Source organism: Pinus tabuliformis, chromosome X (assembly GCF_031772625.1).
Source record: "Pinus tabuliformis cultivar Carrire ecotype Pingquan chromosome X, CPIR1, whole genome shotgun sequence".
In the NCBI taxonomy this organism is placed as follows: Eukaryota; Viridiplantae; Streptophyta; class Pinopsida; order Pinales; family Pinaceae; genus Pinus; species Pinus tabuliformis.
The window spans coordinates 622,587,581-623,129,414 of NC_142308.1; the positions used below are offsets into that span (position 1 = coordinate 622,587,581).

General features: G+C 39.8%; 1 protein-coding gene across 3 annotated transcripts; it reads left to right on the forward strand.

Annotated features, from left to right (window-relative positions):
• The first annotated feature begins 32,764 nt into the window (after positions 1 to 32,764).
• Positions 32,765 to 429,519, forward strand: LOC149141551 (putative GTP-binding protein OBGC2). Of its 3 annotated transcripts, none has more exons than XM_089449015.1 (10): positions 32,765 to 32,979; positions 87,868 to 88,332; positions 88,491 to 88,585; positions 197,440 to 197,523; positions 260,694 to 260,771; positions 345,590 to 345,790; positions 345,911 to 346,018; positions 400,823 to 400,897; positions 401,074 to 401,291; positions 429,235 to 429,519. In XM_089449015.1, exons 1-10 carry the CDS (start codon positions 32,847 to 32,849, stop codon positions 429,305 to 429,307), a joined length of 1,530 nt encoding a protein of 509 aa, XP_089305141.1. In that variant the 5' UTR covers positions 32,765 to 32,846; the 3' UTR covers positions 429,308 to 429,519. The 3 variants fall into 3 exon arrangements, with proteins under 3 accessions (XP_089305141.1, XP_089305143.1, XP_089305142.1); XM_089449017.1 differs by having other exon boundaries at positions 32,845 to 32,979; positions 87,864 to 88,332; XM_089449016.1 differs by having other exon boundaries at positions 32,846 to 32,979; positions 87,788 to 88,332.
• The last annotated feature ends 112,315 nt before the right edge of the window (positions 429,520 to 541,834 follow it).

Sequence of the window (541,834 nt, forward strand, 5' to 3'; positions counted from 1 at the left end):
GTGAACATGGAGAACAAAAAGTCTAGCAAGCTCATCGTGGTATTTCACTCTTTCCACCATCTCACAAAACTGGTAGCAAGATTGATGTTTGAAGCATGCTACTACAAGAGGACAAGCCAATAGCTCTGTGAGTGTAGTGAGCTCCTCCCAGATGTGTTTTCCTCCCTTGTGTGGTTTTCTTGGTGCATGAATTTCTTGGGAGGAATCACTCACAATTTCCTCATCCCTTTCATAAGCTGAATCTGTTTCCATATTTGCCACTGTTTGTTGTGAAATGATGAGTATGAAAAGATTTTATATCAAGAATAGATGTTTGTTGTTTAATGAATGGGATTGATGAGGGGGACAGTGAATGAGGGATTTTTGATGTTGGTTGTAGGGTTTTTGGGAAGTGATAGGGTTTGGGGATGCCAATTAGGGTTTGGGAATAGTGGGAATTAGGTATTAGGGTTTTAGTGTTTTGGGGATAGGGGGTAGGATGAGTGCGAATGAGAGAGGGAAGGGAAATGAAATGAGTGAAATGTAGTGAAAAGGAAAATGAAAATGGTGCAGGGGAGCAAACATCAAGAATGACAACTTTTGAAACCCTAGACAGTTTTTTGCAATATGACTATGCAGCAAACTAGGGTTTGTCTTTGCACCTATCTAAATACCATCAAGGAGGATGAAAATTGTTGCAATGGCACTTAGAGATGATTTACTTACTTATAAAATGGTATGGGCAAAGTTTTGGAGCTTTCGCACGATTGATTGGATGTGTTACCTCTGCTACAGTTCGAGGAGCTGAGGTGGACTCAGTTCTTGGTTTTGCTGAAAGGAGATCCTTACTGGCTGCTTTAACCTTCCCCTCTGCCTCATCTGTCTCCCTTTCACCTCCATTTACCGGGTCACTCATTAAAATCCATATAATGCTCTTAACCCCGAGAGCGGAGCTTAAACCATCATATAACCGTATTCGTGTGACCGCGCGCGTTCACCAGCTTTTCCCCACCACCACAGCTCTTTTCCCGTGCGCTAAACCCTATTTATTTCCTCCACCGTGCGATCAAATATGCCGCAATCCAACGGCAGTCGCTCCTCCTTACCCCGTGAACCTAACCATGCGTTAACCAGCGGGGAAAGCAATTTCGACCCTGTCCCATCTGCCATGCGTCGCCCTCCTATTGCGATCATGCTCCTGTGTACGAATACCGCCTTACTCCCATAAGCGGTGCTGGGAATACCGCTTACCACCCACTCGCTATCGCCCGTGCACGTTATCCGCCCGATGTCTTCCTCCGAGTCAATCTCAGTCGTTCATCTGCGCAATCCAATGACCGATAATTGTTCCCGTCATACTCACGCCTCCGCCATATTGCCCGTACCACCCTTGATTATCCTGTGCTATCGAAGGACGAAGGCGATCACCTATCAGCACTCTGCGCAGTTAATCTCAACCACCGCATTCAACAAACGAAGTGGCCAAAAACGAAAAGGACATGCCTTAAGCAGTTGAATTCATTCAGCAGTGATGGAGCATTCTTTCATACGACATTCCACCTGCTCAAGAAGGACAACAAAATATCTCAAAAGGCCAATTTTGTTCATAAAAGCATGCAGTTTGCAGCAGAGACCCATATTAGATAGTTAAAGTGGTTGGTGGTCCATTATGACCCATCCACGCGTAGAATAACAGAGCACTTTTGTAAAGAAATTCTATATATACCCAAAACTCAGATGTAATGGGGGTTGATGGCAGTTATTTTGATGTAAGGTTCAACTTTTGGAGACTGTACTACTTTGATACTTGCAGCGTCTCGTCTTCATTTTCAGCTAATACAAGCTTCTTTTGCTGTTAATTGCTCACTTTCCATTTCTACTATGTTCTAGGCTATGCCTATTATGCATTTGTTCATGTGCTCTTGATATTTAGCATTACAGGGGCTGTCATCCCTCCTCTGTGTTGAAATCTAGTATGTATCATTGAATGTATTATGAAGGTTTCTGTTTACTTAGTGCCAGAGAGCTGTCATCCTGTCTATGCATTAGGAAATAGATTTATAGACCTCTTTACTGGTTGCAGTCCGCCATCACATGGTCTTGTGCATCTGCTGGCATGGTCAGTATTCTCCATGTTCACCTAACCCTCAAACTGTGAGTAATTGGTGGTCTAAAGCCTTGTAGTCTGGGGGTGTTCACCCATGTCTAGAGTTAAACATAATAGAAGTGGTTATCTGGCTTGAGTATGCATCATTCCTTCTATTCATCCATTTCCAACATTTTGTTGAGTTTGTAATGTTCCCGAGCATCTCTGAGATACAACCTAGGAGAGTTTCTTGGGGTGATAACATTAATTGGCGTCGTTGCCGGGGAGAGGAGGTTGAAGCTCAACTTCCCTGGGAGACGACACAGTTCTAGATTTTGATGATAGATAAAGTCTGGGCACATTTCTGGTTGTAATCATATATCTGGCGACTCCACTGGAGGAAGACCAACCTTTGGCGACTCCACATTGTAGTTCCGGCTTAGTTTGTGAGGCATACTCGAAGAAATCCTTAGAAATCACCAGCTGTTCCAGTGCCTGACCCTGAGAAGATTGTTAAACCGAAGAAAACATCATAGAAAAGAGCATCGGGATTAGGTAAGCCTAAGAAATCTTATGCATCTCTAAAAGAGAAGGTTATAACTGAAAATATACAGTTTGAAGATCTAGAGCCTAACATTGTTAATGAAGAGCCACCTTCAGAGATTCATAAAGCTCCTTGTTCAATTAGTTCCCCTTTGGATCTCGGTCCAAAGAAAGTTTCCCATACAGTCCATCATATCCCTGTGACTTTGTCATCTGTTCCATTGTTTCCCACCGCTCAATCTACCAGTATTCTCCCACCTATCCCAGTCATGGCAGGCCAACAAGCTCCCAACAAGATGGAAAGAATTATTACTACTAAGTATGGACCCTTGGTCTTGCCTACTCCTTTGAATGCTATGCCTGCAGGAGAATATCATAAATATATGCCTAAGTTCACTTGTACAGAGGGAGTAACTATTGAAGAACACCTTGAGTCTTTTTATAGCTACGCAGATAACCTAGATATTAGTGAAGATAATGTATGGATGAGAGTTTTTGTCCAGAGCCTTGATGGTGAGGCTAGGAAGTGGTTCATAAAATTACCCCATGGGTCCATAACAGGCATTGAAGCATTGGATGATGCATTTTTGAAGCATTGGGGAGATAAAAAAGACTTGCTATATTATCATACTGAGTTTGGTAACCTAAAGAGGGAAAATGGGGAATCATTGTCTGATTTTAATAAAAGATTTAACCGCATGTATAGCAAGATACCAGCTGAAGTAAAGCCTACCCCCACCTCTGCCAAAGTCACTTATGCCAACGCTTTTGACTCTGATTTCTGCCTATTGTTGAGAGAAAGAAGATGTGCCACTCTGGCTGACATGTAGGATGCAACATTAGAGGTGGAATCTAATATTATGGCTGCAGAAAAGCTAAAAAGTGATGCTGATAGAAGGAGGCAGAGAGGTGAGGCCTCTTCTTCCTCTGCTTCATCTTCAGAACCCAAATTAGACAAAATGACTAAGATGATATAGTCATTGGCTGCTAAAATATCTAAGCTGAAGGTTGAACAGAATTCAGGAAAGATAAGGAAACATAACACATTTGCTCCAAGAAATCCAAATCCATTTAGAAGAGCAAATGAACAGTTGCAAATCATTCAGAAGGGTAAAGAAACAAATGAAGAACAAAAGGTTAAAGCTCCTTTCCAAAATGTAGTCATGGAGGAGGAACAGTTTGAAGATGAGGATGAAATTCACCACATGGAAGATAAAGGCAGTGCTGCATTTTTGACATTGGCCGCACATGAAGAATCATTGCTGCAGGAACAAGACAGTCAGGAGTGGGATAGAGAGGCAGTTCTACAAACTGAGGAGCAGCGAAGATATAAACTGAGGTCAAATGCAAAAAATGTCAAGGAGAATCCTGTCCAAAGAGCTGTTGTCCAAACAGAGACATAGAATATCAGACAGAGAAGATCAGCAGCTGATCCAGTCATCCTTAAAGCACCAGTTCAAGAGGTAAGAGGTTCTGACAAGTTACCTTCCTCTTTCAGCTTTGAGCCAGAAGTCCAGAAATTAAAAATACATGTACCTCTGATAGAGTTGGTAAAGAGTGAAGTATTTAGAAAGCCTATCCTTGAAGCTTTTGAGCTGGAAACCACACAGACCTCCATTGACTCTGTCAATTTGCAAGATGACAAGCCCGCAATTGTGCTTAGCCCTATGATCGAACTTGTTGATAATAATTCCCCATCATTTTATGTCTCCTTGACCATTCATGACAAAATCTTCCACAATTGCCTGCTAGACACAGGGGCCAGCCACAATTTGATGCCTAAAGCTGTCATGGAAGAGTTAGGCCTTGACATCACCAGACCATATCATGATTTATTTTCATTTGATTCAAGAAAGGTGAAATGTATGGGGTTGATTAAAGATCTAGCCATTACCCTAACTCAGCTACCCGTGAAGAGTATGATGATGGATATTGTGGTGGAAGATGTCCCTCCTAAGTTTGGCATGCTGCTGTCTAGAGGGTGGATTAAGAGACAAGGTGGGACATTACAGAATGATCTATCTTATGCCACTGTCCTAGTTTTTGGAGGAGAAAGCCGGAGATTGTAAAGAGAAGCACAACTGGCATCATCAGTGATGAGAAGAATCCTTTTAATCATCCTATTTATGCTGTGGTCACTGATTTTGGAGCATGTATCCTCCAAATTGAAGAATCTCAGAAGGCCTCAATGCAGCTCAAGAAACCAACAAATCAGGCCGATGAAGAGCAAGGAAGTCAGGTTTGGGAGATGTTCTTTGATGGAGCATGTTCGAGGAAGATTGAAGGAGCAGGGGTGGTGCTGATATCTCCAGAACAAAAAAGCACCCATCTGTCTTTTAAGCTGGCTTTTCAGGTCACAAACAATATAGCAGAGTATGAGGCTTTGCTATTGGGCCTTAACGCAGCAAAATATAGAGGAGTCAGGAGCATAAAGGTGTTTGGAGATGTTGACCTGTTTATTCAGCAAGTAAACAAAACATTTCAAGCAAAGCACCCAAGGCTAAAAGCATACAGAGACGAGGTTTGGATACTCAAAGATTCGTTTGATAATTTCTGTATTTCATATATCCCTAGAGCCAAAAATAAACTTGCTGATTCCCTTGCTATGTCTGCTAGCATGCTTATCCCTCCCATGCCTTCCAGACTAGTTTATGAAGTCCAAATGAATACGGACCATCCTTGCCCGATAATGTCCAGCATTGGAAAGTTTTTGAGGATGATGATGAAGTGAATGGGTTCTTGCAAGTCATTGATGAATTTTCTGAAATGCAAATTGACCAAGAAAATGAAGCCTTGGAAGAAAGTCCCCAATCCCAGCGTAGAAACAAAATTGGCAAAGATAGCATTGTCCAGCTTCGCAGCAATCATATTCCTAAGGGTTTAATTCCTTTAGAAATACAGTTTGACCAGAATGATGTGCCATACAAGGCTGCCCAAAAAGAAGACCAATCTGCAGTCTGTAAGCATGACATAGGGAGTCTAGGTCAGCCTAGATACATAAATCTGTCCACTCATCTGTCTGCTGAACAAAGTGCTGAATACTGCAAATTAATGAAGCAATTTGCTGATGTGTTTGCCTGGGAATATAGTGACCTGCAAACATATGATAAGAAGATCATTCAGCATAAAATCCCTCTAGAGAAAGACACCATACCTTTCAAACAGAAGTTGAGACCAATAAATCCTCTGCTCCTCCCTCTGATTGAAAAGGAAATCAAAAAACTGTTGGCTGCCAAAATCATAGTCCCTCTCAGATATTCAAAATGGGTAGCCAATTTGGTTGTGGTGAGGAAGAAAAGTGGAGAAATCAGACTCTGTGTCGATTTCAGAAACTTAAAAAGTGCTCAAAGAAAGACAATTATCCCTTACCCAAGATGGAGCACCTACTGCAAAAAGTCTCAGGAGCCAAAGTGATGTCTTTCTTGGATGGATTTTCAAGGTTTAATCAGGTTGCTGTGCATCCAAATGATCAAGAAAAGACTGCATTCACCACCCCTTGGGGCACCTTTATGTATTCCAAGATGCCTTTTGGATTGATGAATGCTGGAGCCACCTTTCAGAGAGCTATGGATATAGCATTTGTGGGAAAGAAGGATAAATTTGTCCTTATCTACCTTGATGACATAACAGTATACTCCAGCAGCCATCAAGACCATTTGCAGCATTTAACAAAAGTGTTCGTGAAGTGCAGAAGGTTTGGGATTTTAGTCAATCCTAAAAAATCACAATTTGCTTTAGAAGAAGGCAAGCTATTAGGACATGTTGTTTCTGCTGCAGGTGTCCGGATTGACCCAGAAAGAGTAAAAGCAATACAGTCCCTATCTGTCCCAAGATCAAAGAAGGACATCCAGTCCTTTCTAGGCAAGATTAATTTTGTGAGGAGGTTTATACCAAATTTTGCAAAATTGGTGAAGCACGTTACCTCCATGCTGGAAAAAGGGTCAGAGATTAAGTGGACTGATTCAGCAAGAAAATCCTTTGAGTCCATTAAGAAGGCTATTATGGAGGCTCCCACTTTAATACGTCCGGATTACAACAAGGAGTTCCATATATTTTCTTTTGCCTCTAATGACACCCTTGCAGCAGTATTATTGCAAGCAGATGAAGAAGGCTCAGAGCATCCGATGGAATTTTTCAGCAGAAACTTAAGGGATGTTGAACTGAGGTATGACATTATTGAGAAACAAGCATATGCTCTTATCAAATCTTTGAAACCTTTCATAGTTTACATTCTTCATTCCAAGATAATTGCATATGTACCCTCTGCTGCAATAAAAGATGTCTTAACACAACCTGATGCTGATGGAAGAAGAGCTAAATGGATTGCAAAGTTGATTGAATTTAATATAGAATGGAAGCCCACCAAACTTGTCAGAGGTCAAGGTCTTGCCAGATTGTTAGCTGAAGAAAATTGCAGAACATTGGATATAAACCTCATGGGCTCAATTTCAGAAAATGGTCAAACAGGAGAAGAGGAAGCGGCTGGACCAGAGAGAAAGCAGTCAATGGCAGAAAATCTAGCTTCTTGTGATTGGTATTCTGCAATAGTTAAATTCTTGCTGAAGCTAGAAATCCCTCCAAGCTTAAGCACAAGTCAAGCCAGAACTATTAAGCTTAGGGCAGCTAAATATTGCATTAATGAAAATCTGCTCTATTGGAGGGATCCATCTGGAATGCTTTTGAGGTGTCTGGATAAAGAACAATCAATGAAAGTTATGCAGCAGTTTCATTCCAGCATGTGTGGAGGGCATCATTATTGGAAAACCACTACCCATAAGATTCTCACAGCCGGGTACTATTGGCCCACTGTATTTTCTGATGTATTTTCATTTGTTAAATCTTGTGATAGGTGCCAAAGATTTGAAGGAAGGCAACAATTGAAGTCCTTGCCCTTGAAACCAATACATGAAAATGGACCTTTTCAGCAGTGGGGCTTAGACTTCATTGGAGAAATCAATCCACATTCCAGTGGCCAGCACAAATGGATATTAGTAGCCACTGATTATTTTACTAAGTGGATTGAAGCAATCCCTACCAGGAAGGCTAATCATAATGTGGTCATCAAGTTTTTGACAGAAAATATCTTCACCAGATTTGGTTGTCCACATAAATTAGTCACAGACAATGCAACAACCTTCAGAGCAAAAGAATTGGTGGATATGTGCAATTCAATGGGTATTAAACTAGTTCATTCCACCTCATATTATCCTCAAGGCAATGGTCTAGCAGAATCCTCTAATAAAAGCCTGATAAGGATAATTACGAAGCTGTTGGAGGACAACAAAAAGAATTGGGATTCTAAGCTCAAGTACGCACTGTGGGCTGACAGAGTGACCATTAAGAAATCCACAGGGAATTCTCCATTCAGGCTAGTATATGGCACTGAGGTTGTGTTTCTAATTTAGTTAATTCTCCCTGTGGCAAAATTCCTGCAAGAAGAACATGGTGAGGGAGAAGACATGGCGAAGAGGATCACTGATTTAGCAGAGGTAAACCAAATCAGGGAACAACTGGTTGAAAATTCTTCAGCACATCGGAGAAAGATCAAGGAAGCTTTTGACAAAAGGACAAAATCAGATAATTTGCAGGTTGGAGACTTGGTTTTGAAATGGGATGCACTAAAAGAAAAGAAAGGAAACCATGGGAAGTTTGATGCTTTCTGGACAGGGCCTTTTATCATTTCTCAAGTCCAAGGGAACAACACCTTCATGCTGAAAAGTATGGGAGGAGAGACAGTTTTTGATGGCCCAGTTGATGGGCGTTTTCTGAAAATTTATGTGATTTAAGGTTTTTTGGCCTTAAAATTGTAAATATTTGATTTTATCAGTCTTAGTGTAGGTTCAGTCAGACTCCATGCCCAATGGAACACTAGGAATTTTGCTAATTTGTTTTTCACAGGAAAGGCATTGATCTGCAAGTTCTTGAGACCTCACAGGGAGGATCTCATCCCCAGAAGGAGCCAGTGTTAGCTCTGTTATAGTTCGAGGAGCTGAGGTGGACTCGGTTCTTGGTTTTGCTAAAAGGAGATCCTCACTGGTCGCTTTAACCTTCCCCTCCGCCTCATCTGTCTCCCTTTCACCTCCATTTCCCGGGTCACTCGTTAAAATCCATATAATGCTCTTAACCCTGAGAGCGGAGCTTAAACCGTCATATAACCATATTCGTGTGACCGCGCACATTCACCAACTTTTCCCCGCCACCACAACTATTTTCCCGCGTGCTAAACCCTGTTTATTTCCTCCACCGTGCAATCACATATGCCGCAATCCAAGGGCAGTCGCTCCTCCTTACCCCGCGAACCTAACCATGCGTTAACCAGCGGGGAAAGTGATTTCAGCCCTGTCCCATCTGCCACGCATCGCCCTCCTATTGTGATCGCGCTCCTGTGTACGAATACCGCCTAACTCCCATAAGCGGTGCGGGGAATACCGCTTACCGCCCACTCGCCCGTTCCCCGCTCGCTATCGCCCGTGCACGTTATCCACCTGATAGCCGTTGGATCTGCCCGCCCGGGATCCAACGGCTCACGCTTGTTCGCTCCCATTTCCTCCTGATGTCTCCCTCCGAGTCAATCTCAGTCATTCATCTACGCGATCCAACAACCGATAATTGTTCCCGTCATACTCACGCCTCCGCCATACTGCCCATACCACCCTTGACTGTTCTGTGCTGCCGAAGGACGAAGGCGATCACCTACCAGCACTCTACGCAGTTAATCTTCAACCACCGCATTCAACAAACAGAGTGGCCGAGAATGAAAAGGACATGCCTCGAGCAGTTGAATTCATTCAGCAGTTATGGAGCATTCTTTCATACGACATTCCACCTGCTCAAGAAGGACAACAGAGTATCTCAAAAGGCAAATTTTGTTCATTAAGGCACGCAGTTTGCAGCAAAGACCTATATTAGATAGTTAAAGTGGTTGGTGGTCCATTATGACCCCTCCACGCGTAGAAAAACAGAGCACTTTTGTAAAGAAACTCTATATATACCCAGAACTCAAATGTAATGGGGGTTAATGGTAGTTGTTTTGATGTAAGGTTCAACTTCTAGAGACTGTAACTACTTTGATACTTGCAGCGTCTGGTCTTCATTTTCAGCTAATACAAGCTTCTTTTGTTGTTAATTGCTCACTTTCCATTTCTACTCTGTTCTAGGTTGTGCCTGTTATGCATTTGTTCATGTGCTCTTTATATTTAGCATTAGAGGGGCTGTCATCCCACCTTTGTGTTGAAGTCTAGTATGTATCATTGAATGTGTTATGCAGGTTTCTGTTTACTTAGTGCCAGAGAGCTGTCATCCTGTATGTGCATTAGGAAATAGATTTACAGACCTCTTTACTGGTTGTAGTCGGCCATCACATGGTCTTGTGCATCTGCTGGTGTGGTCAGTATTCTCCATGTTCACCTAATCCTTAAATTGTGAGTAATTGGTGGTCTAAAGCCTTGTAGTATGGGGGTGTTCATCCATGTCTGGAGTTAAGCATAGTAGAAGTGGTTATCTGGCTTGAATATGCATCATTCCTTCCATTCATCCATTTCCAACATTTTGTTGAGTTTGTAATGTTCCCGAGCATCTCTGAGATACAACCTAGGAGAGTTTCTTGGGGTGATAACAGGATGAATTTTATGTTTGGAGGACTCATGCACCGCGCCGAGATTCAGGTGCGCCACGCCCAACTGCTGCGTCGTGCCAGTTCAAAATTCAATATATTTTCTAAGCTTCTGTGCGCCGCGTCGACTAGGTGCGCTGCGCCACAACCCAGGTACGTTGCGCCAGGAAACTTCCACAGTTTTTTGTTGCGATTTCTCTCCTTCACCTTAAAAATGCGACTTGGCTCTTGTTCACTCTCTCTTTGGGCACAAATGATGTATTCACTACAAATACACTTTATATACCCATTGACTTTGATTTTTCATTTACAAAAAACCCACTTTCTAATGTTTGGCCTTTCACTTTATCATTTAAAACTCTGTTTTGCAGTTGGACTTGCTTTTTGACTTTGATGGACTAATGCTTTGAATTTTTTGTCTCTTTTGTAGGAGTTGGAGTACAGCGTTTTGAAAAGGTGACCAGGGCTGCATTTCTGGACTTATTCCATATAGAAAAATTAAAATTACGTGAATTTTTTATGCATAGAAAAAAAAACTCTATTTTACCTCAAAACAAGCTTTTGAGGAAAAATCAGCTACTGAGCATGTGATTATTGGAATTTTTTGATTCTGACACCTTATTTGACCTCCTCATGTGCGAGCTGACCATTATTGAGCTTTTACAAGACTTTAATGACAAACCCTAGACCTAATGAGACCTAAAACCCTAAAAATGGCTTTTGCGATTGTAATGGCAAAAAATGACTGTAAATGATCTGAATTTGTAAAAATAGGCCAGCAAGTAAAGACCATGAGGGAAAATTGATAATATACCACTGCCATCAGATGATCCATGACCTAATGGAATGCAGTTGATCGGATGAGACACCTAAAATGCAATGCAACAAGAGAATTTTGATCACTGATGGAGCGATGAAGATACCAACACTAACACCTCTGACATCAAGGTTACCATGCTTATCATGATCAATATGATCAAGTTAGGTCATTCAAAAAAACTTTACCAAAACAACAAGAGTGGAGATTTTTCTTTTTATTAGCTTTCAATATGCTTATCACAAGCACTATCAATAGTATCATGTATAAGAATTAATGATCTAACCTTCTATGTGAAATTCATCATGTCTTATGCATGACAAATATCAAGAGTGTCACTACTAGAATCAAGGTGCTAGCCTTCTTTATAGGTTCAAGATATCCAACGGATATATGTTATCCAAACATCAAGTATATCAATTTATCAACATTAGATAGCCTCATAGACGTCAAGAAGATCAAAATGTTCAACACCGAGTGCATCATTTCATCATAGGAGACATAAATCCAAGTCACTTTCATATGCATGTATGAGACATTAAAGATACATTCTCATCATACCCTAAGGCTTACCTAGCCATCAATGTTACTGTTGAAATACAAAATACCATGCATACCTTGTGGTATTTAAATACCTGTGCATATTTTCATCAGACATAGGCATCTCGAAGTACTTTGTCATCTTTTGATATAGTGCCTCTTTACCTTTTCCAGCTCTAGCCATCCTTCCTACATTTCAAATGATCCTCAAGAAGGATTCACCCATCACATCTCATCAAGGAGGTTAGAAGCATCCATATACTCAAATATTGATCAGGTGCTAAAAAAAATAGATCAAAATTCAAAATTGTCAGATTGGTGTGGAACCTGGACAATCGCGTAGTGCTCATCAAAGCAAACTCTGTATGACTCCAGAAACAAGTTATGTTCACTTTCCCAAACAGGTGAATTTAAAAAAAAGGGACAACCCAATCAGTGGTCTGTACTATTGATGTGGCGCTGACTAGGCAGGGTATGTGGAAGTTTGACTTGATCAAAGTTCCTTCAACGAGTGGGGTTTTGACAAGTGGCTTTGTTTCTTTGGTTGAATTTATACGGTTTTGATTGGTTGGTGGGGTGGCCAACCATGGGCTGACACGTGGCCCAACGAGAGGCCGCCACGTGATAGCCCGGGAGACCACCAAAAAAATTGTTAGATTTTGGGTGGAGGCATCGGGGGTCAAACCCATGACTTCCCAACACACAACAAAAGTCATTACCAATACGCCACCATGGTGTTTCTTAATCCCTATGTTCACGCAAATTATTTAAAGTGTTATGGCGAGGAGTTCCAAGGTTGGGCCAACCTGCGTGGGGCCAACCTGTGGTTAGGTAACCGCTCATGTGACCACTGGGATGGAGGAGTGGGGGCCCGGCTGGCTGGGGGTGTGTCGTTTGCCTTAGCCCCGGGCACGTGGCCTCAATTTTCGGTTCATATGCGTTAGCGGGCATTTTAAATTTCTGACAATTTCGCCCAATTTTCACCAAAATTGTTGCTCCATTAGGGTGCTTTGCGGGCGAAATTGTAGGATGATGCCCGATTTTGGCGAATTTGCAGTGGGATTAGCAGAAGATTGGGAAAGGCCATAAATTCTTCAATTTTTTACCAAATCATGAGCAGAAAGAGGCTACACAGGCATTTTTGAGCCATTGGAACAAGTTTCAGAGCATTTCGATCTTTGTAAACTGATGTATTCAATAGAGAGGGCCAAGCCATTGGAAGCTGGAACAAGGAGACATAGCCCAAGAGGGGTGAACTCCTTCATCATGTGTTGTTGTGATATTGTGTATGGTGATGTTTATGTCTGTCATTTGCTATTGTTCAGTCATTTGTTTATATTAATTTGCACATAAAAATTACATAAAAGCACTCAAAAACCTATGTTTAAACTTGCAAACAATCTCATAAATCCTCGAGAATATTAATATAATTTGAGAAAGAATTTTAGCACAGCAAAACTACTTTTCTTAATCAGATCAAGTTTGGTATCAGAGCTCTTGGTTTTATTTGTGCAAGAAGGATTCAACAGTTTTGCAAGTTTATGTCATGCTTACAAGGTTAAAACTCAAAAGAGGAGAAGGGAAACTAGTTGAAATCCTTGAAGTTGGGTCAAGGGGAAGTATGGCAACGTTGCCACAATCTCCAACACCAGTTCTTTCTCAAGTTGCAGTTGAGACTCCAATGAGTATGTCTCATGAAGGAGAGCCTACAAACATGACAAAAGATGAGAAGGTCTTCAGGAAAGCTTTCTTTGATATGATAAAGATGGTGAAGGTCCTCTATGAAGAAAGGAATACCAAGATGCAGGGTGAAAGCTCCAAACCTCCCAAAGGATAAGGTTCTTCAAGAGAAGGAGGTAATGGAAATGGAGGTAAACCTCCACCCTCTCCACCATATTCTTCATCTTCTTCTTCACAAGCATCTTCACCCTCTTCCACTAACACAACCCTTACTCATACTCATTAACATACCTCAAAAGGAACTAGTAAATCACCCTTATTAAAACTTGATGTTAAATTTGAACTACTCATGTATAATGGTGAAATGAATGCAGATAATCTTGATAATTGGACTCGTCAGTTGGAGGTCTATTGTAGAATTCAAAACCTTCAAGAGGATGGCATGAAGATTCAATTAGCTTCCTTGAGAAAGGAGGGTGCAACATTAGTATGGCGGGAATCAAAGACACAAGAGGAGACAAAAAAAACATGGTAGGATCTCAATTTATTGGTTTGATTTCATTGCTGCAATTAAAAGACAATTCTACCCTCTAGCTTATATGCAGAAAGCCATCATGAATTGGCAGAACTTTAGACAACTTAAAGGTCAAAATATGCAAGATTACACCCAAGAATCCAGAAAAAGGTCTCTAATGTTAGGTGTAGACTTGCAATCACAAGACACGTGTTGAATTACATAGGGGTTTACACAGTTATTTTGGGCATACTATCCTAATGTTTAATCCCAATAATCTAGATGAGGTGTGTGTGTAATCCACTCATCTTGAGGCAAGAGGGAAAAACACTCCAGAAGAAGGGTATTAGAAAGTCATTTAAGAGTAAAGGAAAAGAAAAGGGTTTCAAAGGGAAGGGAAAGAAAAATGCATCTATCAAGAAGGAAGGAGAGAAAGTAACATGTAAGCATTGTTCCAAAGAGGGTCACAATGAAGATCATTGTTGGAAGCTTCATCCCGAAATGAAACCCAAGAAATTCGACAAGGGAAAACAAAAAACAAATTCAACCACTCAACATGATTTGGGATCCAATTCGGGTGATGAAACTAAAATTATAGCCATGGGAATGAAACAAAAAGAATCCATTGCTAGCACTAGTACTTCAAAATCACACAATGAAACTCCAAATGAAAAGAAGAGGATAAAACTTTTTCACATAAGGGTGATCTCAAAACATAGCAAAATTGATACACTTTTTGATAGTGGCTCTCAAGCCAATCTTATCTCTCAAAACATTGTCAAAAGTTTAAACTTGGAAACCATTCCACATCATAAACCATATCCACTTGAATGGGTGTGTGACAATGCACAATTGCACGTAACTAGAAAGTGTACATTGAAATTCACCATTATTGCAAATTTCATAGATGAAGTGGAGCTTGATGTTGTGCCATTAGACATATGTGGTATAGTTTTTGGCAGCCTGTATCTCTATGACAGGAAAAATATCTTCCATAGACATGAAAACAAATACCATTTGTTCAAAGATGGAGTAGAATATATTCTGAGAGCTCATAGCAAGAAACTAAATCTTCCACTTGTTAATGTGGGGCAAATGAAAAGACTAGTGAATTCAAGCAAGAATTTTGTGCCTCTAATGATAAAACCCAAGAATGATGTTGATAATGAAGATTTTAAAGGTTGTGATTCAAGATTGAAATCTGAATTGGTTGATGTTGTTAACCAATATGATGAAATGTTTCAGGAACCAAAAGGATTGCCTCCCAAGAGAGGAATCCAACATGAGATCAGTTGTAGCAAGATTGTCCTCTTCCTAACATTGTCATGTACATGATGTCGGTGATGGAAAGTGCATAAATTAAAAAGCAAATTCAAGAGTTGTTGGATAAAGGGATCATCGAGCAATCTTCTTCACCATGTGGTTCACCTATTGTTTTGGTGCCAAAGAAGGACGGAACATGGCACATGTGTGTGGACTTCTGTGCATTGAACAAGATTACAGTAAAGAACCATTACCCACTACCTAGAATAGATGATTTACTTGAACAATTGAAAGATGCAAAGTATTTTACTAAGTTGGACTTAAGGAGTGGCTACCATCAAATTAGAATAGCTGAAGGAGACATTTGGAAGATAGCATTCAAAACAAAACAAGGTTTGTTTGAATGGCTAGTTATGCCTTTTGGTTTATGTAATGCTCCTGCTACATTCATGTGTGTGATAAATGATGTGTTGAGGCCATTTCTTGATGAACTTGTTAGAGTCTACTTAGATGACACCTTAATTTTCATTAAATCTCGTGATGAACATGTCATGCATGTGAGAAAAGTACTTGATGTCTTAAAGAAAGAACAATTGTATCTAAAGATGTCAAAGTGTGAGTTTGGAAAAACTTCTTTAGTTTACGTGGGTCATATTGTTGGAGGAGGTGAGTTGAAAATAGATCCCTCCAAGGTTGATGTCATTTTGAATTGGCCAAGGCCCAAGACAGTTACTGATGTAAGAAATCTTTTGGGAGCAGCCCAATGTTGGAGGAAATTCATTGCTAACTTTTCTTCTATAGCAGCTCCTTTGCATGCGTTGACAAGTGTGAAAAAGGTTTTTTAGTGGGGAGGCAAACAACAAAAGGCCTTTAATGCATTGAAGGAAAAGATCATTTCATCTCCAGTACTTGCACTTCTAGACTTGAGACAGTCATTTGAGATTCAGATTGATGCTAGTGACTACGCCATGGGTGCATTCCTCATGCAACATGGTAAGCCTATCTGTTTTCATTCAGAAACTTTCAATGGTGCAATGATTAATTATCCTACATATGACAAGGAATTGTATGCATTGATGCAAAGTGTGAAAAAATGGAAACACTACTTGATGGGTAAGGAAACAATCATTCACACAGATCATCGACCATTGCAATACTTGCTACCTCAATCAAAGTTGCAGCAATCAAGGCACTTCCGATGGATGGATTTTCTTCAACAATTCCACTTGGTAATAAGGTATAAGAAAGGTATATACAATAAAGTTGTTGATATGCTTTCTAGGCCTATTGTTACTGTGACTACTATACTCAAGCACAATTATGTTTTGCATGAAAGTTGTACTAAGAAATATGCATTAGACAATGAATTTCAGTATGTTTATGCAAGCTTGAGTCAAGGTAACCAAGTAGAGGAATTGGATTATCATTTGCATGATAACTTATTGTACTATCTTGGAAAGCATTGTATTCCACAAAGAGAAAGAGTCAACATCATAAGAGAGGCACATACTTCTCTTATTGCTAGTCATTTTGGTCTAAGTAAGACAGTGGCACCTCTACAGAGGTATTATTATTGGTCTCGTATGCTTGAAAGTGTGCCACATTTTATTCAAGGATGTTCAGTATGTGCAGTCAGTAAGCCTAGCAATAGGAAGTTAGGATTGTACACACCCCTTCTGGTTCCTTCACGACCGTGAAAGAGTGTTTCTATGGATTTTGTAGGATTGTCAAAAAGAGGTCATGATTATTTGTATGTAGTTTTGGATAGGTTTAGCAAAATGTGTATTTTGATGCCATGTAAAAAGCAAGTAACAACTGAACAAATTGTTCAGTTATTCTTTCATAATGTATGGGTGCATTTTGGATTGCCCACATCCATTGTTAGTGATCAAGATTCTCGCTTTGTTGGGAATTTTTGGTCAATCTTGTGGGGATTCATGGACACCAAATTGAAAAAGAGTACAACATTTCATCCCCAACAGATGGTTAAACAGAAGTGGTGAACAGGATAGTGATACATCTTCTTCATGGATATTGCAGCAAGCATCCTAAGTTGTGGGATGAACATTTGCACTATATTCAACATGCTTACAACAGGGCCAAGCACTCTTCAACTCAAACATCACAATTTGAGGCATGTTTGGGATACTTGCCTAAGTCTCCTTTGGATTTCATTTTTGGAAAAGGTGTTGCCATTGATGGTCATAGTGACATAGACAAAGCAAGAAGGTTCATTGAAAAAATCCAATTGGTACACCAAAGAGTTCAAGAACAAATTGAAAAGAGGCAAGACAAGTATAAAGCAAGGCACGACAAGAATCATGTAGATCACAAATTCCAAGTCGGTGATGAAGTTTGGCTTCACATTAGCAAAGAGAGGCTCCAAGGAGAAGGTAAAAAGCTAAAACCAATTAGACATGGTCCATTTGGAATTTTGGAAAAGATTGGTAATAATGCCTTCAGGTTGGATTTGCCTTCATATATGAAAATTTATGTTGTTATTAATGTTGATAACTTAAGGTTGTATGAGTCTCCGTTTATTGAAGATCAAGGAGAAAATGTCCAAATTCCTTCCATAGAGGATTTTTCTCCTGAATACCTTGATGAACTACTACAAGACACCATTCTTGACAGAAGAACAAGAACTTAAAAACGAGGGAATATGGATTACCTTCGAGTGGGACTCAAGGGAACAAATCCTTCAAAGGCCAAATGGATCGAGATTAGAAAGGTGAGGGAATTGTACCCTCACCTGTTGGACAACTGAAAGTGATCTTTTGGGGTCCAAAAGGCTTGCAGTGGGGAGGAATGATCAGGGGCCAAAAAAAAATCCTCAAAATTAAAAGTTGTCGGATTGGTGTGGAACCTAGACAACCGCATAACGCTCGTCATCTTGAATCTAGCGCAACTCATTTCGCGCGAAATGGACTCTGTATGACTCTAGAAACTAGTTCTATTCACTTTCCCAAACAGGTGAATTTAAAAAGAAAAAGGACAACCCAGTCAACAGTATGCACTGCTGACATGGTGCTGACTGGGAAGGGTATGTGGCAGTTTGACTTGGTCAAAGTTCCTTCGGCGAATGGGGTGCTAACAAGTGGCTTTGTTTCATTGGTTGAATTTATATGGTTTTGATTGGTTGGTGGGGTGGCCAACCATGGGCTGACATGTGGCCCAGCCGGAGGCCACCACGTGGTAGCCCGGGAGACCACCAAACTTTTTGTTATAGTCCAGGCAAAGGCAGCGGAGGTCAAACCCGTGACCTCCCAACACACAACAATAGTCGTTACCAATATGCCACTGGGGTGTTTCTTAACCCTTATGTTCACGCACATTATTTAAAGTGTTATGGTGCGGAGTTTGGAGGTTGGGCCAGCCCACGGTTACATAACTGCTCATGTGACCACCGCGGCGGAGGAGTGGGGGCTTGGTCGGTGGGGGCGCGCCGTTGGCCTTACTCAATTTTTGGTTCATATGCATTAGCGAGAATTTTAACTGTCTGACAATTTTGCTCGATTTTTGCGGGCGAAATTGTAGGATGATGCCGAATTTTGGGGAATTTGCAGTGCGATTAGCAGAAGATTAAGAAAGGCCATAAATTCTTCAGTTTTTTACCAAATCAGGAGCAGAAAGAGGCTACATAGGCATTTTGGGCATTCTGGAGTCATTGGAACAGGTTTCAAAGCATTCTCACCATTGTAAACTGATGTATTCACATTTTTAAGCATAATAGAGAGGGTCAAGCCATTGGAAGCTGGACCAAGGAGACGCAGCCTAGGAGGGGTGAACTCCTTCATCATGTGCTACTGTGATATTGTTTATGGTGATGCTTATGTCTGTCATTTGCTACTGTTTAGTCATTTTTTTATGTTAATTTGCACATAAAAACACTCAAAAACCCATGTTTAAATTTGAAAACAATCTCATAAATCCTCAAGCATATTTAATATAATTTGAGAAAGAATTTTAGCATAGAAAAACTAATTTTCTTAATCAGATCAAGTTTCGTTCTCAGGGTAAGGCCAACGGCCCGCCCCCGCCGGTTGGGCCCCCCACGTGGCCTCAATTTTCGGTTCATAGGTCTTAGCAGACATTTTAACTATCCGACAATTTCGCACGATTTTCGGCGAAATTGTAGGATGATGCTGAATTTTTGGGGAATTTGCGGTGCGATTAGCAAAATATTGGGAAAGACCATAACTTCTTCAGATTTTTACCAAATCAGGAGCAAAAAGAGGCTACACAAGCATTTTTGAGCATTTTAGAGTCATTGGAATAGGTTTCAGAGCATTCTGAGCATTGTAAATTGATGTATTCACATTTTTTAGCATAATAGAGAGGGCTAAGCCATTCGAAGCTAGACTAAGGAGACGTAGCCTAGGAGGGGTGAACTCCTTCATCATGTGCTGTTGTGATACTGTTTATGGTGATGTTTACTTCTGTCATTTGTTGTTGTTCAGTCATTTGTTTATGTTAATTTGCACATAAAAATTACATTAAAAAACACTCAAAAACCCATGTTTAAACTTGCAAACAATCTCATAAATACTCAAGCACATTTAATATAATCTAAGAAATAATTTTAGCACATCAAACCTATTTTTCTTAATCATATCAAATACATATGCAGGAAGTATAAACAATAAACATAATAATCAGATCCATAAGTCTAAACAAAAGTAAGAGGCATCTTAAGTCAAGAAATACTTATATTCATTGAGAAGTGATCCTCTCCCTCTAGAACCATCTGTCAACATCCATTGCCTGCATAACATTCTTACCTTTAATGAACCAACCATGCCTACTAGGGATTATCCCATCTAGGGCTTCATCAAATCTCTCTCTTTTGCTTGAGCCTCCTTTGACCATGCTATATCTCATGTCTTTTCCATAAACCAGGGTTTCTTTCAAACCTTAATTCTAATAATTAAGTTGCATATGCTTTTCTCCAAACCCTAGAATTCTTTTAGGTATCCACCATCCTCTTCTTACTTCCATCAGTGGTGTCATCGTCGGGGTGATCTCCATGGATTTTCTTCAGCCTAGCTCTGATACCATGTTAATTTTTCATAGGGCTACATTGTTCTTTGCTTAGATAATTGCATTTCTTCATTAACATATTAAGTTCACCCCCATAATATTATAACATTATTCTTATCTACACCATTATTCATCAGAATATGCAACTATGAAGAAGGAACAACATCATCATCATCAGTGCAGCAGAACATAAAGGCATAATAGAAGAAAAACATGCACATATAGAGACACCAGGATTGGTCAGAGACCAGGGCAAAACCCACTATGGGGAAAACCGTTGTAAATTCTTCTTATTCTTAGAACGTCATCAAATGATTCAGTAAAAGAGAATACAATTATCCATATATTCATCAAAGCAACAAAAAGAACTAGAACATGCATAACATGACCTTAAACATCCATATACTCAAAGATCATGATTCTGAGGACTGTAATGCACTGTCATTGATTGTAGTTAGTTGCTCAATATTGTTGTCACTATGTTGAACACTTTTTCATATTGATAACTCATCTTTAGGTCCCGGACGCATGCAAAGATACTGTGTGTGAGCGTATAAGACAGATTTAGATGCTCTCTGCATAACTGGATGAGTGCGTCTGGGACAGATCTGGACACTCTCTAGATAACTAGATGAGGGCGTCTTGGGGTCAAAACATACTCAAATCTACCTCAAACCCTAGACACTCCCATTAGGTTTATGTGCGAGCATTTATGGCAGCTTGGACGCTCCCTAGACCATTTTATGCGTGCATCCGGGGACCAAACTAGACGACGGAAACCCTAGCCTCCTAGACACTCCCATAAAGACTCTGTGCATGTGTCCGAGACTTCCCAAACACTCCCATGACCAAATTGTGCCAATGTCTACGGACAAAAAACCTCAGTTATGTGTGAGTGTCCAAGACGTAGAAACCCTAGACACATGCGAGCTTCAACCCTGTAGTTTCAGACCCTTTACGCGAGATTTCCTCCATCAAAACTGTGCGAACCAAGCAATATAAGAGAGAAGAGAGTTCTTGATGATTGTATCCAAATGAGTTTGAGGTATCTTCTATTTATAGGCTTTCATGAGGGTCCACTTGATGTTGAGGCCGACCTATCCAATTCTACATGTGCTTAGGGCCGACCTAATCCAATATACATGAGTAAATAAATAAATCCAAAAACCAACTTATTCTTGTCAAAATATCTCCAAAAAGAACATTTACATTAGTATGATAAACCAAATTGGCATAATGAACAAAAAGGGCTTCTACTCATTTCATTAATGAACTACTTAACTATCATTGTCAAAGGACGAGATATATTGTTGTAAACTCCCATACTAAATTTTAAAATAACCTACGTTTTTTTTAAGGGTGGCTCACGAACAATGGGTGGCCGCTACATCCACGGGAAAAATCCAGGTAGATCAACCCGAAGGGATCTACCCGTCGGCGAAACAAGCAAGGCCTAACCCCAAGGGGGTCGAGGAGATTTGACCCCATGACCTCCCAATTGACGAGGTACTTAGCAACGGGAACTCGACCAACTTAGCTAACCCTTGGGGCTAATAACCTATGTTCTATTATGTGCAAATACATATACTACCTTTTTCCCAGGAAAAAAAATTGTAACCTTATCTATGCAGAATAAATAAAATTACTTGCAGATACGCTTTAGCAAAAACACATTGCCAAGGATTCGACCAGATACCTCAAGAGCTCCAATAAACCCACAACATAGAAAACATACTATACTGAGAATCACTAGAAAAAAAATGAGCCTAAAGGCCCACATACAAAACCACATGGTTACATATAAAAACTTGGGTTAAAAAAACCCAACCACAAACATCAAAGAAATTTCCACAAAACCAACCCAAAAACAAATAAGTTTGCATAAACAAATGGCAACAAGCCAGGAAAGTAGTAACATGATACCATCACCCATGATCCAAGGGAAAAACATTGCAATAGATTGAACCAGAAGAGCAACGATGTCAAAACCCGCAAATGAGAAGCAAGAACCCTAACATGTGGAGCGGGGATCCACAAAAGGAGCAACCTACAGGGAATACATACACGAGCATACGGTCATCTGTAAGTTCATGGGCTTATGGCTTACAGAGAAGGTACTAAATTACTGGATACAAGTGAAATTGTGCCCTAAGGGAGGTATCAATATTCAACTAAGGGCTTCTTTACCATGATATTTGATCTTTTGGAAGACAAAGATCCCATCTTTGAAGGAGGGCCTTACTTCTTCAACTCAACTGGATTATATATGACATATTGGAAAGAAAAATTCACCCCAGAGAAGGAGGACTTTACAAGAGTGTCGGTCTGGATCTAGATTTACTCTCTGGCAACCGACTACTCGGCTCAAAGGGATAGGAGACAAGTTGGGTGAATACATCAACATGTTGAAGGAACTCAAGAAGCGCCCTATGTTTCTTACGCTCGAATATGCATCTACATGGATGTTTCAGGGGCTCTCCCCAAGGCCATAAAAATTGTCTCTAGGGATAAAATTTGGATCCATAGCATAGACTACGAACACATTCCTTTTATATTCTATAAATGTCATGACAATGGGCAAATTTTTTGTGACTGTCCTCAGAACTCCTCACAGGCAGCCAATTCTTAGGCTCAACATAGGGTGGATGACTGAGGCCTCACAAAGGTAGCCTCCAGGAATAAAAATAACTGAAAAACCCCTAGGTAAGAAAGCTTCATCAAGTCGAGCCAAAAAAAATGAGTTTGAAATACTAGGTGAAGATCAAGAAGATCATGATAAAGAAGAAAATGAAACAAACAATGGAACTAGTGGTAAAATACCCCCCCCCCCCACAAAAAGCAGACTTAGAAAAATAAATAGCCCACTTAACCAACCCAAGAACAATTGGGCAAGAAACTAAGGATATAGAAATGGAGGAAGAAAACAACAATGATTTAGCAGAGGAAGAGGTGATTGAAGAAGTCCTAGGGGACATGGACCTTAATAAAATTGCTAAATTCTATGAAAAGAGAGGACTGGAAGGCATCCGAGAGGAGTACCTTCAGAAGATAGAGGAGGCATACCTCTATAAAGAGGAGCTCAAGCAATCCATGACCAAAAGATAGTATGGGGACCACAAAAAGATTGATATGAAATCTAACATCCCAACGTTATCAATACAATCCCAAAGGAGCAAGAAGAAAGTGAGGTAGGAAACCCACCAGTCAAATCCTACAGAATCTTGGAGCAAGATTGATCAACGAAGGAAAGGTAAGAGCCCTAGTCTTAACTCAAAAACATTCCCAATTAAGTTGATTTCATGGACCATACGAGGTTTGAACGGACTTGCAAAGAGAAGACTCCTTAAGTAGAAGATCATGGCAAGCAAACCATAAATTATGTTCATACAAGAAACAAATGTAAGGTTAGAGATAATCCATTCCCTTCAAAAGAAATGTTGGAATGACTATGATATTATTGCAAATGTTGCCAAAGGCATAGCCGAAGGGCAACTGATTATATGGAATGAAAAGTTTGTGGACCTCAAAACATCCAATGTTGCTCCCAACATCTTAACAACAATCTTTTAAATAATAGAACTCCAGAAACATTATATGTTACCAATGTTTACGACCCACATCAAGTTGAAGAAAGGATCAACATGTTTGACACCCTGAAGAAGTTTCATGAATCCCTACCAAGCACCCACAAAATGATTGGAGGAGACTTCAACATGATCCTCAATATTTCCGAGAAAAAAGGGGGCCTAAGAAGATTGGACATAGATGTGGAAGTTTTCAGAGAATGAATAGACCATATGGATATGGTGGATGTGGAAACTAAAAACGAAATATTCACTTGGAAATAAAGGAGAGGATGGGGCATGCAAATAGCCTCCTGCCTGTACTGATTTCTCATATCGAAACTCATACTCCTAAACACTCAAGAAATCGAAGGAACAATCCTCCCATATGTTAGATCAGATCACTGGCCAATTGTTGTGGAGATTCAAATTCTAGGTACTCCCAAGAACAAACCCTTTAGGTTTGAGGAATTTTGGCTAGATGACCTAATATTTCAATAAAAAATAAAGGAAAGGTGGAATGAGGACCTACCCCTAAGAAGCTCTCAAATGTTCTGCTTCTAGCAAAAACTTAAGCACATCAAAATCCAAATTAGGAAATGGAAAGAGGAGGTTTTTGGAGACATCCTCAGGGATCAAAAATACCTTGAAAAGCAGATGAAAGAGCTCCAACAAAACATCACCCTCAATGGGACCACAAACCAGCTGGAGAAAATGGAATAGGGTTTGCAACAGGAATGTGAAACAAGAGCTAAACAAGAAGATATATTATGGCAGTAAAAATATAGGGTTCAATGGTTAAAATGTGGGGAACACAACGCACAATTCTTCCACAAATCCATGATTCAACACCAAAAGTTGAATGAGATCCTCTCCCTGAAGAAAGTTGATGGCAACATGATCAACACCCACAAAGAAGTTTTAGCAGAGCTAAACACCTTCTTTGTGAACCTCCTAATGGAGCCCAACATGGACATGAGCTCAGCAATTCAAAACATCCACAAAATCTTGAATGATGATGATAACACCATGCTACTCAAAGAAATCACTGAACAAGAAGCAGAAGAAGCCATTATTTCAATGCCCTCTAGTAAAGCCCCGAGGCCTGGTGGCTTCACCAAGGAATTCTTCAAAGTTTGTTGGCCTATAATAAAAGGAGAGGTCTTGCCATTGTGGAGGATTCAAGGCAAGACAAGACAGTGTTGGGAGCTCTCACTGCCACCTTTCTAACTCTAATTCCAAAAGGAAGAATGAGCAAACTCCCTTGAAAGGTATCACCCTATAACACTCTACAATGTCATTTATAAGATCATTTCAAAGGTCATAGCTAACAAAATCAAACCTTTACTTCCTCTCCTTGTCTCTCCAAGTCAATATGGTTATGTCGAAGGGAGGAAAATTATGGATAACATAATTTCATCCCATGAAACCATTCACTCTCTCAAAATCTTGAAACAACCTGGAATGATGATGAAGCTTGACATGCCAAAAGCATTTAACAAGATCAACTGGCAATAAATGAGAGAGGTGCTCAAGGCCTTTAGATTCCACCGGGACTAGATTGATTGGGTAATCTGGAGCCTTCTTCTCCATCCTTATCAATGGAGCCCCTGCTCAACCCTTTTCTCCCTCTCGAGGGTTCAGATAGGGAAATGCATTATCCCCCTTCTTATTCATTCTTATGGCAGAGGTTTTGGGAAGGACATTTTCAGCTGCCAAGGATGACAATTAGCTGACTGAGCTCAAACTCCATGACACCTCGATGACCTCCACCCATCATAAATTTGTGGATGATACCCTTCTTATGGGCATCCCCGTAGTTTCTGAAGCCAAGACTCTCAAGTAAATTCTTAGTCTTTTTTCCTACGCCTCTTGCACCTCAGTCAATTTGCTGAAATCAAAGATCTTCTTCTTCAATACTCCTTCCCTCGATCCAAATAAATATAACCATAATCTCGTGGTTCAAAAACTATTCCCTCTCTTCTAAGTATACGGGCATTCCTCTCACAGACAAAGTCCTCGGAAAATCAACCGCGAAGAACCTCCTCTCTCGACTCCAAAGAAAGTTGAGTAACTAGATCTTCCTCTCCCTCAATTTGGTTGGAAGGTTGGTCCTAGTAAAATTCGTCCTTCATTACCTGTTCTCAACCCTGACTGCTCCTAAATAGGTTCTAAATAGCATACACAACATTCAAAGGAACTTCCTCTCAAGAGGCTCATAGCAAAAAAGGAAATGAGCTCTGGTCAGCTAGGATAAACTCTACAAGCCTAAATTTGTAGGAGGCATGGGGCTACGAGACGCCAAAATCATGGGAAATTCCCATGGAACCAAGACTTGGTTGAGATGGCTAGATTCTCCCACAACTCCCTCGGCAAAACACTAGAAAGTGAAGTACTCCCCCAATCAGCAGTAGAAGGACCTCATCTATCTGGAAGGCCTTATTAAGGGCTCGACTATCTAGAATCAGACTTGGAAAAACAAATGGGTCATCCAACAACACAATTTATAGGAGGTTAGGAATGGTCAAGGCTCTCTATTCTGGGAGAATTCCTGGAAACAACTCCCAAAACTGAAAGAAGGAGCCTATGCTCCGCTGCAGGAGCAAATGTAGGGAAAGGGAAAAATTCTAGTATCCCATTACTAGAAAAATACCCCTCAAGGAAGTAAATGGAGATAATGGATCAACATGGAGAATTGGAAACCTCTCCCAAGAATCTTTGATTGGGAGACTTTCTAGAAGCTCCTCTAAGATCCTCAAATACCCTTGGATCAAGATGAAGATAAATTAAGACAGGGAAGAAACTCATGGGGTGTCTTCATCCTCAAGGAAGTTGATGGTTATCTGGACAATAATAGTCAACTTGAACAACACCCTTGATGGACTTCTCTCTAGTTAAAAAACAATGGTCAAAGATCACCCTATTCCAATGGCTTGTCCTCCATGGAAAAATCCTCACTTGGGATAATGTCACAAAGTGAGGTTTCTCGGGTCCATCCATATGCAGTTTATGAGAGGTTCAGGAGGAAACAACAAACCACCTTTTAAATAATTGAAAAATTGCTTTCAAAATTTGGGACTGGGGGGCAGAGGTCTTCAGAACCTCCGATAGGAACAAAGCATCAATTCAAAGCACCCTTGAAACTTGGAGACCCCAAATCTCCACTCATCCCATCACCAACAGAGCTTGGGATTTGTTTCCGGGACCAGTTTGTTGGGTCCTATGGAAAGAATGAAATGCGTGAATCTTTAAAAACTCACAGGTAACAAGGGATATTCTTCTTACCAGGGTGAAAAAGATTATCCAGGATTCATTAATGGTTTCCAAGATCCCATTGTAGCAAGGGCCCCCCGATCTTCAAACATTTGCATCTTCCAACTCCTTGGTCTTGAACACTTTCCATTCACTGACACAAAGAATCTCTTTGTTAATCCTGACATCCTAGAGCTATGGTCTCCTCCTAGCATCAATGTTTATAAATTAAATTATGATGGGGCTTCCCATGGCAATCCAGGACAAGTTGGCTTCAAAGGGGTTTTTAGGAACCATAATGGAGAAATACTCTCTATATATTATGGAAAATTAGGGAATAACACAAACAACGAAATTGAGTTGCAGGCTCTGGAGTAGAGGCTCGACCTCGCTAAGTCATGCCATTTTGTTCCACTGATCGTTGAAGGGGATTTTGCGGTGCAAACCCTTGTTGCCCTGAAATTACAAAATGGTAGCCTGGTCAGCAAAGTGACAAGCAACTGGCGGCTATCCAAGGCTCTTCAGCACATACAAGGCCACATCATAGGTTTAGGTGGTGTCCACTTCCAAGTTGTCAAGCAAAAGGCGAATTCCCTGGCTGATAGACTCGCAAATGAAGGGACAGATGGAAATGGAATGTTAAGCTCCCATGCATGGAAAAGATTACTTGTTAGCAAATTGCATCAAGACTTTGAGGATCTCAGTCGAAAGGATAGGAAGAGTAGTGGTTTTCAAGAGTGGTCGATCCCTCTCTTTGAACAACGTCCCACCTCATTATGAGAAAGTACATGAATTATGGAGAAGGTTCTTTGATATCCCTCGCACGCACCTTCCCTCTTGAAGCTCTTAATGAGCTCTCGAACTCTGATAAAATGGATGATTGTCGCCGCCACCCACCTCAGCCATCCATCTACAAATTGAATCAACAAAATTATGAGGTAGAGCTTGTTGTACGAGCAGTGAATAGCTACATTGAAAATTCCATAATTATTCTCGGCCTTTTAAGTGCCATGAAGCTTGGAATTTTTCCCCATTCGGGCCCGACTTGTATCTCCTTGTTTCTCATCTTTGCCTTCTCTCCCTCATTCTGTTTTTTTACTAGATGCCCTGCACCCATCACCCATAAATACCTTCCCCTCTTTCCCTCCAATCCCTTATATTTTCCCTCCTTTGTAGCCCCCCTAATAGCCAGAACTCCTCATTTTTCCAGGGCTTCCTCCTTGATCTGTAGACTAATAGGTCACAACATCGACCATTGGAGGCAAGCAAGCATGCACCCTAGAACTATAACTGAGAATGCAAGCCATTAGGCAAACCTCAACTTCCACAACTCAATCATGCTTGGGATAAAAGTAGATATTGATCAGCTTGAGGAGAGAGTGGCGGAAATAAGGCAAAGTACCAACACTAAGGCTATGGACGAGGAATTCAAATGGATTCCAGACCTAGGCCTAACCAAAGCCCACGAAAATATCTATAGACACACCATTGAGCTTGCTTGTAGCATGAAAACTCTTCTCGGTCTGGCCATGCAAGACAACAATCAAGCCAGGAAAGCGTTGGAGGAAAAAAATAGAGTTGTTGGACACAAAATTCATCATCTTTGTGGAGTCAGTGCACCACAAGAAATTCATCACCAAAGGTTCACCTCAGTATGAACGACTCAAAGGTAGAATTGGCAAGAAGAATAGGGCTGACGACATCTCTTTCCCCAGCCCTACCCACATGATGCGGGAAATTATTCAAGTGAGCGGGTCCTAGGTTGAACCCGTCACAGTTGGAGAAGACTAGTCTCTCTTAGTTAAGTCTTGTGATCTAGAATTTTTGTTTCCTTTTTGTAATTCATGTCATAAGGGCACTCAATTACATGCTTCAAGAGCTTCGAAAGGGTCTAGTTTATGCCAACACTAGTTGTCATCTTTATAGACGCACCTTGGGCATCTCCCACATGGAGTGTTTTTCCCCTAATTAGGTATCTTTGTCTAGTATTAGGTCTGGTAGGTTCTCAAACTTTAAACAATACAGATCTTCAAAAGATGAACAAGTTTGAAGAAGGTTCGAATTTTAGTCGAGTCGACCAACAAAAAATTGTGATGTATGTCTTTTTGGTTTTCTGAAGTAATATAATTCATGTCTTACTTATAAAAAAAATCATTATAGTCGTATTAATAGATTAGGCTAACTATGCCTAGTGGAGTTGGTCATAATCGTAATCAATATGGAACACTAAAGGCCTACATTTAATAACTAATAAAGGCCAAAAAAATGTAATCTAACTTAAAAACTCTAGATAACAAATGCAATGTAACTCCTAAAATCACTAATTTGATAATTATTATTATTTCATTTTATGAATACTTACCATATCAGAAATAGTTGTGTGGAACAACAGGTGTATGAAATCAGGGATGTGTGCAGAATAAAGGTTCTTCCATACATACCCCTCTTCCACATAACCTTTTATTTCATACACATCCCTGACTCTAATGCTAACCACTTCATCCCTTTGCCTGGATTTGTTGTTGAATCTCTTTATTTCCTTCCATTGGTAGGTAGCAATTGTGATGGTTGCATAAAAGTACCAAGCGAACCGGAAAATGAATGTGTGCTTCCTACTCATGAATGTTGGTGGTTCTTTGTATCATTATTCCTTTCCATTCCATCTAACTGCAACAATGTCCTCAAAGAGCAAGCCATTTTCTATGTATTTTTCCTATATGCGTATCAATGCACATGACGAGCATGCGGCCAATAGAAACACGTGTTTTAGCTCTAAATATTTGAGGAAGATGTTCAACCAATAACCTACATTTGAAGGTAAACGAACTGAAGCCATTTATTTAATTATTTGTTTATTTTCTCAGCTGAAAAGCTTGTATATTGCAGCCTGTTGGTCGTGACCTAGAACCAATACATGTTTCCGATTGTTTTGTTTCAAGAACTCTAATATAAATTATTACAAATCAATTTAATGTAAACTTACATGAAAGTTGAGAAACTTGAAAACTTTTTATGAGCACATGCTTGCTTTAAAAAGCCTCAAAATTTTGTGTAGACAAGTTTCTTTAGAATCTTCAAATCTCATGTGCAACAATTAACTTGTATCTTGAGTCCATTCCTTTTCCAGTTTATTGGAATTCCATACTAAACATAATGGATTCAACTAAATAACTGTCTACAATGGATTCAAGTTAAGGGAATATTTTTTCTTTCAACGTCGATGTCTATGAATCTAGTAAATATGAGCCAAAGCGGAAGAAAAAATTGCCCAAACTTTCTATTAAAGGAGTGAGTTATGTTATAGTCATCCAATAAAACAGGGCTTATTTATTAATTATTGGCCAAGAGGATTGCTATTTTTAACCTATGGAATAAAGTATGTGCGGAAGAGAGGCATGTGCGGGAGAACCTTTATTCTGCACACATCTTTGACTTCATACGCCTGTTGTTTCACAAAACTACTTCCACAATTGGATCTTTACCAAGTAAAATTGTCACTTTACTTAAAGTCTTAAAATGCATAAGCTTTTATTTATTTTCAAATTGTTTTTCTTTATATAAATTTATACAACACAGTGTTCTTCTACTTAAAATTAAATTGCCTTCACATATATCAAATTTAGTTTATAATTAAAATTAAAATTAAACCATATTAAATTAAAATTAAATTTATAAACTACATTTAACTTCAAAACATAAAACATTATCATTTCATGTATCACATTAAATAGTTTGAGAAATAGAGGATTTATATTTTCACTATGCGGAAGAGGGGTATGTGCGAGAGAACCATTATTCCACACAACTGCTTCCACAATCAAATCTTTTCTAATGCGACGTTGCAATGCATGAAAAACACAATCAATAAAAACAACAAAGTGGAAAAGTATAGGTATACGTTCTTTTCTTACATTTTGTATTTCAATTTATTGTTTTCTATTTTTATTGTCGAATTATTAAATTTTCATAATTCCTTACATAGTAATCAATTAATTGGCAGTTTTGGCTTACTAAATTTTGGGGCATGAAAATTTTGGTTTACGTGTACAGTAAATCGACTAGGTCATATGGTAATAACATGATTTAACGTAAATTTCAAATCTTGGATTGACATGAACATTTGATCCAATAACTATTAAAAGAGGCAGAGACTATGTTACTTTGTAGCTATCTAGGTTGGTTGAAGAGAAGTACTACACATCTAATTTTTAATTTAGAGAAGTTATGTCCCATAAAGATCACGATATGTCGGAGGGAAAAAACTCAATGAGGGAGCAAATTCAAATGAACAAAACAATATGTCTCAGTAGAGGGAGAATCAGTCGATCTACCAGGAAGTATGATTTGGTTGATTATCTTCTACAAGCATCAATACTCAATCTCCTCACTTTTCCCTCTAGCAAATTCTACTTTCATATTATGTCTTTTAGTTATTAGCTATGAATAACAAATTTTTGTTTCTCCTTAAGCAATTTGTTAGGGACTATAAGATCAATGTGGTAGGCAAATAAAGTAATCTTCGGTTGTATGTAAAAGGAGGAAAACAATACTCTTAGAGATCAGTTCAAATCTCTGGTAAAATTGCTATGTATCAAGGCTTATGGATTTTCTTTTCGGAATTAATATAACACAACCGACCTTGTTAAAAAAAAGATGACAAAGGAAGAAAATTGAATGGAGCAAAATAAAAAGTGGTTGAGCAAGTGGAGTATTAAATTGCATGGATGTCTTAACACAAAAGAAGAAATAAAAAAAATATTGTTTGAAGAATTTAGGATTGCCATGTGGACCAATCACCATGGGCGTTAAAAGCATATTACATCAAAGAGTTTAACCCAACTTGTGACCATGGTGGGAAAACATATTTAGGGGCAACTATTAAAGGAAAAGCAAGGTTGTTAGTTGCACAACTGAGGACAAGATCACATCATCTTAGATGTGAGATCGGTAGGTGGAGGGTACCCAAAGAAGTTTGGGAGGAGAGAACTTGCATATTCTGTAATAAGGGTGTGGTGGAGATAAAATGACACTTTGTGATGGAATGTGCAACCTATGAGGATATCCGCATTCAATATGAAAACAATTTAAAGGTCAATGATATGCACCATCTATTTGGCAAGGATAAGATCAACCATATTGCTAGCCTTCTAGTCAAGATCCATAACAAAAGATCCAACATCGAAAGGAATATGAAGATAAGCTAGGGCCATTACTGTCTTAGTTCCTTAGACTGTTCAATGTTGTAAACACCATTAAAATTAATCAATCATCAAAGCTCAATTCAATTCAATATTTCTAGATTAAATATAACATAAATTATTGATACAATTATTTAGACTTATGATTAGAGAGGAAAAATGTTAAAATATGAATTTCTACATAATCACAAACCCAAAATCACATAAACATAAATTATAAACTTTATCCTCAGTAAAATGTTATCATCATCCTCAATATAATTTAGATTTAAAATAATTTATTAATTTATTATAAATTAATATCTCAACACCAATAAAAATGACTTAAAACTTTTTATACCACTTTGCTTATCTTATCTCCCTTGCTTAATTATAACTACACCAAAGTGTAAATGTACTCTCTCTCTCTTTTCAATACCCTCAAAATGAGAACAATTACCACTTGAAAACATTGATTTAAACCCCAGCCTCTTTTGAAATAAAGTACTTATTCAAATCCAAACCTAGGAATAGAGCAAGGTTTCATTAAAAGATATTTTCCATTAACAGATATATATGTTTGATCTATACATTTATTTTTCCATTAACAGATATATATATTTTTGATCTATACATTTATCTCCACGGGGAAGAGAAACACGTGTATATATATACAAGCACCATATGCGTAAATGCCTAGTTGGGGATGCGTGGATAAATATATCTACGGGGATGCGTGGATAAATATATCTACCTCTGTTTGAAGGTTGCTGCTGTACCATGGACTGCTTCGTTGCCGCGCCTCTGTGTCTTACTCGTTCCAAATTCAGAATTCTACCTTCCTGGACAGGACTCACTGCACATTCCCTCCAATTCTCCAAATCAAATGCGACCGCTGCATTTCATGTAAAAGGTAAGCCAACTTCTTTTTCTTTCTGTGGGTTGCCAATTTTTTTACTACATTCCCTTTGTGTACTTTAAGTGTATCTGTAAATAGATAAGCTATAGCAGACAATATACATGGAAACAATTAGCTGTACAAATCCATTGCAGACTTTTCTTCTATATGCTTAACTGCATCCATAACCAATACTGACATGACGAACTTGCAGAAACGATTTATAGTAAAACGTCTTTTCTAAAGTAACTGAATCCCATTAGTATCAGCAGAGTGCAGTCAGTTCCAACTCATCTATACCAGCGAGCAGTCCTACTCAATCAATCGAATACCCAACAAGATTCTGAAAATACACAAGCCTTGTTTATTACCGCTCGTGTTCTAACTTCTGACAGCGGCTCTTAACAAATTTTTGATCATCATGGTCTATCTGTTTAGATTTTGCTCATAATGGTCCACGAATCTACGGTTCTCCAATCATTTTCACTTCTATGTATTTTAGAAGTGCTCCAGCAATTTGCAAATACCAACTTTGGTCATTCCAAGGCAAAGCACTTTTTACCTTTTGGAGGTTAATACCATGTTACATTCATTTCACCGTTGTCTGGGAACTTGACCTAAGTGGGGTTTTACTGGATAGGCCTGGGTATGTACAATCTTCTTTGTCTAGGCCTTAAAAACCTTGGCCCTCTCAGAGTGAATCATGGCCATAAATCTACAGAGATTTTCTTTAACTCTTTGGTAAATCATGGCCAGAAGTCTGCAGAGAATCTTCCTATTCAGCTAAAAGAGAAAGGGACATCTGAACCCGCAATAACAACCATGAACTGATGATAACATCTGTATGTCAAAAGCGCCTCACAGAGTTCTTGCATATCCATCATAACGGCTCTAATTTTTTCTTAAGCCCCCCAATTTATCCACTTCATGTCATAAAATCATATTAGCACAATATCTGTAGTCGAAGAAAGAAACCCTCACACAAGAAACCACACCAGAGCAAGTATGCAAGTAGGAGAGAAGATTGTCAGAAGTTAGAACTGCACATACTACACATATGGTACACTCTTTTTGTATTATGTATAATTAGAAGTGCAAAACTGTTGGAGAGTGATCAAGTTTGACAAGTCTCCTGGGTTACAATAAAATATTCATATTTAGGTAGGTGATCAAGCATGACCAAACCCCTATGTATCCGAATTATGTACATATGAGAGGGGGGAAATAAAGTAAAATGTATAATTTTAATTTACAATAATAATACATAGTCTAACTAAGTCCAAACTTAGGGACTATGCGTCATCAATTCCTCTTTGCGAAGAGGAAATTGTCCTCGATTTCTATTAATGATGTCTGCAGTTCAAAAGAGGACAACATAGACCGTAGGGTCTCTGTGTTGGCTAAAATGTGCCGAGGGAATACTGGGAGGCGAACCTCTCATGGACATTTCTTTCAATTGTCGTTGCTGATTTGTCAGTGATTATACAGTCTTCCTCTCCAATTTTTGTACCTGATTTACAGTCTGAATTTTTCTAAAACAGTCCTGCATTTTTATCAACTGTAACCTGAAGATTTTATTACTCTGTCCACCAGTTAGCCTCTATGCCTTAAGTTGATCAGAACTCCTCGTCAACATCAATTTACTGCTCTCAGGGTCTAATTTGCTGCATTTCTCTTCATGGACCCAGGCATAAATCGTTGAACCAAAAACTTTAAGACAACTTATCCAAGGCTTCCTTCCAGACCATTTTTCTTATGGAGTCACATTTCCGGCGGCTTTTGTGGGGGACCAATTGCAGACACACAACTGTATGCACAACTTTTGCCTGATACTTTTTAAGAACTAAGTCACTAAGTCACCTGGTGTAATATTCCTAAAGGAAATTTACAATGATAAACAAAGCAAACATAGCAAAAACACACACACAAATTCACACCACATTAAACACCCAGAAAATGCCATAAACTGCGCTGAGCTGAGCCATTTTATTAATATAAATGCTGGGTACAAGATAAGATCAGAATGCATGCACCTGGGCTTGCCCAAGGCAAGCTAACAATGCCCAGGTGATGAAATCAACTGCTCGAACACAAGTGTAGTTGTCCCCAACAAAGCTCTGCGCTGACCCTTTCAAATCTGCACTGCTGGGTTTCAAACAATGGCTGCTAGAACCTTCTCCGGTGCTCAAAAAATTCCGGGAAATTAACCCTGGGCTCTCCTCCAATAACCCACAAAAACCCACGAAGGAATTGGCCAAATGTTGACCTTGGAATTTCGGCCCAATTTCCCCTAGCTCCTCCAGCTGTTGGGTATTTTGACCCACCTGTAAATGATGCTGCTAAATGCCCCCAAAATGGCTGAGATATTCAACAATTTTCCTCCCGGAACTCCTCCACAAAGCTCAGCCCCAAATTCCTCTTCCTCCTTGTGTCCCACGTGTGGCACAAAATAGAGCTGCGCAGGCACTATGCAGTCTCTGCTGAACTCACTCCACAAACATGCTGCAATGTTCTTGGATTGATCTGAAAATGATGGAAACTTCCTCCTAGTGCTGGCACTTGAGGTCCACCAAAGCAACGGTGAGATTCTCGCTTGAAAATCTCTTGTGCTCAACAACACCTGCAGACTTGGCCTCCAGCTCAAGTGTGCTAGTCAAGGTGAATGCAAAAATGATCAAAGATGCCCAAAATGAGTGCCTCCAATTTGCCCATGTGGGGGTGCAGCCATCGAACCCTCCATCCTTTCCCTCCAAGAAATGCGCATTTCCAAGAGGAGAGCGTATTTCCACCTTGGAGTGGTCCCCACATCCATTAACCATTGATTTTTCCCTTTTCTCCCAAGTTGGGCCCTTGCCTTAGCTCCAAAACTCAAGTGGGGTCCCGCAACCCACTTTTCCTAAGTGAAAGTGCAAAATATGACAAAATTTGCAAAATTGATATTTCCCCTTAGCAATATTGCTAAGTGGGAATATCATAGTCCTCCCCTCCAAAATGTTGCTTGTCCTCGAGCAATTGCAATGATGGATGCTAGAGTATCTGCTCTCCCTCCCAAGTGGCATCCTCATCAGGTAGATTCCTCCACTTGATCAAAAACTCCCTGATGACTCTGTTCTGCAAGTGTCTCTCACGGGTGTCCAAAATGGCCTGTGGCTCCAAAACAAGATGTCCCTCATCATCCATGGGTGTTAACTCTGTAGCTGCTGTCACCTGGAGCAGAAAATGTTGTGAATTCGGCTCCCTGGGGGTAGCTCCAGCTCATACACTACCTCCCCAACCCTCTTGGTGACTTTGTATGGCCCATAAAAGCGGGGCTTGAGCTTCTCGGCCCCCTTTTGCTTGAGCGTGGACTGTCTGTATGGCTGAAGTCTCAGGAAAACGAGATCCCCAACCTCAAACTGCCTCTCTACTCGTCCTCTGTTAGTGTAGAGCTTTTGCTAGTTCTGTGCAGTCTATGGGTTATCTTTGAGAGCCCGTAAAATATCTTGGCTCTCCTGAATCCAATCCTTGGCCCTAGGGGCCTTGCTGTCTCCAAACATCACATCAACAAAAGATAATGCATCATAACCGTACAAAGCTCTGAATGGGGACATACCTATGGACATGTGGTATGTTGTGTTGTAGCAGTACTTGCCCAAATGCAACCACCATATCCATGCACGTTGCTGGCCTGTCACATAGTTGCGTAGATAGCCCTCCAGCCACTTGTTTACAATCTCCGTCTGCCCATCCGTCTAAGGGTGGTAACTAGTGCTCGGGGTGAGCTCCGTACCCACTAGCCAGAACAACTCCTGCCAAAATCCCCCCATGAACCTGTTGTCCCGGTCACTGACAATGGTCTTCGGAAGACCATGAAGCCGAAACACCTCCCTGAAAAATAGTTCAGCCACCTGTGAGGTTGAGGACCGGGCTGAAATAGTGAAATGTGGGCAAATTTTTTCAAATTTTTTCCCCTAAGGAATAGGAAGAGGTTGTAACAATCCAACAGGGTGTGTCTGCTCACCCTTGTTCCTCTGGCATGTATCACACTCCCGGACGTGCTTCAGAACGTCATCCTTAAGGCCCCTCCATGCAAAACGCTCCTTGATAGTCCTGTAAGTTTTGGTGAACCCTTGATGCCCGACTAACGGTGAGTCATGGGTGACCTGCATGATCTTCTCCCTCAAGTGGGAGCTGGGCACTAAATAGATCCGGTCCCTGTAGTAGATCACCTCGTCCATCACCTTGTACCAGTCATCCATAATGGTACCATCCAGGACCTCACAAACAAATCGGTCCTTGGAATACTCCACTAGCAACTGCACCTTCCAGTTCGGCGCCATGCTCATCAACAAAATAGTGGCTGGCCTCCTAGACAGAGCATCCGCTACCACGTTGTGCCGACCTTTGACATACTCAATGTCAAAGTCATATGCCTGAATCTTGCTCACCCACTTTTGTTGCCTCTCCTGCAATTGCTTCTGCTCCAAAAAGAATCTGAGGCTATTATGATCTGTTTTCACTCGGAACTTGTTGCCCACCAAGTACTGTCTGAACTTGGCCAGCGCATGCATGATGGCTAACATATCTTTGTCGTATATGGAGTATAACCACTCATGGGGAAGTAGTTTCCGGCTCTCAAAAGCTATCGGGTGTCCCCCTTGCATCAAGACTCCCTCCCTTGATGCATCACACTCAAGCACAAAGGGCTGCGTGCCAACACTGGGCAGCTACTCATCACCTATTTGAGGCGCTCAAAAGCCTCCTGTGCTCCATTGTTCCACTCGAATGCCACCTTCTTGGTCAAATCCGTGAGGGGAGATACCAAGTGTGAGAAGCCCTTCACGAACTTCCTGTAGTAAGCACATATACCCACAAAACCTCTCAACTCTGTCACATTCTGGGTTACTGGCCAGTCTCGGATGGCCCTAATCTTCTCCTCGTGCACTCTCACACCATCCTCCCCAATAATATGCCCTAGATAGAGCATCTCTGTCAATCTGAACTCGCACTTGGACAACTTGGCGTAGAACTGCTACTCCTCTAAGATGCGCAACACGACCTCCAAGTGCTCCTCCCAGGTCCGACTATAAATCAGAATGTCGTTGAAAAACACCAACACGAATCTCCACAACTGCCCATGGAACACATGGTTCATGCAGGATTGAAAGGTGGCAGGTGCGTTGGTTAGCCCGAAGGGCATAACCAAGAACTCGAAGTGCCCATAGTGGCACCTGAAAACCGTCTTAGGGATGTCCTGCTCCCTCACTTTGATTTGGTGATACCTCGAACGCAAGTCTATCTTGGAGAAGAACTTAATTCCTCTTAGCTCATCCATTAGCTCATTTATCCGTGGAATGGGGTAGCGGTTCTTCAGGGTCTTCTTGTTGAGTGCTCGATAGTCTATGCACATGCATAGTGTCCCATCCTTCTTCTTCACCAGGACAATTGATGAAGCGAAGGGGCTAGAGCTAGGCCTAATATGCCCAAGTGCCAACAACTCATGAATGGCCCGCTCAATCTCATCCCTGTAAGCCTTGGGATGTCTGTAGGGTGTGGTAATAACGGCCTGTACCCCCGACTCCAGCTCAATCGTGTGCTCAAACCCCTAGTCAGGTGGCTGCCCTGGTGGTATGTCCCCAAACACTACTGAGTACCTATCCAAAATGGTATGTATGTCAAGGTGTGGTGGCTTGGGCTGACCCCCAACCTTAGAAATCCTCAACTCCACCGCCCACTCAATGTCACCATGCCTCAGGTCATCCGGTGTGCTAAGATTGTTTGTGGAGGGTAAGAGTGCATGCCCCTAAGAACAACCAAGTTGCCATTTGGCCCAGTAAACTCCTTCTCCAACTTCCTCCAATTAGTAGTGACTCGACCAAGAGAATAGAACCACTAGACACCCATCACCACATTGGTGTTCGACACATCCACCACGAAGAAATGATCTGTCACTGAATAGTTCCCCATGGTCACTGTCAGAGCGGGAACATATCGTGTACATTGCATGGTCCTGTCCCCCGACACAAGGATTGAGAACCCCTCAAACTCCTTGGTCGTGATCCCTCTCCTCTGCACCATTTGTGCATCGATGAAGTTATGGGTGGCCCCACTGTCCACCAAAACTGAGACACGCTGTCCCTGCACTGTGCCTCTGATCCTCAATGTCAAAAACTTGGGTACCCCACATAAGGACCCCTCTAGTTGGTGCGAAAGGGGCTCCCCCTGGTGTTGGTGGTGGTCCCCTCTCCACGTGTGCCACCCTATCATCTCCACTTGCCTCCAACTCTACATCGTCCTCCTGGTCATTGTCAGAGTATACCTCAATGTAGTGGGCCTTGCCCGCTGTGCATCTATGGCCCGATGCCCATAGTTCCTGTCAAGTGAAGCATAGCTTCCTCCTTCGGAGGTCTCTTTGGCTCTCCTCATCCAACTGCCCACGCCCCTAGTTGGCTCTCGGTGGTGGAGCCATAGTGTCTCTCCCCCTGCTGGAACCCCTGTCTGGGTGGTATCGACGCTAGGGCCCTGGGTAGAGCATCCTACAAGTCTCGAGCTCTCCCAACTGTGTCCTGCAAGGTGGTGGGCCTGTTGGACTTCACCAATCCCCTCAGTGGCTCTGCTAGCCCCTCTACAAACATGAAAACCCTCTTGGCCTCTGATAGATCGGGCACCATCACTGACAATCTCAGAAACTCAGAGATGTAGGCCTCAGCACTCCCCGTCTGCTTGAGCCTTGTCAACTCCCCAAAGTGCTCCTCCGGGTCTCTCCTCTCAAAACGCTCCAACACCCTCCTAGTGAAATCCTCATAGGCTATAACTCCTGCATGCCCCATCGTGGTTAGCCCATGGAACCACCAGTCATGGGCTTCCCCTTCTAAATGCAATGTGGCAATTTTAATTGCCTCCCCCTTTGTCATCTGATTGAGTTGGAAGTAGACATCTAGCTTCTCAACCCATGCTCTCGTTGAGCTCTTGGATGAGCCATCAAAAGTTGGGAGGAACAATCTCCCCATGGTATGCTACAAGTCCGTGCCATGTGTTTAGCCTCCTCCCCTTTCTCCCTTGCTCCTGTTGTTACCCTTCAACTGGAAAAAGTCCCTGAAGGTAATAGCCTCTCTAAAGTCGGGCCCATAGGACTGATACTCCACAAAATAGTCCCCCATGGGCATCTACTCTTGCCCTTTTGGTCCTCCACTGCCGGATGCTAAAAACGTGGGGATAGTGGATCTAGGTGGTGTACTAGGAACGAGTGGTGCATTGGGGCCATGAGTTGTGTGGTGTTGCGAAGTGCCAAAGCCTTCACCAATTTGGAATTCCCCTTCAATTCCTTTGCCCTTGTTGTTGCTGCAAGTTTGCTGCCTTAGTTCCTCAATACCCTTAGGCAAATCCTGAACGACCTTTAGAAGTTGTTGGGCAAACTCCTCTACTTTACTCCTTTTGTCTCCCTCATTATCCCCCATGTTTGGTCTTTCAACCTCCGTTTCAACAATCACTAGATCTGGGGTAATTTGCAACTGTCTTTCTCTGCTCCTGTACCTCTGCCTCCGGTAAGTCACGTTCTGCTGATCTTCTGGTGTCATAGACTGATACTGCTCCCACAGGCTAAGCCAAGACTATGAGCTCTGATACCATTGTAATATTCTTAAAGGAAATTTACAATGATAAACAAAGCAAACATAGCAAAAACACACACACAAATTCACACCACATTAAACACCCAAAAAATGCCATAAACTGCGCTGAGCTGAGCCATTTTATTAATATAAATGTTGGGTACAAGATAAGATCAGAATGCATGCACCTGGGCTTGCCTAAGGCAACCTAAAATGCCCAAGTGATGAAATCAGCTGCTCGGACACAAGTTTAGCTGTCCCCAACAAAGCTCTGCGCTTGCCCTTTGAAATCTGCACTGCTGGCAGCAAACAGTGGCTGCTAGGACCTCCTCCGGTGCTCAGAAAATTCCGCGAAATTAACACTAGGCTCTCCTCCAATAACCCACAAACACCCTCGAAGGAATTGTCCAAATGTTGGCCTCGGAATTTCGGCTCAATTTCCCCTAGCTCCTCCAACTGCTGGGTATTTCGACCCACCTGTAAATGATGCTGCTAAATGCCCACAAAATGGCTGATATATTCAACAATTCTCCTCCCGGAACTCCTACACAAAGCTCAGCCCCAAATTCCTTGTCCTCCTTGTGTCCCACGTGTGGCACGAAATAGAGTTGCGCAGGGCCTACGTAGTCTCTGTTGAACTCACTCCACAAACACACTGCAATGCTCCCAGGGCGATCTGAAAATGATGGAAACTCCCTCCTAGGGTTGGCACTCGAGGTCCACCGAAGCAAGGGTGAGATTCTCGCCTGAAAATCTCTTGTGCTCAATAGCACCTGCAGACTTGGCCTCCAGCTCAAGCCTGCTAGTCAACGTGAATGCTCAAATGATCAAATATGCCCAAAATGAGTGCCTCCTCTTTTGTCGTTGTGCCTCCAATTTGCCCATGTGGGGCCCAACCATCGAACCCTTCATCCTTTCCCTCCAAGAAATGTGCATTTCCAAGAGGGGAGCGTATTTCCACCTTGGAGTGGTCCCCACCATCCACTAACCATTTGATTTTTCCCTTTTCTCCTAAGTTGGGCCCTTGCCTTAGCTCCAAAACTCAAGTGGGGTCCTGCAACCCACTTTTCCTAAGTGAAAGTGCAAAATATGACAAAATTGGCAAAATTGATATTCCCCTTAGCAATATTGCTAAGTGGGAATATCACATCTGGTTCAAGTTCAACAACCTTGATGTTCGACAAAAAATCGACAGTGAAAATTTTGGGAATAAAATTTGGCATTAAATTCGACATACTTCTAAATCTGGAAGCTAAAAAATATATGTAATAGAATTCAATATGTAAAAAATGTGTAATAAAAAAAATATGTTAGAAAATTCAATATGTAAAACATGTGTAATAAAATTTGTAATAAAAAAAATATGTAATAAAATTCAATATGTAAAAAATGTGTAATAAAATTCAATTCTAGTCCAAAGCCCGCCAAAACAATGCCAATACTAGTTTAAACTTCAAATACATAGCTGAAATTTTTCCAATTTCTCTACTAACAAATGGCAACCACAAAACATAATTGCTTTTGGGGTTCGACTCAACTTCAAATTTAGTCTTCGATTATGGCTTTGACTATCACAGTTTACAACCACTTTTGACATTGGCTTCGAATTTGAATTTGGCCAAGTCTATGTGCTTGCTGCTTGATATATCATACGATATACTTGTAACTTGTAGACTGTTGATGTTGAAGAATCTAGGGCATTTAGTATTAGTAGGATTCTTCTAGACTTGATAACAATTTGTGAAGTGCTTTTACAATTTATCTTAGCTTGATCTTCTTCTTATTATTAGTGTGTGTGTTTCCTTCATCAAACTGCTACCAAAACAAAGAGACAAGAACACAAGATGTTTGGCTTTCTGCTAGGGCCAAAACCTCTCCCTCTTGGAGAGGAAAACCCGCACAAAATTCTTCTTATAGAGATTCCAATTGACGAATACCAAGACCTTGACCCTTGACATACTATGCCACTCCAAGACCAAGACACCAATCCTCTTTGAAGTCACTGCTGAGATTATCATCATAGTTGTACCAAAACTGCTTCTTCATCTAGATCACTGTTGCACCATGAGTGCTCCTTCATCTAGATCACTGCTGCACTTACTGAGAACATCACTGCTGCATTTCCATAGAGATCTTCACTGTATCTACAAGGTCATCATATCGTTCTTCATTATGACCTATTCTTTGGAGGGTTTATGATCATGACTATGTAAAACATATTCAAAGAGTATTACACCGAGACAATTTGTACGCTGAGATAGTGTACATCTTTGTGAGAGCTGTTCATAAGGGATGCCGAGATTATGATTGTATTCTGAAACAGAGATTCGAGACCTTCTTCCTTTACCCATGCCAAGACTTAAAATTTTGTGGTATACATATGTAATTGCTATACTCTTTGTCATCCTAATTGTGAGGATCCCATCCTTCCTGTAATTCAGATTACTGTCCTTGAATCATCTCAGAAAAATGCGAGTTCTGTTCTTCCAGCACCACTGTACCCATCCGAAATTCAGTCTTAAGCCCATCTGAAATTACAGTCCTGCACCCCATGCGAAATTTCAGAGATGTACGAATTTTCTTTTGTGTTTTGCGGATACCCCAGCTGGGTATTTATAGTGGTCACGTCTCCATAAATGAGCCGACACACAGTGTGAAACATTGTGTTTGTTTATTGAGGTGACATGATAGTTATATACACATTTTTGAGGCCGACATGATGTTCTCGTCATTGTTCTTGTAGGCTTCTTCTTTGAAGGATGATGCTTGTATTGGAGGGTTACTTGACACTAGGTTGACTCATGTTCATTACATAAATGCTCAAGAAGAGCTCTTAAATATAATTTTGACTCTTTGACTTTCCTAGACCTATAGAATGAGCAAGAAACTCATTCATATAACTTATAAAATAATAATTCTTTTTCTTGACAAGTACAAAGATCAAAATTACATTGACAAATACCGAACCTAGTTACCCTTTTCTTCAACACTTCCTCTTAACTAGGGAGGTATTTACAATGGTACTTGGTTATTCTCAATATGAAGAATTTCTCATAAGAAGAATTGGATTGGTAATCCCATCTGTATAGCATCATATCAATCAGCATTGTCATAGTGCAAGGCCTTGACTAACAACTCCATCTCTCCACGAGACCATGAGCTACAATGCTGGCGAGACCAATGATTTATAGACACCTTCATCATTGTCTCTCAAGGTACATACCCACCTGGGTGTTCACTGAGTATGACCTTCTAGGACTATTCTTATCTTGGGTTCCCAATCCTCAAAGAATATCAGTCCTCTTGCCTACTCTTGTCTTGGATGCCCTACACATCCTCAAAGAGTATCGGATGCCAAATGATTACCCAATCCTCCCATTCTTTCTTCCCAAGTGAAGACAAGAATGTTGTGTCTACCATGTGTCTACATTTCCATTCATGGCCTTCATCTAGACTTACGGCTGTTAGTCCTGGTCTAGTGCATGACACATGACATGGAAAAACACAATTGTCACTCCTTTGTAATCAGGGGTGATCTTAATTCAAACTCCCTCTTGATCAGGGACTTGTCAGAGCTCCCTCTTAGCTAGGGACTCTTCTATATATCAACAACTTTTTCTTTGTGGGTCCTTTAGTTGCTTGATCAACTTCTCTCCTTGATGTCATAAAATTCAGTTGAGCTTCTTTCTTGTAGGGCATCAGCCATCGATCACTTTCCTTCTTGGTTTGTCATGTCATTCCTTTCTTTATGGAAAGTGGCCTTCTTGATACATATCTGGAACCTTCGTCATATAACTACTTCTTTCCCATCATGCTTCTTTCAGGAATTTCCATCCACCACATGAATGCCAGTTGTACTTGTACTTACAACTCTTGTTCTAGTAGCCCTGCATGCACTCATCCAGATATTATTCAAGAAATCAAAACATAACATTAAATCAAATCGTACCTTACTAGATGGCTATTCATCATGACATCTTCCTGTAGGCATCAACATCTTTCATTCATGTTGACACATCTCCCAAAGATATCCATTGTCAAGGGTCTCCATCTTTTTCAGACTTTCATCAGAGTCTTCATATCCTTCTGGGAGATTTCCTAGTCAAATCTTCTTGTTCTATTGGATGTTGATTGCCTTCATCATCGTTGCATATCTCATGATCTCTTCCTTCCTTACTGTAGTCAACCACGAGCTTTTAATTAGAGTTTCTTAACTGTAGTCAACTACCTCATACTTCATATGAGGACATATTATGTTGATTTCATCGTAGTGTGACTTTATGCCTTCCTGCATCCTTTCAGAGGAGGAGATCCTTTTTATCTTGATCATGCGTGTTAAGATAGAAGCAATGATCCATGTTACCTGCAACCATATGACATGACATTATAATATTAAACACAATCATACATACCTTATTTTACCTTCAGGTCATTGAGGTTTCTTCCAGCAACTTTCTTGATTGAAAAGATCTTCAATCCCTTGATCTCTTCATGTCATATCATCATCTCATGGATTCCATACGTTGGAGTTCTTGTTGAAACACTTGCTTCCTCTCTAGATTAGTGAAACCTATGATGAAGATTCCATCAGAGAATTTTGAGGATCTTGTATATCCCCAACTGGCAGATGTTTCCTTTTTGACTTGATGTATGATGAGCCTTAGATGACTCCTTTCTTTCCTTCAATGTCCATTGAGGTTCCCAAGAGCTATATATCCTACATGCTGTTTGTCATGGATTTTTGTCCTTCATGATCCTTATGAAGATGTTATGAGCTCTTGTTTCTAATGCTTTCATGATGCCATGATGCATCTTATTATCATTGTCATATCTTTTAACACAAGATTTAGGAGCCAATGATAGGACTCTTTTGTGAGGGATACTCTCTTACTCATAGGAGAGATTTGTTACTCCTCTTTCCTTGGCCCTTTTCTTTAGCTTCCTCCATCTTTCAGTGGTATGAGCTTCCAAAGTTTTTTGTTTTTGTTTTCTTTTTTCTCTATAGCATTGAATCTTAACTCTACTTAATTTTTGTCTTTGCTTGAGGACCAACCTTGCCTATCTTTTCTGCACATGGTTGAATTCTTTAATACTATAGGCTGCAACTTGTCTTTCTCTATCTAGCATAGAGATGACAAATTGCCGGGTGAGGTAACCTTCTTTGTTCATTGATATTTGTTACCTTGCTTATCAATGATGACTTCCTTCTTGTCATCTTTCCTAGATCTTCATGAAGTCATTCCTTCATTCTTTGATACCTTTACTATTTAGTTGGTCTAAGTGATGTGACCACCTTTACTTTAATTTCCGAGAGAATATCTAGCATTTCATATATCTCTCTTTATGTCTCCTCTCTTGCTATTTAGGTATGAGAGGACTTTTGAGTGATGTCATATGAATCCTATGAATCTCTTGATGCATTCAAACAATGCTTTGACCTTCATAGACCTTTAGATATCAATGATTTCTCTTTTCTATGAGGATTATGACAATCCTCCTTATTCTATGCAAGGAATTTCGATTATCTAACCGGTTTATAAATCCCCTTGCAATCATGAAATCATTTAACCAAATCTGATTATAAAATTGAAAGATAATTACTTGGTGTGTGAAGAGGAGATATTCACTTTGATGCTTCTTTTGCTTGAGCTGCCCATCATTAATATCCTTTCATCATGACTTCCTTGCATTACTCAGCACCAAGCACTACTGCCTTTTATGATATGCTGAGATTATTTGATTCCTTGACTGTGAGTTTATGGAATCGAAATCAAGAATTTTGAGAGCACTATCATGATGTCTACCCGAGATGTGGCACTGTGTTCTCCTTTTGAAGTGATATTGCCGTAATGTATGTTGTCACTGTATACCTTTGTAACCTTGCTGCAATGCTCCTTGCTGGAGTAGAACCTTGCTTGAGTTGACTAGCATGAGCAAAGATCTTTGTGGCCTTCGAGCATTGTTCGATACCAATCATCGAAACTGCTGTGGTGTGACATGGGTTGTAATGACACCCAAATTTTGAGGCTAGCACCGAGACTGTGAAAGGTACTATGTTTTCTTTTTGTTGTAGTGTAGATTGGGACCGCTCCTCGGATTTTCGACCTTCTCCAAGATGATAATCTGTGCTGATGTAGACCTTTATTCTTGACACAACCCATAACCTTACTTTGATGCCTTTGAAGACTGATCCTTGTATGTCTCTTTGCTACCCTTCCTTTGACTTCTGAACCTTCGCTCTGATACCATGTTGAAGAATCTAGGGCATTTAGTATTAGTAGGATTCTTCTAGACTTGATAACAATTTGTGAAGTGTTTTTAATGAAGACCGAACATAGTACATTAATGAAGACCAAACATAGTTACATTTTCTAACACTCCCTCTTAAGTACGGAGGTATTCATAATGTACAAATACAATGGAAGATCTCAAACTATATGAACCATGAAGAACTTTTAGGCACCGTAATGCCATGGACTAGATTCTTGACCAGGGCAATCTATCCAACCAATGACTTAACAATTTAGGCACCGCAATGCCACGGACTAGATTCTTGACCAGGGGAATCTATCCAAGTGGGAATAAGGTGGATTCAAGCTTTCAATCGCTCTAGGTACCATCAGGCTTACTTGCTAACCACCAACCCAAACATACAGGTGTGTATCCAAAACAAAGCTCAATAACCAACACCACCTTTTCAACTTCGGGATCCAGACGTCAACACAAAGTGCCAGCGAGATGTCTCCTCAGGCAATGCTTCAGTCTTCCACTTTCTTATCATCAATACAATCAACAATATATACCAAACCAAGCAGGTTCCTTAGATATTCAAACTTCTTATTAGGAAGAGCCTTTGTTAGTATGTTTGCTACCTGTTCATCTGTCGAGACATACTCCAACTTCATGATCCCATCCTGCACCAAGTTCCTAATAAAGTGGAACTTATTATTGATATGTTTCGTCCTCGAATGAAACATGGGATCTCCAGACATCTTGATACAACTTTGATTGTCACAATTAATCACAGTAGGACCCAGAGACTTCCCCAACAAATCTATTAGAAGCTTTCTCAACCAAACAACCTCTTTCACTACTTTACATGCACCCACATATTCTGCCTCGACACTACTCAATGCAATGAGATCTTGCTTCTTACTCATCCATGAGATCATAGCATCTCCCAGACTAAAGCATCCTCCAGTAGTGCTCCTCCCATCAGTTTCACTGCCACCCCAATCAGAGTCTGTGAAGCCAATTAGCTTGACTTCCTTACTATCATACTTTAAGCAGTGATGTATAGTGCCACAAAGATACCTCAATATATATTTGGCAGTGATCCAGTGATCATGACGAGGTTCCAACTGAAACTGACTAAGAATGTTCACTGCAAAACATATATCTAGCCTAGTATTTACCAGATACTTTAGGGAACCCACCAACTTTCGATGAGGTAGGATCCATGAAACTAGAGTCAGAGCAAGTTGAGGTTGGTGATCATAGGAGTAGTCATCGACTTGGAATCCATCATCCCAAATTTCTGCAATAACTTGATGATGTACTTTCCTTGCCCCAAATATATCTCCCCAGGTCTTTACCATACTTCTAGACCTAGGTAATAGTGCATCAGTCCTAGATCCTTCATTTCAAATTCTGCTGCCAACATCTTCTTGCATTCTTGAATTCTCTGCTCTACACCTGTGATGAATAAATCATCCACATATGGTAGAATAATGACGGGCTCATTATTCACGTCCTTGATGTAGAGATTCAGATCAACATAACTCTTCACGAACCCAATTTTGAGTAGATATGCATCCATCCTTGCATACCTTGCCCTAGGTGCTTGCTTCAAGCCATATAGGGCCTTCTTAAGTCTGCAAACATGATAGTCCTTGCTATTCACTTCAAAGCCCTTGGGTTGTTCGATGTACACTTCCTTATCAATGGTCCCAATCAAAAATGTGGTGTTAACATCCATTTGATGGATATTCCACCCCATTGTAGCAGCGAATGAAACCAATGATCTAATGGTAGTGTACCTTGCTGTAGGTGCAAAGGTTTCTTCATAGTCAATGCCTTCCTTTTGAGAGAAACCCCTTGCAACGAATCTTGCTTTGTACTTGTCTATACTTCCATCAACAACATGTTTGATCTTATAGATCCACTTTGATATGACAACCGATTTGTCACTAGGTCTAGGAACGATCTCCGAAACCCCATTCTTCATGATGGATTGATATTCTTCCTGCATAGCTTTCTTCCAAACCTCTTCATGCTTAGCTTCTTTGAATGTAGATGGTTCGACTTCAATTAACTTTGTCATATATGCAGCATAGCCAAAATATCTCTTTGGTTTCTTACTTTCCCTGAAGGAATTTTTCACAACTTCATGTCCTTCAGCATCTTGGTTTGTAGCTTTCAACCAATTTGGCCTCTTCCTTGTGGTTGGGACAACCACCAATTGAATAGGCTCACTTGGTCCTTCTTCGATATTTGTAGTAGAGTTTTCATGATGAACTTCTTCTTCTTCAAATATGGGAACTTCTTCGTCATCAGAATCAATAGGAATATCCTTTGATTTCTTGTATGCTTGATTTTCATCGAATATGACATCCTTGCTTACTTCAACGTGTCTTCCTTCATTTATGTAGATTCTATATGTTTTTGAGGAAAGACTATAACCAACGAATATTCCCTTGATACTTGTCGAGTCCAACTTCTTTCGCTTGTCTTTCGGAACATGGATATATGCTGGACTTCCAAAGATTCAGAGGTGATCCACACTCAGCTTCTTCCCTGTGAATACTTCTTTGGGTGTAGTATTATCAAGACTCTTATGAGGACTTTTGTTTTGAATGTATATGATAGTCATAGTTGCTTCTCCCCATAAGAACTTCGGTAGATCTTGATCAAGGAGCATATTTTGAATGCCGCCTTCAATTGATCTATTCTTCCTTTCGGCCAATCCATTTTGTTCGGGATAGTATGGAACAATGAGCTCCCTCTTAATCCCTGCTTCCTTAAAATCTGCAATCAACTCTTTAGAAGTGTATTCCTCACCATTGTCAGACCTAAGAGTTTTTATCTTTCTTTTGGTTAGGGTTTTCACTTCAGCCCTAAACTCCTTGAACTTATCAAATACTTCATCTTTAGTTTTGAGTAAGTAGAGCCATGTCTTCCTAGAATGGTCATCAATGAATGTCAGATAGTAAAGATGACCTCCAAGTGATTTGTTAGACATGGGCCCACACACATCGGAATGGATGAGGTCTAATATCTCTTTAGACCTAGTTTCACTATTATGAAATGGCTTTCTAGTATGTTTCCCCAAAGAACATCCCTTGCACACTCCTTCATGATCCAATTTCATATTAGGAATACCATGAACTAGTTGACTAAGAGTAGGGACGACCTTGTAATGTAGATGACCATACCTCCTATGCCATAGCTCAATGGGACTTATTCTCATACGAACCAAAGCTTGAGGAGGTGGTGTAATGAACCGGTAAAGGCATCCTTCACGAACTCCAATAACCCTAGCTTTATCAATGCTAGAGTCTTTCCCCAAACCAATACTTTTCCATCAACAAAAACAACTCTGTCCCCTTTATCTTCTAAACAAGAAATAGAAAGTAAATTCTTTTTCAAACCTGGAACATAGAGAATGTTGTTGAGACGCAGCTTCGATCCATTATCCAGCTTCAACGATGTTGATCTAACAACATAGCTTTTGTTGTCACCCAATTCCACTGCATGAGAGGATGGCTCCTTTGATAGTGTATGAAGTTGCTTACTTTCACCTGTCATGTGTCTCGATGCTCCACTATCAATGATCCATGCATTGTCATCAGTAAGAGAACCTGTAAGGGCAGCCAAGAATCCTTGACTCTTGACCTTGTTGAACAAGTAGTAGATGACCTTCTTGATCCAACTTCCAACAGTGTTGCAACCCATTCTTATGTAGTTCACCATAGAGGGAGAATCCATGCCAACAAAGTGATCTTCGACTCTTCCTGACCTTAGCTCTGATACCATGTTGGAAAATCAAAGTAATTATATTAGGGTTTGATTCTCCTTTCTTGATAATTACTTGTGAGTGTGTTGGCTTCTTTTACTTCTTTATTATCTTATCTTTCATCAAGCAATTACCATATTATGTGTGTATGAAGATCACAAAACAAGAGACACAAGATATAGGGTTAAGAAACCATATTCATTCTCCTGCCCTCTTGTGTCCCTAATCGGGCGAATCAGACACGATTCGGTCGTATTCGTGTCCTTTCGATCGTGTCTCGATCGGAAACAATCATGTCCTGATTCTGGGACATGAATCCTGAAATAGGGACTCCCGTGCAGCGTTAAAAGGTCGATTTGGCCATTCTATTTACACATTTACCTTTTCTCTTGGCTGTGGGTTTGCTGTGGGTGTGTGAGAGAAAACAACAAAGGGTGTGGGAGCATTTTCAAGGATATTCAAGCAATAGGTAAATGCATTTTCTCTCTATTTTTTTGCATTTTTATTGTCGCAGTTTGCATGTGCATTTCTTTTACAATTTTTTGCATTTTTTGTTTATTTTTTATAGCATTCATGGCTTAATCAAGGGCAGTAGGAAAGGGGCAAAGGAAAGGGAAAAAGGTCCCCATTCGAGATGTCCCTCCTGTTCCAATTTCATCAGGGTCTGCAAGTGTTTCCTCTTTTGGAAGTGGAGCTGCAACAACAACTTCAAATGTTGAGGGAAGACAACAACCTCAAGATAACAAATATCCATAGTGGAAATATGTCACAAGAAAGCAAGGGCCAGGCAACACGATGAAGGGAGGAGGTAATGTTGCTTGGAAATGCAACTATTGCAACAATCATTTTATGAGCACATATTACTGTGTGAAAGCTCATTTGTCGGCTTTACCAAGTTGTGGAATTGTAGCTTGTACACAGGTGTCTTTAGCAAAGAGGAAATAAATGGAAAGAGAGGCCAATGTTGGTATGGAAAATGTGGCTGCAAAATCTAAAAAAAAATGATGATCGCCTTCCATTCTCGAGGAAAAGTAGCAACAAATTCCCATTTGAGATTTACGGTGGGGGACAAGCAACAAAAACAAAGACAATTGCTCTTGGTCCAGTGGACAAGATTTTTCAGAAAGAGAAACGGGAAGAGCTTGATCTCACCATTGCCTTTTTTTTCTATCAGAACTTCATATCCTTTAATGTTGCATGCTCATCTCTATTTATTGAGATGTGCTGAGCTCTAACTCAAGGGGCTCCATCAGGGTATGTGCCTCCTGGATCAGAGAAGCTTAGAACCACATTGTTGACAAAGACAAAAAATGAGGTCGACAAAATGCTTGAGCCTATTAAATCAACATGGCCAACATTTGAGGTTAGCATTGTTTTTGATGGATGGATAGATCCAGCACGACACCCACTCATCAACTTCATGGTGTCTTCCTTGAATGGTCTAGTTTTCTTGAAATCAGTGGATGCACTTGGACAATACAAGGATGCACAATATATGGGTGAGTTGTTTATTAAAGTTATTGAAGATGTAGGTGTTGATTCTTGTGTGCAAATCATTACAGATAATGCACTTGTTTGAAAGGTTGTTGGCATGATTGTGGAAGCTAAATATCCACAAGTGTTTTGGACACCTTGCTTTGTCCATTCATTGAACTTAGCACTTAAACCTATTGCTTCTCATGTGCTTTGGATTGGAAGCATTATTGAGGATGCACTGCATATCCGCAACTTTGTACAAAATCATACAAATGCCCTCACAATCTACAAAGAGTACACCAATTTATCATTGTTGAAGATTGCGGATACACGATTTACCTCTTCATTCATTATGTTGAAGAGGTTGAGGAAGGTCAAGACCGCTCTTGGGGCCATGGTTATTTCAGAGTTTTGGTCTTTTTGGAGAAAGACAGATCAAGCAACCTCAAAAAGAGTGAAGGACACAATGTTAGATGATGCTTGGTGGGAGATGGTAGATCTACTTATTAAGACCATGGACCCTATCTTTTCTTTGCTTCGATTTGTAGATACAGACCAACCCATCCTAGGAGAGGTTTATGCGGGATGGGATTCCATGATTGAGTCTGTGAAGAGCATTATTTTACAGAGTGAGTGCCCCGAGTATGAGACATTATCAGAGGCCTTCTTCACCACCATACAAGATATTCTTGTTAGTAGATGGTACAAGAATTGCACACCTTTACATTGTTTGGCTCACTCATTGAACCCAAAATACTACAACCATGAGTGGCTAAATGGTGGACCTTCTCGCAAATCCCCTCCTCACATGGATGGTGAAATCTCACAGGGGAGGAAAGATGCATTCATGTGGATTTTTCAGGATAAAGCATCCCTTGATGAGGTGGAGGATGCCTTTGCAGAGTTTTCCTCTGGCACTGGTCGATTTGCAGGATATGATGTGATTAGAGACAAGGGGGCTAAGAAGCCCTATTCTTGGTGGGCAACTCATGGTGCAACAAGCCCTCCTGTACAACAATTAGGCATGAGGCTCCTCTCTCAGGTGACTTTATCCTCTTGTTGCGAGAGGAATTGGAACACATATGGGAATTTGTAGTGTGTCAAGAAGAGCATGCTTGAACAGTCCAAGGCAGAGACAATGGTGTATTTGCACACCAACCTTCGTCTTATTTACAGGCAGAGGGATGAGTGGTTGAAGGGAAAGACAAAGATGTGGGATGTCTTTCCTGATGATATGGGTTTGGACAAACAAGGAATCTGCTTAACGAAAATACTGGACTGCTACTCCCTCTGCCTGCTCGAATCACTCAATCTAGGAAGTTGAATTTTTCTGCTTTCTTGCACTAAAAAATCAAATTTCTCAAGCAACTCACGCTACCTGGCTTAGGATTTGCACAATCACTAGAAAGTCATCCCGCTTCTCCCTCTGAACAACAAATTTCTTCTTTTGGTTTTGAGCTTTCCTGTCTTATCAAAATCTCTCTGATACCATGTGAAAATTTCACCACCGAAATCCTATTGTAGCAACTGGAATTATTTCTTCTAACTGTAAATTAATTAAGCAGTTTATTGCTACGACAACAACGAAATAATCACACTGCAATCTTCAAAAAATACCGCGGAAAATAAAAGCGCTGGAAACTGACAAAATTACTGGCACACACAATAAATTTGACACGGTTGTTTTTGGACAAAAGTCCTAGGAAAACCCAACTTGGGAAAACCGGTGCAACAACTGATGGTTTTTATTATTAAGTAGTAGTGAAATTCTAACTTCTACGTACAATAAATATTGCCAAACTGGCAAATCTATCCAAGAGGAATAATGGCAAAACTTATCAGAGGGAAATTACCCTCTCTCTGAGCAATCCCAACACTTGATTTCCTCTGAAAAGCTAGCTGTCCAACCAGCTCTACGCAAGCCCTGTGTCACCCTAGCGCAGTCCCTCAAACACTCTGCTTGAATCAACTGCCAATCTAGCCGTCCTGCCTATTGCTGACTGAGAAACTCTCTCCGGATCTCTGGAAAACTTTCCCGGCCTCTAGAATTGAAAACAAGCTCCTCTTCAGCTAGATCGAATTGCACTTCTGAGGCTTTGCACTGCCATTGCGCAGCGTCTTGGAGAAAATCTCGGCCTCCTCTTTCTGACTCTCTTGAACTGGAAGAATTCCTTTGGAATTACTGTCTTTGCCTCTCTCTGTCTCTGCTTCCCTTCTTTGGATCGAATTCTTCCGACAACTACTGCTGTTCTCTGGAGAAATCGAACTGCCTAAGGAAATCGATCTCAAGTGTGTCAAGTGTGTGTTCTCCATCTACCCATCGACCTCCTCTTATAATCTCCAGTTGGGACTCCAACGACCAAGATTAAAACATAATCGATGGCTGAGATTATTTCTGGATTGATCCGTGTGAGTTTCTAGATGATTCACACCTTTCTCAATTAATATTGATTAATTAACCCCTTTTCCTAAGTTTAGACTTAGGAAATATTTAAAAATAGGCTAATAATTTAATTGAGACACTTCTAGGTGGAATTTACAGAAACGATCTCTGGGTTATGGAGAACACTTGTTTTAGCCTCTCCACAAAGTTTTGAGACTAGAACACCTCCAATGCTACAAAAAATAGCATTGAATTCTACCAGAATTTGGTCAACTCTGCCTAGAAGAATTTCAGTCAACTCTGCCCAGATTCGCTCAAATTGCCCAGTTAAGGCTGCTGCCAAACGACCCAGAAAGTCTCGGTCAACTGACCTTAGTAAACTCGGTCAATAGTCTCAGAAATTTGGTCAAACTGACCTCAGGAAACTCAGTCAACAGCGTCAGAAATTCGGTCAAAATGACCTCAGGAAACTTGGCAACAACCTCATAAAATTGGTCAAACTGTTGTCATTGTTGGTCAAACTTCTGTCTTCTTCTCCTTTCTCTCCTTCGCACGTGTGAACATAAAACAAATGATTTTATGTGTTCCAAATTGATATCCAAATGAGGGAGGCCGAGTTTGTATTTATAGTGGTCTAGTGGTGCCTAAGGGGCACGTCTCCTTGTGTTGGGCCAGCCTGTACTTTGGGGCCAACCTGACCTTTTTGGAGGCAAATTAAATTGAAATTGAAATTTTAAATTTCCTCTTTTTGATTTCCTTTTAGGGCCGACTTGAACACTGATTGTAGCTACCAAAAATCAACACTCCCTCTTAGCTAGGGATGTATTCAATTTTGACTTTCTCAGATGTCGTCTCTGCTGAACAATTTCTCCATCCAAAGAAAAGATTGAATGAGCTAGCTATGTTAATTTATCCATTCACTTCATGTTCTAATCTAGAACCATGCGGCAAGCATCTTGCATCAACATCATGCAAAGGATCTAGTCACCTGCTACTCAAGTCCCCTTTGCAAATGGATCTAGTCACTCACTAGCCAAAAATCTTTTGGTGATTTGGTCAAAACCTTTTGATCGGGGTCAACAAGACAAGCCCTGGGTCACCAGCTCAACAAGTCATCCAGCTCAACAAGTCATCACTTGGAGCAAGGTCAATACATTTGACCAAAAATGGTGAAACTCTGGGCCAATTACCATTCCTGTATGCCAATTGAATGGTAAAACACTTCCCGATGCTAAAGGCACTCCCTCTACCCACTAGCCAAGTACCTCTTCGCAATATGGTCAAAACCTTTTGACCAGGGGAGCACTCCGGGCCTTGATGGTCTCTGGGCCATTAACCCTAGCCACATTACATGGCTCCTCGTCAATACCCTTGACCTGAGAATATTCTGACCTAAGGAAAATGTCTGCCCTCGATGCTACAACATCAACACTCCCTCTAACTGAGGGAACCATTCTCAAACACTCCAAGCTTGTCCCTGAAGTAAACAAACTTCATCTTGGGACAAAGGCTTTGTGAGAATGTCAACAACCTGCTCGTCTGTGTTGAGAAATCTAGGGCATTCAAAGTTAACAATTTCTTTTCTTGATAATCGCTTGTGATGCACTTTTACTTATTATCTTATAGTATTTTCTTCATTAGCTTATTAGTGTGTTCTTTCATCAAGACAATTACCAAAATGCATAATAATGGACAAGTGACAAAGCATGTAGGCTTCTCCAGCAAGGGAAAAAACCTCTCACCTCTTGAGAGGAAAACCCGATCAAAATTCTTCTTCTAGATCTTCAATTGATAAGTACAAAGACCATGACACAGATCCTTGACTCTAGTATCCTCTTAAGAACCTTGTCATTAACCTTGATGCTCTGCCTCTTCCTTTCCTCGCCTTTCTTCTTAATCTTGAATTGCTCTCCTCGACTCCTTCTAGAGAAACTCAGTCTTTATCCTTTTCCATTGTCCCTCCTCGACTTCCCTTAGAGAATCTTGGTCTCTAGGTCTTCACTGGTTTCATCTAGTGAAACTCGGTTTCTATATCTCTTCTTCGACCCCAGAAGAATCCTTCATTTGCTGCCCCAGAAGAAAACTCTTCTTTGCTTGCCCAGAAGAAACTTCCCTGCCCTAACTTTGCACTACCCAGAAGATAACCTTTGCTATACCTATAAGATAGTCTCCTTCGCTATTCCCAAAAGAATCCTTCTTGACCTTCCTTTGCACTTTTCTTCACAACTCCTTCCTTGCACTCCTTTTCACCTTATCTTCGCACTTCTTTCTTGACCGAATTCAGATCGAATTGATAGGTTAGAATGGAGGCTGAGTTAGGCTACTTATACACCATTTCACATGATCTTTAGTCTGACTTGACAACTAGAGCTAGGCCGACTTTAACTAGCAGTTTCTTCATTGTTTGTAGGCCGACTTGAAGAGGTTAGGTGACAAGTTCTTGGAGGATACTTTACATAGACAAGATTGACCTTTTGTGGTAGCATCAGATGTGCTCTAGCCATGAAAATTGGTGGAGAGGCTAAGACACATAAGATCCAAAACCCATAAATGGTTTGGAGAAATTCCACCCGGTTGGAAAGATATTAAAATAATTAATATTTTCAATGGGGTTCCTAAGTATAAACTTAGGAAAATTAAAATATTAATGGGTATTAATATAAAACTGGGTGAGAATGTTCTAGATGACATGGATTAAGCCAAACCCAATCTTAGCCATTGATTAGGGACTTAATCTCGACCGTTGAAGACTCAACAGGAAAAGTATAAGAGGAGGCTAGAGGGTCAGTTGGAGATACACCAAATTGATCCGTCAGTTCGATTTTCTGGAGCGGGGTTTCGATCAGAGAATGGGACCAGTGATCTGTTGTAGTGAGGGGCAGTTGGGCACAAGGCCGAGAATACATAGCAGAGAGTCAGAAATAGTGCCAGAGAGACAGTGCACAGTCTGGAGAGGCTGACGCAAAGGCAGCTGGGTGCTACACAAAGGCAGCTGGGAGCTATGCAGAGGCTGAAGAGGCCAGCGTGGGTGACGCAGAGGGTTTGAGAGCTGACGCAAAGGCTTCAGTAGCTGCGCAGAGGCTAGAAGAGCTGACACAGTGTTAGAAGAATTTTTGTGGGGCAAACTGAGTGTTGGTGAGCTGAGAAGGGTGACGCAGTGCCTGCAGAGTGACGCGAAGCAGTGGAAGCTGCCATAGTTGTTGTGGGATCATTCATCCGGTGATTGATCAACCAAAATATCTGTCTCCGAGGAGAGGTACTACTGCCGAGGGCATTCTCTGTTGGGTGAGCCATTTTTGGCACCCTAATTGTATTCAGAAACTGCATAATAATAAAACCCTCATATCTGCTGCACAGGTTTTCCTGCATTGGGTTTTTTAGGGGACAATTGTCCAAAGATAACGATGTCCCTTGTGTGTTTGTCTCAATTATTTCAATGGCTGATCTGTATATGAGTTAAGGCTGCATTTGTGTTTATTTCAGTATTTATATTTATAAATAACTTGTTAATGGAATAAACAAGTAGGCGTTTGTGTTTATTTCAGTATTTATAGTTATAAATAACTTGTTAATGGAATAAACAAGTAGGAGAAATTAAACCAGATAATGCAGTAGGGATTTCTAACGTGTCAGACTTAGAAATTTCAACATGGTATCAGAGCAGATCATAGGAGAACTGAAGGCACCAATAGTAATATGAAAATTTGCAGCAGTAGCAGCTGTCCCGAGAGACAGCTCTGTTCCAGAGCAGAAGCAACAGAGAAGAAGTGACGCAGAGGGCCTGCTTCATCATTTCGAGCCAGGAGGAGGGTCAGCGTAGAGGCAGAGAGAGTCTCTCGAGGAGCCATGTCATCCTACTCAGCCAGGTAGGATTGACGTAGTTGGCCAGAGGAGCGATTCAGCCTTTCCCGGGATTGCACAAAGATGGAAGGCTCAGTTTCTTTAGTTGCCGAGGGCCTAGGGCACTGTGGGTAGATTGTGGTTGGGACGCTGGTGGGGTGCTGTTTTTGTCGAAGCAGAACAGTACCTAACGGGACACAACTAAGGTAGAGGGAGTCGCTACCTTGACGAATTTCTAGCCAAGAAATCTAGATCCGAGTTGCAGTTGCAAGGAGGATTAGAGATGAGCGGTTCGACATTTGGCGGGAGGATTTCCAGCAGGGAAATTAGGACTTAGAGGGAGTTTTCCAGGAGGGAAGTCGAAACTCAGAGGGAGTTCAGAAGAGGAGTGGAAATGGCCGTGAACGGACTGGGGGATCAGGACAGGTTGGACAAAGCTTCCAACTTTGTCATTTGGAAGGCCAGGATCCCGACAGTTCTGGATCGACATTGCATCAAGGACTTTGCCTTGAGAACCATGGCTATCCTGGTCGACCCAGCTGAGAATGAAAAGTATGAGGATGCAATGGCGAGGGCAAAGTGCATGATCCTTGATGGGGTCAAAGATCATGTTGTTCCACATATTGCTGAAAAGAACACGACAAAGGAGATGTGGGATAAGTTGAAGACCTTGTATCAGGGCTCTTCCGTGCAACGAAAGATGCTATTGGAGAATCAGCTGTGGTCGTATCAGATGTAGAAAGGGGAGCAGATAGATCTATTCCTCCTCAGATTGCAGGAGATTTGTGACCAACTTACTTCCACAGGGTCTACATTGGATCTAGAGTTCATGGTGAGGATCGCCCTGAATGCAGTCTCTGAGGAGTGGGAGACATTTGTCCAAGGCATTTTGGGTAGAGCTATTCTTCCAAGATGGGAAGAGATGTGGGCAGCTCTTCGCCAAGAAGAGATCAGACGGTTGACCAAGGCGGGGAGTAGTGGCAAAGGAGGTCGAATCAAGAAAGAGGAGGAGGATGCGACTCTAGCATCTGTAGGATAGAAAGGGAAGAGGAAGAAGAAGGATATCTCCAAGGTGAAGTGCTTCCATTGTGGGGAGTTGGGGCGTCATGCATCCCAGTGTCCCGGGGAGAAGAACAAGGGAGAGGCTTCCGACTCTAAGGTAGCTCCGACTAAGGCGGAGAAAGAAGTCGAGATTGATGACAACTGTGCCATGTGTGCTCATGCACTTCTAGAGAAGAGTTGGGGAGATATCGAGTTGTAGTCAAGAGAACTACATACTAGGGGAAGGATCCTTGAGGTGCCCAAACTCTTGGATCATATCCGACTACGGGAGCCCTTAATGACAATAACAGAATGACAGAGGTCGGGTGGAGCAAAGTGTAGTGGGGCAGCAAGGCAGTGCTTGGGTGCAGGAATCTGAGGCAGCGCAATGGAGGTTGCAGCAGTGCGAGAGGCACAAAGGTGTATGCAGCAGTGTAGTGGCAACAGAGGGAGCACAGGACAACAACAGAGGGAGCTTCAATTCAATGAGGCTTCCACACTGACCGGGATGTCAGTGTTTGGGTAGATCAATTACTTACTTCTCGGTAACTGAGTTGCAGTGAAACAGTTAGTAGTGGTAGTGCTAGGGGCAACATGGGTAACATATTGAGAGGGAGTTGCAATACAGATGTAGTAGTGGCAGTGTCATGGGCAACAGTACAGGAAGCAGCAGTGCAGATGATGTGAGGCAGCCGGCCAAGCATCAACACAGGTACTGGTGCAGAGGATTAGTGTGATGTTTCCATGGTGAAGCATTACTAGAGCACATTCCTCGCTAAGAGGGAGTGTTGATTTGTGGTAGCATCGGATGTCCTCTAGCCATGAAAATTGGTGGAGAGACTAAGGCACATAAGATCTCCAAGACCTAGAAATGGTTTGGGGAAATTCCACCCGGTTGGAGATATATTAAAATAATTAATATTTTTAATGGGGTTCCTAAGTATAAACTTAGGAAAATTAAAATATTAATGGTTATTAATATAAAACTGGGTGAGAATGTTCTAAATGGCATGGATAAAGCCAAATCTAATCTTAGCCATTGATTAGGGACTTAATCTCGGCCGTTAAAGACTCAACAAGAAAAGTACAAGAGGAGGCTTGAGGGTCGGTTGGAGATACACCAAATTGATCAGTTAGTTTGATTTTCTGGAGCGGGGTTTCGCTGAGAGAATCGAACCAGTGATCTGTTGCAGCAAAGGGCAGTTCGGCACAAGGCCGAGAATACATAGCAACGAGGCAAAGATAGTGCCAGAGAGACAACGCAGAGCCTGGAGAGGCTGACGCAAAGGCAGCTGGGAGCTATGCAAAGGCTGAAGAGGCTAGTGTGGGTGACGCAGAGGGTCTGAGAGCTAATGCAGAGGCTAGCAGAGCTGACGCAGGGCCAAGAGGCATTGCTGAAAGAATTTTCGTGGGGCAGACGGAGCGCTGGTGAGCTGGGAAGGGTGACGCAGTCCCTGCAGAGTGATGCAAAGCAGTGGAAGCTGCCATAGTTGCTGTGGGATTGTTCATCTGGTGATTGATTAGCCATAATATCTGTGTATGAGGAGAGGTACTACTGTAGAGGGCATTCTCTGTTGGGTGAACCATTTCTGGCACACTAGTTGTATTCAAAAACTGCATAATAATAAAACCCTCATATTTGCTGCACCGGTTTTCTTGCATTGGGTTTTTCCGGGGACGATTGTCCAAAAATAATGGTCTCCCTTGTGTGTTTGTCTCAGTTATTTCAGTTGCTGATCTGTATATGAGTTAAGGCTGCATTTGTGTTTATTTCAGTGTTTATATTTATAAATAACTTGTTAATGGAATAAACAAGTAGGAGAAATTAAACCAGATAATGCAGTAGGGATTTCTAACATGTCAGGCTTAGAAATTTCAACATAACATGACTTCATTTACATGACAATGACTACATTTTATGACTAGATGACAAATAAATTCTAAAGACTCTCAATGGGAGTCTTGATTGAGAAACAAAATTCTTGCTCACGAAACCCATGAAGCACGTCAATATAATATTTTAATTTTTCTTATTTACTTCTCATTACATAAAATCATAATTGCATGTCATTATGAAGACTGAACCTAGTTACACTTTTCAACACTCCCTCTTAACTAGGGAGGTATTCATAATGGTACTTGGACTTTCTCAATCTGAAGAATATTTCATAAGAAGAATTCAGATTTGTAGCTCATTTGTATAGCATCATATCAACCAACATTGTTATATAGCAAGGCCTTGACTAACAACTCTATCTCTCCACAAGTTCAGAGCACAATGCCGGTGAGACCAATTATTTATGGACATAGTCATCATTGTCTCTCTCAGAACATACTCCACTCGGGTTCTCTCAAGATATGCTCCATGAGGACTATTCTTTTCTTGGACTCCCCAGTCCCACAAAGAATATTGGTCCTCCACGACTACTCTTTCATGGGATGCCCTAACTCATCCCGTAAGAGTATTGAATGCCAAATGATTACACAATCCTAAATTCAGTCTTCTAGGTGAAGACTAGAACGACATGTCTATATCTCCTTTTTCAAACCAAGAGGAGATATTCCATTAAAGGAATGTACTCATTCCTATCACAAAGCAATGTACCTAAGCTCCCTGCTTAGGAATTTTCCAAGTTTCTTCCAAGTAAGCAACTTCTTTTCAGGCTCCCTCTTAACCAGGGACCTATCTCAACTCCTTATGTGGAGATCTTGAAACAACGAGCTGCTTGAAGAACTCTTTCCTTCGATGTCACGAATTTCTTCTTCGTCAAGGAGTCTTCATCTTTGGGAACTTCTACATAGGGCACAGATCATCCATCACTTTTGTCCATGAGTTAGTCATGTCTTGAACTCATCAGAAAGTGATCCATCAGATTTTCCATCTGGCTTTGCTTCATGTCATTCTGCTTTGATGCCATATTTTCGGAGGGACATTACATCCTTCTATATGGTCCATTTGGAAGTCATCCACAAATTTCCCTTTGGGAGTCCTACATAAGTCCATCCAGATATTAGTTCAAAAATAATCAATGAACACTTTTAAATCAAAGTTACCTTTGTGATGATCTTTCACCATGACATCTTTTTGTAAGTATCAACATCTTGCATGCGGATTGACATATCTCCACAAATATCCATTGTCAAGGGTCTCTATCTTTTTCCGACTTTCATTAGAGTCTTCACCTCTTTTCGGGAGATATTCTAGTTAAATCTTCTTGGACTTCGGATGTTGAATTCCTTCTACGTTGGTTGCATATTATCATGATCTCTTCCTATCTTTTCATACACACTTTATTTCAAGGAGCTTCAAATCATAGTTACTTGATTGTAGTCAGCTTCCTCATGATTCATATGAGAACATATTATGTTGATTTCATCTAGTGCGACTTTTGCTTTGCTGCAGTGTTTCGGAGGAGTAGATCCTTTCTTCTCTTGATCATGCTTCTCAAGATAGAAGTAGTGATCCACGTTACCTGCAACCATACGACATGACATTATAATATTTAAATACAAGCATACATACCTCATTTACCTTTAGGTCATCTAGGCTTCTTTCAGCAACTTCCTTGAAAAGATCTTCAACCCCTTGATCTACTTCATCTCTCATGTCATCATACCATCATCACATGAACTCCACAAGTTGGAGTTCTTGATGAAACACTTGCTTCCTCTCTAGATCGGTGAACCCTCCGATGAGGATTGCATTAGAGAATTTTAAGGATCTTGCATATCCCTATCTGTCAGATGTTTCCTTTTTGACTTGATGTATAATGAGCCTTGTCCTGGATGACTTCTTCCTTAAGTTTGTAATGAGGTTCCCAAGAGCTATATCCTTCATATTTGACTGCCATGGATTTTGTTCTAGACATCCTTCATGTTTCCTATGGTGATGTCACGAGCTCTTGTTTCTAATGCTTCCATGATGCCATGATGCATCTTATCATTTATTATAGCCATATCCTATAAGATTTAGAAGCCATGTCGAGACCTTTTGTGAGGGAGATTATTTTAGTCATAGTAGAGATGTCTTACTTCCTCTTTTCTTGGACTTCTTCTCTTCAGCTTCCTCCACTTCTTCGGTGATATGGGCTTCTTCTCTTCTTTTGATATTGTCCCTTTAAGACAATCTTTCCTGTAATGTCCATAATTTTACATCCATAGCATTGAATCTCAGCTATGCTCTTCTTTCTTTTCTGAGGACTAAAATTTTCCAAACTTCCTTTCCTTCTTGCAAATGTTTGAGTCCTTTAACCTTCAACACTTTTGCCCTCAGCTTGTCTTCTTCTATATTGCATAGAAACCATAAGTTGTCGTATGAGGTAACTTTCTCATCCCTATGGACATTTGTTACCTTGTTCATCAATTAGTGCGTTTAGAACAATGATGATTATCTTCTTATCATCTCTCCCAGATCTTGTAGTTGAGATCTTATGAATATATCCCTTCATTCTTTGATACCTTCAATTTTGTGTAGATCAGATCTAAGTCATGTGACCTTCTTTATCGCATCTTCAAAGAATATTCTTATGAGCTTATCATATACATCTCTTTGATGTCTCCAATATTGCTATATGAGGGGACCTTTCATAAGAATCCCTTTCCATGAATTCAGAGGAGACCTTTTTCATTGATGTGTTCAATGACTTCACTTTCTTCGAGGACTATGTCTATCCTCCCTTTTCATGCAAGGAATTTTGATGATCCAACCAGCTTCTAGATCTTCTTGCAAACACGAAGTCATTTTACCAAATTTAACTAAAGAATGAAAGATATTTACTTGACAAGTGAATATGAAATCTTCATCTTGATCACTTTGATGATGGTTGAAGATGTACTAGTGCTCCTTCTTGGATGATCTTCTTCCAAATGAAAAGGCCTTTCTTCAATAAAGAAGATTGCTCCTTTTTGATGAGGATGATTTGCTTCTTCCTCAGATGATCTTCTTCAAGGACATGAGGATCCTTGCTTTATAACCTTGAAGATGATGACAATGCCTTCTAGCCTTCAAGATACTTCGACTTCTTCGGTAGTGAGTGAGTGCACGTCAAAATTGCATCTAGGGTTTCGACTTTCTCCAAGATGATGTGATCTTCATATTTAAAGTTCGTCGAGTTACCTTGCCTTGTAGATAACTTGATGATGACTAGAGGATCCAAGAACTTTTGCTGTTGTAGATTGCTTCTTCGATTTAGGGTTTTATTCTTCAATGTAGATATTGATCTTTTGCTTTGATAACCTTTGACTTGCTTTTCTTGAAACTCGATCCTTGAGTGTCTCTTTGATTAGATGTGTTGATTTCTGGTAGCATCAGATGTGCTCTAAGTCTCAAATTTTGCAGGGAGGCTTGGGCACATGTATTCCAAAGAACCCAGAAAGTGTTTTGGGAAATTCCACCCGGAGGCAGTTTTATTAAAATAATTAATTATTTTTAATGGGTTCCTAAGTCTAAATTTAGGAATTTAAAATAATTAATGGGTATTAATCTAACCATGGGTATAACTTCTAGAAGAAGATGAGGATCAAGCAGAAGTGATCTTAGCCATTGATTAGCTTCTAATCTCGGCCGTTGAATGTCAACGAGAAGATTATTTAAGGAAGCTTGAGGGTCATTTGGAAGACACAGAGAGTTGATCAGTCAGATTGAATTGTTGAAGCTAGAGGCAACACAGTGATTTGTAGTGATCGCGCAAAGAGGGGCAGGAGGACTTTTGGCTGGAGGATTCTTCTTCGAAGCCAAGGATACTCAACAGAGAGGCAGAGAGACACACAAAGGAGGCAGCGCATAGGGCAGAGAGGGTGATGCAGGGCCAGGAAAGGCTCACACAAGCCCTACACAGAGCAGCACAAAAGTCCAAGTTTGCTGAGGAAGATGACGTTTTTGAGTCGGAAGGGCTGGAAAAGGCTTTTGAAGGCTTCTGCAAGAGGCAACAGTTCGAATCCCCAAAGGGGTTTACATAGTCCTAGTCGGAGGGCTTAAGTTCGAGGCAGTCTCTCTCTAAGTGAGTCGACAGAGACAAAGCGCATCCAGAGGGAGCAACAATGAGCCTCAGCGTGAGGAAGAGCTAGTGGGACGCAATTTTTCTGTAGGCCGTTTTTGTTGGGCAGAAAGATGTCAGAAGAGAGGAGAAGCACAATGAGGGAATTTGTCCTCAGTAGACTTCCCGCCACGAAGTCCGTTGTCTTATTGGCTGAGCAACAACAGTAAGAAGCAAGGAGGAGCAGTTCGACAATTTTCGTGGCAGAGATGGCAACCAGTGGTTTGAGGGATTAGGTAGATTGGACGGAGCATTCAACTATGTCACCTGGAAGGCAAGAATGTATTCCTTCTAGATGAGCATACCCTTAAGACATATGTCGATAGTGTGGTGGCTGAGCCTGCAGATCTAGATCCATTGAAGAAATACAAGGCAGAAATGGCAAAGGCAAAGAGAATGATCCTCGACAAAGTGAAGGAACATGTAGTCTGTCACATCGCTAGCAGAGGGTCTGCTAAGGAGATGTGGGATGCGTTGTCTACGCTATATGAGGGATCTTTTGAGTAGCGGAAGATGTATTTAGAGCAGAAACTGAGATCTGCACAAATGTAGATGGAGGAGCGCATAGATCCATTCCTCATGAAGCTTCAGGAGACCTGGGACGAGTTAGCAACTGTAGGGTCTACACCTCAAGGTTTTAAGATGGTGAGACTGGCCCTAAACTCAGTCTCAGAAGAGTGGCAAGTCTTTGTCCAAAGTATCCTAGGTAGGCAGCTTTGCTAGACTAGGATAGTATGTGGGCAACTCTCAAGAAGGAACAACTGAGAAGAGATCTAGTCAAGTGCAAGCTTGACGGAAGCAACAGCAGTGGGTTGAAGCCCGAGGATGAGAATGCAACCCTTGCATCGAAGGGGCGGTAAGAGTAGCAGAGGCGGAAGAAGGACGTCTCAAAGATAAAATGCTTCAGGTGTGGTAAGATGGGTCACTATGCAACACAGTGTCCTCTCAGAAAGAGGGACAAAGATGAGAAGCACGATCCGAAGGTTGCACCCGCGAAGATCGAGGAGGAGTTCGCCATGACAGCTGAGATACCATCGAGTAGCAGGATGGACCAGTGTCAGTTGGTGCAGAGGAGTGTTGGAGCGACAAATGCAGTGGCTAGAACGCCAAGTCTGAGAATCATAATGCATAGTTGCAGCAGTGCAGGGAGGCACAATGCAGTAGCAGTAGCAACGCAGTGGCTTTAGAGGGATAGCGTAGGACTAGCAGCAATCAGATCTTCAGCATCGAGATGCATCTATGCTGAACACTTGTTCAATAATTTGGGATGTTTTTCCGTCGCTAATGTAGTAGCAGCAGCAGTTTGCAGTGCAGGGGCAGTTGGCAGTGGCAGTGCCAGCAACAACATGGATGCAGAAATTCAGAGGGAGTTGTAGTACAGATGCAGTGTTGACAGTGGCAGTGTCAGCAACAGTACAGTTGCAGCAGCAACACAGTAGTTGGTGGACAACATGTCAGACATCAGCAGCGCAGAGGACGATGTTATGAAGTCAGGGTGATGCTTTAGTGGGAGGCATTGCTAGAGCACATTCCTCGCTAAGAGGGAGTGTTGATTTTTGGTAGCATCGGATGTGCTCTAAGTCTCAAATTTTGCAGGGAGGTTTGGGCACATGTATTCCAAAGAACCCAGAAAACGTTTTGGGAAATTCCACCCGGAGACAATTTTATTAAAATAATTAATTATTTTTAATGGATCCCTAAGTCTAAAGTTAGAAAATTAAAATAATTAATGGGTATTAATCTAACTGTGGGTGTAACTTCTAGAACAAGATGAGGATCAAGCAAAAATGATCTTGGCCATTGATTAGCTTCTAATATGGGCTGTTGAATGTCAACAAGAAGATTATTTAAGGAAGCTTGAGGGTCATTTGAAAGACACACACAAAGTTGATTTGTTAGATCGAATTGCTGAAGCTAGAGGCATCACAATGATTTGTAGTGATCACGCAGAGAGGGGAGAAGGAGTTTTGGCTGGAGGATCTTCTCCTGAGCCAAGGATACTCAGCAGAGAGGCAGAGAGACACACAGAGGAGGCAACACAGAGGGCAAAGACGGTGACGCAGAGCTAGGAAGGGCTCATGCTGAGTAGCGCAGTAGCTTCCAGCGTAGAAGTCCGAGTTTGCTGAGGAAGATGACGTTTTTGAGTCGAGAGGGCTGGAAAAGGCTTCTAAAGGTAGATTGATTCCAAGTTGAGCTGACACAGGACTTTAGAGGCTGACACAGGGGCAGTGCAAAAGTAGCTGGGGAACTCATAGTTCAGCTGCCGGATCAATTGAGACTTGCAATGTAGAGTGAGGTAATCTCACCAGTTTCTTTTTCTAAGTGATTTTATCTATAGCTGGATTGCCAAGAGGGCATCCAGTAGTTGTATTCAGAAATACTTCAGCTTAATAATAAAAACCCTTAGATATGCTGCATCGATTTTCTCGCATTGGGTTTTTCTGGGAACGTTTGTCCAAAAACAACTGTTTCATTTGTGTGTATCTTTCTCTATTGTTCAGTTTCTTGTTTCGGCATATTATTTAAATGGTGTAGGCTGCAATGTATGCATTTCAATGTTTGCCGTAGGAAACTGCAAATAACTTGTTCATTTAAACCTAACAAGTAGGAGAAATATCATCAGTGTTGCAGTAGGAATTCCCTAGTTTAAAGAATTTTCATAAGATGCCCTTCCTTTGGCTTTAGTACCTTAGCTCCGATTCCATGTTGAGAAATCTAGGGCATTCAAAGTTAACAATTTCTTTGCTTGATAATTGCTTGTGATGCACTTTTATTATCTTATAGTCTTTTCTTCGCTAGCTTATTAATGTGTTCTTTCATTAAGACAATTACCAAAATGCATAATAATGGACAAGTGACACAGTATGTAGGCTTCTCCAGCCAGGGCCAAAACCTTTCACCTCTTGAGAGGAAAACCCGATCAAAATTCTTCTTCTAGATCTTCAATTGATAAGTAACAAGACCATGACACAAACCCTTGACTCTAGTATCCTCCCAAGAACCTTGTCACTAACCTTGATGCTCTGCCTCTTCATTTCCTCACCTTTCTTCTTAATCTTGATCTGCTCTCCTCGGCTCCTTTTAGGGAAACTCGATCTCTATCCTTTTCTACTGTCCCTACTCGGCTTCCCTTAGAGAATCTTGGTCTCTAGGTCTTCACTGGTTTCATCTAGAAAAACTTGGTTTCTATATCTCTTCTTTGAACCCAGAAGAATCCTTCATTTGCTTCCACAGAAGAAAACTCTTCTTTACTTTTCCAAAAGAAAATTTGCTGCCCCAGTAGAAACTTCGCTGCCCTAACTTCGCACTGCCCAGAAGATAACCTTTGCTATACCTAGAAGATAGTCTCCTTCGCTATTCCCAAAAGAATCCTTCTTGACCTTCCTTCACACTTTTCTTCACTGCGCCTTCCTCGCACTCCTTTTCACCTTATCTTCGCACTTCTTTATTGACCAAATTCAGAACAAATCGATAGCTTAGAATGGATGTCGAGTTAGGCTATTTATACACCATTTCACATGATCTTTAGGTCGACTTGACAACTGGAGTTAGGCCGAATTTATCTAGCAATTTCTTCATCGTTTGTAGGTCGACTTGAAGAGGTTAGGTGACAAGTTCTTGGAGGATACTTTACATAGACAAGATTGACCTTTTACAAAGTGTAACATGACTTCATTTACATGACAATGACTAACATTTTATGACTAGATGACAAATAAATCCTAAAGACTCTCAATGGGAGTCTTGACTCAAAAACGGAATCCCTTGCTCATGAAACCCATGAAGCAAGTCAATGTAATAATTTTATTTTTCTTATTTACATCTCATTACATAAAATCATAATTGCGTGTCATTATGAAGACCCCGAACCTAGTTCCAATTTTCAACAGTCTGGAGCCATACTGCTCCATTTCGTACCATGTTTCAGTATTTGATTTCATTGTGCTTCGAGCTGTCATCACGATTGTCTCTAACACTTGATCATAGCAACTTCCGAAGCCACACTGCTTCTCAACTTGCCAAACTAGCTGCAATATCCTCAACCTCTATAGTGTTGAGTGCAACAGATGTCCGCTTCATGCTCATCTAGGATATCATAGCAGGACCCAAATTGAAGCAACATCTTGACGTTGTCTTCTACACTCTCAGCTTAATCTGAATTTGTATATCCCTGCAGCTGTACTACATCTTTCTAGACATCTCTAGATCCAAATCTAATTGTACCATGTTGGTACCTCAATACATGTTTTGTTGCATGCCTTGGCTCAACCATAAACTGATCGACTTCCTTCACTGGATCCATCACCATAATTGCTTTATAGTCACCCTCACTGGGCGCTGCCTCTAAAACATATCCTGTTGAGGTAGCCCTGGCTGCTTCCTCTGCCACTACTGCTTCCTAGTCACTGAAGCATATCTGTTGTCTGGCATGGTCCACTCATAGAGGCATACAACTCTTAGAGATCTCTTGTCTCTAAGCATCTAGTCTGACAATCTTGCAGTTCATCATCTAAAGGATATCAATAGTATACTTCCTTTGACCAAGAAAGCAATCCATCAAATCTAGATCCTTCATCTCGAACTCAGAGGTCAACTCCCTCTGACACTAAAGCAGGGCTTGACTGCTCCCTCTATTCTGAAAGAAAATCCTTCTGCCACTACTGCTTCCTTTGTCTTGTGAGTCCTTCTACATTCGTCAGAAACAAGTCATATAATAACAAGATCGACCAAGACTCAACAAATATCCATCAATTCGAGAATACCATGCCCGAGGTCCGTATAAAGTTTTCTTCAATTTGTAAGCATGAGATTCTCTCTCATGTACCTTAAAGCCCTAAGGTAGCTCTATGTACACTTCTTCCTTAATCACTCCATTAAGGAGAACAATCTTTACATCCATGTAATGTAATCTCCGATCTGTTAGCGCTTGAAATTTCACCTCAGGCTGAGAAAGGTAAACCTCAAGGCAACATCAAACCATTTAGCCTCGTAGCTAGCCCTACGGGGCAGGAGAAGGCTCTCTCCGGTCAATCTCGGCAGATCTTCAATGGGATGAGATGACCAACAAGGTAACACTGATATTAGGCTAGTAAACTGATTAAAAAGGTTGATTTGGGGTTTTTTGGGTTTTTGGTGGCAAATTGAGGAATTGCAATTTTGGGTGCGGGGATTTGACACAGTTTCTGCAGGGGGTTCTTTGGGGCGAGGTAGGAGACCGTATTGATGCCTTTGATTGAGGTGAGTGGATGGAAAAGACCGGTGAGGAGCTAAGGAGAGCAAATAATACTTTGAATTCTCCTTAAACAGTAGAAAACATAGAAATTAAACAAATTTAAAAGCAGAGCATGGCAAGCATGAATTCTTACTTTAACACTTCATTTGTTTAATGTGCAACAGTAAAGGAAAGGAAATGATTCACATAAACACACTTACAAGAACATTGAGAAACACACCATCAATACATGAGTCCACAAGAATCCCAAAGAGGACTGCAAAACCCTGGTCTTCCTTAGCCAAAAATTGCAGAGATACAGTGAAATAATACAATGATAGCTTCTCCCTCAAGAGTCCAACCATGAAAATGAGCAAGAAAGTACATAATATAGATGATCTAACCTCTTTCCCTGCCTCCATGGGTCGAGCTCACTATCCTAGGAGCTGTTTCAACCACTTCTAAACTAAGCACTACAATCTAGGCAGTCAAAACAACTTGCCTCTATAAGCTAGGAAACCAATCCATTCATTAAATATTTACCCTTTACATGAATGAATCTTCTAGAAGTGTTAAACAAGAGTAAAAGTGTCTTAGAGTTACAATAATTACATCAAAGATAATCATCTTCCACCCCAAAAAGTCAAACTGGGTCAAAACTGCGTTTTCTGGGCTGTACAATGCAATCTGGCAAAAACTGCCTGACGGGTCGCGCGCCTTTGGAGCGATGTTTGAGGCACTTGCAGGTGTCCAAATTGAGCAAAAGTGGGCTTGTTGGAAAGGTCTGTGAGTCTACTTTCCAACCCAACTGGAATTTTTGAATTTGGAGGTCATTTGCCCTGTCAAAACTTAATTCTCCCAAGACTGGTTTCTGCAACTCAAAAAAGGGCCAGAAAGTCATTTTTTGGTAGTTTTTTGACCTTTTGGGGGACCAAAACTGCACAAAATCTCAAGTCCATCCATGGGCATATGTAACTTTGCATGACAAATCTAGAAATGCTGAGTTTTCGCCAAAAGGAGTTGCCATGATGAAGGGTCGCGCGCGGGGTGAGACCCGTTAATGGGAAAAACCTGCATATTGCCTTAAAATGTCAAAATTCACCCAAAATTCTCAAAATTTTTTGGGTTTTGTGCTGTCGCTGGGCTAATTAGTGCCTTGATCTTTGAGGGAAGCCTCAGCCAAGATACGGAGTGGATTGGTCCTCTTTTTTCGTTTAAGGGCCTCGGACAACCGCCTTTGAAACATTTTCATCTTGGCCTTGCACACATGCATTCTTGCCCAGTAATGGTTTTTCATGTTCCTCAGCAATTTCTTCTCTTGGTTGGCCTTAGCCAACAGCCTCTCCAAGTGTGCGTTCTCTTGGATGAGCATGGACTCTCGGTCAGCGGGCAATGGATCACCGGGTCTTCTTCGGTTCAAGACTCGGTCACTACGAATCGTCCATAACTCATCAAGTGCCTGCTCATCTTCCAACTGTTTGTTGCGCTGCTCAAGGTAGGTGATGGTCCATTGTGCCCCCTCTAATCTCCTCTGCAAGGTATCATTTTCAGCTCTGAAATGCTGAATGATCTCCTTTGCCTCTTGGCTAGGAGAACTGGCCTCAAGGTCAACAAACTCAATATCGGGAACTCCTGATGGACCCTCATCAATCATGGGCTGTTTGCCCCTCTCTGGTACCTGTGCTGGTGAAGAAAGCGAGGCCCCTTCCACCTGATGTGGAGATAACACTCGCTGAGTTGATGATGAAGGCGAGACCCCTTCCACCTGCTGTGGAGATAGTACTCGCCGAGTTGCTGCAAACAAGGCCCTCTGGCCTCTCTGATAAGTGAGCTGAGGTGATGAACTAACATGTCGAGTGACCGGAATATCAGGCTGCTGAGATGGTCCTCCCTCCTCCTGAATGACCTCAGGATGTGGCTGGGGTGGTGCTGTGAAAACCTCACGGGAAATGAACTCCTCCCATGAGATGCCCTGCTGAGCCAACTGATGCAAGACTACGAGCTGAATCAAACCATAATGACATAGGCTCCTGTACTGCTGGGCCGGGCTCTTCCTCTGCATGACGGAGACCATCCTCTCAATGTTCTGATAAAAGAAGACCGGGATGTTCATCATCCGCACTCGAGTGAAGTGCATCAAGAGGCGAATGTGGTATGAGTATACCTGGGAAAATCTGCCCTCACAGGTGAAATAAAGCATAATGAGTCTCAACATGGGGGCATACTGACTCCGGAGGAACCTGAAAGGAAACACACCGGCCAAATGTCTCATGAATGGTGGCCGGACAAAAGGCTTCAAAGTGAACTGTATCTAATACCTTACGCTTATTCCAAATTTCCCCGACATTTGGAATCCCTGTAGCCTGTGCAATGATCTCGGGTGTCAAAATGAAATCCACCCCAGCAAGGTTAACATGTCCCTCATGCAAGTGCAAGACAAAGAGGCGGGCCAACTCTCGGTGATGTTGAATCCGAGAGATCCTCTCACAAAACTCATAACAGGACATGTACTGAAAGCAAGAAACTGCCAAAGGACAAGCTTGTAGACCTACCAAAGAAGTAGGCTCCTCTCTCCTGTGATGGCCACCTTTTCCACACCTCTATGTGGCCTCCTCTGTACCTCAACCTCTGACACTGATGCTTGGTCATCACTCTGCTCATATGTTTCGGTTTCTGACATGTTTGAGGAGCAGAGTGGACAAAATGTACTGCTGTTTCTGCTTGTAAAAGTGCTGAATTCTATGCTGTTTCAAGGGGACAATGACATGAGGGAAATGTTAGGGGAGGGACCTCTTGCACAAGGAATTGGGAATATATGAATAACAGGGAATTTAGGGAATACATTGCAAACAAATATTTGCATATATACAGGCATACATGTACATAACAAGGATATAGGGAATCATTTACAAAATCACTGCATATAGGAATACATGTATAAACAGTGAACATATGGGAATATGAATACATGCATTAACAGGGAAAGATAGGGAAACATATTTACAAAACTCTTTACATATTCACCAACAAATTCTTGTGTTTACACATGCATATGGTGCAGCAAGATTAGGGTTTGAGTTTTTTGATGCTTTGGGAGAGGGGTAGGGTTTGTATTTTATTTATAAAATAGTATGGGAAAATAGATATGAATGCAAATATGAGTAAAAAGAGAAGGAGGGAAACAATTTACCAAGGGAAATACCTTGAAACAACACAAACCCTAACACATTTAAACATTAACAATGCAGCCATATAGTGTCTTTTCACTTGCATGATTTGAGGTTAAAACACAAGCATGAGGGCTTACATTCATAACCAACCACCAAAATGATGTGTAGAGAGCCTACCTTGAACAAATTCGATGACTTGGAGGAAGATTGAGCAAATTCGAAAGGAGATTGCAGAGAACAGGTTGACGGGTCGCGCGCCCCTCCCAACGGGTCGCGCGCGCTTGACGGGTCGCGCCCGTTCAAAAACTGAACTGCTGGATGGCCTCTGACGGGTCGCGCGCCTGTCTTGAGCTCGAACCTTGACCAATTTTCGCCCAATGCTCTTGATGTTTGCTCACTCTCTCTCAACGATGCTTTGGATGCACAATGAGACTAATAGGAGGGAAATTGAACTTTTATAAACTCCATTTGAAAAAATTTAATGCTCAAATCCACTTTCTAAAGTTTATCTTTGACACTTTATAAAACTGACTTTTTGGCTTCCTTTTGCCCTGAAATCGACTCTTTTAGTGCTTTTTCTTGATTCTTTTTGCAGGTAGATCATCTGAGGGATCTCGGCAAGGGGACCAGGGTTTTCATGATGTCCGCTGCAGTCTTTTGAAATTTCATCACTTTTTACAAAAATTTAAAAAAAATGACCTTGGCTTTAAAAACATAGTTTTTAAATCCAAGGTGAAAATTCACTGTACAAGATAAAAATATCGAAGAAACATGTTTACAATTCCTCCCTCTGGCTTGCTGAGCACTCATGGACTTTCAGAGACATGACCTTGTAGAGATAAATGACCAAAACCCTAGACCTTGGACTTTGACCTCATGACAAAACAAGACAAGCTTGAAAGAGCTTAATGACTGATATGACCTGATCTAGCAAAGCCAAGAGGGGTATAAATAGACCAGCTCCTCCATCAGGGTTATGGCATGCCTAACAGGATGCAAAACTTGACACTGATGAGACACCTACCTATGCAAATGCAAAGAGCTTTGATCGCTGATGGAGGGCTTCAAGACCGACACTAACACGATCCATAACAGAAGTAATAGAAATAGTAATTCAAATAGAAGTGTACCTGGCAACTAGAGCAAATGTCACTTAATGGTTCTCTCCCTCCTTCTGGGAGAACCCTCTTGCCATGAATCTCACTTTGTACTTCTCTATGCTGCCATCTACCATATGCTTGGTCTTGCAGATCCACTTGGAAGTCACCACTAACTTCCCTTTAGGTCTTAGCACAATTTCCTCCATTATGGCATCCTTCAAACTTGTTGGCTTGCCTGCTCCCTCTGAACTAGGAGCTCTTCTGGTCATCTGGAATGGTTTAAGATGTTAGTACAGTTTCTCCCTCTTGAGCACAAATAGCTCTAGATGAGTTTATACTCGATCTTGGGAGAATCCTCTGGCCACAAACTTTGCTTTGTTCTTCCTGATGCTTCCATTTGTTGCGAGATCCTTGGCAACCTTCACGATGTATTTGCAAACCTCATTAGGAGTTCATAGAAGAAACGATTAAAGGGAAGCAAAAGATACAAAAACAAGACTCTAACTCAAAAATAAACAATAATCAATGAAGAAAGATATAAAGTACTTATCTTTTCATCTAAGGATTGTAGGGAATCGTCAACTCCCTCTTGGTCCTTGCCTTCATGCAAAAATCATTGAAATCCATTTGCAAACTCATCATCCTCGTCCTCATCATCAACATGTTGCTTTCCTTTTCTTCCTTGCATGAGCTAGGGTTTCTTTGTCTAGCTCGAGGGTTTTACCCGCAAACTATAGGGCTTTAATAAGTCATAACCTTAAACATTTTACTAAGGTTTACATACCCTAAGTCTACTAACTCTTCTAAGAAGGGGTCATCTTTAGCATAAGAGTTATGAATTTTCTTGCTTTATATGAGAGAGCCTTTCTCCTCAGCTCCCTCTGGCTTTGGAGTAACTTTCAATTTGATCTGGAAAAACCCTAGCAACATATCTCATTCAATACAATTTTTAACTTCAACGACATATACAAGGCATCTTCTTACACATGCATGAGCAACACTCTTGATTCTGTCTCTTTCTAAATAGATTTCAACTTTGTCCTTGAAGCTGCCCAACCAGGCCTAAACAAGAGCCCTTGTCTAAGATTAAACTTGGCCCTGCTACTCTGATTTCTAGAGTTATTTTCAACCCTTCCAACAAAGACAAAATATTGTAGGTTGAGCCATATTTACAAATCTCCAATATAGCATGCTTTATGAAAGTAAGATGTCTCTGTCAAAGAGGGAACATGGCATTCCAATGTCCAAATTTTTTTATCAACAACCTCCAAGTTTCTTTGCTTGAACTCAAACTTTGCTGAAGCTTTACCTTTTCAAACACTGTTTTGTTGGCCTTCCTCAGCCCTGAGGTACTTCGGACCTATGCTTTGTAAAGTCTGAGGCCTCTCATTTAATGCCCTCAATCAATTACATAAACAATTCCTAAATATAAAATTTTACCAGACACTTAAATTTACTCGGAAATTCATTCTATCCAGAAATTAACAATTTTAAATGCATAAGATACCTGGAAATCCGTTTGAAGGCGTTTATGGCTTGTTGTTGCTTCTGCTACTACTGCCCAAACCGATCGTTTCCTTCTAGCCTATCTGGGATCAACCTATCTGGTTCCCAGATCCAGAGGAATTTGAATTAGAGGTCTTCTGGTCCTCGTGCCCAAAGCTCCAAGAACAATTAAGGCTCAATCTTCTTCTATGTATGTGATTTTCTCGATATTTCCTTCTCTGTCTATCAAAGACCAAAAACTCTTGCCCCCTTCAAGTCCTTCATCCATCCCCTTATATTCTCGAGGTTCCTTCCTTGTCCGGCAACCTCTCCACTGCCCTCCATCACTTCACCGCCCTGTCATTAAAGTTTTCTGAAATTCTCAAGAGGTGACTACCTTCTGACATGGTAGATTCGTGGTTGGAGGTCACCGCCTTAATTTTATGACAGATCTTCTATGATTTATATTCCTCTTTCAAGTTATTTATATTGTATTCCCTTGATTGTATTACATATATATTATAGTCCCTTTTAATATATTATAATTTCTTTTTAGCTGTATAATATATTTCATATATAGCATTCCCTTTTTATTTGAATATATATTATATATTATATTTGATTTAAGTTAATAATAAGAACAACTAAGTAGTAAAATTATAAGCATTTATTCTATTCTAAGATGATGATGATAATAATAATAATAATATTTACTATTTGTTTTGGGTGTGTTATGTTTATGTAATATTCCTAATTAGCCATGGCTAATTGGAATATTCGATTTTGCTCAATTTTGCCTTCTATAGTTATTTATAAATAAAAAAGTGAGGAAAAGGGGGACATAACTCACCTTTAGAATAAAGTCACTTCCTAGTAGCACAACGTTGTGACTTAAAGGGGAGCCAAGGGGGCCAAAGGACCACGCAGAGATGGGGCCCACGCAGACACTTGGAAGGACTACGCAGATGGAAAGGAACACGTGGCAATAAAGGGACTGCGTTGGAGGAGGTGGGCCTTGGGATTGAAAGAGGCCAACGCTATAAAGGAGAGGGGAGCCTCCTAATTTTGTCATTCGATTATGTGCATTTGAGCTAGTCACTTTGACTTAGCACGCTGGCTATTTAGCTGGTCTGCAGCACTGTTTAGTGCATTGAGTGTCTCTGTTCGAAGATCTCACCCTTAGCCCCAGGGACTTCGAGTGCCTACTCGGGCAAGGTAGTTTCCAGCAGTCTTTTGTAGTAGGATTGATATTTGGCGTTGTGGAGGAGCTGAGCATTTGAGGACTGCGTAGTCTTGGGAGAGAGGGACGCAGTTCTTTTGGTGGGAGTTCCGGATTGGGGGTTTGTGGAGGATTAGAGCTGGGAGATTGAGCAAGGGATCAACTCTTGCATATTGGAGGATTTTGGCAGAGTTTCGGGCTGAGTTTTGGTGGATTCTATTCAGTGGCAGCGCAGAGCCTTGAGGGACAGTGTGGATCCCCAAGGGGGTGATTTTCGAGGGTCGGTTATTTCAGAAAAGCTTTCTGGGTTTTTCTGGATTTCTTGAGTAGAGTATGATTCCAGAGTTTCAACATTTTCTGAGGAGGGGAACAACCCCAAATCCTCATTTGATTTCCAGCAGTAGCAGTAGCACGACAATTCTCCAGCAGCTTGGACGCAGTTCAGAGAGAGGCCATTCCTTTGCTATTATGAGTGTATTTCTTCACTTGCCTTGTGCAAGTCGAGGTGCCATCTTTTTGATCACCTCCTGTACTCATTCCATTACTCAATATAATAAAATGGCTTAGCATTTCTCTCTGCATTTCTTGAGTATCTGCTTATATTTCATGTTCACATTATTATATGTTGTACTACTGTTATTTTTATCACTTTGAGTTTCTCGGTCTCTATATCATTTGGAGGTGTTTGGTTGGAGATTGCTTGGGTTTGAGGGATATCCCGGAAACTGGATATTACAGTGGTATCAGAGCATAGATCTGGCTCAACCTGTGGAGCTACCAATCTATGACCCCGGGGGAAAAGCCCAACATCTGTTATAGAGGTAAGAGATACAGGGACACTGGGCGTAGGTTGGAGAACACCTACGGAGAGGGAGACTCTGTTCAGAGAGAGGCCATTCCTTTGCTATTCTGAGTGTATTTCTTCACTTGCCTTGTGCAAGTCGAGGTGCCATCTTTCTGATCACCTCCTGTACTCATTCCATTACTCAGTATAATAAAATGGCTTAGCATTTCTCTTTGCATTTCTTGAGTATCTGCTTATATTTCATGTTCACATTATTATATGTTGTACTACTGTTATTTTTATCACTGAGTTTCCCAGTCACTATATCATTTGGACGTGTTTGGTTGGAGTTTGCTTGGGTTTGAGGGATATCCCGGAAACGGGATATTACAGTGGTATCAGAGCATAGATCTGGCTCAGCCTGTGGAGCTAGCAATCTATGACACCGGGGGAAAAGCCCAACATCTGTTACAGAGGTAGGAGATACAGGGACATTGGGCGTAGGTTGGAGAACACCTAAGGAGAGAGAGACTCTGTTCAGGTGGTGGACACAGAACAGGAGGAGCCTGTGGTGGACGCAGAGCAGGAGGAATCGATGGCAGATGATGACGGGAAGAAATTTGCGGACATGCTTCTCAAATCAGTGCAGGATTTGTTGAGGCAGATCGAGGTGATGGGGCAGAGATTCATGGCAGTGGAGGCTAAACAGTGTGAGAGCCCACGAGTTTTCCAGGTTGGAGAGGGATCGGGTGCATCTCACCATTTGCCAGAGAAGGGTGCCAGTCAGCGTGATACTACTCAGCAGGTGGCCTCACTTGCCCCTATACGCTCTACCATGCCCACTTTCCTAGGAGCAGATACCAGGGTCGGAGCACAGCAGGAGGCAAAGCCCGGTCATATGGGCGATTATTTTGCGGAGTACCAGGCCTATGGGCAGGAGTTCAGGGATGCTCTCTCATTCAGAGACTTTGTTCAGCTCCAGCGGGATAGTAGACCCTGCGACCATCACAGAGGATACCGACATTATCATGATGGAGACACCTACCACACAGCTAGTAGATTTCACTTGCCTACGTTTGATGGCTCATCAAACAGTTAGGCAAAGTCTTGGGTGGAGAAGCTGGACATCTATTTCCAGTTTAACCAGATGTCGGAGACGGAGGCCATCAAGGTGGCGACATTACATTTGGATGGTGAGGCCCAGGATTGGTGGTTCCATGGGTTGGTTACACTCAGACTCCATGGGTTGGTTACACTCAGACTCTCCATAGTGACGACATATAACGAGTTCACCAGGTGACTGATAGAGAGGTTCGACCGGAGGGATCCGGAACAACGTTTTGTTGAGCTGACAAGGCTTAAACACACTGGAAACCCAGAGACCTACATTGCAGACTTCTTGAGGGTTTCAGTGATGGTGCCCGATCTATCCACGACACAGAGGATCTTCATGTATGTTGAGGGGTTAGTAGAGCCACTTCGGGGTCTAGTCAGGTCCACTAGACTAGCCACACTCCAGGATGCTATTAGCAGGACCCGGGACTTACAGGATGCCTTACCCAGGACCCGGACACCTTACCCCTAGAGACAGGCTTTCCAGCTTAAGGGGAAGGATGTGAGGATTCCGCCTCCAAAGGGGAATCCGGGACGAGCACAGATTGATGATGATGCTAGGAGGGAGTTGAAGAAGAAGCGGTTGTGCTTTACCTGTCAGGAGCCGTGGGCACCGGGACATAGATGTGTTGCTGGCAAAGCACATTTTATTGAGGTCTTCTTCGAGAGCAGCGGGGAAGAGGATGAGGAGGATGATGTGGAGGCAGAAGGTAGTCATGCCGTGTAGGATCGTTTGCCACCTCCATCACCAATAACAGGTGGTGCAGCTTTTGCACCTACTGGAGGGGCCCTTGTAGCATCGCGAGGAGTCCCCAAGTATTTGACGCTGCGCGTACGGGGGACAGTACATGGCCAGCGGGTATCAGTTTTGGTTGACAGTGGGGCAACCCACAACTTCATCGATGCACAGATGGTTGAGCAGAAACGTATACAGACAGAGAGCTTCGATGGCTTTTCAGTTTTGGTCCCAGGAGATCAGACCATGGTGTGCTCGTTATGTTCCAGAGTTATTAGTGACGATGGGCACCTACACACTGACTGACCACTTTTTCATGGTCGATATTCTGGACACCAACATGATATTGGGTGTTCAGTGGCTTATCACTCTAGGGAAGGTCACGACAGATTGGAAGACCCTAGAGATGGAGTGGGATGATGAGAAGACAGGGAAGCATGAGAAGATACGGGGACAACACACATACCCGCCTCAGACTGTTTCGGCTCATCGGATGGAGGCAGTCTTCTGGAAGGGAGACGTAGAGTGGGCAGTGGAGCTGCGTGCATCAGAGGCAGGGACTACAGGGCAGACAGTGCACCCAGAGATACAGTCCATCCTTGACCGGTATGCCACAGTATTTGGGGAGATTCCGCTAGGACAGCCACCGGACCGGGGGTTTGAGCACACCATTGAGCTTGAGCAGGGCATACAGGAAGTGATTACTACCCCCTATAGGCATCCCAAGGCCTATCGGGATGAGATTGAGCGGGCCATTTAGGAGTTGCTAGCTCTTGGGCACATTCGGCCGAGCACGAGTCCTTTTGCTTCTTCCGTGGTGTTGGTGAAGAAGAAGGACGACACATTGAGGATGTGCATTGACTACAGGGCCCTAAACAAGAAGACCCTGAAGAACAGGTACCCCATACCCAGGATTGATGAGTTGATGGATGAGTTGAGAGGAGCCCGGTTCTTCTCAAAGATTGATTTGAGATCTGAGTACCATCGGATTCGTGTGAGGGAACAATACATTCCCAAGACCGCCTTCAGGTGTCACTATGGGCACTTTGAGTTTTTGATGATGCCTTTCGGGCTAACCAATGCCCCAGCTACATTCCAGTCTTGCATGAATCACATCTTTCGCAGTCACTTGAGGAAGTTTGTGTTGGTATTCTTTGATGATATACTCATTTACAACAGGACTTGGGAGGAGCATCTCCAGCACATTGAGACAGTGTTGCGCATATTGGAGGAGTAGCAGTTCTATGCCAAGCTCTCCAAGTGTGAGTTTGCATTGATGGAGATGTTGTACTTAGGACACATCATAGGGGTGGACGGAGTGAGAGTCCACGAGGAGAAGATTAGGGCCATCAGAGATTGGCCGAAGCTGAGAATCGTGACAGAACTTCGAGGATTCATTGGCATTTGTACTTACTACCGGAAGTTCGTCAAGAGTTTCTCACAGCTTGCTGCACCCCTGACAGATCTGACAAGGAAGGGGGCATTCAGTTGGTCGGATACAGCGTAGCGAGCCTTTGACAGGCTCAAGGAGGTTATGAGTAGTTGCCCAGTGCTTGCATTGTCGGATTTTACGCATCCATTTGTTTTGGAGTGTGATGCGTCGGGAGAGGGGATTGGCGCAGTATTGATGTAGGGAGGTCACCCTATAGCCTTTGAGAGCCGGAAGCTCCTTCCGCACGAGAGGTTGTATTCTATATATGACAAGGAGATGCTGGCCATCATGCATGCATTGGCCAAGTTCCGGCAGTATTTAGTGGGTAACAGGTTTAGGGTGAGGACTGATCACAATAGCCTCACGTTCTCTTTGGAGCAGAAGCAGCTACAGGAGAGGCAGCAGAAGTGGATCAATAAGATCCAAGCATATGACTTTGACATTGAGTATGTCAAGGGTAAGAACAACGTGGTAGCAGATGCCCTTTCACGTAGACCAGCCACGTTATCTCTTATGAGCTTGGACACAGACTGGAGGGCTCGACTCTTAGTAGAGTACTCCAAGGACAGATTTGCATGTGAGGTTCTGGATGGGCAGGTGGCGGATGACAGGTACAGGGTGATCGATGAGATCATTTACTATAGGGACCGGATCTTCTTGACTGAGGGATCTCAGCTCAAGAAGAAGATACTCCAGGCATCACATGATTCACCTTTGGCCGGCCATCAGGGTTTTACCAAAACCTATAGGCCATTAGAGAGAGGTTCTCATGGAAGGGCCTCAAGGAGGACGTACTCTAGCATATCCGGGAGTGCGAAGTTTGCCAGAGGAACAAGGGGGAGATGAGCCATCCCGCAGAATTATTGCAGCCTCTTCCCATTCCGGAGGGGAAATGGGAGTGTATTTCGATGGACTTCATCACAGGGTTGCCCATGGTACAGGGCAACGATTGCATCTTTGTTGTCGTTGATCAACTGACGAAGTACTCACACTTTTTCGCCATATCTGCACACTACACAGCAGCACAGGTGGCCGAGTTGTTCTTCAGAGATATCTTTAGGTTACATGGTCTTCCCAAGGCCATCAACAGTGACAGGGACAGCCGTTTCATGGGCGGATTTTGGCAGGAGCTTTTCCGGTTGGTGGGGACGGAGTTGACACCGAGTACTAGTTATCACCCACAGATGGATGGGTAGACAGAAATAGTTAATAAGTGGCTGGAGGGCTACTTGCGTAATTATGTTTGTGGGCAGCAGCGAGCATGGCTAAAGTGGCTGCATCTGGGGGAGTATTGCTACAACACTACACATCACATGTCCATTGGTATGTCACCATTCTATGCTTTGTATGGATATCATCCCTTATCTTTTGCTGACGTGATGTTTGGTGCTAGCAATGCTCCGAGAGCCAAGATTTGGATCCAAGGGAGTCAGGATATTCTCCGAGCTCTCAAGGATAATATGGCTACAACACAGAACCAGCAAAAGCTGTATACTGACAGGGGTCGAGTGGAGAGACAGTTTGAGGTAAAGGACTTGGTCTACCTACGGTTACAGCCATACCGACAGTCGTCACTGAAGCAGAAGGGGGCTGAAAAACTCAAGCCCCGCTTTTATGGGCCATACAGGGTGATAAGCAGGATTGGACAGGTTGCGTATGAGTTGGAGCTGCCCCAAGGCAACAAGATTCATAACGTCTTTCATGTATCATGCTTGAAGAAGGCATTGGGACAACATGTGACAGTGACAGATGAGTTGCCGCCCACGGATGATGAGGGGCATTTGGTGTTGCAACCAGAGGCTATTATTGATACCAGGGAGAGGCAGCTACGGAGCAGGACGGTCCGGGAATTCTTGGTGAGGTGGAAGAATTTACCGGATGAGGATGCCACTTGGGAGAGTGAGAAAATTTTGCGGCATCCATCACTTCAGTTGCTTGAGGACAAGCAACATTTTGCGGGGGACACTGTAATATTCCTAATTAGCCATGGCTAATTGGAATATTCGATTTTGCTCAATTTTGCCTTCTATAGTTATTTATAAATAAAAAGGTGAGGAAAAGGGGGACATAACTCACCTTTAGAATAAAGTCACTTCCTAGTAGCACAATGTTGTAACTTAAAGGGGAGCCAAGGGGGCCAAAGGACCACGCAGAGATGGGGCCCACGTAGACACTTGGAGGGACTGCGCAGCTGGAAAGGAACACGTGGCAAGAAAAGGACTGCGTTGGAGGAGGTGGGCCTTGGGATTGAGAGAGGCCAACGCTATAAAGGAGAGGGGAGCTTCTTCATTTTGTCATTCAATTATGTGCATTTGAGCTAGTCACTTCGACTTAGAGCACGCTGGTTTTTTAGTTGGTCTGCAACATTGTTTAGTGCATTGAGTGTCTCTGTTCGGAGATCTCACCCTTAGCCCTGGGGGACTTCGAGTGCCTACTCGGGCAAGGTAGTTTCCAACAGTCTTTTGCAGTAGGATTGATCTTTGGCGTTGTGGAGGAGCTGAGCATTTGAGGACTGCGCAGTCTTGGGAGAGAGGGACGCAGTTCTTTTGGTGGGAGTTTTGGATTGGAGGTTTGTGGAGGATTAGAGCTGGGAGATTGAGCAAGGGATTAGCTCTTGCATATTGGAGGATTTTGGCAGAGTTTCGGGCTGAGTTTTGGTGGATTCCATTCAGTGGCAGCGCAGAGCCTTGAGGGACAGCGTGGATTCCCAAGGGGGTGGTTTTCGAGGGTCGGCTATTTCAGAAAAGCTTTCTGGGTTTCTTGAGTAGAGTCTGATTCCAGAGTTTCAACATTTTCTGAGGAGGGGAACAGCCCCAAATCCTCATTTGATTTCCAGCAGTAGCAGCAGCACGCTGCACGGCAGTGCTCCAGCAGCTTGGACGTAGTTTAGAGAGAGGCCATTCCTTTGCTATTCTGAGTGTATTTCTTCACTTGCCTTGTGCAAGTCGAGGTGCCATCTTTCTGATCACCTCTTGTACTCATTCCATTACTCAGTGTAATAAAATGGCTTAGCATTTCTCTCTGCATTTCTTGAGTATCTGCTTATATTTCATGTTCACATTATTATATGTTGTACTACTGTTATTTTTATCACTTTGAGTTTCCCGGTCACTATATCATTTGGACATGTTTGGTTGGAGTTTGCTTGGGTTTGAGGGATATCCCGGAAACAGGATATTACAGTTTAGGGCAAGATCTACCTTCTTAATGGTTTAGGTATTTAATCTAGTATTTTAATAATTAGTTCGTTTATCCTTTCTTTAGACATCCTTTATAACCAATTAGTAAGTTTACTAATGCAATGCATGCATATGTAGCTATCATATGCATGCCTTGTATGCATGCTAATACTCCTCTTCTGCCCATAATTTGTTGTGGGTCGTTACATCTTGACCCTTTTTAGGTCTGCAGCCTAGCCTCAGGCTGGCTGCGGTACTCCCCTGTGCTTTTGTCCATGGGATTTATTCTCAGAATAGAGGTTTCAGCGCTCTTCTAGGGCATAAAACAGAGTCGGTTTTCTTAACAAAATTCGGCTGTCCTTCTTCAGTGGATACAAAACAGTCTTCCCTTGAACTTCAGCCCGATCTTAGGCAATTAACTCGGCTTCTTTTCTTCCTAAGACAGAGTCAAAACCATCTTTAACTTATCTGGTCTGATTTCAATCTTGCTGGTCTGAGGTTTCCTGCCCTGAACTAGGGCTACAGAACTTGGACTAGGACTTTGGTCCTCTTTTTTAATTACAACAGGACTCAGATGAGGGCTTTAAACAGAGTTCGGACTAGGGCTTTCAATCTCAACCAGAACTTTATTAGGTTTGGATTCTGAATAGCTGTGAGAGAACAAACCCTGGGGGAGTAACTTGAAACAAGCTGGCTTCAAACTTGGCTGCTCTTTCACTTAGGCTTTGAAACAATGTTGATTTTCTAGGAGAAATCTGATCTTTTATTATGATACTTACTTCCAATGATTTCTTTAACCAAGTTCACTTATGTCATATACATCATTAAGCAATTATACATAGAAAATCTCAACAGTAATGCAATAATGACAGTAGAATAAAAAAGAGACAGCCAAGCACACAAAGGGACAAATTTTCACATGGGAAACCCAAACTCAGGAGAAAACCCAGCAATCTTTTCTTGGAGAAATTCTTCAGTTCAGCAGAGTTACAATCTGATATTCATAAGTCAAACTAGGTCAAGCAGACCACAGAAATAGGTCCGAATTCAGCCCAGAATTCAGTGAACTCTGCCCAGAAAAATTTCAGTGAACACTGCCCAGATTCGGTCAAACTGCCCAGTTAAGGCTGCGGTCAAATGGCCCAGAAAGTCTCGGTCAACTGACCTCAGGAAACTTGGTCAATAGTCATAGAAATTCAATCAAACTGACCTCAGGAAACTCCGTCAACAGCCTCAGAAATTCGGTCAAACTGACCTTAGGAAACTCGGTCAACAGCCTCAGAATATTGGTCAAACTGTGGACAACGACGGTCAAACTTCTTTCTTCTTCTCCTTTCTCTCCTTTGCGTGTGTGAACAGAAAACAGATGATTTTATGTGTTCCGAATTGATGTCCAAATGAGGGAGGCCGAGTTTGTATTTATAGTGGTCTAGTGGTGCAACTTCTCCTTGTGCTGGGCTGACCTGTACTTTGGGGCCGACCTGACCTTTTGGGAGGCAAATTAAATTTTATAATTTCTTTCTTTTGGTTTCCTTTTAGGGCCGACTTGAATACCGACCATAGCTACCAAAATTCAACAAGTTTAAACTCTAAGGGGATTCTTGACATAAAAAAAGTCCCTTCATCACTAGAAACAGATCTGCTGTCAGGAAATGTTTCCAATGAAAAAATGCCAAAAACCATATGAATCTGATCTGAACTGGTAATTCCCTGATTCCCCCACAATTGGGTGCCAGTGTGATGCAATGGTGGGGCAATTTTGGTAACTTTGCCATTATATTTAACACATATCTCCACTAGTATGCTGTGAGGCTCTATAATATTTGGAAAAATAATAATTTCTGGATAGAAAACCCTTTTTCCCTAAAAAGAAATAAATTGATCAAATTGTATAGGTAATGTAGTAGCCAGTAGAAAGTTGTGGTAAGTAGCAGTTGTACAGTATTATACAAAATTATAGCAAGGGCCATGCATACTTCTTGAAACATAACCAATGGTATGGACTATGTGAAGCAACAACATGAAAAAATAATATGTACGTCAGACTGTACAAAAGAGGAAATTAATGCAAAAAACTTATAAAGGAGATACCTCCAGAAAAAAATGTTTTTGGAAATTATTCTTGATGCAGACCTGGACGGAGCTGGAATTTGAAGAAGATCAGGATGGGACCAAAACGGGGCTCTGGTACCTCTTGATATGAGCAATAACACGTAGCCACACAATTTAGAGAACCTATGATTTTAAACTTCTCCACTATACACATAAATCTTTACAGTACACACTGATTAGAATTGAGTCAATTGACAGAATAGTTTAGCTTAAAATCCATTATCCTTAAACAACAAAGTATGGCTAAAAATTGCCAATGTCGAACTATTCCAAAAATAGACATATTCTTCAAAAAATGACTATCTCATCAAAATTGTAATGACATATGCTTCTGTAAGGATTATACATATGAACACACTGCAAGTGGTAGGATTGCCTGATTCTAAAGAAGTTAAGCTACAAGGACATGTTCACGTGTTAAATATATAAAAAGGGGCACATCTAAAACTGGACATTGATTTCCATCTGATATGTCTCCTATGGGCTATGATATTTCATGAAGTTGTTGATGAGTCTGGCATGTCATTCTGGTTGTTGGGGCCTGCTTTTTATTAGTATTGTTTCTTTATTTGATCGGATATTAAGGCAGAAACTCATTTCTCTCATCTAAATTTTTCCAAACATTATGCTTCATTGGTAAAGGTTAATCTTTCCTTCAACAGATTTTCCTCCTGCATTTTCATTACCATAAGATCCTCCATAAGTTTGGATGAAAATTAAAGTAGGTATTTGGTTATCCTGAAGGTATTGCCTTTATGTCTTCAATTGGCTCGTCAATTTTTGAGATTAGACTTGATTTACGTGTTTTCATTTTATTGAGGTCTCTTTGACTTGACTATGGTACTGATTATTACATATACACAACTTTTCTTGTGATAACTCAAAAATGTAATATTTCTTAGGTTTCTGTCTACACTTTTCTCTCCAAGTAATAAAGTTACAGGTTTTGAGCTTTAGTGATCTATTTGTGGAATGAAGGCAGGCAAAGATGTGGGGACATGCATTCAAGGTCATGTGATACAGTGCATATTGACCAAGGTTAAAGACTCATCTACTCCTATTTTGCATAACTTGGAACGAGAGCCTCATAAATATTTTGATCATGTTGTCATTACCGTGCGCTCTGGAGATGGGGGGCATGGTGCTGTTCTCAGTATGCCCAGGCCTAGAATGCAAGTTAAAAGTCCACAGAGAAAGAAAAAAGAGAAAGAAAAAAGAAAAGGCTCATATAGAAGGGATCCTGATGGAAGTTTGATTTTACCCATGGGTGGGCATGGAGGAGATGTTGTACTTTATGCAGATGAGAACAAAGATTCCTTGCTGGAGCTTCACCAGATCAGAAGATATAATGCCAAGCGTGGAGGGAATGTTGATGCTATGGGCGTTTTGAGCCCCATGTTGCATGATGGATTTATACCACCAACATTGCGAATTCCAGTGCCTGTAGGTAAGAATCATATAACATATGGCACTCACACAGCTAAATTGCTTTAACTTTTTTGGCAAAGTCACGGGCGCATAAACATGTAAAAATTTAATTTATATTTGTTTTTTCTACTGAATTTTTTTATTGTTGTTGATCTTAGACAATTATATTGGTTCTAGGTACTGTAGTGAAGCGTAAGCGAGGGGGAAAACTTTTTGCAGACCTTGCTCATCCTGGTGATCAGATACTTGTTGCAAAGGGTGGGCGAGGAGGGGTAAGCTTACATTTTATTGATCTATAATTATACATTTTCCTTTTTCCTTGCACCTTTTGTTACTTTAAAGAAGAAGTGAAATATTATACTGGCCATCACAGAAAAGTTGATGCACACACAAATGATAATATGAATTTTAATTTCTCAAATGACAACTTGAACAAAGATTCAAGGACATTTATCGAAAGAAAAAGAAACAAAAGTAAAACTAACTTTTAAGGTTTGACCTGCTTCTTAGTGGCAACCAAATTCCTTGTACCACACAACTCTTTTTCGGTGTTTGGCCTACCACATTAAAAGTAGATGACTTGCAATAAATGAAATAACCACCCTTAATTAACGACATGGGTGGCCCTTAAATAGGTGTACGAACCAATATGAACATTAGTAGTGACAACCATTATTCCGGCCATCAATTTGGTCCTTCTTCATAGACATCCTACATTCCATAACATTAATCACAACAATTTGCTCATAATTAATAAGCTTAATTTCTAAAATCTAACTGCATAATTTGATATAAACTACAATATTATTCCACAAGTACAACAAACTGTTAGCTTAACAGGTTGATTCCAATGTTGTTGGGCATTTGGCTAGTCTCGTGCCTATAGGTGCTCAGTTCGAATACCCCTGGCTTAGGTGAACAAGTCTACTTTGACAGGTTTACTAGGAATGCCATCCACAAATATGGGGAAGCATCCCTTGGGTTTCTCCACCAGGTTTTCCTTGAGATAAAAAGTAAAGCAAACTGATTTTTGGGATGGATTTCAAAAACATCATTGTCATTTCTCATGGAAAATTAATACATACCATTGGCAGTGAGGTAGTCCTACAAGTTTTCACAGGTTATGTATACAAAACTTCTCTTTTAGTATAAATTCTTTTCTATATTCACTAAATGAAAGAATAGATGGATGTATGGAATTGCATCATCATATTTCTTGTTTCTATCCGTAGATTTGGTGATCGTATGCCTATATTGGGTTTACCTCCATGCTCATATGAATTTATGATCATTGAAGCGCCATCTTGAATGAAATTCCCAATGAGATTGACGATTAGAATGCAACTCTTAAAAGGTCTACCTAGGAAGTAATTCCCAGTGGAATCATTGCTTGATATCTATTTTGCATCCTCCTTTTGGAAAATTAAATTTTTTAATTTGATTGATGCTTCCCAATGAGAGCATTGCATACTTAAGATACATTCCCATCTACTTTTCACTTTATTATTTAAAAATGAGTGATGTTAAACGTGCCAAGTGCATAAAATTATACATTAACAAGCAAGACCATGCATGTACTTTTGCGGCAAGGATAATCGTGATAAATGTCAATTAGTGTTGACCATGCATGATTTTTGTATCATGGAGGTTTGTTGTTGGGCATACCCCCTCTCGCCGACCCTTTTCAGGATATATATTGATGAGCTGGAGTCTTTCCTACATGACCATAACAATGACGTAGATGTCTGTCTTCTATATCGAGTGTTGATTTTGCTCCTTTTCGCCAATGACTTGGTCTTGTTGGCTTCTACCCTTGAGTGCTTGCAGAGATAGATTCACACATTGTCCAACTTTTGTGACCTTCGACAATTGACATTTAACGTAGGAAAACCAAGGCTCTGGTCTTGAATGCATAAAAAAGATCTCTTACAGACTTACAAATCTCCTACTGGGGCGTCAAGATTGAGATCACTACAACTTACACCTACATGGGAGTACAGTGCACGGGGCCTCATTTTGGTATGCGACATGCCCTTTTGCCTCAACTTAGTAAAGGATATGGTTTCGTGGCCCTCATTGAGAGAATGTTTCTAGAGTTAGTTTTAGGACATCTCGTCCAAACTTCACTTCATGGAGGGTGACTATTAGACCCACAGTTCTTTATGGCTCTGAATTCTAGGGATTGAGCTTATTGCAGATAGATTGGACCAACTTGGAGAGAGTTGAGACCCTACTTTTCAGACGCATCATTTGTGATAAGTGGACAATTCCACAACCCATTATTCAGGTAGAGTTCAATATCCACCCATTTTGCCTCAAGGTCATTGTTTCGTTTGGTCTCTTTCCTTCATAAAATCAAGTCTTTCAAAGACTCTGCCACTGGGAGAGAGAAGTACCCCTATCTTACTCTTTGCCAGTGTTGCGGGGGAGCGCTCCCCCCTCCCCTCGCTCTCGCTCCCAATCCGCGCTCCGGGCGGGAGCATGCTCCCGATAAAATTTTTTTCCCTCGCTGCCAATTTCGGGAGCGACATCGGGGGCGTCGCTCCTGGAGCGAATCGACTGACGCCGGGAGCGATCCGGGTGGGAAAAAAGCTGCAGACGCGAAAAAAAATCCAATTTAAAAAAAAATAAAATTGTTCTAAAAGCCCAATGGGGCAAACAAACATTTCATTATCACTTGAATGAGAGCAAGAGCAAGGAGAGCAAGAGCAAAGGAGCGAGGAGAAGCGAGGAGCAAGTGCCGAGGAGCGAGGAGCAAGCCTGCAAAGAGGTAAGTAACTTAGTAATTTAGTTAGTTTAGTTTAGTTAGGTAGTAATTTAGGTAGTTTAATTTAGTTTATTAACTATATTTAGTAAAAAAATCATGAATCTAAATTAAATTAATAGATTAAAATTATTAAATTAATTAATCTAAATAAATTAAATTAATTTGCAGATTCAAAACCTACAAATATCAAACATCATGGACCTGGCTATATTTCTTGGGATTTTCCTCTTCTCGGTCCTTTTTATGGTTATTATGGTGCTGGAGAGTAGGAAACGGAGGGGCCAAAATGAAGAGGGGGATGAAGAAGCTGGAGAAAGTGGATTTGATGAAAACCCCAGTGAGGAGGAGCTGGAGGAGGGTGAACATGACTCTCAAAAAACTAAACAAGACCAAACCCCATTGTGGAAATATGTTAACAGGCCTGAAGCAGGGAAAGGGGGTGGAACCACTAAATTTCATTGCCCCCATTGCAACAATGATTACACAGGTTCATACACCCGTGCCAGAAAACACCTCTGTGGGAAAAGGCCATGGGATGGAGACAAACAAATAGGAATCAAAACTTGTCCAGTGGTGTCAGCAACGGATAGAGCCAAATACATAAGGGAAGAGGAGGAAGCCCAATACAAATCAAAAAAATCAAGGGGTTTCTTTGAACCAAGCTCACAATCACAAGCACAAAGAACTCCTTCAGCATCCTCCCAAGGCAGTGGATATGGAGGCACAGGGTCATCAGGTTTAAGGCGTAGAACCATATCAGATTTCCTTGATGAGGGGTGTAGGAATGATGTGGATTCAAATGTTTACAGGTTTCTCTATGCATGTGGGATACCATTCAATGTTCTTCGCTCACCTTATTGGCACGAAATGGTTTCTGCCATAAATGATGCCCCTAAAGGATACAAGAGCCCTGGGTATGACAAGGCAAGAACCGTTGGACTTGATCATGAAAAAGCAAAAATATCACATTCTTTGAATAGAATGACAAGTTCTTGGACTGCCCATGGGGTGTCCATTGTATCTGATGGATGGACGAATGTAAAAGGCAAGCCATTGGCAAGTGTTCTTGCTGTGTCTGTTAGTGGTGCCATCTTTCTAACTGCACATGATTACTCAAACAAGTTCAGGACTGGCATCAACATTGCAGAAGCATTACTTGAAACAATTGACTGTATTGGGCCATACAATGTCATCCAAGTCATCACTGATAATGCTCCTAATTGTAAGGCAGCGGGAGCAATTATTGAGGATAAATACCCCAACATATTTTGGTCTGGATGTTTGGTTCACACATTGAACCTTCTGATGCATGATGTTGTCAAGAACAAAAATGCACAATACCAATGGATTGGTGATTTGTACAAGAAAGGCAAACAAATGATAAAATTTATTACAAATCATAGCAATACCCATGGCCTTTTCCACAATCACTCGAGATTGGAGTTGTTGAAGATTGCGAAGACCAGATTTGGTAGCTATTACCTCACCTTCAGGCGCCTTTTGAAGGTAAGAGAGTCATTGTCTAGCATGGTATCAAGTCCACATTGGCAGGGATTAAAGGAAAGGGCTACACATGCAGTTGATAGGCAAGGTTTTGAACTGGTAGAGGAGGCCGTTCTTGATGGTCAGTTTTGGACAAGTGTGAGGCAAGTATTGGATTTCACCAAGCCCATTTATCACATGATTCGGTTTGCAGATACAGACAAACCAGTGATTGGCGAGGTGTATGAGCAAATGGATACCATGTTGGGGCAAATAAAAGATATTGTTCATAACAGAGATCCCAACTTGTACAAACTGATTCATGATTGTGTGTGTGAATGGTGGAATAGACTTAATCTTCCACTACATTGCGTGGCGTATATCCTTACGCCAAAATAATACTCTAGATCTTGGTTGGGCCAACCTGCACCAGGGGGTGGGATTAGGACCAAACCCCATTTAGATGCAGAGGTAACTGGTGGATATTTGCAAGCATTAGAAAAGTTGATACCTGACAGGGAGGAATGTGCAGCTGTGTGCCTTGAAATAGGCAAATATTTCAGTGGCACTAGTTTGTTTGGTACCTTCCATGCAATGGAAGACAGAGACAGATTTGATGCTCTCACATGGTGGGAAACATATGGCGGCCATGGACTTTTGCCAAAATTGGCAAAAAAAGTTCTATCACAGGTTGTGAATACTTCTTCTGGAGAGAGGTATTGGAGTACCTACAGCTTCATTCACAATGTGAAAAGAAACAGACTCAATGAAAACCGAGCAGAAAGCTTGGTTTATGTGCACTACAACTTGAGGTTGTTGAGTCATTACTGTGATCGGGCTTATGAGGATCCCACATATAGAATTTGGGACAATCACCCAGAGGATGACAATTTGGAGGATGGTATAGTGCATCTTGAAGAACTGGAAGAGGAACTTATAAGGGATGAAGATGAAGCAGCTGCAGCTGCAGCAGCCATGCCACCTCCACCTCCACCATCCAGTAGCAGTGCTCGAGGTCCGAGTCTTGTTCCTTTGCTGTCGCCACCTCCATCTACACCCTCACGTGGAGGGCATGTGCCTTCTAGTTCTGGTCGTCGGTCTGTGCGGGAGACTCCTAGAAGACCACCACGACCTGCTTATACTCTTGGAGACTCTCGTGGCAAGGGCCACATGTAGATTTACAGTTTACTTGTCTTTTCTAGTTTCTATTAGTTTTCATAACTGTTGAGTCTTGAGTCCTTGACTCTTGACTCTTGACTCTTTCATATCATAATGATATTTTTTGTAAACAATATATGACTGTGACAATGAAAATTTGAAGTTTGAAGTTGGAAATTATAACTCATTGGTAATGATTGTGAATTATGAATATGATGCTTCGTGAAAGACTAAAGTTGTTTCATTTCATTTCATTATTCATGTTTCATTTTATAACATTTCATTTCATGTTAACAGTTAGAAGTTAGGACTTAGAAATATCTAAGATATTACTTCTTGTAATGGTTAAACTTAGCTTACAAGTACAACTTTGGTGATCAATGATGATAAATGTTATATATTGAATTTTCAATTTTGAAAGCTTGAAGTTGAAACTTTAAGATTGAATTTGATGAATCATGATTCACGAGACTCAATATGTTGCAGTTGTAATATGTATTTTACTAACTTGTGGACATGGTTGATGAAGATTATAATTTCTAGAATCTAGATGATTGATGTGATATGGTTCAATGGTCAATCTATGTTTTTTATGTTTTTTATATCTAATTCATCATTCTACATGTTTTCGCTGACATATATGTATCAAAAATTAAAAAATATGAAAAATATATATATATTTTTAACAAATCGCTCTCGGATTCGCTCCCAAACCGGGAGCTTCTGAAAATGGTCGCTCTCGCTCTTGTTTTCGCTCCCGCTCCCCGCTTTCGCTCCCAAGTAACATTGCTCTTTGCTTACAGAAGCTCTTGTCTTGAACTGCCCTTGAGGACGTGCTTGAGTTTGGTTCTCAATGGTATCTCGACTTCTCTAGTCGCTAATTATCTCCCTACAACACCTTTCCCCATTTAGATTCTCCCTTGATTTGTTGAGCCATCTCTTGGTGACTTGACAGGTATTGATTCAAGCCATCAAAGAGGGTATCTACAGAAAGTACATTTAGGTCACACGTTCCTCCATTTAGATTCTCCCTTGATTTGTTGAGCCATCTCTTGGTGCCTTGACAGGTATTGAATCAAGCCATCAAAGAGGGTATCTACAGAAAGTACATTTAGGTCACTTGGACCTTACGTCCGACAAACCTAGGCTCGAAGACATCCTTCTACTTAGAGCACTTTTTGGAGTTGTAGGATGGCATCACTGTCCACCTCCCTTACACACGTAGATATTTGATGCACTCACATAGTATCCCGCTGGGATAGTTTTGAGTTGGTTCTCATAGACTCTAAATAGAGATAAACCACCATATACCATGATAATATAGGATCTACCAAATGTGCTTCCTACAATTAGAGATAGAAACACAACTCATTTTTAGGTGCCCCCTATACTATGAGATTAGAGGATGCTATCATTGCCTATATTGGGATTCAAGAGGCTCCCTCTCTACCTTCTTCAGGTACTAGGACCAATGATGCTTAGCCCTCTTCATCAGGGAGATTCTCAGCCACAAACCTCAGTTCCTGCACACCATGTCTTCCCTTGGGATGACCAGGATGATCACTTCATACTTTCATGTGGATCCATCATATTAGAACCATAAGTGACAGGTAGAAGTTCAAGGTGCACGAAACAATAGAAGGGTCTCAATCTGCCCCTTCGAGGGATCGACAAATATTATGGAGACTAGTTTGCCAATGTTGAACCATACATCAGTTCACATGTCCTTAAACCATTAGAGGGACCAACTCTAGATATTTCTAGAGCAGAGCACCCCTGGCCTGCCCAATTACCTCCCAGTTACATAAGAGTGGCTAGAGATCTATTAAGTGTTTCGTTCTTTCGATCTTGGATGCTAGAAGTAACCCCCGCTCCTACATTCCTCCAGGATCATATGATTGGACCCGTCAATGGCTCTAGGGGACTTCAACAACATGTCAATGCCTAATTCGCATTCCTTGCCATCAATCAGTAGACTCAGGAGCCCTTGACATCGTTAGCTCCATTGCTAGATCTTCCTATCTCACCCATTCTTTCTTGTCATGCTATTGATTCTTTTGTATCATGCCACGATCTTTTACATGCAAGTCGCGGTAGCACTACCACTTGTTTCTTTCTTTATTTATGTTATTTTAAGCATTTTCTAGGAGCTACACTTGTACTTCCACATCTTATTCATATTGATTGTACTCTTCTTCAATCCCATTGACCTACTTTTGTGGCCATTTGTTGGACATTAATAAAATTATCTTTTCTTTATTCTGTCACCTTGGGTTTCCTATATAGGAATGCATTAGTATTTTCCCTCAATATTTGAGATGCATTTCATCCTATCTTGCTCGTTTTTTCGACACATATTAAGTTGTGGTTGTGTGGTGAAGGAAAAATGATATGTAAATGTTATAGATTGATATCCTTAACATCCTCAAGAAACTGCAACCTAAGTTTGTATCTTTTGGTGTGTATCTGTTTGTGGGATCCCAAAATCATGGGTCATATGACATACTTTCAACTTAAATTTCAAAATTTATGGATGGTCACTTAAAGTGTAAAATTTGTTGCGTTTTTCAATTTTTTTTCAACTTGATAAAGAAATGGAATAATTGAGAAGAATAATGTAGGCAGTGATGGGAAAATATGATGTTTGTGTTGCGTTATATCAAATAGTAACTTGCTTGAAGTTACTATTTGATATAGGGTTACATGCATCTATTGCAAAGTGTTACCTACTTTTAGTGTAGGCTATCATTCTTTAAATGGTAATTCTTAAACCATATTAAATTGAAAGTATTTTTTCCTTACAAAAATAAGGGCCATGAACTACAATGTACCTTGGATTTGGATTTTTCTTGGTTGTCGTGAAATTGAGCATGCTATTCACATGGGTGACATAAAAGGTCCTTTTGTAATTTGTGATGTTGTGGGAGGTAGTGCTTTTAACAATTTTAGGGTTAGAGATCTTAGAAAAGGGTTTGATGAGTATGGTAGATGGCTTTTAGGTAGTTGCACCAGGACTTTGACAAGTTGAGGAGTAATCAAGAATTGGTAGCGGGGTCTATATGTACTTTTTTATTAGAGACAGGGTAGATTGGTCATCTACCTTGTTATGTAGGAAATAGGTTAGCTAATACGACTTTTCAAACCATAGCGACCTATGGAATAAAGAAGTAGGGGATTGGTTAGATTGGAGAATAGTCCACTATTACTAGATGTTACTAGTCATTGGGAAATTGGCCTTTATATATATTTGCAAATATTTTCTAGAATTTATTCATTGCAAGATGAATTTGGATGCTTATGGCCCTTTTGCCAGATAATCTAGCAAGGGTCCTAGGAGAAGTACTTAAGGGACATCTACTAGACCAAATGACAACAATGGGACAAAGACCCACTGTCACCTTAGTAAGTGTCCCTTGCTATTTACGGACTTTCACCGATGCGAGGAGTCCCGGTATGAGGGAAATCCCTATCAATGATAGAATCAATGACTAGGTATGATATGATTTCCAAGGCCCATTCAAAGGAGAGGCTCAAATAAAGGCTCAATGCTTCAAAAGAAGTAAAAAGGCTCTCCAAGAAAGACCTATGAGGAGACCTAGACCTAGGGTTAATGATATTCAATGAAGACATGGAAGCCTAAGGTCAAGGCTCCAAAGATGATTAGGATTGCTCAAGAAGCTTTGTATGATGCTTGTATGCTTCTAAATAAGCTCTAGCTATCCTTGAGAAACCTAGAATGGGACCACGCGAGACGTAGGGTTTATGTGTAATCGTGGCATAAGACTCTCCAAAGTGCTCTCTAGGTCGAGGTGGGATGAAAGAAAGGGCTTGAATGATTTATTCCATCGAATACTATGTGCAAAAGCGCTCATGAAAGCCAACACACCTAAACGCTCAAGATGAGTTTCAAAGTTGGATCTAGGGCTTGAGATTTCTCAAGAATGAACCGTGGGAATTGCTCAAAACTTGGAGGATCACTAGAGGAGACATTAACGCAGTAGCCTATCCACGCGGATTTGAAAAATAGTTCTTCTAATGACTTTCGTAGGAAGCCCTATCTGGGTTGTCTAGGTTTGGAGGCCAAAAAGTTTGGAGGAGAAAAAGAAAAGGGAAGAAGGGATGATCACCAAATTTACTTGGATTAGTGCCTTGTCCTTGGGCTATGGGGTCTATGTGATTCAAAATTTGTCTGAAATTGTCTTCAAGGAGGCTAGAAAATGATGCCCTAGCAAGCACTCTATAGCATTTACCCACCCAACATTTATGGATTTACTCCTAATAGTCAGCTTCCTCTAACTGTGAGAACCCCCGCGCCACAAAATGAGCTTTGAACTTCTCCATGCTACCATCTGCAACATGTTTGATCTTGTAGAGCCACCTGGAAGTCATCACTGACTTCCCCTCAGGTCTTGACACTACCTCCTAGGCATCATTCTTCATGATGGAGGCACACTCCTCCACCATGGCATTCCTGTAGATCTGTTGACTGTCAGCCTCCTCATAACTAGTTGGCTTTGTCTCCACAACATCTGCCACAAAGCCACCCAACCTCTTTGGTGGTATGCTCTCCCTCACTGACCACTTGGGCTTCCCAACTGTTATCACCCAGTAATTTCCCAAGGTTAAAGAAGGAGATCACCGGAGTAACCACTAACCACTTTTGGAGATCAGGACCTAGCCTTCCTGATGCTCAGAGAGGGCTCTCTCTATATGATTTAGCTTTGTTTGTTTGGATATTAGGCTAGTTATGAAAGTTCAAGGGGGTTTTGATTTGTGTTGAAGATTGGGTGGTGGGGATCTTCAAACAGATGGATAGAATGATGTCTCTAGACCATTGGGCATATGGAGTCAAAAGAAGGGCAACAGAACTAGATCAACTCATTAAAGGGAATGTTCAAAGGGCAAGATAGCAGAGTAAAGTGTAGGTCTTTAGGCCAGGGGGATGGAAAAGGTTTTAACCAGGGTGAGAGAGCAATTAAGAATTCTCAGACCAGGATTGAAACGAAGAACAAGGGGGCAATCAGAAACAAAGGGCAATTAAGAATTCTTTACTATAAATTAAAAGAAACAACCTAAACTAAGGAGAAATTAAGAATTCCTTAACTTAGATTATTTGTAGAAAACATATATTTGCCTAACTGTTATAGCAGAGTGTAATTAAACAAATTCTGATATAATACTTCCAGTTATGGCATCCAGATTTAGATCAACAGTATGAAAACTTTAAGAAATAACAACAACGAGAGAAAATACTTGTCTACACTTCGCTCTGCACATGAATCCTTTGAAATATCTTGTCTTTATTCACCAATCTAGCTTGCTGGCTCAGTCAATGCTCCAATAGCTTTTACAGTCTTTCAATCAAGCAGTCTAAAGAAATGTCTAAGAATCCACACTACATACTTCAATTTTTGAAGTATTTATACTAAGGTGTTATTACAAATATCTCAAACTGATTTGAGATTTAATCTAGGAAATAGAAAATATCTTCTCGCAGGAAGATAGAGGCAGCTAATGAACTGCTTCATGCTGTCCCTTTTATTGTGGTACTGCTGGCTTTTATGGTTTATTTCTAGCTCTTTATGCTCTTTCTATTTAAATTATTTACGTTGGAGGTTGCATTCACTTATGTCTTTCATCTGATACTCTTTGTCGCTGATACTCTTTCACTTTGGTGACCTGTCTTTATCCTTTCTGTGTTTCTTCCTTTCATTGCTACAATTTACCTTTTACTGTGTGTTTCAGCAGTAAATTCTTATGTTTTATATGTGTATCAGCAATCGGAAGTGGATTTTGATCAAGTTTCAATGTGTTTTATTCATCTGCATCTCTGGTCTGGTTGCTCTATTCTGAACTGTCACTGCTCTGTTCCTTGTCTTCTTCTCGGCTTTGTGTGTAAGGGTCTTCATCTTCTGTGCATGTATAACTGGTCTTCTTCTTCTGAATTTGGTCTTTTAACAGGTTTCTAGTCCGAGTCTTGGAGTAAACAGGTTCTTTGACTAGTACCAGAACTGTTTATCCAAGCTGTGATCGTAGTCTGATAACTTGAAAAATTCCATAATATTTTGAGAAAACAACTCTCTGCATGAAGGGCGCTTGATGGCTCTATTTGCAATGGGATGCCTAGAAAAGGTCTCGGGGCAGCGTTTTGGACATAATTGGAGGGGAAATCGCATCGCAGAGGCGCAGGGTGGCGCTGGAGGGTTTCATAGGTCTACACTATAAAACTGGTGAAAGGCAAGAAAACACGGGTTTCCGGGGTTTAAATCTTTAACGGGCGGATTTTCGAAAAATGGCGCGAAATTCATTTTTAACGGAGGATGGGCGGTTTATCGGAACGGCGGGGAAGCGGTTTTAGGAGGTTGTCGCATCGCTTTTAGGCGTGGGCGGTTTTGAGGAGGGGTCATCCGATCAATGTTAGAGCGCGACATGTAGCTGTCGGGGGTTGGTGGAAAACCGCCTTATTGGGCGGGTAAAGGTAGTCTATCGGCCCGGCCGATATGGCTTTGGGCCGTTCGATCTACGGGGAGGCAATCGGACGGTAGTTGGGTGGGAGCGCTGCGCGAGGGGAAATGAACAGGGATTGAGGGGGGCCGAGGGTTTTAATTGGGGCGGTATGGATTAGTTTAGGCTTTAATCGTAGGTTTAAAGAGATCGGGCTGGGCTTAAAGGGGGGTTAGGGAGTCGGGGGAGGCCGATGCGGTTTTAACTTAGTTTCACCGGGTTTAGGTAAACTAAGTGAAGTTATAGCGAAATATGGGTAGTTTCTATAGTTTTAATTTAAAACTAAGGGGTTGGGGTATTTTATAGGTATTTAATTATTTACGAGATAAAATTAGTTGATTAATATGAAAATGCAATGGCGAGGGATGGGTTTTTCATAAGTCAAAAGGGTAAAAGGCATGCGATTGCGCATTTAGATTTAAACTTAGGAAAAAAGGCTTTTTTGTGGGTTTTTTGTGCGAAAGGATTTTACATGGGGGGGTATTGCTTTCCTTAGGTAAAAAAGTGTTTTTTAGGGTAATGAGCGGAAATGGTTTTTTTTGAAGGGGGAATGTGTTTATGAAGGGGATTCTGGTACTTGCATCCATAAGTCATTTAGCTGAGGGTCCGGTCTCTCCAAAAGTCAGAGAAATGCTCTGAGCCCCTTTGACTTGTAGGGTTAAAAGTACTTAGAACATATTTTTGGATAGGAAATTAGTAAATAGAGGGGAAAAGTGAATGAGGGGAAGTTAATCACATGAACTTGTAAAACTTTGTCTTTGTCTCCATAGTTGACCATACATGTTGAAAGATGTATCTAAGCATGATGCATGTGCTTTGATCTAAATAACTTTGCAGTTCAACAACCTTTCTTCTACTTACCCATTTCTTATCTAGAGGAATATTTTCTTCATTTCTTAGGGTGCATTTAGGCTAACAAAACCTTATTCATCTTTTTTTTTTTGGAAAGTAATCTATCTAATTCTAACCTTATATCATCCAAGGGCTTAGATTAAGCTTATGAGCTCCTTTTATTTTCTCTACCTAACTATGATCTGCCAAGATTAAACTATTTGGTCAGATTTTATTCTCTGATTTATAATCATAAAATTCAAATCATGGAATAACCAAGATTAAACAGTTTGATTACCATGGATTATGGCATGAATAACAAGTTGCACGCAATCATTATTATGCATAAAAGTAAATAGTAGTGGCATTTGGACTTGCACACTTTCATGGTCTCTTTGTTTTTGGGGTTCATATATTTTCATCCTTTTGACCTTCTCTTATTCTTTTTGTCTTTTGATTTATCTTTTAGGACATACCCTCTTTACACTTTTTAATTTTTTATAATATGGAAAACATTTGCAGAAAGCAAAGGTATGTACAATATTACAAGGCTTAACCTTAGTTATTCAAAATTATGACTCCTATTGGTATAGGAACCTAACACCAACAACGTCCTGAGCCTCCTTTAGGGTCTCATGAAGCCATCTTGGCTTCCTCTTCCCACTAGTAGCCTCCTCTGGTTGAATGGGAAAATCCTCAATTGGGGCGTCTCCTCCAGATGAGGAAGGCTCTGTTATGATCAATGGAGATCCTAGAATCTGAGATCTTGCACTTGACGACCCTGCATCAGATGATCCTGCACTCTATCAACTTGTCACGCCCGAAGAAGGTAAACCTCCTATCCTAGTGTACCACTTGATGCTCTTGAAACCTATGGTGTGGTCCCTTACTGAGGAGCCTGCTGTTCTACTTGATCAACCTCCCGAGACCTCTTCAAGGTCCTCCCCTTTTCAAATTTTGCATCTCGGCTTTTCCTTTGTGCAAGAATATATATATGATAGGCCCTACTAGTCTCATTGTAACCCACTAGGATACCCTTCTCTGCAGTGGGTTCCAACTTCGTTCTCTTCTCCTCAGGGACGTGTGAATATGTAAGGCACCCAAAGATCCTGATGTGTCCAACTTCTGGCTTCTTACCGGTAAGCACCTCCTCAAGAGTCTTGCTCCCCAAGACTTTGTGTGGGCTCCTGTTCTACATATATACTGTAATGTTACACGCCTCGACCCACAAGAAAACATGTAATCTCTGGTCATGCAGCGTGGCTCTAGCTGCACTCACTATGTTCCTATTCTTCCTCTTTGCCAGCCGATTCTACTAGGGGTTACAAGGCACTATGTACTTCATCTTGATGCTCTCACTCCTACAAAACTCCATCTCTGTGGAGGTATACTCGCCCCCATTATCTGATCTCAACACCTTGATCTTCCTCCCTATCTAGTTTTCCACAAGAGCCTTAAACTCTTGGAGCCTCTTAAAGACCTCATCCTTGTTAGTTTTTGTAGCATTGGATGTTTTCTAGCTTTGAAATTTTGTGGAGAGGTTTGAATACATGAGATCTCCGAAACCCAAAAAACATTTATGGAAATTCCGCCTAGAAATGACTTAATTAGATTATTAACCAATTTTTAAATATTTCCCAAGTCTAAATTTAGGGAATATGGTTAATTAATCAAAATTAATTAAGTCAAGGCATGAATCATCTAGAAACTCACAAGGATCGACTCCAAGATGATCCTAGCCATCGATTATGTTTTAATCTTGTCTGTTTGTGCTCCAACAGAGGATTATAAGAGGAGGTCGATGTGGTGATGGAAAAGACACTTGAGAGGTTCGATAATTGAGCAGATCAATTTCTAGAGTAGCAATAGGCAATTGCCAAAGAGAGAGCTAGTGAGATGGAAGCAGTGAGAGAGGGGCAAAGACAGTGAAGCCAGAGGAAGGTTTCTAGATCCGGTGAGTGCATTTCTAGAGAGGTAAGAGAGCCACAGAGAGGCTGACGCTGGGGCAGCGTAGTAGCCTCTAGAGGCAAAGTTGATTTGTTGGGAGAGATATACGTTTTCAGTTCTAGAGGTCGGAAGGAGTTCGAGAGTTCCGAAGAAGCGTCTTTTTGGTCAGCAGAAGGCAAAACGAATTCATTAGAGTCCAATCCGAGGCTAGACGTCCAACCAGCTACGCAGAGCAGTGCAGAGGCTAACGCAGAGGCTCAGAGGGCCAAAATTCTGAAGGCAAGTTGTGCCGAGAGATTGCCTGTGGGGAGAGTAAAATTCCTCTCCATATTTTTGCTAGTATTTATCTGTAGGATTGCTAGTTTCAACATCCAGTTGTACTCAGAGTATTTAACTGTTGCATAATAATAAAACCCTTAGCTTCTGCACCGGTTTTCCCAAGTTGGGTTTCTCTGGGGACTTTTGTCCAAAAATAATTGTGTCATTTTATGTGTGTGTACAAGCATTTCTTCCAGCATTTATTCTTCCACAGTTCTATTTGTGTAGTTTGAACCGTGATTTGTTCAGTATTTGCTGTAGAAAACAATAAATAAATTGTTAAATTAAATTAACAATTAAGATAATAATTTCCAGTTGCTGCAATAGGATTCCAATTTGGAATTTTCACAATCCTTGGTCTTCAAAAAGAAAATCCAGGTCTTCTTGGAGTGGTCATCAATGAAGGTCACATAGTACTCACATCTAGTCAATGATACATGAGACATAGGACCACAAACATCCAAGTGTACCAAGTCAAGGATACCTGCAGCTCTGCTGTCACTGCTCAGGAAAGGTGTCTTGGCGTACTTTCCCAACACACACCCCTTGCACACATCATGATGATCAGTGCTGAAATTTGGTAATCTTGTAACGATCTCACTTAGCATCCTGAAAGCTCCATGGTGCAAGTGGGCCATCCTCCTGTGCCATAGCTCACACAACTCATTGCCGCTGGCTTGCACCACCAAGGCTTTAATAGGCTGAAACGTAAACCTATATAGCCTCCCACTCCATACTCCAATAGGTCTAACATGCTCAACACTATATCCACTGGGATATATCAACACCTGTCCTCTACGGAACACCACCTCATACCCCTTGTCCTCCAAGCTGGAAACTAATATCAAGTTCTTCTTCAGCCCTGGAACATAAAGAACATATGTCACTTTCATAGGAGGTAATGAATCCCTCTGAAATGATAATGTCCCCACTCCTGCTGCTCTCACTCTCGAGTTATCTCCAAGCAAAAACCTCTAAGTCAATATCATCCTCTGAGAGACTTGTGAAGTGCTCTCTCACTCCAGTCATATGGGAAGATGCTTCACTATCAACAAACCATGCACGAGAAGATTTAACATGAGTGGCTAAACTCACCACTAAGGAAAACTCATCCACCTCTGCTAATAAGGCAAACTCATTGTCAGTTCTGGAAGTGAACCCATGCACCTCTGCTGAAGCTACAACTCCTTGCTTCTTCTTGTTCTTCTTGTTGGGACATTGAACAACATAGTGACCCATCTTCCCATAAGCAAAGCATTTTACTTTGCTCTTGTCCTTCTCCTTCGTCTTCTACTTCACCTTCTCCTTCTTTGCTCCACTAGAAGACCCTTTCTTGGCTATCTTCTTGCCATTCGCTGCGAGGGCGATATTCTCCTCCTCACCTCCCCCACCACTCTGACTGCCCACCTTAGCACTCCTCCTGATCTCCTCTTGGATGAAATCATCCCACATCCTCCTCCAATCTGGAAAGTGCTCTCTGGCCACAATGCCATGTATGAATCCATCCCATTTCTGGGTGAATCCATCTAATGCAATCCTAACCAACTGGTTCTCTGGGATAGCCTCTCCCATGACAACCAACTCATCCTTCACCTGTGAGATCCTTGTGAGGTATGAGGTCACACTGTCAGTCTTGGTCATCTTGGTGTTTCTTAGCTTTTGCGTCAACGCCATCTTCCTGTTCTCACTGGAACTCTGATGTAATGTGACCAAGGACTCCCACATTTGATAGGCAAATCTCATTTTGTTCACATGAGGGAATAAATGGTCTTTAATGGCATCTAAAAGGATCCTCTTAGCCTTCACATTTTTCTCACTGAAGTCCACTAACTGAGCTATATCAGTAGGTGGTTGCACATGAGCCTGAACAATGTCCCACACTTCAACTTTCTTTAGTAAAAGCATTATCCTCTCCTTCCAGAGGCCAAAATTATCAGCCCCACTCAATCTGCACTCTACCCTCAACCAAGTAGCCATGATCTTCACAACCAACAAAATGGAGCAAATCTGATACTAGGCAGTCTCCTCCCTCTTAACCAACAACTCTTTGGGTTTCTGACTGAGGTTAGTAACTGCTGTTCACTGAATATGCAGAAGTTTTGCTTGTTGGTCTTTATATCAGCTGATGCAAAAGTGTCAAGTCTGAACTCTCTTTGGCTCTTGATACCATGTAGAAAAATTTGCTCAAGCTGTTGCCAAATCCAGTTTTAAGTTTTGCATGGTTTAATGCCCAAACCCATCATAAAACATGAGACTGATATTTATACCAGATTTGCATTTACTTGAAACACAAGGACTACTCTACCATTTAGCTTTTCAATAACTGATACAACAGAAAATTGCAAGAACACACAAGAAGTTAACACACTTATTTTGGTCAACTAGACCCTGGAAAAACCCACAAGGGGAAAACCAGTCTTCAAGGAGGATTTTATTTTTGCTTTTTTAGAAAATTCTTACAACAAAAATATAACAAGAGATTCAACTTATCTCTTCCCTTGAAGAAACATTTTTGAGGTCCTCTTAACTGAGTTTTTGGATTGATATTTTGTTCCCACAGTCTGCGCTCCTTCAGTTAGATTTTCAGCCTCTTTCATTGCTGGAAATGACCCACAGAACAGCCAATATTCTGCTCAGGAAAACAAGTTTGTACAGTAGGTAATACTCATTGTATCTCCTTCCTTGACCACAAATTGAAACCACTCAAAACCCTGGCTCGAAAAACTTGCTGAATGCACTCAGAACAGGCCCGAAAATTTCAGGACTCACCCTAGAAACTCGGGATTCAAGTGCTGACTGAAGGAGAGATTCTTTGCTGCCTGAATACTGTGATTTGAGCTCCTTCCTTAGCTTAAACTCAGCCTTTAAGGAATTTGAACTGCGGGAGATGATCTTTTGTTCTCCGCTGTAAGTTTTTTTCGCAAAGTTCCCTTCCTCCTTTTGCCCTCCTCTCCTCAATAGCTTCTCATGAGAATGAATGAGCCTCCTTTCTCCTTTTCCTCCTTTTTGTCTTCTCAATAAGATGAGAACCCTAACCCTTAGAGCTAATGGCTGAGATAAAATCTCAACTCATTAGATCAAGGGTGGAGATCATTTCCTTTTGACCCCCTTTTTAATGTGCCCCCCCTTCTATTAATGAGCCTCCCTAGTAATTTTTAATGCTTTAGTACTATGGTCACTTTTTCCTCATAAAGTGACTTTAATAATATAAAGTGTTCTTTAGTACTTTTCACATAAAGTGACTTTTAAAACACACGTGACTTTAATAACTTAAAGTACCCAGTACAACTCGTACCAAGTACCTTAGCCCCCTTGATATTAATAAACTCATAATATTACTTAGACACAAGGCAATTAATGTGTCTCCCTAGGCCAAAAGGAGAAATGCCTAGGAAACATCTCCTTGGTACTGTTTTCAACAGATATGTCTTCCTCTATGGCATTGCTGAATTCTCCTTGGTGGGCGGTGTTGAGAAATCTAGGCATAGTAATTATGTGATTTCTCTTTTATTAGTAACTGCTTGTGAGTGCTTTTTACTTATTTAGATTAGGGTCTTCTTTTACTTAGGTTATTAGTATTCTTCTTCATCAAACAACTACCAATGCATACACCATAAAGAGACAAGAGACACAAAATATAGGCTATCAGCCAGGGCCAAAACCTCTCACTATTTGAGAGGAAAAAACGAACAAATTCTTCTTATAGAGATTCCAGTTGACAAATACCAAAACCAAGACCCTTGACCTATTAGATCTCTCCAAGACCAAGACACCAAGCTTCCTATCTTGCCCTCTTGAATCGATGATGGTCAATTGCCTGCTCCTTCCTTCTGCTTCGATTTCCTTTCAGATTCCGACTTCTTTTCCTCTGTTTCAAGCCCGCAACATTTCGGCCCTAAATCAAAATCCTTGCAACTGTAGATGACAGTCCCTGATTTACTACACTTAAGGTGGACACTTCTTTGGTAACTCTGCCTTCCTTATGATTTCAATCTGATTGATTTTTGAAATCGGCCTTATTGCAGCAGATGGTTAGCCTTCTCTTTGCATATGTGACAGCTATAATACCCTAAAACAGACCCAGGATTTGGAGTTTAGACCTTCGCTGATCCCTTTGACTTCCTTCACACTTTTCTGCTTCAGACTTGATCATCGAAAATTCTGTCCTGAAATGAAGACGCACTGCACTATATATAGTTGTTTCCCAAGGTAATTAGCCAACCTGTCATGTACGTGAGTCGACGTGACTGTTGGAGGAGACAATTAATTCCATTTAGAAGCCGACTTGAGGTTAATGCTTGTGCTCGGTCTTGGAGTCTTAATGCTTGTGCTCGGTCCTTACGTTATCTAGGAGTCTTCATGTTTGGGACTTCTACATAGGGCACCGACCATCCGTCACTTTCATCCATGAGTCAGCCATGTCATTATCAGAAAGTTATCCATCAATCCATATCTGGCCTTCCTTCATGCCATGCTGCTTTCTTCATGCCATGTTTACTTAAGGGTCTTTCATTCTACTACATGTGCATCGGTGGTGGAAGATATCCATAGATCTTCCCTCGACAACCCTACATAAACCCATCAAGATATTTGTTCAAAAATAAAGTAATGAACACTAAAATCAACATTACCTTTGTGATGATCTTTCATCATGACATATTCTAGTTTGCATCAACATCCTGCATTCATATCGACACATCTCCCAAATATATATATTGTCAAGGGTCTCTTTCTTTTTCAGACTCCATCAGAGTCTTCATATCTTTCATGGAGATATCCTAGTAAAATCTTCTTGGTCTTTAGGATGTTGATTGCCTTTACCATGGTTACATATTCCACGATCTCTTCCTTCCTTTTTTCACACGTAACATTCCCAGGAGCTTTCAATCAGAGTTCCTCAATTGTTGTCAACCACCTCATACTTTATATGAGGACATATTATGTTGATTTCATCTAGTGAATGTGTGACCCATGCATTCTTGCATTCCTTCGAGGGAGGAGATCCTTTCTTTTGATTATGCTTCTCAAGATAGAGCATTGATCCATGTTACCTGTAACCATATGACATGACTTCCACAATATCAAATGTAAGCATACATACCTCATTTTTACTTTGGGTCATCCAAATTTCCCGCAACAACTTCCTTGATTGAAAGAGCTTAAATCCCTTGATCTGCTTCACTTTTATGCCATCATACCTTCATCCCATGAATTCCACAAGTTTGGAATTCTTGATGAAACAATTGCTTTTCCTCATGATCAGTGAATCTTTCGATGAAGATTCCATCAGAGAATCTTGAGGATCTAGAGTATCCCCATCAACAAATGTTTCCTTTTGACAGATGTATGATGAACCTTGTACAAGATGACCTTGCCATTTATTTTTCCAATGAGATTCCCAAGAGCTATATCCTTGAATTCCATAGATTCTAACCATCTTTCATGCTTCTCTATGATGATTGTATGAAAATGTAACTATGTTCGATCTTCATTAATGTACTTGAGTCATCATGTAATGTACTTGTCAAAAGAATAAAGAAAAGAATTATTATTATTATTATTGTGACTTATTAAAGCATGGGTTTCATGCTTGGGTCACCATGTTTTAGGTCAAAGTCCCCTTTGAGGACTTCTAGGATTTATTCTGAGTCAATAGAGTCATTGCATTTTTAAAGAGACCCTGCTTGGGCTTTTGAATAATGTAAAAAGATTAAGTATTGAGTCAAATATGATTTATGTAACCTCCACACCATGTCGGCCTAGAAGAAGGTCAAGTCGGCCTAAGGACTCTATTCAGCCTCACATGGAGCCTATAAATACAAGCTCATCGAATTCATTTGGAGCATCATTCTCACACACAAGTTCGAAATCTCTTTTAGCTGGGAAAAAAGTGCAAAAGTCTCTTGTAGCAGGGAAGAAGGTGTGAAGCCTGTTGCTGGGAAGCTGAAGTGAATGCGAGTTTGGTGAAGTCCAAGGAGAAAGGGAAAATCGAAATTTTGGTGCCTCTCTCTCTCTGTGTTTTGTGGTCTGGATTAGGAGATCGAAGTCTCCTAAGTTTCACTGTTGCTGGAAGCTGCTGCCTAGTCGAAGTTGCTGGAAGGGGTCAAAGATCTGGAAGGCTGACTTGGTGTGGAGGGAAGGTTTGGTCTTGGTCTAGGGTGAAGAGTCTCAAAGAATACTAATGAAAGGAAGAATTATTTTGACTGGGTTTTCCCCTTGAGGGGGGTTTTGCCCTGGCATAGTGCCTACATCTGGTGTCTATTGTTTTATGTGCTGCTGCTTTGGTAATTGCTTGATGAACTAAAAGAAAGAAGATATAAATAATTGTAATAATAAGAAACATCACAAGTAATTATCAAGTATAAGAAAATCTTTCTGACTTTCTGATTTTCTAACATGGTTTTAGAGTTTTGGTGAAGAAGGAAGTAAAAGGCAGTCTCAAGCGCCTGATCAAAGAACCATTCAAAAGGACTATTTCAGGGTAGGAGTCTACTATATTAAGGAAGATGTCTACCACAATCAAGGGAGAGAACAAACTTGAAGGGGCCTCTAACTACAGGTCCTGGAAGAAGAGGATTGACCTAATCCTTGAAAAGAACAAGGTACTGGACTTGGTGAAAGGAAAAGTAAAGAAGCCTACAGAGGATTCCAGTGATGCTAACAAAGTGAAATGTAGGGATTTAGAATTGATAGCCATGACCCTGATGGTAGAAGGAATAAAGGACAACCTTGTCCCATTCATAGCTAACATCGATCATGCTTAAGAAATGTATGAAGCCTTGTCAAAGTTATTTACTATTAAGAACATTGGTCAAGTAGAAAGTTTGAAGAATGAGCTAAAGACCACAAAGATGACTAAAGAAAACACTATGGCAAACTTCTTTGTGAAGGTAGCTAGAATCAGGGATGATCTCTTGGCCATTGATGAAATTTTTCCAGACAAAGAACTCGTGATCACTGCCCTATTAGGATTACCACCTACTTGGGGTGCATTTGCTGCAGGTCTTAATAGTTGGAAGGAAGCTCCCACTTTTAAAGAACTATGGACTGCCCGCAGTCAGGAAGAATTGAGGATCTCTTTAGTTGCCAATTTTGAAGGTGTTTCAAATGCCTACATTGCTCAACACAAAAGAAAGAGATTGAAGGGACCAAGGAAGAAACTTGACATGTCCAAGATAGAATGCTATCAATGCCATAAGAAGGGTCATTACAAGTGTGACTGTCCCGACAATCCAAATAATAAGAAGAGAGATAGAGATCATGCTAACTTTATTGAGGAAGGAGACTCAAGGAAAGCCAAGCCCGAAGGATCCGACATTAGGGACTTACACTATTAAGTCCTCTGCTTGTAGGTTTATATATCTTGTTTTATATGTTTTAGAATTTATAGGTTTTTAACATATTTTGGAAAAGACATTTTTATTGTTTTTATAAGTTTGTAGGTATCCCTCAAGCTTTGGAGGGAGCCCCCAACAACTCCCAAAGATAAGTATCTCATTTCCTTTTAGTTTTGGGTTCATGTATTCATTTAGTTTTTATTATATTAAATACTAATCACCATTCTCCCTCTATTGTCTTGATTAGGAAAAACATCTGCAAGGAGAATGAAGGAGGATCTCTTAAGACAATGTTGGTTAAGGAACAAAGGTATGCTTTAAATACATTGATTTTTTTATAATGAAAGGATTATTCATTTGATAATCTATTACTAACATTGTTATGTCTAGCTATATTGAATCATAGTGATTCTTGTTTTGGGGGATTCATCACTTGATAAATCTACCCTTCCCAATCATATTCTTAACTGATTGTGTAGAACCCTAGACAGGTTCTGGAAAACCCTAACCTAAGGGTATGCTAATATGAATGTCTGAAACCCTAAACTGCTTAGGGATATTGTGAAATGCTATTTGAAGTTCTTATTGATGATGTCATGTTTGGGATTTTGGTATGATCAGGAAAACCTAACTTGTTAAGGTTGAATGATAAGGTCTAAATCCTGAACCTTTGAAGTTTTGGTAATGTTGGATTTGCTATGTTTCTACATTGAAACCCTAGCTCATTAGGGTTTGGTGGAATGTGTGAGCAAGACCCTTATATTGTCTTAGAAATGTTTTCCTTGGTATGGGTGTGTTTGTCTAATCAAACCCTAGTGTAATCAAGATTGTTGTGTGTCTAACTCTTATTGATCATTGTGAAGTTGGGTTTGACTAACACATGATATGAAATGTCTTTGCATGATTATGAAATCTAGGCATATATAGATATGTCCTCTTGGTCGAGACTCGAAACCCTAGCTTGGTCCAGGTCATATGTATTAATGTTGTCAGACATATGATATGCTTATGAATTCCTAGATATGTGTGTTGACCTAGTTATTGATGGTCATAAGTCTTAGGATTTAATGGAAGTCCTTATCTGAGATTCTAGGATGATGATATTTGGAAATCTAGGGTTTTGTAGCTAAACCCTAGTAGTAGTTAAATTGTCTAGTATGTAACAATCTGAGATCTATTTATATTGTGAAAATAGGATTCTAAGGTTTTGGAGTTTAACCTTAGTAGAAGTAGAAATCTCTGATGTATGATGACTATATGATAATTTGAGATTTGTGTAAGATTGTTGAAATTTGAGTTTTTGGTTGGGATTGATGGTTGATCGAAAATCCAGGGTTTGCAAATAACCCTAGTGGAAGCTAGTCATGTTAGTGACTAAGCGGTGATTGGTCTTGATTGATTCCATTGTATGAATTCTAGGAATTGTATGAAACCCTAGTGAGAATCTAACATATGAATTTTGAAGAAGTTGTTAGATGCTTTGTAAATCTATATTTGTTTGAATTGTTTCTTGGGTTTTCTATATGTTGAACTAAGGTACGTCATACCTTTGGAAGGAACATTGAAACCCTAGATGGAATGAAAGTTGTCGTGAAGTAGTCTAGGGTGCATGACAAAGTTCCTAGCAAGATGTTAAAGAGTATATGTCTCTTGTTTGTAATTAAGTCTGGGTATCTGATATGTATAAATATGAAATGCTTCCGTGGTTCTAATATGGCTAAATTCATGCTTCTATAGATTTGGTTATACTTGCTATCTAAGTTGTGCTGGCACACAATCTTCAACTTGCTGAAGATGCTCGATGTGACAAGCATAATGTGGATGGTAATAACTCTGATGAAATGGTTGTGTTGACCATTGGAGTGGCCCCTGATGATTACATGAAGACCCCATGCCCAAGGATGATCCAGAGGACACTTGTACCATGAGATATCGTTAGTCAACTGAGTTTTCTAACTCTACTTCTATCTTCTCATCATTTTTCTTGTACCTAGATTCCACACCCTACGGGGAATTGTAATAAGTGATACTAGTAATGATGAGTTTTGAGTCTGTAACAGGCCTAGGATGTTGGGACTCGATCAGCAAACGAGTACACCTTGGAATGTTTTTTTTTTATCTGGTTAATTATCCCTTATTTTTCAGAGACGGATAATTTTTTAGGTTTTTTCACTCACGTTTTACCCCAAAGCCAGGGTGATGGTTTGAAGGTTGATCCCTTGACACATCTTAGTGTCTAGAGTCGATGTATATTACCATACTAGATCACATAAAAAATTTCGTGGAATTTGGTTAGGTTTAGGTAGTCATTTTTTAATTTTTTAGATTTCCCGCAGGTCAAAAATTGCAAATAAAATTGTATTTAAATTGTAATAAGTGTAGTCTAGAGAAGTTGTATGGGATATGAGTAATCAAAATTACACCTCTCACCCTCAACTTTCTACTATAATACACTTTGAGGGGTTAATAATGTGTTTTGGATCCTCAAAACCCACTTTTCCTAAGTTTAGTGGGAAATTTGACAATTAATTAAGCTAGAAATTAAATAAATGGAAAAAAATAAATATCCACACATGCTAAATGTTGTGGAAATGAGGTGGAAAATTATGGGGAAGTTAAAATGAAGTCCCAAGGTGACGTGGATTCCCAAAATCAAGGAAAGGACATGTGCTTAAATAAAATCGAATTTCTGGCATTAAACGAAAACGCTGTTCGGAAATTCGAATTTGTGAAGTTAATGCACATTTGGGAGGATATTTGGTGGAGATTTTTGTGGGAAATTGTCCCCACATGGGTTACCACCCATATACACTCGTCATTCCACCATAAAATTCGAATTTGGCACATAAGGGAAGAAGAAAATGATGTCCACTTGCCAGAATTCGATTTTTACACTTGGCATTAGAGCTCCATTCAACAAATTTGAATTTATCTTTGGGATTGTCATCTCATGCCACTTGTTTAATCACTTCTACATTGGGATTGGCTCCAATGCCATTTGTCATTATCATTCTTCATTGGGATTTGCTCTCAACTCTCTATATAATAGAGCCATGGGCTCTCACATTGTATAATATTGTTACTAGCTATTGTGCTTACGGAAGCGCTGTTGCCTTGTACACTTTCAGAAATATCAATAAAGACTTTGGGGTTTCATTCATGAGGTGTTCCTCCTTTTCAAGTGTGATGAATTGTTGAGCATTGGTATAATTTCTTTTACTCATGCTTTGATCTAATTTGCTTCCATATGCTCTTGTAGATTTGTTAATGTAGAGCTATCTTGCATTGACATTTGATTTAGAAGTATGCTCTAGGTATAGAATGCTCTAGTTGGTTTTAAATAAATCTCTAGAGTTTCTTATCATTGTTTATTGCTAAATCTATATGGAACTAATTATTGATTGAAGTTTTGTAGAGGAAACATCTTGTTGGGATTACAGAATGAAACGTGAGGGGAAGTATTTGGAGAGACCAACCCACTCTTGATACATTCTTAAAGGAGCTCTCATTTGTTCTTTGAACCTTCATAGTCTTATCTTACAAAGTGGTTTTGCAGGGATTTCGGCGCATAGCTTGTACACAAGCCGAGAACTTCTAAATTTAAATCTCTTTAAAAAAGCCATTGTACTTCATTTATTTCATTTGTTATCTAAGAGCTTGAAGATGGCTAAGAAAAGACGAGAGTTTACTCTCACTCTTTAGCTTAACCTTTTGTAAATTATAGTTGTACATATACATTTTATCTTGCTCATTTTTCCATTAATACTTAACTTATTTTGCAGCCATTTTTTGGATTGTTTGCTAACTTTTGTGTGGCAGATTTTGAAGAGCAACTCCCCGCAACATCTAACAAGTGTTTGTAGGACATTTGGCAAGTGTTGGGGGTTCGATTTCCAAGGATGTCGTGAGCCCTTTTGAGGCTTATTTTGGCCAAGTCGAGTTCACTAGAGGGCTGCCCATTTTCCTCTCTAAGCCATGGGCATTTGGAGGAAACTCACACCTTGTTTCCCTTGCATAATTTTTGTGAGATCTTGTCACTACTTTCTCAAGAAAAGAGGTCTAGTGTCCAAGTTTCAAGCAATTATTGTGAGGACTCTCCTTGAAGTATAGTTGAGAACTTTGAAGGGCCCTCTTCTCATTGTAATATTAATAAAAGACCTAACTTGCTTGTAGGAGCTTGCGATTTCTCCCATGGTAGTATCCTATCTCCCCATTTAGAGGGAGGCTTCTCTTGGGTGGATTGACATTTGCATGGTTTAAGCTTTCATACTTCATTCACTTACATGCATGCTTTAATTGGGAATTAACACAACCTCACTATCACATTTCATTAAGTTAAAGTTTGTTACAATTTCATTTGAGCTTTGCATTTTCTTTCTCATTGTTGCTTGGAGCTACAAGCTTACACTTTACTTTGGGCAATTCATCCTTTACATGCAAGCATTTTATATTTTTAACAAACTTTGATTCGTTTCCATTTACCTTGGTAAATTGTTTCATGGCACTTCAATTTTATGCTACATTGTTATCTTGAATATTGGAGCAATTTATTGTCATTATCTATTTGAAACAAATTTTACTTTCAAACAAATTACTTGTATCATTTTAATTCATTAATGAAACACATGCAACACTTGTAAGCTAATTTTATTCCTCCAATTGAAGTTATAATTGCAACTTATGTTGACCACTATTTCATTTTCAAGCATTGCAAATCAATCTCTTTGAAGCATTTGCATGTATCATTATTTTAATTTGGGGAATTAACACAATTTGCATTTCATCTAGGCATTTTAGTATAGGAAGGCCCAAAGCCTCATTAAAATTTTACTTCCAACATAAGTTGGTTGAAGTAGACATCTTAGGGATCCTTTACTCCTCTATTGACTCCTCACTTTGAGATCCATATCATTGGGCGAGGGGTGAGGTCTGATGATTGAAGAGTTAAATTGTAATCTTGTTGTAGAGCTAATTAATAAAATTAACCAAGAGCACTTTCCATTACATTCACTTTACTTGTCTCTTGATGGTTTGAGTTTTCATATGCAAAGTCTATTTCGAAAGCAAGTATTTTAATCATTTCAAACAAGTGTTTTCTTTTCATGTTTCAAGTCTAATTGCATATTGATGTCTTGGTTTAACACTTCCTTTCTTTTACATTTCCAAGTTAATTACTAATTTTGTTTTGGCAAGATATGTTTCACATGTTTTGATTTATAGAGTTGATTATCTCAAAAGCATTTTGTATCTTACATATCTTGTGCTAACAATTCTTATTTACATTTCAGGGTGACTTTGTTTTCTCTTTGAGAGCATTGCATTTTACTTTGAGCAAATATATCTTTAAAATTGTTGAGCAAATTCCTTATAAGGCACTAATTTTATGGTTTTTTAATCATATTAATCATTGGCATTATTATTTCAAGTTGCTTACTTCATATTTGCTCATAAATCCTTAAAAGTAATCCATTTTCACTATAACACTCTCCTAGAAACTCACATCTTTTAACTTAACTTTTTATTAAGGACCACCCCCCTTAGCTAATCTAGGAGATAGCTCAAACAGAGAGAGTCGGGATTAGTGTGACAACCCCTTCTCTGAGTTCCCTACCACCAACCACATCTTGTGGGGTTGAAGGCTTTTCTCACTGACTTGTAGGTAGGTGTAGGCAGCAGGGTCAACAGGTTGGAAGGCACGAAAGATTCTCCGATGAAAAAAAGAAGCTGATCTACCTAAGGAAGCATGAATAAGAGAGATCTCTCTAAGATTAAGAGGGAGTCTGGATGAAGAGATGCTTTTTAGTTGAGAGGGAGGGCATAACTTGGTTTTGATTAATGAATTTTGGAGGGTATGTTGTTGCACGAGGAGTAGGAAAGGAAAGTGTATAATTGAGGGATCTTCTGTCAAAGATTCGGTTGATAGTCCTACTAAGTTGAGAAGCAACATCAAGTTGTCTGTAAGACCCCAGAGGTTTGTATTTGATTATGTACATGTGAAAGTATATTATTGATTGGGGTTGTGTCTGTACAGGTGAATCTCTCGAAGGTGTTGATAGCATGCTAGTTACCAATCAGTTTGACTGGGAGAGATTGGTCATCCTTGATCTGTTGGATCAAGGGGTGTTGAGGCTTTATGAGTGAAGGATTTCGTGGGAAGACATCTGGCTGACACTTTGTGTTGATGTTTGAGTCCCGAAGTTGGAAAGGTGGTGTTGGTTATTGAGCTCTGTTTTGGATACACACTTAGATTTTTGGGTTGGTGGTTAGCAAGTAAGCTCGATGGTACGTAGAGGGGTTGAAATCTTGAGTCCATCTTATTCCCACTTGGATAGATTACCCTGGTCATGAATCTAGTTCGTGGCATTGCAGTGCCTAAATTATTGAGAGACCACATGGATAGATTGCCCTGGTTAGGAATCTAGTTTGTGGCATTACGGTGCCTAAATTGTTGAAAGACCACTAGGACAGATCACCATGGTCAGGAATCTAGTCCATGGCATTGCGATGCTTAAAGTTCTTCATGGTTCATATAGTTTGAGATCTTCCATTATATTTGTACATTATGAATACCTCCCTAGTTAAGAGGGAGTGTTGGAAAATGTAACGATGTTCGGTCTTCATTAATGTACTTGAGTCATCATGTAATGTACTTGTCAAAAGAATAAAGAAAATAATTATTATTATTATTATTATTGTGGCTTATTAAAGCATGGGTTTCATGCTTGGGTCACCATGTGTTAGTTCAAAGTCCCTATTGAGGACTTCTAGGATTTATTCTGAGTCAATAGAGTCATTGTATTTTTAAAGAGACCTTTCTTGAGCTTTAAAATCATGTAAAAAGGTTAAGTATTGAGTCAAATATGATTTATGTAACCTTCACACCATGTTGGCCTAGAAGAAGATCAAGTCGGCCTAAGGACGCTATTCGACCTCACATGGAGCCTATAAATACAAGCTCATCGAATTCATTTGTAGCATCATTCTCACACACAAGTTCGAAATCTCTTGTCGCTGGGAAAAAGTGCAAAAGTCTCTTGTAGCAGGGAAGAAGGTGCGAAGCCTGTTGCCGGGAAGCCGAAGTGAATGCGAGTTTGGTGAGTCCAAGGAGAAAGGAAAAATCAAAATTTTGGTGCGTCTCTCTCTTTGTTTCGTGGTGTAGATTGGGAGATCGAAGTCTCCTAAGTTTCGCTGTTGCCGGAAGTTGCTGCCTAGTCGAAGTTGCTGGAAGGGGTCAGAGATCTAGAAGGCTGACTTGGTGTGGAGGGAAGGTCTGGTCTTGGTCTAGGGTGAAAAGTCTCAAATAATGCTATTGAAAGGAAGAATTATCTTGATTGGGCTTTCCCCTCGAGGGGGTTTTTCCCTGGCATAGTGCTTACATCTGGTGTCTATTGTTTTATGTGCTGCAGCTTGGGTGATTGCTTGATGAATTGAAAGAAAGAAGATATAAATAATCGTAATAATAAGAAACATCACAAGTAATTATCAAGTATAAGCAAATCTTTCTGCCTTTCTGATTTTCTAACAATGATGTCTTGAGTTCTTGCTTCTAATGCTTCTATGATGCCTTGATGCATCCCATTCATTGAATCATGATAGCCATATCTTACAATAGAAGACTTAGAACTTGAAAAGAACTTACGTGAGGAGTACTATCTCACTCATAGTAGAGGTCTCTTACTTCTTCTATCTTGGACTTCTTCTTTTTAGCTTCCTCTACTTCTTTAGCGATATGGGCTTCTTCACTTCCTCTCTTGTTGTCCTTCTTGACCTTAGGGCAATCTCTTTTGTAGTGTCCATATTCCTGACACCCATAGCATTGAATTTTAGCCATGTTCTTCTTCTTTTTCTGAGGACCAATCTTTCCAAGTTGTCCCTTTCTTCTTGTCATTGCAGCATAAGCTTGATTTTTCTCACCTGCTCCCACGCCATATTTGGCCTTTAGTCTAGATTCTTCAATCTTGCAAGTGACCATAGATCTTGGAATGGAGTAGCTTCTTTCTTCCCATAAATACTTGAAGTAAAGTTACCCCACTCCTCCAGTAGTGTATTTAATACCACTGTAGTCATTTCATTATCAGACATGACTACTCCCAGATCTTGTAGTTGATCCCGATCTCAAATATCCTCATAAAGTATGAGGGTATTCCATCTTCGCTAGACATCTTCAGCTTGTAGAGTTCTTGCCTCAATGAGATGACTTCTCCAGCAGTGCTTACGAAATACAACTCTATCAGTTTGTCATAGATTTCTTTTGAAGTTTTGAGTTTAAATACATATGGGATGAGGGGATCCTTGATGGATTTTATGAGAATCCTTTGAGCCCTAACTTCCCCTTTGATAGACTTGGCAAGAGCTTGAACATCTTCTTCCCTTGGTTTTGTGATAGATCCTTTGACATATTCCATCACCTCATTTTCAATGAGATTCAAATTTGTCCTTTTCTTCCTTGCAAGATAGTTTGAAGCCCCAACGAATTTGTTGCTTTCCTTGCAAAGAGACATTTTGACAGATATACTTGATAGAATGCTCCTTCTTCTTGCTTCTTCTTTGATGTTGATGATGATATAGAGGATATAAAATATCCTTTTGATGAAGATAGTTTTCTTCAATAATCATCCTTGATCCCACAGAGAGGGAGATCCCTTGGATCTTTGGATGATGATGATGTCTTCAATGGTAGGGATCTTTCTTGAGAGAGATCGCCTTAGAGTGTTGATGACAACACCTCTAGCTTCCTTTGGATTAATAGACTTCAAAACACTTCAACTTGATTTGTAGATCCTTTCAACTTGAGTAGACGTAGGGTTTTGGCCTTCTTTTCTTTGATGATGATCCTAATACTTCTTTGTAGACTTTTTGACTTCAATATGATCTTCGCTTTGATGCCTTTCTTGAGATTTGATCCTTGAGTGTCCCTTGATAAGATGCCCTTCCTTGACTTAGTCACCTTAGCTCCGATACCATGTTGAGAAATCTAGGGCATAATAATTATGTGATTTCTCTTCTATTAGTAACTGCTTTTGAGTGCTTTTTACTTCTTTAGATTAGGATCTTCTTTTTCTTAGATTATTAGTGTTCTTCTTCATCAAACAACTACCAATGTGTACACCATAAAGAGACAAGAGACACAAAATATAGACTATCATCCAGGGCCAAAACCTCTCACTCTTTGAGAGGAAAACCCGAACAAATTCTTCTTCTTATAGAGATTCCAATTGACGAATACCAAGACCAAGAACCTTGACCTATTAGACCTCTCCAAGACGAAGACACCAAGCTTCCTATCTTGCCCTCTTGAATCAACAATGGTCAATTGCCTGCTCCTTCCTTTTGCTTTGATTTCCTTTCAAATTTTGGCTTCTTTTCCTCTGTTTCAGGCCTGCAACATTTCAGCCCTAAATCAGAACCCTTGCAACTGTAGATGACAGTCCCTGATTTACAATGCTTGAGGTGGAGGATACTTCTTTGGTAACTCGACCTTCCTTATGACTTCAATTTGATTGCTTTTTGAAACTTGACCTTCCTTATGAATTCAATTTGATTGCTTTTTGAAACTCGGTCTTATTGCAGCAGATGGTTACCCTTCTCTTCGCATATGTGACAACTACAATACCCTAAAAGAGACCCAAGACTTGGAGTTTAGACCTTCACTGATCCTCCTTCTTCCTTCGCTGATCCTTTTGACTTCCTTACTGTACTTCACACTTTTCTGCTTTAGACTTGATCATCGAAAATTTTGTCCTGAAATGAAGACACACTGCACTATATATTGTTGTTGCCCAAAGTAATTAGCCGACTTGTCATGTAGGTGAGCTGATGTGACTATTGGAGGAGAGAATTAATTCCATTTAGAAGCCGACTTGAGGTTAATGCTTGTGCTCGGTCTTGGAGGGCTACTTGACATTTCTATTGACTCATACACAAGTGTAATATGCCCAAGAAGGGTCCTTCATACATGACATAGACTCAAATTGACTTTTATGACTAGATGACAAATCCTAAAGGCTCACAATGGGAGCCATCACTAAAATAAAATTCCCTGCTCATGAAACCCATGAGACAAGCACTACAATAATAATTTTTATTTTTCTTCTTTTCATCAATTATATAAAATCACAATTACACATGTCATTTGAAGACCGAACCTAGTTACTTTTCAACAAGTAGTAACTCCCTGCCTTGATGGGTATTCTTATACCTTAGGGTGGTGTGCTAGTATCATGGAGTAGGCTTTAATAGGACTCATGGTTTAAGGGAGCACTTATGTCGAAGCTTTGTATGGGTGATCACCATATGTACTTTTTGTGAAAATTCCTTAAATTGCATCAACTGAGTAATATTCTCCTAACTTAACAGTTCATTTGTCTTCCATTAAATTATTAACGACAAATAGTGAATAAACCACACCACGATTCTTCACCAAATAAAAATGTTGTGGAAATAAAATTACGGAATTGAGAAATAGATGCACACACAATAAAATAATGACACCGTTTTTTTGGACTAAACATGCTCGTAAAAAACCCTGAAGGGAAAACCAATGCAACAGATGAGGGATATTTTATTATGTAGCAATTTGAGAAAATTATTACAACTGGTTGCCCAATCGAAAAACCTCCAACAATACATTGCCAAAATATATTGGATATCCCCTATTTCCTCTGCAAATCAATTCAGCCTCCTCTGGCCTGCTCACACCTCACAGTGGCAACTCACGTTGCTGCTTGGAATACTCACTGCTAACTCTAGGCAACATGCACAACCCTTGATCTACCTCCAACTGGGTTGTCTAGCCTCCCTTTGCCTCTGGAATGAATTCGCTCTGCCTTCCAGACACTGATCCAACCTCTGACAACTGATCAAACCCTCTTACGGCAACTCGCACAACTGGATTGGCCAACTTGCACTGCACAAATCAACCTCTTCTGCAAATAATTCGGCCCCCTCTGTCCTGCCTCTTGGACACTAGAAAACTAATGAAGATCTCCTCCATATCTCTTCTCCCAAATCTCCGCTACTCCCTCTCTCCAATGCTCTTTCCCTGGCTCAAGCTGTGCCCTAACTGAAAACTGTGAACTGGGTCACTCGATCTTCCTTGCTCACAATGATCACACTGATGCTTTCCCCAAGCCCTTCGACCCGCTCTTATAATCTCTTATTGGAGTCCCAACAACCACGATTTAATCTCTGTCGACGACTAAGATCAATTAGACTTCATCAATAGAAGTCTCTAGAGCAATCTCGAACATCCTTAATTAATTAACTTTAATTTACCACTTTTCCTAGGTTAAACTTCAGAAATATTTTAGTTATAGCAAATTAACTTAATTAAGGTGTTTCCAAAGCTTATCTTGCGAAGCCTGTTGATTTCTGGTAGCATCAGATGTGCTTTAAGTCTCAAATTTTGCGGAGAGGCTTGGGCACATGTATTCCAAAGAACCCAGAAAGACTTTTGGGAAATTACACCTGGAGACAATTTTATTAAGATAATTAATTATTTTTAATGGGTCCCTAAGTATAAACTTAGGAAACTAAAATAATTAATGGGTTTTAATCTAACGGTGGGTGTAACTTCTAGAAGAAGACGAGGATCAAGCAGAAATGATCATAGCCATTGATTAGGGTTGTTGAATGTCAACGAGAAGATTATTTAAGGAGGCTTGAGGGTCATTTGGAAAACACACAAAGAGTTGATCAGTTAGATCGAATTGCTAAGCCAGAGAGCAATGCAGTGATTTCCTGGTGATCACGCAGAGAGAGGCGAAGATAGTTTTGGATGGAGAACCTTCTCTGGAGCCAAGAATACACAACAGAGAGGCAGAGAAAGACTCAGAGGAGGCAGCGTAGTGCCCAGTGGGAGTGACGCAGAGCCAGGAAGGGCTCACGTAGAGCAACGTAGTGCCTTCCAAGCAGAAATCCAAGATTTCACTGGGGGTTTGACGTTCTGAGCCAGGAGGGCTGAAGTCGAAGCTCCTGAGAGAAAATCGATCCAGCAAAGAGGTGACGCAGTACCAGGCAGACCCACGCAATCACTGCGTAGGGGCAGCGCAAAGGTAGCCGGGGACTCGTTGGTTCAGCTGCTGGATCAGCTGGGACTTGCAGTGTAGAGTGAGGTAATCTCACTAATTTCTTTTATCGAGTGATATTCTTTGTACTGGATTGCCAGCAAGGCATCTAGAGTTTGTATTCAGAAATAACATCTGCTTAATAATAAAAACCCTAAGATCTGCTGCATCGGTTTTCAACATTGGGTTTTTCTGGGGACATTTGTCCAAAAACAATTGTGTCACTTGTGTTGTATCTCTTTCTTGTTCAACTTCTTGTTTCGGCATATTATTTGAAATAGTGAATGCTGCAGTGTTATTTACTCCGATAGTTACCGTAGAACACAGTAAATAACTTGTATGGATTAACAAGTAGGAGAAGTAACATTAGTTTGCTGCAGTAGGGATTCTGGGTTTAGGAATTTTCACAAAGCCTTTTTTGATTTTTGGAGATCTCGTGTTCCTTAGTCTCTTAGCATCATCTGAGACTAGAACACATATTCGATGATACCATATCCTTAAAAAAATAACACTCCCTCTTAGTGAGGAAGGTGTTCTCCACTATATCCATTTGTTCTTTGAAATAGACAAACTTAGCTCTCCCTAAAGCTTTCTTGAGTATATCCGCCATCTGTTGGTTTGTTGCTACATGTTGTAGTTGGATTGATCCACGCTGCACACAATCTTTGATGAAGTGGTATCATATATCTATATGTTTCGACCTATCATGAAATGTTAGATTCTCATTGAGCTTGATGCAACTCTAATTATCATAGTAGATATTGGTCGCCTCTATCTTCTGACTGAACAAACTCTCTAGCAGCTTCTGAAGCCAAATAGCTTCGTATGTGGCCATGCTAGCTACCATGTACTTTGCTTCTGCAAAGCTCAGTGCCACAGACTTCTGCTTCCTGCTGCACCAAGACACGACCCCTGATCCAATGTTGAAGCAACACCTTGATGTGCTATTTCGACCATCTGAATTGCTTGCCCAATTTTCATTTGTAAAACCACATAACCTAACACCATCACCTCGAGTATACCTCAACTCATACTCGATTGTGCCGCGCAAGTACCTTAGAATATGCCGCGCTGCTGTCCAGTGCACTCTCTTAGGTCCCACCATAAACTGACTGAGAGTGTTGACTACGAAGAAGATGTATGGCCTAGTGTTGACCATATACACGAGTGAACCGATGAGCTGTCTATACAAGGTTGGGTCCACATTCTCATCCTCTGATGCATCTATCTTCTGTTAATTTTTGTAGCATCGTATGTGTTCTAGCCACGAAATTTGGCGGAGAAGCTAGAATACATGAGATCTCCAAAACCCAGAAGTCGTTTCTGGAAATTCCACTTGGAGATGACTTAATTAGATTATTAACCTATTTTTTAATTGTTCTAAGTCTAAACTTAGGAAAACTAGTTAATTAATCAGAATTAATTAAGTCAAGGTGAGAATTCTCTAGAACCTCACACGGATCGACCCGTAAATGATTTGCGCCATCGATTAAGATGTAATCTTGCCGTTGGAGTTGTAACAGGAAGATATAAGAAGGAATCGATGTCTTGATGGAGAATACACTCGAGCAATTCGATTTCCTTAGCAGATTGATTTCCAGAGAGCAGCAACAATTACCGAAGAGCTAAAGATCGAAGCAGAGACAGTGAGGGGGAGAGACAGTGAGGTTGGAGGACGTTTTCAGATCCAACGAGTGTATTTGCAGAGAGGCTGAGATTTCTCCAGGAGGCTGTGTAGAGCCTCAAGAAGGCAGTTTGATTTGTTGGAAAGGAAGACGTTTTCAGTTCCAAAGGCCAAGCAGAGGTTCCAGAGTGCCAAAGAAACATTTTCCCAGCCAAGAGCAAGAAATAAGACTTGATTAACAGTCAGTTCAGGCAGCACGCAGAGCAGGCAACTTCAACTTGACGTAGGGCCTGCACAGACCTAGTTGGACGACTTGCTTTTCAGAGGCAGTCTAGTGTAGGAATTGCCCGGAGTGAGGGTAAATTTCCCTCTAGTATTTTTGCCAGTATTTTCTCTACAAGATAGGCAGATTTCGACATCCAAATTATAGTAGTCAGAATTTCTCACTGCTGCATAATAATAAAACCCTTAATTGTTGCACTGATTTTCCCACATTGGGTTTTTCCGGAGGCATTTGTCCAAAAATAATTGTGTAAAATTTATTTGTGCTAGATTTTCTCAATTTCCATTGCTATTTTTCTTTCGCAGTTTTATTTGTGAAAATCACAGTGTGAATTATTTGATATTTGCTATAACAGAAAACAAATAAATTGTTAAATAGATTAACAATAAGGAAAATAATTTCCACTTCTTGTGATAGAACTTGTTGTGATAGATGAAATTTTCACATCTTCCTCCAGTTAGTAATCACAGGCGTAGACATAGGCCTACAGTCCTGCATCTTGAACCTCTTCAGAATCTTTGTAGTGTATGTCCCTTGACCAAGGAAGATCTGCTCGTCCCTCTGCCAAATCTCTAGGCCTAGGAAATAATGCATCAGTCCCATATCCATCATGTCAAACATTGCTACCGGGGTCCTTTTGTAGTCCTCTATGAGTTGTGATGACCCTGTCAAAAAGAGATCATCAACATACAATACTAGTATGAGTGGCTCACCCTCTACCATAAGATAGGAAAGGTTGGGATCTGTGTCACTCTTGACAAATCCCATATACTGCAAGTAGCTATCAATTCGACCATACCATGCCCTAGGAGCCTATTTGAGCCCGCATAGTGCTTTCTTTAGTTTGCACACGTGTGTGCCCCTGTCATGTGTCTCGAAGCACTATGGTTGTTCGATGTATACCTCCTCCTCTATCACCCCATTCAAGAATGCTGTCTTGACGTCCATTTGGTGAATTTGCCATCCCATCTGTGCTATTAGAGATATAACTGACTGGATGGAACTATATCTGGAAAATGAGGCGAAGGTATCCTCATAATCTATGCCTTCCTTTTGTACATACCCCATTGCCACAAACCTAGCCTTGTACCTCTCCATGCTGCCATTTGTTGTGTTCTTGATCTTATAGATCCACCAAGAGGCCACAACTGACCTATCAATAGGTCTCGACACTACCTCCCAAACATTGTTCGTCGTGATGGAGCTATACTCCTCCACCATGGCATCTTGCCACACTTGATGCTATGCAACCTCCTGATAGTTGGAAGGCTCAACAACCTTTGCCACGAAAGCTTGGTACCTGTCTTGTTGTCTGCGTTCTCTCTTGCCCGTAGTCATCAACAAAAGGCCACCAAGACCCTCATCAAGTTGTCTACAAAGCAGGGTAGCTCGAAGCACTTTAAAAACGAAGATCACATCATCTTGGAGAAAGTAGAAACCCTAGTAGCAGTTCCGATCTACAAAAGAAGGCAAAGAATGTTGAAGGCATCATCATCGTCTTCAAGGTTATAAACAAGCAAGGATCATTTCCTTGCCCTAGAAGATCTTCCAAGGAAGCAACAAATCATCTTCATCAAAAGGAGTAACCTTTTCTATTGGAGAAAGGCTTGTCCATTTGAAAGTTCATCCAAGAGAAAGCTCTAATACACCTTCAACCATCATCAAAGTGATCAAGTAGAAGAGTTCATCTTCACTTGTCAAGGAAGTATCTTTCATTTTTTAAAATGAATTGGTAAAATGACTTGTGTTTGCAAGGAGATATATAAGTTGGATGGGTCATCTTCCTTCCTTGCATAAGAAAGGAGGATGGATATAGTCCTCGAAAGAGAAGTCATTGATTCTATGGAAAGGTCTCTGAAGGTCAAGCATTGTTTGAATGCATGGAAAAGGATCAAGGGACTCATAGGATTCTTATGAAATCAGTCACATCCCTATGTAGCAAGAGACGAAACATAAAAGAGAAAAGAGATATATGAAATGCTAGAAGATATATTCTCTGACAATGCAGAAAAGAAGGTCATCTACACAAAATTGAAGATATCAAAGAATGAAGGGATATCTTCATAACATCTCAATAGGAGATCTGGGAGGGATGATAAGAAGATAATCATCATCGTTCTTAAATACACTAACTGATAAGCACGGTAACAAATGTCCATAGACAAGAAAGTTACCTCATTTGACAACTTGTGGTCTCTATGTTAGATAGAAAAAGACAAGTTGAGGGAAAAAGTGTTGAAGGTTAAAGGACTTAAACATTTGTAGAAAGGAAAGGGAAGTTTGGTCCTCAAACAAGACAAAATAGTGCTATGGAAAAATTATGAAAAGAAAGCTCATATTGACGCAAAGATGGAGGAAGCTGAAGAAAAGGGCCAAGGAAAGAGGGAGTAACAAATCTCTACTATGATTGAGACGATATCCCTCACAAAAGGGTCCTATCATAAGCTCCTAAATCTTTTGTTTTAGATATGACCATGATAATAAGATGCATTGTGGCATCATGGAAGCATTAGAAACAAGAGCTTGTGACATCACCATGGGAATTATGAGGGACAAAATCCATGGCAGTGGAACATGAAGGATATAGCTCTTGGGAACCTCATTAGACATTGAAGGAAAGGAAGAAGTTAAAAAGGAAACATCTGCCAGATGGGGATATGCAAGATTGTAAGAAACTGAACTTGAAGCTAATTTCTAAATAGTAGCTCTAAATAGCCGAACCTGAAATAATGATTACATAATTTTAAAGAAATTTAATCTAATGAATACTAACCTTTCTGCGTTGTTGAAAATCTATCTACTGCAATTCTTGTCTAGCTGTTTGCTCTGTTGAAAGTCTGCTAAAAATCTATCTGCTCTACTGCAATTCTTGACCGGCTGTGTCACCAAAATGGCCAAAACCACCCTGCTGAACTGAGTACAACCTTGGTACTCAGTCTCAGAAAGCTTTCAGTTGAAGCAATCTAATTCCCCCGTGCCCAAAAACATCAGTATAATCAAGACTCAAGTTTCCTTCATAACCGTACTACAGTATCCAAATTGTTCTTTCCCCCTCCCCAAAATGGTTTTTCCCTTCTCCTATTATTTCCTCATCCATCGCCTTCTTTTCCTTCTTCGTGTCATTGTTATGGTTATGTGTAACTTTTATGAAATCGAATTTGATTTGATTTCATTGATTTTTATTTGAATACGTAGTTTGATTTAGAAGGTTTATTTATTTTATTATTTTATAAATTAATTATAAATTTATTAAATTTATAATTTTAATTAATTTATATTATTATTTTATTTACAGGCAGGTCATTACATACATCCCTCCTTCCAAAAACTTCGTCCCGAAGTTAGGGTTGCTAAAATATATTAGTGATTAACGTGAGTGTATGCTTTTTTAAATATTTTAAGATTTTACAACTATAATATTCATGTCCTGCCCCGGTTGACTCTTCAAGCTACTCTAGAATCATCCTATCCTTCCTAATCTCTTCCGCTTCCATCCTATCCGTCCTCTACTAGAGTATGTCATGGTGTCAGCGATACTGGTTAACCATTCATAGACTCTCAAGGGTGTCAGCGTTGATTATATCAACCTGATTGCCCAGTAGGCATCCGACTGTCATCATCACACGTCTGGGGAGCGTGATTCGCACAATCCTCCCATGACTCCAGGTTTTTGGAGGATAAACAGTGGGTAATACCTCCACCCCTCCTCGTGGTACCCGAGTTAATGTTCTTTCATGGAATCTTATTGAGTCTTAATTGTACTGAAGTTTTTGTCATCACGTGGCCATTTTGGTAAGCTGCCATATAAACACTTATCCATATATTATAACATATGCATCAATAAAATAATCAGTTTATGTATAGCTCATACATATTGTTCTCTACAGTATAACATACTTGGTCATGTCCTGCTCATGTTATTGACTTTCATATTGCAATTGTAATCATTCTTTCATTTCTATCTCATTAATCATATCAATATGCATAAATAAAATAAAATTTGTAATATCTTAATTCATAGCAAAATTGAATTTAGATTTTATAACAAGGTTAATCAAATATTGAACTTCATCTTAGTATTCATAACTTAGTAAGGTGAATCTAAATAACATATTTCATTTTGGTATCCACTTACCAATAGAATTAAGCAGGTAATATATATCATATTTTGGTAACAAAAAAATTCTTCCGAAAATGGTTTTGAGTATCTAATTTAAAGTAAAGAAAATATATACAAAATATGGCTTAATGTTCTTCAAAATTGACACAAGTTGGGGTATTTTTGACATATGGTTTCCGTATCTTCCCAAGTAGCCGATCCAGGACTATACTTGTCCCTCTGGACCTTAACTTGGTCTACCAAATGATTCCTGAGCTTTCGAACCCTACGTTCCAGTATACGTAATGGTTCGACTGATATGATTCCTTCGTCCGATATCTGCAGTTCCTTCCATTGAAGGTTATGAGATTTGTCAGCTATGTAATGCCTTCATACAGATACATGAAATACATTATGAACTTTATGCAAATGAGGTGGCAGTGCAAGACGATAGGCGACAGGTCCAACTCTTTCCATGACTTTAAATGGTCCGATAAATCGGGGTGCCAACTTTGTCCCTTTTCCGAATTAGATAGTGCTTTTATTTAGTTTGATGAGGAAAACCTGATTCCATACTTCATACTTTCTGTCAGTTCTGTGGGCATCAGCATAACTCTTTTGTCTATCTTGTGCTTTTTTTAACTGTTGTCTAATTTGTTTTACCTGTTCCTCAATCTCTTGGATTAATTCTGGCCCTAATATCACCTTATCTTCTAACCTGTCCCAACTTAATAGTGTTCTGCAAGGTCTGCCGTATAATGCTTCAAATGGAGGCATTCTGATTGAACTGTGGTAACTATTATTGTATGCAAATTCGACCAAAGATAAGTACTTTTCCCAGTGTGATTGTTGATCCATAATGTACATCCTCAACATATCTTTTAGTACTTGATTTACCTTTTCTGTTTGCCCATCAGTATCAGGATGATACGCTGTATTCAAATTTAGTTGAGTTCCTAAGGCTGATTACATGCAAGTCTAGAATCTTGAAGTGAATTGGTACTCCATGAAATCTGATAATTTCATTTATGAATACTCGAGCTACATCAGCAACTTCGTAAGTATCTCTTACGGGAATGAAATGGACGCTTTTCGTTAATTTATCCACTACCACCAGAATAACATTGTGTCTTTGAGAAGTCAGAGGTAGCCTAGTGATAAAATCCATAGAAAAGATCTCCCATTTGGTCATAGGAATGTCATGAGGTTGTAGGAGACTTGTTGGATGATAATGATCAACTTTTACTTGTTGACATTCCAAACATCTTGCAACGAATTGAACGATATCGCGCTTCATACCCGACTAAAAGAAGAGTTTCTTAGTATCAGTATACATTTTCTTTACTCCGAGATGTGCACAATATATTGCTCTGTGGGCTTCCTTAAGGATGGTGTTTCAGAGATCCCTATTATCAGGAATATACATCCTTCCATGAAACCGTAAGATTCCATCATCTTCAAACTTAGGTTCTTTTGGCTTTTTATTATCAAGACTAAATCTTACCTTTAAATACCAGTGATTTCTTATGAGATGTTCTAGTACTCGTTGCCTTAAGTCTACTTTGATGGGTATGAGGGAAAATATTCGGGGTCTTCTGCTTAAAGCATCTGCCACTACATTATCTTTTCCTTTAATATATGATATTCCAAAGTCATATTCACTTTATCGTCTTTGTCTAGCATTTAAGTCTCTTTGGGTGAACAAATACTGTAGACTTTGATGGTCGCTTTTAAGCGTAAAGCTTCGCCCTACTAGATAGTGTCTCCATATCTTTAAAGCTAGTACTACAACGACTAACTCTAAATCGTGAGTGGCGTAGAGTTCTTCATGAGGCTTTAATTTCCTTGAGGCATATGCTATTACTCCTCTATCCTGCATTAATACTGCACCTAATCCTTGCTTAGATGCATCAATACATACAGTAAAATTTTTGTCCATATCTGGGACTCGTAAGATTGGTGCACTGGTCAGTGGTCTTTTGAGTTTAGAGAATGCTTTATTACATTCCTCAGTCCATTCATACTTAACACCTTTACGTTGAAGAGTTGTAATTGGCTTTGCGATTTTGGAGAACCCTTCCACAAATCTTCAGTAGTAATCGGCTAAACCCATAAAGCTTCGCACTTCATGTGCATTTTTCGATATTGGCCATTCCATGATTGTCTTTACCTTCTCAGGGTCTACTGAGATCCCTTCACCTAATATGATATGACCTAAGTAATGAATTTTTTTTTTGAAAGAAAGAACAGTTGGATAACTTTCCATATAACTGGTGTTTTTTGAGGCAAGATAATATTATCCGTAAATGATCTTCATGCTCTTTCTCGTTCTTGGAGTAGATAAGAATATCATCTAAGAAAACTTGTACAAATTGATCAAGATATTTGCGAAAAACGTTGTTCATAAGGTTCATGAATACTGCTGGTGCATTAGTTAATCCAAATGGTACCACAGTAAATTCATAATTCCCAAAGCGTGTTCAGAATGCAGTGTTAAAAATATCACCTTCTGAAATCCTTAATTGATGATAGCCTGATTGTGGATCAATTTTTGAAAAGACAACAGCTCCTTCCATTTGGTCAAAGAGGTTATCAATTCGAGGCATTGGATACTGATTCTTTACTGTAGCTCAATTCAAGTCTCGGTAATCTATGCATAATCTTAAGGAACCATCTTTCTTCTTGACAAAAATTATGGGAGCACCCCAAGGTGATATACTGGGTCGAATGTGTCCTATATCCAATAGTTCCTTAAATTGAATTTGTAATTCTTGAAGTTCTGGAGTTGTCATTCTATAAGGTGTTTTAGAGATTGGTTGAGTACCAAGTTTCAATTCTATTGTGAGATCTAGCTCTCTTTCAGGGGGTGATCCTGGTAGTTCCTTTGGAAATACATCCAGAAATTCAGCTAACACCGGATATTGTTCTAAGAATGGTTCTTTTTCTTTACTTATTTGTTGAATTACATATGCCTGACAACCTTTTCTTAAGCAACATTTCATTCTCATTGCTAATATGTAGCGTAAAGATACTTTTCTCTTGATACCTTGAATTTGGATTGCCTCTCCTTCATCATTTATACTTTAGAATTTTTTTCCCATAACAGTCTACCCAAGCTTGATGAGCTTTTAACCAATCCATACTTATGACAAGATCATAAGTTCCTAGGGTTGTGACATACACTTTCAATTTAGTCGAACAGACCCCTAAATCAATTTTGCATTGATTCACACTTAAGTTTATGGATTGGAGTTCTCCTGAGGCCATTTCTATCTGTCTGAAATCATTTTGTTTGCAAGCTGCCAACCCGCATTTATTTAATGCATATGACGAAATAAAACTATCTGTGGCACCAGTATCAAATAAGATTTTGAATTTTATACCATTAATAATACTTGAAGATTCCACTACAGTGGATTGATGTGCTGCTTGATTGTTGTTGACTAATGCATGAATTCTATGATTGCCTTGGGTATTTGGTATTGGTTCCTTTCCAGTCCTATGCAATATACTTGATGAAGTTTCTGGACAATCACATTGAAAATGCGGTCCTCCACATCCCCAACAATTAACTTGGGTCTGTCCTCTTGAATCATATTGTGAATTTCTAGATAAAGAGCTTCATCCTCTCATGCTGCTTCCTCTCGAATTTCTTCCTCTATTAGCAGTTCCACGGGATTTCCATGGACTTGTGTTTGATGATTCAGCAGCTATAGTATTAAATTGCCATGGGAGCTCTTGCTTCTACACTTCTTGGGGTAAATCTGTTACCATAATGTGGTCTTAAGCTACTTCCTCTGAAGAAATTTCGGGGAGTCTTTTCTGAAAACACTGATTGTAGAGGTTCTGTTGGCCCGACATCCTTTTTGATTCCTATATGTTCTTCTGCATAGCGGCCATATTCTACCGCCTCAGCTACTGATGATGGTTTCCACATCCTAACGAAGGCCCTGATATGAGGGTTTAACCCAAATATGAAGTGTTCAGCTTGACATTCATCAGAATCTAAGTAATGAATGTATTTCACAAGCTCCATAAACCTTATTTCATATTCTTCCACCATTTTATTACCTTGAATTAATGTATGAAAGGCCTCGGCTGCTTGTTCTTGAAAGTATGGAGGTAAATACTTAGCGCAGAATCTTTCCTCAAACAATTCCCAAGGAACATTTTCCGTTGTGAGATGTAGTTGTTTTTCCATATTTCCCCACCAAATCAAGGCGCTTTCTTTTAATTGAAATACGACAATTTTTGTTTTTGAAGAAGAAGAGTACTCTCTCAGTTTAAAACATTTGTTCATTCCTTCTAACCATGCCTCAACTCGTTCTCCAGCTCGTCCTCTAGAAAATTCTGGGAGTTTAATTTTTTGTAGCTCCCTAGAAATATCTTCCTTTGATCTTTTATACTTAGAATTTTTTGGTTCCACTGAATTGGTTTCTATAGGTTGAGGTTGTTGTTGGTCTTAGCCATTGTCGAACCTTTTAATGTTTCCAATAAGGCTTCCAATGAGTGCATTATCACGGTCAACTCTGGTACTGGAGCAATTGGTGTTGATGATGGTCTTGATGGAGACGGTGATGGTGGTGGTGATGAAGATGGTAATGACGACAGTGGTGGTGTTAATGACGGGGTTGCTGCCCGATCACATCGCCGTCGTTGATATGTCCTTATCATCGTAATGTTTCCTGTATACATAATAAAATTGTAAAAATTTTGAGGTATACTTTCATATTTAACATATAATTTTGCAATTTTAAGTTTACAAACGGGTATAGTTATTTTTGCTATTTTTACTTGCTAGGCAAATCTTACTGGTACCGAGGTCAAGGAGGGTGGTCTCGCGACATCCTTGTCCTAATGCAAGGTATTCTATCCTAATGCGTAATAATACTTATTCTAATGCATGGGTCTTGATTTTTTTTTTATTCTATGACATATGAATTTTTTTATTAAATTCAAAATTTGCAATTGCTCCCTCACGGTCAGATTAATTGAATGCCTAAATTAAAAAGCCTCTACATAAATTATAGCTGGGTTTACTTCATTAGACAAGTATTTTTATAATACGAAAATGTTAATATAACACCACTCTACTTTAGTGGCGATTTATTTTCATAAATGAAAATGTCAACATAGTACGAATATTCTTTTTTTTTATAAATACAAATATGGCTGTCGTACCAAAATTAATATATTTTTATTTCATAAAATCAAATTTTAATAATAATAGTATTTTATCTCTTTTAAAAATTTAAATATAAATTTTATTTATAAAATATAAAAAAATATTTACAAAATTATTATTAAGATCTAATATTTTAAATATGAAAATAAATATGGTATAATAAATCAAGGATTATCTATAGTAGCAACTATATTGATATATTGGAAATACAATCATTATTATGTCATCTTATAATATTTATTGCTTATAATAAATAATGGTCAGCAATTTTTAAAATAATATTTTTAAAATTTTTTATACAGAATTTGAAACTTTTAAAGAAAAACTACCAAAAATTCAATTTTATTGCTCATTGGAAAATATATCAATCAAGCTTCCAAGACCGAATTTCATCACAGGCAGCTTTGTCTTTACCATCTATCAATTATTAATAGTTTCCACTTCTAATGAATATGAAGAAACTAAATTTTTACATAAATTATTTGTTATTTTGAATTTATACTACAACCTTCAATTAGCTACTATATAAAAATATAACACAGATATTATAAGTGTGAATGACCCCAAGAACACCTCATTTCTCTGGAAAGATGAGAAAAACAAAATATGCAGAGACAAATGCAAGCTTTATCAACACTGCATGTACACCATCCACAAAGCCATGAAACATAGCTTCACCCTTGTCGACGATCCAACTACAATTATTAAAACTGACATGGATCAATTTCCCTTCATATATTGGTTTTCACTAATTATGATTATATTTTATTTCGGCTTTACGTTATGTTAAAATTGGCAACTAGGGCAAAACTTCATGTGGGACATCTTATTCATGGCTGATAATATTTTTATTAGATTCCTCTCGTCGAGATATGTAGGATTGATATAAAGATCATCCGATTTCGATAAGTATTCATGGAGATATGAATTTATTTTGATTATGGAATTATTATCAAGCCGACCTACAACTCATGTAGGCTCAGAAGCCCAACAATCGCATCTATTCAAACATCAACGTTGTGTATAAATACAGGAGGACTTTTCCTCATTTGCTCTCACTCATCTCATCACATCTCCCCCTCTCTACTGCGTAGAAAAGAGTCTCTTCTCTACTGCGCAGAAAAGGGTCTCTCCCTCACACATGTGAAGCCGGAAGCTGCTGAAACTGAAACTGCAACTGCAAAAGTAAAGATTGACCTGCGTGGACTTGAAGATCTCCTCATTTTAACTGAGTTGTAGGTTCATCTGAACCTCCTCTGAAAGCCGCAACTTTTGGTGGTGGAATCAAGTCAATCCGACGGATGGTTTGCAAGATATCAACTGCCCTAGTTTGAAGCCGGAAGCTACTGAAACTGATGCTGCAACTGCAGAAGTAAAGATTGACCTGCGTGGACTAGAAGATCTCCTCATTTGAACTGCACTGTAGGTTCATCTGAACCTCCTCTGAAAGCTGCAACTTTTGGTGGTGGAATCAAGTCAATTCGATGGACGGTTTGCAAGATATCCATTGCCCTAGGTTGAAGCTGGAAGCTGCCGAAACTGAAGTTGCAATTGTAGCAGTAAAGTTTGACCTACGTGGACTAGAAGATCTCCTCATCTGAACTGCGCTGTAGGTTCATCTGAACCTCCTCTGGAAGAAGCAAATTTTGGTGGTGGAATCAAGCCGATCTGATGGTCGGTTTGTGAGATATCGTCTGCCCTAGTTTGATGATGAAGCCGCTAATGCTGATGCTGCTGATCTAGGGTTTGCTACTGCTGATATGAATCAGATTTATTGTACTATTTCTCTCTGCTGAATTATTGAAGGTAAAAGAAGATTTGATCAAAGGGTTTCCCCACACATTGTGGGGTTTGTCCCTGGCTAGCCGCCACATCTTATGTCTCTTGTCTTGGCTTGTTTTCTGTCGATCGTTTAATGTTCTATCTGCACTTTACTTTGTGTACATGTGATTGCTAATCTGTGGAATATAATAAGGAAAATAAGTAAACTGTTATAAGCATAGAACATACCATAACTTAACATGGTATCGGAGCTGAGGTGAAGACAAAGCCCGAGCAAGAGCAAGAGCAATCACTGAAGATAAGATTGGCAAGGCTATCCTAAAAGAACGATGGGGTCCTCAACACTCTTTCCTGCCGAAGACAAGCTCCGTGAGAAAGCTGACTATCACGGATGGAAGATATCTATCGATCTAACCCTTGAGGATCAAGGAGTGTTGGATCATGTGAGAGGCAATATTGTCAAGCCTCCATCAAATGCACCTCTTGCTGCCAGGAACAAATGGAAGAACGGAGAAATTAAAGCGAAGAAGATCATCCGAGACTCTATCGACAAGTGCTTGGTGGCCTACATCTCTGAACTAGACACCTCCAAGGAAATCTACGATAGATTGGTGAGTTTATTTAAAGTTAATGATGCAAATCAAGCTTTGTTTCTTAGAAATGAGCTGAGGGAAATCAAGAAGGGTAAAGATGAGAGTATGCAAGCATACTTCTTAAGAATCACCGAGATCAAGAACGATCTCCTATCTATTGGGGAGACTATTACTGACAGAGAAATGGCACTCACGACTCTTAGAGGATTACCATTCGAATGGTACGTGTTTAGGACTACTCTTCTGAACAATAATATAATTCCTGGTTTCGAGGAATTAATGGCTAGATGCATTCAAGAAGAAACAAGGGTAGAAGAGCAAGAAATGTCCATGCCTAAAGGTCCTCCTGCCGCCTTTTCTTCTCATGCTAAGAAAAGAAATAATTCTGGGACTAAATCAAAAGGAAAGGCTGGACCTAAGGGTGGAAGAAAAGGACGATGTTACATCTGCGATAAAGCAGGTCACTATGCAAAGGAGTGCCCTGATAGAAAGGACTCACACCGGGACGATGATCAAAATCCCTCTCATGGTAACCGAAGGAATGGAAAATTCAACAACAAAGGTAAAAGGAATGTTGGAATTCAAGGAAGAGGGCAACCATTCAAGAAGGCTAGAAATTCCAGGTATGAATCTAACACTGTTGACAATAAGCAGGCTGAATATTATCTACCAGCTGCTCTATCTACCTCTGCTCCTTCGGATTCAATGGGAATTTGGCTCATTAATAGTGGTGCCTCAAGACACTTCACTGGTTACAAAGAAGTACTCCATAATCTGGTAGAAAAAGAAACTAATCTGGAAATTGTCCTTGGAGATGACATGAAATACCCCGTGAAAGGTGCAGGCAATGTTTCTCTCAATTTGAATCAAGGTAATACGATTCACTTACAAGATGTATTATATGTACCTGATCTCAAAAAGAAACTGGTATCCAGCTCGGCAATGGAAGACAAAGGCTACAAGGTAACCTTCAGCAATGGCAAGGTACGTATATGGAAAAATAATGTTAAAGAAGCTTTCACTCTTGGGTTTCGAGTTGATTCTTTATATCAGGTTGGAGGAAGTTCGCTAGGTGTTATGTCTTGTGACACAACTCTTCAGTCCGAACTTTGGCATCAGAGGTTTGACCACCTTCATTACAAAGCTCTACCCGATGTAAGATGGTAACAGGGATGCCCGAATTCCAAGTAGAGAAAGGTGTATGTCCGGGATGTGCCGAAGGAAAGCTCAATAGGGGACTATTCCCTTCAAGCCAAAGCAAGACCTCCAATATATTACAGTTGGTTCACTTAGGCATATCTGAGGCTAGCATTAAGAGGGAGACTACTACACCACATACTCCTGAGTAGAATGGTGTGGTGGAAAAGAAGAACTGTACGATTGTGGAAGCTGTCTCTATGGGTAGATGACGTAACAATGCCTGATGTGGAGGAACCCATGGATCCTATTTATCCACCTGAGCCTTCCTCTTTAGGAAGAGGCCTTCATGGCTTAAGGGGATACTTGATGATGCTGAAAGACATGCTGCACCCCGAGGAACCTTCCGTGAAAGTAAGAAACCTAACAGGTATCGGGGATACCTGACCATCATGAGCACGATCATACAAAATGAGCCTTCATCATTCTCAGATGCCGTCAAGCATCAAGTATGGAAGGATGCTATGACCAAAGAATATGAGTCTATTATGGAGAATGATGTCTGGGAAGTAGTTCCCAGACCCCAGGACAAGACAGTTGTTACTTCAAAATGGCTTTACAAGATAAAGTTGCAGCAGATGGAAGTACGGAATAGTATAAGGCTCGTGGTTTCTCCCAGAAGGAAGTTATAGACTATGATGTGATATTTGCACCTGTTGCCAGATATACGACCATCACCCCAGGACAAGACAATTGTTACTTCAAAATGGCTTTACAAGATAAAGTTGCAGCAGATGGAAGTACGGAATAGTATAAGGCTCGTGGTTTCTCCCAGAAGGAAGTTATAGACTATGATGTGATATTTGCACCTGTTGCCAGATATACGACCATCCGCTTGATCATAGCCCTTGTGGCTTCACAAGGATGGAACCTACATCAGATGGATGTCAAGATTGCGTTCTTGCATGGTTCGATCAAAGAAGAGGTCTACGTGGAGCAACCCGAAGGATTTGAGATTTATGATCGAAAATCTCACATATGCAGGTTGAAGAAGGCTCTCTATGAGCTGAAGCAAGCACCTCGAGCATGGTATGAGAGGATCGATAGCTACTTGATGAAGCTGGGATTCACTAGGAGTGAAGCCGATCCTAACCCTTACTTTAAGGTTGAAAATGACAAACCTCTCATACTGGTGCTGTATGTGGACGACCTCTTTCTAACAGGGGCATACCCTTTCATTCACAAATGTAAGAGGGAGTTGGCTTCTGAATTTGAAATAAAGAACCAAGGACTTGAAGTGTGGCAGAAGCCAAGGGAAATTTTCCTATCTCAAGGAAAATATGTGGTGAAGATTTTGAAAAGGTTTGGTATGATGGATTGCAAGTTTGTGACTACCTCGATGATCTTAACTTTCAGAAGTTATATGGTAGTGATGTCAAACCAGATTTGGGAAATGCCTCTGAGTTTCAAAAATTCATTCGCGTTGATGTTCTTGGTGAACCTCCGTCCGAACATATGTTTTGCAGTTAGCATTGTGAGCTCATATTTGGTTGAGCCTTACTAGATTGGTGCTAAGAATCATCTGAGATGTCTTCAGGACACAATCTCTCATGGATTGAGATACACTGCCGAAAATATGAAACTGCATGATTATTCAAATGCTGATTAGGCAGGTAGTGTGGAGGATCATTGGAGCATTTTTAGTGTTGTTTCTCTTTGGATTCTGCTTCGATATAATGGATGAGCAGGAAGCAGAAGTCGGTTGCCATAAGCACCACCGAGACTAGATACATATCTACGAGTATGATCTCGTATGAAGCTGCCTGGTTGGGGAAGCTCTTCAGTGAGCTGTTTGAACACATACCACTGTGATTCTCTGTAACAACCAAAGGTGGGATTCGATTATTGAGGAATCCCGTATTCGTCGATTGCTCCAGCAGATAGACATCATCTGGGATATGGTAAGTCGATGAGCAAGGAGGCTTCATCGCATTAAGATGATGTACAGGTCGATATACCTTGTCAAAGCCCCGAGGAAAGATCTAATCTGTGATTTTCCCAAACGACTTGGAGTTGTCAAGAAACCCTTGTACAAGGGTGCTGCATGTTGCATACATTGAGCTTTGGGAGCTTTGAGGGCATGCGGTTCTTACTGGAACAACATACGACCACAGGGTGACTCACCCTCCCCCGGTGGTGCGCACTGGAACAAGATGATTCGCTCTCTTGTGGGACAAGATAATTCGCTCTCTTGTGGAACAGGATGATTTTCTCTCCTGTGTAGCAGGATTGATGTGTTCTCCTGTGAGGCCTGGATTGATGTGTTCCCTATGGCAATTGTAGCAGGATTGATGTGTTCTCCTGTGAGGCTTGGATTGATGTGTTCTCCATGGCGATTGTAGCAGGATTGATGTGTTCTCCTGTGAGGCCTGGATTGATGTGTTCTCCATGGCGATTGTAGCAGGATTGATGTGTTCTCCTGTGAGGCCTGGATTGATGTGTTCTCCATGGCGATTGTAGCACGATTGATGTGTTCTCCTGTGAGGCCTGGATTGATGTGTTCTCCATGGCGATTGTAGCAGGATTGATGTGTTCTCCTGTGAGGCCTGGATTGATGTGTTCATGGCGATTGTAGCAGGATTGATGTGTTCTCCTGTGAGGACATGATTGATTAGTTCTCTTGTCAAGGGATCCTACCCATGCAGAATGGGACTCATGGGAAGTACCTCTCATCTGATCAATGAGTAGGGAAATGAAGTTAGGGACCATAGTAGTACCGATGGATGCATCGTTGTATCTATCGTACTCCCTACGCTAGGATGACCTCCATTGATCTGGGATCAATGACACTGGTCTGGACCAGTGGTACATACTCTGAGACTGACTTCGTGTCAGTGCAGTACTGGTCTGGGACTAGTGAGAGTGGTCCATACTATGATGCTGACTTCGAGTCGGTTGAGACTGGTATGGGACTAGTGAGAGTGGTCCATACTATGACGCTGACTTCGGGTCGGTTGAGACTGGTCTGGGACCAGTGGTACACTCTCTGAGACTGCGATACTGGTCTGGGACCAGTGGTAGGAGTGGTACTTACTATGAAGCTGACTTCGAGTTGGTTGAGACTGGTCTGGGACTAGTAGTACGCACTCTGAGACTGACTTTGAGTCAGTGGAGGATGATACTGGTCTGGGACCAGTGGAGTTGTACTCACTATGACGCTGACTTCGGGTTGGTTGAGACTGGTCTGGGACCAGTGGTACATACTCTGAGACTGACTTTGAGTCAGTATGATACATCCTCGATCATTTCTTCTTCTTCATAATTCGGACCAAAGAAAAGCAGAACAGAACAATGCAAGAGCAGAGCAAAACATATAAGAACAGTACAGATCAGTACAAGGCAGAACAAGACAAAGCAGAACAGGCAGAATAGAGCAGAGCAGGGCAAGGGACAGGCTGTACAGGGCAGTGCATTTGAAGGATGAATAGTAACGACTGATAGACAGATTGCAGATGAAGTTCTCCCTAGTTGAGAGGGAGTGTTAAAATTGGCAACTAGGGCAAAACTTCGCGTGGGACATCTTATTCATGGCTGATAATATTTTTATTAGATTCCTCTTGTTGAGAGGTGTAAGATTGATAAAAGATCATCCGATTCCGATAAGTATTCATGGAGATATGAATTTATTTTGATTATGGAATTATTATCATGCCGACTTACAACTCATGTAGGCTCAGAAGCCCAACAGTCGCATCTATTCAAACATCAATGTTGTGTATAAATACAGGAGGACTTTTCCTCATTTGCTCTCACTCATCTCATCACATCTCTCTCTCTCTATATTGCGCAGAAAAGGGTCTCTCCCTCACACATGTGAAGCTGGAAGCTGCTGAAACTGATGCTGCAACTGCAGAAGTAAAGATTGACTTGCGTGGACTAGAAGATCTCCTCATCTGAACTGCACTGTAGGTTCATCTGAACCTCCTCTGAAAGCCGCAACTTTTGGTGGTGGAATCAAGTCAATTCGACGGACAGTTTGCAAGATATCGACTGCCCTAGTTTGAAGTCGGAAGCTGCTGAAACTGATGCTGCAATTGCAGAAGTAAAGATTGACATGCGTGGACTAGAAAACCTCCTCATCTGAACTGCACTGTAGGTTCATCTGAACCTCCTCTGAAAGCCGCAACTTTTGGTGGTGGAATCAAGTCAATCCAATGGACGGTTTGCAAGATATCAACTGCCCTAGTTTGAAGTCGGAAGCTGCCGAAACTGAAGCTACAACTGCAGAAGTAAAGTTTGACCTGTGTGGACTAGAAGATCTCCTCATTTGAATTGCGCTGTAGGTTCATCTGAACCTCCTCTGGAAGCCACAACTTTTGGTGGTGGAATCAAGCCAATTCGATGGTCGATTTGTGAGATATCGTCTGCCCTAGTTTGATGATGAAGCCACTAATGCTGATGCTGCTGATCTAGGGTTTGCTATTGCTGATATGAATAAGATTTATTGTACTATTTCTCTCTGCTGAATTATTGAAGATAAAAGAAGATTTGATCAAAGGGTTTTCCCACACATGTGGGGTTTGTCCCTAGCTAGCCGCCACATCTTATGTCTCTTGTCTTGGCTTGTTTTCTGTTAATCGTTTAATGTTCTATCTGCACTTTACTTTATGTACATGTGATTGCTAATCTGTGGAATATAATAAGGAAAAGAAGTAAACTGTTATAAGCATAGAACATACCATAACTTAACACGTTACCTTTTTGACTTCCAAGTGGCCAAGCATCCACGTTCTTTATGATAAGCTTGACGATAAATCATCCTAAGTTTCTGAAAAATGAAGGCCTTACTACCCACCGGACCCTATGACGTGAACATGAACGACATTGTGCTCCATTACACGTCACTGGCAAATTGGCTGAGCCCTATGAAGCGGTAGTTGAATCAAGGTTTAAGTTTTAATTTTTATGGAACCCTATGATATGGAATTATATTGCTGGGCATCACTCCCTTTTATTAATGGAGCATCAGATTTTTAATCGATGATAGGTACCAGGCCCCAAACGTAACGAATGGGTCAATGTTTCATTTACACAATGGCTTGTATCATGTCCTATGGTCTTTAACGTAAAATCCCACGGAGCATATATACCATTACGCGTTGATAAGCTACAGACCTCACGCCATATCTTAGCACGCAGTCGATTAACTAGGCGGGTGTCGGATATAAGCCTGGCCTCATATTTACCTGTAAGCTTTAAAGTTCGAACAAGGTTATATAGTATGCTACGACTCATTTTCTGACCTTTGTGTGCATCCGCTCTGAGGTTGCGCGGATAAGGTTATCTGATCAGTGGTCGAAGTAAGACAGTGGTTTTAGCCTCCTGCGGTAGTGTCAATCTCCCCCAAAGTCACCCTGAGGCCTGTAACTCACAAAGGGACAATCAAAGTGCTCTGAAGTTGAAATAGAAGGTAGCGAATCCCCGCACTGTAACAGGCTATTGGATATTTAATCATCACTGCATTCAACTGTTCAGTTCTCAGGATTTTCCACGTAGATATCTTGGATCTGCGGCTCCCACAAGAAGGAGGTTCGGCCCTGGAGACAGTAAGCTTTGAGCGAAGTTCTGGAGGAAGTCGAAGACCGAAATCGGGACAGGACTCGAAAAAGGTTTCCTTTTCCAAGTCGGGAATCAGTCTAGAACGTCTCGGATTCTGAGCGACAAATTCCTGGATGCAATAAGGCGAACACAAACATTTTTAAATAAAGGAGATTGGTATGGGCAGAATAAGTGGGGCAGATGGGGATAACCTTCTTCCAAATAAAGTTTACAGTTATTTGGAGGAAAGTTATAGTTTTGGTGAACGCATCAAAGAGACTGATGATTGTCTGAAGACTTGTGAGCAAAAAGATGAAATTGATGGTAGCTGTGCTCAAGTAAATAGATCACCGTTGCCAATACATGTAGAATGTGAAGTCTCTCCATCGGGAGAGGAATATGTTAGTACTGAGGATGTCGATGGTGAAAGTGACAACAATGATGAGGAGATAGCTGAGCAACTAGCAAAAGCTATGAAAGTTCATCTAGCTGAAGTCCTAAGCAAAAGCTATGAAAGTTCATCTAGCTGAAGTCCTAAGCAAAAGCTATGAAAGTTCATCTAGCTGAAGTCCTAAACAGACAATGAGTGCTTTGGAATTTATTATATGTGTCTTCCCTGGGTGAATGTTTTGAATGGCTTTAGCACAACCTTATTTTAATAGATTTAAATCTGTAAATCTTAACAGGCTTAACAAACTTAATAGGTCCGAGAATTTGAACTAAGCTTTGATACCAAAATGTAAGAATCTGAACTTGAAGCTAATTTCTAAATAGCAGTTCTAAATAGCAGAACCTGAAATAATGATTACAGAATTTTGAAGAAATTTAATCTAATGAATACTAACCTTTCTGCTTTGCTGAAAATCTGTCTACTGCAATTCTTGTCCAGCTGTCTGCTCTGCTGAAAGTCTGCTGAAAATCTATCTTCTCTACTGCAATTCTTGACTGGCTGTGTCACCAAAACGGCCAAAACCACCCGGCCGAACTAAGTACAACCTTGGTACTCAGTCTCAGAAAGCTTTCAGTTGAAGCAATCTGATTCCCCCGTGCCCAAAAACATCAGTGCAATCAAGACTCATGTTTCCTTCATAACTGTACTATAATATCCAAATTGTTCTTTCCCCCTCCTCAAAATGGTTTTTCCCTTCTCCTTTTATTTCCTCATCCACTACCTTCTTTTCCTTCTTCGTGTCAATATTATGGTTACGTGTAACTTTTATGAATTCGAATCTGATTTTATTTCATTGTTTTTTATTTGAATACATAGTTTGATTTAATAAGGTTTATTTATTTTATTATTTTATAAATTAATTATAATTTTAATTAATTTATATTATTATTTTATTTATAGGTGGCATTACAAAGATCCTCAAGATTCTCTGATGCAATTCTCATCGGAGTGTTCACTAATCTAGAAAGGAAGCAAGTGTTTTATCAAAAACTTCAACTTGTGGAATTCATGGATGATGCTATGGTGACAGAAGAGAAGAAGCAGATCAAGGAGTTGAAGACACTTCAATCAAGGAAGCTGCTAAAAGAAGCCTAGATGACCTAAAGGTAAAATGAGGTATGTATGCTCGTATTTAATATTATAAAGTCATGTCGTATGGTTGCAAGAAACATGGATCACTACTTCTATCTTGAGAAGCATGATCAAGAGAAAAAGGATCTACTCCTCTGAATGGATGCAAGAAGGCATAAGTCACACTAGATGAAACCAACATAATATGTCCTTATATGAAGTATGAGGTGGTTGACTACAATTAAGAAACTCTGATTGAAAGATCCTGGGAATGGAATGAATAAGGAAGAGATTGTGAGATATGCAACTCTGATGAAGGTGATCAACATCTAAAAGACCAAGAAGATTTGACTAGGAAATCTCCTGGAAAGATATGAAGACTCTGATGAAAGTCCAAAAAAGATGGAGATCCTTGACAATGGATATCTTTGGGAGATGTGTCAACATGTATGCAGGTGTAATGTTCCTAACTAGGAAATTCAGTGATAAACAAAGCAAGCAGACAAACCAACAATCAGAAATGAGATGCAATCACCAAACACCCATGAAAATGCTGGAAATAGAGAACTTCTGAGCCATTTTATTAAATCATCATGGGGCAAATACAACAGTGAATGGAATGGTGCACTTGGGCTTGTCTCCAAGGACAAGCGTGACAAACCCAGGTGAGCAAATGATGATCTGAGGGTTGCCCAATTGCTGCTCCAGAACTGATCCATGCTGCCTAGAAAACTGCGTTGGAAAGGAAGTGTTGGAACCACTGCTTCCCTTGCTCAGAAAATTGTGAAACTTCAGCTCCCGAATCCTCAGCCAAAACCCACCAAAACCCAAGAAGGGTTTGGCCTAGTTTAGACCCCTGAAATTCGACCCCCAAGGACCCCGTTCTGCTGCTTAAGCTGGCAAACTCGGCCTGCCTGAATGGTGCTGGGAAAGCTCTCCAAAACTGCCCCAAATCATCGAGATGCTATCCCTTATGAATTTCCACCCTTCTTTGATCTGATCCCAGTGCTGTGGCTCTCTCCCTCAATGCCCACGTGATGCACAGTTTGGCTCTCTGCACAGTCCTCCAAGGCTGAGTTTCAAACTGCCCAAATGTTGCACCCACCTGCTCCAAAACTCCTCCCCAAGGCTGGACTCCTGATATCCTCCAACTCTCCAAGTTTCTCTGGCAAGTGCTGCCCGGATGAACCCCTGATCACAACTGCGTGTTCCCCTCTCCGCTGTCCTAGAAATACTTACTGCTGGTTTGTGGGCTGAGTGCGCTGACTATGAATCTTCCCCGATGCTCCTCAAGGTGTTCTAAAAATGCCTTCCTAGGGTGGCACTTGTAGTCCCCCGAAGGTAAGGTTGAATCTCCTGCTTGAGAGACTTGTGGCTAAATAGCCAGTTGACTCGGCTAAGAAGCTCAAGCAAACAGTCAAGTGAATTCGATGTGCAAGTATGAATGAATGACCAAGTGAGGAGCTCTTCCTCCTTATAACTTCATGGGCCTCCCTTTTCCTCATGTGGGCCCCTCCACAAGCCATACGATTTCCCCTCCAAGGCAATTCGAATTGCCCAATGCGTTTTCCCACGTGGGTGGCCCCCACCTTCCACTAGCAAATTAATCCAGCCTTCATTTCTCCTAAGTCCCTAAGTCAAAATTGCTTGGGTCCTTTACTTAACAAAATTTTGTACAAAATTGGGGAGAGACCAAAACCTGTTACAAATTCATTTGGGAAGGGACATGACAGTCCTCCCCTCCCAAATGTTGCTTGCCCTCAAGCAACTTCAGCGCTGGGTGCTCCAGAATGTGCTCACCCTCCCAGGTGGCATCCTCATCCGGCAGGTTCTTCCAACGCACTAGAAACTCGCTAATGGTCTTGCTCTTCAGATTCCTCTCCCGTCTCTCCAAAATGGCCTCAGGCTCCAATTGTTGGCATTATGATTCAAGTGTTGTCCTTGATGGCAACTCACTCAGAGGATGGTACAGGTGCTCAGAGGTTGGTACAGGTGATGGCAACTTAATCAGAAGACAGATCTTAGTACAGCATGCCAAGGAAGTTCATATACGCAAGTTCGTTAAGCCCAAGTCGCGTGTACACGCTAGTTGGATTCATAAAAAGCGCGTGTATGTGGAAAAGTATCTTTGGTCCATGGTGGTTAGTCCTTGGAAGTTGTGCCTATGATTTCGGACCATTGTGTCTCGACGGGCGTGTCGATCCCTAGTTTTGAAGTTGATGGTATTGTGTTACTATGGTTTTGGCTCTTGGTATTGAGCTAGGCCTAAGACTATATAAGGAGAAGAAGATCATTAGGCAAAATCATCTTTCGACAAGGCTTGAATATCTAAGAGAGAAAGAGATCTGATATGCAGGTTCTGGGTTGCTTGATCTAAGCCAAGGAGAGATCACATCGGTTGATGGAAGACTAGATCTAAGGATAGATCGGGATCTAATGGTTTGAAATGCACTATCATGATATGGTTGATTATGCGTATTTCTAGATTTGCATATTGTCGCAATATTATGTTCTGGGTCTAACTAATGTCTGGCACAGCTGCAAATTGAGAAAGTTTATTTTTAGATCTGTACGCAGGTTGGCTTCGGTAAAAGCGCGTGTATACGCGGGTTTTGCTCATTAAAGTAGCGTATATCTTTTGAAGCTTGATTTTGGGTTTACAGTAGGGTCTGACTGTTATTGCAGAGTTCTGTAGTCTGCTCTGTGTTCTGGTAACTGGTGATTGACAGGGTTCAGTGGTTCAGTGATTCAAAGTTTGGTTGTTTTATGCTTCAATGATCTGTTGTGGAAATTGAATGAATTGTGGTCTTCAGATTGTAATGTTGTGCTTCAGGAATATCCAAGTCTGAAAATGTATGAAAAGTGATACCTGAAAGAAAGAAGATTGTAGGTCAGCACCTACGTACTAGTATCTTGGCTAGTACAAGAGCAAAGGGGGTTGGAGCTCCCTTCCAAGGAAGTTTGGAGAACGAGAGAAGGTTGTAGCCTTCTGCAGGTTGTAGCCTGCATACTGGTATAAGGCTGCACCAGTACAAAAGATTGTAAACTGAAGTTTCATATTAAAGAAAGATAGAGACAACTTGCAGCAGGTGGTTTTCACCCACATTGGGTTTCCACCTTATATCTTGGTGTTCATGTGTGTGGCTTTTGATCTGTTCTGTTATACTGCACATGTTTACTGTTAATATGGTGAATAATGTCCTGATGCACTTAACTGAAGAATAAGCTAACTAAATTGTGAGTTTTCTTCTTATACGCTGTTTTACTTAGTCACAGTAGCGTGTACACGCTGTTTCACTTAACTGAAGTAGCGTATATGTTTCTGAGCATTGAAAAGTTTGATTGATCTGATAATACTGATTCACCCCCCCTCTCAGTATTATTTCCAACAATTGGTATCAGAGCAGGTCCTTCAGAGAAGCTTGATCGCTTGAAGGTAGATCATTCATCATGAGCAACTACGAGAAAGAAGCATCAATCAGGCCACCGGTTTTTGATGGAACAAATTTCAATTATTGGAAGGTAAGAGTTACTGCATATCTTCAATCTCTTGGTACAGAAGTTTGGAACATTGTAGAAACAGGCTATGCTTTTCCTTCAGCTACTCCTACAGATCCAGCTGAGAAAAAGACATATGAAACAAATGCAAAAGCAGTCAGTACTCTATTAGGAAGTATATCCCAAACAGAATTCATGAAGGTCATGCACTTCAAATCAGCAAAAGAGATATGGGACAAAATGATCACTAGCTATGAAGGAGATGAACAGGTAAAGCAAGCTAAACTTCAAACTCTCAGGATTCAATATGAGACTCTCAAGATGTATAATGATGAAAGTGTGGCTAATTATTTTCTTCGGGTAGATGAGATTGTTAATTGTATGAAAAATTTGGGTGAAGAAATAAAAGAGACTATAGTAGTTCAAAAGATTCTAAGATCATTATCCCCCAAGTTTGAATCTAAAGTATCTGCAATAGAAGAAAAGGAAAATCTCAAAGTTCTCACTATGTCTCAGCTACATGGAATTCTAACTGCTTATGAAATGAGAAAGGGAGGTCCATCAGACAGAAGGGAAGCTGCTTTTAAGGCATCAGGAAAAGAAGATTACTATGAAGCAAGCCATGTTCCAGAAGAAGAGGAAGAAGAATCAAATTTTGTCAGAAATCTTCAAAGGGGTGCTGGAAGGTTCAGAGGTAAGCTACCTTTCAAATGCTTTGCTTGTGGAAGAGTAGGTCATTATGCTGCAAAATGTCCTAATAAGGATAAAGGAAAAGAACCTGCTAGATGGAATAAGAAACAAAGTGCAAATAAGAAAAGCTACTACACCCATGAAGATAGTGATGGCTTATCAAACAGTGATGAAGATGAACAAGGTAATAAATATAAGCTATTAATGGCATTTGAAGATGATGATTATGAGGATGCTGTAGATGTGGAAAATCTCTATAATGAAATTACTAGACTCAAGAGATGCATAGAAGAAAAGAGTGTGATCATTGATACTTTGCAATTTCAAATTGATGAAAAGGAAAAACATCTTGAAAAACTAGAAGGTGAAATTGTTGGTCTCAGAAAAGAAATTGAGAAAACAAAAGCTATTAATCTTAAGTTTGTCAAAGGATCTGAAACTTTGGATGAGATTATCAATGTGCAGCGGTCTCCTCTAAACAAGACAGGTTTGGGCTATAATGGAGAAACCTCTCAAGCATCCACCTCAAAAAGTTATCTTGATGCAGCAAGAAGAAATGAGCAGAAGAACAATGAAGATAATCAGGTAAAGCAGGGACGAATTACAAACAGAAACTATCAGGGACAATCCTTCTTAAAGGTGAACAAAAGCTACAACCAACCACAGGTAAAATCTTCTCAGTTTGGCACAAGAATAGATGAAAATAGAAATTACAATCAGTTGGCTGGTAGATTCAATAACCGCAGAAGCTTCTTCAATGGACAATGCTTTTCTTGCCATAACTTTGGTCACAAAGCAGCTCAATGTGTTGCATATAAAACAATCATGACTAGGGAAGCTCAAAAACAAAGAAGTATGACAGGGATTACAAAGAGGACCTATAACAACTTTTCGGTTCTTGAAAATGAAGTTGAATGTTCTATTTGCAATAATTTTGGTCATAAAGAATCTGAATGCAGGAGCAGGTTTCAGGAGAAAAAGGAACAAGCCACGAGCACCAAAAAATGGAGAATAAAGGAACCTCAGACAGAAAGATGTGGGATAGCTTTTTATGCAGAAGGACAGGAAAATCTATGGTACATTGACAGTGGATGTTCGAAACATATGACAGGTGATAAAGAAAAACTTGAATCTTATTCTACTTTAGAAAAGGGAAAGAAAGTTTCTTTTGGAAATGATACTCCTGCAACTATAAAAGGAAAAGGTATTGCTCCTTTGAAAGAAAAGGTCAAGGCTGGAAATGTTTTGTATGTTGATGGATTGAAGCATAATCTACTAAGTGTCAGCCAGATGTGTGATCAAAAAACCGAGGTTATTTTCAGATCGAATGGATGTCTTGTTCGTGATCTTGATACAGGTAAAACAGTTCTCAAAGGCAAAAGAACTCCAAATAATCTGTACATATTTGAAGAAGGACAACAACAATGCTATCTTAGCAAGGATGAAGAGCACTGGTTATGGCATCGAAGGTTGGGACATCTAAGCTTCTCACAAATAAGGAAAGCATGCAAATATCAGGCAGTTCGCGATCTTCCAGATATCAAAATTCCAGACAACACCATATGCAAATCTTGTCAGTTTGGAAAGCAAACCAGAACTAACTTTCCAGAGAAGGAAGGATCAGCTAGCTTGCCTCTTGAGCTAGTCCATACAGATGTATGTGGTCCATTTAGGAAAAGGACACCTCGAGGAGAAGAATATCTGATATTATTCATTGATGATTTCTCAAGGTTTGTTTGGTTAGGGCTTATGAAGCACAAAGATGAAGCATTCGAAAAATTCAAATCCTTCAAAGCATTGGCTGAAAATGAATCAGGACACAAAATTAAGTGCCTCAGATCTGACAGAGGTGGGGAGTTCACATCAAATGAATTTTTCGATTTCTGCGATGAACATGGGATAAGAAGAGAATTCTCTACAGCTAGAACTCCTCAGCAAAATGGGGTTGTGGAAAGAATGAACAGAACTATCCAACAAATGGCTCGTGCTATGCTCGATGAATCAGGTACTCCTGCAACCTTCTGGGGTGAAGCTGCACATGCTGCTGTTATCATTCTTAACAAAACAAATGTCCGAGTAAACAGCACTCAAACACCTCATGAGCTTTGGAGTGGTAAAACTCCTTCCGTGAAGCATTTCAAAATCTTTGGGAGCAAATGTTATATTAAGAATACTGATGAGCAACTTGGCAAACTTGAACCTAGAGCAGATGAGGGCATTCTTCTTGGTTATTCTCCACATAGCAAAGCATACAAGTGCTACAATAAAAGACTTGGCAGAATTGTTGACAGTATTGATATAGTGGTTGATGAGAAGGGATATATTCCTAGGCAAGTTCATCATGAAGACATTGAAGAAGATGAAGGTTACTCTCAAAGGCGAAATGATGAAGAAGAAGAACCTCAAGAAGAAGAAGAATCTCAAGAAGAACCAGAGGAGCAGACAAGAATAGAAGAGAAGACTCCATCCAGATATGTCCAAAAGAATCATCCAGAAACTCAGATTGTGGGGCAGAAAGAAGCAGGAGTACAAACAAGAAGGACACTTGCAGAAGCTTCAAGCTACTTGGCTCTACTCTCCTCCATTGAACCACAAAATGTGAAAGAAGCATGCAAAGATGAATGTTGGGTCAAAGCAATGGATGAAGAACTTGAGCAAATCGAAAAGAACAACACTTGGGAATTAGTTCCTAGACCAAAAGATAAGAATGTAATAGGAACAAAATGGGTCTTCAAGAATAAATTAAATGAAAATGGAGAAGTAATTAGAAACAAGGCCAGACTTGTTTGTAAAGGGTATGCACAGCAAGAAGGAATAGATTTTGAAGAGACCTTTGCTCCTGTGGCAAGACTAGAGGCCATCCGAATGTTCCTTGCTCTCTCAAGCTTTCAAAACTTCAAGGTATTTCAAATGGACGTGAAATCAGCCTTCCTGAATGGAGACTTAGAAGAAGAAGTATATATTGAGCAGCCAGATGGTTTCATTCTTGGGAATGATCCAAACCTTGTATGCAGATTGAAAAAGGCACTCTATGGGCTCAAACAAGCTCCAAGGGCTTGGTACTATCGGTTGGACAAATATCTTCACCAACAAGGCTTTTCAAAAGGATCAGCAGATAGCAATCTCTATATAAAAGTTGAAAATAACAAATTGCTAATTCTTGTTGTTTATGTAGATGATATTATTTTTGGCAGCAATGAAGAGACTATGAGTCAAAACTTTGCCTTGGTTATGCAGAAAGAATTCGAAATGTCACTTCTTGGAGAATTGACATATTTTCTTGGATTGCAAATCCAACAAAATGAAGGAGGTATCTTCTTGTCTCAAACCAAATACCTCAAGCAGATCTTGAAGAAGTATGGCATGGAAGAGTCAAAGCCAGTATGTACACCCATGGTTACAGGATGCAGCCTCAGTGCAAATGATGAATCAGCAGCAGTTCACCAACCCACTTATAGATCCATGATTGGGAGTTTGCTTTATTTGACAGGTACTCGACCAGATATTACACATGCAGTAGGAATGGTTGGAAGATTTCAAGCCAACCCAAAGGAAACTCATCTTCAGGCAGTCAAAAGAATCTTCAAATATCTTCAAGGGACCCAAAACTATGGCTTATGGTATCCTAGAAATACAGATCTCACTCTTCATGCTTACACAGATGCAGATTGGGCTGGAAGTGTGGATGATAGGAAAAGCACAAGTGGAGGTGCTTTCTTCATGGGTTCCAGATTAGTATCTTGGTTCAGCAAGAAACAAAGTTCGATTGCCTTATCTACAGCTGAAGCAGAATATGTGGCTGCAGCATCTTGTTGCACACAACTTCTTTGGATGATGCAGACCTTGCAGGACTTTCAAATCACTTGCACTCCACCTGTCTCTATCTTATGTGATAATACAAGTGCAATCAGCATTTCAAAGAATCCAGTCATGCACTCAAAGACCAAGCACATACCAATCAAGTACCATTTTCTTCGGGAACAAGTGCTTGAGCAGAAGGTCAAGTTGGAGTATGTTCCTTCTAAGGAGCAAGTTGCTGATATTCTCACAAAACCACTGCCCAGGGAAACTTTTGAATATCTCAGACAAAAGCTGGGAGTAGTTGATGCTTCATCCTGTTGTTGAAGTTTGTTTGTTCTACAGAAAAGTTGGTATACGCAGGTTACGGAAGGGATATGCGCGTATATACGCGGATTCCTGGTGGGTAAGTCGCGTGTATGTTGGACGCTTGTTGCAGAAATAATATCCGCGTACATACGCTGTTTTATACAGGAGAAATCGCGTATATGAAGTTCTGAACAGCAAGGGAAAACTCTGAAGTTCTGAACAGCAATGGGAATGTCAGAATTCTTCAGGCACAGTTTCAGGGAGTGCAACAGGCACAGGTTCAGGGGGAGCAGCTTAAAAGTCTCATAAAGCATTGTTGGCATTCAGATGTTTTGGTTGTTGGTTTCAGGAGAAGGAGCTCAGAAAGAAATTCTGGTTGCTGATCTAACAAGATGTTTATCAGATGCTGCTGGTGCCTTTCCTAAGTCTTGGTCTAGATCTGTTGTCTCTATGTCATGTATCTCTCTTGTCATATCTCTTTTATGGTGTCAAGGTCATGTAACGGCCTATGTTGGTTTCCCCACTATGCCTGGGATGAATGCTGTAATATAATTGGTTGTTTCTGATATGTCCCCTCTTGGTAGGGAGTATGGATGTATGTATTGAGTCTTTTGGTGATAGGAAGGTCCCTTATGGTGTATAAGTCTTGGTTCTTGTTGAAGAACATCTTTTGCAGATCTGGCCTACTGTCAGGGGGAGCACGAGTCAGCACAGCCAAGCAGAGGTATCAGCATGTCCTCAGGGGGAGCACAGCCCTTTGCCCTTGATGTCAAAGGGGGAGAGTGACTTGGTGTGGTGGTTGCCATCAAGTCCAAAGGGGGAGATTGTTGGCATTATGATTCAAGTGTTGTCCTTGATGGCAACTCACTCAGAGGATGGTACAGGTGCTCAGAGGTTGGTACAGGTGATGGCAACTTAATCAGAAGACAGATCTTAGTACAGCATGCCAAGGAAGTTCATATACGCAAGTTCGTTAAGCCCAAGTCGCGTGTACACGCTAGTTGGATTCATAAAAAGCGCTTGTATGTGGAAAAGTATCTTTGGTCCATGGTGGTTAGTCCTTGGAAGTTGTGCCTATGATTTCGGACCATTGTGTCTCGACGGGCGTGTCGATCCCTAGTTTTGAAGTTGATGGTATTGTGTTACTATGGTTTTGGCTCTTGGTATTGAGCTAGGCCTAAGACTATATAAGGAGAAGAAGATCATTAGGCAAAATCATCTTTCGACAAGGCTTGAATATCTAAGAGAGAAAGAGATCTGATATGCAGGTTCTGGGTTGCTTGATCTAAGCCAAGGAGAGATCACATTGGTTGATGGAAGACTAAGATCTAAGGATAGATCGGGATCTAATGGTTTGAAATGCACTATCATGATATGGTTGATTATGCGTATTTCTAGATCTGCATATTGTCGCAATATTATGTTCTGGGTCTAACTAATGTCTGGCACAGCTGCAAATTGAGAAAGTTTATTTTTAGATCTGTACGCAGGTTGGCTTTGGTAAAAGCGCGTGTATACGCGGGTTTTGCTCATTAAAGTAGCGTATATCTTTTGAAGCTTGATTTTGGGTTTACAGTAGGGTCTGACTGTTATTGCAGAGTTCTGTAGTCTGCTCTGTGTTCTGGTAACTGGTGATTGACAGGGTTCAGTGGTTCAGTGATTCAAAGTTTGGTTGTTTTATGCTTCAATGATCTGTTGTGGAAATTGAATGAATTGTGGTCTTTAGATTGTAATGTTGTGCTTCAGGAATATCCAAGTCTGAAAATGTATGAAAAGTGATACCTGAAAGAAAGAAGATTGTAGGTCAGCACCTACGTACTAGTATCTTGGCTAGTACAAGAGCAAAGGGGGTTGGAGCTCCCTTCCAAGGAAGTTTGGAGAACGAGAGAAGGTTGTAGCCTTCTGCAGGTTGTAGCCTGCGTACTGGTATAAGGCTGCACCAGTACAAAAGATTGTAAACTGAAGTTTCATATTAAAGAAAGATAGAGACAACTTGCAGCAGGTGGTTTTCACCCACATTGGGTTTCCACCTTATATCTTGGTGTTCATGTGTGTGGCTTTTGATCTGTTCTGTTATACTGCACATGTTTACTGTTAATATGGTGAATAATGTCCTGATGCACTTAACTGAAGAATAAGCTAACTAAATTGTGAGTTTTCTTCTTATACGCTGTTTTACTTAGTCACAGTAGCGTGTACACGCTGTTTCACTTAACTGAAGTAGCGTATATGTTTCTGAGCATTGAAAAGTTTGATTGATCTGATAATACTGATTCACCCCCCCTCTCAGTATTATTTCCAACAAACCAAATGGCCCTCATCATCCAGTGGGGGTAACTCAATTGCTGCTGTCACTTCTTGTCCCAACACTTTTTTAAGGCATGAGACATGGAATATGTTGTGAATCCTGCTCCCTGGAGGCAGCTCTAGCTCGTAGGCCACCTCTCCAACGCGTCTGACCCTGTACGACTTATAAAAATGTGGTTGTAGCTTCTCGTCCCCCTTCTGCTTCAATGTGGACTATTTTTATGGCTGTAACCAGAGGTACACCAAATCCCCCTCCTCAAAATGCCTCTTAGTTCGGTGCCTATTTGCATACATCTTCTGCTGATTCTGCGCTGTCACTAAGTTATCCTTGAGAGCCTTGAGGATGGCTTGGCTCTCTAGGATCCAATCTTTGGCCTTTGGGGCTCGACTGTCTCCAAAAACGTCAACAAAAGATAATGCATCATAACCATACAAGGCACAGAAAGGAGTCATACCGATGGAAATGTGATGGGTGGTGTTGTAGCAATACTCGCGCAAGTGCAGCCACCAAATCCAAGCCCTTTGCTGCCCAGTCACGTAGTTCCTCAAGTACCCCTCCAGCCAATGATTAACTCTCTCTGTCTAGCCATATGTCTGGGGGTGGTAGCTCGTGCTAGGGGTGAGCTTAGTACGAACCAACTTGAAGAGCTTCTGCCAGAAGTCTCCCATGAGCCTATTGTCCCAGTCACTCACTATGTTCTTAGGAAGCTCATGTAACTGGGAGACCCCCCTGAAAAACAACTCTGCAACCTGTGAAGCCGAATATCAGGTCGGGATAGCGAAAAAGCTGGCATACTTGGTCAACCGGTCAACTACTACATAGATGCAATCCTTGCCCTGTACTGTGGGGAGCCTCGTGATGAAGTCCATGGAGATAATCTCCCATTTCCCTTTGGGGATGGGGAGCAGATATAATAATCCTGTGGGGTGAATCAACTTCCCTTTGTTTCTCTGACATGCCTCAACACGCCCCCCTTGAGGCCCTTCCATGTGAAACGCTCCTTGACTGCCATGTACGTTTTCCTGAACCCCTGATGCCTTGACAATGGCGAGTCATGCGCTGCTTGGAGCACTCTCTCCCTCAACTGCGAGTTGGGAACCAAAAATATGTGCCCCTTGTAGTAGATGACTTTGTCCATCACCCTGTAGCACTCATCTGTGTGGGTACCCTCCAGAATCTCGCATGCCCTCCTGTCCTTAGAATACTCAACCAATAACTGGGCCTTCCAATCATGGCAAATGCTCATGAGTGATAGGCCTGCAGGTCTCCTGGATAGGGCATCAACCACCACATTGTGTTTCCCCCGCACATACTCTATGTCGAAATCATAGGCCTGCACCTTGTTGACCCATCTCTGCTGTCTGTCGTTGAGGCCCTGCTGCCCCATGAAGTGACAAAGACTGTTGTGATCAGTCTTCACTCGGAACCTGTTACCCACCAAATACTGCCGGAACTTGGCCAAGGCATGCATAATGGCCAACATCTCCTTGTCATATATAGAATATGACCTCTCATGGGGTAAAAGCTTCCGACTCTCGAAAGCAATGGGGTGCCCATCCTGAGATAGTACTGCTCCAACTCCCTCCCCGGATGCATCACACTCCACAGTGAAGGGCTGGGAGAAGTCAGAAGTGCCAACACTGGACAACTGCTCATCACCTCCTTGAGGCAGTCAAAAGCTGTCTGTGCCCCATCTGTCCATGCGAAATCCCCTCTCTTTGTCAAATCCGTGAGGGGAGTTGCTAACAACGAAAACCCCGTGACGAACTTCTGGTAATACGTGCAGATGCCCAAGAAGCCCCTTAGCGCTGTCACATATCTGGGTACCGACCAATCACAGATAGCTTGTATCTTCTCCTCAAGGACCTTCACTCCATCTGCACCAATGATATGCCCTAAGTGGAACATTTCAGTCAGGCCAAACTCACACTTAGACAACTTGGCATAGAGCTGCTGTTCCTCCAAAATATGCAACTCCTCCTCCAAGTGCTGGAGATGCTCCTCCCAAGTCCTGCTGTGTATCAATATGTCATCGAAGAAAACCAATACGAGCCTCCTCAATTGCCTCCGGAACACATGGTTCATACATGACTGAAAGGTAGCCAGGGCGTTGCTCAACTCAGAGGGCATGACCAGGAACTTGAAGTGCCCATAATGGCATCGTAAAGCTGTCTTGGGGATATCTTGATCCCTCACTCTGATCTGATGGTACCCTGAACGTAGATCTATCTTAGAGAAGTACTTGGCTCCTCTAAGCTCATCCATCAACTCATCGATGCGAGGTATGGGGTACCGGTTCTTCAATGTCTTCCTGTTGAGGGCTTGGTAGTCAATGCACATGTGCAAGGTTCCATCCTTCTTCTTCATCAGCACCACTGAAGAAGCAAAGGGACTGGAACTTGGCTTAATGTGGTCCAACATTAACAGTTCCTTGATGGCCCGCTCAATCTCATCCTTATAGGCCTTAGGATGCCTATAAGGGGTGGTAATCACTGCCTGCACACCAGGCTCCAGCTTGATGGTGTGCTCAAATCCCCTGTCTGGTGGCTTCCCTGGCGGGATATCTCCAAATACCACTGCCTGTATGTCTAGAGGTGGTGGCTGGGCTTGCCCTCCAACCTCTGAAACGCTCAGCTCCACTGCCCATGCTATGTCTCTGTTTCGCAGATCTGCCTCCATCTTGTGCGCCGAGTCTGTCTGTGGTGGGTATGAATGCATGCCTTTAAGGACCACCGATTTGCCATCCAGGTCGGTGAGCTCCATCTCCAGTTTCTTCCAATCAATGGTAACCCGCCCAAGGGAGTACAACCACTGGACACCCATCACCACGTTGGTGTCTGGCACATCGACCACAAAGAAATGGTTTGTCATAGAGTAGTTCCCCATGGCCATCGTCAAAGCGGGCACATACCAAGTGCACTACATGGTACGGTCACCCGGCACCAAGACTGAAAAGCCCTCAAACTCGGTTGTGGTGAGGCCCCTCCTTTGAACCAACTGGGCATCTATGAAGTTGTGGGTAGCCCCACTGTCAACTAAGACTGACACCCACTGCCCCTGTATCGTGCCTCTGATCCTCAATGTCAGAAATTTGGGGACCTCGCATAAAGAAGCAAGGACTCCCCCGGATGGGGCAAAGGATGCCCCCCCTGTGGAGGTGGTGGTGGTGGTCCCCTCTTTACTGGACTCTCACTGTCTCCCATACCACACTCCTACTCCACCTTGTCCTCTTTGCCACTATCTGAGAAGAATTCAATGTAATGTGCTTTGCCAGCTGTGCATTGATCGCTTGGTGCCCAAGGCTCCCGACAAGTAAAGCACAACTTCCTCCTCCTGAGGTCCTTTCATGTCTCATCATCCAGCTACCCCCATCCCTGGTTAGTTCTCTGAGGTGGGGGTCTAGTGCCATTCCCCTTATGGGGGTAGGGAGTATGTGCAAGAAAGGGTGCTTGTGCCTTGGGGATGGCCCCCTGTAAGTCTCTGGCACACATAACTGCTTCCTGCAACGTGGAAGGTCTGCGTGACTTCACCAGTCCATGCAGGGGCTCCAGTAAGCCCTCTATGAATGTCTATACCCTCCGAGCATTTGATAGGTCCGACACCATCATTGAAACTCTCAGGAACTCCGATATGTACTATTCTGGGTTGCCTGTTTGTCGGAGTTGGGTTAGCTCCCTGAAGTGAGCCTTTGGATCCCTTTGGTCAAAGCGCTCCACCACCCTCCTGGTGAAATCCTCATATGAAGTCACATTGGCATGCCCCAGGGTAGCCAAGCCATGAAACCACCAGTTGTGGGCTTCCCCCTCCATGTGCAGCGTGGCCATCTTGATGGCTTCCAACTCTGTCATCCGGTTAAGCTGGAAATAAGTGTCCATCTTCTCAACCCAGGCCCGAGCAGTGCACTTGGCAGTGCCATCGTACGTGGGGAAGTACATCCTCCCTATCGTCCTCTGCAACTCATAGCTCTGCGTGCCCTGTCCTCCATAACCCTTGCTCTTCTCATTCTGCTTGAGCTTGCAAAAATCTCTGAAAGAGAGTGCTTCCCTGAAGTCTGCACCCATGGACTGCCATTCTCTGAAGTGTTCTCCCATCTATGAAGGGTCTTCGACCCCTGCTGGTTCAGCTTGTGCCAAAGGCACGAAAGAGGGCAGTGTAGCTCGAGTTGGCCCACTCGCTGATGGAGGTTGTGCTGCAGGTGAAGGATGGTCGAATTGTTGAGAGGCCCCCGAAGTCTCCCCAAATAGGAATCCCCTAGGAAAAGATGAGATGATTAAAACGATGTCGAGAAACCAAGGCCAAAAAATGTTGTCGACTCAAATGAATGATAAAATGATGAAAGATACATGATGAATGATGAATGTCGTGAGGATCAAGGACAAAAAAACTCTATCCCCGGCAACAACGCTAAAAAATGTTGTCGTTGCCAGCCCAAATGAAAAGATGACAAATGAAAAGTCGTTGAAACGTCGAGAATAAAATATCCCCAACAACGACGCCAAAAAATGTTGTCGCACAAAGTGTCTAGGCACCGCGACATTGCTTAGACCGGGGGCTATCACCCTGATCCCCGATCTCTCTGTTTAAGCCGTCTCCCTATAGTAGTCTAAGGGGGGTAGACCCTATGGGATAACAGAGAACCAACTGTGAATCAGTCGGTTTGGGAGACGCAACGAGGAAATCAAATACTTGATTAAGGCTCAGCAAAGATTATAATTGGATTAAAAATGATTAATACCAGTGCTTTATGGAATTAATGAAAACCAAGTAATTAATTAGTTGCTGCTGCTTATGAAGTAATTTAACAATTGCTTGAAAATATCTACAAAATATCCAACATGTAACGAGCATGATATAATCCAAGCAATGATTAATTTCACCAGATGCAAGATATTCAAAAGATGCACAAAGTCTTAGCAATTAAATTTCCAGGGATGCAAATGCTTTAAATAACCATAAAATTTAAATGCTAGCCAGCTAGAATTTAAAATGATTATGCTTGAAATTCCAAATTTAGGAAATTTATCGCTTTGCAATAGTTAAACTCCAGATAAAAATTTAAGCACATTTAACTATAGTAAAATGATGAATACTCATACCACAACAGAAAAAAGACATCAAAAGGAATTTCCAATTTTTAATTAGTCTTTTTTCAAATTGATTTATTTTTAAATTTTTTTTAATGATTTGGATTTTTTAGGATTTTTTAAATGTCTATTATTATTTTTTTTATTTCTAAATGATTAAAATATAAATCAAAAGCATAAAAAAAACTAAATTCTAAAATAGAACAAGACTAAATGAAAAAATCTAAGGACTAAACCTTTTATGCTTTTTAGGATTTTTTTATTTTATATATTATTTATATCCAAAAACCTAACAAAATCTAATTCTAAAACTAAGACCTAACTTATCAAACATAAAAATATACGCTAACTTAAATCCTAAGGAAATATATACATCAACGCATGTAAATAAAAAAAACAAAACCTAACCAAAAAATCAAAATGTGTTTTAATTGTTTTTGCAGGTTTGTGACGACGACGATAGAGAGGAACTCACGCGTTTTTTGCAGGTGATGAGGATGGGCGAGGGAGCGACTGCAAGGAATGGACGCAGTAGGAGGGGACAAGCCTATTGCAGGTTGGAGGTTGAGCGGAGGGACGGTGTGGTAGGAGCTGGAGCAAGACTGCGGATGGGAAAGCTTTGTGCAGGGAGCTGGAGACTGCACGCAAGGATGGCAGCGTGGAAGCGAGGATAGTGGATATGGATACAGCGAGGGAGAGCAGAAGGAATCCGTAGGAAGTAATGTTGGACGGGGAAGAGAAATGCGGAGACGGAGTTGTGGGTAGCACGCAAGGATGTGAGAGCAAGCAGACAACAGCGTGGAAAGAGGTGGAGATGCGTGTTGGGTTTGGCAGGGTTGTGGACTTCGTCGGCGTGAAGGTTGAAGGTGATCGATGGATGGGCAGTGTGTAAAGAAAAGCGCATGGAGGAGCCGCGTAGGTATGGCAGCGAGGAGTTGTGAATGGGTATGTATGTAGGTTTGGCAGCAAATGCGTGGAGGAAGGAAGCTGTGAAATGAACACAGCTTGCCTTAAAAATTTTGAAACTTCTCAGCCATCGAAATGAAAACCCAGGAACTTAGAAAATTCCACAAAAATTTCTGGATCTGAAGTAAATATTCCTGCAAGAGCTGATCCTGAGGCCAGATCTTACCCTCCAGGGCCTAGATCTGGCTTTGGAGAAAATGTTTTCTTCCGATCTGCAACCTGCAATGACAAAAACAGAACACCCATAAATAATATATGCAAGGGTTAAACCTAAAAAACCCAAAAACCAACGAAATAATTACAATATTCACAAGTTAAGGGCTCCAAACAGCCAGATTTGCCGTTATGCCACACATATATTTTTAAAAATTTATGATTTTAAAATGAGGTGCTCTAGAAAACCCTTCATGCATCCACAACCAAAATTCTAATGATAAGCCCGGGATCAAAACCAGCTGGGCTCTTCAGAAAATGTTATCTGGGAGTTGGCTGGTCCAACTGAAAACTTCCCCGAATACTCGGTAATCTCAAAACCAAGGATTTCCTTCACAACTTAATTCAACCATTAACATAGAGACAGAAAGTGACTAAGAAATTCAGATCTAATGGAGATATCTGCCATTAATTTCAGAAATTGAACTATCATTCAAACCCTAGTGAGCAAACAAGATACCTGTGTTTAAATCACTCTTCAATAAGCTAATATCAACGGTTGAAAGTAAATCTATGCAAGAAAATAAAACATCTTACAACATTTTCCTGAAGAGTAACACCAGCAGAGATTTAACCCCAAAGTCTTTCTTTATTGCACATGAAAAACAATTACAAGAGAGCTTTCACTTAGCACACGACTCAAAGGTCGAATGATCTCAATTGACCACTGATCTCCTATTTAAAGAAAAATTTCCCAATGGCTAGTTCGAGTGATCCTTGTCAAAGTGATCTCGACCGTTGATGAGGATAAAAAATCTTTTAATCTCATCCGTCGAAATTAAAATAATGAGGAAATTCGAAATTATCATTTAAATGCATTTTAATTAATTCAAAAATTTAATTTTTGAATTAATTTCCTCAAAATTTTGACTTTGAGTTAACCCTAGGGACCAAGGGCATAAAATTTAGCAAAATAATCATTTAACCTTAGTCCCTGGACCTCTTAATTTTTTTTTTTTTTAAAGGACCCTTGAACTAAGCCTTTGGAAAATTTAAAATTACCTAGGACCTAGAACTTATGACTTAGGACTTAGGACTTATGAGGGGATAAATTATTTTTCCAACCCTCAAAACATTTTACATCATGATTTTTACATTTTTACATCTCAAGGGGGAAAACCCATTTGACATAGATCCTCATAGACTACCCAGTTCTCTGATACAAACATAATATAGCAGATCAAGTAATTTGTAATAAAATAACCTAACCAAATAGTTAGGATTATTCCCAAATCACTTTTACATAGACTCGATCTAACACATTATGACTCCCCTAAGAATCTAATGACATAATCCATTCCGGCTTTGGGGTAAGGCTGAAGGAAAACTCTGCCGATCATGGATAGGTGAGACAAAAAACCTTCTGGAATGTAGATCATCACTAGAAAACTAGGTTTACCTAGGTAATTACATGCATGACACAGATCTGCTAAGATTATTTACAATTTGCACATGCAGACTGGGTTTACAAAATAACATGATCAGGCTGATGATGATAATCGGATGACACGGACACATTGATCAAGCGCTATCCCTTTTGCCAAAAAAAGGGGGTGTATTGCTATGGGTCGTTGACACGTAGTGGTCAACACATTGGATTGGCGAGAGATCATGAGCTGATACCCTATTGATGGAGTATCATTTTTAGTCAGAAGTATTGTACTGCAAGAGCCCTTAGAAGTGAGGGATACTGCATGCTTCATTTCTTAGCAAGATGTAGGCTGGTCACACATTAGTATTTCAACATAGCATCAACATGGTGAGATTGACCTTGGTCTATGCGAAGGGTTGGATTGGAGAGAGGTGATGAGTTGGTACGTGGTTGATGGAGCAACACTCATGGTTGGATTTATAGCACAACAGGGGCCATGGAGCCTTGATACTTGTTCTTGGTGGCATTTGTATTCAGGAGGATTTGTTGATGACAGGTTCAGTCAGAGATTGGTCTAAGATCCGAGCATTGAGGGGTCCATTCATGGTGGGTTGACACTGAGGTAATCTGACCTCAGGTTTGACCAATGTTGTCTTCCCTAATTGCTGGCTATAGGTAGACTTCTGTTGACCTTCGTTTGACTGAGTTTTCAGACTGTTTTTGCACTGTCTCTTCTTGCTGTTGGAGGCCGAGTTGATTGGGATATTGACCAAGCTGGTTGGAGGTCAATTCTGACTTATTTGACCAGCTTTGATTTTGTTGGTTAGGGTTTTGCTGTTGCTGTAATAAAACTACAAAATTGTATATTTGTACTATCTCTCTCTCTGCTGAATTATTGAAGATTATAGAAGAATTGATTAAAGGGTTTCCCCACATGGGGTTTGTCCCTGGCTAGCCGCCACATTTGGTGTTTCTTGTCTTGGCTTGTCTTCTGTTGATTTATTTAGGTTCTATCAACATTTTACTTTTATGTTAATGTGATTGCTAAACATTGAAATTGACATTGGGCTAATAAGAAGAAATTGAAGTAAATTGCACTAAGCATAGAACATACCATAATTTAACATGGTATCAGAGTTGAGGTGAAGACAAAGCCCAAGCAAGAGCAAGAGCAAGAGCAATCATCGAAGACTGTTGAAAAAAGTCTTAAGACTTCATGGGTTCCTCATCACACTTCCTCGCTAAAAACAAGCTCCATGAGAAGTCTGATTATCATAGATGGAAGATGTCTCTCGATCTAATAATGGAAGAGAAGGAAGTGTTGGACTATGTGAGAGGCAGAATTATTGAGCTTCCATCAAATGCACCGGTTGCTGCAAGGAACAAGTGGACAAAGGTTGAAGTCAAAGCAAAGAAGATCATCCGGGACTCTATTGATAAGCACCTAGTGGCCTATGTTTCAGAGATGAACACCTCCAAGGAGATCTACGATAGACTGGTAAACTTGTTTAAAGTTAGTGATGCAAATCAAGTTTTGTTCCTCAAAAAGAAGATGAAGGAAATCAAGAAGGGCAAAGATGAGAATATGCAATCCTACTTCTTAAGGATCACCGATATCAAGAATGATCTCCTATCGATTGGGGAAGTCATTCCTGACAAGGAAATGATTATCACAACTCTTGGAGGGCTCTCTTCCAAATGGTATGTATTTAGAACCACTCTTCTCAACAATAATTTAATATCGGGATTTGAGGAATTGGTGGCGAGATGCATTCAAGAAGAGACTAGGATGGAAGAGCAGGAAATGCCTGCATTTAAAGGCAACCCCACTGCTTTCTCCTCTCATGCTAAAAGGAGAAATAATTCCGGGTCTAAATCTAAAGGAAAGGCCAGATCAAAAGGTGGAAGGAAGGGAAGATGTTTCGTTTGCAATAAATTTGGCCACTATGCGAGGGAGTGTCCTAATAGAAAGGACACATCTCATGATGATGATCAAAATCACTCCTGGGGCAATTCCAACCATAATGAAAGGAATGGCAGGTTCAATGGCAGAGGAAAGGGGAATGTCGAAAATAAAGGAAGTGGTCAACCCTCCAAGAAGGCAAGAAACTCCAGGTATGAATCTAATGTTGTTAACAATAAGCAAGATGAATATTATCTGATATCGGCCCTCTCTCCTGCTTCTCCTCCGGACTCGTTGGGAAATTGGCTTATTGATAGTGGTGCCTCAAGGCACTTTGTAATGACCCACTTATAGTAAAGTAATATTTATGGAATTAATTAAATTAAAAATTAAATAAATTAAATAAATTAAAATTAATAAATAAACTTTAATTCAAAATTAAGATATGCAGATAAAATCAAATCAGATTTGATTTATAAAAAAATCAACACGTATAATAATTAAGACACGATGATGGAGGATGTCGATAATGGAAATTTATAAGAAGGAAGTGGCGGTTCGAGAAAAAGGGAGGAGGGAGGAGGAGGAGAAAAACTGGAGAAAAAGGGAGGAGGAGGAGAAAAACTGATACACAGAGTTTGTTTATGATCAGGAAGACCTAACTTGTTCTGAGGTTTTTGGGCGCGGGGAAACAGTGGACTTCGCTTGAGAAGTTTACTGGACTGAGTAGCAAGGTTTTGCTTAGTTTGGCGGGGTGGTTTCGGTCTTTTGTAACTGAAGCAAGAGTAGTTGAGGCTTCATCGACCATAAGACTACAGGTAAGTACTTTTATTGGTACTGTTCTGTTAATTAAATTTGTAAAATTTAGGAAATTTTATTACAGGATCATGATCTGTAATTTCGAAAACTTTACTGTCTCTGCATCTATTCTTTTCTTATTCTGTTCATAAGGAAAAGTGATTAAAATAGTTCAAAGTTCTTACACACTTCACTGGTTACAAGGAAGCTCTCTCTAATATGATAGAGAAGGAGACCAACCTCGAGATTATTATTGGAGACAACTCCACGTATCCCTTGAAGGGTGTAGGAAATGTTACTTTTCAATTAAATCAGGGTAACACAATTCATTTGCAAGAAGTCCGATATGTACCTGATCTCAAGAAGAACTTGGTGTCCATTTCGACAATGGAAGACAAAGGCTACAAGGTGGCCTTCATTGATGGCAAGGTATGCATATGGCAAAAGAATTTTAAAGATGATTTTACTCTTGGGTTTCGAGTTGACTCTCTATATCAAGTCGGAGGAAGTCTGTTGGGAGTCATGTCTTGTGACACATCTCTTTAGTCCAAACTATGGCACCAGAGGTTTGCCCACCTTCATTATAAGGCTCTACCCGATGTGAGACAAATGGTGACAGGGATGCCTGAGTTCAAAATAGAGCAAGAAGGTGTATCTCTGGGATGTGCCAAAGGAAAGGTCAAAAGGGGACCATTCCCCTCAAGCCTGTTGGAAACACTAGGGGGGGGGTGAATCAGTGTTCCTTTTCAATTGTTACTTTTACCAGTTAGATCACTTATATCTAGAACACAAAATGAACAACAATAAGAATAAATGCTTTTATTAATTTCTTTAACAAATCAAGTAAAACATATGTAGGGCTCCAACCCTAGATGAAGACACCAATGTTCAATTTCCCAGGCTCCACCCTGTTGCCTAGCACCAACTTGGACTTTCCAAGGCACCAACCTTGTCAATTTGGAGGCAATGACCCTAAGGACTCCAATCCTATATCTGCTTCACAACCTGGTTTCTTGAGGACTCCGATCCTCTATGGCTCCAATCCTATCCTTCAAGGTACCAACCCTATCAGTTTTGGGGTACCTACCCGAAGGACTCCAATCCTTTATCTTCTTCAGGCACCAACCTGGATTCTTGAGGACTTCGATCCTCTAGGGCTCCAACCCTATTCTCCAAGGCACCGACCTTGTTGTTCGAGGCTCCAACCTGCGGGCACCAACCTTCTGGGCTCCAACCCACTCTCGTACTTTGTCTAAATGTGGTTGATAGTATTTCACTGCTCCCAATATCTTCTTCAACCAAACATGTCAATCTCCAGCTTCACTGTAGTCTTCCACGCTACATCATCAATGACAACCTTGATCTCTTAGAAGGTGTCACCACTGCTCTTGATCATACCCAAGCAATTTCTCCAAGTTACCTCATGATGACATCAACGATGCATCATGGTCTTCAATGTTATCTTCAAGATATCCCACCAAAATGTATTCAACAGTGTCTCCAAGGTCAGTCAGGGCTACTCATCAAGAGGGCTCCAATCTGGGATCTTCTTCAAGACCACTCCACAAAGACTTCAAACGAGGTCTCCACAAATTCTTCAAAGTGTCTTCATGGTACCCAACCAAAGATCTTCAAATAACTTCTTCAAGAGTCTTCAATTTCACTTCAACAAGGCACTCCACAAGATCTTCTTTAATAACATTGAGTAATGTACTTACTTGAGTGTTCTTTTTCAATCTGCCCCAAGGTAACTCAATCTTCAGATTATACTTTGGTTCACAGCTAACATGATACCATAGTCTGGCAATGGTATACAGGAAGATTACCAGCTTCAAGCCACTGTCAAGAGTGTAATCAGAATCACAATCCAGTAGCACAACTGAGATAAAGGATGATTTGAATTGCTTTTGTCATCACTGTTTAGAAATTCATCGCCAAAGAATACAACGTAGTCCTGTAGGTTTCGTACTTGTTGCTAAGATAGAAAGGTCTGACTGAGCTTTACAATGTTGTCTTCAAGGTGCCTGAACCTTCAAGGAACTGATCTTTTCCCACTGCGATCAAATATGAGTTGAAGAGATGAGGGTTGTTTACTAATCCGATTACCACAGGTCCGAAGATGAGAGAAGAAGCTACAGGACTGTAGTTCAAGCCTTCAATCAGAGATCTAAGTGTTGTTTCGAACTTGTAAGCTCTGGTCCTTCTACGCACAGGTCTGAGGTATCAAGTATTGACTGATTCAAGATTTTAATAAATGTCTATCACAGAAAATATGTCAAAATCCTATAGCTATATGCCTGGTCCGAGAGCATTGCCCACGTCAAAATATTTACTATTATACAAATATGAGAACCTTGTCTTTCGTCAGAGCCATTTCATTCTTCAGAAATGAACCGAGCTCTGTACATTTTTTTTTCTAAATCGATCTTGCAAATCCGTTGTTCCATGTTGTATATTTTTCCCTTTTTCTATGCGTATAGATGCTCCTCGCTGTATCTGTATTTCCCTTTTTTTTGTGCGGATGATTTTTTTTTTTCAATGAATGAACTTTTGAATTTTTATTAATACACTTTGTAATGGATTCGAAAAGTCATGATGATTAATTAAAGTCTTGACTTATGACTAAAGCCTACTCAGGTTAAAATTTACAGCCGATGTGTCTTGTGTGGGTAGTTTGGCAACGTGGTTTTGAATATGAAGAGATATATACCCCAACCAAGCTACATGGCATTTAAAAAGGAGTCCACGTATATTTGATATAAATGGGCTTCTTGGCGTGGAGCCATTATATACGATTTTCTTTATCATGACTTAATTTGTGATATATCAACTTTGGTGGGGTGGGCCATAAAGTTAAATTATTTTATTATAAAGTTAAGACTTTAAAATCAAAGTTTTATTGATTTAAAAAAAATTGTTATATGGATTTAGGGTTAGGATTTTAAGATTTATGAATTAGGGTTTAGAGTTTAGTCTTGGTTTAGCTCTTTTAAATGGTTAGGATTAGGGTTTCATAATCATAAGGCATGCTTCAACTAAGGCTAGGGCATCATGTAAAGCTAGGGTTTCTTGCAAATTAGGGTTTACCTAAGGCTAGGGTTTCATCTTAGGGTTTGCATGAGGTTAATCTTCATGGTTAGTTCAAGGACATCTAGGGCAATATGATCAAAGGGAATCTAGGGCAACATCATAGCTCACAAGAATTTGTCACGCGAATAATTCCATATTGACATCAACGACAACCTTGATTAACAATCTCCCCCTTTGTCATTGATGGCAATATTCTTGCCCTTCCACATTCTCCCCCCCTTTGACATTAATGGCAAACAGGGTACCCCAATACTCCCCTTGTCACGTTGCTTCTTTTCTTCATCAATAGTAGTTCTACATAGGTATGTTACTCCCACTGTCTTGGTGCTCTTCCTTCTAGCAATGTGGTTCATGATAGATGTGCTTACATTCTGTCATGTGATGAATCAACTCCCCTTGTCTGTACGACCTCCTCTAGCTCATGAAAGATTACCTGCTTAGTGATCAAGTGGAAGAGATCTTTAATAATAGTTCATCGATGAATAAAGGATCACTTCTTCAATGGAATTGCTCCCAAGAGACAATCTATCAAAGGATGATTCTCCATGTGGCTCATCAAGGATTTCATAGGGCCCATTCACAGATAGCTTCTGCAAGAATGCTTAATCATCATAAGCTCCCCCTAATTGTATGCATGATCTTCTTTTTGGCAGAGTCTCCCCATCAAATACTTAGAATATCGAGGATGACATCATCAAGTCAACAACATGTGTTGTTGGCTGGTGAGTTCAAGGGACTTCTGGATTGTGTTTGCTTCCTTCTCCATACTTGTGTAACCTTTTTCTCTGGTATGGTTCTAGCTTGTGTAGGGGCCCAAGTCAAGTTACAATCACGTGTCATATGTCCAATGTTATGACACTTGAAGCACTCTATATTGTTCATGTATAAAAATTCATGACTTCTTGCATAATTGCTTCTCGGAGATTGACGGGGACCATTGTAATTATCTTTGTGATATGCCCTACAATCTTTTGCCATGTGCCCAAATTTTGTACAAGAATAGAAATAACCAAGAAATATACTTTGGTATCTGGGAGAAGAAGGTTTCCTTGATGTACTTCTGAAGTCTTTTTGTTTTGGGATCCTTCGATGATAACCATTACTTCTTGCATCCTTGACACCATTTGCATTTCTTCTTGTAGGAGGGTTTCTTCCATAGTTGTCTTGACTCTTCTCCTTGCCTTTGCTGGAACTGGGAGCATCAACATTTCTTCCAAGCTTCCTCACATCCTTGTTGTTTGAAGCATTAGGGTTTGCATCATTCTTGCTTGAGGATTCACCTTCATAGCCAAGACCTGATTTATCAAATGGAGATCTTTGATGGCTAAGCATGTCATCCAAGGCTTGAGATCTCTTTAAGATTTTGTCCATCCCTTCAACCTTTTTCCTGAGAGAGACAATTTCTTCTTCCAATTTTTCACAGTCATTATTCCTTTTAGCTAGTTGTTTCTCAGTTTCTTCCTTGATACGAGTAGCTTCATTTGCTTCTATTTTAAGGGAGATGATATCTGATTTCATTTTGAAAATTTCTTCATTTTCCTTAGCTAGATTGCTCTCCATTTCTTCCTTGATCCTTGTAGCTTTACATGTTTCGACCTTGAGAAGGTTGATGTCGGATTTTAGTTTGAAGATCTCTTCATCCTTTGCTTTTAGTTGGCATATCATGGTGTTTCTCTCCTTTTCTGCTTCATCAACCTGTCCTTCTACGATTACCAATGCTTCCATTGTCTTCTCAGCTCCTTGTGCTAACTTTCTTGCTTCTTCTAGTTGAGATTTGAGAGAGGAGACGTCTACCTTGTATTGACCAATCTCTTCTTCAAGTTTGTTCAAGCTGACTTGACAAGGTATCTTCCCGTTTCGTTGCCTTATCCAATTGATTTGTCATGGATATGACTTCATGATGCTTTCTTTTGTTTTGATGAAATTCCTTCTTAAGCTTGGCAAGTTCTTCATCTCTTTCTTGTACTTGAAGCTTGACAAGGTCAACTTCCTTCCTTGTTTGGTCTTGTGTTAAGTTATGGTATGTTCTATGCTTATAACAGTTTACTTCTTTTTCTTATTATATTCCACAGATTAGCAATCACATGTACATAAAGTAAAGTGCAGATACAACATTAAACGATCGACAGAAAACAAGCCAAGCCAAGAGACACAAGATGTGGCGGCTAGCCAGGGACAAACCCCACAATGTGTGGGGAAACCCTTTGATAAAATCTTCTTTTATCTTCAATAATTCAGCAGAGAGAAATAGTACAATAAATTTGATTCATATCAGCAGTAGCAAACCCTAGATCAACAGCATTAGCATTAGCGGCTTCATTATCAAACTAGGGTAGACGATATCTCACAAACCGACCGTCAGATTGACTTCATTCCACCACCAAAAGTTGCGGCTTCCAGAGGAGGTTCAGATGAATTTACAACGCAGTTCAGATGAGGAGATCTTCTAGGCGACGCAGGTCAATCTTTACTTCTGCAGTTACAGCTTCAGTTTCGGCAGTTTCCAGCTTCAAACTAGGGCAGTCGATATCTTGCAAATCATTCGTCGGATTGACTTCATTCCACCACCCTAAGTTGCGGCTTTTAGAGGAGATCCAGATGGACCTACAATGCAATTCCAAAGAGGAGATCTTCTAGGCCACGCAGGTCAATCTTTGCTTCTGCAGTTGCAGCTTCAGTTTCAGCAGTTTCCGGCTTCACATGTGTGAGAGAGAGACCCATTTCTACGCAGTAGAGAAGAGACTCATTTCTGTGCAGTAGAGAGAGAGAGATGTGATGAGAACAGTGAGTGCAAATGAGGAAAAGTCCTCTTATATTTATACACAACGTTGGTGTTTGAATAGATGTGACTGCTGGGCTTCTGAGCCTACATGAGTTGTAGGTCGGCTTGATAATAATTCCATAATCAAAATAAATTCATATCTCCATTAATACTTATCGGAATTGGATGATCTTTATATCAATCCTACACCTCTCAACGAGAGGAATCTAATAAAAATATTATCAGCCATGAATAAGATGACCCACATGAAGTTTTGCCCTGGTTGCCAATTTTAACACTCCCTCTCAACCGGGGAGAACTTCATCTGCAATCTGTCTATCGGTTGTTACTATTCATCCATCAAATGCACTGCCCTGTACAGCGTGACCATTGCCCTACTCTGCTCTATTCTGCTTTGTCTTGTTCTGCCCTGTACTGATCGGTACTATTTTGCTATGTTCTGCTTTGCTCTTGCATTGTTCTATTTTGCTTTGCTTTTGTCCGAATTATGAAGAAGAAGAAATGATCGAGGATGTATCATACTGACTCAAAGTCAGTCTCAGAGTATGTACCACTGGTCCCAGACCAGTCTCAACCAACCCGAAGTCAGCATCATAGTGAGTACAACTCCACTGGTCCTAGACCAATATCATCCTCCACTGACTCAAAGTCAGTTTCAGAGTGCGTACCACGGGTCCCAGACCAGTCTCAGCCGACCCGAAGTCAGCTTCATTCTAACTACCACTCCTACCACTGGTCCCAGACCAGTATCGCAGTCTCAGAGAGTGTACCACTGGTCCCAGACCAGTGTTAACCGACCCGAAGTCAGCGTCATAGTATGTACCACTCTCAATGGTCCCAGACCAGTACTGCACTGGCACGAAGTTAGTCTCGGAGTATGTATCACTGGTCCCAAACCAGTCTCAACCGACCTGAAGTCAGCGTCATAGTATGGTACAACTCCTACCACTGGTCCCAGACCAGTATTATTGATCCCAGATCAATGGAGGTCATCCTAGCATAGGGAGTACAGTAGATACAACGATGCGTCCATTGGTACTACTATGGCCCCTAACTTCATTTCCCTGCTCATTGATCAGATGAGAGGTACTTCCCATGAGTCCCAGACTGCATGGGTAGGATGCCTTGATCGTAGAACTAATCAATCTTGTCCTCACAGGAAAACACATCAATCCTGCTACAATCGCCATGGAGAACACATCAATCCAGGCCTCACAGGAGAACACATCAATCCTGCTACAATCGCCATGGAGAACACATCAATCCAGGCCTCACAGGAGAACACGTCAATCCTGCTACACAGGAGAGCGAATCATCCTGTTCCACAAGAGAGCGGATCATCTTGTCCCACAAGAGAGTGAGTCATCTTGTTCCAGTGCGCACCACTAGGGGAGGGTGAGTCACCATGTGGTCGTATGTTGCTCCAGTAAGAACCGCAAGCCCTCAGAGCTCCCAGAGCTCAATGTATGCAACATGCAGGGCCCTTGTACAAGGGTTTCTTGACGACTCCAAGTCGTTTGGGAAAATCAAAGATTAGATCTTTCCTCGGGGCTTTGACAAGGTGTATCGACCTGTACATCATCTTAATGCGATGGAGCCTCCTTGCTCATCGTCTTACCATATCCCAAATGATGTCTATCTGCTGGAGCAATCGACGAATACGGGATTCCTCAATAATCGAATCCCACCTCTGGTTGTTACAGAGAATCACAGTGGTATGTGTTCAAACAGCTCACTGAAGAGCTTCCCCAACTAGGCAGCTTCATATGAGATCATACTCGTAGATATGTATATGGTTTCGGTGGTGCTTATGGCAACCGAATTCTGCTTCCTGCTCATCCATTATATCGAAGCAGAATCCAAAGAGAAACAACACTAGAAAGTGCTCCAGTGATCCTCCACGCTACCTGCCTAATCAACATTCGAATAATCATGCAATTTCATATTTTCGGTAGTGTATCTCAATCCATTAGTAATTGTGCCATGAAGATATCTTAGAAGATTCTTGGCATCAATGTAGTGAGGATCAACCAAATATGAGCTCACAGTGCTAACTGCAAAACATATGTTCGGACGGAGGTTCACGAAGAACATCAACGCGAATGAGTTTTTGAAACTCAGAGGCATTTCCCAAATTTGGTTCGACATCACTACCATATAACTTCTAAAAGTTAAGATCCTCGAGGTAGTCACAGGCTTGCAGTCCATCATACCAAATCTTTCCAATATCTTTACCACATAGTTTCCTTGAGATAGGAAAATTTCCCTTGGCTTCTGCCATACTTCAAGTCCTTGGTCCTTCATTTCAAATTCAGAAGTCAACTCTCTCTTACATTTGTGAATGAGAGGGTCTGCACCTGTTAGAAAGAGGTCATCCACATACAACACCAGTATGAGAGGCTTGTCATCTTCAACCTTAAAGTAAAGGTTAGGATTGGCTTCACTCCTAGTGAATCCCAACTTCATCAAGTAGCTGTTGATCCTCTCATACCATGCTCGGGGTGCTTGCTTCAGCCCGTAGAGAGCCTTCTTCAACCTGCATACATGAGATTTTCGATCATAAATTTCAAATCCTTCGGGTTGGTCCACGTAGACTTCTTCTTTGATCAAGTCGTGTAAGAATGCAGTCTTGACATCCATCTGATGTAGGTTCCATCCTTGTGAAGCGATAAGGGCTATGATCGAGCGGATGGTCGTATATCTGGCAACAGGTGCAAATATCACATCATAGTCTATACCTTCCTTCTGGGAGAAACCACGAGCAACAAAATGAGGCTTATACTTTTCCGTACTTCCATCTGCTACATGCTTTATCTTGTAACGCCATTTGGAAGTAACAACTGTCTTGTCCTGGGGTCTGGGAACTACTTCCCAGACATCATGATAGACTCGTATTCTTTGGTCATAGCATCCTTCCATACTTGATGCTTGACGGCGTCTGAGAATGATGAAGGCTTATTTTGTATGATCGTGCTCATGATGGTCAGGTATCCCTGATACCTATTAGGTTTCTTACTTTCACGAAAGGTTCCTCAGGGTGAAGCATGCCCTTTAGCATCATCAAGTAGCCCCCTAAGCCATGAAGGCCTCTTCCTAGAAGAGGAAGGCTCATGTGGAGGAGGATCAATTGGATCCATGGGTTCTTCTACATCAGGCATTGATTCATCATCCTTTTCTTTCGGTTCCCTAGTGTCGGCTTCTTGAGAGTTCCTCAAAGTCGGAAGATTGTTCACCTTGTTGAGAGCCATATCTTCGTCAAAGGTGACATCATGACTAATTACGACTTCCCTTTGACCGGCTACATAGATTCTATAGCCTTTAGTATTTTCACCATAGCCCACGAAAATTCCCTTCTTTCCAGATGCACCCAATTTATTTCTTTTCTCTTTCGGCACATGAAAATATACAGGGCTTCTAAAAATTCTAAAATGAGAAACATCAGGTTTCTTATCGGTGAACTTTTCCTTAGGAGTCTTGGAACCCAATGCTATACGACAGTGTTTGTAGTTTTAGCCCATAGAAACTTCGGAAGTCTTTGGTCATGTAGCATGGCCCGGACAGCTTCCACAATCGTGCGGTTCTTCCTTCCCGCCACACCATTCTGCTCAGGAGTACGTGGTGTAGTAGTTTCCCTCTTAATGTGAGCCTTAGATATGTCTGAGTGAACCAACTGTAATATATCGGAGGTCTTGCTTTGGCTTGAGGGGAATGGTCCCCTTTTGAGCTTTCCTTCGGCACATCCCGGACATACACCTTCTTTCTCTACTTGGAATTCGGGCATCCCTGTTACCATCTGTTTACATCAGGTAGGGCTTTGTAATGAAGGTGGGCAAACCTCTGATGCCAAAGTTCGGACTGAAGAGTTGTGTCACAAGACATGACACCTAGCGGACTTCCATCGACCTGATATAATGAATCAACACTAAACCCAAGAGTAAAGGCATCTTTAACATTATTTTTCCATATACATACCTTGCCATTGCTGAAGGTTACCTTGTAGCCTTTGTCTTCCATTGCCGAGATGGACACTAGGTTCTTTTTGAGGTCAGGTGCATTTAATACATCTTGGACTTTCTAGCCTTCTTGAATGGTTGTCCTCTTCCTCGATCCCCAGCTCTCCTCTTACCTTTGCTGTTGAATTTGTCATTCCTTTGATTTGCCATCAGAGGGATTTTGATCATCGTCCCGGTGTGAGTCCTTTCTATCAGGGCACTCCCTTGCATAGTGACCTGCTTTATTGCAGATGTAACATCGTCCTTTTCTTCCACCCTTAGGTCCAACCTTTCCTTTTGATTTAGTCCCAGAATTATTTCTTTTCTTAGCATGAGAAGAAAAGGCAGCAGGAGGACCTTTAGGCATGGGCATTTCTTGCTCTTCTTCCCTTGTTTCTTCTTGAATGCATCTAGCCATAAATTCCTTGAAACCAGGAATTAGATTATAGTTCAGAAGAGTAGTCTTGAACACGTACCATTTGGATGGTAATCCTCCAAGAGTTGTGAGTGCCATTTCTCAGTCTATCGTAGATTTCCTTGGAAGTGTCCAGTTCAGAGATGTAGGCCACCAAGTGCTTGTCGATAGAGTCCCGGATGATCTTCTATTTTGACTTCTTCGATTTTCCATTTGTTCCATGCAACAACGGATGCATTTGATGGAGGCTCAACAATATTGCCTCTTACATGGTCTAGCACTCCTAGATCTTCTAGGGTTAGATCGATAGACATCTTCCATGTGTGATAGTCATCTTTCTCACGGAGCTTGTCTTCGGCAGGAAAGAGTGTTGAGGGCCCCATAGTTCTTTTAGAATAGCCTTGCCAATCTTCTCTTTGGTGATTGCTCTTGCTCTTGCTCGGGCTTTGTCTTCACCTCAGCTCCGATATGATGTTAAGTTATGGTATGTTCTATGCTTATAACAATTTACTTCTTTTTCTTATTATATTCCACAGATTAGAAATCACATGTACATAAAGTAAAGTGCAAATAGAACATTAAACGATTGACATAAAACAAGCCAAGACAAGAGACACAAGATGTGGCATATCAGCAGTAGCAAACGCTAGATCAGCAGCATCAGCATTAGCGGCTTCATTATCAAACTAGGGCAGACAATATCTCACAAACCGATCGTCGGATTGACTTCATTCCACCACCAAAAGTTGTTGGTTCCAGAGGAGGTTTAGATGAACCTATAGTGCAGTTCAGATGAGGAGATCTTCTAGGCGACGCAGGTCAATCTTTACTTCTGCAGTTACAACGTCGGTTTCAGCAGTTTCCGGCTTCAAACTAGGGCAGTCGATATCTTGCAAATCGTTCGTCGGATTGACTTCATTCCACCACCAAAAGTTCCGGCTTTTAGAGGAGATCCAGATGGACCTACAACGCCATTCCAAAGAGGAGATCTTCTAGGCCACGCAGGTCAATCTTTGCTTCTGCAGTTGCAGCGTTAGTTTCAACAGTTTCCAGCTTCACATGTGTGAGAGAGAGACCCATTTCTGCGCAGTAGAGAAGAGACTCATTTCTGTGCAGTAGAGAGAGAGAGATGTGATGAGAAGAGTGGGTGCAAATGAGGAAAAGTCCTCTTATATTTATACACAACGTTGGTGTTTGAATAGATGCGACTATTGGGCTTCTGAGCCTACATGAGTTGTAGGTCGGCTTGATAATAATTCCATAATCAAAATAAATTCATATCTCCATGAATACTTATCGGAATCGGATAATCTTTATATCAATCCTACACCTCTCGATGAGAGGAATCTAATAAAAATATTACCAGCCATGAATAAGATGACCCACATGAAGTTTCTCCCTGATTGCCAATTTTAACATCTTGGTCACCAGCTAGTGCTTTCTTCTTAAGTTCCTCGTTTTCCTTTTTCAAATTGATAATCTCTCCCATGGCAGCGATAAGTTGAGTGAGGAGATCTTCTTCAAAATCTTTTTCATTCTCTTCATCTTCTAGGTCTTCTTTAGCCTTGATGTCATCACTCTTATCTTTAGCTTCCTTGATGGGCTCTGGATTTTGTTCTTGTTTTCCATCATTTTCTTGACTAGAGATCATTGTCAACGCTCCTTTTGAGTGAAGATCATGAAGTTTATCCCACATGCCTTTTGCTGACGAACATTTTTCAAAATTTGCCTTCATAGAATCAGGTAGCCCATTCAAGATTGCTTTCATTGCTCTTGTATTATGTTCATTGGATTCTCCATCCATCATGCTATCAGCAATCACCGATTTCCCGATTTCAATGCCTTGAGTTTTTAAGAAATTCCTCATTCTTGCCTCCCATATATCAAAGTTTCCATTGGACAATGGAGCCTTCAGAAATTGATTGACTTCAATTTCGGTGGTTGAGGGAGACACATCTTTAGGAGGATTGGAGACTTTCTTCCTTGGCTTCGCCATTGGTTTTCTAATGATCAACCTTCAAGCTGTTAGGCTTTGAGTGAAGGTACTGGCTTTGATACCAATTGTTGGAAACACTGAGAGGGGACGTGAATCAATATTCCTTTTCAATTGCTACTTTTACCAGTTATATCAATTATATTTAGAACACAAAATGAACAACAATAAGAATAAATGCTTTTATTAATTTCTTTAATAAATCAAGTACAATATATGTAGGGCTCCAACCCTAGATGAAGACACCAATCTTCAATCTTCCAGGCTCCAACCTATTGCCAAGCACCAACTTGGACTTTCCAAGACACTGAACTTGTCAATTCTGAGCACTGTTTTAAGAAACGGCCGTTTCGAAACCGAAATGGCCGGGTTGATCTGAGCCACAGCCTCCACCAATGAAATGGCCTTTGGAACGGTCCGGCTGGCCGAGTCAGCCATGACTCGGCCGAGTCATTCAATGACTCGGCCGAGTCAATGACTCGGCCGAGTCATTCAATGACTCGGCCGAGTCATGGCTGACTTGGCCAACTCGGCCGTTTCCGTTATGACTCGGCCGACTCACAACAAACCGCCCAGCAACACGTATTACAACGATTTTATAAAAGTTTAATGGATTTTTAAATGGTTTTTTGGTTGGTTTGGACTCCAAATAGTTATATGAATTTGCTAAATGATTTTTGGGGTCCATTTCCCCCCCCAAACCCTATTTAACACACCCAAGTGCTCTCATTCACTCACAGCAATCTTATGCATTTGAGTGAGAGTCTTCTTTGAGAGTTAGTGAGCAGTTCTTGAGCTTGTTTTGGAGCAGCAGTGAGGAGTTTTGGAGGAGCATTGTAGCTGGAGTGAGGAGCTTCTTGGGCAGCCATTTGGAGCAGCATTGAGGAGCTGATTCTTGGAGCAAGCTTGAGGAGGCAGTTTGTGCCTTGAGGTATTTTTTTTCACCTCTATAAATCTGTTTTTGCTTAGTAAATTTTAGGTGCATATCTAGAAATCTTAGAGAGTGTTTTTTGTCAAATAAATGAACATTGAATCAAGGTTTTTTTTTTCATTTTCAGATTGTTTGCTTTCATTTCCTAGTAAAAAAATGGCACCTAGAGCAAGAGATCCTGCTTGGGCATATGTTGAAATGGTTGATAGTCAAATGCAATGCAAATTTTGCCATAGGAAAATTAAGGAAGGTCCTGGGGGCATTAATAGGCTGAAACAACACTTGGCAGGGATTAAAGGCCAAATTACCCCATGTACCTCACCAGAAATTGGGGAGATTAGGAAGAATTTGTTGGCCAGCTTTGAGAAATTTAAAGAAGATAAGGCTAGGCAAAGAGACATACAGGCTGAAATTGGGAGGAAGAGGGAGATACAAAGAATGATGGCTGCCAACCCCCATTATGATTTTGAGGGTTCTTCCTCTATCCCTCAAACTGATACATCCAACCCTTTCCGATATGTTCCTCCCTCTTTTGGTTCTGTTCAAGATAAGGGAAAGGGTAGAATGAAAAAGGGTGATGTGACTATCAAAAGTTATTTCACTCCCTCCTCTCCATCAGATGCACATGGTCCTGAAGTTAGTAAAACTCAAATACAACCCACTTTAGATGACCATTGGAAGAAAGAATTGAGGGAGACTGCTTGTGAGTACATAGCTAGATGGTGGTATGATGCTGATATCCCCTTTAATGCTGCTCGTTCACCATATTATGAGTCTATGTTTGATGCCATACATGCTGCTGGAAAAGGCTTCAAAGGCCCTACTATGCATGAGCTAAGGGGGTTTCGTTTGCAGAAAGAAATTCAATCCATTAATGAGTATTTGCAAGAGTTCAGGGACTCATGGGCAAGAACAGGGTGTACCATCATGTCAAATGGATGGACCGATCAAAGAAACCGTACCATCATAAACTTTCTTGTCTTCTGCCCACAGGGAACCATGTTTTTAAAATTAGTTGATGCATCTGATAAGGTAAAAGATGGCCACTTGTTGTTTCAGCTATTGGATCAGGTTGTTGAGGAGGTGGGGGTGGCTAATGTTGTTCAAATCATCACAGATAATGCCTCTAACTATGTTCTTGCTGGTAAACTGTTAGAAGAAAAACACAAGACCATCTTTTGGACCCCATGCGCTGCACATTGCATAGACCTCATGCTTGAGGATATTGGAAAATTAGATTGGGTCAAAAACACTATAGATCATGCCAAAAGCATAACAAAATTTATCTACAATCATACATTGGTTTTGAGCCTCATGAGGAAACACACTGGGGGCAAGGATATTATTAGGCCTACCATCACTAGATTTGCTACACATTTTTTGACATTGCAATCTATGCTTTCCCAACATAGAAACTTACAAAAGATGTTTTCCAGTGATGAATGGAATCAAAGCAATTGGTCTAACAAACCAGAAGACAAAGAATTGAAAAGGAAAGTCCATGAAGAAACTTTTTGGAGAAAGGCAACAGAGATTGTGAAGCTTGCTGAGCCACTAGTTAAGGTGTTGTGGTTGGTGGATGGGGAAAGGTTGGCTATGGGCTTCATTTATGAGGCTATGGATCAAGCAAAGGAGCAAATAAAGACGGTATACAAGGATAGAGTGGCAAAGTATGGGCCCATTTGGGCAATCATTGATGAAAGATGGAACAATCAACTCCATCGCCCTATACATGTAGCTGGGTATTTTTTGAACCCACGGTATCATTATAAAGCTAAGGAGTCAGGAGCTTTGAGGGGGGAGGTCAGATATGGACTGGTTGATTGCATTGAACGCATGATCCCATTGGAGTCTGATCAGCTGGAGATACACCGACAGGCCAATATATTCAGCAATGCAGCAGGTACCTTTGGGAAGAACCTAGCAAAGATTGCAAGAGAAGCAGATGAGCCAGGTAAACAAAAATTTCAATTTTCAAATTCTTAATAGTTTTACTTTTTTTTAAAAGTTTGTTAAATCGTTTATAATTTGAAAGTTAGATATAATTTGTAATTTTGTTGAGCTAACTCATTACACTCCTATGTTTTTTGCAGCACAATGGTGGGAGGCATTTGGTGGCCATTGTCCTGAATTGCAAAGGTTTTCAATTCGTATTTTGAGTCAAACTTGCAGTGCATTTGGGTGTGAGCGCAATTGGTCTGTCTTTGAGAGGATTCACATAAAGAAGAGAAACCGTTTGGATCAAAAACGGTTAAATGATCTAGTTTATGTCCAATACAACCTTCGGCTCAGACGAAACCATTTGCTGAACAAAAGACTTGATTCAGATCCCATTGTGTTGGAAGACATTGATCCAACATCAGATTGGGTAGTGGAGAGTCGTCCAACAGAGTTTGATCCTGATGAGGATCTTGATGTAGATTTAGATATGGAGACATCAGTTGAACTTGAACATGTTGTTCAACTTCAGCCTGTTCAGTTGAATGCAGATCCCAATCCACCAGCCTCAGTCTCACAGCCAGCAAGGACTCCAGTTGTAGGTGCTTCCGTTGCTCAGCCACGACAAAAGCGCAGCCGCATATCTACTCTATCTCAGCTTGCATCTGCTGCAGTTGCACAGCCTGCTAGGGGTACCACTTCTACAGTTGCAGTTGGAGATGATGATGATGAGGAGGAGCCATGGGGCCCCCTGTCTGACTCTGATGATGATGATCCAGAGATTGATCGACATGATCTTGGCTCCTCTGACAGTAGCTACTAGCCAGTAGTACTGTAGTTCTAGTACTGGAGTCTGGTCACCGTCACAGTTTACTTTTGTTGTAGAGGCCATTTCTAGCCTCCTTGGTTATGTGTTTTTTGTTTTGAGTCTTTGATCATGTATGACAGTTGACTATGTATTGCCATTGGGTACCATTTTGATATAATGGATTGGTTCACGAGCCTACTTTGATCATATGTTGTCTTCCATCTATATTATAATGCTGTGTGTTTGGAAACATGAATGAAAATCTTCAAAATTATGTTTAAAATTTTTAAAATTATGTTTTTTTATAAAAAAAATAAATATTTAATGTATTTTTTACAACGACTGAGTCATTGAAATCGAGCCGGCCGAGTCATTACCATTTCGGAGTCGGAGTCGGAGTCGATCCTCGGCCGAGTCGGAGTCTTAAAACTATGATTCTGAGGCATCGACCCTAAGGACTCTAATCCTATATCTGCTTCAGGCACTGACCTAGTTTCTTGAGGACTCCGATCCTCTAGGGCTCGAACCCTATCCTTCAAGGCACCAACCCTATTAGTTTTGGGGCACCGACCCCAAGGACTCCAATCCTTTATCTTCTTCAGGCACCAACCTGGATTCTTGAAGACTTCGATCCTCTAGGGCTCCAACCCTATTCTCCAAGGCACCGACCTTGTTGCCCGAGGCTCCAACCTCCGGGCACCAACCCTCTAGGCTCCAACCCACTCTCGTACTTTGTCTCGATGTGTTTGATAGTATTTCACTGCTCCCAATATCTTCTTCAACCAGCCATGTCAATCTCTAGCTTCATTGTAGTCTTCCACGCTGCATCATCAATGACAACCTTGATCTCTTAGAAAGTGTCACCACTGCTCTTGATCATACCCAAGAAATTTCTCCAAGTTAACTCATGATGACATCAATGATGCATCATGGTCTTCAATATTATCTTCAGGATATCCCACCAAAATGTATTCAACAGTGTCTCCAAGGTCAGTCAAGGCTACTCTTCAAGAGGGCTCCAATTTGGGATCTTCTTTAAGACCACTCCACAAAGACTTCAAACAAGGCCTCCACAAATTCTTCAAAGTGTCTTCATGATACCCAACCAAAGATCTTCAAATAACTTCTTCAAGAGTCTTCAATTTCACTTCAACAAGCCACTCCACAAGATCTTCTTTAATAACATTGAGTAATATACTTACTTGAGTGTTCTTTTTCAATCTGCCTCAAGGTGATTCACTCTTCAGATTATGCTTTGGTTCACAGCTAACATGATACCATAGTCTGGCAATGGTATACAGGGAGATTACCAGCCTCAAGCCACTGTCAAGAGTGTAATCAGAATCACAATCCAGTAGCACAACCGAGATAAAGGATGATCTGAATTGCTTTTGTCACCACTGTTCAGAAATTCATCACCAAAGAATATAACGCAGTCCTGGAGCTGTCTTACTTGCTGCTAAGACAGAAAGGTCTGACCGAGCTTTACAATGTTGTCTTCAAGGTGTCCGAACCTTCAAGGAACTGATCTCTGCCCACTGCAATCAAATATGAGCTGAAGAGATGAGGGTTGTTTACTAATCTGATTTCCATAGGTCCGAAGATGAGAGAAGCAGCTATAGGACTGTAGTCCGAGCCTTCAATCAAAGATCTGAGTGTTGTTTCGAACTTGTAAGCTCTGGTCCTTCTACACAGAGGTCCGAGGTATCAAGTATTGACTAATTCGAGCTTTTAATAAATGTTTATCACAGAAAAATATGTCAAAATCCTGTAGCTATATGCCTGGTCCGAGAGTATTGCCCACGTCAAAATATTTACTGTTATACAAATATGAGAACCTTGTCTTATGTCAGAGCCCTTTCATTCTTCAGAACTGAACCGAGCTCTATACAAAAAAAATAATTCTAAATTGATCTTGCAAATCTGTTGTTGCACGTTGTATATTTTTCCCTTTTTCTATGCGTATAGATGCTCCTTGCTATATCTATATTTTCCTTTTTCTGTGCAGATGATTTTTTTTTTTTTTTTCTCAATGAATGAACTTTTGAATTTTTATTAATACACTTTGTAATGGATTCGAAAAGTCCTTTGTAATGGATGGGATATATCTAGATTTTTGGGCCCTTTCCAAGGCAGTGAGTTTGTTCATGTAGAGCCTATGTCGTGAGTTTATTTCTTCGTTGAGCTTTTCCATTTTTTTGAGAAGCACCAGAAGGGTTTCTTCGTGTTGATCTTTGAATTTTTCCTTCTTGACTTCTTCTTTGGCCTTTGGGTGGTCATTCACATTTATTTTGGAAATCCGTAAGTTTTCCCCGACTTCTGTCGTTAATTCTTTAGCCTCAACCAAGGTTTGAGGTTTCTTATCCCTTAAGGCATAGGTTGGGTGGCCACTGACAACTTTGATGAATTTATCAAGTATGTTAGCATTAGGGGGCTTCAAATGGTTGGGGATATCCCTGACTATCCTATCAAATTTTTGGATGAATTCACAGATGTCTTCCCTTCCCCTACTTATTTGATAGAATTTCTCAATATTGAAGGTTCCTTGTGCATTACATGACCATCTTCTCATGAATATGTCCTCAAATTGGTCAGAGTCATCTATGCATCCCAGGGGAAGACTAAGGTACCATTCTCTTGCTTGTCCTTCAAGAGACAAAGGAAAGAGAATCATGAGCCTATCTTCATCAAATATCAACCTAGGAGACATGTTCCAATAGAAATCTTCCACATGGTCACAGGCACTTATTGTAACATCACCTTTGAACTTGGGGAGCTAGTTATTGTATTTCTCAGGTAAAATTTTGGGGTCATTACTAAATTTCAAAGGGGCAAAGACACTAACCAAATGCCTTTCACTTTTAGTCATTTTGGGTTGGTCTTGGTTTGGGTCATTGCTAGAACCAGTTGCCATCTTTGGGATCGGATCACTAACCTTTTCAAATTCAGGGAGAAGGGCAATTCTAACAGGCGATGGAGTTCATTCTCCCCTTCTTGCAACAGCCCTAGTTAGAGGAGGAATGTTGTCACCTTCAAGCAAACTAGGGGTTTGGACAATGAATGGAGTTGCCAGAGGAATATTTGAAATGTTGTAAATGAATCAATTCCTCAATGATTCACTAAGGAGTTAGACCTCCTTCCTCGTCGGCAACGACGCCAAAATGTTACTGGTCAAACTAGCAAGGGTCCTAGGAGGGGATCCTATAGGGCAACTACTATGTCAAGGGCAACAATGGAGCGATAGCCCACTGTCACCTCAGCTAAGGCTCCCTACTCTTTACAGACTTTCACCGATGGGAGGAGACTTGTTATATGAGGAATCACAAGATGAATGGATCAATGGAGAGATAAGGGGTGATTCCTAAGGCCTATTCACAAGAGAGACTCAATTGTATGGCTTGCTTGCTTTGGAAGCAAGGTAATGAGCTCTCGAGGAAGGGCTAAGAGGGCTTTTAAGTTTAGGGTTTGAAAATATGCCTTATCAAGGAAGCCCCTAGTCTCAAAAGGCCTTATGGATACTTGTCTTTTGAATGATCTTTGTGGAATTGGAGTCAACAAGTTGCGGGACCACAAAAGGCCAAGTGGACCCAAAATTAGGTCAAGGATATGGAGTTGATCAACCAAGGATGTACTTGACCTAATTAGGGAAGGGAAGAGGATCAAAGAAAGAATCTTCTTTTGATAATTTAATGCTATGATCCTAATGAGGTCACTAGCCAATGGGAAACCAAGGGCAAGAATCGATCTTCGAGCTAGGGCTTGAAATATCTCAAGATCCCACTGTCGGAATTTCGTGAAATTTGGAGGGCTTCTAGAGGACACACCAACGCAGTTGTGGGAAAGAGATTGAATTCTTTTGATGGCTAAATCATGAGAAAAGTGATGCCCTAGGTGACCTATGGAGGCTAGGCCTAGAAAAAGAGGGGAAGGTGAGAGAAATAAGCTTTGAAAGTGATCACCTATGGAGGATTAGTGCCTTGTCCTTTGGGAGAGATGGAGTCAAGGAGAAATTGAGGTTTGGAAGGAGCTCACCCAATCAAGGAGGCCTTCAACTAACGTTGCATGGCATTAGGGTATGAGAGTAGCTGCTTCAAGGTATTTATACTTCAATTTGAGATAAATGATTACCTTTTGAGATGTATTTAACATGAAATATCTCTAGGAACATTCACCCATTCATACATGGCCCATGACATGATGCAACGCTATAAAAGATGACAATTCCTACCAATTCACATAGAAAAGCAGTAAAATTCAGACTTGTATAGCGAAAATCTCTGCAACATTCATGTGAAAAAGGTAAATAACAAGAATAAGCATGAAAATAACACTTACACATATAAAAGAGTATATCCAATCATCAAATTATGCCAATAGAGAAGCTCCAAGACAAGAGAGAAATATCCAAACGTCAAAATTCATCCATATCATCGAAACTCGTCCTCCAAAAGGTATAGCGAAAATATCACAAGAGATAATCACCCAATCCAAGTGATGCTGAGAAAATGAATAACCTCTCATCTATTTATACAATGTCTAATGAGTTCGATTTAGCTAATTTGGCCTAATTAAGCCCCCAAATTAAAACAATGTGCATAATAACAACACTTTTGGTGACAAGCCCGCCGAATAGCTCAATAACATAGTAAGAAGCCTCTCAAGAGGGTCGAGTGATGAACAAAGTGAGTCATTGGGCCTTTAAGGGGGTCTAATGAAGTCCTGAGTGTGACATCATGTGAGAATGGACCTCAAACATAGTGGACAAGGGGTTGGCCCCTTGTCTTCCAAGCAAATCCTTGTGGTGTCCCCAAGTGGGTGTGAGGGGCACAAGGACATCCTCATGGGTCTCCAAGTGGATCAAAAATGCTTGTAGACCATCTGTAAGGGCTAAGATAACGACATAAGCCTTGCCTGTGCAGCTGGAGACATCCTTTGGACCTTGGAACATCTGCCAAGTGTGTGGTGTAAGTGTGGAGCCAGCTGGGCATGGTGAACCAGTTGCATTATCCTCATCCAAAAGGTGGAACACAAGGAATCAATGATTGGTGTTAGGGATCCATAAAGTATTCTCTGCTATGGTGGAGGTGCATGGCTCTCAATGCTCACCCTACAAGAGCCAATGTGGCCCTTTGGAGGGCCAGAACCTCGTATAGGGAGATCAAGCCCTAAATGGAGACCCACCTGCAATCCTGCATAAGATCCAATGTGTCCACTTGCCCTCCAATATAACAAATCATTAGAATAATCAAGTAAAAGAGCTTACAAGCCATGGGATCAATGGGGCACGTCATGGTGGCATGCCCTTGAATAGTGGGCTTTGGCATGTACAAATATCTCCAAGCTCAATAGGGGGTTAATCAAGGATCCTATTAAGTGGTTCCGACCTTTAAAGGGGGGTGATAGGTCCATGGTACACTCTTCAAGTGATATGTGGCAAATGATATAATAATGAAATGGAGTGGGGATTAGGGGAATCATCCAGACCACATGTCAAGGTGCAAGGGTAGCTGTAATAAGGGATGCCCACATCTAGGTATACGAGTGTAGGAGGGAGAAAATCATGATACATGAGTTACCCCGTCCTTTGTTTTTCCACCCTTCTTCCTATGCCTTTTTGACTTTGATTGACTTTTCTTCATAACTTCTCGAGGCTCCAGGGGATGAGAGCATGTTGTGTAATATATAACAGTGAATACCCCCTTAAGGTGGGCAGTTCATTGCCCCCTAGGGATTGGGACAATCATGGGTTCCTTAATGATGGAGGGGGATCATCTAGGGCCCATAGGAACTAGGGTGATGACCATGGATAAGGGGTAGATCTCATGTTGAGCTTTTGCCCACGTGCTAAATTTTACTGTCTCGACCATCTTTTGCATTTTTGGGTACATTTCGTGTTGAGAGTGGCCAAATTATGCTTTTTTGTTTCTTTTTAGTTGCATCAACCTCTGGAGATCGTTCCAGGGCCGGCCCAAGGTGTGGAATAGGGGAGGGGGGAGGCTAACCCTATGTGGACCTAGTGGACACATGTGGACCCGGATGGGAAAAGAGGTGAATAGGGCTAAAATGAGTGAAAGGGGGTGATGTATATGGAGTCGGGAAGCGGGACCATGCAACCAAAATTGGGATTTCCCATGTAATGCTAGCCCTAAAGCTAATGGCCAGTAAAGGAGATTCCACGGGACTAGGATACAAAGGTAACCACGAGATCAGGCAATGGAGACTAGAATACAAACCTAACCCACTCTTTCCGCCGAATCCCCCCACCAATCCATTCCCAAAAGTGCTCGTATCAAGGAAGATTACTCAACTATACCTATGAAAAGCCATACCCTTGGGGCCGGGAGGTCAACCTTCAAACATACAATCATGATAAGTGGTTGAGGGACCACATGGCTGGCTTAGGTGGCAGAGACAATGGTCCATTGAGCTATCTGGTGGGGTTGCTAGCTACCGACAAAGGGTCATCTAGGAGAATTTTTTTTCTCCTATATACACTACTCACAGGTGGTGGGTAACAATGTCTAATGTGCTAAGTAACCCACCCATGGTCACAAGCCAACCATGATAGCTTCAAAAAATAAATTAATCTTTCTCCTAAGCCCATAGAAGGTTGATGTCATACATGCGTGGAGGCCTAGAGGGGCAATGTTGAGGCCTCTTATGCTAGAAATGTAGGAGAGGGCCTAAAAAATGATGATGAAGAAGGTGATACCCTCCTTATGCTGCAAAACATCTCTGAGACGCATATTTTGGGTTTGGAGCACGAAAATGGGTGTCATGAGTCTCCAACTGGCTCAAAATCAAGTTGTTGCTCCATCAACAAGGGATGGAAGATGGCAGATGCACTCCCATGTCTCCCTGGGAAAGACATAACCTCCTCAAGGCCTTGGATAAGTTGCCAAATGTCGGGTGCAATGTGCAGCCGACTGGGGCAACTTGGTCCATGTGCATCATCATCTCTAATAACTAGGGCATGAACCAAGAAATTCTGGTGCTGAAGAAGCCCATGGTGTGGCAATTAATTATCTGCATGAATGGAGGCCCATGGCTCTCAACGCTCACCCTTCAAATGCCATTGTGATCCTCTGGAGGGCTTGGGTCCCGTATAGGGAGGCCAAGTCCAAGATGAAAACCCACCTGCAATCGTGTATAAGGTCCAGTGTGTCTCCTCACTTTCAAATACAATGATTCGTTAGTGTAATTGAGTAAGTAAGCTTGTTAATCAAAGGCATAAGTGATATTTCATAGTGGGTTTCCCTTCCAAATTGGGGGCTTTGAACATGTAAGTGTACCTTCCTGAGTAGGAGTGGTTAATGAAGAACCCTATTAGGTGGTTTCAACCTTTAAGGGAATGAAAGGTCCAAGGTACATCCTTCATATGGCAGGTGTCATGTGAAATAATGATGGAATGGAGCAGGGACAAAGGGAAGGCTCCAAGCCACATGCCATGGTATAAGGGTAGCTATGATGAGGAAAGCCCACACCTTGGGTATATGAATGTAGGAGGGAGAAATCGTGGTACATGAGTTACCTCGACCTTGGTTTTTCCACGCATCTTCATATGCCTTTTGCCTTTTATTGATTTTTGTTTATTTTAATGTTGGGGGCTCGAGGGGATGACAACATGATGTGTAAGATATGGCAATGATTACCCCCTTAAGGTGGGGCAGTTCATCGCCTACCAAGGGTTGGGATATTCATGGGTTCCTTAATGATGCAGGGGGCACTCATAGGGGGGCCATAGGAACCAAGTGGCCACAATGATATGGGGTAGAGCTCATGTTTGGCTTTAGCCCACGTGCTAAATTTGATTGTCCCGACCATCTTTTGCATTTTGTCGTACATTTCCTATTTTATGTGGCCATATTATGGTTTTATCTCTTTTTTTTAGTTGCATCAACGTCTGGGGCATCGTTCTAGGACCAACCCAAGGTGTGGGCAAGGGGAAGGGGACGCTAACATGTTGTGGACCCAATGGATAAATGTGGACCCATATAAGAAAATGTGAAAAGGGCTTGTAATGAGCGGAGGGGAGTGAGATATATGGTATCGGGAAGCGAGACCACGCAACCAAAATCATGGTTTCTCATGTAGTGCCATTCCTAAAGCTAATAGCCAATAAAGTGTTGAGAAATCCATAGAGGTGGTAGTTAATGGATTTATCTTATTATGACATTATCTTGTGATGTTCTTGTTATTCTTATTAGATCTTTCGATTTATCTTTTCTTATCATCAACACTAATGCCAAACAACAAATAGAAGAGGACATAAGATGTAGGCATGCTGCCACGGAAAAACTCCACTCTTTGGGGAAACCCGGTGAAAATTCTTCCTTCGGTAGATTCAAAATGAGACGACCATGACCCTTACAACTTAAACTCAAGACCACCTCTATCCATCAAGTCAACCTCATTACTGTGCTTGCACTGAATCCTTATCACTGTGTTTGCACTGAGACTACATCACTGTGTTTGTACTAACACCGAAATCATTCACTAAGATTTATCCAAGACTGTGGCACTATGGTGAGACTTCATCAATGTTTTGCACCGAAATAAGATAGCACTGAAACTGTGATAATACCGAGACTTTGATCTCTGTAATCGCCCGAAAACATGGTCATCATAATAGTCTAAAACTTAGATAGCATCGAAACTGTCCACTGTAATCATTGAAACTTCATTTATGGGATCACCGAAAACTTCTATGAAATCCCAGCTTCCATTCTGTAATGGTACCAAAACTTGTCTCTGAAAATTATACGAAATCTCTATGGTATTTATGTGAAATCCTCATCCTTATATATATAGTTGTTTGCCATCTTCAAATGGGCCGACATGAGTATATGAGTAGGTGTGTCACTGTATTTAGGCAGACATGATATTTTGAGGTTAGCCGACTTGATGATGAGTTATTTGACAACAAGGAGACTTTGATGGATGGAGGAGTCTTAAAAAATTGACCTTGACAATAACCTAAAGCCTACAATGGAGGTTTGACCTAAGACAAATGACCCAAGCATGAAACCCATGCTTTAATAAGTCAATTTCAATAATAATAAAATTCTTTTTGCTTTTCTTTTGACAAGTATATTACATTTTGACTTCAAGTACAATTATGAAGACCAAACCTAGTTACATTCTTCAACACTCCCTCTTAACTAGGGAGGTATTCATATTTACATATAACCATAGAGGTACATGGAAGATCTCAACACATCATCTACGAAGAGGTTTAGGCACCACAATGCCATCGACTAGATTCCTGACCAGGGCAATCTATCCAATGGTCTCTCATCAATTTAGGCACCGCAATGTCACAGACTAGATTCCTGACCAGGGTAATCTATCCGGGTGGGACTAAGATGGACTCAAGCTTTCAACCTCTCTAGGTACCATCAGGCTTACTTGCTAACCATCAATCAAGAGATCCAGGTGCATGTGAGAGCTCAATGATCAATGCCACCCTTCCAACTTCGGGACCTAGAAATCAACACAAAGTGTCGGCCAAATGTCCTCCCACACAATGCTTCACTCACAAAGCCTCAACACTCCTTGATCTAGGAGATCAAGGACAACAAATCTCTCCCGATCAAACTGATCGGTAACCAACATGTTATTAGAACCTTTGAGATATTTACCTGTACAAACAAAACCCCAATAAATAATATACTTTCACATGTACATAATCAAATACAAACCTCCGGGGTCTTTCAGACCACTGATGTTGCTTCTCAACACAGTAGGGCTATCAACCGAATCTTTGACAGAAGATTCCTCAATAATACACTTTTGTTTCCTACTTTACATGCAATAACACATTCTTCAAAATCCATTCCCCATTCAAAACTATGCTATGCCCTCCCTCTCAACTAGGAAGCTTTCTTCTATCTAGGGTCCCTCTTAATCTCAATGAGATCTCTTCTATCCGGGCTCCCTCTTAACCTAGGGAAATTAGCTTCTTCTTTTCGACATAGGAGAATCTTTCGTGGCTTCCTTTCATCTCATCAGAGTTATCATTACCATTACCATTCACATCATGCTTATCACATCAACTATTCTTTTGATCATCTTCACCATCTTGAAGATGATGTACCTGCACAACTTTAGATATCAAGTACAATCAAATCTATAGAAGCATGAAGTTAGCCATAACAAAGTCTTATAATAACGGAAGCATTTACAAACATAATCAGTAGGAGACTATACTTCAATATTTCAACTTCTTGCCCAGGTTTTGTTACAAACCCTAAATCACATCCACAGTTCATCAAGATATCAAGCTCATTATATCTAGGGTTTCAATATTCTTTCAATGACATGACAAGTTCTTTCATATAGCAAACCCTAGAAACAAATAAGATTAATGAGTCTAACACCTTTCAGAATTCATAGGTTAGAGTCTAGACTACTCACTAGGATTTCATACATGAGCTTGAACAATCAAAACCAATCACAACTCAATCAACATCATGACGAGCATCTACTAGGGTTTGATGTAAACCCTAGATTTCCATCTACAAATTCTCAGTAATCACGATATAGATTCATAAATTCCAGACGACTATTCATACTAGAGAATTTAACTACTGCTAGGGTTTGGTTGCAAAACCCTAGATTTCCCAAACAACATCATCCTAGAATATCAAACTTCGACTAGGGCTTGTTTCCGAACCCTAAGACTCATGATCATTAACACTTAGGTTAACACATATTTCTAGGAATTTATCAGCGTATCATAAGCACATCATATGTCAGGAAAAATTATATGTTAGACATATGCCGACCTAGAACAGGGTAGGGTTTCAACCAAATGGACACATACCTAGGGTTTCATTCCTAGGATTCTAAATACATAACAAGAGTTTTGCTTATAGACCCAACCAAACCCTAAAGATTGAGGGTTTCATATCATAACATATCAAAGCAAATACTACTATATCAAAACTTCAAAGGTTTGAGATTTCAGACAACATCATTTCAATCCTAACAAGTTAGGTTTTCATGATCATACCAAAATCCCAAACATGACATCATCAACAAAAACTTCAAATAGCATTTCCTAATAACCCTAAGCAGTTTTAGGGTTTCAAACATTGACATTATCATACCCTTAGGTTAGGGATTTCCAGAGAACCTGTCTAGGGTTCTATAAGAACAATTAAGGATGTAAGGAGGGTAGATTTATCAGATGATGAATCACTCGGAACCAGAATCTTCATGATTCGAGAGAGCTAGACATAACGATGTTAGTAACACAAATTTCAAAATAAGATGAAGTGAATTTTATAGGATGTATGGTGTAAGACATACCTGGAGACAAACCTTGTAGGAATTCCTTGAAGTGTAAGCCATGGTCTTCTATACCTGTAATACATACTTTCAAGCAAAACACGTGATACCATGAACATGATTTAATTTCTTAAGTTAGATCTCCTACATAACCATGGAGGATGGTATCCTATAAAAGTTATTCCTTCTTTTCATCCTAGATTACTTGTAATCCCTAGAGGATAAGAATGCATGTTGCAATCTTTATCCTAGACTAGCCATAAACAAGGATCATTGAAAAGTTAAAAGATTATGTTTATACGTACCTTGTGATTACATACCTCTGATAACTTATTAGATTTGCATGTGCATTTTGATAATACTTGAACTTCCTTAAGGCTTGAATTAGAACAGACTTCAAATTCCTCAGTTATGTGGAGATGGCCTTGTCCTTGGTCCTATAGTAGCCCTTATCATATTTCTTGTAGACATAGATGTCCACGGGTGATAGAATCAAGTTCCTTTCCCTTGACAAGATGTGGATCGAATGTACTTCTTTATTGAACTCATAGACATGTCTTGACCTTATCTTCAACACTTAGTGCTTCAACATATTCTTGAGCTTGGATTTTGAAATCTATGACTGACACTGTGATAGGTACCATTGTAGTGATATTTATTCATTGTGATGGGCACCGAAACTATGATAGGCATGACTGTAACAGCAATGAACTTGTAGTACTAAAGTTAGTTTACTCATGATAGCACTGAAGTTATCTTGGTGATTTTTCTTCACGAGATCATATCACTTCAATGGCACCAAGTTCGAGTTCTTTGTCACTGTGGAGGCATCGAAACCTTTTCTTTCTGTGGTTGCACCGAATTGAAGAGATCATCAACCAATCCGAACTCCTCCACTGTAACAATACTGAAATGTATTCATAGCACCAAGACTTTATCCACTTGTGTTATCACCACTGTGATAGAACCGAGTCTCATACACTGTATTAGCATCACTGAAATAGCACCGAGTTGAGGTCACGAGATCATAATACTGTGGAAGCACCGAGACTGTCTTGACATGGTGACTGAGATAGCACTGAGATCATAATACTAGGAAAGCACTGAGACTGTGTTGACATGGTGACTGGGATAACACCGAGATCATCTTCATCACCAAGACCTTTTCTCTGAAAATGTTATCCGAACTTATCCCCTGAAGTTACACTGAATCTTGTATCACTGAAATTGTACTGAACATGGTTACTCATTTTCTGAAGTGACCGAACTGTCTCACTATGCCTTTCAAGATGCTTTTGAATTCCTTTTGACTTGATCTTTAATACAAATGCACCCAAGTGATCTTCAAACTGCCTTTTTACCATAGCTCTGATATCATGTTGAGAAATCCATAGAGGTGGCAGTTAATTGATTTCTCTTATTATGACATTATCTTGTGATGTTCTTGTTATTATTATTAGATCTTTCAATTTATCTTTTCTTATCATAAAGACTAATGCCAAACAACAAATAAAAAATGACACAAGATGTAGGCACGCTGCCAGGGAAAAAACCCAATCTTTGGGGAAAACCCAGTCAAAATTCTTCCTTCAGTAGATTCAAAATGAGACGACCATGACCCTTACAACTTAAACTCAAGATCACCTCCATCCATCAAGTCAACCTCATCACTTTGCTTGCACCGAATCCTTATCACTATGTTTGCACTGAGACTACATTTTGCACTGAGACTACATCACTGTGTTTGTACTAACACCGAAATCATTCACTAAGATTTCTTCGACACTGTGGCACTGTGGTAAGACTTCAACATGTTTTGCATCAAAATAAGATAACACTGAAACTGTGATAATACTGAGCAATGTTGCACGAAGCGGGGATGAAGCGGTGACGTTTTTTGGAAGCGGGGATGCGGAAGCGTCATTTTCCAAAAATCTAGGAAGCGAAGCGTTTGCTATATATATATATTTATATTTTTTTTTGCATTTATATTCAAAACTTGCATCTGCTATATTTATATTTTTTTGCTATATATATTTTATATTTTTTTTGCATTTTTTTTTTATAATTTTTTTTGGAAGTTTGAAGCTTCATATGGCCGAAGCGCCGTCTGAAACACATTTCGGAAAAATCGAAATGCGGTTCGGAAAAAACCGAAATGTGGTTCAGAAAAACCGAAACACATTTTGGGCCCACGCTTCCTGAAATTTCCAAGAAGCGTGTTTATCAACCTAAAAAGCGTTTCGGTTTTTCCGAAATGCGTTTCGGACGACGCTTCCCCCACGCATCTGTACGGATAGCGGATCGGGGTTTTGATCCCGGGGGGGGGGGGACGTTTCCTGCAACACTGATACTGAGATTGCAATCTTTGTAATAGCCCGAAAACACGGTCACTATAATAGTCCGAAATTGAGATAGCATCGAAGCTGTCCATTGTAATCATTGAAACTTCATTTATGGGATCACCGAAAACCTCTCTGAAATCCGAGCTTCCATTCTGTAATGGTACCGAAACTTGTCTCTGAAAATTATACGAAATATTTGTGGTAGTTATGCGAAGTCCTCATCCTTATATATATATAGTTGTTTGCCATCTTGAAATGAGCCAACATGAGTATATGAAGAGGTGTGTCGCTGTATTTAGGCCGACATGATAGTTTCAGGTAAGCTGACTTGATGATGAGTTCTTTGACAAGGAGGAGACTTTGATGGATTGAGGAGTCTTCAAAAATTGACCTTGACAATAACCTAAAGCCTACAATGGATGCTTGAGCCAAGACGAATGACCCAAGCATGAAACCCATGCTTTAATAAGTCAATTTCAATAATAATAAAATTCTATTTGTTTTTCTTTTGACAAGTATATTACATTTTGACTTCAAGTACAATTATGAAGACCAAACCTAGTTACATTCTTCAATCCCGCAGGATTAGGATTCAGGATTAACCCCCCAGTTAAGGTAAGGGAACAAGAGTACAGTCAAAGCCCGCCCTTCTTCCATGTCTCCCAGTAATCCATGGTTAAGTCTGGCCAAGAAAAACAAGCATAAACACCCAATTACATAATGAAAAATCATAACTTTGGGATTGGCTGGCTCACCTTCAAACATACGATCATCACAGATGAGCGAGGGTACACAACGACTGACTCAAGTGGCGGAGAAACGTAGTGCATCAAAGCTATCAGGTGACTGGAAAGGGGCTGCTAACTGCCGGCTGGCTGCTAAAGACAAACCTAGGAGAAAATTTCTCCTTTGGGGTCACCCATTGGTGGTGTGTAATAGTGCCTACGAATATTTGCAACAATTGGGATTGGTGTTTCTAGTAGGTTGGTGCCTACAAATATTTGCCACAGTGGGGATTGGTGTCTCCACTAAGTTGGTGCATACAAATATTTGCAGCGGTTGGGATTGGTATCTCCAGGATGTTGGTGCCTATGAATATTTGCAGCAGTGGGGATTGCTGCATATGAATACTTGCAGCACCAACAATGTCTAACCCGATACTTAATTGGAAAGTGACCCTTCTATTGGAAGGATTTATAGTGTCATAAGCATCAACAATGGCACACCTGGTGCAATCTTAATTGAGTTGAAAGTTTAAACTGTTCAGACAAAACTATTTATGAGGGAATTGTCATATGATTATGTAAATGCAGCTTCATTGGTGCGGTCTGCTTTGATGGAGTAGTAGGAATCCCTTTAACATTTATGTAGCAAAGGGCATCTAAGATTTGGTGCAATACACCTTTGACATTGTCCTTTGTTTGAACAAAGGGTGGTTGTTATGAGATCCCGAGGAGTGCTGGTTGAGGAGCTGCAGGCTCATTTGGAAATCTCAATCTTCTTTCAAACACAAAGTATGGGGGGTGGCTTATGCTTCGTCAAAGGTTGGCTTAGGCTGGTAAGATCAAGGTTCATAAACTTGGTGTTATAAATTCTGCTTGCACTCTTTATGCTAAGGATGAAACAACTGAACATGTTTTTTGGAAATGTAAGTCTGCCAGGACTTTCTGGTTATGGCTTCAGGTTGAATTCCACTTCCTCTTTACTACCTTGCTCTCATGGAATTGAGGTTCTTTAACCTTGACTGGCTATGTTTGTTAGTGTCAAACTTGTTATATTTTGTAGAGATGTTGAATCCCTTTCTATGGGGAGCAAGCTTATATGATTGCTCTTTTGGCTTTTTTAGGGCAGGAATTTCCTGCTACTCTTGTTTGTTTGATATACTCTCTCTATGATGTATTTTTTTGCTCTATGAATTATTTTATAAAGCACTTTTTAAAAACAAACCTTCACAAGACCACAAAGATAACCCTCCGAAATATTGCTGGAAAAATATGCAATTCTCTCTCAAGTTTTCAGCAAACTAAGCGTCATAAGAAGTTTCAAAACTATGATACATGCAAAACTAATGTTCACCACATAACCTACGGACTTGAATGAGTTAGAATGAGTTGACTAAGAATACATATATGCAAATGCTTCACACTCAAGCATGCAGATGTGCCCCTTCACACTCATGCATGTGCACATGCATTTACATATGAATAGGCACATGAATTGGGATATAGACTAGAATGAATGCATATGCACCCACAAAAGACACACTTTCATGGATATTGTTTTTTTTGGCTGTTTGAATCTTTTGTACCTGTGCATGTTTTCAAATTTCAAGTTACTTCTAACATATCTATTTTTGTTTTCACTCTCAGATTAGCTTGGTGGAAACATCTCAAAGTAATAGAAGTCAATTGAGAGCTGTAAATGCGAACATCATGAGAGATAAAAGTGACAAGGTTATTTCTTCTAAAGATAATATTTTAGTATTTCTATTCTTTAATATTTCCTCTTCAATATGATTCATTGTTTTTCTTGTTTGTCTTTTAACTTTCTTGTTTAATTTATAGGGAAGCGTGCCTTATTAATTGTGTTGTTTTCTTCTTGTGTTATGCTGTATATACTTATTTAAGGCAACATTGATAGCCACCAAAACAATGATTTTAAATAAAATTAAGCAATTATGAGAATAATTTGCATTAGCTTTGTTGTTTATGTTAATAAAAACTTGTTAGGCTTTCCAATAGATATTATGGTTATGATATTAATTAATCTATATTTATTAGTTTTAAAGGAAATAATAAAGACATTGTTGGAGCAAACAATGAACCCCAATGCTAAATGGTAACACATGAACACTTGTATTATGAGACCATACTATGTTAGTGTTTGTGTCATGTAACCAATAAGTTTGCAATATTATGTATCAGGGCTAATGTAATTTGAGAGGTTCGACAATCCATCTTAAGCTATGTTAAATTTCCATGAAACTCTGCAACTACTTAGATGAATAACTGAAAACTGAAATCTAGTTTACTTTCACCAAGATAGAGAGTTTCTTAAACAATTCATAAGTAGTTGAATAAAAACACCAGAGATAAAAAAAACTCATGTACATAAATTGACACACTTGTTTTCTCAGGAAACCATACAGGGAAAACCTGCTTCCTTGATGTGGTATATTATTGTTTGTTCTCGAGCAATTGAATCTATTATAAAGCAATCTCTCTCTTGAGTGAGAGTAGTCCTTCTTCTCACAAATCTCAGCTTAATACAATTGATCGCGGCCTGCCTTGATCACTACTTGATCTCGACCCTCTAGCTTGCAATCGTTCCTCTGTTGAATACTTCTCTTGCCCTTGTAATTCCTTATCCTAGCTCCTCCTTCCTTGCGTACTTGGCAACCCTATTTTCTTGTGAAAATTCCCTATTTCCTAGTGCAAGTCTGGCTCTTATTTCCTTGCGCACTCCCTGCCTCCTATTTCTTAGGAACCAACTTCTCAAAACTGCGCACAATCAATCTCCTAAATTCTAGTGCACTTGTGATCTCCTATTTCTTAGGACATGTTGCCACTTGTCACACACACCTAAGTTAGTGAGAAAGCCCTTAACCCCACAAGGTGTGGTTGGTGGCAAAATTAAGAGATGGGGCTGTCACCTATTCCCAACTATCTTCGTTTAAGCTCTCTCCTAGGTAAACTAAGGGCGGTGGTCCCTAAATGAAAAGCCAAGTTAAAAGGGGGGATGTGAGGTTTCTAGGAAATGTCAAATTTGGATTACTTTAGATTATGAGCAATATGAAATGAAATATATAACCATCAACACATGAATCAAAGATTAGCATACATAAAACCAGTGCTTTCAATATTGCTTAAAAATCAGTAATGCTTGCTCAAGAAAAATGAAGTATTTCAAATTAAAACACAAGTAACCCTATCAATCAAACATAAAGATGTTAATGGGATATGATATCACATGCAAGATATAAAATATGCTTTCAGAAAATGCTTTCAAAATATATAGTCATTCACAAATCCAAAGCATGTAAGGAAACAATATAGAATGACTTGCAAGGAGACAAGTTAAAATTTTACTTGCAAAAATGAACAAGATGATACTTGCCTAGATAATATAATCAATTCAAAACATTTTCATCAATGAGAAGTACATGAATAATTTGTAAGTAAAATAGTAAAATGTGTTAGCATGAAATGCACTTAAACTAAGATTAAATGCAATTATCTTGGTTAATTTTAATATAAATGCTTAGTCTAGGTGTGACCTTTCTTTCGACTGTTTTGAAACAAGTCTCTTATGTAAGTTGTGGAAGGGATCCAAGGAAAGACAACCAAGGCTATATTAACGATACCTCCCTTGGAATATCCAACACACTCGATGCCTCTGACGCTGCAGATATTGTGGCTTTGACGACTGCAAGGTCACTGTGTTAACCACATAAGAGGGTCTATGTCCCTCAAGTTGATGAAAGAAAGGGGTCCCTAAGAGATGTCTTTCAACCAAGCTTATGCTTGGAGGTAAATTTTCATTAGAGATGCAAGCTATGCTAATATGCCTAAATGAAATGCAAGTAAGTTTATTAGTGCTTGTAAAAGGAAATGCCTCAAGTAAATGGAAATATGCTCAATGAGATAACTTAGATAATTGCTCAAAATTGTACAAGATACAAGAACATAAGCTTCATAAGCACATAAGATTGTAAGTTGCTCAAAGTAAGTGCTTTAACAAATGATATATCAATGATCAACTAATTAAAGCAATGAAATGAGATAAAGCTTCAAAGTATGATATGCTTGCAAAGTGAGCCAATAACTTTAAAATAAATGAGCAAGTAACCAATGAAGCAAACATGAAGGAAATGGTCAAATTATGTTAATTTTAAATAACAATGGTATGTTCTATGCTTAACACAATTTACTTCAATGTTCTTTTAGCAACCCAATGACAATTTCCAATTATTTCTAGTAGCAATCACATTAACTTAATCACATTGACAGTAAATGCAGATAGAACATAAAAACATATGCAGAAGACAAGCCAAGACAAGAGGACACTAGATTTGGTAGATGCCAGGAAAAAGCCCCAATGCGGGGAAAACCTTTTGATCAAATCTTTTTATTATTATCCAATAGTTTGGTAGAGAGAGAGAGAGTACAAAAATCAATTTCACTTGCCCAATACACAGTCAAATTAGCCCTGTCAAATTCTGCAGTCAACTACAGTGCAACTTCAGCCTTAACCAGAGTCAACACTGGTCAAAACAACAACAAAACTTCACCAATGCAGCTTAGTCTTCCTTGGTTGAACTTGTTGAAGAAAGGGTAACTAGGTTCGGTCCTCATAATGACATTGTAATTATGATTTTTGTAAACAAGAAAATGAATTTATTATTATGCTTGCTTCATGGGTTTCATGAGCAAGAATTTTTATGTATAGATGGCTCCCATTGAGAGCCTTAGGATTTATCTTTAAAGGTCAAAGAGTCAATGTCATGAAGAACCCTTCTTGGGCATGTATCAAATGTATTTGAGTCATAAACATTGTCAAATAGCTCTCCAACGACAAGCACCCAGTCCTCTTCTTATGTTGGCCTCTAAATGCACAAAGGAACTCATGTCGGCTCATAAAATGAAGACACAACATTTCACTATCTCATGTCGGCTTATTATGGAGACAAAACTGTTGAAGAAAAGTGTAACTAGGTTCGATATTTGGCAATGTAATTTTTATCTTTGTATTTGTAAATAAAAAGAAATATTATTTTTGTAAATTATATGAATGAGTTTTGTTAAATTATGGTATGTTCTATGTTTAGAGCAGTTTACTTATTTTTCTTCTTATTAGCCATAGAGTAGCAATCACATATACATTAAGTAAAGTGCAGATAGAACATTAAATGATCAACAGAAAACAAGCCAAGACAAGAGACACAAGATGTGGCGGCTAGCCAGGGACAAACCCCAATGCGGGGAAACCGTTTGATCAAATCTTCTTTTATCTTCAATAGTTCAGCAGAGAGAAATAATACAAAATCTGAATTCTGTAATTTTATATCAGCAGCAGTAAACCCTAGATCAACAAAGTCAAACTTGGTCAAACTAGCTGAAATTGACCTTTAAAATACATGGTCAATTTCCAGTCAACTTGTCCTCGAACAACCTGAAGAAACAGCCCTTGAACAGCCCCAAAAGTTCAATCAATTTGCAGATTTCTGAAGTCAACTTGCAGCCCTAAACTAGGGCAGTCAACACCGGTCAAACCAGAGGTCAGATCACCTTGATTTTCGTGCCAAAAATTGCGGCCTGCCTAGGAGAGGCAACCACACCCAATCCACACTTCTGGATGGTCAACGCTTGGTCAACACTGGTCAAAGAGATGACCTGCTGCCCTAGCGTCCTTCTTTCTGCGTCTTCCTTGCCCTAGGATGTCATCCTTTCAGCCACACGTGAGAGAGAGAGAGGCTCCTTTTATGCATAGGAGAGAGAGAGAGAAGATAAGTGAATTGAGTTGTCCAAATGACGAGAATGACCCTTGTATTTATATGCAAACATTGAGGTTGAATAGACATGATTGTTGGGCTTCCGAGCCTACATAAGTTTGCTGGCCGACCTTGACAATTTGTTCATAATCAAAATAAATTCATATCTCCATAAATACTTATCAGAATCGGATGATCTTTAGATCAATCCTACACCTTTTGATGAGAGGAATCTAGGAAAAATATCAGAAGCCATAAATAAGGTGATCCACATGGAGTTTGGCCCTAGTTGCCAATTTTAACACTCCCTCTCAACTAGGGAGAACTTCATCTGCAATCCGTCAGACCGTCGCTGCTATCCATCCATCATATGCACTGTCTTGTACAACTTGACCCCACTCTGCTCTGCTCTACGTTGCTCTGCTTTGCTATGCTCGAACTATGAAAAAGAAGAAATGATCGAGGATGTATCATACCATCCTCCACTAGACCGAAGTTAGTCTCAGAGTGTGAACCACTCTCACTGATCCTAGATCAGTATCGTTGATCCTAGATCAGTGGAGGTCATCCTAGCATAGGGAGTACGGTAGATACAACGATGCGTCCATCGATAGTACTACTATGGTCCCTATCCTCATTTCACTGCTCATTGATCAGATGAGAGGTACTTCCCATGAGTCCCAGACTGCATGGGTAGGATGCCTCGACAGGAGAACTAATCATCCTGTCCAGTGGATGCCACAGAGAACTAATCATCCTGGCCTACAGGAGAACTAATCATCCTGCTCCACAGTCGCCATGGAGAACGAATCATCCTGGCCCACAGGAGAACTAATCATCCTATTCCACAGTCGCCACGGGGTGTCACAGGGGAAGGTTGAACCTTTACCCTGTACATAGTGCACCACCAGGGGATGGTGAGTCGCCCTGTGGTCACATGTCGCTCCAAGAAGTACCCCGCGCCCCCCTGGAGCTCCCAGAGCTCAATACATCATACTCGACCCTCATAAGAGGGTCTCTGAACGACACCAAGTCGTTCTCGGAAAGTCAGGAATTTGACCTTTCCTAGGGGTTTTGTCAAAATGTCGGCAACCTGTTCATCTGTACCGATATGTTGGAGCCTTATTGCTCCTCGCTGCACCATATCTCGAATATAGTGGTACCTGATATCGATATGCTTGGAGCGATCATGAAATTCGGGTTTCTCTGATAAACGGATCCCGCTCTGGTTGTCACACAAAATCACGGTGGTATCCAATGTAAATCCAAACAACTCACTGCCTCATAGGAGGCCATGCTAGCAGCAATGCACTCTGCCTCAGCGGTGCTCAAAGCCACCGACTTCTGCTTCCTGCTCATCCAGGATATCGAGGCAGATCCCAAAGAGAAACAGCACCCGGAAGTGCTCTTTCGGTCGACCAAACTGCCTGCCCAATCAACATCAGTATACCCAAGTAGTCTCACATCTTCGGCAGTGTATCTCAATCCATGAGTGATTGTGCCACGGAGATATCTCAATAGATTCTTGGCACCTATCCAATGTGAGTGGTGAGGCTCAACCATATGTTGATTCAATGTGTTGACTGCACAGCATATATTCGGATGAGAGTTTACCAAGAACATTAATGCTCGGACGAGTTGACGATACTCGGTAGCATTTCGTAAAACAGGTCTGGCAGCACTATCGCTTAACTTCTTGAAGTCAAGCTCCATCGGGGTAGTTACGGGCTTGCAGTCCACCATGCCGAATCTCTCCAATATCTTCACCACATATTCTCCTTGAGATAGGAAAATTTCCCCTGGTTTCTGCCAGACTTCCAGTCCTAGGAAATAGTGCACAAGTCCTAGGTCTTTCATCTCGAACTCAGAAGCCAATGCCCTCTTACATTGGTGAATGAGAGGGTTTGCACCTATTAGAAAGAGGTCGTCAACATATAGCACCAGTATGAGAGGTTTGTCATCTATAACCCTAAAGTAAAGGTTAGGGTCAGCTTCACTCCTAGTGAATCCCAACTTCATCAAGTAGCTATTGATCCTCTCATACCATGCTCGGGGTGCTTGCTTTAGCCCATAGAGGGCCTTCTTCAACCTGCACACATGAGATTCTCGATGATAAATCTCAAATCCTTCGGGTTGCTCCACATAGACATCCTCTTGGATCGAGCCATGTAAGAACGCAGTCTTGACATCCATCTGATGTAGGTTCCATTCTTGCGAAGCAGCAAGGGCTATGATCAAGCGGATGGTGGTATATCAGGCAACAGGTGAAAATATCTCGTCATAGTTTATACCTTCCTTCTGGGAGAAGCCACGAGCAACAAAACAAGCCTTATACTTTTCTGCACTTCCATCAACTGCATGCTTTATCTTGTAAAGTCATTTTGAAGTGATAACTGCTTTGTCTTGGGGTTTGGGGACCACATCCTAAACATTGTTTTTCATAATGGACTCATATTCCTCGGTCATAGCATCCTTCCATACTTGATGCTTGACAGCATCTGTGAATGACGAAGGCTCATTTTGGATGATCGTCCTCATAATGGTTAGGTATCCCTGATACCTGTTCGGCTTCTTACTTTCACGGAAGGTTCTTCGACGTGCAATGTGTCCTTCAGCATCATCAAGTGTCCCCCTAAGCCATGAAGGCCTCTTCCTAGAAGAGGAAGGCTCTTGCGGAGGAGGATCAATAGGATCCATAGGTTCTTCCACATCGGGCATCGTCTCATCTTCTTTTTCCTTTGGTTCCCTGGTGTCAGTTTTTTGAAATCCCCTTATAGTAGGAAGATTGTCTACCTTGCTAAGAGACATATTTTCGCCAAAGGTGACATCATGACTGATCTCAACTTCCCTTTGACCAGCTACATAGATTCTATAGCCCTTAGTATTTTCGCTATAGCCCACGAAGATTCCTTTCTTTCCAGATGAACCCAATTTATTCATTTTTTCTTTAGGCACATAAAAATATACAGGGCTTCCAAAAATTCTAAAATGAGATACATCAAGTTTCTTACCTGTGAACATTTCTTCGGGAGTCTTGGAACCCAATGCTTGATGAGGGCATCAATTTTGTACATATATGGCGGTATTTGCAGCTTTGGCCCGCAGAAACTTCGGAAGTCTTTGATCATGGAGCATAGCACGGACGACTTCCACAATTGTACGATTCTTCCTTTCTTCCACACCATTCTGTTCATGAGTGTATGGTGTAGTAGTTTCCCTCTTAATGCCCTCAAAAACACATTCAAACTTGGTGAAGAACCCTTCAGTCAAAGCTGTCTTGAAACTATGAAATTTTCGGCTTGCAATTTGACCTAGAAATTCGTCCTTCATCCACACATGAGAGAGAGAGAGATGATCTCCAAGTTGTACGAACCAATCTGATTAGGAGAGAGAAGATTGATGAGTGAGTGATGTCCAAATGGGGTGAGAGGTCACTCCTATTTATACAATTCGTTGAGGATGAAAGGACACATCTATTGGGCTTCTTGAGCCTACATTATCTGAGGCCGACTTTAATAATTTGTTCATGAGAGAGAATAAATTCAAAATTTCACTTCTTGCTTATCTGAATGAGATGATATTTATATCAAACTTGGACATCTTGAAAAGAGGGATCCAATGCAATAATCATCTCTTTTATATGAGCTGTCCCAAGGTGGAATTTGACTTTAATTGCCAATTTTAAGAAATTAACTAAATCAAACTTTGCCACATGAATTGAGATGCTTGCATATATTGAAATAAGTTGCTCCAAAGTGAAATCCTAAGTTGTACTTAAAAACAAAAATTTAAATGCAGATATAAAATGGAAACTAGTAGCAAAATCAAATTTAGAAAGTTAGATTGTGATAGTGAGATTGTGTTAATTCTTAAGGCATCCAAATTGAAAACAAGAAAACAATGCAAGATCAGTCTACCCATATGTTTCTCATTCTAAATAAGGAGAAAATGATGCCTTGGGTTAAACCCAAGCCCCCACAAGAAAAACTGGGCCTTTTTATTGGATTGTTACAAAGATGAGAAACCTTCCAAAAGGTTTCAAGTAAAACTTCAAGAGGAATCTTTACAACATATGAGGCTTTTCAAGCACTAGACTTCCTTCATGAAAGTTAGAATTAGAAACTAAAGTACAACAAGAGTGCTCTCAAGAATTTAAGATGTTAGGAGTCTTTTGGTGTTCTAAAACTTGGCCTCCAATGGTGAATGAAATTTTGCAAGAGAGGAGCTAGTCTTCTATGCCCACGACCTCCTAGAAGATGAATTCGAAAAAGCTTGGGAGGTACTACAAGGAAATGATTAGAGTTTGAGTGATTTTATTTTAATGCTTGTCACCAACACTCCAACTAAGGGCTGCGAAATCAAGAGACAATTAGTATATAGAGAACATGTGAAACAAATAAATATAATACAAATAGTGTACAAGAAACCAAATCAAGTGATGAAGGTGAACCCCATCACTTTATTTAGTTTTGAAAATGCTTTAAAGTAGCCAATATAAAATCAAAGAAGCACTATTTGAAAAGATTTAAAATATGAAATGCTTGTTTGTGTACAAGCTATGTCCAGACTCCAAATGAGTCCTTGCAAGAACGCTTCTTCGTAAGATGAGCTATGAAAATCCAAATAGCAAATGAGAGTTCTTTTGAAGGTGCTTCAAGAGTGGGTTGGTCTCCCAAAGACTTCCCCTCACATTTGATCTAACAAAAATAATTTGTCTACAATACTCCAATCACACATTGGTTCATACAGATTTAGAGAAGCAAACAATGAATTGAAGCTTCTAGAAATTTATTTGAAAGTAAATTAGAACTTCCAACATCTAGAGCCTACTTCCAAATCAAATGTTAATGCAAGATAGCTTTGCACTAACAAGTCTACAAGAGTATATGGAAAATAAAATAACTCAAATCATAAATAGAAGAGAGTATACCAATAGTTTACAATGCACCATGTTCTAAAGTAAGAACACCCATGAATGGATCCCCAAAGTCCTTTTAGTGCAATTCTTGAAAAGCGTACAAAGTAGCAGCGCTTCCGCAAGCACAATAGCTAGTAAACAATTGATACATAGTGAGAGACCAATGCTCACTTATATAGAAGCTTGAGAGCCAATTGCAAGGCAAATGGTGACAATCCAAAGACAAATAGGTGACAATCCCAAGGCCCCTTCATGCAAATTCGAATTTCTCAAGTGGCAACTCGATTTTCCCCTTAGAGGTACACACAATGCTTGATGAGGGAGATGAGAGGACATGTGGGAGAGTGAAACGGAGTGGTAGGAGACCACTCTCCACCCCACTCAAGTAAAATCTAATCCAATATCAAGTCAACTCATGGTGTCTTTGAAGCTCGAGTTAACTTCCTCAAATCGTGGATCTTGTCACTAGAACTCATTTTCTTCTCTACAAAAAATTTGATTTGTGGGTTATGTGGAGTCCATATCACTTGGTAACTCAACTTTGACTCTTAGATGAATTTCCACCTCATTTCCACATCATTTGAGCATGTGTGGATATTAATTTTTCTTCATTTATTTAATTGCAGGGCTAATTTATTGCCACATTTTCCAGAAAACTCAGGAAAAATGGGGTTTGAGGGTCTAGAGCTTTTTTTTACTTCTCAAAGTGTGTCACAGTACAAACTTGAGGGTAAGAGTTGTAATTTTGAGCACACATACCCCATACAACTTCTCTAGGCATCACTTATTACATATTATATTCAGATTTGATTCAAATTTCCACCTAGTGGGAAATTTTAAAATTAAAAAAATGACCCCTAGACCTAATCGAATTCCACGAAATTTTACAAGTGATCTAATATGGTAATATACAATGACTCTAGACACTAGGACTGACCTAAGGCCTCGCTTTCAAGCTGTACTGTGGCTTTGGGGTTATGTTTAGAGGAAAAAACTCAATTAATTATTAAGTCCCCGTAAGGATATAATAATTAACAAAGTGAAAAAAACCTCCTAGAGTAAACTCACTTGATGACAAGGTCCCAAGTTACCTAGGCCTGTTACATGACTCAAACCAATGTAATCAGAATTGAACCGGTGATTAAACCGAAAAACCTTGTGTATCGGGAACCAGTTGAAACCAGACCGGAACCGGTAAAAAACTGGAAAAAATACCGGTTTACCAAAAACACATAAAATATTCATATTTTAAAGATAAACATATATATTCATATACATCCATATTAATACAAATCATTTATACACAAATATGCAAAAGTTCTCATTTACATAGCATGTAAGGGTGCACATAACCAAAATAATATTGAGTGCAATCCATCTATGAACCGAAAATACATCAAAAGATCTCGATGGCCTCTAGCATCTAAAAAAAATCATGCTACAACAAATGCCTACATATCATCAAAATCATTGCCTATATTGGGGTCTTCACCATCAATATAACCATTTAGGCATTAAAATAAGATAGAAAAAACATAGCATGTCATGTCACGATTTTGTTTGAGTGATGGGTACATTTTTAGTAGTCATGATAGAGGAGTTCGACAACCAATGCCACTAAAATCAAAGTACATAGAGGGCTTGGTGCTCATTATTAAATACTAGTTCGATACCCTCGTACATGACAAAATCCAATGGAAATGTTGCAATCCTCCCAATCTTGAAATCCCGAAAAACTGTTAAGTCTGTTGGATTTTGAGTGAAATCTAAAATTCTACTTTCTGCATATGATATCCAATGAGGTTAGAATCACTCTCAAACATCTTGAGTCATTCCATGGTACGTTAAAAATTTAAGTAAAAGGGTGAAAATGAAATTTTAAGAAAAATGTCACCTTTACTTCAAGAATTTAACATCATCATGAATTGCATAACAATACTAGGGACATAGGCTTGATTATTAGGCTGAGGGCCATAGGCTTGAATATTAGGCTAGCCTAGGGGAGAGTAAGAAGTGGGCCAACCAACTAAAAAATAAAAAATAAAAAGGCAAATTTTTCTGCACGGAACTGGTCCTGAACTGACTGGTTTGGAGGCCCGGTTCAGATTGGTTCTGGGAAAAAAACAACGAGACCGGCCGGTTCCACTGGTTTCGGTCTGGTTCTGATTACACTGACTCAAACTCATCATACTAGCATCACTTTACATCATCCCTGTAGGGCTTGTGGAATCTGAGTACAACATAAAAAGATAAGAAGAAGAAATAGAGTTGAAAAACTCTGATGATATGATGAACTTTGATGGTACATGAAGCCTTTGATACATCCTTGGGCATGGAGTCCTCAAAAAATATTCACGTGCTACTTTAGTGGTCAACAGGACACAAGCTCTGCAATCTCCACAATCAAAGATCCTCTCACAAACTCGTGAACTGTCTTGTCTTACAGACCTTGTGAACAAAACTTGTGAATCCCTGTGCCTTCGTCCTCCTCTTTATAGACCCAATTCGAACATGCAAGGAGGCCCAATTCTATTTTAGAAGTCAAGTTCTAATTGAGAGTTAATTGAGAGTTCTTCTTGTCCTTTCTCCAATCAACATTGGAGACTAACTCGTTCTTCCTTCAATCAAGATTGAAGACTAACTCGCTCTAACTGAACTTGTAACTACCACCTCGTTCTGTAGTCAAACTGATGAAGACTCCACTTAACTGAAGCTCCAACTCTACGCATGCTAACTTGATGATTATTCCAGTAAACTAGAAATAACTCATCCTAACTGAAGTCTAACTCATGAGCTTGCACTCATACTGGGAGAAGGACAATTTGAGGTCTTCACTGGCTAAGGCACAAGCCAGAAGACCTTGCTTGCTACATTTTCAACACTCCCTCTTAGCGAGGAAGGTACTTCTGGAAGAACCTCTTCCACCTGGATCTGTCTTCAACACCACCACGTTATTCGCTGTTGCAGCTACTCCCTCTGAACTAGAAGATTTCCTTGTGTCCTGCGAAATCTGATTTGAAGACCTGTTTCTTGTAGCCATACTCCTATTTTGCGAGTCTATCACCTCAGTCATAAGTTCCATGTACCCTGTGTATCTCTGTGGTTGCTTACTTTACCTGAAGGTGGTATTGGGAGGTCCAGCCTTCTTCTAATCCTCCCTTAACAACTCTTTTGCCCACTTGGCTCAAACTCTCCCTATACTGGGAGTCACTGATTGAGTGGCTTCCTTCAGTCGCCTTAGGCTTTGCTCCTCATCATCCTGTTGCACGGCCCACTTGCAAACTAGCGGAGACTCGAATTGTGATACTGTCTGAGGCTCCTACTTGAGAACTCTAACTTGCTCTCGCTCTAAGGAATCCCTCAGTGCTCTGCTCTCCTCCACCCTAATGTCTCCACTCTGTGCACTTCCTACCTTGCTACTCAAGGTTGCGCCTCTCTCAACCTGTAGCAAGTATATATTCTTCTTCCTGACACCTATCTGCTTCTTACATCAAGAAGCGAAGTGCTAGAGGTAAGCCTTACCTCTGTTGAATATGATATCATGGCCCTTGTTGTTAAGGGTAGCTAATGAAACAAGGTTCCGCTTCAGGCTTGGAACATAGAGGACATCTTTGAGATGGAAAGAGCTACGTGACTCCCTCTCAAAACTAACAGTACCAACTCCCATAGTTGCGTACTTGCCATCATCTCCTAGCTCAATTTGAAACTGCATTTCCTTCTCCTTCAGGTGGCTAAAAACTCCTTGTTCCCAGTGATGTGGAAGGATGCTCCTAAATCAATATACCATACACTGTTGTTTGTTGAGCTTGCGATGCAAGTTATCAATGAGAAATATTTCTCGAACTGAGCAAAAAACACATCTACTGCAATTGATGCAACACATGATCCTTATTTGACTCCTTCCAATTAGGACACTTAGTGGTATAGTGTTCGAACTCATAGTAATGGAAGAACTTGACCTTGCTCAAATCCTTTTTCTTCTTGTCCTTCTTGTTGAAATTGTAACTATTGTCGGTCTTCATAATGTAATGTAATTTTATCATTGACATATTTATTATATTCATTATTATTATATTTTATTTTTAGTCAAAGCATGTTGTTCATGCTCAAAGAGTCAAAATAATTTATTTTAAGTCAAAAGAATTTGTATTCAAGTCGTGGCCCATTTGGACATTTGAAAGTAAAGAATTTGAAATTTATTTTTGAGTGAAAGAGTCAACACAAAGATCAAGTCGACCCTCCTTGGACAAGTTGGCCTATGTGGCCCCTATTCGACCCTCCAGGACAACTATCTATAAGAGTCAATTTGACCACCTAGATTCATTCGTTCACTCATTACATCTATCATCAATCTTTGTGCCTAATCAAGAAGAAAAAGTTCCAAAGTCAAAGGAGAGCGAAGGAAGTCAAAGGAGAGAGAAATTCAAGTTTTTCTGCCTTGTTTCTACTCACACGCGCGAAGATTCTGTGGAATCTATGAGATAATTACAGGGCCAAAATTCGCCCTTTACTATAGGACTGAAAGTTCTGTGATTTTGACTAGATTTTAGAGAGTTTGACCAATGTTGACTTTGACTTGTTGGAGGAGATTTGAAGGAAGGTTGACTTGGAACCTTTGTGGAAGTTTAGTCTTGGTCTTTGGGTCTTGGATATCTCATTTTGATCTGATTCTATAAGAGAAGGATTGTTGGGATTTCCCCTTGTGTGGTTTTGCGCTAGCTTGGAGCCTAAATCTTGGTGTTTCTTGTTTTCTTGTGATCTTTATGTTTTGCACATTTGTATAATTGCTTGATGAAGAAGATAACATAAGTAATAAGAAGCCAACTAACATTCACAAGTAATTATCAAGTTAAGAGAAATCAAGCATAATTTTCAATACACTTGGTTCTCAACACTTCTGATTGGACTCGACCTCTCCTTGGCCCTTCTTGCCCTTGGCTTTGTTGACTTTCCCTGTAAGGGTAAAGTTCTCGTCCTTTATCAATCTGATCTCCCATCTCTCGTCCCTCTTCAAATTTCTTCTTGAACACAGTCTAACCACAACCTTTCCGAGTTTTGAATATTGCCTCTGCCATTGACCACATCCTGGAAATTCTCCCAAGACTTATATGAAGTCCCAGAAGTGCAAGACTTCCAAGGTCACTGTCTATTACAGTCATGCCCACTCCACCTAGCTCATCTCGAACCTGAGTGAAGTTTGAAAGATATGTGATGATGGGATCTCCTTTTCTCATCCAGATACTTCTTAGCTTCTCCTTGAGAGTAAGCTTACTGGCCTCACTGGAACCTTGGTACAAGTCTAAGATGGATTTAAACACCTCATATGTTGTCTTCTTCTCATGGAGATGAGGGATATTCTATGATCCCCTCAAGAATGATCCTCCCCGACTTGGTGTCATTCTTTTTATGCTGGATCGATTGTTGGGCATCTTAAGGTGAAGCTATTGCCTGCTTCACAAATTCGAGCACCCCATTATCTTCCAACACCACTAATATCTGCTCCTTCCATGAGAAGAAGTTAAAGGCTCCCTCTAAATTGTGATCTGACCTTAGTCCTTGGAATGCCATATTGCTATCCAAAGAAGTTAAGAACTGCTCTGCTCTTCTAACTCTAACGCAAGCCTTCTACTTGATTTGCGCTCTTCATTGTTGAGAATTCAATAGGGTAGTAAGTAGGTTAATTCTGTTAACTTGATAACTGTTTGTGTTACCTTTTTACTTATTAGCTTTGTTCCTTATTATTGCAATGTGTGATACATCAAACAACTCCCAAAACAATAAGAACAGTGACACAGTATATAGGCTGCAAGCCAAGGCCAAAACTCCTCCTCTTGAGGGGAAAACTCGTAAATCTCCTCTTCTTATAGATCCTTCAATTGACGAATACCATGACCTAGTGACTCAGACAAATACCCTCCAAGATCAAGATCAACTCGGCCTCCTACTGCAGTGACTTCGACCTCCCACAGTAGATCCGAAATTCTGGTTCACGACAACTGCTGTAGCTGTTGCTTCTTCTCTTGGAGACTTCAATCTCCCTTGAATAACCTTCTCCTCCCTTCGCTTGCCTTTCCTTGAGTCTTAGGGCTAATAAGACACCCTAAGAGACCTTCGCTTGCCTTTCCTTCTCTTCCTCTTCCAAGATCGAACCAGAGATAGTCCCAGCGTAGAAACCCTAATTTCGACCTTCTCAAGAGAGAGAGATCTAGCCCAAGCACTTCGACTTCTTCGACTTCCTCTTCTTCGTACCCTCTTCTTTGAATTCTTCTCTTCCTCTTCTTTGCATAAAATGAGATGAATGAATGTGTAGAATGGAGGACGAGTTCCTCTATATATATAGGCTCTTCGAAGGGGTAGACGTGTCTTTTCATGTAGGCCAACTTGATCTTGGAGGTATTTCAACATTTTAAAGACAAAATAATTTTTTCCTTACAAGATAAAGTGTGCCCATAGGGTTTTCAATATATGACAATGACTCTTTAACCTGGGACAAACCCTAGAAGCACTCAATGGGTGCTTGACCTATAAAATAAAAGAACTTGAGCATGAAATCCATGCTCCAATAATAATTTCTTTTCATTTTATCATTTACAAGAATACATTTCATACTTCAAGACTGAACCTAGTTACACATTCTTCAACACTCCCTCTTAACTAGGGAGGTATTCATTAAGAGGTACATGGTCATTCTCAATCTGAAGAGATCTCATAAAAAGAGTTGGATTGGTAAGCCATTTGTCTATATCATATCAACCAACATTGTTTACATAGCAGGGCCTTGACTAACAACTCTATCCACATGATCCAAGCACAATGCTGGCGAGACCAATGATCCATAGACACCATAATCATTGTCTCACAAGGTTCATACTCCACTCGGGTGTGCACAGAGTATGGCCTTCCTTTGGACTATTCTTATCTTGGATAGCTAGTCCTCAAAGAATATCCGTCCACAACTACTCTTGTCTTGAATGCCCTACCACATTGTCAAAGAGTATCGAATGCTAAATGGTTACCCAATCCTCCATTCTTTCTTCCCAAGTGAAGACAAGAATGTAGTGTCTATCTCTCCCTCTCAATTAGGGAGGATACATTGACCAAACCAAGCTTGTCCCTCAAATATACAAGCTTCTTGTTTGGAAGTGACTTTGTCAATATATCAGCTACCTGCTCATTAGTGGAGATGTATTGTAGCTTCAACACACCATTTTGTACTAGCTCTCAGATATAGTGATACTTGTTGTTTATATGCTTTGTCTTTCCATGAAACACTGGATCTTTAGACAAACATATACAACTGGTGTTATCACAACGTATCACTGTAGGGTTCATTGGTCCTTCAAATAGATCGGATAACAACTTCCTCAACCATACTGCTTCTCTGCTTACTTCACAGGCTGCAACATATTCAGCTTCAGCACTACTCAAAGTAACTGAGTCTTGCTTTCAGCTCATCCATGAGACCTTGGAGGATAGTGCTTCTTCCATCTTGCTCGCTGCCTCCCCAGTCAGAATCTGTATGTCCAACTAATTGCACATCATTCCTTCTATCATACTTTAGATAGTAGTGGATGGTTCCTTGTAGATATCAAAGAATATGTTTTGCTGCTACCCAATGATCATGCTTAAGCTCCACTTGGAATTCACTGAGTACATTTATTGCAAAGCATATGTCTGGACAAGTATTCACTAAGTACATCAATGAGCCAATGAGTTGTCTATACTTGGAAGGATCCACAGGGCTAGATTCAGAACTCCTTAGTCTCTTCATGTTTGTGATCATCAAAATAGTCTTAGGTTTGCAGTCCATCATGTCAAACCTTTTTAGTAACTCGATCACGTATTTTCCTTCACCCAAATAAACTTCACTAGGTCTTTGCTATACTTCTAGTCCCAAATAGTAATGCATTAGCCCAAGATCCTTCATGTCAAATTCTGCTGCTAGTTGCTTCTTACATTCTTCAATTTGACCTTATACACTTGTCAAGAGAAGATCATCTACATACAAAACAATGATTACAAATTCACCATCTACAACCTTAATGTAAAGGTTGGAATCAACAAAGCTTTTTGTGAAGCCTATCCTTTGAAGGTCTGCATCCATTGTAGCATACCATGCCCTTTGAGGCCATATAGTTCTGTCTTCAGTCTACAAACATTATGCCTGTCTATCTTTGACTTTGAATCGCAAGGGTTGCTCTATGTATACGTCTTCATTTATTGTGCCATTCAGAAACGTAGTCTTGACATCATTTGGTGGATGTTCCATCCCATTGATGCAGCCAGAGAGACCAATGATCAAATCGTTGTATATCTTGCTGTTGGAGCAAATGTCTCTTCATAGTCGATGCCTTCAAGTTGAGAGAAGCCTCTAGCCACAAATCTTGCTTTATACTTATCTATACTTCCATCAGCTGCATGTTTGATCTTATAGATCCATTTGGAAGTAACCACAAATTTGTCTTCGGGCCTAGGCACGATCTCCCAAACTCCATTCTTCATTATAGATTGATACTCTTCATTCATGGCATCCTTCCATTCTCGATTATTTATAGCCTCTTCAAAGGAGGATGGTTCTGCTTCTATCAATTTTGTCATGTATGTAGCATATCCAAAATATCTCTTCGGTTTCTTTCTTTCTCTAAATGAGCCTATCACTGCTCCATGACCTTCTGCCTCAAGTAGTGTAGATTTCGACAAATTTGGTCTTTTCCTCGATTCAAGGATGACCATAGGCTGAACAGGGTCACAAGGACCCTATTCTTCATGGTGTGATTCTTCTTTTCCTTGGTCAACTTCCTCCTCAAATATCGAAAGTTCTTCATCATCGAAATCTATGGAAATTTCCTTTGATCTCTTGAATGCTATGCTTTCATCAAATATGACATCACAACTGACTTCTATGTGATGTCCATCTCTCATGCAGATCCTATAAGCTTTTGATGAGTTGTTATACCCAAAAATGTTCCCTTCATGCTTGAAGGATCCAACTTCTTTCTTTTGTCCTTTGGTATATGGATATATATCGGACACCCAAAGATCCAAAGATGATCTACAAATAGCTTCTTTCCAGTGAACACTTCTTCTGGAGTTTTGTTGTCTAGAGACCTGCGGGGACTTCGATTCTGAATGTAGACAATTGTCTTCGTGGCTTCTCCACACAGAAACTTAGATATATCCTGATCGTGTAGCATTGCTTTTACACTTTCTTCAATGGATCTATTCTTTTTTTCAACAACTCCATTTTGTTCGAGATTATATGGGACTATTAGCTCCCTTTTAATCCCAGACTTCTTACAAAATGCTATAATCTCTTTAGATGTATATTCCCATCCATTATCAGATCTTAGTACCTTGATTCTTCTTTCTATAAGGTTCTCCACTTCAACTTTGGATTCTTGAAATTTTGTGAATACTTCATCCTTGGTTTTCATTAAGTAAACCTAGGTCTTTCTTGAATGATCATTTATAAATGTGACATAGTATAGATGACCTCCAAGTGATTTAGGAGTCATAGGACCACATACATCAGAGTGAATGAGATCCAAGATTTCTTTTGACCGTGAAGCACTGCTTCCAAATGGTCTCTTGGTATTCTTACCCAATGCACATCCCTTACAGACACCTTCATGATCCTCTTTCAGATTAGGAATTCCATCTACTATGGAACTTAGGGTTGGAAGGATTTTGAAATGTAGATGACCAAATCTTCGATGCCAAAGTTCACATGGGCTAATTTCAATGTGAACTAGGGCTTGAGCCACAAGAGACATTAATTTATAGAGTCTTCCTTCTCGAATGCCTATAACTTTGGCTTGATCTATACTTGAGTCTTTTCCCTAGACAACGACCTTTCCATCAATGAAGGCTATTCTATCACCCTTATCTTCTAGACTTGAAATAGAAAGTAAATTCTTGTGCAAACCTGGAACAAAGAGAATGTTGTTGAGGTGGATGTTGCTTCCATCTTCCAACTTTATGGAGGTTGATCCAATGCCTTTTACGGGATAGCTCTTGTTGTCTCCAAGTTCCACTGAATAAGCAGACTTTCCTTTTGATAAGGTCTTCAATCTATTGGAATGGCCAGTCATGTGCCTTGATGCACCACTGTCAATTACCCAAATGTCTTCATCTTGAAATGTGCCAGAGAGAGCTGAGAAGAGACCTTCATCCCTTTCTTTGATTGATACCTTCTTTGTAGAGAATAAGAAATTCCATGCTTCTTTAATACCTTTCTTGAGATGGCTTACAATCTTCTTGATGAACTTCTTCACTGTAGAGGAGATCTTCATGATGCCTTTAGATAACCTTAGCTCTAATACCATGTTGAGAATTCAATAGGGCAGTAAGAAGGTTAATTCTTTTAACTTGATAACTGTTTGTGTTACCTTTTTACTTATTAGATTTGTTCCTTATCATTACAATGTGTGATACATCAAACAAATACCAAAACAACAAGAACAATGATAAAGTATATAGGCTGCAAGCCAGAGCCAAAACCCCTCCTCTTGAGGGGAAAACCCGTAAATGTCTTCTCTTCTTATAGATCCTTCAATTGATGAATACCATGATCTAGTGACTCAGACAAATACCCTCCAAGATCAAGATCAACTCAGCCTCCTGCTGCAGTGACTTCGACCTCCCACAGTAGATCTGAAATTCCAGTTCATGGCAACTGCTGCTGCTTCTCTTGGAGAGTTTGATCTCCCTTGAATAGCCTTCTCCTCCCTTCGCTTGCCTTTCCTTGGGTCTTAGGGCTAATAAGACACCCTAAGAGACTTTCGCTTGCCTTTCCTTCTCTTCCTCTTCCAAGATCTAACAACAGATTGTCCCAACACAAAAACCCTAATTTATACCTTCTCAAGGGAGAGAGATCTAGCCCAAGCACTTCGACTTCTTCGACTTCCTCTTCTTCGACTTCTTCTCTTCCTCTTCTTTGCATAGAATGAGATGAGTGAATGTGTAGAATAATCTCATCTTAATATCCCCATAGTCAGCAGCGTTGCACCACTTAAAAGTGGAAACATTAAAGTTCTTTACATGTGATGCAACATTAATGGCATTGTTACCTTGAAAAGGAGGCAACCTTTCAATAGCCTTGTCGGGGATATTGTGAGGATAGCCATTTATGTTAGTAAAATTACAAGGAGCAAAAATATCATTCGTGATGCTAGGCTCTACTTGTTCTTGAAAAAGAAAATGAATATAAAAAATAGCCTTTTGCCCAAGACTAGCAAGACTTCTACTATGAGATAGTCTATTTAACCTCTCTCTAAAAAGATTTTTAGGCTCGAGAGTGGGGCTAACTAAACCACTTGAATTTCTCCTAGTAGAAACTCTTACAAAATTTGGATTGAGTGGAGTCGCCACTTGAGCAAGAATCTAATCTTAAAGTTCAAATATGCTAAAACCAAAAGTAAGTCGATTTCCCATGTACAAGAAAGCTTGCCTGGAAATGACACCAAAAATGTTAATCACTTGCCGCCTACACCTACCTACAAGTTAGTGAGAAAATCCTTTAACCCCACAAGGTGTGGTTGGTAGCAAGGAACCTAGAGAAAGGGCTGTAACACTAATCCCGACTCTCTCCGTTGAAGCTATCTCCTAGGTTAGCTAAGGGGGGTGGTCCCTAAAGGAAAATAAGATTAAGATGTGAGGTTCTAGGAGAGTATTATAGTGAAAATTGATTACTTTTAAGGATTTATAAGCAAATATGATGCATTGGGGGATTTTTGAGGTCTAAAATGGGCCTCCAAAGGAAATTATAAAATAATAGTGGAAATAATAAAATAAGATTAGATTACATCATCAAATTTTAGAGGGAAAAAAGACAAAACTATTTTTTCAACTTATATATGTATGGGTTTACTCAAATTTTGAGCAGAAATACTCGTTGGATGCAGAATTTGATTCCTCTTCCAAGGAGTACCTATGTTGCATACTTTCGATGGACCTTGCTACACAAAAAATGAGAAATACATGAAAAACGTGATTGCAATCACATTTTTTCATGTATTTCTCTTTTTCGTGTAGCAAGGTCCATCAAAAGTATGCAACATGGGTACTCCTTGGATTAGGAATTAAATTTTGCACCCAACGAGTACTCCCGCTCGAAATTTGAGTAAGAACTTAGGGAGATAAGTTGAAAATACGAGTTGAAAAAGGTAGTTTTATTATTTTATTATTTTTTAATATTTGTACTTTTTTACTCCAAAAATGGTGAATCAGCCCCAATGGTTGACATCATCATCTCGAATCCTATTGGTTCTTATAAAGTTTATTTTGGTTGTACATTTTTCTTAGGAGGCCCATTTTAGACCTAAAAAATCCCCTAATGGTGAGCAACTTGAAATAATAATAACAGTCATTAACATGAAAAAACCATAAAACCAATGCCTTATAAGGAATTTGCTCAACAATTTAATATTTGCTCAAAGTAAAATACAATGCTCTGAAAAGAGAAAACAAAGTAACCTTGAAATGTAAACAAAAGATTGTTAGCACAAGATATTGCAAGATACAAAAATGCTTTTGAGATAATAAAATTTATGAATCAAAACATGTGAAACATATCTTTTCAAAACCCAACAATTAGTAATTAACTTAGAAATGTGAAAAAGGAAATGCTAAATGCTAAGCCAAGACATCAATATGAAATTAGACTTGAAGCATGAAAAAAAAAAACTTGTTGCAAAATTGAAAGAATTACAATACTTGCTTTTGGAATAGACTTTGCATATGAAAACTCAAACCATTAAGAGATAAGTAAATGTAATGGAATAGTGCTCTTGGTTAATTTTATTAGTTACCTCTACAACAAGATTGCAATTGAAATTCTTCAATTCTCAGACCTCACCCTTGCCTAAAGATATGGATTTGTAATGTCCCAAATAGAACAATTTGGGGTTTTCTTGAAATTCCAACTCATAAATACTTCAGATAAAATTTCCATTCATAAACAGAGGATTTCCATGTAAAATTTAACAACCTAGAACTTCCAAATAGTGATAAAGAGCAGAAGGAAATCTCAACTTTATTTATAATATATAAACTGGGGTTTTACATGCCCAAACAACTGATATCGCTGAGATAGAACTGACCTCAAGAATCTGCTCTCATGCTGCCTTGACCCTCCCCCAAAACAGAACTGAACTGCTACTACTAAGCTCTCTTGTGAATTCTGGATGAATTCACCAAGGGGAGATGGGTGCTCTCTCAATCTCTCTAAATCACCCGAGGGTTTTCGTCCTGTGGCTACTATTGAAGTAGAAAACTGGGTTCTCAAACCTCTCTACAAGAAGAAAATACAAATCCAAGATATCCTCCAATGGCCTCCTCCTCCTCTTTTATAGATCTCATGGATTCCTCTTATTATTATTTTAATCATGGAGCACCTTTTCCCTCTTTTATTTCAATTAAAATATTCTTATTAATGCAGGGAAAGGGTAAATTAGCCACCATGTCTCTTCAGGTCATTGAAACTCGTATCTAACCATCTCGTCCTGTAGATCTTCTCGTTCCGGTTCCAACGAGTTATTACACTAAGGCGTTTTGTCTAGTATTCCTTCCGGAATGCCACCTTAAGCGTAATTAATTGGGTCAGGCCCATTAATAACTCTGTGTTTTGAAAGTTGTCAGAATGCCACTGAATGAAAGGCAAACTGTGCGGACGATGGAATATACCAAGCGAATGCCATCGGACCCCCATAAAAACTCGTCAAAACCCTTCCAAAAGCCCTTGGGCTCGTTAAGGACGCCAACCTGCACCTGTGGCCTGTCTGCCCCCAACTCAGAAAGTCCATCTTATCTATACCATAAGGAATACTAGAAAAAGGAACATTACAGATCCTCCCACCCCAAGATTGCTTTCCCTCAAGCAATCTAAACCTGTGGACCAATTTGGTGGCCCAACGCAGTTGATACCCAATACCTGGATCCCGTACGAACCATTGAATGATGCTCTGCCTTTGTGTCAACCTACCATGAATAGACTCCTCAATGCTCGATTCCCAAACCATCCCCTAACTGACCTTGTCATCAACCAATCCTCTTGGACCCCAATGCCACCAAGAACAAGTATTAATGCTTCATGGCTCCTGCTGTGCTATAACTCCAACCATGGGTGTTGCTCCATCCACCACTTACCAACTCATCGCCTCTGTCCAATCCAATCCTTGGCATAGACCAAGGTCAATCTCACGTGCTGATGTTGTGCTGAAACACTGATGAGTGGCCAGCCTACAACCTGCTGCGAAAGGGATCTGGTAGTGCAATGTTCCTGACTAAAAATGATACTCCATCAATAAGGTACCAACTTCTGATCTATCGCCAATCCAATACATGGACAACTGTGTAAGAAACAAGTCTACTAGGCTGATATGGGTCCCTACTCAACTCAGGATACTCTATTCGGTCAATCCACATGATCTGTCTAAGAAAGCTTTCCCTTCTCTCTATAATAGGCAAAAGTGGGCAATATGTGCTAGAAGCCCTGTCTATGTACTCCTGGAGAGGGCTGCGGCCTAGAAACACTACAACTCTACCAACTGCCACTGCACCTATCTGTACTGCATCAATGGGTAGGCCTAAAGATGGATGCACCACCATCTCCAAGAAATCCTCCCTCCTCTGATAAAAAACTCCACGTTCCTACCGTTTACTAGCCTCTTGCAAAACTACCCTGTCAACCTCCAACACCCCCTGAGGACAAGTGTTTGCAAATACTGCCTCCCTGGAGGCTGCTGACATCTGTCTGCTTCACTCCAATGCCTAGCCTCAAGGGTGTTTTCTCATCCTCCACCATGGGCCCAACATGAGCCACTTGTTGACTCTCCTAAAATGGCCCATCTCGCATACTATGTGTATCATCTGAGTCACGCTCCTCTATGTGCTCTCTATGCTGAATCATTAGTCGCTCATATGCTGCCTGATCTCCTTCCCTCATGGGAACAATCAACTGCTCATCATACTCCTCTACCACACATGGATACATATTTGGGCTACTGTCATCAACTCCAAATGACTACTCGTTCTCCTCAAAGGTATCATCGTATGAACCCATGGACTCATCCAGAAAAGGATCCTCACCTTGAAAGTCAGAAAGGATGTCCTCCTGCTCTACCCATGTCATCCCCTCAGCGTCACTCAAGCATGAGTGGCTAGGTCCCCAAGGTCCCTTGCAGACAAAGAAAAGTCCCTCCCTCCTGAACTCATTCTTGCTGCATGATCCACCACACCTGAGTAGCTCCTCCCTAGTCAACTGTCTCCTGAACAACCTAATGTTTTTCTCAACCAACCTTTTGGCTAGTTCATAAGCAACAAGTGAAATTGGCTATTCTCTCCTCCAAATGGTCAACAACCTAGCTCGCACCTCCCTGCAAATGGCATCACGATCTCCCATAACTGAAGACAAAATGGACAACATGTTTGCTTTGACTGTGTCCGGGTGATGTTTCCTAATGTTAAAGAAACATTGGAACATCTAATGGATCAAGTCTTCACACCCTAAATCAAGCATAATGTCATAAGATCTAACCAGGGCCATGGCTTTTAGAATCTCAAGCTTCTTCCCAAAAGTAGGACCCTCACTATTATCCAAATCCTGGAAAGTCTCTACTATCAGTCTAAAAAGTCTCCTCATAACATCATTGTGAGAGCTATAGGGGTGGTTAGTCTCATGATGCCACTGAGACAAGATACAATTGGAAGTCTGACCCCTTCACAAGGTTCCTCCAAGAACTTGTGTTGTATGAGAGCAAACATAGCTGGTTTTAGAGACCAAATTAGTTTCTTCCCCTCTGACTGGTTCATTTTGGAAAGGAGTGCATCCAGTTCATCTAATTTGAAAAGGGATTTCAATGTAAGCCTCATATGCTTCAAATTTGTCCCAAGTGCAAAGATTTTGCATCCTATTTCTTGCTCCTTCTGCACATCTCCCGATTGTTCTTTTTGAAGAATGGTATAGACACCCTTTGAGAGACGCTTACTGATATGCTTGGTTTTCTGGTGTATATCATCATCCATTGAGGTGTTGTTGTGTTGGTTTATGAGGTATTTTAGATACTCCATTTTTATTGTAACAATACAAGGTTATGATAAGCAATGCAAGGCACAACCAATCACCCTACATCTATCAGCAATACATTGTCCAACAATCTATGGAAATGAAAATAATGCTAACAACAATGATACATATTACTGACAACTCTCCAATAATACTCGTCACCCTTTACTAACCCATAAATTTAGACGATAACATCACACAGACAGACTTGAAAGTATAAAGTGTATAGTGAACAGAAAAGAATGATGAACCTGGAACAAAGATCAGCTAGGTATCCTCCGATATAGTGTCTAAGCGTATATGTAGTTTCAATAGGGCGTTTTCGCGTAGGGCCACTACACTATATGACTGTCTCATTGAAATAGCTTTCAATCCTGCCCAGAATACCCACACAACAACGAAGTGGATAATACACTGCTCGCCTAGGTGACAAGCAAAGTCGTACTTCTCGCCTAGCTAACAACAATAGCCCACTAGAAACTTCGACCACAATCTTGAGCGCACCACTTTTGTCTCCTCTCCAAGCACACAGGTCGCATTGGTACTCACACAAGCACATGCAGGTGGGCGCAACTTCTTCAATGCATGCAACAAATGCAAGCTCATCTATAGTATCCCATGATAGAAGTAGCGTATACGCTGATCTAGATCATGTAGCCAAAACCAATTTCTATCTGATACATATTAACGTGCCCAAATCTTCACTCGATAGACCAAATCGCACCTTCTCCTCTCTAACTGGTGAATTTATTCAATCCCGATGTAATGCATCTACACTTTACTCGTTCTATGTATTTTGTCTTATCCTTGGCCGCACCAAATCAATGATCGATCCACGTATCAGTCTCTGTCTTCACTGATTTGGCCAACATGCATAATCATTTCGGCTCCGTGGAATAATTTCACTCCAAGCAGTTTGACGGAAAAATTCTTTTCCCAATGACTGCAACCCAATAGTAATCATCGTCTTTCATTTGAAGCAAAACAGTTCTGCAAAATCGCTTAGCAGATTGTTTCAAATTCTACAGTGATCCTATCACCCGGGAACACGCTCTTCGGACAACTTGAATAAATTCATGCCCAACACCAATCGACGATAATGGTGGCGGTGAGATGTGACAGTCAAAGCGACGAATAGGCGGCTTGAAAACTCACGTCAATCACAAATAGAATCCCACACAACAATTAAAATCACCCTATAATTAAGCTCAGAGCAGACTAGACCGTTCCCGCAGTATCAACAACTTAGCCCCTATTCGACTGTACCACAACATTGTATTATTAACTCTCACGCAAAGGATGCGATTATGGCCTACCGACACAACTTTGCGGCTCTATTGTTGAGGAAAGATAGACTTGTCTGAGCGGTTAGCATGCAAATTTGTCTCGGTTGGAAACCATCAATCCAATTCGGCCTCGAAGTAATAACGCGTCCCCCTGAAAATCTTAACGACAATTCAAAAAATATTGTAGCTCGGCTACCTTTTTGCTTATGTGTCACGGTGCCTTACGTGAAATTTGGCCCCGATTCCTCACTCATCTAGTGAGTAATTCGATCACTAGCTCCCATAAGCAATTGCATTCGCCCCTTCCAGACAATGATTCAGACATTCGGTCCTCTGCAGCTGTGTATATGCCGCTCCCACCTTTCTTGCAATATCCTTGGTTTGCGACAGCGGTCTTTCTTCTCCTCAGTCTTTTTTATTTTGCCTTTGAATGTGGCTCACGACTTCCCAAAATAAAATTCGGTCACAAAATCACTTGCTCTAACGCTTCTGTGAATTTCGGTCATTGTTCAAAGCCCAAATTAATGATCTTTTCTCAGAAAATGTTCTTGGCTCGTGGCAACAATTTCGGCCCCCAACATTTTAAGGTAATGTCTCTACCATTTTAACAGGGCCAATATTTTGTTGGAAATACTGAGAGGGGGGGTGAATCAATATTCCTTTTCAATTGTTACTTTTACCAGTTAGATCACTTATATTTAGAACACAAAATGAAGAATAAGAATAAATGCTTTTATTAATTTCTTCAATAAATCAAGTACAATATATGTAGGGCTCCAACCCTAGATGAAGACACCGATCTTCAATCTCCAGGCTCCAACCTGTAATGTGCCAAGCATCGACTTGGACTTTCCAAGGCACCAACCTTGTCAATTTTGAGGCACCAACCTCAAGGGCTCCAACCCTATATCTGGTTCAAGCTCCTACCTAGTTTCTTGATGACTCTGATCCTCTAGGGCTCCAGCCCTCTCTTATCCAAGGCACCAACCTTGAGTTTAGGAGCACCAACTCCAAGGACACCAATCTTATATTTGCCAAGCACCAACTTGGACTTTCCAAGGCACCAACCTTGTTAATTCTGAGGCACCAACCCCAAGGGCTCTAGCCCTATAGCTTCACTTTGTCAAGGTATGTTTGGTTGTGTTTCATGGCTCCCAAAGTCTTCTTCACCGAGCCCTGCGAATCTTCAGCTTCACTATAGTCTCCACGCAACATCATCAATGACAACCTTGTCATTTAGAAGGTATCGCCACTGCATTTTATCATACCCAAGCAATGTCTCCAAATCACCTCATGATGTCTTCAATGCATCATGGTCTTCAATGAGGTCTTCAATCAAATCTTCGAAAGGTTGCTTCAACAAAGAGGCTTATACAAGCTCAACAAGAACTTCAATAATGCTCCAATAGTTCTCCAACAATTTTCCAATGAAAGCTCCAACAAGTATTCAATCAATGCTTCACCAAAATGCTCCAAGCAATGCTTAAGAAGACTTCTCAATGACTGCTTCTAGATTTTCTCCACAGTCCAAGGGTAGCTTACTGCTTCATTTAATTAGAATCATCTGCGCCATTGTTCACCGAGATATTCACTATTCAATTCACAATTTGAAGAGAGGGACCAAGCTATTTACCATAGTCACAGTCTGAACAAATGAGATGACTGTCCACAAAGGAGAGTGCTTTGTAAGAGATGTCTGAGCCACAGAGGATCACTGTCTGAAGAGAGATCACAGTCTGAGTTAATGATCTAAGAACAAGAGTTTGCTGTTTGAGCTATACAGTCCACAATAAGGCTATATGTTATCTACCTAGGGGGGATAATATGGGGTACCAAGGGAGGTATCCAAGGTAATAATGTAATAATGGGGTGGGCCATAGTAATAAATAAGGTGGTTAACCCATATCATGTAAGGGACCACAAGTAGTTAGTAATAATGTAATGGGCCCATGGTATTAGTTTGATGGTATGAGGGAACCATGGTAATGACCCATGGTATTGTATGTATGAGGCCTATATAGAGGCTAGAGACTCCACATGGAACATAGTGAAGGATTATTGTATGAACAGGCATATGGCTTGTGGAGTGCTCTCCTTCCTTAAGGAGTGAATGTATGGTGTTGCCCTACCTTAAGGGTTTTGATCAATAAAGAAGCATTTCTATCTATTTCTCTCTTATTGTTTATGGGTTTGTTTGCATTATGTATAATATTCTGGGTTAGATCTACAACAAGTGGTATCAGAGCTATAACAAGTGGTATCAGAGCACTTATTTTGATCTTGTTATTCTTGGGTTATTTCTATTCTCATACATCTTTTGGATCAGATCTACAACAAGTGGTATCAGAGCACTTTCTTGAGCACAAAAGTGGAGATTTTTTTTTTTTTATTTTTTGCAGGATTTCGGGGGCGGCGAGCTTGCAGATCAGATCTGTATGTTCTGGTGAAAGATCTGCAAAATATAATTGTAGATCTATATTCTTCGTGAAAAAACAGCCGATTTCAAAAAAAAAATCGGTTGAATCGGAGTCTGGATGAAGGAGATATTGCTGATCTAAAAATCAGTGGTGTTGTAGACAATTTTTCGGGGCAACGAGTTTGCGGCGCAGATCTAGACGTCCTGGTGCAAGATCTACAAAATCTAATTGTAGATCTGAATTGTTTGAGAAAAATTACCCAATTTCAAAAAAAAAATTAGTCGAATCGGAGTCCGAATGAGGGAGATATCGCTGATTTAAAATCGCTCTTTTTTGCAGAAATTTTGGTGACGGCGGGAGAGTTGCAGTGCAGATTTGAAATTTCATTGCCTGGATCAAAATTTTTATCACATGGGCAGATGCAGAATGGTTGTTCCATTTTTGAAAATATGTCATAATTGGGATTCTGAGCAATATTGATGAAACTGTGACAATTTCAAATTTTCGCCAAGTAAGTGAATTTTTCTCAAACCCTCTTCATGACGACTCTATATTTTACAGGAAAAGATGATGGTCCTACTATTGAAGAATTCATACAAAGATACAAGTCCACATATGGGACATATTGGAAGCTTCCAATGCTGTTTAATATGAGAGATGAGGCTCAAAAATGGAATTCATCACTTGACTACCAGCAGTTGATCACACTTTCAGATGCAGAATTTGAAAAAATCTTTTTGGACAAATGGTCTCGGGCTAGAAAAAAGGAGAATGAGACACATAAGGGGTTAATTGCTACGGGTGTTTCCTTACTGCAGGTTCATGGATTGATTCAGAAAGAGAAGATCATTGTTTCTATCAATCCTAGTGGTAAACATAATTTTATCAATGTTAGTTTGGCAAAAAAATTGCAAGTCCCAGCAAAACATATTGAAAATACACAGGTTGATGATAAGGATGTTCAAATTTATAAGGATTTGAAACTTTCTATGGATAAGTATGTGTTTCATGGTGATTTTTATGCTTCAGATATGGATAACATGGATGTTGTTTTGGGATACCCTTGGATGGAATTAGTGGGTACTATAAATATTAATGTGCAGAAGAAATTCCTAAAGCTCTGGTATAAAAAGAAGAAAATTACATTACAGGATATTTCCATTAATAAGCAGGTAGAGTCCAAGGAGGTTGATGCAGAAGATGTTACAGGGACTGACATATCAGATGATGAGCAGTTGATGGTCGAAAATCAAACACAAACAGAGGCTGAAGCCGAAAAGGTAACAGGTGCTAACACATCTGATAAGGGTTCAGTGGTTGAAGTCATATTGGAAAAGAAGACACCACAACAGGCACCACAGCAGGGTGAATTAAAGAAAAAGACACTGTGGGTTAAAACTTCAACATATCATCACCCACATCACCCCGCAAGAAAACAACCAACAAGATGGCAACCAACTAGCCACAAGGACAACAACCCCCGTATGATGGATTGCAAGGAGCCTAGATCCACCTACTACACATCAACACAGAAGAACTGCCACGGTCAACTTCCATCTCAAGCGAGCGAGGCACCAACGAGATCGAGGGTTCACCTTTCTCTTGGATGGCTAGATGCACGTGCATGGTACCAGTGGACTACTCTTTTGAGTAGATCTTATTATTTGTGTTCTTCCCATGTTTCGGGGACGAAACATGCTTAGGAGGGTGGAATGTTATATACCTAGGGGGGATAATATGGGGTACCAAGCGAGGTACCCAAGGTAATAATGTAATAATGGGATAGGCCATAGTAATAAATAAGGTGGTTAACCCATATCATGTAAGGGACCACAAGTAGTTAGTAATAATGTAATGGGCCCATGGTATTGTATGTATGAGGCCTATATAGAGGCTAAAGACTCCACATGGAACATAGTGAAGGATTATTGTATGAACAGGCATATGGCTTGTGGAGTGCTCTCCTTCCTTAAGCATTTCTATCTATTTCTCTCTTATTGTTTATGGGTTTGTTTGCATTATCAATAAAGTGAATCATTTCTATATTTGGATCTTATTATTTTTGGGTTATTTCTATTCTCATATATCTTTTGGATCAGATCTACAACAAGTGGTATCAGAGCACTTTCTTGGGCACAATCATCTGCGCCATTGTTCACCGAGATATTCACTATTCAATTCACAATTTGAAGAAAGGGACCAAGCTATTTACCATAGTCAAAGTATGAACAAGTGAGATGATTGTCCACAAAGGAGAGTGCTTTGTAAGAGATGTCCGAGCCAGAGAGAATCACTGTCTGAAGAGAGATCACAGTCCGAGTTAATGATCTAAGAGCAAGCGTTTGCTGTTTGAGCTATACAATCCACAATAAGGCTATACCACAGTCATAAGAGAAGCTCTGAGCCACTGTGTTTTCTGTTCAAAGGGTCCGAACAACTGTAGATGATCCAAGTCTCCACATATCCAAAATCAAAGAGACAGGAAGCTGTCACAGGATGTCTGAGCCTATGATCTTCTGTACAGTCCGAGTTCTATTGCTCACTGTCTCAACTGATCCACAGTCCTTAAGATATAGCCCGCTGTTAACAGTCTGCAAAGTTGTCCATAGCTAGCAAGGAGGGCTTGTCCGTAATAGAAAAAGGACTTATCGTAGTAGGGAGGGGTTGTTCTGTCCACTGTGCAAATAGTCCGAGGTTACTCCAATCCGAGTCTTGTTCAAAGATCCAAGCCTCTCTGCTACACCAGAGTCCGAGGTTTGTTGCAACCCAAACAAATATTTCTCCAAAAAAAAACTTCCTCGGTCTCCTTGCTGTCTCTACACTCTTCTGTTGATCTTCACCGAAATTTTGAGCCAAAAGAGAGGTTGAAAAACCTCTTATATATACACTTTTGTTATCCTTAAACGAACAGTCACGTCCCTGTTTGGAGGCCGACTTGTAGGCTTTCTCAGGTCGGCTCCATGTCCAGAATTAATAAATTAACTTCAAAAATTCATTTCTCCCAAACTGCTTGGAGTTTCGGGCTAAGTAATAGCTCGTTGGAAAGACAAAATTATGCTCTTTAAGATGGTGTAGGTCTCATGGAAGAATTCTGCCTCTAAGATGGTGAAAAATCATTTTTAATGTGACTGGTCCTCTATGAGTGCATAAATAAAGTGTAGGGCTTCTTCATGGTGATTCCTTTGTTAGTAATCATGTCCTTGTCATATCCTTGTCTTCATAGGGTCATCATTAGTATATCGTTGCCTTCTTCAATGTATGGTCATCATCATGCTTGCCTTCTTCAATATAAGGACACCATCATGCTTGCCTTATTTAATGTAGGGACACCATCATGTCCTTGATTGCCTTCTTCATCACCTTTTCTCCTTCAACATTGTTGGAGGTTTATCTTCATGAAGATCATTGGAGGTAGGGCACAAGAGTTGTAGTCATCTTCTGGCATTTTCAAGAATATTTACCATCCCAGCTATTGCCATATTGACATCAATGACAACCTAGATTAACATATTTATCATGACGGCTTGCTGGATTAATCAGTTCTTTCAGGGAATTTGACTACTCTTTTTAATGAAATTTGACTTGTCGGCTCTTTTTAGTTGACCCTCATAAATGAAGAAAAACCATTTTGTCGACCTTTTATTGAAGATGCGACAATTTTGGGTTTTCCCAACAAAACAGAGTTTTGGCACCTTCGAAACCCTCAAACATCCTCAATCAAAAACTGAAAACCCGCAGGCTGGGCCAAGTTCGATGCTCCGATACCCCACTATAATGTCTCAAATGGAACGATTTGGTGTTTTCTTGAAATTCTAACTCATAAATACTTCAAATGAAATTTCCATTCATAAACAGAAGATCGCCATGTAAAATTTAACAACATAGAACATGTAAATAGCGAAAATGAGCGAAAGGAAATCTCAACTTTATTTATAATATATAAATTGGGGTTTTACATGTCAAAACAACTGATATAGCTGAGATAGAACTGGCCTCAAGAATCTGCTTCCATGCTGCCTTGGCCCTCCACCAAAACTGAACTGAACTGCTATTGTTAAGCTCTTCTGTGAATTCCGGATGAATTCACCAAGGGGAGATGGGTGCTCCCCCAATCTCTCTAAATCACCCAAGGGTTTCCGTCCCGGGGCTACTGCTGAAGTAGAGAATCGGGTTCTCAAACCTCTCCACAAGAAGAAAATACAAATCCAAGATATCCTCCAATGGCCTCCTCCTCACCTTTTATAGATCTTATGGACTCCTGTTTTACTATTATTTTAATCATGGAGCACTTTTTCCCTTTTTTATTTCAATTAAAATATTCTTTTTAATGCGGGAAAAGGGTAAATTGGTCACCATGTCTCTTCAGGTCACTGAAACTCATATCTAACCATCCCATCTTGTAGATCTTCTCGTTCCGGTTCCAACAAGCTTTTACACTAAGGCGTTTTGTCTAGTATTCCTCCCGGAATGCCACCTTAAACGCAACTAATTGAGTCAGGCACATTAATAACGTTGTTTTTTGAAAGTTGACGGAATGCCACAGAACGAAAGGCAAATTGTGCGGATGATTGGATGTACCAAGCGAATACCATCAGACCCCCATAAAAAATCCTCAAAACCCTTCCAAAAGCCCCTGGGCCCGCTAAGGATGCCAACTTGCACTTGTGACTTGTCTACCCCAACTATGGAAGTCCATCCTATCCATACCATAAAGAACACCAAAAAAAAGAAGATTACAGGATATCACAGTGAGGAGTCAATAGAGGAGTAGATGGTCCCTAAAATATCTATTCAACCTGTTGACCACTACCTGTCAACGACCCATAGTAGTACACCCCCTTTTTTCGCAAAAGGGATAGCACCTGATCGATGTGTTTGCATCGTCCACCTATTATCATAAACCTGATTGTCATGTTATAACGTAAAGCTATTCTGCATGTATATGATGTAAATAATCTCAGGAGATCTGTGTCATGTAATTGCCTAGGTAAACCTATTTTTCTGGTAACGATCTACATTCCAGGAGGTATTTTGTCTCACTGATCCATTCTCAGATGGTCGGCAGAGTTTTCCTTCAGCCTTACCCGAAAGCCGAAATGAATTTTGTCACAAGATCTTAGGCGAGTCCTAGTGTTATAGATTGAGTCTGTGTAAAAGTGATTTGGGAATAATCCTAACTATTTGGTTAGTTTATTTTATTACAAATTGCTTGATCTGCTAGATTATATTTTGGTGTCGCAAAATTGGGTAGTCTGTGAGGGTCTTTTGCAAATAGGTTTTCCCCTTTGAGATGTAAAAAATATAAAAATCATGATGTAAAGTGTCTTGAGGGTTAAAAAAATAATTTATTCCTTCATAGGTTAATTAATTAAATTTTCTGGCCAAAATTAATTAAAATCCTAAGCCATAAATTTAATTAATTATAGGTCCTAGGTAAATTTAAATTTTCCAAAGGCAAAATTCGTGGGTCCTTAAAAAATTAAATTTTAAGAGGTCCAAGGATTAAGGTTAATTGATTATTTTGCTAAATTTTAAGCTTTTGGTCCCTCGGGTTAAGTCAAAGTCAAAATTTTGAGGAAATTAATTCAAAAATTTAATTTTTGAATTAATTAAAATGCATTTAATTGAAAAATTTGAAATTTCCTCAATAATTAAAATTTCGATGAATGAGATTAAAAGAAATTTTGATCCTCATCAACTATTGAGATTACTTTGACAAGGACCACTCGAATTAGCTGTTGGAAGATTTATCTTTAAATAGGAGGTCAATTGTCAGTTGTGATCATTGGATCTCTGGATCGTGTATTAAGCTCTCAAGCTTTCTTGTATACTTTTTGAATTAATGCAAAAGTCTTTGGGGTTTCAATGTGCTGTAGTGTTTCTCTTCATGAATTTATGGTAACATTGTTTTAATTTCTGTTTAATATTATGTGAAAACTATCAATCAACAACTCTCTTAGAATAATCTGAATACATGTATTTTATTTAGTTTGTTGGATCTAGGGTAACATTTTTAATTTTGATTGAAGTAGCAGATATCTCTATTTCTTCAGAATTTTATTGTTCTATTTCTCTACTTGATTTGATGGTTGATCTAGTGTTTGCAGAAGATTTCTCAGGTTCTCATTGAGCGTTTGGGGATAGTTTTCGGTTGGACCAGCCAACTCTCAACACATATTTTCTGAAGAGCCTACTTCATATAAGCCTATGATTTATCTAACGATAATATTTTTTCTGCATGGTGTTTTTGGGCTAGTACCTTTCTAAAATTTCAAAATCTTTTAAATATTTTGTGGAAATTTTGATAGATTTGGGTATTAAGAGCTTTAGATTATCAGATCTGGGAGCGAAGTTGGACTCATACTCCTCAGATTTGATAAATTTGTAAATTATTTGTATAAATCTGTTATTTACTTGTGTAGATCTGAAATTTTGTAACATAATTTTGAATTTTAACACATGGGTTTTAAAGATTTTCTCTATTTTTGTACATATTGGGTATTGGGTTTTTATTTTTTCACTTGTGCAGAAATAGATCTGAGAAATCAGCCAAGTAAATCTTCAGATCTGAGCTAGATCTAGACCTTTGAGGGCAAGATCTGGGTTCAAAGATTGTTTGCAGGAATAGATCTGAGAAATTAGCCAAGTAAATCTTCAGATCTGAGCTAGATCTAGACCTTGGAGGGCAAGATCTGGGCTCAAAGATTGTTTGCAGGAATAGATTTGAGAAATCAGCCAAGTAAATCTTCAAATCTGAGTTAGATCTAGACCCTAGAGGGAAAGGTCTGGGCTCAAAAATTGTTTGTAGGAATAGATTTGAGAAATCAACCAAGTAAATTTTCAGATTTGAGATTTTTCAAGCAGATCTGGGGGTTTTGAGATAGATCTAGGCCCTGGAAGGAAATATCTTATCCCAAATATTTTTGCAAGGCCAGCCATTAAATATTTTGCAATAAATCCGAAGATCTGAGCAAAATAATTTTTTCAGAGCAAGGGTTTCAAGTTTTTGGGCTCCTAAGCCTAGATCTGTCTTCTCCTAGCCTAAGTGCTAGCTCTCATTGGCCCTAGATTCCCCTTGCTCCATTTCTGATTTGAATATTTAATTTTCTGAAGTTAATCATTGGTGGGTTTTGCAGAAAATTTGGTAAAAATTTGTGTTTCAGGTATTGAAATTTTTTTGGCAACTTGGGCAAGTGATCTTCAAGGCCTAGGGCCTAAGGGTTTGATCTCTAAACCATCTTTTTCCTCATTGTTTGGTACAACAATCATATACCTTTCTAATAGTGGCGAAAAACACATCTAAGTGGTCTGAAATTAACTAAAAAGATTGCTAAATACATTAATAAGTCATTTATGTTTGATGTGTATCAAAAATTTGGCCTAGATTTACATTTTAGGTGACTGTTATCTTTGAATAATTTTGTTTTTGAAGTCTTAAATATAACAGTGGCAAAATTTCATGTGGGTTAGCCAAAAATCAGTTCCTAAGTTGTCTAATACATTAAGGAATTAATTTTTTGAGTTGGGCATTCATCATTAGGCATATTTCATGTTTTAATTGTTGACTGTAATAAGTATATCAGATCTGATATAATTCCGGAAATCACATCATAACAGGCTGAAATTTTTTGATAATTCATGTGGACAAGTTTGGGAAAATTTTGGTAAATTTTTGGCATAAAGATATCATTGATAGCTTACTGTTTTCATTGTCATATTTCTGCTATCATAAAGTTTTTCTTATTGCTGTCTTAAAAATTAATTTCTAAAAATTAAGTACTCTGTCATAGAATTGTGATAAAATGCATATCCTTTGTTTCATAAACTAAGTATGTTTTGAGCATCTGTTGATATTAATTGCAAAGAAGTTTTTGTTTTCTTTGAGCTATCATTGCATTTGAAAGAATCTGGAAGATTTGAAATAAGCTTGTGGTCTAATTGTGATATTGCTAAGAAGTTCATCTTTCAATCTTTGTCTAGTGAAGTGAACATTCATTTTGACAATTAAGGGCTTTGATTTATAACTCTAAATCATATCGTAGCATAAGAACTTTTCATCCTTGAATCAAACTTCATCTCATTTTCTAATCATCTCTTGCGTTTGCGTATTAATTTAGTTTTGCATAACTAAAATTTACTTCCAAGCATAAGCTTGGTCGATAGAGAGATATGTATCCACCCATATTTGTTTGAGAAACCTGCTTTTAATAATACTTAAAACGGTGACCTTGCAGTCGTCATAGCCACAACTCTTTGCAGCGCCGGAGGCACCGGGTATGTTAGAAGTTCAGGAGAGGTATCGTTAATCACACCTTAGTGTGCTTCTCCTAATCTTCTCTATGCCAATTATTACAAAATCAGGCTCAACATAGAAAGGATTGAAGGGTTCACATTTAAATAGGCATTTAAACAAAAATTAACCAAGATTCTTGCATCTCACATTAGTTTTAGGATCTGCTTTTCATATAAGATAGTCATTCATCTAAGCAGTAGTTGCTAATCAATTACTTGGTCTTCATTTCCCTAGCAAGATCGTTGACTCCATAAGGCACTGGTATTAATCGTTTAAAACCTAATCAAATCCTAAGTCTTGCTAAATCTTAATCAAGTACTTGATCGCCTCTCTGTGTCTCCCGAATTGGTTGGTTCCCAACTAGTTCTTCTTCATTCCATTTTTCCATAGCGTCTACCCCCCTTAGCCTGCTGTAGGGAGGCAACCTAAACGAAGAGATTGGGGATCAGGGTGACAACCCCCAACCTGAGCGTTGTCGCGGTGCCTAGACATTCTGTGCGACAACATTTTTTGGCGCCGTCGCTGGGGATATTTTATTCTCGACGCTTCAACGACATTTTATCTTCTTTCTCCTCATATCATCTTTATCATTTTTACCTTCAACGACAACATTTTTGGCGCCATTGCTGGGGATATTTTATTCTTGGAACTTCACCAACATTTTATCTTCATTCTCCTCATATCATCTTTATCATTTTTAGCGGCAACGACAACATTTTTGGCACCGTTCCGGGGACCGATTTATTGGGCCTTGGGTCTTCGACATTCATCTTTCATCTTTCTCATCTCTCATTCGAGCCGGCAAAGCCAACACTCCTTGGAATTGTCATCGGGGACAAAGTTTTTTATGTCGTTGGTTTCTTCGTCATCGTTCTAATCATCTCATCTTTTCCGCCATTCATTAGCCTGTCAAGTGGCACAACATTTACTAGCGTCATTTGATCTTTTCATCGCCCTATCGTTTGTCATCTCATTAATCGTTTCATCTGCGCCTTTAGCACCTGGACATTTCTTTTCGTTTCTTGTTTGGGTGGTGACTCCACTTCTTCCATTTATTATTTCTCAAACAAGAAGCCCTCCCTTATATCCGGTTGTTGTTGCCCTTTGGATCCTAGAGTTAGATTCATGTTCAAGTGGCGACTCCACTTCTTTCATTTTTTACAAGAATTTCTACTAGAAGCTCGCTTCTTGTGGATCTCTTGATTTTCTTGAGCACGGGTCTCTCTCTATCATCCATTTGGTCTCTCATTATTCCTTCAAGCAAGTCATCATGGATGATTCGTTTACCCCGTGTCATTTTACTGATTTTCTCCATGATATTCCGGAAGTGGCCATTCATAAATTGTCTTTGTTCTCGGGTGGTGATTCAATCGCTGTTAGAAAGCATCTATGCAGGTTTACTCATACAATGCTCATATATTGTAGTTCTCCTCAGTATGATCACGAAGATGTCAAAATGCGTCTATTTGCCTTTTCTTTAGAGGGTGATGCTTTGAATTGGTTTAATAATTGTCCTGAGGATTCTTTCGCTTCTTTACAAGATATCATCAATGCCTTTAAAGATAGATATGGTTATCAAGGTAGCTCGCTTTGTGCCCCTAAAATTATGTAATAGAATGAAAGTGATCTTGTGAAGGATCCAACTGTCGATGAAAGATTTCAAGACAATTCTCCATATCAGAATGTGCCATCCACTTGTACCATTGCAGATCAAATCCATGACAGTGGGAAAATAGGGACAAGTTGTCAAATTAGTATAGACAATGAAAGGGAAAATGATAAGCAAACTATACAAGAACTAGTGCGGGTTGGTAAAAAATATGGAGCTTAATCAAGAAAAATTTGTAACTAATTACGTCAAGGATATAAAAACTTTATACACGCACTTGGAAAAACGTGATAAGGAGATGAAAATCAGCAAAATTAAACACTTTGATCATGTAACCGACATGTAGAGTCAGCATGCTAAGGAAATGGAAACCATGAAGCTAATCATGACATGGAAACTAATTCTATGCAAAACAAGTTATTAGCCCTAGAGGAAAATATGACGATCATGGAATTCAATCATTCAAATCAAGTGACTGCCATGGAAGCAAGTTATCAGGAAGAAATAAGTGCGATTTAGAAAAAATTGTCAACTATGGATGAAGAAATGACCATCATGAGATTCGATTATAATAATCAGCAGGGAAATCCTAAGAAAGAGATAAACTATCTGCAAAACTATTTCATGGGCATGAATGCAAAAAATGATAAAATTATGAAGGACATGGAAGTTGGTCAAATATCTCTTTAGAATAGATTATTGGCCATAGAAGAAAAGCAGGTACCATGTGTCGTAAATACAGATGGAATACATATCATCGAGAACAGATTAAAAATAATGGAAGTTAATCATTCTAATCAGATGTCCATTATTCAGAATCAAATAAACGCTATGCAAGCCAATCAGGTCACTCTACAAGAAAGATTTGTAAAAACTGAACTCAATCAAGCGAAGTTAATAGTAAGACATGCCAGAGAAATGGGTTCATTACATAAAAGGCTGGAAGAGAGGAAATCACAGGTCTCGTCTTGTTGTGAATATCCTGAGAAAGAGGCTAACTCCATTAACGAAGATTTAACTAAGAATGACATGATTGAAGAAGAAATAAAAAAGGGTCAAGTTATAACTCATGATACCTGTGCGATTGATCCATCATTCTTGATAGAGCAGATGGAGAATGAAGAAAGACATGTCATGCATATCTTACATACTTTATTTGAGAGTTTTGAAGCAGAATGTTCCACGTCATGAGTGATACAGGCTGTCACAAAGAAAAAGCGTAAGAGAAAGAGAATGAGAAAGCGATTTGAGAAACAATAAATAATATAAACCCAACTTTCTTCCGAAAATGAATTGGCAAGCTTATTTCTAGAATACTACTCTAAACCAATGATATGTGCAAGGTAGCTTGCACACATCAATCCAAGCTAGATGAAAAATATAAACTAATATCAATCAACTATGCAAAACAATTTAAAACATAATAGCAAGATCATGGAAAAACATCACCTCATAACGCCAAGAGTACACCAGTGAAATAGCCCCAAAGTCTTGATTATATTAGCAAGTATGCAAGTACAAAATGACAAAGTTTCCTCAAGCTCAATAACTCATAAGTTATAACATAATTACAATATGAGAGCCCAAGGCTCTATTATATAAGAGAGTGGGAGAAAATCCCAATGAAAAATGCATTAACAAGTGGCAAAAAGTTGACAATCCCAAAGCAAAAACAAATTTGCAAGTGTCACCAAAAATTGTCCAAGTGTAACCAACTGCTGTAGGTGACTGTTAGCACATGTTCTCTGACTGTTGTGAATTTCTGTAGGTGTCATCTTCATAAATCAACATAGATATCCCTGGCTGCCAAGTGCTTTTGAGAGTAGGAGTGGTAGGGAGACAAACTATCATCAAATCTCCATAAAAATCCAAGGCAATGACACCTCTCCAATTGAGTCAACAAATTGCCCACTGTTTCCCTTCAAATTGTTGTGCGTATATCTGTTTCTGGACAATGTTCAATCTTTTCCTCGTGCATATTCGTTGAGCTGCCATGTGTAAAGTTGAAGTGGAAGGGCAACATATAATGTGGAGGCAAACTCCAATCATACTTTAATGACAACCTTTGATTTTTGGCAGCGTATTTTTCTGCGTTGAAAATTCTTTTGGCTGGGACTTCATGGAGTTTCATTTACACATGTGAATATTTCCCTTTGATAAACCATACGTAGAGTAGGAGGGTGAGGTGGGGTCCATTCCCCACTCACACTTTTAGGGTGAGGTGATGTATATGGAGTCGGGAAGCGGGACCATGCAACCAAAATTGGGATTTCCCATGTAGTGCCAGCCCTAAAGCTAATGGCTAGTAAAGGAGATCCTACGTGACTAGGATACAAGGGTAACCACGAAATCAGGCAATGGAGACAGGAATACAAACCTAACCCACTCTTTTCTTCGAATCCCCCCACTAATCCATGCCTAAAAGTGCCCATGAAAAGTAAACAAAATTACTCAACCAAACCTTCAAACATACATTGATAACAGATGGACGAGGGACCACATGGCTGGCTCAAGTGGCAGAGAAAATGACACATCGAGCTATCTGGGGGGTTGCAAGGGGCTACTGGCTGCCAACTGAGGACCATCTATGAGAATTTTTTTTCTCCTATGCATACTACCGATAGGTGGTGGGTAACAAGACCTATGGATTGGTCGGGAAGATGGATCTTGAGAGAGAATGAAAAGATACCTCCCTAGCTATGAGGGAGTGTTGAAATATGTTGTAGCTTCGATCGACATTTTTCATTGCACACAAGGAAGAAAATTGATTATTTGTCACCTACAAGTCGGTTCAAACAACCCCTTCAAGTCAGCTCATTGAGAGGTTGTTAGGTCCCTATACTACTAGTGTAACCCCTTATTGTTATTAGTACAACCCCCTTATTATATTGTTGTGCCCATGTAGTCCCCATATTGTTATTATTGTGCCCCATAGAAGCCCACTATTGTTATTATTGTTCCCTTACATTATTATTGTTATGTCGGCTCTGATTATATTATGACCCCTTAGACTCCTATATATAGAAAGGAAGTCTTGTCATTTGTATCATCCAAGAATTGTTCATTTGTGTAATGTAAAGGAGGTTCCCCCCTGGAAGAGGTTTATTTTGTAGGTGTTTATCTATCTTTTCTATCTCTTTGTGAGCTGGTTTCATAACATTTCGTATCAGAGCTTTGGATTCTAGGGTTTCGCTGCTCCAAATAGTTCATCGTGGCATTTTCGCTATAACTGTTTTTCTGAAACGTTTCAGAGGCTAAAAAAAAGACCATTTGAGATGAAATCTCGCAGAACTTCGGGTCCGAATTTCAGATTTTGTCTCGCTACATTTTCAGAGATATGATATGAGAAGGTTAGGGTTTGTGCAAGCTCTAGAATTTCATCTCAAACAGGGCATCGTGACATTTTCGCTATAATATTTTTTCTACAAAGGTTCAGACTCTGAAATTAAAACCTATTTGAGTCGAAATCTTGGTGAAGCTCAGGTCCGAATCTTAGACCTTTTCTCGCTGTATTTTTAGAGATATAATATGAGGAAGTTAGGGTTTTTGCAGACTCCTGAATTACATTCTAAACAGGTGACCTTGGTAAAATCGTCATAACTTTCTTTCTGAGCAACAAATTGAAATTTCATAAGCATTTACAGAAAGAGGACAGACTGTAGTTATCTGTGTATATTTTGTGTGAGTTTCTAGATGATTAACACCTTATCTCAATTAATTCTGATTAATTAACCCCTTTTCCTAAGTTTAGACTTAGAAAATAATTAAAAATAGGCTAATAATCTATTTGAGACACTTCTAGGTGGAATTGCCAGAAACGATTTCTGGGTTATGGAGAACTCCTATGTTTTAGCCTCTCCACAAAATTTCTAGACTAGAACACCTCTGATGCTACAAAAACTAACAAATTCAGCCTCCCTTTGCCTGATTGAATTGAACCACATGTGCGGCCTTGGCAACTTGACCCTCTCTAGCAAATTCGCACTACTGGAAAATAATCTCGGCCTCCATTGGAATTCGACCTCTCCCGACAAACTCAAATTTTCCTACGCAAATTGTTCACTTTGGCAAATATATTTTTGCTCCGGCAACTCGGCCTTTCTGAAGCAACTCGCACCACTGGGATAATTGACCTCTGCAAATAAAATGATCTCCTATAAACTCTGGAAATCACTGTGAAGAATTTCCTCCGGCGATCCTGTCTTCAATCACTGTTGATTTCGATCTGCCGATGCCGTCACGCTATCACTGTGCCCTTGCTATCATTGCAAATTTGTCTCTGACCTCTTTGATGTGTTCCCCAAGTGCCCATCGATTCCCTCTTATAATCTCTCGTTCAATAATCAATGAACATGATCTAATCTCAATCTATGGAGATCATCTTGACCCCATCAAATAACTTTTCTAGAAGTCACTAGAGGAAAATCGATTTACCTCAATTAACCTTGATTAATTAAGCCATTTCCCTAAGTTAGACTTACGAAAATTAATAAACTAGCTAATTAATTCTAATTAAGGTAATTTTCCTTACAAACTTTGTTTGGGTATTGGAGAAAATTAATCCACTGTGTTTCTTAGCCTCATAGACACAATTTGAGACTAGGACACTTGTCTGAGCTACATAACTTAACACCCCCTCTTAGCGAGGAATGTTGAAATATGTAACTAGGTTCGGTCTTCATAATGACATATGTAATCATGATTTTGATGTAATGAGAAAAATAAATTATTGTTGATCTTGAGGCATGGGTTTCATGCTCAAGAAGATTTATTTTTAGGTCAAGCTCCCATTGAGAGCTCTTAGGATTTGTCATTGAGTCATCAAGTCATTAGAGTCATTGTCATGTATGAAAAGACCCATTTGGGCATGTTACATATTGTAAGAAAAATTTATTTGAGTCAAAGTCTAGTCAAAGAACTCTCCAAGACCAAGTCATAAGAGAAAAACACATGTTGACCTTCTCAAAGATCAAGTTTGCCTAGGGACAACTTCAAGTCAGCCTCAAATCATGAATGGGGGAGTCTATATATAGGAAGACTCAAGCTCATTCTAGGATCATCAATCAAGCATTGCAAAAGTTCGATCAAGGGACAAGAAAGAGCCTCATACTCTAGCGAAGAAAGGAGAATCATAGAAGAAGGAAAAGCATAATTGTTTGGGTCTGTTTTGGGTCTTCTCTCTCACACGTGCGCACTGCTGTTAGGGCACACTTTTAGCTACAGAGGGACGAAATCAGTCAGATTTACAAGGTTTTTCAAGGGTTAAGAAGATTGGAAATACAAATCGAGTTGGTGTAAAAGGAGTCTCTATTCAAGCGAAGAAAAGGGGAGGTCTTGTCCATTTTCTAGGTCAAACAAGTAACCTTGGGTTTCTGTAGTAGGGTTACATCAAATCTTGAAGGAAGTCGAGATAAGGGTCAATAAGGAAGCATTTCTACTAGCTGAAGACACAAGGAGACATGTGCAAGTATAGCGAGGGAGGAAAGCCTTATAAATCTGTTCCATTAAGCACGCATGTGTGGCATCTTGATAGTTACAAGAATGTTGAGGATTGTAGCTTTGTGATAGAAGATCAAAATTCTAGAGAATTCAATAACAGTGGTACAAAAGTTAGTTTGACCATCGTTGACTTATAGAAGAAGAAGAGTTGTTGTGACTTGGTCTTGGAGAGGTTCTTGGTCAAGGGTTTAGGTCTTGGAATTCGTCAATTGAAGATTCTATAAGAAGAAGAATTTTGTGGGTTTTCCTCTCAAGATTGGAGAGGTTTTGGCCCTAGCTGATCGCCTATATCTTGTGTCCTTTGTCTCATTGTTCTTTATATTTGATGATGAGGACACATAATAATAATCAAGAAAAGAAGAAGTGAATGAATAAAAATAAAAATACATCAAAAACAATTACCAAGCAAGAGAAATCATCTTATCTCACTGCCCCAGATTTCTCAACAAGGAAGGTGTTCTGCATAACACCCATCTTGTCTCTAAAGAAAATGAATCTCGCCTTCCCCAAATCGTTCGTCAGTATATCTGCTACCTGCTCATCTGTGGGTGTATATTGTAGTTGAACAATCTTGTGCTGCACGCAATCCCTAATGGAGTGGTATTTGATGTCTATATGCTTGGACTTGTCGTGAAACACCAGATTCTCTGACAACCTGGTGCAACTTTGATTGTCACATTGTATCACCGTCGACTCAACCCTCTGTCCAAATAAGGCTACTAACAGCTTCCGAAACCATATAGCCTTGCACGTAGCCATGCTTGTCGCTATGTACTCTGCCTTTGTTGAATTTAGTGCCACAGTCCTTTGTTTCCTGCTGTACCAAGAAACAACTCCTAATCCCATGCTGAAGCAGCACCCTAAAGTGCTATTCCGATCCACTGTGTTACCTGCCCAGTGTACTTCAGTATATCCAAGCAATCTAATACCATCACCTCAAGCATACCTGATCCCATACTTGATAGTGCCGCACAAATATCTCAACACATGTTTCACTGTTGTCCAATACACTCTATTTGGTTCCACCATGAACTGATTGAGAGAGTTTACTGCATAGGATATATCTGGCCTGGTGTTGACCAAATAAATGAGAGAGCCTATCAGTTGCCTCTACAAGGTGGGGTCTACAACGTTCTCCCTGGATGCGTCTACCTTCCTCCAATTCGTGATCATGGGTGTCGACATGGCCTTGCAGTCCTCCATCTCGAATCTCCTCAGGATCTCGATGCAATATTTCCCTTGCCAAAGGAAAACCTATCCATCTGTCTGGCACACCTCCATGCCTAGAAAGTAGTGCATGAGCCCCAAATCCTTCATCTTGAAATTAGTTGTAGTCCTTTCTGAGCCCTAGTGAACCTGTTAGAAACAAGTCATCCACGTACAAGACAAGAATGAGAACATCACCCTAAACCATCAAGTAGTAGAGGTTCGTGTTCGCCTCACTCTTTACGAAGCCCATGCCCTGCAAGTACCTACAATGCGCTCATACCACGCCTTGGGAGCTTGTTTGAGCCCATTCAAAGCTCTTCTGGCATGCAAACGTGGGTCTCTTTACTGTGTGCAACAAATCCCTTCGGTTGTTCAATGTACACTTCCTCCTCCAACTCACCATTTAGGAATGCCGTCTTGACATCCATCTAATGGATCTGCCATTCCATCTGTGCTACTAATGAGATCACGGCTCGTATAGAAGTATACTTGGCCACGAGAGTGAATGCCTTCTCATAGTCTATTCCCTCCTTCTGAGAGAACCACTTGGCCACGAACCTTGCCTTCTATTTTTCGATGCTGGCATCTGTACCATGCTTGATCTTGAAGATCCAGTGTGATCCAACCACCGCCTTGTCTGTCGGTCTTGGTACAACCTCCCATACATCGTTCCGTATGATTGAGGTATACTCCTCAACAATTGCATCCTGCCACACCTGCTTCTGTGCGAGCTCCTGATAACTAGAAGGCTTGCTATATACTTACTGATTGACCAATGCCATGTAGCTAGTGTACCTCTCTGGTTGTCTCCGCTCTCTCCTGCCCATCCTAGGAGTCCCCACAAACTCTTGAGTATCTCTGAGTGTCTGCTGAACCTCGCGGTTCCTCCTGCGAACAATGGAGTTAAGAATATCCACATTTGTGTCTTCCTAATGCATCTCTCTAATCTGCTGCTCCATACTCTGCAAAGTTTCAGGAACCCCCGCACTTGAGCTAGTGCTCATACTCGTAATTGTAATCATGCTCTGCTATCTCTCATCCTGCTTATCAACTCTAGGAGCTTCTGCTGGTTGCTCACTCTGATCATTAGTTGCTGGAAAATCTCTGGACCTCCTGTATGCCTTGTCCTCTAGGAGGTTGACATCTCGCCTTACTATAATCCTCCTAGCCCCTAGAATGAATATTCGATGTGCCTTAGAGGTTTTGCTGTAACTAACAGAATATCCTCTCTACAGTCTAATCCAATTTCGAATGCTTGTCTCCTAGAATGTGACAATATGCTAGGCTACCAAATATTTTGAAATGATTGACATGTAGTCTCTTCCCCTTGAATGCCTTAGGTCTCATCTTGCCCAACGCTTTATGTGGGACCCTGTTTGGTATGTAAATTGTTGTACTGCATGCCTCTGCCCATAAATAGTGCAATAGATCCTAGTCATACAACATTGTTCTCATTACCTCCGAAATACAGCAGTTCTTCCTCTCAACAACCTCATTCTGGTGTGTGTTGTAAGGAATTGTCCATTTTCTCTCGATTCCTGTCCTGGTACAAAACTCTTGGAACTCCTTACTGGTGTACCCAACTCCATTGTCTGACCGAAGAACCTTGATCTTCCTCCATGTCGCATTCTCCACTAGAGCCTTGAACTCCTGAAAGCGACTGAAGACCTCATCTTTGGTCTTTAGGAAGTATATCTAGGTCTTCCTGTAGAAATCATTAATAAAAGTCGTGAAGGATTCGTATCCCCGGAGAGACTTTGTAAACATCGGCCCACATATATCTAAATGCACTAAGTCAAGTATCCCTTGCGATCTCGTGTCACTCATTGGAAAATCTACTTTCACAAACTTCCACAACGCACATCCTCTATAAATGTCATCATGCTCTATGCTCATATTCCAAACATCTGTCACCATCTCACAAAGCAATCTAAGTGCTCCATGATAATTATGTTCCATCCTCCTATGTCATTGCTCCCCTCGATCCTTGAGATTGGTTATGCTAAATAGTGCCTTAGGGGTGTCCATCTGCAACCTGTATAATCGAACGCTCCAATCGCTATAGGTGATCTCCAATCCTTGTGCTTCAATAGAACCTGCGCCCCTCTAAAGAGAACATCGCACCCTTTATCTTGAAGGATAGATACAGAAATCGGGTTCATACCCAAGCTTGGCACATGCAACATGTCATGAATCAGAATTGGCTTTCCATTCTCTCTCTGAAATAGAATAGTCCCTCTTGCAACTGGGTTGCACTTGGACTTGTTCCCCATTTAGATCTGAAATTTGATGTCCTCCTCCTTATAGCTGGAGAAGTACTCTCTAACTCATGTCATGTGGAATGACGCCCCATTGTCTACATACCATACTCCCTGTGAGGTTGAGCTACATAGGCAAGCTATTAGTGCGAATTCCTGATCCATCCTGCTGGAGAGCTCATCTGCACTCGCTGAAGCTACTACCTTCTTCTTGCCCTTCTTGTTCTTTTTCCTTTGTGGGAAATTGCTGACATAGTGGCCGATTTCATGACAACCATAACACTTGACCTTGGAAAGGTCCTTCTTCTTCTCACCTTTTGGATTCAGTCCCTTGTGTGAAAATTGGATTACCCGAATCACCACTGCAACAACTGATTAAGCTCCTTCTATTTGTTAATTATTGAACAAATTATTTACTGTTTCCTATAGTAAACACCGAAACTAATACACTACAATCTTCACCAATTAAATTATAAGCGGAAACAAGAAATTGAGCAAGAAAGAAATACATAGCACATTACACCATTGTTTTTGGACAAAAGTCCCTGGAAAAACCCAATGCGGGAAAACTGGTGCAACCGCTGAGGGTTGTATTATTAAGCAGTAGTAATTCTGAGTACAATTCGTTGGATGCCCAACTGCCTATCTGATACAAAGAGAAATTGGGCAAAACAAATAGTGAGATGATCTCACCCTGTCATTAGAAGAATCGACTCTGATCTCGCTAGAAATGAGCCTCTGCGTCCCTTCCGTGTCAGCTTCTGCGCATAACTGCGTCAACCCCACACAGTCTCTGCGTCACCTCTATTGGGACTGTGTTGTCCCTCCTGATCCTTTGCTGGCTGGAAAATTCAGCTCTCAGCCTCCCGGTCTCACACCCCGGCTCTCGGCTTCTGAAACTCGATTTTCTTAGTAGGAATTCGATCTCCCTCTTAGGCTCTGCGCTGCCACAATGTATCTTTATGTGGCCTAGTGTCAGCCTCTCTGGACGTTGTTCTGCCCTCTCTGCCTTGTACTCTCTGGCTTAGGAAAAACTTCTCTCCGGATACTATCCCTGCCCCTCACTACAAAAGATCACTTCAAATTCCTCTTCCGGCAACTGCTGTGCTTCAGAAATTCGACCTTCTAATCTCCTCTGGTGTGTCTTCCAAATGCCCATCAAGCCTCCTCTTATAATCCTTTTGTTGACAACCAACGACATAGATTAGATCCTAATCAATGGCTCACAGATTAGATCCTAATCAATGGCTCAGATCATTTTGGCTTGATCCTTGTGTTCTTCTAGAAGCTTCACCCATAGTTAGATTAATACCCTTTAATTATTTTAATTTCCTAAGTTTAGACCTACGCACCCATTAAAAATAATTAATTATTTTAATAAAACTGATTCCTGGTGGAATTTCCCAAAATGATTTCTGGGTATTGTGGAATACATGTGTCCAAGCCTCCTTGCAAATTTTGAGACTTAGAGCACATCCGATGCTACCAGAAATCAACACCTTGCTGAACCCCTTCTTCGCTTTTCATTTTCTGACTAGGGCCACATTCTCGTATTGTTCCTCTCTCTTTTGAGTCCAACTATTACTGCCATTGAGAAGACAGAGCCTCAACTCACCCTGGGTGAAATCGCTCCATAATCGATCCCAACCCAACAACTGGTCTCGTCCATTGATCACTTAGACTCTTAAAGCCACTCAAGGCTATATGCACTGTCTCGTCATCAGCTTGTTTGTCCCCCACTACAGCTAACTCGTCCTTTACCAATCTAAGTCTGGTTAGGTAATTGGTAATGTCTTATCCCTTTTGCATCTTCCTATTCCTCAACTTTTCAATGAGAAGTAGCTTATTGTTAGTGGTCACATCTTGGAACAATTTCAAAATAGTGTCCCACATCTTTTTTGCTATATCCAACTCAATGATATGTGGAACAATATGGTCCTTGACTCCATTAAGGATTATCCTCTGTGTTTTGGCATCTTCCTTCTGGTATGTTGAAAGCTATGTTGGATCAGTTGGAACAACTATCGCACTAGTCACATACTCCTTGAGACCATTCTCTTCGAACAACAGAGAAATTTTGGCTTTCTAGATGCCAAAATTTGAGGCTCCATCCAATTTGTCCTGATCTCTCAAACCAACTGAGTCCATTTTCAAACCCTTGGAAAATAAGCGAAACCCAAATAAACTAAAGAATATAAACTGGGTTCAAAACCCTTGGACTTTCTCTTCCTGTGCATGCGCAAAACCTTCTTTTGCCCTCAGATCTACTCTGATACAATGTGAAATTTTTAATATTGTTGTAGTTAACAAGTTATTATTCTCCTATTAATTGATTATTTGTCTTTTGCAGTTTCTTTGCGGAAATACTTAATAAAGCACTACTGCAACTTCACGGAAAATAAATAAACCACAGGAACTGAAAAAATATCGCACACACACAAATAATGAACACCAATATTTTTGGACAAATGTGTTTGGAGAAACCCCAGTCTGGGGAAAACTAATTTTGTAGATGAGTAGTTTTATTACTCTTCAGCAAAATTCTGTGATTGAAAATTACAACTATTTGCCGTAAATTAGCAAACCTCCGAAAATTTATTTCTTGCACTTCTGCAAGTTGATTTGTGTTAAAATTGGCAACTAGGGCCAAACTCCATGTGGGTGTTCTTATTCATGGCAGTTGATATTTTTCTTGGATTCCTCTCATCGAGAGGTGTAGGATTGATCTAAAGATCATCCGATTTCGACATGTATTCATGGATATATGAATTTATTTGTGTGATGTGACAATTCGTCAAGGTCGGCCAGCAACCAAATTACCCCCACTTGTCCTCCACGTTTTATTATAAATAGAGGTGGCCTTCAAGTCACTTTGACACACATTCGCATTCTTGTGATCTCTCTCTTCATTCTGTTTTGGGTTTTGATGAAGGAGAGATCTAGAGGGAGTGCCCTAGGCTCTACGTTGCCCTAGTAAAGAAGCCCTAACACACTTAATAAAGAAGCCTTAACGCAGTCTTGTAGGAGTCTTACAAGCAACCATGAAAGGGTCTAATACACTGGCCTAATGATGCCCTAAATCTAATACGCAGTCATGAAGGTTAACACTGTCATGGAAGGATGCCCTGGACTCTAACACATCATGGAAGAAGCCCTAATGCAGTCAGGGAAGAAGGCTTCCATAACACAACAAGGAAGTGACCTAAACGCTAGTCTAATGCCGCTGTTCTGGAGTGCCCTAGATGCAGTAATGGGAAGATAGAATCACAGTGAAACGCTGTCCTAGGTGAAGACATCCAAACGCAGAGAAAGGAGGGTCATGTTATGCCCTAGCCACAGAGAATAGAGGGGCTGATGTAACCCTATAGATGCTGTTGAATGACTGTATAAAGAAGGTCTAATCTGCTATGGAAGACAAGCCCTAAACAATGGTCTATATGCAGCAAAAGGAGACCTGACTACGCAACTAGGAGATGTCATAATCCACAGTCAAATGAGGGTTCTATGCAACAAAAAGAAGGATCCTCATATGCTGGGAAGAGGAGGCCTTAACCAGCCCTAAACACAGTCAAAGACGGGTCTATATAAGCTGCCCTAGCCATAGTCCTCAAGGGCTATCAAGGAGCCCTAACGCATGCTTCTAATATTCTATTTGATGAGGCCCTAATCCGCAGTTATGATGAAGTCCTATTCATAGCAAAGGAGAGCTGATCAACAATGAACCTATACATTGAAATAAGGACCCTAAATGCAGCTTGAATTAGTGTAGAAGACAACATTATATCAATATTATGTCTAGGCATGAATTATGGGTTCATGAGACCTGTTGGAAGAATCTATTGCTACAACCAGCTGCTATGCTAGGCTGCAAGCCATAGCAAGCAGCTAAGGTTGTTCCATGGCAGTATTGCAGTATGCGTTGAGTATAGGTGGCAACATGGATTAGGAGGGACTCTCCTAGGTGGTCTGCAGCCCTTGAAGGGCTTAGTTATCTAACAAAATGGTTAGATGCAGCATGATGATTGGATGCATCATGATGATTGGATGCAGCGTGGTTGGATGCAACATGATGATTGGATGCAGCATGATGTTTGGATGCAACATGATTGGATGCAGCATCGTTGGATGCAACATGGTGATGGAATCACCTTGGAGAATCAGTTGAAGAAGTATGCCTTGACCTGAGTTCAGATCTGCGGTCCTTGTCATCAGATCTACAACCTCATTATGTCATCTTCATGGTGAAGATCTCTGCTCTTATTTTGACAAGTCAAAGTGTTGACTTCAGATGTATATGTACTATCTCTTTCTTTGCTGAACTATTGAAGAATATAAGAATAATTGATCAAGGGTTCCCCACATTGGGGTTTGTACTTGGCTGGCGCCACATCTTGTGTCCTCTTGTGTTGGCTTGTTTTTTGATGTTTATGTTTATGTTCTATTTACACTTTACTATCACGCTGATGTGATTGCTAATTTGAATATTGTCATTTGGATAATATGGAAAAATTGAAGTAAATTGCGCTAAGTATAGAGCATACCTAAAATTAACAATTTGACTTCCTGGAGACAACTCGGCCCTCCTGATTGAATTCAGCCTCCCTCTAGCTCACTAAATCGAACTACACATGCGGCCTTGGCAACTCGACCCTCTTTGGCAAACTCGCATTGGTGGAAAATAATCTCGGCTTCCACTGGTATTCAACTTCTTGTGGCAAACTCGGCTTCTCTTGTGCAAATTGTACTAATTCTATCTTAGGGCTATATTGTTCTTTGTTTTGATAATTGCATTACATCATTTACGCATGGAATTCTGCCCACAACATTAAAACATTATTACTTCATATGCAATTATGTAGAAAGAACAATATCAACAACAATGTAGCAAAAATAAAAAGAACATAAGAAGAAAAGCATTCACACATAGAGACACTAGGATTGGTGGGAGATCGGGACAAAACCCCACAAGGGGGAAAACCCAGAACTCAATTCTTCTTCTTCTATTAGATGCCATTAATTGACTAATTGAATACAATATCATGAGCCATAATCCTTCACATCAAGCTACCTAAGGTCTAAACAGATCTTGTTCACAACTTCGATTGCAAACAAGATTCAAACGTTAATACTGATAATAAATTTAGTGTCAACATGGAATAGGGTTACTACCACATCTCTGTCAGAGTTTCTCTTTAGGGTTATTGGAGGAACGGGCGCTGCAAATACGCATCAGATGGAGCCATGCCAAATCTAGACCAACGAAGTCTCTGCATATATCATAACTACTATATGATGGATACTACTATGAATGACAAAATACAACATACCAATACATATATCCTGCCATCATACCAATACAGTATGCCTTGTACTACAACATATGTCTTTGATGTCAGGCATAGTAAACATATATAATAGTGCAGAGGATACATACAAATAACGCTAAGGAACTAAGTCGTTTTGAAGCCAACCATATCACAAAGGTGACGAGTATATGTAGTAGAGATACCATGATGCCAACCATATCACAAAGTCTGGTGCCTTATACAAATAGTCGAAGTCATTCATACAATGAGAGATGCGATGCCTGTGGTGCCTTATATAACAATGAGTGTGATACCATATCTACATATGTTGTTGGAGCTTGTAACATACTGTAGAAGTGTCGAGACTATGAATAAAGAAGATTGTTGTGTTGAGACTGACATGAAATGATGCCAGAACCATAATAAATAATACGCAGAATAAAGTGTATATGTCTCATTGTAATGTAGTTAGCCAACCTAAAATGAGGCGGGCCATACCATAAAATATATGTCCATATTATAAACTATGCATGCCATACCATAATGTAAACAACCATATTATGATGTGTCGGCCATACTTTAATGAGAAGCGAAACCAATACTATAAGAGAGACTATAGCATAACACAAAGGACCAAGATCTATGTCACGCGAAGATTGCCAGGACTACGCCCTCCGAAAAGTGTTGGGACTCTGCATATTGGGACTATGTGAGTTAGAATTATATGAACCATCGAAAACCATAGAGAATAGTGTCATCCGATAATGCTAGGGCAATTTGAGCCATTTGAAGGTAGCATACCTGATGAGCCATACGAAGATCAGAAGAATTCGCACCATCAAAATCTCAAAGATATTAACCATGAAAATAACTAGACCATGTGTGCCAATAGCCATCCGAAAACCACAGAGATATAAGTCATCTGATAAACTCATAATGTATATGCCATGCGAAGTCTTCGAATACATACACCGTATTATATCGAATGAGGTCTCACCGATCTCTATTTATATCAATCTAAACTCTTGCATTTTTATTGAGGCCGACATTGTAATATAGAGGGAGAATCAAATTTCAAATACAAATTTTTACCCAAATTATTTAATAATTCTTCCTTTGGCATGATAGGCTTCATTTATGGCTTGGGGTTTCCGTAGGGGAAATTTATCCAAACGCTACCCAATTTTAACACTCCCTCTCAGCTAGGAAGAAATTTCCATCTACATCATAAGTTCCCTCTTATCTCTGCTCTTCTTCCTCTCGGAACAATCCCATCTTAGATGTCATGTCACAATATAAGAAGGTAGGCAGCTGCATCATCGTTATATCACATCTCGTCACATAGAAGAAGAATAATCAATAATCAATGGTAGGGGAGATCAATCAGCAAACCCTACAAGACTTCAAGTCAAATCTCATGACCTGCAACTCAGCTATATAAACAAAATATCCATCTCATCCCGTCCTTTGATCATGCACTGAACAATCTCGATTTAAAGAAGAAGAAGAATAATCATCATATGGGAATCCATTGCAACCCACATCATCATCATAGGGAAGCATCCAACTTCTGTCTTATATCCAATAATCAATACAGTCATCTGGAGTAGAATCATCATCATCATCATCATCACGTCACATCTTGTCCCGACTCATTTATGTCCATCTCCAGTTGTTGAACAATCTCGAATCTAAAGAAGATGAATCTGACATTGTAGGGGAGCCCAACTCAACCCACAACAACATTGGAAAGCTTAGCTCAATCCAGAACAACATTAGGGAGCCCTGCTCAACCTGGAACCACATTTGGGAGTCTAGCTCAACCCAGAACATCGTCATCGGGGGGCCAATGCTTCCACCCAAAATCCAATGACAATGAAGAAGGTCCTATGGGACACTCTCACCTCATGTCCACAACAATGGGGAAGGTCCTATGTGACACTCTCACCCCGAGTCATCTCACATACGGGAGCATTTGGCTACCACCCTATATCGAGCAATATGCGAGATACCACTTATCAAGCAAGGATCACAACCATCTTATTGCCTGCTGATCTTCCCAACAATGACCCTTATGAGTCATGTGGTAGAACAACTGCATCATAATTCGAGCTTGGGTGAGATACCTGATTTACCAAAGGTAAGGATCACACACCCCAAGCCTCCTCAATGCGTTGGCCAGATGGGAAGGGACAATCCCAACAAGTCCTACTTGCGGGTATGATGCCAACTGGGGTATACTCTATTAGACCAAGATAGGGGGAGATACTTGACTTGTCAAAACAGACAAGGATTATGCACACCCTATGGGTGACAATAGGGGAGATACACGACCCACTGCAAGAGTTGGGATCACACTCACCTATTATCCAGAGTTCCCTCAACGCTAGGAGCTCTTCGACTCAATTCCTCACCCTGGGAGCTGAAACAGGTTGGGGAGAGCTAGCTTAGTGTCCTTGATCAGCCCGATCCCTTGCCCAAGGGGGTCACATTCATTAATTCATGCTACTCTCTAAAGATAAAAAACATATCAAAGTGCTTGTATATGGTATCAGTTCAAACAACTTACTAAAGAGCTTAGTCGTACTGCCTCATACATTACCAAGAACAACAATTCTCTGTTTCCCTGTTCATATAGGATATGAAACGTTAGAGCAAATATATAACATAAAGAAAGGAATACCATATTCATCTTTTCTCTCTCTCATGCAGGGATGCAACAATCACAAGCTTAAAGTTGTCTCATATAGCAATATTTTCTCAATTCATGAAGATATCTCTGTTCCAACTAATGTATGATTAGACTGTCTAAATCAAAGTGCATACAAGGACCTATCAAATCCAATAACAATAATCCATGAATTACATAAAATGCTTCTATACGTGAGGTGGATCCTGGTGCTGCATGGGATAAACTAGTCCTGTCAGCAAAGAACTGTTAGCTCATAAAAATTAATAGGCAAAAACATATCTTTAAAAATATCAGATGTTCATTAAAATAATACTTGTTTCATTATGCAATCATGGAACTTCCAATCATCCACTGTAAATAATCAAATGTACTGAGATCTCATCAAGGGTCTCTCCCTCTAAATGGGAAGCCTCTTCAATCGTCATTACTCACGACATCAACCTATCTCTCATATTATTGTCATGCATCAACAAAAATGTTAGATCACAGATTTCAACTATATTAGATTCTCATACATATATACATCATGGTCATGACAAGTCATCATCAACTGCTTTATTGTCACATATGAACATGTGATTAAACATCCATCAAAGGTTAATTCACTTCATCACTTCTTTATCACAAATATTTCATCAAAGTCCTAACATCATCAAGTCAAGGTATCCATTTGTCACATTGTCAAATTTGTTAGGACATCATAGCTTATCACGACCTTATCAAGATCAACAAGAAGATAGTTAGTAAATCAATTTTACAACCACATTAATGCTAGCAAGGTTACCATACTCATTGACAACAATATCAAGTTACCACATATCAAGTCAATGTTTCTAGCCTGCTTTATAGAATCAGAAAATCCATCATGATCACATGACAGGTATTGTTTAACTTATTCAAATGTGAGATACTTGCCAAATACCAAGGAAATTTAAGTCATATTAACTGTTATTATAACGTACACCAATATATTACATGTACCACAGATCATACTTTCGTATGTGCTCAAGGAGATATTTTGTCATACCTCGGGGCTTAACTTGCCATCCAACATTGCAGATAAACTGAAACAATATACTATACATACCTCGTAATATTTAAATACCTTTATCAACTTGTAGCATTCAGATAACATAGATGCTTTGTTGTATGTAGTAGTAGAGCTTGCATATCGCTCTCACTTCCTTTTTCTTGTACCAACTTTTATCCTGTTACTACACCAGCTAGCATCCAAATGATCCTTAAGAAGGATCAACTAATCACATATTCAAGTACTCAAATCTTTAAAATACTCAAGTACTCAAATCTTTATGCAGGAAGGATAAATAACAATAAACAACAATAAATCTAAATAAGAGCAGTGTCATAACCTAAATCTAGAAGGTACTTATCTTTAATGAGGATTGGAGGAAGTGATCAACTCCCTCTTGATTCGACTTTCAAGAGTCACTATAGTCCATTATCTGCATATCGATGTTGCTTTTAGCAAAATCCTTAAATCCATAGAACATCAACCATATATCTATCATCAAGAGAGGATACGCCTCAACTTGGCATCATCAATCGACTTTATCAGTAGTTAGGCTCAAACATATTATCTTCAACTCATCTAGGGTTACACTGAATCTGACACAGGTACTAGAGCAACTTCTCATTGGTCAAGTTAGGGTTTCAAACCTTCAAGTCTTCATCATATCCAGGTCCTTCTTACAAACATGCTTCACGGGCTTCTTCCAAACCCTAACCACCAAACCCTAATTTCCCTTGATAGAATAAGATTGCCTAGGGTTTCCTTCAAACCCTAGCATTCTTTTAGGTCTCTGCCATCTTCACTTGCTACCATCAATGATGTCTTCACAGGGGTGATATCCATGAATTTTCTTCAGCCTAGCTCTGAAACCATGTTAATTTTCTCTTAGGGCTATATTGTTCTTTGCTTTTGTGAAGCCCAGATTTGGGAAAAGTAACTAAGTTTAACAAATTCGATGCTCAGAGTCTAGACAATGATATTTAAAGCAAAATTTATCAATTTAGTACACAAATACGTACCTGAATTCCACGTTTGTAGTCGATCCCGAGTTGTGTAGCTTCAGTTGTGCCCCCGTGACCAAAATGACTAAATCCTCCCTGCCAAACTGGGCACAACCTTGATACCCAATTCTAGAATACTTCACAATTGAAGCACTCTGGCCCCTGTGCCCAAAACCCCAAGAACAATCAAGACTCAGTATTCACTCTCTATTTGTGACTCTCTCCACCATTCCTCCTGCATCCGTGAAACTAGAAATTCTGCATCCCCTTCATGCCCCCCTCATTCTCTTTTATATTCCTTCGATGTCCATCGCCTCCAACTTGATCACCGCCTTCCGTCCTCTGATGTTGGTCTCTCCGCTTGTTTAGAGACAGTGGAATTTTATTAAATGGAGTGTTTGGGTATAATCTTTTAATTATCCGTTTGGGTATAGTCATTTATTTATCTAATTTATAATTTATCATTATCTTGTTTTGATTTAAATTACTTTACTTATGTGTTAATTAAATCACTTTAATTAAAAGTTAATAAATTACTTTATTTACTTTAGTTAGGTTAAATTATAAATTAATTACATTTAATTTATAATCCATTGCATTATATATATACAATGGTGGCATACCGATCAAATACCCTACTTGATATATTCATTATATTCTCGTGAGTTATGAATTTACTTCAATAATCATTTTATTACCTTAAACTTATAGACATTTTCCAATGTTAGCCAGTATGTGTACTAGTGCAGTACATGCGATACATGCATATGTAGCTATCATATGCATGTCTCGTAGGCATGCTAATATTTCTATGCTCCCTATAACTCGAGGTGGGTCATTACAACTTTGATAATTGCATTACATCATTTACACATAGAATTCACCCCAAAACGTTATAACATTATTAGTTCATTTGCAATTTTGTAGAAAGAACAATATCGACAAGAATGCAATGAAAATAAAAAGGAACATAAGAAGAAAAACATTCACACATAATGTCATGTCCCTTCTCAAACACATTAGTAACAGGGTGCTGCTACACAATTTTGCACATTTTTGACTAAGGAAGAGGGCCCCACACTTTCGACTTATGGACTTAAGGGCCAAATCGACTTTATTTCGCTGCTAGTGGAATGTGGAGGCCACCCACATAGGAGTTCGAATTAGCCATTTGATATGCTTGGAGGGAAAATCAAATGGGTGGATGGAGGGGCCCACATGAGGCTAAGGGGGCCTAAGGAGTTATAAAGAGAGATCAACTCTCATTTTGTTTTCATCTTGAACATTTGCAAGCAAACACTCTTTTGTACGCTGTGCTACTTAGCGAGTCTATCGACTGTTCAACCACGAATCTCTCATGCGGGAGATTCAACCTCTTCTTCGGGGAACCATCTGTGCCCGCCCTAAGGAGGCCGTTCCATAGGAGTTTCAAGGAGTTTAACAAAGTCACACACTTCAGCCAACAACGTAGAGAGGGAACTGCGTATTTCATGGGCAGCGAGAAACACACAGGAGAATTTGGAGGCTAGCAAGGAGGTTCATTGCTTGCTGGGAGTTCTGGGAGCCGAGGAAGCTGCTTGTTGATGACATTTTTGCTGCAGTTTGTAGCCAATTAGACCAGTGCATCAGTTATATTAATTTTTGGGCATAGGGATTGCGCAGAGGCCTGTAGTAGCAATTTCGTGAGGCTTGGGAGAGTAGTTAACCTTGTCCAAGAGCCATTCGGGAGCAAGGAGTTGGATAGTACAGGTGAAACCAACATTTCAGAGGTGTTTTCAGAGGGATTTGCAAGCTGTTTCCTGCAAGTTGAATTTGGTAGCAGAAGTTGGGGAGAGGTTCCAAGGAGGCCGAAAATCCAAAGTCAAAACCAACGAAATTCCCTTTTGGGTTTTTTTCTGGGTTTTGTCCAAAGAGTCCATGGCTAAGAGGATATAATTTTCTGGGTAGTTTTTGGGCACATTCCAGCCAATGTGGAAAAAGTCGAAGTCGGGATTAATTCGGCAAGGGTCCAAAAGTTGAAAAACTCGGCAAAGTCGGGAGTTTTTCGAAAAAGTCGGCAAAAAGTCGGGGTCGATTTTTTCAAAGCTTTCGCGTTTTGGGGGATTTTATCGGGCACTGATTCCAGCAGGTCGAAGTTCAGTAGGGCAGTAGTTTACTGGGGCAGCGCAATGCAAAATGGTGTAGCAGGTGGGCAATCTTTAGCTCACCTATTTTCCCACCTGGGGTTGGTCTTGCTTGTTCATTAGGACAAGCCCAGTTGCACCATTCCATTTCATATTGTATCTAGCCCTCTGATTTTAATAATATCGCTCAGCAATTCCTCAGTGGTAGCATTTTCATGGATGTCTAATGTGTGTTTTTATTTTTGTATGCTGTTGTGCTATTTATTTGCTTACTATCACTCACATTCCTACTTAGGAACATTACACATAGAGACACTAGGATTGGTCGGAGACCAGGGCAAAACCCCCACAAGGTGGAAAACCCGGAATTGAATTCTTCTTCTTCTATTAGATGTCATCAATTGATGAACCTGAATACAATATCATGAGACGTAATCCTTCACATCACGCTGCCTAAGGTCTAAACAAATCTTGTTCACAACTTCGATTGTGAACAAGATTCAAATGTTGATATTCATAATAAAGTTAATGTCAACATGGAATAAGGTTACTACCACATCTCTATATCAGAGTGTCCCTTTAAGGTTGCTAATGGCAAGGGCTTTGCAAATACACATCAGATGGAGCAATGCCAATACTAGACCAACAAAGTCTTTGCATATATCACAACTATTGTATGATGGATACTACTATGGATGACATACTACAACATACCAATACATATATCCTGCCATCATACCAATACAGACTGCCTTGTACTACAACATGTCTTCGATGCTAGGCAACGGAAACATATATAATATTGCAAATGATCCATACAGGTAACGCTGAGGAGCTAAGTAGTTTTGAAGCCAACCATATCGCAAAGGTGACAAGTATATGTAGTAGAGATATCATGATGCCAACGATATCGTAGAGTGTGGTGCCTCATCCAAATATTCGAAGCCATTCATACAATGAGAGATGCAATGCCTGCGGTGCCTTATACAATGATGAGTGCGATACCATATCTACATATGTTGTTGGAGCTTGTAACATACCATACCGGTGCCGAGACTATAAATCGAGAATGTTGCTGTGTTGATATTGACATGAAATGATGTTGGAACCATAATAAATAATACACAGAATAAAGTGTATATGTCTCATTGTAATGTAGCGAGTCACCCTGAAATGAGGCAGGCCATACCATAAAATATATGTCCATATTATAAACTGTGCAGGCCATACCGTTATGTAAACGACCATATTATAATGTGTCAGCCATATTGTAATGAGAAGCAAAACCAACATTGTAAGAGAGACTATAGCATAAAACAAAATACCAAGACCTATGTCACGCGAAGATTGCTAGGACTATGCCTTTCGAAAAGTGCCAGGATTATGCTATCAAGGCTATGCGAGCCAGAATTATATGAACCATCGAGAGCCATATAGCAAAGCATCATTCGAGAATGCTCGAGCAATTTGAGCCATTTGAAGGTAGCAGACCTTATGAGCCATGCGAAGGTCTTCGAATGCATACACCATATTATATCGAATGAGGTCTCACTGATCCCTATTTATATCAATCGAAACTCTTGCATTTTTATTGAGGCTGACATTAGAATATGGAGGGATACTCAAATTTCAAATTCAAGTTTTTACCCAAATTATTTAATAATTCTTCCTTTGGCATGATAGGGTTCATATGTGGCTTGGGTTTTCCTTAGGGGAAATTTGTCTCGATGCTGCCCAATTTTAAGGAATTGTTCACTCCAGCAAATATCTCTTTGATCCAGCGACTCGACCTCTCTAAAGCAACTCACACCATTGGGAAACTCAACCCATTTGTAGATAAAGTTGACCTGAAATCACTGTGAAGAATTTGCTCCAACAATCCTGTCTTCAATCACTGCCGATCTCGATCTGCAGGTGCACTCACGCTATCATTGTGCCCTTGCTATCACTGTAAATCTGTCTCTGATCTCTTTTTTTTGTGTTTGCCAAGTGCCTATTGATTTCCTCTTATAATCTCTCATTGAGCAATCAACGACCATGATCTAATCTCAATCGATGGCTAAGATCATCTTGACCCCATCAAATGACTTTTCTAGAAGTCACTAGAGGAAAATCGATTTACCTCAATTAATCTCGATTAATTAAGCCATTTCCCTAATTTAGGAAAATTAATAAACCGGCTAATTAATTCTAATTAAGGTAATTTTTCTTAGAAATGTATTATGGGTATTGGAGAAAATTAATCCACTGTGTTCCTTAGCCTCATAGACACAATCTGAGCCTAGAACACTTGTTCGAGGTACATAAACTAACATATACTTGGTTGTATGCACTTGTAATCCATTCTTGATAGGTACAATTTTCAGACATTGTAGTTTATCTACACTTATAGTCTCCTTTGATAAATTTCTGATGTTTGGAATAGTAAGGAAAGGGTCAATTAAGCTTGTACTTTATATCCATCTTGCTCATTTTTTCCTCAATAAGACAACCTCCGATTGAGCCTCAGTTTGACTCTATTTGCCCAGTAAAAAGACACTAGTTTTTGGTCCATTCAAATTTCATCCACTCTCTGTGCTACACATAAAACTATTTTGTTGGAATTTAGTCTTCACTTTAGGAATTGAGTACTTGGAATTCATGGTTTAGAATTCCAGCAATCCTATTATAGGGAAGTTCCCTTTGTGCTAGAGGAGAGTTGGCCTAAAGTGCGAAGAAGGTTGGTGAGGTGACATTGATCTCCCTTTTTAGTTGCCTGTAGCTAGCAGGACTCTTTTGGACTTTAGCTAAGTGCTAGTTTGCGAGGTAAGAAATATCATATGCTTTTAATGCTTTGCATCTTTCCCTTCTATGCAGCATGGAATAATTTTTGTAGTTTGCTGAATAATAGGCTAAGGCTCTTATGGCACTTCTATTGCACCTTTCAATTTGTTTTTCTATATGGTAGAATCCTTTAGCACAATTGTTACAATCTCCATATATGTATTATTATTGTGTATAAAATTTATGGAACAATGGAGGGTTGGTAGATTACGTTTGCTTGGTAACCTTAGGGCTGATCCCTTGATTTATACATTAGATCGCATATACACAATTATTATTAGAATATGAAATCAGGTTCAGGTTCAGATTATGCTATTCTATTCAAAGCTAGGAGATTCATTACAATAGAGCATTCAGTTTGTGTCCCTGTGGCAGCTGGCTCCTATAGCTTTTGCTTTTGTAGGTCGAGTGGTAGGCTTGTTTATATGAATTTACTTGTTAGTTCCTCCCTTAAATAAGATATGTTTGTTGCAACTGAGTTCATGTTTTAGATATTGTGATATATATGATATGTGAATGCTGCACAGTGCACATATATCATTGCTAAATTTTAATTCTTTACTTATAACTTCAAAAGATTCTAACAAAACACGTCATTTATTGCAGGTTATGGTATTTGGACAACCAGGTGAGGAAGTAACATTGGAGCTAATATTGCGAATTGTAGCAGATGTTGGCCTTGTGGTATGTTTTTAACTTTTTTGTATGCCTGGATTTAGTTATTATCTACCTTTTAAAATAATTTTTATATTAGCTTAACACCATAAAGTTTGAGGTGAATCCCTTCCAATAAAGATTAGATAGAGAATTGCTTTGCACAACATATTTTCCATGATTAGGAGCATATCGCTAAATTCCACCCCTTTCTAGATGCTTGTTGACCTTAGATCCTAGAGAGCATCTGTGCATAGCCTTTGACTACATTCATCTACGTAGCAGGCAGCCTTTCTCTAGAACACTATTATGTACCTGAAAATAACATAGGCATAGGCAAGGAAACTATAATATAATATAAAAACATAATATAAATGATATAAATAATATAGAAATAAATATAAAATGGAAAAATTGAAATGACATACCTTTTCCAGTGAAAAGGCACAAAGGTCCTCTCCAATTGTATTTATATACAATGGCACAATGGGCAATCATCATTCTTATATTTTTTTCAACATCCATTGTTATATATATATGTGTGTGTGTGTGTGTGTGTGTATTTTTACCAAATTAAAAGTTATAAGCTTCTGCTCGATTGGTAATAGAGCCATGTGACCCAGTCGTCACTGTGGTATGACCCAGTTGTAGTTCTAGTCAGTGTGGAAAAAGTCCCGATAAAATCGGGATTTAAAACGCGATTTTTTCAAGAAAAGGATTAAATCGGCGATTTTTTGCCGACTAAGAAACTCGGGATTAAATCGAAAAAGTGGATTAAATCGGGACTTTTTATCGTGGTAGTTTCTTTAATGATTTTTTTTTCTTTGAAAAAATCATCGGGATTTTATTGAAAAAGTCCCAGACTTTTTGCCGACTTTTTCGAAAAACTCCCGACTTTGCCGAGTTTTTCAACTTTTGGACCCTTGCCGAATTAATCCCGACTTCGACTTTTTCCACATTGGTTCTAGTACCCCTGGTATGACCTAGCCATAAAAGCGGTCATACGACCCAGCTGTCATTGCTGCCACCATACACATTCATAAAGCGGGAGATTCTGTACACTATGCCACCACCTATCATTTGCACACATTTAGAACTGTATGGACATTACAACAACAATAATCATTCATAAAGCAACAGTTTACACTATATGGCAACTACAACAGCATTTAGTCATTTGAGCACCAACAGTTACTCTATATAGTAAGGAAATTATTAATCTGTACAATATAATTTAAGACAGTCAACATTGATTGAAGAATTTCTTCACCCAAAACTTGAAAAATGGGGTAAAAGAGTAGATGTAATTTCTAGATTGGAGAAACTAGAATATGACAAGCTGTACACTTTAGAGCATGATGAACTAAAGAATGACTTTCAATTGAAGCATGACCAACTAGAAAAGAATTACTCATAACCATAGTAAGCTGCTACAAGAACATTCAGCAAATGAAAAATCAAAGATCTAGTTAATAAAAATCATGATGAACTTAAGGATCTCATAACACATCTTTCAGCTGAGGTTGGTTCTCTAGGTACTGTGATCCCACAATCAAGTTCTTCAAACACATCTAATGCACTACTAAGTTCTTTGAGTGTGACTATCCCAAAGTTAAACATGCCCCCTAGCAGCTTAACAATCACCAATAATTTATAAATTTCCACCCCATATGAATCAAACAATTTTTATGCACCCAGTGAGAGAAAAACTAGAATTATTAAAGTTTGAGGGAAATGACATACAAGGCATGGCATGGTATGACAAGATAGAAGAATATTTTGAAATCTATGATATTGATAATGACGATAAAAAATGAAGTACGCTTCCATGCAACTAGAAGGTGACATGTACAATTGGTACATGTGGTGGAAAAGATCATATTTTTTGATTAGCTGGAATATAACTGTTCCAACCAATCTTGCGAAAATCGCGATTGGGATTAAATTGGCGAGGGGAAAAAATCGGGAAAAAATTGGCAAATACAAAAATATTCATTTTTTTTTCAATTTTTTTAATATCTAAAGCATCTACAACATAAAATAAATACATTGACACATAAATATGATAAAAAAACTAATATATAAGATGTGTAATATCATTTCTAGTGCTGCATCACACATAACAGTGAATCATGTCCTGAATAGTAAGTTCTGACTCCCGAGTCCCAAATTAGTCTCAAAATATCAACAAAAAATATAATAATGTATCTCATATCATGAGTCATAATGTCATATACAATGAAATGAACCAAATAACTAATACAACTGATTTCCTCTATCCCTCTTGCGATAAAATGCAATAGCTTTCCCTCTAGATGTAGAAGCCAGTGGAGTTGGCAGTGGACTCTGTTGTGCTCTAGACGCTGAAGAACTAGGAGCTACAGGAGGTAGACCATGTCCTCTACTGGTGAGAAGGGTAGCTTGGGTAGGTGGTGTTACCTCTTCCTCCTGTTGTTCCTCCTCCTCCGCCCCCTCTACCCCTTCCACTACCTCCTACTCTAACCAATCATCGACAAACTCCATGAGAGGCCTTTTGGCCTCAACCCTCCATGCAATAGTGGTGTCAATCCCATCCAATGAGATGGCATCCATATCAGGGGTCCTCTCAAGTTGCTTGACCCACAATCGAAGATTGTAGTAGACGTGAACCATGTCATTAAGTCGCTGGGTCTCCAACCTATACAAAGGTCATAAAATAATAATTAAAAAAAATATAATTTAATGAATTCAAAAAATTAATTGAAAATTTTCAATATTTTAAGTTTTAAGTTTAATCTGTTGCACTTCTTGGTGTGTATTTTTTCAAATACACTCCAGTTGTGCTTGCATCTTGAGGAGCTACATGTTTGGTTGAAGATTCGAATGGCAAGCTTTCGTAGAGGGGGTACTCTAACACCATAACTTCTCCATCATGCATCTACAACAAAATTACAAATAAGATAAACATAAGAAAAAAATGAAATTTGAAAGACGAAGCAAAGTATGAAGTTATGAACTTGAAGAGGCAATGAAATTTGAAACAAACTAAAAAGTACCTGACATTTTAGTCTTCCTATCAACAGCAACCATTTCAAATCTAAATGTGCCATCTGCCATCCTGTATATCTCCATTTCTTTGGAGATTTCTGCACATTCTGTTGGAGATGGCACCATCCTCTGAACACAGGTGAAGAATCCATCCATGAACTCAACATCAAATAAGAACCCACAGGGGTAAGAAAATGCGAGGTTCAGGTAGATCCCTGTAGCATGAATGGGGTGATGGTGTGTGTTGTTCCATTGTTCATCAATCACTTCCCAGAGGAGGAGTTGTTTCTGAAACCCCCCATCTCCTTTATCATCATAATAGGTCTAAATGGATTCTTTGGCCCTGTCCATGGCCTCATACAAGTAGCCCATTGCAGGCTTGTCACCATCAACTAATCGAAGAATCTTTACCAAAGGTTCAATAATGCTGCACATCTCCTGCACTCCGCCTAGAAGCTTTGTTGGTACGAAACTAATCTGCATATGGCCTCGTCCTCCAGTTTGCGGCTAAATGCCCAAGCACACCACTCATCTGAAAGAAACATTCTCTTCACACCATACATAGAATTCAAGAGGGATTGAAGAGATATGAAACTGGTGGCAAACTGTGTAATGGCGGGGCACACCAATTCCTTGTTGTTGGTGAATTTTCTCATCAAATGAAGCACAAATGCATGATTATATATAAATTTTGTAATGCTTTTTAATGAGTCAACAATATTTTTGACAAAATGAATTTTTCCTATGTCCTACAACATCAAAGCAATGCAATGTATAGCATAAGGTGTCCAAAATAAAGTAGGATGCCTCTTCGTAAACATCTTGCCAGCAACAACATAATTTGCAGTATTATCTGTTATGACTTGGACAACATGTTCTGGACCCACCTCCAAAATAAATACATCCAAGAAATCACATAATAATTTTGCATCTTTGATATGTGTAGATGCATCAAGAAATTTCATAAACATTGTCTCCTTGGTACAATTAACCAATAAGTTTATAAGGCTTCTCCCCTTTTGATCGGTCCAACCATTTGACATCACAGTGCATCTTGTTTGTGCCCATGATGCCTTAAACTCCTCCAATCTTTTGGTGCAATCAACCTTTTCATCTTGAAGAATGCGGCCTCTAAAGTCATTATAAGAAGGGACTTTATACCCTAGGCCAACAATTGCAATAACAACAACAGCAGGCTAGAAAAATGGATTATTCATTGCAATGCTGAAAGGAATATCACTACAAAGAAGAAACTTGCCCAACAACTTGTCAATTTCTTTTTTCTCCTTTTTTTTAAGCATTGAAGAGATAGATGGTTGTGAACCAGCCGTGGTTCTAGGAACAAAATATGATGAGGTAGCTACAGGGTTGGTTGTAGATATTGATGCTTAAGTAGAACCAATGCCACTCTCATATTTACCTCTTAACACTTTATTCCCTGCTAGTTGATTCCTTAGATCTGACTTGGACTATTTGGTTTACTCTATTTCTTCAAATGATCTGAGGGCTCCTCAGATGGTTTCCGGATTTGTATTGGTGCAAGGCCCTACCTCATGTCCAGGGATTTGTGCAAGGTGATACTTCAATCTGTACACCCCCCGTCATATGATGCCCACACAACTTGCAAGACAAGTTTGCTCTGTCAAACCCTCCATCAGGTTCACCAAATTCCCACAGAGGGTCCAATTTCCTTGGCATGTTTATAACTTGGTTGAATTGTTGAGTTTTAATGTAAGATGAAGTTTGAAGTTGAACCTAGGGCACAAGAAGAATTGGAAGTTAAAAAAATAGAAAAAAATTACATACAACACATTGAATTTTTGACCAAAAAAAAACCTCAACTCAATACAACAATAATAGAAAAAATGTACATTCAAACCCAAACAAAAATGATGCAAAAAAATATAGCACAAGAAGAAATTAAACTAATAAATCTAACAATCAAGTTCTTGCATTTTTGACCAAAATGAACCCTCTCCACTCTATACAACAAAAATGAAAAAAAAAACACAATCAAACCCACTCAAAAATCATTGATAATCAATGGGTTATAGAAACCCAAGCAAAAAGAAGAAAAAAACCAAAAACAAATGGCCAAATTTGGTGCTCATACCTGGAAACTACGCTTTGCCGAAGAAATTTGGTCCAAACTCGAATTTGTCTTGCTTGGGATGCTAAAATCTTTTGTTTTTATCCTCCTCTGCCCTTGTACTCACCTTCCTCTCCTCCTCAGCTTTCAAACAAGCCCGCTGTTTGCAAAAAATGACAAATAAAAACCGAAATTTTGCTTTAAAAATGCGTAGTTTCGTACCTCTGCGATTTTTTGCATCGAATCGTGATTTGTTCACCTTTTTTTGAAAAAAAAAATCGCCGAAAAAATCGACGATTAAATCGAGAGTGTGAAAAAATCGCGATTTTCACAACACTGGTTCCAACCCCTTTCACTACATGTTTGGAATCAACTCCAAACTCTAGATGCAATTCTGAATCCCACTCAGTCAAACTGTCAAATAGCCCATGTGCCCCTGTCATATGCCGTGTGGCTCCACTATCTAGCAGCCATGCACCCACTAGTAATGTGCCTGAGTTAAGGTAGGATATAAGTGAGAACTTGGTTTCAAACTTCCTAGCAAACTCCTAAGCTTCTGCCAACATAGCTGTTTTTGACTGCATTTCCCTTTCCCCCTTTTTTACTCTCTGGGCTATTGGAAATCGAGAGGTTTTCAATCTTATCATTAGATTTCCATTACATGATTAATTCCTTGTGAAATTGTTAGCATTTTATTATTATGTTTTCTTTCTTCATCAAGCAATTATCATAAAACATAAAGATCACAGAAGACAATAGAACACAAGATATAGGCTCCAAGCTAGGGAAAAACCCCTCCAAGGGGAAACCCGGAAAATCTCTTCTTATAGAATCAGATCAAATGAGATGTCCAAGATCCATTACCATAGAAATTTCCACCTCTAGATGCCAAGTTAGACCTTCCTTTCTTCCAACAGATTTATCAGCAAGAGACTAGCAACAAGAGGCAAACTAAAACAGATCTTCCATAAACCCTAACTCCAAGAAAAAAATCCATTCGCCCAGACTTTGTCCTAGACTTCTTCTCTACCCTTCTCTGCGATATTTTAGAACATAAATCCAACCAAGTGTGTGTTCAAATGAGCTCCATCTTCCCTCTATTTATATAGTTTAGAAGGGGTGCACTAGACATGTCCATTGGGGCAAGGCTGACTTGTCATGTAGACCGACTTAGCATCTAAAGGGATATCTATTCCAAAAATTGCATTTTTTTATTTTTTTTATTTTTCTTTTACAATAGGTCCAAAATAAGACTTTGACCCTTTTGTTCAAAACCTAGAAGCACGAAGAACATGCTTATCTAGAATAATAATAATAATTTTTCTTTTCCTTTTTACATAAAATACATAATGATACATATTATGAAAACCAAAACTAGTTACATTCTCCAACACTCCCTCTTAACTAGGGAGGTATTCATAATTGTACACCTGGTACATGGATATTCTCAAACTGAATATTCTCATAAGAAGAGTCGGATTAGTAAGTCATCTGTAAGCATCAACATTATGACCAACACTATCATTGAGGCTTAACTTCACAAGCTTAACTTCATTCAACTCAACTTCATTCGAGAGCATTATGCTGGGAGATTTTACGTGAGATACTGCACTACCTCTGAGGCACATACCCCATCTGGATTTTCACTAGGCATGTCCTTTTAGGACTATTCTTATTTTGTATTTTTAACCCTCAATCCTCGAAGAATATCGGTCCTCTTCGACCACTCTTATCTTGGATTCCTGTCCTATCCTCAAGGAGTGTCAGTACCTATCCTTTCCTGAATGGTCTATCCTCAAGGAAACCACAGATGCTTCATCCAATCCTCCACCATTATCCCTCCATGGCCTTCACTTAGACTTACGACTGTTAGTCCTACTCAAGTGCATGACACATGAAGAAGAGAATACACATGTGATGTTCATCATCACTCCCTCTCAACTAGAGAGTAGATTCCCATTCCCTCCTGATTAGGGAATACTTCCTTGCTCCTATTTAAGGAGACTCCTTTACTCCCTCTCTAATATAGAGGATATTTCTGACTTCCTTTTAATTGGGAAGTCTTAATCACAAGCTCTCAATCTTGCTCCCATAAGAATATCAACTAACAGTTCTTCATGGAGATAACTGCATGCATTAGAGGAAGTTTCAACCTAAAAGTGGCCTCCTAAGAAAAAATAATAAAATAACAGTTAAAATAATAAAATAAGAGTTATGAATTTTGGAGGGAAGAGAAGAAAACTACTTTTTTAATTGTATTTTTGGTTTATTTCCTTATAGTTTTACTCAAGTTTCAAGTATAGACACTCGTTGGATGCGGAATTAAATTTCACATCGAACAGGTACCCATCATGCATAGTATTGAGAAGACCTACATTGACAAAGTATGAAGATACATTAAAAAACGTGTTGAACATGCTTTTTTAATGTATATTCAATTTTTATCAATGTGGTTCTTCTCAAAAGTATGCATGATGAGTACCCATTGGATGCAGAATTTAATTCTGCATCCAACGAGTGTCTACACTTGAAATTTGATTAAATTTGTAAAGAGATAAGCCAAAAATACAATTACAAAAAGTAATTTTTTTCTTTTCCTTCCAAAATATTTACATGTACCTCTTTTTAAATTTTAAAGATTTTGATTGGTTTACATATTATGATATGGAAATTACGTGAAAATTTCAGGGGCACTTTTAGGCTAAAATTTCCTATAATGGTTACTTCTTTCCTTGGTATCTCTTTCTTCAATCTAGTGACAGGCTTCAGGCCATCAACATTGCATATCACTTTCCTTTCTTTATCATCAATGAAGGTATTATATTGAGCCTTATCAAACTTCAAGCCAATCATAGCTCCCTCTGAAAGTAATCTTCATTGTACGAGATTGAACTTCAAGTTATCTCTTCACACTGCTTCGTTTCAGTCCCAAGATGATGATGCAAACATCTTGACTACATGATTGCCACAACCGTATATTCAATCCATACAATTGAACTTGCCTCAACTGTCATCATGTATTCCTGCAATATCTTTCTAGATAGCAAAACAACATATTAACCAAATAAGCAATAACAAAAATATTAACACCACTTACCTCATTATGATGGCCTTCTCATCAAAGCATCAATTTTCTTGAGTTCCTCGTGTTGTAAAATGTAACTAGGTTCGGTCCTCATAATGACTTGTAATTATGATCTTTGTAAATGATGAAAAGAAGAGAATAAAATTTGTAATGCCTTGCTTCATGGGTTTTATGAGCAAGAGGTTTATTTTATATGGCTCCCATTGAGAGCCTTAGGATTTGTCAAAGAATTAATGTCATGTATGAAGAGCTCTTCTTGAGCATGTGTAAAACGTATATGAATCAATTAAAGTGTCTAGAAGCCCTCCAAACGCAAGCACAATCCTTCTCTCTTGAAGTCAACCTCCAAACGAAGTAAAAATCACGTCGGCTTACCTAATTAAAGACGCATCTATATGATCCTCAAGTCAGCTCATCATGTTGATTTTTGGTAGCATCGGATGTGCTCTAGCCATGAAAATTGGTGGAGAGGCTAAAGCACATGAGATCTCCAAAACCTAAAAATCGTTTGGAGAAATTCTATCTGGATGAGGAGATATTAAAATAATTAATATTTTTAATAGGGTCCTAAGTATAAACTTAGGAAAATTAAAATATTAATGTGCATTAATATAATTTTGGGTTAGAAGGTTCCAAGAGACGAAGATCAAGCCAAATCTAATCTTAGCTGTTGATAAGGGACTTAATCTCGGCCGTTGAATTGTCAACAGGAAAAGTATAAGAGGAGGCTTGAGGGTTAGTTAGAGATACACCAAATTGATTAGTCAGTTTGATTTTCTGGAGCAGGATTTGCTGAGGGAATCGAGCTAGTGATCTGTTGCAGTGAGGGGCAGTTTGAAAGAAGGCCGAGAATACATAGTAGAGAGGCAGAGATAGTGCCAGAGAGTCAACGCGAATCTTGGGAAGGCTGACGTAGAGGTAGTGGGGACTGACGCAGAGGCCGTAGAGGCCAGCGTGGGTGACCAGAGGGCCAGAGAGCTAACACAAAGAGCCAAGTGGCTGACGCTGAGGGCCAGAGCGCTGACGCTGAGGGCCAGAGCGCTGACGCAAAGAGCCAAGTGGCTGACGCAGAGGCAACAGTAGCTGCGCAGAAGCTAGCAGAGATGACGCATGGCCAAGAGGCAGTGCTAGCGATTTTCATGGGGTAGACTGGAGCTAAGAGGGTGACGCAGTCGCTGGAGAGTGATGTAGAACAGTGAAGAAGCTTGGAGCGGCTTTCACTATCCAGCTAGGGAGCCGCCGTAGTCGCTGTGGGATCGATCATCCGGTGACTGATTAGCCGAAATATTTGTCTTCGAGGAGAGGTACTTATGCCAAGGAAATTCTCTGAAGGCTGAGCCATTTCTAGCACCCTAGTTGTATTAAGAAAACTGCATAATAATAAAATCCTCATCGCTGCTGCACTGGTTTTCCCACATTGGGTTTTTTCGGGGACGTTTGTCCAACCGGTGTCCCTTGTGATTGTCTCAGTTATTTTAGTCGCTGATCTGTATATGTGTTGAGGTTGCATTTGTGTTTATTTCGGTATTTATATTTATAAATAACTTGTTAATGGAAAGAACAAGTAGGAGATAATAAACGAGATAATGCAGTAGGGATTTCTGATGTGCTAGATTCAGTAATTTCAACACATCATTTAGGACGAACTACTATATATACAAGGCTAAGGTCTTCACATTTTGGACACAGAATTTTCGCATATGTCTCTAATTTCAGATGGATAGTGGAAGAGGTTAGTTTAGATGTCACTGTAACTTTGAATAGACAATAGTAGTCATAATTTCAGATGTAGACACAGGAACAATAAGGGACTGTGGAGTTTTGTCTAGGACTAAACTCAGTCAACAAAAGTTCAGATTCATTTCTGAATTCGGATGGATAAATACAGTGATAAGGTCGGATAATCTATAGTGGTAAGTTTGGAGAAGAAGCGTGATAAGGGTACAAGATGCTGTCTCACAGTCAAGGAGTTCGGATGGCTTGCAGTGACAAGTTTGGAGGACAAGTATTTCGATATGGGAACTCGGATTACAGTGACAAGTATTTCGGTGCTGCTACAGTGGTCACATTTTGGTGACACTACATTGATATGTCTCAGTATGTATCTACAGTTCGTTGAAGGTCGAAGAAGAAGAGGAGTCAAGAAGAAGAAAAGAGCAGAAGACAGAGAACTAGTGTCTTGGTCTTGGAGTGGCTAATAGGTCCATGGTATTGGTCTTGGTTTTTGTCAATTGGAATCTCTATAAGAAGAATTTGTGCGGGTTTTCCTCTCAAAGAGTGAGAGGTTTTGGCCTTGGCTGATAGTCTACATTCTGTGTCTTTTGTCTATTTATGTTCATGCATTGGTTACTATTTGATGAAGAAGAACACTAATAATCTAAGAAGAAGAAGATCCTAATCTAAAGAAGTAAAAAGCAATCGTAAGAAGACACTACTAGAAGAGAAATCACATAATGCTAATGCCCTAGATTTCTCAACACTTCGAGATCAATATTCTTTCACATGATCCATCTACACATTAATCCTTCTTTATGCATTAATTTTAATTAGAGTGCCCATGGATCAAACTTAATTACCAAGTTACAATATCTTCCTAGGAGTTGTTATTGTTAACTCCCTTGCTTTCTTTTTACGTTGATCAATATCTTATGTAATCTCTGCTTCCATACAACCATCTGGCCATCTATTTTAAATGAGCCTTATTCTTATGCTTGTCGAAGATAGAGTTCTTTCCTAGGAGTGGAATGACTGCAACTTGACCATTTGCATTCCTTCATCCTTCAAAAGTATTGTTTCCATACTAAATGGAATATGTCATAATGCTTCTTTCAAGAACCTCCTAAATAATGGTTCTTATAGGATCTTGATGATCCATCTTTGCAAAATGACTACCTCTAACATTATGTTAGAAAATGTTTGGATGAACAATTATATGCAATGAGGCCCCAATCTTCTTAATTTTGAGGGGTAGATGATTTTGTCCAAAGCAACTTCATAATGTAGACTTTAATTTTACTATTACAATGCCATGCTTCATCTTCATATCATCGATGAGAACTCATCATGTTCATTAGAGTCCTTACAGTTCACTCTCTCCATCATGCTCATCATTTTCAAGAAGGCATTAACAAGCACAAGAACTGGTTTTTGCTTAGCCATCCTTTTCATCTTGCTTCCTTCATTATGTACCTGCAATATTCACCAACAAGTACAACCAAGCAAAATATACAAAGACAAGAGCATGATGTCAATTCTGTCAATCTAGGGTTTTTGTGGTATCTCAGAGGGTGTACTCCTAGGGTTCTTAAATACAAACCCTAAATTCCTTAATCTTACCCTTGATTATATTTTTACTTTTAGCGGAAACATCGGCCCGAGGGTTTTGATATCAAACGCTAGATTTTGTCCAATTCCACCCTTGCTAGGGTTTAGAATATATCCTAGATTATCTACAAACCCTAGATGATTTTATTTCAATTGCAAGGGTTTCTATAGAGGGAATAACCAAAAATAGGGTTAGGGTTTTTCATTTCTTCTAGGTTTTTCTAATCCAAATCCCATTTAGGGTATACAAACCCTAGATACCAAGATCTTAAGATCTACGAACCCTAGAATTCTATCATACAAAGTATGCTTGCAAAAACCGTAATGACTATTCAGACCCTTTATCCATCATAAACTATATAACAATTTTGCATACCTCATAAAAAATGACTGCGTACCTTAGTCTTCCATAATTATGAGGAACTTCTTTCAAAGAGACTTTTCAAACATTCCGCCCTTTACTAGCATGCCTTCTCCAGGACCACAATTTGCTGCTTTCTTTACGAGATCTAAGTTCTTGTCTACATTTCTTCAAAAATGCAAGTGCCTCAACTTCTTTGTTGAGTTGCTAGAGACTTGGTTTTTAATGAGAACATGTCATCTTCATTGATGTCACCCCTTACTGTTCAATGACCATCGATACAATACTGTTATTTTTTTTGCGATAATCTTGAGTCATGACACGATAACATTTTCGGTCGGATCTACGAGGAAATTTTCTTATATGTCATGTCCCTTCTCAAACACATTTGTAACAAGGTGCTGCTACACAATTTTGGCTAAGGAAGAGAACCCATCATTTTCGACTTAGGGACTTAGGAGGCAATTCGACTTAATTTGGTTGCTAGTGGAATGTGGGGGCCACCCACATGGGAATTCGAATTGGCCCATTCGAATAGATTGGATGGAAAGTCGAATAGGTGGATGGAGGGTCCCACATGAGGCAAGGGAGGCCCAAGGAGTTATAAGAAGGGAGTGGCTCTGATTTTGGGATTCATTCATACATCTTGCAAACAAATCACTTGACTATTCACTCTGCTGTTTAGCTAAGTCAACCGCTATTTAGCCACGAATCTCTCAGGAGGGAGATTCAATCTCTACTTCGGGGGACCATCCATGCCAGACCTAGAGAGACAATTCTACAAGGATTTCAAGAGTTCTGGGGTAGTGACATAGCACCACCAACCAGCACAGAGGAGGGAGTGCGTATTTCTGCGCAGCCAGAGAATACACAGAGGGAGATAGAGGCCAACAGAGATAAGATTGTTTGCCAAAGAGTTAGAGAGCTGAGACAGTAGCAATAGACCAACATTCTTGTTGAGTTTTTTAGCCAACAGAGCCAACATTCTAGCAATTCGAATTGTTGGGCTAGGGGATGGTGTAGAGGCCACTCAACAATTTTTCGTGGAGCTTAGGAGCAGTTGTCTTAGGCTAAGAGCTCACCAAGGAAGTCAGGGATTGGATAACAAGGTTCAACCCAACACTTTGGGGGCATTTCCGGGAGGATTTACAGGCAGTTTCCAGCAGGCCAAGTTTTGCAGTTGCAGCTGAGGTTGGGCTCCAAGGGGGTCTAATGTCAGAAGTCTAAACCAGCCAAAATCCTTTCTGGGTTTTTTCTGAGTTTTTGACAAGGATCCAAAATATAAAGTTTCATAATTTTCTAAGCACCGGAGGTAGGGTTTTAAGCCGCATCTTTGCAGAAGACATTGTAGAATTACTAGGGCTTGAATACTGCCTTTTGGGGTTGATTTTGGGAAGTCCAAATCGGGCCAAACCATTTATGGGTTTTTGTGGGTTTTGGCCAAGGAGTTTGTGGCTGGAGTTTCATCATTTTGTGAGCACTGGAGGAGGAGTTTCTTGCAGTCCCTTTCTAAGTAGTAGTGAAATTTTCTGGGCAGCGTAGAGCATTAGAGGAGCAGTCATTTCCAACATTTGAGATCATTGTATTATCACCATGGTTCTGCCACACTTGCCATTAAGGCAAGCCCAGGTGCATTCCTCCATGCTATTGTACTTGCTCCATTGATTAATAAAATGGCTCAGCTGGTTCTTAATTCTAGAGTTTTTATGAGCATTTGCTGATTGTTTAAAATTTTTGTGTTGTAAATCATTTTTTCTTTGCATATCACTATTTATTTAAGTTTGGAGCATTATAGTGGTATCAGAGCATGATATTGGCCCAACTGTGGGAAATTACCCAGAAGATCATGGAAGCTTTGGGTATGAGGGTATAGTGACAGGTGAAAACAGAGACAAACCCATGGCTAAAGGGAAATCTAGTGTGCAGTAGAATTCATTGGGACGATGAGAGGTTGGCCCAGTTGAGGAGGGTGACAGACCAAACCCATCCTCACCCTTACAACAAAGACATTAGAGGTGAGCAGGCCGTGGGTTGCCACCATCTGCATCATGTTGGGAAAGTCGACCAGATCTCCTAAAAAGGAGCAGACATGACAAAGACGATTAGCGGGTGAGACCACGGGGCGCTTTTGCTAGTGGAGGCCTCGCTTTAGATATTAGGAGCTTGAGGAGGAGGTTGAGCATGATTCTGAGAGCCCATAGGATGGTGAGGAGCACATTGATATACCCAGTGTGGCGTAGGAGTCACCTTTATTAGAGACCTCTTTGATAGCTCCAGTTGACACCCTGGTGGAGAGAATAGAGCCTACTCACATAGGTCACATCCCTGGACGAGATGCCAACAGTTGTTGAGGTATCTAGAGCCGTGACTGAGTTTACAGGTGATAGATGCCCACGACAATTCCATCAGTTTCAGGCCGACCTTGTAGCATTAAAAAGGAAGGGCACGTTAGTGTGAGAGGCGTTTCTGCAGTAGAACGAGGAGTTGGAGGGCATGAGAGCGGTTTGTGCCGAGTCCACGATCAAATTGACTCACGTTGGGGAGTAGTTGGATTCCCTACTGGTGCAGCTAGAGTGCACATTGGAGCATGAGATCAGCCCTACTCGGGCATGCATAGACGGGGCTGGCAACACTATTAAGTTACCTTGGCCCATTGGACAGTGGGAGACAAAGCCACCTAGTCAAATTGTATGTATTGACCAGGATAGCGAGATGAGACGACTTGAGTTGCACAGGGTGCAACACCCACATGCTGGGGTTGTTTTATGTGTGGGAGTTCGTGCATTCGATCCCTCTCTTGGGGTTGGGTGGCGAGAGATTCTGAGTTGGTACCTAGTGGATTGGACTATGGAGATGGTAGTGGACCCAGGTGGAGCTCAGCAGGAGTTTCCAAGCACTGAGGATGTTGGAAGCCCTAACTGGCATTGGGATCCGGGAGGGACTACCTATCATTTCCCATGTATACTGGTTGACTACAACTGGGATGGTGCAATTGACTTAATAGTTGAGCATCCACATTCACTGGGGAGTCTCGGTCAGCACCAGTGGCTGACCAGTTTATGGACATACTCTTTTGGTTTTCTTGGTATGTCATTTGTACACGTAATCACTGGGTGATCAACATACATTGGGAGGAGTTTGTCAGAGGAGGTGGCATTGGAAGGCCACTAGACAATGCCTTGCATGGAGCTGGGGGCTCTTTACCTTTGTGTGGGGCACAGAGGACGAAGAGGAGCGGTGCAGTGTTGGTATCACTGCTGACACATAGGGAGAGTCACTTGAATCCATTAGGTGGGATTCAAAGGGATGGTCCATTCATCGACGGGGATAATGATGCGATGGTGGAGGTGATGATATTGATCGGTGTGGCCTAACACATAGAGACATAACTCTAGGCCATCATATCCAGGGATGTGTGGGAGCATTTAGCGTTGAGCAGTGGTCTACAGGTGGGCATGGAGATGCATGGTGGTGTGTTGTATTGTTTTGGACTGCATTGCGGAGTAGTAGTGCCTCACATCGTAGTGAGTACATGCGGGGAGTGACAGGTGCAGTGACACATGTAGGAGGCAGGACGGTACAGGATGGCATAACTACAGCCGAGGGTATCCAACAGTGTATAGGGGTAGGCCGCGGTGTACAGTAGCATGTCCAGGAGTACTGGGATGATCTTTGGTATGCAGAGGCGTATGGTGATGCACAACGAGGTCTTGGAGTGTTGACTCCAGGGACACCCATGGACGGAGATACCGGGCATATCTTTGGGTGTAGTTCACCCAGGATTGATGGGGACACAGATGAACGATACTTGATGGTATTTGCAGGGACTCACACTCCCGACCCTCTTCTACGTCACTTACAAGAATAGGTGATCTGGTTGTTGTCCTTTGACACTCTGGGCACGAGTAGCAGGGGATGGGGAGCTCACCCAAGATATTTGGATGACGCTTGGTGCGATAGAGGGAAGCCTTCTCAGCAGGGGCATCGAGTCGGTGTGTGAGTTGACAACGACAGGTCGAGGAATGAGGTGATACCGATAGGGATGACATATCATTCATCTCTGATCCTATGCTTGGGGAGTTGGTCACAGGGGAGACATGTTTCTCTCTTTCCATAGGGCATGTCTGGACCATGCATGAGCAGAGGATATAGTGTATGGTTGCGATAGTTGCCCACTATGTATCCGGGTTCCCGATATTGTATCGACACATTCTCCAGGGGGTGGGTAGCCAAACCAGTGGCGATGGTTGGGAGGGATGGATCCGCATACATCGAGTCGATTGTGCGTATCAGATACCCATATTTTGGTTGCATTCAAGGGGTAGCTATTTGGCGCACGTGGTTTCCAGTGGTCATCAGTACTACACAGTGATAGGCATCAGACAGTGTAGCATGCCTCAGATTAGTTAATGATGTATGGAGCCTATATATGGGTGGCATGTAGGGACTAGAGATGAGGGCCAAAGGGATTCCATTGGTTGTCAGGGCTATGCCGCAATAGGTTTGCCTATGGGATGCAGGGATTCAGTTGATCGATAGATCACTCGTGATGAGTGGAGTCGTGGCAGAGAATGATATAGTTCGCTCTTGGGATGACACATGGGGGTTCACAGAGGGTTTCATCATATGGGGAGGCAAACATTCTCTATTGCTCCACAGGTTCGGAGTTAGATTTGGATGGGTAGGCCTTAGTGGCATGGAGATGCCCAGGCAGGATGTGTCTCGCCTCTTTTTGTATTCCACCATCGAGTTCTAGGAGAGGAGGACACTGTCTGCGCACGATGGGGAGTATAACATAATTAGAGTAGCGCAGCGTTAGCATGGTGGCACCACTCTGGGACTAGCAGGGAACTGGGGTGTCACAACTCTTCACAGCTCAGTAACCTTTAGGGATGCGCCGACCATTGCAGAGGGAGTTCATACAGATCTTCCATTGGGCCTTAGTGAGTCACTGATGGAGCAAGGGACTTCTGGTACTTGCATCGGTCAGGATAGTAGGTGGAGCGAGGGGAGCTTCATGTTGGGTAGGATGGCCTGGGATCCTGGTATTGAAAGATTCTTTCATATCAGGACAGTGTTGAGGTTAGGGATAATTTAGTGGCACATTTGGGACCCTGACACATGTTGCAGTGACAATGGGGAGCAACAGTTAGAGAGGATGCTCATTCAAGTATTGCTTGAGGACAGGCGATTATTGGAGCACGGGAAGAACTTGTCAGATGAGGATGCCACCTGGGAGGGTGAGCACATATTGGAGCACCCAACTTTGAGTTTGCTTGAGGGCAAGCAACATTTGGGAGGGGAGGACTGTAATATCCCTTCTCAAACACATTTGTAACAGGGTGCTGTTACACAATTTTGCAGAATTTTGGCTAAGGAAGAGAACCCATCATTTTCGACTTAGCGACTTAGGAGGCAATTCGACTTAATTTGGTTGCTAGTGGAATGTGGGGGCCATCCACATGGGAATTTGAATTGGCCCATTCGAATAGCTTGGATGGAAAGTTGAATAGGTGGATGGAGGGGCCCACATGAGGCAAGGGAGGCCCAAGGAGTTATAAGGAGGGAGCAGCTCTCATTTTGGGATGCATTCATACATCTTGTAAACAAAACACTTGCATGTTCACTCTGCTATTTAGCTGAGTCAACCGATTGTTTAGACACGAATATGTCAAGCATGAGATTCAAACTCTACTTTCGGGGAACATTCGTGCCTGCCCTAGAGAGGCAGTTCTACAAGGATTTCAAGAATTTTGGGGCAGTGACATAGCACAACCAACCAGCGCAGAGTAGGGAGTGTATTTCTAGGCAGCTAGAGAATATGCAGTGGGAGATTGAGGCCAACAGAGATCAGATTGTTCGTCGGAGAGTTAGAGAGATGAGATAGCAGCAATAAATCAACATTCTTGCTGAGTTTTACAGTCAACAGAGCTAGCATTCTAGTAGTTCGAATTGTTGGGCTGGGGGACAGTACAGAGGCCACTCAACGATTTTTCGTGGAGCTTAGGAGCGGGTGTCTTATGTCAAGAGCTCACTTGGGAAGTCAGGGATTGGATAGCAAGGGTCAACCTAGCACTTTGGGGGTATTTTTGGGAGGATTTACAGGCAGTTTCCAGCAGGCCGAGTTTTTGCAGTTGTAGCGGAGGTTGGGCTCCAAGGGGGTCGAATTTTAGAAGTCTAAACTAGCCAAATTCCTTTTTGGGATTTTCTGGTTTTTTGACAAGGATCCAAAATATAAAGTTTCATAATTTTCTGAGCACCAGAGGTGGGGTTTTAAGCCGTATCTTTGCAGAAGACAATGTAGAATCTCTAAGGATTGAATAGTGCCCTTAGGGGTTGATTTTGGGAAGTCCAAATCGGGCCAAGCCATTTCTGGGTTTTTGTGGGTTTTGGCCAAGGAGTTTGTGGTTGAAGTTTCATCATTTTCTGAGCAAAGGAGGAGGAGTTTCTTGCAGTCCCTTTGCATGTAGCAGTGAAGTTTTCTAGGCAGTGTAGAGCATTAGAGGAGCAGTCATTTCCAGCATTCGAGATCATTGTATTATCACCTGGGTTCTATCACGCTTGCTATTGAGGCAAGCCCAGGTGCATTCCTCCATGCTATTGTACTTGCTCAATTGACTAATAAAATGGCTCAGTTGGTTCTTAATTCTAGAGTTTTTATGAGCATTTGCTAATTGTTTAAAATTTTTGAGCTGTAAATCGTTTTTTCTTTTCATATCACTCTTTATTTAAATTTGGAACATTACATTATATTATGTATAGTTTGACTTCCTCAAGTATTTTATCATGTATTTGTCATCATACTCATCATGACCATATTGTTGTCTCTCATCAAAGGTATAACCGCATATTCAATCTGGTCACCTAGAGTCTATATGCTGCTGAGCCACCTTTCGCTTTGCAATTTCACCTTGCCAGAATCCGTTTCTTAGTGTCAATCACAAAAGGTTATCTTCAACTACAGGAACATCGACTTTAGAATTTTCAAGATTTCGTTGAACTTCAGATATGCAACAATCGCGGTTTAGAGTCAAGTCTCCAAATATCCATTGTCATGGCATATAGATCGAATCACAGAGATGTCATCACAGATTTGTATTCAAAGTCTCGGTCTATATTTTACTCGATCAACCAACTCTTGCAATTTCATAAGGCATACGAATCGTTGATGCCGCAATGGATTTGTTTCATAAAAATGTGTGAGCATGTTTTGTGTATCAGAATCACTGCTACATACTAGTCGTCAACACTGAATTACCATCGATATCTATAGAGTGTGATGCCACTCATAGAGAATTTTTTTGTTATTGTTATTTCAATGCCATTACATATGCTAAGTGCTGATGCCATAATTATAACAAGTGCCATAGCAAGAGTTAGAGAAGCGTAGTCAAGCCAGAACAACGTCATCATAACAATGTCTAGACTCTATACATGGAAAGACATGAATCAAAGATATTGAGTTTTTAAAGGAATGCAAATCTCAAAACTAAGATCCATTGCGATTACATTACAAAGACGAGCCACTGTAGATTTGTGCTTCAAAGATTATGATTCGTGCTAAACAGGGGTGCGATTTGAGACATGCCACATAATCACAACGAATCATCAACGAAGCAAATATTCAAATAAATAATCAAATCACTAAGCGAATTCGTGCCAATAGTTTCTAGAGAAAAACCCATAATGTTGTAGGGGACTATGAAAGTAGGCCACATATATGACAAAAGCAGATTACAGGGATCATGTGAACAATGCCGTAGATCCTAGATCATGTGATCTATAACGATACGGATCAGAACAAGGATGTAGCTTCCGGATCATGCGAACTATAACGAAATAACATTGAATACAATAGAGCGAGCTTCTTTAGATTCGTGCTGAGTGATGTTTAGACATGGTGCCACTCCTTTTACAGAGAATTCTAGGGTTTCTGTAGAATTCATGTCACTGTACTATTTATCTTCAACAAAAAGTGATATCCATCCTCATTTCTTCAAGCCTTAGCTCTGATACCATGTTGGAAATTGGGAGGCTTTCAGTCTTGTCATTAGATTTTCATTACATGAATAATTACTTGTGAAATTGTTAACATTTTGTTATTATGTTTTCTTTCTTCATCAAGCAATTATCATAAAACATGAAGATCACAGAAGACAATATAACACACGATATAGGCTCCAAACCAAGGAAAAACCCCTCCAAGGGGAAAACCGAGAAAATCTCTTCTTATAGAATCAGATAAAATGAGATGTCCAAGACCCATAACCACAAAAATTTCCACCTCTAGATGCCAAGTTAAACCTTCCTTCCTTCCAGAAGATTTATCAGCGAGAGACTAGCAACAAGAGGCAAACCAAGACAAATCTTCCATAAACCCTAGCTCCAAGAAGAAATTTTGCCCAGATTTCATCCTCCACTTCTTCTTTGCCCTTCTCTGCGATATTTCAGACCAAAAATCTACCCAAGTGTGTGTCCAAATGAGCTCCATCTTCCCTCTATTTATTTATTTTAGAGGGGGTGCGAATAGACATGTCCATTGGGGCAAGGCCGACTTGCCATGTAGGCCTGCATGGCATCTGGAGGGATCTATGTCCCAAAAATTACATTTAAAAAACTCGTTTTTTCTTTTTCTTTTACAATTGGTCCAAAATAGGACTTTGACTTTGACTCAAAACCTAGAAGCACGAAGAACATGCTTATCTAGAAAAAGAATAATAATTTTTCTTTTTTTTTTTTCCTTTTCTTTTTACATAAAATACATAATGGTACATGTTACTACTCAAACTAGTAGGGGTCCTAGGAGGGGATTCTATAGAACAACTAATAGGTTGAGGGAAACAATGGAGTGATAGCCCACTGTGACCTCAACAAATGCTCCCTTCTCTTTACGGACTTTCACCGATGGGAGGAATCCTGGTATATGAGGAATGACGAGAATATATATAGTCAATGATAAGATAAGGAAGTGATTCCTAAGCCTATTCTCAAGAGACTCTCAATTAAATGGGTTGCTTGCTTTAGAAGCAAGGTGATGGGATCTCTAGGAAGGCCTAAGAGAGCTTTTGAGGATAGGGTTTGAGAGTATGCCTTGTTAAGGAAGCCCTAGTCTCAAAAGGCCTTATGGATGCTTGGCTTCTAAGTGATCTTTGTGGAATTGGAATCAACAACTTGCGGGAGCACAAAGGGCCAACTGGACCTGAAATTAGGTCAAGGATATGGAGTTGATCAAACAAGGATGTACTTGACCTAATTAGGGAAAGGAAGGGGATCAAAGAAGGGATCCTCTTTTGACTATTTTATGCTATGATCCTAATGAGGTCACTAGCCAAGGGGAAACCAAGGGCAAGAATTGATCTTCGAGCTAGGGCTTTCAATATCTTAAGATCCCATTGTCGAAATTTGTAGGGCTCCTTGAGGACACACCAACGCAGTTGTGGGTAAGAGATTGAATACTTTTAATGGCTATATCATGAGAAAAGTGATGCCTTAGGTGACCTATGGAGCCTAGGCCTAGAAAAAAATGGGAAGGTGAGAGGAATTCTCTTTGAAAATGATCACCTATGGAAGGATTAATTCCTTATCCTTTGGGGAAGATGGAGTCCAGATGAAATTTGTGATTTAAAAGAACTACACCCAATCAAGGAGCCTTCTAGACAACTTTGCATGGTAATTAGGGCATGGAAGCAGCTGCTAGAAGAATTTATACTTCAATTTGCAATTATCGATGATCAAGATATGTTCAATAGAAACAATCTCGGGGAACATTCACCCTTTCACACATGGTACATGAGATGATGCAACGCTACAAAAAATTAAATTTGCACAATTTCGCATAAGAAAAGCAGTAAATTTCAGATCTAGTATAGCGAAAATCCCAACAACATTCATGTATTAAAGCAAATAATGGAAATGAACATGAAAAATATTACTTACATGTGTAAAGAGTATATCCAATCACCAAATTATGGCAATAATGAAGCTCCAAGAAAAGAGAGATGTTGAAATTTCTAAGTATTACTTGTTATAAATTTTATCTGTATTCTCTGGTTTATTTCTCCTACTTGTTAATTACGAACAAGTTATTTAAACATATAAATATTGAAATAAACACAATACAGTCTCAACCATCTACAGATCAACAACTGAAAGAAATAGCAAACACACAAGTGACAACGTTATTTTTGGACAACTCGTCCCCTGAAAAACCCAACTTGGGAAAACCGATGCAACAATTCTAAGTGTTATTTTATTATGCAGTCTATTTGAGTACAACTGGGTGCCAAATTGGCTCACTCGACAGAGAAAATAATCCAACAGTAATACCTCTTTATTCGGAAGCAGATATTCAGAAAACCTGCCCCACGAAACCCTCTCCAGCACAACTGAAGCACTGTGTCAGCACTCCTAGCCTCTGCGTCAGCCTTAAAACCCCCTACGTCAACTCTCTGAGGCTCTGTGCAACCTCTCTGGTTCTGTGCGTCACTCCAGCAGCCTCTACGTGGATGACGCAAGCCCTCCCGGCCTCTGCGTTGTCTCTGCTAGCCTCTGTGTGGCTCCCTCTGGCTTCTGTGTCTGCCTCTCTGCCTCTGCGCTGGTCTTCCGACACTTTCTCTGCCTCGCTGCCTCTGCGCTGGTCTTCCGTCACTATCTCTGTCTCTCTGTCTCGTACTCATTGCCCCTCGCTGCAAATTGATCACTGATTCGACTTTTCTTAGCAAACCTCGCTCTAGAAAATCGAATGATTGATCGCTCTGGTGTATTCTCCAACTGATCCTCAAGCCTACTCTTATACTTTTCCTGTTGGTCTTTCAACGATCGAGATTACATCTCTAATCAACGGCTAAGATTAGATTTGGCTTGATCCATGTCATTTGGAACCTTCTAACACAATTTTATATTAATATCCATTAATATTTTACTTTTCCTAAGTTTAGACTTAGGAACTCCATTAAAAATATTAATTATTTTAATATCTCCTAAACCGGGAAGAATTTGCCCAAACCATTTCTGGGTCTTGGAGATCTCATGTGCTTTAGACTCTCCATGAATTTTCATGGTTAGAGCACATCTGATGCTACCCCAAATCAACACTCCGTCTTAGCGAGGATTGTGCTCTAGTAATACTCCACACTGAGCATCACCCTGATTATACGGCATCAGTACCTGTGCTAATGCTAGGCCTCCCTGCCCAACATCCTTTGTGCTGTTGCATCCTATACTGCTGCCCATGGCCTTTCCACTGCCACTGCTGCATCCGTACGACAACTCCCTTTGCATCCGTGCTGCTGCTGGTCCTTTCTCCCAACACTGCATCTACACTGCAACCCCCTCTCATCATGCTGCATTGTGCTACTTCTAATTGCTACTGCACTGCAACTCAGTTACTGCGAAGTAAATAACTGATCCACCCAACTACTGACATCCCTGTTAGGCTAGAAACACTCTCGATGCTAAAGCTCTCTTTGCCGCTAACATGTGCTCCCTTTACTGCCTTTGCGCTGCTGCAAGAACTCCTTGCCTCTCGTAACGCTGCAAATCTCTCTATGCCAATCTGCACTGTTGCAACTTCCTCTGTGCCTTTCGCACTGCTGCAGCCTGCTAGCTCTATGTTGCCTGAGACTACTGCACTGTAGCATTCTCTGCCGCTTCATCCGCATCCATCTCTATTGACATCCGGCAGTCCTGCTACTCTCTCTCCGGGGCTCCTGTAGCAAGGTATAATCCAAGAGGTTGGGTACTTCAAGGATCTTGCCCCTCATCGTCTGTAGTCTTCCTGACTACAGCTTGATGTCTCCCCACCTCTTCTCTAGAGGTACATGAGCACTCATGGCACAATCGTCATCCTCCTTTTCCGCCTTCGCTGGCGCTACCTTGGAGTTAGGCGCCTCTCCCTTATTCTTCTTCCTCGGCCACTGGTTCGCATAATGCCCCAGTTCCCCACAGTTGAAGCACTTTATTTTGGAGAGGTCCTTTTTCTTCCTCTTCTCCTGCTTCCCCGCAGATGCAAAAGTTGCATCCTCTTCCTCTTCCTTCTTGATCCAGACTCCTTTGCTGTTACTTCCCGTCTTGGATAGCCGTCTGATCTCTTCTTGACAAAGAGCTGCCCACAATTCTTCCCAATCTGGAAGAGTTGCCCTGCCTAGAATGCTTTGGACAAGTGTCTCCCACTCCTTGGAGACTGCATTTAGAGCGGTCCTCACCATCAACTCTTGATCCGGCATGGCCCCTATGGAAGTCAGTTGGTCACGGATCTCCTTCAATCTGCCGAGGAAGTGATCTATCTGCCCCCCCTTCTGCAGCTGATTCTCTAGTAACATCTTCCTCTGCATGGAAGTATGCTGGTACAACGTCTTCAAGGCGTCCCACATTTCCTTTGCCGTCTCCTTGGCAATATGCTGGACCACATGATCCTTGACCCCATCAAGGATGATGCATTTCGCCTTGGCCATTGCATCCTCGTACTTTTCATTGTCAGCCGGGTCAACTGGGATAGCCACAATTCTCAAGGCAAAGGCTTTGATGCGATGTCTATCTAGAATGGACAGGATGCTGGCCTTTTAGACAACAAAGTTGGATGCCCTGTCAAGCCTGTCCTGATCCCTTAGTCCATTCATGGCCTTCTCTCTGCTCTTGCTTTCGACTTCTTCAAGTCTCTACTTCGCTCTGGAAGTTCTCTCTTCGACTCCCTCTGAGTCGCTACTTCTCGTCTGGAAGTTCTCTCTTCGATTCCCTCTGAGTCGCTACTTCTCGTCTGGAAGTTCTCTCTTCGACTCCCTCTGAGTCTTGATTTCCCTCCTGGAAATCTGCTTGCCAACCGTTGAGTCACACCTCTCCGATCTCCTATGAACCTGCAACACTGATTTGGATTTCTTGGCTAGAAATCCTCCTAGGTAGCGACTCCCTCTACCTTGGTTTTGCCCCATTAGGTATTGTTCTGTCTCACCAGCAACAACACCCCACCAGCGTCACTCCTTGGCAAACTGCGCATAGCTTCATAAGCCCCAACAACTGAAGGATTGAGCCTCTAGGCTCTACGCAATTTCGGCACTGGCTGAAATGCCCCCCAAGCCAATTGCGTCAACCCTCCTTAGCCTCTGTGTGGCTCTTCGTGAGCCTTTTTCTGCCCTCTTCAGCCTCTGAGCCGACCTTTCTCTGGCCCGAACTAATGGCGCAGTCCCTCTACGTCAACCCTTTTTTGTTGCTTTCTGCAAGGAACAACTTCCGTCCCTTGGGACAACTGTTTCTGCTGCAAATGATTTGCTTCAGTTGGTGCCTTCAGTTCTTCTGTGATCTGCAACCACACTCTGATACCATGTTGAAATTTCTAAGTATTACTTGTTAGAAATTTTATCTATATTCTCTAGTTTATTTCTCCTACTTGTTAATTATGAGCAAGTTATTTAAACATATAAATATCGAAATAAACACAATACAGTCTCAACCATCTACAGATGAACAGCTGAAAGAAATAGCAAACAGACAAGTGACATCATTATTTTTGGACAACTCGTCCCCAGAAAAACCCAACTTGGGAAAACCAGTGCAACAATTCTGAGGGTTATTTTATTATGCAGTCTATCTGAGTACAACTGGGTGCCAAACTGGCTCACCTGACAAAGAAAATAATCCGATAGTAATACCTCTCTCTTCAGAAGTAGAGATTTAGAAAATCTGCCCCACGAAACCCTCTCCAGCACAACTGAAGCACTGTGTTAGCCCTCTTGGCCTTTGCGTCAGCCTGAAAACCCCATGCATCAGCTCTTTGAGGCTCTGCGCAACCTCTCTGGCTCTCTGTGTCACTCCAACAGCCTTGGCATGGATGATGCAGGCCCTCCTGGCCTCTGCACTATATCTGCTAGCCTCTGCGCGGCTCCCTCTGGCTTCTGCGTTTGCCTCTCTGCCTCTGCGCTGGTCTTCCGGCACTATCTCTACCCCTCTATCTCGTACTCACTACGCCTCGCTACAAACTGATCATTGATTCAAATTTTCTTAGCAAATCCCGCTCTAGAAAATTGAATGACTGATCACTCTGGTGTATTCTCCAACTGACCCTCAAGCATCCTCTTATACTTTTCCTATTGGTCCTTCAACGACTGAGATTAAATCTCTAATCAATAGCTAAGATTAGATTTGGCTTGATCCATGTCATTTGGAACCTTCTGACACAGTGTTATATTAATACCCATTAATATTTTATTTTTCCTAAGTTTAGACTTAGGAACTCCATTAAAAATATTAATTATTTTAATATCTCCTAAACAGGGAAGAATTTGCCCAAACCATTTCTAGGTCTTGGAGATCTCATGTGCTTTAGCCTCTCCACCAATTTTCATGGCTAGAGCACATCCGATGCTACATCAAAATTCATCCATTACATCCAAAATCCTCCTCCAAAAGGAATAGCGAAAATCTCACAAGAGATAAGAACCCAATCCAAGTGATGACGAATGAGAGGGAATGCCTATCTTCTATTTATACAATCCTTTAAGGGATTCAAATGGGCTAATTTGGACTAATAATGTCCCTAGAATAAAATAATGTGCATAATAACAAATACTTTTGGTGACAAGCCCACCAAATAGCTCACTAACATAAGAATAAGTCTCTCAAGAGGGTCAAATGATCAATTGTTAGATTTTGAATTAACATGTTCTTTGATTAGGACAAATACTTCAAATTTCATATTAGCCCATTTGTTAGACCATTTAATTTCCATTAGCAATCACATGAATCATTATCACATTGATAGTAACTTAAGAAAGAACATAAACAATCGAAGCAGAATACAAGCCAAGACAACACAAGGATATGGCTCAAGCTAGGGAAAAACCCCAAGATGGGGAAACTCTTTATCACTTATTCTTATTATTAATATCAAATGTTCAAGAGAGAGAGAGAGTACAATAAGAATGACTTGCCAATGAATGATCTAATAACATGGCCCTTAGGTAAGATGATGTTAAAATTAGCAACTACGGCCAAAAACCACCTTGGGACAACCCATATGATGGAGATGATTATTGCATTAGATTCCTCTTTTCGAGAGGTCCAAGTTTGATATAAATATCATCTCATTCAGACAAATAGAAGTGAACTTTTGAATTTATTCTTTCATATGCACAAATTGTTAAGGTTGGCCTTAGCTTAATGTAGGCTCAAGAAGCCCAATAGATGTGTCCTTTCACCCTCATTGAATTGTATAAATAGGGGTGACCGCTCACTTCATTTTGACATCACTCACTCATCTATTCTTATCTCACCTAATCAAATTGGTTCGTACTGCTTGGTGATCATCCGTCTCTCTCTCTCACGTGTGGATGAAGGATGAATTTCTGGGACAGTTTGTAGGCTAAAAATTTAAGGGTTTCAGGATAGTGTTGACCGAAGGGATATTGACCAAGTTTGACTACATTTTTGAGGGCAAAAGTTCGATCTCCTTAGGTGGCATTTTTTGGCACAAAAACAAGGATTTTTTGAGCATATTGACCAACGTCGACTTGTTGACTTCTATTTTGTCTGCAGAAAATCACAAAAGATTTTCTCTCCTTTGATTGAGTTTGACCAAACTGTTTTGGGCAATATTTGACCTCCTCTTGTTAATTTTGGCAACTTCGGTAAAATTCCAACTTGGACAACTCAAATTGTTGAGATAATGATTGCATTGGATTCCTCTTTTTGAGAGGACCAAAATCGACCTAAAGATCACCCAATTTGGTTAAGCAAAAGTTGAGTTATGAATTATTTTATTCATACATGTATTATGGAATGGGTCAACCCTAACCACATGAGTAACTGGTTGGGTCAATCTTAACCCCAAGTGAACCCTCAGGAAATCCTATAAATAGAAGAGACCTCAAGATCATTTGGACACATCTTCTTTCTCTTTTGTCTTGTTTCGCACAGTTTCGATGGAAGGACTTCGTTCAAGGGTCTGAAATCATAGGCAAAAGGTTTGCTCTAGGTTAGGGTCTTCTAGATCTCGGTTGCTGGCACAGAACAAGGCATTTTGGTCCCTGGACGCTGACATATAAGCCTATGAGAGCGACTATAAACCCTTGGATGCTGGCACAGAGGCTTATGGGAGTGACTATGGCTTTAGAGGCAGATCAGAAGGCTTAGGTCCCTGGTCGCTCGCACAAGGTAGTCCTGAGAGCGACCAGGACATCTCAGTCGCTCGCACAACAACTATAAGGGAGCAACTCTGGGATTCAGGTGTATTATGCCACAGTCGCACACATAAAGACTCCCTGAGGGCGACCATGCAGTCACAGTTGCCCGCATACAATGACCAAGAGAACGACCGGGGAGTTTTGGTCGCACACAGATAGTTGTGATGAGGGCGAACATAATTCAAATCTCAAGTTTTACATCTTGGATTCAGTTGACTTCAATGATCTGGTAGATCTGGGTTTCTCTCTACTGTTATACATATCTGTAGATCTGATTTGTTAGGTTCTGCTGCAAACATATGTATTGGGCTCATTGATAGTGATACCAGTGCTCAACAGTGTTCAACACAGTGACAACAATATACAACAGTTGACATTAGTTTGTGACAACACATTACAACCATCAGTGTGACGATTCAGAGTCCTAGCATGATTAGATATGTTTCATAGATATCATTATTGTTTTGCTGCATAGACAAAGTTATGGATCATTGTACTCTCTTTTGCCGCATCATTTGATGACGATTTCAGAAGAAGAATATTTACAAGGGTTTTCCCCATAGTGGGTTTTACCTTGGTCTTGGATCAATCTTGGTGTCTCTCTTGGTGTGCATGCTTTCTTCTACTGTTCCTTTTATATTCCGCTGCATTGATGATGATGGTGATGTTGTTTCTTTCTATATAATTGCATATGCTAATGTATAATGGTGTAGATCTGAATAATGTAATAATGATATGGGGTGAACTTAATGTATTAATGATGAAATGCAAATATCATAGCAAAGAACAATGTCACCCTATGAAAAATTAACATGGTATCGGCGGTGGGTGTAAGAAAAGTCATGGAGATCACCCTGATGATGACTCCTTTTATGGAAGCATGAAGAGGATGGTGGAGACCTCAAAGAATTCTAGGGTTTGAAGAAAACCCTAGACACCTTGATGATTAGGGTTTGATGGATTATATGAGGTTAGGGTTGGAGAGAAAACCTTGATTTATGGCAAAAACTAGAGATTTGATGCTCAAGCACTTGTGGGAGATTTGATGAAGCCCTAAGGAAACATTGGTATATGGACCATGGACATTGATGGCCCTTGAAGATTGGTTCAATAGGGAGAGGATCACCTCTCATTGAAGGTAAGTATTTCTTGACTTATGATGCTTCTTACTTGTTAGACTTATAGATATTATGATTATGTTTATTACTTTCCTGCATATGTAATTGAGTATATGGATGTTTCTAACCTCCTTGATGAGATGTGATGAGTAGATCCTTCTTAAGGATCATTTTGAGATGCAAATCTGGAAAGAGACAAAGAGGTACTTGATGAAAAGATGACACACTGCTTCAAGCGGCCTATGTCTAATGAGTAGGTGCTCAGGTATTTGAATACCGCAAGGTATGCATGCTATGTTGTGTTTCAACGATTGGCTCGGTAAGCCCTAAGGTATGATGAGAGTGCATCTTTCTTTTATGACTCATACATGTATATGAAAGTGACTTGGATCTATGGTTCCTATAATGAAATGTTGCTCCTAGTGTTGAATATTTATGATCTTCTTGAATTCTACAAGGCTATCTAATGTTGATAAATTGGTGCACTTGATGTTTGGCTAACATCTATGATCTATCTGTTGGATATCTTGATCCTATAAAGGAGGGTAGCACCTTGACTCCAGTAAATGATATTCTTGATACTTGTCATGATGGATTTCATATAGAAGGATAGTTCATTAACTCCTATAGATGAGTCTGTTGGTAATACTTGTGATAAGCATGATTGACACTTGTTGTTTTGATAAAGCTTTATTGAATGACCTAACTTGATCTTATTGGTCTTGAGGAGCTTATTATCCTTGATGTGAGAAGTATAAGTGTAAGATTGATAAGTAGATCTCTTACTAACTATGGTCGTGGTTAAAATGAATATCCTAACTTGATGGAGTGACTTGATAGAAAGTGCTATTGTGTTCATAATATTTGAGATATGATATTGCATCTATCAGTTGCTTTGAGTCTAACCTTTGATGAAAGATTTATGTCATGATGCTGATAGCTACATGTTTATGATCTAATAGATATGTTGTTGCATGACTCAAGTAGAGGCAGGTTGCATACATGAATAAAGATGAATGATGCAGATCCCTAGTCAGAGGGAGAATCTCTTCTCAAGATTCTTAGCCTTATTAATATTTGTATTCTATGCTACTGAAATATGATTTATATGCATCTGATAGTATTGATCTACAACATAATCTTAGCCTGTACTGAAATTAGGGTTTTTGCTTCGAACACAATCACAGATCTAGGAGATCTTGTCCCTAGACGCTCGCATGTTAAGGCCTAGACAACTTCCAGGGAACTAAAGTCGCTCTCATGCTAACCTGAAGTGAGCGACCAGATGTTTGACTGTTGTTGACCATCGTTTGAAGCTTTCTGAAGTTGTTTGAATTCTGAATCAAAGTGTCTCTGACATATTCTACCACTGTTAACTGATTTCTAAAATTGTTGAGTTAAATTGCTGATCATATAATGAAGTATTGTGCATGAAATCAGATGGTCACCTGGAAGATGTTAGTACCATAGATGTATTGCAGATAATAGCAAGATATGCTAGCAAGAAAAGCTTGAATATTTTCCATAACACAAACATGCAGACTGAACTTGTGTTTGTAGGTGACCGGGACATACATATAGATATGTCACTATGTTTGTGCTACAAGAGGTTGGCATGATTTGGAATTACTGGTATATATGAAAAGTGTTTTGACATGATGCTTGACAATAACTTTGAATTGATGATTGAGATGTGCTTTGACTATAGATCTCTCTACAATAGTAATTTGGACTTGACCTGATGTCTAGTGATATGATTTGACAATTGTTGATTTGCCGTGATATCAATGCTATGTGGGCATGATGACTTATGTGGGTATTCAGATATTGGCCTCCTTGTTCTTAGCACAATGGTTGAAAGAATGATAGTTGTGATTATGAATGACTTATGATTATGAGAATGACTTGATGAAGCCTCAGACTTATATTGCATAATTGAATTCAGACTTGATATGAGCTCTACCTATCTCTTGGTTGAAAGTATTAATACTACAATAATGATGACTTCTGAACTCTGATGAGATGATTTTGCTAATATGATGATACAACATTGATTTATGTAAGGATGATTATGATGGCTTAGCAAGGCATTATGCTTAGAATCCAGATATGTCTATATTTGACAATTATCTGATGAATTCAGGATGATGAGTTACAAGATATGGCTTTGATATTGATTATAGTTTTGATTTTATATCTTGAGGATCTAATTATGACATGTGATGAGCCTCTGATGATCTAAATCAGAGGGAGATGGCTTTTGAAGCCCGAAATGATGTATCATGGCATGATGAATTGATGTCTGGAATTTGGGAAAGAAATTCCATATTGCATAGCTATTGAAAAATGTTTTTGTAAATCCTTGATACTCTGATTTGAAGTTGTTGAACTTGGCATGGCATCCGACGATTGATTGAAGTATTGTTGATTCCATTTTTGAACAACCATCTGTATATATATGATGTGCATAGAACCTGAATAAATTCATGATTGAGCTACTCCACTCACATAGAGTTGCCACCGAGCATGATTTGAAATATCTGCATGAGATATTATATTTTGAGAATGGGACATTTCTCCTATGGTATGTGTCTACACAAATGTATTGTTGATATTTGAGATCATTGTTGATAAGCACATTTGGATGCTGCTTTAGTATGATATCTGCCATGATATCTTGGATGAGAATTCCATAGCATGACCGAGGTTGATCATGATGCTGCTAGCATGGCTAGTTGTGTGGCAGGATACAGAAGCTCCTTAGGGAGCTTTTTGAGCATGATCTGGATATGACGTGGTTATATATATATATATATATATATATATATATAACAACCATTTTTGAACAACCATCTATATATATATGATGTGCATAGAACTTGAATAAATTCATGATTGAGCTACTTCACTCACATAGAGTTGCCACCGAGCATGATTTGAAATATCTGCATGAGATATTATATTTTGAGAATGAGATATTTCTCCTATGGTATGTGTCTGCACAAATGTATTGTTGATATTTGAGATTATTGTTGATAAGCACATTTGGATGCTGCTTTAGTATGATATCTGCCATGATATCTTGGATGAGAAGTCCATAGCATGACCGAGGTTGATCATGATGCTACTAGCATGGCTAGTTGTGAGGCAGGATACATAAGCTCCTTAGAGAGTTATTTGAGCATGATCTGGATATGACATGGTTATATATATATATATATATATATATATATATATAGTTGGGATCGAGATACTCTCAAATATTGAAACAACGTAGCTGTTCGAAACAAGCTCAAGTTTGTGGTTGGCACCTCCTTGAGAGGGAGCATGATTATGGTATCCTTTTGTGATTTATGTGATTATATATGATCTGACATGATATTTGATTTGATGTTCTGTATGAACAGGAAAAAACTACTATTGAGATGAGCAGATTGCAGATATTCTCTCAAAGGCATCTTGGTTTTCAGAGAGCATCCCCTCCAGATGAGGGACAACGCTTATCGAGGACACTTAGCCAACTCTTCCTACCCTGTTTGAACTCCCAGGGTGAGGAATTGAGATGGAGGGCTCCTGGGGTTGAGGGAACTTTCGAAATAGAGCGTTACCCTATCTGTCTCTGGACAATAGGGAGTTACCCCTATCTGTTGCCCATAGGGTTAGAGTTGTAGCTCACCCTATCTTGGTCTTTGCAGAGTATACCCCAGTTGGCATCATACCCACAAGCCGGACTTGTTGGGAGTACCGCTCCTCGTTTGGCTAATGAGTTTAAAGTGTACTCGGGGGTGTACAACCCAAGGTGATTATGATGTAGGTGTTCTATGACATGACTATTCTGGGTCATCGATGGGAAGATCAGTAGGCAATAGGATGGGTTGAGATGACCCGATATGATTCCGGGTTGAGTGTATAGCTCCCCAATGAAAATCCAGGGTCGAGCGTTTACTCGCTTGTGTGATGAGGTATCCTATTGCTTGGTATGGGTGGAAGCTATTGCTCCCCGATGTGATTCTAGGTTGAGATGTTCTCCCTGATGATATGTTGTCCAATGAAAACATTCCAGATAGCAGCCCTCCGACAGAGACTCCAGATAGCAGCTTGATGGATAGAGGGTGGTAGCTTGAGTTCCCCTCTGGTATCAAATTCTTCTTCTTCTAGATCCAAGAGTGTTCAACATACAAGCATGAACAATTAAGAGATAAGAAGGAATAAGCAAAGGATAGATCGAGATGTACAATGATGATTTGTGATGATGAGACACTTGAGATGTACATGGCATAATGACTACATGACAAAGATGATCTGTGATGATACGTGATGACACTCAAAGGTTCCAGAATGGCATATTGTTCGATGGACAGATAGTGGTAGGTGGAATTCTCCCTGGTTGAGAGGGAGTGTTAATTTTGGCAACTACAGTAAAATTCCACCTTAGATAGCTCAAATGGTTGAGATAATGATTGCATTGGATTCCTCTTTTCGAGAGGACCAAAATCGACCTAAATATCATCCAATTTGGTTAAGCGGAAGTTGAGTTATGAATTATTTTATTCATACGTGTATTATGGAATGGGTCGGCCCTAACCACATGAGGAACTGCTTGGGTCAGACTTAAACCCAAGTGAACCCTCAGGGAATCCTATAAATAGAAGAGACCTCAAGATCATTTGGACACATCTTCTCTTCTCTTTTGTCTTGGTTCAAATAGGTTCGATGGAAGGAGTTCACTCAAGGGTTAGAAATCACAGGTGAAAGGTTCGCTCTAGGTTAGGGTCTTCTGCATCTCGGTCGTTGGCACAAAACAAGGCATTCTGGTCCTTGGACGCTGGCACATAATCCTATGAGAGCGACTATAGACCCTTGGACACTGGCACAGAGGCTTATGGGAGCGACTATGGCTTCAGAGGTAGATCGGAAGGTTTAGGTTGCCGGTTGTTCACACAAGGTAGTCCTGAGAGCGACGAGGACATCTCAGTTGCTTACACAACAACTGTAAGGGAGTGACTCTGGGATTTAGGTGTATTGCGCCACAATCGCACACATAAAGACTCCTTGAGAGGGACCATTGTTAAAATTGGCAACTAGGCCAAACTCCATGTGGTTCATATTATTTATGGCAGCTGATATTTTTATTGGATCCCTCTCATTGGGAGGTGTAGGATTGATCTAAAGATCATTCGATTCCGATAAGTATTTATGAAGTTATGAATTTACTTATGTTATGGACAAATTGTTAAGTTGGCCAACAACTTATGTAGGCTCAGAAGCCCAAAAGTCATGTCTATTCAACCTCTACGTTTTAGTATAAATAGAAGAGGACTTCAAGTCATTTCTACACACACTTGGATCTCTTCCTCTCTCTACTTGTCTTTGGGTTTTAGTAGGACGCAAGATCCTAAGGAAAAGCCGGAAAAGCCAGAACCGCCGGAAAAGCCAGAAAAGTCGGAAAAGTAAGAACTGCTGGAAAACCCGGACTATCTCTCTCACTTTCTCTGCTGAAATTTGAAGAACATAAAAGAAGAATTGATCAAGGGTTTCCCCACATTGGGTTTTGTCCCTGGCTAGCGCCACATCTTGTGTCCTCTTGTCTTGGTTTGTCTTCTGCGATTTATATTTATGTTCTATCTGCAGTTTACTTTATGCTGATGTGATTGCTAATGTGGAAAATAAATTGAAATAAATTGCTCTAGCTTAGAACATACCTAAAATTAAAATGGTATCAGAGCTGAGGTGAAGACAATGCCCAAGCAAGAGTGAAAGAGCAATCACCAAAGACAATAGTGACAAGACAAAAGGATCAATGGTTTCCACATCTCTCTTCTAAGTTCACAAAGGGTGAAGTTGAAGCAGAACAGTTTATCAAAATGGCGTAGCGGAAGTTTCTGATGGCCCATCTAAAGATCACTTCATTGGGAAGTTCGGATCTAAGGGTGGAAGGAAAGGCGGATGCCTTGGTTGCAATAGGTTCGGCCATTATGGGAAGGAGTGTCCAAAGGTAATGCAGGTCATCAAGGAAATAGTTGACTCTTCAAAGAAAGCAAGGAACCCCGAATCACTTTTATGTACCTGATCGCAAGAAGAACCTGGTGTCCATCTCGGAAATGGAAGTCAAAGGTTTCAGGGTGGCACTCATCGATGGAAAGGTACGTGTTTGGAAATAGAATTTTTCAAATATGTTTTTGAGTTCAGGGTTGTATCAAATTGCAAGAAGTCCACTGGGGACCATGTCCATTGTCACGTAGCACCGAAGGTCTGTGAGTCAGATGATGACAGGGATGCCTGAATTCAAAAGGAGCATGAAAGTACAAGTCTGAGATGTATGGAAGGAAAATCTTACAAGGGGACCATTCCCCTCATGTAGCAGGTCCACAGGTCTAGAACAACCCAAGGTGTCTGAGATTGATAATCAGGAATCTCGCATATGCAAGTGGAAGAAAGCCCTCTATGGCTTGAAGCAAAACACCCTGGGCGTAATATGAGAGGATCGATAGCTGTCTGATAAAGCTGAGATTCACTAGGAGTGAAACGGATCCAAACCATCCGAAGGTTGTGGATGATAGACCTCGCATACCAACACCTTATGAGGACGACCTACTTCTAACAGGTGCAGATCCTCTCATTTGCAGAAGTAAGAGGGAGTTGTATTCCAGATGTGGAATGGTGAACTGCAAGCCTATGACTACCTCGAGGATCTTAACTTTCAAAAGTAATATGGTAGAGATGTCGGATCAGATTTGGGAAATGCCTCTGAATCTCATAAACTCATTTGTGTTGATGTTCTTGGTGAACTTCTGTTCGGACATATGTTTTGCCGTTAGCATGGTGAGCTCATATTTGGTTGAACCTCACTGGATTGGTGCCAAGAATCTTCTGAGATGTCTTCGGGGCACAATCTCTCATGGATTGAGATACACTACCGGAAATATGAAACTGCATGATTATTCGAACGTTGATTGGGCAGGTAGTGTGGAGGATCACTAGAGCACTTCTTAGTGTTGTTTCTCTTTGGATTCTGCTTCGATATCATGGATGAGCAGGAAGTAGAAGTCGGTTGTTATAAGCACCACTGAGAACAGATACATATCTACGAGTATGATCTCGTATGAAGCTGCCTGGTTGGGGAAGTTCTTCAAGTGAACTGTTTGTACCATTATGATTCTTTGTGACAACCAGAGGTGGGATTCGATTATTGAGGAATCCCGTATTCGACGATTTCTCTAGCAGATAGACATCAGATACTACCTTATCTAGGATATGGTAAGTCTATGAGCAAGGAAGCTCCATCGCTATGAGATGATGTACAAGTCACTACACTTTGTCTAAGCCCAGGGGGAAAGATCAAATCTGTGATTTTCCCGAATGACTTGGAGTCGTTAAGAGACCCTTGTACAAGGGTCTTGCATGTTGTATACATTGAGCTCTGGGGGCTTGTGGTTCTTACTAGAGAAACATACAAACACAGGGTGACTCACCCTCCCCTGGTGGTGCGGACTGGGATAGGATGATTTGCTCTCCTGTGGAAAGGATGATTCGCACTCCTGTGGACAAGATGATTCACTCTCTTGTGGGATAGGATGATTCGCTCTCTTGTGGGACAGGATGATTCACTCTCCTGTGGATAGGATGATTCGCTCTCCTGTGAACAAGATGATTTGCTCTCTTGTGGGACAAGATGATTCGCTCTCCTGTGTAGCAGGATGATTAATTCTCTTGTGAGGTCTGGATGATGTGTTCTCCATGAGGATTGTGTAGCAGGATGATTAATTCTCCTGTGAGGTCTGGATGATGTGTTCTCCATGACAATTGTGTAGCAGGATGATTAGTTCTCCTGTGAGGCCTGGATGATGTCTTCTCCATGGCGATTGTGTAGTAGGATGATTAGTTCTCTTGTGAGGACAAGATTGATTAAGTTCTCCTGTCAAGGCATCCTACCCATGCAGTCTGGGACTCATGGGAAGTACCTCTCATCTGATCAATGAGCAGGGAAATGAGGATAGGGACCATAGTAGTACCGATGGATACATCGCTGTATCTACCGTACTCCCTATGCTAGGATGACCTTCATTGATTTGGGATCAATGATACTGGTCTGGGACCAGTTGTAGGAGTTGTACCTACTATGACATTGACTTCGGGCAGTTGAGACTAGTCTGGGACCAGTGGTACATACTTTGAGACTGACTTCGGGTCAGTGTAGGACTGGTCTGGGACCAATGAGAGTGGTACATACTATGACGCTGACTTCGGGTCAGTTGAGACTGGTCTGGGACTAGTGGTACACACTCTGACACTGATGATACTAGTCTAGGACTAGTGGTACACACTTTGAGACTGATGATACTGGTCTGGGATCAGTGGTAGGAGTGGTACCCACTACGACGCTGACTTTGGGTTGGTTGAGACTAGTCTGGGACCAGTGGTACGCATTTTGGGACTGACTTCCGGTTAGTGGAGAATGGTATGAGACATTCTCGATCAATTCTTCTTCTTCATGGTTCAGCAGAGCTAAGTAGAGCAGAACAGAGCCAGCAGAGTGAGCAAAGCTGAGCAGAGCAAACTAGAGCCAACAGAGCAGAGCAAAGCAGAGCTAGCAGAGCTGAGCAGAGCCAGCAGAGCTGAGCAGAGCAGAGCAGAGCCAGCAGAGCTAGCAGAGTTGAGCAGAGTCAACAGAGCTGAGCAGAGCATAGTAGATCCAACAGAGCTAGCAGAGCTAAGCAGAGCAGTGCAGGGCACTGATAGCAGAGATAGTACAGTTGGACATATGGATCAATGGATGGAGTTCTCCCTAGTTGAGAGGGAATGTTAAAATTGGCAACTATGGCCAAACTCCATGTGGGTCATATTATTTATGGCAGCTGATATTTTTATTGGATCCCTCTCACTGAGAGGTGTAGGATTGATCTAAAGATCATCCGATTCTGATAAGTATTTATGAAGTTATGAATTTATTTATGTTATGGACAAATTGTTAAGTCGGCCAACAACTTATGTAGGCTCAGAAGCCCAACAGTCTTGTCTATTCAACCTCTACGTTTTAGTATAAATAGAAGAGGACTTCAAGTCATTTCTACACACACTTGGATTTCTTCCTCTCTCTACTTGTCTTTGAGTTTTAGTAGGAGGAGACATCCAAAGGAAAAGCTGGAAAAGTCGGAAAAGCTGGAATTGCTGGAAAAGCCGGAAAAGACGGAAGTGCCGGAAAAGCCGAAAAAGCCAGAAACGCCGGAACTGCCAGAAAAGCCGGAAGTGCCGGAAAAGCCGAAAATGCGAGAAAAGCCGGAAACGCCGGAAAAGCTGGAAATACCGGAAAAGTCGAGAAAGCCGGAACTGCCGGAAAAGCTAGAACTATCGGGAACTATCAAAACAGCCAGAGCATCTGTCTTCGAAGGAAAGCAGCATGATGTATGAGATCATGGGCAGCATAATAAGCAGCATGATGTATGAGACCATGGGCAGCATAATAAGCAGCATGATGATATGAGCATGGGCAGCATAATGATGAATGAGATCATGAGCATGGGCAGCTTGATGATGAATAAGACCATGGAAGATGTAGCATGATGAGCAACAGAGAGTACAATGATCCATAACTTTGTCTATGCAGCGAAACAATAAAGGTCAAACATGGAGATTATACTTGGGGATAATGCCACTAATCCCGTAAAAGGAATTGGGATTGTTACTCTTCACTTAAATCAAGGTCAAACCCTTCATTTACAAGAAGTATTGTATGTACCTGATTTGAAAAAGAACCTAGTCTCTATTTTTGGGATGGAAGATAAAGGTTTCAAGGTGACATTCGTTGATGGGAAGGTTCGTGTTTGGCAAAGGAACCCAAAAGATGCATTTACACTTGGATTTAGGGTTGAAGGTTTCTATCAAATTGGAGGAAGTATGTTGGGAGCTATGACTTTTGATACTTCTCTTCAATCCGAATTATGGCACCGAAGATTTTCTCAACTTCATTACAAATCCCTACCTAATGTAAGGAAGATGGTCACAGGTATGCCCAAATTCAACTTAGATCATGAAGGAGCGTGTCAGGGTTGTGCAACTAGAAATCATACAAGGGGACCTTTCCCTTCAAGTGAAAGTCAAACTACTAATATTCTTCAACTGGTCCATTCTGATCTATTAGGTATGTTGCCCGTAACATCTTTGGGAGGATATTTGTACTATGCAATTTTTGCGGATGATTTCTCTTAGAAAACATGGATCTACTTCTTAAAGAAGAAGGAAGAAGTGTTCAAATGGTTCCACTCTTTCAAAGCCTTGGTTGAGAATCAAATAGGGAAGAAGATCAAAATATTGAGGACTGATAATGGAACCGAATATGAGTCAAATGAATTCAATGACTATTGTAGAGAAGTTGGCATTAAGAGGGAGACCCCTACTATTTATACTCCTAAGCAAAATGGAGTTGCCGAAAGGAAGAATCGAACAATCATAGAAGCCTCCCGTGCTATGCTTCATGGTCGAGGCCTACTGAAGTTCTTATGGGGAGACGCTGCCAACACCACTGTGTATGTTCAAAATAGATGCCTACATCAAGCATTGGAATTCAAGACACCCGAAGAAGTTTTCACCGGTAAGAAACCTGATGTTTCTCATTTTAGAATTTTTTATTGTCCTATATACTTTCATGTGCCGAAGGAGAAAAGAAACAAGTTAGATGCATTTGGGAAGAAAGGAACATTTGTGGGTTGCAGTGAAACTTCGAAGGCATATAGAATTTATGTGCCTGGTTAAAGAGAAGTGGAAATAAGTCATGATGTCACTTTCGATGAAGATTCTGCCATTAGGAAAGTATGAGATCTTCCTATCCCTAGGAAGGGCAATGATGATGATGCAGGAAAGCAGGAAGAATCTTCGATAAATGATCCGATGCCTGATGTTGAAGGTTCGATGGATCCCATTGATCCACCTCCTAGTGAGTCGTCTACTTTAAGAAAAAGACCTTTGTGGTTCAAAGATACTCTTGAAAATGCTGAGAGACATATTGCACCAAGGGGCGCTTTTTGTGAAAGCAAGAAGCTGAACAGATACCAAGGGTACTTAGCTGCTATGAGTACCATTGTTCAATCTGATCCATGTACATACGAAGAAGCTGTGAAGCACTAAGTATAGAAGGATGCGATGAACGAGAAATATGAGTCGATCATGAAGAATGATGTCTGGGATGTGGTTCCTAGACCTAAGGACAAGTTAGTGGTCACTTCAAAATGGATTTACAAAATCAAACATGGAGTTGATGGGAGTGCTGAAAAGTTTAAAGTCAAATTCGTTCCTCGAGGCTTCCCTCAAAAGGAAGGAGTGGACTATGATGCGATATTTGCACCGGTTGCCCGAAAAACCACTATCCATTCGATCGTAGCCCTTGTTGCCTCTCAAGGATATAGCCTACATCAAATGGATGTCAAAAGTGCTTTCTTGCATGGCTCGCTTAAGGAGGAAGTCTATGTAGAGCAACCTGAGGGGTTCATAGTTCAAGATCGTAAGACACATGTATGCAGGTTGAAGAAATCACTCCATGGGTTGAAGCAAGCCCCTGGGGCTTGGTATGAGAGGATTGATAGCTATCTTATGAAGCTGGGATTTATGAGGAGCGATTCTGACCCGAGCCTATACTTCAAGGTTGAAAAGGACAAACCTCTCATTTTGATCCTTTACTGACAGGTGATGACCCTCTCATTCATCAATGCAAGAGGGAGTTGGCTTTCGAATTCGAGATGAAGGACCTAGGACTAATGCACTATTTTCTAGGACTAGAAGTCTGGCAAAAGCTAGGTGAGATTTTTTTTCTCAAGGAAAATACATTGTGAAGCTGCTTGAGAGATGTGGGATGGTGGATTGCAAGTCCATGTCTGCTCTGATGGAACTCAACTTCAAGAAGCTATGTGGAAGTGTTGTTGGGCCCAGATTAGGAAACCCTTCCGAGTATCAACAATTTGTGGTGGCCCTAATGTTCTTGGTAAAATCTCGTCCTGACATATGCTTCGCTGTGAACACGTTGAGTCAATTTATGGTCGAGCCTCATCACATTCATTGGATTGCTGCTAAGAATCTCTTGAGATATCTCTGGGGCACAATCCACTATAGATTGAGATACACTGTCGGGAATTTGAGGCTGCATGGATATATAGATGCTGACCGGGTTGACAGTGTGGTGGATTGTAAGAGCACGTCTAGGTGTTGCTTCTCTTTGGGGTGTGCTTTAGTATTTTGGATGAGCAGGAAGCAGAAATCGGTTGCTTTAAGCACCGCTGAGGCCAAATACATTGCTGCGAGTATGTCCTATTGTGAAGCTGTTTGGTTGAGGAAGCTCTTTAGTGAGCTATTTGAGCACGTGCTAGATACCACCATGATCCTCTACGAAAACCAGAGTGGGATTAGCCTTTTAGAGAATCCTGTGTTCCACGATCGCTCCATGCACATTGACATTAGGTACCACTTTATCTGGGATATGGTACAACAAGGAGCAATAAGGCTCTAGCACATTAGGAAGGATGAGTAGGTCACAGACATTTTGACGAAGACTTTGGGGAAGGTCAAATTCTTAACCTTCCAAGAGAGACTTGGAGTCGTGGAAAGACCCTCCTATGAGGGTCTCGCATGAGTTGGACACTGAGCTTTGGGAGCTCCTAGGGGCTTGGGGTATTTCTTGGAGCTATGAGTGACCATAGGGTGAGTGGTTCACCTTCCCCTATAATACCCCATGATGGTTGCCATGTGCGTAGGGTGAGTGGTTCACCCTCCCCTACGATTGCGGACACATGTATGTAGGGTGAGTGGTTCACTTTCCCCTATGATTGACATATGCATAAGATGAGTGGTTCACCTTCTCCTATGGCATATGAGCATGATGAGTGGTTCACTTTCTCCTGTCGATTCCCCAACACACATCCTACCCATAGAGTTTGGTACTCATGGGAAGTACCTCTTATCTAGCCAATGAGTTGGGAAAAGTGGATAGGGACCATAGCACTACCGATGGATGCATCGTGTACTGTGTTGATTTGGGGTAGCATCAGATGTGCTCTAGCCTCGAAACTTGGTGGAGAGGCTAAGGCACATGAGATCTCCAATACTTATAAATGGTTTGGGCAGATTCTAAACAGTGTGAGAGATATTAAAATAATTAATATTTTTAATGGAGTCCCTAAGTCTAAACTTAGGGAAAATAAAATATTAATGTGATTAATATAAAACTGTATTAGAATGGTCCAAATGTCTTGGATCAAGCCAGAATTAATATTAGCCGTTGATTAGGGACTTAATCTTGGCCGTTGAATTGTCAACGAGAAAAGTATAAAAGGAGGCTTGAGGGTCACTTGGAGAACACACTGAGTTGATCACAATTTCGACATTCTGGGGTAGGGTTTGTAGAGGAAGTCGAAAGAGTGATCAGAGTTGCAGCTGAGGGGTAGTGAACACAGAAGCAGAGAGGTAGAGATAGTACCAGGAGGATCAATGCAAAAGCTGGGAGAGAGGGACGCAGAACCAGCGAGAGGTTCACGCAGAGGAAGCCAAGTCTCACGCAAAGGCAGCCAGGAGTTGCGCAATGCCTCAGAGAGCCAATGTGGGTGACGCAGAGGCTCTAAGGGCTGACGTAGTGCCTCCAGAGGCTGATGCAGGGCGAGCTAGGGTGTCGCTGGGCCAGAAAGGGCTGACGTAGTCCCTAGAGGCTGACACTGGGGTTTTCGTGGGGCGGATTGGAGCTGGGAGCTATCGGATTGTTTATCCGAGGTTTTAGCTAGAACATCTGTCTCCGACTAAAAGGTACTACTGCCGAGATTATTCTCTGTTGGGTGAGCTGGTTTTGGTATCCAGATTGTATTCTGAAACTGCTTAATAATTAAAACCCTCAAATAGCTGCACCGGTTTTCCCGCATTGGGTTTTTCTGTGGACATTGGTCCAAAAACAACGATGTCACTTGTGTGCTTGTTTTGTTTCCTTCAATTGATGATCTATAATGTGTTGAGCATGTACTTGTATTTATTTTCAATATTTACATGGTAAATAACTTGTTAATTAATCAGAACAAGTAGGCAGAAATAAATCAGAAAAGTACATGAAGGGTTTCTAACAGTTAGACTTAGAAATTCCAACATACTACCGTACTCCCTATGACTACGATGCATGGTGTTCAACAACTTGATCTGGGATCAAGGACTGACTTTTGTTAGTGGACACTGGTAAGGTCTTGTGACTCACTCTCGATCACTTCTTGTTCATTATTACTTCATGGTTCAACAGAGTCGTGATGGCAGAGATGGTACATGATGACAAGATGGCATGATGATGGCAGATGGAAATGTAGGTGGAATTCTCCCTAGTTGAGAGGGAGTGTTAAAATTGGCAACTAGGGCCAAATTCCACCTGGAGATAGCTCATATGATGGAGATGATTATTGCATTGGATTCCTCTTTTCGAGAGGTCCAAGTTTGATATAAAGATCATCTCATTCGGACAAGCAGAAGTGAAAATTTTAATTTATTCTCTCACATGCACAAATTGCTAAGGTTGGCCTCAACTTAATGTTGGCTCAAGAAGCCCAATAGATGTGTCCTTTCACCCTCATCGAATTGTATAAATAGGGGTGACCTCTCACCTCATTTGGACATTACTCACTTATCTATTCTTATCTCTCCTAATCAGATTGGTTCGTACTGCGTGGTGATCATCCCTCTCTCTCTCTCACACGTGTGGATGAAGGACAAATTTATGGGACTGTTTGCAGGTCGAAAATTTCAGGGTTTGACTGCGTTTTTGAGGGCAAAAGTTCGATCTCCTTAGGCCACATTTTTGGGCATAGAAAGCAATATTTTCTAAGCATATTGACCAGCGTTGACTTCTGTTTTGACTGTAGAAAATCACAACGGATTTTCTCTCTCCTTTGACTGAGTTTGACCGAACTATTTTGCGCAGCATTTGACCTCCTCTTTAAGCCAAATTTGACCAAGGAAGACTGAGTTGCATTGGTAAAGTTTTGTTGTTGTTTTGACCAGTGTTGACTTTCTGGTTAGGGATGAAGTTTGACTGCAGTTCACTGTAAAATTTGGCCGGCCTATTTTGACTGTTTATTGGGAAAGTGAATTTGAGTTTTCTACTCTCTCTCTCTACTGAACTATTGAATAATAATAAGAATATTTGATCTAAGGGTTTTCCCCACATTGGGGTTTTTCCCTAGCATCTGCGAAATCTGGTGTCCTCTTGTCTTGGCTTGGCTTCTGCAGATGTTTTTATGTTCTATCTACATTTATTGTCAATGTGATTGCTACTGAAAATAATTGGAAATTGTCATTGGGCTGCTAAAGGAACATTGAAGGAAATTGTGCTAAGCATAGAACATACCATTTTTATCTTAAATTAACAAATGATAACCCAATCAATCTGCAATTTTGGTCACTAGTTAGGGTTTGCTAACCATGTTCTACAACCCTATTCTAGACCTTCTTAATCACTGTGGTTTTGCCTTCAATCATTTCTGTTCCTCTTCGCTGCCAACATAGGCTAGTAGTTAGCCCTCCAGTATGTCTACCGTCAACCTGTGCAGGAGAAACAGTCTTGCGGCCTATGCAGTAGCCCATAATTACCTCTCAGCTGTGCTATTCCAATTCAATCAGATATGTGACCCACCTGTGGCTACATACAAAGAATGTAGCTAGTTGATGGAGAGCTTCTCACCCATGGATCATGCCAAACCACCACACAGAATAGTCCTTAGGCCTGCGGCTAGCTGCCTGCTTCTAACTCGAACTTTTGGAAGATAAATTTACCAAACGATAGACCCAAATAATTCGTCCTCCAAGCTTCTCCAATCTGCGGCTGCCTCAAAAGTATTACCCAAGAGAAGAAAACTACGTTTTTGAATGAATGAAATAAGGTTGGAGGACTCTTACTTTTATAGAAGATGGAGAGGGGTTCCAGTAGATTATTTTACTCCAAGCCGACCTTGTCAATTTGCACATGAGAGGGCTTTAATTCGAAAACACATTTCTCCTTGACCATATTTGATGATCTTGAAGTCGATTTTGGTCGTCTCGAAAAGAGGAATTTAATGCAATAGTTATCCCCATCAAATGAGTTGTCCAAAGTGGAATTTGGCCCTAGATGCCAATTTTAACACTTCCTCGCAACTAGGGAGAAGTCCACTTGCCAAACCATCAACCATTGTCACAGATCATCATGCCATCCTGGCTGTTGTCGCGCGGATTGGCACGACAACGCTCAGACCGGGGGCTGTCACTCTGATCCCCGATCCCTCCGTTTAAGCCTGTCTCCCGCGGCTAAGGGGGGTAGTCCCTGTGAGATGATGTGACCAACTGTCGACCAGTTGGTTGGGAGACACGAGATACGATGTAAAAAAGCACTCGATGGATTTGATTAATATAGCAGACCAGTGCCTTAAGAGATTGTGGTTAAGACGATTACTTGATATAAAAAACATGAACCATGAACAACGATCATCTATCATCAGCTAAATCACAATGCTCTTAGAATGATGAAAACGATATCCAGCAACTGAAAATTTAAAAAAGATGAATGCTTTAAACCACCACGAATCATAAACCATTAACCAGATATCAACTTCGCATCTCGACTTGAAAATTCAGATCTCAGCGTGAAAGATATGACAATTCCCGAAACTAACTGGATCTAAAAAAAATTTCCAAATTTTTTTTTTTTTTATATTTTTTCGGATTTTTTTTTTTTTTTTTAAACTTAAAAAGCAAAATTCTAAATCTAAACCTAAAACCCTAAAAAAAAATAAAAATAAATAAAAAATAAAATAAAATAAAAATTATTTTTTTATTTTTTATATATTTGAAATTATTTAAAATCTACACAATCTAAGAATAAAAAGAAAAATTAGAAACTAAAATCAAACCTGGCTAAAATAAAACTAAAATTGAAAATCTCTAAAACCTAAATCAAAATTTTAACATGAAAATCTAACAAAACCCTTGACGCATTTTTTTTTTATATGTATTATTTTAAAATAACAAAATCAAAATCAAAATTAAAATTAATTGAACTAAGGCCTAACAATTAACAAACATATAAACCTATATAAAAAAAAATGAAAGTCTAAACGATTTTCAAAATTTGCTATTAAATAGAATCTAAAATTTTAAAGCGTAAATTTGAAATCTAAACTAAATTAAAAAAGGATTGAAATACTATACATACAAACCTAAGCTTAACCTACGCTATGAAATCTAGATATGCACAAGACCTACGGAACCAAAAGCAGATTAACGCTGCAGTCGTGTGTCATTAAAACCTACAGCAAAATGAAACTCGTCGAATGCTGACGCTGATTCAGGCTTAAGCGAGAAAGATGAACGCGCGGAAAAATTTTTTTTAGGTGACGGCGGACCAAATGCGGATTGGTTTGAAAACGCACACCAGATAAACCGCAATGGTAATTAGAAGCAATTCGAAAATGAAAACACTGAGTCCGATGTCTGAATACGTATAAGATTTCAGGGCGATAGGGAAAACAAAGATCGTTTGAAGCTTACCTGGACAGTGCATTTACCTGGCCCGATGAAATGTCTCCATGCGTTATCAAGGTTACCCTGTAGCTCGTTTTGCCTTACGGACTTCGGATTACCTGAGCGATCGATTGCTTGATTGGTTGATTAGCTAACGTGATATTCGTCTTTTCCTAGAGTTAATCCGCTTATTGCCATATTCCTTTTTGGATAATCCGTCAAGCTGTTTCAGATTGAGAACACCAGTAAGTCGAGAGCAATAATGACTAGCGATGAAGAATATGGGAGCTTGGCGGCAGGACTCTGTTCGACGGCGGAGGGGAATGTTGCAGACAGATCTGGACGGCGGTGAGAGCAGCGATAATACGTAGGTGATGGCAGCGAACAGGGGTGCGGTTTGATTTATAGGCTTTGATCATACTGATGCTTACAGCATTTCAAAAAATGTGCCTTCCTTAGAACGCTCGCTCATATACAGTCACCTTCCCAGCAAAAGATGAAAACCAAAAACGTTAGGGTCCTTTGTAACCTGCAAAAAACCGGAAGATATATGCAAAATTTTGGAGTAAAGCCCTTCGAAACTAAATTAAAATTACAAAATTTTTTTTACAGTTCTAGAACAGCCTGATTTAATTTACAGATTGTGGCCCCTGAAATGCCAGATTTAGCAATAACAGCAGTAATATTTTCGAAATATCAGAAAACTTGAATTCTGCTGTGAACAGAAATAAAATCTCTCATGCAAAATACGAAATAAACTTTAAATGATTAACCCAGGGCAAAATCAGCTGGGCTCTGCAAAGAAAAGCCCGTGGGAGTCGGCTGGTTCAGCCTAGAACTTCCCCAAACGCCCACAATCTCCTTCAGAAAGGTTTTCCTGCACATCTCAAGCAACCATCAGCAAAGAGAGAGAGAATGCTGCTAGATCTCAAGAAATAATGGAGATACCTGCCATTATTTCAGAAACCCTAGCAACACTCAAACCCTAGCAAGTGAACAAGATACCTGTGCTCACAATACTCTAAAAACAAGCTATGACTAATGGCTGAAAACTGAAATATGCAGAAAATTAAAGATCTCACAACAATCCCAGAGAGTAACACTAGCACGATTTGGACCCCAAAGTCTTCTTTTATTAACCAGAAATCAGATTACAAGAGAGCTTTTTCAGTACAGACTCACAGATCAGATCCGAAAATGACCCCTAGCACCCTACTTAAAGGAAATGTCTCCAACGGCTAGTTCGAGTGATCCATGCTGAAATGATCTCGACCGTTGATGAGGATCAAGACATCTCTTGATCTCATCCGTCGATTTATTATTAAAAAATGCATTCACTTAAAAAATTATTATTTTATTAGTTAGGGTTTTTTGCTCAATTTTTTAATTTTTTATTATTATTTTTTAATTTTTATTCATTTTTTAATTTTTTAATTCATTTTATTATGGATCACCGAACTAAGCCTTCGGAAACATCACCTAGGACCTAGGACTTAGGACTCATGAGGGGATTTAAAACATTTTCAACCCTCAAGACACATTTCATGATGACTTTTACAAATTTACATCTTAAGGGGACAAACTCACTTAATACAGACCCTCACAAATCACCCAGTTCTGCGACACAACTATAATCTAGCAGATCAACACACTAGGATTCTCCTAAAGTTCTAATGACAAAATCAATCCCGGCTTTGGGGTCAGGTTTGAAGGAAAACTCTGCCGATCCGTGGATCGGTGAGACGAAAAACCTTCCGGGACGTAGATTATCATCAGAAAGCTAGGTCCACCTAGGCAAATTACATACATGACTCATGTCTGCTAAGATTATTTACAATCAATACATGCAGACTGGGTTTACAATCAAAAAGATCAAGTTGCTGATGATGGTAGGATGGCACGGACATGCTGATCAGGTGCTGCCCCTTTTTGCCAAGAAAAGGGGGATGTACTGCATGGGTAGTTGACCAGTAGAGGTCAACATCTGGCTCTACTTGGGGACACGTTGCTGCTTGTAGGAATGTGAGAATCCAGAATCTGCATCCATACAACACAAAAAATAAGTAGCGTCCATCCAAAAAATCAGCATATACATTAAGCACATAAAAGCTCCTCATTTATTAACTATCTAATAACATGAAAAGTAAATCTAATCCTAAAACAGAAATGAAACGCTGAAAAGACGAGGAGTAGAGTTAGAAATACAGTCATGAATACAGTCCTTTAGCATTTGATGGCCTCCACTATCACTGGTGCTGAACAGTTGCAAAATTGAAGTTTCTTTTTGCAAAGGATAGTGAGTAATTTCACTGCCTTTCTCAAAATTTGATAAAACACCCTTCCAGGGCTGTAGCTGCTCTCGGATGGCAGGCACAACCTTATGCAAACTGTCAAAACAACATGGTGCATTTCCAGACTTCACATTATTTTATGTCAAATCTATGCTTTGAATAGGATACAATAACTCCTTTGAAGATACCAAAACACTTGACACCTTGTGAATCATCTGAAGAAGTGCCTTGGTATTGATGTGCACAAACTTATGGACAAATACAAGAAAGTGAACAACAAGAGAGTTGTAAAAAGGATAATTAGCCAGAACATAGATTTGCCACTGATCATTAGATCCATAACAACTAATGATCCCATAGAGTCAGTAGATAATCGTTGATTCTAATCCCTGAGCATCTTATTCTCTGCCTCCAAATAATGATCCTCTTTGAGAGCGGGCTTGATTTGCCTTCCGTACCAATATTCCAAGGTTGTAAATAATCCAACCATATATCAATATATATATATATATATATATATATAACCTTCTTCAGCGAGCACCTACTGGCCAATAACTGAAAGCTTATGATATAATCCTATACAAAGGCCTCATGTAGCAGGCACAACCAAACTGCTCGTTGGCAAAGAAAATGACCTTAATCTCAAAGTATCCATTTGCAATGCAGCTCTCCATCCAGAATTCAACTCTACAAAGTACTGTTTACATAATTGACCAGTATTCTCACAGCCTTCGTGATTTCCACACTGGGGAGAGCATACCTCTGATATTGATTATTAACAAGTAACAAGATACTAAAAGACTGGAAAACCCGTGAAGGCAAGGGCAAAAAATTGTCATTAATCAACCAAAACTATACAGAGGTATGAACAACAAACTCGACGCAAGAAAATATCGATGGATTCTCCTCAGACACACTAGGAGCACAAAAATTAGATATAGGAACAAATTTGTGTAGATACAAATTCAGAAGATGAAAATAAGGGATAGATTTGAACTTTACATGCCTTCTGTTATTATGGCTACCGTGCAAACCTTTGTGCTGTTTCTCGTAAGCAGTTCGTGACTGCAAAAACTACGTCGAGAAACCAACTCGACCAATCTTTAGGTTCAAACTGGCCCTTGAACCAGAGGGGGCTCGCTCAAATGTTACGAGGCCTTTTTTTAACACTATTCACTGTCATTGGACAATAGCCTATGGAGCACAATGGCCAGATCTATAATTTATTTTGATGGTCGCTAATGATTGTCCAATCTCTGTGCACAAATAAATCCCTCTTTGGTAGAGTTCTTGGTCAAAGTGCCAACATCCAGTTTGACAGAATAACTTGATTTTTAGAGAATTTGAAAGAAGAATATAAGAGAATTCATGATAATTAAGCAGTCAAACAAAATACTTAATCAACCTGACAGTGGATGTGTGTAGAAGATTTCTATAGCTAAACAAAACACATTAAAGAGATGACAGAAGGCAACAATTAACAGATGTAGAGGAATTAACCAAAACAAACAGTTCAGTTCATTAATCTTTGTAAATGATTATAACTTTGCAAGGGGCTTTAAGATAGATTGACACTCAATCTATTCTTACCTAGATCTCCTATGCTAATTTGAACATGTGCAAAAATAAGATATGAAAGCCCTGGAAAAACAACAAGAAAAACAAATTATGTCAGAATTGGACCTAGAATACTTCAATTAGGAATTCTATAATAAAAGCTTTACAAAGTGACAGGGTTTTGGCATCAAAAGCCAACCCTTTTACATTCAAAACTTAAGAATATATAGAGTATTACAATCAACAAACTGTTCTAACTTTTAGGAAAAAAAGCTAAGTTCTATCAGTCAAAATCAATAAAACCCCCAAAAATAAATCAAATCTGGAGCACGGTGTAATGTGTCTCGAACTATTGGTTCAGATGCCTTTCAAAACCGGTTATATTTTCGCTGCTCGCATGAAACTTGGGAATGAAATCTTTAACAATTAATACACTCTGCCAGATGTCTTATTTAGAAATACCCAAGCTGTCAAATGGAATGCTGATTTATTGCTTGACATTCTGGGACCTCTACTACTAGGTGTACCATTGTTTGCTTATTAGCTGCTTGAGAATTTGGCCTTAAATCTGAAACCGTTTTTGTTAAATTATGGTATGTTCTATGCTTAGAGCAGTTTACTTATTTTTCTTGTTATTACCCACAGATTAGCAATCACATATACATTAAGTAAAGTGTAGATAGAACATTAAATGATCAACAGAAAACAAGCCAAGACAAGAGACACAAGATGTGGCAGCTAGCCAGGGACAAACCCCAATGCGGGGAAACCCTTTGATCAAATCTTCTTTTATCTTCAATAGTTCAACAGAGAGAAATAGTACAAAATCTGAATTCTGTAATTTTATATCAGCAGCAGCAAACCCTAGATCAACAAAGTCAAACTTGGTCAAACTAGATGAAATTGACCTCCAATATGCTTGGTCAATTTCCGGTCAAGTTGCCCTTGAACGGCTTGTAGAAACAGCCCTTGAACAGCCCCAGAAGTATAGTCAAATAGCAGATTTTTGAAGTCAACCTATAGCCCTAAACTAGGGCAGTGAACATCGGTTAAACCAGAGGTCAGATCACCTTGGTTTTCATGCCAAAAATTGCGGCCTGCCTAGGAGAGGCAACCACACCCAATCCACACTTCTGGATGGTCAACGCTGGTCAAAGAGATGACCTGCTGCCCTAGCGTCCTTTCTACGTCTTCCTTGCCCTAGGACATCTTCCTTCCAGCCACACGTGTGAGAGAGAGAGAGAGACTCCTTTTATGCGTAGGAGAGAGAGAGAAGATGAGTGAATGAATTGTTCAAATGAGGAAGAAGGCTCCTTGTATTTATATGCAAACGTTGAGGATGAATAGACATGATTGTTGGGCTTCTGAGCCTACATAAGTTTGTTGGCCGACCTTGACAATTTGTCCATAATCAAAATAAATTCATATCTCCATAAATACTTATCGGAATCGGATGATCTTTCGATCAATCCTACACCTCTCGATGAGACGAATCTAGGAAAAAATATCAGAAGCCATAAATAAGGTGATCCACATGGAGTTTGGCCCTAATTGCCAATTTTAACACTCCCTCTCAAGTAGGGAGAACTTCATCTGCAATCCGTCAGACTGTCGTTGCTATCCATCCATCAAATGCACTGTCTTGTACAACTTGACCCCACTCTGCTCTGCTTTTGCTCTGCTTTGCTCGAACTAGGAAGAAGAAGAAATGATCGAGGACGTATCATACCATCCTCCATTGACCCGAAGTCACTCTCAAAGTGTGAACCACTCTCACTAATCCCAGATCAATGGAGGTCATCCTAGCATAGGAAGTACGGTAGATACAGCGATGCGTCCATCGATAGTACTACTATCGTCCCTATCCTCATTTCCCTGCTCATTGATCAGATGAGAGGTACTTCCCATGAGTCCCAGACTGCATGGGTAAGATGCCTCGATAGGAGAACTAATCATCCTGTCCACAGGAGAACGAATCATCCTATCCAGTGGATGCCACGGAGAACTAATCATCCTGACCTACAGGAGAACTAATCATCCTGTTCCATAATTGCCATGGAGAACGAATCATCCTGGCCCACAGGAGAACTAATCATCCTGTTCCACAGTCGCCACGGGGTGTCACAGGGGAAGGTTGAACCTTTACCTTGTACATAGTGCACCACCAGGGGATGGTGAGTCGCCTTGTGGTCAAATGTCGCTCCAAGAAGTACCCGGCGCCCCCCTGGAGCTCCCAGAGCTCAATACATCATACTCGACCCTCATAAGAGGGTCTCTGAACGACACCAAGTCGTTCTTGGAAAGTCAGGAATTTGACCTTTCCTAGGGGCTTTGTCAAAATGTTGGCGACCTGTTCACCTATACTAATATGTTGGAGCCTTATTGCTCCTCGCTGCACCATATCTCGAATATAGTGGTCCTTGATATCGATATGCTTGGAGCGATCATGAAATACAAGATTCTCTGATAAACGGATCCTGCTCTGGTTGTCACACAGGATCACGTTGATATCCAATGTAAATCCAAACAGCGCACCGAAGAGCTTTTGCAACCAGACTACCTCATAGGAGGCCATGCTAGCAGCAATGTACTCTGCCTCGGCAGTGCTCAAAGCCACCGACTTCTGCTTCCTGCTCATCCAAGATATTGAGGCAGATCCCAAAGAGAAACAACACCCGGAAGTGCTCTTTCAGTCCACCACACTGCCTGCCCAATCAACATCAGTATACCCAAGTAGTCTCACATCTCCGGTATTGTATCTCAACCCATGAGTGATTGTGCCCCAAAGATATCTCAATAGATCCGGCAGCACTACCTCTTAAATTTTTTAAGTCAAGCTCCATCGAGGTAGTTATGGGCTAGCAGTCCACCATGCTGAATCTCTCCAATATCTTCACCACATATTTTCCTTGAGATAGGAAAATCTCCCCTAGTTTCTGCCAGACTTCCAGTCCTAGGAAATAGTGCATAAGTCCTAGGTCTTTCATCTTGAACTGAGAAGCTAGCTCCCTCTTACATTCGTGAATGAGAGGGTCTACACCTGTTAGAAAGAGGTCGTCAACATATAACACCAGTATGAGAGGCTTGTCATCTATAACCTTAAAGTAAAGGTTAGGGTCGGCTTCACTCCTAGTGAATCCCAGCTTCATCAAGTAGCTATCGATTCTCTCATACCATGCTCAGGGTGCTTGCTTTAGCCCATAGAGGGCCTTCTTCAACCTGCACACATGAGATTTTCGATCATAAATCTCAAATCCTTCAGGTTGCTCCACATAGACCTTCTCTTTGATCGAAACATGTAAGAACACAATCTTGACATCCATCTGATGTAGGTTCCATCCTTGCGAAGCAGCAAGGGCTATGATCGAGCAGATGGTGGTATATCGGGCAACAGGTGCAAATATCTCGTCATAGTCTATACCTTCCTTCTGGGAGATGCCGTGAGCGAAAAAACAAGCCTTATACTTTTTTGCACTTCCATCAACTGCATGCTTTATCTCGTAAAGCCATTTTGAAGTGACAACTTCTTTGTCCTAGGGTCTGGGGACCACATCCCAAACATCATTTTTCATAATGGACCCATATTCCTCGGTCATAGCATCCTTCCAGACTTATGCTTGATAGCATCTGTGAATGATGAAGGCTCATTTTAGATGATCATGCTCATGATGGTCAGGTATCCCTAATACATGTTTGGCTTCTTAGTTTCACGGAAGGTTCCTCTGGGTGCAATGTGTCCTTCAGCATCATCAAGTGTCTCCTAAGCCGTGAAGGCCTCTTCCTAGAAGAGGAAGGCTCTTGTGGAGGTGGATCAATAGGATGCATAGGTTCTTCCCGATCAGGCATTGTCTCGTCTTCCTTTTCCTTCGGTTTCCTGGTGTAAGCTTCTTTAGATCCTCTTAGAGAGGAAGATTGTCAACTTTGCTAAGAGCCATATCTTCGTCAAAGGTGACATCATGGCTGATTTCGACTTCCCTTTGTCCAACCACATAGATTCTATAGCCCTTAGTATTTTGGCTATAACCCATGAAGATTCCTTTCTTTCTAGATGCACCCAATTTATTCCTTTTCTCCTTTGGCACATGAGAATATACAGGACTTCAAAAAAGTCTAAAATGAGATATGTCAGGTTTCTTACCAGTGAACATTTCTTCAGGAGTCTTGGAACCCAATGCTTGATGAGGGCATCGGTTTTGTACATATACGGCTGTATTTGCAGCTTCGGCCAATAGAAACTTCGGAAGTCTTTGATCATGGAGCATAGCACGAACAACGTCCATAATCATATGGTTCTTCCTTTCTGCCACACCATTTTGCTCAGGAGTATGTGGTGTAGTAGTCTCCCTCTTAATACCAACCTCTTTGCAAAAGTCATGAAACTCATTGGATTCATATTCAGTCCTATTGTCGCACAGATTGTCACAACAACGCTCAGATCGGGGGCTGTCACCCTGATCCCCGATCTCTCCATTTAAGCTGTCTCCTGAGGCTAAGGGGGTAGACCCTATGGGACAAAAGAAGACCAACTGTGGACCAGTTGGGTTGGAAGACACAGCAAGGCAATACCAGTACTTGATTGATTTTTTTGAAAATTAATGTACCAGTGCCTTATGGAGTTAATGATTAAATAATTGTTTATCAAATGCTGCAAAAATATGAACTTTGTAATTTCACCATTAACAATCATTTATCATCAAATAACCCAAGCAATGCAAAATATTCAGTAAATTCACAATGCTTTAACGATGATCCAGCGATTAAACTTCAAGAAAAATTAAATGTTTTAAATGATCATAAAATTTAAATGCTGACTAGTTACTACTTTCACATAGCTAACTTCAAAATAAACATTAAGTGCATTTAACTATAGAGAAATGGAACATAGAGACGCCAAAAATGAATCTTTCAATATTTTGTTAAGCTTTTTAAAAAAAAAAATAAATTAATTTTTTAATATTTTTATATTTTTTATAAAATTTCAAGTTTAAAATAAAACAAGATTGAAATCTAAATAAATTAAATTTAAATCTAAATCTAAAACTAACACTTTATTATATATACATAAAAAAGGGGAAAATTTAAATTCTAAAAAAAAGAAAACTTTTTATGGATTTTTTAATTTTTAATTTTTATATATTGTTTAAAATCAAACCTGAAAAATTAAATCTAAATAAATCCTAAAAAAAACTAACCCTTTTTAACTTTTTTGTTTTTATGAAATTTTTTATTTGTCATAAATGAAATAAAAAAATAAACCAAATCCAAAATTGCTTTTTATTTATTTATTTATTTTTTTTAAACAAAACAAAACTAAAATTTAAAATCTAAACTAAAGCCTAACTATACAAAATCTAAACTAAAGTAATCTAAAATCTATTTTTTTTTTTATTATGATATAAAGTTCCAGAACAAAACTAAAATTTTCTTTTTTATGAAGTCCTAAATTAAAAGTTAACAAAATATATATATACATACGTTACCCCAATTAAAATAAACAAATAAACCTAAAACTAAAGAAAACTTAAATAAAATTCTAAATAGAACAGAATAAAAAAAATTGAACTCTAATTTAAACTAAATGAAATCTAATAAAAAATAAAATAAAAATTAAACTTAAGATCTAAACTTACCATACGTATCACCTAATCTATCACAAAAAAAATCGAATTTGCTATGATTTTGCTGGGCAGGTGTTTCGATGGCAAAGACTGCGTGAAGAAATCAGAAACCTGAATGGAGGGCGTGAAGGGTTTGCAGGTCTGATGGGAGCTGCGTAGGTGTTTTGCAGGTCCAGATGGAGATGTTTGATAATCTATTTCGATGCAGGTTGAAAAGTAGAAGGTCCTGCGCGCAAGGATTTTTTTTTTTTTTTTTTGCAGCTATGGTAGTGTACAAGCAGCTGGCAGCGTGGAGCTGGAATGGAGGGTAATGGCCAACGAATAGAGGGTTTGCTTGTGGAAGATTGTTGAAGCCGCGGAAGGGAATGGAGGGAGAGCTGATGGCTAAGAAATGCGTGAATATGAAAAACATGGAAGGATGGTTGAGAGATGGATTCACGATGGCAGCAGAAGTGAATGGCAATGGCTACGTGGAGAGCGAGGCTGGACAGCGTAATGGGGTTGCAGTTCGGGAACCGGCAGCGTGAATGAGAAGAAATGCGTAGCGCTGCTTGAGGGAGAGGTGTGGAATGAAGCAGCAACAAAGCCTGTGGGTTTTTTTTTTTTCAAAATTTTTTTGGAGATTTTCTGCGGCAATGAAACCCCAGGCAACAATGAAGAATGAAAACTCAGGTTGCAGACTCGTAGTCCAGAAACCTGATCAAAATTTTAAATCCTTCCTGCTCCAGATTGCCTGATTGAAACCCTGAAAAATTTCTCAAAACCTGTACCTGCAACCTGCAATGGCAAAAAACAGAACACCCAAAAATAATATGTGCAAGAAACAAAACTGAAAAACCCTAAATCAGCTAAACAATTACAATATTTACAAATTTTCGACTCTTAAGCAGCCAGATTTGTCACTAATCCACAGTAATATTTTCAGAATTTAAATCTAATGTGAGATGCTTCAGAAAACCCTTCATGCATTCATAAAAAAAAAGAAAAAAATTTAAATGATAAGCAAGGGATTAAAACTGGCTGGGCTCTTTCAGAAAACGCAATCCAAGAGTTGGCTGGTTCAGCCGAGAACTTCCCCTAATGCTCGGTAAACTCAAAATTAAAGATATGCTTCACAGCTTAAATCAACCATTAACATAAAGGGAGAAAACAATAGTGAAATCTAGATCAAATGGAGATACCTGCCATTATATTTCAGAATCTAAACTATCATTCAAACCCCAGAGATCAGACAAGATACCTGTGCTTGAATCAATCTTCATCAAGCTATCATCAATGGCTGAAAATAAAATTATGCAGAAAAATAAAACATCTTACAACATTTCCAGAAGAGTAACACTAGCAAGATTTTCAACCCCAAAGTCTTTCTTTATTGCACAAAAAATGACTAATCGAGAATTTTTTTTTAGCACCAAACTCTCATATTGAATCTAATCTCAAATGACCCCTAATACCCTATCTAAAAGAAAAAATCCCAACGGCTAGTTCGAGTGATCCATGTTAAACTGATCTCGACTGTCGATGAGGATCAAAATCCCTTTTAATCTCATCCGTCGAAATTTTAAATGCATTTTAATATATTAAAAAAATTAAAACTTTGCATTTATTTTCTCAAAACTTTGACTTATTATTATTTTATTATTTTATTTTATTTTTTAATTAATTAATTTATTTTTAAAATTTTATTTTTAAATTTTTTTTAGTTATTTTTAATTTTTTAATTTAATTTTTTTTATTATTTATATCTTTTATTTTTTATTGTTTTTTATTTTTTATTTTTGGATCCTCGAACTTAGCTCGAACTTAGCCCTTTGGAAAAATCACCTAGGACCTAGGACTTAGGACTTATGAGGGGATTAAAACATTTTATAACCCTCAAGACACTTTACATCATGACTTTTACAATTTTACATCTCAAGGGGGAAACCCATTTGACATAGACCCCGATAGACCACGCAGTTCTGCGACACAACTATAATCTAGCAGATCAAGCAATTTGTAATAACTTAACCAGATAGTTAGAGTTATTTCCAAATTACTTTTACATAGACTCGAAGCACACTAGGATTCCCGTAAGATTCTAATGACAAAATCCATTCTGTCTTTGGGGTTTGGCTGAAGGAAAACTCTGTCGATCATGGATCGGTGAGACAAAAAACCTTCTGGAACGTAGATTATCACTAGAAAGTTAGGTTTGCCTAGGCGATTTACATACATGACTCATATCTGCTAAGATTATTTACAATTTACACATGCAGACTGGGTTTACAACATAACATAATCGGGCAGATGATGACAATCGAATGGCACAGACACGTCGATCCAATGCTGCCCCTTTTGCGAAAAAGGGGGTGTACTATTATGGGTAGTTGACATGTAGCAATCAACATCTGGCTCTACTTGGGGACACGTTGCTGCACTGTAGGAATGTGAGAATCCAGAATCTGCATCCATGCAACAACAAAACATAAGTAGCGTCCATTAAAAAATCATCATATAACATTAAGCACAGAAAAGATATAAGCTCTTCATTTATTAACTATCTAGTAACATGAAAGGTAAATCTAATCCCAAAACAGAAATGAAAATGCTGAAAAAACAAGGAGTAGGGTTAGAAATACAGAGGATGCCCCATGGCATCAGATGTGTTCAATATATTGTATACTGAGCATTTGCCTGCTTTCAGGCAAATCTGTCGGCTGCTTGTCGGATGTGCCATGTCTAATTCTATATATGGTAGGACTTTTCCCTATCCGAAAATCAAGCTGCTCGCGGTCGTCTGATGCATCAAATCTTCTTCTCATTTTCTTTCTCTTGCGCTTTTTCTTCGTGGCAGGCTGTATTACTGATGACGTGGAACTTTCTATTTCAAAGCTCTCAGATGAAGTATGTAAGATATGCGTGACCTTTCTTTCTTCATCTTGCATCTGATCTTTATCGCTTTTAATTTTATCTGGATCACCTTCAATTAACCACCTTTCAATCGAACCAATGACCTCCTCATAATAAGATGGAGCTTGTTGCAGCAAATAAGGAGGCTTCTGATCTGTCGATGTTTCCTGGTTTCTTTCATCCTCTAACCGCTGTTGAAATTTCTGAACCTGTATTTTAATGGCATCTATCTGACTAGAGTGTTCAACCTTCATAGCACTGATTTCCCTGGCATGGTCTTCTTCCATATCTTTTAGTACTTTATCGTTCTTTTCCTTTATGGTCATCAAGCAATGTTGCATAGAGTTTATCTCTTTCTTATGATTTGCTTGCATGGTAGCCAACTGATTATTATGATCGAATGTCATGATAGTCATTTCTTCATCCATAGTTAATAACTTGTTTTGCATAAAATTAATTTCCCTATCATGATTAGCTTTCATGGTCGTCATATTTTCCTCTAAGCCTGATAACTTGCTTTGCACAAAACTAATTTCTATGTCATGATTAGTTTTCATGGCCTCAATTTCCTCAGCATGCTGATTTTGCATGATCTCCATCTCCTTATTACGTTTTTCCAGGTGGGTGCATAAAGTTCTCACATCATTGGCGTAATTAGTTTGATTGATCTCCATATTTTTTACCAACGGCATTAGTTCTTGTATAATTTGCTTCTGATCTTCCTTTTCATTGTCGACACTGATTTTATTGTCCCTGCGTTTCCACTATCATGGATTTGATCTGCAATGGTATAGGTGGATGGCACATTCTGATATGAAGAATTGTCTTGAAATCTTTCATCGACAGCTAGACCTTTCATAAGATTACTTTCATTCTATTGCACAATTTTAGGGGCACAAGGCGAGCTATCTGGATCACCATATCTATCTTTAAAAGCATTGTAAATGTCTTGTAAAGAAGTGAAAGAGTCTTCAGGACAATTATTAAACCAATTCAAAGCATCACCCTCTAAAGAAAGGACAAATAGACGCATTTTGACATCTTCATGATCATATTGAGGAAGTCTACAATACATGACCGTTATATGATAAAAACTCCATAAATGCCTTCTAACAGCGACTGAACCACCACCCGAGAACAAAGGTAATTTAGAAATGGCCACTTCCGATAAATCATGGAGATCATCAGTAAAATGACATGGTTTAAACGAATAATCCATGATGAATAACGAGGGACCAAATGGATGATAGAGAGAGATCCCTGCTCAAGAAAATCAAGAGATGAAAGAAGTGGAGTCGCCACTTGAACAATGAATCTAACTCTAGGATCCAAAAAGCAACAAACAAGCTGATATGAGAGAGGCTTCTTGTCTGGGAAAAATAAATGAAAAAAATGGAGTCGCCACCCAAACAAGAAAAGAACTGAAGAGTAATTGCTGATATGACAAAAGATAAGGTGATGAAAAGATCCAAATGATGCCAAAAAATGTTGAATCTGCCAGCTCAAGTGAGAGGTGAGAAAGATGAAAGAATGATGAGAAATGAGAAGAATGATTGTTGTTGAAACGCCAGGGACAAAAACTCTCTCACCGGCAACAACGTCAAATAATGTTGTCGCACAGATTGTCACGACAACGCTCAGACCAGGGGCTGTCATCCTGATCCCTTATCTCTCCGTTTAAGCTGTCTCCCGAGGCTAAGGGGGGTAGATCCTATGGGACAAAAGAAAACCAACTGTGTACCAGTTGGGTTGGGAGACACAACAAGGCAATACCAGTACTTGATTGCTTTTTTTGGAAATTAATGTACCATTGCCTTATGGAGTTAATGATTAAATAATTGTTTATCAAATGCTGCAGAAATATGAACTTTGTAATTCCACCATTAACAATCATTTATCATCAAATAACCCAAGCAATGCTAGATATTCAGTAAATTCACAATGCTTTAATGATGATCCAGCAATTAAACTTCAAGAAAAATTAAATGCTTTAAATGATCATAAAATTTAAATGCTGACCAGTTATCACTTACATAGCTAACTTCAAAATAAACATTAAGTGCATTTAACTATAGAGAAATGGAACATAGAGACATCAAAAATGAATTTTTCAATTTTTTGTTAAGCTTTTTCAAATTTTTTTTTTAATATTTTTATATTTTTTATAAAATTTTAAGTTTAAAATAAAACAAGATTGAAATCTAAATAAATAAAAGTTAAATATAAATCTAAAACTAACACTTATTATATATACATAAAAAAGGGGAAATCTAAATTCTAAAAAAAAGAAAACTTTTTATGGATTTTTTAATTTTTATATATTGTTTAAAATCAAACCTTAAAAATTAAAACTAAAATTAAATCTAAATAAATCGTAAAAAAAACTAACCCTTTTTAACTTTTTTGTTTTTATGAAATTTTTTATTTGTCATAAATGAAATAAAAGAATAAACCAAACCCAAAATTGCTTTTTAATTTTTTTTTTTAAACAAAACAAAACTAAAATTTAAAATCTAAACTAAAGCCTAGCTATACAAAATCTAAACTAAAGTAATCTAAAATCTATTTTTTTTTTTTATTATGATATAAAATTCTAGAACAAAACTAAAATTTTCTTTTTTATGAAGTCCTAAATTAAAAGTTAACAAAAATTATATATACATACATTACCCCAATTAAAATAAACAAATAAACCTAAAACTAAAGAAAACTTAAATAAAATTCTAAATAGAACAGAACAAGAAAAATTGAACTCTAATTTAAACTAAATGAAATCTAATAAAAAATAAAATAAAAATTAAACTTAATATCTAAACTTACCATACGTTGTCACAAAGAAAATCGAATTTGCTATGATTTTGCTGGGTAGGTGTTTCAATGGCAAAGACTGCGTGAAGAAATCGGAAACCTGAATGGAGGACATGAAGGGTTTGCAGGTCCGATGGGAGTTGCGTAGGCGTTTTGCAGGTCTGAATGGAGATGTCTAATAATTGATTTCGATGCAGGTCGAAAAGGAGGACCCGCGCGTAGTTTTTTTTTTTTTTTTTTTTTTTTGCAGCTATGGCAGTGTATAGACAGCTGGCAGTGTGGAGCTGGAATGGAGGGTAATGGCTAGCGAATAGAGGGTTTGCTTGTGGAAGACTGTTGAAGCCGCGGAAGGGAATGGAGGGAGAGCTGATGGCTAAGAAATGCGTGAATATAAAAAATGTGGAAGGATGGCTGAGAGATGGATTCACGATGGCAGCAAAAGTGAATGGCAGTGGCTGCGTGGAGAGCGAGGCTGGACAATGTAATGGGGTTGCAGTTCTAGAACCAGCAGCGTGAATGAGAAGAAATGCGTAGAGTTGCTTGAGGGTGAGGAGTGTGGAATGAAGCAGCAACAAAGCTTGTGGGTTTTTTTTTTCAAAAAAATTTCGAAGATTTTCTGCGGCAATGAAACCCCAGGCAATAGTGAAGAATGAAAATGCAGGCTGCAGACCTGTAGTCCAGAAACCTGATCAAAATTTTAAATCCTTCTTGCTCCAAATTGCTTGATGGAAACCATAAAAAATTTCTCAAAACCTGTACTTGCAACCTGCAATGGAAAAAAACAGAACACCCAAAAATAATATGTGCAAGAAACAAAACTGAAAAACTCTAAATCAGCTAAACAATTACAATATTTACAGATTTTTGACTCTTAAGCAGCGAGATTTGTCAATAATCCACATTAGTATTTTCAGAATTTAAATTTAATGTGAGATGCTTCAGAAAACCCTTCATGCTTTCATTTAAAAAAAAAAAAATTTAAATGATAAGCTCGGGATTAAAACTGGCTGGGCTCTTTCAGAAAAAGCAATCCAGGAGTTGGCTGGTTCAGTCGCGAATTTCCCCTAACGCCTGGTAAACTCAAAATTAAAGATATCCTGCACAGCTTAAATCAACCATTAACATAGAGGGAGAAAACAATAGTGAAATCCAGATCAAATGTTGATACCTACCATTATATTTCAGAATCTAAACTATCATTTAAACCCCAGAGATCAGACAAGATACCTGTGCTTGAATCAATCTTCATCAAGCTATCATCAATGACTGAAAATAAAATTATGCAGAAAAATAAAACATCTTACAACATTTCCAAAAGAGTAACACCAGCAAGATTTTCAACCCCAAAGTCTTTCTTTATTGCACAAAAAATGACTACAAGAGAGCTTTCTTTAGCACCAGACTCTCAGATCGAATCTGATCTCAAATGACCCCTAATACCCTATTTAAAGGAAAAATTCCCAATGACTAGTTCGAGTGATCCATGTCAAACTGATCTCGACCGACGATGAGAATCAAAATCCCTTTTAATCTCATCTGTCAAAATTTTAAATGCATTTTAATATATTAAAAAAATTAAAACTTTGCCTTTATTTTCTCAAAACTTTGACTTATTATTATTTTATTTTATTTTTTAAATTTTATTTGGCTTTTTTATTTTTTTTAGTTATTTTTAATTTTTTAACTTTTTAATTTTATTTTTTTATTATTTATATCTTTTATTTTTTATTTTTGGATCCTCGAACTTAGCCCTTTGGAAAAATCACCCAGGACCTAGGACTTAGAACTTATGAGGGGATTAAAACATTTTCTAACCCTCAAGACACTTTACATCATGACTTTTACAATTTTACATCTCAAGGGGGAAAACCCGTTTGACATAGACCCCCATAGACCACCCAGTTTTGCGACACAACTATAATCTAGCAGATCAAACAATTTGTAATAACCTAACCAGATAGTTAGAGTTATTTCCAAATTACTTTTACATAGACTCGAAACACACTAGGATTCCCCTAAGATTCTAATGACAAAATCCATTCCGGCTTTGGGGTTAGGCTGAAGGAAAACTCTGCCGATCATGGTTCGGTGAGACAAAAAACCTTCCAGAACGTAGATTATCACTAGAAAGTTAGGTTTGCCGAGGTGATTTACATACATGACTCATATCTGCTAAGATTATTTACAATTTACACTTGCAGACTGGGTTTACAACATAACATAATCGGGCAGATGATGACAATCGAATGGCACAGACACGTCGATCCAGTGCTGCCCCTTTTGCGAAAAAGGGGGTGTATTGCTATGGGTGGTTGACGCTTAGCGGTCAACAAGTCGTTAAGATCTTGATCTTCTTTTTGGTCTGATTCTCGATCAAGGCTTTGAAGTGCCGAAACCAGGAGAACACTTCGTTTTGCGTTTTCAAGAAGTATATCCAAGTCTTGCGAGAATAAGCATCTATAAAAGTGAGGTAATATGAATATCCTCCCAAGGAGTTCACAGGCATCATACCAGATATGTATGAGTGAACCAACTGCAATATATCGGAGGTCTTGCTTTGGCTTGAGGGGAAAGGTCCCCTTTTCAGCTTTTCATTGGCACATCCTGGACATACACCTTCTTGCTCTAATCTGAACTCGGGCATCCCTGTCACCATTCTTCTTACATCGGGTAGAGCTTTATAATGAAGGTGAGCAAACCTCCGATGCCATAGTTCGGACTGAAGAGATGTGTCACAGGACATGACACCCAACGGACTTCCTCCGACCTGATATAATGAATCAACTCGAAACCCAAGAGTAAAAGCATCTTGAAAGTTCTTTTTCCATACACGTACCTTGCTATCGCTGAAGGCCACCTTGTAGCCTTTGTCTTCCATTGCCGAAATGGACACCAGGTTCTTCTTGAGATCAGGTACATATAATACATCTTGTAAGTGGATGGTATTACCCTGATTCAATTGAAGTGTGACATTTCCTACACCTTTCACAGGATATTTTGAATTATCTCCAAGAACAATTTCTAGGTTGGTTTCCTTCTCTATCAGATTATAGAGAGCTTTTTTGTAACTATTGAAGTGCCTTAAGGCACCACTATCAATAAGCCAATTTCCCAGTGAGTTCGGGGGAGCAGTGGTAGAGAGGGCTGCTGGTAGATAATATTTATCTTGCTTATTGTTAACAGTGTTAGATTCATACCTAGAATTTCTTGCCTTCTTGAATGGTTGCCCTCTTCCTTGATTTCCGACACTTCTTTTACCTCTGCCATTTGACTTGCCATTCCTTTGATTGCCTTGAGAGGGATTTTGATCATCATCCTGGTGTGAGTCCCTTTTATCAGGGTCCTCCCTTGCATAGTGATCTGTTTTATTGCAATTGTAACATCTTCCTTTTCTTCCACCCTTTGGTCCAGCCTTTCCTTTGAATTTAGCCCTGGAATTGTTTCTTCTTTTAGTATGAGAAGAAAAAGCAGAGGGATGACCTTTAAGTATGGGCATTTCTTGCTCTTCCATCCTTGTTTCTTCTTGAATGCATCTGGCCATTAATTCCTCAGATCTAGGAATTACGTTATTGTTGAGAAGAGTAGTCCTGAATATGTACCATTCAGATGGAAGTCTTCCAAGAGTTGTGAGTGTCATTTCCCTGTCAGGAATTACTTCCCCAATAGATAGGAGATCGTTCTTGATCTTGGTGATCCTTAAGAAATATGCTTGCATACTCTTATCTTTGCCCTTCTTAATTTCCTTCAACTTATTTCTAAGAAACAAGACTTGATTTGCATCATTAACTTTAAATAAACTCACCATTCTATTGTAGATTTCCTTGGAGGTGTTCAACTCGGAAACATAGGCCACCCATGTGCTTGTCGATAGAGTCCCAGATGATCTTCCTTGCTTTGACCTCTCCCTTGGTCCATTTGTTCCTAGCAACAGCAGATGCATTTGATGGAGGCTCAACAATTCCGCCTCTCACATGGTCCAACACTTCCGGTTCTTCTAATGTGAGATCGAGAGACATCTTCCATCCGTGATAGTCAGACTTCTCATGGAGTTTGTCTTCAGCAGGGAATGTGTTGAGGATCCCATGATTTCTTTAAGATAGCCTTGCCAACCTTCTCTTCAGTGATTGCTCTTGCTCTTTCTCTTGCTCTTGCTTGGGCTTTGTCTTCACCTCAGCTCCGATACCATGTTAAATTATGGTATGTTCTATACTTAGTGTAGTTTACTTATTTTTATTCTTATTACCCACAGATTAGCAATCACATATACATTAAGTAAAGTGCAGATAGAACATTAAATGATCAACACTAGGATACCAGAAACGGCTGCCTGAAGGGCCAAAACGCCGTTTTACGTTTTGGATACGTATCCACCCCAGAAACGGCAGAAAAACGGCCAAAAGACGTTTTGGGTGATTTGGAAACGTTTTGTTTTTTTTCTAGCCATTTTTCAGGCGTTTTCCTGAAAAAACCCTCCCATTGTAAAAAAACCAATACGTTTCAGCAAATCGTGAACTGCTATGCAATAAAGGACAGGAATTGTTAAGGATGTGCTTTGGTCTTTTAGACGTGAAAATTGGAAAGTACTATGTAAAAACTTAAAAGGCACATGAATTATCGAGAATGAGCTTTGGTCTGTTAGACCCAGAAATTGGAAACACTTGTAGTTTTAAAAATCTGTTATTAAGATAGGATACTGTACAATACAAGAACATGATCTGACAGTGGTTTATGAAATGGCCCTCTGAAGATTTTAATGGACTGGTCACTCAAATGGGAAGAAGAGCTATGAAAGCACCCCATATATCTTAAATGTTATTTCAAATTTTTAAATTTTGAGATCAGTGCAGCAATGCTCTGAAATGGCTCAAACATCCATGAAGAGGGAAATAGTTCATTTTATTTTAATAATAAATACACAGGCAAACCTGGATTAACAATGCTGGAATCAAAGGATTCCATGGCTTCATTCCATTATATCATAAAAGGACAAAGAATCAGAGGTTTTGCCATTTGGCATTATCTTCATCTTGGAAGTTGGAACATAGTTGACATGATACAGGCAGACACAAGCAAGACTGCCTCCCTTGGCTTTTAAGTTTTTACTGGAACTGTTTTGGTCTAGCACAAGATAGATTCAAAAAACGCAAGACTGATATCAAATATTACCCACAGTTCTTCCAAACAAATCCTTAGCCACCAATAACAGAGGTCTTGGGCAGCTTGAATGGCACAACAAGAGGGGACTAAACCCCCTTTTTAGTAGCATCTCTAACTCCAGAAATAGACTGGAACTGGGTCCTCAAAAGGACAAAACTCAGCCCATTTAAAATGGCAGAACTCAGCCCACAAAGCAGCAAACTCGACTAGCAAGTAATAAGAGGTAAACTCGGCCCAGATAACAAGATATATTTAGCCAGCAAAAAAGGAACCCTTGGCTTGATATGAGAAGGTAATCTCTGCCTCTTTGGAGAGTGAACACTGAAAACGTTGCTTCAATATGGCATATGTTGAAACTTGAATTGATGATGATGAATCATGAATCATGATAGATCATAGATGATACAGATAATCTAGATTCTGAAATATGAATGGTAATATGAATTTTTTATTTTTAATATATATATATATATATTTATATATTTATTATGTGCCGTTTCCTGCCGTATCGTATCCAGATTTTTTGAAAATTTGTCGTATCCATTTCAAACCCCGTACCCGTATCCGTTCTCGTATCCGTTTTCTGGTAACTTAGGATCAACAAAAAACAAGCCAAGACAAGATACACAAGATGTGGTGGCTAGCCAGGGACAAACCCCAATGCGGGGAAACCCTTTGATCAAATCTTCTTTTATCTTCAATAGTTCAGCAGAGAGAAATAGTACAAAAACTGAATTCTGTAATTTTATATCAGCAGCAACAAACCCTAGATCAATGAAGTCAAACTTGGTCAAACTAGATGAAATTGACCTCCAATATGCTTGGTCAATTTCCGGTCAAGTTGCCCTTGAACAACTTGAAGAAACAGCCCTTGAACAACCCCAAAAGTACAGTCAAATAGCAGATTTCTGAAGTCAACCTGCAGCCCTAAACTAGGGCAGTCAACACCGGTCAAACCAGAGGTTAGATCACCTCGGTTTTCGTGCCAAAAGTTGCGGCCTGCCTAGGAGAGGCAACCACACCCAATGTGCACTTCTGGATAGTCAAGCTTGGTCAACGCTGGTCAAAGAGATGACTTGCTACCCTACCGTCCTTCTTTCTCTGTCTTCCTTGCCCTAGGACGTCTTCCTTTTAGCCACACGTGTGCGAGAGAGAGGCTCCTTTTATGCATAGGAGAGAGGGAAAGAAGATGAGTGAATGAATTGTCCAAATGAGGAAGAAGGCTCCCTGTATTTATATGCAAACGTTGAGGATGAATAGACGTGACTGTTGGGCTTCTGAACCTACATAAGTTTGTTGGCCGACCTTGACAATGTGTCCATAATCAAAATAAATTCATATCTCCATAAATACTTATCGGAATCAGATGATCTTTAGATCAATCCTACACCTCTCGATGAGAGGAATCTAGGAAAAATATTAGTAGCCATAAATAAGGTGATCCACATGGAGTTTGGCCCTAGTTGCCTACAGTTTTACTGATGCTAGTCCTCTGCCTTGGAATTTAGAAGCTATTCCTTTGATTGTTGATATTCATACTAAAAACCTGAATTGTTGATGTTGATCCCCTTTTTATTAGTTGCATTTTCCAAAGACAAGCAACTTCCTCAAAACCATAATTTCCATTAGCATTTTCATCAAAGTTTTCAGATCTTGTGGTTTCCATTGGAATATTTGTGTTGTCTCTTGTTTGTATTTTGGCATGCTTCAACATCTTTTCTTGTCTTGTTTGTTGCTATATTTTCTCTCACTGCATCGTTTGCACTACTTGGACTAAAATCACCAGTTCTGCTATCACCAGAAATTTTCTCATCATTTGTGGTATCTTTCTCACCAAAATGAGTCATAAAATCTTCCTCCATGTAATTGACTGGATGATGTGAAGTGCGTTCATCATCTGTACAATACTTTGCTTTATAATTGCTCAATGTATGTGTTATAATGTTATAATCACCATCATCACGTGAATCTGCACAGTAAGTTGGCCAGTGACCTCTAAATCTTTTATCCTCCTGTCATTCTTTTTCCCTTGTCTGTCTTCTATCACCAGTGATAATCTTCACTGCATAGCTGGAAGTAGTAGAGAACAATAGTAATCTCAATCATGTTCAGGAATTTGCCTGGGAATTTTGCTTGTTTTCACTGGATCTTTAGTTGCAGATTTCTTGTAGCCAAAGTAGCTTCCAATAATAACCAAGGGCACGAAAATTCCAAACCATAAAAGACCATAAAAAACATAGTCCCAAAAGGTACAACACCAGAAAATTTCTCATCCCAGATCAATGCATTAAGTACAAAGAAAATGTAGAAAACGATTCCAGGAAACATGAAAGCAGTCTTTAGTGTGTTTTTCTTCCATTCTGCGCCCTTGAACATTTTATATTACTGGATAGAATAATAGCCAGCGAACAAACCCATGAACACTCACAATAAAACCATAACTGATATCAACCTCACCACGATTGGAAGTAGAAAGGAAACCAAGTATAGAAAATAACATTGTAACAAGTGTTATTGCAAAAAAAACTAAACACTTGTTCCTAGATGTACAAAAAGCAAGCTCGAATGGGTTATGTTGACCCTGCCACCTACAAATACCTACAAGTCAGTGAGAAAAGCCTTCAACCCCACAAGGTGTGGTTGGTGGCAGGGAACTCAGGGAAGGGGTTGTCAAACTAATCCTGACTCTCTCCGTTTGAGCTATCTCTTAAGTTAGCTAAGGGGGGTGGTCCCTGATGAAAAGTTAAGTTTAAAAATTGATGTGAGTTTCTAGGAGAATTGTTAAAGTTAAATAGATTATCTCTTTAAGATTTATAAGCAAAAAACTGATATGAGCAATAACCATCATAAGATAAGCATGAAATACATAAACAACTCGTGCCTTCCAAGTATTTGATCTTTAAGAAAAGAAATTGTATTTTGCTTAAAATGAAGTGAAATGCTTTCAAATGGAAAGCCAAAATAACCCTGAAAAGTGAAACACTAAATTGTTAACACAAGATATTATAAATGCTTTCAAGATGAATAAGTCTACAAATCAAAGCATGGAAATTATCTTGTTGAAAGGATACAAAATTAACTCAAATGTTAGACCAAGATGACAACATGCAATTAAGTTTGCAAGCCAAAATAATAGTACTTGAAAGTGAAATCAACCATTCATGACAATAAGCAATTAAACCAAAAGATGAGTCAATTTCAAAGTACAAGAAAATTAAACTTGTTGCAAAATTAAAAGAGATTACAATGTTTGCATCCAAAGTGCCTCTTGAAATAAGATTTTCATGTGAGACTTTAAACCAAAACAAATGTGATGGAATGTCTTTCTTGGTTCATTTTATTTGATTAGTGCCAAGGAAAAGTTACAATTGAACTCGAGTCCTCAAACCTCATCCTCGCCCAAATATTTGGATCTCACAATGAGGAGTCAATAGAAGTAGAGGGTCCTTAAAAGTCTATTCAACCAAATTAAGTTGGAAGTAAGTTTTAATGAGGCTTGGGGCCTTCCTATACTAAAATGCCTAGATGAAGTGCAAACTGTGTTAATTCCCCAAATTAAACTAATGCTTCAGCTATTGCTTCAAAGAGAAATAGTTTGCAAAACTTGAGAGCGTATGCATGTGGGAATTTAAATACAAGATTAGTAAAAGTTTGTATGTGGAGTGAAATGTATTGATTTTAAGCATGCACAATATGAAATTTAAAAGCTAGAAAGCTAAGGAAAAACTAAAAGCAAGATTAGGCCAACCACTAGAATCGCTCCTCTAAATGAGGAATGGGGATGCCATGGGAAAAATCCCAAGGTCCCTCCAACAATTTTTTTTATTATCTTTTATTAGTGCTTAAAACGGGTAAAAATGCCTCTAAGAGGGCAGCCCACAATACGAGAGAGATCTTCACAAAGATGAGACTTTAACAAAGCTAGACTCTCTCCCCAAAAATATAACAACAACAAACTTGAAGATGGAAAAAACTCTCCAAAAGAGATTCACAAGGCTCAAAAGGCCCATGGCCTAGATGAGTTTGCAACTCTAACCCAAGTGCTTATGGTCTCCCTAGAAATCAGTCTTTGGACAACGCGAGGGGGTCCTGCATACACACGAGTGAGTAGTTTTCCAAAGCTTCTCCTCAAGCTCTTAGCTTCCCAATGCTCAAGCCTATGGGCTGCAAAACACATAAAAAAAGATACCAATTGCCAGTGTGAAATTAAGAAAAAGAAACCAAAACTAAACTTAGAATTTAATTTACAAAGTACTAGCTCAAGTGATGGGAGTGAACCCCCATAGTTGCCTAGCTTTAGAAATGATTATTGAATAGGAGATATAACTTTGAAAGAACTAGAACCAAAGAAGTATTTTGAAGTTTAAATGGATGATCAAGTAGCTATAGACTAAGAAAACTCCCCTATGTTCTTCATTGGATGGAAAACTTGGAGTGAAAAAATGGTCGAGTCTTGGATCGCTGTGACTCTAGGAGTGAGTTGATCTTATTGAGATTTCTTCCACTTCCAGATGGATTCCTACACACAATACAAAAGATCTTTCCTACACACTTGAACACGTATTAGTTTGCACAAGATCATAGCAATATAATGAATAAGATAAACCAAACATTCCTCCTAAAATGAATTGGCAAGCTTATCCCTAGAATACTACTCTAAATAAATGATATGTGCAAGATAGTTTGCACAGATCAATCCAAGCAAGATGGCAAGCATAAACTAATATTAATTCAATATGCGAAAGAAATTAAACACAATAGCAGTAGTATGAAAGGACATCACCTCATAATGCCAAGAGAACACCAGCTAGATAGCTCCAAAGTCTTTATTGTATTAAGAAAGTATGCAAGTACAAAATGGCAGAGTTTCCTCAAGCCCAATAGCTTATTACATGATACAATATGAGAGCCCATGGCTTTATTATATAGAGAGTTGGGAGCAAATCCCAATGAAGAATGACAATGACAAATGGCATTGGAGCCAATCCCAATGTAGAAGTGATTAAACAAGTGGCATGAGGTTTCAATCCCGAAGAGAAATTTGAATTTGTTGAATGGAGCTCCAATGCCAAGTGTGAAAATCGAATTCTGGCAAGTGGACATCATTTTCTTCTTCCCTTATGTGCCAAATTCGAATTTTATGATAGAATGACAAGTGTATATGGGTGGCAACCCATGTGGGGACAATTTATCACAAAAATCTCCATCAAATATTCTCCCAAATCCTTCCAGATGTGCATTAACTTCACAAATTCGAATTTCCAAGTAAACAACTTTCTCATTTAATTCCAGAAATTCGATTTTATTTGAGCACATGTCCTTTCTTTGATTTTAGGCGTCCACATCAGCTTGGGACTTCACTTAGCTCCCCCATAATTTTTTACCTCATTTCCACAACATTTAGCATGTGTGGATATTTATTTTTCTCTATTTATTTAATTTATGGCTTAATTAATTGCCAGATTTTCCACTAAACTTAGGAAAAGTGGTTTTTGAGGGTTAAAAATACATTTTTAACACCTCAAAGTGTGCCATAGTAAAAAGTTGAGGGTGAGGTGCAAATTTTATTACTCATAGCCCATACAATTTCTCTAAACATGACTTATTACATTACAAATACAATTTAATTAACAATTTCCGCAGCGCGGAAGATTTAAAAAATTAAAAAATGACTACCTAGACCTAACCAAATTCCATGAAATCTTTTGTGTGATCTAGTATGGTAATATATATCGACTCTAGACACTAAGATGTGCTAGGGGCTCAATCTTCAAACCATCACCTCGGCTTTGGGGTAAAAAATGAGTGAAAAAACCCAGAAAATTATCCGCCTCTGAAAAAGAAGGGATAATTAACCAGATAAAAAAAACACTCCAAGGTGTACTCGTTTGCTGATCAAGTCCCAACATCCTATGTCTGTTACAAACTCAAAACTCATCATATTAGTATCACTTATTACAATTCCCCGTAGGGTGTGGAATCTGGGTATAAGAAATATGATGAGAATATAGAAGTAGAGTTAAAAAACTCTGTTGACTGATGATAGCTGATGGTACAAGTTTCCTCTAGATCATCTTTGGGCATGGAGTCTTTCATATAATCATGAGGTGCCATCCTAGCGGTCAACAGGTTGAAGGTGCATTTTAGGTTGAAACAATTGCTCAGATGGAGTTCATTGCACTTTTCTATTGGTAGGCTTAAAACCATCCTCAAGATCTTCACTTGTCACACAGACTGCAGTAATTTGTAATTGTATGTCCAATTTTGGTAGTTTGAATTTCTGTGTCCCAGAGAGATTGTAAACTTTCTTTGCATTTCTAGACAAATCTTGAACCAAATTCATCACGTCTTCCTTCTCAGTTGGTGCTGTAGTTATGGTCAACATATATGATCCTCCATACCTTGCCTTAAGCTCTTCAGAGTTTGCAATACATTGTAAAATCCTGAATTTGTTGAATCCATCCCTCTTTTTCTAGCGCATTTCATCCATTACGAAATCTGGATGTATACCTTTCAGAGATCTAAGGAAATCTCCCAAACCGCTCAGAATTTGCTAGATATTTCTATGATGCACCTAATTAACACCATTCCACACAAAACCCATGTTCCGGATTTTTCAAATTCACCTTCGTTTGCCTAGAATTTGTGCCTGAAGTTCACTATGTGAAAATGCCCACAAAATTTTGACCCAAGTCTATCACACAGTTGTAGAATCTTTGTGCAATTTGGATCAAAACCACTACATCATTTCATTGATTTACCGTTCAAAAATTTGGGATCCTTGCAATATCCTCAGAATTGAACTCCTCTTTTTAATGGCATTGAAGGTGAATATTAAGTTCTCTCCAAATTTCGACATTATTTAACACCTGGTCAAATAACTCCAGAAACAACAATGTCAACACATGGATAAACTTACTGGACAAGGACGAGATCTGGAAAATCAACTTCAAGAAAATACGTGTTTACCCAAAGAAAGGCTATTATCAACACAATTACAAAACCATGGGAAATGATGGTTTCTGAACAAGAAAATCACAACCAAAGCTTTTCCACAGCTATTGTTAGCATTTTATCCGGTCTTCAAAAAATTCTTTCCCGAGTCCTCGAAACAAGAAGAGTATATGGTCTGATTTCTATACAATCATAGTATGAGAAAAACACACAACAATCCTCTGCATTATAACAACTGTAGACTTAGCCACTGAGTTTTCTTTTGAAACGATTGTCATTCCCATTGAGAAGATGAGATGCCCTACATCTGGGACATGGCCACCTAATCCTTGTGTGGCCACTGAAACCATAAGTGGATTTCAGGGGGTGGGCGGCAGGGAGTTGCACATTGTAAATGATTTTCGTGAGGGGGGTGCCAAAATTTATCTCAGCTTGCCGCGTGCTCCAAGGTGGTTTTATAAAACAACCATTCCGGACCCTCCCCCCCCCTTAGCTGTTAAATCTCGGTTGACTTGGGAGGTTCGAAATGGAATGAAAATCATTAATTTCGTAGTGACAATCTCCTCCATTAAAATTTGCTTAGACGTTATCCTTGCCCTTCCTCATCTTGGTGCTTGTTGTATTTGTCTTTGACTCATTGATTTCGAACAAAGGAAGAATACTGCGACCAACCAATAATTTTCTCAGATGAGAAACAACTAACTCGAAGGCCTTATGTACATTTGCAAGCTCTCCTCGTGATTTAATCCTGTATGCACCAAGTGAAGATGTTAATGATGTTTATATACACCATTATACTCAATTCTTGTCAAGTTGTAGTTGAAAGAAATACGTGCCCTTGTGCGCTCCTCTCGTGCTTTGATGTCTAGCACTTGTGTTTGGCTTTGACTTGCATGGATTATGACTTGTTGTATTCGGTTTGCATGATTGTTGGTGGAGTTCGATCCTTAGTTGAACTTGGAGATTGGATGCTTGGTCCAATAATTTTTATGTTTTTTTTTTTTTTTTTTTTTTCAATTTGAAATATAAAAAAAACTTTATAAAAATATATAATGATAATTTATAAATTCGAATATCTTTAAAATTTAAAAACCAATATAAAAATATAACCCATTAAAAGCATTTTGCCCATAAAATTTGCATAAACCTTAAGGTTTTGCCAAGAATTAATTAACAAATTTTTGAAAATTTGTAACATTTTAATGGTGTTAAAAAAAGTTACAACACAAACTATGCAGAGAAGTTACAACACAAACTATGCAAAGATGACGCCCATTCGAGACATGATCGGGAAGCCTTCTTAAAGCCCAATTTCATTTCTTCCAAATCCAAACGATGCATACAACATAATAAGCAAACCAAAACATAAAATACTCAAATGCATTCAACTACACTTGAAATCAGTTTTTAAATAAAGAAGGGTAGACAAACCCCTCTCCAATTGAAGCATGGGACAAATTCACACCGAAAGGCGTTAAGATGGAAACACATAGCGAACCACATTCTCCTCGTCTGTAGCAAAGATTGACGAAAAAAAGCTCCAAACGGTTAGAGAAAATTTACGATCGCATTCATGGAATGCTCAGAGGTCTGTGCGAGCCATCCGCCAATGTCGAACGACTGTAAGTTCTCCTTGAAACCAAAGATCTTGTGGAGCAGAAGGAGGATGATCTGATCCCAACTGTGCCTGTCAATGAATCCACGGCCCAACATAAGTTCAAAATATCAGACGACGATGAGTAGGCATTCAATAACAACAAACTTAATTCTTAGATTTTGAAAGAGAAATCTGTCGAAGATGAAGAAGACACAGTCATTGCATCTCAATTTTACAGTCTCTCTACTGATCCGTTCGGAGGCTTAAATCCCATGATAAACCCTTCGAATCTTCGTGAACCCTCATGGAGAACCACTAAACCCTTGCGTCACATGCAAAGGATTGATAATCAAGGTTGTAGAGATGGAGTTTTTTTTGTTTTGTAAGTCTTGATTTGGACATATCATGCTACATAAAACTTCATTGGATAAGAATATCAAACCTGCAAAATTTATCCCAAACAAATCCCAGACATTGTACTTACAAGCCCTTGGTGATCAAAGAACAAGGCAATCTGTCATTTGATTTTTTTTTCACATAGCCAAATATCACAAAGCTCATTCACATCAAAATACTTATTTGTTCATGGCCTATCAAATGTTGATTGATCCAGAGATGCGGGGAGCATAGAATTGGGGCCAAAACTCGAGATGGAGGAAGACAAGATGTTTGGTGATTGCATTCTATCTTGATTGGGCTTGTACTCACCTAGCTTTGATACCATGTTAAATTTTAAATTTACATGTTCTCTGCTTAGGATAGATACTTTAAATTCCATATTAGCCCATTTGTTAGACCATTTCATTTCCATTAGCAATCGCATGAATCATATCACATTGACAGTTCCTTAAGAAAGAACATAAACAATCGAAGCAAAAGACAAGGCAAGACAAGAGAACACAAGGATATGGCTCAAGCCAAGGAAAACCCCTTTATCAATTCTTCTTATTATTAATATCAAATGTTCAACAGAGAGAGTTTACAATAAGAATGACTTGCCAATGAACGATCTAATAACATGGCCCTTAGGTAAGATGATAACCCAATCAATCTGCAAAACTGGTCACTGGTTAGGGTTTGCTATCCACCTGCTACAACCCTCTTCCAGACCTTCTTAATCACTGCGTTTTGCCTTCAACCATTTTTGTTCCTCTTCGCTGCCAACATAGGCTAGTTAGCCCTCCAGCATGTCATTTGTCTACTTGTGTAGGAGAAACAGGCCTGCGGCCGATGCAGTAGCACAAAATTGCCTCTCAGCCCTCCTATTCCAAGTTAATTAGACCTGTGGCCCACCTGTGGCACAATACAAAGAATGCGGCTAGTTGATGGGGAGTTTCTCACCCACGGATCATGCCAAACCACCACTCAGAATAGTCCTTAGGCCTGCGGCTAGCTGCCTGCTTATAACTTGAATGAGTGGAAGATAAACTTACCAAAGGACAAGCCCAAACAATTCGTCCTCCAAGCTTCTCCAATCTGTGGCTGCCTCAGAAGTATTACCCAAGAGAAGAAAAATACTTTTTGGATGAGTGAAATAAGGTTGGAGGACTCTTCCTTTTATAGAAGATGGAGAGGGGTTCCACTAGATTATTTTACCCCAAGCCAACCTTGTCAATTTGCACATGAGAGGCTTTAATTCGAAAACACATTTCTCCTTGACCAAATTTGATGATCTTGAGGTCAATTTTGGTCCTCTTGAAAAGAGGAATTTAATGCAATAGTTATCTCCATCTAATGAGATGTCCAAAGTGGAATTTGGCCCTAGATGCCAATTTTAATATCAGTAAAGTGAGTCATTTGGCCTTTGAGGAGGCCTAATGCAGTCCAAGGGGTGCCATGATGTAGCAATGGACTTCAAACATGGTGGACAAAGGGGTGGCCCGTTGTTCTCCAAGTAAGAACCTATGGTGCTCCCAAGTGGGTTGTGGGGGTACAAGGACATCCTCATGGGTCTCTAAATGGATCGAAAATGCATGTATATTGTAGACCATCTGTAAGGGCTAGGATGATGACATAAGCCCACCCTATGTAGCGGGAGACATCCTCTAGACCCTGGAACATCTGTCAAGTGTATGGTGCAACTGTGGAGCCGGTTGGGCACGGTGAACTAGATGCATCATCCTCATCCAAAAGGTGGAGCACGAGTAATCAATGAGCTCTGTTGGGGATCCATGAAGTAATCTCTGCTATGGTGGAGGCCCATGGCTCTCAACGCTCAACCTACAAGTGCCAATGTGGCCCTCTGGAGGGCTAGGACCCCGTATAGGGAGACCAAGCCCCAAATGGAGACCTACCTACAATCCTGCATAAGATCCAATGCGTCCCCTTGCCTTCCAATACAACAAACCATTAGAATAATCAAGTAAAAGAGCTTACAAGTCATGGAATCAATGGGGCACTTCATGGTGGCATGCCCTTCCATAGTGGGCTTTGGCATGTACAAGTGTCTTCAAGCTCAATAGGGGGTTAACCAAGGACCCTATTAGGTGGTTTCATCTTTTAAAGGGGGGACAGATGCATGGTACATCCTTCAAGTGCTAGGTGGCAAATGATATAATAATGGAATGGAGTGTGAATCAGGGGAATCATCTAGATCACATGTCAGGGTGCAAGGGTAGCTATAATAAGGGAAGCCCACACCTGGGAATACAAGTGTAGGAGGGAGCAAATCGTGGTACATGAGTTACCTCGACCTTTGTTTTTCCACCCTTCTTCATATGCCTTTTGCCTTTCATTGATTTTTCTTTATAACTACTCGTGGCTCCCGAGGATGAGAGCGTGATGCGTAATATGTAGCAATGGATACCCCCTTAAGGTGGGGAAGTTCATCGCCCACTAGGGGTTGGGACAATAATGGGTTCCTTAATGATGGAGGGGGGCTCATCTAGGGCCCATAGGAACCAGGGTGATGGCCATGGATAAGGGGTAGAGCTCATGTTTGGCTTTTGCCCAAGTGCTAAATTTGTATGTCCTAGCCATCTTTTGCATTTTGTGGTACAGTTCCTGTTGAGAGTGGTCAAACTATGCTTTGTATTTTCTTTTTAGTTGCATCAACCTTCGAGGCATCGTTCTAGGCCCAACCTAAGGTGTGGACAAGGGTAGGGGGAGGCTAACCCTATGTGGACCAAGTGGACACATGTGGACCTAAGTCACAGGACATGTCCCCTAGGGTCCCGTGTCCCGTATTTTACGTATTGGACACGAAAACGGCCCTAATACGTGTCGAATACGATTTTCAACGTGTCATGAAAACTTGAATACGTATTCTACGTTTTCCGTCGTGTCCTAAATTTCGAATATGCGTATTTGGTTGGTAGAATACGTTGCCCTAACGTATTTCGACAGGTTGAATATGTACTGCGAAAAAAACATAATTTAAAGCCTACGCGTTGGTCTATTTCGGGTTATTTTCGTCCTGCTGTCGTCTGGAGTTGTCGTGTGGAGCTGCGAGCAGGGTGTTTATCTTTGAAGTTAGCATTATATTTGAAGTCTGGAGCAGTCACTAGATTTACCTGACTAAATCTCTAAATTTGAAACTCCAGCAGATTAGCCTCTCTTCTAAAATGGAAATCCGAAAGTGATATGTTACATCAGTTGAAAACTCACAAGTTAATAGGCACTCCCTGAAGGCTGAAATCTCTATGTAGCACACTTTTCTGCCAATCATTGGAGATTCAAAATTTGTATCACATCAGTTTTTTTATTAACTGGCTAAATGTGTCAATTTGAAATTCACTGTGCCCATACTTCAAAACGCACATTTCGTTGTCGCTGCTTTATATCTGACAGGGTATTATATTCCTTAAAGGCTATAACATATCAGCGGTTGAACCTTGATCCCATTAAGTCAGTGAGAATTTATGCATTGCTAACCATTAAGACATGTTGATCTAACATTGATTCCCTACCACCAATAGCTACTACTGCTAGCTTGTCTGCTTGTGGGATTCCATTCTTCAGAGCTTACTCCATTCCTTTAAGATGTAACTTCAGTTATTCCTTCAATACAGAACTATGAGAAACTCGACTGCTGACAAAGCTGAGTATGATTACAAACGCTGACTCCCGTGGCAAACAAGTTGATAGCTGAAACTTTCAGCTTTCCACAGAATATGAAAAACCACCTTTTATATATATATGCAGGCTGCAGCTATGCTTATTGTGTGAAATGAAGTCAGTGCTGTGGAGTTCACTGTGTATATTTCCTTTGTTACCATGGGTACTGTCACCTGTGGCTACAGTTTTTCCTAACTTTTAACAATTTGTCATTAATCACATCAAAGACACCCCAACAATTTGTAACAAACTGAATATTGAATTAAAATTGAAAAATTCTTAAAACAGTGAAACACATATATGACAGTGATAGATTATTGTGACCTTTGACAGTGCATAATTATTTTCCATTGTCATTCTCTCAGGAGTCAGTATCTACTATGATCTATCTATGTACATTGTAAACACTGAACAATGATACATTTTGATTTTGATGACTTAATGGAAAATCTGCATTTTATGGTTTTAATATCTAAGTTCTAAATTTATAATTAGTAGTAAGTACTTACTACTTAGTTTCTTATGTGCTTGTAAGTTGTAAATTTTGATTCTATTTATTTTTTTAAAGTGAACTATGAACTTTGAGAAGTAATTATATTTTAATTTGATTAGATATGCTGCAACTTGCAATTTAATATGGATAAAAAACTATATTTCGGTATATATATATATATATATATATAATATTAATATCTATATATATATATATAGTATATCTATATATATATATATATTTAAATATATATAAAACGTGTCCTCCGTGTCTCGTGTCCTCGTGTCATGTGACTTAGATGTGGACCTAGATGGGAAAGGAGATGAATGGGGCTAAAATGAAGGGAAGGGAAGTATTGTAGGTGGTATTGGGAAGCGAGACCACGTGACCAAAATCGGGATTTCCCATGTAGTGCCATCCCTAAAGCTAATGACCAATAAAGGAGATCCCATGGGACTAGGATACAAGGGTAACCATGAAATCGGGAAGTGGAGACAAGAATACAGACCTAACCCATTGTTTCCGCCAAATGCCCCCACCAATCCATGCCCAAAAGTGCCCATGACAAGTAAGAAAAATTACTCAACTATACCAATGACAAGCCATACCTTTGGGGTTGGGAGGCCCACCTTCAAACATATAATCATGGCAAGTGGTCAAGGGACCACATGGCTATCTCACGTGGTAGAGACAATGGAACATTGAGCTATTTGGTGGCTACAAGGGTCTGCTAGCTGTAGGCTGAGGACCATCTAGGAGAAAATTTCTCCTATATGCACTACCCACAGGTGGTGGGTAACAATACAAATTATGAAGACCAAAACTAGTTAGATTCTCCAACATGGGCAGTGTGAAGCATAGTGTTGTGTCTTATGATCGGAAAAGCACTTGACCTTAGTCAAGTCCTTCTTCTTCTTAGGTTGTGAGTAGTGTGGGACGACTCTTATAAGCCCTGCAAGTACTCACTGGTTTTGATGGGTTTTGTACGATGTTCCACCAAGTTTCCGGGATGTGGGGGCGAGGGAGCGGGGATACGCAGGAGCGGCCTATGCAAAATCTCCCCACCAATTTTTAGGAAACATGGGGGGACGTCGGGGTCTTAAAAATTTATAAATATATGATATATCATTGAAATTTTAATATTTATAATGTAACTGTCTTTATCATTATATAATATATAACACTTACATCATGAAGGATAAATGATAAATCGATGAATCATATAACTGAAGTCTGAAACAAATTTAAAATGAAAAGCATGATATCATATAATCATACATCATACATGTAAGTTTGTAACTGTACAATGTAACTATTGTTAGTTTTTCGTAGCATCGGAAGTGCTCTAGCCTTGAAAATTGGTGGAGAGGCTAAGGCACATGAGTTTTAAAGAACCCATAAACTGTTTGGTGAAATTCCACCCGGATTGTATTTTATTAAAATAATTAATATTTTTAATGGAGTTCCTAAGTATAAACATAGGGAAATTAAAATATTAATGGGTATTAATCAAAATATGGGTGAGAATGATCTAGAAGGCGGATCAAGTATAAAATAGAGGCTTGGGGTTCATTTGAAAACACACATGTAGAGAACGAATTGATCAAGAATTTGATTCCTAGGGTAGGGTTTGCTAAGGATTTTGAATTAAGTGATCATTTTGCAGTAGAGGGGCAGTGAGAATCCAAGAGAAGGACTTTCCGGAGAATACAGATAGAAAGGCGGAGAGAGCTAGCAGAGCAGAAAAGTTGCCTCTCACGCTGAAGTCGGAACAGCTAGAACTGTCGGGAATTGTCAGAACAACCGGGAAATATGATGCAGAGGGCAGAAGTCAGAACTACTGGGAAATACTGGAACTATCGAGAACTGTCGGAACAACCGAGAAGGCTAACGCAGAGGGCAGAAGCTGGAACTGCTGGGAACAACCAGAATTGCTGAGAATAGCTAGAACTGTCGGGAACTGCCAGAACATCCAGGAGAGCTGACGCAGAGGGCAGAGAAGGTGACGCAAGGCTGACGTAGAGCCAATGTAGAAATAGTTGGGGTTAGCCAGCCTTGTGCCGGATCAACCGGAATTTTGCTAGGTGAAGTGAGGTAAAACTCACTCAGATTTTCCGCTAGTATTTTCTCTGTAAAGGATTGCTAGATGAGCATCGTAGATTTGTATTTAGATATTTGTCGTGCATAATAATAAATCCTCAGAACCACTGCTCCAGTTTTCCCGCATTGGGTTTTTCCGGGGACTATTGTCTCCAAAAATAAGTGTATCCTATGTATCTTGTTATTTGCTCTGTTTTCTTTTTCATGCGATCAAATATTTAATTAGTTTAGGCTTCATAAGTAATTTGCTTCAATATTCATAAGAATAACTGGATGAATGTAATTTAAAATTCAAGTAGGTGAAATAGATTCAAATTTGCTGCAGTAGAGGTTCCTTCAGAGTGTAGGAATTTTCTCAACTACTGACAATGTACAATGAAAATAAATGTTTAAAGTTTCAAACTTTAAACCATATTGAAGTTCCAATTATGAATACTGAATATTGAAATAAAAGTCAAGTCTGATACATCAAGAGTCAATTTTTTATAGAGTCAAGACTCAAGTCTAATATATCATATATCAAGATTCAAAATAAACTAAAGTCTGAAACAGAAAAGCAAATGTGAAATGACGAGAGGACGACCTAGCAGAGAGATATCCTAAAAAGATGAAACAATGTGAAATGAAGATTAAAAATAAAGTTTAAACCCTTGTCGGTTCATAAAAATTAGGATTTTTTTGTTTCATTAAAAAAATTTGTGATTTTTGTCTAGGGAAATGGCTCGTCATGACCCCACACGACCCCTTTCGCCTAGGAAACAACCCCATTTGGAGGATTCGACCCCGAAAATCGAGGAAACACCCCCTTACAAGTTTCCGTGTGTACCCTGCTTTTTGGGAGCATGGGGAAACGATCCCCAATCATCCCCAAGTCCCCAGAGCGCATGGGAGCTAGGAAACTCTACCCCCAGGTGGGGGGACGCGACCCCGTGGAACACTGGTTTTATAGCAAGATGGGTTGCTTGCATATAACCCACGGTTTCTACTCGTACCCGCCAAAACTTGCATAAAACTCGGCTACCCGCATTGAACTTGTGAAGAACTACATATGGCCCACATAGGACCCACATAAGATCTGTGGAGACCCTCAAAATTCGATTTTTTTTTTATTTTTTTTTATTGTGCTAAAAATTTACCATATTTTAAGTTTTTCTGTATTTTGCCGAGTCTTATACGAGTCTTATATGGGTCGTTCCCAAGTTTTATACGGGTTGTTGAGTCAATAGCCAGACAAACCTTTTACGAGTACGAGTTGAGCAACATTGGTTGTGAGGTTGAATCATCACCCCTACTACTATATCCTTTGCTTCTCGTTGCCAGACTGGCAAGGGAAAGATTCTCATCATCCACACTCCTTTGCTGTCCTATAGACAATGATTTCAATGAAACCCTTGCACCTTGTTTGAGAATATGCTTGATGCTTAACCTTTTGCAATGACCTGGAGACTTGTCACTCTTCAGAGGTCTGGTTAGGCCATTTTACACACCATAATCTATAACAACACAATTAATCTTTCCACACATCCCTAATCACCCATGAAAGAAATAAAAGAAGAGAAATGGTAAATCTTTTTACCTTGAGCAATATTGTTGTAAGGATAAGGGAATGACTTTACTTGTAATGAAAAGGAGGAAAAATGGATATTTATTAAATTATTAGGATCAAAAGGGGACATTTCCTTGGCAAAAAGATGTCAAAATAATGGTTCATCAGTGCACACTTCTTATCATTTTCGAGGGTTCTCTGTCTTCAATTCCATTTGAATAGGGTCTCTGAAATCACAGGTTCTAGACTTCTTTTTTCTCAGATACTATGTTAAGCAAAGAGATTAAAGCAAAAAAGAACTTAATGCATGATGCGAGATGATAATTTTGTAAAAGATGACTTTATGTAAATTGATTTGAACATAGCAACATATCTCCCAAAAGCACGGGAGCATCTCTTAATACTAACTCGCATGTGCTTTATCTACTGGTCTAATGTCACATTAACATCTAGCCTAACACTAAGTCTGTACAAATTTAACACTGGTCATTATTCTATCAAAGAATTCCTTAAGATAAACACATACCCTACTCACTTTCCATGATGTACAGCAGAATATCTAGCATTGGAATCATGCCCAACAAATGAAAGCACTGCACTGTTTCTCATTTAGTGCTGACCAATGCCCAGGCACAAAGGCTCATGCCATGAACAACTAATGAGAGTTCTTCAAGTATAGTGTGGTGTCTCATCTGACTTCTTATTTATAAAAGGAGAAAATTTGGATTTCTTCTTTTCCAAGTCATAACTATATTGTAGGTTGTTCCTTTAACAGGCAATGAGGAAATTCTCCATCGGTGTGTAAGATAAGTGAACAACTCTTATTTTAGCTTTTTTAGGGACTTCCAAATGCAGGAAAGTCTTCTCTTTTGGCATCTGTCACATGTTGAGCTCTACAGCTTCATGCCATAAACAATTAATGAGAGTTGTTCAAGTAATTCAATAGTCTAGTTTCTCAGCTGACTTATTTATAAAATGGAAATGATTGGATTTCTTCTTTTCCAGGTCGTAACTCTATTGTAAGTTGTTACTTTAACAGGTGATGAGGAAACTCTCCATCTGTGTCTGATAACAGTGAAAACTCTATTTTCTCTCTTTCAGGGACTTCCAAATGCAGGAAAATCTTCTCTTTTGGCATCTGTGACACTTGCAAAGCCGGAGATTGCAAATTATCCTTTCACAACATTGATGCCAAATCTTGGATGTCTTGATGGGGACCCTGATTTTGGAACCTGGGGGTTTTCATCTCGTCCAAAATTGGCAGACTTACCTGGTCTCATAAGAGGGGCCCATTTGGGGAAGGTATGTCCATTTTTATCATATTGCTTTAGGCTTCCAGATAATTACATTTCTGTTACTACTTGCTTTACCATACCTTTTGCATCTTTTGTTTGTAAAGACTAAGGTTATAATTTTATGTAGGGTCTTGGCAGAACATTCTTAAGACACCTCCGCAGAACTCAACTTTTGGTTCACGTAGTTGATGCATCTGCAGATGACCCCGTGCAAGATTATAGAACTCTTAGAGAGGTATTGTCTCTCACAATTTTTTGTTCCTTAAAATAGTTGGAGAACTGACTGTTCATAATCCCATTCAAGAGAGAAGAATTGAATATTTGCATGTCATCATGATTTTCATAATATAGTATGTAGCTGGGCATCTTGTGTGAGGCATGTTCTTGTCTCTGCTTTTTAGATTTGTTGGTTAGTAGGGTAAGAGAATAATGCTGATTGAAGAATAATAGAACATCACTGTTTGTATTTCTGCATGTGCTGAGAATGACATATACACATTGCCAAGCTTTGTGTTTGTCTCTTATATTATAATCTATATATCCCAATCAGTATCTAAACATGCTCTTGTCAACCATAATGTAATAACCCCTACTAAATTATCCTGACAAAACTTGCAAAATCTTTGAATTTTATCTTTCAGACATTTTGTCAAACACTGTGCATGTAAACCTTTCTTCCCTCTGTATGTAATCAAATAAGAAGCCTGTATCTTGTAGACATGTTGACAAACATTTTGCATGTAATCAAATAGGAAATATTTCTAACACAATGATCACATAGCAAATGTACCACAAGAAAGATTACCACAGAAAAACCCTCAGCAAATATATTCAGACCTATTTCATTAATCTGGTCTTTTATTACAAGCTGAGGCAGCCTTTTTTAGGAACAAGAATCAATTTTGGGAATCACATGAACAGCCTTGACTGTGGCACGATTTGATAGGAGAAAGAGAATGATAACAGTGCTGGAATATCACCTCTCCTAACTGCTGAAAGAGATCATGCTGGATAGATTGGTTATAGTTGGTTGATCCTCCTTTTTATGCCATGAACCAGCAAAAAGTGCCTTGCTTTGATGAGAGAACTCAGAAATAGTGCTGGGAAGGAGCAGCAAGATCTGAACTGAAGCGGCCCCTTTAAATGCTGATAATGCAACCTGTAAATGACAATGCATCCTCCACACTCCACAAACTTGGGTTGTACCCACGGCTTGGCCAAAACAAGTGAATAAACCCTCAAATCACTGAGTATAACTGCTACACCCTCCTCAAATAATTTCACTGTCTGGCAATGAGATGGATCTTCGGCAACAAGTACCTTTGAAAGATCTGAGTTATCTTTCCTATTGATCAGCTAGGGTGGACCATGGATTTGTTTTTCCATTGAAACCAACCAAAATTGAATCTCCTATATGTCCAAGGTGAGAAACCAGAATGATCTCTCCAACTTACTAGCTAGGGTTGAATCTTTCACTATCGAAACCAGAATGCCCTTAGGGTTTCATCCAATTTGAAGCCAACAGCTTTCCAAAGAACAATAAGAGAATCAAGCATGCTCCAAGAGTGAGCTCCAATGTCTCTTTTATCATCAGAATACCATGGGTCTCTGTTTTATAACCTGTTTGCCCTTTGTCCATTTCTTTTGCCTTTCACCTCACTCAATTAAATAATATAAAGTGACTTTATAAAGTTTTCCTTGCTTTTTCTCCGTAGTTACTTAATAACACCTTTTTAATTTAATTATTCAATGTCACATTTACATGTTTTTTCGCCTAAACGGCATTTAAACAATTAAATTATTTGAGACCCTTTTTACTGATTATAGCCTACAGAAATCAAATAGACTACTGAGTCATTCTTCAGAAGTGATCATTCAAAAAGGGACATTATAGTCCTCTCTTCCCAATATTGCTGCCCTCAAGCAATCTAGAATTTGCATATCAATACCAGGATCCCAAATATGCCTGTAGAATGCTCCAACATATATCTGCTGTACCATCCTAACACAACTGAACCCAGCATCACTATCACGCTCAGCCATAACGTGAAACAATCCACTATAATATAAACCATCCCTCATAAAAATCCCTGGACTTACCACACTGATTACTTCCTCATTATTCTCTAAATAAAAGTCATCGTTCCTGAAATTGGACCTAACTAACTCCTATTGCTAGGTAAAGCCTCCCTTGAAAGTTAGCCACATCTGCCAGAAGGACAAGGAACTTCCAAACCTTCCCCATTTTGACATGAGACTTGCCAAGGTGTTTCTTCTTTTTTGTTTGTCTGCTTTCTTCCTCCTTTCTTGGCATTCTTCTTAAATTTTCTAATTCAAAAGAAACCTTCGAGCAAGCTACAGGACTTGATAGTACCCCACTTGTCATTTTGGAGCATTCCACCCTCTCGAAATATTTGCTAGATTGTACACCCATATTCTCTGTGAGAGATTGATCTACAAGTTCATTTTCACTTCTATTGGAATTTCTTTGAACTGTCGACTCTGCAGCAAGCTCATCTTCATGTTGAAAGTGCTTGTGAAGAGGTATGATACCTGCAACATCAACAATATGTTCCGCAATAGATACTTCTCTCAGAGAATTGTTACTAGAGCTATGATGGTCTGTAGCAGATGTCAAGTGGTGTCTTGCAAGTTTGCAATGCTGATACAAGAGTAAGGAAATGTTTGACTTGCCACCTTGGTACGAGCCCATGAGGGGTATGCTCTTGTGTATCCTTCAATGAATGTTCCACTTGCAATGATTTCTTTGCAGTGACTGTAGAACTCTGCAGGGCCGCCTCAGGTGGTGTACTCATTAACACTTAGACCTCATTTCAAAGTTCATTGTTATAATCTCCAAATTCTATAAGAAATGTCCCTTTCTTCCTCTGGATTAGCACTACGGTGAACCCTTGATTGTTAAAAATAGAGCTGGATGGTGATGTTACAACATAGAACCATGTCATCTTTGCAACATCAAATATCAATGTTTCTAAGCACCACATCTTTCGCCTCTCCTCTCCTATAATGTACAACTTATCACCAAATAAGGCTCCACAACAACCAGACCAAGGGGATGGCATGAATCCTCGCATTTTTATTTTCAACCATTCCATTGTTTCAAAGTCTAGTGAGGAAATCATTCACGGCCTTGTGCTTGGATGCTCCTCCAAAAATAGGCAAAAAGTTATCGTAATATATTGCTATTGAAGCTCATGGTAGCTTCAGAAGTTCTGCTACATAGGATTGGTGTCTTAGCATGTAGAAAATGATTTATTGCCTCTTTAGGTGCTTGCTTGGTTTAGTAAATTATTTATGTCTTCTTTCCTAAGTCTAACTTAGGAAAAGTACAATAATTAAAGCCAATTAATTATTGTGGACTATTAAGTCAATTTCTAAAGATAAATAATTAAATTATTCAAGTGACTTAGAAATGATCTCAACCATTGATCTCCCAGATTTTCTAGAAGGGAGATTAGGGTTAGGGATTTGGGCTTGATGAAGATTATAAAATAATCCTATGTAATGTTCCTAAACAAGAATGTAAATGATATATAAAGCATGCAAACAATCTAGCAAACAGAAAAACAAAATATACATATAGCACCCATGGAAATAATGGAAATAGAGAATTGTTGAGCCATTTTATTACTTCTTCAAGAGCAAATACAATAGTAAAATAGAATGGTGCACCTGGGCTTGTCTCAATGGACAAGCATGACAAAACCTAGGTGAGAAAACGTTGAACTGAAGGCTGCTACAACTGCTGCAGCAAACTGAACTTCACTACCCCAGAAAACTGCTCTGTCGAATGACTTCAAAGGGCTGGAATCACTGCTTCCCGTGCTCAGAAAATTATGAGGTTTCATCTCCTTGCTCCTTGGCCTAAACCCAGAAAAACTCACGAAGGAATTGGTCAAATGTTGACCTCAGAATTTTGGCCCAAATTCCCCTTAGTTCCTCTAGCTGCTGGCTGAGTTGGGACCCCTGTTTGACCCCTTAGATCTGCCCAGAAAATTCTATAAATTTAGGAGTGTGATCCTTGCCCAAAACCCAGAAAACCCCATAAAGGGTTTCCCTTGGTTCCAACCTTGAAAAATTGACCCTTCACAACTTGGCCCTCCTCCAATTTCGAATTTTGTTGTTGTGACTGATCCTGTCAATCTCTACTCTCCCAAATCCAACAATCCTCCTCAAATGGTCCTCCAAGTGATCTCCTACTTCTCCTGACCAACTCTAGCTCTAAAATTCCTTCCTCCAACTCCCACTTGAACCTAGTGATGACTCTCTACGCAGGCCTAGGTAATTGTAAATCAGACTGTTGGGATGTTGGCTCTGCTGACTCCAAACTCAAAAGAAAGGTTGGCCCTTCGCTGCTCTCCCAATCCTCTAACTCTCCTGGCAAATGCTTGATCACTGATAGCTCCAAACTCCCCTTGCATATTCTCCAACTAGCCAGAAATACACACTCCCTGTTGTGGCTGAATGGTAGTGCTGTAATACACTTCTGAAACTCCTGAAATACTTATGAAACTGCCACTTTAGGGCGGGCATAGATGGTCCCCGAAGTAGAGGTTGAATCTCCTGCTTGAGAGATTCGTGGCTAAACAATCAATTGACTCAGCTAAACAGCAGAGTGAACAGTCAAGTAATTTTGATTGCAAGGTGTAAGAATGAATCCAAAATGAAAGTTGCTCCCTCCTTATAACTCCTTGGGCCTCCCTAGCCTCATGTGGGCCCCTCCATCCACCTATTCGACTTTCCCTCCAAGCTATCCGAATGGGCTAATTCGAGCTCCCATGTGGGTAAATGGGCCAATTCAAACTCTGATGTGGGTGGCCCCCACATTCCACTAGCTACCAAATAAAGTCGAATTACCTCCTAAGTCCCTAAGTGAAAAATTATGGGTTCTCTTCCTTAGCCAAAATTGTGCAAAATTGTGTAGCAACACCTTGTTACAAATGTATTTGAGAAGGGGCATGACATGCTAAAGGAAGAGGTGAAGACACAAGGAGAGAAAACAATTTTTCTCTAGAGCGAGTAGCTCTGCTAGAGTGTAGCGTATAGGAGGAAGAGTGCAGGTGGAATCGAGAGCATTTTTGGGAGGCTGAATTTATGATTTTTTTGTCGAGCATCAGGAGGTATTCTCGCATGCCTAAATTGGCCTAGAAGAATTATGAAGAATTAAAATTTTGAATGACAAGTCAGCACAAAAAAGTCTAGTTGGCCTAGGAGAGTAAAGGGTTGTGTCCCTTGGGTTATTTCACCCCATTTGACTAGTATAAATGGATGATGTAACCTTTCATTTTTCTCCACCAACGAAGAGAAAGTCTGAGCATGAAGAAGACTGTTTTGGAGATCATCTTTCTATCTTTCTATCTCTCTCTTGGCTACACATGTGAAGGAGTTTTAGACTGAGTTCTTGGACAAGTTTGACTAGCATTCTTGGATAGTCACACGAGTGAATAGAAGGATGAATTTGATTGCATCAATTGACTGAGTTTCGATGTTTCACTGAGCTGATTTGGCTGCAGTTTGATTAGAATCTATACCACAGTTGATCGCAGGGTTCACCATAGGGCCGAAATTTCACCACTGGAAGGTTGATTAGGCCAAGTTGACCAGTGTTGAATTTTTGATATTTTGGCTGGTTCGACCAATGTTGACTTGTTGAAGATTGACTAGGTTTGACTTGTATTCTGACTTGCATTATTGGCACAAATTTCTAGACAAAATTGTTGATTCTTGTAAATGTTGCTGAAGAATAATTTCTCCTAAAGAAAAAAGCTGGGTTTTCTCCCAAAGTTGGGTTTCCTATGGTAAAATTTGTTGTCTATTGTGCATGGTCTTTCTATGATCTTTACTATTTTTGTTGCATTTACTGTTGAGTTTTTTTGAAGTGTAATTATTCAATGATAGTAGTGGAATATATATTGGTTGGAAATCATTAGGAAATAATTATCTGGAAGAAAATCGTATTCTACTTTACATCTTGTAGAAAATTCAACATGGTATTAGAGCTTTGTTGAAAGAGCAGCCATTGAAGTCAGCCTAAGAGAAGTGTTCAACAACTTGGTTTTGAGATCTCTTGTAAAAATGGCACCAAGTCTCAAAGTTGAAGACATGTTAGATGGTGCCATAAACTTCAAATCTTGGTAGACTAGGATATTCCTTATCTTGGAAGAGAATGAGCTTCAAGATCATGTGGAGAAAGACATTCCAGAGCCAGAGGGAGCTAAGGAGAAAGCCAAGTATAAGAAGAATGAAGGCAAGGCAAAGAGAAACTTAGTAGATTAAAGGACCACTTGATTCCTCATGTTGTTGCATTGAAGATTGCCAAAGAAGTATATCACGCTCAGGAGGATTGTATGAGAGCAACAACACTAGTAGGAAGTTAACCTTGAGAAATCATCTCTTGTAATGTCATGATGACTAGATCAGATTCTATTGTCTCATATCTTATGAGAGTCTCCCAGATCAAAGATGAGCTTATAACCATTGCAAATACCATTGATGATACATAGCTTGTTATAATGACTCTTAATGGATTTCCCTCCTCATGGGAGCCATTTATTTAGGGAATTTGTGCACGAGAAAAAATACCCAAGTTTGATAAGTTATGGATTGGTTGTGTCTAAGAGGAAACTAGATTATCATCCAGGAATAGCTTGCAAAATCTGCAGGATGAAGAAACTCATGCTTTCACAACTCACACAAGGAAAGGAAAAGGAAGAAGAAACTTTGGAAAGTTTGATAAGAAGAATACAGGTAGAAGACCAGCTCATGTGAAGGGTTAGAAGAAGAAGGATATGTCAAAGGCCAAGTGCTTCATTTGTCATGATTTTGGACACTATGCTTCTTAGTGTCCTGAGAAGAAAAGGAAGGGAAAGCAACATGCATCAACAACCAATGTTGATGATGATGATGATGAGCATCCACCTCAGAAGAAGTCAAAGGAATTTTTCCTTTAGAAACTATTACCAATAGTAGTGATGTTTGGTTTGTGGACAAGGCATATGACAAGTTTTTGAGACTCTCTTACATATTTTTTAGAGGAAGTTGACAATTCCCTACAATCCTCAGATCAAGAGATAAGTACTTTATATTTCTTCTCCCTTGATTATTATTATTATTACTTTTATTTTTTAGCAAACCTCTTGTCCTTGTATTTTTTCTTGCTTATGATTTTTTTTTTCCTTTCATTTCCATGGCCTCTTGAATGGGTAAAGGAAGAATAGGTCCATTGTGGAGGGTGCCAAGGCGATGATTCACACATCAGATGGCGCATACAAGTGGGTTTTGTGGCAAAAGGTTCTCTCAGTAAGAGGGAGTGGACTATGGGGAGATTTTTGCTCCAGTTGCCAGATGGTTAGCTTCTTGTATGGCCTAAGGGCTTGAGCATAGACTCAGTAGACTTGATTGATGTTCGATGAGGAGGATTAGCTAGGATTTTTCTCACGTGCTTAATATGTCCCAACCATCTTTTGTATTTTACATTTTCTTTCTAATGTGGATTTGTATGCTTTTATTGTTCTTTCAGTTGTATCAACCTCTAAGGCCAAGTTTTCGGACCCTTACTCAAGGATGTGGATATAGGGTGCCAATACCAATGACTGATGGCAATCCACCTAAATTATGGAGATAAAAAATGGTGAAGCATGGAAAAGGGTATGTATGGTTTACCATGGACGTGCTATATCAATTAGTGCCCCCATCTTAGTGGCCCTCCTAAACCATAAGGCCTTAGAGGATGTCCCACTTGAAGAGAGTCAAAGGTTAACCTCCTTGGTGAAGTGTGGGAACAAGGATACAATCAAGAGTGGTCAATCATCTAATTCTCCCCATTTTCCCCTGGATTCATATTAATATGACCATAAATTAAATAACATGATTGCTAAAAAGGTTAGAGTACCTGCTGATAGATGTCCCACCTTCATTCAAGAAGAATGCTAAATGGGTGAGAGAAATGATCGGAGCAATTAGTGGAGAACTCTGGCATGAAGCTATTTGATGACCATCATGGGGTTGTTGGCTCTCCAATGAGGAGAATTTTTTTTCCTATGGGTTACCTACTTTTGGTGGGTAATAGTCCATAAACATGCATATCCAACCAATAACACCTCCCAACAATGTGACCTCAATATATGTGCCAAAATTGTCAAATCTTCTCAATACATGTGCCACACCAACTGCCCAAGCGATGTGCTCTAGAGATGTGTGATGGCAGGTGGCTATGTGAGCATGTTGACTAAGCATAAATGATATGAAATGGACAATGAGGGATGTGCCCTTGAAGAGTGTGTAAGAGTAGTTGTAACCTCCCATCATTAAATAATAGTGTTCCCTTGAGAGGTGTGGCAAAGTGGTTAGAGACACATGTATCGATGCATCTCCTCCAATATATAATATAAGCAATTCACCCTAGAGATTGTGCATGTAAGATGGCACATCCTCACCAAACTAAGAATAATATAATTCAAAAGCATGTAATATTCTAAATTGAAATTTACAGCTATTAACAGACACATGAACTAGGCTATAACAAATAATGTCACAAATACGCACTAAGAAACTGGGCAAATAAGCTGAGCCATTTTATTAAATTATGAACTGTAAAGAGTACATATAGCAAGGAACAAGTGAACCTGGGCTTGCATAAGCAAGCTGGAGCAAACCCAGGTGGAAGAGATGACCCCCAAGAGCTAGGAAACTTCAACCCAATATCCTTCTGCGTAGACCCAAAAATTGGCAACTGATGCTGCACTTGAAATGCTAAGAATGACCCTCTGTGGTGCCCGAAATTGCCTGAAAATGCAACTATAGCTTCTCCCAAAAATACTCAACCAAACCCAAAAAGGAATCTGCCCCAGACCAACCACTTGAAAAACCCACAAAATGGTACAATTACCAGCTGAGAAGTAAATTGCACTGCTGAACAAAAAGGGGATTTCTAGCCTAAATACTACCCAAAAAATTATGCAAACTTAACCGAGGCCTCTCCTCCAAATACCCATAAAAACCCAAAAAGGGTTTGGTCTAGTTCTAACCTTCCAAAATCACCCCCATTTCTTGTGAGCTCCTCCATTGACTAGGAAATTTGTCCTACAGGAAATCAGCCTCTATAACCCCTCCAAAATGCTGAGAAAATTCCTTCAACAGTGCTTGCACCTCCTAGCAAGCCAACTCCAACATCCCCAGCCAAAACTTCCCCACAATCAACCCCCACAAAGAACTGCATAGTCCAGAACTCCTTCTGCGCAGGCCCCAAGAAGAATAATTCAACCTGGGCAGTGAGCACTCTCTTAGCCCACAAATCCACCTGAATTTCACTGCAAATTGACCAAGGATTGGGCCTGCCAAAACCCAGAACTATCTCCACTAGTATACCTCCCCACAAGAATGTGTGGCTCCTCTTTTCTGTGCTCAGTTTGCTCCACAAAGCAGCTCGAACCTCCTGAAATCTGCTCCAGAAAGTCTCTAAGGAGTTATGGCAATGCTCCCCTAGGGTGGTAGTCGAAGTCCACCGAATAAAGAGTGATATTTCCCCTTAGAAATATATGGTGCTGAACAACACCATGTGACCTAACTAAACAACTTGAGCAACAATGATGTAAAAGTCAAATTAGCAAAAGGTGCCAATTGCTGCCCTCACCCTTCTATTTATAATTGTTGCCTTACCTTTCCTTGTGGGTCCCTCCAAATATTTTGACCTCCCTTCACAAAATCGATTTTTCCTCCAAGGGGTGCATATTCCTTGAGGGGTGGCCCCCACATTCCACCAACTCCAAATTTTTTTTCCCTTTTTTCTAAAGTGGGGCCTTCTCTTTACCCAAAAATCAAATCTTCCTTTGATTTCTCCATTCTCCTAAGTTGTGGGTCAAAATATCCCCTAATTGCCAAAATTACAAAACCTGAAATTCTTGTTAATTTTAGCTTATGTTCTATGCTTAGAGCAATTTATTTCAATTTTCATAGTTAGCTCAATATCTTTTCCAGATTAGCAATCACATCAACATTAAAATAAACTACAGATAGAACATAAACATAAATCACAGAAGACAAGCCAAGACAAGAGGACACAAGATGTGGCGCTAGCCAGGGACAAACCTCAATGTGGGGAAACCCTTGATCAATTCTTCTTCTATGTTCTTCAATAGTTTAGCAGAGAGAGAGAGAGAGATAGTACATTTACAACAGAAGTCAACACATTGACTTTCTATATCTACATGAGATCATGCTGCTTCAACTGATTCTCCAAGGTGACTCCTTCACCTATCATAGTGCTGCATCTTGTCCACTTGCTGCACCTCATCGAGCTGCACCATCACTGATCTGTACTCAACGATTGCTATGCTTCACTTCATCATCAGTTGCACCTATCACTGTGTTTCACCCAATCATACACTCAAGGCATACTCAATACATCATCATCATCATGCTACAATACCTTGTTGCTACATCATGCTGCTACAATAATTTTGTTGCTCCATCATGCTGCAAACGTATATCAGCCTTAGCTGCTTGCTATGGCTTGCAGCCTAGCAAAGCAACTAGGCTATAGTTCCAGATTCCTTCAAGCAGACCCAAACTAGACAATTTTTAATTAGTCATTTACAAGAAATCATGACATCAATACAAGACTACTAATGAGGCTCTCTTAACTGCAGATAAGAGTTGCGTAATAAGACTTCCTCCATGACAGCTTCTAAACAATGATAGTCCTCCTCTTCCACACTGGAAGTTCCACTACTCTTGGTCTTAGAATAGAGACCCTTTTCATTACCAAAAGGCTCCTTCTGCATGTTGCATATAAGAGCTTTACAAACTAATTTTTCTGCTAGTGTATAGAAGTCTTTGACTGTGTATGAGGGTCATGCTTTGAACATCAATTAGGGCTCTTTTGAACTTCGGATTAGGCCTTCACATGCTGCTAGTTAAGGCCTCTCGCTCTGCGTCTTAGCTCACCCTTTAGGACTGTGGCTAGGGTAATATAGGACAGTAGCTAGGGCTAGATATGAATCCCTTCTTGCTGCGTACATACCTTCATGGATTGCAGCCTAAGGCAACCTTAAGTGCTGTGGCTAGGAAACTGCGTTAAGGTCATCTCCATAGGGTCATCACCATGACAATGTTAGGCTGTAGCCATGATTCCTTTAGGGCAGAGCTTAGGTCTCTCTGCGTTTAGGGCATGACAACATTAGAACCCTTGTTCCATGACTGCATTTAGGAGGCTTCAACGTTAGGGCTTTGTTTCTCCATGATAACAATAAGGCTTCTTCCATGCTGCATTTAGATCTAGGGCATGTTATCTTAGGGCAGTGTATATCCTAGGGCACTCCCTCTAGATCTCATCTTCATTAAACCCAAAATAGGATGAAGAGAGATCACAAGAGTGAGTGTGTGTCAAATGATTTAAAGTCCTCTTCTATATATACTAAAACATAGAGCACGAGAGGGGGTTATTTGGTTGCTGGCCGACCTTGATGAATTGTCCCATAACACAAATAAATTCATATCTCCATGAATACTTATCGGAATTGGATGATCTTTAGATCAATCCTACACCTCTCGATGAGAGGGTTCCAAGAAAAATATCATCTTCCATTAATAAGATGACCCACATGGAGTTTGTTCCTAGTTTCCAATTTTAACACTCCCTCTCAACTAGGGAGAACTCCATCCGCTGATTCATATGTCCAACTATACTATTTCTGCCATTGGTGCCCTGCACTGCTCTGCTCTGCTCTACTCTATTTTGCTAAACCATGAAGAAGAAGAATTGATTGAGAAAGTCTCATACCATTCTCTACTGACTCGAAGTCAGTTTCATCTGAAGAGAGTGTGTCACATCACTCTTACTGACCCGAAGTTAGTTTTATTGATCCCAGATCAATATCACAAGAGAGTGTCTCAAACCACTCATACTAATCCCAGATCAATGGAGGTCATCCTAGCATAGGGAGTACGGTAGATACAACGATGCGTCCATCGATAGTACTACTATGATCCCTATCCTCATTTGCCTACTCATTGATCAGATGAGAGGTACTTCCCATGAGTCCCAGATTGCATGGGTAAGATGCTTCGATAGGAGAACTAATCATCCTGTCCACAAGAGAACGAATCATCTTGTCCAGTGGATGCCACGAAGAACTAATCATCCTGGTCTACAGGAGAACTAATCATCCTGTTCCACAGTCGCCACAGAGAATGAATCATCCTGGCCCACAAGAGAACTAATCATCCTGTTCCACAGTCGCCATGGGGTGTCACAGGGGAAGGTTGAACTTTTTGCCCTGTACATAGTGCACCACAAGGGGATGGTGAGTCACCCTGTGGTCACATGTCGCTCCAATAAGTACCCTAAGCCCCCCAGAGCTCCCAAAGCTCAATGTATGCAACATGCAGGACCCTTTTACAAAGGTCTCTCAACGACTCCAAGTCGTTTGGGAAAATCACAGATTTGATATTTCCTGAGGCTTTGAAAAAGTGTCTGCGACCTGTACATTAGTCTCAATGCGATGGATCCTCCTCGCTCATCAATTTACCATATCCCAGATAAGGCAGTATCTGATGTCTATCTGCGGGAGCAATCATCAAATACGAGATTCCTCAATAATCGAGTCCCCCTGGTTGTCACAGAGAATCATAATGGTATTCATCATGTGTACAAACAACTCACTTAAGAGCTTCTACAACCATGCAGCTTCACACGAGATCATACTCGTAGCTATGTATTCGGTCTCGACGGTGCTTATAGCATCCGACTTCTGCTTCCTGCTCATCCATTATATCGAAGCAGAATCCAAAGAGAGCCAGCACTGAGAAGTGCTCTAGTGATCCTCCACACTGCCTCCCCAGTCAGCATTCGAATAATCATGCAGTTTCATATTTCCGGCAGTGTATCTCAATCCATGAGAGATTGTGCCCCGTAGATATCTCAGAAGATTCTTGGCACCAATCCAGTGAGGCTCAACCAAATATGAGCTCACCATGCTAACTGCAAAACATATGTCCGGAGAGAAGTTCACCAAGAACATCAATGTGAATGAGTTTATGAAACTCAGTCTCATTTCCCAAATCTGGTCCGACATCATACCATATAACTTCTGAAAGTTAAGATCCTCGAGGTAGTCACGGGCTTGCAGTTTATCATTTCACATCCGGAATCCAACTCCCTCTTACTTCTTCTGCAAATGAGAGGGTCTGCACCTGTCAGAAATAGGTCGTTCTCATAAGGTGTCGTTATGAGAGGTCTATCATCCACAACCTTTGGGTAATGGTTTGGATCAGTTTCGCTTTTAGTGAATCTCAACTTCATCAGACAGCTATCAATCCTCTCATACTACGCCCGGGGTGTTTTGCTTCAAGCCATAGAGGGCTTTCTTCCACCTGTATACATGAGATTCCCAATCATGAATCTCAAACTCGGGTTGTTCCAAACCTGTTGACCTGCTGCATGAGGGGAATGGTCCCCTTATAAGATTTTCCTTCGGTACATCTCAGACATGTACCTTCATGCTCTTCTTGAATTCAGGCATCCCTATCACCATTTGACTCACATCAGGTAGAGCCCCATAGGTAGACCTCCGGTGTTATAGATGTGATATGTCAATTGACATGATCCCCAATGGACCATCCTACAACTTGATACAAATTGCCAACCCTGAACCCATGAGAAAAAGCATCTTTGAAAATTCAATTTTTTAACACGTACCTTTCCATCGATGTATGCCACCCTGAAACCTTTGACTTCCATTTTCGAGATGGGCACCAGGTTCTTCTTGCGATTAGGTACATAACAGAGATTCTTGTAAATGAATAGAGTTACCCTCATTCAATTGAGGGGTAACATTTCCTACACCCGTTTTGGGATAGGTGGCATTGATTCCAAGTATAATCCCACGGTTGTTTCCGCCTCTACCAAATTCGGGAGAACACCCTTCTATCTGATGAGGTGCCTTGAAGCGCTAAGATCAATAAGCCAGATTCCCAAAGAATCTAAAGGAGAGGGCCAATACAGAATAACGCTTCTTTATCTTATCAGAATCAACATTTGATTCTTCATACTTGGGGTTCCTTGCTTTCTCTGAAGAGTCGGTTGTTTCCTTGATGACCTGCATTACCTGTCATTCCTCTAATCATTGAAGATGTCCCTGGAATGATTGTTATCATCATCAAGTGGTGTGTCCCTACCTCAGACACTCCGCATAATGGCCGAACTTATTACAACCAAGGCATCTGCCTTTCCTTCCAGCCTTAGATCTGGACATCCCATTGAAGTGATTTTTAGGTAGGCCATCAGAAACTTCCGCTGCGCCATTCTAATAATGTTCTCTGCTTCGATTTCACCCTAGGTGAATTTGAAGAGGGATGAGGAATCCATTGATCCTTTTTTTCCTTTCCCAACTGTCTTCGGTGATTTCTCTTTCACTCTTGCTTGGGCATTGCCTTCACCTTAGCTCTGATACCATGTTAATTTTAGGTATGTTCTATGCTTAGAGCAATTTATTTCAATTTTCACAGTTAGCTCAATATCTTTTCTAGATTAGCAATCACATCAACATTAAAGTAAACTGCAGATAGAACATAAACATAAATCACAGAAGACAAGCCAAGACAAGAGGACACAAGATGTGGTGCTAGCCAGGGACAAACCCCAATGTGGGGAAACCCTTGATCAATTCTTCTTCTATGTTCTTCAATTGTTCAACAGAGAGAGAGAGATAGTACATTTACAACAGAAGTCAACACACTGACTTTCTATATCTACATGAGATCAGTTGAAGACATGCTGCTTCAATTGATTCTCCAAGGTGACTCCTTCACCTATCATAGTGCTGCATCTTGTCCACTTGCTGCACCTCACCGAGTTGCACCATCACTGATCTGTACTCAATGACTGCTATGCTTCACTTCATCATCAGTTGCACCTGTCACTGTGTTTCACCCAATCATACACTCAAGGCATACTCAATACATCATCATCATCATGCTACAATACCTTGTTGCTACATCATGCTGTTGCAATACTTCTGTTGCTCCGTCATGCTGCTGCAATACTTCTGTTGCTCCGTCATGCTGCAATACCTTGTTGCTACATCATGCTGCTACAATACTTTTGTTGCTCCATCATGCTGCAAATGTATATCAGCCTTAGCTACTTGCTATGGCTTGCAGCCTAGCAAAGCAGCGAGGCTATAGTTCCAGATTCCTTCAAGCAGACCCAAACTAGACAATCCTTAATTAGGCCACGTTGTCATTTACAACAAATCATGACAGCAATACAAGACTACTAATGAGGCTCTCTTAACTGCAGATAAGAGCTGCGTAATAAGACTTCCTCCATGACAGCGTCTAAACAATGATAGTCCTCCTCTTCCACGCTGGAAGTTCCACTACTCTTGGTCTTAGAATAGAGACCCTTTTCATTATCAAAAGGCTCCTTCTGCTTGTTGCATATAAGAGCTTTACAAACTAATTTTTCTGCTAGCCTATAGAAGTCTTTGACTGTGTATGAGGGTCATGCTTTGAACATCAATTAGGGCTCTTTTGAACTTCGGATTAGGTCTTCACACGCTGCTGGTTAAGGCCTCTCGCTCTGCATCTTAGCTCATCCTTTAGGACTGCGGCTAGGGTAATATAGGACAACAACTAGGGCTAGATATGAATCCCTTCTTGCTGCATACATACCTTCATGGATTGCGGCCTAGGGCAACCTTAAGTGTCGTAGCTATGAGACTGCATTAAGGTCATCTCCATAGGGTCATCACCATGACAACGTTAGGCTGCAGCCATGACTCCTTTAGGACAGAGCTTAGGTCTCTCTGCATTTAGGGCATGACAACATTAGAACCCTTGTTCCATGACTGCGTTTAGGGAGCTTCAACGTTAGGGATTTGTTTCTCCATGATAACAATAAGGCTTCTTCCATGCTGCATTTAGATCTAGGGCATGTTATCTTAGGGCAGTGTATATCCTAGGGCACTCCCTCTAGATCTCATCTTCATCAAACCCAAAACAGGATGAAGGGAGATCACAAGAGTGTGTGTCAAATGACTTAAAGTCCTCTTCTATTTATACTAAAACGTAGAGCACAAGACGGGGTTATTTGGTAGCTGGCCAACCTCGACGAATTGCCCCATAACACAAATAAATTCATATCTCCATGAATACTTATCGAAATCAGATGATCTTTAGATCAATCCTACACCTCTTGATGAGAGGGATGCAAGAAAAATATCAGCTTCCATTAATAAGATGACCCACATGGAGTTTGGCCCTAGTTGCCAATTTTAACAATTCTTCTTAACAAAATTAATTAGTTTGGGAACACTACAAAGCATGTGTTGTAAGGATAAACCATCAGTCAAAACCATCCATTGATTTATAAAACCATGGGCACCATGGTAGAGAAACACAGGAAAGTTTGTAAGGAAGGTCCCCATGCCTTCAAATGTGTGGAAGTAAGAGGAGGACTATACTCAAGCAAGCAACCAATCAAGAATGCCGCTTCACCACTAAATTGACCATATCCTCAAGACCATTCACACCATCAAGTGACATATTCTAGATCACCATAATAGTATGTGCCAATGAGAAATGCTCCATGATAACAAGTATGAACCATAGTGAATATGCCAATAATGAAAATAATGAGCATCATATCTCCAATGCACCCCTCTAATGAACAAATAAGGTGATATTCCCACTTAGCAAATGTTGTTAGGTGAGAATACAATTTTGTTCAATTTTGATAACTTTGCCAACTTAAGAGAAGTGGGTTGCAGGACCCCACTTTCAATTTTTGGCTAAGGAAGTGTCATGTCCGCATTTTTATTCTTCTTCATAGTATAGCCAGGGTGGATTTCCAGGACAGGGGATGGCCAGATCAGTGGAGCAGGTTTATGTCATTAGGGGTCCGGATGGAGTTTTGAGGATTTTTTATGGGATTTGACGGGATTCGCTTGGCATATTCCATCATCAACACAATTTTCCTTTCATTTCGTTGCATTCCAATAACTTTCAATAATCAACATTATTATTGGGCATAACTTAATTGATTATGCTCGAGGTGGCATTCTGAGGAGATTAATTGATGGAACACCTCAGTGTAATAGCTCGTTGGAACCCGAATGAGAAGATCTACATGATGTGACTTTTGGATGGGAGTTTCACTAACCTGAGGAGACATGGTGGCCAATTTACCCATTTCCCACATTAAAAAGAATATTTTAATTAAAATAAAAGAGGGAAAAGTGCTCCATAATTAAAATAATAATAAAATAGAAGATTCTAGAGGGGTCCATCAGATCTATAAAAGAGGAGGAGGAGGTCATTGGAGGACATTTTGGTTTTGACATTGTTTCTTGTATGTGAGGTTGAAAACCCAGTTCTCTACTCCAACAATAGCCCCAGGACAGAAACCCTTGAGTGATTCAGTGAGAGTGGGCGAGCACCCATCTCTTCCCTTGGTGAATCCATTCAGGGTTCATAGGTTGCAGTGTATTGTTTTTCAGTTGTTTGGAGGCCGATTTGTGGCATTGTTGTAGATCTGTTTGAGGCCAAATTTTCATCTCAGTTGTATGGGTTGTATGTGTATGTAAAACCCTGGTTTATCTAATATAATAAAGCTGAGTATTTTTCTGTTCATGGTGTTGTGGGATTGCAATGATTTCTTTGCTTAATTTTACATGGCAATCTTCTGTTAAATGCATGATTAGTTTTATGTGAAGTGTTTGTTCCAAATTTTCTGCATTTGGGACATTACAGTGGTATCGAAGCATCAAACTTGGCTCAACCTACGGGTTTTCAGTTTCTAGTTGCAACGATTATTGTCGGTGGGTTTTGCAAGAGAAGTTAAAGACCTATTTTTTGTAGTAGAATAAGAGCTTATTCAAAGGGCTCGACAAATTTTCTCACTAAATAAGCAACAAAATTTCTGAGAAATTGTTGGATGTATACAAAACGGCCCCATGTTACAAGGTGCAGATTTAATTTTAAAGTTTGGTGGCCGATTCTATAAAAGGAACTGTGCATAGACAGAGGAGCGGATCTTGTCGTTCCCAAGGGTTTGATTCTTGGTCTACTTGGACGAGAATTTCTTGTTGAACTGAATTTCGTTGTTTGGTTGAAGCACACATTTTTGAAGTCAAGTCAAGTTCCAATCATGGCTCGAGCCCGTTCCTTGGCTGAGCGTGAGCGTGCTTATGCATGGGGCAACATTCGTAATTGCTAAAAACCAACAACGGTTTCATTGTCAGCGGGTCCCTCAAATTGTTGACTGGAGTCAATGAAGTTGTGTCTGCATTGCCCGCAGATATTTGTACATGGAGGTGGGTGTGCCATTGCGGTGAACTGGAGAAAGACGAGTCTATTGTTGAGTCATAGTAGTAGCAAGAAGGCCGAGCTGAGATGCAGTGTGTGCAACAACAAATTCCCATACACTGACATTGTTCGAGATGATTTGGTGCTCTAATTAAAATAGGGGTCGTGTGCATGGAATACGTTTCCGTAACACAGTGTGACGATAGAGGCTCATCCATGAAATTGCCATCAGTTGGTTTGAGGAGAGAGCAATTTGAACGGCTCGTGGGCGTCGCATGCTCAGACCGTTCAACCCGCAAAGAAGCAGGCGCAAAGTATTCACGTTAACTGTGGAAATTCACGTGACCCAGAAGGGCCGCGGTGGAAGCAAACTAACATACCAAACTTACTGTGCATAAACTTCGAGAACGTGATTGCACGTAGAATCCACCTCATCTGGCCAATCAACGTGACAAAATAAACTGGGCCGAGTTCATTTTTTCTTGTCGTAATCGACTTCGGTGTCAAACCGTTCACACTCACTTGACTGTGCATATATGCTCTACGATCGTGACTAAATCAAAGTGACACGTGGAGTGACCAGGAAAGGTTCCAGTCAACAACTGAGCTTGATCGCCAAAGTTTAACTCCCAGGTTGCGTTGCATCATTTTTCGTGGATGCGTGCTGAGGTCGTGAGCACATAGATCATTCTCATTAGTGCTGAGCAGAGTAGATATCATTGGATATGTGAAGTGGTTTGGACTAAATAGAAGCTAAGCTGATTTATTACATATGGTCATCCAATTTTGGAGCGAATGTTGCAAACATCAGGTTGTGGACATTTCTTTTTTTTTGTGGACATGAGAGCTGGGGCCACAGGAGATAGATCGAGCATCAAACGGTGCATTGATTATCAGTGCATTTAAAGGAAAAATTTGCTGCGTGAATTGGACAGTATAGCTGAGCTTATTTCTGTGGGACGAATTTTTCCAAAATTGTCATACCGAGTTCCATTCTAGGAAAGAGGATGATGTCATATCTATTTCTATGGGCCAATTCTTGGGCTGTATCTTTAAACGTTGAAGTTTGATAGATTGTCCATTGTTGTACATGGGAGGACTGATTATCTCTAACCTGGGCAAGTTCACATTATTAAAGCTGGTCAAGCAAGCTGGAACAACCCAAGTCCCTCTACTCTTTCTGTAACCTTTGTATGCCATCTTGAAAGGGGTCCTATTGTTTGAATTATCATAGTTGAAGTCTCTATATGTTGAAATGCTCCTTATTCCTAAAGATAAATATCAAAAAGTTGAGTCTTTATGTTGTTGAGGGTCATTAGCTTATCTAAATAATGTATATTGCTGAAATGACTGGGTATGAAATCTTGTGAGGTTAGGATATTTGATCAAGTGAGTCTACTGCTATAACAGTCAAATTGAAACGTTGTAGTGTCTTAAGATGATGATGTGCTATTTGAGCAATGCTTATTGAGTTGTTTGATGAGTAGAGTTGTTGTTGCTAGGGTTTAGAGGGAGAAAGAGTCTATAATTGTTAGCCTTGTATATGTCGTTAAATCATGCGGTTCTTGAAATACCTCATAAATCAACACAACAATACCTTAGTAGATTGCAATGTGGATCGGAAACAAAAACTGAACAACAAACCTTTGTCAAAAAGGATTGATGCCATTCTTCCAAAAGAACCACCAAGAGATGTGCAGAAGGCGTAGGAAATAGGACACAAAATCTTTGCACTTGGCACAAAATTGAAACACATGAGGGTCACAGTGAAAGCCCTTTTCAAACTAGATGAATTGGATGCACTTCTTTCTGAAGTGAACCAATTGGAAGGGAAGAAGTTGTTGTGGGCTTTGAAACCTGCCATGCTAGCTTTAATACAGCCTGAGTTTTTGGAGTACTCTTGTGAAGGGGTCACACTTCCGGTTGCCTCTTGTCTTAGTAGCATCATGATGTTGACCGCCCCTATAGCTCCTTACAATGATGATGTTATGAGGAGAGTCTTTGAGTTGATGGTGGAAACTTTGCGAGATTTGTATAACAGCGAGGGTCTTACATTTGGAAAGAAGCTTCAGGTTCTGGGAATTATGGCCATGACTAAGACTTATGAAGTCATGTTCAATCTCAAGTGTGATGATCTTATCTTACAGATGTTCCAATGCTTCTTCAACATTAGGAAACATCATCCTGCCACTATCATAGCACACATGCAGTCCATCTTATCATCATGTGTGAGAGGTCGTGATGCCATTGGTCTAGAGTTGCAGCCTCGATTGTTGCTGTTTGGAGGAGGGAGTAGTTGGTCTCACTTGCTTCTTATGAGCTAGCCGAAAGGTTGGTTGAGCAGAACATTGGCTTGTTTAGGAGACAATTGACCAGGGAGGAGCTACTCAGGTTTGGGGGATCATGCAGTAGGAATGAGATGAGGAGGAAGGGACTTTGCTTTATTTGCAAGGGACCTTGGGGACCTAACCACTCATGCTTGAGTGACGTTGGGGAGATGATAGAGGAGGAGATTCCTTCTGACTTTCAGGGTGGGGACTCTTCTTTGGACGAGTCCATGGGTTCATACGATGATACCTCTAAGGAGCATGAGCAGTCATGTGGAGTTGATGACAGTAGCCTAGATACACATCCATGTGTGGTAGAGGAGTATGAGGAACAACTGATTGTTCCCATGAGGGGAAAGAGTTCAGGGAGCAGATGAGCAACTGATGATTCAACATAGAGAGGGGGTTGACTTTCTAGCAACTAGGCATTTATCTTCTCCACTTGGGACTTGTTTAGCTTGCCTTGGGCAAGCCCAGGTGCACTCACTTCATACTTATGTGTACCCCCGTTGATTTATAATAAAATGGCTTAGCTTGGCACAATTTTTGGTGCATTTCTAGATGTTTAATTTTATGCACGGTTTTGTATTGCATGTACATCTGAGTGCTTTGTTTATCACTACTAAGTTTCCATTAGGAGTATTACAATGGTATCAGACCCCTGATCTTGGCTCAACTGTGGGAGTATTTCTACGATGTTGGAGGACAAGAAGGACGTTACCTACTGGAGGCAGAGGTACCAGAGTAGGGAAAGAGAGTTGGAAATCACCCTTGACATTGAGGCCCTAGAGCAGGTAGTGGTGGAGATAAATGTGGGGGCGTCGAAAAGCAAAGAGGAGGCAGTGTTTGAAAGCCTCTTAAAGGCTCTGAATGACTTGGCTAGGGGATAGAAGGAGATGTTGGAAGAAATTAAGCAGCAAAACCGGGACAAGGGCATTCACCGGGATTTCCTGTTTGGGGAAACTTTAGGGGCTTCCCACCAGTACGACCACCATTCACCAGTGACTCACCGACATGCTTTCAGTGGACCAACCAGAACCACATTGCCCACGGTTTTGCCCTTAAGAGCAAGTGAGCAGGGTGGACAGGACGAGATGCCCATGGGGGACTATTTTCGGGAGTGGTAGTCTATGGGGGATGATTTTAGAGCTGTGCTATCCTTCTGAGACTTCTGCCAGCGCAAGCAGAATGAGAAGGGCAGGGGCACAAAGGGTTCGAGCGCACAAAACTCATAGCTACAATGTACCATAGGGAGGATGTACCGCTCCACCTTTGATGGGTGTTCCAAGTGCACGACTAGGGCTTGGGTGGAGAAGCTGGACACATATTTCCAGCTCAACCAGATGACAGAGGTGGAGGCCATCAAGATGGCTACATTACATTTGGAGGGGGAGGCCCACAATTGGTGGTTCCATGGGCTGACTATGCTTGGGCATGCCAACGTCACTTCTTATGAGGACTTCACACGGAGGGTTGTGGAGCGTTTTGACAGAAGGGACCCAAAGGCACACTTTAGGGAGCTTACGCAGCTCAAACAGACCGACAACCCTAAGCATTACATATAAGAGTTTTTGAGGGTATCCGTGATGGTGCCAAACCTATCTGATGCCAGGAGGGTCTACACTTTTGTGGAGGGTTTGCTTGAGCCTTTACGTGGGTTGGTGAGATCTCGCAGACCAACGACGTTGTAGGAGGCCGTGACTTATACCTAGGATTTGCAGGATGCAAATCCCAAGACTAGGGCACCAAATCCACCACGAGCTCCTTTCCCTCCCAGGGGCCGTGAGACCAGGGCCCTGCCATAGAGAGCTAACTAGGGGCGTGGACAGTTGGATGAGGAGACTAGGAGAGATCTTCGAAGGAGGAAGTTGTGCTTCACCTGCCAGGAGAAATGGGCACCAGGCCACAGATGCACCATGGGCAAGGCCCATTATATTGAGGTCTTCTCTGATAGTGACCAAGAGGATGACTTAGAGCAGGAGTTAGATGGGGGTGACGGGGAGCTGCATGCAGCAAGGGGACCACCTCTACCACCACCACCTTAGGGAGCACCTTTTGCACCTACTGGGGTGTTGAAGAATGTAACTAGGTTCGGTCTTCATATTTTGTACTTGAGTCAACATATATATATATTTTGGCAAAATAATTTATTATTATTGACTTGTTAAAGCATGGGTTTCATACTTGGGTCAATTGTCATAGGTCAAGCCTCCATTGTAGGCTTTAGGATTGAGTCAAAGTCTATCTTGTCATGTTGAAATCCTCCTCCATCAAAGTCTCCTTGATGTCTGCCTCAAAAAGAATCTCCATCAAGTCAGCTTCCATAAGGTGAACTCGTGTCAGCCTATATGAAGACACAACTGTTCAAAATTCTCATGTCGGCTCATTTATCTAGGACAACAACTATATATACATGTATGAGGTCTTCGCATTAACCTCACCACAGAAAGTTCAGACATGAATTTTAGAGGAAATTTTTCGGTATCATTACAGGGAAGGAGCTCGAATTTCAGAGACGAGTTCAGATAAATCACAGTGACATTTTTGGCATACCTTATGTAATACAAATGCAAATTACAATGGAGATTAAAGACACAATTTCGATGATATGTCACAGGGTATGGTTCGGTGCTATTTCAGGGGAGATATCTCAGTGCTACCACAACAAATGGGTTCGGTGCTACCACGGGAAGAAGGTCTCGGTGCATAGCATAGTCTATTAAAGTGATGCTATTACAGTGGTGCTATCACAGTGGACAAGTCTCGGTATCACAGTGGATGAAGGAGCTCAGATTGGTTGCAGAGATGATCTCTCCAAAGATACAAGTGTGAATAAGGATGACTGCTACACGAGCAAAGAATAATAGAACTGAAGCATGACATGACAAGGTTGACTTGATGAATGGAGATAGTCTTGAGTCTAAGTTGTAAGGGTCTTAGTCGTCTCATCTTGAATCTACTGAAGGAAGAATTTTGACTAGGTTTTCCCCTAGAGTGGGGTTTGGCCCCAGTAGCGTGCCTACATCTTGTGTTCTCTTCTATTTGTTGCTTGGCATTAATCTTGATGATAAGAAAAAGATAATTTGAAAGAACAAATAATAATATTGAAAAACTTCACAAGATAATGTCACAATAAGAGAAATCGATTAACTGCTACCCTTTTGATTTCTGAACATGGTTTCAGAGCTATGGTCATGGTCAAAGGCATTTTGAAGAAGGGCAGTTTTGGGCTAATGAAACTAATGGAACCTAAGATTACAGTGAACATATTAAAGCCACCAAGAAGGAGGAGGTTCATATGTCTCAATGAAAATAGTTGGATCATTCCAGAGAATGAGCTTGTAGAATTTTTGTGAATACACAGTACAACAAAGGAGTAACTTCACTATAAATTGCAGAAAGATTCTCGGCATATAAGTGTGGACTGATAGTGAAAACAAGAGACAAAATTTCGGTTTATTACAGTGAAGAAAACTCGAACCATGAACTGAGTCATCACAGGACCAAAGGTTTGTGTATGGATAATCATTGCTTGGGCTATATCTACAACACCATACTACAGAATAATGTATGCCATTACTAATGACGAAGATAGGGATGACACTACAAGTATATAAATATAAGTTTGTCATAAGAACCAAAGTATGAAGCATTTGGCTAAACTGTGTCATCACATCCGAAATCTGTTCTATGGAGAAAGAAGCCTTGAGGACCTGAATTGAAAATCTTAACTAGCTCAAGGAAATCAAGTATTGATGCATATACAATGAGTATAACAAGTCTAATAAAATCAGAGGTATGTAATTCACAAGGTACATATCTATCTATCTAACTATATATATATATATATATATATATATATATATATATAAGCTTTTAGATTTCTGTTATCTCTAATGGTTCATATATCCTTGTTTATAACTAGTCTAGGATAAAGAGTGTACTCTCTAGATAACATATTAGAACCTTAATCCTCTTCCTCTAGGATTCCAAGCAAAAGTCCTTGATTGAAAGAAGGAATAACTTTTCGTAGGATTCTATCCTCCATGGCTATGTAGGAAATCTGACTTGAGAAATTATATGATGTTCTTGGTATCACATGTTTTGCTTGAAAGTATGCATTATAGGTATAGAAGATGATGGTTTACACTTCAAGAAATTCCTACAAGGTTTGTCAGGAAACATCTCTAGGTATGTCTTAGACTATACTTCTTATAAAATTCTCTTTATCTTATTTTGAAATTTGCGTTATATTACTAACATTGTTATGTGTAGCTGTCTTGAATCATAAAGATTCTTGTTTAGGGTGATTCATCTTTTGATAAATTTACCCTCCTTACATCCTTGATTGTTCTTATAGAACCCTAGACTGGTTCTCTGGAAAACCCTATCCTAAGGGTATGTTGACAATGTGTGAAAACTCTAGCCTGCTTAGGGTTGTTGGGAAATTGCTATTATGTTTTATATATTGATGATGTCATGTTTGGGGTTTAGGTATGATCATGAAAACCCTAACTTGTTAGGGTTGAAATGGTGTTGTCTGAAATCCCGAACCTTTTAAGTTTTGGTAAAGTAGGGTTTGCTATGCTATGAATTGAAACCCTAGATCCTTAGGGTTTGGTCAGGTCTATAAGCAAAACCCTTGTTATGTATTTAAAGTCCTCGGAATGAAACCCTAGGTATGTGTTCATTTGGTTGAAATCGTAGCTTGCTCTAGGTCGGTAAATGTCTAATATTTTAATATTGCTTGACATATGTTATGATTGATGATGAATTCCTAGATATGAGTGTTGATCTAATCATTGTTGGTCATAAGTCTTAGGGTTTAATCTAAGCCCTTGTCTAAGATTGATATTCTAGATCCTTAGGGTTTGGTTGGGTCTATAAGCAAAACCCTTGTTATGTATTTAAAGTCCTAGGAATGAAACCCTAGGTATGTGTTCATTTGGTTGAAACCCTAGGTATGTGTTCATTTGGTTGAAACCGTAGCTTGGTCTAGGTCGGTATATGTCTAATATTTTAATATTGCTTGACATATGTTATGATTGATGATGAATTCCTAGATATGAGCATTGATCTAATCATTGTTGGTCATAAGTCTTAGGGTTTAATCTAAGCCCTTGTTTGAGTTTGATATTCTAGATCCTTAGGGTTTGGTTGGGTCTATAAGTAAAACCCTTGTTATGTATTTAAAATCCTAGGAATGAAACCCTAGGTATGTGTTCATTTGGTTGAAACTGTAGCTTGGTCTAGGTCTGTATATGTCTAATATTTTAATATTGTTTGACATATGTTATGATTGATGATGAATTCCTAGATATGAGTGTTGATTTAATCATTGTTGGTCATAAGTTTTAACGTTTAATCTAAGCCCTTGTCTAAGTTTGATATTCTAGGATGATGTTGTTTGGGAAATCTAGGGTTTTGCAGCTAAACCCTAGTAGTAGTTAAATTCTCTAGTATGTGTGATATGACAATCTGGAATCTATGAATCTATATAGTGATTGTTGTTGATTTCTGGTAGCATCGGATGTGCTCTAAGGCTCAAAATTTGCACAGAGGCTTAGACACATGCATTCTCTAATACCTAGAAATCCTTTTAGGAAATTCCACCTGGAGACAGTTTTATTAAAATAATTAATTATTTTTAATGGGACCCTAAGTCTAAACTTAGGAAATTAAAATAACTAATGGGTATTAATCTAAATTATGGGTTTAACTTATAGAAGAAGGCGAAGATCATGTTAATATGATCCTAGCCATTGATTAAAATCTAATCTGGGTCGTTGATTGATCAACGAGATGATTATAAGAGAAGGATTGATGGGCACTTAGAGAACACATCGAGAGTTGATCAATTAGATCGAATTGCTGAGCCAGAGAGCAACGCAATGATTTTGTTGGAATTTCTAAGTTTAACCCGTTAGAAATTCTTCCTGTACTATATGATTTATTTCTTCCTACTTGTTTTGTTAATTAACAAGTTATTTACCATGTAAATACTGAAAATAAATACAAGTACAGTCTCAACACATACAGATCATCAATTGAAGGAAACAAGCACACAAGTGACACCGTTATTTTTGGACTAATGTCCCTGGAAAAACCCAATGCGAGAAAACCAGTGCAGCTATTCAGTGGGTTTTATTATTATGCAGTTTCAGAATACAACCTAGGTGCTAGAAATGGCTCACCCAATAGAGAATGCCCTCGGCATTAGTACCTCTCAGTCGGACACAGATATTCCGGTTAAATCACCAGATGAACGATCCCATAGCAACACTGTAGCACTTTTGCTGCTCTCTGTCACCTTGATAGGGAATGCATCACCCTATCTAGCTCTACAGCTCCAATCTACCCACGAAATCTCCCAGCGGCAACATCTAGGGTCTGTGTCAGCCTCTCTGGCCTAGCGTCAGCCTATCTGGCCTAGCGTCAGCCTCTCTGGCCCAACGTCAGCCTATTTGGCCCAGTGTCAGCCTCTTGGGGCTCTACGTCAGCCTCTGGAGCCTTTGCATCTCCCACACTGGCCCTCCTTAGGCTCTACGCAACTCCTGGCTGCCTCTGTGTAGCCTCTAGTTGCCTCTACATGGCCTCTAGCTGGCTCTGCGTCAACCCTCTCCCGACTTCTGCGTTGATGCTCCCGTACTATCTCTGCCTCTCTGCTATTGTATTCACTGCCCCTCAGCTGCAACTCAGATCACTCCTTCAATTTCCTCAGCAAGCCCTGCCCCAGAAAACCGAATTCTTGATCAACTCGGTGTGTTCTCCAACTGACTCTCAAGCCTCTTCTTATACTTTTCTTGTTGACAATTCAACGACTGAGATTAAGTCCCTAATCAACACCTAAGATTAGATCTGGCTTGATCCATGACTTTTGGACCATTCTAACTCAGTTTTATATTAATTCACATTAATATTTTATTTTTCCCAAGTTTAGACTTGGGAACTCCATTAAAAATATTAATTATATTAATATCTCCCAAACTGGTTAGATTCTGCACAAGCCATTTATGAGTCTTCGAAATCTCACGTGCTTTAGTCTCTCCACCAATTTTCATGGCTAGAGCACATCTGATGCTACCCCAAATCAACACTCCCTCTTAGCGAGGACTGTGCTCTCATAATACTCCTCATTGAGCATCACCCTGATCATCTGGCATCGGTCTCTGTGCTGATGCTAGGCCTGCTGCCCAACATCCTCTCAACTGCTGCATCATGTACTACTACCCATGGCCCTGCCACTGCCACTACTACATCTGTACGACAGTTCCCTCTGCATCCGTGTTGCTGCCCATGGCCTTGCCACTACCACTGCGTGCATCTGCACTGCATCCCCTCTCATCATGTTGCATCGTGCTACCCATAGGATTGCCAATGCTAACTGTTGCACTGCAACTCAGTTACTGAGAAGCTAAGTTGCACTGAAACGGATATGGGAATGGATACGGATGATACGGGGTTTGAAACGGATACAACAAATTTTCAAAAAATCTCGATACGATACGGCAGGAAACGACACATATTAAATAAATAATATATATATATATATATATATATATATATATATATATATAAAATAAAAATTTCATATTACCATTCATATTTTAGAATCTAGATTAGATATAAAGACTAAAAATACATAATCAATTATCATCTATGATCTATCTGCTATTGTCATCAATTCAGATCTGCTATTGTAATTGATTGCTCAAGTTCCTCTTGCCTTTATTATTCTTCATTACAAAATGGTATTATGGTACAGTTGAAATTTTAAAATATTTAATCCTATGATTAGCCATCTATTTTTAATGGAATTGTCGAAATGCATTTGTTGTTAAGGTTGATAGCTAAATGGTTTTATTATGTTTTTTCCTTCTTGTGGACTTAAGTGATCTTGTCTATAATTTAATTGCATTCTTAAGTGCATACAACTATTCTTATGGGTATTGTCCATATGATGAGGTGGCCTTATGACTAGTGATGGAAATGAAAGCAGGTAGAAGCTATTTAGTATTAACACATTTTAAAACAGTAAACTTAAAACAATGAAGTCCATTGACCTCTCAGCATCGGGGGATGAAAACAGTTGAACCACTATAAATTTTAAAAGTCCCAAACCCAAACCACGGTGGCGATCAACTGTCTCGGCGACTTCCATGATAATGCTTCACGATAATGGCAGCAACAGGCAGCGACTCTCCGCGGCCACAAGTCTCAACTGGAAAATGCAACTCTCGGTGGCAAATGTCAAATGCAACTCTTCCTCTCGGCGGCTTCCAAATGCAAATGAAAATGATAAACGATAATGCTTCACTCCACTTTTAAGTTTTAGATTAACGTAAAGGGTAAATGAGCATAGTTTTAAGCTGAAACAAACAAATTCAACCATTCCCGGTGGGCAGATGTGGTCATTCTGCCGAAAATGCTTTTTTTTCACCAAAATGTTTCACGATTTTTGAAAAACCTTTTAAATTTTTTAAATACTTTTCAAAATTTCCTAAAAACGTTTTCATTTTTTTAAAATTGCAAGTTTTTTCGACAAAAATGCCTCAAAAACTGTTGTGAAAAGAAACTTCCCGTTTCTAGAAAAACGGAAAAAAACGTTTTTTCGGCGTTTCGTTCGCAGATCCGGATCTGAAACAGGAAAACGTCGTTTTGGGGTTGGAGGTAGCCGTTTCCGGCAACTTAGCTGAGAAGTAAGTAACTAATCTCCCAACTCTTACATCTCTGTCAGGCTAGAGACACTCCCGATGCTGAAACTCCCTCTGTTGCTGACAAGTGCTCCCTCTCTGACCTCTGCACTGCTGCAACTACTCCATGCATCTCACACTGTTGCCTCACGCTCTCCTGTGACTCCTGTACTATAGCCCTTTCTGTCGCTTCATCCACATCCATCTCTACTGACATTCATCAGTGCTACTACTCCTCTTCAGGGCTCCCATAGAACGGTATAATCCAAGAGGTTGGGTACCTCAAGGATCCTGCCCCTCATCGCCTGTAGTCCATCTGACTATAGCTCGATGTCTCCCCACTTTCTCTCAAGTGGCGCATGAGCACTCATGGCACAGTCATCATTTGTCTCCACTTCTTTCTCCGCCCTTGCTAGCGCAACCTTGGTCTCTGAATCCTCTTCGTTGCTCTTCTTCCTTGGACACTGGATTGCATAGTGACCAGTTCCCCACAATGGAAGCATTTGACCTTGGAGAGGTCCTTCTTCTATTTTTCTTGCATGCTAGAGCCGCATCCTCTTCTTCCTCCTTCTTGATTCTAACTCCCTTGCCGCTGCTTCCTTCCTTGGTCAGTCGTCTAATCTCTTCTTGACAAAGGGTCGCTCACAATTCCTCCCAATCCGAAAGGCTCGACCTGCCCAGTATGCTCTGGACAAATACCTCCCAATCCTCTGGGACTGCGTTCAATGCAGTCCTCACCAACATCTCCTCATCCGGTGTGGTCCCTATGGAAGTCAGCTGGTCCCGGATCTCCTTCAATCGACCGAGGAAGATATCTATCTGCTCTCCCTTCTACATCTGGTATGACCGCAACTGATTTTCAAGTAACATTTTCCTCTGCACGGAAGTATGCTAGTACAATTTCATCAGGGCCTCCCACATCGCATTTGTCATGTCCTTTTTGGCAATATGTGGCACTACATGGTCCTTGACCCCATCAAGGATGATGCACTTAGCCATCGCCATTGCATCCTTGTACTTTTTGTTCTCAGTCGGCTCAACTGGGATCGCTATTGTTTTCAAGGCGAAGTGCTTGAGACAATGCATGTCTAGAATGGACAAGATCCTGGCCTTCCAGACTACGAAGTTCAAAACTCTGTCCAGTCTATCCTGATCTCTTAGCCCATTTGCTGCGATTTCGATGCTCCTCTTTTGACTCTTTCGAGTCTCTACTTCCCTCCTGGAAGTTCTCGGTGTGACTCCCTCTAAGCCTCGATTTCCCTTGTGGAAAACCCTCTGCCAATGTCGAGATGCCCCACTCTTATCGTTAGTGCAACTACACCACTGATCCGGATTTCTTGGCTAGAAATCCTCGGCAACAACTCCCTTCTCCTTGGTCTTGCCCTGTTAGGTACTGTTCTGACCACAGTACCCCACTAGCTTCGCTTCGCAACTTACCCACAGCCTCCTATGCCCCAGCAATCTGAAGGTTAGAGCCTCTAGGCTCTGTGCAATTCTGGCACTAGCAAAATCTGTACCTCCTTGCCACAGGGGTCAATCCTTCCTGACTAAGAAAGATGACTGGGCTATCTGCGTCACCCCTTCTTTGCTGCATTCTACTAGGAACAACTTCTGTCACTCGGGACAATTGTTTCTTCTGTTGCTACTTTTCTCGGCTGATGCCCTCAGTTATCCTGTGATCTCCAACCACCCTCTGATGCCATGTTGGAATTTCTAAGTTTAACCCGTTACAAATTCTTCCTGTACTATCTGATTTATTTCTTCCTATTTTTTCTGTTAATTAACAAGTTATTTACCATGTAAATACTAAAAATAAATACAAGTACAGTGTCAACACATATAGATCATCAACTGAAGGAAACAAGCACACAAGTGACACCGTTATTTTTGGACTAATGTCCCCGGAAAAATCCAATGCGGGAAAACTGGTGCAGCTATTTAGAGGGTTTTATTATTATGCAGTTTCAGAATACAACCTGGGTGCTAGAAATGGCTCACCCAACAGAGAATGCCCTCGACAGTAGTACCTTTCAGTCGGACACAAATATTCCAGCTAAATCACCGGATGAACGATCCCACAGCAACACTTCTGCTACTCTATGTCACCCTGATAGGGACTACGTCACCCTATCCAGCACTCTAGCTCTAATCTTCCCCACGAAATCGCCCAGCTTCAGCCTCTAAGGTCTGCATCAGCCTCTTTGGCCTAGGGTCAACCTATCTAGCCCAGCGTCAGCCTCTCGAGGCTCTGTGTCAGCCTCTAGGGTTTGCATCAGCCTCTCTGGCCTAGCGCCAGCCTATATGGCCTAGCATCAGCCTCTCGAGGCTCTGTGTCAGCCTCTGGAGCCTCTACGTCTCCCACGCTGGCCCTCCTCAAGCTCTGCACAGCTCCTGGCTGCCTCTGCGTGGCCTCTAGCTGGCTCTGCGTCAACCCTCTCCCGGCTTTTGCGCTGATGCTCCCGTACTATCTCTGCCTCTCTACTACTGTATTCACTGCCCCTCAACTGCAACTCAAATCACTCCTTCGATTTCCTTAGCAAGCCTGCCCTAGAAAATAGAATTCTTGATCAACTCGGTATGTTCTCCAACTGACCCTCAAGCCTCTTCTTATACTTTTCCCGTTGACGATTCAATGACTGAGATTAAGTCCCTAATCAACGGCTAAGATTAGATCTGGCTTGATCCATCACTTTTGGACCATTCTAACTCAGTTTTATATTTTTTTTTTCTACTTTAAGACTAACCTAATTACCCATGGGGATTTGAACCGGTGACCTATCGCAAGGAGTGCCTTAACAGCGCACCCATTCACCGTCAATCCAAAGCCCCATGGGCCTAACTCAGTTTTATATTACTTCACATTAATATTTTATTTTTCCTAAGTTTAGACTTAGGAACTCCATTAAAAATATTAATTGTTTTAATATCTCCCAAACTGGTTAGATTCTACCCAAACCATTTTTGGGTCTTGGAGATCTCACATGCTTTAGCCTCTCGACCAATTTTCGTGGCTAGAGCACATTCGATGCTACCCCAAATCAACAATTTTGTGGTGATCACACAGAGAGGGGCAGAGATAGTTTTGGTTGGAGAATCTTCTCCTGAGCCAAGAATACACATCAAAGAGGCAAAGAAACATGCAGAGGAGGAAGTGTAGTGCCCAGTGAGGGTGATGTAGAGTCAGGAAGGGTTCACACATAGGAACGCAGTGCCTTCCAAGCAGAAGTTCGAGCTGGGAGGGCTGAAGTCGAAGCTCCTGAGAGAAGAGAATTGATCCAGCAGAGAGGTGATGCAGTGCCTCAAAGGCAGTGATGTAGGCCCATGCAATCATTGCATAGGTGCAGCACAGAGGTAGCTGGGGACTTGTTGGTTTAGTTGCCGGATCAACCGAGACTCACAGTGTAGAGTGAGGTAATCTCACTAATTTCTTCAGCCGAGTGATATTCTCTATACTGGATAGCCAGCAAGGCATCCAAAGTTTGTATTCAAAAGTAACCATTGCTTAATTATAAAAACCCTCAAAACTGCTGCACCGATTTTCCTGCATTGGGTTTTCCGGGGCCTTTTGTCCAAAAATAACGGTGTCATTGTGTTGTATCTATTTCCTGTTCAGTTTCTTGTTTTTGCTTATAAATTTAAATGGTGTAGGCTATAGTGTATGTATTTCAATGTTTGTTGTAGAAAACTGCAAGTAACTTGTTCAATTAATTTAACAAGTAGGCGAAATATAATCAGTTTCCTACAAGTAGGAATCAGGAAACTAGTTTTTCACATGGTATTAGAGCGGCGGGTGAAGCAAGAAGAACAGAGTCAGAAGACCCGGATTTGAAGGAAGGAGGGAATTCGAAATTCCTGCAGAGGCAACAATTCGAATCCCCAGAGGGTTGTGCAATCCAGACTAGAGGGCAAGGATTTCTGAGGTAAGTCTCTCTCTGAGTGAGTTGACACAGAGGTAAGACTTCAAAATTGAAGTTTGTCAGCGTCAGAAGGAGCAACGCAACAGATCCAGTGAAGAGGGGTTTTCTGGTGGGACGCAGTGCTCTGCAGGCAGTTGCTAGGCAGGAAGACGTCAGAGGGAAGAGAGAGACAAAGTTGAGGGAATTTCTTCCTCAGAGGATTTCTAGCCAAGGAATCTGAATTCTCACTAGCTGAGCAGTAGCGAAGAGAGGAAAATCTACAAGTTCTAGAAGGAAGTGCGTAGGCCAGTCTAGTGCTATGCAAAGGAGAGAGGAGGTCATTTGTCTTTCTATTTGGCAGAGATGGCAGCCAATGGGTTGAGAGACTAGGACAGGTTGGATGGGGCATTCAACTATGTGATCTGGAAGGCAAGGATGTCGTGCCTTTTGGATGAGCATTTTCTCAAAGTTTATGTCGACAGTGTGGTGGCTGAGCCCGCGGATCCAGATCCGCTCAATAAATACAAGGGAGATATGGCAAAGACAAAGTGGATGATCCTAGACGGGGTGAAGGATCATGTATTTTCTCACATCGCTAGTAGAGGGACTGCTAAGGATATGTGGGATGCATTGTCTACTCTGTATCAGGGATCTTCCGAGCAGCAGAAAATATACCTTGAGCAGAAGATGAGATCTACACAGATGCATTGATTCGTTCCTCACAAAGCTTCAGGAGACTCGAGATGAGTTAGCAACTGTGGGGTCAACATCTCAGGGGTTCGAGATGGTTAGACTGGCCCTCAACTCAGTCTCAGAGGAGTGGCAAGTCTTTTTCTGGAGCGTCCTGGGCAGGGCGACTTTGCCAAACTGGGATGAAATGTAGGCAACTCTTAAGCAAGAGGAGTTGAGGAGGGACTTGACCAAGTGTAAACTTGACGGAAGTAGCCGCAGTTGGTCGAAACCCAAGGAGGAGGAAGAAAATGCAACCCTCGCATCTAAGGGGCAACAGGAGTAGCGAAAGCGGAAGGACGTTTCGAAGATTAAATGCTTCAGGTGTGGTCAAATGGGTCACTACGTAATACAGTGTCCTCTCAGAAAGAAGGACAAAGATGAAAAGCATGATCCAAACGCTACTCCCACGAAGATCGAGGAGGAAGAGTTTGCCATGACAACCGAGATAACTCTAGGAGGTATGTGGGCTAATTTAGAACTGTAGTTCGAAAGAGCTACAGATGGGCAGGATCCTTGAGGAGCCCACCTCTCGGATCAATTCCTTGCTACGGGATCTCAGATCAGTAGTAGCAAGGCGGACCAATGTCAGTTGGTGCAGAGGAGTGCAGGAGTGACAGTTGTAGTGGCTAGTGTGAAAATTTCTGAATCGAACAAGTCAAAAATCCTACTGCATTAAATTGATTTACGTTACCTACTTGTAATCTTCATTTAATAAGTTATTTTAAGAAATATTCGGAAAATGTTAACGTAAATAGTAAATACACTGTAGCTTACACCACTATACAGATCAAGTACTGAAAAATAAATGAGACAACCATGCAAAGGACACACTTATTTTTGGATTAAACGTCCCCCGGAAAACCCAATGCAGGAAAACTGGTGTAGCAGCTCTGAGGGTTTTATATCATTAAGCAGAAGTTCTGAATACAAATGTTGGTTGCCCTCCGGGCAAACTAGTGACAGAGAAATACAATGGCGGAGAACCTAAGTGAGGTTTACCTCACTTCACCCAGCACTTATCTGGCAACAAATTTGGCTGGCCCCGGCTACAACTATGTTGCCCCTTTTCAGTAACTGCGTGGCCTGTGTGGAGCTCTTTGAGGCTCTGCATCAGCACTATTGCCCACTGCTTCAGCTTTCCTAGTTGTTCTGGCAGTTTCCGATAGCACCCTGACTTTCTGTGTGGAAGGCATCTCTTCCTCTGCGTTGGGGCTTCTGGCTCTGCGTCAACGTTGCGTAGGCCCAAACTTGCCCAGCGTCATCTCTCTTGGCTACTGCGCTGCCTCCACAAGATTCTCTCTACCTCTCTCTGTCTGTATTCCCGAACTATCACTGCCCCTCAGCTACAAGATCTCCCCAATCAATTTCCCTCCTGAGAACTTCTCACCTCATAAAATCGATTTCCTCAATCTCTCTGTGTGTCTTCTCCAACTGACCCCAATCCTCCATTTATACTTTTCTTGTTGAGAAATCAACGACCGTGATCTAATCTTTAAGCAATGGCTAAGATTAAATAGACTTGATCCTCGTCTCTTAGAAGCTTCTCACACATACCCTGCAACTATTTCTTTCCTTTTGATGATGGAGGTCTTCTAAGATTCTTAATCATGATCAATTTTCTTTCATTGTGGATGAGGTCTTATACTAGGTATGCTCCTTCTACATGAATATCTTGAGCTATATCTACCATGCTCCTATATTCTAGAAGATATTTCTAACCATGCATTTTGTTCTCATTTATAAATGCTCTTTCTACATGAGTATCTAGAACTCTATGTACTTCATGCTTCTAGATTCTAGAAGATGTTTCTAGCCATGCAATTTTATTCTATTCCTACATGCTCCTATCCTACTCAAAACTTTGAAAGAAGACTTTAAGTAAAGAGTTTGACTTAGTCATAGTAGAGATCCGGAGGATCTTCCTTTTTTTGTTTCTTGTCTTCTTCTTTCATTTCTTGAGTCACATGAGCTTCTTCCCTTTTTCTTTTGTTGTTGTTGTCCTTCTTTAGTTTAGGACAATTCCTCTTGTAGTTTCCATATTCTTGGCATCCATAGATTTGGATTTTGGACATATATCTTTGTTGTTTGTTCTTTGTGGACCAAATTTGCCAAAATTTCCCCTTCTCTTGGCCATGGTAGCAAATGCTTGCTCCTTTGATCTCACATCTTCCTTTGATTTAAGTCTGGTTTCCTCTGTCTTGCATAGAGACCACATTTCATTGAGTGTGGTTGCTTCCTTCTTGGCATATATGCTTGATGTGAAGTTGCACCAATCCTTAAGTAGAGCATTGAGTACTACAGTTGTCATTTCTCTGTCAGACATGACTTCCCCAGGTTCTTGAAGTTGATCCCTCATCTCAGAGATCTTCATGAAGTAGGGAGCTATTCCTTCCTTTGATATCTCAATCTTGTACAATTCATTTCTTAGAGATATCACTTCTCCGGCTATGGATACCGAGAATAGCTCTACTAGCTTATCATAAATTTCTTTTGATGTTTCAAATTTGGAGACATAAGGAATGAGAGAGTCTTTGATTGATTCTATTAGAATCCTTTGAGCTCTTGTCTCATCCTTATTATACTTTGCTAAGGCTTGAGTTTGTTCCTTAGCAGGGATAGTGATATTCCCTTTGACATGTTCTAGGAGTTCATTCTCCTTGAGAAGTAAATCAGTCCTCTTCTTCCATGCAAGAAAGTTATTGGTACCTACCAATTTGTTGATTTCCTTGCAAAAAGACATTGATGTATATTCAGAAGGGGACATATACTTGATAGATTTTGAGATGTAGTGGATTTTCTTTCTCCTTGAAGACTTGATGGCTTGCCTTTCTAGGATCTTGATGTTCTTCAAGTTGCCTTCTCCAAGTGGACTTGCTTGATGAAGAGATTTGCTTGGTAACTTGTAGATGATGTAGGTTCCTCTTTGATCTACTCTTGTTTGTAGGTACCTTTATGTAAGGCTCTTGATCTTGCTATGTAGTCTTCCTTGATGAATGATAGATGGTAGACCTTCTTGTCCTTGATGTGATAGAGACTTCTTGGCTTGATGCTTCAACTTTTGTAGATGTCCTTCCTGGATGAGTGTTCTTGAGATGCCCTTTCCTTGATGTGTCACCTTAGCTCTGATACCATGTTGAAGAATCTAGGGCAATATGATGTAGAGTGATTCTTCGGGACTAGATAAAAATTTGTGAAGTCTTTTGACTTTTTCTTGTTAGCTTAATCTTCTTCTTCTCTTATTAATGCATGTGTGTGCACTTCATCAAACTGCTATCAAAAACATAAAACAAGAACACAAGATATTGGCTCTCTGCCAGGGCCAAAACCTCTCTTCTCTTGAGAGGAAAACCCTTTGGTAAGTTTTCTCTTGTTGAAGGTTCTTTCTTGATCAATGCCACACCCTAGATCCTTCACTAGAATATCCTCCAAGCATAAGTCAAGTCCTTTCTCCTTTCTGCACTTTGTTCCCTAACACTTAGTCTTCCTTATTTTTTCGGCAACTGGTGATGGACCTTGTTTATGTGATCTCTAGAAGAGACTTCAATCTTTGGTCCTTGGTGAGATCCTTCACCAATAAGGATACCTTCCTTCCCTTGATCCAAAGTAGCTTCTTCTTGAGGTGTAGTTCCAGACTTGATAGAGCTGCACTGCAGCCCTAATTTCTCGCACGTGTGGGAGGTTTCCCCTATACTTTGGTTCCTTTCATCTTCGCTTGAGAGACTCTCCTCTTCATAAGAGTAGGAGGCCTTATAGGCCTAGTTTACTAGCCCAAAAAATGAGATATATATGACTGTTATCTTGCTGCTATAGTGACCATAGACTGTCCTCTATTTCTCGCACGTGTGACTGTTTTTCACCCTAAAAACAATCACTTCAACTTCAGTTTAGGTCTCTCCTCCTTCGCTGCACTAGACGCTCCTTCGATTTCCTTACCTTTTTCGGTCTTCCTTGCTCGCTTATTTCAGAGGTCATGGCATGACGTTGTAGTGGAGTGGACAACCTCTATATATAGAGGATTGTCCCTCCTTTCTGGCTGACTTGAATTTTCTTGGAGGAGCATTCTTTGACTTCTATACAAACATATACATGGTGCAACATGCCCTTACAATCTTTAACATTTTCTTTTGACTATTTGACTCACCTATAGCACTTTAACTTGTGCTAGACCTATTTCAATGAGCAAGAAACTCATTGACATATATTATAAAAATAATATTTCTTTTCTTGAATAAATACAAATATCAAAGTACATTTATTAAGACCGAACCTAGTTACGTTTCCTTCAACACCCCTTAGTCTGTTATTGGGAGACAACTCAAACAGAGTGATTGGGGATCAATGTGACAACCCTTGATCTGAGCCGTTGTTGCGTTGCCTAGACATTCTATGCGACAACAACCCTTACCATCGTACTTAGGTAATTCCCTTTTAATTTTGTGGTAGTCTCTTTCGGGAAACTTTATGTAGTACTAACTTCCTTGGAACTGTATATTCGGTATTCGTGGGACTTCATGCATCGACGAAAATTCATTACTTGGGAAAACTTTGCCTTCTGGAGTTTTGGGACTTTGTGGTGACTCATGTGCTTAAGGGATTAAAAGGTGGATTGACTCCTCCCATAAACTAGATCATCATGTTCTCTATATTTTTTATATTAATTGCCATTTGGTCTTGAGTACTAATTATCCTCTCTTGGCCTTTTCTGAATTCCTCTTGCTTCTTTTCGACATTGTCAAGGTGCTAGCGCATTCTATTGATTTCCTCCTGAATTTTCCTTGAATTTGCATCATCATTGCTACTTCCCATTTTGTTCCTCCTTTTCTTAGTAGACCCATTTTTTTAATAATATATATATATATATATATATATATATATATATATATAAATTAATTGAATTATATAGTAACTATATGTAATATATAGTTAATATATGAAAATTTAATTGGTTCGAAACGTAAGTTGAGAGATCATGCTATTTGACTTGCAGTAAAGACAAAACGACGACTGGGATTCCCTGACAAGCTGTTTGTTGCACAGTATGACTTAGACTTTGTCAGGGCAACGATAAACACGTCGGAGCAGACATGAATTCTGGTTGGACAAGTGTCGTGGTGGCGTCAGGGCAACGATAAACATGTCGGAGCAGATAAGATTTCTGGTCAGACGAGTGTCGAGGTGAACACAATGACTAAACAGGAATTCCAGTCAAACAGGTGTTAGGGTGAATGCAACGATTGAGGATCGTGGTTCACAGGAATGTAGAGTCGTGGAGAATAGAATTGGGGTGCGGTTTTGGGTAGGGAGAGGTGTACAGTGAGCGACAGACGAGTAGGAAGCAGTGCGTTGTGTGACTAGTGACAATGGAGGAGGGCACGCAATCGGATAGGGAGTAGGGATGAACAACGAAACAACAACAAAAGTGGAGGATTTTGAACTTGCTCTGATACCACTGGTACGAAAAACCTTGTTCACTATAATGTGTCAATTGCAAACTCATTTATGTATGTAAGATATATATTATTATTGAATATTCAGATGATGATTACAAGCCCTTGGGCGGTTCTCTTTTATAGGAGTTGACTGGCCACAAGGGTTAAAGACACGCCTTTTGGCATAAGTGCCTTTTCATATTTAATTGGGCAACTTAATTTAATAAATTATTTCATTAATTATTAATATTAATTAATTTATTATTTATATTATATATATATATATATATATATATATATATATAGTTATGAATATCTTATTCATAACAATGGGTAACACCCCCATTGGATGATGAGGGGCATTTAGTACTTGAACTAGAGGCCATTCAAGAGATGACGGAAAGGAGGTTCAGGAGAAAAACTATAAGAGTATTTGATCCGGTGGAAGAACTTGCTAGATGAGGATGCCACATAGGAGGGTGAGCACATTTTACAGCGTTTGATATTACAGTTGCTTGGGGACAAGAAACATTTGGGAGTGGAGGACTGTGATATTCCCACTTAGCAAATGTTGCTAGGTGAGAATACAATTTTGTTCAATTTTGATAACTTTGGATTCCCATCTTAAGAGAAGTAGGTTGGAGGACCCCACTTTCAATTTTTGGCTTAGGAAGGTCCCCCACATAGGAGAAATAAGGCAAATCGAATACTTGGTGGATGGTGGGGGCCACCCCAGTAGGGAAATATGCACCCGTTGGGCAATTCATACTCTTTGGAGGGAGAAGGTTGATGCATGGGACCCACATGGAGAAAATGAAGTTCAAGGATAAATAGGGGAGGCATACATCATTTTGGGGCTTTTTGAACCTTTGACAAACTCACTTACCTAGCACACTTGAGCTGTTGAGCCAAGTCTACAATTACTATTCAGCACAAGAGGTTTCCAGGGACAAAACTCAACTCTTCTTCGGTGGACTCCGAGTGCCATCTTAAGAGAGCCATTGTTTTGTGGTGGAGCTATTCTGGAGGTGTTTTCTAAGGAAAATTCATGGTCTTTTGGAGCAGTGTGGATATGGATAGGAGCTTCGCTTTCCTGTGGAGAGCAAGTTGCATTGCAACATTCCTTCTGGGCTTTGAGGAGTCATTTCCATTGGGGATTAGCAACAATTTTGGAGAGGTTTTCTGGGGGTTTGGAGAGGCCACTCTTCAGACCGAATTCTTCTCTTTTGGGCTAGTGCAAAAGGGGCTAGCTTGGGGCATGCACAATCCTTGGTGGAGGTCACTCGTTGTGGGGGCTTGGTCAACGATTTTTGGACTGAGTTGATGTGGGATCTCCAGGAGAAACTCAAGAAGACTACTTAGCATTTTTGGAGGTGGTGAACAACAATATTTCTAGGCGGGTCAAATTACCCAGTAGTTGGGAGGAATACATGGAAATTGGGGGTGATTTTAGGTGTCACTAGGCCAAACCCTTTTTGGGTTTCGGTGGGTTATTTGAGAGGAGACCAAGGTTAATTTCCTGGATTTTTCTGAGCACCAGAAGTGGGTCAAACAACAGTTCTACATAAGCCAGCATAGCAGTTTTTCCATGGCCAGTGAAAAACTCAGAGGGGATTGACTTTCTAGCACACGTGCATTTATCTTCTCGACTTGGGACTCGTTTAGCTTGCCTTGAGAAAGCCCAAGCGCGCTCACTTCATACTTATGTGTACCCTATAATAAAATGGCTTAGTTTGGCACAAATTTTGGTGCATTTGTAGATGTTTACTTTTATGCGTGGTTTTTGTATTGCATGTACATTTGAGTGCTTTGTTTATCACTGTTAATTTTCCATTAGGAATATTACAAATAACATCATCAAACATATGGCACCATAGCCAAGAAACTAAATCACCACATCTAGGAGCAATAATTAACCAATATTACTAACTAAAACACTTTGTTGATGGGCATCCCTCTCTGTAAATGTGTGGAGGGTCAATCCAACATGTAAATAATGTTATGCAAGACCCTCAAAGTCCCCTCAAACACAACATGTGATAGATGCAAGCCTCCACACAAGAAATGTTGATGCCAACTAAGGAGATAATGTACATCATGTAACCATGCTAAACCAATAATAAACCCATAGTTGCAGGAACCGTCATCCCCTCCCCCCCAAGGACCCAGAGGCGGAATTGCGACCTGTACGGATTTGCCACCAATCCTTCGGCGGAACCTCGGATCTGAAAATCAGATTTGTGGTTCAACCATTTTTTGGCGATTCCTGGAAAATTGGATTCGTGGGGACCTGATCTACGATTCTGGCTGCCCGATCTGCAATTCCGAAAAGGATCAGGTGCGGATTTGTGGATGTTTAGGTGTGTATCCACCACGGATCACGAGCGGATCCGAGAGAAGGTGGACGGTTCCGCGCGGCTTTTTTTGTTTTTTGTTTTGGAAATTTCGAACTATTATGTGAGGAACTACGATTTCCGAATACTCCGATGCCCCTTGATGCTCCCTAGACGCTTCCTAGACGCTCCATAATGGTAATGTTAAATTCTTAAAGTAAAAGTGACATTCTCCTTTATCATTCATTTCCATCCTATTGATCACTATGTGTCAATGACCCATAGCAGTACACCCATTTTTTTGCAAAAGGGATAGCGCCTAATCGATGTGTTCCTGCCATCCAGCTATCATTGTCAGCCTGAGGATCATGTTATAATGTAAACCCATTTTGCATGTGTATAATGTAAATAATCTCAGCAGATCCATGTCGTGTATGTAATTACCTAGGTAAACCTACTTTTATGGTGACGATCTACATTCCAGGAGGTCTTTTGTCTCACCGATCCATTCTCGGATGGTTGGAAGAGTTTTCCTTCAGCCTTACCCCAAAGCCGGAATGGATTTTGTCACTGGGATCTTAGGGGAGTCCTAGTGTTCTAGATCGAGTTTATGTAAAAGTGATTTGGGAATAACTCTAACCATTTGGTTTGGTTATTTTATTACAAATTGCTTGGTTTGCTAGATTATACTTGTGTCATAGAATTGGGTAGTCTATGAGAGTCTTTTGCAAATGGGTTTCCCCCTTGAGATGTAAAAAATGTGAAATCATGATGTAAAGTGTCTTGAGGGTTGGAAAAATAATTTATCCCCTCATAGGTTAATTAATTAAATTTTCTGGCCAAAATTAATTAAAATCCTAAGCGAGAAATTTGATTAATTCTAGGTCCTAGATAAATTTAAATTATCCAAAGGCAAAATTCGTTGGTCCTTAAAAAATTAAAGTTTAAGAGGTCCACAGACTAAGGTAAATTAATTATTTTGCTAAATTTTAAGCCTTTGGTCCCTGGAGTTAAGTCAAAGTCAAAATTCTAAAGAAATTAATTCAAAAATTTAATTTTTGAATTGATTAAAATGCATTTAATTGAAAATTTCGAATTTCCTCAATAATTTAAAATTTCAACGGATGAGATTAAAAGAAATTTTAATTCTCATCAACGGTCGAGATTGCTTTGATGAAGATCACTAGAACTAGCCGTTGGAGGATTTATCTTTAAATATGAGGTCATTTGTCAATCAGTGTATCCGATCTTTTGATCGTGTACTAAACAAAAAGCTCTCTTGTAATCTTTTTATGAGCAATAAAGAAAGACTTTGGGGTTAATTTCTGTTGGTGTTACTCTTTGGGGAAATACTATAAGATGTGTCATTTTGATGCATAGATTTCTTTTTAACCATTGATGATAGCTTTCTGAAGAGTGATATGAGTACAGGTATCTTGCTTAGTCACTGGGGTTTGAATGATGATTTAAGTTTTGAATATTATAGCAGGTAACTCTATTAAATCTTAATTTTATTATAGTTTTCTCGCTCTATGTTGATCGCTGAATTGAGTTTTGCATAAAGTCTGGATTTTTTAAATCATTGGGCGTTCGGGGAAGTTCTCAGTTGAACTAGCCAACTCCCGATCCGTGTTTTCTGAAAAGCCCAACTTGAATTTTATCCCGGACTTATCATAAGATATTTTTTATAGGTGATGCATGAAGAGTTTTGAGTTTGGTACCTCCTTTAAAATTCAACAAATTTAATTTTTTTTTTTGTGCTAAATCGTTAGATCTGGCTGTTAAGAGTCTCAGACCATCAGATCTAGGAGCAGAGTCAGACTCACACCCCCTAGATCTGATAGATCTTCCATTTATGTACATAGATCTTTAGTTATTTTCAGTTTTCTAACTTGGGTTTTCGGGGTTTTAGTTTTTTTGGGTCATTGTATATATCGTTTGGGTGTTTCTTGTTGTCCTGCAGCTGTAGATCTGACGCTGAAAGCTGTGCAAAATCCAGATCTAGGCCCTGGAGGGTAAGATCTAGATCTCTGGGGTCCATCAACATCCTTTTGGCAGGGTTTCTATCTAGAGATTTTGCAGTCCAAGAGTTTTAATTTTTTTTTTTAAATTTGGAAATTTTATAAGGGTTTCAAAGAAATCTGAAGCAAAGCAATTTAAAAATTTAATTAAGATTTGTGGAAAAAAATTTTAGGGGTTCTGGTGGAAGTTCTGGGCCACCATTTTGCAGATTGATTGGATGCCTGGTTTTGGGGTTTACTATGCATTTTCAAATATTTTTAGGGCCCTTGCTGCCATTTATCATATCTGCGTCTGCAGCTTCCATCACCAAACCCTCGCTGTCTTAGTAATCCTCATCTTTGCATACTGCCCAACATTCTCCCTCTTGCTTCTACGTTTTTCATCCTTCCTCATTTTGCTGGCCTGTGTAGCTCCTCATCTGTTGCTCATTGTCCTCCCATCGACCTGCAAAAAAACCCTTGCGATTTTCAAACTCTCATCCGCTGCCTTTTATCCTCGCTACTTGTTCCAACTCCCTCGCATTCCTTTTCGCTGTCTACTCTCCAAGCGTCTTGCAAAACAAATCCTTCACGTCCTCCGCGTGAGCTTCATCCACCTCTCCATTTCGACTGCTCTGCCCACATCTGATCTGCATTACTCCCTTGCTATCATCTAGCCTCCTCCATCCATCAAACCTGCAAAAAAAAAGAATCTCGTGTTCCCTCCTGTCGTCAACCTTCAGCCCTCCTTGTTGCACACGCAGTCTTCTCTCTCACCAGATTTCCCCATCCTTACGCAACCATCACCGTCGTATCTCCTATTGCTCCCTCTGCTGCATGTCCTCTACACGCAGCCTCCTCCAAACCTCAGACCTCCATCCCTCAATCCTCGTCGCTGCCAAACCTGCACATTGCCTCTCTCCACCGTCCAAGTTTCCACGCAAACCTGCAAGCAGCAAACAAAGACAATACGCTTTCGATTTTATTTTTTTTATCATTCCGTTTGTTTATATTTCCTTTTTCCTTTTTAGTGTTAGGGTTATTTTCTTTGCTTTCGATTTTTTTTTTTTTATGTATATACTTTATTTAGGTTAGTTCTCATTTTTATTTAGTTAGCGTTAGTTTATTTTTTATTTCATTTTTGTAATGTGAATGATCTTGTTTATATTTAGTTTATTTTAGTGCTTTTATTTGGTTTTGTTGTTTATGTTACTTTGGTTAGGTTTCATTAAAAACAATAAATTTCTATTTAGTTTTTGTTTTATTTCTTTTTTTTTTCATATTTTGTATTATTTATTTATGATTTCAATTTGATATTAAAAATCTAAAAAACATTTTAAAAATATAAAATCCTAAAAATTTAAAGATCAAAAATGTTACAATTAAAAAAAAATCATTAAAATCATAAAAAAAATTTAAAAAAATTCATAACATTTTTTAAAAACCTAAAAATCCTAAACATTAAATTTTTTAAAATTGTGACTAAGGATTTAAAATGAAATAAATTAAGGGGTTTTCGCTTAAAAATTTCGATTTTTTTTTAACTCGTTGATTTGTTTTACTCCTTTAGTTATTGTGTAAGGAATAATTAAGATTTAAATTTTAAGTTCCCTAGTGTTATTAATGCATTTTTATGATTTTCCTATAGTCAAAGTACGATAAATGTTTTAAATTATATTGACTGTTGGAGAAAATTAATTAATTCTAGATCTTGGTCATTAACGATAATCATCTTAAATCTGGAATATCTTGCGTGATACAGTTTTGGGCGTTTATATTGATTATTCATGATTGTCATTATTCGTCACATATTTGTAAAGTCTTCTGGATAACTTGTTTTACTTTATCTACAATTAATTTAGCATAAAGGCATTGGTCTATAATTGTTTCTATCTTGTGGTCGTGTCTTGTTTAGGTTGGCGTTTAATCTATTCATCTTATTTAATCAAGATTTATTTAGATTTATCATGTTGTCCATCATTAAAATCTCTTAGAGTCTTATTTTCACAGGCTATCCTCATCCATTTACCTAGGGACTACCCCCCTTGAATTGTCTAGGAGAAAGTCTAAACGGAGTGAGTAACGATTTGAGAGTGATAGCCCTTACTCTGAGCGTTGTCGCGGTGCCTAAACACTTTGCACGACAACATTTTTGGCGCTGTTGCCGGGGAACAATTTATTGGGCCTTGGCTCTACGACATTCATCTTTCATCTTTCTATCTTTTATTTTAACTGGCAACGACAACCTTTTTTAGCGCCGTTGCCGGGGACATTTTATTCTCGGCGTTTCAACGACATTTCCTCATCATTCATCTTTCATCTTTCTCATCTATCATTAGAGCCGACAAAGCCAACACTTCTTGGCATTGCCACCGGGGACCGATTTATTGGGCCTTAGATTTACGACATTCATCATTTCAATCATCTCATCTTTTCCGCTATTAATTAGCTTGTCAAGCGGCACAACATTTCCTAGCGTCATTTGATCTTTTCATGGCCCTATCTTTCGTCATCTCATTAATCGTTTCATCTGCACCTTTAGCACCTGGACATTTCGGTTCATTTCTTTGTTTGGGTGGCGACTCCACTTCTTCCATTTATTATTTCTCAGACAAGAAGCCCTCCCTTATATCCGGTTGTTTGTTTGCCTTTTTGGATCTTAGAGCTAGATTCATGTTCAAGTGGTGACTCCACTTCTTTCATTTCTTACAAGAGTTTCTACTAGAGGCTTGCTTTTTGTGGATCTCTTGATTTTCTTGAGCAGGGTTCTCTCTCTAGCATCCATTTGGTCCCTCATTATCCCTTCAAGCAAGTCATCATGGATGATTCGTTTACTCCGTTTCATTTTACTGATCTTCTCCATGATATTCCGGAAGTGGCCATTCATAAATTGTCTTTGTTCTCGGGTGGTGATTTAGTCGCTGTTAGAAAGAATCTATGCAGGTTTACTCATACAATGCTCAAATATTGTCGTTCTCCCTAGTATGATCATGAAGATGTCAAAATACGTCTATTTTCCTTTTCTTTAGAGGGTGATGCTTTGAATTGGTTTAATAATTGTCCTGAAGATTCTTTTGTTTCTTTACAAGACATCATCAATGATTTTAAAGATAGATATGGTTATCAAGGTAGCTCGCCTTGTGCCCCAAAAATTATGCAGCAAAATGAAAGTGATCTTGTGAAGGATCTAGTTGTCAATGAAAGATTTCAAGACAATTCTCCATATCAGAATGTGCCATCCACTTGTACTGTTGCAAGTCAAATCCATGACAGTGGAAAAACAGGGCCAAGTTGTCAAATCAGTGTCAACAATGAAAGGCAAAATGATAAGCAAATTATAGAAGAACTAAAGCAGTTGATTAAAGACATGCAGTTCAGTCAAACACAGTTGGTAAAAAATATGGAGCTTAATCAAGAAAAAATTGTAACTGATTACGTCAAGGATATGAGAACTTTGTACGCTCAACTGGAAAAACATGATGAGGAGATGGAAATCATGAAAATTAAACACTCTGATCACGTAACCACCATAGTAGAAAAGTGTGCTCAAAATATGGAGGATATGAGGACCGACATGTAGAAGGAAATGGAAACCATGACAGCTAATCATGGCAGAGAAATTAATTCTAAGCAAAGCAAGTTATTAACTATGGATGAAGAAATGACCATCATGAGATTCGATTATAACAATCAGTTAGCTACCATGCGAGCAAATCATAAGAAAGAGATAAACTATATGCAAACTGTTTCAAGGGCATGAAAGCAACGAATGAAAAAGTAATAAAAGATGTGGAAGTTGGTCAGATATGTCTTCAGAATAAGTTATTGACCATGGAGGAAAACCATGCCAAGGAAGTCAGTGCTATGAAGGTTGAACACTCTAGCCAGATGGATGCCATAACAATACAGGTACAGAAGCTTCAACATTAGTTAGAGGATGAAAGAAACAAGGAAATGTCAACAGATCATAAGCCTCCTTATCTGCTGCAGCAAGCTCCATCTTATTATGAGGAGGTCATTTGTTCCATTGAAAAGTGGTTAATTGAAGGTGACCCAGATAAAATTGAAATTGATAAGAATCAGGTTGATGCTCACATGGTTAATCCACCAATCATAGAAGATCAAGTTATAACTCATGACACCTGTGAGACCGATCCATCATTCTTGACAGAGCAGATGCAGAATTAAGAGCGACATGTCATGCATATCTTGCATACTTCATCTGAGAGTTTTGAAGCAGAATGTTCCACATCATCAGTGATACAACCTGCCAAAAAGGAAAAGCGCAAGAGAAAGAGAATGAGAAAGTGATTTGATGCATCAGATGGCCACGAGCAACTTGATTTTCGGATAGGAAAAAGTCCTACCGTATGCAGAATTAGACATGGCACATCCGAGAAATAGCCGACAGATTTGCCTGAAAGCAGGCAAATGCTCAGTATGCACTATATTGAATGCATCTGATGCCATGGGGCATCTTTGTATTGTATTTGTAACCTTATGCCCTGTTATTTTAGTGTTTCATTTTGTAGTTATATTTGTGTTTTTCATGTTATTAGACTAGTTAATAAATGAAGAGCTTATATATTTCCTGTGCTTACGTTATATGATGATTTTTGGATCGACGCTACTTATGTTATGTTGTGTGTTGCGTGGATGTAGATTCTGGATTCTCACATTCCTTTGTTGTAGCAACGTGTCCCCAACTAGAGCCAGATGTTGACCACTACGTGTCAACGACCCATAGCAGTACGCACCCTTTTTCGCAAAAGGGATAGCACCTGATCGATGTGTTCCTGCCATCTAGCTTTCATCGTCAGCCTGAGGATCATGTTATAATGCAAACCCATTCTGCATGTGTATAATGTAAATAATCTCAGCAGATCCTTGTCGTGTATGTAATTACCTAGGGAAACCTACTTTTTTGGTGGCGATCTACATTCCGGGAGGTTTTTTGTCTCACCGATCCATTCTCGGATGGTTGGCAAAGTTTTCCTTCAGCCTTACCTCAAAGCCGGAATGGATTTTGTCATTGGGATCTTAGGACTGTCTGAGTGTTCTAAGTCGAGTTTATGTGAAAGTGATTTGGGAATAATCCTAACCATTTGGTTAGGTTATTTTATTACAAATTGCTTGGTGTGCTAGATTATTTGTGTCACAGAAATGTGTAGTCTATGAAGGTCTTCTGCAAATGGGTTTTCCCACTTGAGATGTAAAAAATGTGAAATCATGATGTAAAGTGTTTTGAGGGTTGGAAAAATAATTTATCCCCTCATAGGTTAATTAATTAAATTTTTTTGCCAAAATTAATTAAAATCCTAAGCCAGAAATTTGATTAATTCTAGGTCCTAGATAAATTTAAATTCTCCAAAGGCAAAATTATGGTCCTTAAAAAATTAAAGTTTAAGAGGTCCAGGGACCAAGGTAAATTAATTATTTTACTAAATTTTAAGCCTTGAGTCCCTGGGATTAATTCAAAGTCAAAATTCTAAGGAAATTAATTCAAAAATTTAATTAATTTTTGAATTAATTAAAATGCATTTAATTGAAAATTTTGAATTTCCTCAATAATTTAAAATTTCGACGGATGAGATTAAAAGAAATTTTAATCCTCATCAACGGTCGAGATTGCTTTGACGATGATCACTCGAACTAGCCGTTGGAGGATTTATCTTTAAATAGGAGGTCATTTGTTAGTCAGTTCATCCGATCTTTTGATCGTGTACTAAGCGAAAAGCTCTCTTGTAATCTTTTTATGAGCAATAAAGAAAGACTTTGGGGTTAATTTCTGTTGGTGTTACTCTTCGTGGAAATACTGTAAGATGTGTCATTTTCATGCATAGATTTCTTTTTAACCATTGATGATAGCTTTCTGAAGAGTGATATGAGTACAGGTATCTTGCTCGGTCGCTGGGGTTTGAATAATAATTTAAGTTTTGAATATAATAACAGGTATCTCTATTAAATCTGAATTTATTATCGTTTTCTCGCTCTATGTTGATCGCTGAATTGAGTTTTGTAAGAAAGTCTTGATTTTTTAGATCATCGGGTGTTCGGGGAAGTTCTCGATTCAACCAGCCAACTCCCGATCCGTGTTTTCTGAAGAGCCCAGCTTGAATTTTTTCCTGGGCTTATCATAAGATATTTTTTATGGGTGATGCATGAAGGGTTTTGAGCTCAGTACCTCCTTTAAAATTCAAAAACTTTAATTTTTTTGGTGCTAAATTGTTAGATCTGGCTGTTAAGAGAGCCTCAGATCATCAGATCTGGGAGCAGAGTCGGACTCACACCCCCTAGATCTGATAGATCTTCCATTTATGTACATAGATCTGTAGTTATTTTCAATTTTCTAACTTGGGTTTTTGGGGTTTTAGTTTTTTTGGGTCATTGTATATGTTGTTTGGGTGTTTCTTGTTGTCCTGTAGCTACAGATCTGATGCTGAAATCTGTGCAGAGTCCAAATCTAGGCCCTGGAGGGTAAGATCTGGATCTCTGGGGTCCATCAACATCATTTTGGCAGGGTTTCTATCCAGAGATTTTGCAGTCCAAGTGTTTTAATTTTTTTTTTTTTAAATCTGGAAATTTTATAAGGGTTTCAAAGAAATCTAAAGCAGAGCAATTTAAAAATTTAATTAAGATTTCTGGAAAAAAAATTTAGAGGTTTTGGTGGAAGTTTTGGGTCACCATTTTGCAGATTGATTGGATGCCTGGTTTTGGGGTTTACTGTGCATTTTCAAAAAAATTTAGTGCCTTTGCTGCCATTTATCAGAGTTGCGTCTACGGCTCCCATCACCAAACCCTCGCTGTCTCAGTAATCCTCATCTCTGCTTACTGACCAACATTCTCCCTCTTGCTGCTGCGTTCTTCATCCTTCCTTATTTCGCTGGCCTGTGTAGCTCCTCATCTACTACTCGTTGCCCTCCCATTGACCTGCAAAAAAACCCCTGCGGTTTTCAAACTCTCATCCGCTTCCTTCTGTCCTCGCTGCTTGTTCCAGCTCCCTTGCATTCCTTTTCGTTGTCTGCTCTCCACGCATCCTGCAAAACAAATCCTTCACCTCCTCTGCGTGACTTTCATCCACCTCTCCATTTCGGCTACTCTGTCCACATTTGATCTGCATTACTCCCTTGTTGTTGTCCATCCTCCTCCATCCATCACACTTGCAAAAAAAAAAATCTCAAGTTCCCTCTTGCTGTCAGCTTTCAACCCTCCTTGCTGCACCCGCAGTCCTCTCTCTCGTTGCATTTCCCCATCCTTCCGCAACCATCACCGTCGTATCTCCTACGACTCCCTCTCCTGCCTGTGCTCTACACGCAGCCTCCTCCAAACCTCAGACCTCCGTCCCTCAATCCTCGTTGCTGCCAAACCTGCGTATTGCCTCTCTCCACCGTCCAAGTTTCCACGCAAACCTGCAAGTAGCAAACAAAGACAATACGCTTTCGATTTTTTTTATTTTTTTATCATTTCGTTTGTTTATATTTCCTTTTTAGTGTTAGGGTTATTTTCTTTGCTTTCGATTTTTGTTTATGTATATACTTTATTTAGGTTAGTTCTCATTTTTATTTAGTTAGCATTAGTTTATTTTTTATTTCATTTTTGTAATGTGAATGGTCTTGTTTATATTTAGTTTGCTTTAGTGCTTTTATTTGGTTTGGTTTATGTTACTTTGGTTAGGTTTCATTAAAAACAATAAATTTCGATTTAGTTTTTGTTTATTTTTTTATTATTTATTTATGATTTCAATTTTATATTAAAAATCTAAAAAACATTTAAAAAATATAAAATCCTAAAAATTTAAATACCAAAAACATTACAATTAAAAAAAAATCATTAAAATCATAAAAAAAAAATTAAAAAAAAATTCATGACATTTTTGAAAAACCTAAAAATCCTAAACATTAAAAAAATTTAAATTTGTGACTAAGGATTTAAAATGAAATAAATTAAGGGGTTTTCGCTTAAAAATTAAAATTTTTAATGTGGCCTATGGCCCATTAAAAATTTCGATTTTTTTTACCCATTGATTTGTTTTACTCCTTTTGTTATTGCCTAAGGAATAATTAAGATTTAAATTTGAAGTTCCTTAGTGTTATTAAATGCATTTTTATGATTTTCCTATAGTCAAAGTACGATAAATGTTTTAAGTTTTATGATTTTCCTATAGTCAAAGTACAATAAATGTTTTAAGTTATATTGACTGTTGGAAAAAATTAATTAATTCTAGATCTTGGTCATTAACGATAATCATCTTAAATCCGGAATATCTTGCGTGATACAGTTTTGGGCGTTTATATTGATTATTCATGATTGTCATTATTTGTCACATATTTGTAAAGTGTTCTGGATAACTTGTTTTACTTTATCTACGATTAATTTAGCATAAAGACATTGGTCTATAATTGTTTCTATTTTGTGGCCGTGTCTTGTTTACATTGGAGTTTAATCTATTCATCTGATTTAATCGAGATTCATTTAGATTCATCAAGTTGTCCATCATTAAAATCTCCTAGAGTCTATTTTTCACAGGCTATCCTCATCCATTTACCTAGGTACTACCACCCTTGACTTGTCTAGGAGAGAGTCTAAACAGAGTGAGTAAGGATTTAAGAGTGACAGCCCTTACTCTGAGCGTTGTCACGGTGCCTAGACACTTTGCGCAACAACACATCCTTTTACTTAAAATTTTAATATTACCATGAAATGAATCAAGATGTTTGAGAGTGGTTCCAACCTCATCAGATTTCATATGGAGAAAATAGAATTTCATATCCCATTCAAAATTCAGCAGACTTAACAGTTTCCAGGATCAATGGGATTGTGGTGTTTCATTGGTTTAAACCTCTGAAACCGGATTTGTGGAAATAGGTCAACATGTCCCGAATCCGGCGAATCGGACACGATTCGTGCCAATTCGTGTCTGGAAATTGGGACACATCGTGTCCGATTGGGACACGATCGAATCTGGATTGTGTCCCAATCGGACACATTATGTCCTGATTTTCGAACACGAATCCGGAAGAAGTGACCCACACGGCCTAAAAAAGGCAACTTCGTTGTTCTTTTTTATCATTTTCTCTTCTCTCTTTTGCAGTAGGTTTGTTGTGAGGGGTTTGGAGCAAGGAGCAAAGGGTATTTCTGCATCTAGTGTGCACATATTTTGTGCAACTTCCTGATGCGCCATTTAGTTAACACTCATTTGCTCATTACAGTCTAAACTTCTTTTTTCCCATTCAACTTTATGGGTTCCTCTACCAATTTCTAACTTTGTTGGTTTGATCTTATCCTAATCTTCATAACGAATTACTTTGTTCTCAGGGGTATTGTCATTTTAAAAATGTTCTTCAGTCATGTGTTCTTCTAATTGTTGTTTTAGCCTCAAGTTCTCTGTGGTCAAGGTTTGACATGGCTTTGCCCTTCCTGTTTGGTTTTTAAGAAGGAAACACATATGTAATGTATCATTGTTAATTAAACTGGAAGAACCTAGTTTGCAGTGACTGAAATGATTTTTATTGTTAATTATTTCATTGCTTTGAACAGTTTCATCTAACGAAATATTTACTATTATAGTTGACAGTGTAAATGTCCTGTTGAAGCATTCAGTTGTAATTTTAGAGTTTTGCATATTAAACACTTCAGAAGTAGGTTATTTGTAGTTGAGAAAACTACAGCTGTTAGTGTCTTTATCTTACTATCTTGTCTTTCTCCTATTGGATCATTGATGAATTGAATATGTATTATGAATTTATGATTTATCATTTATGTGACATGTCACAAATTACAATTGTATTTGAATTTTGTATGTACTATGCATGCTATAATGTTACTAACTTACTTTGTAAACAATAAAACTTACATCTAGATGAAGATCTATGTTTGAAATCAATGAATTTGTATCATGAATGAGAATTTGTGTAAGAAATATCTAATTTTTAATATATATATATATATATATATATATATGACGTATCTGAACGTGTCCTGTGCCGGGGGGTCAATGTGTCCGAATCCAACACTCGAATCCCCATATCTGATGAATCCCAAATCCACGTGTCAAGTTACTTAGGTTTAAACTTTATATCATGTATGAGGGCATGTGATTGGCATTTAATCAAGAGCACCAAGCCCTATGTGTACCCCAGTATTGGTGTTGTTGATTGTTGAACTCCTTTGTCATGGCCTTAGCAAAAATGTACCGTTCACTCAAGTCAAAATTATTGATTAGATATGTTAAGCTTTCTCTACCATATTATAAGGCTTGGATTAGGCTGTTTGATCAAAATTGGGCAATGTTGACCAATATCCCTAGAGAATCGAAGTAGAGGCAAAGGCTAGACAAGAGAAGAGGAATCTAGATTCTAGATGGTTGACGCTGGAATAATCAATCATTGATGTACAATGGATGCCATATCTATCTTGATTTATGTAAAAATATGCATGTTTTCATGTCTTCTACATCTAATTTGGTATATATATAGTAGACGCTTCTGAGACGCTTCACTTCCTAGATTTTTAGGAAATGACGCTTCCGAGACGCTTCACTTACTAGATTTTTGGGAAATGATGCTTCTGTGTCCCGGCTTCCAAAAAACGTCCCTGCTTCGTGCAACATAACCATAAAAAACAATCCCACTATAGTGATCTGCTCTAGGGGGTTCAATATGACAACGAAGTACCATGGGAAATAATCAAATAAGAAGGCAATACACATCCTCTAACCAAGATGCAGCAATAATAACCTATTGAACATAACACTCTAAGTGCAACCTACCTAATACGGTTTTCAACTGCATCAAATGCCTATTGCTATATGAGGGGTAACACAACCTTTTGGAGAAAATGATTCTTTGTTAATATAGAAATTAAGAAAAATCTAAAATCTATTAAGAGAATAGTATCTTAAAACTCAAAAACAGCTTACATGACCACTAAGAAAACATATTCAATGGTCATGTATCACTATTCTGAATCGGCAATTCCTAATCAGGAGGCATCAAATGGAAATAACAGTGTTCTGTTTTTGTATTTAAAGCTGCTCATATAAGTTCATATGTTCATCTTGTTTTCCTTCAGACAATTTGGTTATAACAATGGCTTGATAGCTGAAAGATTAATTTGGTTTATCTTTTTATTCTAAGTGTAATTGCAGACAGATTTAATACAATATTAAAATTCCTTGATTTTAGAGATCTTATGCTATGTTTGATTGACTACATTATTGCATTCTTTCTCACTTTATTTTTCTTGTGAATTTAATATTTTCCGTGATCCTGAGAGATCTACATGAAAATTTATTTCTTTGCAGGAATTATGTATGTACAACCCAAATTACCTTGAAAGGCCCCATATGGTGGTTTTAAACAAGCTTGATCTTCCAGAGGTCCATTTCTACCTTGGCACTCATTATTGAAAATTTGGATTTCTTATATGACAATTTTCTGGTGAAACTTGAAAGCATGATTTTTCTAGATAGGGTTTGTTATTTTTACCAGGTGAAAATTGTGGATATTTTTGGCTCAATCATTAATTTTTCTAAATTCTGAGACTTGTGTGTAGGCAAAAGAAAGGTTTGATTTTATGTCCAAAGAGATAGAACGAATTGGTTCCCTTGAAAATGTACCTGAAGCTGTGCACATGTTGGTAGAAGGAAACGATTGTGAGGATGTGGAAGCTTGCATAAATTCTGAGGGAGACAGTGCAACTACTTCTCTAAAGCAAGAAAAAACGATGGAAGACTACCCACGTCCAGTAGTGGTTGTTGGCATCAGTGCATTGTATGTGTCTCCCTTTCTTTGTCTCTCTCTCACACACATGCACTGATCTCAATATCATTGTTGATGTCCAGAATTCTTTCAAGATGCCCTGTTAGTATGAAGCGTTTACATTGTTCTATTCTTGAAGTTCATGTTGGAAATTAAGATTGTTATGATCTAATGGGAGTGTATAAGGGGTTAAATGTGGTTGACCTAATATGAATCCACATGTGTAATGAGAAAGAATATGATATAGAGGTCAATGTAGTCATTATTGTATATCTGAACTTACGATTTGGATATATTGATGTACTTGGGCCATTTGGAGGAGGTTCTCCTAACAAATAAGAAGTTATTGGGTAAACCATCGCTATTATCACTTTGGAAGATGTGTTCCAAACTTCCATATATGCATTCTTTGATCTGTTATTTTAAGTACTGAGTTTATGCCACTTGGTATTAGAGTGGCTAATTCTTGGTTTGGGCACCTTGTATGGTTTTTGCTATAAATTTTGCTATGGAACTCCAAATGAGGTGAGACCAATGTTCCACCAAGTTTCCGGGATGGGGGGACACAGGAACAGGGTGTGAAAATTCCTATACTCTGAAGGAACCCCTACTGCAGCAAATTTGAATCTACTTCACCTACTTGATTGTTTAACATAGATTCATCAAGTTATTCTTCTGAATACTGAAGAAAATTACTTCTGCAGCCTACACTAATTAAATATTTGATCTCATGAAACAAAAAACAAAGAAAAGAACAAGATACATAGGACACTTATTTTTGGACATTATAGTCCCCGGAAAAACCCAATGCAGGAAAAGCGGTGTAGCAATTCTAAGGGTTTTATTATTATGCAGGAGAAATATATGAATACAAATCTAGGATGCTCATCTAGCAATCCTTTATAGAGAAAATACTGGAGGAAACTCTGAGTGAGTTTTACCTCACTTCACCTGGCAGAATTCCACCTGATCCGGCACGAGATTGGCTAGCCCCGGCTATTTCTGTGCTGGCCCTGTGTCACCTTCTCTACACTCTACATCAACTCTCTCGGCTGTTCCGGCAGTTCCAGATTCTGCATGGTAGGCAACTTTTTTGCATCAGCTCTCCCGGCTACAGAGCTACCTCTGTGTCAGCTCTCCCGACAGTTCCGGCAGTTATGGATTCTGCATGACAGGCATATTTTCTACGTCAGCTCTCCTGACTACTGCGTTCTCTCTGCAAGCTTTCTCCACCTCTCTGTTCTGTATTCTCCGGAAAGTCCTTCCGGATTCTCATTGCCTCTCAGCTACAAGATCTCCCCAATCGATTTTCCTCCTCAGAACTTCTCACCTCGGAAAATCGATTTCCTCAATCTCTCTGTGTGTGTTTCCAAATGAACCCCCAACCTCCATTTTATACTTTTCCTATTGAGTCTTCAACGACCGAGATTAAGTCTCTAATCAACGGCTAAAGTTAAAACATGACTTGATCTGCCTTCTAAATCATTCTCACCCATATTTTGATTAATACCCATTAACATTTTTATTTCCCTAAGTTTAGGCTTAAGAACTCCATTAAAAATATTAATTATTTTAATAAAATACAATCTGGGTGGAATTTCACCAAACGGATTCTGGGTTCTTTAGAACTCATGTGCCTTAGCCTCTTCACCAATTTTCAAGGCTAGAGCACTTCCAATGCTACCAAAAATTAACACTCCCTCTTAGCGAGGAATGTGCTCTAGCAACAATGTCCACCTGCATGCTGCTCTGTTTCTGAAGAACCTCCTTTCTGCACTGTTGTTGCCACTAACACTGTGTTGTCACTGCTACTGTATTGTTGCCCATGAAACTGCCACTGCCACTATTGCATCTGTACTACAGCTCCCTCTCAAACGCTGCATCTGCTATTCTGTTAGCACTGCCACTGCTAACACTACATCCGTACTACAACTCAGTCGTTGAGAGAAGCAACTGAAAAACATCCAAAATTAGCTGAACTTAATTGTGTTCAGCATAATATAATGAATGTTGGAATCTCACTGTTGCTGACCCTCTAGATCTTCTACATTACTGCTAACTCCTGCACTGTGCCAACTTCACTGTTGCCAACCTTGCTTTGCGTTGATCAATCTTTGGTCCCCAGCTACTGCATTTGTCCTCCAAACACTCCACTGCATGATCTGACACTAAGTCCATCTCGCTACTGCTGAATCTTGGGCTCTCGTAGCAAGAAATTGATCTAAAATATGGACTCCTCAAGGATCCCGCCCATATGTAGTCCTCTCGACTACAACTGAATATCGCCCCAACTCCCTCTTGGAGATGCGTGAGCTCTCATGGCATACTCTTCCTCATCAATCTTCACGGCTGCAACTTTAGGATCATGCTTCTCATCCTTATCCTTTTGCTTCAAAGGACACTGAGAGGCAAAGTGGCCCAACTCGCCACATCTGAAACATTTCACCTTCGAAATGTCCTTTCGCTTCTGCTGCCCCTTCGATGCTAGCGCTGCATTTTCCTCCTTGTCCGTGTAAAAACTCCAAGGTGTAAAAACTAGCTTTTAAAAATATAAAACTTGAAAAAATCAGCTAGTTAATTATGCTAAAGTAAAACGATATATATATATATATATATATATATATATATATATATTTTTTATATATAAAGTGGTTGTTGAATATGCCTTACCTTGTCTCACAATAATTTACCTCAAGATGTCGGTTTGTGAATCACAATTGCACTTAGGTTGATCTTCTATATTGAACAGTGATGTGGGCTTGGTCTCGCGTAGAGAATATCGCCTCCACTTATGTCTTAAGACTCCTCCACACCTTTTGGATTCATGTAATGTTCCAATTTTTGTCAGTGCAAAATTCACTAAGGAGTTTTGCCAATTTTTGGTGATAATAAATAAAAAGGAGAAAATATTATTTTGTGGGAGAAAAGTGGATATTATTATTTTAATGAAGAATGGCAGCAAAGTAGTATTTTATTAGTGGAAGGTGGGGACCACCAAGGGAGAGGGTTAGCAATTATAATTAGAACTTGGAGGCCTCCATTTGGTATCTTTTGATTATTTGACAATCTAACACTAGTTCTCTTGAGCAGCTTAGCCAAGACAATTGTGTTGTTTAGCACAAGGAATTTCCAAGTGGAAATTCCAACTCTTCCTTCGATGAACTTCGAGTGTCACCCTAGGAGAGAATTTGGGGAGTTGATTCCGAATCATTGAGGAGCTATTTTACAGGTTTCTTTCAGCTAGTGCTTGCTACTCCAAGGGCGCAAAAGAATTTCATGGGGGTTAAGAGAAGCTAGCAATCAATGGAGTATTGGTCAAAGAATTTGCAGAGAATTATCCTAAGGGAGAACGAATTTTCCTTGGTGATTTGCAGGGGTGAGAGTGCTAAATTTTAGAGGGTCGATTTTGTCTACTCCAGGGTCTATGTAGGGGTTTACTGGCAGCTTTTGTGCACTTGCAAAGATTCAGAATTTGGGGAGCATTCGAGCTGGGATCTGCTTGGTGATTGAGGGGAGAAATTTGCAAGAGATAGGGAGGATTTCTTGGACGGAGAATTGTGCCTAATTTAGCAGTATCTGAACTATGGGGCATTTTTTGGCCAAATTGAGCAATTTACACTTTTTGGGGGTGACGGGAGGTCGGTGGATTCAACCCAAATCCTTTCTGGGTTTTTGTGGTTTTGGTTAGAGGAGGCTAGGATTAATTTTACGTAATTTTCTGAGCACCTCTGAGGGCAGATTTCCTAGTTCCATTTAGTAGCCAACAACATAAATTGTTGGAGGGTGCAGTCTACACTGGGACCATTTCCACCACTTGGGTCCATAAGATATTTTTGGGTTTTGTTGGAGTTGGTGTGGAGAGCCTACATTTAACTTTGCAGAATTTTTGGAGTAGATTTGTGCATTGAAATCTCAGTTCACCTACAACAACAGTGGCAGTAATTTCTGGGTTAGCGTAGAGATTTTTGGGTGGAGTCATTCCAGCAATTGGGCATCACAATTCCAACCTGGGTTTTTCTTAGCTTGTTGTGGCAAGTCCATGTTTCTCTTCTTCATTTATATGTAGCCTATTTTCTCAGTTAATAAAATGGCTCAGCTCTTGGTACAATTTTTGGTGCGATTGTCATTATGTTGGTGTGTTAGTTTTATGGTTACATGTTTATGCTTTATTTGTTGTTATCACTTAATATTTCCCGTTAGGAATATTACAATGGTATCAGAGCCATGATCTTAAACAGTGGTGGGGTAGCCAACTAGATCATGGAAGATTTGGACATGTATGCACAATGACGGGCTAAACCATAGACAACCCATGGCTCAAGGAAGATTTAGTATGCAGGAATTCTAAGGTGGAATCCTCTGGAATGATGAGAGATTAGCCCAATCGAGGAAGGAGTCTGACCAGATTCATCCTCATCCTTACAACAAAGAAACTAGAGGTACGCAGGTCGTGCGGGTGCAAATGTGGGGAAAGTCGACAAAATCAGGGCACCAGATCTCCTCAAAAGGAGCAGGCAGGACAAGAATTGTTAGAGGGTGAGGTGAAGAGGCACTTTTGCTAGTGGAGACCTGGCTTTAGATATCATGACCCTGAGGAGGAGGTTGAGCATGACGTTGAGGGCACGCAGGGTTGTGAGGAGCACGTAGATATACCCAGCGTGACGCAAGAGTCACCTTTGTTGTAGATTGCTTTGATAGCTTCGGATAACACCTTGGGGGAGAGAGTAGAGAACACATCCATAAGGCCATCCATTGACGAGGTGCCAGGAGACACAAAGGTGTCCACCGTTGAGGTGGTGCCATCCGTTGTTGAGGTATCCATTGATGAGGTATCCGGGGTCATGTTTGAGTTTTCAGTTGATAGCAGCGCATAGCAAGTTGATGAAGTGTCGAGGGACATATCCACCATTGATGAGGAGTTGATAGGTACAAAGGCATCCAGATATGTGACAGAGTTTCCAAACGGTAGCTACCTATCACTGATTGTTGAGGATTTTATGCATGATGAGCTATCTGTGGAGGGGCAGTTAGTGGCTCATGTTGAGCCCGTGGTGGAGGAAGATGAACAACCATCCTTGGAGTCCGCCATTGATGAGGCCCAGTCAGGCACATTAGCAGCTAGCAGAGTTGTCGCACTTTTGTTAGTGGAGAACTAGCTTTAGATATCAGCAGCCTGAGGAGGAGGTTGAGCATGACGTTGATGGCATGCAGGGTTGTGAGGAGCACGTAGATATACCCAGCGTGACGCAAGAGTCACCCTTGTTGTAGATTCCTTGATAGCTTCGGCTAACACCTTGGGGATAGAGTAGAGCACACATCCATAGGGCCATCCATTAACGAGGTGCCAGGAGACACAAAGGTGTCCACTATTGAGGAGGTGCCATCCGTTGTTTTGGTATCCATTGATGAGGTATTCGGGGTCGTGTCTGAGTTTTCAGTTGATAGCAGTGCATAGCAGGTTGATGAAGTGTCGAGGGACATATCCACCATTGATGAGGAGTTGATAGGTACAAAGGCATCCAGATATGTGACAGAGTTTCCAGACGGTACCTACCTATCACTAATTGTTGAGGATTTTATGCATGATGAGCTATCTATGGAGGGGCAGTTAGTGGCTCATGTTGAGCCTGTGGTGGAGGAGGATGAACAACCATCCTTGGAGTCAGCCATTGATGAGGAGCAGTGAGGCGCATCGGTAGCTAGCAGAGTTGTCGCACTTTTGCTAGTGGAGACCTGGATTTAGATATCAGGAGCTTGAGGAGCAAGTTGAGCATGACGTTGAGGGCACACAGGGTTGTGAGGAGCATGTAGATATACCCAGCGTGAAGCAAGAGTCACTCTTGTTGTAGATTCCCTTGATAGCTTTGGCTAACACCTTGGGGCAAAGAGTAGAGCACACATCCATATGGCCATCCATTGACGAGGTGCCAGGAGACACAAAGGTGTCCGCCGTTGAGGAGGTGTCATCCGTTGTGTCTGAGTTTTCAGCTGATAGTAGCGCATAGCAGGTTGATGAAGTGTCGAGGGACATATCTACCATTGATGAGGAGTTGATAGGTACAAAGGCATCTAGATATTGGACAGAGTTTCCAAACGGTAGCTACCTATCACTGATTGTTGAGGATTTTATGCATGATGAGCTATCTATGGAGGGGCAGTTAGTTGTTCATGTTGAGCCCGTGGTGGAGGAGGATGAACAACCATCCTTGGAGTCAGCCATTGATGAGGAGCAGTTAGGCGCATCGGCAACTAGCAGAGTTGTCGTACTTTCAGATGACAGCCCTCTTCAGGCCTATATTGATGGGGCTTGTAGCATTATTGGGCCGCCTCCGTGTGTTGGTGAGAGAGAGGACGCATTACGTAGGTAGATTACATGGATTGCCCAAACTAGTGAGATGAGGGGACACGAGTTGTGCAGGGTGCAGCATTCGCAGGATGAAGGACTTGTTCTGTGTATGGTTGTTCGTGCTTGCGATCTTTCCCTTGGGGTTGGATTGTGAGAGATTTTGAGTTGGTACCTGGTGGAGTGGGCTAGGCGTATGGAGTCGGTCATAGGCCAGAGTGAGAGTCAGTAAGCGCGTTCAGGCATCGGGGATACTGGAGGCCCAGGTTGGCATTGGGATCCAAGTGGGACTACAAACCATTTACCAAATACGCGGATTGACTATAGTATTGGTGGTATAGTTGACTCAGCAACTAAGTGCACACATTTGCTAGGGAAGTTTTAGTCAACATCAGTGGCCAATCAATTTGTGAGGGGACTCCATGGGTCATTTAGCTATGCTAGTTGTGCGTGGGGTCACGGGATGATCAACACACTTTGGAAAGAGATTGTTAGAGGAGGTGGCATTGGCAGGCCACTAGAAAATGCCTTGAATGGGGCTAAGGATTCTTCACATTTATGTGGGGCACAAAGGACACAGAGGGCAGAGCAGTGGTGACTTCGCTACTTGTACCTAAGGAGGATTTGGAGGGGAGATCCATTTATCGGAGGGTATGGTGATGCGACGGTGGAGGTGATGATGCCAATCGGGTGTGGGCCGACGCATATTATCATAGCTTTAGGCCATGACATCCAGGGATGTGTAGGAGCATCCAACATTGAGTAGTGGTTTGCAGGTGGGCATGGAGATGCATGGTGGTGTGTCGTAGTGTGTTGGATTGTGTTGTGGAGTAGGAGGAGCATCTCACATCGCATTGAGTACACGCGGGGAGTGACAGGTACAGTGACACAAGTAGGACATGAGACAATACAGGATGGTATAGTAGTAGTAGGGGGTATCCATTAGTGTACAGGGACAAGTTGCAGCGTACAGTGGCATGCCAAGGAGTACAGGGATACTTGGTGGTATGCAATGGCATATGGTGCGACGCAGTAGGCTCTTGGAGCGTTGCCTCCAAGGAGACTTACGGACATGGACATTAGGGGTACCATTGGGTGCAACTCACCCATGATTGATGAGGACATTGTTGAGCCATTGGGGATGCCATGTTCAGCAAAGACAGGTCTTCGATTGGGTTATCAACAAATTCGAGGCGGAGAGAGGGACATCCATAGGATTACTCTTCAGTATCCCTGCTGACTCTTGATCATACCCTTGGGGACCTACCCACCCATCACTCTCCAGTATTGCTTACGGTCACAAAGCATTTAGATATTTCCCATTGATGCTCTCAGTACAGGTAACAGGACATGGGAGGCTCACCCTAGGCAGTTGGATGAGACACAGTGTGTCATGGGCAGGAGGGAGACTCTCCAGTTGAGACATTTGGTGGGTGCACGAGTTGATAGATGCAGGCTTAGGGATGACGTGGTTTACTACCGATGTAGCATATGTTCCACCCCTAGGCTCACACTCTGGGAGGTTATTGCGAGGGAGCTGCATGATGCACTTTCGGCGAGACAATCCGAGGCATTATTTGAGCATGAGGTGCGGTGGATGGTAGACCTTGTCTGCGGGCAAATGTTTAGACTCCAGTCAGTATCAAGGTGTGCTTTCAAGAGGCAACATACAATATTTCATTGTGTGGTTTGGCAAGAGCAATGCAGATTGGCATGCGTGGGACAGATTCTTAATACTTGGGGTCCATCTATCAAATACATAAAGGGGTTAGAGACAAGGCACAAAAGGGTCCCAACAGCTAGCAGTAAGTCACAACTGCGGGCAGGGAAGTTTGGGAGTTGTGTATGTTGGCATTATGACACAGGTTTGGCGCTATGACACAGGTGTTGTCCTTGATGGCAACTCACTCAGATGACAAATCACAGTTCAAGCTCTTAGAATGAAGGAAAAAGAGATATACGCAGGTTCCTCTTAACCAAGTCGCATATACACGCGGGATCGCCGATCAAAAGACGCGTATACGTATGCACGCACTTTCATGCAAGGAAAAGCGCGTACATGTGGGAAAACTTATTTTGGTCCATGGTATTTGGACCTATGGTTTTGGACCATGGTATCTCGTCCGAAGTGTTGAACCCAGGTATTGGGTCCATGGTATTAATTCTCTATGGTTTTGGACCATGGTATTGAGAAAGGCCTAAGACTATAAAAGGGGAAGGAGATCATTAGGCAAAGGTGTTCACTCAAGAATTGAATATCTGATGAAGAGCAAGATCTAGAATTGGGTTATGGTGCATAGCTGGATCTGAACCAAGGAGGAACCTGAGCGCTAGAAGAAGGATAAGTTCTATTGATGGGTCAAGATCTTAAGGCTTGAATAGTAGTATCTTTGTGTGATTTTGATCTGTTATATTTGGCGCATGACTTGATCTATAAATCTGATAATCTGGGTATAACTGATGTTTGAATAAGTGAAAAGGGTAAATTATCTTTTATAGATCTGTACACAGGTTCGGCACAGCAGAGGCACATATACACGCTGGTTAAGTAAGTCAAAACAGTGTATATGCTGGTTGGCCTTAATACAACAGCGTATGCACGCAGGTTCTACATATTGAAGTAGCGTACGTCTCATGAAATATGTTTTAGCTACTTCTGTTTATTGCTGCAGTGTTTTGGGTTCAGGATTGGTTTCTGGTTACTATCAATGTATTCTGGTTACAACATTCAGAGAAGTAATTGTTTGATTCAGTTTTGATTGAAGCAAAGGAGATTGGTTGATGTAGATGTATTTGATGTTTGATTATTGTCATTGATGGATCCAGTCTGAAAATTTATGAAACGTGGTCCCTGGAAGAAAAGAGAAGGTTGTAGCCTTCTGTAGGTCAGCACCTATGTACTAGTACATCAGCTAGTACAAGAGCTAAGGGGGTTGTAGCTCCCTTCCAGGAGAAGCTGGAAAACTAGAGAAGGTTGTAGCCTTCTGCAGGTAGAAGCCTACTTACTGTATAAGACTGCACCAGTACAGATCCATTGCTAAAAGAAGTTTCTAATTAAAAGAAGATAGAGACGAATTGCAGCAGGTGGTTTTCACCCACATTGGGTTTCCACCTTATATCTTGTGTTCTTGTGTGTGACTGTCTGTTCTGCTGTACTGTTCCTGGTTACTATTTATATGGTTTTGACACACAGATTAATGATCAACAGTTGAAGAATAAATTAAATTATAAGTCTGCAAGTTATACGCGAGTTTCCTTAACTGCAATTGCGTATATACGCTGTTTCCACTAACTGAAGTAGCGTATGCAAATTTGATTATGAAATGAAAAATAATTGACTTGATAATACTGATTCACCCCCCCTCTCAATATTATTTCCAACAATTGGTATCAGAGCAGGTCTTTCAGAAGAAGCTTGATCGCTTGAAGGAAGATCTATCATCATGAGCAATTACGAAAAAAGAGGCACGATCAGGCCACCAATCTTTGATGGGAGCAACTTCGTCTATTGGAGGGTAAGAATCACAGCCTATCTTCAATCTCTTGGTACAGAAGTTTGGGATATCGTGGAAGCAAGATACACATTTCCATCAGCAAATCCTACAGATATGGCTGGTAAGAAGCAATATGAAACAAATGCAAAGGCTGTCAATACTCTATTAGGGAGTTTATCTCAATCAGAACTTGTCAAGGTTATGCAACTCAAAACCGCAAAAAAAATATGGGACAAGATCGTTCTGAGCTATGAAGGAGACAATCAGGTAAAACGTGCAAAACTACAAACTCTCGGAATTCAATATGAAAATCTCAGAATGTACAATGATGAAAGTGTGGCTAATTATTTCTTACGTATAGATGAGATTGTTAATCGTATGAAAAACTTGGGTGAAGAGATAAAAGAAGTTACTTTGGTTGAAAAGGTTCTAAGATCTTTGTCTTCTAAGTTTGAATCAAAAGTCTCTGCCATAGAAGAAAAACAGGATCTACAGAGTATTAACATGTCACAGCTGCACGGAATCCTAACTGCTTTCGAAATGAGAAAATGGGAACCATCAGATAGGAGAGAAGCCTCATCCAACGCTTCAGGAAAAGGAGATGACAATGAGTTAGGACCAGTGTTGAAAATATCGGTATTGGCAAAATATCGGCGAGGGTCCAAAAAATATCTTATCGGCAATATCGGCAAAATATCGGCAAATATCGGCAAGCATAAAAAATAATTTTTTCAAATTTTTAAATATAGCCGATATTTTGCCGATATTTTCAAAATATCGCGATATTTTGCCGATATTTTCCGATATTTTGAAAATATCGCGATATTTTCTCGACGATATATCGACGATATATTTTGCCGAAAATATCGCGATATTTCCGAATATCGCCGATATATCGCCGATATTATCAACAGTGGTTAGGACATATGTCAGAAGGAGAGGAAGAATCAAACTTTGTCAAGAACCTTCAACGGGGTTCTGGAAAATTCAGAAGTAAGCTACCTTTCAAATGCTTTGCTTGTGGAAGAGTCGGTCACTATGCAGCCAAGTGTCCTCATAAAGATAAGCTTGATAAAGGTAAGGAACTAGTTAGATGGAACAAAAAACAAAATGTAAGTAAGAAGAGCTTTTATACACATGAAGACAGTGATGGATTTTCAATTAGTGATGAAGATGAACAATGTAATGATTATAGACTTTTGATGGCTTTTTAAGATGATGATTTCTTGGATGCTATAGATGAAAATGATCTCTATGAAGAAATTTCTAAACTTAAAATCTGTTTAGAAGAAAAGAGTATGATCATAGATACTCTGACATTCCAACTTTTGCTAAAAGGGAAAAACACAATGAAAAGTTAGAATGTGAAATTGTGGGACTTAGAAAAGATATTGAGAAAACAAAAGCTCTTAGTCTTAGATTTGCTAAAGGATCTGAAACTTTAGATGAGATTATCAAAGTGCAGTGTTCTCCACTAATCAAGACAGGTCTTGGATATAATGAAGAAGCATCTCAAGCACAGAAGCCATCCACCTCCAAAAGCTATCTTGATGCAGCAAGGAGAAGTGAACAGGTTGACAATCGACAGCAAAGGCATAAAGCAGATCGTCAGGTAAATCAGGGTCAATCTACCTCAAGGATGAACAGGGATCACCTAGTACATTAGGGACAATCTACTTCAAGGATGAACAGAAGCTAAAACCAACCTCAGGAAATCGTTCTCAATTTGCCTCAAGAATGAATGTCTATGGAAACTACAATCCCCTGGACGGAAGGTTTGATAATCGCAAGAATTTCTTCAATGGCCAATGTTTTTCTTGTCATAACTTTGGACACAAAGCAGCTCAATGTGTTGCCTACAAGACCATCATGACCAGAGAAGCACGAAATCAAAGGAGTGTAATTGGAATCATGAAAAGAACCTACAATAACTACCCAGAGCTTGAAAATGAAATAGGATGTTCTATTTGTAACAACTTCAGTCATGAAGATTCTAAATGCGGGACTAAGTTTCGGCAAACAACTCAGAAGGAGCAAGCTTCATTGAGCCCCAAAACATGGAGAAAGAAAGAACTGCAATCAAAAAGATGTGGTATAGCCTTATATGCGGAAGGACAGGAAAATCAGTGGTACATCGACAGTATATGCTCGAAACATATGACAGGTGATAAAGAAAAACTTCAGTCATATAGTGTCTTAGGAACGGAAAGGAAGGTCTCATTTGGAAATGACACCCCTGCATTCATAAAAGGTAAAGGTTCTGTTATTTTGAAAGAAAAAGTCAAAGCTAGAAATGTTATGTATGTTGATGGCTTAAAACATAATCTATTGAGTGTCAGTCAAATGTGTGATCAAGGAAATGAGGTAATATTTCGATCAAATGGATGTATTGTTCGTGAGCTTGATATAGGAGAAACAGTGATCAAAGGCATAAGAACTCCAAATAATTTATACATACTCAAGGGAGGACAACAACAATGCTATCTAAGCAAGAATGATGAACACTGACTATGGCACAGAAGATTGGGGCATCTAAGCTTCTCTCAGATAAGGAAAGCATGCAAATATTAGGCAGTTCGTGATCTCCTTGACATCAGAATTCCAGACAATACAATATGCAAATCATGTCAGTGCAGTAAGCAAACCAGAACTAATTTCCCTGAGAAGGAAGGATCAGCTAGTAAGCCACTTGAACTTGTCCATACTGATGTATGTGGTCCATTCAAGAAAAGGTCACCTCGAGGAGAAGAATACTTCATATTGTTCATTGACAACTTTTCCAGGATGTGTTGGATAGGACTTCTGAAGCATAAAGATGAAGCTTTCGAAAAGTTCAAAGCATTCAAAGCTTTGGTTGAAAACGAATCAGATCACAGAATCAAATGCCTCAGGTCTGATTGAGGAGGGGAATTTACCTTGGATGAATTTTTCGATTTTTGTTAAGAATATGGAATAAGAAGGGAATTCTCTACTGCAAGGACTCCTCAGCAAAATGGAGTAGTGGAAAGGATGAACAAAACGGTTCAACAAATGGCTCGTGCTATGCTTGATGAATCTGGAACTCCCACAACCTTCTGGGGTGAAGCTACATTTGCTATCGTTACTATTCTCAACAAGACAAACGTTCGGGTGAACAGCACTCAAACTCCTCATGAACTTTGGTATAGTAAGACTCCTATGGTAAAATACTTCAAAATTTTTGGAAGCAAATGTTACGTCAAAAGGACTGATGAAAACCTTGGCAAGTTTGAACCTAGAGCAGATGAAGGCATTCTCCTTGGTTACTCTCCCTAAAGCAAAGGATACAAGTGTTATAATAAAAGACTTAGAAAAATTGTTGAAAGTATTGATGTAGTGGTTGATGAAGAAGGAAACATTCCAAGGCAGGTAAAATCCGAAGATTTCGAAGATGATGAGGACTATCATTCAACATCAAATCAGACTAATGATGAAGAAGAAACCTATGAGGCACCAGAAGAACAGATAAGGGTAGAAGAAAAGACTCCATCCAGGTATGTCCAGAAGAATCATCCAGAGACTCAAATTTTGGGGCAGAAAGAGGCAGGTGTACAAACAAGAAGAACTATTTTAGAAGCTTCAAGCTATCTAGCATTGCTCTCCTCCACTGAACCATGAAATGTAAGTGAAGCATGCAAAGATGAATGTTGGGTCAAGGCCATGAATGAAGAACTTGAGCAGATTGAAAATAATAACACTTGGGAGTTGGTTCCTAGACCAAATGATAAGAATGTCATAGGGACAAAATGGATATTCAAAAACAAGCTGAATGAGAATGGAGATGTTATTAGAAACAAGGCCAAACTTGTTTGTAAAGGGTATGCTCAACAAGAAGGCATAGACCTTGAAGAAACTTTTGCACCAGTTGCTAGACTTGATGCCATAAGAATGTTCCTTGCTATTTCTAGCTTCCAGGATTTCAAAGTATATCAAATGGATGTGAAATCTACTTTTCTAAATGGAGACTTAGAAGAAGAAGTGTACATTGAGCAACCAGATGGATTCATCCTTGGAAATGATCCAAAACTTGTATGCAGACTCAAAAAGGCTCTCTATGGTCTTAAACAGGCTCCAAGGGCTTGGTATTTTCGGTTGGACAAATATCTCCATCAACAAGGTTTTTCAAAAGGATCAACAGATAGCAATCTATATATAAAAATTGATAATGATAAATTGCTAATACTTGTTGTGTATGTTGATGATATCATCTTTGGTAGCAATGAAGAAAACAGAGTCAAAATTTTGCCTTGGTGATGCAGAAAGAATTTGAAATGTCCTTACTTGGTGAGCTCACATATTTTCTTGGTTTACAAGTCCAACAAAACAAAGACGGTATTTTTCTATCACAAACCAAGTATCTCAAGCAGATCTTGAAGAAATATGGGATGGAGGATTCAAAACCAGTATGTACCCCTATGGTAACCGAATGCAGCGTCAGCGCAAATGATGAATCAGTAGCAGTGCATCAACCAACCTATAGATCAATGATTGAAAGTTTGCTCTATCTATCAGGTACCCAAATAGTTGGAAGATTCCAGGCAAATCCAAAGGAAGCACACCTTCAGGCAGTTAAGAGGATCTTCAAATATCTTCAAGGAACGCAAAATTATGGCTTATGGTATCCTAGAGATACAGATCTCACACTTCATGCATATACAGATGCAGATTGGGCAGGAAGTGTGGATGACAGTAAAAGCACTAGTGGTGGTGCATTCTTTATGGGTTCCAGATTAGTATCTTGGTTCAGCAAGAAACAAAGCTCAATTTCATTATCTACAACTGAAGCAGAATATGTGGTTGTTGCATCTTGCTGCACACAACTCCTTTGGATGATGCAAACATTGCAAGATATTCAAATCACGTGTACTCCACCTATCTCCATTTTTTGTGATAATACAAGTACAATCAGTATTTTAAAGAACCCAGTCATGCTTTCGAAGACCAAGCACATACCTATCAAATATCATTTTCTCCAGGAACAAGTGCTTGAACAAAAGGTCAAATTGGAGTATGTTCCCTCAAAGGAACAGGTTGCTAATATATACACCAAACCGCTGCCCAGGGAGACATTTAAATACCTTAGACATAAGCTGGGAGTAGTTGATGCATCATCTTGTTGTTGAAATTATCTGTTTCAGAGAACAATGGTTGTATGCGAGTTTCAAGAAGCGTATCCGCGTACATAGGCCGATTTCTGTGGGTACAGTCGCATATATGTTGGTTTGAAGACAAACAGTGGGGCTAGACTCAGGATGAAAAGAGTCTGATATGGGTCTGACAAAGACCATTTGGCACAGGTTCAGGGGGAGCATATACTTTTAATAATGCATTGTTGGCATTATCTTAGAAGATTTTTTTCTTTCAGGTGGAACAGGTGCAGAGGGAGATCATGGTTGTTGGTCTTGATGATGATTGACAGATGCTGCTGATGTTAGTTGCTGATGACTATCATAGTCTTGTCTTAAATACTTAGTCTCTATGTCATGTACTTCTTTTATTATCAAGGTCATGTAACGGCCTATGTTGGTTTCCCCACTATGCCTGGGATGAATGATGTAATGTTTTTGTTTTATCATGTGTAAACTTTTGGTGTATCCCTACTTGGTTGGGAGATGGATATATGTATGAGTCTTTGCTGATAGGAAGGTCATTTATGATGTATAAAGTCATGTTTTTTCTTGTAGACCTTGCCTATAGTCAGGGAGAGCATGGACAACACAACAGAGCAGAGATTTCAACATGTACTCAGGGGGAGCATAACCCTTTGCCCTTGATGACAAAGGGGGAGAATGACTTTGAGTGACTTGGGGTTGCCATCAAGTTCAGAGGAGGAGATTGTTGGCATTATGACACAGGTTTGGCGCTATGACACAAGTGTTGTCCTTGATGGCAACTCACTCAGATGACAGATCACAGTTCAGGCTTTTAGAATGAAGGAAAAAGAGATATTCGCAGGTTCCTCTTAACCAAGTCACGTATACACGCGGGATCGCCGATCAAAAGACGCGTATACGTATGCACACACTTTCATGCAAGGAAAAGCGCGTACATGTGGGAAAACTTATTTTTGGTCCATGGTATTTGGACCTATGGTTTTGGACCATGGTATCTCGTCGGAAGTGTTGAACCCAGGTATTGGATCCATGGTATTGATTCTCTATGGTTTTGGACCATGGTATTGAGAAAGGCCTAAGACTATAAAAGGGGAAGGAGATCGTTAGGCAAAGGTATTCACTCAAGAATTGAATATCTGATGAAGAGCAAGATCTAGAATTGGGTTATGGTGCATATCTGGATCTGAACCAAGGAGGAACCTGAGCGCTAGAAGAAGGATAAGTTCTATTGATGGGTCAAGATCTTAAGGCTTGAATAGTAGTATCTTTGTGTGATTTTGATCTGTTATATTTGGCGCATGACTTGATAAATAAATCCGATAATCTGGGTATAACCGATGTCTGAATAAGTGAAAAGGGTAAATTAGCTTTTATAGATCTGTACGCAGGTTCGGCACAGCAGAGGCGCATATACACGCTGGTTAAGTAAGTCAAAACAGCGTATACGCTGGTTGGCCTTCATACAACAGCGTACGCATGCAGGTTCTACATATTGAAGTAGCGTACGTCTCATGAAATATGTTTTAGCTACTTCTGTTTATTGCTGCAGTGTTCTGGGTTCAAGATTGGTTTCTGGTTACTGTCAATGTATTCTGGTTACAGCATTCAGAGAAGTAATTGTTTGATTCAGTTTTGATTGAAGCAAACGAGATTGGTTGATGTAGATGTATTTGATTTTTGATTATTGTTATTGATGGATCCAGTCTGAAAATTTATGAAACCTGGTCCCTGGAAGAAAAGAGAAGGTTGTAGCCTTCTGTAGGTCAGCACCTACATACTAGTACATCAGCTAGTACAAGAGCTAAGGGGGTTGTAGCTCCCTTCCAAGAGAAGCTGGAAAACTAGAGAAGGTTGTAGCCTTCTACAGGTAGAAGCCTGCGTACTGGTATAAGACTACACCAATACAGATCCATTGTAAAAAGAAGTTTCTAATTGAAAGAAGATAGAGACGAATTGCAGCAGGTGGTTTTCACCCACATTGGGTTTCCACCCTATATCTTGTGTTCTTGTGTGTGACTGTCTGTTCTGTTTTACTGTTCTTGGTTACTGTTTATATGGTTCTGACACACAAATTAATGATCAACATTTGAAGAATAAATTAGATTATAAGTTTGCAAGTTATACACGAGTTTCCTTAACTGCAGTTGCGTATATACGCCGTTTCCACTAACTGAAGTAGCGTATGCAAATCTAATTATGAAATGAAAAATAATTGACTTGATAATACTGATTCACCCCCCCTCTCAGTGTTATTTCCAACAGTGTATCTCTAGTATTGCTATGGGATCTAGGGATCTAGTTGATTGATAGGGCACTGTTGATTTGGGGTAGCATCGGAGGTGCTCTAGCCACGAAATTTGGTGGAGAGGTTGGGGCACATAGATCTCCAATACCCAGAAAGGGCTTGGGCAGATTCTAAACAGATCAAGAGAAATTAAAATAATTAACATTTTTAATGGAGTCCCTAAGTCTAAACTTAGGGAAAATAAAATATTAATGTGTATTAATATGAATCTGTGTTAGAATGTTCCAAAAGACATGGATCAAGCCAGATCTAATCTTAGCCGTTGATTAGGGACTTAATCTCAGCCATTGAGATGTCAACAGATTAAGTATAAAAGGAGGCTTGAGGGGCACTTGGAGAACACACTGAGGGAAACCAGTGAGTTCAATTTCTGGAGCGGGGTTTGCTGAGAAATTGAACCAGTGGTTTGGAGAGCAGTGAAGAGGTAGCAAGTACAGAACAGAGAGGGGAGATCAACGTAGAAGAGGCAGACACAAAGCCGGAGGAAGCCATGTAGAGGCAACAGAGACTGCGCATAGCCAGAAGGGCCTGTGTCATCCACGCAGAGGCTGCAGGAGTGACGCAGAAGCCCAAAGAGGCTGCACAGAGCCTCAGTAGGCTGACACAGAGGGTTTCAAGCTATAACAGAGGTCATTAGGGCCTACATTGGGTTTAGAAAAGTGTTGGAAGTTTGTCTATCTGTGGGTAAGCCAATTTGGCACCCTGTTGTACAAGAAAATTGCTGAGTAATAAAATCCTCCCTTGCTGCACTGGTTTTCCCACATTGGGTTTTTTCAAGGACATTAGTCCAAAATAACTATGTCAATGTGTGCATATGTTTGTTTCTGTATTACGATGTGATATTTGCAACAGTATTTATTTTAATGTTTGTTGGAGTAATTTCATGAATAACTTATGATGAAATAAGTAGGAAAGGTAAATCAATTGTTGTAGTGATAGAATTTTCACATGGTATCAGAGCAAGTAATTAGAGACAGAAAGGGAAAATCAGTTATGGGTCGAGACCACGATGCAGAGGCATCCACCTCAGGGGACTCACGCAGATTTTCAGAAGATTACACAAGAGAGAGATATTTCGATTTCTCTATGTTGGCTTCCAGGTTGGAAGAAGAAGTGGCGTGCATGACTAGTGCTGCATCATCAGAAGTATGGTATATAGGCAGTGGAGCCTCGTGGCATATGATGGGAATCAGGGAGTGTTTCTCAAAATATCGAGAAGAGAAGATGAACTTTCAGATCACCATGGGGAACAAGGCAAAGTGTACTCCAGTAGGAAAGGGTACCATAGTTTTTCAGACAGAATCAGGAGAGCGATTACGTGCCACAAATGTGCTGCATGTGCTAGGATTGGGGATGAACTTACTTTCTGTGTCACAACTACAAGGCAAGGGCTATGACATCTACTTCATCAAGGAAAAGGTATGCGTCAAACACCTGAGCTAGAAAAATAAAGTGCAAATCGGGATCAAAAGTAATTGGTTGTACAAATTACAACTAAAATCTCCAATGGCACTAATAGGCAGTCATGGGGACAAAGACTTGAACGAACTATGGCACAAAAGCATGGGTCACTTGCACCATGGAGCTCTGAGAATTCTCAGGAGCACTATAACAGGAGTTCTGGATCTGAGTACGGAACAAGATGATGTATGCAGGGGATGCGCTCTAGGAAAGTATGCCAAGGCAACATTTCCTAGGAGCAACCATAGGGCCAAAAGTGTACTAGGATTGATACACTCAGATATCTGCGGACCTATGTCTGCCAAAGCTCTCAGCGGTGCCGAGTATTTCCTTACCTTCGTTGATGACCACTCGAGGAAAACTTGGATCTATTTTTTGAAAACCAAGGATGAGGTTTTTTGTCGATTCAAGGAGTTCAAGGCTCTAGTGGAGAATCCGACAGGTAAGAAAATAAAAGTCTTGCACTCAGATAATGGTGGAGAATATGTTGATAAGAACTTCACTGATTATTGTGCTAAAGAGGGCATCAGAAGAGAGTGGATAGCTCCCTACAATCCGGAGCAGAATGGGGTGGCAAAAAGGAAAAACAAGACTATTGTAGAAGCAGCTAGGGCCATGATGTATGATTAGGATATGCCAAAGTCCCTGTGGGCAGAAGCATGCAACATAGTTGTCTACGTTCAGAACAGGACTCCTCATCGAGCATTGGGAAAGATTACTCCAGAGAAAGTCTTCACTGAGAAGACGCCTGAAGTCAGTCATTTCAGGATATTTGGGAGTTTGGGATATTGTCGCATACTCGAAGGAAAGAGGAAGAAGCTGGATCAGACTACAGAACAGGGGTATTTGGTAGGATATAGCGAGAATGCTAAGGCATACAGGATCTATCTTCCAGGGAGTAGGAAGGTAGTAGTAGGACGAGATGTAAAGTTCATGGAGGACAAAGCTTTCAGAAGATCTCGTGAAATGCCTTCCAAGGAGCAGTCAAAAGAGGATCCGTTGGTCATGCCTCTTCAACCAACGGAAGTGAAAAATCCTTCCTCAGATCAGGAAGATTCTCAGGATGAGGAAGAGGAGCAAACAAAAGCATCTGTTGGTAGAGGAAGAACCAGCAGGGAACTTCGTCAGATTCTGCATCATGCAAAGAACTTCATTGGAGAGCCAAGGAACAGTAAAAGGGAGCGAAAACAGTGAAACAGGTATCAAGCATTAGTAGCTTAGGATGGAGAGCCTGCCAACTTCAAGGAGGCAGCTCAACATTAGGTCTGGCTAGATGCGATGGTGAAGGAGTATAAATCCATAATGGTAAACGATGTTTGGGAGGTGGTGTCAAGGCCTCAAGACAGATCTGTGGTAGGTTCAAGATGGATCTACAAGATCAAATATGCTGCGGACGACAGTATTGAAAAATACAAGGCCAGGTTCGTGGCAAAGGGGTATGCTCAAAAGGAAGGGATTGACTATGAGGAAACCTTTGCCCCGCTAGCCAGGTATACATCTATTAGGACCGTGATATCTCTTGCAGCCCAGATGGGATGGGAGATTCATCAGATGGATGTCAAGACGACATTTCTGAACGGGTAATAGGAGAAGTATACATTGACCAACCATAGGGCTTTGAAACTCATGAGAAGAAGTCTCATGTATGCAGACTGAAGAAAGTCTTGTATGGGTTGAAGCAGGCACCAAGAGCGTGGTATGGTCGAATAAATGGCTACTTGCAGAAGATGGGGTTTGTCAAGAGTGACGTGGATCCAAATCTCTACTATCTAGTCGTAGAGAGCGAGCCACGTATCTTAGTATTATATGTGGATGATCTCTTCTTGATAGGATCATCCAGATTCATTGAAGATTGCAAGAAGAATCTAGCCACAGAGTTCGATATGAAAGATATGGGATGAATGCACTATTTCTTAGGGTTGGAAGTTTGGCAGCAGAAAGGATAAATCTTCCTTGGGCAAGGAAGGTATGCTACAGAAATCCTGAAAAGGTTCGGGATGGGAGACTGTAGACCTATGGCTACGCTAATGATCACCAACTGGAAGAAGATTGATGCATCAGAAGACAAGGATGTCGATCCCACCCTATACCGACAGCTCATAGGGTCCCTGATGTATCTAGTCAATACCAGGCCAGATATTTGCTACGCTGTCAACACCCTCAGTCAGTTCATGGTGGAACCAAAGAGGGCTCACTGGGCAACATCCAAGCACGTTCTCAGGCATTTACAAGGAACAGTTGATTATGGTCTCTTGTACAACAAGGGGAAGGATATCAGGTTGAGTGGATTTACTGATGCAGATTGGGTTGGAAGTTCAGTAGATCGGAAAAGTACCTCTAGGTACTGTTTCAACATTGGATCAGGAACAATCTCCTGGTGCAGTAGGAAAAAGAAGTCTGTGGCTCTGAGCTCGTCTGAGGCAGAATATATGGCAGCACGCACAACTTCGTGTGAGGCCATATGGCTTAGAAAACTGTTGGTAAGCCTATTCAGAAGAAATATGGAGGCGACCAGGATCATGTGTGATAATCAAATTTGCATCAAACTCTCTGAGAATCCAATATTTCATGATAGGTCAAAGCATATTGATATCCAGTGTCACTTTGTCAGAGATTGTGTCCAACATGGAGCTGTACAGTTGAGCTACACTCCTACAGGGGAACAAGTGGCAGATATCCTCACCAAGGCCCTTGGAAAGTCAAAATTTGACTACTTCAGGGAAAAGATGGGGATGGTAAAGAACCATTTTCAAAGTAGTGTGTTAGCAGCGTGAATGAAGAGGGAGTTGCAGTGCAAATGTAGTGTTGGGAGAAAGGACCAACAACAGCACAGATGCAGAGGGAGTTGCAGTGCAGATGCAGTGTTGGGAGAAAGGACCAACAATAACACAAATGCAGAGGAAGTTGTTGCACGGATGTAGTGTTGGGAGAAAGGACCAGTAGCAGTGACTATAGCAGAGTCATGGGCAGCAGTACAGGAGGCAGCAGTGCAGAGGATGTTGGGTAGGAAGGCCTAGCATCAGCAAAGGTACCAATGCCGGATGATCGGAGTAATACTCAGTGAGGAGTATTGCTAGAGCACAGTCCTTGCTAAGAGGGAGTGTTGATTTGGGGTAGCATCGGATGTGCTCTAGCCACGAAATTTGGTGGAGAGGTTGGGGCACATAACATCTCCAATACCCAGAAAGGGCTTGGGCAAATTCTAAACAGATCAGGAGATATTAAAATAATTAATATTTTTAATGGAGTCCCTAAGTCTAAACTTAGGGAAAATAAAATATTAATGTGTATTAATAGAAATCTGTGTTAGAATGGTCCAAAAGACATGGATCAAGTCAAATCTAATCTTAGCCATTGATTAGGGACTTAATCTCGGCCGTTGAGATGTCAACAGAAAAAGTATAAGAGGAGGCTTGAGGGGCACTTGGAGAACACACTGAAGGAGACCAATCAGTTCAATTTTTGGAGCGGGCTTTGCTGAGAAATTGAACCAGTGGTCTGGAGAGCAGTCAGGAGGCAGCAAGTACAGAACAGAGAGACGGGAGATCAGCGCAGAAGAGGTAGACGCAGAGCTAGAGGAAGCCACGTAGAGGCAGCAAAGACTGCACAGAGCCAGAAGGGCCTGCTTCATCTACATAGAGGCTGCAGGAGTGACGCAGAAGCCCAGAGAGGCTGCGCAGAGGGTTCTAGGTTGTAGAAGAGGTCAGTAGGGCCTACGCTGGGTTTAGAAAAGTGCTGGAAGTTTGTCTATCTGTGGGTAAGCGAGTTTGCCACCCTGTTGTACAAGAAAATTGCTAAATAATAAAATCCTCCCTTGCTGCACCAGTTTTCCCACATTGGGTTTTTCCGAGGACATTAGTCCTAAATAACTGTGTCAATGTGTGCATATGTTTGTTTCTGTATTACGATGTGATATTTGCAATAGTATTTATTTTAATATTTGTTGAAGTAATTTCATGAATAACTTGTGATGAAATAAGTAGGAAAAGTAAAGCAGTTGCTGCAGTGATAGAATTTTCACAGGCACTCCATTTTATGATGAAAAGGATCATGGGAGAGGGTGATGTAGATAACCTTGGGTGTGATGCATGGGAGATCGTTGAAACCTCCATTGTATGGCGAGGTAGATTTATCCTATTGTTGTTCAGGACTGACATTGACAGTGGATGGGTAGACATTGACATCATGGAGATGCCTAGGCGGGATAAGCTTAGCCTTCACAGATATTCCACCATCGGGTTTCAAGAGGGGAGGATATAGTCTAAGTATGATGGGTAGTTTTTCATAGTCAGAGTGGCGCAGCGTCAGCATGGTGGCACCCTTTTGAGACTAGCATGGGATCCGGGTACAACAGGATTTGGCAGTTTAGCTATCCTCAGGGGTGAGCTGGTTTCTACAAGGGGAGATCATTCAAATCTTCCATTGGGATCTAGTGATTCGTCGTTGACATGGGGAGCGTCAATAGTATGGTAGGATGTTCAACAATAAGGATTGGTTCAGTGGCACATTTGGGACCCTGTCATTGGCTAGGCCAGCTTTTGGAGCAGCATGATATTACTTGACAGGCAATTTTTTGGCAGGGAGGACTGTAATGTTCCCAATTTTTGTGAGTGAAAAATTCAGTAAGGAGTTTTGCCAATTTTTGGTCATATTAAATAAAAAGGAGAAAATATTTTTTTTGTGGGAGAAAAGTGGAAATTATTATTTTAATGAAGAATGGCGGCAAAATAACATTTTATTAGTGGAAGGTGGGGACCACCAAGGGAGAGGGCTGGCAATTATAAATAGAGCTTGGAGGCCTCCATGTTATATCTTTTGATTATTTGACAATTTAACACTAGTTCCCTTGAGCTGCTTAGCCAAGACAACTGTGTTGTTTAGCATAAGGAATTTCCAAGTGGGAATTCCAACTCTTCCTTCGGTGAACTTCGATTGTCACCTTAGTAGAGAATTTGGGGAGTTGATAACAAATCATTGAGGAGCTATTTTACAAGTTTCTTTCCGCTGGTGCTTGCTACTCGAAGGGCATAAAAGAATTTCGTGGGGGTCGAGAGAAGCTAGCAATTAGTGGAGTATTGGCCAGAGAATTTGCAAAGAATTATGCTAAGGGAGAACGAGTTTTCCTTGGTGATTTGCACGGGTGATAGTACTACATTTTAGAGGGCCGATTTTGTCTACTTCGGGGTTTACTAGCAGCTTTTGTGCACTTGCAAAGATTCAGAGTTTGGGGAGCATTTGAGCTGGGATCTGCTTGGTGATTGAGGGAAGAAATTTGCAGGAGTTAGGGAGGATTTCTTGGAGGGAGATTTGTGCCTAATTTAGTAGTATCCGAACTATGGGGTGGTTTTTTGGCCAAATTGAGCAATTTACACTTGTTGGGGATCATCGGGGGTCGGTGGATTCAACACAAACCCTTTGTGGGTTTTTGTGGGTTTGGTGAGAGGAGGCTAGGATTACTTTTACAAAAAATTTTGAGCACTTCTGAGGGCAGAATTCCTAGTTCCATTTAGTGGCCAACAACAAAAATTGTTGGAGGAGGGCGCAATTTACCCCGGGACCATTTCCACAACTTGGGTCCGTAAGATACTTTTGGGTTTTGTTGGAGCTGGTGTGGAGACCCAACATTTAATTTAAAGAAGAATTTTTGGAGTAGATTTGAGGGCCGAAATCTCAGTTCACCTCAAGCAGTGGCAGTAATTTTTTGGGTCAGCGCAGAGATTTTTGGTTGGAGTCATTCCAGCGCTTGGGAATCACAATTCCAACCTGGGTTTTTCCTAGCTTTCTGTAGCAAGCCCAAGTTCCTCTTCTTCATTTATATGTACCTTGTTTTCTCAGCTAATAAAATGGCTCAGCTCTTGGTACAATTTCTGGTGTGATTTGTCATTATGCTAATGTTAGTTTTATGGTTACATGTTTATGCTTTATTTGTTGTTATCACTTAATATTTCCTGTTAAGAATATTACACTTCAACTAGGAGCGATCCCTAGCATATTCTCTTCGATCTTGGGATCAACTATTTGGTGAGTACTACCCTTCCCTTGGTTGAAGTCAACTCTTAGAAGATTGGTCCAACCTTCATCCAAGTGCCCTGCTCCCAACAAAAGAATGAAGTAGAATAGTGCCTAGTTCACTCTTTTCGTGTGGTTTTGTAGCCCCTAAATGGATTGTTCCTCCCACTTTTATGGAATCTTACTTAGTGTGAAGAAGTTTTATGTCAAACCCTGCTTATAATAATGATCAAGAAAATGTAAAATGAGAAAAAGCAACCCACACAATGTTTGTACACGAAGGCTTGCACAATGAGTTCTTTATTATGGCATATAGTGATATCACAAATCATCAACAACAATCACATCTAAAAGGGAGGCTAGACTTTTATAAAAAAAATTAACAGCTAGATTTGGCTAGCTAACGGTTAGTTGAATTCTTCCATAGGAAAATATATTTAACTTGTCAGCCACATGTTGGAGACTAAGTAATTTAAACAAAATATTACATTTATTGTTCACTTTAAAATACTATGCTCCACTAGTAGTCTGTTTTCTCTTTTGGTCTCAAAGTAATTTGGGATTGAATTTCCATTGCTTTTAGTATTTTCGTTTTGTGGTTGTTGATTTGAAGTTGGAAATTAAAGAAGTCTGTCTCGGAGAGGTTTATGGCTATGCATGATAGGGAAAGTAAAGGGCATTATCTTCTGAATGGATTTGGATTTGAGGAGCTTTCTTCAAGTCCAATGGATTTTGAGGAAGGTTGGAATAATATGAAGACACCTTTTAACATGCTTCCATTTGTACTGAATTCCAAGGAGCATCTAACTGGTTTGGGTGAATGCAACCAACTGCTGATTTTCAGCCTATACATTAGTTCAAACAATGGATTGTTAAGGTGTCCATTCAGATGAGGCGGGGGATAGATACTACCCAACTTTTGGATTTTACTGAACTTGCAATCCCATCTTCACAAGATGCCAGACAGAGACAGATTGAGTATTGCATCTGAGTGGTTGGTGGAAGATGCACGGTCATAAAACTCTAGAGATTTGGTTGCTTGCCATTAGGCTTATTTCACAAGTTTCTACTTCCTCTGTTGTGAAAGTGATTGGTACATAATGCATATATGTTTTCAGCCACTCTCTAAAGAGGAACAATCTCACCTATAAGAGAGCAGAGGAACTAGTTCACATTCATAGCAACATATGTCTTCATACCAATGCATTTCAGAGTATATGAAAGGATTGAGAACACATTTGGAGGTAAACGAAAAGGACATTGAAAAAACCAGTGAGGGAGTTCTAGAGTTAGACATGGCTTGGTGTACCTTGGCTGAACGAAATGACGGAGACGGTGATGATTAACTTGAAACCAGTGAGGTGCAGGCACTCTTAGACAGCCCCAATGCAGGTGACGGATCACTTGGATGTTTCCTTCATTGCTGTATACCGTGTATATTTTGACTCTTCTAATATAAGTAGAATACAGATGTGGAATCTGACTCTAATGTCCCATACTCTCTTCAATATATCATGGTTGCATACAGATAATGCTCTGAATTAAACTTAATGCAAGTTGATTTATTTTTGTATGCCTAAACTCTAAAGTATGATATTTTTTTCCTACGTTGTCTCTTGCAGTCCCTTGTGTTCCATGGAGTTCCCTATTGCCCTTATCCCAACCCTGGTCATTTAGTATTGAGTTGACATCGATTTTGACTTTTCATGCTGTCTTTCTACGGCATGATCTCTGTTGTTGAGAGCAATTAGTCCATATATGTTTCATCCACTCTAAAGAGGGAACAATTTCACTTCTAAGAGAGTAGCGAAGCTAGTTGATGACATAGTAGCCTATGTCGTCAAAATAAAGGATGACAACCCATTTGGATGTAGACCCAAGGGACATTGGACTAATCGATGAAAGATTTCTAGGTAGTCGGACATATGGTTGGTGTTACTTGGCTGAATTACATGACATACAGTGATGATTAACTTGAACCGCCTGAAAGATAGCCTCGAAGGATGGTTCACTTGGACGATTGCGAGACCCAGTCCAGTATGGTAGAGATGTTGTAATGTTTAACATTTTGACTTAATCAAACTTAAACAAAATAAAATAAAATTTAAAAAATAAAATAAAATAAAAATCATAAAATTCTCTAGTCCATGGTTTTTTTCCCAGGGTATTCTTAACCCATGTTTTTTTTCCATGGTATTCTTCTCTAATGTGGCCATTTTTAGAGGCTAATAATTAAACCAACCTAGATCCATTTTAAGTCCAGATCTACCAAGCGCTGAGAGGGATCAAATCTCTTTTCACTCTAAAAGACGTTTGCACCTCAAGAAAGAGATTTGATCCATCTCAGCGCTTCATAAATCCAGAGTAGAGATGAATTTAGGCTGGTTTATTCATAGTTGTAGTTATGTGAGACTATGGTTATATAAATCAGTTATCTTATACTTTGATTCATTTTAATATGAGTGGAATATAGGTGCAAACTCTAATTCTACTGTCCAAGATATTATGTGTGCTTATAAATAATGCTATGATTTAAGATTTATGCAAGTTGATGTTTTTTTCGAATGTCTAAACTCTGAAGTAAATTTTTCTCTGAGAATGTTTGGTATCCCCTATGTTGTCCAAGATATTATATAAATTTTTCTCTGAGAATGTTTGGTGTCCCCTATGTTGTCCAAGATATTATATGTGCTTATAAATAATGCTATGATTTAAGGTTTATGCAAGTTGATGGTTTTTTCGAATGTCCAAACTCTGAAGTAAGTAAATTTTCCTCTGAGAATGTTTGGTTGTTGGTATCCCCTATGTTGTTCCTTGTAGCATAAATTTTCCTCTGAGAATGTTTGGTGCCCCCCTATGTTGTTCCTTGTCCCTATGTTGTTCCTTGTAGCATAAATTTTCCTCTGAGAATGTTTGGTGCCCCCCTATGTTGTTCCTTGTAGCATATTGTGCTTCATAGAGTTCCGTGGAGTTCCCTGTTGCCCTTGCCCCCACCCTAGTCTTCGAGACTTACGTTGGCGTTGATTTGGATTTTCATGTTGTCTTTCTACGGCATGATCTCGCATTGGAAATACCATTTCTTACGATATGTCAGGCGACGTTTGTAGTATGTACTACTTGTGTGGAAAATGCTTATTCTATCTAATTTAAGATTTACTGTTATGATATTGGGATTGAATGTTTGATGGTTTTAAAATATATCCTTTTGCAGGAAAGGAATTGGCATCGTTGATATGTTGAAGCAAATTAGATTGGCATTAAAAGCATGTGAAAGCAAACAATAATAAAGGCACTGAAAACGAGGCCTATATTGTACCAATGACCCAAATGGAAAGGCTAATCTCTCATGTAATCCACTGGGTCATCCATTGAAAGTATTTATGTCATTAATCTTGTTTTTGATATTTTCGCTGGCAATATGCAAGCAAATCTTTATATTTTAGCGAAATTATAATCTTTATATGAGCAGATTTTATGATATAAGTTCGTCAGTTAAGCTAGAATTTTCTTGTTAGTTCTAGGCAATTTGTTAAATAGAGAATAATAAAATTCCTCACGTCTATATTAGTCAAGGCTAGCTTGTTGGCAATGCCATGATCTTGTTTTTGTTCACTTCATATATATGTTTATCTTATTCAGATTCTTGGGCTCTATTCAAGATACAGGAAGTGGAACAATAGTGCTTACGTACCTAGCGTTCAATATTTTGTGTTATGTAAGCAATTCATGTGTAAAAGTCAAAGAAGCCATAATGGAAAATTTGTGAAACAAATAGGGCTTGCCTATCAATCATGTATTAAACAATTCATATTTCTAAAACTTATAGGAGCCATAATGGAGATATTGTGAAACAAACAATGTTTCTCTATTATGTAAATGTTATGTATTATATATGCAACTTATATCCGCAAAAGTTGTGGAAGCCACAATGAAAATTTTGTGAATTTTTTTCTTTATGTTTAATTTTTTTTACTTTTATTTTTATTTTTATTCAACACATTTATTTTATTGTCATCTATTTTGGTACTTTTTGGGAAGAAAATTTGGAAGAATTGGTTTTACGAGTCCATTCTATGGGGAAGTTCTAGTTTGGTGATTTAGATTTTAGGAACTACGAAAGTTAGTTTGAGAGGGTCAAAACTTTGTGAGTTTTGCTCTCACCCCCTCAATGTTGTTTTACATACATAGCTTTCCAACAATGCAAAAATCAGCTCGATCATAGTTCATATGTAGTAGTTATGTCTCTCACAAGTTGTCCTACTATGTCAATCACCTTGGTACTAAGTAGATGCCATTTTCAACACCATTAGCCCAACATGTGGGGCTAGTCACTTGTGGAATTTCAAGAAGATTTTAGAGTATCCAAATCCCTAACACTTGTTGAGGGTTGAGGCATGCAGAAAACCCCAACCCTAACCTTGGACACCTATCATGCTATGTTCAACAATGGGTCACTAGGAAAGGAAGGGGTTTGATTCTTTTGGTATTAATATAGTTCCTTTGCTAAGTCACATGACACGAGGACACGAGACACAGAGGACACGTAAATACGAGTATTCAATACAAAACGCAGGGACCTGGAAACAGGACACGGGGGACACGTTTTATATTCCATCTTGGAGAGATGGTTGAGCGGACCAAAGCGGCGGATTGCTAATCCGTAGTACGGATCATCCGTACCGAGGGTTCGAATCCCTCTCTCTCCGTTCATCCACTATTGATCCTGAAAACGAATAACCTTGAATCTTTCTACGGAACAGAAAAGACCCTTCCTGTCCAACTGGAGTGGACAGCTAATGCGTTCTCCACTGTGGGTATATGGTCGGTCTGTGACCCCTGGATGTCTTTGGCACCCTTGGGGTTATATATATATATATATATATATGTGTGTGTGTGTGTGTGTGTGTATATGTATATGTATATATATACCAAAATATAGTTTTTTATCCATATTAAATTGCAGGTTGCAGCTTATCTAATCAAATTAAAATATAATTACTTCTCAAAGTTCATAGTTCACTTTAAAAAAATAAGTAGAATCAAAATTTACTATTTAGAAATTAGAATGTGATATGCTTGGTCTTGATTCTTGAATATTCAATGTTCATTATTCATATACAACTTACAAGCACATAAGAAAATAACTAAAGTCTAATCCTATTGATTTCCTTTGCCCCACTTGCGAGAAAATGCCACAGCGTTCCCTTTCCCTCTAGATGTAGATGTTGGTGCTGGTGGAGTTGGCAGTGGAGCTTGCTATGCTCTAGAAGCTGGAGAACTAGAAGTAGGAGCTATAGGAGGTAGACCACGTCCTCTACTGGTGGTAGGGGTAGCCCGGGCAAGTGGTGTCACCTGGAAACAATACAATCTCCCAATCTTGAAATCCTGAAAACTAATAAGTCTGTTGCATTTTGAATGAAATTTAAAATTCTACTTTCTCCATATGAAATCCAATGATGCCGAAACCACTCTCAAACATCCTAAGTCATTTCATGGTAATGTTAAAAATTTAAGTAAAAGAATGAAAATGAAGATTAAGGAGAATGTCACTTTTACTTTAAGAATTTAACATTACCATGAATAGCATATCAATACTAGGGCCTAGACTTGATCATTAAGCTGCCCCACTCAAAAATTATTTGTTTCTTTCAAAAAAAATTGCAGCTTATGCAAGCAACGTTTTCTATCAACGGAATACGTGTTTTCCAGATGCAGGACACGACGAATACGTTTTACATTTTACAGGACACGATGAAAAACGTTTTCGACACGTTTTAGGGCCGTTTTCGTGTCTGACACGTAAAATACGGGACACAGGACCTTGGAGGTCGTGTCCTATGACTTAGTTCCATTGTTGAGCAGAGCATTTAGGAGTGAGATATCGAAGCATAACAAAGGAGGTAGAGGATTTTGTAATAGCCTTTCAAACCAAAATGCCTATTGCAACTCCATAGTGAATGCCCATTTCTTTATACTTGCATGTCATAATTGAGGAAAGAGAGCAAAGCATAGGCCTCACCTTCTAGCTGGGTATTTTGTTATGCTAGGTTTTTCATGTCACATCTTGTGTTCATTTCCTCATTTTTTTTTTCAAATTTAGTTATTTCCATAATTTTGAGCATTACATTAGTAATAATAAATTTGAGATTTAAGATAATAAATTGTAGAATAAAAGGTTCTAGCTGAGTATTTTGTTGTACTAGGTTTCTCATGTCACGTCTTGTGTTCATTTCCTCATTTCTTTTATTTCAAATTTAGTTATTTCCATCATTTTGAGCATTACATTAGTAATAATAAATTGAAGAATAAAAGGTTTTAGAATATTGAAAGATTTATTACTATAATTCGTGTCACTAGAATATCCATGACGTTTACATATTAACATGGTTTGAAAGTTAGAAATATGCTCTATAATGAAATTAACTATGAAGTTATGTTAAATATGTTTTGGTATACATGAATGCTCAAAATCTAAAGTTAATTAGGTAGTGGCAAATCATCTTTTAGATACTCATGATGGGCATTGGGCATTCTTTAGTATGCTTATTGCATGTCAATATTGTGTGTTTATTAATCGTGTTCAAGAATGTAGTTGTGGTTTGGGTTTTATTGGGATATAAATTGGCTTACTTAAGGATTGATGTTTACTAGATTAGGGTCATAGTACATTTTAGTCTCATTCACTTCAATTAGAGTTATAGTATACATTGGTTTCATTCACTTTTTCAGTTATGATGATAAATATGTATTATGACAAGTTAAATGTTTAACTATATATTAATATGCCATTTAATATATATGCCATTTATCATGTATGAATGTTTTATTAAATAATTAAGACTATGTTGATGTATATTTAAAATTTAGTAATAGTTGAGTCAATTATTCTAAAGATGTGGATGTACTTATTGACAATTAAGACATTAGGGGATGAGACTTAGATATGGCCATAGAAAAAGAATAAATAACAAAAAATGAAAACTCTCATAAACCAAATTGAGGGTGCACTATAATAAAGATGGAGGGTACATAGCTCTCTTCATGAAGAGAATTGGACATCAACGTCGTTACTATTGTTACCATGTTACCATGGGCTTGAATGAGAGATTGCATTAGTAAGCCCTTTTCTTTTATGGAGCTAACTTGGATGCATAGTGAGACAATGTTGAATTTGGTTCTTTTGTTGAGATTTTGAAAGCAGCGTAATTTTAAAAAGGTATATTGTTTTTCAAATGCATGGAAGGGTTGAGATGTTTTTCTTAAGAAAGTTGTTAACATAAATGGAGTTGATTAGGAAACCCAACTATGTGGCATAAAGCATTGGTTGTAATATGTATATTTACTCACTGAAGTAAGATGCATTCATGAAGATTTAAATGCACACCAAGATATTTATTGAATGCTCATCTCACTCAAGTCAAATTCAAAAGGAGACAACACACATTAAAATCCATTTATTTCACTTCCTTTTGGGTGGATGCATCAACATTACATTAATGTGTAATGATTTCATTGCAACACATTAAAATCCATTTATTTCACTTCCTTTTGGGTGGATGCATCAACTTTACATTAATGTGTAATGATTTCATTGCAAAGTTATTGCAAGAGTTAATATGACAAATATTAAAAAAGGCAACTGTAACTTCCATTACTAGATAAAATCATATTTTTATGTTGGATTAAGATAATGCTATGGAAGCTCACAAGGCTTTGGATTGATGGGAAATGGTTGCATTGTGAAGGCACTCCTTGTAATAAACCCCCAGTTCAAGTCCCCTATGGGTAGTCCCACTTGCCTAGAGATCATGCTATGGAGAGGGTTTTCAACTTGGCATGGTTAGTAGAATTTAAAGGTAGATTTTATTTTAGGAATCAACAATACACTTGCATTGTGATGGATGTGATATTTATAGAGTATGATACAAAGATATTTTAAAGTTAAATGCATGGTCATTGCAGAATTTAAAGGTAGATTTTATTTTAGGAATCAACAACCCACTTGCAATGTGATGGATGTGATTTTTTTTTTTTTTCTTTTTCTTTTTCTGCAGTTGGTGTCTATTGATACCATACTTTCCACGATACTAGCACCACTTGTTAACATCACAAAGCATGCCATATTTGCATAGATATTTGAATTGGTCATTAAGAGTTAATAAGTTGTAAGAGTCAAATATTTGTAGTGTCATGTTTTTTCAATGTTGACAAAAAATTTATTGATATGGATTTTTTTATATTTTTTTCTCCATTATGTTGAATGATGGTAACCATTGCAACATTCATGATGATATTTTGATAGTTGTTTTTATGGGGACCAAAAGAAGCCACCACTCAAGCTCATCATGACCTAATAAAAGTGACTTCCTGCTAAGTTGTTAATTGTCTATGCATAATTCTGTTTAAAGAGAAAATGAGAAAGGGTAGAAATTGCATCCTCTCCTTTCATTGGTTTTAGTCGCTTCCAACTATAAACTCTCTTACATTTGGCCACTCACAACTTCCATCAAATCCTCCTAGTCATAAGTCAATTATCATCCATCAAATGCCTCCCTCTTTTTAGAGAAAATGTTCACGTCTACCCTCCGCCCCCTCTATATATATATATATATATATATATATATATATATATATATATATATATATATATATATATATATATATGATTTCCATAATGAAATAACACATATCCTTCCCATGCTCTACAAGATGAGTGAGTTCTTGTTATTACTAATGGAAGAAAAAAATGCCCATTTTCCCTTTTCTTCTGATGGGCGGGCATACGCATCAAAAAAAGGGAAAACAAGCATTTTTTCTTCCATTAGTAATACAAGAACTCACTCATCCTGTAGAGCATGGGAAGACTGTGTTATTTCATTATGGCAATCATCAGTGGGTGGAAATAATTATTATATATTTATTTGACATTATATAAAGGAGGAACTTGTTATTAATGATTTTATAATCATTTATATAAAGGATAAATTTAATATTAAAGTTGTAGACAAAAGTGGTAATAAATTATCCATAATTATAACAAATTCAAAATGAAGTTGATCCAATAGTTTTCTTTCCATTACAAAGTCTTGTAAGAAATCATGATAGAATGATAACTTTATATGGAGTAATAATGAGACACAAAAACAAGTAAGAGATTCTAAGAGTAAAGAGGAATAACTAAATTACCTTTTGTTTCAAGAATAATTTAATTTCTACTGAAAGCAGGCAAGTGTGTGAAGGTGGAAGCTCATCTAACTGTTCAATTAAACAAGCATGTATTACCCAAAATTGCAACATGCTACAACTTAGAACACCTTTAGAAGTAATTTAAATACAATTCAAAAGGTTTACATACAAAAAGGATGATGACCCACAATAGGTTAGTCAATTATCTTTAATGATGGGTTTGGTGCCTTCCCTTGCTATATGTCATGACTTTTGTTCCTTTAATCCAACATACTTATGTTAGGGGTGTGTCATGGATTAAGGATATCCAAATGAAATCCTTAAAGTTTAGTCTTGTTTATAGAACACTTTCCTTGGCCCATTTTCATTTTCACTATGTTAGTCCATAAGTCCTTATACAATTAAGAAGTTTGAGGTCACCTGTTTATGAGTTGTTATCCTTGATCATGTATCATCCTTACCCACTGATGAGTTGTTGGGATGTTATTACTATTTAGTTCTCAAGGTTATTATGTCCACATACTATATATTGATATGATTGGATGTATATGTTGTTGAGACGACTATAGATTTTTTCTGTGAATTCTTGTGTTGTGTCTCATTACATGGTTTAATGTGGTATAAAATTATTGGAAATAACACTGAGAGGGTGGGGGGGTGAATCAGTATTAGCAATTTAATAATATTTCATTTCATAAACAGATTTATATACACTACTTCTGCTAATGCAACTTGCATATATACGCAACTATGTATAGAGCAACCAGTGTATACCTTGTAAACTTATAATTTAGTCAGTTGATCTTTAATCTGTGTATCAGAACCATATAAGCAGTAATAGGTACAGTAAAAACAGAGCAGATTATCACACATAAAACACAAGATATAAGGTGGAAAACCAATGTGGGTGAAAACCACCAACTGCAATTCGTCTTTATCTTCTTTTAATAAGAAACTTATTTTTACAATATTTTTGTATCGGTGCAATCTTATCCAATACACAGGTTTCTACCTGCAGAAGGCTACAACATTTTCTTGTTCTCCAGCTTTTCTTGGAAGGGAGCTACAACTCCCTTAGCTCTTGTACTAGTTGATATACTAGTATGTAGGTGCTGACCTACAAAAGGCTACAACCTTCTCTTTTCTTCCAGGGACCACATTTCATAAGTTTTTCAGACTGAATCCATCAATAGCATCAATCAACCATCAAAATATATCTGCATCAATCATCTCCCTTGCACTAACCAAAACAGAATCAAACAATCACTTCTCTGAACGTTGTAACCAAAATACAGTAACAGTACCAGAACCCAAATCACTGCAACAGTAAACAGAAGTAGTTGAAACATATTTTATGAAACGTACGCTACTTCAATGTGTCGAACCTGCGTTCATACGCACTTTTCTCAAGGCATACTTGTGTATACGCTGTTTTGAAATGCCAAACCAGCGTGTATACGCGCCTTTGCTATACTGAACCTGCTTATAAATCTGTAAAAGATGATTTACCCTTTACAACTATTCCGACATCAATTATACCCAGATCATCAAATTTACAGATTAAGACATGCGCCAATTATAAAAGATCAAAACCACACAAAGATACTTTTCTTCAAGCCTTAAGATCTTGACCCATCAATAGAACTTATCCTTCTTCAAGCACTCAAGTTCCTCCTTGATTCAGATCCAGCTATACTCCATAACCCAATGACTAGTATTCTAAATCTTGATTTTCATTAGATATTCAATACTTGAGTGCCTTTACCTAATGATCTCCTCCTCCTTTTATAGTCTTAGGCCTTTCTCAATACCATGGTCCAAAACCACTTAGAAGCAATACCTTGGACCAAATACCTGGGGTCAACACTTTGGACAAGATACGTTGGACCAATACCATGGGTCAAAATACCAAGGACCAAATACCACGGACCAAAACCAAGTTTTCCAACATGTACGCGCTTTTCCTTGCATGAAAGTGCGTGTATACGCATATGCGCCTTTTGGTTGGCAAACCCGCGTGTATACGCAGCTTTGTCAAGGTAAACCTGCGTATACCTCTTTTTCCTTCATTCTGTGAGCCTGAACTGTGATCTTTCATCTGAGTGAGTTGCCATCAAGAACAACACCTGTGTCATAGTGCCAAACCTGTGTCATAATGCCAACAATCTCCCCCTTTGGACTTGATGGCAACTCCAATTCACTCTCCCCCTTTGTCATCAAGGGCAAAGAGTTATGCTCCCCCTGAATGCATCCTAAATTCTCTGATATGCTGAAGTGTGTTGGTCATGCTCCCCCTGAGTGTAAGCAAGGTCTACAACAAGATGTTCTACAAGAAGAACAAGACTATACATCATAAATGACCTTCCTATCACCAACGACTCATACATACATTCATCTCCCAACCAAGTGGGGATATACCAAAATTGACTCATCCACCCAACTAAGTGGGGATACATCAAAAGGTTATACATGATAAGGCAAGAACACTACATCATCCATCCCATGCATAATGGGGAAACAAAATAGGTCGTTACATGACCTTGATAATAAAAGATATACATGACATAGAGACAAAATATCTAAAACAAGATAGTTATCAGCAACTATCATCAGCAGTATCTGTCAATCACCATTAGCAACCATGATCTCCCTCTGCACCTGTTCCACTTGAAACAAAAACAGTTGTGAAATTGTACCAAGATCTTCTGGGGTAATGCCAACAATGCATTATTAGAAGTATATGCTCCCCCTGAGCCTGTGCTAGATGATCACTGTCAGACCCATATCAAACTCTTTTCATCCTAAGTCTGTCCCACTGATATTCTTCAAACCAACATATACGCGACTGTATCCACAACAACCGGCATATGTACACGGATACGCTTCATGAAACTCGCGTACAACCACTTTTCTCTTAAATAGATAAGCATCAACGGCAAGAAGATGCATCAACTACCAACTTCTGTCTGAGATATTCAAATGTCTCTCTAGGCAGTGGTTTGGTGAATATATCAGCAACCTGTTCCTTGGAGGGAACATACTCCAATTTGACCTTTTGTTCAAGCACTTGTTCCCGGAGAAAATGACATTTGATAGGTATGTTCTTGGTCTTGGAATGCATGACAAGATTCTTTGAAATACTAATTGCACTTGTATTATCACATAGAATGGAGATGGGTGGAGTACATGTGATTTGAATGTCTTGCAATGTTTGCATCATCCAAAAAAGTTGTGCACAGCAAGATGCAGTAGTCACATATTCTGATTCAGCTGTAGATAATGCAATTGAACTTTGTTTCTTGCTGAACCAAGACACTAATCTGGAACCCATAAAGAATGCACCACCACTAGTGTTTTTTCCGTCATCCACGCTTCCCGCCCAATCTTCATCTGTATATGCATGAAGTGTAAGATCTGTATCTCTAGGATACCATAAACCAAAATTTTGTGTTCCTTGAAGATATTTGAAAATCCTTCTGACTGCCTGAAGGTGTGCTTCCTTTGTATTTGCTTGGAATCTTCCAACTATTCCCATTGCATGCATGATGTCTGGTCGAGTACCTGTTAGATAGAGTAGACTACCAATCATGGATCTGTAGGTTGGTTGATGCACTGCTGCTGATTCATCATTTGCGCTGAGGCTGCATCCTGCTACCATAGGGGTACATTCTGGTTTAGCATCTTCCATTCCATATTTCTTAAATATTTGCTTGAGGTACTTGGTTTGTGATAGAAAAATACCATCTTTATTTTGTTGAACTTGTAAACCACGAAAATATGTGAGTTCACCAAGGAGGGACATTCCAAATTATTTTTGGATTACCAAAGCAAAGTTTTGACACATGGCTTCTTCATTACTACCAAAAATGATATCATCAACATACACAACAAGTATTAGCAATTTGTCACTGTCAATTTTTATATATAGATTGCTATCAGCTGATCCTTTTGAAAAACCTTGTTGATGAAGGTATTTGTTAAGACGATAATACCAGGCTCTTGGAGCTTGTTTTAGACCATAGAGAGCCTTTCTTAGTCTGCATGCAAGTTTTGGATCATTTCCAAGGATGAATCTGTCTGGTTGCTCAATATATACTTCTTCTAGTTCTCCATTAAGAAAGGCAGATTTCACATCCATTTGATATACTTTGAATTTCTGATAGCTAGAAAAAGCAAGGAACATTCTTATGGCTTCAAGTCTAGCAATAGGTGAAAAGTTTTCTTCAAAGTCTATACCTTCTTGTTGAGCATATCCTTTACAAACAAGTCTAGCCTTGTTTCTAACAACTTCCCCATTTTCATTCAACTTGTTTTTGAATATCCATTTGGTTCCAATGATATTCTTATCATGAGGTCTAGGAACTAATTCCCAAGTATTATTCTTTTCAATTTACTCAATCTCTTCATTCATGGCCTTGACCCAACATTCATCTTTGCATGCTTCATGTACATTTTGTGGTTCGATAGAGGAAAGCAATGCTAGATAGCTTGAAGCTTCTATAATAGTTCTTCTTGTCTATACACCTGCCTCTTTAGGTCCCAAAATTTGAGTCTCTGGATGATTTTTCTGAACATATCTGGATGGAGTTTTTTCTTATGCCGTTATTTGCTCTTCTGGTGCTTCATTGGTTTCTTCTTCTTCAGCATTAGTCTGATTTGGTGTGGAAGGATGATCCTCATCTTCTTCCCACTCTTCAGTTTTTACCTACTTTGGATTTTCGCTTGCTTCATCAATCACAACATCAATACTTTCAACAATTTTCCGTAGTCTTTTATTATAACACTCGTATCCTTTACTTCGAGAAGAGTAACCAAGAAGAATGCCTTCATCTGCTCTAGGTTCAAACTTGCCAAGTTTTTCATCAGTCCTTTTAATGTAACATTTGCTTCCAAAAATTTTGAAGTATTTTACAGTAGGAGTCTTACCATACCAAAGTTCATGAGGAGTTTGAGTGTTGTTTAACCGAACATTTGTTTGTTGAGAATAGAGACAGCAGCAAATGCAGCTTCACCCCAGAAGGTTGCAGGAGTTCCAGCCTCATCTAGCATAGCACGAGCCATTTGTTGAACAGTTTTGTTCATCCTTTCTACCACTCCATTTTGCTGAGGAGTCCTTACCTTTATCAAGCTTATCTTTGTGAGGACATTTGGCAGCGTAATGACCTACTCTTCCACAAGCAAAACATTTGAAAGGTAGTTTACCTCTGAATCTTCCAGAACCCCATTGAAGGTTCTTGACAAAGTTTGATTCTTCCTCTCCTTCTGACGTATGTCCTAACTCATTGAGTTCTCCTTTTCCTGAAGCTTTGAATGCGGCTTCTCTCATATCTGATGGACCCCCTTTTCTCATTTCGAAAGCAGTTATGATTCCGTGCAGCTATAACATAGTAATACTCTGAAGATCCTGCTTTTCTTCTATGGCATAAATTTTTGATTCAAACGTAGAAGACAAGGATCTTAGAACCTTTTCAACTAAAGTAACTTCTTTTATCTCTTCTCCCAAGTTTTTCATGCGATTAACAATCTCATCTATACGTAAGAAAAAATTAGCTATACTTTCATCATTGTGCATTCTGAGAGTTTCATATTGAATTCTGAGAGATTGTAGTTTTGCACGTTTTACCTGATCGTCTCTTTCATAGCTTAGAATGATCTTGTCCCATATTTCTTTGGCGGTTTTGAGCTACATAACCTTGAAAAATTCTGATTGTGAAAGACTCCCCAATAGAGTATTGACAACCTTTGCATTTGTTTCATACTACTTTTTACTTGTCGTATCTGTAAGAATTGCTCATGGAAATGTTTATCCTCCTTCCACGATTTCCCAAACATCTATTCCAAGCAATGTTTTAAAACTCTGATTCCGACTCCGACTCGGCTGAGGGTCGACTCCGACTCCGACTCCGACTCGGTATCGACTCAACCGGCTTGATTTCAATGACTCGATCATTGTAAAAAATACATTAAATATTTATTTTTTATAAAAACACATTATTCTAAAGATTTTCATTCATGTTTCCAAACACACAGCATTAGAATATAGATAGAAGACAGCATATGATCAAAGTAGGCTCATGAATATATCCATTATATCAAAATGGCACCCAGTGCATTGTCCAATACATACACGATGATGATATAGAGATCAAAACGAAAACACATAACCAAGGAGGCTATAAATGGCCTCTACAACAAAATTTTGTAACCAGTACTACTGGCTATTTCTAGAGTTTCCAACATCATCTGGCTCAGTGTTACTTGGGAGCGGGAGCGAAAGTGGGGAGCGAGAGCGACATTTTCAGAAGCTCCCAATTTGGGAGTGAATCCCATAGGAGTTCGACAACCAATGTCACTAACATCAAGGTACATAGAGGGATTGGTGTTCTTGATTAAATACGAGTTCCATACCCTAATACATAACAAAATTCAATAGAAACATTTCAATCCCCCAATCCTAAAATCCTGAAAAACTGATAAGTCTGCTGGATTTTGAATGAAATCTAAAATTCTACTTTCTCCATATGAAATCCAATGAGGCCGGAACCACTCTCAAACATCCTGAGTCATTTCATGGTAATGTTAAAAATTTAATTAAAAGGATGAAAATGAAGATTAAGGAGAATGTCACTTTTACTTTAAGACTTTAACATTACCATGAAATTTGAATAGCATATCAATACTAGGAGAGGGGAATGGACCCCAAAGACCAAAAAACCAATTAATAAAACCATTTGGAGTCCCCCACATTCAGAAAAAAAAAAACATAAAAAAATAATTAAAAAATGTGTTTTTGGGGTTTACTGGCCGCATGAAGTGACCCGGCCAAGTTGATATGAACTCGGCAGACCGAACCGGTTCCACGGCTGAGTCGCAAATTTTTTTACCGTCTCGGACCAACTCGGCCGAGTCGGTTCCGAGCCGACCGACTTTTAAAACACTGATTCCAAGAGATTGAAGATAGGTTGTGGTTCTTGCCTTCCAATAGATGAAGTTGCTCGAATCAAAGATTGGTGGCCTGATGGATGCCTCTCTTTCATAGTTGCTCATGATGATAGATCTTCCTTCAAGCGATCAAGCTTCTTTTGAAGGGCCTGCTCTGATACCAATTGTTGGAAATAATACTGAGGGTGGGGGGAGCGGGGTTGAATCAGTATTAGCAATTTAACAATATTTCATTTCATAAACAGATTTATATACGCTACTTCTGTTAATGCAACATGCATATATACACAACTATGTTTAGAGCAACCAACGTATACCTTGTAAACTTATAATTTAGTCAGTTGATCTTTAACCTGTGTATCAGAACCATATAAGAAGTAACAGGTACAGTAAAAACAAAGCAGACAATCACACACAAAACACAAGATATAGGTGGAAACCCAATGTGGGTGAAAACCACTTGCTGCAATTCGTCTCTATCTTCTTTTAATAAGAAACTTCTTTTTACAATATTTCTGTACTGGTGCAGTCTTATCCCAATATGCAGGCTTCTACCTGCAGAAGGCTACAACCTTCTCTCGTTCTCCAGCTTCTCCTGGAAGGGAACTATAACCCCCATAGCTATTGTACTAGCTGATGTATGAGTACGTAGGTGCTGACCTACAAAAGGCTACAACCTTCTATTTTCTTCCGGGGACCACGTTTTATAAGTTTTCAGACTGGATCCATCAATAGCATCAATCAACCATCAAAATATATATGCATCAATAATCTCCCGTGCACTAACCAAAACTGAATTAAACAATCACTTCTCTGAATGTTGTAACCAGAATACAAAAACAGTACCAGAACCCAAACCAGAACCTAGATCACTACAACAGTAAACAGAAGTAGCTAAAACATATTTTATGAGACGTACGCTACTTCAATGTGTCGAACCTATGTTCATACGCACTTTTCTTAAGGCATACTTGCATATAAGCTGTTTTGAAATGCCAAACCAGCATGTATACGCGCCTTTGCTATACTGAACCTGCGTACAGATCTGTAAAAGATGATTTACCCTTTACAACTATTCAGACATCAGTTATACCCAGATCATCAGATTTACAGATCAAGACATGCGCCAATTATAAAAGATCAAAACCACACAAAGATACTTCTCTTCAAGCCTTAAGATCTTGACCCATCAATAGAACTTATCCTTCTTCAAGCGCTCAGGTTCCTCCTTGATTCAGATCCAGCTATGCACCATAACCCAATGACCAGTATTCTAGATCTTGCTTTTCATTAGATATTCAATACTTGAGTGCCTTTGCCTAATGATCTCCTCCTCCTTTTATAGTCTTAGGCCTTTCTCAATACCATGGTCCAAAACCACTTAGAAGCAATACCTTGGACCAAATCCCCGGGGTCAACACTTCGGACAAGATACCTTGGACCAATACCATGGGTCAAAATACCAAGGACCAAATACCATGGACCAAAACCAAGTTTTCCAACATGTATGCGCTTTTCCTTGCGTGAAAGTGCGTGTATACACATACGCGCCTTTTGGTCGGCGAACCCACGTGTATACGCAACCTTGTCAAGGTAAACCTACGTATACCTCTTTTTCCTTCATTCTGTGAGCCTGAACTGTGATCTGTCATCTGAGTGAGTTGCCATCAAGGACAACACCTGTGTCATAGTGCCAAACCTGTGTCATAATGCCAACAAAAATATCATTTTGTCTCAAGGGGCTTGGTAGTTCAATGGCAGATATACATTAAAGGTTTTCACTTCAAAGTTGATTGATTTACATGGTAGTTTTTCAATGGGATGCTTGATAATGTGGATCCATGAGAAGGAAACCAAACTACTTGGATCCCCATGGCATTTATATATCTACATCATAGAACTATTTTATGAAACCATGAAATCTTCGTTTTCTAGATTAGAAGACCATTTTGTCATGAATGATCTTGCATGTGATATTGGTCCTTTTCTTTCATAAAATACATTGAAGTTGTTTGGAAATTTTTACTTATGCAACTCTAGCAAGGTCTCATTTTTTCCCCTATACATGGGCTATGGAGCTTGATGTTCACAATACTAGATATAAAGTCATAGCCCCCATTGTATTGATTAACCATAGATCTTCTTGAGAATAGAGTGGAAGGGCTTGAAAAAATCAAAGCTTATTTTTAATTTATAAAGGGTGATTAATATAAAAATTGCTTCATCCAAGAAATATATTTTGAATGACTAATCCAACCATAAGGAACTCTTTTGTGTTTAACCTTCTTTAAGAAAATAAGTTGGTTAGTGTCAAATATCTTGTTGAAAAATTGAAATGGAAAGATTCAAATGTTAATAGGTTAATGCAAGAGTTAATGGTGTCGATGATACATTTGATGAAAAATACATTAAGGAAATTCTTGAATGTCAACCTTGCCATTTTGTCATATGGATATAGAGTGTTTTGATCTCCATCCTTGTCTTCATTGTGGGAAGACAAAATCATCATTGGAAATAATATTGAATAAAGGTTAAAAAAAAATAGCTCATTATGGTTGGATAATTTTTTTGTAGTGACATTTAGAATCCAAAGAAGATAGTTAAAAAAAATTAGTTCATTGTGGTTGAATAAATTCTTCATAGTGACATTTAGAAGCCAATATTTTGCATATTTTTTATTCTCAAGTTTAAACACTAGTGAAGACATTTGTATGGATGTCACAAAAGAAAATATTTTTCATCTTAATTGTTATAGATGATAATTTTGGGCATGATTGGGGTTTGTTTCCAAAAAAAATAATCTAAATTGAGTTCATGACTTCCAAATTTTACTTCATTGCACCTTAAGAGCAAGAGATGGAAAATTGAAAACAGAAAGGTACTCTCTTACACATCAAGGAGGAGAATGCATTAATGAAATGGCAATAGTTAAGTGGTCAACCAAAACCACTAGATACATGGTATCAAGTGAGAACAATTAATTTCCAACCAAAACCATTAGATATAGTGATGAAAGAGCTATTAAAGAAAAGAAGACTCCAAAGCTCAAACTTTGATCCATTTGACATGAATTTTCACGTTTTTTGTTGACAAAGGGGCAAATATCAATGAATACTACCAACTTCAAGTATCAACAATAATAGTAACAACAATAGTAACAACATAGTCGCAAATACTTCATCACTTATGGTTTAGTTGAATCATACATGGATGTTGATTGATACGACTTGTGTGCCATTTTATCAAAGTAGTATTGTGCATATTTTGTTCACTTGAATGGTTATTAGAATTAACATTGTTGCTTGACATTTAAGTAGGTTTTCAAGTATTAATTATTTCCTCCAAGAATAAAGTTGCAAACATTTCATCCCTGATGATTCAATTGAATCATACATAAGATGTTGCTTGATATTATCTGTCTCATTTTCTCACAGAAATATTGTGGATATTTTGTTTGCCATAATGGTTATTAGACCTAACATTGTTGAGATTTGATTGGGTTGTCAAACATTTTTAGGAAAGTGTTATACTTGAGGGTGAGTATATGTGTCTTCCTATTGTTTGGGTAACTTTATAGTACATAACCATTTAATCTATCAACCTAGTGTCATAAATGATCTATTTAGGCACTCGATGTGGTATATTTAGAGAAATTAACTTTAATTAATTCAACTTCCATGCAATCTAATATATTTGGCACATAAGCTAAATGAGAATAATTGCAATCACATATCTAAATTAAAACATAAATATGGGGAATCAATAAAATTCTTGATCTTCAACCTAGATGGTGGCACATGACATGGTAAAGCCCTTGAGAGCTAGAACCATGACTTTCACCATTCAACTATGTTTACTAGGTGAGACCAAGGATATGGTGATTTTGTAGCTTAACCTACATGAAGCTTAAAACATAAAATAGAGCATACAAAAACTAAAAAAAGACAATACTAGGAAAATTAATTAACCAACAATATAATTGAAATCGCACCTAACTATATACAAGTACAAACATCATAGTGCATTTACCTCAAATGGGCCCCATCAAGGTTTGGCATGTGCATTCTCTTATACAGTTACCAAAACAATGTTATATCATGATCTACGTAGAGTTTAAGTTCTCTCTCTCTCTCTCTCTCTCTCTCTCACACACACACACACACACACACACACACACACACACACATATATATATATATATCATTACTACAAAATAAGAGTCTTCACATAATACTAACACGACTCACCTCTGAGTTTGAGGGAATTACAACATACATACATACTCACATACATGAGTAGGGAGTTTTCCAACTTTGTAAGTGGAGTGACTTGGCCCCTCATTACTTGATTATAGTTTTGAAACAAACATATAGACTCAAAAAAATTACAACTTCTAATTGACTTTGTAACTCGATTGGTTTCAATAGCCAACTATCGGTTTAGTTCTCAACCAAATAGGATGTTAAAATCCCTCTATGTTAGTTGGTAGATTCGTCTGCAACTTGTAATTCATGGGAATTTCTGGCTTCTAATGACTTCAAAAGCATCACATGGTTATGTAATTGTGAGGTGGTTCACATTGATACTAGATTCAAACTGCAAGTTGTTCTTATGGAATTAAATACATAGGCACATTGATGCACAACCATTAGGCAAGACCCTCACAACTATGTCTAAGGACATTACTAGCAATCAAAAACACCTTCCAACATATTTAGTGACAAATTTAATGATAAAACCTTTACATTTATTCATTGGTATAGTTCAAGGGTTAGTTCCCTGTGAACGCATGGTCAATATCTAAGCCTGTGTGCTAACATAATTGAGTTTGTGCAATAACATAGAGTTACAACTATAGGCCTTAACCATAATCCTAATAATTGAACCAATATGTTAACATGCAAATACACCTCTAGGTGACATTCTTATAATATTCAATTGAGAAAAACGTATGCATAGTCATAACATATCATGTGCAACAATAAAACAAACCTCAAAGAACATGTTGATTCTAACCATAAAAGAAATAAGAGAACAAATGGAAATTATATATACCTTTGAACACAATCAGATTAAGGGTAAAGGAGTCTTATTCACAATGGAAGGAGGAAAAATGGATATACATTGGAGGAAAAAAGGGAATGCTTTTTTAGAAAAATTTGACAAAATGGTAGCCCATCATCTCCCCCCAATTGATCTCGTTGCATGTCCATATGCAAGCCACATGCAAGCCCAACTACTCCAATTTTGGGACCCTTGCATGTAGCTCTCACCAATCAAAGGATTGGTGTCTAAATTCCCTTAGGTTGTAGTATCCTAGAGTTATATCCAACTATATCCATTGAGTCTTTTCATCTTGTTCATCCCATCGTGTAGGTACCCTATAAAATTAAGTGGTGCACCAACTGATAGGATAGTGAAACTATAGTCTTATCCCTCTATGCCCATACATCATCAAAGATTTTGTGTAGGAAGCATCCCTATTTAGAGATAGATTGAGAAAACGATACCCCATTTCATTCCTACTTTTCAGAAAATTTGGTAATTTCTCTCATATATCATGAGAGATCAATAGAGCTTCTAGAGAGTGAGATCTCTTTCCACCCCTTGGTATTTTATCACTACATATCTTTGGTGGTCCCTAACTGCCATAAAATCGGTTGGATCTTGTATCAACCTCTAATATTCATCCATAATTACTCCTAGTGATGGGTATTCATCACATATTACCAACTTTCCTTCTGATCATATTCAGGCCTAGAAATCCATATCTTTTTTCCATTGAACTAGATTGAGAATGTAGGATGTGAAATCTATTAGTTGGACATGGCCAACATAGGGGATGAGGTTCCAATGAAATTTTTCCTAAAGTACAAAATGAAATTGATACCATTCACATAATAGATTTTGATATTTTGAATCAACAAAGAAAAAGATATCCATAAAATCTTTTAGTTTCTTTATATCCTAAGGATGTTTTGCTTCTAGTTGTGTCAATCTAGAAGAAGTCCATCTATGTAGAAATGTGGGATATATATCGTAGAGGTTGTTATGAAAGATATTGATTCAAGGACTAATTTGCATGCAGTATATTTCAAGGCATAGGCTTGTGCTAACTGGTCTTTATACTCCTTGCTTTTTTCCTTCCATTTTTCTTGTTGGGTAAGGTACATGGAGAACCACCTTTGCCTCGTCTTCTTGATAACTTGACAATTTCTATCTTTGTTGATGATTCCTAGATCAAAGGGTTCATCTTTTTTTCTCCATTGCGGAATTGTTTTGCTGGATAAAAGCATAGGTATTTGTGATTATATCATCAAGAATGGAGTTAATGGATTATTTGGGCTAGTTTTACACACTCTATTGAGTAATTGTACACCCTAAGTTCTTGGCCTTCTACTGATCAATGACTTCTAGTAGTGTGTACAAATTACTAGTTTTGGGTTTATTTTTTCAAAGGTTGGCTTCAAGCCCTTGATTTTATAGCAACAATATTTGTTTTGTCTATGAAAGGTTCAATATATAGGACTACAAAATAAAAACAATTTCAATCCAAGCATCTTGCTCCACTTGGTCTCGCTTCCTTGTGTCCTATAAAAAAGCTTGGGTGTTGAAATTGTTACCCACCAAAAACTGGGTAACCCATAGGAGAATTTTTTTCTCCTCTTTGGACAGCCAACCAGCCAATCAACAACCCTATATTATCAACACATAACATTATGCTAGAAACCTCCACTTCTTGCTCTGATTAGTTTTTTCTCTCCCATCTAGCATTCTTTCTTAAGGAATGTGGGTGATCCATCAGTAGGTACTTTAACCATTTTTGCAATTATGTTCTTTCACTTAATGTTATGGGAATAGTAATATGGATCACAAGGCAAAGCTAGATAATTCACCAATATCAACAATATTCTTGTTCCATCGCTTCACTTTGGAGGTTAGTCTTTGACTCTAATCCAATGGAACCTCCTTTGAGGCCTTAGGGCTTTAATAAGAGAACTACTAGTAAGCACTGGTTCATGTATCATGTCCAAGGAAATCCATACTTACTACTTTCCATCTTTCATTATTATTCATCTACTTTCTTTGGGTTGGTGGTCATTGGTCATTAGTGTTGATTTTGGGTAGCATCAGATGTGATCTAGCTCCGAAATTTTGTGGAGGGGCTAATATTCATGAGATCTCCAAGACCCAGAAATTGTTTGGAGAAATTCCACCCAGATGATGAGTTATTAAAATAATTAATATTTTAATGGGGTTCCTAAGTCTAAACTTAGGAAAATAAAAATATTAATGGGTATTAATAAAGATATGTGTGAGAAGCTTCTAAGAGATGAGGATAAAGTCTATTTTAATCTTAGCCGTTGATTAGGGACTTAATCTCGACCGCTGATCCATCAATAGGAAAAGTATAAGAGAAGACTTGAGTCATTTGGAGATACACCGGGAAAATACTCAGTAACCCGAGGGAAATCGATTCTCAAGGAGAAGAAGTTCGATTTCAGAGGGAGAGTAGCAGGGTGAAGGAAGAGGAGGGTATTAGCATTAGTTATACACTGAGGAAGAGGTGACGCAGAGCATCTGAGAGACAACACAGAGGGAAGATCAGCTAGACAACATAACTAGAGACGTAGTCCTCATGCAGGTTGACACAGAAGTGCTGCAGAGGTGGGTAGAGGGTCCCTAGGGTGTCAAAACTTCTCCAGGAGGAGGAGAAAAATTGTCTCAAGTGTTTTCTCTCAGAAATGTCTCAGTATTCTGTGGAATCTTTCTATGTAAAGAGATTGTTTCTAAAGATTAATAAATAAACCCTCATCTGCTACACCAGTTTTCCCGCATTGGGTTTTCCAGGGACAATTGTCTAAAAATAAATGTGTTGATGTGATTGAATCGTGTGCTTGTATATCACTGTTATTTTCTCTATGATATTATGTGATAACTGCAGTATAATTTATTTTAATGTTTATTGAAGGGTTTTGTAAATAAATTATTGTGGAAAATAAGTAGGAGAAATAAGTCAGTTGATGCAGTAGAATTTCGTGTTAAAAATTTTCACATGGTATCAGAGAAGATATTGGGAAATAGGAGAAAAGAATATGCTATGAGTCAAGAGCATGCAGCCTTGGCAGTCAGTCTCCTAGCCTCCCGGGGAAAATTGTGCAATCTTCACGAACAATCACACAGGTATGTTGCATGTCATTCCTCTAGTTTGTTTTGGTTTTCAACTGACAGATTGCTTGCCATGAGTGTTGCTATGTCTCCAAGTATCACAGGTGTCGTCTGCCTCCCAACAGCACAGGTACAATGGCTTCCAGGAGAGCAGAGTCAAAGACACCATTAAGAGCGCAACTAGGGATGCAGTCGATCAAGTGTCTATGAACTTGCCTATCCACGAAGACATCAAGTTGTTCATAGACAAGGATATCAAGATGAATGGCAACGACGTCACAGTGCGCAACACCATCAACAACAGTAGAAGGCAGCACACCTACATGTGACGAATGTAAGAGGAAGGTTGTTGACAGCATAGAGGTGGAGCAAAGTTGCAAGTTCAAAGCAGATCCACTCATGACGAAACCAGCTTTGGAGATTGAGGCTAGGAGGTGACGGCGCAACATGAAGACTGCGTGAAGCTAGAGAGAGAAACAAAGAAGGAGTTGCATGTGCTGAAGCAGCGACTCAAGGGAGAACAGGAGCTACACAAACGAGAGAATGAGTTACAACAAGAACAACAGTTGCGAAGCTTTTGATTTGATTCCTTGATGAGGGGGTGCAACATGCACATATGGATGAAACTGCGCCCATACAAGTTATAGATCCATCCCAGCAGTTGGCGTGGAGCAGACAAGGTGAGCAGTGTTGTTGATCGCATGCAAGGGAATTCAACAACATGCATGTCATTGTGTGCACACATGCGATCCCACCCATTGGAACACTCACCGAGACGAAGACAAGAAGCAAGTCCGCTTGAAGCTGGACATATATTTCGACAAGTTGATGCACATGGTCACCAGCACACACCTGGAGACCAGCACAAACACTATGCATCAATATGTTTATGGTCTAGCCACACTCAAGTCGATGATGCACATGCTATCAAATGAGTTGGACAGAAGGGCCATATTAGTGTACTCGGATGTAATGGGGGCAAGAGTTCCTTACAGCAGGATGTCACCATTGAGCGCACGGAAATCATCACGGACGACCAAGCTTGGCATCAATTCTCCAGCATCGATCATCGCAAGGATGTCGAAGAGTTGGTCTTACCACAATGGTCCAAGTGTTAGTGATGTCTTGCATGGCTTGCTCAAGCATATTTTGTCTCACATGGGTACATGTTCATTGTAATGTAACATCATGTAAAGTGAAAGTCCAAGTGTCGATAGTTGGACGTAACAATCATGTAATAGGTGAAGAGTCACAAAGGGGAATGTCAAGGGTAACCCCACCCTTTGCTATAAATAGAACCTCATAACTCATTGTAAAATATTTTTGTCAACCAAGCTTCCAATAGGAGTATCTTAGAGAAAGCTTGGACAATATTGTAACGAGCCTTAGCTTCTCCAATATGTAGAGCTAGTATATCTCTTTGGAGGAGCAAGCAGTAGTGGCTGTAACATTTCGTTGTTGGAACTAGTGGTTAGTCAAGGTTGTATTGTATGGCTGGAACTTACACTTCTTAATATAACAGAGCCAGCATGTTTCATGCATATGTCATATTGAATTTCAACTATCTTGTTAACTCTAAATGATATATGTATCTGTTTTCTTACGCGTGCATGTGTAGCTATTTTCTGTATATGTATGTATGAATCTAACTGAAATTTGATGTTGATTTAACCAGCACTTTGGATTTCTAGCTCACTTGCCATCCAATTTGTGATGCATATTTACTCGTGTGTTCCCTTCTTAACTCCGTGCTTTCAAAGGTTTCTAAGGGGCGCACTCACGCCACCCTCTGTGTGTTAGAACCACTCATGTACCTTCCTTGACTTGCTACATATGTCACACCCTTTCTACCAATAGGGACATCTTACTTTCCTCTATGTGAAACCGGTCAAGGTGATACAATACGACGCACTGCTCGGACTCCTACACCAAACGATCTAAGGTCTAGTTGGGACTTCTTACTAGGGAGATCCCCTGACATGTTGGCAGGTCCAGCACTGTCAACATTTTGGTGCTAGAAGGAGGGCTAGATGACAAGCTAAGTCCTCACATCTGTTTTGAATCTCTGAATATCTATCATGACTAACTACAAAGTTTCTCTTCCCAAGTGTATGTCTTATGGAAACAACTGCATTATCGTGAAAGAACTCTCGGATAACTTGTCACATAAAACATATGATGGTGGAGGCTACATAGCCTTGGTTAGGCACACAGTCGGTGTTGTAGGCTCATGCAAAAGACATGGAATATTTGAACAATACATGACCTGCGTGTTGTTCGTCTACACGATTCGAGGGCACCCAATGCACTGGTGTGCCACACTGCTTGAAAAATATATTCATTCTCTTTCTCATCTGATCGCAGAGATATACAGTGATTTCAATCACTTTAACTGCAAATCACTCTACAAATAAATTCTGGAATTACGAAAAGGACCTAATGAATCCATTGAACAGTTTCACACACGCTTTTGTAATCTTGCATACCGATTTCCCAAATATGAAATTGATTGGGAATTTCTCGATGGAAGATTTGAGCATCTTCTTTACATATCCGAAAATCCACAATTCTTGAAATCATTCTGATCCTGCTCAACACACTTTGGTGATGGAGCTGCACAACCATAGGCAGACATAGTTGCTATCACAAGTGATTGTCTACCTTCACCTCATCAAACAACTCCACCACCGCAGAGTTATGTGGGAGATTATGCACACACATTTGTTGAACTAACCCATCTTACCATCCCACCTGCTCTTAATATTTGTGCAGATTTGGCTTGCAATCCTATTGGTTGTCACGTGGATTCATTCCCTCAACCTCCGTCCCCGCATTCTGTTGATCCTCTAGATTGTACTGTCTTGTGTTCTTCCATTCTAGACTCCTCACGTGTTGTGAATGAGGATCAAGTTGTCGATGGAGTTGGTGTTATGCAACCAACCTGCACCATCATTCATGATGAGTATGTGCGGGAATATAAAGAAGAACCTACGGTGAAGGATGACTCCCTTCCATCTGCACCTCACCCGCTCTATCTTGACATCCCTTGTGATTCTGCCACTATTGATTTCCCCTGTGAAAACTCATTTTCGGATGTTTCTACTTCCGATCGTTCACAGGACACGTCGGATGTTAGTCTGTGATTACATTGTAGAGAAGACACATCTTCCTCCGAAAATCCATCTAATTTGTCATCTATCATTTCTGAAAACACATAGGGTGAACATCCTTGCTTCTCATCTACCCCTCTGCAGGATTCATCAAATCATGAGGATGCTGACAGACATCTTGGATTTTCTGATCTTGGTTGCCGCATTCTCTCTATTTCTTCATCTGATCACGATGTTCATTCACTCGTTGTTAATCTGTCTAAGCTGCTGGTATATGATGATATATTTTTCGACGAAGTCGAAACCCCGCAGAATGTCAACGCACTTCCGCTCGAGATGATGGTTATGTCACGCCCTCGCTATCCTGAGCTTGGTTTCTCTTTTGATCAGGAAATTATTGAAACACGCAAGGCTCCTCATCACTCTCTGCTTTGCATTCAAGATCAATCTAGCACTCAGATTTCACTTCCTCCACTCGAACTACACGATCCAATCACTCATGCATTGGAGGAATCTTACATAGCAAGCACACTTTCACAATGTAAGTGGTCTACCTTTCTCATGTTTTCTTGCATGTCACAAGTAAGAGAATTTATACACTCAACATCTGCACGCAGTGTAGCACAGCACCATGGCAAGTCCACAGAGTGCATGTCATGCGCTTTCACTCATTTTTATTCTATGGATGCTTATAATCTCGGAGTGTGTTTTTCTTCATCGTTATATCTTTCATGCTTGCTGGTTTGTGCAATTGCGATGTTGGCGAACCATGCCTTAACCAACATGGGTTGACCAATGCACCGGTGGCTGCATTGGAAGTATCACTTCACGTGAGACGACCCATGCACTATTAGCTTAGGAGTAGGAGTAGTGTTTTCTTTGAGTTGTTTGCTTGCAGGCATGTTTTCTTATTTCTTTGTGTGTTTGCTTGCTTACTTGTTTATTTTCTTACTTGCTTTGCATACACATTTTCTTCTGCTTCTTGCTTTGCATTTTGTTTTGTTTGCTTGTTTTCATTCGTAGGTTAATTTCGCATGAACCGTGTGTGACTATTGAAACAAGCCTGGGTAAAGTACAAGAGGACTTGTACAAGTATGAACATTTGGTTATCTGTTGTCCACTCTCTCATGAAGAACTTATTACTTTCATTCCATGATACATCAATGGAAACTACGTATTGTTCAAAGTGAACCTTGGTGAAAATACAACACTTGCGCGTGAACTAGTATCACCTACTCTAGTCGGTTTTTTTGGGTTAATCCTTGTTAGCTAAGTCAAGTAAAGTAAGGTGAGGGGGGAAACCTTAATAAGCACGTCAGAGGTATATATAAACTTCTTCTCTGAAGGAACAACCTCTTCTTCTCTCAATAAGTCAGGATCCCTCTTCCACCTCTAAAATGAATAAGTGTTATGCACAGTTATGAAAAAATGAAAAAAATGAAAAAATGAAAATGAACAAGGTGAAAGAAGAGAAAGGCTTCATGCACAGAGAGGTGATGCAAGTAACTCCACCAGGGTACTGACCAGGCTTGCTAGCAACGGAGCGATGCTTTTGTTCCTGTGTGACTCCGTCGGGGTACTGTCCAGGCCTTCTGGCAGTGGAGAAATACCAGAGATGAAACTAAAACTCTGACGATCATATGACTTGTGCACTAATATACCCCTCATCCCCAATCAAAACAACTATGTTGGCTTGGCTTGGAATGTGTGTCAACCGACCAAGAGCCTAGCAAATGCTACATCTTACAATTAAGCAAGTGTGGAAACCAAGATGAACAAGCAACTGAACAATACTTATGGAGGTGTTAGACTTTCTTTTCACAAACAAGGTCAATTCAGAGAGTTGGAGTTCTACTAGTGTGTCGCCAAGTGTTGTAGAGGCTACAACCACCCTCCAAAAGTTTTCCTTAGATTCGTTTTGGAGCCTCCCTACCGACCATCCTCAGTAGCATGTCTTGCACTATCAAGCACATCAGCTTTAGCTATTTCATAGAGTCTGGTCAGCCTATGCATGCAAGTTTGTTCCACCTCCTTCACAGGCTGATTCCAGACTTATTGTCAGTTGCTGGTTGAGTAGCTCCATTTAAGAATTGCACAATTCTGGAGAGGACCATCCTTCCCTCCAGAAATTGTGAAAACCTAGATGGGCACCCAAATGGGCTCTAGAATTGTGCAATTCTTCCTGTCAGTATTCCTCTCAAAAATTACGCAATTCATCCCAAGACAGTTGCTCAGCCCAGAAATTGCACAATTCTAGGCAGCAGTCAGTTGTTGCTCCCAGAAATTGCGCAATCCCTCTAGGACAGCCAGCCCAGCAGCTAACAGAAATTGTGCAAATCCAGTCAGGCATCCTGTTAGGCTCAAAAATTGCGCAATACAATCAGACAAGCTTCCTTGAGAAAATTGCGAGGTCTGACCCAGCACAGGTGCTCAACCTAGAAATTGTACAATCCTAGGAGACACTCACATGTTCCTCCCAGAAATTGTGCAATCCCTCTTGGGTATCCATCTCTGCTCAGCCCAAAAACTGCGCATATTTTCATCCCAAGCTCGCAGACCGATGCATGTGCCTTCATGTTGAACGGTTCCATGAAGGCACATGCATGGAATACTTCTCCCAAGGTAGCATGCAAAGGCATCCCTTGATTTAGGGATCTATTTTTAGCAGCTAAAGATTACATGCAAGGATCATTCATAAACCTCTTTCCAAGTGTCACTTTTCCTAGATTTGTGGCATGCGCGTCACATCCTCGATTTTATCAGAACTCATCAACCGGATGTTGCATAGCTCATTCCTCACATTGACCTTGTAGTTCTGACATCCCACATTGCATCTAGGAGTCGTCGGCACATTAGGCTCAGTTGTTTCGGGGTAAGCCCGCTTTTCATGTCTCACGTTGTGTTTTTGTCGCTTTTTGTGTTTCCCTTTGTCTGAGTGTTGTCTGCTTGATTTCAGTAAGCGCTTGTTGTCATTTTGATGTATGTTATCTTGTAGAAGCATCGTTTCAGTTTTCGTTCACATCTCACTGTTGTCTCATGCATGACACTATTTTTGCACCGACGGTCGTTGTTGTGGCGACTCGCTTCACACGCATGCATGCTTTCCCCTTTGCATGTATGATCATTCACTCCTGTTTGCACTCATCTCATCATGCATTCAAACTTATCATGTTTTTAGTCACCCGTCAGCTGGTCTGGGCTGCCTTGGTCGGCTAGCACTGCGAATTTCCGAAAGCGATGGCTTTTCCTTCCCTCTAGAAATTGTGCAAGTCTGACCCAACACTAACCTCCAGGCTTGCGTTGCACAATTCTTGGAGGCAATGTCATGCTGGCCCCAAAAACTGCGCAATGCAGTTTTCTGGTTGCATGTCACTGCTGACTGAAATTGCGCATTGCGCAGTTTCAATCCTCAATGGGCCATGCTGGACTATCCATTGCGTAGTTCCAGTAGACAGTCAGCCTCCTGGCAGCCCAAACTGTGTCGACTGCAGTCTTGGCAATTAGTCTCCCAGCCTCCCGGGGAAAATTGCGCAATCTTCACGAACAGTCACACAAGTATGTTGCATGTCATTCTTCTAGTTTGTTTTGGTTTTCAACTCACAGATTGCTTGCCATGAGTGTTACTATGTCTCAAGGTATCACAGGTGTCGTCCTCCTCCCAGTAGCACAGGTACAATGGCTTCTAGGAGAGCAGAGTCAAAGACACCGTTAAGAGCGCAACTTGGGATGCAGTCAATCAAGTGTCTATGAACTTGCCTATCCATGAAAAATCAAGTTGTTCATAGACAAGGACATCAAGATGAATGGAAACAACATCACAATGAGCAACACCATCAGCAGGTGGAAGGCAACACACTTGCATGCGACAAATGCAAGAGGAAGGTTGTTGATAGCATAAAGATGTAGTAAGGTTGCAAGTTCAAAGCAGATCCACTCATGAAGAAAGCAGCTCTGGAGATTGAAGCTATGAGGTGATGGTGCGACATGAAGATCGTGCAAAAGCAAAGAGAGAAACAAAGAAGGAGTTGCATGTGTTGAAGCAACAACTCAAGGAAGAATAGGAGTTGCACAGACGAGTGAATAAGTTACAACAGGAATGGGTACAACAAGGGGTGCAACATGAACAGACGGATGAAACTATGCCCATACAAGTTATAGATCCATCGCAACAGCTGGCACGGAGTAGACAAGGTGAGAAGTGTTGTTGATCGCATGCAAGGGAATTTAGCAGCATGCATGTCATTATGTGCACACATGCGATCCCACTCGTTGGCACACTCATCGAGACGAAGACAAGAAGCAATTCTGACTGAAGCTGAACATATATTTTTACAAGTTGATGCGCATGGTCACCAACACACATTTGGAGATCAACACAGACACTATGCATCAGTATGTTGCTGGTCCAACCACACTTAAGACGATGATGTGTATGCTATCAAACGAGTTGGACAGAGGGTCCATATCAGTGTACCCAGATGTAACGAGGGTAAGAGTTCACTTACAGTAGGATGTCACCATTGAGCGCACGGACACCATCACGAACGACCAAGCTTGGCATCAATTTGCCACCATCGATCATCACAAGGATGTCGAAGAGTTGATCTTACCACAACGGTCCAAGTGTTAGTGATGTCTTGCATGGATTTCTCAAACCTATTTTGTCTCACATGGATACATGTGCATTGTAATGTAACATCATGTAAAGTGAAAGTCCAAGTGTCGATAGTTGGACGTAATAGTCATGTAGTAGGTGAAGAGTCATGAGGGTAGGTGAAGAGTCACAAAGGGGAATGTCAAGGGTCACCCCACCATTTTCTATAAATAGAACCTCATAACTCATTGTAAAGGCTTTTGGTTAGCCAAGCTTCCAATAGGAGTATCTTAGAGAAAGCTTGGACAATATTGTAACGAGCCTTGGCTTCTCCACTGTGTAGATCTAGTATATCTCTATGGAGGAGCAGGTGGCAATGACTGTAATGTTCTGTTGTCGAAACTAGTGGTTGGTCAAGGTTGTATTGTATGAATGGAACTTACACTTCTTAATATAACAGAGCCAACACATTTCATGCATATGTCGTATTGTATTTCAGCTATCTTGTTTACTCTAAATGATATATGTATCTGTTTGCTTACGCATGCATGTGTATCTATTTTCTATATATGTATGTATGAATCTAACTGAAATGTGTTGTTGGTTTAACCATCACCTTGGATTGCTATCTCACTTTCCATCTATTTTTTGATGCATATTTGCTCGTGTGTTTCCTTCTTAACTCCGTGCTTTCACAGGTTTCCAAGGGGTGCACTCACCCCACCCCCCATGTGTTAGAACCGCTCATGCACCTTCCTTGACTCGCTGCATATGTCACACGCTTGCTACCAACAGGGACATCTTACTTGCCTCTGTGTGAAACCACAGTCAAGGCGATACCGTACGACCCATTGCTGGGACTCCTACACCAAACAACCTGAGGTCTAGTTGGGACTTCTTACCGGGGAGATCCCTTGACATGTTGGTGGGTCCAACATCGTCAACAGGGACATACTCCACCTAGGATACCTGAAGTAAGTCCTCCACTAGACCATTTCCCTAAAGGAAATTTCCATCCACATGAACATTCTTTATCCAAGTCCATGTACTTCACTTAGGATCTCCATCCTAATCCATCAATACATGACTAAATAATGTTTGCCCATAAGCATTATCCAATCAACCATTCTCCTTATCCATCTCCATGTAATTGAATTACGATATTGGTCCTAATCCATCATAATACCTGACATAAGGAGAACCATGCTTATTGAATCCATCATTCTCCCTATCCGTGATGCATGCACTATACTTGCAGTGGTTAGTCCTGGCCTAGTACATGACACAGGGAGAACCAATGTCCAACCTCACTCCCTCTCAACCTCAGAGGAGAAATCCATGCTCACTCCCTCTCAACCTGAAAGGAGAAATCCATGCTCACTGCGTCTCAACCTGAAACGAGAAATCCATGCTCACTCCCTCTCCAAATAGGGAGAGTTCATCAACAAGCCTCGGCTTGTGCCAAAAGTACTCATATTTCCATTACATCAACTACAACCCTCTTGTTACTAAGTTTTCTCATCTTTCAACTTCTTGAACTAGGGATCCAAATCTACCTCCTAATAGTTCATGATATTGACCTGAGGTCTTCACTAACTACATCTTGAATTGTTTCCAACGCTGGTTCCTACACTACATTGCTTCCTTCTTTGAACATAGTCCATTACACAGTTCCTTTAACTGACTAATTATCAGTTAACCTTGAACACAACTTGGCTAAACATTCCAATAAATCTCTACTAGTCAACGTAGTTCCATAGACTTAAATAATTTTTCCCTCTTGTTGTTATTCTCATATTTCCAAAATAGCCAACTCTCAAGGTCTTCAAATAAGCTTTCTTTTAATTCCTCTATCTAGTTAGATGACTATCCTTAGCCATCTAATGGTCCTATTGTTGCTTCACATTGACAGTCCTTAGGGAACCAATCAAACTTCCTTTCAATAGCTCCAATACTTCTATCATAAGGTCTTCCAAACACAACCCACTTGATAGTGAATGTCCATTGCTTCATCCTTAGGGTTTTCACAAATGTTCCCACACAATAGTGAATCAACTCTTGCACTCATTATACAAAGAGCTTCTTCAAGTATATTCTTTGAATACTTTTAGGTCTCAACTTGCATCAATCAAACCTGTCTAGGGATTCCTTGTTCATTCAAAACACAATAGAAAATCCTCACCAAATGTCCCTCTTCCTGCATAGTTCCCACAGAGAATTGTGACCTTGTTTTGGAAGGCTTACTAGGCAACTAGACCTCCAAAATAGGCCCTTCTTTTAACTTATAATTACACATAAGTCGTGTTCCTTCTTGACAATGAGAATCCTCCCTTTTGCTTAGAACCAACCCTATAGACTTCATCCAAGTGTCCTTCTAATATTTGCATTACAAAACCTACTTATTGCCCTTTTAACAAGCACAAAATGTCCTCTAACAATATATCCTACACTAGGACAACTCATTCTTTAGTAGCAAATCAACTTGAAGACATTAAATACATACCTTTTTCTCAAATATGATCTGGTGCATATTGTGTATGGTTTGTGGCTTGGTTAGGGCTTCTAACAATCTTTTTATCGCTTCCCTTCTACCACCAAAAACCTCCCTCTAACTGCAGCCTTCCTCACTTATCAAGTTTCTCCCACACATTGCCTTGTAGGACTATTAAGGCTTCTGTTTTAGGCCTTTCGCCCCCTCCAAACTTAGCACTACAGGACCCTCGACCCTTATGCAATACACATAGGGAATGCAACTTGTTTTATAGAGAAATATACAACCAAAAACTCACACACAAGACTAAGAAAAATCTCCCAAATGCTCGACTTGTTCCTCTCCTTGAATATGCCCAAATAGTCACAGGAAGTAGCTCTAAACTTGTCTCCTTATCCTCTTCGTTGAGCTTCAAGGTATGCAACCTAATCAGACGATATATTCCTTATGAAACATTTCACTTGGATGTATCATATTATAGCCTCCTTAGCAGCCCATTTTGACCTTCAAGCTTGGTCTTCACATGGACTACATCTCAACCTCAGAAAGAAGTTGTATTATGTACATCACTAAAGGTGACCCACATATCATTGTCATGGTCTTTCTTAGATAAATAATTTTGGTACACATTGTAATTATAGTAGCCTCGTATCATATGTATTTAATTTAGAAGAGACATAACATATTATTTTTGTAACTTCGCATGATACTTTAGGAGAATGTTTTCATTAACCTCTATGAACCACATAAATGAATATAGAGCAAACCATAAGAGTATAGTGTGGGTAAGAGAACCATTATAGTCTTATATGTGGGCCATAGGTACAAATATGATCTTTGAATCCCACAAAGTGTGAACCATATATCATTTCCCTCATGTAACTCCACGTTTTTCATCACAAAATTCATAATAGTGTATCACAGAACTTTGGATCTTACATGATACTGAACTATTTATCATAGGAAACTTTAGATGATACAAGTGTCTTGTATCTCAGTCATATAACCCAAAGAGAATTCATATAGTATTCATCAAATAAGCTCGTCCATCATTCTTGGACTCTTGGATAAAGAACTGATATTGTATCTTAGATAAATTCGTCTTTGTTTTAGAGGGAAGTCAGATTACTTGTTATGCTTGGAACTTAAGATCAAAAACTTTTATATCAGCCCACAATAATATTTGTATCATACTTCGGATCCTTCTTGTAGTAGACTTTCTTTTCTATTATGTCAACAACGTGTGATCTTCTAGCATCCTTCTACCAGCCTTAGCTTTGATACCATGTTAGAAAATTAAGGTATTTGTAAATTAACATTGATTTCCTTACTTGATAATTACTTGTGATGTTTTTTGGATTTTTATTATTAAGTTTTACTTATTCATTAAGAAATTACCAAGACATGAAGATCACAAAGACATAAAGAATACAAGATACAAGCTCCAAAGATGGTCAATATTCACAAAGTCTCCACCAAGGCAAAATTTCATCCATCTTCCTCTGTTATGCAATTCAGCGTGCAATCTCCAGACTTGAAACTTGCACAGGAACCTAGATCTCCTCACACATGTGGGTGAAATAGGTAAATGACTCATAATTTTTTCCTTCTTTAGGTCTTCTCCTTCTTCCTGTTTTTCGCTCTTCCTTACTTCTATTAATTTCAGACATTGAACTTCGTTTTGGTGTCTCAAATGAGGATGAGGTCTCCTCTATATATAGTCACCCAAGAGAGTGAAAATGTTCCCCGCAAAGCCGACTTATCATGGTAGGGACAACTTGGTGTTGGAGGATAAAATGACTTTACATGACTCAATTTTTTTTTTCTTGTTATAAACTGCCCAATTGGGTCTTATACATATGAAAAATACTCTTTTGACTCATTAAACCCTAGGAGCATGAAGAACATGCTTGACCTATACTTGAGCATGAAACCCATGCTTAAACAAAATTATTTTTCTTCTTTTATATAAAATACAAACTGATACAAGTACAAAGAAAAATATGAAGATCGAACCTAGTTAATTTTCCAACAATATCTATTTTCACTACTTGGAAATGGTTTTTTGATGTTCTTTCCAAGTTCACAACCTTTACAAACATCTTCATGATCTATTTTGAATTCGGGGACACTTGAAACTATTGACTTAATTCATGTAATGGTCTATAATGAAGATGTTCATACCTTTGCCCACGGGGCTTTGGATTAACGGTGAATGGGTGCATTTTTAAGGCACTCCTTGCGATAGGTCATTGGTTCTAATCCCCCGTGGGTGCTTACCTACCCAAAAGAAGAAGAAGAAGAAGATGTTCATACCTTCTATGCCATGGCTCATTTGGATTGATTTCATCATATACTAAGGCTTGAATTGGTTTACTCACAAGCCTATACAATATTATTTCATGAATCTCAATAACCTTAGCATCTTCTATACTAAAGCCTTTGGAACATTCAAGTACCTTTCCATCCACAAAATAAATTCTATCTCCTTTATCTTCTAAACATAAAATAGAGACGATTCTTTTTCAAACCTGGTACATATAGTACATTGTTGAGATGTACATCGTTACCATATTCTAGCTCAATGGATGCATTTCCAACTCCTTTGACTGAATAGTTATGATTTTCTCCAATCTCTACCCTTTGAGACAACCTCTTTTCCATCAAGTTGGTCTCTAGTCATATTCCTTGATGCACCATTATCTACTAGCCACATGCCATCATCATCGCCATTATAACCTATTAGAGCAGAAAAATAAAAGAATTATTTGTCACCTTTGGACTTCTTTGGATGTTCATCTTCAACATCGACTATAGAAGCATGTTGTTTTCCTTTTCTATTTTTTCTTCTAGCCAATTCAACACAATCCTTCTTGAAATGTCCATATTTTTGACAACCATGGCATTGAATTCTTGACATTTCCTTTTTCTTTCCTTTCCCTTGAGATCCACACTTCTTCTTGCTTCTACTTTTCTTAAAGAGGGTTGCAAAAGATTGAGTAGCTTCTTCCTTCCTATCCCTTGATATGACCCATGATTCTTCTTGGCCACAAGAGGCCCACAATTCTTTGAATGTGGGAGTTTCCTTCCTGCTTCTTATACTTGCTGTTAGCGCTTGAAATTTCACCTCAGGCTGAGAAAGGTAAACCTCAAGGCAACATCAAACCACTTAGCCTCGTAGCTAGCCCTACGGGGCTGGAGAGGGCTCTCTCCGGTCTATCTCGGTGAGATCTTCAATGGATGAGATGACCAATAGGGTAACACTGATTTTAGGCTAGTAAACTGATCAAAAAGGTTGATTTAGGGTTTTTGGTGGCAAATTGAGGGGATGGCAGTTTTGGGTGCGGGGATTGGACACAGTTTCTGCAGGGAGTTCTTTGGGGCGAGGTAGGAGACAGTATTGATGCTTTTGATTGAGGTGGATGGTCCGGAATGACAGGTGAGGAGCTAAGGAGAGAAAACAATAACTTTGAATTCTCCTTAAACAGTAGAAAACATTGAAATTAAACAAACTTAAAAGCAGAGCATGACAGTCATGAATTCTTACTTTAACACTTCATTTGTTTAATGTGCAGAAGGAAAAGAAAGGAAATGATTCACATAACACACTTACAGGTACATAGAGAAACACACCATCAATACATGTAACCACAAGAATCCCAAAAAGGACTGCAAAACCTGGTCTTCCTTAGCCAAAAATTGCAGAGATACAGTGAATAATACAATGATAGCTTATCCCTCAAAAGTCCAACAATGAAAATGAGCAATAAAGTACATAATATAGATGATCTAACCTCTTTCCCTGCCTCCATGGGTCGAGCTCACTATCCTAGGAGCTGTTTCAACCACTTCTAAACTAAGCACTACAAACTAGGCAGTCAAAACAACTTGCCTCTATAAGCTAGGAAACCAATTCATTCATTTAATTTTCACCTTTTTCATGAATGAATCTTCTAGAAGAGGTACATAAGAGTAAAAGTGTCAATAAAGTACAATAATTACATCAAATAAGATAATAATCCACCCCAAAAAGTCAAACAAGGTCAAACTGCGTTTTTCTGAGCTGTACAGTGAAATCTGGAGAAGTTTGCCTAACGGGTCGCGCGCCTCTGCCTGACGGGTCGCGTGCCTTTGGGACCACATTTGGGGCACTTTCCGGTGTCCAAATTGAGCAAGTGTAGGCATGTTGGAAAGGTCTGTGAGTCTACTTTCCAACCCAACTGGAATTTTTGAATTTGGTGGTCATTTGCCCCTCCAAACTTTCAATCCCCCAAGACTGCTTTCTGCAACTCAAAAATGTGGCAGAAAGTCAATTTTTGCTTGTTTTTTGACTTTCTGGAGACCCAAAACTTCATAAAATCTCAAGTCCATTGATGAGAATATGTAACTTCTCATGACAAATCTGGAAATGCTAAGTTTTTGCAAAATGGAGTTGCCATGATGTAGGGTCGCGCGGGGGGTGAGACCCGTTAATGAGCAAAAACCTGTAAATTGCCTGAAAAATCAAAATTGACCCAAAAATTTCAAAATTTCTTGGGATTTGTGCTGTGGCTGGGCTATTTAGTGCCTTGGTCCTTCAGTGAGGCTTCAGCCAAGATATGGAGGGGATCGGGCCTCTTTCTCCCTTTTTGTGCCTTGGCCAACCGCCTTTGGAACATTTTCATCTTTTCCTTGCACACATGCATTCTTGCGCAATAATGGTTCTTCATGTTCCTCAGCAATTTCTTCTCTTGGTTGGCCTTAGCCAACAGCCTCTCCAAGTGTGCATTTACCTGGATTAGCATGGACTCTCGGTCAGCGGGCAATGGATCACCGGGTCTTCTCCGGTTCAAAATGCGGTCACTACGAATCCTCCACAGCTCATCAAGTGCTTGCTCATCTTCCAAATGTTTGTTGCGCTGCTCGAGGTATGTGATGGTCCATTGTGCCCCCTCTAATCTCCTCTGCAAGGCATCATTTTCAGCTCTGAGATGCTGAATGATCTCCTTTGCCTCTCGGCTAGGAGAACTGACATCAAGATCAATAAGCTCTATATCCGGAACACCTGATGGTCCCTCATCAATCTTGGGCTGTTTGCCCCTCCCTGGTACCTGTGCTGGTGAAGAAAGCGAGGCCCCTTCCACCTGATGTGGAGATAACACTCGCTGAGCCGATGAAGAAGGCGAGACCCCTTCCACCTGGTGTGGAGATAATACTCGCCTGGCTGTTGCAAATAAGGCCCTCTGGCCTCTCTGATAAGTAACCAAAGGTGAGGAGCTGACATGTCTAGTGACAGGGATGTCATGCTGTTGTGATGGTCCTCCCTCCTCATGAATAACCTCAGGATGTGGCGGTGATGGTGTTGTGAAAAGCTCACGAGAGATGAAATCCTCCCATGAGATGCCCTGCTGAGCCAACTAATGTAATACCACTAGCTAAACCAAACCATAATGATAAAGGCTCCTGTACTGCTGTGTCGGGCTCTTCCTCTGCATCATGGACACCATCTTCTCTATGTTCTGATAGAAGAAAACAGGGATGTTCATCATCCTAACTTGGGTGAAGTGCATCAAGAGGCGAATATGGTATGAATATACCTGTGAAAATCTGCCCTCACAGGTAAAATAGTGCATGATGAGCCTCATCATGGGAGCATACTCGCTCCTGAGAAATCTGAAGGGAAACACTCATGTCAAGTGTCTCATGAGTGCTGGTCTAACAAAAGGCTCAAAATGAACACTGTCCAGCACCTTGCGCTTATTCCATACCTCTCCAACATTAGGTATCCATGTAGCCTGTGCAATCACCTCAGGTGTCAATGTGAAGTCCACCCCGGCGAGGTTGACATGTCCATCATGCAAGTGTAAAACAAACAGGCGAGCCAACTCTCTGTGGTGCTGAATCCGAGAGATCCTCTCACAAAACTCATAGCAAGACATGTACTGGAAACATGAGACTGCCATAGGACAAGCTTGTAAATCTGTCAAAGAGGTGGGCTCCTCTCGCCTATGATGACCACCCTTACCACCCTTATGAGGCCTCCTCTATATCTCAATCTCTGAAGCTGATGCCTGGTCATCACTCTGCTCATAGGTTTCGGTTTCTGACATTGTTTAAGGAGCAGAGTGGACAAAATGTACCGCTACTTCTGCTTTGTAAAATGCTGATTTGTATGCTGTTTCAAGGGGGACAAGGAGCATGAAGGGAATGTTAGGGGAGGGACAATTTTTAAAAGGAAAATGGGAATACATGTATACAACAGGGAATTTAGGGAAAAACACTGCAAACATCACTGCATATGCATCATTAAATACATGTGTTTACATGGGTATTATAAGGGGTAGGGTTAGGGCTTGATTTTTATTTTTTAGGGAAAAGGGGTAGGGTTTATTTTCTTTACAAATTTAAAAGGGAGATTTACATGGAAATACAAGGAAAATGAAATGGGAATGAGGAAAAATGATTACAAGGGAAAAACTATTGAAACAGCATAAAACCCTAGCAAATTTTTACAAATTTAATATACAGCCATATGGAGCTTTTTCTCTTGCACAATTTGATCTTTAAAAACACATTCATGATGTCCTTCAAACATAACAAGCAACCAATTTTGAGTTTGGAGGGCCTACCTTAAGCAAATCGGCGATTTGATAGCTCCTTGGGTGAATTTGCAGGTGATTTCAAAGGGAGGGCGCTGACGGGTCGCGTGCCTCACCCAACGGGTCGCGCCCGTTGAAAAAATGAACTGTGGGAACGCGCTGGACGGGTCGCGCGCCTTTGACGGGTCGCGCGCCTGACCTGACGGGTCGCGCGCCTGTCAAACTCTCGAATTCGCTCAACTTTCACTCAATCACTCGCCCAAACTCTCTTGGAAGTAACTTGAATGCATAATGAGGGTAAATGGAGGGAGATTGGGCCTTTATAGCTTTCATTTGAATAAATTTCATGCCCAAACCCACTTTATAATGTTTTGCTTTGACACTTTATAAAATTGACCTTTTTGGTTTCCTTTGTCCTGAAATTGACTCATTTACTGCTTTTGCTCGATTCTTTTTGCAAGGATATCATCTGAGGGATCTTGGCAAGGGAGCCAGGGTTTCATACTGTCCTTGGAAACTTTTTGAAATTTCATCACTTTTTACAAAAATGTGAAAAATGACCTTGGCTTTAAAAACAGAGTTTTTAAATCCAAGGTAAAAATTTACTGTACAAGATTGGAATTGGCGAAGAAACATCTTTAAAATCATCCCTTTGGCTTGCTGAGCACTTATTGACCTTTAGAGACATGACCTTGTAAACCATCTTAACCAAAACCCTAGACCTATGAATTTGACCTCAAGACAAGACAAGACAAGCTTGAAAGTGACTAAGGACTGAAATGACCTGATCCAGCAATGCCAAGAGGGGGACAAAGACACCAGCTCCTCCATCAGGGTTATGGCATGCCTAATGGGATGCAAAAATTGACACTGATGAGACACCTACTTATGCAAATGCAAAGAGCTTTGATCGCTGATGGAGGGCTACAAGACCGACTCTAACATTGGCTCCAATGGGGATGGTAGCTCCTTGGAGGTACCAAGAACCTTAGACCTCTGGGAGAGCAGACCAGTGCTTTATCATCATTGGGCAATGGAGTCAATATTTATACATGTGAGCCAAAGTTGGACAACTTTATTGACTTTGACAATTGACTGAAATTTAAATTAACTTTGACACAAACCGACTCACTTTATGCAGAAAAAAGACTGAATAAAACAACTTGAAAAACTCACACCAAATAATCACCATCTTAAGAAATATAGCCTTCACCGCGGGCCCCAGACTAAGGATGGAAGATCATTTCACACTTGCTGCAGAATGAAAGTAAAATGGTAATTACAATGAGAGTGATTAGAGCAGAAAATGCTCAAGCATGATACCTTTTGAGCAGCCGGCCATTCATCGACCCACCAAGACATTCATCACCGTTCATTTCTTTGAGAAGAAAAGCATTTGGACCACGGTATGCTACAATTTTGTAGGGACCTTTCCACAAGTTGTCGAATTTTCCATGTTTCCCTTTGTCTTCATTTCGGGCATCCCATCTCAAAACAACATCATCTATCTGAAAATCATCTGATTTGGCCTTTCTGTCATAAATTTTCTTGATGCGCTCTTGCAACTTAAGGGAATTTTGATGAACCTCCTCTCGTGTCTGCTGTAAATGAATCATTTGACTAATCCGCCGTTGCATAGGATCCTCCTCACCACCAGCTTCTTGAAACAACTTGGCTACTGGAACACTAAGTGAAGTAGGAAACACTGCATCTACTCCATAAACCAGTTCAAAGGGTGACATACCAATTGACTTCTTTTGACTTACTCGATCAGCCCATAATGCATTTACTAACTTTTTGTGCCAGCTCTTCTTATTTATTTCCAACTATTTCTTTATGATGTTCACTAGAGTTTTGTTCGAAGATTTAGCCAGCCCATTACCTTGCGGATGGTAGGCAGTCGAATGCCCCAAGCTGATGTTATATTTGTAGCAAAAATCAACCATTTTCTTCGATTTGAATGTTGCTGCATTATCTGTAATCAACTTATGTGGACAGCCGAAACGTGACAATATGTTATTCTCAAGAAAAGAAATAATTACCGAATCCGTGGCCTGCCGGGTGGGAATGGCTTCAATCCACTTCGTGAAGTAATCTGTGGCGGTCAAGATCCATCGATGCTGCCCGGAAGATGCTGGGTGGATTTCGCCAATAAAATCCAAGCCCCATTGCTGAAATGGTGCGCTGATTTCAATGGGCTTGAGAGGCAATGGCTGTAATTTCTGCTTTCCTTGAAAAATTTGACATTCGTGACAACTCTTAACTGCTTTATATACATCAGAAAATAAAGAAGGCCAATAAAAACCAGCTCTCAATATCTTATTAGCCGTGGTCTTCCAAAACAAGTGACCCCCACAGTCACCTTTATGGAAATCTTCTACTATTGTCTTAGCTTCTTCTTCGACCAAACAGTTCAGCAATATGCCACCGGGGTCTTTCCAATAAAGTGCAGATTTGATAATACAAAATTTGGCAGCCTTTAGTTTCAATGTTCTAGCTTTGTTTCTAGGCATCCCAGGGGGTGAAGACAAATTTTGAAGCACGTATACTATATCAGCATACCAAGGAGAGGACACAAAGATATCGGATACCTGTAGAGCTGAATTTTCTTCGTCTTCATCGGACAAGGCAGCAATCAAATTGATGTCTAGGACATGGAGATTCGTTTCAGCCATCAACTTAGCAAGACCTTGACCCTTGATCAACTTGGTAGGCTTAATTTCCACATCATATTCTAATAGTGCAGCAATCCACTTACCCCTTCTTCCTTCCGGTTCCGTTTGTACTAAAACATCCTTAACATCTGCATTGGGAACATATGCCAAAATATGAGAATTTAGTATGTACACCCGGAAATCTTTCAAAGCTTTAATCAGCGCCAATGCTTGCTTCTCAATGATATTATAATTCAGCGCTCCATCCCTTATGATACGGCTGAAAAAGGTTATGGGCTTCTCAACTCCATCTCTCTTTTGCATCAACACAGCTGCCAACGTATGCTCAGAAGCAAATGAAAACAAAATAAAGTCTTGTGTATAATCTAGACTGATCAAAGTTGGGGTTGAAGATAAAATTACCTTTACCAAGTTAAAAGACTTTACCGCCTCTTCGGTCCATTTGAGCTCGCTGTCCTTCTTGAGCATATTGGTTATCTCTCTAAGATGTTCGACAAGATTGGGAATGAAGCGACGCAGAAAATTCAATTTGCCATTGAAGGACTGAATTTCTTTCTTGCTACGGGGCTGCTCTAATTGCTGAATTGCTTCCACCCGTGCAGGATCTATACGAATGCCATCTTTAGAAATAATATGACCCAACAGCTTGCCTTCGCTCATAGCAAAAAGACTCTTCTTCGGATTCAATGAGATACCATACTTTCTGCACTTTTGAAACACCTTAGTCAAATGAAACAAATGCTCTTCATCAGATTTAGAAAACACGGTCAGATCATCAAGATAAACAACCAAAAAGACATCCTTCTCATTTGCAAAGGCCATGTCCATTGCCCGCTGAAATGTGGCACCCGCGTTCTTCAATCCAAACGGCATCTTGGCATAATGAAATGTACCCCACGGAGTAGTAAATGCTGTCTTGTCACGGTCATCTTCATGTACCAAAATCTGATTATACCCGGAATAACCATCAAGCAATGACATCCTTGATGCCCCCACTACCCGCTGCAATATATGATCCATTTTGGGCAGCGGATAATTGTCCTTTAATGACACCTTGTTCAGATTTCTGAAGTCTATATACAAGCAAATCTCACCGGTCTTCTTTCTCACGGGCACCAAGTTGGAAATCCAATCAGAAAATCGGATTGGCACTATGATTCCAGACTTATATAACCTGTTGACTTCCTTCTCGATCAATGGCAGCAACTTAGGATTAATTCTTCTCAACTTTTGTCAGAAAGGCTTTTGATTTGGCTTTATAGGAATGGTATGTTGAATGATACTTGTGTCATAAGTTTTCAAATCTGAATAGTCCCATGCAAAAACATTAGAAAACGAAGACAACAATCTGATATACTCTTTCTTTACCTTTGGCAGCAATGCTTTCGAGAGCTTCACAATCTTTGGATTTTCGGCTGTCCCAAGATTCACATCTTCAACACCTTCTTCCGTTGGCCTCAAAGTTGGTTTGCGGGCCACATCATCTTGATCGAACAATTCTTCCAAAGGAATTAATCCTTTAGGAATGTAATTGTCCTTGAGCTGCAACACGTCCATCTGATTTACTCCTTCAGCTTCCGTGTCTATTGAGATGTCTTCGAATTTACCCTCAATTTGCAGAAAATCTTTGATTTCTTCGTCATCTTGGAAAACTTGCCAACACCTTTGATTATCAGGAACTGTAGGACGATGCTTCACATATATCTCAAATTTATTGCTGGAATTCATGGGTATTTTCAGATTACTTGCTGCCTTAGCCAATGCATCCGCAACCCCATTTTGAATCCGGGGCACACATGTCAAAGTATGTTCTGAAAACAGTTTTAAGATATCTAGGACAGCATTCCGATATGCTCGCATGCGAGGATGTTTGGCCTGAAATTCACCTTTCACTTGCTTGATAACCAACTCGGAGTCGCCATATACCGCTATCTTCTTTGCCTTTAACTTCCGAAGGATTTTCAGACCAACAATAAGAGCCTCATATTCCGCCTCATTATTTGAACAATCAAATGCCAATTTATATGAACATACCCGTACCTTGCTTGGAACTTGGTTTTGAACTGAAAATGGGCTTCGAATCCACACACCTATACCAGCACCATCGCTGCCCACCGCACCATCAAAATCCATGGTCCAAAGACCATCTTCATCATCTTCTAAGTGCTGAAAATGTGATGTCGATGCATTCTCTGTTTGCTGCCCATTTATTTCAGCTGATGGCTTTATGACAGCAGACCTTTCTTCACTTTCCTTTCTCAAAACTTCTCTGAAATTTTCTGAAATGTCTGGTATATCTTCTGCTTGAACTAACTGACTATCTATCTCATTAAAATTATCCGCAAACAAAACAAAAGATTCTAAATCTGTTTGTACATAATTTACAGGATGATTGACGGGCTTTTCCTTACTAGTGATCATGTATTTCATCTTTTGCTCCCTATATAACTTCCGCATCTGACCAAAAACTAGAATTGTAGCATAGGAAAAATCGAGCTGAAGTGTACCTTTGAGCTTGGCTCCCCATGACCTCGAAAGCAACATGCCAAATCGCAGAGGAATATCTGCCACTACCACGTCCATCAAAACATTCTTTGCTGGAATTTGATCTAAACTCACCACCAAGTCTTTGATCAAACCAATACATTTCACCCGGCTAGAATCAAACGAATACAAATCATGATACTTCCTTGTGATGTCAAGTCCCAGCTTCTCCATAATCGCTTTGGGCATCAAATTATGCGAAGCTCCCGAATCAAACATGGCATTATGTAGCACGTACTCATGTAGTCGCAAACTGATATAGAACGGAGGAACATCACTCTCAGGAAACTCACCATCTAAAGCAAGCCCAAAAATCAGCTCAGGCCGATCATCTTCTACATTCACTGTGTCTAGCATTGGATCGAAATTCAGCATCTTGGAAATCTGACCTCGGTAAGTGCTATTCTTCATGATTTCCGTCAAGGGAATAGACAACTTTAACTTTGCAATCTCATTCTCCAAACTGAACGCTGAAACCTTCTCACCTTCTTTGGCCGGATTATCTCGCTTTTCACCTCTATCTCTTGGTGCATTTGATGGCTGATCTATTTTGCTTGCTGATAATGATTGGCCTGCTGGAGGATCGGTTATTTCTTTCCCTTTTTTCTGCGGGACAACAGAACCATTCTTTGCCGAAGCTTCTGTTCTCTTCTGGATGGGATTTATGGGAACAGCTCGGTTTCTCAATTGCCTTTGCTGACCTTGCTGCGCTGATAGAGCATGCAAATACCCTCTTTGATACTCTTCGGATTCTTCTTGAAGTATTGCATCATTTGACAAAATATAATGCTCGTCTTGGGGAATGATGGAATTACTCACCAACTCATCTTCTTCTGTAATATAAGTGGGCATATCATCAGGAGTGAAGAAGTGATTTTCCTCTCCAACATTATCACCTTCATCCTCTGATTCTTGGCTAACAAAATTCTGCTGAAAAGGAGGTTTCATTTACTGCTGAACTGCTGCCTCTTGTGCCTTTGTTTCACGCTGCTTGATCCTATATTGTTGCTGCTGTTGACCTCTGAAATTTGGATTACGAATCTGAGGCTCCGACTTGTCAATATGAACATTTTCAAATGTCCTTTTAAGCTGTTCAAGTTCACGGAGAACCTGATTTGATGTGGATGCTTCCTCCTTGATTGTGACTCGCTTTTCAGCCTTCATTCTTGCTCTTTTGTCATTTAAGTTTGCCTCAACGCTGACAGCAATCTTCTGCATATCCTCCAAGGTAGGAGGATCTCTATCTCTCAATGAATAAGCCATCTCCGGATCAAAACCATCCGGGAACTTAAGAAGTGTTGATTTTCTAGATGGCCTCAAATCATCAGGAATAGCATTATAAACTGTATTGAATCTGATTATGTAATCTTGAACGAACTCACCCGGATTACGCTTGAGATTGTTGTATTCAGCATTAATCTGAAGCGGATCTTTTCTGATTTCCCATCGATCTAAAAACTGATTCTGAAGTGCTTCCAAGGTGGCAATGCTGTTAGCTGTCAACCCTCTGAACCATTTTCTAACTTCTCCTGCAAATGTTTGCACGAACAACCGCATGGTAACATCTTCTTCATCTAACTCATATAGATCAAAGAAAGTGGTCATTTTGTCAATATGTTGCTGAGCAGTAATACTTTGTGGAGTGCCATCAAACATGGGAATTTTACTTTGATAATCAGCTGGCATATCATGAAGATTTGCAGGCAAAGCAAGTGGGGCAAACCGGGCAGCCATTGCTTTAGGAGGAGGAGTAGGATGAGTATGAGGAGGAGGAGCTGTGATAGCAGGGACTATAATAAGAGGAGCTGTAGTTTGTGGAGTTGGGGGAGTCGGAGGGGTAGGAGAAGTAGGAGGGGTATGGGGTGTAGAAGGAGAACCGACTGTGGATTCGGGATAGGTGATTATAGGCGAAACTGAAACATAAGGAGGATAAGATTCTTCGTGAGCCGTGATAGTGGATCCAATATGATCAGAGATATTCTCAACAAAATCAGCAAGGGTAGTAGCTTGAATATGCGTATGGAGATGTCTCAAGATGAAATTTTCGACCAATTTGTTATGTTTCTCAAATTCAATAGCAGCTGAAAAATCAGGGTCAAGGACTAGAGAATCGAGCGCACTTTCAGACTTGGCTTTAAACAGAGACAACTTAAAACTTTCGTCAAAATCTATATCTTCGAGATAATCAAAAATAGTTGGGCATGAATGAGATTTGAAAATGGGTCTAGGATCTGTAGCCATCTTGTTTTTCTCAAAAAGACTAGGAAAGAAAAACCATTCAGCCTGTGAAAACTCTCAACCTATCATCAACGGCTCAGAGTTAACAATTATACTGGGATAAAGTGTCAATGAAGCGCTACGTTCACAAGCTCACGAAGATTGACTGAAGCAGCGTTTATCTACTAACGCTGATGTAAAACAAGAGCGTTTTCGAAGGCTACCTGGCGTAACTTCAGGCTCCGTCTAAGACTTATGAAATAACACGACAATGAGCAAACGATTAATTTTTTCTCCCCAGTATGGTCGCCAGTATGTTAGCGCTTGAAATTTCACCTCAGGCTGAGAAAGGTAAACCTCAAGGCAACATCAAACCACTTAGCCTCGTAGCTAGCCCTACGAGGCTGGAGAGGGCTCTCTCCGGTCTATCTCGGTGAGATCTTCAATGGATGAGATGACCAATAGGGTAACACTGATTTTAGGCTAGTAAACTGATCAAAAAGGTTGATTTAGGGTTTTTAGGGTTTTTGGTGGCAAATTGAGGGGATGGCAATTTTGGGTGCGGGGATTGGACACAGTTTCTGCAGGGAGTTCTTTGGGGCGAGGTAGGAGACAGTATTGATGCTTTTGATTGAGGTGGATGGTCCGGAATGACAGGTGAGGAGCTAAGGAGAGCAAACAATAACTTTGAATTCTCCTTAAACAGTAGAAAACATTGAAATTAAACAAACTTAAAAGCAGAGCATGACAGTCATGAATTCTTACTTTAACACTTCGTTTGTTTAATGTGCAGAAGGAAAAGAAAGGAAATGATTCACATAACACACTTACAGGTACATAGAGAAACACACCATCAATACATGTAACCACAAGAATCCCAAAAAGGACTGCAAAACCCTGGTCTTCCTTAGCCAAAAATTGCAGAGATACAGTGAATAATACAATGATAGCTTATCCCTCAAAAGTCTAACCATGAAAATGAGCAAGAAAGTACATAATATAGATGATCTAACCTCTTTCCCTGCCTCCATGGGTCGAGCTCACTATCCTAGGAGCTGTTTCAACCACTTCTAAACTAAGCACTACAAACTAGGCAGTCAAAACAACTTGCCTCTATAAGCTAGGAAACCAATTCATTCATTTAATTTTCACCTTTTTCATGAGTGAATCTTCTAGAAGAGGTACATAAGAGTAAAAGTGTCAATAAAGTACAATAATTACATAAAATAAGATAATAATCCACCCCAAAAAGTCAAACAAGGTCAAACTGCGTTTTTCTGAGTTGTACAGTGAAATCTGGAGAAGTTTGCCTGACGGGTCGCGCGCCTCTGCCTGACGGGTCGCGCGCCTTTGGGACCACATTTGGGGCACTTCCCGGTGTCCAAATTGAGAAAGAGTAGGCTTGTTGGAAAGGTCTGTGAGTCTAATTTCCAACCCAACTGGAATTTTTGAATTTGGTGGTCATTTGCCCCTCCAAAATTTCAATCCCCCAATACTTCTTTCTGCAACTCAAAAATGTGGCAGAAAGTCAATTTTTGCTTGTTTTTTGACTTTCTAGAGACCCAAAACTTCATAAAATCTCAAGTCCATTGATGAGCATAAGTAACTTCTCATGAAAAATCTGGAAATGCTGAGTTTTTGCAAAATGGAGTTGCCATGATGTAGGGTCGTGCAGGGGGTGAGACCCGTTAATGAGCAAAAACCTGTAAATTGCCTGAAAAATCAAAATTGACCCAAAATTTTCAAAATTTCTTTGGATTTGTGCTGTGGCTGGGCTATTTAGTGCCTTGGTCCTTCAGTGAGGCTTCAACCAAGATATGGAGGGGATCGGGCCTCTTTCTCCCTTTTTGTGCCTTGGCCAACCGCCTTTGGAACATTTTCATCTTTGCCTTGCACACATGCATTCTTGCCCAGTAATGGTTCTTCATGTTCCTAAGCAATTTCTTCTCTTGGTTGGCCTTAGCCAACAGCCTCTCCAAGTGTGCATTTACCTGGATGAGCATGGACTCTCGGTCAGCGGGCAATGGATCACCGGGTCTTCTCCGGTTCAAAATGCGGTCACTACGAATCCTCCACAGCTCATCAAGTGCTTGCTCATCTTCCAACTGTTTGTTGCGCTGCTCGAGGTATGTGATGGTCCATTGTGCCCCCTCTAATCTCCTCTGCAAGGCATCATTTTCAGCTCTGATATGCTGAATGATCTCCTTTGCCTCTCGGCTAGGAGAACTGACATCAAGATCAATAAGCTCTATATCCGGAACACCTGATGGTCCCTCATCAATCTTGGGCTGTTTGCCCCTCCCTGGTACCTGTGCTGGTGAAGAAAGCGAGGCCCCTTCCACCTGATGTGGAGATAACACTCGCTGAGCCGATGAAGAAGGCAAGACCCCTTCCACCTGGTGTGGAGATAATAATCGCCTGGCTGCTGCAAATAAGTCCCTCTGGCCTCTCTGATAAGTAGCCAAAGGTGAGGAGATGACATGTCTAGTGATAGGGATGTCATGCTGCTGTGATGGTCCTCCCTCCTCATGAATAACCTCAGGATGTGGCAGTGATGGTGCTGTGAAAAGCTCACGAGAGATGAAATCCTCCCATTAGATGCCCTGCTGAGCCAACTGATGTAATACCACTAGCTGAATCAAACCATAATGATAAAGGCTCCTGTACTGTTGTGCCGGGCTCTTCCTCTGCATCATGGACATCATATTCTCTATGTTCTGATAGAAGAAAACAGGGATGTTCATCATCCTCACTCGGGTGAAGTGCATCAAGAGGCGAATATGGTATGAATATACCTATGAAAATCTGCCCTCACAGGTAAAATAGTGCATGATGAGCCTCATCATGGGAGCATACTCGCTCCTGAGAAATCTGAAGGGAAACACTCATGTCAAGTGTCTCATGAGTGCTGGTCTAACAAAAGGCTCAAAATAAACACTGTCCAGCACCTTGCGCTTATTCCATACCTCTCCAACATTAGGTATCCCTGTAGCCTGTGCAATCACCTCAGGTGTCAATGTGAAGTCCACCCCGGCGAGGTTGACATGTCCATCATGCAAGTGTAAAACAAACAGGCGAGCCAACTCTCTGTGGTGCTGAATCCGAGAGATCCTCTCACAAAACTCATAGAAAGACATGTACTGGAAACATGAGACTGCCATAGGACAAGCTTGTAAATTTGTCAAAGAGGTGGGCTCCTCTCGCCTATGATGACCACCCTTACCACCCTTATGAGGCCTCCTCTGTATCTCAATCTCTGAATCTGATGCCTGGTCATCACTCTACTCATAGGTTTCGGTTTCTGACATTGTTTAAGGAGCAGAGTGGACAAAATGTACTGCTGCTTCTGCTTTGTAAAATGTTGATTTGTATGCTGTTTCAAGGGGGACAAGGAGCATGAAGGGAATGTTAGGGGAGGGAAAATTTTTAAAAGGAAAATGGGAATACATGTATACAACAGGGAATTTAGGGAAAAACACTGCAAACATCACTGCATATGCATCATTAAATACATGTGTTTACATGGGTATTATAAGGGGTAGGGTTAGGGCTTGATTTTTATTTTTTAGGGAAAAGGGGTAGGGTTTATTTTCTTTACAAATTTAAAAGGGAGATTTACATGGAAATACAAGGAAAATGAAATGGGAATGAGGAAAAATGATTACAAGGGAAAAACTATTGAAGCAACATAAAACCCTAGCAAATTTTTACAAATTTAATATACAGCCATATGGAGCTTTTTCTCTTGCACAATTTGATCTTTAAAAACACATTCATGATGTCCTTCAAACATAACAAGCAACCAATTTTGAGTTTGGAGGGCCTACCTTAAGCAAATCGGCGATTTGATAGCTCCTTGGGTGAATTTGCAAGTGATTTCAAAGGGAGGGCGCTGACGGGTCGCGCGCCTCACCCAAAGGGTCGCGCCTCTCTGACGGGTCGCGCCCGTTGAAAAAATGAACTGTGGGAACGCGCTGGACGGGTCGCGCACCTCTGACGGGTCGCGCGCCTGACCTGACGGGTCGCGCGCCTGTCAAACTCCCGAATTCGCTCAACTTTCACTCAATCACTCGCCCAAACTCTCTTGGAAGTAACTTGAATGCATAATGAGGGTAAATGGAGGGAGATTGGGCCTTTATAGCTTTCATTTGAATAAATTTCATGCCCAAACCCACTTTATAATGTTTTGCTTTGACACTTTATAAAATTGACCTTTTTGGTTTCCTTTGTCCTGAAATTGACTCATTTACTGCTTTTGCTCGATTCTTTTTGCAGGGATATCATCTGAGGGATCTTGGCAAGGGAGCCAGGGTTTCATACTGTCCTTGGAAACTTTTTGAAATTTCATCACTTTTTACAAAAATGTGAAAAATGACCTTGGCTTTAAAAACAGAGTTTTTAAATCCAAGGTAAAAATTTACTGTACAAGATTGGAATTGGCGAAGAAACATCTTTAAAATCATCCCTTTGGCTTGCTGAGCACTTATTGACCTTCAGAGACATGACCTTGTAAACCATCTTAACCAAAACCCTAGACCTAGGAATTTGACCTCAAGACAAGACAAGACAAGCTTGAAAGTGACTAAGGACTGAAATGACCTGATCCAGCAATGCCAAGAGGGGGACAAAGACACCAGCTCCTCCATCAGGGTTATGGCATGCCTAATGGGATGCAAAAATTGACACTGATGAGACACCTACTTATGCAAATGCAAAGAGCTTTGATCGCTGATGGAGGGCTACAAGACCGACTCTAACACTTGCTACAAATGCATCCCATGATCTAGGTAGACCATTCAATGTAGCAGTCACAACCTCACTCTTGGGAATAGTTTCTCAAGTTCTGGAGATTTTATCCTTTAATTGAGAAATACTTACAAAATATGAAGCCACGATGTCATCATTTCTCATCAGCACATCACAAAGTTCATTTGTCAAGCTCATGACTTGACCCACATTCTTGATAGTGAATAGATATTTTAGGGCATCATACATCTTCTTAAAATTATAATGTTTTTCATATAAGGGATTAGATGATCTCTAATGGAATCCACAATAATGCTCATGGAATTTAAATCATATTCCTTAAACTTGTCCTTTCCTACAACGTTTTTTGGCTCCACAACTTTCCCCATCACAATATCCAAGACCTTGTTCTTTGCAAGAATAACGTCAATTTTAAGTTTCCAAGCTTTGAGGTTTGAGGCTCCTTCCAATTTATTCTCAAATTTCATAGAGGAAGCCATGGATGTGAATAAACAAGGAATTCAACAATGATGATCTCAAATTAGGTTTTCTTCAAAGGTGATTTCAATGTTCCTTCCTTCACCAAACCTCTGATACCATGTTAATTTTCTAAGTGCATTATAGAATAGCACAATATTTCTGAAATACTTATAATTACTTTTAATGTAGATCTTCTTTTAAATTATTCCAATATATAATTTACCAATTATACTTTGGAAATTTAGCCATACAAGAACAATATAATAGTAGAGATCACAATACACAAGAGAAGACAAGATTTACCCTAGGAAATCCCACTAAGGGGAAAAACCTAACAACCTTTTCGATAGAGGAATTCTTTTGTTCAACGAGAGACACACCTACCTATGGTGAAACTTGGTCTACCCCTCTAAATTAAGCCTCCCAATCTAATCAGAAAATTGTTGTACCTTATCTGACTCAGAAATTTCGGCTCTCCTGCAACTTCCAGTTGCCCAAGAATTTTGGCCCCTATATTTGCCCAAGTTCCCCACCCCCCTACAATAGAATTCCTAGAAAAAATGTGAACCAAAAATAAGAGATACTATCCACACGTGAGAGTTACAAGAGAGAGAAAGAGAGACATTTCATCTTCTTCTTCTTCTTATTCATGCTTCTTGTCCTTCACTTGCCTTCCCAAAAGATGTCTTTTGCGAGACATACAAATTTCCCAAGTGGAGGAGATCGAACTTCCATTATATAGTGATATGTCTTGGCTGAAAGGGTGTCTTTTTCCAGAACCGACTTGACTTAGAGGGAGGGTGACTTGACAACTATTGAAGCCAAAAATTACAATTCAAATTTTCCTCTTTAAAAAGTTGTAATGGGACTTTGACTCAAAATAATTTTTCTTTTGACTCTAGCATTTAAAATATGCTTTACAATAATAAATACAAGTACATCAAGTGACAAAATATACATTATGAAGACCAAAAATAGTTACAAATTCAACATTGAAGATGTCCTTATCCAGGTTAATATTCTTGGATCTATGCAAGTTGTAGTGAATACGTTCTATATAATCTTCCAGGCTTTCCTGCTCTCTTTGAGACATCTTGAATAATTCCTCCCTTTCATCCCTAGTTTGAGAGTAATATTGCTACTTTTCCATGAAGGTTTGCATTTCTTCCCATGAGGAAATTGATGCACCTCCTTGTCCCATAAACCATCTTAAAGCTACTCCCTTCAAAGTAGCATGGAACAATTTTAACTTCTAGGCTTCTTAGGTGTAATCATAGCTCCTACATAGGACATAAAATTCAAAAAGAAAGGTATATTTATCTTCATTGGTGGTACGATTGAAACCTGGAAGGGATGACAGGGGAATATTCTTCATTGGAATCTTCCCCTAAACATCTCCAAGAGGGAACTCAAAGGTAGTAAATGTTTCTTTTGCCATCTTTTTCTCCTTCAAAATTTTAGGATTTTGCTTAATAGGCTCATGTGTTTGTTGTTCCTTTGGTTGAAAAAAGTTGTTCAGTGGTTTCTCAAATTGTTTCACTGCACCTCTTAAATATAGAATAGGATGATCATAAGGTTGTTTCACAACACTCCCTAAATCTAAAACAGGGGTTTATTTCAAAAATATGGAATAAAATAATCATAGGGTTGTTATGTTGGACTTTATTCGTGGTATTCCAAATCATTCTTGTATGTACCTCCTTGTCCTTCCAAGAAATCCTCATACTCTTCCTCTACTTATATAGATGGATCATAAATCCTCAGGATTGCTTATGAGGATGAAGGCTTGTAATATTCTACCTCCCTTATGTGTGCTCCCAACATGGAAGGTTTAGGAGATGCCAAACTTTGTGGAACATGTTAGGTTCCTATACCAATAGGAGTCATAATTTTTTAATGGCTGAGATTAAACCTGTAATATACATACCTTTGCTTTCTACAAATGTTTTCCATATTCAAAAACTCAAAAAAATTAAAAAAATGTAAAGAGGGTATGTCCTAAAAGAAAAATAAAAAGACAAAAAGAATGAAAAAGGCAAAAAAGATGAAAAATGAACCCCAAGGAAAAAAAAAGAAGCAAAAATACCATGAAAGTGTGCGAGTCCAAATGCCACTACTATTTACTTTTCTGCATAATAATGATTGTGTGCAACTTGTTTTTCATGCCACAATCCATGGTAACCAAACAGTTTAATCTTGGTTATTCCATGTTTTGAATTTCATGTTTAGAGATAGAGAATAAGATCTGACCAAACTGTTTAATCTTGGCAGATAAGTAGATAGGTAGAGTAAATAAAAGGAGCTCAGCAGTTTAATTTGAGCCCTTGGATGTAATAAGGATAGACTTAGTTAGAATACCATTGTAAAAGAAAAGAAAAAGATTTTGATAAGGGTTTGCCAGCTTAAGTGCACCCTAATAAAGAGTAGAAAAAATGGTAAGATGAGTAGATGGGTAAGTAGTTGTATGGTTACAAAATTCCAATGAATGATTAGCTAAGATCATATCATTTACTTTCATCAACAAGTTGCTAAAGTATGGATGATAGTTGGGCATTTACACAAAGTCAAGTGATTAATTTCCCCATTCATATTACCTTTAATTTTACTAATTTCCCATAAGTATAGTCAAAAGTACCTAAAACCTTAAGCTAAAGGGGCTCAGAGCATTTCTCTGACTTCTGAAGGGACCGGACCCTCGGCCCAATAACTTATAGGGTCTAAGTACTAAAGCCCCCTCACTAATATTCACCCCCTCCGTAATTCATTCATTTCTTCTAAAAAATCCCTTTTCCTAAGGTAAAATCACCATTTGCCTACGGAAAGTAATTACCCCCATACAAAACCCCTTTTTTCCACAAAAACCCACAAATATGCATTTAGCCTAAGTTATAATGTTTAAGTTTGAAAATGTAAATAAATTTCAAACACATTATAATTAGCGTAAAATCCATTTTTCTGCTTTCATTTCATATTAACTACTAATTTTAATTATATTTATTAACTTTCAAAGAGAAACCCTTTCTCGTATATTTTATTAAAACCCATATGTTAATATCCCGCCCCGATGTTTGAAACATAAACCTTATTAATCAACCAATTAAAGGGATTAATTAAGTCGATCAACGACTAATTAATAACCGTGACCCACCGCCGAATAAAGAAATTAATTGATCAATCAGTGATTAATTAATAATATGTCCCCACCAATGAAATCGCTTCCAACATTATTAAACTTCCATAATCCGCAATTAATTAATCCCTCCGCACATTAAAAACCCCATCGGGCCCCTCCATTAAACCTCATATCAAATCATCGCCCCGATCACTGTATGATCTGGTCCCTTTTGATCCAATGGTCGACGCTCATATCGGGCAGCCTCCGAGGGCCGACCTTTACCCGCCCGATGTGGGTGGTTTCACTATTCACCTCGCTCCTACATGGCACCTGATGAATGGCGTCGAGCGGCCTCCCCCCAATACCGCCAAGTGCCTAAAAGCTGCGCGAAACAAACCGCTTACCGCCCGCCGCTACGCGACAAACCATCTACTGTTCAGTTTGCACCATATTTTAAAAGTTTGCCCGATAAAGATCAAACCCCAAGAACCCAGGTTTTCTTGCCCTTCGCCCATTCTACTGTGTAAACTTATGAAACCCTTCTGCTCCACCTGAAGCCTCTGCTAACCAATTCAAGCATGGTTTACCTCCTGAAATCACTTTGGACTCACTCCATAGACCTATAAAGCTCGATAAATCCATTAATGACCCTCCATGTCAACCCAACGTTTTCCTAATAGTTTGTTTTATTTTACAGGCGATCAGAAGACCGCAGCCTTGGACAAATAGTCTTAATACTAGTCATAAGACCTGTTTACTCCGATATTGTTATCAAATCTATTCAAACAAAGATGGAAAATAAAACATACAGTTAAAAGACAAGCAGATGAAACATGGAATTAAATGATTTATTGTTGAAATAGACAGTAAAAACCTAAAATATACAGTAAAGGTAAAAGGACACAGTAAAGAACAGTCAAAGTGTATCAGAGTTAAAAAGTATTAGATTAAAGACCAAGTCAAGTAAATCAGCTAGCATGAAGATAAACAACAGGGAAGACAGTTACAGAGCATACAGATTCATGTCAAAGTGAAGACAGATGAAAAAACATAGCGGTAAAATTAAACAGTAAACAATAAACAGTAAAAGTAAACATGGAGGCATTAAAGGTTAATCAGAGATGAAAACACTTTCACCAGCAAAAATGAAGTTTATCCAAAGTAAAAGTGAAAAACAATTAAAAGAAATTTAAGGTTAAAAGATGAAATCAGAGCAGAAATGGTACAATATTCAGAAATTTCCTGTTTAAGTCATAGTTTTGCAGAAACTATTGTGGCCGACACAAGATTTATTTTGAGAAACTGGAGGAGGTTTGTGTTCCTAAAAGGCCAATCTACAAAAACCTATCTCACTGTTTACACATGTATTACCAGAAGGGAGATAAGTGCATGTCTTCACAACCTATGTTTTGGATTGTGTAAAGTCATAGTTTAGACATCGTTTTGCAAAGAATATTGTGAACAGCTGGAGCTGAATTTTGGGAAACAGAGAGAGATTTATCTCAAAAACATTCTTATATACAATAATCTCTTTCACTTTTTACATATCTATCTCGGATTGAGATATAAAAAGGTATCATTGGACCCTAATTTTGCAGAATTTCTGGGGCAGAATGCACAACGGAAGGAGACAGTTAGTGACTTGGAAGCCTCATCATCACTTAAGAGTTGCTATCAAATTAGAATTTCTCTTCTTTTTCACCATAAATACATAAACATAGTTCCAAATAGATTCATTAGTTTTGAGTGTCCTTTATTTAAGTTCTATTAATGTAAAGCAATTGGAGATATTTGTAAAACCAATCTTGATATTTTTTCAAGATATTTCAATTTAGAATTTGTATAAATACTTGTTCATTTGAAGTATTTGGGGTGGATTAAAATATATTTCTGTAGACATTTTATTTTGAGCTAAGGAGCTATTGTTCTCAAAACTAGACTGGTTTTTCTAGAGATGAAATAAAGCTAAGGACATTTCACTAGATTCTTGTGCACAGTTGGAACAAATAAGTATTATCTCTTCATGTTTAAATATTGTTTTCTCTTCATGTTATAAATATTCATATGTGTCTCTTACGAAATCCTAAAAGCAAACAAGGAATGATATCATCAGAATTAGCTTAAGTGCTCTCTGTTTTAATTGTTTGCTTTCTTTATGTTTTCTACTAAACTATCTTGGTCTGGGAATTCTTGATTGCCCCCTTACTTCCATAGTTTACCCCCCCTTTGGTCCATAGTAAAGGATTATTCATTTCCCTTTACTACTGATCATCCTTCCTTTCTTCATCTTGATCCCAGTTAAAGATTCTTCATTGCCCTTTGCCCTTTTTAGGGCTACCTCATCCATTTGAACCTGCAGATTTGTTTTTCGATGTGCTAGCTTGCCCTGTGAACTCTTACCTTAGTGATTGATCAGATCCAGTTAAGCCACTCTTTGATTGACTCCATAGCCCAATGGCCTGAATACTTGCTCTGCCCATCTGTTTTCTTAATTCCACCACCCAATCAAAACCAAAACATCAAGAGCACTAATAACTAGCCTAAAATCCCACCCAAAACAAAGTTAAATTATAAATAGAGAGCCCTCTCTGGACTTAGGTTGGCTAGAACCTGAGTGTAAAAGATTAGGTTTGTGGTTACCTCAGAAATTTCTTTCTTTAACCTTGAGAAAATTCTGAGTGATAACAGAACATTCTTTTTGAATGCTTTCTTCCTCAAAATTATTCTTGGGGTAGATGATTCTGCCTCTGACTTTGAAATCAACTCCTGAATGCATGTTACTTTTCCTAAATATTTATTTTTCTTTCATTTTCCCTACACTGTTAGTATCTTTGGGGGGGCGTGTTTTTCATCTTTTGTATTATGGAAATCCTATGTGTCCTTAATTCTAATAAGGTAGAGCCTGCTTCAATTTGCCAAAATGGTGTGCAGGTTCTTACCTCTCATATTACTACTTTGTCACCTCAGACCCAAAAATATATCTAACACACTTACGAATAATGCATCAAAAAAGCAATGTTAGTCACACACTTGCACCTCTAATAACCTCCCCAACAACAACACCAAAATGTTGGGTGAACTAATTGTCTTAATTAAGATCAATCAGTTACACTCATACATAGATTATCAACTAGGGTAAGTATTTTTATTTCAAGGTTATTATGCAAAGTATATGTAGGTAGCAATGGTAACTAAAATTTTTTAATGCCAAACCCTCTATGAACATGACATAGAACCAAAATAAAGTCATTGTAACTATTCATTCTCAATATTCCAAAATCATTACTATCACACTTCAACATCAAAATAATTTGCATACAGTTCTGAAATAAAAATACACGTGTATAATAAAAGCACTCAATCACTTGAGGTCACTCTTTGCAGAGAGGGAAACAATACTCCTAGAAATAATTGTGGAAATCATCCAACCAAATCATCACTCAATCGAGAAACTCTCTACAATCATCGCTCCATAAATATGTGCAATCACACTGTAATAGAAACACATCAATACATCTAGAAAAACCATAAAGACCATAGCAGTAAAATAATAAATAATGTACACTAATAAATGGATCGATCTAAGACCTATGTTGTTACACCAGTAATCAAGATCAATTATTCTTCAAGTCAATAAATCAGTAACTACAATGCATTAATGGAAATTTGTAACAGTAGCATTGGAATAACATGAAACGCACATGAGAGTAAATTAAACAATATGCCACACTACCTTATTGTCATAGAAATCCATGCTAAAGAGGAGGTCCCTCCCTCTTTTGCATTGATATTAGAAAGAGGATTGTAGATACATAGTTTCTCCAAAAATACAATAGTCTTTCCACCTCCGCCTGAGGCAGAGGGCTTCCTCCTTTATAGATTACATTATGTATATTCTTAAGATCATAATAAACTATGAGAATCTATCTATTCTCATGTAGCCCAAATTGAGTCTTACATAAAAAAATTGCAAAATTTTACTAAGAATAAAATATTGTTGCAACAATATCTTCAAATATTGGGAGACCAACAAAAATAACCCATAAATGTCACAACCAAACTGGTTGTGTCATCAAGAAGTAGTTTCCTTGTTGGCACAAATATCTAAATTGAATACAACCATGTGACAACTTGTGTTGACTCTGGTTGCTATTATCGGGAAAAAAAAGTGTTTTTAACAAAGTATCAACACTATGATAGCAGTATCAACATGATTTCATCTTGGAATATTAGCAACACAAAACCTGGAGAAACAATATAACATACAAACAACAATACTCCAACAATGCAGACTATATTAATGCAACTATTTTTTCAATCTTATTAATAACACAACTAAAAAAAATCATCCTCTTATCAAAATACAAGCAAAACGGAATACTAAGGTGACATAAGAAAGTGGCATACATTAGTAAAAAAGGTGATCAATAGAGTAACAGGGTACGTCTATAAGGGTAAAATGGTGGAAAATATGGAAAAATGAAGGTAAAAGGGATGCCAATTTCATGTCCCAACATAACATCTTGAGTGTATAGATGTAAGGAGGGAGCAACCATGAAGGCATGAGTTACCCCTTTCCTCGACCTGATTTTTCCACCTCTCTAGTGTGCCTTTTATTCTTTATGATAATGCATTGATTTGGGTGCATAGATCCAATACCAATGCTTGCATTTAATAGATTTAGCATTTATTATCCCTTAATGATGAGGTGATTTATCGTTGTTCAAGGTCCGAACAATACAAGGGTTCCTTTTTAGGAATGGAGCATCAAATGCTCTAGGAGTCGAGTGATGGATAATGAGGCGGGTACAACTCATGCAATGCATTTTTCCATGCACTAATTTTTTACCACCCATATTTTGCATTATATATATTCTTTTTCACTGTGGCTTTCATTTGCTTTATCTTTCTTTTAGTTGCATCAAACTCTAAGACAAAGTTTTATGGCCCATACTCAAGGATGAGGATGACAAGGTGCCAATCCCCACAATCAATGATTACAAGCCTGAAGAATGGCTATGGAATAGAGGGAATGATGAAAAGTGGTGAGTATGGAATAGCGTGGGCATGCTACTTCAATAAAAGCCTCCCTGGTAGCATCCTTCCTATAACCCCAAGGTCTTAAAGGTGGTCCCACTAAACCATAGAGTCGAAGACCTTGCTCCCATGTGCAGTGAGGGAACAAGTGTAGGTTTTAATCCCGTACAGAAATTACCTGCATACGAATTCTAAAACACAGAAAATAAACAATGCGAGATCATAACACATAAAAAACATATACATAGAGATTTCCCCTGGATCCCAAAACCGGGACTACCAGCTTGATTTTTCATTATATTATTTTCAATGTTACAATACATATTTATAAAGCATCCAATACCATGGATTGAAAACCATTGCATCCAAAACCATGGACCGAAAACCATCACGTCCAAAACCATGTGCGAAAATCATGCACAAAACCATAGGTGGGTCCACCCAACCCAACATAGGGTCCAAAACCAAAATTTTCCGGGGCACTGCCCCGAACCCTATAGAGTGGGGTTACCTACACCCCTCAAACCCCCTATGACTCCCCCCACTATGTAATCGGCGCAATGAAGGGGGTGCTCTGCCCCCCTTCTAACCCCCCAATTAACTACGTGGGCTAGTCGTGGAAAGAATATAACACAACCCAACATTCTCCCACTTTTCGTTTTCTTTCCACAGGGGGCCACAAGAGAGATTAGTAATTTATCCAGCCCTGCAATGCTCATTGTTTCTCTACACCAAGAGAACTTCTCAGAGCTCCCAGATTTTGTCAATGCATCTGCAGTATTCTTCAAAGTGTCCACCTTTACCAACAACACCTTTTTGTCTTCTATCATATCCCTCACAAATTGATACTGAGCATCAATGTGCTTTGTCTTTGAATGATATGCAGGGTTCTTTGCCAAGAAAATTGCACTTTGGCTGTCACAGTCTATCCTTATAACTCCCTGTACTAACCCCATATTTGAACACAATCTCTACAACCAAATTGCTTCCTTGCTTGCATGAGTGGCTGCCATGTATTCTACCTTTGTAGTTGATAGTGCCACTATAGATTGTTTCTTACTCATCCAATTGACCACACCTCCAAATAGGTTAAGCACATACCCACTTGTAGATCTTCTCTGATCCAGTTCTCCAGCCCAGTCTGCATCAACAAAGCCATGAATATCCAACACTCTGTCCAATCCTGGTCTTCCTTGGTAGCACAAACCATAATCACTAGTGCCACACAAATACCTAAAAACCCGCTTCACTGTTGTCGAATGCTCCTTTCCTAGTTTTGACATAAACCTGCTCAATACTCCCACTGCATGTGTAATGTTTGGTCTAGTACAGACCATCGCATACATCAGGCTACCGACTGCACTTGCATATGGAACACGGGACATGTCCTCTTCTTCTTCTTGTGTCTTAAGACACTGTTCAACATATAACTTTACACCTACAGGAATAGGAACCTTCACTGGTTTACTATCCTGCATATTAAACCTCTGCAGTACTATCTCGAGATACTTCCTTTGATTTAACCAGAGCTTCCTCTTTTCCCGGTCTCTTTTAATTTCCATGCCCAAAATATAGTTTGCAGCACCAAGATCTTTCATGTCGAATTTTGAGGATAATTGGGTCTTCAAATCCTAGATAATTTCTTTGTCATTTCCAGTCAACAACATATCATTCACATACAAGACCAAATAAATAACACGGTCACCAATTAATTTAAAATACACACAATGATCTACTTTGCTTCTGGTGAAGCCAAGTCCCCGTATAAATGTATCAAATTTCTAATACCACATCCTTGGTGACTTTTTTAACCCATACAAAGACTTATTTAACTTGCATACCAGTTCTTTCTTACCCTTCATCGCAAAGCCTTCAGGTTGCTTCATGTAGATATCCTCTTCCAAATCCCCATGAAGAAATGTTGTCTTCACATCCATCTGTTCTACCTCAAAATCAAAAGCAGCAGCAACAGATAAAAGTAATCTAATAGAAGTTACCTTGGCAACAGGAGAAGAAATATCACCAAAATCAATTCCCGTCACCTGGGAATAACCTTTTGATACCAACCAAGCTTTGTATTTCTCCACCTTTCCTTCTGCATTTGTCTTCTTCTTAAACACCCATTTGCTGCCAATGGTTTCCTTCCAGCCAGCAACTCCACCAGATCCCAAGCCTCATTTTTGTGCAAAGATGCCATTTCATCAACCATGGCCTCTTTCCAAACTTTTCCATCCTCTGAATCTACTTCTTCCTTCACAGTTTTAGGATCATCATCAGTAATAGATAAAGCAAAACTTGAACAGAAAGTAGATGGAATATACCTTTCTAGCTTCCTTCTTTCTCAAACTGATCTTCTCACACCCGGAGTTTGTGGCTCTTCATCTTTTGATTCCTCCTCTGTTGTAGAGTTTGATTCTTCCTCCTTTAGCTCAAACTCTATCTTCTCAGGTTCCTTTGGTTGGACTTCATGTTTAATAACATCTTTCACCTCTCTGAACACCACATCTCGGTTGTACACAACCTTCCTTGTTACTGGGTTCCAAAGCTTATAACTCTTTAAACCATCCTTATACCCAATAAAGATGCACTTTTCAGATTTACTATCCAACTTGGTTCGTTTCTCCTTTAGAACATGTACATATGCATCACATCCAAATACCCTCAGATGTGAAAGAGAGGGTTTCGTACCAGTCCATACCTCTTGTGGAGTTTTATCCTCTAACGCTGATGAAGGTGATCTGTTGACCAGGTAACATGCTGTCTCCATCGCCTCTACCTAGAATTCCTATCCTAACCCGACACCACTAAGCATGCTTCTTGCCCTTTCCATTAACGTCTTGTTCATTCTTTATACAACTCCATTTTGCTGAGGTGTATATGGAGTAGTCTTCTGCCGTGCTATACCACACTTCTTACAAAATTCTTCAAATTCCTTACTGTAAAACTCTCCACCGTTATTTGTCCTAAACACCTTTATCTTCTTCTCTGTCTAGTTTTCCACTAGAGCCTTGAATTCTTTAAACCTGTCAAAGACTTCAGATTTCTTCTTAAGGAAATATATCCATGTATTCCTTGAGAAGTAATCTATAAATGATACATAGTACATAGACTTACCTAGTGATGGAACCTTCACAGGTCCAAACACATCACTATGCACAAGCTCTAATATATGTTTTGCCCTCTTACCACCAGAGGGGAAACTCACCTGATTATGCTTCCCATATACACAATTTTCACAAAAATCAAAATCCAAAGAACTATTACTCATACCTTCTACCATACCTTTACCATGAAGTATTCGAAGGCCCTTCTCTACAATATGTCCAAGCCTTTGATTCCACAACATGGTCTTCTCTCTAGAGACCACTAGATTTTATGCTCCACTTTCAGGAACCACAGAACTATTGCACCCATCAACAACCGTGCTACCTTGCAGCTTGTACATAGTTCCAATCTGAACTCCCCGCATCAATACCAGTGCTCCCCGAACCATCTTGCAGGTATCCTTCTCGAACACTGTTTTTACACCTGCATCATCCAACTTGCTTACAGAAATCAGATTTCTGGCCAATGCAGGAATATGCAGAACACCCGGAAGTGTTCTAACCTTCCACCTTGCAACTTCAACTTTACTTTTCCGCGACTAACGATTCTAGCCTTCTTATCATCCCCTAAGAAGACATCATCACCATCGTATTTCTCATACTCGCAAAACCACTCTCTATGGGGAGTGAAGTGAAAGGATGCACTTGAGTCAATCAACCATGCCTCATGATCTACATGTGTACTTCAAGAAGCCAAGTACACATCCCCACCTTCATTTGAGGTGGTTTTCACCTCTGCAGAAGGAGCATCATCAGATCCCTTTCCTTTATCAGGAGCTTTAGATTTACAATCCCTTTTGTAGTGCCCTTCCTTTCCGCATTTCTAGCACACCACCTTTATAGGTTTTCCTGGAGATTTAGATCTCCCTCTAGATTTAGATCTCCCACTTGATGACTTATTTTTGTTTCTGTTTTGGGACCGTCCTCGTACAGACAAGGCCTCACCATTTTGGCTCTCCATATTTTTCCGTCTCATCTCCCCCGTCAGCAAGGATGAGACTATTTCATCAAATTGCAAGGCAATTGCATTGCTACCTATTGCAATAACCAGACTATCCCATGAATCTAGTAGAGAACACAACAAACTGATGCACTTATATTCATCTGAAATTTTAATATAAACAGATGCTAACTGACTTACCACAATATTAAATGCGTTCAAATGCTCTATCACCGAGTCTCCATCTTTCATCCTCAGGTTATACAGCTTTTTCCACAGGAACTGTTTATTCACCAGAGACTTAGATTGGTACAAAGTCCCTAACTTGTCCCGCAAAGCCTTCATCGTAGCTTCCCCTGATACATTCAACAATATTAAATCTGAGACACACAATCGTATTGCGCTCTTTGCCTTCCGATCCAACTTCTTCCATTCTTCATCGGACACTCCCATTGGTTTAGTACCCGGATCTACCACGATCCACTGATCTTTATCCACCAACAGATCCTCCATCTTGAGTTTCCACAACTCAAAACTCTGACCATTAAATTTCTCGATCTCTATCTTTCCACTGCTCGCCATCTTCTTTCACCACCAAAATCGATCTCGCAGATCTCCCACTGAACAGGTTCTACCATAGGCCCGAGCGAAACCCCTTAGCAACAAAGGCATCTCCTTGAAGCCAAAACAGCTTTGATACCAAATGTAGGTTTTAACCCTGTGCAGAAATTACCTGCATATGAATTATAAAACACAAAAAATAAACAATGCGAGAGCATAACACATAAAACACATATACACAGAGATTTTCCCCTGGATCCCAAAATTGGGACTACCAACTTGTTTTTTCATTATATTCCTTTCAATGTTACAATACATATTTATACATGCCGAAGCATCCAATACCATGGACCGAAAACCATCGCATCCAAAACCATGGACCGAAAACCATCGTGTCCAAAACCATGTGTGAAAATAATGCACAAAACCATAGGTGGGTCCACCCAACCTAACATAGGGTCAAAAACCAAAATTTTCCAAGGCGCTGCCCCGGACCCCATAGAGTGGGGTTACCTGCACCCCTCAAACCCCCTGTGACTCCCCCCGCTACGCAATCGTCGTAAGGAAAGGGGGGCTTTTCCCCCCTTCTAACCCCCAGGTTAACTACGTGGGCTAGCTGTGGAAAGAATATAACACAACCCAACAACAAGATTACAATCAAGATAGGTCAATAATCTAGATCACCCATTGATTCATATTAGTCTAGCCCAAAACATTAAGTAAAAGCGCATGATTGAAAAATGGTTAAAGTACTTGCCAATGGATGACCCACATTCCTTCAATAAGGAATGCTAGATGGGAGAAATAAATGTGACTAGAGAAATGTGGAAGATCTATGCATCATGTCATGTGTTGATGAATAGGGTTGTTGGTTGGTTGGTTGTCCAAGGAGGAGAAAAAATTCTCCTATGGGTTACCCACTTTTTGGTGGGGAACAGGGCCTACTAATGCAGCCTATCTAATTAATGGTAATGTGATAAGAAACACAAGCTACCACTTTTTCCAATATGATAGGTAACATAGATTATAAGTTGTTAGTTTGAAAGGGAACATCTTCGAAATCATTTTCTGTTTTGAGGATATCAAGGATATTCCTTGAATGCCCTAGGGACAAGATGGATGCTTGTTTTTATCTTAGGGGAATCCCCAATAAAACAATGTTGTTTCATCTCATTTGTAGAGCCCTTAGGGATATAGAAACATAAAGAAAACATCTTTCCAATACCCCAAGGTGGGAAACATCTTGGAGCAACATAGTAGATACTAGATATTATAACACAATCTCTAGAAGAATATAGTTATCAAAAATTCATTTTAAGGAAACCACAAATTATTTAATAAATTATTTATCTAGAGATATTGTATGCCCAAGCAAAAGAGGAGAATAGGAGAAATATATAATGGAAATGGATATGTTGGGAAATGGAGGTATATGGAGAAAGACAGCGGTGAAAAAATGGGGATAGAAAAACAATGCATATTTTGCATTGGAATAAGATGAAAGAGTAGAGAAAAATGCAAATAAATTTTGTAATGACATTAAATTCCTTCAATTTAAATTTTTAACATTACCATTAATTGTTTCATAATGTTCAAGGGTGGCTCCAACTTCATTGGACTTTGTATGGAGATAGTAGAATATTAAATCCCACTCAAAATCAATATTTTAGGATTAAGAAGATTGCAATGTTTCCATTGGATTACGTAATGAATGAGGGTTTGGAACTATCATTTAATCAAGAGCGCCAATCCCTTTATGTACCTTATGTGAAAATTTCACTGAATTGCAACAACTTGTTGAAGAATCTAGGGCATTTAGGTTATGATGCGATTCTTCTGACGATGATAACTATTTGTGAAGAAAATTTACTTTTATTATTAGTACAATATTCTCTTATTATTATTAGTGTGTATTTTCTTTCTTCATCAAATAGTTACCAAAAAAAAAGAGACGAGAACACAAGATATTGTCTCTAAACTAGGGAAAAACCTATCTCTCCTAGAGAGGAAAACCCTTCTGCAAATTTCTCTTATTGAAGCTTCAATTGACAAATGCCAAACCCTAGACACTTGACCGATAGATCCTCCAGGAACAAGACACAATATCTCTTTTTTCACCTTCCTTTATTTTCTTCAATCAAAGCCTCCTTTTGTACTGCACCTTTATCTCTTCCTTCGCACTTCTTCCGGCAACTGGCAACACAACTGCAGAAACCCTAGGTCTCCTTTAGAGACCTCTACTATGGGTATTTCTTCTTTTCTCTTCCTCGCTTGGAAATATTCCTTTTGCTTGATGATTAGGCTAGAATATGGGGTTATTATTGAATTATATTTATGAGTTATAGGTTGGTCCTCTAATCCTACTGAAGATCTGAATTTTCCTCACATGTGTGGCTGATTAGAGCTTAAGATTGTCCCTCTTGCTTGCTCCTTTTCTTTGCTTGAGGTGACATCTACTTCGCTTGAGATGGAGGCCTATATGGAGCCTCCTTTTAGTCCAATCAACCTCTATTAAGTTGTTGCTCTCATGGATCTAAAGTGACCACAAAAATACCCTCTCTTCTTTGCACATGTGACAGAAAAGAGTGCTAAAACAGTCCTCCAAAACTAAGATTTATTTCTTTTCTTATTTTCTAGTCTAGAATCAACCCTTTGAGATAGCTTGATTGTCTATTTGTGAGGTTGAAATGCCCTATATATAGCAGTTTTTCCCTCTTATGTGGGCCGACTTGAGCTAGTGAGGTTGACATGTCCTTAAGTGCACCAAAAATTCATTTCTTTGAGTTGACTTTAAGAGGAGACTTGTATTTTCTTTGGAGGATCTATTTTGACATATTTATTTGACTCTAATACATAGATTTACAAAGTGTAACATACCCACATGGGTCTTTAACAATTACATTGACTCTTTGACTTTCCTAGAAGCACTTAAACATGTGCTTGACCTATCAAATGGTCAAGAAATCCATTCTTGATAATGACAAAAATAATAATTCTTTTCTTTTACAATTGCAAAGATCAAAATTACATTTATGAATAACGAACCTAGTTACACTTTCTTCAAAACTCCCTCTTAACTAGGGAGGTATTCATAAATCATTACAAGGTGTTTGGACATTTTCAATCTGAAGAATTCACATAAGAGAAATTGGCCTAGAAATCCATCTGTTATAGCATCATAGTAACCAACATTGTCTTCATAACAAGGCCTTGAGTGACAACTCTATCTCTCATTAGATCAGAGCACAATGTTAGCAAGACCAATGATTATAGACACCTTCATCATTGTTTGTCAAGGTACATACCCACCCGAGTGTTCACTGAGTAAGACCTTCTAGGACTATTCTTGTCTTGGGTTCCCAACCCTCAAAGAATATTAATCCTCTTGCCTACTCTTATCTTGGATTCCCTACACATCCTCAAAGAGCATCAGATGTTAGATGATTACCCAATCCTCCATTCTTTCTTCCCAAGCAAAGACAAGAATGTTGTGTCTATCTATCCCTTTTAATTAGGGAAGATATGCCCATTCCTGTAAAGGACTGTACCCAAGCTCCCTCTAACCAAGGACTGGCCCAAGCTCCCTCTTAGTTAGGGACTTATCCGAGCTCCCTCTTAACTAGGGACTTTCCTTTTTCATCATCAACTTCATCTTGTGGTTCCTTTAGTTTCTTGATCAATCTCTTTCCTTGATGTCATGAAATTCAATCGAGCTTCTTCCTTGTACGGCATCATCCATCGATCACTTTCCTTCTTAGTTCATCATGTCATTCCTTTCTTCATGGAAAGTTACCTTCTTGATACATATCTGACACCTTCGGAATGTGGCTACTTCTTTCTCATCATGCTTCTTTTAGGAATTTCCATCCACCACATGAATGCTAGTTGTACTTGTACTTACAACCTTTGTTCTAGTACCCCTGCATGAACTCATCCAAATATTATTCAAGAAATAAAAAATAACATTAAATCAAATAGTACCTTACGAGATGGCTTCTCATCATGACATTTTGTTGGATTCAATCATCAGCATCCTACATGTTCATATCTCCAAGGCCTCTCCAGGTGTCAAGGGTCCTTTAATATTTTTATTCCTTTGTCAGAATTCTCATGCCTTCTTCCAAGAGATGTCTCAACATGTTTGCCGGATGTTGATTCCTATTGTCCATGGTGTCCTTTTATTCCTAATCTCTTTATCTCATATGCTTATTTATATATTTTCTTAGTCAACCCCCTCATAATCCATATGATGACATTTCTCATGTTGACCTTTATCAGTGAGTGAACCATGCCTTCATGCATTTTCTTCAATGAAAGAGATCTACCATGTTCTTGACAATGATACCAGAGAAATTCCCCATGCTCATTGATACAAATTATGACATGACTTTAACTGAAAACATATATGCATACATACCTCATCTTAGTTATTTCCTTAATCATCTCAGCTTCCTTTGACATCTTCCTAGATTCAGATTACCTCAATCCCCTTTGATTTGCTACATATTTCCTTTCCTACATATCATGCTTTCTTGAATCCCCATAAATGGAACTCCTGCCAAGACATATGATTTTCCTGAAAGTCATGAACCCTCTATTGAATATTCCACTGGAGGATCCTTGTAGTCCTCATTGTGAAAAAGCTCCTTTATGATGATGATAGTGGCCTTCTAAGATGATTCTTCATGATCATGATCATTCCTTTATGCAATGATGAGGTCATTCAATGGATACATCTATATGAATATCTATATCTGAGCTATCTCTACACAATGCTCCTATATTTATGAAGATGTCATTCTCATAAATCATGCATTCTATCCTGTTGCTACATATTCCTATGATATCCATAATTTTAAAGAGAACTTAAGTGAAGAAGATTATCTCAGTCATAGTAGAGATCCAGAGGGGCTTCCTTCTTCTGCTTCTCTTCTTATTTCACTTCTTGGGTAATGTGGGATTCTTCTCGTTTCCTCTTATTGTTGTCCTTCTTGAACTTAGGAAAATCCTTCTTATAATGTCCATATTCTTGGCAGCTAAAGCATTGGACTTTGGACATATCTCTTTTACCCTTTCTCTGTGGACCAAAATTGCCAAATTTCCCTTTTCTCTTGGCCATAGTAGCAAATTCCTTCTCCTTTGATCCCACAACATCTTTGGCTTTGAGTCTAGTCTCCTCAATTTTACATAGAGACCATAGTTCATTCAATGGGGTAGCTTCCTTCTTGGCATATATACTTGATGTGAAGTTGCCCCATGTAATGCATTGAGCACCACAGTTTTCATCTCTCCGTCTGACATAGCTTCTCCTAGTTCTTGTAGTTGGTCTCTCATCTCAAAGATATTCATGTAGGGAATTATTCCTTCTTCTTTAGATATCTTCATTTTATATAATTCATTATGCAACGATATCACTTCTCCAACTCTACTAATGAAGAATAGCTCCACCAACTTATCATAAATTTATTTAGCTATTTCAAGTTTGGAAACATAAGGAATGAGAGGGTCTTTGATGGATTCCATCAGAATCCTTTGATCCCTTGTTTCATCCTTATTATACTTTGCTAGGGCTTGAGTTTTTCCTTTGCAGGAATACTGGCATTCCCTTTGATGCAGTCCATAACTTCATTTTCTTTTAGAAGTAGATCAATCCTCTTTTTCCATGCAAGGAAATTAGCAGTCCCAACCAATTTGTTGCTTTCCTTGCAAAAAAGACATTTTGATATGTTTAGAAGAGGACATAAAAAATACTTACTTGAGACAGTTGTTGTAAAGAGATCTTGCAAATTCCTTGAAAATTTGATGATTTGACTTCTTAGATCGTGGAGTTCTTAAAGATGGTTCCTTCAAAGTGCCTTATGAGAGATCAACTTGGTGATGAAGACTTCTCAATATGTAGTTCTAGAGATCTTCACTGATAGGCCTTGACCTTGGGTGCCTTCCTTTGAAGATGAAGAATCTTTGATGGAGACTCTTCTTGGATGATCCTTCTTGTAGATGCCTTTAGATGGAAGGCTTTCTTCTTTCTTTGTTCGCAAAATGGTAGTCATTCTTGATGGATCTAGGAGAGGAGATGGTAGTCCTTCTTATTTTGATGGATCTGGAACCCTAGCTTGTAGATCCAATGCTTCAACCTTTGTGTTATTGATATTCCCTTCCTTGATGTGTCACCTTAGTTTTGATACCATGTTGAAGAATCTAGGGCATTAGGTTATGATGAGATTCTTCTAACGATGATAACTATTTGTGAAGAACTTTTACTTTTCTTATTAGCACAATATTCTCTTATTATTATTAGTGTGTATTTTCTTTCTTCATCAAATAGTTACCAAGACAAAAGAGACAAGAACACAAGATATTGGCTCTCAGCCAGGGCAAAACCTCTCTCCTAGAGAGGAAAACCCTTCTGCAAATTTCTCTTATTGAAGCTTCAATTGACAAATGCCAAACCCTAGACCCTTGACTAGTAGATCCTCCAAGCACAAGACACAATCTCTCTTTTTTCACCTTCCTTTATGTTCTTCAATCAATGCCTCCTTCTATACTGCACCCTAATCTCTTCCTTCGCACTTCTTCTGGCAATTGGCAGCACAACTACAGAAACCCTAGGTCTCCTTTAGAGACCTCTACTATGGGGTACTTCTTCTTTTATCTTCCTCGCTTGAAATATTCCTTTTGCTTGATGATTAGGCTAGAAGATGGGGTTCTTCTTGAATTATATTTTTGAGTTAGAGGTTGATCCTTTAACCCTACTGCAAATCTGAATTTTCCTCACACGTGTGGCTGATTAAGGCTAAAGATTGTCCCTCTTGCTTACTCCCTTTCTTTGCTTGAGGTAACACCTACTCGCTTGATATGAAGGCCTATATGAATCCTCTTTTTAGTCCAATCAAACTCTATTAAGTTGTTGCTCTCATGGATCTGAAGTGACCATAGAAATACCCTCTCTTCTTCGCATGTGTGACAAAAAAGAGCCCTAAAAGAGTCCTCATAAACTTGAATTTATTTCTTTCCTCATTCGTTGGTCTAGAAGCAACCCTTTTCTCTTCTTCATACATCTCTTTGAAATGCTGCTCCCAATTTTTTTTGCGGCTCCCTCTCTGATTCTCTTGCCTCTGGCTTGAATTGTGCCCTCACTGAAAATTATGAATTGGATAGCTCGATCTTCCTCTCACAACTGATCACTCTAATGCAATCTCCAATCCCTTCAACCTACTCTTATAATCTCTCTTTAGAGTCTCAATGGCCAATATTCAATCTCCATCGACAACTAAGATCAATTAGAATTCATCAATAGAAATCTCTAGAGAAATCTTGAGAATCCTTAATTAATTGACTTTAATTTACCACTTTTCCTAAGTCAGACTTAGGAAATATTTAACTATGGAAAATTAATTTAATTAAGGTGTTTCCCAAGATTATTTCGTGAAACATTTTCTTGGTTTTGGAGATCTCATGTTTCTTAGCCTCTTAGAATAATCTGAGACTAGAAAACTTGTCTGATGCTACCATATCCATCAAAAACTAATACTCCCTCTTAGCGAGGAAGGTGTTCTCCACTATACCTTCTCTATTCTACTCATCTCTCCTGATGAACAACTTGTAGTTGGACTCCTCCAAGCTGCTGCTGTCTGGCATAATTTTCAGCCGTGTTATTGCACATTCTCTAATACACCTCACACTGCTGCTACCACTATTGTACTGTTGTAACTACTGCAATAATGATTCTTCTCTTGATCTGCCTCTGAAATAGAACTGGGAAATCACTCTTGGATGGAAAAATCCATGATGGAGTCTCACTCTGGCTGGAATTTCACCCGCAACCTGCAACTGGGAACTTTTCACTGCCTCCTCCGGATCACTCAAATTTTATGCAACTATAACTCGAAACTCGATCTCTACTAATCTACTATGCCCCTGGCTATGCAACTGTCTCACAAGTTCTAACTGCAACTATCTCTAAACTCTCTACCAAGCATTTGATTGTGCCCAACTAGCTTTGCATTGTCTCTCAAATATCTGACTACAAATAGCTTTGCATTATCTCTCACATCACTGACTGTTCATACGACACTGATCTCCTGCTACTGTGATTGTGGGCTCTTGTAGCAAAACCATTGATCACTGTGAACAAATATTGGATATTAGCTAGACTTCTTACTGCTCCTTCATGGACCTTGCCCAAACTAGTCATTCGAAGCATCATGCTCCTCCTTCGTTTGGAGGTATCACTTCTATTAATGTGAATTCATCCAATCTAGAGATCAACTTGTCGATCTCTATTGAAGTTATTGTCTGCTACTGCCCCTTCTTGTCCTTCTTCCTCTTTGGATACTGGGTGACGTAGTGACCAAATTCACCACATTTGAAGCACTTGACCTACGACAGGTCCTTCTTATTCTCTCCTCCTTTTGAGTTTTGTCCCTAACTTGGACCTTTTTTCAACTTCCATTTACCTACAAGGGAAACATTCTCCTCTTTCTCTTCTCAACCTTTGGTCCCTTGCTACTGTTGGTGGTAGATCCATCTGCGAGACTGCGCCTTAGCTCCTCCTAATTGAATTCACTCTATAGGAATTCCAAATCTAGTAGATTATCTCATCCAGTGATACCCTAAATGAAAGTTTTCCATTCCTCGTTAAACCCATTTAGAGTTTTTTGCACCAACTCATTATCTGTGGGTTTGTCTCCTACACCTACAAGTTCATCTCAGACATTTTGAATGCTAATGAGATAGGAAGTGACGCTGTCACCCTTCTGCATCTTTTTTGTCCTCAACTTCACCTTGAGAATCATTTTTTGATTCTCAAATGGATTATGGTATAGCTTCAATACAACATCCCACAATTCCTTTGTTGTATTCTTATCTACAACATGCGAGACTATATGATCGTGAACACCAATTAGGACCATTCTCTTAGTTTTTTCCATCTCTTTCTTGAAGGTTGCTAATTGTTGTGGATCTGTTGGCTCTGCCATGAAATTTGTCACAAATTCCTTCAAAACACGCTCATCCAATAGGAATTGCATTATGGCCTTCCAAATGCAAAATTTTGAGGCTCCTTCAAGTCTATCATGATCTGTAAGTCCTGTTGAAGCCATCTCAACAAAAACAAATCAACTAGAGAACTAGTCACTGTAAATCGCCTTCTCCTTGTGAAAAATTACCCGACCTTCTTTCTAAACTCGCACTCCCTACTAGAATGGCATAGATGTGATCTTGCACTTGCCTCTAGTGTCCTTCCCGAAATTTTCATTGTCTGCTGCTTCTACTGGGTAACTCACTCTACCTCCTAGAATTCCTTCTCTGGTATCTAGCACATAGACTACTGACCCTGAAATTTGTATTGGTTGGAATTTAAAGTCTATTACAACCTACTACTACTGGAAATTACGGCGACATTTCCTACAACTAGAAAACTTGAAACCCTCTGAAAATTCCTGGAAATTTCCTCTCAATGTGCAAATTAATTTAATTAAGGTGTTTCCCAAGCTTAGCTCGCAAAGCCTTTTCTATGTTTTGGAGATCTTGTGTTCCTTAGCCTCTTAGCATCATCTAATACTAGAACACTTGTTCGATGTTACCATATCCATCAAAAACCAACACCTTGATGTTGGTGGCATTGATTGTTGATCTCCTTCGTCATGACCCTACTAAAAATGTACCCATCACTCAAACACAACTGCATTTTGACATGTTAATCTTTTTGTATCTTATAAAGGGTGATATTGATGATGAGAAATCCAATATAGGAAATGAATTTGATGATATGTAGGTATTTTTTGTTGCATGACTCTTCTTTTACTCTCGAGGCCATCTAGAGCCTCTTTGTTGTTGTATTTTTGGTTCCTAGATGGATTGCACTTAATCCTATTTTGGTTATATGCCCCTTGCTATATATATGAGAAATTAATTTTCATATTTGTGTATAATGCTTTGGATTCATATGGATGCACATGAATATAGATATTTTTTCTTTTATAAAATTCATATTCATGTATTTTTTGGTTGACTATTTTTTTCCCATATTTTTTTTATTTCAATCTAGTTCTGGTTCAGTTCCCAGTTTTGGGGTTAATCGGTTCAAATAATGGTATGGTTGTGGTAATATTTATATAGACCATGTCAAAGCTCAAAAAACAATAGGTGAATACTTATCCACTTGTATGCCCTCCTAGATATATGTATGTGTAAGATAAACATTAAATAACATGGAGTACATACAACATGATCTCCATATGTGGACAAGTCAATGTATGAACAAATGCTCCAATACAAGTGCAAACAAGCAACTTTATCCCCGCATATGGACATCTAGAACCATGTTGTTCTGGGAAGTGTAACCAAATATTTACTATATATGTTGTGGCATGTATGCATGATCCCAAGATAGTAGTGGTAGAAGACCAAATAGGCACTAAAGTGTGGATGCCCTCAACAACTATAGCATGGAGAAATGTCCAAGGTAATCTCATAAATAGACACGTACAAGAGTGCAATCAAATTCTTCAAGTGGATTTCTCTAACAAATGGCAAAGAGACATGTGTGAGTGACCTTAAATCCTTGTCATGGAAATAAATAACTCAAAAGGTGGAGTGCTCAAGTGATGTGAACTGATATCTAAAAATCTAGTAGGCCTAGTGAAAATCTTTATTAGGAAACCTAAGACTTATGGAAAAAAGGGATTAGCCACCACTATAACCTTAGTAGCATCTCAAGCTATTTAGTGATGAATGTTATCTCCATAAGGACCTAAAGAAATCACTAAACAATATTTTCAACAATCAATGGCTCATGGGTGATATAAGTTCGGATGACTATGGAGGAAGGCACTAGCAAGGCCTTGATGGTTTTGATAATAGATATAATAAATCAAGCACACTTTCCACCAACCCCAATGGACTAAAATAGGGTTGTTATAAACTAGGGTTTTATTGATATGAAAGTCTATAACATGCAAAAGAATATAGTAACTAAGAAATAGCCTCTAAGAGATATATTCAACAATATATCAAAAGCTATCAAACTAAGCCTAGACGTCAATCCTAAGTTGGGAAAAAGATACAATAAATGTTAGATTCTACCTTTTTAATTTATTTAATGCAATTTTTATCAATAGAATAATGACATGTAGATGAAAATTTACCACAAATTACAAATTAAAACCAAACTCTAACTCTAGCTAACAAGAATTAAGAAAATAAGTAGAGATTTCAGGATGATCACCACAACTATAGCAGTGCCTTCTCTCAATTGGGAAATGGACTAAATTAGGGCAAGGTTTATGATGTGCCTTGAATGAAGAGGGTGGAAAGTAAATTTATTCTCTTAGAAACCCTAATTATTTCTCTAAATGGGATATTTAAGTTAAAATGATTCATCAGTAAAGTTCCTTTGATGGATTCTTGCAAAAAAAATTACATACCATAAAGAATTAAAATTTCATGAAAGATATTTCATATTTTAATATGTCACAAATAGAAACTCTAATTTCAAAATTTTAGCATGCAAAATGGAAGATAATAACAATAAACTCACACAATTTCTACAAGAATCACTTCATCAATCCCAAATAATTCTCTCCGTGCAAAAATCTTCCTCCCAAGACAACTTCTTTAAATATCCATTGCATCGAATATCAAAGTACAAGAGAGCTAGTGTGCACTTATTTGAGAAGGAGAAATGAAAGTTACTTCCCTCTATTTATATGAGGGAAACTAAGTTGCTTTTCACAGTCTTAGAAATAAAAACCCTAAAGTCTGCTTGAGATTCATCTAGGCCTAAAGGTCACAAGGCCACATTAAGATAGCTCCAAAACATAATAAATACATCAAAATCTCCCACCCTTGTTGAATAAATGTCTCCAACATGACATCATCCTCCTATAATGGAAAATCCCCATCAAACAAGTGATAAAGTGGGTCTATTAGTGCTCCTCACTATAAGGGAATCATCAAAGTGCATGGGTATTGTTACCACTCATGTTAGCAAGGGTGCATTTGAACACTGTAGTATTTACCAGTATCACCACAATCATAAGCCCAATGTACAAGTCTAAATCAATGTAAATAAATATGCAGGCCTTGTATTAGGTATCCTAGACTTATGTATTTTGAGTTTTTATCTTGTTCTCTTGGTCGGACCATGGCTATTGCGAACTCATGGTTTTATGGGAGCCTGCAAGTGTAGAGATGATCACTAATGTATGGGACAGTCTAACCCACTTCAAGGTGCACCTATGTCATTTCACATGATTATAGTCTGTATAGTATGTAGGTGGCATTGACTTTAGTGCAATATTCCTCAGATAGATCTCAAAGCATGGAACTCTCATTTGAAAATTCTTCACATTTCACGAGGAAGTTCATGGTTCTCATGGAAAAGTGGTCACTATAATAAAAAGGTCAACTTGATCTTAGATTATGCAATTTGATGAAAAAATTCTATGCCACATGGAATTGTTCCAGTCGAAGCAGACACTGACTAGTTATAGCTGGGTCAAGCTTGGCCGATAAGAAATAACATATTTCTAAATTGAAAACAAGAAGAGTGTTGGGAAGAACCAAACATGCATTATGTCAAGAGTGATCAACACGAAGAGACAAACAATACCCATGTGCTATATTTCAATGATCAACCAAGGAATTAGAGAATCGACACAGGAGGTAGATGATGTGGCAACACCTTGCATGTTATGGGGAGAATGATAAATACACAGTAAAGATCAAGGCCAACAAAACAATACTCGAGTTTTCGAATTGCCATAAGGGAAAGGGCATTGAAGATATAGTAGATAGGTGTCTAAGTCGAGTTAGAAAAGGGAAAAAGGTCAAGTCGAACTAACCATTGGGACAAGTCATGTAGCCGTTGGTAGGTAATGAATCAAGGAAGTTAGATTTTGGACCAAGAAATTATCCATTTCAAGATGAATTCTCCTCCAAAGACCAAGTGGAGTCTCTTTCTCCAAGTCACACCAACTAGAGGATCAAGTCGAACTCTTCATAGACCAAGAGAGTAGAATATTGAGCCAACTTAGCTTACTATTTTGACTATTCACCACACTAGACCATGAGAAAAGGAAATCATTGGCTACATCGGGGGAATTTATCTAAGTCAACCACCTGGTGGGTGAATTAAAAATTATATTGTAATATTTTATGAGAAATTTACTATGTCTCCAACTTGAGTAAAATACTTTCTTGAAGAGGAGTCAAAACTAGCCATTTTCTAGCTATTACAAATTTCTCTATGAAGGCTAGCCTCCCCTCATTGCATTTTTGTTGTTGTCATTTGAGACTGGTGTCATCATTAATAAAGAGTTGAATTCTTGCAAAACTTTGTTTATTCTATATTCATTGTATGGAGCAAATTTTATTTCCATTTTTTTTTCTCGATATATGCTATTTTGGTTTAATTTTTTTTTTAATATTTGTAATAAATAAAATTAAAGTAAGGTTAAGAGATCTTTCCATCAAGGAGCTACACAGTCACGTAGAAATGGAATACTAGGGGGCAACCCCACTTTATCGATTTGTTTTGCAGGTAGATAGATCTAAGAAACTTAACCATTTCAAAGGGGAGGTTCGAGTTGTGGACGATATTGCATTCATCTCATGTAAGATCTAAAGACTAGAGACATCATATTGAGAGAAACCACTCAACCAAGACATTAGAGAACAACCATAGGGGGCAAATGATGTGGTAGAGAAGCTAATGATGTGAAAATGCCTTGTAGGATGTGGAAAAGATACAAGCCAATAGAGCAATACCCAATTTCTAGAATTGCAAGAAGGGCAAGGGAATTTAATATCTAGTAGATAGGTGGCTAAATTAAGTTACAAAAGAGAAAATGGTCAATTCAAACTAGTCGTTGGCACAAGTCAACTAACCATTGGAAGGTAATGGATTGAGGAAGTTAGATGATGGACCAAGAAATTCCTTTCAAGATAAATATCCTCCAAAGACCAAGTCAAGTCTCTCTCTAAAAGTTGCACCAACTAGAGGACCAATTCGAATTCTTCATAGAGTAAGAGAGTGGAACATTGAACCAAATTAACTTACTATTTTGACTATTCAACACACTGGACCATGAGAAAAGAGAGTTTTTGGATATGTTGAAGGAATTTGTCTAAGTGAACCCACTAGTGGGTGACTTAAAAATTGTATTGTAATATTTTCTCAGTGTCCAACTTGTGGATAACTAGTAAAATAATTTCTTGAGGAAGAGCCAAAACTAGTCATTATGAATTTATCTATAATAGGCTAGCCACCCCTCATTATATTGTTATTGTTGTTATCTGAGCTAGGTGTCATCATTAATAAAGAGCTCATTTTTTGTAAATATTTGTTTATTCTATATGCATTGTGTGGTGTGACTTGTTTTCAATTTTTTCCTTGATATATGCTATTTGGGTTTTTTTGATGGTGTTGGATACCATCAACATACAAGGGGTATCCCAAATATGAGGTCCCAATAGACCTCATACCATTTGGTGTAGGATTTCCATTCAAAATATGGCCTAGTTGTCATTTACTGAAACATATGCCTTAGATTTAGTTGTTAGCACAAGAGAGAAGTGTGTATGTGCTTTTGAATCAGCAAGAGAGCATGCCTTGTGAATGTTCACTTGCAGATGTATCAAGGTTATTTCATTGCAGAGGGGAAATAAAGTGAGCCTCTAAGAGAGAAGTAATATTACTACCCTAATGGAGACACACATGAATGAGAAAGACTCGTCTAACATCAAGTGAAGTAGTTCACATAGATGTGATGATCATTATAAACATTACAAAACATTTCCATAAGTTAAGCACCGAAGTCACCGAAATAGCTCAATTATTCCAATACATGCGAAAGAAAACATGAATCATAAACATCCAAAGAGTAGTCTTAGAAAGATCCACATTCCATGTGTGAAAATGTGTTAGCCTGAAAGACTTTGATATTAAGAAAAAGTTTCAAGATACATAAATACAATGAACATCACTAGCTCCATTAGTGGAGCATTAGAGCAACTACTTTCTCTCCAAACATACTAACTCTATCTCTCTAATGCCTTGTGGGAGAAGCCAAGGTTAAAATTAGTTTACATGAGTAATGAGGATCCTTGTATAACGTGACGCATGACCTTTCACATACCCATGACTCTTGAATTTCCAACTCCTAATGACCTTTGGACTTCTACAACCTTTGCACTTCCAAATGACTTTTGGAATTACATATGACTTTTGGTATTACATGTAATTTAGATTTCCATGACTCCTTTGTCTATACATGACTCTTGGAATTCCACTTATTCATCTTTTCAATGATTACATCATTACATCATAACATCCACAACATCATGTGATGAAGACGTGACATGTCACTATCGTTGATGACTCGGACTAATAGTGACTGATGACATGAACTTTCTTCAATGGTGACATGGCTGCCACTCGTGTATTCGTTCTCCATGCAGGTTCTAGTCCTTGATGTCTTCAACCTCCAAAGGGTCTTTGATCTAATGGAATCTTCAGGGTGCTTTGATCATTGATATTTCAATTTGTTATTTGTTCTTCAATGCTTTCTTTGTTTGCCTTCTTTGCTCGATCTTCCTCATGTGTGCTTGCCATACTGTTCCTGAAATAAATGTATCTGTAATCACTCATGAAAAGCAACCATTAGCCTGAAAATATCCTATTCTAACATGTTTTATGCCAATTTTCTGTTCATGCCTTATCAGTGTGCTTGAAAGGAATAAGGAGAGTTTTCGAGTGCAAGGACGCACTTCGAAAGGTTGAAGGGTTGAAGGGCAGAGGCTTTAGGGCTTCGACATGCACTGAAGAGGAAGGGACAATCAAGCAGGGAACATGGCATAAGTCTGAAGGATGAAGGAGAAGGTTTCGGGCTTCCCAAGTGCATTGTGCACTCAAGGGAGAAGACTGAAGAATAGGCTTTCGTTCAGGATGCGCTCATGTGCTCAAGAGACCCAAGAGAGTGCATGGAACAAATATGAAGGCTGAAGGATGAACCTTCACGCCTTCAAAGTGTTCTCATGCACTCAAAGGGTCAAGAGGTTGCATGACGCAATGTGGAAGTTTGAGGGGTGTAGCTTAAGGCTTTTGAGGTGCGCTCAAGGAGGGTGCATTTCTTCGAGTCAAAGGATTGCGCTTAAAGGAAGACTTGGTTTCTAAAAGGGCATGGTTCGAAACAAGGAAGGAAAAAGGGCTTAAGGAGTATGCTTTTTTCTCTTTGAGGGAAAATGGCACACTTCCAAACAATGAATGATTCTAGATCAAGGCTTCAGAGTACACTTGTGCGCTCTTTGCCTTAATGGGTTTGCTTTGCAACCAAAATTTGACTAAGTCTGGAAGATAGGAAAAGGGGCGAACATGATGAGTTTAGACATAAAATGAAGTGCGTCACATACCAACTCATCATGAAAAATTAGAAAAACTTGAACAATGATAAGTATCAAAACACCACTTTACAAACATTCCCCAAGCACAACGGGTGAAGTGTGTGCGACTAAGACCAAAAGTGTTGTTTTATAGAAATAAAGGTGTTATGTCTATGAAATGCACTAAATATGATCTAATCAATGCGATGACACTTGAGAACACTCAAGAACACTTAAAACATATAGGATGCATGAAACGACACTTAAAAACCAAGGAAACACTTGATACGATGATAAAGTAGGCTCCAAAATTTGAATGCATTGCAATTTTGGAGGGTGTTGTAGCAGTGACAACACTTGGCAACACATTGGGCGAGCTTCATCTTCTCTGTTTAGGAATAACTTTTTATTAAATGGTCAAACCTTCAGGAAGTATTGATTCACCAGTTGGATAGCCTTGACTTCCCCCTTTCGACTCGGTTACATAGTACCTCACTTTATTCTACTTGGTTGAACACACAAAGATACACCTTATCACAATTGTTTCAATCTAGGAACAACAAATTTATTATATTCAGAGTATGAGTTTTCATCTTTGGTGTTGCTCTGATGCAAGAAGGCCTAGAAAGTACCCCAGTGGAGTCACTACAAGAGCACAAGCATTTCTTTGCTGCCAGCAGGCCTGGACAGTTCTCCGACGAAGTCGCTTGCTTCACCTCCCTGCACAAGAATCCTTTCTCTTATTTCACCCTTAATTTATTTATTTAATAGGACTGTGGATCAACAGTTACTATTTTCAACGGTCAGAAGAGGGATCCCGACTTATTGAGAGCAGAGAATGTTGCCCCTTTAGAGAAGTATTTTAATAGCTTTGATATAGGTTTTCTCGCTTTAGATTTTCCCCTTATCATCTCTCTACTAGATTGGAAAAATTTTAACACACAAGTAGATTTACACCAAGTTGCATAGTTTAGATACTAGAATAGGCACAGATCTAATAGGTTCCCTCAAGGTTTCTCCTTTTGGATGTATCACATTTTCCATATGGGCTTAGCTCAAACAAAGAAGGAGAACAAACATAAAACCAAGAACTATGGTTGTCACACCTCTTTTATTCCACCACAAAGTCCTTTTGAGCCATGCACTTTTACACAAGGTCTTATTTATGTACAACGACCAAGACACAAAAATATAGGGCATGAATAACACAACATACATATGACTGACACCACTGAAAAATAAAAGAAAAAGGACAAGCTATACATGAAGCACAACTTGTAGCTATTATTGAAAATAATATTTCAAATCTCGGAGATTTACAAGAAGGGGGTCGATCCTCCCATCCAAAGATTTCAACCTGAAGGTATTATGACAATGGTGAAGGGGCGATTCACAAAGGTTGGAACTTTGTGTGTTTACCTTTTACTTCGTGGGGTTTATCCCACTTCAATACTACGTCAACCACATCAAAACTCTTTTCACCTACATATTTCTTATCAAACCAGTGCTTGACACGGTTTTGGTGAGCAACAAATCTCTCTTTGGCTTTGAGCCTTCCTTCCTCAAGTTTAAGTAAAGTGTTTATCTTTCTTTGAACCAGAAGGCAAGGTCTATCTTGGGACTCTTGGGAGAGTTGCAAGGCTGGGAGATACAGGTTCAGGGGCAAGATAACTTCTTTACCATAAACCAGAAAGTATAACAAGGTCTTAAGGGAAGGCTTAGGAGTTACAGGGTCAGCCCATAATGCATTGGTCAAAGCGTTGTATCGGTTCCTTTTCTCAGAGAAGATGGTTTTATTGATTACACAGATTGGATTTTGTTTCTCAATTTATCCAAACCATTTCCCTGTGGCTAATAATTAGATCATGCTTTAATACAATCCCATTTTTTAATGCGAATTCATAAAGATTTAATGATGAAAAGTAAGTTGCATTATCAAATACAAGTGATGTTGGAATGCAAAACCTGGTGATAATGTTTTTTCGCAAAAAGTGGATAACTTCTTAGTCATTTACTTGTCATAAGGGAATTGCTTCTGACCACCTGGTGAAATAGTTTGTCGTTGTCAAAATATATCAGTTTTTCTTTGATGAGTGAGGAAAGATTTTTCTGATAACATATAGGCCCCACTATTGGAAAGGTTCCTCAACTACTACTGGTAGCAGTGGGGCAACTAACCTCTGATCACGTCTGACGCATCTCTGACAAGCTGGGCAATTGTAGACATAAGTGTGAGCATCTTTGAATAGAGTGGGAAAATAATAATCAGCCCTCATAACATTATGCGTTATTGTGTTTACCACATAGTGACTACTTGTCGGTCCATTGTGCAAATTTCTAAGTACCTTTTTTGTATCCTATGGCTCAAGGAAGCTTAGCAGTACACCGTTGTGGTGCTTTCTAAAAATCACTCCATGAACTAGCTGGTAGGATAGAGCTTTTAAATGAATTGCACTATTTTGTTTATTCGATAAGAGCATGTGAATGGTGCCATGTTCTAGAAATCGTCATATGTTATAATACCATGGCGCTGTAGACATGGACTGAGGAACATGTTCAACATTGTACATTTCTATCTCCTACTCCCAACCTGAAAGATCTTTCTCAAGAGAAAATTTTGCTTCAGTTGCTAGTGTTGATTTGGGGTAGCATCAGATGTGCTCTAGCCACAAAAATTGGTGGAGATGCTAAGGCACATGAGAGATCTCCAATACCCAGAAAGGGTTTGGGCAGATTCTAAACAGTTTGAGAGATATTAAAATAATTAATACTTTTAATGGAGTAGGGAAAATAAAATATTAATGTGAATTAATATAAAACTGTGTTATAATGGTCCAAAAGTCATGGATCAAGCCAGATCTAATCTTAGTTGTTGATTAGGGACTTAATCTCAGCCATTGATCTGTCAACGAAAAAAGTATAAGAGGAGTCTTGAGGGTCACTTGGAGAACACACTGAGTTGATCAAGATTTCGACTTTCTGGCGCAGGGTTTGCTGAGGAAGTCAAGAGAGTGATCAGAGTTGCAGCTAAGGGGAAGTGAATACAGAAGCATAGAGGCAGAGATAGTGTCGGGAGGATCAACGCAATAGTTTGGAAAGCTGATGCAAAGGGCAGAAGTCGGAACTGCCAGGAACCGCCAGAACTGCGGGAACAACCGGGAAAGCTGACGTAGAGGGCAGAAGCTGGAACTGTCGGGAACAACCGGAATTGCTGGGAACTGCCGGAACATCTGGGAAAGCTGACACAAAGGGCAGGAGTTGGAACTGCAGGGAACAACTAGAACTGTCGAGAACTGCCAAGAAAGCTGACGCAGAGAGCAGAAGAGCTTGACGTGGTCCTAGAGGCTGACGCGGTGGTTTTTCGTGGGGAAGATTGGAGCTGAGGAGCTGCCGGAGTGTTTATCCGGGGTTTCAGCCGGAGCATCTGTCTGCAAAGGAGAGGTACTACTGCCGAGATTATTATCTATTGGGTGAACCAGTTTTGGCACCCAGATTGTATTCAGAAACTGCATAATAATAAAACCCTCAGATAGCTGCACCGATTTTCCCGCATTGGGTTTTTTCGGGGACATTGGTCCATAAACAACGGTGTCACTTGTGTGCTTGTTTTGTTTCCTTCAATTGATGATCTTTAATGTGTTGAGCATGTACTTGTATTTATTTCCAGTATTTACATGGTAAATAACTTGTTAATTAATAGAACAAGTAGGTAGGAATAAATAAAAAAGTACATGAATGGTTTCTAACAGGTTAGGCTTAGAAATTCCAACATGGTATTGGAGGGTGGTTGCAAATCGCAGGAGAATTGAGGACATCAACCAAGCAGAGCAGCAGTAGCAGAAATGAGTTGTCCAGAGTGATAGAGATGATCCTTGCAGAAGGCGACAGAGAAAGGAGTGATGCAGAGGGATTGCGTCATAATTCTAGGCTAGAGAGAGACAACTCAGAGGCTAAGGGAGGCAGAATCAGGCTCACACAGAGCCACGCAAAGGCTAGGAGGGCTGACGCAGTTGGCTGGGGGAGCTGGCTGGGGGAGATGATTTGCTGGTGCCAGGATTGCGTAGAGCCAAGTGGCTCAATCCTTCAATTGTTGGGGTATAGGAGGCTGTGGGTAAGTTGCAGAGTGAAGCTGGTGGGGTACTGTAGTCAGAACAGTACCTAACAGGGCAAGACCAAGGGGAGGGAGTTGCTACCGAGGCAGATTTCTAGCCAAGGAATCCAAATTAGTGGTGCAGTTGCACAGACGATCGGAGAGGGGAAACTTGACGGTTAGCAGAAGGATTTCTAGGAGGGAAATTAAGACTCAGAGGGAGTCCAGAAGAGAACTTCCAAACGGGAAGTAGAGAGACTTGGATTCGAACAGAGAACTTCCAGATGGGAAGTAGAGAGATTCAACAGGAGTCGAACCAAGAACTTCCAAGCGAGAAGTAGAGAGACTCGGAGGAGTCGACAGAGAAGAGTAGAGAGATGGCCATGAATGGGATGAGGGATCAGGATAGGCCGAATGGAGCGTCCAACTTTGTCATATAGAAGGCCAGGATCCTTTCTGTTCTATGTGCCATGAGTGAACACACACCACTTGAGCGGAAGTGGGGAGACATCGAGCTATAGTTAGACGGACTACATGCGATGAGGGGAAGGATCCTCGAGGCACCTAGCCTCTTGGATTATACCTTGCTACAGGCGTCTCAAAGAGGGGTAGCAGGACTAGCGAATGTGGGTAGAGATGGATGTGGATGGAGTGACAAAGAGAGCTATAGTGTAGGAATTCTCAGGACAGCGTGAGGCAGCAGTGCGAGAAGCATGGGAGTGTGCACCAGTGCAAGATGGCATAGAGAGGTGTGAAATGGTGTGAGATGCAGGGAGTTGTTGTAGTAGCGTGGAGGTCAAAGAGGGAGCACTTGTTAGTGACAGAGGGAGCTTCAACATCAGGAGTGTTTCTATCCTGACGAAGATGTCAAAGTTGGGAGATCAGTTACTTACTTCTCAGTAACTGAGTTGCAGTGCAACAGTTAGCAGTGTTAGTGCTATGGGCAACACGATGCAACATGATGAGAGGGGTTGCAGTGCAGATGTAGCAGTGCAGTGGCAGGGCCATGGGCAGCAACACGAATGCAGAGGGAGTTGCAGTATGAATGCAACAATGGCAGTGGAAGGGACATGGGTATCAGTATAGGATGTAGCAGTGCAGAGGATGTTGGGCAGTAGGCCTAACATCAACACAGGGACCGATGCCGGATGATAAGAGTGATGCTAAGTGAGGAGTATTACTAGAGCACAATCCTCGCTAAGAGGGAGTGTTGATTTGGGGTAGCATCGGATGTGCTCTAACCAAGAAAATTGGTGGAGAGGCTAAGGCACATGGGATCTCCAATACCCAGAAAGGGTTGGGCAAATTCTAAATAGTTTGGGAGATATTAAAATAATTAATATTTTTAATGGAGTCCCTCAGTCTAAACTTAGGGAAAATAAAATATTAATGTGAATTAATATAAAACTATGTTAGAATGGTCCAAAAGTCATGGATCAAGCTAGATCTAATCTTAGTTGTTGATTAGGGACCTAATCTTGGTCGTTGATCTGTCAATAAGAAAATTATAAGAGGAGGCTTGAGGGTCACTTGGAGAACACATCGAGTTGATCAAGATTTCAACTTGTTGGGGTAGGGTTTGCTAAGGAAGTCGAGAGAGTGATCAAAGTTGCAGCTGAGGGGCAATGAATATAGAAGAAGAGAGGCAGAGATAGTTCCGAGAGGATCAACGCAAAAACCAGGAAAGTTGTCACGGAGGGAAGAAGCCGGAACTGTCAGGAACTATTGGAACAGCTGGGAAAGTTGACGCAGAGGGAAGAAGCCAGAACTACCGGGAACAATTGGAACTTCTGGGAACTGCAGGAACAACTGGGAAAGCTGACGCAAAAGGCAGAAGCCAGAACTATGGGGAACTGCAGGGAAAGCTGATGCAGAGGGCAGAAGAGGCTGACGCAATCCCTAGAGGCTAACACAGGGGTTTTTCATGGGGTAGATTGGAGCTGAGGAGCTGCCGGACTGTTTATCCGAGGTTTTAGCTAGAGTATCTGTCTTCGAAGGAGAGGTACTACTGCTGGTATTATTCTCTGTTGGGTGAGATGGTTTTGGCACCTAGATTGTATTCAGAAACTGCATAATAATAAAAACCTCAGATAGCTGCACTGGTTTTCCCGCATTGGGCTTTTCCGAGGACATTGGTCCAAAAACAATGTTGTCACTTGTGTGGTTGTTTTCTTTCCTTTAGTTGATGATTTGTAATGTGTTGAGCATGTACTTGTATTTATTTCTAGTATTTACATGGTAAATAACTTGTTAATTAACAAAACAAGTAGGTAGGAATAAATCAGAAAGTACATGAAGGGTTTCTAATAGGTTAGACTTAGAAATTCCAATAGCTAGCTTATAGAGGCCATGATCCTTTATGGTATGAACTGGTTTAAATTCCACATCATATTCTTGTAAGCAGGTCATCCAATTTTCCCTCTTCTCACCCATCTCCTACTGCATGAAGAGTGTTCTTACCACTAGATGAGGCAAAAATATGATCGTATGAGATTTTGAAAGATAGGGCCTGAAATATTTAATTACCTTGTATACATCATATGCTTGTTTTTTGAAGGCAGGGTAATTTAATTCTGACCCCTGTAGGTTGGTGCTCATAAAATAGATAGGTTGCTCATTTCCTTCAGTGTCCTTTTGAGTCAATACAACCACAAATAGATGAATTTGAAGCAAAGGTATAAAGCAGGAAATCTTTGCCATAGTCTGGACTGAATAAAGAAGGTGCATCAACGATAGCCTACTTGATTTGAGAAAAATTATCCTTTTCCTATTTGTCCCATTTGTATGTTGTGTCTTTCTTAATCATCTCCTATAAAGGCATAACTATCTGAGCATAATGAGAGATGAATTTCTGAGGAAATTGATCTTTCCTAAGAAAGACTGCATAGCCTTCTTATTCACTGGGAACGAAATTTGTGTAATGGCTTTGACCCTCATGATAAAATTTAATTCTACTCTTTGCAATCATGTACCCTAAGAGAGTCCCTTTTGACACACCAAAGATGATTTTCTTAGCATTGAGAGAAATCCCATACTTATGACATCACTCAAATATTTGTTTTAGATGACGTACATCATTCAACCTTTTCTTGGAAAACACAGTAACATCATCCAAATAAACAACTATGCTATGACCAATAACGCCTCGAAAATTGATGTCCATTTCTCTTTGAAATGTAGCACGGTGTTGATAAGCCCAAATGAAATTCTCTTGAAAGAAAATGTTCCTCATTTGGTCTTGAAGGTAGTTTTCAATCGATCTGGTTTTGTTGTTAGCACTTGATTGTAACCAAAGAAACCATCTAGTAGTGAGAACATCGCAGACCTAGATACTATTTGGAGGATTTGTTCCATGGATGGCACCGAATAATTATCTTTTTTCAGATGCCCAGTTGAGATTGTAGAAATGTACATATAACCTTATTTCACCGGACTTCTTTCTGACTGGGACCAAATTTGAAACCCAAGTAGAGTGTCTGACTTTAAAAATGATCCAGGCATCCAACAAGTTTCTCAATTACTTTTGAATGAGGGGCTCCAGCATTGGATTAACTTTCCTTAATTTCTGCTGGAATGGTTTTACCCATTCCTTTATGGGAATTACATTCTGCATAATGTGAGTGTCATATGTATTTAAACCATCAGATGTCCATGCAAACACATCACGATACTATTTAAATAAGCAGATAAATGTATGTTGTTCTTGTGGTGAACATGTACCTAGGTTCACATACTTCAGATCTTCTTGAGATCCTAGATTGACTTATTCAGATGATAACTTTGAACTCTAAATCTTTGTACTGAACGGTCCTCTAAATCGGTTCTGTAGGTCATATAACTTCTCCAGGGACACCACACCTTTAGGCATAGTGTTTTCTTTGATCACATTAGATGCCTCCTGCAAAGCCCTTTCATGCTCATCCTCTTCTATGGAATAATCTTTGAATATGTCCACATTAGCCATAAAATGCGGTATCTGTTGGCCATCATTGAAATCACAGAAATTAGTGATGTTGTCAAACACAGATGGTTAATATATAATTTCAATAGAAAAACCATTTTTCAATGTCGACATCCTAGCGGCTACATTTCCTAATGCATCTTCTGTGGCATTTCTAAGCCTGGGTGTTGGACGTTGTATAAACCAACGCTCCCCATGTGTTTTGTGACATGGAATAATCGGCTCTTGCATATCCTTATCTCTCGAGATGCGACCATTGACTAACACCTGTGGATTTTGGTCTATCGACAATCGTGATTCCCAACAAGCAGTATCAAAGCGTAGGTCACGAGCTCGATACACATGAGTAATGAGGATCCTTTTATAACATGATGCATGACCTTTCACATCCCCATGACTCTTGAATTTCTAACTCCTACTGACCTTTGGACTTCTACAACCTTTGCACTTCCAAATGAATTTTGGAATTACTTATGACTTTGGAATTACTTATGACTTTTGGTATTACATGTCCTTTGGACTTCCATGACTCCTTTGTCTATACGTGACTCTTGGACTTCCACTTATTCATCTTTTCAATGATTACATCATTACATCATTACATCATAACATCCACAACATCATGTGATGAAGACGTGACATGTCACTATCGTTGATGACTCAGACTAATACTGACTGATGACATGAACTTTCTTCAATGGTGACATGGCTGCCACTCATGTATTCGTTCTCCATGCGGGTTATAGTCCTTGATGTTTTCAACTTCCAAAGGGCCTTTGATCTAATGGAGTCTTCAGGGTGCTTTGATCATCAATATTTCAATGTGTTCTTTGTTCTTCAATGCTTCCTTTGTTTGCCTTCTTTGCTCGATCTTCCTCATGTGTGCTTGCCATACTGTTCCTGAAATACATGTATCTGCAATCACTCATGACAAGAAACCATTAGCCTGAAATATCCCATTCTAACATGCTTTATGCCAATTTTTTGTTCATGCCTTATCAGTGCACTTTGAAGGAATAAGGATAGTTTTTAGGTGCAAGGGCGCACTTCAAAAGGCTGAAGGGTTGAAGGGTAGAGGCTTTAGGGCTTCGACATGCGCTGAAGAGGAAGAGACAATCAAGAAGGGAACATGGCATAAGTCTGAAGGATGAAGGAGAAGGTGTTGAGCTTCCCAAGTGCATTGTACACTCAAGGGAGAAGACTGAAGAAGAGGCTTCCATTCAGGATGCACTCATGCGCTCAAGAGACCTAGGAGGGTGCATGGAACAAATATGAAGGTTGAAGGATGAACCTTCATGCCTTCGAAGTGTGCTCATGCACTCAAAGGGTATAGGGGGTGCATGGTGCAATGTGGAAGGTTGAGGGGTGGAGATTAAGGTTTTCGAGGTGCGCTCTAGGAGGGTGCATTCCTTCGAGTCGAAGGAGTGTTCTCAAAAGGAGGACTTGGTTTCTGAAAGGGCATGGTTGAGAACAAGGAAGGGAAAAGGGCTTAAGGAGTATGATTTGTGCTCTTTGAGGATGAATGGCACACTTCCAAACAATGAAGGATTCTCGATCAAGGCTTCAGAGTGCACTTGTGCACTCTTTGCCTTAATGGGTTTGCTTTGCAACCAAAATTTTTCTAAGTTTGGAAGATAGGAAAAGGGGCGAACATGATGAGTTTAGACATAAAATGAAGTGTGTCACATACCAACTCATCATGAAAAGTTAGAAAAACTTGAACTATAATAAGTATCAAAACGCCAATTTACAAACATTCCCCAAGCACAACGGGTGAAGTGTGTGCGACTACGAACAAAAGTGTCGTTTTACAACAACAAAGGTGTTATGTCTATGAAATGCACTAAATATGCTGTAATCAATGCGATGACACTTGAGAACACTCAAGAACACTTGAAACATATAGGATGACATGAAATGACACTTAAAAGCCAAGGAAACACTTGATACGACAATAAAGTAGGCTCCAAAATTTGAATGCATTGCAATTTTGGAGGGTGTTGTAGCAGCGACAACACTTGGCAACACACTGGGCGAGCTTCATCTTCTTTGTCTAGGAATAAATTTCAATTAAATGGTCAAACCTTCAGGAAGTATTGATTCACCATTTGGATAGACTTGACCCTTTCGACCCGGTTATATACATAATAACTCACTTTATTCTACTTGGTTGAACACACAAAGATACACCATATCACAATTGTTTCAATCGTGGAAAGGGTAATGTGCACAACAAATTTATGCTATTTAGAGTATGTGTTTTCATCTCTGGTGTTGCTCTAATGCAAGAAGGCCTAAAAAGTACCCCAACGGAGTCACTATAGGAGCACAAGCGTTGCTTTGCTGCCAGCAGGCCTGGACAGTACCCCGATGAAGTTGCTTGCTTTACCTCCCTGCACAACAATCCTTTCTCTTCTTTCACCCTTAATTTATTTATTTAATAGGACTGTGGATCAACACTTATTATTTTCAAAGGTCGGAAGAGGGATCCCGAATTATTGAGAGCAGAGTAGGTTTCCCCTTTAGAGAAGTATTTTAAGAGCTTTGATATAGGTTTTCTCGCTTTAGATTTTCCCCTTATCGTCTCTCTACTAGATTGGAAAAGTGTTAATACACAAGTAGATTTACACCAAGTTGCATAGTTTAGATACTAGAATAGGCACATATCTAATAGGTTCCCTCAAGGTTTCTCCTTTTGGACATATCACATTTTCCATATGGGCTTAGCTCAAACAAAGAAGGAGAACAAACATAAAACCAAGCATTATGGTTGTCACACTTCTCTTTTATTCCACCACAAAGTCCTTTTGAGCCATGCACTTTTACACAAGGTCCTATTTATGTATAACAACCAAGACACAACAATACAGGGCATGGATAAAACAACATACATATGACTAACACCACTAAAAAATAAAAGAAAAAGGACAAACTATACATGAATCACAACTTGTAGCTACTATTGAAAATAATGTTTCAAATCTCAGCGATTTACAAGAAGGGGATCGATCCTCCCATCCAAAGATTTCAGCATGAAGGTATTATGACAATGATGAAGGGGCGATTCACAAAGGTTGGAACTTTGTGTGTTTACCTTTTACTTCATGGGGTTTATCCCACTTCAGTACTACGTCAACCACATCAAAACTATTTTCACCTACAGATTTCTTATCAAACCAGTGCTTGACACAATTTTGGTGAGCAACAAATCTCTCTTTGGCTTTGAGCCTTTCTTCCTCAAGTTTGAGTAAAGTGTCTATCTTTCTTTGAACCAGAAGGAAAGGTCTACCTTGGGACTCTTGGGAGAGTTGCAAGGCTGGGAGATACAGGTTCAGGGGCAAGATAACTTCTTTACCATAAACCAGAAAGTATAACGAGGTCTTAAGGGAAGGCTTAGGAGTTACACGGTCAGCCCATAATGCATTGGTCAAAGCGTTTTATCGATTCCTTTTCTCAGAGAAGATGGTTTTCTTGATTACACAGATTGGATTTTGTTTCTTGATTTATCCAAACCATTTCCCTATGGCTAATAATTAGATCATGCTTTAATACAATCCCATTTTTTAATGTGAATGCATAAAGTTTTAATGATGAAAAGTAATTCCCATTATCAAATACAAGTGATGTTGGAATGCAAAACTTGGTTATAATGTTTTTTCGCAAAAAGTGGATAACTTCCTGGTCATTTACTTGTCATAAGGGAACTGCTTCTGACCACCAAGTGAAATAGTTTTTCGTTGTCAAAATATATTAGTTTTCCTTTGATGAGTGAGGAAAGATTTTTTCGATAACATATAGGCCCCTCTATTGGAAAGGTTCCTCAACTACTACTGGTAGCAGTGGGGCAACTAACCTCTGATCACGTCTGACACATCTCTGACAAGATGGGCACTTGCGGACATAAGTGTGAGCATCTTTGAATAGAGTGGAAAAGTAATAATGAGCCCTCATAACTTTATGCGTTATTGTGTTTCCCACATAGTGACTACCTGTCGGTCCATTGTGAAAATTTCTAAGTACCTTTTTTGTATCCTGTGGCTCAAGGAACCTTAGCAGGACACTGTTGTGGTGCTTTCTGAAAATCACTCCATGAACTAGCTGGTAGGATAGAGCTTTTAAATGAATTTCTCTATTTTGTTTATTCGATAAGAGCATGTGAATGGTGCCATGCTCTAGAAATTGTCATATGTCAGAATACCATGGCACTGTAGACGTGGACTGAGGAACATGTTCAACATTGTACATTTCTATCTCTTGCTCCCAACCTGAAAGATCTTTCTTGGGAGAAATTTTTGCTTCAGTTGCTAGTGTTAATTTGGCATAGCATAGGATGTGCTCTAGCCACAAAAATTGGTGGAGACGCTAAGGCACATGAGATCTCCAATACCCAGAAAGGGTTTGGGAAGATTCTAAACGATTTGGGAGATATTAAAATAATTTATATTTTTAGTGGAGTCCCTAAGTCTAAACTTAGGGAAAATAAAATATTAATGTGAATTAATATAAAACTGTGTTAGAATGGTCCAAAAGTCATGGATCAAGCCAGATCTAATCTTAGCCGTTGATTAGGGACTTAATCTCGGCTGTTAATCTGTCAACGAGAAAATTATAAGAGGAGGCTTGAGGGTCACTTGGAGAACACATAGAGTTGATCAAGATTTCGACTTGCTGGAGCAAGGTTTGGTAGGGAAGTTGAGAGAGTGATCAGAGTTGCAGCTGAGGGACAATGAATACAAAAGCAGAGAGGCAAAGATAGTGCTGGGAGGATCAGCGCAATAGCCAGGAAAACTGACGTAGAGGGAAGAAGTTGGAACTGTCGGGAACAACCGAAACTATCGGGAACAACAGGGAAAGCCAACGTAGAGGGAAGAAGACGGAACTATCGGGAACAATCGGGACTACCGAGAACTGTAGGAATAGCCAAGAAAGTTGACGTAGAGGGCAGAAGTCAGAACTGACGGGAACTACCAGGAAAGCTGACGCAGAGGGCAGAAGAGGCTGACACTGGGGTTTTTCATGGGGCAGATTGGAGTTGAGGAGCTACTAGAGTGTTTATCCGGGGTTTAGCCAAAGGATTTGTCTCCGAAGGAGAGGTAGTACTGCCGATATTATTCTCTGTTGGGTGATTTGGTTTTGACACCCAGATTGTATTCAAAAACTATATAATAATAAAACCCTCAGATAGCTGCACTGGTTTTCCGCATTGGGTTTTTCTAGGGACATTGGTCCAAAAACAACGGTGTCACTTGTGTGCTTTTTTTGTTTCCTTAAGTTGATGATATGTAATGTATTGAGCATGTACTTGTATTTATTTCCAGTATTTACATGGTAAATAACTTGTTAATTAACAGAACAAGTAGGTAGGAATAAATCAGAAAGTACATGAAGGGTTTCTAACAGGTTAGACTTATAAATTCCAATAGCTAGCTTATAGAGGCCATGATCCTTTATGGTATGAACTGGTTTAAATTCCATATCATATTCTTGTAAGTAGGTCATCCAATTTTCCCTCTTCTCACCCAGCTCCTACTGCATGAAGAGTGTTCTTACTGCTAGATGAGGCACAAATATGATCGTGTGAGATTTTAACAGATAGGGCCTGAAATATTTAATTACCTTGTATACATCAGATGCTTTTTTTGATGGCAGGGTAATTTAATTCTGACCCCTGTAGGTTGGTGCTCATAAAAGAGATAGGTCACTCATTTCCTTCAGTATCCTTTTGAGTCAATACAACCACAATAGACGAATCTGAAGCAAAGGTATAAAGCAAGAAATCTTTGCCATAGTCTGGACTGAATAATGTAGGTGCATCAACGATAGCCTACTTGATTTGAGAGAAATTATCCTTTTCCTGTTTGTCCCATTTGTATGTTTCGTATTTCTTAATCATCTCCTATAAAGGCATAACTATCTGAGCGTAATGAGAGATGAATTTTCTCAGGAAATTGATCTTTCCTAAGAAAGACTGCATAGCCTTCTCATTCATTGGGAACGATATTTGTGTAATGGCTTTGGCCCTCTCAGGATAAACTTTAATTCTACTCTTTGCAATCATGTACCCTAAGAGAGTCCCTTTTGACACACCAAAGATGCTTTTCTTAGCATTGAGAGAAACCCCATACGACATCACTCAAATACTTGTTTTAGATGACGTACATCATTCGACCTTTTCTTGGAAAACACAGTAGCATCATCCAAATAAACAACTACGATTTGATCAATAACGCCTCGAAAAGTGATGTCCATTTCTCTTTGAAATGTAACACGGTGTTGATAAGCTCAAATGACATTCTCTTGAAAGAAAATGTTCCCCATTTGGTCTTGAAGGTAGTTTTCAATCAATTTGGTTTTTCTATTAGCACTTGATTGTAACCAAAGAAACCATCTAGTAATGAGAACATCGCAGGCCTAGATACTATCTAGAGGATTTGTTCCATGGATGGCACCGAATAATTATTTTTTTCAGATGCCCGATTGAGATTGTAGAAATGTACACATAACCTTATTTCACCATAATTCTTTCTGACTAGGACCAAATTTGAAACCCAAGTAGAGTGTCTAACTTTAAAAATGATCCAGGCATCCAACAACTTTCTCAATTCCTTTTATGAGGGGCTTGAGCATTGGATTAACTTACCTTAATTTCTACTGGAATGGTTTTACCCATTACTTTATGGGAATTACATTTTGCACAATACGAGTGTCATATGTATTTAAATCACCAGATGTCCATGAAAACACATCATGATACTATTTAAATAAGCGGATAAATGTATGTTGTTCTTGTGGTGAACAACATGTACCTAGGTTCACATACTTCAGATCTTCTTGAGTTCCTAGATTGACTTGTTCAGATGATAACTTTGAACTCTAAGTCTTTGTATTGATCAGTCCTCTAAATCAGTTATGTAGGTCATATAACTTCTCCAGGGACACCACACCTTTAGGCATAGTGTTTCCTTTCATCGCATTAGATGCCTCTTGCAAAGCCCTTTCGTGCTCATCCTCTTCTATGGAAACATCTTCGAATATGTCCACATTAGCCTTAAAATGTAGTATCTGTTGGCCATCATTGAAAACACAAAAATTAGTGATGTTGTTAAGCACAGATGGTTAATATATAATTTCAATAGAAAAACCATTTTTCAATGTCGACATCCTAGCGGCTACATTTCCTAATGCATCTTCTGTGGCATTTCTAAGCCTAGGTGTTGGACGTTGGATAAACCAATTTTCCCCATGTGTTTCGTGACATGGAATAATTGCCTCTTGCGTATCCTTATCTCTAGAGATGCGACCGTTTACTAACACCTGGGGGTTTTGGTCTATCGGCAATCTTGATTCCCAACAAGTGGTATCAAAGCGTAGGTCACGAATTCGATACACATCCGACTCGTGTTGGGGGGATATTGTTGGAAATTGGATAAAAAACACTCCATGTGTGCTTCGTGACATGGACTAACCACCTCTCATGGATCATTATCTCTGGCGATCTGATCGTTGACTAACAATTGCGGGTTTTGGTCTAATGGCAATCGTGATTCCCAAAATTAGGAGAAAAAATGATAGTATCTCGTACCAGACGAGTGAACACCTTTGAGTCACCAATTACCTTGAGAATCTCTACCTTCAAATCAATGGCTTTCTTTAATCCAAGTACAAGTGCTTCATATTCGACAGTATTATTTGTACACTTAAACTACAAACAACATGAAAGGATATGCTTCTTATTACATGGGTCTATAAGTATGCAACTAGCTCTAGAGCCATCTTGCATCTTTGAACCATCAAAATATAAAATCAAAATATTATTAGCTACTAAGTTTCCTCCTATACTATTATTACTATTGTTATGTACATCTATATTACAAGATTCATTTGCGCCAGCTAGAGAACAAGGAAGGAGATCCAACTGTGTATCTGGTGGGATGGGTGATGGCTGCACTTGATAACACCTATGGTCAGTTTCATGGAATTTTTTTCCAAAGATTAGATCGGAAAAGGCCACAGACTCATTATGGCCCTCAAGTGGTGTCATAGTTTTTTTTATGTATGGCTTACTTTCCACTTGAATCGGGTTATTCCTTCTCTTGTATAGAAGCCATAAATGTGACCAGTGTGTAGCAAAATAGCCTTGCAATTTACTAGACCAATCTCTACTCAGGAGCACGTCGCAGGCTTCAGGGATGTCCACAATTACAATATTTATACATTGGTGAACTTGTTGATTAGATGATAATCAAATAAGAACATTCTTGAGTTCACCAATAGCTCGGAAAATAGACATTTCCAGATGAATGATTTGTGCATCGATTTTGTCCCATTTAGCATTTATTTTCTTGGTAACAAATAATGGAATTACATTCACAGATGCACCAGAATCAACTAAAAAATTATGGACATTGTAATTAAAAATTTCAAACATTAACAAAAATGGAGGGCAAAGAGTGTTAAATTATAATGTTACAACATTAACTACAGATTCAAGGGAACCATAAGACTTACCAGACACCTTATGAAAGGTAGAAGCTTTGTCACTTGGCGAAGGTTGTGAAAAGGATTGGACTAGTAGTTCATGTTGGCTTGCTATCTTTGCGAGCTCAAAGATGGAAATATTGGCTCGAGCTCTCTTAAAATCTTCAACTATGTTATACTCAATTGTCTCACCTTGAGCAAGCAATGCTGAAGTGTCTAGAGGAGTGGCTTTGTTTGACACTTTCAGAGCAATTGACTTAATATTGCTACTGGAGGAAGTGTTCTCGGAAGTGATTGTATTTCCAAACTTACCATGTGCATTCTAAGTAGGATTTACTAGTGGTGAGATCCTTCTTAACAATTTTTCCCTCAATTTATGTCTCGTTGCCTCCTGTTCAGAAATGGACCCTTTGCTCCTTAAGCTATATCAAGTATTTTACTTCTGAGGAGGCGCTTCACTTTGTGGTGGTGCTTCAACACTTTTCTTGTCAACATTAAGAATATAGATATAAGTCTTTCGGATTAATCACATTGTTATGAATTTGGTCGACATTTCGAACCAAATAATGTGGTTCATCCATAGGACAAAGTTGTAGGAATTTACAGGGTAAGTTCCTCAGAAAGAATACCAAGAGGACACCGCTCACAACCAGATCTCAAATCAATACACCAGTATTTTTGACGTGGTTAAAACCCTCAGAGTGCAAGGAGGGAAACAGTCCACGGCCTGTCCCAACGTGGGTACAGACAATTTATTAATCAAAGAATGAAAATTTACATAAGCTTCTCTCATGCACGGATTACCCGAACAATGACCCTCCATGCGCTTTAAATAGAACTCATGGACCAATCGGGTGTCAAGCCACGGATCAAGTGTCGGTAATACCGAGGTGAGAGTGAACCGTCGGATCACTACATATCGTGACCGTCGGATTGTAAGTTACAAAATGTACAACGGTAAAGAAACACACTTTACCTAACTCTAACCTAACTCTATACTAGACCAAGTTGAACTTAACTATATCCTATGTGTCGGAATATCCTAACATCCCCCCTTAAGAACAACTTGGGATAGGATTGAAGGATTTACAAATATGACACAATAGGAGAAGGAAGGAGGCACTAGAGCCTATCCCCCCTTAGTGACAACTTCCTGAACTCCAAGCATATATCGAAGTTTAGTGAACTTCGCCTCTGTGAGAGCCTTTGTGAAGATGTCTGCAACCTAATCATCTGTTGGACAATATTGCACTTCAAGAACATGGTCATGAATGAGCTTTCTGATGAAGTGCATGTGTAGTTCAATGTGTTTGCTGCGCTGATGCTGGACTGGATCTTTGCATAGCTGAATGGCACTTTGATTATCACACCAAAGTGTGGTTGGATGCTGCTGCTCAAAGCCAAACTCTGATAGGATCTGACGAAGCCACAAGGCTTCCTTACTAGCTTCCACGGCACCACGATACTCTGCTTCTGCTGATGAAAGAGAAATGGCAGCCTGTTTCTTACAAGCCCATGTAATAGGTCCTGAACCAAGAGTGAAGACATAACCGGCAGTAGACTTCCGATCATCAAGGTCACCAGCCCAATCAGAATCAGTGAAACCAACTAACAGAGGAGCTGCTTTGGCACTGTAATGAATCCCAAACTGTACTGTACCTCGAACATAACGAAGTATTCTTTTAGCTGCTTTCCAATGACTTTCACGGGGGTTTTGCATAAAACGAGCAACAAGGCCAACAGCAAAGGAAAGATCAGGACGAGTATGGGTTAAATACAAGAGTTTTCCGACAAGTTGACGGTATAAGGTAGCATCAACTTCAGGAGAAGTACAAGAGACTGAAAGTTTGACTCCAGACTGAAAGGGAGAAGTGGCTGGCTTACAGTCTTCCATGTGAAAATGACGAAGAATATCACAAGCATACTTGGACTGGGAAAGGAAAATACCCTCTTGGGATTGCAAGACTTGAAGACCGAGAAAATAGTGTAAGTGTCCTAAGTCTGTCATTTCAAATTTCTTTTTAAGGCTGGACTTCACATGGTTTATAAGGTTGGGATCACTACCAGTAAGAATAAGATCATCAACATAAAGAACAAGGATGATGAGAGAGTTGCCCACTTTCTTGGTGTAGACAGTATTGTCAGAATGACACCTAGAAAAGCCAGATTCTAAAAGAAAGCTATCCATTTTGGCATACCAAGCTCGAGGAGCTTGCTTGAGGCCATAAAGGGATTTCTTAAGTCGACAAACGAGGCTGGAGTCTGTTTGTATGAAGCCAATGGGTTGTTCCATATAGATTTCTTCCTGCAAGTCACCATGCAAGAAGGCAGATTTAACATCCATTTGATGGACTTCCCATTTTAAAGAGGCAGCAAGGGAAAGAACAAGGCGGATAGAGTTCATTTTGGCAACTGGAGAGAAGGTTTCAGTGTAGTCAATGCCTTCAACCTGTGAAAAGCCCTTAGCAACTAGACGAGCTTTATGTTTATCAACTTTCCCATCTGGTCCATACTTGGTTCTGTAAACCCATTTGCATCTAACAAGTTTGCGTCCCTTTGGTAGAGGAACAAGATCCCATGTATCATTTGTCATCAATGAATGATATTCTTCATTCATAGCTGTTTCCCAATGTGGATGGCCTGAAGCTTCTGCAAAAGTGTCAGGATCATGATTTACTGGAGCTTGAGCCAGTAAAGAAGAGGCTCTTTCAAACTGAGAACGTGTACGTCGCTGATCTGTAGGATCACCGGCAAGATCACCTGCTGCATCCCGAGTAGCACGGACCCATCTTGGAAGTTGAGGATCCTGAGAAGGTGGGGAAGGATTATCATCCTCGCTTTCATCATCAGAAGAAGAAATGTTTTCAAAGATAGAAGAGATAGGAAGAGGTGGCACATCCGCCGGACTAGGCTCGCAGGCCGATTTATTTTCATCAAATTTTACATCTCTTCTAATGATAACATTTTTGGACTTAAATGGAATAAGTCTATAGCCTTTTACATCTTCAGAATATCCAACAAAAGTACATTTCTCACTCTTAGGTTCTAAGGCTTTATGCTTTTCATCTGGAATATGGGCCCATGCTTCACTTCCAAACACACGAAAGTGACTTACATCTGGTTTAATGGAACTCCAGGCTTCTTCTGGAGTGATATTCTCTAGAACCTTAGTAGGAGTGCGATTGATTATATAATTTGCACAATTAATTGCTTCGGCCCAAAAACTAAGACTGAGTCCTTTAGATTGCAGCATACAATTAGCCATTTCCTTTAAGGTGCGATTTTTCCTTTCAGCTACACCATTTTGTTGTGGAGTGTATGGAACAGTATGTTGCATTTGAATTCCATTTTCGGTGCAAAAGTTGATGAATGCATTTTTAACATATTCTCCACCATTATCAGTTCTTAGCTTAAGAATTTGATGTCCAGATTGTTTTTCAACGAATGCTTTGAAGGCCAAAAAGGTGGTAAATACTTCGCTCTTGAGTTTTAAGAAGTATACCCAAGTGCGTCTGGAGAAATCATCAATGAAAGTTAAGAAGTACTTGCAGCCAGAGAATGAAGCAACAGGAAGAGGACCACATAAATCACTGTGCACAAGCTGTAAAGGGGCTGAGGCGTGCCAAGAGGCACGTTTGTCAAAACTGTCCCGATGATGTTTTCCGAGTACACATCCGGAACAAACACCATCTTTGCAAGATACCATAGGAAGACCTGTCACCATGTTTTCTTTACATAGATGCTGAAGGGAGCGATAGTTTAAGTGACCATACCGCTCATGCCAAAGTTTGCTCACTTCATCATTATGAGCAACAAATACTGAGGGAAGATGGGATGACCCAAAGTTGTGAAACTTATACAACCTTTTGGAATCATCAGCAAGACCAGTAGCTAGAATCTGTTTAGGATCTTTTAGATCCTTGATTACAACATCATGAGGTGAAAATTCAACAATTTTACCTTCACCTGAATGAGTTATCTGATAGACAGATAGAAGGTTGCAGGATAAGTTTGGAACACATAATACATCATTGAACTGACCATTGTCTAGATGAACAGTTCCAGTCCCTACAACATTAAGAGATCTATCATCACCAACATATATATTTTTGGTGTTACAATCATTTAAAGAAGAAAACATGGCTTGGTTTTTGGCCATGTGACAAGAGGCTCCAGAATCAATGAGCCACTCATGAGAATGAGAAGAAGAAGAAGATACATTTAATGCATAACCAGACTGAGATGATTGACGATGACATGCAGAAAATGCCGTTCCGGAAGTTGAAGTTGAAGTAGGCTCCAGATGGATGTTATGTTTCTTCATTGCGGCTTCCAAGGCTTCCATCTTCTTAAAGCATTTAGATTCTAAGTGGCCATCTCGATTACAAAAGTTACAATGTCTGTCAGTCTTCTTCCATTTGTTTTTATTGGTCTTGTCATATTGCTGAAATGATCTTTCATCTTGAGGCTGAGTTGGTTTAGGACCATTCCTTTGAGGATAAGACTTCTTAGGATTCTTTGAATTTGGTTGCTGCTGGGCGGCTAACGCTTTCGAGGAAGAGTTTCCAAGATTAAGAAGACCAAGGTGTAAGAGTTTTTCTTGTTCTCTTATTAAGGAATCACAAAAGGAGTCAAAGGAAGGGGCTTGTAGTCTTTGCCTTGACAAATGAAAGCTTCCCTAGTAGAATGGAAAGTGGAAACAAATATAGAGTAGGCTGGTCCCAACTTAGTAAGGATGGAATAAATAAGGTTACCATCTTCTTTCTTAACTTTAACACCTTCCAAGAGATATCTAAGGGTCTTGAATTTGGACAAGAAATCTTCAATGCAAGAAAAATTATTAGGATCCAAAGTAAGCAACTCATTCTCAAGTTGATGGGCTCTAATTTCATTTTTAATCCCAAAAACTTTAGCAAGTTTTTCTAATGCTTCATGAGGAGTTTCAATTTCTGCAATGTGGAATCTAAGATCAGGAGAAACAGAAATTCCTATCAAACCACGTGCTTGATCTTGTCGATTTTCCCATTTTTCGGCCTTGTCTTCATCTTTGGGTTTCTTCTCTTGGTCTGTGGCTATTCTGAAGAGACCTTTACTTCTAAGTAAATCTCCCATGTAGGCTACCCATTGGAAGTAGTTAGTGCTGTCAAGAATGACTTGGCATGGACTTTCCATTTTTTGAAAAACAACTGAAGCTGAAGATGCTGAAAGTAAGTGGTCCAATGGATAGATCTCGAAAAAATAGGCGGTTTTAAAAAAAACGGCTCTGAAAAAGGCTTCCGGATGAAGAAGTTATGGCTTTTTGAAAAAAAATTGTTGACGTTGCCGGCAAAGTGCGCGAATGTGCGGGAATGAAAAAATCCGCCCCCACAAAATGGAGACTTGAACCCAAGACCTCTACTCTCTTAAAAGGTCTTTGAACCAATTGATCTATACAAAATATTTGAGAGAGAGAGAGAGAGAGAGAGAGAGAGAGGGGGGGGGGGGGGGGCCTCGATTTGCGTGCTTGCCTTGGGAAGACTCTTTTCCCCTACAAAACACAAAACACAAAACCCAACACGAATATCCAAAGAAAAACGAACCTTACGGCTCGAAGTTAGCTTTAGCCAAAAAACTAGAAATTTTTTAAAAAAATCTCAAAGTTAGCTTTTAGCCGAAAAACTAAATATTTTTCTCAATGTTTCTGATTTTCCGAGATCACACTAAGGTGCAGGGAAAAGAGCATACGCATGAGAAAAATCCTTTCTTTCTGTTTCTGATTTGCCCAGATCGCACAGAGTCGCAGGGAAAAGAGCATACGCAGAAATGAAAGGTATAGATCCGGAAAAAAAAGGCTAAATAAACCGAAACCGAAATAAGCAGAGAGAAAATGACAGTAAACTGCAAAAAAAAACACTGTATACCTCCCGATCTGAAAAATGACGCAGCTAGGGCTACCGGAAACCTTTTCGCGTGAAACGAAAGGGGTTCCTCACTGAAACAGATGCTCCGAACGCAACAGAGCAGTCCTCTCGGCCCGAAAGCAGTCAGAAACAGCAGATCTAGGAAACAACAGCCGCATGCAGTTCTACCGGCTTCAGATTTGGATCACCAACGGACGCGGCCCTCAAATAGCTCTGATACCATGTAGGAATTTACAGGGTAAGTTCCTCAGAAAGAATACCAAGAGGACACCGCTCACAACCAGATCTCAAATCAATACACCAGTATTTTTGACGTGGTTAAAACCCTCAGAGTGCAAGGAGGGAAACAGTGCACGGCCTGTCCCAACGTGGGTACAGACAATTTATTAATCAAAGAATGAAAATTTACATAAGCTTCTCTCATGCACGGATTACCCGAACAATGACCCTCCATGCGCTTTAAATAGAACTCATGGACCAATCGGGTGTCAAGCCACGGATCAAGTGTCGGTAATACCGAGGTGAGAGTGAACCGTCGGATCACTACATATCGTGACCGTCGGATTGTAAGTTACAAAATGTACAACGGTAAAGAAACACACTTTACCTAACTCTAACCTAACTCTATACTAGACCAAGTTGAACTTAACTATATCCTATGTGTCGGAATATCCTAACAAAGGTGAGAAATCAATAGATCTGAGGGAATAAATCGTAAGGATGCATCACTACCCAAAGTTAGCCGTTAGGTAATTTGTTACATTGTTTAATGAATTAGTTAGAAAATTTGCTGATATGTAAAAAATAAATATTTATTTTCGATATTATAAATTAATAATATTAAATTTTGTTCGGTAATAGCTGTTGGGAAGAACAGAAGTAGAAATATACGAAGTAAAGAGAAAAGAAAAATAATTTTTTTTTCTTTTGATCTATTGATTTCTCACCTTGTCCTGAGGATGAACCACATTAGTTGGTTTGAAACATCGACCAAATTCCTAACAATGTGATTATTCCGAAAGAGTTATATCTACATTATGGATCGCAAAAGTCTTAGATCTAACATTAAGAATATAGTCAAAATCATTCACTACATGTCCAATGTCTGTACTTTCTTCAGCTATTGTAGGTTCTTTTGTTTCTTCCGCTCATTCCGACTACTCATATGCTAATAAGGAATCCACAATGTGTGCAACCAAAGAATTCATGTGGTGATTCCACTATGGGCATGTCTTTTCTAAATGATATTCTTGACGGAAAGAGAAATAGTTGTCCATACCCATACTTTCTATATTCAACACAACATTTGAACTCTGGGCAGACTTGGTGAGCTAATTATTGTTATAATTATTATTATTATTCCTTCGGAACGAGAAAGGCTTGGGAGGATTCCTATTAGAAAATGTCTCGCTTGACCTTATTTTTAATTCTAAAATTTCATTGACAAGTGTCTTCACTATCCTGGTCAAGCTTTAAATATCAGACAAGTCCTTATATTTAGCCTTACTTGAAGAAAACTGAGACTTCTTATCAGTTTCCTTGGAGTCTTTTGATTCATCGTCATTAGTAGTAACTCCATTAGCACGTAAGTCTTTCTCGACAACAATGGCTTCTGCAAAGTTTAGTGCCAATGTTTACTTTTCAGCGCTCTTAACGAATGAGGAAATGTTGGTGGGCAAGGAAGTTGTGTAATAACCAATAGTAGTTGAATCATGCATTTGTGTGCCTGGGGAAAATTTGTTCAATATGCGATTGAAATTTTGATTAAAATATTTCACTTTCTCCTTTTCTCCCATCTTACTATTTCCTAGCTCTTTCAATAACATGGCGAAAGTCTTTTCATTAGCGAACTTCTCCAAAAATAATATTTTAAACTTCCTCCTACTGTGGACTGAATTGATAGGCAGATTATGGTACCATGTTGACGCTCTAGCTTTTAATGTAAAAGGAAAAATCATGCAGAAACATCATCGTACCTTACTTCCAACATCTGTAGATGCATGTAGAAATCATCGATGTGATCTTCTACCTTTTCTTTCGTATCTGAGTCAAACTTTGATAACATCTTTTCCGGGTGGCTAGGCATTGTGTGAAGATTATCCGAAAGAGAAAGAGGACATTAGGCCATCCAATCCAGGTCTTCTTCAACCATGTCTTCGCATATATGTTCTTTCTCCTTTTTAGAATCTGAGGAGCCTTCTCCTTGACTATCTAAATCGTCGTTGAATTCAAAAACTTCGTCAGAAAAAACAATGTCTTCCTCATACCCTTCGTTAATGGGTGTAATTGGATCTTGTTAAACTGTGTCTTCAGAGGATTTCATGAACTCTTCAAGAGTGGAAAAACCAAATCTTTCACAGTCGAAACTAATACACCAGTACAAGTTGTTTCTTTCTTCTTCAGATGATGCGGGAGATTTTGAGCAATAGGGAGTTGTTAATTTTAGTTAACAATGACATCTTCTATGCTTAGCACGATTAATTCAATGTTCCTTTAGCAACTCAATTGTAACAGCGAAAATAAACATGTAATTAATCAAGTAATTTATATTCAACATGCAATTCAACTAATTAACTTCAAGTTCAAAACTATGATTAGAACATTTACCTGTGATTTCGGTTGAAGTTTGCTATCTGCAACAAGGTTTTGGGGACGACTCTCCACCCAACTGTAGGCTCAATTGTGCAAGGATTCTGCTACAACTGGCCACCCCCGAGCCCTCAATCAACGTACTACTGCCAGTGCTCCTAAGTCTTAGTATACCATTCTCCCAAGAGAATGAAAGATAGAATCTCGGAATGATAGAATACCTCCCATCCTCCTCACCATCTATTAAATAGAACAAAACATTGGAAGGGGAACCACATGCACACACTCCATGTGTCTACATGCAACTTTTTTTCTTGTTTTATTTCTTTACTTTTCTTTTGATTTTTAGCTTTCTTGTTTTATTTCCTTCTTTTTGATAGTTTTCTTGTTTTATTTCAATTTAGTCTTATTTAGAGCTTTAATATGGTTATTACTATTTTTTTTTTTTTTAATATCATTTATTATTTAACAGTTATGATTTATTATTTTTATTATTTATTATTAAGTGATTTATTTATTATTATTCATTATTTTTATTATTAATTATTATTTTTGTATTATTATTTATTATTTATTATTTTATTATTTATTTATTATTTTTATTATTTATTATTTATTATTAAGGGGAGGGATATTACATACTCTCCCACTTTAAGGAACTTCGTCCCGAAGTTAAGTTTTTATTATTTATTATTTATTATTATTTTTATTATTTATTATTTTATTTGCTTCATGTTGCCAACACCCTCTGCTGAACTAGTATAACCAGCAGGCATCGGAAGTCCCCAACCCCCCGGGAAATCTCAAGGAATCTCTGTCCTTTTTCCCACTTTCGGCACCAGGCATAAGCCTGACCCAGTCTGTATCCTAGTCCAAGGCTGGCCCCAAGGCTCATGCCTGACTCAGACCTCATCTGCCCCAAGGCAGGCATCCGGTCCGGTACTCAATGACCCCAGGCATCTCACAAGGCTGGCCCACTCCCTCCACAACTACTAAGGCGCACAGCCCCAGGCATCAAAATCCTTTACATCCCTTCCAGACTTCGGCATCCCAATCCAATACTAGGCACCTAGCCTAGAACATCAGGCACGTGGCCTCCTCAAGATGGTCTCATAGATCTTCTAGAGTTATCCATCAAGGGCTATACACAAGACAAAGGAACCACTGGCATATGTAGTGTTGATTGAGTTTGTCCCCAGCCTGTATGATGTTACTTATTCTCCCTCATGCGTATGGGCTCGCTCGAGATCATCAAATAAACCGGCCCTCTTGGCCCATTGTGGAGTCCTGTCAATCATTATAATTCAATATGCAACCAATGCATTAGCTATACTATCATAGTATCATAGAAATTGCATTCATCATAGTTAATCGCAAATACATGCTTCACCTCATGAAATACTATCATAAGTTATAACATCAACATCAAATACCTATCATCATGTAGTAAATGAATATGTTAATATACCTCGACATAACATCATAATCATAAGGATACATCATCGCTATAAGAACCACATGTGCATCATTATTCCCTTACCATTATACTCAACATCTTAACAGTTAATTAAACTAAACAATAAAACATGATTTAGATTCTCCATAAAAGTATCTGTCTTAGCTAAGGAGCACTATTCACCACACATTTTAATCAAGTAAATAAGGAAAGTCTTGAAAAATAACAGTTGCATCTTCCCAGGTAGCTGACCCTGGGCTATATTGGTCCCATTGGACCTTGACTTGCTCAAACTCACGGTTCCTGAGTCGACGAACCCGGCGGTCCAGTATACAGAATGGTTCGACTTGAAGGGCTCCTTCCTCGGAAACCTGCAATTTTTCAAATTTCAAAACATGGGACGGATCGGGTACATATTTTCTAAGCATAGAAACATGAAACACATTATGCATCCTTCTTAGATGGAAGGGCAGCGCGAGCTTGTAAGCAACTGGTCCAATCCTCTCTAGGATCGTGAATGGCCCAACAAATCTAGGTGATAGCTTTGTTCCCTTACCCATCCTAAAGGGATTTTAAAGGGTTTGATTCTAATGAAAACTTGGCTTCCTTCCTCAAAGTTTCTATCAATTCTCTTTGCATCAGCATAACTTTTTTGGCGATCTCTGGCTTCTTTTAATCTCTGCTTAATTGTGGCCATTTGTTCTTCCATTTCTTGGAGCATTTCAGGTCCCAACATGACTCGGTCCTCTAATCGATCCCAACTTAACGGAGTACGACATGGTCTTCCATACAAGATTTCGAAGGGAGCTGCCTATATTGAACTGTGGTAACTATTGTTGTAGGCAAACTCTACTAAGGGAAGGTATTTCTCCCATTGGTTTTGTTGATCCATGACATACATTCTTAGCATGTCCTCCAACACTTGGTTTACTCTTTCTGTTTGACCATCTGTCTCTGGGTGATATGCTGTACTAAAATTCAGTTGTGTTCCCATAGATTGTAATAGACTTTTCCAAAATCTGGAAGTAAAACGTGCGTCTCTATCAGATATTATCTTTCGTGGTACTCCATGAAGGCGAATTATTTCTTTCAGGAAAATTTGAGCGATAGCTGATGCTTCAAAGGTGGTCTTGACTGGAATGAAGTGAGCACTCTTAGTTAATTTATCAACCACAACCATAATACAGTCATGTCTCTGGGACGTCATAGGTAAGCCTCCAACAAAATCCATCGAAACAACTTCCCACTTAGTTTCTGGTATATCATGGGGTTGTAAAAGCCCTGCCGGGTGACGATGTTCAGCTTTAACCTGTTGACATTCTAAACATCGAGCCACAAACATTGTTATATCCTTTTTCATTCCTGTCCAGAAAAATAGTTGTTTTAAATCTGCATACATTTTCTGGACTCCTGGATGTGCAGCATATGGAGCTTGATGGGCTTCCTTGATTATTAAATTCCGAAGATCATCATCTTCTGGGACATAAATCCTACCTTTATATCGTAGCAATCCATCATTTTCTAAGGTGTATTCCTCCCACTTGGTTGCCACAGGTATCTCTTCTTGTAAGGCAAATTTTATTTGCTGGTAATGTGGGTCCCTTACTAGATGATTTAGAATCCGGCTCCTCAAGTCTATCTTTAATGCCGACATTGAATTAAGTCTAGGTCTCCTGCTTAAAGCATCTGCCACTTTGTTCTCTTTTCCCTTAATATAGGATATCTTGAAATCATAATCACTAAATAGCTCACTCCAGCGTCGTTGTCGAGCATTAAGGTCCTTTTGTGTGAAGATATACTCAAGACTTTTATGATCTATTCTTAACTCCAGTTGACGCCCCATTAGATAATGTCTCCACAATTTCAAGGCCATTACAACTGTTGCTAATTCCATATCATGAGTTGCGTAATTGATTTCATGGTTCTTAAGTTTTCGAGAAGCATAAGCGATAACCCCTTCATCTTGCATCCGAAGTTAAGTTTTTATTATTTATTGTTTATTATTAAGGGGAGGGATATTACACCAATGACAATCTCCAATTTAGTTTTCCAATAGAAATCACCTTGATAGTAATTATAGATAGAACATAAAATAAAATGCAGAAGACAAGCCAATACAAGAGGACACCAAATTTGACGGATGCCAAGGAAAAAACCCAAGATGGGGAAAACCATTTGATCAAATATTCTTATTGTTATATCAAATGTTCAGCACAGAGAGAGAGATTACAAAAAGTCAAAGTTCACTTTCCAAATCAAAGTCAAAACAACCCTATCTAATCTGCAGTCAAATTCATCCCTAACCAGAAATTCAAAGATGGTCAATGCAACAACAAAACGTCCCCTTTGAATCTCGGTCAAAGGTAGTCAAAATAATCCTCTTTAGCTGGTCAAATAGAAGGCAAGACAATCCACAAAACAAGAATCAAAATTGGTCAATTGAAGTCATCTTTTGCGGTCAAACAGGGTTGTGGTCAACACAGGTCAAAGTGCTAAGAATTCCTCAATTTATGTGCTAATCTATATGGCCTATCAAAAACAAATTTTCCCACAAAAATCGCAGTCAAATGATGAGTCAAAGTGTCTGGTCAACGTTGGTCAAACCTCTGCAACAGTCCTGAAATTTAACCTTGCAATTTGCCTAGAAAATTCGTCTTCCCTGCCACATGTGTGAGAGAGAAGATTTGCCCAGTAGCTGTATGAACCAATGAGAGGAGAGAAGAAAATGTGTGAGTGATGATGCCAAATGAGGTGAGAGTTCACTTATATTTATACAAGTTGAGGGTGAAGTGACATGTCCATTGGGCTTCATGAGCCTATATGATGATGTGGCCGACCTTGACATTTTACACATTTGTGGGCATAAATTCAAAAACACATTTCTTCTTGTCCAAATTTGATGATATTTAGGTCGATTTTGATCCTCTCGAAAAGAGGAATTTAATGAAATAATTATATCCATCAAATGAACTATCCAAAGTGGAATTTGGCCCTAGTTGCAAATTTTAACACTCCCTCTCAACTAGGAATAGTTCCACCTACCAATCCATCCATCATCATTAATCATCATGCCATCCTTTCGTCATGTACCATCTTTGTATCGCATCTTAAATTTGTTGAACAATGATGTAATAATGAAGAAGAATTGATTGAGTGAGTCACAAGACCTTGCCACTCTCCACTGACAAAAATTAGTCCATGGGTAGAACCCCAATTAGATTTGATCCTGAATGATCAAGTTGTTGAACACCATGCATCCTAGACATAAAAGTACGACAGTACATGATTCTTCCATATGTAGTGCTATGGTCCCTATCCACTTTTCCCAAATCATTAGCCAAATGAGAGGTACTTCCCATGAGTCTCGAACTACATTGGTAGGATGTATGGTGGGGCATCATCAAGAGAAGGTGAACCACTCATCCTTCTCATATGCCATAGGAGAAGGTGAACCACTCACCCTACACACGTGTCAACCATCATGGGGTAACACAGGGGAAGGTGAATCACTCACGCTATACACAACACACCAATAGGGGAAGGTGAACCACTCACCCTATGGTCGCTCATAGCTCCAAGAAGTACCCCAAGCCCCTATGAGCTCCTACAGCTCAATGTCCAACTCAAGCGGGACCCTCATGGGAGGGTCTTTCCATGACTCAAAGTCTCCCTCAGATGGCTAAGAATTTGACCTTCCCTACGAGATTCATGAGGATGTCTATGACCTACTCATCAGTTCTGATGTGTTGGAACCTTATCTCTTCCTATTGTACAATATCCCGGATAAAGTGGTACCTGATATCAATGTGCTTGGAGCGGTATGGAACACACGATTCTCTCTAAGGCGAATCCCACTCTAAGTCGAGTTAGAAAAGGGAAAAAGGTCAAGTCGAACTAACGATTGGGACAAGTCATGTAGCTGTTGATAGGTAATGAATCAAGGAAGTTAGATGTTGGACCAAGAAATTATCCATTTCAAGATGAATTCTCCTCCAAAGACCAAGTGGAGTCCCTTTCTCCAAGTCACGCCAACTAGAGGATCAAGTCGAACTCTTCATAGACCAAGAGAGTAGAATATTGAGCCAACTTAGCTTACTATTTTGACTATTCACCACATTGGACCATGAGAAAAGGAAATCATTGGCTACATGGGGGGAATTTATCTAAGTCGACCCCCTGGTGGGTGAATTAAAAGTTATATTGTAATATTTTATGAGAAATTTACTATGTCTCCAACTTGAGTAAAATACTTTATTGAAGAGGAGTCAACTAGCCATTTTCTAGCTGTTACAAATTTCTCTATGAAGGCTAGCCTCCCCTCATTGCATTTTTGTTGTTGTCATTTGGGATTGGTGTCATAATTAATAAAGAGTTGACTTCTTGCAAACCTTTGTTTATTCTATATGCATTGTATGGAGCGAATTTTGTTTTCATTTTTTTTCTTGATATATACTATTGGGGTTTAATCTTTTTTTTTTTTTTGTAATAAATAAATTACAGTAAGGTTAAGAGATCTTTTCATCAAGGAGCTACACAGTCATGTAGAAATGGAATACTAGGGGGAAACCCCACTTTATCAATTTGTTTTGCAAGTAGATCAATCTAAGAAACTTAACCATTTCAAAGGGGAGGTTCGAGTTGTGGACAATATTGCATTCATCTCACGTAAGATCTAAAGACTAGAGACACCACATTGAGAGAAACCACTCAACCAAGGCATTAGAGAACCAACATAGAGGGAAAATGATGTGGTAGAGAAGCTAATGATGTGAAAATGCCTTGCAGGATGTGGAAAAGATACAAGCCAATAGAGCAATACCCAATTTCCAGAATTGCAAGAAGGGCAAGGGAATTGAAGATCTAGTAGATAGGTGGCTAAATTGAGTTACGAAAGAGAAAATGGTCAATTCAAACTAGTCGTTGGCACAAGTAAACTAACCGTTGGAAGGTAATGGACTAAGGAAGTTAGATGATGGACCAATAAATTCCTTTCAAGATAAATATCCTCCAAAGACCAAGTCAAGTCTCTCTCTAAAAGTTGCACCAACTAGAGGACCAATTCGAATTCTTCATAGACTAAGAGAGTGCAACATTGAACCAACTTAACTTACTATTTTGACTATTCAACACATTGGACCATGAGAAAAGGGAATTTTGGCTATGTTGAGGGAATTTTTCTAAGTGAACCCACTAGTGGGTGACTTAAAAATTGTATTGTAATATTTTCTCAGTGTCCAACTTGTGGATAACTAGTAAAATAATTTCTTGAGGAAGAGCCAAAACTAGTTGTTATGAATTTATCTGTAATAGGCTAGCCACCCCTCATTATATTGTTATTGTTGTCATTTGAGATAGGTGTCATCATTAATAAAGAGCTCATTTTTTGTAATATTTGTTTATTCTATATGCATTGTGTGGTGTGACTTGTTTTCAATTTTTTCCTTGATATATGTTATTTGGGTTTTGTTGATGGTGTTGGATACCACCAACATACAGGGGGTCTCCCAAATATGAGGTCCCAATTAGACCTCGCACCATTTGGTGTAGGATTTCCATTCATAATATGGCCTAGTTGTCATTTACTGAAACACATGCCTTAGATTTAGTTGTTAGCACAAGAGATAAGTGTGTATGTGCTTTTGAATCAATAAGAGAGCGTGCCTTGTGAATGTTCACTTGTAGATGTATCAAGGTTATTTCATTGTAGAGAGGAAAGAAAGTGAGCCTCTAAGAGAGAAGTAATATTACTACCCTAATGGAGACACAAATGAATGAGAAAGGCTCGTCTAACATCAAATGAAGTAGTTTACATAGATGTGATGATCGTTATAAACATTACAACACATTTCCATAAGTTAAGCACCGAAGTCACCGAAATAGCTCAATTAGTCCAATACATGTGAAAGCAAACATGAATCATAAACATCCAAAGAGTAGTCTTAGAAACATCCACATTCCATGTGTGAAAATGTGTTAGCCTGAAAGACTTTGATATTAAGAAAAAGTTTCAAGATACATAAATACAATGAACATCACTAGCTCCATTAGTGGAGCATTAGAGCAACTACTTGCTCTCCAAACATACTAACTCTATCTCTCTAATGCCTTGTGGGAGAAGCCAAGGTTAAAATTAGTTTACATGAGTAATGAGGATCCTTTTATAATGTGACACATGACCTTTCACATCCCTGTGACTCTTGAATTTACAACTCCTAATGCCCTTTGGACTTCTACAACCTTTGCACTTCCAAATGACTTTTGGAATTACATATGACTTTTGGTATTACATGTCCTTTGGACTTCCATGACTCCTTTGTCTATACATGTTAAGTTTATGTATGTTCTATGACAAAGAAATTTATTTCAATTTCTTTTCCATATTAGCAATCACATTAGCATAAAGTAAACTGCAGATAGAACATAAAAATAAATCGCAGAAGACAAGCCAAGACAAGAGGACACAAG

Coding starts and splice junctions, on each gene's coding strand:
- LOC149141551 (XM_089449015.1), top strand. CDS start 32,847: ATGGACTGCTTCGTTGCCGCGCCTCTGTGTCTTACTCGTTCCAAATTC. Junction 260,772..345,589: donor TAGCAGATGTTGGCCTTGTG/GTATGTTTTTAA, acceptor TCTCTCTTTCAG/GGACTTCCAAATGCAGGAAA. Junction 401,292..429,234: donor GTTGTTGGCATCAGTGCATT/GTATGTGTCTCC, acceptor ATCCTTTTGCAG/GAAAGGAATTGGCATCGTTG.